At 39.2% G+C, this 576,716-nt stretch overlaps 4 protein-coding genes, 2 long non-coding RNA genes and 4 pseudogenes across 12 annotated transcripts; 6 read left to right on the top strand and 4 right to left on the bottom strand.

Moving 5' to 3' along the window:
• Positions 1-19,431: 19,431 nt before the first annotated feature.
• On the top strand, positions 19,432-21,915 carry MAGEE2 (MAGE family member E2). The gene has a single exon (XM_016944264.3). It carries the CDS (start codon positions 19,827-19,829, stop codon positions 21,393-21,395), a length of 1,569 nt encoding a protein of 522 aa, XP_016799753.1. The 5' UTR covers positions 19,432-19,826; the 3' UTR covers positions 21,396-21,915.
• Positions 21,916-57,990: 36,075 nt separating this feature from the next.
• Positions 57,991-76,745, top strand: LOC100611158 (E3 ubiquitin-protein ligase TTC3-like). Its single transcript, XM_054677113.2, has one exon. It carries the CDS (start codon positions 58,050-58,052, stop codon positions 64,149-64,151), a length of 6,102 nt encoding a protein of 2,033 aa, XP_054533088.1. The 5' UTR covers positions 57,991-58,049; the 3' UTR covers positions 64,152-76,745.
• A 57,060-nt stretch (positions 76,746-133,805) lies between these two features.
• Positions 133,806-275,390, bottom strand: LOC134809368 (uncharacterized). Its single transcript, XR_010154906.1, has 5 exons — positions 275,152-275,390; positions 199,887-199,991; positions 180,044-180,231; positions 135,224-135,288; positions 133,806-134,893 (listed from the first exon to the last, which is right to left on the bottom strand). It is a non-coding gene; the product is annotated as an uncharacterized LOC134809368 (long non-coding RNA).
• On the top strand, positions 153,915-222,289 carry LOC134809369 (uncharacterized). The gene is made up of 3 exons (XR_010154907.1): positions 153,915-154,549; positions 219,814-219,975; positions 220,233-222,289. It is a non-coding gene; the product is annotated as an uncharacterized LOC134809369 (long non-coding RNA).
• Positions 219,776-222,345, bottom strand: LOC473673 (serine/threonine-protein kinase B-raf-like; annotated as a pseudogene).
• On the top strand, positions 260,075-261,233 carry LOC112207027 (PEST proteolytic signal-containing nuclear protein-like; annotated as a pseudogene).
• On the top strand, positions 275,351-424,652 carry ZDHHC15 (zinc finger DHHC-type palmitoyltransferase 15). Of its 4 annotated transcripts, XM_016943600.3 has the most exons (12): positions 275,351-275,896; positions 290,233-290,259; positions 316,471-316,565; positions 344,559-344,679; positions 363,615-363,684; positions 365,151-365,183; positions 365,933-366,053; positions 370,334-370,466; positions 373,128-373,254; positions 377,896-377,999; positions 416,153-416,231; positions 422,423-424,652. In XM_016943600.3, the coding sequence occupies exons 1-11, from the start codon at positions 275,761-275,763 to the stop codon at positions 416,197-416,199; spliced, it is 1,014 nt and encodes a 337-aa protein (XP_016799089.1). In that variant the 5' UTR covers positions 275,351-275,760; the 3' UTR covers positions 416,200-416,231; positions 422,423-424,652. The 4 variants fall into 4 exon arrangements, with proteins under 4 accessions (XP_016799089.1, XP_063660965.1, XP_054532298.1 ...); XM_063804895.1 differs by lacking the exon at positions 290,233-290,259 and having other exon boundaries at positions 275,637-275,896; XM_054676323.2 differs by lacking the exon at positions 416,153-416,231 and having other exon boundaries at positions 275,637-275,896; positions 422,423-422,589.
• On the bottom strand, positions 410,502-411,032 carry LOC112207026 (large ribosomal subunit protein eL21-like; annotated as a pseudogene).
• A 34,954-nt stretch (positions 424,653-459,606) lies between the features above and the next one.
• On the top strand, positions 459,607-468,451 carry LOC100610969 (telomeric repeat-binding factor 1-like; annotated as a pseudogene).
• Positions 468,452-490,550: 22,099 nt separating this feature from the next.
• On the bottom strand, positions 490,551-527,109 carry UPRT (uracil phosphoribosyltransferase homolog). Of its 4 annotated transcripts, none has more exons than XM_521142.8 (7): positions 526,516-527,109; positions 501,619-501,661; positions 498,738-498,807; positions 497,596-497,658; positions 495,253-495,414; positions 494,185-494,283; positions 490,551-491,746 (listed from the first exon to the last, which is right to left on the bottom strand). In XM_521142.8, the coding sequence occupies exons 1-7, from the start codon at positions 526,899-526,901 to the stop codon at positions 491,640-491,642; spliced, it is 930 nt and encodes a 309-aa protein (XP_521142.2). In that variant the 5' UTR covers positions 526,902-527,109; the 3' UTR covers positions 490,551-491,639. The 4 variants fall into 4 exon arrangements, with proteins under 4 accessions (XP_521142.2, XP_009437552.1, XP_054532300.2 ...); XM_009439277.5 differs by having other exon boundaries at positions 494,135-494,283; positions 526,516-527,104; XM_054676325.2 differs by having other exon boundaries at positions 526,398-526,706.
• Positions 527,110-576,716: the final 49,607 nt, after the last annotated feature.

Genomic DNA, 576,716 nt, shown 5'->3' with positions numbered 1-576,716 from the left:
TAAGAAACCTGCACGTTGTGCACATGTATCATAAAACTTAAAGTATAATTAAAATAAATAAATAAATAAATAAATAAAAAAGAATAGCTACTGTTGTTTGCTTTTGGTTCCTATTTGCATAAAATATCTTTTTTCACACCTTTACCTGAAGTTTATGTGAGTCATTTCACGTTAGGTGAGCCTCCTGAAGACAGATCAGTAGATTGGTATCCATTCTGTTTTTCTGCATATTTTATGTGGCATGTTTAAGACATTTACATTAAGTGTTAGTAATGAGATGTTAGGTACTGTTCTATTCATCGTGTTAGTTATTGTCTAAATAACTTGGGTTTTTTTAATTTTTCTTTGTTTTTTTTTATAGATCATGTAAGATTCATGCTTTAAGGAGGTTCTATCTTGGTGTATTTTGAAGTTTTGTTTGAAGATTTAAAACTTCTTTTAGCATTTCTTGTAGTGTTGGTTTGGTAGTGGCAAATTCTGTCAGCATGTGTTTATCTGAAAAAGACTTTATCTGTCCTTCATTTATAAAACTTAGTTTTGCTGGACACAATATTCTTGGCTGACAATTATTTTGTTTAAGGGGACTAAAGTTAGGACCTGTTATGGGAAGTCAGGGTCCCCGAATGGAGGGACTGGCTGAAGCCATGGCAGAAGAACATAAATTCTGAAGATTTCATGGACATTTATTAGTTCCCCAAATTAATACTTTTATAGTTTTTTATGCCTGTCTTCACTGCAATCTCCGAACATAAATTGTGAAGATTTCTTGGACATTTATCACTTCCCCAATCAACAGTCTTATAATTTCCTATGCCTGTCTTTACTTTAATCTCTTAATCCCATCATCTTCATAAGATGAGGATGTTTGTCACCTCAGGACCCTGTGATGATTGTGTTAACTGCAAAAATTGTTTATAAAACAAGTGTGTTTGAACAATAGGAAATCTGGGCATCCTAAAAAAGAACAGGATAACACTGATTTTCAGGGAATAAGGGACATAACCATAAGGTCTGACTGCCTGTGGGGCCGGGTAGAACAGAGTCATATTTCTCTTCTTGCAGAAAGCGAATAGGAGAAATATTGCTGAATTATTTTCCCAGCAAGGAATAACCCTGGGGAAGGAATGCATTCCCATGGGAGGTCTATGGATGACTGCTCTGGGAGTGTCTGCCTTACGCAGTTGAAGATAAGAGATGAAATATGCCCTGGTCTCCTGCCGTGCCCTCAGGCTTGGTAGGATTAGGAAATTCCAGCCTGGCAAATTCTAGTCAGACCAGTTGTCTGCTCGTGAACCCTGTTTCCTGCTAAGATGTTTATCAATGACAATGCATGCCCAGCGGGACATGGAACCTCATCAGGATTTCTAATTTCACCCTGGCCTTGTGATCTTGCTCTGCCTCTCTGCCCTTATGATCTTTTATTGCCCTTTCAAGCAAGTGATCTTTGTGACTTACTCCCTGTTCTTACCCCCCTCCCCTTTTGAAATCCCTAATGAAAACTTGCCGGTTTTGTGGCTCAACGGGCATCACAGAACCTGTTGACATATGATGCACAGAACCTGTTGACATATGATGTCACCCCCGGAGGCCCAGCTGTAAAATTTCTCTCTTTGTACTCTTTCTCTTTATTTCTCAGACCCACCGACACTTATGGAAAATAGAAAGGACCTACATTGAAATATTGGCGGCTGTTTCCCCCAATAGGACTCCACTCTCTTCTAGCTTGTAAGGTTTCTGCTGAGAAATCTGCTGTTAATTTGATAGGTTTTTCTTTATGGGTTTCCTGATGCTTTTGTCTCACAGCTCTTAAGATTCTTTCCTTCATCTTGACTTTAGATAATCTGATCACTATGTGGCTAGGTAATGGTCTTTTTGCAATGAATTTCCCAGTTCTTTTAGTTTTTTCATATTTCAATGTCTAGATCTCTAGAAAGGCTGGGGAAATTTTTCTCAATTATTTCTACAAATATTTTTTCAAAGTTTTAGATTTATCTTCTTCTTCAGGAATGTCAATTATTCTTAGGTTTGACTTTTTGACATAATCCCAATTACTTGGAGACTTTGTTCATTTTTTGCCTTCTTTTTCTTTGATTTGGTGTGATTAGGTTAATTCAAAAGGCTTGTCTTCTAGCTCTGAAGTTGTTTCTTCTTGTTGTTCTAGTCAACTGTTGCAACTTTTCACTGCATTTTGTATTTTTTAAGTGTCATTTATTTCCAGAATTTGTTATTGTTTTTTTCTTTATGTCTATTTATCTGGAAAATTTTTCATCCATGTCCTTAATTTTTTTAACTTCTTTAATTTGGTTTTCTCCTTTCTCTGGTATCTCCTTGAGAAGCTTAATAATCAACCTTTTAAATTTTTTATTTGGCAACTCAGAGACTTCTTCTTGCTTTGTATCCATTTCTGGGGAGCTAGGGTGATCTTTTAAGGTGCTATAGAACCCTGTTTTATCATATTACCAAAATTACTTTTCTAGTTTCTTCTTTTTCAGGTAGACTATTTCTTCAGATTGTTCTTGAATTTATTTTTGATTGGACTGTATTTTTTAATGTATTTTTTCTGAATTCCTTAGTTTTAGGGAGTCTTCGTGCACTATCTTTCCTCAATACTGGTTGTAGTAGTTATGCTGTTGGTGTGTGGGTGAGTTCACTGTCTCCTATGGTTTTGAAATGGCTGGGATTTTTTTGAAGCTTATTTCATTCTCTCATGGTGTACACTTTATTTATTTATTTATTTATTTATTTATTTAATTTTCCCTGGTATTTTACTTACTGAGTTGATAACTTAGGCTTCAGGCCAAAAACGGATGTATCCCTGGGTAGGCATTAGTTGTGGCTAAGGCAGGTGAGTATTTGTAAAGCCCAATTGTTGGCCAAGGTCACAGCCTTGGTGGTGGTGGCTGCGCTCACCCCAGAGTTTTCCAGAAACACTGTCTCTATAGGTGCCTCCCCAGTGCATTCCTGTGAAAAAAAATCCCCAGCTATTTCTGTGGTAGAGTGCCAGGGGGAAACAAGGACCCCTTCTCCAAGGTCCTTCGTGATCACAGAGGCGGCCTGCCTGTTGGGGTAGAGGTGCAGACTTTCCCTACTGTGCCCAGCACTGCAATTGTATCTCTGCTGTGAGAAACTTCTCACCAGCAGAAATATCTGGAACTTAAGGCCTGTTGTTCAGATTATTTTGTCCCATGAAATGATCCTTTGATGTGGTGGTCTTCTCTTCCTCTTAAAAATAAGGCTTCCTGAGAGCCAGACTGCAGTGATTGTTATAGCTCTTCTGAGTCTAGCCAGCCAGCCGAGCTACCAAGCCCTCGGCTGTTGCTGGGGAATATCTGCAAAGAGTCCATTGATGTGACCAGTCTTCAGGTCTTCCAGTCATGGGTACCAGCACCTGCTCTGGTGGAAGTAGCAGAGGAGGGATGTCGACTCTGAGATTCTTTGGTTGTAGATAGGTTTAGTGAGCTGTGTTTCTCAAATGCTGGTTATGCTAGCAGTGAATTTGTCATTTGGACAGATTCAGGACTTCTGGTTAACCAGAGTGTTGTAGAAACTATTGTTAACTGTTGTTTTCTCCTTACTGTGAGCACTGTTATTCTGCCAATAGTTGCTGTAATGGCCCAAGTTGGTTGGCCCTCAGTTAGAAGGTAATGTTATCAAGAGACCATCTGCTGGGGTAGTAGTAGTGGGATATAAGTTTGCCATAAGTTGTTCAGTGAAAGTATTCTAATTTCTCAGGTGATGGGTGGGGCCATAAAGTTCCAAGTGTTTATGTCTTTTGTGTTAGGCTACCAGGGCAGGCAGAGAAATACCATCAGGTTGGCACAGGGTTAGGTGGGTCTGAGCTCAGACTCTCCTTGGGCAGGGCTTGCCATGGCCACTGGGGGAAATGGCAAAGAATCGTTCTCAGGCCAATGGGATTATTATCCAGAAGGGAGTATGGTTGCCTCTGCTGTGCAGTAGAGTTTGCCAGGGCAGTTGGGGATAGCTGGTAGTGAAAGGCCTCACTCATCCCATGCAGTTGGTGAGGCCAGTTTCACTTCAGCAGTGCCCCACTAACAGCACCGAGTTTAAATCCAGGAGGCCTGTGCACAGAACTCAGATCTGCCCCAGGCCATAAACTTCCCCACTGATAAAGCAAGCATGGCTTTCAGGCCTCATCCTTCTCTCTCTGCTCACAATGCTGGGCATCCCATGCCTGCTCTCATATCTGTTGCCGTTCATGTCCAGCCCCCCCAGATTCTGTTTAAGGAAGTTCATGCCCATTCAGAACTATTACAAAATTCAGTTGTAGGCTTCTTTTACCATGTGACTGTTCTGCAATTTTCCTGGCTGCCTTCCCCATAGGACCCTGTGAGATATAGTCAGGAATGGTTTCCCTGGGCTCAAGCTGGAGACTGGAAATGCCTACAAGGCTCTTCCCATCTCTGCCTCTACTTTTATATTTTGCGTTTTTTCCTAAATCCATTCCAGCTCTAGGTAAGGTTAAAGCCTTCTCCTGTTATCTCAATTTTCAGATTCCCCAGTGGGGTTGTGTGTTTGGAGGAAGGTTCTCCCCTTCTCACACTCTTGGAAGTTTTTCACCATATTATGGAATTTTCAGTGGAGTGCTGCTTCTTTCAAAGGATCTGTGAAGTCTTTTGGTTTTCCTGGAATGTTACTTTGGTGGTTTATGGAACAAAAGGTCAAAATGTGAACCTCCACACACTATTCTGATCATCCAAGTGGGAGATGCATGCTAGTGCTGCCTCCTGTCTACCATCTTGGCTGGGAAACCCTTAATCACAAATTCTTTTTGAGCCACAAATTTTCCTTTGGAAAATTATCATATAAAAGCAAAAATACAAAAATATATATGTTATATTAGTCTGGTTGTGTTGCTATAGAGGAATATCTGAGTCTGTGTAGTTTATAAAGAGAGGCTTTTTTGCCTCATGATCCTGCAGGCTATATAAGAAACATGGCACTAAGGTACGGGGCCAAGATGGCTGACAAGAAGCAGTGACGATCAGAGGCTCCCATTGAAAAGAACCAAAACACTGTGTGAATCCTGCACTGGCAACTGAGGTGTCCAGTTGTGTCATCAAGACTGACTAGGTGGTTGGCGTGACCCAAGAAGAAGAAGGAAGAGTAGTGTGGTGTGGTGGCCCGCCTGAGAGCCACATGGGCCAGGGGAGTCAAGGGAGGTGGTGAGTGAGCATGCTACCCAGCCTGGAAAAACATGCTTTTTCACAGAACTGTCCAACCCATGGATAGAAAGAGCCCACTCAAGCCCACACCACCAGAGCTTAGGGTTCAAACCACAGATTCATGCAGATTCTCAACAGCCACTAAACTAGAATCTGCTTAAGCTTGCTGAGTTCCTGGGGGGAGGGGTGGCCATTACCACAGCTGTGACTGCTTGCTGTCTAAGCTGTCTGAGCTCCTTGGGAGAGGAGCAGCATCCAACACTGGGACTTCTACCTTCCTGAAACACTAAGTTCCCAGAATGGAGAAAGGATGGCAGCCATATCTATAGCTACAGGCCATGCTTTTCCCCTGCTGGAGCCAGAGAGGCTGGACGGATTGGTCCCAAGAGGTATTCCCCACAGCCCAACGCACTGACTGTGGTAGTCTGTGGCCAGAGTGCCTCTTCAGGCCTGAAGCTGACCTGTCCCTCCTCACTGGGCAGGGCCTCCTGGCAGGAACTCCAATAACTCCAGCCAGAGGCTCAGGGATAGAAATCTGATTTCCTTGGGTCTGAGCTTCTAGGGGGAGGGGTGGCTGTAGTCTCTGTGGACCAGAAGACTTAGTCTTTCCTCCTGCTACTTCTGACGAATCTGGACAGCCCAGATAAGTGGGTTTCCCCTAGTGCAGTACACACCCTCCACCAAGGGAGTGCCAAGGTGCTTTGTTAAATGGGTCCTGCTGCCTGTGTCATCCAACTAAGTGAAAACCTCCAACAGAGATCGTCAGACATCCTATACAGGAGCATTCCTAGTGACATCAGGTGGGTGCTCCTTGAGGTCAGAGATGTGAGAGGAAAGAGCAGGAACCCATCGTTGCTGTTCTACACCTTCCTTGAGTAACAGCGGCAGGCACAGGAGTGAACCAGATGAATAGTGCCTGAAGTGAACTCCCACAAATCAACAACAGCCCCAAAGAGGAGGGATCTGACCACTGAAAGACAAACAAACAAACAGAAAGCAACAACAACAGCACCAACAGCAACAAAAAGTTCCCAAAAAAACCTCATCCAAGGGTCAGCAGCCTCAAAATTGAAATGAGATGATCTCATGAAGATGAAAAAGAATCAGTAAAAAAATGCTAAAAACCCAAAAGTCCAAAGTACCTCTTCTCTTCCAAATGATTGCACCATCTGTCCAGCAAGGGTGTAGAACTGGATGGAGGATGAGATGGATGAATTGACAGAAGTAGGATTCAGAAGGTGGGTAATAACAAACTCTGCTGACCTAAAGGAGCATGTTGTAACCCAATGAAAAGAAGCTAAGAACCTTAATAAAAGGTTACAGGAGCTGCTAGCTAGAATAACCAGTTTAGAGAGGAACATAAATGACCTGATGGAGCTGAAAAACACAGCATGAAAACTTTGTGAACATACAAAAGTATCAATATTTGAATCAAACAAGCAGAAGGAAGAATATCAGAGTTTGAAGACCATCTTGCTGAAACAAGGCAGGCAGGAAAGATTAGAGAAAAAAATGAAAAGGAGTGAACAAAATCTCTGGGAAATATGGGACTACATAAAAAAGATGAAACCTATGATTGATTGGACTACCTGCAAGAGATGAGGAGAATGTAACCAAGTTGGAAAACAGACTTCAGGATATATTCCAGGAGAACCTCCCCAACCAAGCAAAACAGGTCAATATTCAAATTCAGAAAATACAAAGAACACCACTAAGATACTCCATGAGATCAACCCCAAGACACATAACCATCAGATTCTCTATGGTTGAAATAAGGAAAAAAGAAATGTTAAGGGCAGCCAGAGGAAAAGGCCAGTTCACGTACAAAGGGAAGTCCATCAGACTAACAGCATAATTCTCAGCAGAAACACTACAAGCCAGAAGAGAGTGGGGACCAATATCCAACAGTCTTAAAGAAAAGAATTTTAAATCCAGTATTTCATACCTGGCCAAACTAAGCTTCATAAGTGAAGGAGAAATAAAATGCTTTTCAGACAAGCAAAGGCTAAGAGATTTCATCACCACCTGGTCTGCCTCACAAGACCTCCTGAAAGAAGCACTAAATATGGAAAGAAATAATGAGTACTGGTCACTGCAGAAACACACCAAAATATAAAGACCAATGGCACTATGAAAAAACTGTATCAACCAGTGAGCAAAATAACCAGATAGAATAATTATGACAAGATCAACTTCACATATAACAATAATAACCTTAACAATAAATGGACTAAAATCCCCAATTAAAAAAAGAACACACTGGTAAATTGGACAAAGAGTCAAGACCCATGGGTGTGCTGTATTCAGGAGACCCATCTCACATGCAAAGACGCACACAGGCTCAAAATAGAGAAATGGAGGAAATTTTACCAAGCAAATGGAAGGCAAAAAAAAAAAAAAAGCAGGGGTTGCAATCCTAGTCTCTGACAAAACAGACTTTAAATCAATAAATATCAAAAAAGACAAAGAAAGGCATTACATAATGATAAAATGATCAATTCAACAAGAACAGCTAAGTATCCTAAATATATATATGCACTCAATACAGAAGCACCCAGATTTACAAAACAAGTTCTTACAGAAATACAAAGAGACTTAGACTCCCACACAATAATACTGGGAGACTCACACCTCACTGTCAGTATTAGACAGATCATCAAGACAGAAAAATAACAAGGGTATTCAGTACTTGAACTCAGTTCTGAATCAAGTGGACCTTATAGACATCTACAGAACCCTCCACTCCAAATCAACAGAATATACATTCTTCTCAGTGCCACATGGAACTTATTCTAAAATTGACCACATAATTGGAAGTAAAACACTCCTCAGCAAATGCAAAATAACTGAAATCATAACAAAGAGTCTCCTAGACCACAGTGCAATCAAATTAGAACTCAAGATTAAGAAACTCTCTCAAAACCACATGACTATATGGAAATTGAACCACCTGCTCCTGAATGACTTCTTAACAAATAATGAAATTAAGGCAAAAATCAAGAAGTCCTTTGAAACCAGTGAGAAGCAAGAGACAATGTACCAGAATCTCTGGTAAACCACTGTTAAGAGGGAAATGTATAGCACTAAATGCCCACATCAGGAAGCTAGAAAGATCTCAAATCGACTTCCTAACATCACAATTAAAAGAGCTAGAGAGGCAAAAGCAAACTAATCCAAAAGCTAGCAGAAGACAACAAACAACTAAGGTCAGAGCAGAACTAAAGGAGATAGAGACATGAAAAACCATCCAAAAAATTAATGAATTCAGGAGATGTCTTTATTAAAAAAATTAAAATTAGATAGACTACTAGCTGGAGTAATAAAGAAGAAAGGAGAGAAGAATCAGACAGGCACAATAAAAAATGATAAAGGGGATATCACCACTGACCCCACAGAAATACACACTATTATCAGAGAATACTGTAAACATCTTTATGCAAATAAACTAGAAAATCTAGAAGAAAGGGATGTATTCCTGGACACATACACCCACCCAAGACTAAACCAGGAAGAAGTCAAATCCTTGAATAGACCAATAACAAGTTCTGAAATTGAGGCAGTAATTAATAATCTACCAAACAAAAAAGCCCAGGACAAAAGAAATTCACAATTGAATATTACCAGAGGTACAAAAAGAAGCTGGTACCATTTCTTCTGATACTTTTCCAAATAATAGAAAAAGAGGGACTCCTCATGAACTCATTTCATGAGGTCAGCATCATGCTGATACCAAAACCTGGCACAGACACAAGAAAAAAAGAAAACAACATCAGGCCAATATCCCTGATGAACATTGATGCAGAAATCCTCAATAAAATACTGGCAAACCAAATCCAGCAGAACATTAAAAAGTTTATCACCACAATCAAGCTGGCTTCATTCCTGGAATACAAGCCTGGTTGAAAATATGCAAATCAATAAATGTAATCCATTACATAAACAGAAGTAATGAAAAAACACATGATTATCTAAATAGATGCAGAAAAGGCCTTTGATAAAATTCAACATCTCTTTATGAAAAAACTCTCGATAAACTAGGTATTGATGGAACATATTTCAAAATAATAAGAACCGTTTATGACAAACTCACAGCCAATATCATACTGAATGGGCAAAAGCTGGAAACATTCCATTTGAAAACCGGCACAAGACTAGGATATTCCTTCTCACCACTTTTTTTTTTTTTAGCATAGTATTGGAAGTTCTGGCCAGGGCAATTAGGCAAGGGAAAAAGTAAAAATAAAAAGTATTCAAATAGGAAAAGAGGAGGTCAAATTGTCTCTGTTTGCACGTGACATGATTGTATATTTAGAAAACCCCATTGGCTCAGCTCCAAAACTCCATAAGCTGGTAAACAACTTCAGCAAATTCTCAGCATACAAAACCAATGTGCAAAAATCACAAGCATTTTTATACATCAAAAATAGACAAGCAGAAAGCCAAAACATAAATGAACTACCATTCACAATTGCTACAAAGAGAATGAAATCTCTAGGAATACATCTAACAAGGGATGTGAAGGACTTCTTCAAGGAGAACTACAAACCACTGCTCAAGGAAATAAGAAAGGACACACAAATGGAAAAACATTCCATCCTCATGGATAGAATGAATCAATATCATTAAAATGACCTTACTGCTCAAAGTAACTTATAGATTCCATGCTATTCCCATCAAACTACCATTGACATTCTTCACAGAATTTAAAAAAACTCCTTTAAATTTCTTAGAGAACAAAAAAAAACCCGTATAGCCAAGACAATCCTAAGGAAAAAAAAAAATGAAACAAAGCTGGAGGCATCACGCTACCAAACTTCAAACTATACCATAAGGCTACAGTAACCAAAATGGCATGTTATGGGTACAAAAACAGACATATAGATCAATGGAACAGAACAGAGACCACAGAAATGTCACCACACATCTACAAACATCTGATTTTCAACAAACCTGACAAAAATTAGCAATGGAAAAAGAATTCCTTATTTAACAAATGGCACTGGGAAAACTGGCTGGCCATATGCAGAAAACTGAAACTGGACCTCTGCCCTAGACATTATACAAAAATTAACTCAAGATGGAATAAAGACTTAAATGTAAAATGCAAAACCATAAATACCCTAGAAGAAAACCTAGGTAAAACCATTCAGGACATAGGCATTGGGAAATATATCTTGACAAAACGCCCAAAGAAATTGCAACAAAAGCCAAAATTGACAGATGAAATACAATTAAACTAAAGAGCTTCTTCACAGCAAAATAAACTATCATCAGAGTGAACAAGCAACCTACAGAATGGGAGAAAATTTTCTCAATCTACCTATCTGACAAAGGTCTAATCTCCAGAATCTACAAAGTACATAAACAAATGTATATGAAAAAACAAACAACCCTGTCAAGAAGTAGGCAAAGGCTATCAATAGACATTTCTCAAAAGAAGACATTTATGCAGCCAACAAACATGAAAAAAGCTTAACATCACTGATAGTTAGAAAAATGCAAGTCAAAGCCACAATGAGATATGATATCATGCCAGTCAGAATGGAGATTATTAAAAAGACAAGAAAAAACAGATGCTGAAGAGGCTGTAGAGAAATAGAAACACTTTTACACTGTTGGTTGGAATGTAAATTATTTCAACAATTGTGGAAGATAGTGTGACAATTCCTCAAGGACCTACAACCAGAAATATCATTTAACCCAGCAATCCCACTACTGGGTATATAACCAAAGGATTATAAATCATTCTACTATAAAGACACATGTACACGCATGTTTATTGCAGCATTATTTACAATTGCAAAGACATGGAACCAACCCAAATGCCCATCGATGATAGATTGGATTAAGAAAATGTGGCACATATACACCATGGAATACTATTCAGCCATAAAAAAGGATGAGTTCATGTCCTTTGTAGGGACATGGATGAAGCTGGAAACCATCATTCTCAGCAAACTATCGCAAGGAAAGAAAACCAAACACTGCATGTTCTCACTCATAGGTGGGAATTGAACAATGAGAACACTTGGACACAGGAAGGGGAACATCACACTCCGGGGCCTGTCATTGGGGGAGGGGGGAGGGATAGCATTAGGAGATATACCTAATGTAAATGATGAGTTAATGGGTGCAGCACACCAACATGGCATATGTATACATGTGTAACAAACCTGCACATTGTGCACATGTACCCTAGAACTTAAAGTATAATAATAATAAAAAATAAACCCCTCTGACATGAAAAAAAAGAGGTTCTATTTTGATGTAATTCCAAGATTTGCTTCAAGATTTAGAGCTTGTTTTAGCAGTTCTTGTAGTGCTGGCTTGGTAGTAGCAAATTATCTCAGCATTTGTTTGAAAAAGATTCTATCTTTCCTTCATTTATGAAGCATAGTTTTGCTGGATACAAAATTCTTAGCTGATCAGTGTTTTGTTTGAGGAGGCTGAAGATAGGGCCCTACTCCCTTCTAGTTTGTTGGGTTTCTGCTGAGAAATTTGCTGTTAATCTGATAGGTTTTCCTTTATAGGTTACCTCAGATTTTAAGATTCTTTCTATCATCTTAACTTTAGATAACCTGATGACAATGTGCCTAGGCAATGATCTTTTTGTGATGAATTTCCCAGGTGTTCTTTGAGCTTTTTGCATTTGGATGTCTAGATTTTAGCAAGGCCAGGGAAGTTTTTTCAATTATACTCTTCAATACATTTTACAAACTTCATATTTCTCTTCTTCCTCAGGATGGCCGACTATTCTTAGGTTTTGTCATTTATCATAATCCCAGAATTCTTGAAGGCTTTGTTCATATTTTTTTTTATTTGTCATTGTTGGATTGGGTTAATTTGAAAACCTTGTCCTTGAGTTCTAAAATTCTTTCTTCTGCTTATTCAATTATATTGCTGAGACTTTCCAGGGCATTTTGCATTTCCATAATTGCTCCAATGTTTCCTGAAGTTTTGATTGTTTTTATTTATTTATGCTATCCGTTTCATTGAATATTTCTCCCTTCACCTCTTTATTTTTTTTTAAATTTCCTTACATTCGGCTTTGCCTTTCTCTGGTGCCTTCCTGATTAGCTTAATAGGTAGCCTTCTGAATTCTTTTTCAGGTAAATCAGGGACTTCTTCTTGGTTTGGATTCATAGCTGGTGAGCTAGTGTGATTTTGGGGGTATGTTAAAGAACTTTGTTTTTTCATATTACCAGAGTTGGTTTTCTGGTTCATTCTCATTTGGGTAGAACCTGTCACAGGGAAGGTCTAGGGCTGAAGGCTGCTGTTCAGATTGTTTTGTCGCACCGGGTGTTCTCTTGTAGTACTCTCCTCCTTTTTCTATGGATGTGGCTTCCTGAGAGCCAAGCTGTGGTGATTATTATCTCTCTTTTGGATCTAGCCACCCAGCAAGTCTACTAGGCTCTGGGCTGGTACTGGGGGTTATCTGCAGAGTCCTGTGATGTGTACCATCTGTGGGTCTCTCAGCCATGGATACCAGCACCTGTCCTGGTGTAGGTGGCAGGGGGATGAAATGGACTCTGTGAGGGTTCTTAGCTTTGGTGGTTTAATTCACTATTTTTGTGCTAGTTGGCCTGTCAGGTGCTTTCCTGAGAGCATCAGCTGTGGTACTATGGGGAGAAACAAGCGGTGAGTGGGGCCCTAGAACTCCCAAGAGTATATGCCCTTTGTCTTCAGTTACCAGGGTGCGTAGGGAAAGACCATTGTGTCCCCACAATGGTCCCCTAGCAGGGCTAGGCATGTTTGAGCTCAGACTCTTTCCTTGGGCATGTCTTGCTTTGGCTGCTGTGGGGGATAGGGATGAGGTTCCCAGGTCAATGGAGTTATGATCTTAGGAGGATTATGGCTGCCTCTACTCTGTTACACAGGCTGTCAGGGAAGTGGGGGAAAGCTAGCAGTCACAGGCCTCACCCAGCTTCCACTCAACCCAAAGGGCTCGGCTGGAGGTTTCCTTTTCCTTGTGGCCTTTCCCCAGTGCTTCTGGCAGTCCTCTTCAAGAACCCCTGTGAGGCAAAGCAGAAATGGCTTGCTAGGGAACCCAGTGAGTCAACAGGGCTTTCCCTGCTGCTTTCTGTACCCCTGTATTTCAGTCCGCTCTCTAAATTGACTCAGCTCCAGGTAAGGTCAAAATATTCTCCTCTAATCTAGACCTTCAGGTTTCCCAGTGGGGGAGTGTGTTCAGGGGTGGATGATCTCCCTTTCCCAATTCCAGTTTGGGCACTCACAGTATTTGGGGTGTCTCCTGGGTCCTGCAGGAGCAAACCACTTCCTTCAGAGGGACTGTGGGTTCTCTTGGTTTTCCTAATGTATTCCTGCAGTCGTTCTGAAGCAAAAGTTCATGATGCAAGCCTACACATAGCCTGGTATACTATCAGATAAGCCTTGGTGCTCTCCTGTTGAACTTGAACATTTTCACACATCACCAACTTCAGATAAGACCAATCTATGACGAAAACTGATCAAGACAAAAACATGACTACTGTATAATCAGATCTGAGCACATTAAAATATGTAGATTGTCTCTGCAACAAAAATTACCAAGCATACCTATATCCTTGCTAACATGAGTGAGTGTCACTCCTTTACCAATTATATTCTTAGCCTTTCTAAGCTTCTGTCCTTCTAGATAAGATTTGTTAAGACACCCAAACATAAAATTCCCCTAGTTCCTGTCAGAATCCAATCCTGAGTGAACACCCACATCCTTTACATCCTCCACCAAATCACACAAATGAAGCTCAGATCTCATAATAAGTCCCTTTCACATCCACTTACTGAGACAATTCTCCATAATGTGTGTTGTCCCTTTAATGAGTAATAAACCCAATTTGTTCAACTACAGGTATATCCTTGGTTGTCAATATCTAGAGGGCATTTATACTCAAAAGCATATTGAGAAAAATTAGAGATCAAAATACATGAAGGGGTACACCATATTAAGGGATTGTAAGACTTGATATTTTAAAAATACTGACTCTTTTAAATTGGGAAGTGACAAAATTCCAAGGCTTCTCAAGTATGAATGTTGATAATAAATTCTAAAATTTAAATAAAATGCAATGGGGCATGAATAGTCAATGCAATATTTAATAAGAACTAGAAAACTAACATTACCATATAGTAATACCTGTCAAATTAAAACAATTAAGACAGTGTGGTATTATTGCAAGATAAACAACCTGAGAAATGGAACAACATTGAGAAGATATAAAAAAGCCCATACATATTTGATCACCTGATTTATGACAAGCATGATACTACAATGCCATGATGAAAGCTGGGTTTTCTTTTTTGCAATAATGGTGCTTGATAAATTGAAAATTGGTGTGGTATTTTACCATTTACCATGTGGTGGAAATAAAATGAAAACTCGACCTCTTACCTTACATCATACTCAAAAATAAATTCCAGATAATTTTTACATCTCAAAATAAAAGGTAAAACAATAAATCGTATTTGAAGAAGGCACAGAAATACTTCATTGTCACCTTGGTATACACAAAGATTTTTTAAACATAGCTCATAAAGCACTAATCACACAGGAAATTAATTGATAATGTGGACTACACAATGACTAAGAACTTCTGCTCATTGAAAGATAACATTAAGACTGTGAAAATGTAACCAATATATGAGATAAAACATTTGCAGTACATATATTTGACAAAAGACTTGTATCTATAAAGTACAAAACTTTACAAGTCAACAAGAAAAGAAAGACAGATCAGTTGAAAAAAATGGGCAAAACACTTGAACAAGTATCTCACAAAAGAGAATATCCAAGTGGCTGATAAACACATAAAAATGAGGTCAGTGTTATTTGTTACCAGTGATAGGTAAATTAAAATCATAATACCATACTGCTTCACCACTCATTAAAATAGTTATCATGAAAAAGGAAAAAAAAAAGCAAGTATTGGTTAAGACATGGAGAAACCAGAACACTCATTCTCTGCTTATGAGAGTACAAATTGGTGTGACTCCTTCTGGGAATTCTTCAAAGTAGCTGAAAGTATGCATAATCTGTGATCCAAAAACTGTGTTCCTAAGTACCCAATATGAGTGTATGCAAAAGTTCATGAAATGACATATACTAGAATATTAAAAGCAGCACTATTTATTCCAAAAACTGGAAATTACCCAAATGCCCATTGCCATTATAATGAGTAAAAATATATATGTTCAAAAAATAGAAAGCTATAAGGCAAACAATCGAATGTTTTATAATCATAAACAACAGTATGCATGAATCTCACAAACATAATATTCACTAAAAGATGTTAGACACGAAAATAACTATACTGTATAATTCCAATTATATAGAGTTTAGAAATGGGCAAAAATGAATCTATGGTGTTAAAACTTAAGATGATGTTTACTCTTGGGACAGAGGGTCTTCAAATGAGTGGAAGGAGGTGTAAGGGGGACTTCTGGTTGCTGGTAATATTCTGTTTGTTGACTGGCTGCTTGTCATACAAATATGTCCAACTTATGAAAATTCATTGACCTGCATACTTATAATTTACACACTTTTATATAGAAATGTTGTATTTTAATAAAAGTATGAAAAAAGAGAAAATTAGAAGAACAAATACGAAAATGTTAAAAACAAATATCTCGGATGGGTGGAAACATGGATATTCAAAAAAATTTTGACATGTTCTTGTATACTCCAACTTAATAATAATCAGGTCTTGTTATTTGAAACTGAATAAATATTATTGCTTAAAAATGAATTGAATCTAAATGCTTATTACAATTTTAGATATAAAGAAATAAATATAAAAATTTGGGGTATAGCTACCACAATATTATAGCCATACAATGTCATCCAGGGATGATATTTTATGTATGTGAATTTTCTATGTAATTATAATGTTCACTTGAGCACCAATCTTTTTTTTTTAAAGTTATGATTTTCTGGATTTAAAATTCTGTAATACTTACTTATCTGCCCTCTTAAACAAAAGTTAACTTTTCTTGATAAGTCGAGGTCATTCATGATTATACTATACAGTAAAGAATTTGAGAAAAATTAGAACCTCTAGGCATTTCTGTCCTTGCACTGAATGCCCTCAGATAACATAGTATTTCAGTCACAATGTCAGCTATGAACATTGTTTCCATCTCCTTCCATTTGAATTATCTATCAATTATCACTTCTTGAGGCTACCTTCTAGCTACTCATACTCCCATACTTCTTAATATTCTGCCTTTAATATCCATTAGCCTGATAAGATAAATGACCAGCTTTTTATGAAAAGTGTTTTTTAAAAAGCTAAATATGAGTAAAAAAAATTATAATGATATACCACAATGCACCCACCAGAATGCCTACAATCAAACAGAACAATAATACCAAGTGTGGACAAGAATACAGAGCAATAGAAATTTTTATGCACTACATGGAATACAAACTGATGCAAGAATTTTGAAAAACTCTCTGGTAATATCTATGAAAACTAAAAATATACATACTTGTGACCTAGTAATTTTACTCATAGACTTATTTCCAACATAAATATACACATAAACTAAAAGAAAATTGCAAAAAGGTTCATAGTAACATTACTTGCAATAGCCAAAAATGGGAAACAAAGCAAATGCCCATCAACAGTTGACAGGATAAGTTGTGGTACATATTTCTACAATGGTAAACTATATAGTAATGATAATGAACAAACTACTTTTATATACAACATGGGTAAATAACACAGTGTAGGATTTTGTTGGAAAAAGAGAACTACAAATAAATATATGATGTATAATTCTACTAATATTAGTCAAAGTTTGGGTGGAGGCAAAACTAACTGTGATGCTAGAAGTCTGAACAGGGGTTTTCTCTCAGGACAAATGAGTGGGAAGAGATTGGGAGGGAGTGTCATGGGAGCTTCTGAGATCTGTAATGGTCTGTTTCTTGAGTGGCATCATGGTCAGATGGTATGTTAAATTTATCATAATTTATCAAGCTCTACATTCATGATTTGTTTACTCTGTGTATGCCATATTTCAATATTAACGTGAAAAAACACTTTATTAAAATTGTTCTGGAAATGTATAAAAAGGAGGTCAGGAAGCATCAAAAAAAGTTCAGAATGGAGAGCATGATCTCATCTTTTTTACATTATACTTAAAGAGCGGAAAACATGCCATATGTCACAGTCACAGAGACAGCTTTTTGTTATTCATTTAACAATAACTAGAACTTTTTAGAAACTTGTAGAATAGAAATAGCTGAGACAAGAAGTGTAGCTCAATATGGCCAGGAAGAAGATATCATGGAAGGATGTACTGGGGAATAAAGATGAAGATAGAGAGCCAAGTAGCGACCAACTTGTTAAGGGTTTCAATGCTGTGGAATGGGATCAGGATGTCATTTCAGAGATAAGATGCTGCCATTCAATGTTGGTTTTCTTTATTAGATGGAGGGAGTAGTAGGAGGTTCAACTCGCGACAAACTGTGAGCTGAATTTCAGGGGGAAAATGTACCAAATTGTTTGTTTTTGTTTATAACTAGAGAGCTTAAAGATCTTATCTCAATTTGCCCCCTGGGAAGCACCTATCTAAGACAAGGAACAGGAGCCCTTCTGGGGAAGGGTAAAGACCAGGGTGAAGGGCCCCATCAGGTCTGGCCTTAATCATACCTTTGTAGCAGCTTGGAAGACAGTGCTGGTTTCTACAACACTCTCCCCGAAAAAAAGGATCAGCATACAAACCACACATTTCTACCTTCTAGAACATGCACATTCATTTGTGTAAACATTGATCTCTTTAGCCTAGTTTGACTAAATTCGTGGCCCTGAGTTACCTACTTCAGTACTGAAGAAAGCACCTGGGATGTAGACAATTTCAGAGGTGAGTAACCCCCACATGTGAACACAGTAGCCTCTGAAGGAATTCCAGGGCATAAGATTACTGAATGTAATGTTCTGTGGAATGTAACAGTATTCATTACCATCAAGAATTTAAGGAAGAATTTCAATTGTAACTGCAGATGGCAACCCTATATAAATCTTTTCCCTTTCCAATGCCGCACTGAAAAATGCAACCATCATAGTCTTCAACTTGATGATTGAAGTCTAGGATTACACCTATGTTTTAGCCCAACTATTTTAGTAGAGCTCTCAGAAAATAAAGCAGCTGACTCACCTCTTCCTGGCAAAAGTGTTTGGATTATGCCTCCCCAAACACACGTGTGCTGGCATGCATACACATACATAAACCCTCTGAATAAATAGTTTCTATTCTGATGCTGCCATTCCTGCCCTGTGGGGCCACAACAAGCTTTGACATACTAAGTGAAGAACAGAAAATCCAATCCTTACTGTCTAGCAACCTTCATCCTCATCTACCACCCATTCTAGTGCACTCGGGCTCTAGTCACCGTGGTGAGTGGCTGTTACACAAACTTGTACCTACACTCCTCTAGGCCTTTCCTGTTGCTGTTACTTCAGGTTAGAATACTACTATAAACCCTTCCCATTTATTCATCACTTAGAGCTCAACTCCTTCTTGAGGCTTTATTGGAAACTGCCCGCAATTTAACATACCCCAGACTAAGCTGTAATTCAATACTTACCTCTGTGTTTGTATCACATGTTAATTGACCCTCCATCAGAGCACCTATTTTCATCTATTTTATGAGTCATGTTTAATAAATAAGGTTAAAGATCAGATGGTGTGAGAGAAAGTAATATGCTTGAGACTGACAGACCTGAGTGGTCTCTTCCATTTATTGCTGCTTGACTTTGGACAGGTACATTTACCTCCATGACCCAGTTTCCTCATCTGTAAAATGAGGATCATTAAGAGTAGCTATCTAAGAGCTAGCATTATATGAATAAGTATGAGGAAAATGAAAGCACCAGAAAGAGTGCCTGCACATAGTCGGTGCTCCATAAGCGTTATCTCTCATTATTATTACCATTGTTTGAACCTACCCCAGAATGTAAGCTCCACACAAAAAGGGAAAAATCACTATGTTTGTATTCTGATGTACAGCACTGTGCCTGGCATGTGGCATGTGGTCAGTAAATATCTGTTGAGTGAATGGATGCTTTAACGAATCTGTGAAATAATTCTAATCGTTAGAGCCCTCCTCCTCCTCCTCCTCCCTTCCTCCACCTTCTGCTCCTCCTCCTCCTCTCTGAATCCTCTACCGCCTGATAGCATGGTGCTTTAAGCCCCACAGAAAAACTTCAAGTGGAGGGAGCATCACTGAATGGCTCCTCATCCCTTGACCCTTTTGCTATATCTGTTACTCCATTTCTCGAATTCTCTTCTCTAACAAGTTCGAGTTCAGCAGCAACCACTTCAACCAGCCTAGCCTGCCCTTCAGAGGTGAGGGGGCAGGAATGAGAGACAAAGCATGGAAGACGAGGAGTGGGGCGTGGCCACCACGATGCAAAGACTGACTGCGCCTGCGTAGGCTGCGGCAAAATAACGCTCTGAGGCTTGCAGTCGTTGCTGGCCAGCGTTTGTGTAGAAAGATCGCTCTTCACACCAGATTTCACTTTTGATCCTTCCAGCTCCAGGGTCTCGGGCTTCAGCTTTGTGCCGAGGCACCAACACTGCTGCGGTCCTCTCTCCGACTGATCGCTGATCTCACCGTTCCCGCTCCTGTCTCCTGGAACCATGTCTCTGGTAAGCCAGAATGCACGCCGCTGTAGCGCAGAGATCACTGCAGATTACGGCGACGGCAGAGGTGAAATACAAGCTACTAACGCCTCCGGGTCCCCCACTTCCATGCTAGTCGTTGATGCCCCCCAGTGCCCTCAGACGCCAATCAACTCTCAGTGTGTCAACACTTCCCAGGCCGTTCAGGACCCGAATGACCTGGAGGTCCTGATCGACGAGCAGTCCAGACGTTTGGGGGCGCTCAGGGTCCATGACCCTCTAGAAGACAGGTCGATTGCTTTGGTGAATTTCATGAGAATGAAAAGCCAGAAGGAGGGGTCTATCCAGCAGTCCGAGATGCTGGAGTTTCTCAGAGAGTACTCAGATCAGTTCCCTGAGATCCTCAGACGAGCCTCAGCTCACCTGGACCAGGTCTTTGGGTTGAACCTGAGAGTTATTGATCCTCAGGCTGACACCTACAATTTAGTCAGCAAACGGGGTTTCCAGATCACCGATAGGATAGCGGAGTCCCTGGACATGCCAAAAGCAAGTCTCCTGGCCCTAGTCCTAGGCCACATCCTCTTGAATGGGAACCGAGCAAGAGAGGCCTCCATTTGGGACTTGCTGCTAAAAGTTGATATGTGGGATAAGCCTCAGAGGATCAACAACCTCTTTGGGAACACAAGGAACCTCCTCACTACTGACTTTGTGTGCATGCGATTCTTGGAGTACTGGCCGGTGTATGGCACTAATCCCCTTGAATTTGAGTTCTTGTGGGGCTCTAGAGCCCACAGGGAAATCACAAAGATGGAAGCCCTGAAGTTTGTGTCAGATGCCCATGATGAAGAACCCTGGAGCTGGCCAGAAGAATATAAGGCCCTGGAAGCTGACAAAACCAAAGAAAGAAGCCTGACTGCTGGCTTAGAGTTCTGGTCGGAGGACACTATGAATGATAAGGCAAATGATTTGGTCCAGTTGGCTATTAGTGTCACTGAGGAGATGCTGCCTATACATCAGGATGAGCTATTGGCTCACACTGGCAAAGAATTTGAGGATGTGTTCCCAAATATCCTCAATAGAGCTACTCTAATTCTTGATATGTTCTATGGGTTGTCTGTGATTGAGGTTGATACCAGTGAGCACATCTACCTCCTTGTCCAGCAACCAGAATCAGAGGAAGAGCAAGTGATGCTAGAGAGCCTGGGGAGACCCACTCAAGAATATGTAATGCCAATCCTAGGTTTGATCTTCCTGATGGGCAACCGTGTCAAAGAGGCCAATGTCTGGAACTTGCTTCGAAGATTTAGTGTGGATGTAGGGAGAAAGCATTCCATCACCCGTAAGCTTATGAGACAGCACTATCTGGAATGCAGGCCACTGTCCTACTCTAATCCAGTTGAATATGAGCTTCTATGGGGTCCTCGAGCTCACCATGAAACCACCAAAATGAAAGTCTTGGAGTACATGGCCAGGCTCTACAGAAAGCGACCACAGAACTGGCCAGAACAATATAGGGAGGCTGTGGAAGATGAGGAGGCCAGAGCCAAATCTGAGGCAACTATCATATTTTTCCTTGACCCCACGTGAAGTCTAGGGAATATGTATCACTTCAGCTGAGTGGCATAAGTTAAAGATGCCTTGGTAAAATAGGCATTGGGGCTCTAAATTAGAATCCAGGGAGGGCTTGTGTGGGAAGTACAAATTGTGCTTGCTGTCTGTGTTCCAATTCTAGTAGTATTTCCTTCCTTTTAATATACTCTTGGATTAGGTTAATGACCAATATTTATAAATGGAATTTTTCATTTGCCATCCCGGTCTTGTTTCAGCATAAAAGTTCAGACAGCTCTGTAAAATGTATTGATAATATTTACATCTTTGAAATAATCAGTAAAATGGTCTGGTACAGGAGTTAAATAACAATGACACACACACAACAAAACAAACACAAAACCACTGATCTGTGATTGCTCTCCCTTTGTGTCTACTGCCGTATACATATATACAACTATATATACACAAATATATATATACACAAATATATATATACACAAAACTGTCATTTACCTGTATTTGCAATAAAAGCATAATGAATTAGACACTATGCTTGTGCATTCATTTATTCTATAGGCATTTATTAAGCACCTGCCATGCTCTGAGAACAGTGCTGTGTGCTGGGAATAAAAGAGTGAAGAAGACCCAGCTGGGCTCCAGGGCTTAAGGGGGAGGGCTCATGGAAGTAAACCAGCAATTATATTATGCTATGGAAAGTGGCATAATAGGCATAAGCTCAGAGTTCTATGAGAGTCCACAAGAATAACTCCCGATTTTAAGTGCTGGGAAAGATAATGGGAAGGTGATGGCATCTAAGATAGTCTGGGGAAGGTGCAGGGGTGTCAAGCCTGGATGAGTGGGAAAGTAGTCAGGAATAGTGGTGGGAAGGATGAAGTGGTATGGAGGGCTGGGGACAAGATGTGCTTTAGTGGCATCTATTGTAAGATCTGAGGTTGGGGAGAGGAAGGGAAGGACTGCTAGTGAAGACAGAAGCAGCGTGTAAAGCACCTGTGAAGAATTTGAAATAGCTCAGAAAGACAATGACTTTAAAGGAGGAGTGGGAGAAATAACTCTGTGGCAGAGGTAACAAGGGCCCATATCCTCAGAGTGACTCTTGAGAGCCAACAATGGCCTTGCACCTTCAGTCAAACTGAAAAATCTACCTGGAGGAACTCTGCAGGGGATCCTCTGCCAATGCAGTTTATTTCAGCACCCAAGCTGTTAAGGTGAGTGTTTGCATTTAGGCTGTCTTCATTCTGATCCCCCTTACAGCTTCTAACCTGTCTCGTAGCTCCCCATAAGCCTTCCCTAGAGAGCCAGCAGGTAACAATTTCTGAGAGGGAGCCCTGGTATAAGGATGAGTGTCATATGGAAAATCACTTATTACAGAGGGATGGCTGCTGCCTACCGGTAGTGTAGGATCTATATCTCTTCATTTCCTGGCACACAGAAGCTTTCTGCCTTTTTCATCCATTTAATCACCGGGGGCTACTCCCATCTGCTACCTCCTATTAGATGGGAGAGAGTTGGAAGACATTCCTCACATTTTCATCAGCCTCAGGAAGAGAACGACACAATCGTTTCGCTGGGGGAGCGGCAGGGAGAAGGAAGATACGCCGTTTTGTATCCAAAGTCTGGCCAGCTGAGATGCAGAAGCCTAATTAGAGCTGTCGGCTTGGGGATGCCACTGCGCAGGCGCACTCCGCGGTTGCTAGGGCAATACAGCCCAGTCTCAGTGATCTTCTCATCGGTAGCATTCCAAAGTCTGAATGCTAAGGGCAGGGCTTCTAGCGACGAGAAAATGAGTAATTGGAAAGTCTGGTCTGAAAGGGTTCTTGAAAATGGGGTGGGGTGGGGTTGTCAGGCGGGAGAGTATCCATCTCAAAATCTGGGACCTTGGAACGAAATCTTGCCTGTGTGCTAAACAGCAATTCTCTCATTCTTCAGCTCCCTTGGACTGTTAACCCATACATGCTTGTGAGACGGGAGAGGGTATGGAAGCAAGCACGTTAAGTTGCCAAGTTTTTTTTACTCTGACTTTTTGGATTGGTGCAATTTCTGGGTCCACAAACATGTCAGCTCTTCTGGGGGACTCCAGTAAAGAGAGAAAGAAATCTGCCAAGGGGAACATGTAGCATCTGGACAACGATGATCAATGTAATGCTGCCAATTGTTTTAATACTAAATATGCATCAGGCACTGTGCTGGGTTCTTCATGTTCTTAGATCTAATCTTTCCACCATTTCTCTAAGAAGCATTTTAATAGTCCCACTTAACACTACAGGAAACTGGGGCTTAACTAATATGCCCAAGGTCACACAGCCAGTCAATGAGAACTGGGCTTGGAGTCCAAGGATCCCCACTCTGGGCCTGTCCAATAATCCCCCTCAAATTTTCTGACTTTTGGAATATACAAAGAAAGGCTGCATGGTCAGAGTGGAGAAGCAAGATGATAGCACTCAGGAGAATGAAAGTGAAGCTGAAATTTCTCCAGGCTCTTCCTTGTTCCACCACTGGGGCTCCATGAGAGCTGTCTTGGTATAGAGTATGCATTTCTGTCCAGTCTCCCTACTCTGACCTATGAGTCTTCTCCAGCTGAACCTCTTCAAGCCTCCAGCCTTATCTGCTTATCTCATTTAGAGAGCGTCAAATATCATCGTTTCTGGAGCTCCAGAAGTGTTAAGTAATTTTTTTGGAATCTTGAAAGAACAATGACCTGAAAGAACTTCTGACCTGCCCAGGGTTGCTCAGAGTGCAAGAACAGAAGTGGGAAATAGCCCTGTGTCACAGAGACCACATGCAGTTTTCCAGAAGTGACAAGAGTGAGACTTGCAGGGCACATGCCTATGGTGTGGGAAAAGGTATAGTCTCTCTGTGTCCACAGCCATTCCTTTGAAGACCAAGAGAGATTTGAGTACTCCCATCCTTTAGGCACCACTTTAGAATTAACACCCACTAAGAAACACTTAGGGGTAGAAGTGAGTGTCTGGTAAACAAGACTTACAGAGGATGCTGTACAAATTACTCCAATGTAAGTCACTATTAAGCCTTTAGAACACCAGACAAAATATCTTTCTTATCTTTGTGAACTCATTTGGAAGATGGAAAGGCCTGAGTTCATTTGCAGACTCTGTGGGCCATCAATGTCCACCAAGTATTGAAGTTTTGGCCATGTTGGGGCTTGCAGAATAGGTATTGGTTAGATATGGATTCATCATCCTGTATATATTCCATCCAGAATTCCCTTTAACCTATGATTTGGATCCTTCCTAGGGAGACAACACGGAGAATATAATCACTTTCAGTTCCTGAGTCCTAGGAGTGCCCTCTTTCAGGGATGAGTGGTTAGAAAAGCTTTTCCTGCCCCTTCTCTACATCAGCTTCATACACACACAAGCCATCCAGAAATAAACATACAATCCAAGCAAAAGCTGAGCTAGACTGGCATATGTGGATTTCAAGGAAATTCCCCCTGCCCCAAGGATTGCTGCCCCTAAATCCTCCAATACTGACAATCTAGACCAACTCATAAGTGTCTTTCATGTTCAGACAAGACCCCTGCAGTCTCCTTCTTCTTTCTTAGAGGGGATCTCCAGACAGTAAGATTTCTCGTTGAACAGGGTTTGTCTTCCATCTCAATGAGTGCTCAACAATATCTTTAGGAATTCTCTGCAGGCAGGATTTGAAGATAGTTGCCAAAAAAAGTTGCAAAAAAGTGTACCCTGAAATATTAATACTTTTGCTCTCTAGAAACCATAGGAATAAACAAGCACCTGATAAGGATGGGGCAATATATTTGGAATGGTTAAGAACTCTAGATCTGGACGGTACTTTTTCTGTCACTTACTAGCTGTGTGAACTTGGGAAAGTTACTCACATCTTTCTAGGCCACTTAATGCTGTTTTCAATAAATTGATAGAAAATCCCAGTCACATATCTACCATTTGATGATTTCAGAACTGTGACCCAAACCAGTTGTATCTTAGTCTAGTGATATTTCCATGCCATACAACTGCTTTTAAAACTACTACTTGTCAACACCTGGGTAGCTGAAGTCAAACAACTCCTGGGTTGTTAGAATCACTAGTCTTTGTTTTCTTTAGAAAATACTTCAGGCAAATGTTAATCCCAGGTGGTTATGAATTAGTGAGGTTTAGGTGCATCAAGAATATATTATTTGTAGACTCCAATACACAAGATATTTTTATGGAGGCATATGGGTGGTCTATTTAAGCAGACCTCAGTGTCCTACAGGAAACCACCTGCTGACTTGCCACTCAGGGCTTCAGTCAGTGAGGATGATTTCCTTTCTAAGGGGAAAGAGTTAGGGAGGGAGTTGGGAGCTGAGGCCTAAGGTCCAAGCAGCCTCTTTCAAACTGTTCTTCTCTTGAGAGCATCTTCTTTGGCATGGGCTAGACAGGATAAAGTTTCTGTCCTCTAAGTGTTCACTTCTTTGGTAATATAGAAGGGAAGGAGGATAGAGAAAGGGAAGACACAAGAATAGCCATTGTTTCTAAAGCTGACCTCTCTACTCAAGACTTGACCTGCTCAGGCCACAGCTCAGACGAGCTTATTTTCCTGTAGAGGCTGCAGGAAAATGGTGCCCTGGCGAAGGACCCAGCCTGGATTGCCTCCTTCTGCAAGATAAAGAGGGCTTCTGTCCTGGAAGAAGGTATTTATCATTCCAGGTGGTAAAGGAGATCACCCTGAGATCCAGCTGTGGGGGCCAGGTATGGAGAGCTGGTTGCACACAGGATTGTTCCCCTTTCTCTGTAATGGGGGTGGGGGTTGCAAAAGCCCTAGGAGGGAGGGAGTAAGAAAAATAATCTTTGGCAGGTTGTTAACATCAACCATTTATATAATGTTTCGTCACATAAATATAGCCATGGACATCCTTATAGTTTCTAACAGGGGAGAACTGCAGAACTCCTGGAACTAACACTTCTGTCCAAACCCCTGTAGTAGTAAGAGATCTAACTAAACTCTAGCATGGTTTCTCACAGCCTAAGGCTGGGTCCCTATAATTGACCCCAAACCCCACTAAAATGACTGCCTGAGAAAGTTCAATGCTGACAGGAAAATATACTGTTTGTTCTTGACAAAATCTGATGATAAGACCCTGACCTCCCTTTTTTAGAGCACTTATTTAAAAGGGCTTATTACAGTGAATATGTATCTCTTACAATTTAGAAATGTCTCTCCCAAGGATCTGAGAGCCATTTCTTTGAAATGTAATCAAGAAAGATAGGAACCCTGTCTTCCAGTCTCTGTGGAAGGACAAATCCTAACTTTGATAACTGCCGGCTAACAAACACAGATGGCCTAAACACAGTGCATTTACACTGACCAATCTTTTGTAGTTTTCACTTCTCTGACTCTACTCAGCCCCCAACATCATTCTCCCTTTAAAACGCCCAAACCACCTTTGCACAAATTGGAATGGAGCTCAGCTTTTTTCAGCATTGTTAGTAGTTACTGAATAAGATCTGTTTTCACTACTTTAAGTATCTTTGACACGGGGAGGATGAATAGTAGCCAGACATGTGCTGAATGAAGATAATTCACTCTCCAGCTCTGAGAGGGAACAAACTAGCTAGTCCCTGAGGTGAATGGTAAAGTCAATACCTCTTTTCTAGATAGCCTTTATTGCCTACTCCACCCACGAGGAACCACACCCAGCTCTGCCCAGCCCTCAGGTAGTTCCACTTGAGGCTGTCCTGCCCCCCTGAAACCCCTATACACTGGAGAAGCCCAGAGATGTCTGGCCTATCTGAAGACCACTTACCCAGTTCAATTTAATAAGCAATTTTGAAACACTTGTTATATGTTGGCCTTATTGTATTAGACACTGGGGTACAGGGATGAATTAGATGTGACCCCTGTCTAATCTGTGTTCTAACTCAATACTCAGCCTTGACTCTGTCGAAATATATGAGCAATCTATTAATGGTTTTATTTCAATGCATACCTGTTTCATTTATAAAATTTCCAGTTGTTTCTTTTTTAAAATATACCTTATTGTTAAAGAAGATTCCTGTTCTTGTCTTACAAATTACAGTCCCTTTTTCGTCTCTTTCAATATTTAAACCAGATTTATCTTTAAAGTTATTTTTACATTGATCTACTATTGTGTGTTTCATTAATTGTGAATTCTGCCATTTGTTGAGTCTGATTATTATCTAACACTTCAAACTATAAAACTACTACAAGAAAATATCACAGAAATTCTCCAAGACACCGGACTACGCAAAGATTCGAGTAGTACCTCACAAGCACAGACAACCAAAGCAAAAATGGATAAATGAGATAATATCTAGTTAAAAGCCTTCTAAAAATTATAGGCAAGGTGGCTCACTCAGTGCAGCCAAGAGAAATATCTGCCACCAAGAGACTAGGACATTGGGAAGCCTGGCACACTCCAAGCATATCTTTGGAGGAAAGACAATGAGAATTGATGGAGGGAAGACACAGATGCTGGGCTATAGAGAAAGGAAGGTGGGAACCCTGCAAGGGACTTCCATGCACTGGGACTTGTTCCTGGCCGCCAGCCACTCCCAGGGAAAAGGTAAGTTGAGCAGGTGAGGAGCAACCTGCCCACACCATGGATCTCTGGAATTCTGGCAGCAGGAGACCCCCTAACCTGCATGGACACTTGTAGTGGCAGGCAGAGCTGCTTAGAGAAGTGGTAGAGGCAGAAGACCAGCCAGTGTGGAACCCAAAGGATTTGGTGTGTGAGTGTCTTCAGTGGAGTACAGCCAGGGATGTCCATCCCCCAAGGCTCACCTTTGCTCCCCTAGTGCACATGCTTGCAGTGCAGCCTTGGGTGCCCAGCTGGAATGCCTCCTGGAGACACACATCACAGTTCCTGCACTGACAGACCATGCCTCACATTTGCAGAGCTCCAGCAGAGCAGCTTCTACTGGTGCACACAAGCCCACCCACACACTCCCCCAACTACAGCCTCCTCTGTGCCCCTTTGGCAGCACAAATTTGCCCACAGCTACCCCTGACATTGCTTTGTCAGTGCATGTGCATGCTGGTTGACCTCATGCCAGCATGCACATGCACTGACAGCATGCATTTATGTATGCACCCCACTATGCCACTACTCTGTATGTGAGCACACCCTGCCCACTCCTGCTGCACCACCATTGCTTGCATGTGTGCATAGAGACCAGCAGCCCTGGCCTCCACCCTGTGTTGCCACTGCTGCTTGTGTGAATGCATGCATGGAGGGCACTAGTTTCATATCTGCCGGTGTCATGCTTCCACACCAACATTGCCACCAACATGAATGCATGAATGGAAATCAACAGCCCCACCCCTCCCACATACTGTGCCACCGCCACTGCTACTATAAATGCCCACATGGAAGCTGGCAACCCTGTGCCTTCCAGACTCCTTATCCAGCCAATGAGTGTGCACCATGCTGTGATTCCACCACTGCTGGCAGGTGGGAATTAGCATAGATTCTACTGCCACCACCCAGTGAAGTGTTTGATTGGCACCACCCATTGGAGTGTTGTAACCACCAGCCTTGGAATACATCAACCCCTCTAGCACAGCAGGTTCCTAATATCAAGAAGCCAAAGAACAAAGGTGGGGACCTAATACCAGCCCCCCAGAGTTAGTACATGAGGCCCAGGAGTCCTGAGGTGAGCCTTGGCCTCCTAAAATCTTCCAGAAACAAAGTCTGTTGACTGAATCTACCACAACCAAACCCCTAAGGACATCAAAGAAGACAAAAAAAATCTACCCAATGCTTTCCAAAGAAACAGGAACATCAATTATTGAAGAAACATCAACCCACAAAAATGAGAAAAAAAGCAGATCAAGAAGCCTGGCAACTAAGAAAGCTAGTGTCTTCTTCCCTTCAAAAGACTGCACTTTTTCCCCAGGAATGGTTCTTAACCAGGCTGAAATGGCAGAAGTAGAATTCAGAATAAGGATAGGAATGGAGATCCTTGAAATTCAGGATAAAGTCAAAACCTAATCCAAGGTTTCTAAGGAATACAATGAAACGGTAAAAGAGATGAAAGGCAATATGGCCACTTTTAGAAAGAATCAAAGTGATATGATAAAACTTAAAAACTAACTTCAAGAATTTCACAATGCAATCACAGTATTAACAGCAGAACTGACCAAGATGAGGAAAGAATCTCCGGGCTCAAAGGCTGGCTCTCTGAAATAACTCAGTCAAACAAAAAAAAGAAAAAAACAATAAAGAAGTACAAACAAGCCTCCACGAAATATGGGATTACCTAAAGAGACCAAAACTATGACCTATTGGTATCCCTGAAAGAAAGAAAGAGAAAGTTTGCACTTCCCCTTTGCCCATTGATTCTGCTCAAGAAAATTCACATTTGGTCAAAATTAGTACAAAGTTCAGCTAGAAGCTTCTTTCACCCTGTGGCCCTTCCTTAATTCCAATGGCTTTGTACGCCCAAGGAAACCTATGAGATAAACACAAGGATGATTTCCACAAGCTCAAGCTGGAAACCAGGAGCGCCTACAGGGCTCTTTCCATTGATTCTTCTACTTTTATATTTTGCTAAGCTTCCTAAATCCGTTTCAGCTCTAGGTAAGGTAAAATCTTTCTTCCATGATTTATCACTTCTTTGGTTAAGTTAATTTCTAGGTATTTTATTTTATTTGTGGCTATTTTAAATAAGATTGCTTTTTCAATTTCTTTTTCAGATTGTTCACTGCTGGCATATAGAAATGCTACTGATTTTTGTAAGTTGATTTTGTATCCTGCAATTTTGTTTACTAGTTCTAATGGATTTGGTGGAATCTTTACACTTTTCCAAATATAAGGTTATATCATCTGCAAACAAACATACTTTGACTTCTTCCTTTCCAATATAAATGCCCTTTACTTCTTTTTCTTGCCTGATCTAGCTAGGACTTCCAGTACCATGTTGAACAGCAATGATGAAAGTAAGCATCAATGTCATGTCCTAGATCTCAGAAAAATAAAGCTGGCAGGTTTTCCCTACTCAGTATGATACTAGCTGTGTGTCTGTGACATATGTCTTTTATTGTGTTCAGGTATGTTCCCTCTGTACCAAGTTTTTCAGGGTTTTTTTTTATCATAAAGGGATGTTCCATTTTGTCAAATTTTTTTCAGCATCAATTGAAATTTCATTCTGTTGACATGATGTATCACAGTGATTGATTTGCATGTGGTAAGCCATCCTTACATCCCTAGGATAAATCCAACATGGTTATGATGAATAATCTTTTTAATACGTCATTATATTTGGTTTGCTAGTATTTAATTGAGAATCTTTGTGTCAATGTTCATCAAGAATACTGGCCTGTGGTTTTCTATTTTTGATGTGTCTTTTTCTGGTTTTGGTATCAGGGTAATACCGTCCTTGTACCAAGAGTTTGGAAGTATTCATTCCCCTATTTTTCAGAACAGTTTGAATAGGATTGGTATTAGTTCTTCTTTAAATGTCAAATTTCAGCAGTGAAGCTATCAAGTCCAAGACTTTTCTTTGCTGAGAGACGTTGATTATGGCTTTGATCTCATTACTTGTTATTGCTCTGATCATGTTTTGGATTTCTTCTAGGTTCAATCTTGGTAGGTTGCATTATCTAAAAAATTATCCACTTCTAGGTTTTCCAATTTATTGGCATACAGTTGCTCATAGTAGCCTCTAATGATCCTTTGAATTTCTGTATTATCAGTTGTAATGTCCCCTTTTTCATTTCTCACATTATTCATTTGGGTTTTCTCTCTTTTTTTTAAGGTAAAGGTTTGAGAATTTTTTTATGTTTTCAAAAGACAAACTTTTCATTTTGTTGATCTTTTGTATTGTTTTATTTGTTTCCATTTTATTTATTTATGTTCTGATCTTTATTATTTCCTTTCTTCTACCAATTTTGAATTTGCTTTGCTCTTGCTTTTCTAGCTCTTGAAGATGGATCATTTGGTTGTTTATTCGAAGTTTTTTTAATTTTCTGATATAGGCACTTACAGATACAAACTTCCCTCTTAATACTGCATACGTGGTATCCCATAGGTTTTGTTATGTTGTATTTCCATTATCATTTGTTTCAAAATTTTTTTATTTCCTTTTTAATTTCTTTATTGATCCACTGGTCATTCAGAAACACATTTTTAAAATTTCCATGTATTTGCATAGTTTCCAAATTTCTCTTGTTATTGATTTCTAGTTTTGCGTCATCTCTGAAGTCTGAGATGATACTTGATATAAAATTTAATTTTAATTTTAATTTTCTAAGACGTGTTTTTTAGCCTAAAATATGATTTATCCTTGAAAATAATCTGTGTGCTGAGAAGAATGTGCATCTGCAGCCATTTGATAAAATGTTCTATAAATATCTATTTGGTCCATTTGATCTATAGCACAGATTAAGCCTGATGTTTCCTTGTGGATTTTCTGTCCAAATGATTTGTCCAATGATGAAAGAGGAAGTTAAAGTCTCCTGTTCTTATTATATTGTAGCCTATCTCTGTATTTAGCTCTAATAATGTTTGCTTTATACATCTTGATTCTCCAGTGTTGAGTGCATATATATTTACATATCCTTTTGCTGGATTGACCCCTTTGCCATTACATAATGACATTCTTTGTCTCTTTTTAAAGTTTTTGTCTTGAAATCTATTTTGTCTGATATATGTATAGCTACTCCTGCTCTTTTTTGGTTTCCAATGGCATGGAATATCTTTTTTCATCCTTTATATTCACTCTATGTGTGTTTTATAGGTGAAGTTTGTTTCTTGTAGGCAACAGATTCTTAGGTCTCTTTTTTTTTTAATCCATGCATCTACTCTTTGTCTTTTGACTGAAGTGCTCAGTCCATTTACATTGAATGCTATTATTGATAAGTGAGGTCTCACTCCTGCAATTTTGATTTTTTTCTGGTTGTTTTGTGATCCTCTCTTTTTCTTCCTTCCTTCTTGTCTTCCTTTAGAGGATAATTTTCCCTGGTGGTGTATTTCAATTTCTTGCTTTTTTCTGTGTATGCATTGCTGTTAGAATGAGGCTTGCAAATACTATCTTATAACTCGGTATTTTAAAGTAATTATAACTTAAAACTGAGTGCATAAAGAAACTAACAAGCAAAAAGACAACCAATATCAACTACACTTTTTTTATTATACTTTAAGTTTTAGGGCACATGTGCACAACATGCAGGTTAGTTACATATGTATACATGTGCCATGATAGTGTGCTGCACCCATTAACTCGTCATTTAATATTAGGTATATCTCCTAATGCTATCCCTCCCACGCCCCCCAACAACTCTACACTTTTTAATTTCATTCTTGGACTTCTTAAGTTTTTGTTGCTATTTACATCTTACTGAACTGCTTATGTCTTGAAAGGTTGTGGTTATTATTTTTTACTGCTTTAGTTTCAGTCTTTCTACTCAAGATGTCAGTAATTTACACACCAATAATAGTGTTATAATATTCTTGTTTTTGTGTTTACTTGCTATTATCAGTGAGTTCTGTACCTTCAGATGATTTGTTCTTGCTCATTAACATCCTTTTGTTTCAGACTGAAAAACTCCTTTTAGCTGTAGAACTGTAGGACAGTTCTGCTGTTGGTGAAATCCTTCAGCTATTTTTTTTGTCAGGGAAACTCTTTAAATATTTTTCCTAGATATATTATTCAATGATGCATGATTCAGAGAGTCAACTTCTTTCTGGTTTAGTTTTGGGAGGGTGTATGTGTTGAGGAATTTATCCATTTCTTCTAGATTTTCTAGTTTATTTGCGTAGAGGTGTTTGTAGTATTCTCTGATGGTAGTTTGTATTTCTGTGGGATCAGTGGTGATATCCCCTTTATCATTTTTTATTGTGTCTATTTGATTCTTCTCTCTTTTCTTCTTTATTAGTCTTGCTAGCAGTCGATCGATTTTGTTGATCCTTTCAAAAAACCAGCTCCTGGATTCATTAATTTTTTGAAGGGTTTTTGGGTCTCCATTTCCTTCAGTTCTGCTCTGATTTTAGTTATTTCTTGCCTTCTGCTAGCGTTTGAATGTGTTTGCTCTTGCTTTTCTAGTTCTTTTAATTGTAAATAGACCAAAAACAGGCTCTGAAATTGTGGCAATAATCAATAGCTTACCAATCAAAAAGAGCCCAGGACCAGATGGATTCACAGCCAAATTCTACAAGGGGTACAAGGAGGAACTGGTACCATTCTTTCTGAAACTATTCCAATCAACAGAAAAAGAGGGAATCCTCCCTAACTCATTTTATGAGGCCAGCATCATCCTGATACCAAAGCCGGGCAGAGACACAACAAAAAAAGAGAATTTTAGACCAATATCCTTGATGAACATTGATGCAAAAATCCTCAATAAAATACTGGCAAACCGAATCCAGCACCACATCAAAAAGCTTATCCAGCATGATCAAGCGGGCTTCATCCCTGGGATGCAAGGCTGGTTCAATATATGCAAATCAATAAATGTAATCCAGCATATAAACAGAATAAAAGACAAAAACCACATGATTATCTCAATAGATGCAGAAAAGGCCTTTGACACAATTCAACAACCCTTCATGCTAAAAACTCTCAATAAATTAGGTACTGATGGGCCGTATCTCAAAATAATAAGAGCTAACTATGACAAACTCACAGCCAATATCATACTGAATGGCCAAAAACTGGAAGCATTCCCTTTGAAAACTGGCACAAGACAGGGATGCACTCTCTCACCACTCCTATTCAACATAGTGTTGGAAGTTCTGGCCAGGGCAATTAGGCAGGAGAAGGAAATAAAGGGTATTCAATTAGGAAAAGAGGAAGTCAAATTGTCCCTGTTTGCAGATGACATGATTGTATATCTAGAAAACCCCACTGTCTCAGCCCAAAATCTCCTTAAGCTGATAAGCAACTTCAGCAAAGTCTCAGGATACAAAATCAATGTACAAAAATCACAAGCATTCTTATACACCAATAACAGACAAACAGAGAGCCAAATCATGAGTGAACTCGTATTCACAATTGCTTCAAAGAGAATAAAATACCTAGGAATCCAACTGATAAGGGATGTGAAGGACCTCTTCAAGGAGAACTACAAACCACTGCTCAATGAAATCAAAGAGGATACAAACAAATGGAAGAACATTCCATGCCCATGGGTAGGAAGAATCAATATCATGAAAATGGCCATACCGCCCAAGGTAATTTGTAGATTCAATGCCATCCCCATCAAGCTACCAATGACTTTCTTCACAGAATTGGAAAAAACTACTTTAAAGTTCATATGGAACCAAAAAAGAGCCTGCATTGCCAAGTCAATCCTAAGCCAAAAGAACAAAGCTGGAGGCATCACGCTACCTGACTTCAAACTATACTACAAGGCTACAGTAACCAAAACGGCATAGTACTGGTACCAAAACAGAGAAATAGATCAATGGAACAGAACAGAGCCCTCAGAAATAATGCCACATATCTACAACTATCTGATCTTTGACAAAACTGACTAAAACAAGCAACAGGGAAAGATTCCCTATTTAATAAATGGTGCTGGGAAAACTGGCTAGCCAGATATAGAAAGCTGAAACTGGATCCCTTCCTTACACCTTATACAAAAATTAATTCAAGATGGATTAAAGACTTAAATGTTAGACCTAAAACCATAAAAACCCTAGAAGAAAACCCAGACATTAGCATTCAGGACATAGTTATGGGCAAGGACTTCATGACTAAAACACCAAACGCAATGGCAACCAAAGCCAAAATTGACAAATGGGGTCTAATTAAACTAAAGAGCTTCTGCACAGCAAAAGAAACTACCATCAGAGTGAACAGGCAACCTACAAAATGGGAGGAAATTTTCGCAACCTACTCATCTGACAAAGGGCTAATATCCAGAATCTACAAGGAACTTAAACAAATTTACAAGAAAAAAACAAACAACCCCATCAAAAAGTGGGCAAAGGAGATGAACAGACACTTCTCAATGAAGTCATTTATGCAGCCAAAAAACACATGAAAAAATGCTCACCATCACTGGCCATCAGAGAAATGCAAATCAAAACCACAATGAGATACCATCTCACACCAGTTAGAATGGCAATCATTAAAAAGTCAGGAAAAAACAGGTGCTGGAGAGGATGTGGAGAAATAGGAACACTTTTACACTGTTGGTGGGACTGTAAACTATTTCAACCCTTGTGGAAGTCAGTGTGGCGATTCCTCAGGGATCTAGAACTAGAATGACCATTTGACCCAGCCATCCCATTACTGGGTATATACCCAAAGGACTATAAATCATGCTGCTATAAAGACACATGCACACGTATGTTTATTGCGGCACTATTCATGATAGCAAAGACTTGGAACCAACCCAAATGTCCAACAATGATAGACTGGATTAAGAAAATGTGGCACATATACACCGTGGAATACTATGCAGCCATAAAAAATGATGAGTTCATGTCCTTTGTAGGGACATGGATGAAATTGGAAATCATCATTCTCAGTAAACTATCGCAAGAACAAAAAACCAAACACCGCATGTTCTCACTCATAGGTGGGAATTGAACAATGAGAACACATGGACACAGGAAAGGGAACATCACACTCTGGGGACTGTTGTGGGGTGGGGGGATGGGGGAGGGATAGCTTTAGGAGATATACTTAATGCTAAATGATGAGTTAATGGGTGCAGTACACCAGCATGGCACATGTGTACATATGTAACTAACCTGCACATTGTGCACATGTACCCTAAAACTTAAAGTATAATAAAATAAAATAAAATAAAATAAAATAAAATAAGGAGACTAGGGTGAAAACTTAAAAAAATGATGCATGATTTTTTTCCTTTAGCATTTTAAATATGTTATGTCATGTCATTCTCTCATGGCCTATAAAATTTCTGCTAAAATATCTGCTGCCAGACATATTGAAGCTCCATTATATGTTATTTTTTTTCTCTTGTTCCTATTAAGACCCTTTGACCTTTGGGTGTTTGAGTATTAATTGCCTTGAGGTAGTCTTCTTTGGGTTAAATCTGCTTGTACTTCTATTTAAATATTGATATTTTTCTGTGGTTTTGGGAAATCTTCTGTTATCATCATTTTGAATGAACTTTCTATCCCCATCTATTTCTCTACCTCCTGTTTAAGATCAATACCACGGATTTGCCCTTTTAAGGTTTTTCTCTAGATCCTGTAGATGTGCTTCATTCTTTTCTATTCTCTTTTCTTTTGTCTCCTCTGACTGTGTATTTTCAAATAACCTGTCTCCAGGCTCAGCATTTCTTTCCTCTGATTGATCAGTTTTGCTGGTAAGAGGGAGTGATGCTCCCCTTCCTGTGTCCATGTGTTCTCATTGTTCAATTCCCACCTATGAGTGAGAACACGCGGTGTTTGGTTTTTTGTCCTTGCGATAGTTTGCTGAGAATGATGGTTTCCAGCTTCATCTATGTCCCTACAAAGGACATGAACTCATCCTTTTTATGGCTGCATAGTATTCCATGGTGTTGCAGCACACCAACATGGCACATGTATACATATGTAACAAATCTGCATATTGTGCACGTGTACCCTAAAACTTAAAGTATAATAAAAAAAGAAAAAAAAGAGAGTGATGCATTCTTCCGTATTGCAATGGTATTTTTCAGCTCCAGATTTTCTGCTTGATTCTTTTTACTTATTTCATTCTTTTTGTTAAATTTATCTGATAGTATTCTGAATTTTTCCTCTGTGATATCTTGAATTTCGTTCACTTTCCTCAAAACAATTATTTCTCATTCTCTTTCAAAGATGTCACATGTCTCTCTCTCTAGGATTGCTCCCTGGTGCCTTATTTAGGCTGTTTGGTAAGACCATGTTTCCAGGATAGTCTTGTTGTTTATGTTTGTGGATATTCCTTGATGTCTGGACATTGAAGAGTTGAGTATTTATTGTAGTCTTTATAGTCTGGGATTGTTTGTACCCATTCTTCTTGGAAAGTCTTTCGAGGTATTTGAAGGGACTTGGGTTTTGTAATCTAAGTTTCTGGCCACTGCAGCCATATCTGCATTAGGAGGTACCCCAAGCACAGTAATGCCATGACTCTTGAAGAGTAGTAGATGTACCGCCTTGGTGGTCTTGGGTACAATCCAAAGGAATTCTCTGTATTACAAGGCAAAGGCTCTTGTTCCCTTTTCTTACTTTCTTCCAAATAAATGGAGCCTCTGTCTTGCAGAGCTGCCTGGAGCTTGGGGAAGAGGGACATTAGAACCCTTGTGGCCACCATCACTTGAACTGTGCTTGCTCAAACCTGAAGCCAGCAAGGTGCTGTTTCTCCCCTAAGGCCCATGGTAACAATGATCTACCTAACACCTATGTCTGCTCAAACTTCTAGAGCTGTATAATCAGCAGGTAGCAAAGCCAGCCAGGCTTCTGTCCATCCCTACAAGTTGGCAAGTTCCCATTTTCAGGCAAGTCCAGAATTGTCATCCAGGAGCCAGAGCCTGGAATCAGCAATCTTAGGAATCCACCTGGTACCCTGGTTTACTGTGGCTGAGGTGGCACCCAAGCCACAAGAGAAAGCCATTCCTACCCTTTCTTCCCCTTTTCACAAGAATTGGAGTTTCTCTCTCTGGCCACCACCACCCCAGGACCATGGTGAGTACTGCCTGGACTGGAACCCTCCCTTCCAGGAAGCGAGTTACCCTCTGTACAAGGGAAGTTTCATAAATGCCTTCCACGAACCAGTGCCTGGTATTGAAAAACCCAATTGCCCTCTTGGTGCTCTACCTCCCTGTGGCCAAGCTGGTATCCAAGCTGCAAGACAAAGTCCCCTTTACTCTTTTCTCATATTTCCTCAAGCAGAAAGAGTCTTTCCCGCATAGCCACCAGAGCTGGGAATGTGCTGGGTCAAATCTGAAGCTATTAAGTCTCTGTGTCTAACCCAAGGCCCATGGAAAGTACTGTACTGCCTGGATATTGTTGCTGATTACTCAGGGCCCAGGGGATCTTTACTTGGCAGGTGATTAATCCTGTCTCCACATTGTTTTCTAAGCTACTGCTATCTTCTCATGGAGACATATATTTACATTTTAGAGCTGTTCTATCATTTCTTCTTGCAACAGAAATGATATGTTTTATGTTTTAATAATTTTGCAGGGTATCACTGTGATAAGCATTATGAGAGTAAAAACTTTGTTCTCATAAACGACTATTGCCTTACAATAATTTCCATTAGACAACATCTTCAGGGTCAGAAGATACACAAAGTTTTAAGGTCATAGCAAATATTTTCTAGAGAAAACCCAGAGTGATGCATATACATTTGCACTTGAATCAACAGGATTTGAAAACACCAGTCGGCAAGCCAATAGCCAGTGTAAAGGAACATGAAAATCTATTATTCTTTTTATGTATTTTAACTGCTTTATTGAGATATAATTCACATACTATGTTATTGGCCTATTTAAAGTGTATAATTCAATGGTTATCAGTGTATTTACAGACTTGTACAACCATCATCACAATCTTATTTAGAACATTTTAGTCATTACAAAAATAAAACCCATATCCATTAGCAATCACTCCCCATTCACTTCTTTCTTGAGACCTAGGCAACCATAAGTATACTTTCTGTATCCATAAATTATTCTATTCTAGACATTTCATATAAAAGGAGACATGCATTATATTGTCTTTTGTGACTTCTTTTTTTCTATATATTTATTTTTAATTTTTAAGTTGAGGAATACATGTGCAGGCTTATTACATAGGTAAACTTGGGTCATGGGGGGTTTGGTGTACAGATTATTTCATCATTCAGGTATTAAGCCTAGTATCCATTAGTTAGTTTTCCTGATCATCTCCCTCCTCCCAACCTTCACCTTCTGATAGACCCCAGTGTGTATTGTTCCCCTCTATGTGTCCATGTGTTCTCATCATTTAGCTGTCACTTATAAGTGAGAACATGTGGTGCTTGGTTTTCTGCTCCAGCATTAGTATACTGAGGATAATGACCTCCAGCTCCATCCATGTACTTGCAAAGGACGTAATTTTGGGTTTTTTTTATGGCTGCATAGTATTCCATGGTACATATGTACCACATTTTCTTTATCCAGTCTATCGCTGATGGTCATTTAGATTGATTTCATATCTTTAGTATTGTGAATAGTGGCTGCAATAATATATATGCATGCATGTGTCTTTATAATAGAATGATGTATATCTCTTTGTGTATATACCCAGTAATGGGATTGCTGGGTCAAGTAGTATTTCTGTCTTTAGGTCTTTGAGGAATAACCAAACTGTCATCCACAATGGTTGAATGAATGTACACTCCTACCAAAATTGTATAAGCATTCCTTTTTTGCACAACTTCGCCAGCATCCATTATTTTTGACTTTTTAATAATAGACATTCTGACTGGTGTGACACGGTATCTCATTGTGATTTTGATTTGCATTAATCTAATGATCAGTGATGTTGAGCTTTCCTTCATACAGTTTTTGGCCACATGTACGTCTTCTCTTGATAATTGCCTGTTCATGTCCTTTGCCCACTTTTTAATGAGTTTGTTTTTTTTCTTGTAAATTTATTTAAGTTCCTTATAGATGCTGAATAGCAGACCTTTATCAGATGCATAGTTTGCAAACATTTTCTCCCACTCTTTAGGTTGTCTCTTTATTCTACTGATGGTTTATTTTGCTGTGCAGAAGCTCTTTAGTTTAATTAGTTCCCATTTGTCAATTTTTGCTTTGGTTGCAATTGATTTTGTCATTTTTGTCATGAATTATTTGACCATGCCTATGCCCCGAATGACATTGCCTATGTTGACTTTCAAGGTTTTTCTTGTTTTCAGTTTTATATTTAAGTATTTTTAATACATCTTGAGTTAATTTTGTATATAGTGTAAAGAAGGAGTCCGGTTTCAATCATCTGCATCCACCTAGCCAGTTACACTAGCATTATTTATTGAATAGGGAATCCTTTCCCCATTGCTTGTTTTTGTCAAGTTTGTCAAAGATCAGGTAGTTGTAGGGGTGTGGTCTTTTTTCTGGATTCTCCATTCTGTTCCATTGGCCTATGTGTCTATTTTTGTGCCAGTACTATGCTGTTTTGGTTACTGTAACCCTGTAGAGTAGTTTAAATTCAGGTGGTGTAATGCCTCAGGCTTTGTTCTTTCTGCTTAAAATTTCCTTAACCACTTGTGCTTTTTCTTTCCATGTGATTTTTAAAATAGTTTTTTCTAGCTCTGTTCATGTGGTTTTTAAAATAGTCTTTCTAGCTCTGTGAAGAATCTCAATGGCTTTAAAAATAAGAACAGCAGTGAATCTATAAATTGCTTTGGGCAATATGGCCATTTTAGAGACATTGATTCTTCCTATCCATGAATGAATGAATGAATGAAATATTTTTCATTCATTTGTGTCATCTCTGATTTCTTTGAGCAGTGGTCTGTAGTTCTCCTTGTAGAGACCTTTCACCTTCCTAGTAAGCTGTATTGCTAGGTATTTTATTCTTTCTTGTGACAATAGTGATTGAAAGTTCATTCTTGATTTGGCTCTCAGCTTGACTGTTGTTGGTATAGGAATGTTAGTGATTTTTGCACATTGATTTTGTATCCTAAGACTTTGCTGAAGCTGTTTTTCAGCTTAAGAAGCTTTTGGGCTGAGATGATACAATTTTCTAGATATAGGATCATATCATCTGCAAAAAGGGATAATTTGAGTTCCTCTCTTCCTATTTTGAATGTCCCTTCTTTCTTTCTCTTGCCTGATTGCGCTGGCCAGGACTTCCAATATTATGTTGAATAGGAGTGGTGAGAAAGAGCATCCTTGTCTTCTGCCGGCTTTCAAGAGGAATGCTTCCAGCTTTTGCCCATTCAGTATATTGCCTGTGGGTTTGCAATAAATGGCTCTTATAATTTTGAGGTATATTCTTTCAATATATAATTTATTGAGAGTTTTTAACATGAAGAGACATTAAATTTTTTTGAAAGCTTTTTCTGCATCTATTGAGCTAATCATGTGGTTTTTGTTTTTAGCTCTGTTTATGTGATGAATTGCATTTATTGATTTGCACATTTTGAACAAACCTTGAATCCCAGGGATAAAACCTACTTGATCATGGTGGATAAGCTTTTTGATGTGCTGCTGGATTCAGTTTCCTAGTATTTTGTGGAGAATTTTTGCATTGATATTCATAAAAAATATTGCTCTGAAGTTTTCTTTTTTTGTTGTATCTCTTACAGGTTTTGGCATCAGGATGATGCTGAATATTGGTCTGAAGTTTTCAGACCAATAACATCAGTTAGGAAGGCCCCATAGCATGAGTTACAGAGGAGTCCCTTCTTTTCCATTTTTTGAATAGCTTCAGTGGGAATGGCACTGGCTCTTCTTTGTACATCTGGTAGAATTCAGCTGTGAATCTTTCTGGTCCTGAGCTTTTTTTGGTTCGTAGACTATTTATTACTGCCTCAATTTCAGAATTCATTATGGGTTTGTTTAACGGTTCAATTTCTTCCTGGTTCAGTCTTGGGAGGGTGTATGTGCCCAGGAATTTATCCATTTCTTATAGATTTTCTAGTTTATGTACATAGAGGAATTAATAATATTTTCTGATGGTTGTTTGTATTTCTGTGGTGCCAGTGGTAATATCCCCCTTGTCATTTCCTTTTTTTTTTTTTTTTGAGACGGAGTCTCGCTCTGTCACCCAGGCTAGAGTGCAGTGGCACAATCTCGGCTCACTGCCAGCTCCACCTCTCGGGTTCACGCCATTCTTATGTGAGTCTTTTCTCTTTTCTTCTTTATTGATCTAGCTAGCAGTCTATCTATTTAATTAATTTTTTCAAAAAAAAACAGCTCCTGGATTCTTTGATCTTCTGAATGTTTTTTTAATGCCTATATTCTTTAGTTCAGCTCTAATTTTGGTTATTTCTTATCATCTGCTAGCTTTAAAATATGTTTTCTCTTGGGCTCTCTAATTCTTTTAGTTGTGACATTAGGTTGTTAACTAGAGATCCTTCTAACTTTTTAACATGGGCAGTTAGTGCTATAAATTTTCCTCTTAACACTGCCTTAGCTGTGTCCCAGAGATTCTGGTATGTTGTCTCTTTGTTCCATTAGTGTCAAAAACCATATTGGTTTCTGCCTTAATTTCATTATTTACTCAAAAGTCATCTAGGAGCAGGTTATTCAATTTCCATGTAATTGTACAGTTCTGAGTAAATTTCTTAATCTTCATTTTGAATTTGATTGCATTGTGTTCTGAGAGACTGTTTGTTATGATTTGAGTTATTTTACGTTTGCTAAGGAGTGTTTTACTTCTGATTATATGATTGATTTTAGAGTAAGTGCAATGTGTTGATGAGAATAATGTATATTCTGTTGGTTTGAGGTCAAAAGTTCTGGAGATAACTATCAGGTCCATTTGATCCAGTGCTGAGTTCAAGTCCTGAATATCATTGTTAATATTCTGTCTCAATGATTGAACTAATATTGTCTGTAGGGTGTTAAAGTCTCCCACTGTTATTGAGTGGGAGTCTAAGACTCTTTGAAAGTCTCTATGTACTTGCTTTATGAAACTGGGTGCTCCTGTGTTGAGTGCATATATATTTAGAATGGCTAGATTATCTTTGTCAACTGAACCCTTTACCATTATATGATGCCCTTCTTTGTCTTCTTTGATCTTTGTTGATTTAAATTCTGTTTTGTCAGAAACTAGGATTGTTTTTTTTGTTTTCCATTTGCTTGGTCGGTATTTCTCCATCCCTTTATTTTGAGCCAGTGTGTGTCATTACACGTGAGATAGGTCACTTGAAGGCAACATAGCAATGGGCCTTGGCTCTTTATCCAGCTTGACACTCTGTGACCTTTAATTGGGGCATGTATCCCATTTACATTCAACTTTAGTATTGATATGTCTTTTATCTTGTCATCATAATGCTGGCTGGTTATTTTGCAGACTTGTTTATGTGGTTGCTTTATAGTGTCACTGGACTGTGTAATTCAGTGTGTTTTTGTAGTGGCTGGTAACAGTCTTTCCTTTGCATATTGGGTGCTTCCTTCAGGAGTTCTTGTAAGACAGATCTGGTGGTAACAATTTCCCTCAGCATTTGCTTGTCTGAAAAAGATCTGATTTCTCCTTTGCTTATGAAGTTTAGTTTGGCCAGATATGAAATTCTTGGTTTGAATTTCTTTTCTTTAAGAGTGTTGAATATTAGCCCCAAATCTCTTCTGGCTTGTAGGGTTTTAGCTGAGAAATCCACTTTTAGTCCAATGGGCTTCCTTTTGTAGATGACCTGAGCTTTGTCTCTAGCTGTCTTTAACATTTTTCTCATTCATTTCAACCTTGGAGAATCTGATGATTGTGTCTTGGGGATGATCTTCTTGTGGTATATCTTACTGGGGTTCTCAGTATTTCCTGAATTTGTATGTTGGCCTTCCTAGCTACATTGGGGACATTCTCATGGATAATATCCTAAAATATGTTTTCCAAGTTGGTTCCATTCTCCCCATCTCTTTCAGGTACACCAGCCCATCATAGATTTAATCTCTTTACATAATTCCATATTTCTTGGAGGCTCTGTTCATTTCTTTTTATTCTTTTTTCTCTATTCTTGTCTGCCTGTCTTATTTCAAAAAGACAGTATTCAAGCTCTGAGACTCCTCCATTTGGTCTATTCTGCTATTAATACATGTGATAGAATTATAAAATTCTTGTAGTGTGTTTTTAGCTCTGTCAGGTCAATTGTGTTCTTCTGTATACTGGCTATTTTGTCTGTCAGCTCCTGCAATGTTTTATCATAATTTTTAGCTTTGTTGCAGTGGGTCACAATGTACTCTTATAGCTCAATGAACTTCATTCCTGTTCATGTTCTGAAATCTACTTCTGTCATTTCAGCCATCTCAGCATCAGCCTGGTTGTGAACCCTTGCTGGACAGGTGATATGGTCATTTGTAGGAAAGAAGGCACTCTGGCTTTTTGTTTTTAGTGTTCTTGCACTGATTCTTTCTCATATTTGTGGGTTTATGTACCTACAATCTTTGAGGTTGCTGACCTTTGGCTGGGTTTCTTTTCTTTTCTTTTCTTTTCTTTTATTCATGACCTTGATGGTTCGATTGAGGTACAAGTTTGATTCAGCCAAATGGCTTCATTTCAGAAAGCTTTTAGGGGGCCAGTGCTCAGCTCCCAACCCCTGGCCTGCATATGCTAACTCTGGGGCCCTGACTTTGTTCTCTGGTCCATGAGGTTTGCAGTCCACTGTGCTGTGGGGCCCAATGTGCAGCAGCTGCAGCAAGAGTGTTAGCAAATACAGGGGTACCTGCCTTCCTGCAGGCATTTACCACAGTGGCAGAGGCCAAGCAGCTGGGGGTGGTGGGGAGCAGAAAGCCCCTGCTGAAGATTGTGTGCACTGTTGCAGTGGAGGTGGTATTGGCTTTTGGAAGGTTGTTGGCCAGCACAGGTCTGGGTGCCTTCTTTGTTCCCTGCAAGCAGGAGTGATCACTCGGGGTGTGGGAGGATACCTTGTTCTCTGTGCAGCATTAGCACAGGGGCTAGGTGCTGGTGGGGGTGGGGCTTGCTGGCTCTGTGCCCACTAAGGCTTCATCTTCATTGGTGTTCAGTGGAGGTGGTGGGGGTGTACTGCAATCCCGTGTGTTGGCAGAGCATGTGAAGCAAAACCTACTCATGCAGACAGGTGCCAGAAAAGGGATGTGGAGAGTTGCCATGGACTTGAGGAAAGCTGCAGTATGAGGATGGAATATGCAGGTTGTGCAGGGCCATAGGGGCCACATTTTTGGCACTCTCCACTGATCAGGCACAGTCTACTAGTGCAGAAGGTATGGTGTGTGTCCCCAGGGCATCCAAGACTGCCTTGTAAGCTGGAGTGTCCAGGGTGAAACCCTGGAAGAGGCCAGGAGACCAAGGAGTGCTCAGGTTAGATCAGCCCCATCTGGTGTGCAAGACTGCATGGCAGAGATCAGATCTGACCATTCCCCTAGGTCTGAAGTCTCTTATGGGAGCAAGCTGAGCCAAGAGGGATGGCCGTACCTGGCCACGCTCCACTACAGATGCTCCCACACTAAACCCTCTGGGCTCCATATCAGCTGGCTTGCTGTGCCACCACTTTGCTTGCCTCCTGGGGGCTCCACCCCAAAAAAATGTGGGTCAGCAATTGTGCAGTGAAATCAGCCTAGGATGGAGGGTTTGTGCTGTGGGCCCAAGCCAGGGGTTCCTTGTCTGGTGATGAGCAGCAGGGGGTGTGTAGGACCCATTGGAGACAAACTGGCCTCCTCTTCTTGGGTCAACTGCAGCTTGTTGGAGGTGTGGATAAGGCACCTAGGTAGGGTTTTTACTCCTTTGTTAGCCCAAGGTTAGCAAAGACAGGTCCACTGCAGAGGCAGTGGTAGAAAGACTTTCAGTTGCCCCTGGAAACTCTGTCCAGGGAGCTGTAAAGTTGCTACTGGCTCAGTATCTCTGGCAGATGATGGCTGGAGGCCCAGGTCTGGAAGACTTGCCTGGTGATGAGATATGGAAACAGACACCAATGTAACAGGCTAGACATTTTCTTTGCCGGATTGCTGTGGTATGCTGGATGCCCACTCCAGTTGCTAGTCACCTTGGAGTTTCTGGTACCTGGAGGTATTACCACCAAAGGCTGCAAAACAGTAAAAATGGCAACCTGCCCCTCCCTCTGGGACCTCCATCCCAGGGAGGTATGGACTTTTTGCCAGCCTGAATGCATCTGAAGGAGCTGGCTGGAGACCCCAGTTGGGAAGTCACCTCCAGTGAGGAGGAATAGGATCAGAGACTTGCTTTAAAAATCAGTCTTGCCATGTTTTCATAGAGCAGCTCTGCTGTGCTGGGTGTCTGCTTCAGCCTTTTGTCACCTCAGAATCTCAAAGCAAAAAGGGTGAAACAGCTAAGTCACCCAAAGAGCAAAGATGGAGGCCTGCCCCTCCCCTTGGGAGCTCCAACTGAGGAAGTATTCGGATCTCTGTTGGCCAAAGAACACCCTCGAGGGTGGCTGGAGGTTCTGGTTGGGAGGTCCTGCCTAGTGAGGAGGAACAGGATTGGAAACTTGTTTTAAACAGCAGTCTAGCCATGTTTTTATATAACAGCTGTGCTGTGTTGGGTAATCCCTTTCTCCCCTGGTCAGCTTGGACTCTCCAAAACCTGCAGGCTGGAATGGTTGTCACACAAACAGCAAAGATGTCGGTTCACTTTTCTCTCTGGGAGCTCTATCCTAAGGAGGTTTCAAAACTGTTTAGCCAGATAACAGTGGTGGGGGTGGCTGGAGACCCTAGTTGGGAGGTCCCACCCAGTGAGAAGGAATGGGATCAAGGACCCATTTAAAGAAGCAGACCGGCCACATTTTCATAGAGCAGTTGTGCTGTGCTCAGGAGTCCCCTCCACCCCCGGTTGGCTTGGACTCTCCAAAGCTCGAAGGCTGAAACAGCGAAGTTGTCCAAACAGCAAAGATGGAGGTTGGCCCCTGGCCCCTCTCCACAGGAGCTCTGTCTCAGAGAGGTGTAACACTACTACCGGTGTCTGGCTGGAATTCCAAGCCACTGGGTCTTATCCTGTGAGATGCCATGGAAGTGGGGCCTGTAGACTGTTGCTGCTTGGCCCCCTGGATTCAGTCTCTTTCCTAGGGTATGTACGGGGGTCTCTTCCTGCTTTGCTTGAGTTGCAACTACTTTTTTAGGGGAGCCCAGAAAGCCCAAGTATCTAAGGCTCCTGGTCTCTGCACATGCCTGTGCAGTTGCTCTGCCTAAATTTCACTAGCTCTGTGTGTCAGACTGTAACCTTGTAGTATAGTTTGAAGTCAGGTAGCATGATGCCTCCAGCTTTGATCTTTTGGCTTAGGATTGACTTGGCAATGCGGGCTCTTTTTTGGTTCCATATGAACTTTAAAGAAGTTTTTTCCAATTCTGTGAAGAAAGTCATTGGTAGCTTGATGGGGATGGCACAACCTACTCATCTGACAAAGGGCTAATATCTAGAATCTACAATGAACTCAAACAAATTTACAAGAAAAAAACAAACAACCCCATCAAAAAGTGGGCGAAGGATATGAACAGACACTTCTCAAAAGAAGACATTTATGCAGCCAAAAAACACATGAAAAAATGCTCATGATCACTGGCCATCAGAGAAATGCAAATCAAAACCACAGTGAGTACCATCTCACACCAGTTAGAATGGTGATCATTAAAAAGTCAGGAAACAACAGATGCTGGAGAGGATGTGGAGAAATAGGAACACTTTTACACTGTTGGTGGGACTGTGAACTAGCTCAACCATTGTGGAAGTCGGTGTGGCGATTCCTCAGGGATCTAGAACTAGAAATACCATTTGACCCAGCCATCTCATTACTGGGTATATACCCAAAGGATTATAAATCCTGCTGCTATAAAGACACATGCACACGTATGTTTATTGCAGCACTATTCACAATAGCAAAGACTTGGAACCAACCCAAATGTCCAACAATGATAGACTGGATTAAGAAAATGTGGCACATATACACCATGGAATACTATGCAGCCATAAAAAATGATGAGTTCATGTCCTTTGTGGGGACATGGATGAAGCTGCAAACCATCATTCTCAGCAAACTATCACAAGGACAAAAAACCAAACACCGCATGTTCTCACTCATAGGTGGGAATTGAACAATCAGAATACATGGACACAGGAAGGGGAACATTACACACCGGGGACTGTTGTGGGGTGGGGGGAGTGAGGAGGGATAGCATTAGGAGATATACCTAATGCTAAATGATGAGTTAATAGGTGCAGCACACCAAAAGGGCACATGTATACATATGTAACAAACCTGCACGTTGTGCACATGTACCCTAAAACTTAAAGTATAATGATAATAAAATTAAAAAAAAGAAAAAAAAAAGAAAGTAGATCACTTGTCCCAAGCTGCCCGAGGAGGCATCTGTGCCCCTTATTTGAGGTCACAACACTGAACAGAAGGAAAGAAAGGAAGGAAACATCTAAGGACAATGTACCACAACTCAACTTTCTTATTATTCACAATCTCACTCAATTCTGTTATAACAATAAAATCCAATCTACTTGTTGATAGTATTGTGGGATATACTAACTGTATAAAGGCATTTTCTCTACCAGGTTTACTAGTCAAGCTCTTTTCTTCTTAAATCTCATGTCTTGAGATATTGTGGGGTGCCAAATCAGTTAATTTACAAATATTTACTGGATCCACACCATATAATGTGTATCATGTTGGCAATAAATAATGTTTGTATATAAGTAATGGTAGAACAGATTCTACTAGCAGAAACAAGAAAAAGGCCCTCAAACATAGCATTAAGGAAATGTCATTCCATGCTACTGTGATCATATAATTTTTAAAGTATTTATCTCATCACAAAATAGTATGCTATCAGGGGTTCTAACAGATATTCTGGAAGAACTCAACTATGAAGCAGTAGGTGTATAATAAACTGGCTAAAGCTGAGATGTCTAGAAATCTCTTGTTCCCAATCCAGAGGATAAATTGTTGTGCATTTGACTATATATTAAACTTGTATAATAATATTTAAAAAAAAGAAAATGGACTTTGAGAATTCACTCATAATTTGGCTCCCTGTTTGTCTGTTATTGGTGTATATGAATGCTTGTGATTTTTGCACATTGATTTTGTATCCTGAGACTTTGTTGAAGTTGCTTATCAGCTTAAGGAGATTTTGGGCTGAGACGATGGGGTTTTCTAAATATACAATCATGTCATCTGCAAACAGGGACAATTTGACTTCCTCTTTTCCTAATTGAATACCCTGTATTTCTTTCTCCTGCCTGATTGCCCTGGCCAGAACTTCCAACACTATGTTGAATAGGAGTGGTGAGAGAGTGCATCCCTGTCTTGTGCCAGTTTTCAAAGGGAATGCTTCCAGTTTCTGCCCATTCATTATGGCATTGGCTGTGGGTTTGTCATAAATAGCTCTTATTATTTTGAGATACATCCCATGAATACCTAGTTTATTGAGAGTTTTTAGCATGAAGGGCTGTTGAATTGTGTCAAAGGCCTTTTCTGCATCTATTGAGATAATCATGTGGTTTTTGTCTTTGATTCTGTTTATATGATGGATTATGTTTATTGATTTGCATATGTTGAACCAGCCTTGTATCCCAGGGATGAAGCCAACTTGATCATGGTGGATAAGCTTTTTGATGTGCTGCTGGATTCAGTTTGCCAGGATTTTATTGAGGATTTTTGCGTCGATGTTCATCAGGGATATTGGTCTAAAATTCTCTTTTGTTTTGCTTTGTCTCTGCCATGCTTTGGAATCAGGATGATGCTGGCCTCATAAAATGAGTTAGGGAGGATTCCTTCTTTTTCTATTGATTGGAATAGTTTCAGAAGGAATGGTACCAGCTCCTCTTTGTACCTCTGGTAGAATTCGGCTGTGAATGCATCTGGTCCTGGACTTTTTTGGGTTGGTAGGATATTCATTATTGCCTCAATTTCAGATCCTGTTATTGGTCTATTCAGGGATTCAACTTCTTCCTGGGTTTAGTCTTGGGAGGGTGTATATGTCGAGGAATTTATCCATTTTTCTAGATTTTCTAGTTTATTTGCGTTGAGGTGTTTATAGTATTCTCTGATGGTACTTTGTATTTCTGTGGGATCGGCAGCCAAGAGACACATGAAAAAATACTGATCATCACTGGCCATCAGAGAAACGCAAATCAAAACCACAATGAAATACCATCTCACACCAGTTAGAATGGCAATCATTAACAAGTCAGGAAACAAAAGGTGCTGGAGAGGATGTGGAGAAATAGGAGCACTTTTACACTGTTGGTGGGACTGTAAACTAGTTCAACTATTGTGGAAGACAGTGTGGCAATTCCTCAAGGATCTAGAACTAGAAATTCCATTTGACCAAGCCATCCCATTATTGAGTATATACTCAAAGGATTATAAATCCTGCTGCTATAAAGACACATGCACACATATGTTTATTGTGACACTATTCACAATATCACAGACTTGGAACCAACCCAAATGTCCATCAATGATAGACCTGATTAAGAAAATGTGGCACATATACACCATGGAATAGTATGCAGCCATAAAAAAGGATGAGTTCATGTCCTTTGCAAGGACATGGATGAAGCTGGAAACCATCATTCTCAGCAAACTATGGCAAGGACAAAAAACCAAACACCGCATGTTCTCACTCATAGGTGGGAATTGAACAATGAGAACACTTGGACACAGCATGGGGAACATCACACATGGGGGCCTGTCGTGGGGTGGGGGGAGTGGGGAGGTGTAGCATTAGGAGATATACCTAGAGTAAATGATGAGTTAATGGGTGCAGCACACCAAAAGGGCGCATGTATACATATGTAACAAACCTGCACGTTGTGCATATGTACCCTAGAACTTAAAGTATAATAATCATAAAAAAGAAAATGGACTTTGAATCTTGACACAGTTTATAAAACAGGATTTCTGGGTCTGTACTGTCCTTGGCTTGTGAAATTCTCATAGCACTGTGCTGATCAGCAAAGGGCCCAGAATTCTTTATGGTTTCTGATTCTTAAGAAAGTAAAAAAGTCAGGGATGGAAGCAAGACTTGGCACTGGACTATAAATTTGAAAGCATTCTATATATCAGGGAATGGAGGCAGCCTAATTTCTAGGATTGGAAACGTAGGGTACTTGACTGATTGAAGAGTAAGGGTTGATAGAATTGTGTGTTAGGGATTTTAAAACCTTCATTGTAAAGTGGTTGCAACCGGAATCAGTTCAAGGCTTCAGATGTCAAAAGAAAAACTGGAGGTAGGCTTGGATCATTAGACTGCAAAGCACTTTGCTGGTCCGCGTTTGAGAATCAAAATTGCCCTTTGCTAAGGATATTGTCCTGAATATCAGAGTCCATTTTTCCAAAGCTTGGCCCTGATAATGCTGTGCACATGACTATCTCGTTCTGTTTTATGAAATGCCCATATTTCCATTGTAAGGTACTGAAAGAGAAATGTGAAAAAGCAATAAGAATACTTGAAAGATAGAAACAGATTATGAACCTCCTGATGTGATCTCTTTTGAGGTGAGTGGTGGCTATTCTCAATAGGCCCTGACCCAAATTCTCAGCCCCAAGATGAAGCTCAAAATTACCTAAAGAATTGATGAAAAGCAAACATTTTCTGTAGTCCCACCTTGAGAACTGGGTTTTTTTTTTCCAAAGGGAAGAGAATAACTTTTATTGAGCTTCAGGTGAATGTCAGTTCATTCCATACACATACATTATTGCTTCTTACCCTAGAAGCAACTTATTGCTTTTCACATATTTGGGAAACAGAGACTTAGTAAGCTTCTTAGGAGATGCAGTAATGAAGTAAAACTTCCTTGCCCTTCCAGCTGGATTTTAGTCACTGGAAAGCTATTTTCTTATATATTAATCTTATAACTGGTCACTTACTGAACCTGTTTGTTGCAAACAACTGTTTAGCGGAAGCTATAATGTGATGGGGGTCTGGACGTTTCTTTGTTTGGTATAGATATCAAAACTCAATTACTTGAAATGAAAGGCCACAAATAAATGTCTTTATGCAGACAGGGGTCTTCCAGGATCATTCGGCCTTGAGGATCCACAAATAAAAAGTTGATGGGGAAGGAAGGAATGGAATATTTTTGGCCCCTCCTGAGTGTACTGCTGTTTTTATTTTACTCTCAGAGCTCAGTATGACCATTATTATTATACCTTAACAGGTCACCAAAGGGGCAAGGTGCCAATCAGTTCACCCCTCAGTCTCTTGTGTAGTGCCTGTCATGTAGAGTGTGCCTCATCAATTATGTGTTGAGTGCACAAACAAACAAACAAAAAACATGTCAAGGAACAATGCAGTGTTGGATGGCATAGGAACTGTGCTCGTGATTGATGTGGGAAACAGTTTATGCACCAGAGATTGGGGACAGGATGGGCCATTTGTTAAAGTTCACAAGGCACTTCAAGATCATAGTGAGTCTGGGCTGAATCTGGGAGTCAAGATCTGAGAGCATCTTCTTAAGTTATGAGTGAGAGGTGCCCCATCTGGGATTTTGGTAAGACTCGTATGCTGTATCCTGGAAACTCCAAAGCCCTCAATGAGGCAGTGAGAGTGCACGAGAGGGTTGGGACTATGGGAGAAGCACTGGGATTTATCGACTGTTGGTTGTAACTAGAACAGGCCTTGGCTAGGGGGAGGGAAGAATTCCACGCTCATTTATTGCAATTTGAAGCAATTTTATGGTAAGCCTTAAGGTTCAACAGGACCAGAGGTCAAAGGAATTTTACCTATTGGGAATAATGGTTACTTTGGAACTTGACTTGGGGACACAAACATCATTAGAGCTTAGAGAGTGGAGGTAAATGGATTCTTGCAATTCAGATGCCAATTAATATTTTTAATTTGTAACTCTTTGAAACTGTGCTTCATCCCCTCACCAATAATATTTTTTAATTGAGTCACTAAGTATTTTTTTGTTTGTTTTTAAAATAGCAATAGAAAAGAAATTAAGAGAATAAAAGGAGTCTGAAGTAAATGCTTTTGAAAACCTGAATTAAACAAATGATTATCTAGGAAAATCTTAACACTTGAGAGTTAAAAATTCTCAGTAAATAAATTGCCCAGAATAATTTGTGGGACTTATTAAAGATCTAACTTCTCTTATCTACCAACATACCCCACCCCCTTCAGGGTTATAGCACTTTTCAAACTGGAATCTGTTCATCTGTCATCACCTCTGCTGGAAACTGAACTCCTTCCAGAGAGAAGAAAGGAGTTTATGTAGTGAGAGAGGGGCAAGCTACAAGTTCAACTCGTTACCTTTAACCTGCACATTACTGCAGGTGAGTCATACAATTGTCTCACTGAATGAAGGCAGGTGTTGGGGGTCTTTCCCAACCAGAAAGCTGTTAGCCCAGGACCTGATGCTATCTCTTGCTTGGATAAATTTCTTCAGCCACCTATATGAAGGCCCAAGTGGTTTCCATTCTGACAACCACAGTCCTATGTTACACACCTTCAATTGGCTAAATAAAAACTTATGTTTTGACTAATAGCTTCTAGCAGGGTGAAGAGGTCAAAGCAGTGAGGAGTAACTAGCCATGACTCTGAAAAATGGCAGACACTGAAGCAGAAGCACAACCAAGAGACAGAAATGTCCTGTAAATTAAGTGAGGAAAGTATTACAAGGAGGAGGAAGTGATCAATTGTGTCAAATTCTACTTTTCAGTCAAGTAAGACCAGCCTGAGAAATAATCACTAGGTTTAACAATATGCAGGTTATTTGGGGACCTTGAGCTATTTCCATGGAGTGGGGGATAAAAGCTTGACTAGGGTGGGTTCAAGAAAAAAATGAGAGTACATAAGTGAACAAATCAAGACCACATAATGATTTTTGAGGAAGTTTGGTGTACAGAGATGATGCAGTAGGTGGAGTGGGTTGTACAGTTAAGGTAGGGTGTTTTGTTTCTTTCTTGTTGATTTTGTTGTTGTTGTTGCAAGGGAGACTTTGTGGAATCTTTGTGTACTGATGGGAATCATCCAGTACATAAAGGTAAATTGATGATGTGGCAAAGAGCACAGACAGCATTGCTGGGACCATGCATTGAATAGTCAAGAAGGGGTGTAATCTAGTGGCCAACGGTATGTATGGGTTTTCATAGGAATGTAGAGAGTTTATCCATAGTGATGAAAGGGAAAGCAGAGTATCAAGTTGCAGATGCATGGAAGTGAGAAGTTTTTAAAGGCTATTCCTTTACTTTCATGTTCTCAGTGTCATCAGTTGAGACTGTGGCTGATATGGTTTGGCTGTGTCCTTACCCAAATCTCATCTTGAATTCCCACATGTTGTGGGAGGGACCCGTTAGGAGGTAATTGAATCATGGGGGCAGGTCTTTCCTGTGCTGTTCTTCATGATAATGAATAAGTCTCACAAGATCTGATGGTTTTAAAAAGAGAAGTTTCCCCGCACAAGCTCTCTTCTCTTGTCTGCCACTATGTGAGATGTGCCTTTCATCTTCAGCTGTGATTGTGAGGCCTCCCCAGCCACATGAAACTGTAAGTCCATTAAACCTCTTTCTGTTGTAAATTGTCCAGTCTCGGGTATGTCTTTATTAGCAGCATGAGGACGGACTAATACAGTGGGTATTCCAGTAGTAAATGGAATTCTGCAAATGATAAGGTGTGAACTGCAATGGAGTGAGTAGACAGGGGAAGTGCAGAAAGTTGCACTGCCATATACTTGACACTATTCTAGGCACAGGAGATGCAGTCATGGGAACACACATTTGGAGCATATGTTCACTCATGGGTGTTAGTTTGGTAACAAGGTGGCGTAGGAGGAAGTATGTGGTACTTGGTTCCCTTGACCGGCTTCGGGGCAAAGGATACCTATTCTGATAAAACACAGGCCTTGGCCTCCAGATAAAACAAAGCTCATTCTGACTACTCCTCATCTGGAGGCACGGGGATGGAGGATGGGGAGGGGATGGTGTTGGAACACTGAGGGGCCTAGTGGCCTATTTCTCTGCAGCTGAGAGATAAGGTATTTTCCTCCTAAGAGTCAGCCCCTCTCCAACAGATACTCCACTAACCTTTGCTGTCAAATGTCTGGCTCACCCTCCTACTCTGTCTGGCTTCTGGTTGCTATGGCAATGTGTCCAGGAGCACTGCTCTCCCAGTGTAAATGAGTGGGAGCCTGTTAATGTAGACAGGGGTGCATTGTGGGACCAGGGGAAAATCCTTGAAGGCAAGAATAGCCTAATACACTTAGGTACTTCAGTGACTAACAGCTTTCAAAGCCCCTCCACCAGGCATTTACACCACCACTGCCAGAAGGCAGGGGAGGTAAATTGCAAACAGGGAGCCTTAGAGCACATAGCAGAGGCTTTCATTAGTGTCATTTCCCAGAAAAATCCAGTGTGTTAGGAAGTCTTCACTTGCTCATGTTCCAAGGTAGTCTCAGTGTGCTCTCACTAGTAGTGCTCTGTCTTACAGAACTGCTGAGCACCAAGCACTATGAGAACCTTAAGTATATGCCAGGTAATTTAATAGGAACTAGGGATACTCAGTGAAAATGACATGTTCACAGGTGTGGGTTTGTGGTCATGGCAGGGTTAGCCTAAGGGCACAAGTTCTGATGTCAACCCAGACATTCATCTTTAATAGGGGACAGCCTTCCTCATTCTCACTCTAACTTTTTTCTTCCATGAAGCACACAGGGGCAAAGATAAAGGTAGGGCTGAGGTTTGTCTAAAGTTCTGAGGTGCTCATTTTCCCCTTCTCTGTAGCTGAGACCCTCTTTGTCTTAACTCCATCAGTCTTGCTCAGCCATGCAAGCTTCCAGACCCATAATCAGCTTTGAGTATCAGTGTCCAGAAGCACAATGGCCTAGTCTGCCTGGTGGCTGGTTTCTATGGCAATCCTGCCAAGAGCTTTTTTCCCTAAATGAAATAAAAAGAGAGAATAAAAGAAGGGTGGGTGGCTGCCCATGTGGAGAAGGGAAAATAATTAAAATTTGAATATCCTAATTAGACTAACTGATAGACTTTTAAATTTAACAGGCCACAAATACAGGCCAAGGCAGCAGGGGAACTGACTGGGAAAAGAGAGTTTCAAACAAGTAAAAAAAAAAAAGGCCCTTTTTCATTTAAGAAACTTCTATGGAAAGTTGAAAGATAAGGAAATGTGTCACTAGATTAGGAGTAGGACTCAGGATGAACTCAGTAATTGGTACTGCCCATTGAAAAATCCAGACTCAAATCCATCTACTTGGAGCATGTTGGCAGGAAGGTGTCCAGAATTACTTCCCTGGGAAGAGAATGGGCCTGGTGCCCCTCCCTCTGGTCTGGTGGCTGAGGGTACATGCCAAGGTGTTGACACCCAGGCCCATAGCGCCCATGGCATCCAGGTCGGAGATAGTTTGAAGCACTCAGCTACTCTGTTGTCTACTTGTTTGTAGGTTAAGATCTGCCTCATTTTCCTTCTTTCAGCATCTCTTCTGCAGTTAACATTCTGGACTCTATAATCAGCTTAGATGTCTAATGACTCGTCATGGCTTAATAGGTCCTAGCTGCTGGTTGCTATGGTGATGCAGCCAGGAGCTCTGCTCACTAAGTTAAAATAAGAGAGAACCTGAGGTGGGTAGGGGACAGTGCATGGAGAGGGTCAAGATTGAAGGTGACAATAAGCTAATTACACTAATTGATAGCTTTTTCTAACTAAAATATCCATAAATACATGCCCCAGGACAAAGGTAGAGGGAGCTTACCTGGGAAAATAAAGTATCAAGCACAAAAGAAGAGGCTTTCGCTACAGCCATTTCCAAGAAGCAATCCAGAGGATAAGAAAAGGCTCTATCTGCTCAAGATCAGAGGATACGGGTCTTATGAACACACAGACATGTTAGGGGATCAAGGTCCTCATTTGTGGGAGTCTAAGACTCCTCCCTTGTCAGTCATGGCTGCTTAGATGGGGAACTGAGGCTCAGAAGTGGAAAGGGACTAGAACTAAATCACATGCTAGGTTAGCAGCAGAGCTGTGAGTGGAGTTCAAGGCCCTGCATCACCATGTCAGAGCTCTCTCTATGACTCCCATCGACCTCCAGATAGAGCCCAGGATGGTCAACCCCCGCCCCCCATTTTACAGATGAAATGAATCCCAGAAAAGGGAAGAAAACTGGCCAGGGTAACACAGTTTCTTCTGAAATGAGAACACAGTTCTCCTGGCTTTTAAAGTGGATCAGGTAAATGGCCAGTCAGTCAAAAATTAGGTCAGAGACAATGGAAACAGACAAAGGAGCACCATACTTTACAGGAATTCTACACAATTTATAAGCCAGGGTAAAAAAAGATTCTCAGTGATTCTAAGTGATGGGAAGAAATGGGTGCCATTAAAAGAGAGAGAGGGGAAAAGGAACAAAGGAGAAAAAGGGACACAGAAAAGCTCCCCTGTATACGACTGTGATTTTCTTTGGAAACAGTCCCTTCCTTGAGCAACAGGTAGAAATAAGATTCAGAGGTTTTCCTCCCAGAATATCTTGCTAGAGAACCTAGGGGAGTGTGATGCTAATTTGCAGGTGTCTGAGCAGCCTCTCATCAGCGTATAGATAAAAAAAAAAAAAATTAGTACATCAGAGTGAAGAAATGACATCCCCAATATCAGACTCTGCTTTAAGGTCAAAGCTGTTAGTGGATCCCAGCCCTTATGATGACCTTGACAGGGCTCTGTCTAGCAGGAGTGTAGGCAGCAGGAAGAGCACTCTCTATGTGCCTGGCACTTCCATGAGGAGATTATGATTACACCTGGGAGTCAGGGGACATGATGAGAGAGAGGCATCCCCCATGCACTTTCCTGAAAGGACCTGGTTCCCCTTCCTCTGGTCTGTGGGCAAAGGATACATGGCTTCAACCATTAAGACTTTAAAGTACAGCCGGAGAAAATAATGACTGTGGTCAGTATTGACACAGAAACAGTTAAAAGCACTCGCTCCCTCCTACCGTCCGCTGACGTGGAGGGCCGGAGGTGGCGGCGGCGGCGGAAGCGGCAGCGGCAGCAGCGGCGGCGGCGGCTGCGGCGGCTGCGGCCGCGGCGGCGGCGGCTGCGGCGGCTGCGGCGGCGGCGGCGGCGGCGGCGGATGCCTGCGTCCCAGGCTCGCGGGCGGCAGGCCCGGGTGAGTGCACACCCGGCGCGCGGCCGGGCTCCCGGATGTGTTACCTTGTCCCGCTGCAGCCGAGATGCCAGGGGAGCGGGGCCTTCCACACCCCTCCGTGTGTGCGTGACTTGTGCATCACGGACAATTTTGCTGAGGGAGATTTCACTATGGCGGATTATGCCTTGTTAGAAGATTGCCCTTACGTGGACGATTGTGTCTTTGCTGCTGAATTTATGACCGATGATTATGTTCGTGTGACTCAGCTTTACTGTGATGGGGTGGGTAAGCAATATAAAGATTATGTCCAAAGTGAGAGGAATTTAGAATTTGACATCTGCAGTATATGGTGTAGTAAACCAATTTCTGTCCTGCAAGATTATTGTGATGCCATTAAAATAAACATCTTCTGGCCACTTCTGTTTCAACATCAAAACAGTTCTGTAATATCACGATTGCATCCCTGTGTGGACGCCAACAATTCACGTGCTTCCGAGATAAATTTGAAGAGATTACAACATCTTGAGTTGATGGAAGATATTGTGGATTTGGCAAAGAAAGTTGCTAATGATTCACTCCTTATTGGAGGCTTATTGAGAATTGGTTATAAAATAGAAAATAAAATCTTGGCAATGGAAGAAGCTCTGAATTGGATAAAATATGCAGGCGATGTAACAATTCTAACTAAATTAGGATCAATTGACAATTGTTGGCCTATGTTAAGTATTTTCTTTACTGAATACAAGTACCACATAACTAAAATTGTAATGGAAGACTGCAATTTGCTTGAAGAACTTAAAACCCAAAGTTGTATGGATTGTATAGAGCAAGGAGAACTAATGAAAATGAAAGGAAATGAAGAGTTTTCCAAAGAAAGATTTGATATAGCTATTATCTATTACACCAGAGCCATTGAATATAGACCTGAAAACCACCTTCTTTATGGTAACCGAGCTCTCTGTTTTCTTCGTACTGGACAGTTTAGAAATGCACTCGGTGATGGAAAGAGAGCCACTATTCTGAAGAACACTTGGCCAAAGGGTCATTATCGTTATTGTGATGCTCTTTCTATGCTGGGGGAATATAACTGGGCCCTGCAAGCAAACATAACAGCTCAAAAACTCTGTAAAAATGACCCTGAGGGAATCAAGGATCTAATTCAGCAGCATGTAAAGTTACAAAAACAAATAGAAGACCTACAAGGTCGAACAGCAAATAAGAATCCAATTAAAGCCTTTTATGAAAACAGGGCTTACACACCTAGGAGTTTATCAGCACCTGTATTTAGTACTTCACTTAACTTTGTGGAGAAGGAAAGAGATTTCAGAAAAATTAATCACGAAATGGCTAACGGTGGTAATCAGAATCTAAAGGTGATGGATGAGGCATTGATGGTAGATGATTGTGACTGTCATCCTGAATTTTCACCACCATCAAGTCAGCCTCCGAAACATAAAGGAAAACAAAAATCTCGAAACAATGAATCAGAAAAGTTCAGTTCTAGTTCACAATTGACTTTACCAGCAGATTTGAAGAACATCTTGGAGAAACAGTTTTCTAAATCTTCCAGAGGTGCACACCAGGATTTTGCTAATATAATGACAATGCTGAGAAGCTTAATTCAAGACGGCTATACAGCCTTATTGGAGCAGCGTTGCCGCAGTGCCGCACATGCCTTTACAGAGTTGCTGAATGGTTTAGATCCTCAAAAAATAAAGCAATTGAACCTGGCCATGATTAACTATGTCTTGGTTGTCTATGGACTTGCCATTTCACTCCTTGGAATAGGACAGCCTGAAGAACTATCTGAAGCTGAAAACCAGTTTAAGAGGATTATTGAACACTACCACAATGAGGGACTTGATTGCTTGGCCTACTGTGGAATTGGAAAAGTATATTTGAAAAAAAACAGATTTCTAGAAGCTCTCAATCACTTTGAGAAAGCAAGAACCTTGATTTATCGTCTTCCTGGAGTGTTAACTTGGCCCACAAGTAATGTGATTATTGAAGAGTCTCAGCCAGAAAAAATAAAGATGCTGTTAGAGAAATTTGTTGAAGAATGCAAGTTCCCTCCAGTGCCAGATGCCATTTGTTGCTATCAGAAGTGCTGTGGATATTCTAAGATGCAGATATACATAACTGATCCAGACTTTAAGGGTTTTATACGCATCAGCTGTTGCCAGTACTGTAAAATAGAATTTCACATGAATTGCTGGAAGAAGTTAAAAACTACAACCTTTAATGATAAAATTGACAAGGATTTTCTACAAGGAATATGTCTTACCCCTGACTGTCAAGGTGTCATTTCTAAGATTATCATCTTCAGCAGTGGTGGTCAAGTTAAATGTGAATTTGAACACAAGGTCATAAAAGAAAAGGTTCCTCCAAGACCTATTCTGAAACAGAAATGTTCTAGCCTAGAGAAACTAAGACTGAAAGAAGACAAAAAATTGAAGAGAAAGATCCAAAAAAAAGAAGCAAAAAAATTAGCACAAGAAAGAATGGAGGAGGACTTAAGAGAAAGTAATCCACCCAAAAACGAAGAGCAGAAAGAAACTGTAGACAATGTTCAGCATTGTCAGTTCCTTGATGACAGAATTCTACAGTGTATAAAGCAGTATGCTGACAAGATTAAATCCGGCATATGGAATACAGCCACGCTTCTCAAAGAATTGCTTTCTTGGAAAGTTTTGAGCACAGAGAACTATACAACCTGTTTTTCAAGCAGAAATTTTCTAAATGAAGCAGTGGACTATGTTATTCATCACTTGATTCAAGAAAAGAACAGAGTAAAGACAAGAATATTTCTGCATGTTTTGAGTGAGCTTAAAGAAGTGGAGCCCAAATTAGCCGCCTGGATCCAAAAACTTAATAGCTTTGGCTTAGATGCCACAGGACCTTTCTTTTCTCGCTATGAAGCATCTCTTAAACAGCTTGATTTTAGCATCATGACTTTCCTCTGGAATGAGAAATATGGTCACAAACTAGACTCTATAGAAGGAAAGCAACTTGATTATTTCTTTGAGCCAACATCATCGAAGGAAGCCCGCTGTTTAATATGGCTGCTAGAAGAACACAGAGACAAGTTCCCAGCATTACATAGTGCTTTAGATGAATTCTTTGATATAATGGACAGCCGCTGTACTGTGTTAAGGAAACAAGACAGTGGCGAAGCACCGTTTAGTTCTACCAAGGTGAAAAACAAAGGCAAGAAAAAGAAACCAAAGGATTCAAAGCCTATGTTAGTTGGGTCTGGAACAACTTCAGTAACTCCAAATAATGAGATCATCACTTCAAGTGAAGACCATAGCAATCAAAATTCAGATACTGCAGGCCCATTTGCAGTGCCTGACCATCTTCGGCAAGACGTAGAAGAATTTGAAGCTCTCTATGACCAACACAGTAATGAATATGTTGTCCGCAATAAGAAGCTATGGGACATGAACCCAAAACAAAAATGTTCAACTCTATATGATTACTTCTCTCAGTTGTTGGAGGAACATGGTCCCTTGGACATGAGTCACAAGATGTTCTCTGAAGAATATGAGTTTTTCCCAGAAGAAACTCGACCAATACTAGAAAAAGCAGGAGGTTTAAAATCTTTTCTCTTGGGATGTCCCCGTTTTGTTGTGATTGACAACTGTATTGCATTGAAGAAAGTTGCATCACGGCTCAAGAAAAAAAGAAAGAAGAAAAACATTAAAACAAAAGTAGAAGACATTTCAAAAGCAGGAGAGTATTTACAAGTTAAACTACCACTTAATTCAGCTGCTAGGGAATTTAAACCAGATGTAAAGTCTAAACCAGTATCAGGTTCATCTTCAGCACCAGGTTCTGAAGATGTGAAACCCAAACCTTTGTCTGCAAATTCTCCCAAGCCAGCTTGTGAAGTTGTGAAGGCCAAACCAGTATCCGATAATTCTTCTAGACAAGTTTCTGAGGATGGGAAACCCAAAGGGGTCTCTTCTAATTCTCCCAAACCAGGCTCTGAGGATGCAAATTACAAGCGAGTCTCCTCTAATTCTCCCAAACCGGTTCTTGAGGATGTGAAACCAACTTATTGGGCTCAACCCCATTTGGTCACAGGATACTGTACGTATCTTCCTTTCCAGAGATTTGATAACACCCGGACATCGCCAGCATACATAAATGTGTTACCAGGTTTGCCCCAGTACACCAGCATATATACACCCTTGGTCAGCCTTTCTCCTGAATATCAGCTACCAAGATCAGTACCAGTGGTGCCGTCTTTTGTAGCCAATGACAGAGCAGATAAAAATGCTACTGCCTATTTTGAGGGTCATCATTTGAATGCTGAGAATGCTGCTGGTCACCAGATTGCCTCCGAAACACAGATCCTTGAGGATTCTTCGTTAATATCTGTAAAGTCACAGTGCAGCACAGGTGATGCTCATACAGTCCTGAGTGAGTCTAACAGAAAAGATGGGCACTGTGGAAATTCTAACAACAAATGTGAAGTAATTCCAGAAAGCACCAGTGCAGTAACAAACATTCCACAGGTGCAGATGGTTGCCATACAGGTATCTTGGAACATAACACACCAAGAAGTCAATACTGAGCCATATAATCCTTCTGAGAAACAACAAGGGGAAATTTCACGGATTGAAAAGGAGTACCAAGTATTACAAGACCAACTTAAAGAAGCGTATGAAAATTATGAGCAGATGAAACTTAAGGGCTTAGAAGAGACCAGGGACCTGGAAGAAAAGTTGAAACGGCACTTAGAAGAAAACAAGATATCAAAGACAGAATTAGATTGGTTGCTTCAAGATTTGGAAAGAGAAATTAAAAAATGGCAAGAGGAAAAAAAAGAAATCCAAAAAACACTAAAATCACTGAAGAAGAAAATTAAAAAGGTTTCAAATGCCAATGAAATGTATACCCAGAAAAATGATGGAAAGGATAAGGAACATGAATTACATCTGGATCAGTCCCTTGAAATCAGCAACACACTTACAAACGAGAAAACGAAAATAAAAGAGTGTATAAAGAAAGGGAAAAAGGATTATGAAGAGAGTCATCAGAGAGCTGTGGCTGCAGAAGTATCCGTACTTGAAAACTGGAAGGAGAGTGAAGTGTATAAGCTACAGATCATGCAGTCACAAGCAGAAGCCTATCTGAAGAAGCTGGAGCTGATTAGCCATGATCCTGCAGCATATCCTGATATGGAGTCTGATATATGTTCATGGGAATTGTTTCTTTCTAATGTTACAAAAGAAACTGAGAAAGCAAAGTCTCAGTTTGAAGAACAAATTAAGGCAATTAAAAATGGTTCTCGGCTCAGTGAACTTTCTAAAGTGCAGATTTCCGAGCTTTCATTTCCTGCCTGTAACACGGTTCATCCTGAGTTACTCCCTGAGTCTTCAGGCCATGATGACCAAGGATTTATGACTTCTGCAAGCGATGTGACTGGAAACCAAGCAGCACTTCACAGGGATCCCAGTGTGTTCTCTGCCGGCGATTCCCCAGGGGAGGCTCCTTCTGCACTGTTGCCAGGGCCACCCCCCTCTCAGCCTGAAGCCACTCAGCTGCCAGGGCCAAAAGGGGCTGGCCAGGCAGCTCTGTCAGAGCAAAGCCCTGCGGCTGATCAGAAGCAGCCTGTTCCTCCAGGATGTGCTGCATGTTCAAGCCAGTCTCCAAAAAAGCCATTCAATAGTATTATTGAGCACCTGTCAGTGGTATTCCCATGTTACAACAGCACTGAGCTTGCTGGTTTTATTAAAAAAGTGAGAAGCAAAAACAAGAACTCACTTTCAGGATTGAGTATTGATGAAATTGTCCAAAGAGTGACAGAACACATTCTAGATGAACAGAAAAAGAAAAAGCCAAACCCAGGAAAGGACAAGAGAACTTATGAGCCCAGCTCTGCCGCCCACGTGACCAGGTCCTCCCAGGGCCCACCCTTGGCGGTTGTTGCACCATCACCCAAAACCAAGGGGCAGAAAGCAGAAGATGTCCCTGTGAGGGTTGCACCGGGTGCAAGTTCCTGTGAAATATGTCACGAGGTGTTCAAATCAAAAAACGTGCGTGTGCTCAAATGTGGGCACAAGTATCACAAAGGGTGTTTTAAGCAGTGGCTTAAAGGGCAGAGTGCTTGCCCAGCCTGCCAGACTTGTGATCTCCTGTCAGAAGAGTAGCCTGCACCTTCTGGAAGAGGCTGGCCCAGTGAGAATCGGGAGCCGCCTTCCTGCTCCTCTAGGTAGTCACACTTCACTAAAGCGTCATCCACCAGCGTGTTGAATCGGAAGAATGACAATTTCCTACCATTGGTGTAAAAAGCAAACATCTGAAGACCCTTGTGCATTGTGTGTTACAAAGCTAAATCCATGGAAATCGTTAATATCATTGATATTAAGTAATTTCCCCACTCTGAGTGAATACTTTGATGATGGCCAAGCAGTGGCTAACAAAATGATGGCTACCACACTCATGGGTCGCTGGGGCTATGCAGGGCTCTTTGAGGTGGGTAGTTTCTTTTGGAAAGTACTGTGAGCGCCTCAAAGCAGTATTCTAGTGATAAGAATTCTTAACATATTCGGCCGGGCGCGGTGGCTCACGCCTGTAATCCCAGTACTTTGGGAGGCTGAGGCGGGCAGATCACCTGAGGTCAGGAGTTCGAGACCAGCCTCAACATGGAGAAACCCCGTCTCTATTAAAAACACAAAATTAGCCAGGCGTGGTGGTGCATGCCCGTAATCCCAGCTACTCGGGAGGCTGAGGCAGGAGAATTGCTTGAACCTCGGAGGCGGAGGTTGTGGTGAGCCGAGATTGCGCCATTGCACGCCAGCCTGGGCAACAAGAGCGAAACTCTGTCTCAAAAAAAAAAGAATTTTTAACATATTCAAGCGCCCCATGTTTGTTCCCCTTTTGTGTTTGAAAAACCTGTTCAGTAGCTCCGCAAGAGAGATGATACTGACTTTTAAAATTTTTTACAAGAGTCTGTATTCCTGAAAATATGCCTATATTTTTCCTCAAAGATTCTGCATTTTAAGAATGGGCATAAGCAAACTACATTTTAATAATTTATAGTTAATGTTAAAATATTGGCTGATTGAGACCAAAAGATTCAAATCTCCTCTTTGTGAAATCCCAGCTGCATTTCATTTTTTATTATTTTATGTTCCCCTCAATAGATTGTTTTAAGTGTTTACTTTTCATCTTTTATAGATGTAATCTGATTTTCAAAAATCGTTAACAGTTTTTAATTAGTATTGACTAAGACTTTTTCCCCCTGGAATCGAGGCTGTGTGTCCATCATCCCAGCCCCCGGTTGGAGACTGCTCTTTGAACTCTGCTGCCCTCCTCAGCAGCTTTTGTCCTCTTCTGTGAGTCAGTCAGCAAGTTCTTGGGATCCGCATCCAGCCGTGCTGAGCACACAACAGGCTGTGTATGGAAATGGCCACCATCATTCTCCTTCCCGACCCCACCACAAAAAGAGAAGCTGTGTCTTTAGACAACCCTGAGCTGTCTGTGTTACAATCATTCTGTGTTTGACATTTGTGTAAAGTAATGCATGCAATCTTGTACTGTGGCCTAAGAACAAAACTGTAACTGCATTTGAAACCATGAAAAAATTAGATATTGTTTTGTGACTTTTAGACAGTGATAAATGTAGAACCATGAATTCTGGACACATTCCATTTCTCTCCAACATGAAGGATCAAAAAATGTTTTTCAATGTGTTCTTTGTTCCACTGTAAACTTAGAGTCATGAGATTATGAGCTGATTTGGTCACCTTCCTCTGCCTTTGTTCACCGTGAGTTCTGATGTCTTAGTGACTTAGTTCAAAGAAGCTTATGTCTTAGTTTGAAACAGGTTCTCCACGGTGGCCCCCAAAACATTGTCTGCATATCCATAAGAATTGAGCGCTATGGGTGTCAACATGCAGAAAGATCAGTTTGCAGCAGCAAGTACAAAAGGAGAAGAGGAATATCTGTCGAATGAGTGTGTTTTGTACATAACTTCAGATACTTGTGAACATGCCTTATATTTGTCCAACAACTGTCAGAATAAAGAACATTCTAAAACGAGCAAAAAAAAAAAAAAGAAAGAAAGAAAAAAGAAAGAGTTAAAAGCAAAAGGTGATAAGTTACCAGAGGTGCCCTGTAAAGAACTTGGCTGATGTGTGCAAAGGACCAGAAGGTTTACAATGATTACTTTAATAAAAATATTGGGAACAATTGAGGTTGGGAAAATCATGGAAACTGGTTCAGATTGAGGAGACTTAGAGTCAGCCAGAAAAATGATGACCACAGAAAAGAAGAGACATAATGCAGGAAGGACTCTGCAAGGATTAGCTGAATATAGATATCTGGAGGGGTGGGGATAGCTGGAAGAAGGCCCTATGTGGATAACTGCAAGAGGGTTGGGGCTGTTAACAGAGAATGAAAAGGGTAAAAGAGAGAGGAGGAAGAAAAAGAGAGGAAGAAGGTAAAATAGAGAGAAAAAAAGATTAAGACAAAGACAAAGATAATGATGAAGAAGAAATAAAGGATAAGGAGAAAGGAGAAGGAGATGGAGGTGAATGAAGAAAGAAGAGAAATGAAGGGCAGGAAAGTAGACAGAACCTTGTCCGTCACTGTGATACTTGTTTGAAAAATACCAGACACACAGCACAGTCTACTTTCACAGCAGCTAGGGCTAATCTACAGCTGTATATGTGTGTGCACACACATATGCACACTTCCATAGAAACATGGTTGACACCCTGGATGTTACTTCTGTAGTTGAAAAAAGACCCCTTCCCTCCATCCCTTGATCCCTACTTCTGCTCCAGTTATAGCCTCTTTCTAGAAATCTTTCTAGGTTTCTGGCCTATCCTCCTCCTGGTGGGCAGTACTGTTCCTTTTGCACACAAAGCAGAGCCATCGTGGAAAGGCAGTTCTGGAGAGCCCCATGAACAGGTGTGCAAACCAGGACCAGACAGATCTGGAAAAAGCAGACAGCTAGAGGTTGGTGCAAGGGGTACAGGCAGGTAAGCAGGGATGATCCACCAGACCAAAGGCAGGAGCTGCCTTCCCCTTTTTACTTCAGCATGGCTCAATAGCCTCACTCTTCAAAACCAGAAACAAATTGTCCATTTCAGGCCTTTCTTTTGGGAGGTATGATAAGAAAACAGCCAAGACCATGGTGACAGGAGATCCTCTTTCTCTCTAACTTGCAAATAGGGAAGAGATAGACATGGTCCATATGAGGCAGGACAATATGTTTAAGTGAGAACTTATGAGAAACCGTCCCACATTGCCTTTAAAATTCTGACAAAAAGTTGTCCCATAGGTCTCTGTGTTCACATGTGATAGTCTACCTTTCTCTTGGGAGGCCCTTGGGGGCCTTCAGTTGTCTGTAAATCAGAGTTTTGGAGAACATCGGCTACTCTTAGAAAAGTCAGTGAGGTTTTGGTGCACTGAGTGTTCATTCATGAAGGACGGTTTGCTCTCACAATCTGGACCTTAATCTCCTGATTCTGGTTCCTAGGAAGGCATGGAGGAAACTCTCCTGCAGGCATCCCCAGTGGGGTATCTGCTCTATCTATTTCAAGAGTGAGGCCAATGGAAGGTTTTCTCTCATGCAGGGTGTAGAGTTGGAAGACCACACAGGGGCAGGTGTCAGATCATCTTGTAAGAAAACAAGCTTCTCCCTTGTCACCTGGAGAAACTTGCAAATCAATTTGCCATCTATTAATTTGCCATCACACTTCACATAAAAAAAGCATCTTCTGTGGGTTAATAGGGCATCAGTGGGCATCATTAGAGAGAAGTTGGGTGTGTGAGTAGCACTCATGAACCCAGGACTATCTCTGCATAGAACACAAGAAGTAATTTGTTAGCAAAACCTTTTGCAGCATCTTGTAACAGAGAGCAATGATAGTGCAAGATGGAAAATCCAGGAAAAGCAGTTTCACATGGTTCAGAGACAAGCACAAAGAAAATTAACACAGGAGTAGCATTCAGCACATTTAAAGAAAAAAAATGAACTATGTGGCTCTAAGGTAATCAAACCTATATCATCTGAGAAGCTACTTGCCCATTAGCTACTTAGCAGCCTTCTTGGTTATCAAATCAACAGATCAAAAAAAGATGAACTTCCAGTTCCAAAATGGCAGGATAGAAGCAAGCTGGCTTCACTCACCCTCCCTCCCTGAGAAAACCTAAATCAAACGTACAGTGTTGAGATTGTCACCAGCAATATCTGAGAACTCAAATATGAAGGTTAGGCAGTTCCAGGGGCACAGAGAAGCAAAAAAAAAAAAAAAATCTAAGCAGACAGAGATTTGGATTTCTATGTCTGCAACACATCAACCACAATCTGCCCTGCACCAATGATGCAGAAAAATTTGCCCAGACTTATGTGTTCTACACTGGAATACCTGAGATTGAGGCAGACAACCAGCTTCTCCACCATCTTGAGTTCTTGGCAGGAGAATCGTCCCTGCCTTAACCCACAGGATGCATCATGAGTGCCCATAAAAAGAAATCTCCCTGAGGACAGCCAGGCACAAAGGGTGGAAGTGGGACATTATCACCCACAGCCCTGAGAACTCTGCTGTGTTACTCAGACAAAAAGGACACCATTCAGAGTGGCTATTCAGCAGCACTATGCTGTAAGTGGTTCATTCCACAGGCCCACTCGGCACAACCCCCAGCCAGCCTTCCCACACTATCAAGTTATCCCATTTAGAACCTCCACCACTGGGGATGAGCAGTGCTGGGATCTGTTATGAAAGCTTAGGCAAACCTGGGCTTAAGGCATCATGTAGTGCCAAAAAGGAGGTAGTAACCCAGTGGTGGGGTGGGGGAGGGGCAGGTGTACAGAGAAAGAAATTGAAAAACTAAAACGAATCTCTAGCAAACAAATGCAATAAAAACCAAAACAAGCCAGACAGAGACGACTGGCATAAATAACTAATCTATCAATGCAAAGAAATAAACGTACATTCACAGGAAACAAAAGAAAACAGGGAACTGTGACCTCCACAGTCAAAGCAAGGATCTGGTGACTGACCTTAATGTGAGCTCTCCAACCAAAAATTCAAAATAGCAGTTTGAAGGAAACTCGATAATCTTCAAGATAATACAGAAAAGCAATTCAGAAACTTAGGAGAAAAATTTGACAAAGAAATTGAAATCATTTTTTAAAAATCAAATAAATTGTTGAACTACGGAATGCATTTGCTGACCTGAAAAATTCACTAGAGGTTCTTAACCGCAGAATGGATCATGCAGAGAAAGAAATCAGTGAGCTAAAACCACCTATTTGAAAATACAGTCTGAGGAAAAAAAAGTAATTAAAAAATGAAGGTGTGCTGCTGTCATGGAAAGGAACGGAAAAAGTGAGTAAATACAGCACCTTTAACTGAAATATCCAGGTACATGCATTGGAACTAATCAAGGAAATAACTCAACTCACGAAGAACAGAGAAATGTAAGGCAGGCCAATTCTCCACCTGGGAGTGACACAGAGCCAGGAGAACCTCCCCTGCCTAGGGAAGCAGTGAGTGAGTGAGAAACCCTGGGAACCCACGCTTCTTTGCAACTTCTAGTTCAGGAGATTCCCTAATGAACCCACTCCGCCAGGGCCTTCAGTCATAGCTATGTGGAATCTTGGCAGAGCAGCCACTCAGGCACATGCAGAGCCCCAAGAACCTTAGATACCCATGCTTCCCAGCAAAAGCAACTTAACTCTGGCATAGACCCCCATACATATATACCCTTAGAAAAGGGGTTGAATCCAGGGGGCTGAGCAGAGATTTTCTGCAGGTCCTGTTTTCATGGCACCTCACAGGATAAAACCCATTGGCTTGGAACCCCAGCCAGCCACCACCCTGAGCTCACAAAGGGCACTATCATGGCTGGGCCAAAATGATTGCTGATGATAAGCCAGACGCAATGGTATGCGGGACCTACCATCACTGTTAGGTGGGACCAGGCACTGTATCTCTGCAGGGCCATCACCCGGAATATTTCAGTCCACTATGTGCATTTTTCTGAGCCAGACAGATTTGCGCCAGTTTTACACCTCCCTGAGACACATCTCCCAGGGGGAGGAGTGGGAAACCATCTTTGCTGCTTCACAGCCTTAGCGAGTGCCTTAGGGCTCTAGGGAGTCTGAGTCAAATAGGGACTGGAGCGATCCTCTGGCACAGCCAAGAGGCTAAATAGAGAAGCAGTCAGACTGCTTATTCACGTAGGTCTCAAATCCTGTTTCTCTCCACTGGGAAAAATCCGTGATTAGGGTCTCCAGTCACCCCTGCTGGTGTTATGTGGCCATCAGCGGTTTTAAACCTCCCTGGAATGGAGCTCCCAGAAGGAGGAATAGGCTGCCATCTCTTCTGTTTGGCCACCTTAAGCCATTCTTGCCTTCGGGCTTTGGAGCATCTGAGACAACTGGGGGCTAGAGCAGATCCCCAGCACAGCACAGCTACCCTATGAAAATGTGGCCAGACTGCTTCTTAAAAGCAGGTCTCAAATCCCATTCATCCTCAATGGGTGGGACCTCCCAAGCAGGATTATAGCTACCCTGGAGATATCTTCCAGCCAGCAGCAGTTCAAACTTCCCTGGGATAGAGCTCCCAGAGGGAGGGGAAGGCCACCATCTTTGCTGTTTGGCAGCCTTAGCTGTTCTTGCCTCTGAGCTTTGAAAAGTCCAAGGTCACTGGTCACTGGGAGCTAATGCAGACCCCTAGCACAGCACATCTGCTGTATGAAAATGTGACCAGATTGCTTTTTAAAGTGGGTCCCCGATCCTATTCCTCTTCACTGGGGGGTCCTCCCAACAACAGTCTCCAGCTGCTCTCACCAGTGTTTTCCAGCCAACAGCAGTTCCAAACCTTCCTGGGAAGAAGCTCCCAGAGAAAAGTTTGGGCCACCAACTTTGCTGTTTGGCAGCCTTAGCTGTTCTTGCCTGTGGGCCTTGGAGAGTCCGAGGTGACTAAGGGATTGAGTGGATTCCTACCACGGAACAGCTGCTTTATGAAAAAATGGCCAGACTGCTTTTTTAAGTGGGTCCCTGATCCTGTTCCTCTTCACTGGGTCATATTTCCTGAACAAGGTCTCCAGCTACTTCCTGCAGGTGCATTCAGGCTGGCAACAGGGCCGTACCTCACTGGGATGGAGCTCCCAGAGGAAGGAACAGGCTGCCATCTTTACTGTTTGGCAGCCTTCACTGTTGCCACCTTCAGGTACTGGAAAATCCAAGGTGACTGGGGACTGGAGTGGACCCCCATTATACTGCAGCATTCCTATGGAGAAGTGGACAGACACTTTGTTACATGGGTCCCTGATCCTGTATCTCTTCATTCAACTGGTCCTCCTGGCCTGGGTCTCCAGCCAACTGCCACCAGAGCTATTGAGCCAGCAGCAATTCTGCAACTTCCCAAGACAGAACTCCCAGTGAGAGGGACTGGTTGCCATCTTTGTGATCTCACAACCCTCAACCTTGCTGTCTCCAGGCTCTGAAAATTCTTCAGGGACCAGAGGCTGGTGAAGACCCCCAGTACAGAGAATCCACTTCATGGAAAAAAGGCCAGACTCTTCTTTATGCAGGTCCTGATCCACACTTCTCCTTACTGGGAAGGAATGCTCAATCTGGGACTCCAGCATAACCACCCTACCCTCACCTGATCAGTTCGATCAGAGGCAGCCCAGAAGTAAAAGGAACAACCACATGCAGAGAGGAGAAAGAACTAATGAAAGAACTCTGGCAACTCAAATGGTCAGAGTGTCTTATGTCCTCCAAACAACTACACTAGTTCACCAACAAAGGTTCTTAATCAGCCTAAGTTGGCTGAAATGACAGAAATAAAATTCAAAATATGGATAAAAATGAAGATCATTGAAATTCATGAGAATGGCAAAACCTAGTCCAAGGAAACTAAGAATCAAAATAAGAAGATACAGGAGGTGACAGATTAAATAGCCAGTATAAAAAAGAAACTGATCTGATAGAGCTCAAAAACACACTACAAAAATTGCACAATGTAATCACAATTATTAACAGCAGAATATACCAAGCTGAGGAAAGAATCTCAGAACCTGAAGACTGGCTTTTGGAAATAGGACTGTCAGACAAAAATAAAGAAAAGGAATGAAAAGCAATGAATGAACCTCTGAAAAATATATGATTATATAAAGATGCCAAATATTAAAATTATTGGCATCATAGAAAGGGGTGAGTAGAAAGGAAACAACTTAGAAAACATATTTCAAGATATCATCCATGAGAATTTCCCCAACTTCGCTAGAGAGACCAATAGTAAAATTCAGGAAATACAGAGAACCCCTGCAAGATTTTATGCAAAAAGATAATCTCCAAGACACAGAGTCATCAAATTTTCCAAGGTTGAAATGAAAGAAGTAATGTTAAAGGCAGCTAGAAGTAAAGGCCAAGTCACCTACAAAGGGAACCTCATTGAGCTAACAGTGGACCTCTCAGCAGAAATTCTACAAGCCAGAAGAGATTGGGAGCCTATATTACATTCTTAAAGAAAAATGTTTCAACCAAGAATTTTATAACCAGTCAAACTAAGCTTCCTCAGCAAAGCAGAAATGATATCCTTTTCAGATAAGCAAACACTCAGAGAGTTTGTTATCATCAGCCCTGCCAGACGAGAGATCATGAAAGGAGCACTAAATATGAAAAGGAGACCATTACCATCCAATACTAAAACATACTTAAGTACACCAACCAGTGACACTCTACAGCAACCACACAAATAAGTCAGCACAATAACCAGCTAAAAACACAATGACAGTATCAAATCCACACATATAAATACTAACTTTGAATGTAAATGGGCTAAGTGCCCCATTTAAGAGGCACAGAGTGGAAATCTGTGTAATAAAAGCAAGACTTAATGTTATGCTCTTCAAAACACCCATCGCACATGCAGTGACACTTATAGGCTCAAAATACAGGGATGGAGGAAAATCTACCAAGCAAATGGGTAACAGAAAAAATCAGGGGTTGTAATCCAAATTTCAGACAAAGCAGACTTTAAACCAACAAAGATCAAAAAAGACAAAAAGGGGCATTATATAATGATAAAACGTTCAATTTAACATGAAAACCTAACAATCCTAAATATATATGCAGCAAACACAGGAGTACCCAGATTGATAAGGCAAGTTCTCGGAGACCTATGAAGAGACTTAGATTCCCACATAATAATTGGCAGAGACTTCAAAATTCCACTGACAGTATTAGATCATCAAGGCAGAAAATTAACAAAGGTATTTAGGACCTCAGCTCAACATTGGACCACATGGATTTGATAAACCTCTGTAGAACTCTCCACCCCTAAAACAAGAAAATATACATTATTCTCATTGCCACATGGCATATACTCTAAAATCAACCACACCATTGGACATAAAACACCCCTCAGCAAAAGTAGAAGAACTAAAATCATACCAACCACTCTCTCTGATCACAGTGCAATAAAAATAGAAAAGAAAACAAAAAATCGCTCAGAACTATACAATTATATCAAAATTAACCTGCTCCTGAATGATTTTGGGGTAAATAATGAAATTGAGGCATAAACCAAGAAGCTCTTTAAAACTAATGAGAACATAGAACACACCAGAATCTCTGGGACACAAGTAATGCAGTGTAAGAGAAAAAAAAAGTGCTAAATGCTCATTTCAAAAAGTTAGAAAGATCTCAAATTAATGACCAAACATCAGAACAACAACAACAACAACAAAAACTAAAGGTGCAAACCAATCCTAAAGCTATCTGAGGATAAGAAATAACCAAAATCAGAGCTAAATGAAAGAAAATCAAGACTCTCCAAATTTTAAAAAAATCAGTGAATGCAGGAGTTGATTTCTTGAAAAAAAATAATGCAATAGACAGGCTTCTAGCTAGACTAATAAAACAGAAAAGAGAGAATTTCCAAATAAACACAACCAGAAATGACAAAGGGGATTTGACCATTGATCCTGTAGAAATACAATTAATCATCAGAGACTACTAAGAACACCTCTGTGCACACAAATTAGAAAACCTAGAAGATACGGATAAATTCCTGGCTACAGCCATGCTCCAAGCATAAGCCAATGAGAAATTGAATCCCTGATCAGACCAGTAGTGGGACCTGAAATCGAATCAGTAATAAATAGCCTACAAACCACAAAAAAGCCCAGGACCAGATGGATTCACAGCCAAATTCTACAAGATAACAAAAAAGAGCTGGTACATTTTCTACTGAATATATTCCCTCAAAAAATGAGGAGGAGGGACTACTCCCCAACTCATTCTATAAAGCCATCATCATCCTCATACCAAAACCTGGCAGAGAGACACATACACAAAAACCTCAGGCCAATATTCTTGATGAACATTTATGTAAAAATCTTCAACAAAATTCTTGCAAACAAAATCCAGCAACACATCAAAAAGCTAATCCACTACGACCAACTTGGGATTTAATCCTGGGATGCAACATTGGTTTCACATACAAAAATCAATACATGTGATTCATCATATAAACAGAATGAAAGACAAAAAACACATGATTATCTCAATAGATGCAGGAAAAACTTTGGATAAAATTCAACAGCCCTTCATGTTAAAAACGCTCAATAGCTAAGGTATTGAAGGAACATACCTCAAAATAATAAGAGCTATTTATGACAGACCCACCATGATTGTGAGTTTCCTGTAGCCTCTCCAGAAGCTGAGCAGATAGTCAGCATAATGCTTCCCATACAGCCTGCAGAACCATGAGCCCATTAAATCTATATTCTTTAAAAATTGCCCAGTCTCAGGCATTTCATTATAGCAATATGAGAATGGACTAATACAGAAAATTGGTAATGAGGGGTGGGGCATTCCTATAAAGATACCTGGAAACGTTGAAGCAGCTTTGGAATTGGATAACAGGCAGAGTTAAAAAGAGTGGAATGCTCAGAAGAGGACAGGAAGATGAGGGAAAATTTGGAACTTTCTAGAGACTTGTTGAATGGCTGTGACCAAAATGCTGATAGTGATATGGACAGTAAAAGCCAGGTAAGAGAGGTCTCAGATGGAGACAAAAAACTTATTGGGAACTGGAAGAAAGGTAACTTTTGTTATGCATTACCAAAAAGGTTGGAGACATTGTGCTCATGCCTTAGGAATCTGTGGAAATTTGAACTTGAGAGTGATAATTTAAGGTATCTAGTGAAAAAAATGTCTAAGCAGCAAAGCATTCAAGGTGTGGCCTGGCTGCTTCTAATAACCTATGCCCATATATGTGAACAAAGAAATGAAATGAACAAAAGCCCATTTTCAAGGGAAGAATTGAGGCTGGCTACAAAAACTTGCATAACTAAAAAGATGGCAAATGCTAATAGCCAAGAAAATGGAGAATGGGCCTTGAAGGAATTTCAGAGATGTTCATGGAAACCCCTCCTATTACAGGCCAAAAGGCATAGGAAGGAAGAATTCTTTCATGGCCAGGCTCAGGGCCCCACCATCCTGCACAGCCTTGGGACACGGCTCCCTGTGTCCCAGCCATTCCAGCTCCAGCTATGGCTAAAAGGGCCCAAGATGCAGCTCAAGACACTGCTTCTGAGGGTGCAAGCAATAAGCCTTGGTGGTTTCCACATGGTCTTAAGCCTGCAGGTGCACAGAGTGTAAGAGTTGAGGCTTGGGAGCCTCCACCTAGATTTGAGAGGATGTATGAAAATGCCTGAATGTCCAGGCAGAAGCTTGCTGCAGGGATAGAGCCCTCATGGAAAATCTCTACTAAGGCAGTGTGGGGGAGAAATGTGGGGTTTGTGCCCCCACACAGATTTTAACTGAGGCACTCCCTAGTGGAGCTATGAGAATAGGGACACTATCCTCCAGAGCCCAGAATGGTAGACCCACCGAAAGCTTGTGTCATGCACCTGGAAAAGCTGCAGGAACTCAATACCAGTTCATTAAAGCAGGCATAGAAGCTGTACCCTGCAAAGCCTCATGGGTGGAGCTGCTCAAAGCCTTGGGAGCCCACCTCTTCAACCAGTCTGCCCTGAATGTGGGACATGGAGTCAAAGGAGATTATTGTGAAGCTTTAAGATTTAATGACTGCCCTGCTGGGTTCTGTGGCTGTAAATGTTATACTTTAACCTCCCCCCCTTACTTTTGGCCTATTTCTTCCTTATGGAATGGGAGTATTTACCCAAAGCCTGTACTCCCATTTCATTTTGGGAGTAACTATCTTGTTTTTGATTTTAGAGGCTCATAGGCAGAAGGTACTTGCCTTGTCTCAGATGTGACTTTAGACTGTGAACTTTTGAATTAATGCCGGAATGAGTTAAGACTGTGGGGTGACTATTGAAAAGGCATGACTGTATTTTAAAATTGAGAAAGACATAAGATTTGGGAGGGGCCAGGGGCAGAATAATATGGTTTGAATCTCTGTCCCTGTCCAAATCTTATGTCAAATTGTAAACCACAATGTTAGAGTTGTGGCCTGGTGGAAGGCGATTAGATCATGACGGTGGTTTCTAATGGTTTAGTACCATCCCCCAGGGCTGTTTTCATTATAGAGTTCTCATGAGATGTGTTCGTTAAAAAGTATGTAGCTCCTTCCCCTTCTTCCTCCTGCTCCAGTTATGTAAGATGATCCTGCTTCTACTTTGCCTTCCACCATAATTGTAAGTTTTAGGAGACCTTCCCAGAAGCTGAGGAAATAGCCAGCATCATTCTTCTTGTATAGCCTGCAGAACTGTGAGCCAATTAAAACTCTTTTCTTTATAAATTACCCAGTCTCAGGCATTTCTGTATAGCAATGTGAGAATGAACTAATACAACAGCTATCCAGCTAGGTGAAAGATCTCTATAATGAGAAATATAAAACCCTGCTCAATGAAATCAAAGATAATATAAACAAATGAAAAAATATTCTATGCTCACAGATAGGAAGAATAAATATCATTAAAATGGCCACACTGCCTAAAGAAATTTACAGATGCAATGCTACTCCTATAAAACTACAAATAACATTCTTTTTAGAACTAGAAAAAAACTATTTAAAAATTTAAATGAAAATGAAAATAAAAAGAGCCTGAATAGCCAAGGCAATCCTAAGCAAAGAGAGCAAACCTGGAGGCATCACATTACTCAATTTCAAACTATACTGCAAGGCTACAATAATCAAATCAGCATGGTACTGGTACAAGAACAGACACATAGACCAATGGAACAAAATAGAAAGCCCAGAAGTAAGGCCACACACCTATGATTATCCTATGTTTGACATAGCTGACAAAAACAAGTAATTAGGAAGGGACTCCCTGTTCAATAAATGGTGCTGAAATAACTGGCTAGCCATATGCAGAAGATTCAAATTGGACCCCTTACCTAAACCATAAACAAAATCCACTTAAGGTAGATTAAAGACTTAAATGCAAAACCCAGAACTATGAAAATCCTGAAAGACAACCTAGGCATATGAACTGGCAAAAATTTGAACATATGAACTGGCATAAATTTTATAACCAAGATGCTGAAAACAATTGAACCAAAAGCAAAAATTTACAATTAGGTTCTAATTAAATCAAGAGAGTAAACAGAATAACTATGAAATGGGAGAAAAGTTTTGCAACTATGCATCTGACAAAGGCCTAATATTCAACATCTATAAGAAACTTAGTTACCAAAACAACCAAAAAAACCACGTTAAAAAGGGAGCAAGAGAAATAAAAAGACACTTTTCAAAAAAGGACATGAATTTGGCCAAAGAACATATGAAAAAAGCTCAGTATCACTGATTGGAGAAATTGCAAATTAAAGCCACAATAAGATACCATCTCACACTGGTCAGAATGGCTATTGTTAGTGAGTCAAAAAAAAATTAACAGATGCTGGTTATGTTTCAGAGAAGACAGAACACTTAAACACTGTTGGTCAGAGTGTAAAATAGCTCAATTGTTGTGGAAAACAGTGTGGTGATTCCTCAAACAGCTAAGAACAGAACTAGCATTCGACTCAGCAATCCCGTTACTGTTATATACTCAAAGAAATATAAATAGTTCTACCATAAAGACATATGCATGCGAATGTTCATTGCAGCACTATTCACAATAGCAAAGACATGGAATCAACCTAAATGCCCATAAATGATAGATTAGATAAAGAGAATGTGGTAAATACAGACCATAAAACACTATGCAGCCATAAAAATGAATGAGATTATGTATTTTATAGGAACATGAATGGAGCTGAAGGCCATTACCCTTAGCAAACCAATGCTAAGGAACAGAAAACCAAATACTACATGTTCTCATTTATAAGTGGAAGCTACATGATGAGAACACACGGACACAGAGGGGAACAAAAAACATCTGGGCCTTCCTGAGGGTGGAGGGTGAAGGATAAAGCAAGTGAGAAAAAATAACAGTTGGGTACTAGGCATAGTATCTGTGTGTCAAAATAACTTGTAGAACAAGTTCCCATGATACAAGTTTGCCTATATAACAAACCTGCACATGTACCTCAAACTTAAAATTAAAGTTAAATAAATCTAGAGAAGGCAGAAAAAGAACAATGTAAATGCACCAAAAAAGGTACAAATATAGTAGATATTTATCAAAATATATCAATAAAACTTTAAATGTGAGTGACCAAAATATACCAATTAAAAATGGAGATTGCCAAAGTGTCCCCCTAAAAAAGCAACTACAGTCATGTGCTATATAATAACTTTTTGGTTAATGATGTGCCTAATATATGATGGTGATCTTATAAGATTATAATGGAGCTGAAATATTCATATTGCCCAGTGACATCATAGCCAGTCTAATGTTGTAGTGCAATTACTTTATTTTTATATAAATTTAATATAACCTAAGTTTAAAATGTTTACAAAGTCTATAGTAGTGGACAGTAGTATCCTAGGCATTCACTTTCTCTAACCATTCACTCACTTACTGACTTACTCAGAGCAACTTCCAGTACTACAAGTTCCATTCATGATACATGCCTATATAGATGTATCTTTTTCATCTTTTATACCATAATTTGCTGTAATTTTTCTATGTTTAGATACACAAAAACGTATTGTGTTACAATTGTCTACAGTATTCAGTACATAGACAACACACATGTCTGTAGCTGAGACGCAATAGGCTATGCCATACTTATAGTCTAGGTGTGTAGTGAGCTATATTATCTAGGATTATATAGGTATGCTCTATGATGTTCACACATGGATGAAATCACCTGACAATGCATTTATCAAAAATGTATCCCCATCATTAAATGCCTCATGTTTATATATGTAGTCTCCAAGAAATTTAATTTAAAGATTCAGACAACTTAAAAGCAAAGATATAAAGAGACACACCATATAATACTAATCAAAAGAAAACTGGAATAGCAATATTATTTTTATAGTAAGCAAATTTCAGAAATTATCAGGGATAAAGAAAAACAGAATGACAAAGGGGCCAATTCTCCAATAAGACATAACAATCGTTAAAGTGTATGCAGCTAACAAGAGAGTGTCAAACTACTTGAAGCTGAAACTAATAGAATTATATATTTCTATTACAGTTGGAGATTTCAATGACCCTCTGTTACTCACAGATAGATCACATAGACAGAAAATCAGTAAGAGTACAGTTGACCTGAACAGCACCATCAATGATCTAACTTATCACCAATGTCAATGATCTCATTGACATTTATAGAGTGTTTCATCCCTAACCACAGAAACAATGCAAATTATTCTCAAGCTTACATAAAACATTCACCAACATAAACCACATAGGATATAAAACATACCTTAACAAATATTAAAAAATAAATTAAACACCACACACCTAAATTGCACATGGGTCAATTAAGGAGTCTCAAAGAAAGAGACGACCTAGCCTCCCAACCTACATCTTTCTCTGGTGCTGGGTGCTTCCTGTCTTTGAACATTAGACTCCAAGTTCTTCAGTTTTGGGACTCAGACTGGTTTTCCTTGCCTCACAGCTTGCAGACAGCATACTGTGGGACCCTGTGATCATAAGCATTTAAAAAATCAGATTGTGAGTGGCTGGCAATATGGCTGAATAGGAACAGCTCCAGTCTGCAGCTCCCAGTGATATCAACACAGAAGGTGGGTGATTTCTGCATTTACAACTGAGGTATCTGGTTCATCTCATTGGAAATGGTTAGACAGTGGGTGCAACCCATGGGGGTTGAGTGGAAGCAGGGTGGGGGGGTCACCTTACCTGGAAAGCACAAGGAGTCAGGAAACTCCCTCCCCTAGCCAAAGGAAGCCGTGAGAGACTGTGCCGTGAGGAATGGTGCACTCTGGCCCAGATACTATGCTTTTCTCACAGTCTTTGCAACCACAGACCAAAAAATTCCCTTGGGTGTCAACGCCACCAGGACTCTGAATTTCAAGCACAAAACTGGAAAGCCATTTGGGCAGACACCAAGCTAGCTGCAGGAGATTTCTTTTCATAACCCAGTGGTGCCTGGAACACCAGCAAGACAGAACCATCCACCACAGAGCCAAGCAAGCTAAAACCCACTGGCTTAAAATTCTCGCTGCCAGGACAGCAGTCTGAAGTCCACCTGGGATGCTCGAGCTTGGTAGGGGAAGAAGCATCCGCCATTAATGAGGCTTGAGTAGGCAGTTTTACCCTCACAGTGTAAGCAAAGCCCCTGGGGAACTTCGAACTGGATGGAGCTCACTGCAGCTCAGCAAAGCTGCAGTAGCCACACTGCCTCTCTGGATTCCTCCCCTCGGGGCAAGGGATCACTGAAAAAAAGGTGGCAGCCCCAGTCAGGGGCTTATAGATAAAACCCCCATCTCCCTGGTATAAAGCACTTGGGGGAAAAGGTGGCTGTGGGTGCAGATTCAGCAGACTTAAACATCCCTACCTGCCAGCTCTGAAGAGAGCAACAGACCTCCTAGAACAGTGTTAAGCTCTGCAAAGGGACAGACTGTCTCCTTAAGTGGGTCCCTGAACCCCCTGCCTCCTGACTGAGAGACACCTCCAAGCAGGGGTCGACAAACACCTCATACAGGAGAGCTCCAGCTGGGATCTTGCAGGTGACCCTTTGGGACGAAGCTTCCAGAGGAAGGAACAGGCAGCAATCTTTGCTGTTCTGCAGTCCCTGCTGGTGATACCCAGGCAAACAGGGTCTGGAGTAGACCTCCAGCAAACTCCAGTAAACCTGAAGTAAAAGGCCTGAGTGTTAGAAGAAAAATTAACAAACAGAAAGGAATAGCATAAACATCAACAAAAAGGATGTCCACTCAGAAACCCCATCAGAAGGTCACCAACATCAAAGACCAAAGATAGATAAATCCACAAAGATGAGGAAAAAACAGCACAAAAAGGCTGAAGATTCCAAAAACCAGAACACTTCTTCTCCTCCAAAGGATCACAATTCCTCACCAGCAAGGGAACAAAACTGGAAAAAAAATGAGTGTGACAAATTGACAGAAGTAGGCTTCAGAAGGTGGGTAATAACAAACTCCTCCGAGGTAAAGGAGCTAGTTCTAACCAAATGCAAGGAAGCTAAGAACCTTGGAAAAAGAGTAGAGGAATTGCTAACTAGAATAACCAGTTTAGAGAAGTAAATAAATGACCTGATGGAGTTGAAAAACACAGCATGATAACTTTGTAAAGCATACACAAGTATCAATAGCTAAATTGATCAAGAGAAAGAAAGGATATCAGAGATTGAAGATCAACTTAATGAAATATAGCATGAAGACAAGATTAGAGAAAAAAGAACGAAAAGGAACACACAAAGCCTCCACAAAATATGGGACTATGCAAAAAGACCAAACCAACGTTTGATTGGTATATCTGAAAGTGACAAAGAGAATGGAACCAAGTTGGAAAACACTCTTCAGGATATTATCCAGGAAAACATCCCTAACCTAGCAAGACAGGAAAACATTCAAATTCAAAAAATACAGCGAACAACACAAAGATACTCCTCGAGAAGAGCAACCACAAGACACAAATAACCAGATTCACCAAGGTTGAAATGAAGGAAAAATGTTAAGGGCAGCCAGAGAGAAAGGTCAGGTTACAGACAAAGGGAAGTCCATCAGACTAACAGTGGATCTCTCTTCAGAAACACTACAAGCCAGAAGAGAGTGAGGCCAATATTCAACATTCTTAAAAAAAAGAATTTTCAACCCAGAATTTCATATCAAGACAAACTAAGCTTCATAAGTGAAGGAGAAATAAAATCCTTTACAGACAAGCAAATGCTGAGAGATTTTGTCATCACCAGGCCTGCCTTACAAGAGCTCTTGAAGGAAGCACTGAATATGGAGAGCAACAACTGGTATCAACTACTGCAAAAACATACCAAATTATAAATAACATCGAAACTATGAAGAAACTGCATCAACTAATGGGCAAAATAACTAGCTAGCATCATAATGACAAGATCAAATTCCCACATAACAATATTAACCTTAAATGTAAATAGGCTAAATGACCCAATTAAAAGACACAGACTGGCAAATTGGATAAAGAGTCAAGGCCCATCAGTGTACTGTATTCAGGAGACCCATCTCATGTGCAAAGACACACATAGGCTAAAAATAATGAGATGGAGGATATTTACCAAGCAAATGGAAGGCAAAAAAAGCAGGGGTTGCAATCTTGGTCTTTGATAAAACAGACTTTAAATCAACAAAGATCAAAAGAGAGAAAAAAGGCATTACATACTGGTAAAAGGATAACTGCAACAAGAAGAGCTAACTATCTTAACTATATATGCACAACAATACAGAAGCACCCAGATTCATAAAGCAAGTTCTTAGAGACCTACAAAGAGACCTAGACTCCCACACAATAAGAGCAGAAGACTTTAACAGCCCACTGTCAATATTAGACAGCTCAAGACAGAAAATTAACAAGTATATTCAAGACTTGAACTCAGCTCTGGAATAAGCAAAACTAATAGACATCTACAGAACTCTCCACCCCAAATCAACAGAATATGCATTCTTCTCAACATCACATCGTACTTATTGTAAAATAGACCACATAATTAAAAGTAAAACACTCCTCAGCAAATGCAAAAAATGGAAACCATAACAAACAGACCACAGTGCAATCAAATAAAAATTTGGGATTAAGAAACTCACTCAGAACCACACAACTACATGGAAACTGAACAACCTGCTCCTGAATGACTACTGGGTAGAAAACAAAATAAAGGCAGAAAAAGTAAGTTTTTGAAACCAACAAGAACAGACACAACGAGCCAAAATTCTTGGACATAGCTAAAGCAGTGTTCACCGGAAAGTTTATAGCACTAAATTCCTAGAAAAGAAAGCAGAAAATATCTACAATCGACACCCTAACATCACAATGAAAAGAACTAATGAAGCAAGAGCAAACAAATTCAAAAGCTAGCCAGAGACAAAACATAACTAAGGTCAGAGCAGAACTGAAAAAGACAGAAATAGGGAAACCCCTTTAAAAATCAACAAATCCAGGGACTGTTTTTTTGAAAAGATCAACAAAATAGATAGACTGCTAGCCAGACTAATAAAGAAAAAAAGAGAGAAGAATCAAATAGACACAATAAAAAACGATAAAGGGGATATCATCACTGATCCACAGAAATACAAACTACCATCAGAGAATACTATAAACACCTCCATGCAAATAAACTAGAAAATCTAGAAGAAATGGATAAATTCCTTGACACATATACTCTTTCAAGTCTAAACCAGGAATAAGTTGAATTCCTGAATAGACCAATAACACGTTCTGAAATTGAGGCAGTAATTAATAGCCTACCAACCAAAAAAGTCCACAGCCAGACGGATTCCCAGCTGAATTCTACCAGAGGTGCAAAGAGGAGCTGTGCCATTCTTCTGAAATCGTTCCAAACAATAAAAAAAGAGGGAATCCTCCCTAACTCATTTTATGAGACCAGCATCATCCTGATATAAAAACCTGGTAGAGGCAAAACAAAAAAAGAAAATTTCAGGCCAATATCCATGATGAACATCGATGCCAAAATCCTCAAAAAAATACTGGCAAACCAAATCCAGCATCACATCAAATAGCTTATCCACCACTATCACGTCAATTTCATCCTGGGATGCAAGGCTGGTTGAACATATGCAAATCAATAAAGGTAATCCATCACATAAACAGAACCAACGAGGAAAACCACAGGATTATCTCAATAGATGCAGAAAAGACCTTTGATAAAATTCAACGCCCCTTCATGCTAAAAACTCTCAATAAACTAGGTATTGATGTAACGAATCTCAAAATAAGAAGAGCTATTTATGACAAGCCCACAGCCAATATCATACTGAATGGGCAAAAACTGGAAACATTCCCTTTAAAAACCAGCACAAGACAAAAATGCCCTCTCTCACTCCTCCTATTCAACATAGTATTGGAAGCTCTGGCCAGGGAAATCAGGCAAGAGAAAGAAATAAAGCATATTCAAATAGGAAGAGAGGAAGTTAAATTGTCTCTGTTTGCAGATGACATGACTGTATGTTTAGAAAACCCCAACGTCTCAGCCCAAAACCTCCTTAAGCTGATAAGCAACTTCAGCAAAGTCTCAGGATACAAAATCAATGTGTAACAATCACAAGCATTCCTATACTCCAATAATAGAGAGCCAAATCATGAGTCAACTTCCATTTAAAATTGCTACAAAGAGAATAAAATACCTAAAAATACAACTTACAAGATATGTGAAGGACCTCTTCAAGGAAAACTACAAATCACTGCTCAAGGAAATAAGAGAGGACACAAACAAATGGAGAAACATTCCATGCTAATGGATAAGAAAAATCAATATCGTGAAAATGGCCACACTGCCCAAAGTAATTTATACATTCAATGCTATCTCCATTAAGAGGGCATTGACTTTCTTCACAGAATTAGAAAAAAACTACTTTAAACTTCATATGAAACCAAAATAGAGCCCACATAGCCAAGATAATCCTAAGCAAAAAGAACAAAGATGGAGGCATCATGCTAAATGACTTCAAATTATACTACAAGGTGGGGAGGTTCCAAGATGGCCAAATAGGAACAGCTCCAGTCTACAGCTCCCAGCATGAGCGATGCAGAAGACGGGTGATTTCTGCATTTCCAACTGAGGTACAATGTTCATCTCACTGGGGCCTACCAGACAGTGGGTGCAGCCCACGGAGTGTGAGAGGAAGCAGGGCCTCACCCAGGAAGTGCAGGGGGTCAGGGAATTCCCTTTCCTAGCCAAGGGAAGCTGTGACAGATGGTACCTGGAAAATGGGGTCACTCCCATCCTAATACTGCACTTTTCCAATGGTCTTAGCAAACACCACACCAGGAGATTATATCCCATGCCTGGCTTAGAGGGTCCCACACCCACAGAGCCTTGCTCACTGCTAGCACAGCAGTCTGAGATCAAACAGCAAGGCAGCAGCAAGGCTGGGGGAGGGCCATCTGCAATTGCTGAGGCTTGATTTGGGAAACAAAGTGACCAGGAAGCTCAAACTGGGTGGAGCCCACCACAGCTCAAGGAGGCCTGCCTGCCTCTGCAGACTCCACCGCTGGGGGTAGGGCATAGTTGAAGAAAAGGCAGCAGAAACTTTTGCACACTTAAACATCCCTGTCTGACAGATTTGAAGAGAGTAGTGGTTCTCCAAGCACAGAGTTTAAGATCTGAGAACGGACAGACTGCCTCCTCAAATGGGTCCCTGACACCTGAGTAGCCTAATTGGGAGACACCTCCCAGTAGAGGGCTGACTGATACCTCATACAGCCGGGTGCACCTCTGAGACAAAGCTTCCAGAGGAAGGATCAGGCAGCAACATTTGCCATTCTGCAATATTTGCTGTTCTGTAGCCTCTGCTGGTGATACCCAGGCAAACAGGGTCTGGAGTGGACCTCCAGCAAACTCCAACAGACCTGCAGCTGAGGGTCCTGACTGTTAGAAGAAAAACTAACAAACAAAAAGGACATCCACACCAAAACCCCATCTGTACGTCACCATCATCAAAGAACAAAGGTACATAAAACCACAAAGATGGGGAGAAACCAGAGCAGAAAAGCTGAAAATTTTCAAAACCAGAGCACCTCTTCTCCTCCAAGGGAACACAGCTCCTTGCCAGCAATGGAACAAAGCTAGATGGAGAATGACTTTGATGAGTTGAGAGAAGAAGGTTTCAGACAATCGGTAATAACAAACTTCTCTGAGCTAAAGGAGGATGTTCAAACCCATCACAAGGAAGTTAAAAAACTTGAAAAAAGATTAGACGAATGGCTAACTAGAATAAACAGCATAGAGGAGACCTTATATGACCTGATGGATCTGAAAACCATGGCACAAGAACTACGTGATGCATGCACAAGCTTCAGTAGCAGATTCGATCAAGTGGAAGAAAGGGTATCAGTGATTGAAGATAAAATGAATGAAATCAAGTGAGAAGATAAGATAAGAGAAAAAAAGAGTAAAAAGAAACAAACAAAGCCTCCAAAAAATATGGGACTATGTGAAAAGAGCAAATCTACATCTGATTGGTGTACCTGAAAGTGATGGGGAGAATGGAACCAAGCTGGAAAACACTCTTCAGGATATTATCCAGGAGAACTTCCCCAATCTAGAAAGGCAGGCCAATATTCAAATTCAGAAATTACAGAGAATGCCACAGAGATACTCCTCAAGGAGAGCAACTCCAAGACACATACTTGAAGGAGAAATAAAATCCTTTACAGACAGGCAAATGCTGAGACATTTTGACACCACCAGGCCTGCCTTACAAGAGGTCCTGAAGGAAGCACTAAACATAGAAAGGAACAACTGGGACCAGCCACTGTAAAAACATGCCAAATTGTAAAGACCATTGATGCTAGGAAGAAACTGCATCAACTAACGAGCAAAATAACCAGCTAACATCATAATGAAAGGATCAAATTGACACATAACAATATTAACCTTAAATGTAAATGGGCTAAATGTTCCAATTAAAAGACACAGACTGGAAAATTGGATAAAGAGTCAAGACCCATCAGAGTGCTGTATTCAGGAGACCCATCTCACATGCAGAGACACACATAGGCTCATCCCTGGGATGCAAGGCACGTTCAACATATGCAAATCAATAAATGTTATCCATCATGTAAACAGAACCAAAGACAAAACCACACGATTATCTCCATAGATGCAGAAAAGGCCTTTGAATCAATTCAACAGCCTCAATCCTAAAAACTCTCAATAAACTAGGTATTGATGCAATATATCTCAAAATAATAAGAGCTATTTAGCAAAAACCCACAGCCAATATCATACTGAATGGGCAAAAACTGGAAGCATTCCCTTTGAAAACTGGTGCAAGGCAAGGATACCCTCTCTCACCACTCCTATTCAACATACTGTTGGAAAATCTGGCCAGGACAATCAGGCAGGAGAAAGAAATAAACGGTATTCAATTAGTGAAAGAGGAAGTCAAATTGTCTCTATTTGCAGATGACATGATTGTATATTTAGAAAACCTCATCGTCTCAGCCCAAAATCTCCTTAAGCTGATAAGCAACTTCAGTAAAGTTTAAGGATACAAAATCAATGCGCAAAAATCACAAGCATTCCTATACACCAATAACAGACAAACAGAGAGCCAAGTCATGAGTGAACTTCCATTCGCAATTGCTTCAAAGAGAATAAAATACTTAGGAATTGAAATTCCAAGAGATGTAAAGGACCTCTTCAAGGAGAACTACAAACCACTACTCAATGAAATAACAGAGGACACAAACCAATGGAAGAACATTCGATGCAAATGGATAGAAAGAATCAATATCGTGAAAATGGCCATACTGCCCAAGGTAATTTATAGATTCAATGCCATCCACATCAATCTACTAATGAGTTACCTCACATAATTGGAAAAAACTCCTTTAAAGTTAACATGGAAGAAAAAACAGCCCACATTGCCAAGACAATCCTAAGCAAAAAGAACAAAGCTGGAGGCATCATGCTACCTGACTTCAAACTATACTACAAGGCTACAGTAACCAAAACAGCATGGTACTGGTACCAAAATAGAGATTTAGAAAAATGAAACAGAACAGAGCCCTCAGAAATAATACCACACATCTACAACCATCTGATCTTTGACAAACTTGACAAAAAGAAGAAATGGGGAAAGAATTCCCTATTTAATATATGGTGTTGGGAGAACTGGCTAGCCATATGTAGAAAGCTGAAACTGGATCCCTTCCTTACTCCTTATACAAAAATTAATTTAAGATGGACTAAAGACATAAATGTTAGACCAAAAACCATAAAAAACCTAGAAGAAAACATGGGCAATACCATTCAGGACATAGGCATGGGCAAGGACTTCATGACTAAAACACCAAAAGCAAAGGCAACAAAAGCCAAAATTGACAAATGGGATCTAATTAAACTAAAGAGCTTCTGCACAGCAAAGGAAACTACCATAAGAGTGATCAGGCAACCTACAGAATGGGAGAAAATTGTTACAAGCTACACATCTGACAAAGGGCTAATATCCAGAATCTACGAAGAACTTAAACAAATTTACAAGAAAAAATCAAACAACCCCATCAAAAAGTGGGTGAAGGATATGAACACACTCTTCTCAAAAGAAGACATTTATGAAGCCAAAAGACACATGAAAAAATGCTCATCATTACTGGCCATCAGAGAAATGCAAATCAAAACCACAATGAGATACCATCTCACACCAGTTAGAATGGCAATCATTGAAAAGTCAAGAAAAAAACAGGTGCTGGAGAAAATGTGGAGAAATAGGAACACTTTTACACTGCTGGTGGTACTGTAAACTAGTTCAACCATTGTGGAAGTCAGTGTGGTGATTCCTCAAGGATCTAGAACTAGAAATATCATTTGCCCCAGCCATCCCATTACTGGGTATATACCCAAAGGATTACAAATTATGCTGCTATAAAGACACATGCACATGTATGTTTATTGCAGCCCTATTCACTATAACAAAGACTTGGAACCAACCCAAATATCCATCAATGACAGACTGGATTAAGAAAATGTGGCACATATACACCATGGAATACTATGCAGCCATAAAAAAGGATGAGTTGATGTCCTTTGTAGGGACATGGATGAAGCTGGAAACCACCATTCTGAGCAAACTATCGCAAGGAAAGAAAACCAAACACTGCATGTTCTCACTCATAGGTGGGAATTGAACAATGAGAACACTTGGACACAGGGCGGGGAACATCACACACTGGGGATTGTCTTGGGGTGGGGGGGGGAGGGATAGCATTAGGAGATATACCTAATGTAAATGACGAGTTAATGGGTGCAGCACACTAACATGGCCCATGTATACATATGTAACAAACCTGTATGTTGTGCACATGTACTCTAGTGCTTAAAGTATAATAATAATAATAATAATAATAATAACAATAATTATACTACAAGGTTACAGCAACCAAAACAGCATGGTACTGCTACCAAAACAGTTAAATAGACCAATGGAACAGAACAGAGCCCTCAGAAATAACACCACACATCTATACCAATCTGATCTTTGACAAACCTGACCAAAAAAAGCAATGGGGAAAGGATTCCCTATTAAATAAATGGTGTTGGGAAAACTGGCTAGCCATATGCAAAAAACTGAAACCGGACCCCTTCCTTACACCTTACACAAAAATTAACTCAATACAGATTAAATACTTAAACATAAACCATAAAACCATAAAAACCCTAGAAGGAAACCAAGGCAATTCCATTCAGGAGATAGGCATGAGCAAAGACTTTTCGATTAAAACACCAAAAGCAATGGCAACAAAAGCCAAAACTGACAAATGGCATCTGATTAAACTGAAGAGCTTCTGCACAGCAAAAGAAACTATCATCAGAGTGAACAGGCAAGCTACAAAATGGGAGAAAATTTTTGCAATCTACCCATCTGACAAAGGGCTAATATCCAGAATCTACAAAGAACTTAAACAAATTTACAAGAAAAAATAACCCCATTAAAAAGTGGGCAAAGGATATGAACAGACACTTCTCAAAAGAAGACATTTATGCATCCAACAAACATGAAAAAAAGCTCATCCTCACTGATCATTAGAGAAATGCAAATCAAAACCACAACGAGATACCACCTCATGCCAGTTAAAATGGCGATCACTAAAAAGGCAGAAACAACACAAGCTGGAGTAGATGTGGAAAAATAGGAATGCTTTTACACTGCTGGTTGGAGTGTAAATTAGTTCAACCATCGTGGAAGTCTGTGGCAATTCCTCAAGAATCTAGAACCAGATATACCATTTGATGCAGGAATCCCATTACTGGGCATATACCCAAAGGATTATAAATCATTCTATTGTAAAGACACATTCACATGTATGTTTATTGTGACACTGTTCACAATAGCAAAGACTTGGAACCAACCCAGATGCCCATCAATGATAGATTGGAGTAAGAAAATGTGGCACATATACACCATGGAATACTATGCAGCCATAAAAAAGGATGAGTTCATGCCCTTTGCAGGGACGTGGATGAAGCTGGAAACCATCATTCTGAGCAAACTAACACAAGAACTGAAAACCAAACACCACAGGTTCTCACTCATTGATGGGAGTTAAACAATGAGAACACATGGACATGGGGAGGGGAACATCATACACCAAGGCCTGTTCATGGGTGGAGGGCCAGGGGAGGGATAACATTAAAAAAATATCTAATTTGGATGATGGGTTGATGGGTGCAGCAAACCAACATGGCACGTGTATATCTATGTAACAAACCTGCACGTTCTGCACATGTATTCCAGAACTTAAAGTATAATAAATACATACATACATACATACATACATACATACATACATACATACATAATAGAAGTAACAAAGCAAAAGAAAAATATTTTGGAACTGAATAAAAATACAGCTTATTAAAATAGGTGAGATTCAGCAATGAGTTTTTTTTAAAAATTGTAGCATTAGTGCATATAATAGGAAAGAAAGTGGGATCTAAAATAAGTAATCTAAAAACAGTAGAGAGAAGAAGGCACTCTAACCATGAAGCAAGCGGAAGAAAATTAACCATAAAATGTAGGTGATAGGTGGGAAGATGGCAGACAGGAGGCAAGACCAGCTTGCAGCTCCAGCTCAGACAGACAGAGCAGCTTGTGGAGAATCACATTGTAAATTTTTGCTCCTGAACTATTGGAGGAATATACCAGGAAGGCTGAGAGACTCCACAGGCCCTCTGAAGGAAACAGATTCCTCCTGCAGCACCCAGGAGACAGCCCAGATACTGTGAGTGCCGAGATGTGACAGTGGAAAAGGGGAATTATCTGCCCCTGAACACACACTATCGCTGGGAAACCTGAAGGTCTACATAATGAGGAAAGGATTTGACCTTACCTGAAGATGAGTCGATTTAGAGAGCCCAGCAAAATACAAGGGTAGAGGAACCAGTGGGAAAACCTGAGGGCTCTCTGGGTCCCTAGAAAAGCCATTTCTGACTTCTCTCACGGGGGTCCTTGGGGAGGGCTGCCAGAGGAACTGGGAAAAGATCAAAGGAACAAGGAAAGCTCCAGCTGAACTTTGTAACAATTCCAACTGAATGTGAAGTCTCCTGGCCAGAACATGGGGGAGGGCGTGAATCCATTGTTAATACAGGACAAGCAGGGAGGCGTAAAAGCCCTGCTTGCTTTCTCAGCTGAAAGGCTAGTAGCCTGGGAAAGTTATCAGCCCTGCTCTCCCACTGCTGGGAAACAAACTCGGTAATGTTGGGGTGGATCACGGTAGAAATGAGACGGGTCTTTCGAGTTATATGAGAGCTGGGTTAGGCCTACAACTGCCATCTTTCCCCCACTTCCCAGACAACCTGCATGCCACAGCAGAGGCAGGCATCATCCGCCTGGAAACATAACTCCATTGACCCGGGAAGCACACCCTCATCCCCCAGAGCAGCTGCAACAAGCCCCACCCAGGGAGAATCTGAGCTCAGATATAGGTAAACCTGTCCCCACCTGTGGGTGGTCCTTCCCTACCCATCCTGGTAGCTGTAGGCAAAGGTCACATTCTCTTGGGAGTTCCAGGGCACCACCCACCATCTAATTTTCCTTACACTATCACAGCTGATCTCTTTTGAAAGTGCCATGTCCTAGCAGGAGGACAACAGGCATAAAAATAGTACATTAAGCAACCAAAACTAAGGACCCTCACAGAGTCCATTTCACTCTCCTGCCACCTCCACCAGAGCAGGTGCTGTTATCCACAGCTGAGAGACCTGAAGGTGGTTCACATTAGAAGACTCTGTGCAGTCAACCACCAGTACCAATCTGGAGCCTGGTAGTCCTGCTGGGTGGCTAGATCCAGAAGAGAAACAACAATCACTGCAGTTCAGCTCTCATAAAGTCACATCCCTAGGAAAAAGGGGAGAGTACTTAATCAATAAAACACCCCATGGGACACAGAAACTGGAACAGCAAATTGAGACTCAGATCTTCTCTCTGACATAGCCTACACAAATGAGAAAAGACCAGAAGAAAAATTCTGGTAACATGACAAAACAAGGTTTTTTAACACCCCAGAAAATGAACACTAGCTCACCAGAAATGGATCCAAACCAAGAGGAAATCCCTAATTTACCTGAAAAAGAATTCAGAAGGTCGATTATTAAGCTAATCAAGGAGGCACCTGAAAAAAGTTGGGTCCAATTTAAGATAATTTTTAAAAAGATGCAAGATATGAGGAGAAAACTGTTCAGCAAAATAGCATAAATTTAAAAAATCACAACTTCGGGAAATAAAAAACACACTTAGAGAAATGCAAAATATACTGAAAAGTCTCAGCAATAGAATTGAAGAAGCAGAAAAAAGAATTTCAGAGCTTGAAGACAAGGTTTTCAGTTAAATCCAATCCAACAAAGACAATAAAAAAAAGAATTTTAAAAAATGAACAAAGCCCCCAAGAAGTTTGGTATTAAGTTAAACAACCAAACCTGAGAATAATTAACGTTCCTGAGGAGGAAGAGAAATCTAAAAATTTGGAAAATATATTTGGGGGAATAATCAAGGAAAACTTCCCCAGCCTTGCTGGAGACCTAAAGATCCAAATACAAGAAGCTCAAAGAACATATGGGAAATCTTTAGCCTCCTTAAAATAAAAATTATCCACCAAGAATTTTGTATCGAGTGAAAGTTAGACTCATAAATAAAGGAAACATATAGTCTTTTTCAGACAAGCAAATGGTGAGAGAATTTGTCACTACCAAACCAGCACTACAAGAACTGCTAAAAGGAGCTCTAAATCTTGAAATAAAAACTGGAAACACACCAACACAGAACCTCTTTAAAGCATAAATCTCAAAGAACCTATAAAACAAAAATACGATTAAAAACAGAAAGGGTTACAGGCAATGAATAGAATGATGCATGGAATAGTACCTCACATGTCAATACTAATGTTCAATGTAAATGGCCTAAATGCTCCATTTAAAAGATGCAGAATAACAGAATGGATAATAATTCACAAGCCAATTATCTGCTGCCTTCAAGAGACTCACCTAATACATAAGGACTCTCATGAACTTAAAGGAGTGGAAAAAAACATTCAGTACAAATGAACTTCAAAAGCAAGGAGCAGTAGCTACTCTCATATCAGACAAAACAAACTTTAAAGCAACAGCAGTCAAAAAAGACAAAAAGAGACATTATGTGATGAGGAAAAGCCTTGTCCAACAGGAAAATATTAGAATTTAAAATATATATGGACATAACACAGGAGCTCCCAAATGTATAAAACAATAACTACTAGACTTAACAAATGAGATATATGGCAACATAATGATAGTGGAGAACTTCAATACTCCACTGACAGCATTAGACAGGTCACCAAAACAGAAAGTCAACAAAGAATTTATTTAAACTGCAACCTAGAACAAAAAAACTTAACAGATATTTACAGAACATTCTACCCAACAACCACAGAGTATGCATTCTATTCATCAGCACATGAAACTTTCTCCAAGATAGACCATATGGTAGGCCACAAGAAAAGTCTCAATAAATTTATCAGATGACCAGATAGCAAAAATTTTCTCCCATTCTGTAGGTTGCCTGTTCACTCTGATGCTAGTTTCTTTTGCTGTGCAGAAGCTCTTTAGTTTAATTAGATCCCATTTGTCAATTTTGGCTTTTGTTGCCATTGCTTTTGGTGTTTTAGTCATGAATTCCTTGCACATGCCTATGTCCTGAATGGTATTGCCTAGGTTGTCTTCTAGGGTTTTTATGGTTTTAGGTCTGACAAAGGGCTAATGTCCAGAATCTACAATGAACTCAAACAAATTTACAAGAAAAAAACAAACAACCCCATCAAAAAGTGGGTGAAGGATATGAATAGACACTTCTCAAAAGAAGACATTTATGCAGCCAAAAGACACATGAAAAAATGCTCATCATCACTGGCCATCAGAGAAATGCAAATCAAAACCACAGTGAGTACCATCTCGCACCAGTTAGAATGGTGATCATTAAAAAGTCAGGAAACAACAGGTGCTGGAGAGGATGTGGAGAAATAAGAACACTTTTACACTGTTGGTGGGACTGGAAACTAGTTCACCCATTGTGGAGGTCAGTGTGGCGATTCCTCAGGGATCTAGAACTAGAAATACCATTTGACCCAGTCATCCCATTACTGGGTATATACCCAAAGGATTATAAATCATGCTGCTATAAAGACACATGCACACGTGTGTTTATTGCAGCACTACTCGCAATAGCAAAGACTTGGAACCTACCCAAATGTCCAATAATGATAGACTGGATTAAGAAAATGTGGCACATATACACCATGGAATACTATGCAGCCATAAAAAAGGTGAGTTCATGTCCTTTGTAGGGACATGGATGAAGCTGGAAACCATTATTCTCAGCAAACTATCGCAAGGACAAAGAACCAAACACTGCATGTTCTCACTCATAGGTGGAAATTGAACAATGAGAACACATGGACACAGGAAGGGGAACATCACACACTGGGTCCTGTTGTGGGGTGGGGGGAGGTGGGAGGGATAGCATTAGGAGATATACCTAATGTTAAATGACGAGTTAAGGGGTGCAGCACACCAACATGGCACAGGTATACATATGTAACAAACCTGCACATTGTGCACATGTACCCTAAAACTTAAAGTACAATAAAAAAACAATACAAAAAATAAAAAAATAAATTAAAAAAGGAAAAGTCTCAATAAATTTAAAAAAAGTGAAATTCTATCAAGTACTCTCTCAGACCACAGGAAAATAAAATTGGAAATCAATGCAAAAAGGAACCTTCAAAACCATGCAAACACCTCAAAATTAAATAACCTGTTCCTGAATAATCACTGGGTAAACAATAAAATCAAGATAAAAATTTAAAATTTCTTTGAACTGAACTATAATAATGACACAACCTATCAAAACCTCTGGGATACGGCAAAGGCAGTGCTAAGAAAAAAGTTCATAATCTTAAATGTCTTCATCAAAAAGTCTGAAAAAAAGACAAATAGACAACCAAGAAACTAGAGCAACAAGAACAAACCAAACACAAACCCAGCAGAAGAAAGGAAATAACAAAGAACAGAGCAGAACTAAATGAAATTAAAACAAAAAATTCAAAAGATAAATGAAACAAATTGCTGGTTCATTGAAAAGAGAAATAAAATTGATAGACCATTAGATTACCCAAGAAAAGAAGATCCAAATAAGCTCTATTAAAAATGAAATAGGAGATATTACAGCAGACACCATAGAAAAACAAAAAGATTATTCAATGCCACTGTGAAAAGCTTTATGTGCATAAACTAAAATACCTGGAGGAGATAAATAAACTCAGGGAAAGATACAACCTTCCTAACTTAAATCAGAAAAAAAGAAAGCCTGAACAGACCAATAGCAAGCAACAAGATTGAAATGGTAAGTTAAAAATTACCAACGACATGAAAAAAAAAGTCCAGGAAAAGTCAGATTCAGAGCTGAATTTTATCAGACATTCAAAGAAGAATTGGTACTAATTCTATTGATGCTATTCTGCAAAATAGAGAAAGGGGAAATCCTCCCTAAATCATTCTATGAAGCCAGTATCACCCTAATACCAAACCAGGAAAGGATATAACAAAAAAAGGAAACTACAGACCAATAACTCTGATGAACATAGATGCTAAAACTATCAACAAAATACTAGCTAACCAAGTCCAACAGCATATCAAAAAGATAATCCACCATGATCAAGTGAGTTTCATATCAGTGATGCAGTGATAAATCAACATATGCTTTAACAAGTTTTAACATATGGTTTAACAAGTCAATAAATGTGATAAAACACCTAATCACATTTAAAAACAAAAGTCACATGAACACTAAATAGATATAGAAAAAGCATTTGACAAAATCCAGCATCCCTTTATCATTAAAACCCTCAGCAAAATCAGCATGCAAGGTACATACCTCAAGGTAATAAAAGCCATCTATGACAAACCAACAGCCAACATAATACTGAATGGGGGAAAGTTGGAAGCATTCCCTCTGAGAACTAAAACAAAACAAGGATTCCCACTTTTGCCACTTCTATTATACATAGTACTGGATGTTCTAGCCTGAGCAATCAGACAAGAAAAAGAAATCAAGGGCATCCAAATCAGTAAACAGGAAGTCAAACTGTTGCTGTTTGCTGATGATATGATTGTACAACTAAAAAAGACCCTAATGACTCATCCAAAAAGCTCCTCAAACTGATAAATGAACTCATCAAAGTCTCAGGATACAAAATTAATGTACAGAAATCAGAAGCTCTGCTATACACCAACAGCAACCAAGCTGAGAATCAAATTAAGAACTCAACCCCCTTTACAATAGCTGCAAAAACAAACAAACAAAGAAACAAACTTTGGAATATACTTAACCAAGGATGTCAAAAATCTCTCAAGGAAAGTTACAAAATACTGCTGGAAGAAATCATAAATGACACAAACTAATGGAAACACATCCCATGATCATGGATGGGTAGAATCAATATCGTGAAAAGGACTATCGGGGGAACCCGCCCCCAATATTTCAGCCTAGGTTCTATTTTCCATAAGTGTTGGCTGGCTGAGAAATAAAGAGAAAGAGTACAAAGAGAGGAATTTAACAGCTAGGGCTCTGGGGGTGCATATCGGTAGGACTGTGATGCCCACATGAGCAGCAGAGTCAGCAAGTTTTTATTAAGGATTTTAAAAGGGGAGGGGGTGTACGAACAGGGAGTAGGTCACAAAGATCACATGCTTCAAAGGGCAAAAGGCAGAACAAAGATCACATGCTTCTGACGAAACAGGACAGGGGCCAAATCAGAACTACTGATAAGGGTCTATGTTCAGCTGTGCACGTATTGCCTTGATAAACATCTTCAACAAAGGAAAACAGGGTTCGAGAGCAGAGAACCAGTCTGACCACAAATTTACCAGGGTGGAGTTTTTCCCCACCCTAATAAGCCTGAGGGTACTTCAAGAGACCAGGGCGTATTTCAGTCCTTATCTCAACCGCATGAGTCAGACACTCCCAGAGCGGCCATTTATAGATCTCCCCCCAGGAATGCATTCCTTCCTCAGGGTATTAATTATTAATATTCCTTGCTAGGAAAATAATTTAGTGATATCTTCCCTGCTTGCACATCTGTTTATAGGCTCTCTGCAAGAAGAAAAATATGGCTCTATTTTGCCCGATCCCACAGGCAGTGAGACCTTATGGTTGTCTTCCCTTGTTCCCAGAAAGTCACTGTAATTGTTCTTTTCAAGGTGCATTGATTTCACATTGTTCAAACACACGTTTTACAATCAATTTGTACAGTTAACACAACTATCACAATGGTCCTGAGGTGACATACATCCTCAGCTTACAAAGAAAACAGGATTAAGAGATTAAAGTAAGACAGGCATAATAAATTATAAAAGTATTATTTAGGAACTGATAAATGTCCATGAAATCTTCACAATTTATGTCCCTCTGCCATGGCTCCAGCCAGTCCCTCCATTCAGCGTCCCTGACTTCCTGCAACAAGTGTCTATTTATGTTCTTTGTCCACTATTTAATGGGGTTGTTTTCTTTTCTTGTAAATTTAAGTTTCTTATCGATGATGGATAGTAGACCATTGTCAGATGCATAATTTGCAAAGATTATCTCCTATTCTGTAGGTTGTCTGTTTACTCTGTTTATAGTTTCTTTTTCTCTGCAGAAGCTCTTTAATTACATCCCATTTGTGAATTTTTGCTTTTGTTGCAATAGCTTTTGGTGTCTTCATCATAAAATCCTTACCCACCCCTATGATCTAAATGGTATTGCCTAGGTTTTCTTCCAGGGTTTTTATAGTTTAAAATTTTCCATTTAAGATTTTAGTTTTGTTTGTGTTGATTTTTGTATATGGTAAAAGGTAGGGGTCCAGTTTCCATTTTTTGCATATAGCTAGGTATCCCAGCACCACTAATTAAATAGAGAATCTTCAACTCGTTGCTTGTTTTTGTGAGGTTTGTTGAAGACAAGATCATTGTAGGTATGTGGTCTTTTTTCTGGATTCTGTTCTACTGGTCTATGTGTCTGTTCTTGTAGCAGTACCAAGCGTTTTGGTTACTGTAGTCCTGTAGTATAGTCTGAAGTCAGGTAGCATGATGCCTCCAGCTTTGTTCTTTTTGCCTAGGATTGCCTGGGCTATTGGGGCTCTTTTTTGGTTCCATATACATTTTAAAATATATTTGCTAGGTTTTCTTTCTTTTTTGAGATGGAGTTTCACCCTGATGACCAGGCTGTAGTGCAGTGGTGCAATCTTGGCTCACTGCAACCTCCACCTCCCAGGTTCAAGCGATTCTCTTGCCTCAGCCTCCCACATAGTTGGAATTACAGGTGTGCACCACAACACCTGGCTGATTTTTGTATTTTTAGTGGAGATGGGTTTTTGCCATGTTGGCCAGGCTAGACTCGAACTCCTGACCTCAGGGGATCCATCAGCCTCAGCCTCCCAGAGTGCTGGGATTACAGGCGTGAGCCACAGCATCCATTTTCTTCTAGATCTGTGATGAATGTTAATGTTACTTTAATAGAAATAGCATCAAATTTATAAATTGCTTTGGGCAGTATAACCATTTTAACAATATTGATTTTTTAAATTTATGAGCATGGAATGTTTTTCCAATTGTTTGTGTCACCTCTGATTTTTTTGAGGAGTGGTTTGTAATTTTCCTTGTATAGATCCTTCACATGCCTTGTTAGCCATATTTTTGGTTATTTTATTCTTTTGTGGCAATTATGAATTGAAATTTAATCATGATTTGGCTATCTGCTTGACTGTTGTTGGTGTCTAGAAATGCTAGCAATTTTTGCCCATTGATTTTGTATTGTGAGAGTTTGCTGAAGTTGCTTTTCAGCTTAAAAAGCATCTGTGCTGAGACTATTAGGTTTTCTACATATAAAATAATGCCATCTGCAAACTAGGATAGTTTGACTTTCTCTCTTCCAATTTGAATACCATTTATTTGTTTCTCTTTCCTGAGTGCCCTGTCCAGAACTTCCAATAGTATGTTGAGAAGGAGTGGTGAGAAAGGCAATCCTTGTCTGGTGTTGGTTTTCAAAGGAAATGATTCCAGCCTTTGCTCATTCAGTATGACATTGCCTGTGAGTTTGTCATGTGTGGCTCTTATTGTTTTGAGGTAGGTTCCTTTATATTTATTGGGAGTTTTTAACATGAAGAAATATTGAACTTTATTGAAGGTATTTTCTGCATCTATTGAGATAATCATGTGGTTTTTGTCTTTAGTTTTGTTTATGTAATGAATCACATTTATTGATTTGTTCATGATGAACCAACCTTGCATCTCAGGGATGAAGCCAACTTGATCACAGTGGATACCTTTTTGATGTGTTGCTGAATTTGGCTTGCTAGTATTTTACTGAGGATTTTTGCATAAATATTCATCAAAGATATTGGCCTGATGTTTTCTTTTCTTCTTGTATCTCTGCCAGGTTTTGGTATCAGGATAACACTGGTCTCATAGAATGAGATGGGAAGCAGTCCCACCCATTTCAATTGTTTGGAATAGTTTCAGTAGAAATGGTACCAGCTTTTCTTTGTACCTGTGGTAGAATTCAGCTGTGAATTCATCTAGTCCTAGGATTTTTTTAGTTTGTAGGCTAATTATTACTGCCTCAATTTCAGAACTCACCCTCGGTCTATTCAGGGAATCAATTTCTTCCTGGTTCATCCTTGGGAGTGTGTGTGTGTCCAGAAATGTATCCATTTCCTCTAGGTTTTCTAGTTTATGTCCATAGAGTTATTTATAGTATTCTCTGATGCTTGTCTGTATTTCTGTGGAGTCAGTGGTGTTATTCCCCTAGTAATTTGGGAGTGTCTTTATTTGATTCTTCTCTCTTCTTTATTAGTCTAGCTAGTGGTCTATTTTATTAAGTTTTTCGTTAAATACTTGTTTGTGTGTGTGTGTTTTTGGAGTGACTGGTAACAGTTTTTCCTTTCTGTATTTAGTGCTTCCTTCATAAGCTCTTGTAAGATACGTCTGGTGGTAATGAATTCGCTCAGCATTTGCTTGTCTGAAAAGGATCTTATTTCTCCTCCACTTTTCAAGTTCAGTTTGACTGAATATGAAATTCTGGTTTGGAATTTCTTTCTTTAAGAATGTTGAATATTGGCCACCAATCACTTCTGCCTTTAGGGTTTCTACTGAGAAATCTCCTGTTAGTCTGAAGGGCTTTGATTTGTATGTGACCTGTTCTTTTTCTCTGGATGCCCTTAACATTTTTTATTTCATTTCAGTCTTGAAGAATCTGATAATTATGTGTCTTGGGAATTATCTTCTCATGGTGTGTCTTACTGGGGTTCTCTGCATTTCCTGAATTTAAATCTTGGCCTCTCCAGCTAGGTTGGGGAAGTTCTCATGGATGATATCCTGAAATATGTTTTCCAATTTGGTTCCATTCTCCACATCTCTTTCAGGTACCCCAGTAAGTCGCAGGCTTGGTCTTTTTATATAATCCCATAGTTCTCAGAGGTTTTTCCCATTCCTTTCTGTTCTTTTTTCTCTATTCTTGTCTGCCTGTCTTATTTCAGAAGGATCATCTTCAAGCTCTGAGATTCTTTCCTCCTCTTGGTCTATTCTGCTATTAACACTTGTATTACATTGTGAAGTTCTTGTATTGTGTTTTTCAATTCTATCAGGTCAGTTATGTTCTTCTCTATTCTGGCTATTTGGGCTATCAAATTTTGCATTGTTTCATTATGATTTTTAGCTTATTTGCATTAGGTTACAATGTGCGCCTTTAGCTCAGTAAAGTTCATTTTTATTTACATTCTGAAGTGTACTTCTGTCATTTCAGTCATCTCAGCCTCAGCCAAGTTCCAAACCCTTACTGTAAAGGTGTTTTTGTCATTTGGAAAAAAGAGAACACTGGCTGTTTGAATTTTCAGTGTTTGTGCTGATTCCTTCTCATCTTTGTAGGATTATCTACCTTTGATCTTTGAGGATGCTGAACTTTGGATGGAACTTTTGGGTTGGGGGGTTGTTTTTCTTTTAATAGTCTTGCCCCCGTTTCATAGGGATGCTGTAGTTTGCTGTGGGTCTGCTCAAGTCCATAGTTGCCTCAGATTTTCCAGTACCTGGAGGAATCACCAGTGAAGACTGCAAAACGGCCAAGGTGGCAGCCAGGCCCTTCCTCTGAGAGCTTAGTCCCAAGGCCGTACTGACCTGCTGCCAGCCCAAATACACCTGTAGGAGGTGGCTGAAGAGCCCAGTTGGAGTTCTATCCAGTCAGTAGGAACTAGAAAAGCGACTAAGTGAAAGAAGCAATCTAGCCACACTTTTGTTGAGCAGCTGTGTTATGCTGGGGTATCACTTCCACCCACAGTCAACTTGGGTTCTCTAAAGCCTGAAGGCTGGCATGGATAAGTCACTGAAACATCAAAGATAGAAGCCCACCACTCCCACTAGGAGCTCTGTCCCAGAAAGATTTCATATCTTTGTCAGCAAGAGAACATTGAAGGGAGTGGCTGGAGGCTCTGGTTGTGAAGTCCTCCTCAAAGAGGAGAAACAGAGCAGCAATCCATTTAAGGAAGCTGTGTGTTCACGCTTTTATAGAAAAGCTGTGATGCCTTTAATCCATCTTGAATTAATTTTTGTATAAGGTGTAAGGAAGGGATCCAGTTTCAGCTTTCTACATCTGGGTAGCCAGTTTTCCCAGCACCATTTATTAAATAGGGAATCCTTTCCCCATTGCTTGTTTTTCTCAGATTTGTCAAAGATCAGATAGTTGTAGATATGTGGCATTATTTCTGAGGGCTCTGTTCTGTTCCATTCATTTATATCTCTGTTTTGGTACCAGTACCATGCTGTTTTGGTTACTGTAGCCTTGTAGTGTAGTTTGAAGTCAGGTAGTGTGATGCCTCCAGCTTTGTTCTTTTGGCTCAGGATTGACTTGGCAATGCGGGCTCTTTTTTGGTTCCATATGAACTTTAAAGTAGTTTTTTCCAATACTCTGAAGAAAGTCATTGGTAGCTTGATGGGGATGGCACTGAACTATAAATTACCTTGGGCAGTATGGCCATTTTCATGATACTGATTTTCCCTACCCATGAGCATGGAATGTTCTTCCATTTGTTTGTATCCTCTTTTATTTCATTGAGCAGTACTTTGTAGTTCTCATTGAAGAGGTCCTTCACATCCCTTGTAAGTTGGATTCTTAGCTATTTTATTCTCTTTGAAGCAATTGTGAATCGGAGTTCACTCATGATTTGGCTCTCTGTTTGTCTGTTATTGGTGTATAAGAATGCTTGTGATTTTTGCACATTGATTTTGTATCCTGAGACTTTGCTGAAGTTGCTTATCAGCTTAAGGAGATTTTGGGCTGAGACAATGGTGTTTTCTAGACATAAAATCATGTCATCTGCAAACAGGGACAATTTGACTTCCTCTTTTTCTAATTGAAAACACTTTATTTCCTTCTCCTGCCTCATTGCCCTGGCCAGAACTTCTAACACTGTGTTGAATAGGAGTGGTGAGAGAGGGCATCCCTGTCTTGTGCCAGTTTTTAAAGGGAATGCTTCCAGTTTTTGCCCATTCAGTATGATATTGGCTGTGGGTTTGTCATAGATAGCTCTTATTATTTTGAGATACGTCCCATCAATACCTAATTTATTGAGAGTTTTTAGCATGAAGTGTTGTTGAATTTTGTCAAAGGCCTTTTCTGCATCTATTGAGATAATCATGTGGTTTTTGTTTTGGTTCTGTTTATATGCTGGATTACATTTATTGATTTGCGTATATTGAACCAGCCTTCCATCCCCATAAAAACTCTAGAAGAAAACCTAGGCATTACCATTCAGGACATAGGCATAGGCAAGGACTTCCTGTCTAAAACACCAAAAGCAGTGGCAACAAAAGCCAAAATTGACAAATGGGATCCAATTAAACTAAAGAGCTTCTGCACAGCAAAAGAAACTACCATCAGAGTGAACAGGTAACCTACAAAATGGGAGAAAATTTTCGCAACCTACTCATCTGACAAAGGGCTAATACCCAGAAACTACAATGAACTCAAACAAATTTACAAGAAAAAAACAAACAACCCCATCAAAAAGTGGGCAAAGGACATGAACAGACACTTCTCAAAAGAAGACATTTATGCAGCCAAAAAACACATGAAAAAATGCTCACCATCACTGGCCATCAGAGAAATGCAAATCAAAACCACAATGAGATACCATCTCACACCAGTTAGAATGGCAATCATTAAAAAGTCAGGAAACAACAGGTGCTGGAGAGGATGTGGAGACATAGGAACACTTTTACACTGTTGGTGGGACTGGAAACTAGTTCAACCATTGTGAATATCAGAGTGGCGATTCCTCAGGGATCTGGAACTAGAAATACCATTTGACCCAGCCATCCCATTACTGGGTATATACCCAAAGGACTATAAATCATGCTGCTATAAAGACACATGCACACGTACGTTTATTGCAGCACTATTCACAATATCAAAGACTTGGAACCAACCCAAATATCCAACAATGATAGACTGGATTAAGAAAATGTGGCACATATACACCATGGAATACTATGCAGCCATAAAAAAGGATGAGTTCATGTCCTTTGTAGGGACACGGATGAAATTGGAAATCATCATTCACAGTAAACTATCACAAGAACAAAAAACCAAACACCGCATATTCTCACTCATAGGTGGGAATTGAGCAGTGAGAACACATCGACACAGGAAGGAGAACATCACACTTTGGGGACTGTTGTGGGGTGGGGGGATGGGGGAGGGAAAGCTTTAGGAGATATACCTAATGCTAAATGACGAGTTCATGGGTGCAGCACACCAGCATGACACATGTATACATATGTAACTAACCTTCACATTGTGCACATGTACCCTAAAACTTAAAGTATAATAATAATAATAAAAAAGAAAAACTGTGATGTGCTGGGGTACCCCTTTTACCCCAGTCACCTTGGGCTCCTGAAAGCCCACAGGCTGGAATGGCTGGGTCACCCAAGCAGCAAAGATGGTGGCCTATCCCTCTCCTTGGGAACTCCATACCAGGGACAATTCAAATATCTGTCAGGCCAGAGAATATGGTCGGGGATGGCTGGAGGCAAGAGTTGGGAGGTCCCGCCCAGTGAGAAGAAATGAATCAGGGTTCCATTTAAAGAAGGAGTCTGACTACATTTTGGTAGAGCGGCTGTGCTGTACTGTGCTGGGGTATCCCTTCCTTCTCCAGTTGGCTTGGGTTCCCTGAAGCCCACAGTCTAGAACAGCTGAGTCGTCTAAACAGCAAAGTTGGCAGCCCAATCCTCCCCTAAGCACTCCATCTCAGGGAGAAATCAAAATTCTAATGGCCATAGAATATAAGTGGGGGTGGCTGGAGGCCCTGGTTGGGAGCAAGAATTTTATTTTTATTCCTGTGGGGTTGGTCATTATGTCACCTTTGTCATTTCTGATTTTTTTAAATTTGAATCTTCTATTTTCTTCATTAGTTTAGATAAAGGCCTATCAATCTTATTTATTGTTTCAAACGGGAATTTTTGGTTTCATTTCTTTTTATGGCTTTTTACAATCAATTTTGTTCATTTCAGCTCAAATTTTGGTTATTTCTTTTCTTCTACTAGCTTTGGAGTTGGTTTGCTCTTGTTCTTCTAGTTCCTCTAGGTGTGATGTTAGGTTGTTAGTTTTATATCTTTCTAACTTTTTGATGTAGCTGCTTATTACTATAAACCTTCCTCTTTACAGTGCTTTACCTATGTTCCAAAGATTCAGGTATGTTGCTTTTTTTTTCCCTTAGTTTCAAATAATTTCTTGATGTCTGCCTTTATTTCATTGCTTATCCAAAACTTATTCAGGAGCAAGTTGTTTCGTTTCCATGTAATTGCATGGTTTTGAGAGATTTCTTGATTTCTTTTTTCCACGGTGGTCTGAGAATGTGGTTGGTATCACTGTGTGTTTTTTAAGATTTCTTGAGGAATTCTTTCTGGTTGTGCATGTGGTTGATCTCAGAGTATGTGCCAAATGCAGATAAGAAAGATGTATATTCTGCTGTTGTTCAGTTGAGTGTTCTGTAGATGTCCATTAGGTCCATTTGGTTGAGTGGCAATTTTGGGTCCAATCTAACACTGTTATTGGGATGTTGAAATCTTCCACTATTATTGTGTGATTATCTTAGTCTCTTTGTAGGTCTCTTAGAACTTCTTTTATGAATTGGGAGCTCCAGGATTGGCTGCATATACATTTGGGGTACTTATGTCTTCTTATTGAATTGAACCCTTAATCATTATGCAATACTCTTCTATGTCCTTTTTGATCATTATTGGTAAAATTTATGTTTTGTCTGAAATAAGAATAGCAACCTTGCTCTTTTTTGTTTTCCATTTGCTTGATAGATGTTTTTCCATCCCTTTATTTGAGCCTATGTATGTCATTACATATGTGATTGTTATCTTAAAGACAGCAAATAGTTAGGTCATGCTTCCTTATCCAACTTGCCACTCTTTGCCTTTTAAGTGGGGCCAATTAGCTTGTTTATATTCAAGGTTAATATTGATATGTGATAATTTGTGTTTTTTTGTTTCATTTTGAGACAAAGTCTCACTCTGTTGTCCAGGCTGGAGTGCAATGGTGTCATCTCAGCTCACTGCAACCTCTGACCCCTGGGTTCAAGGGATTCTTCTGCCTCAGCCTCCCGAGTAGCTGGGACTACAGGTGTGTGCCATCATGCCTGGCTAATTTTTGAATTTTTAGTAGAGACGGGGCTTCACCATATTGGCCAGGCTGGTCTTGAACTCCTGACCTTGTGATCTACCAGCCTCGGCCTCCCAAAGTGCTGGGATTACAGGTGTGAGCCACTGCACCCAGCCTTTATTATTATTATTATTATTATACTTTAAGTTCTACGGTACATGTGCACAACGGGCAAGTTTGTTACATATGTATACAGGTGCCATGTTGGTGTGCTGCAGCCATTAACTCGTCATTTACATTAGGTATATCTCCTAATGCTATCCTTCCCCCCTCCTCCCACCTCATGACAGGCCTCGGTGTGTGATGTTCCCCACCCTGTGTCCAAGTGTTCTCATTGTTTGTTTTTTGAGACAGAGTCTCGGTCTGTCACCCAGGCTGGAGTGCAGGGCATTAACTCACTGCAACCTCCACCTCCTGGGTTCAAGTGATTCTCCTGCCTCAGCCTCCCAAGTAGACAGCATTATGGGCACCTGCCATGACGTCCAGCTAATTTTTGTATTTTTAGTAGAGATGGGGTTTCGCCATGATGGCCAGGCTGGTCTTGAACTCCTGACCTCAGCTGATCTGCCCACCTCAGCCTCCCAAAGTGTGAGCCGCTGTGCCCAACTGATATGTGAGAATTTGATCCTGTCATCATGTTGTTAGCTGACGTTATGTAGACCTGCTTGTAGAGTTGCTTTATAGTGTCAGTGGGATATGTATTTAAGTGTGTTTTTGTGGTTGCTGGTAATGGTCTTTCCTTTCTGTTTTTAGCACTTCCTTAAGGACCTCTTGTAAGGCAAGTCTGGAGATAACAAATTCCCTTAGTCCTTGCTTGTCTGAAAAAAATTTATTTGTCCCTCATTTATACATCTTAGTTTGGCTAGATATAAAATTCTTAGTTGAAGTTTCTTTTCTTTAAGGATGCCCAACACAGGCCCCTGATATGATTTGGCTGTGCCTTCACCCAAATCTCATCTTGAATTGTAAATCCCACAATTCCCACGTGTTGTGGGAAAGGCCAAGTGGGAGGTAATTGAATCACAGGGGAAGGTCTTTCCCATGTTTTTCTAGTAATAGTGAATATGTCTCATGAGATCTGATGGTTTTAAAAAAAGAAATTTCCTCACACAAGCTCTCTTGTCTTCTGCCATGTAAGACATGCCTTTCACCTTCTGCCATGACTGTGAGGCCTCCCCAGCCACGTGGAACTGTTAAGTCCAATGAACCTCATTCCTTTGTAAATTGCTCAGTCTCAGGTATGTCTTTATCAACAGCATGAAAATTGACTAATAAAGTAAATTGGTACCAGTAGAGTGGGGTGCTGCTGAAAAGATAACTGAAAATGTGGAAGTGACTTTGGAACTGAGTAACAACAGGCAGATGTTGGAATAGTTTGGTGGGCTCAGAAGAAGACAAGAAAACGTAGGAAAGTTTGGAACTTCCTAGAGACTTGTTGAATGGCTTGGACCAAGATGCTGATAAAAATATGGACAATGAATTCCAGTCTAAGGTGGTCTCAGAAGGAGATGAGGAACTATTTAGGAACAGGAGCAAAGGTGACACTCATTACGTTTTAGCAGAGACTGCTGGCATGTTGCCCAAACACTAGAGATATGTGGAACTTTGAACTTGAGAGAGATGATTTAGGGTGTCTAGCAGAACAAATTTCTTAGCAGAAAAGCATACAAGAGGTGACTTAGGCGGTGTTAAAGGTTAAAGGTTAAAAACAGAGCATATAAATTGAGAAAATTTGCAGCCTGACAATTCAATAGAAAAGAAAATCCCATTTTCTGAGGAAAAATTCAAGCCTGCTGCAGAATTTTGCATAAATAACAAGAAGCCGAATGTTAATCACCAAGACAATGGGGAAAATGTCTCCAGGGCATGTCAGAGTCTTTTGTGGCAGCCCCTCCCATAACAGGCCCAGAAACCAAGAGGAAAAAAATGGTTTCATGGGCTGGGCCCAGGGTCCCTCTGCTGTGTGCAGTACAGGGACTTGGTGCTCTGCATCCCAGCTGCTCCAACCTTGACTAAAAGGGGCCATGGTACAGCTCAGGCCATGGCTTCAGAGTGTGCAAGCCCCAAGCCTTCCACGTGGTGTTGAGTCTGCAGGTGCACAGAAGAATTGAAGTTGGGAACCTCTGCCTAGGTTTCAGAGGATGTATGGAAATGCCTGAATGCCCAGGCAGAAGTTTGCTGCAGGGGAGGGGCCCTCATGGAGAACCTCTGCTAGAGCAGTGTGGAAGGGAAATGGGTTGGATGCCGCACACAGAGTCTCTACTGGGGCACTGCCTAGTAAAGCTGTGGGAAGTGGGCCACTGTCCTCCAGACCCCAGAATGGTAGATCCAGTGAAAGCTTGCACCATGCACCTGGAAAAGCCACAGACACTCATGCCAGCTCATGAAAGCAGCCAGGAGAGAGATTGTACCCTGCAAAGCAATAGGGGTGGAGCTGCCCAAGACCCATGAGGACCCACCTCTTGCATCAGTGTGATCTGGATGTGAGATATGAGTCAAACAAGATCATTTTGGAGCTTTAAGATTTGTCTTGTAAGCCGGATTTCAGACTTGAGTGGGGCCTGTATCCACGTTGTTTTGGCCAATTTCTCCCATTTGGAAGGGAGGTATTTACCCAGTGCCTGTAACTCCACTGTGTCTAGGAAGTAACTAACTTGCTTTTGATTCTACAGGCTCATAGGCTAAAGGGACTTGCCTTGTTTGAGATGAGACTTTGGACTGTGGACTTCTGAGTTAATGCTGAAATGAGTTAAGACTTTGGGGGACTGTTGGGAAGGCATAATTGGTTTTCAAGTGTGAGGGCATGAGATATGGGAGAAGCCGGGGGTGGAATAATACGGTTTTGCTGTGCCCCCATGAAAATCTCATCTTGAATTGTAACCCTTAATTCCCAAGTTTTGAGGGTGAAAGCCAGTGGGAGGTAACTGAATCATGGCAGCAGGTTTTTCCCATGCTAGTCTTTTGATTGTGAATATGTCTCAAGAGATCTCATGGTTTTATAAAGGGGAGTTTCCTCACACAAGCTATCGTCTGCCGCCATGTGAGATGTGCCTTTCACCTTCTGCAATGATTGTGAAACCTCCCCAGCCACGTAGAACTGTAAGTCCAATAAACACTTTTATTTTGTAAATTGCCCAGTCTCAGGTATGTCTTCATCAGCAGTGTGAAACGGACTAATACAGCCCTCAATGTCTTCTCATTTCTCAGCTTACTACTTAAAGGACAACTGTTAGCCTGGTGGGGTTCCCTTTGTACACGACCTACCTTTTCTCTCTAACTGCCTTTAATGATTTTTTCTTTTGCGTTGACCTTGCAGATCTGTACTATGTCTTGGGGATGGTTGTCTTGTGTATTATCTCACAGGAGTTTTCCAAATTTCCTAAATTTGCATGTCAATTTCTCTAAGAAGCATAGGAAAATTTTCATGGACAATGTCTTCAAATATGTTTTCCAAATTGCTTGCTCTCTCTCCCTCTTTTTCTGGGATGCCAATAATTTTAAACTCCTTATATAATCCCATATTTCTCAGAGGTTTTGTTCATTTTTTAAAATTTTTTCTTTTTCATTTTTGTCTGAGTGGATTTGAAGAACTGGTATTCCAACTCTAAGTTTCTTTTTTCAGCTTGGCCCTTTCTGCTGTAAATACTTTCAATCATATCATAAAATACTTGTAGAGAGTTGTTCAGCTCTAGAAGATTAGTTTGGTTCTTTCTTAAAATGGTTATTTCATTTTTCACCTCTTGTATTATTTCACTGGATTCCTTAGATTTCCTGGATTGAGTTTCAACTTTTTCCTGAATCTTGGTGATCTCGGTTGCCATTCAGATACTGTATTCTATGTCAGTCATTTCAATAATTTCAGTGTGGCTAACAACCATTGCTCAGGACCTGGTCTTGTTGTTTGGAGGTAAGAAGGCACTCTGAATTTTAGAGTTTCCAAAGTCCTTGCACTGGTTCTTTCTCATCTGTGGGGGCTGAAGTCCCTTTAATGTTTGTAGTTTTCCTTTAAATGGGGCTTCCTGCTTTTATATTCTTTGATGACCTTGAGTGTTTGACTGTGGTATAAGTCACATTTTGTCAATTGGCTTCATTTCTGCATGATGTCAGGTTGCCAAACCTCAACTAAACACTCCTGGGGTGCATGCTCTAACCCTGTGGTGTTGGGACCAGGCCTGTGGCTTTTATTCTCTGACCCCCCAAGGTTAAGTACCTGCTGTGCTGGGGGAACTGAGGTGTTTCCAGCCCACTGACAAACACACTCTGGTGGAGCATATTGGCAAAAGTGGGGTGGCAGCGAGGCAGCAGTGATTCCCACATGCACACGCCAGCAACTAGTGGGCAGTGAAGTCATCACGCACATCAAAGTTGGTGAAGCAGCAGAAGGAGGCTATGCGGGAGTGCAAGCCAGGGAGTGCATGCCAGTGAGGAATGTCTGTGGGAAAGTGTGCACCAGTAATGGCCCACCTGTAAAAATACTCCAGCTAATAGGCATTATCTGCTGGCAAAAGAGTTATGGGCAGGGCTGCTGGCAACTGCCTCAGCTAAGCAGCCAAGGCCACGACAGAAAGTAGATGTGGACATGCACGTACTCTGGGATAGGCCAGCAGAAAGGGGAACATTACCCATCTCACAGGCACGATAGCCCTGTTATGTCCAGGTGCAGCAGCCAACAAAAGCTAAAGCCATTAGAAGAGTATGGCAAGCCTTCTGATGTGAGCACCCATGACCATGAACAACTGCATCCGTTCCCATGCCAAACCTTCTGGGGCACATCAGTGTGCTGTATTCAGTAAACACATCTCACGTGCAGAGACACACATAGGCTCAAAATAAAGGGATGGAGGAAGATCTACCAAGCAATGGAAAATAAAAAGAGGCAGGAATTGCAATCCTAGTCTCTGATAAAACAGACTTTAAACCAACAAAGATCAAAAGAGACAAAGAAGGCCATTACATAATGGTAAAGGGATCAATTCAACAAGAAAAGCTAACTATTCTAAATATATATGCACCCAATACAGGAGGATCCAGATTCATAAAGCAAGCCCTTAGAGACCTACGAAGAGACTTAGACTCCCACACAATAATAATGGGAGATTTTAACATCACACTGTCAACATTAGACAGATCAACGAGATAGAAAGTCAACAAGGATATCCAGGAATTGAACTCAGCTCTGCAGCAAGCGGACCTAATACACATCTACAGAACTCTCCACCACAAATCTACAGAATATATATTCTACTCAGCACCACACCACACCTATTCCAAAATTGACCACACAGTTGGAAGTAAAGCACTCCTCAGCAAAAGTAAAAGAACAGAAATTATAACAAACTATCTCCCAGACCACAGTGCATCAAACTAGAACTCAGGATTAAGAAACTCACTCAAAACCACTCAACTACATGGAAACTGAACAACCTGCTCCTAAATGACTACTGGGTACATAACAAAATGAAGGCAGAAATAAAGATGTTCTTTGAAACCAACGAGAACAAAGACACAACATACCAGAATCTCTGGGACACATTCAAAGCAGTGTGTAGAGGGAAACTTATAGCATTAAATGCCCACAAGAGAAAGCAGGAAAGATCTAAAATTGACATCCTAACATCACAATTAAAAGAACCAGAGAAGCAAGAGCAAACACATACAAAAGCTAGCAGAAGGCAAGAAATAACTAAGATCAGAGCAGAACTGAAGGAAACAGAGACACAAAAAATCCTTCAGAAAATCAATGAATCCAGGAGCTGGTTTTCTGAAAAGATCAACAAAATTGATAGACCGTTATCAAGACTAATAAAGAGGAAAAGAGAGAAGAATCAAATAGACACAATAAAAAATGATAAAGGGGATATCACCACCGATCCCACAGAAATACAAACTACCATCAGAGAATACTATAAACACCTCTAAGCAAATAAACTAGAAAATCTAGAAGAAATGGATAAATTCCTCAACACATACACTCTCCCAAGACTAAACCAGGAAGAAGTTGAATCTCTGAATAGACCAATTAACAGGCTCTGAAATTCAGGCAATAATTAATAGCTTACCAACAAAAAAAAAGTCCAGGACCAGATGGATTCGCAGCCGAATTCTACCAGAGGTAAAAGAAGGAGCTGGTACCATTCCTTCTGAAACTATTCCAATCAATAGAAAAAGAGGGAATCCTCCCTAACTCATTTTATGAGGCCAGTATCATCCTGATACCAAAGCTTGGCAGAGACACAACAAAAAAAGAGAATTTTAGACCAATATCCCTGAGGAACATGGATGCAAAAATCCTCGGTAAAATACTGGCAAACCGAATCCAGCAGCACATCAAAAACTTATCCATCATCATCAAGTGGGGATCATCCCTGGGATGCAAGGCTGGTTCAACATACGCAAATCAATAAACGTAATCCAGCATATAAACAGAACCAACGATAAAAACAATGGGATTATCTCAATAGATGCAGAAAAGTCCTTTGACTAAATTCAACACCCCTTCATGCTAAAAACTCTCAATAAATTCAGGATTGATGGGACGTATCTCAAGACAATAAGAGCTATCTATGACAAACCCACAGCCAATACCATATTGAATGGACAAAAACTAGAAGCATTCCCTTTGAAAACTGGCACAAGACAGGGATGCCCTCTCTCACCACTCCTATTCAACATAGTGTTGGAAGTTCTGGCCAGGGCAATGAGGCAGGAGAAGGAAATAAAGGGTATTCAATTAGGAAAAGAGGAAGTCAAATTGTCCCTGTTTGCAGATGACATGATTGTATATCTAGAAAACCCCTTCATCTCAGCCCAAAATCTCCTAAAGCTGATATGAAACTTCAGCAAAGTTTCAGGATACAAAGTCAATGTGCAAAAATCACAAGCATTCTTATACACCAATAACAGACAAACAGAGAGCCAAATCATGAGTGAACTCCCATTCACAATTGCTTCAAAGAGAATAAAATACCTAGGCATCAAATTTACAAGGGACATGAAGGATCTCTTCAAGGAGAACTACAAACCACTGCTCAATGAAATCAAAGAGGATACAAACAAATGGAAGAACATTCCATGCTCATGGGTAGGAAGAATCAATATCATGAAAATGGCCATACTGCCCAAGGTAATTTAGATTCAATGCCATCCCCATCAAGCTACCAGTGACTTTCTTCACAGAATTGGAAAAAAGTACTTTAAAGTTCATATGGAACCAAAAAGGAGCCCGCATCACCAAGTCACTCCTAAGCCAGAAGAGCAAAGCTGGAGGCATCATGCTACCTGACTTCAAACTATACTACAAGGCTACAGTAACCAAAACAGCATGGTACTGGTACCAAAACAGAGATATAAATGAATGGAACAGAACAGAGCCCTCAGAAATAATGCCACATATCTACAACTATCTGATTTTTGACAAACCTGACAAAAACAAGAAATGGGGAAAGGATTCTCTACATAATAAATGGTGCTGGGAAAACTGGCTAGCCATATGCACAAAGCTGAAACTGGATCCCTTCCTTACACCTTATAGAAAAATTAATTCAAGGTGGATTAAAGACTTAAATGTTAGACCTAAAACCATAAAATCCCTAGAAGAAAACCTAGGCAATACCATTCAGGACATAGGCATAGGCAAGGACTACTTGTCTAAAACACCAAAAGCAATGGCAACAAAAGCCAAAATTGACAAATAGGATCTAATTAAACTAAAGAGCTTCTGCACAGCAAAAGAAACTACCATCAGAGGGAACAGACAACCTACAGAATGGGAGAAAATTTTTGCAATCTACTCATCTGACAAAGAGCTAATATCCAGAATCTACAATGAACTCCAACAAATTTACAAGAAAAAAACAACCCCATCAAAAAGTGGGTAAAGTATATGAGCAGACACTTCTCAAAAGAAGACATTTATTCAGCCAAAATACACATGAAAAAATGCTCATCATCACTGGCCATCAGACAACTGCAGATCAAAACCACAATGAGATACCATCTCACACCAGTTAGAATGGCAATCATTAAAAAGGAAACAAGAGGTGCTGGAGAGGACGTGGATAAATAGGAACACTTTTACACTGTTGGTGGTACTGTAAACTAGTTCACCCATTGCGGAAGTCAGTGTGGCGATTCCTCGGGGATCTAGAACTAGAAATACCATTTGACCCAGCTATCCCATTACTGGGTATATACCCAAAGGATTATAAAACATGCTGCTATATAGACACATGCACACGTATGTTTATTGCAGCACTATTCACAACAACAAAGACTTGGAACCAACCCAAATGTCCAGCAATGATAGACTGGATTAAGAAAATGTGGCACATATACACCATGGAATACTATGCAGCCATAAAAAATGATGAGTTCATGTCCTTTGTAGGGACATGGATGAAGCTGCAAACCATCATTCTCAGCAAACTATTGCAAGGACAAAGAAGCAAACACCGCATGTTCTCACTCATAGGTGGGAATTGAACAATGAGAACACATGGACACAGGAAGGGGAACATCACACACCGGGCCCTGTTGTGGGGTGGGCGGAGGGTGCAGGGATAGCATTAGGCGATATACCTAATGTTAAATGATGAGTTAATGGGTGCAGCACACCAACATGGCACATGTATTCATATGTAACAAACCTGCATGTTCTGCGCATGTACCCTAAAACTTAAAGTATAAAAAAAAAATCCTTCTGGAGTCCATGTAGACAGGAGTTCTGTCTCGGCCAACTCTCTGGGCAGTTCTTTTTGCCATCTCAAATATCCATGGTGACTGTGTGGTTTCCTGCAGCTAGGATTCTGGGAGTCCGTGGTGAGAGTAGGCCATTCCACATCCATCTCACCCACCCTTTTCTAGGAGTCATTAAGAGCTGGACATGTGTCCCTGTGCTCAGCAACCCCATGCAGGGTTCCAGGCTTCTTCCCTTTGCATCCCAGGGTCTGCATCCTCCCACCATCCACTCTCAATGCCTTCTTCCAAAGATCTATTTGGAATGTGGTGGTCTTCTTGATGATCTAGACTGTCAGTGGGGAACCTCTTCCTTGTTGCATCTAGTTGGCCACTTTGGTTCTCTCTCTAGATTCTTACAATTCAAATTTATTTCACTGATCTTAAATATTTCTCGTTTTTTAATATAGGCATGAAAGCTATACATTTCTTTAAAAAACTCTTACTGTTTCATCTATCAAATTTTGATATGCTGTGTTTTCATTATATTTCTGCTCTATGAAAGATACTTGAGGAAAAAATAAGCCACATACTAGGAGAAAACCATTGCAAAACACTTATATAGTATCTAAAATATACAAATAGTTTTTAGAAGTGAAGAATAATAAAACAACCCAATTTTAAAATGGGGTGGAGACCTAAATATATATCTCAATAAAGAAGATATACAGATGACAAATAAGCATATAAAACAGATGATCAATCTTACATGTAATTTTGGAACTGAAAATCAAAACAATTAGATTCCATTACACACTTATTAGACTGGTTAAAATCCATAACAATAAAATATCAAATAGTAGCTAGAATGTGGATAACTGGAAGTCTCATTTATTGCTGGTGGAAATGTAAAATGTTATGGTCACTTCAGAAGACATTTTTGTAGTTTCTTACAAAACTATACATATCCTTAACATAGAATCTAGCAATCACACTCCTTAGTATGTACCTAAATGAGTTAAAACTTTATGTCCACATAAAACCCTGCACATGAATGTTTATAGGAGCTTTATTCATTATTGCTAAAACATGGACGCAACCTAAATATCCTTCAGTAGGTGAAGGGATAAACTGTAGTACATCAATACAATGGAATATTATTAAGCAATAAAAAATTTACCACTAAGCCACAAAATGACATGGATGAACCTTAAATAAATATTGTTACAAGAAAGAGGCCAGCCTGAAAAGGCTATACATTGTATGATTCTAAAAATATTTCATTTTGAAAAAGGAAAAACCATAGAGACAATAACAATATTGTCTTTCAACAGCTCCAGCATAGGTGAAAGAAATAATTAGGTGTCACACAAGGAATTTTAGGCCAGCGAAACTATTCTGTAAGATACTTTAATGACAGATACATGTAATTACACATTTGTGAAAACCTGTAAAATGTTCAATACACAGATTGAGCCCTAATGTAAACTATGTACTTTAGTTAATAATAATGTATCAATATTGGCTCACAAAATTTAAGAAATGTGCCACACTAATGCAAAAATGTTAATAATAGAGGAACACACAAATAACATAATGCTCAATGGTGAAAGACTCATTCCTATAAGATCAGGAACAAGACAAGGATGCACACTTTTGCCATTTCTATTCAACACAGTATTGGGGGTTACAGCCCTAGCAATTAGGCAAGAAAAAGGACATTTAAAAGACCCATATTGGAAAAAATAAGCAAAATTATCTCTTTAGTATATAACATAATCTTATATGTAGAACACCCCAAAGATTCCACAAAAACATGTTTGAACTAATAAATTCAGAAAATTTGGAGTAATCATTTGCATTTCTATATATTTTCATTCTCTGAAAAGAAAATAAAACAACTCTATTTACAGTAGCATTCAAAAAATAAAATACTTAGGGATAACAATAAAAAGGTGGACTTGTACACTAAAAAAAATAAAAATTTGTGAAAAAAATTAAAGCAGATATAATCAAATAGAGAGATATTCCATGTCCACAAATGAGAAGAATTAATATTGTTAAGATGTCAATATTACCTGAAGTCATCTATAGATTAAATGAAATCTTCATCAAATTTCCAAAGCAATTTTTGCAGCAGTACAAACAACCATCCTAAAATTCATATAAAATCTCAAGGGATTCCAAAATAGCTGGAACAATCTTTAACAAGAAGAATAAAGTTGGAATACTCTTGTAACCTGATTTCAAAACTTACCACAAAGGTACAGTAATCAAAACAATGTGGTATGGCCATAAATGACATAAATAGAGCAATAAAATAGAGTAGAAATAAGCCATTGCACATATAGACAAATGATTTTTAAAAACGGTCCCAAGACAATGCAGTAGTAAGTAAGCACCATTTAACAAATGATGCTGGAAAACTGGATACATAAATGTAAAAGAAAAAATTTGAATCTTACATTACACCACATACAAAAATGAACTCAAAATTGATCAAAGACATAAGAGCTAAAGCTATATAACTCTTAGAAGGAAACACAGGAAAAAAGGCGTCATGACATTTGACTTGGAGATGATTTCTTGAACATGACAGCAAAAGCACGGATAGCAAAAAAAAAAGTTGAACTGTAAAAAAATTAAAAAGTTTTATGTATCAAGAGACACTATCAATATAGTAAAATGCAAACAGTTTGAAGATTTCTCAAAATCTAAAAATAAAATTACCATTCAACACAGCAATCCCATTACTGGGTATATACAAAAAAGAAAATAAATCTTTCTTCAAAAAGATACCTGCATTCATATGTTTATTGCAGGACTATTCACAATGGCAAAGCCATGGAATCAACCTAGAGCCCATCGACGATGGACTGAATAAAGAAAACATGGTACATATGCGCCATCGAATACTACACATACATAAAAAAAATCATGTGCTTTGCACAACATGGATGCAGCTATAGGCCATTATCCTAAGCAAAGTAATGCAAAAACAGAAAACAAAGTAACACATGTTCTCACTTATAAGTAGAAGCTAAATATTGGGCATACATGGACACAAACATGGAAACAATAAACACTGGGGATTCCAAAAGAGGGAAAGTATAAGAGGGGGCAAGGGTTGAAAAACTACCTATCAGGTACTGTGTTCATTACTTGGGCCACTGGCTCATTAGAAGCCCAAACCTCAGTATCACACAATATACCCATGTAACAAACCTGCACATGTACTCCATGAATAAGCAATTTAAAATATACTAAAATAACATCCCACAGAATGGGTGAAAATATTTGGAAATAATATATATGTATATACATAATGTCTTAGTCTGTTCCAGCCTCTATGACAAAATACCATAAACTGGGTAGTTTATAAAAAACATAAATTTATTTCTCACAGTTCTGGAGCCTGGGAAGTTCAGAATCAAGGTGCCAGCAGATTTGGTGTGTGGTGAGGGCTTGCTTCCCAACAGACAGCACCTTCTTGCTGTGTCCTCACATGGCGAAAAGGGCAAATAAGCTCCATCAAGCCTCTTTTATAGAAGCACTAATCCTTTTCAAGAGGGTTCTGCCTTAATGATCTAATCACCTCCCAAAGGCTTTACCTGTTAATGCTACCACCTTGGGGGTTAGAATTTCAACATCTGGATATAGGAGCCAAGATGGCCAAATAGGAACAGCTCCAGTCTACAGATCCCAGCGTGAGCTATAGAGAAGATGGGTGATTTCTGCATTTCCAACTGAGGTACCAGGTTCATCTCACTGGGGAGTGTCGGACAGGGGGTGCAGGACAGTGGGTGCAGCACACGGAGCGTGAGTTGAAGCACAGCAAGGCATCAACTCACACAGGAAGCACAAGAGGTCAGGGAATTCCCTTTCCTAGACAAAGAAAGGGGTGACAAACGGCACCTGGAAAATCAGGTCACTCCCACCCTAATACCGCACTTTTCCAATGGTCTTAGCAAACGGCACACCAGGAGATTATATGCTGTGCATGGCTCAGAGGGTCCTACGCCCATGGAGCCTCACTCATTGCTAGCACAGCAGTCTGAGATCAAACTGCAAGGTGGCAGTGAGGCTGGGGGAGGGGCGCCTGCCATTGCCGAGGCTTGAGTAGGTAAACAAAGTGGCCTGGAAGCTTGAACTGGGTGGATCCCACTGCAGCTCGAGGAGGCCTGCCTGCCTCTGTAGATTCCACCTCTGGGGGCAGGGCATAGCCAAAAAAAAGGCAACAGAAAACTCTGCAGACTTAAATGTCCCTGTCTGACAGCTTTGAAGAGAGCAGTGGTTCTCCCAGCACACAGCTGGAGATGTGAGAATGGACAGACTGCCTCCTCAAGTGGATCCCTGAACCCCGAGTAGCCTAACTAGGAGGCACCGACCAGTAGGGGCAGACTGACACCTCACACGGCCAGGTACTCTTTGGAGACAAAACATCCAGAGGAACGATCAGACAGCAACATTTGCTGTTCACTAATATCTGCTGTTCTGCAGGCTCTGCTGCTGATACTCAGGCAAACAGGGTCTGGAGTGGACCTCCAGAAAACTTCAACAGACCCGCAGCTGAGGGTCCTGACTGTTAGAAGGAAAACTAACAAAAAGAAAGGACATCCACACCAAAACCCCATCTGTACATCACCATCATCAAAGATCAAAGTAGATAAAACCAAAAAGATGGGCAAAAAACAGAGCAGAAAAATTGGAAACTCTAAAAATCAGAGTGCCCCTCCTCCTCCAAAGCAACAAAGCTCCTCAACAGCAACGGAAGAAAGCTGGATGGAGAATGACTTTGATGAGTTGAGAGAAGAAGGCTCCAGAAGATCAAACTACTCCTAGCTAAAGGAGGAAGTTCAAACCCATGGCAAAGAATTTGAAAACCTTGAAAAACAATTAGACGAAAGTCTAACTAGAATAACCAATGCAGAGAAGTCCTTAAAGGACCTGATGGACCTGAAAACCACGGCATGAGAACCACGTGATGAATGCACAAGCCTCAGTAGCTGATTCGATCAAATGGAAGAAAGGGTATTAGTGATGGAAGATGAAATGAATGAAATGAAGTGAGAAGAGAAGATTAGAGAAAAAAGAATAAAAAGAAATGAACAAAGCCTCCAAGAAATATGGGACTATGTGAAAAGACCAAATCTATGTCTGATTGGTGAACCTGAAAGTGATGGGGAGAATGGAATCAAGTTGGAAAACACTCTGCAGGATATTATCCAGGAGAACTTCCCCAATCTAGCAAGGCAGGCCAACATTCAAATTCAGGAAATACAGAGAACGCCACAAAGATACTCCTTGAGAAGAGCAACTCCAAGACACATAACTGTCAGATTCATCAAAGTTGAAATGAAGGAAAAAATGTTAAGGGCAGCCAGAGAGAAAGGTCGGGTCACCCACAAAGGGAAGTCCATCAGAGTAACAGCGGATCTCTCAGCAGAAACTCTACAAGCCAGAAGAGAGTGGGGGCCAATATTCAACATTCTTAAAGAAAAGAATTTTCAGCCCAGAATTTCATATCCAGCCAAACTAAGCTTCATAAGTGAAGGAGAAATAAAATACTTTACAGACAAGCAAATGCTGAGAGATTTTGTCACCAACAGGCCTGCCCTAAAAGAGCTCCTGAAGGAAGGACTAAACATGGAAAGGAACAACTGGTACCAGCCACTGCAAAAACATGCCAAATTGTAAAGACCATCGAGGCTAGGAAGAAACTGCATGAACTAAGGAGCAAAATAACCAGCTAACATCGTAATGACAGGATCAAATTCACACATAACAATATTAACCTTAAATGTAAGTGGGCTAAATGCTCCAATTAGAAGACACAGACTGGCAAATTGGATAAAAAGTGAAGACCCAACAGTGTGCTGTATTCGGGAAACCCATCTCACGTGTGGAGACACACATGGCCTCAAAATAAAGGGATGGACGAAGATCTACCAAGCAAATGGAAAACAAAAAGAGGCAGGGGTTTCAATCTTAGTCTCTCATAAAACAGACTTTAAACCCACAAAGATCAAAAGAGACCAAGGAGGCCATTACATAATGGTAAAGGGATCAATTCAACAAGAAGAGCTAACTATCCTAACTATATATGCACCCAATACAGGAGCACCCAGATTCATAAAGCAAATCCTTAGAGACCTACGAAGAGACTTAGACTCCCACACAATAATAATGGGAGACTTTAACACCCCACTGTCAATATTAGACAGATCAACGAAACAGAAAGTTAACAAGGATATCCAGGAACTGAACTCAGCTCTGCACCAAGCGGACCTAATAGACATCTGCAGAACTCCCCACCCCAAATCAACAGAATATACATTCTTTTCAGCACCACACCACACCTATTCCAAAATTGACCACATAGTTGGAAGTAAAGCATTCCTCAGCAAATGGAAAAGAACACGAAATGAAGGCAGAAATAAAGATGTTCTTTGAAACCAACAAGAACAAAGACACAACACACCAGAATCTCTGGGACACATTCAAAGCAGTGTGTAGAGGGAAATTTATAGCACTAAATGCCCACAAGAGAAAGCAGGAAACATCTAAAATTGACACCCTAACATCACAATTAAAAGAACCAGAGAAGCAAGAACAAACACATTCAAAAGCTAGCAGAAGGCAAGAAATAACTAAGATCATAGCAGAAATGAAGGAAATAGACACAAAAAATCCTTCAAAAAACCAATGAAACCAGGAGCTGTTTTTTTGAAAAGATCAACAGAATTGATAGACTGCTAGCAACACTAATAAAGAAGAAAAGAGAGAAGAATCAAATAGACGCAAAAAAAATGATAAACAGGATATCGCCACTGATCCCACAGAAATACAAACTACCATCAGAGAATACTATAAACACCTCTAAGCAAATAAACTAGAATATCTAGAAGAAATGGATAAATTCCTCAACACATACACCCTCCCGAGGCTAAACCAGGAAGAAGTTGAATCTCTGAATAGACCAATTAACAGGCTCTGAAATTCAGGCAATAATTAATAGGTTATCAACCAAAAAAAGTCCAGGACCAGATGGATTCATAGCCGAATTCTACCAGAGGTAAAAGGAGGAGCTGGTACCATTCCTTCTGAAACTATTCCAATCAACAGAAAAAGAGGGAATCCTCCCTAACTCATTTTATGAGGCCAGCATCATCCTGATACCAAAGCCTGGCAGAGACACAACAAAAAGAGAATTTTAGACCAATATCCCTGATGAACATTGATGCAAAAATCCTCAATAAAATACTGGCAAACCAAATCCAGCAGCACATCAAAATGTTTATCCACCATGATCAAGTGGGCTTCATCCCTGGGATGCAAGGCTGGTTCAACATACGCAAATCAATAAACGTAATCCAGCATATAAACAGAACCAACGATAAAAACCACGTGATTATCTCAATAGATGCAGAAAAGGCCTTTGACAAAATTCAACACCCTTTCATACTAAAAACTCTCAAAAAATTCGATATTGATGGGACGTATCTCAAAATAATAAGAGCTATCTATGACAAACCCACAGCCAATATCATACTGAATGGGCAAAAACTGGAAGCATTCCCTTTGAAAACTGGGACAAGACACGGATACCCTCTCTCACTACTCCTATTCAACACAGTGTTGGAAGTTCTGGCCAGGGCAATGAGGCAGGAGAAGGAAATAAAGGGTATTCAATTAGGAAAAGAGGAAGTCAAATTGTCCCTGTTTGCAGATGACATGATTTTGTATCTAGAAAACCCCTTCATCTCAGCCCAAAATCTCCTTAAGCTGATAAGCAACTTCAGCAAAGTCTCAGGATACAAAATCAATGTGCAAAAATCACAAGCATTCTTATACACCAATAACAGACAAACAGAGAGCCAAATCATGAGTGAACTCCCATTCACAATTGCTTCAAAGAGAATAAAATACCTAGGCATCAAACTTACAAGGGATGTGAAGGACCTCTTCAAGGAGAACTACACACCACAGCTCAATGAAATAAAAGAGGATACAAACAAATGGAAGAACATTCCATACTCATGGGTAGGAAGAATCAATATCGTGAAAATGGCCATACTGCCTAAGGTAATTTACAGATTCAATGCCATCCCCTTCAAGCTACCAATGACTTTCTTCACAGAATTGGAAAAAACTACTTTGAAGTTCAAATGGAACCAAAAAGGAGCCTGCATTGCCAAGTCAATCCTAAGCCAGAAGAAGAAAGCTGGAGGCATCACGCTACCTGACTTCAAACTATACTACAAGGCTACAGTAACCAAAACAGCACGGTTCTGGTACCAAAACAGAGATATAGACCAATGGAACAGCACAGAGCCCTCAGAAATAATGCCACATATCTACAACTATCTGATCTTTGACAAACTTGACAAAAACAAGAAATGGGAAAAGGATTCCCTATTTTATAAATGGTGCTGGGAAAACTGGCTAGCCATATGTAGAAAGCTGAAACTGGATCCCTTCCTTACACCTTATAGAAAAATTAATTCAAGATGGATTAAAGACTTAAATGTTAGACCTAAAACCATAAAAACCCTAGAAGAAAACCTAGGCAATACCATTCAGGACATAGGCATAGGCAAGGACTACTTGTCTAAAACACCAAAAGCAATGGCAACAAAAGCCAAAATTGACAAATGGGATCTAATTAAACTAAAGAGCTTCTGCACAGCAAAAGAAACTACCATCAGAGGGAACAGACAACCTACAGAATGGGAAAAAATTTTTGCAATCTACTCATCCAACAAAGAGCTAACATTCAGAATCTACAATGAACTCCAAAAAATTTACAAGAAAAATCAACAACCTCATTAAAAAGTGGGCAAAGTATATGAGCAGACACTTCTCAAAAGAAGACATTTATGCAGCCAAAAAACACATGAAAAAATGCTCACTATCACTGGCCATCAGAGAAATGCAAATCAAAAGCACGATGAGATATCATCTCACACCAGTTAGAATGGCAATCATTAAAAAGTCAGGAAACAATAGGTGCTGGAGAGGATGTGGAGAAATAGGAACACTTTTACACTGTTGGTGGGACTGGAAACTAGTTCAACCATTGTGGAAGTCAGTGTGGCGATTCCTCGGGGATCTAGAACTAGCAATACCATTTGACCCAGCCATCCCATTACTGGGTATATACCCAAAGGATTATAAAACATGCTGCTATAAAGGCACATGCACACGTATGTTAATTGCAGCACTATTCACAACAGGAAAGACTTGGAACCAACCCAAATGTCCAAAAATGATAGACTGGATTTAGAAAATGTGGCACATAGACACCATGGAATACTATGCGGCCAGAAAAAATGATGAGTCCATGTCCTTTGTAGGGACATGGATGAAGCTGGAAACCATCAGTCTCAGCAAACTATCACAAGGACAAAAAACCAAACACTGGCTGTTCTCACTCATAGGTGGGAATTGAACAATGAGAACACATGGACACAGGAAGGGGAACAACACACACTGGGGCCTGTTGTGTGGTGGGGGGACGGGGGAGGGATAGCATTAGGAGATATACCTAATGTTAAATTAAGAGTTAATGGGTGCAGCACACCAACATCACACATGTATACATATGTATCAAACCTGCACGCTGTGCACATGTACCCTAAAACTTAAATAAAAAAAAAAGAATTTCAATGTCTGAATTTGGTGGGTGGGAGGAACATACATTCGGAGAAGAGGAAATGATAGATTATCATCTGGAATATGTGTTTTAAAATCCCACAACTGAAAAACAACAACAAAAAACAAACAACCTTATTTAAAAATGGGCAAAGGACTTGAATAAACATTTCTCCAAAGAAGATAACACAAATAACAAACAAGTACGTGAAAACATGCTCAACATAATTAGCCATCAGAGAAATGCAAATCACAACCACAATGAGTACCAGTTTACATCCTTTAAGATGGCAATTACAAAGAAAATAAAGAAAAAATAACAAATGTTGGTAAGGATGTGAAGAAACTGAAACTCTCGTGCATTCTTGGTTGGAATGTAAGGTAATGCAGCCATTGAGGAAAACATTGTGGTGATTGTTTAAAAAATAAATAAATAAACACAGAAGCACCTTATCATCCAACATTTCTACTTATGGGGGTATGCCCTAAAGAATTGAAAGCAGGGACTCAAATAGTTATTTGTGTTCCCTTGTTCATAGCAGCATTATTCACAATAGTCAAAAGGTAGAAGCAACCAAAATATCCATCGATGAATGAATCGATAAACAAAATGTGCTGGACACACACACAGACACACACACACACACACACACACACACAAATGATTATTCCACTATAAAAGAAGAAAATTCTACTATCTGATATTTATGAACCTTGGTGAAATTGTGTTAACCAAAATAAATCCATCACAAAAGGACAAATATTGATAATTCCATGTTTATGAGATACCCAGCAAAATGAGCTGAATTTTATTCCCCCAAAATTCTTATGTTGAAGCCCTAACCCCTAATGTGACAATATTTGAAGATAGGGCTTTTAGGAGGTAACTAAGGCTAAATGAGGTTATAGGGGTATGAATCCTAATCTAATGGGATTTGTCCACCTGTAAGAAGAAATACAATAGAACTTGCTCTCTTTCTTTCCATATGCATGCATCGAGGAAACACCATGTGAGCACACAGAGAGAAGGCAGCCATATATAAGCAAAGAAGAGAGCCCTCACCAGAACCTAATCATGCTGCAACCCTGATTTTAGGCTTCCATCCTCTGGGACTGTTAAAAAAAAAAAAAAAAAAAAACAAACCCACCAAATTTATGTTGTTTAAGCCACCCAGTTTATGGCATTTATGTTAAGACATGCAGACATGCCTAATATGCTTAGAGTAGTCAAATTCATAAAGACAGAACGTAGAATAGTCATTACCAGGGGCTAGTATCACTACTATGCTGTTTTGATTACTGCAGCCTTCAAATATAGTTTGAAGTCAGGTAATGTGATGCCTCTGGCTTTTTTTATGTTGTTTGTTTGCTTAAAATTGCTTTGGATATTCAAACTGTCTTTTGGCACTATATTTATTGATTTGTGCATGTTGAACCAGCCTTGTATCCCAGGAATAAAGCACTGCTGGATTTAATTTGCTAACATTTTGTTGAGGATTTTTGCATCAATGTTAATCAGGGATATTGACCTGATCTTTTCTTTTATTTTCCTTTCCTCTTTCCTTTCCTTTCCATTTTTCTTTTTTCTTTTCTTTCTTCCTCTCTCTCTCTCTCTCTCTCTCCCTCCCTCTTCCTTTTTCTTTTTTAAAGAAACTTGACCAAAAGACAGTACATAAACACTGGCAGTTGAATGTTGAATGTCACCGTATGCATGAAAGTATGTATTTTGTGGTAATGTGAGCTTTTAATAATAAGTCATATTAAATTCTTAAGTTAAATTAAGCAGGCCTGGCGTTGGCAGTGTAGCCATACCTTTCTGATGTTAGTAAAAACAAAATTGGCGACTTGAAATTAAATCTTGCCAAGGTTTTGATACACTTGTCTTAAGATATTAATTAAACACTTCAGAACACTGATACAAAGTGTCCAGATTCTCAGATGTTTGTTGGGTGAATTTTGTTTAGTTATGTGTGTGGTTTTTTTTTTTTTTTTCAGTGAATGTCTGGCACATTGCAATACTCAAACATGTGGTTATCTTTGTTGTATTGGTGTAATCAGTGACTTGCAGATTCAGCAATAGCATTTGAGCAGTCAGTTTTATCAGCAAGCAATATTTTCAGTTAATAAGGATTCAAAAATCATGTAAAGATTTAAACTTGCCGAATGTAAAGATTGAACCTCAAGTCACCGTAGCTTTAGTAATTGCTTATTGTATTAGTTCAGGTTCTAGCACTGCATGTGCTGTGCATATTCTGATTTTATTAAATAAAAAGATGAACTGCAAAACAAAAAATTTTCTGAAAATAGGCTCTCAATATATTTTGTCTTGTAAAGTTTCTGCTGAGAAGTCTGCTGCTAGCCTGATGGAGTTCCTTCTGTAAGTGACCTGTCCCTTCTCTCTAGCTGTCTTTAAGATTTTTTCTTTTGCATTGGCCTTGAGGAGGATGGTTGTCCTTTATAGTATCTGGCTTAAGTTCTCTTCATTTCTTGGATTTGCATGTCAACCTCTCTAGTGAGATTAGAAAAATTTTCATGGACTATATCCTCAAATATAGTTTCCAAGTTGCTTATTATCTCCCCTTCTGTGTCAGGAATGCCAATGAGTCGTAGATTTGGTCTCTTTACATGATCCCATTGTTCTTGGAGATTTCGTTCATTTTTCTTCATTTTCCTCTTTATTTTTGTCTGATTGAATTGACTCAAAGAACTTGTCTTTGAGCTCTCAGATTTTGTCCTCAGCTTAGTTTATTCTGCTGTTAATACTTCAGATTAGGAAATTCTTTTTTTCATTAATATCAGCTTTAGGTATAATATACATGCAATAAAATTATTTTTTAACATAAGCATTTAAACTGTATATTTCCCTATAACCACTGCTTTAACTACACCACATAAGCTTTGATATATTGTATTTTTGTTTTCATTTTCATTCATTTCTAATTTCTCTTGTGATTTATTCTTTGACCTATTGCTTATTTACGGTTGTGTCTGTGTGTGTGTGTTTAAATTTGCACACAATTGAGAATTTCCAAATTTTCCTTTTGTTACTGATTATTGATTTCACCCCATGGCTGGGTGTGTTGGCTCACACCTATAATACCAGCATTTTGGGAGGCCGAGGTGGGCAGATCACTTGAGGCGGGGAGTTCAAGACCAGCCTGGCCAACATGGCAAAACCCTGTCTCTACTGAATATACAAAAATTAGTAGGGTGTGGTGGTGAATGCCTGTAATCCCAGCTACTCAGGTGGCTAAGGCACAAGAATCGCTTGAACCTGGGAGGCAGAGGTTGCAGTGAGCCAAGATTGTGCTACTGCACTCCAGCCTGGGTGACAGAGTGAGACTCTGTCTCAAAAAAAAAAAAATTCCATTGTGATTGCAGAAGTTTGTATGATTTCAATCTTTTAAATTTATTGAGGCTCAATTTGTAGTCTAATTTATACTTGAGAAGAACATGTATCTGCTGTTGTTTAGAGTGTTCTATAGATGCCTTTGAGGTCTAGTTGGCATAGAGTGTTGTTTGAGTCTTCTATTTCTTTGTTGAACTTCTGTCCAGTTGTTCTATCCATTATTGAAAGTGGGGTACTGAAGCCTCCAGCTATTATCACTGAATTTCTATTTCTCCCTTCAATTCTATTAGTTTTTGCTTCATGTATTTTGGGGCTTAGGTGTTAGGTGCACATACATTTATAGTTATGTCTTCCTGATGGAGCAATCCTTTTATAATTATAAAATGTCTCTTTTTTTGCTTCCAGTAATGATTTTTGTCTTACAGTCTATTCTGCCTGATAGTAGCATAGCCATTCCAGCTTTCTTTACTGTTTGCATGACATATATTTTCCCATCTTTTTACTTTCAACCTATTTGTGTCTGACTCAGTGTGTCTTCTGTAGACAGCATATAATTGGATCACGTTGTTTTTTAAAAAAATTATTCTGCCAATCTCTGCCTTTTGGTTGGAACATTAATCAACTCACATTTAATGTAATTATTGATAAAGTAGGATATATGCCTGCCATTTCGCTGTTTTCTGTGTGTATTTCCTTTTTGTTCCTCTGTTTTGCCATTACTATCTTCTGTCATTACTGCATTCTTTGTGTTAGGTATTTTTCTAGTACACAATTTTAACTCTCTTGTTGTTTCTTCCACTATGCATTTTTTGAGTTATTTTCTTAGAGGCTGCCCTGAGGATCGTCATTAATATTTTGACTTAAAACTAGTTCAGAATTCTTGTAGTGAATTTTGCAGCTCAAAAGTTCAGTTTGGGTCTTTCTTAAAATGGCTTTTTCAACTTTAAGCTCTTGAATCATTTTACTTGATATCTTGGCTTCCTTGGATTGAGTTACAATTTTTCCCAGGGATTTCGGTGACCTTTCTTGCCAGCCACATTCTGAATTCCATGTGTATCATTTGAGACATTTTGGGCTGTTTAAGAACCATTGCTGGGGAGCAAGTGGGCCCATTTGGAGGTAAGGGGACACTTTGGCTTTTTTAATTGCCAAAGATCTTGTGCTGATTCTTTCTCTTCTGGGAGGGTTGGTGTTCTTTTTTTGTGGTTTAAATTGAGTATAGTCACTTGGCTTCGTTTTGAGTTTTCAGAAGGCTAATTAAAGCTTTGTACAGAGTCTTTGTTTTTTGTTAACTTCTTATCCTTGATTTTCCAAAGGGTAAAATTAGCAGTGTTTTTTGGTGTTGTGGTTTGGACTGCAATCCAGTAGATGATGCTTGAGAGCAGTGGGTGGTAGATAGGCTCATATTCAGTCATGTGACTCCTTTGTTCATCTTTGCATTTGAAGCTGTGCTCTATGGGACAGGGAGGTGATCTACTCACCAGGTCCACTTCTGAGCTTTGAGGGAGCCACCTCAGATCACTAGCACTGTGCCCTCAATTTTTTTGTTGCTGTTAAGAGTTTCAAGCCACAGGGCTCCTTTGAGCAGAAGTCTGGTAAAGAAATAGGCCAGACACTTATCAGGTGATCTTATGGAGAGAGGCATGCCTAGTTCCCAAACCAGCCTGCAAACCTAAATGACTCACCTCTCTCAGGTTCTGGAGAGTGCTTGTTCCTCTCCCACTTGAGTGCTGGGCACAGATCCTGGCTCAGCACTCCAGATCCACAGGCTTCAGCCATGGGCACCAGGAACTACTCGTGGCTTCCTCCTCCAGACTCTGGAGTTTAAATTCTGGATATTTTGTAAAACTCAGAGGGCTCCCAGCCTGCTGGAATGCACTCAGATGGAGCAAAGCACCGAGGTTGGGCAAGAGGGCTGTACTCTGAACTTGTTCTTGTGGGTGGCCAGCCAGGAGCCCTGGGAGTGGCTGGCAGCAGGCATGCAGGACAGACATGCACCAGTCTCATAGGGAAGCTAGCCTTGCTTTTTCCCTGGCAGTTATCTAGGGGCAGATCCTCTCAGAGGGAGATGAAGTGCTCTGAAAAATGAATGCTTATGGTCAGGCTCTGCTGGAGCTATCCTGTATACAAAGTCCCTGGCTTTGTGCCTGCTGCAGTTCCATCTCTATCTAATCTCCACGGAGATCCTCCTGCCAGCTCAAACATTTGTGGAAGGATGTGGAATCCCCTACAGCTAGGATCTCAGAGGTCCGTGGTGATGGTGAACACTCTCTCAGTTGCTTCACTTGCTCCTTCCCCAGTAGCTGTTTGGGGCTAGGAACCAGCCCTAACATTTAGGCACCACATGTAATGCTCTCAGCTTCCTCCCTCATCAGTGTCAGCATCTGCATCTATTCTCCATCCACATTTAACATTTTTTTTTCTCCAAAGATCTGTTCAAATTATGCTAGTTTAGCTGAAATCCTAGTCTCTGTATGTGGGAGTGACCCTTTGCAGCTGAATAAAGATGGCCATCTTGAAATTCCTTCCAATGACCATGTTTCTATCAAAAATTACTCATCATAGTTCATGTCTTTTGCAGGGACATGGATGAAGCTGGAAAACATCATTCTAAGCAAACTAACACAATAACAGAAAACCAAACACCACATGTTCTCGCTCATAAGTGGGAGTTGAACCATGAGAATAAATGGACACGGGGAGGGGAACATCACACATCAGGGCCTGTCCGGAGGTGGTGGCTAGAAGAGGGATAGCATTAGGAAAAATACCTAATGTAGATGACAGGCTGATGGGTGCAGCAAACCACCATGGCACGTGTATACCTATGTAACAAGCCTGCACGTTCTGTACATGTATGCCAGAACTTAAAGTACAATAAAAAAAGAAGAAAAAAAACAAATACTGAGAGGATGAAAAAGATAATACACATAATGAGGAAATCAAATTCATCTCTAGGGTTGGGACACATTAATCCATGTTACTGTAATTATGATGGGAACACCTCTGATTATTCAAATGAAATTTAAAAAATTACCCATCATACCAAAAAAGAGAAGTATCTCAAACTGAATGAAAAAAGACAATCTGTGTCTTCACCTCTGTGTGCTTTCTCTTTTACGACAGACCTCCAAGAGACAAGATCCATGTACTCAATCACACTAGGTCCATTTGACCTTTCTCATTCTTCTGTAGTCTCTTCCCTGTGGCTTTTGACAAAAATACTCAGTTCACAATATTAGCTGTCTGCTTCTGATGGGTAGGAGGTATATAATCAAAATACTCCCACCAAAGCACTCTATGGTCTAGACTTGATACATAAAATTTAGCATTCCTCCACAAGGATACCTTGAGGTAACAGGAGATATTTTGGTAAGTGAAAATAATTCCTGCTTGGAACACAGCTTACTGAACTCAGGGTTCCATTTCTTTTGAGTATTAGGCAGTTCTCAATAAATTGATGTATACTGAGGAATGATTCTAAAGAGGTCAGTGATGTCCTGTTTGAGAATAGATTTAGAAAACTGAAGGTACTCTCCAGCTCTACAATTCTGTATTAGGAACAATAGGGAAATGAAAAAGTGTCTCTATATTGCAGTCTAGTCAGTCAGCATCCTTACCCAGAGATGGCAACATCTATTAAGACCAATGCAATACCTTTTCATCTTCAACAAATGTTGTTTCATCTGTTTTTTATCCTTGGCATTGTCAAGAACTTAACTGCAGGTCCAGTGTACATTTTTTCTTATTTTTCCCTTTTAGCTATCTGCTAAAATGAGTAAATGCCACAACTGTACTTTTCCAAAGAAACATAACTATTGACAACTTATAGTCTGTCATGCAGGTCATCTTTCAAATCAAGGCTGAAATTTTCAACAGCTGTGGGAAAAACTAAAACACAGAAACATTGTACAATATTAGTGTTTTTTTAAAGAAATTGTTAGTGCATTATTGAGTATACTAAATATCTGTGATAGATTAAATTAGTTCTAATCTTACTTTTGATTTTGGGAGCCCAAAATAAAGGGAATGTTGTTTTCATGGTTATGCCTTGTTTATGGAGTCAAGTGTTGATATACTTGAGGCATGTTATGTGTCTTCTAATTAATATTTTTATCACCTTGAATTTGTGTCTCTTCCGAGCATTAAACTTTAAGATACTATGGATCTTAAATTCCTTATTAAAAAAATGAAAGTGTGAAAAAAAGAAAGAAAAAAGACAATCAATAGATGCCAACATCAAAATGACAGTGATGTGAAAATTATCAGATAAAGATTTGTAAAAAAAAACATGAAAAAGCTTCAATTACCAATTACAAACATAGTTGAAGCAAATAAAAAAATCACAGCTACAGATTCAATAAGTTGAGCAAACACAAAAAAGGAAAAAAACAAATAAATCCATGCCATACCACATGTTCTCACTCATATGTGGAAGCTGAAAATGTTCTCATAGAAGTAGAGAGTAGAATAGTGGTTAGAAGAGGTGGGAAAAAGTAACAGAGAGTGGTGTAGCCAAAAGTTAACAAACAGATATAAAAGTACAGCTAAAAGAATGGAATATATTATAGTGTTCTATAGTATTATAGAATGATTATAATTTACAATGTATATTGGAATACTATGCAGCCATAAAAAATGATGAGTTCATGTCCTTTGTAGGGACATGGATGAAGATGGAAACCATCATTCTCAGCAAACTATCGCAAAGACAAAAAACCAAACACCACATGTTCTCACTCATAGGTGGGAATTGAACAATGAGAACACATGGACACAGGAAGGGGAACATCACACACCGGGGCCTGTCGTGGGGTGGGGGGAGGGGGGAGGGATAGCATTAGGAGATATACCTAATGTTAAATGATGAGTTAATGGGTGCAGCACACCAACATGGCACATGTATACATATGTAACAAAGCTGCATGTTGTGCACATGTACCCTAAAACTTAAAGTATAATAAAAAAAAATTACAATGCATTGTGTATTTTCAAATTGCAGAAGAATGGATTTTGAATGTTCCTAACACAAAGAAATGATAAATGTTTGAGGTGATGGATATGTTAATCACTCTGATTGAATCATTATGCATTGTATACACCTATCGAAATACCACACTGTATCCTATAAATATGTACAATTATTATAGGTTAATTTTTAATTAAAAATAATAATAAAAGCAAAAAATAAAGCAATCCATGCCAAGACACATTAAAGTCTAGATTCTGAAAACTAAAGACAAAGAAAAGATCTTTGGTCGAGTAACTATAGTTTACAATAATCTATGATATATCATTATTTTTTATAAGCTCTTGCTCTGTCACCTAGGCTGGAGTGCAGTGGCTTGATCATAGCTCAATGCAGCCTTGAACTCTTGGGCTCAAGTAATCCTCCCACCTCAGCTTCCTGAGTAGCTAAGGCTAAAGGTGTGCACCACCACAAATCACTGAATACTTAATTTTTTTGTGAAGATGGCAGTCTTGTTTTGTTGCTCAGGCTGGTCTCAAACTCCTGCCCTCAAGCAATCCTTGCATCTTGGCTTCCCAAATTATTGGGATTACAGGCATAAGCCACCACACCCACATTACTAAATATTTCAGAAAAGCTAGAGGAGAATAATTTGAATGTGTCTATCATAAAAAGATAAATTTTAAGGTGAAGGATATCCCAATTATGCTATCTTGATATTTACAAATTATATAAATGTATTAAATTATCCATTGTACCCCCAAAATATGTATGTTTAATATAAATTAATAAAAATAATTTTTTAGAAAGAAAGATATTAAAAGCTGTGTGAGAAATGAAACTTGTACCTTTAGGAGAAAAGCAATTTGAATGACATGAACACCACCAGCAGACTGTGATAAATTATGTGTATATAATGTAACACCTAGAAAAACCATTATACAAGCTATACAAAGAGATAGACTGAAAAACATTATAAACTGGTAGTGAAATAAGCCTGTCACAGAAGAACAAATACTGCATGATTCCACTTATGGGAGGTGTCTAAAGTAGTCAAACTCATAGAAGCAGAAAGTAGAATGGTGATTGCTAAAGTTGGGTGAGGGGAAAATGGGAGTTGCTGCTAATGGGTATAAAGTTTCACTTGTGCAAGATGAATAAATCCTAGAAATCTACTGTACAGCATAGTGCCTACAGTTAACAATATTTTATTGTATACTTATAAATTTGTGAAGATAATCTTAAGTTACATTCTTATAAAAATTAATAATAATAAAGATGATGGGAGGAAGTTTTTGGAGATGTTGGGTATGTTTATGCCATAGATTGTGTTGACGGTTTCATAGGTAAATACTTATCTTCACACTCATAAAGTTGTATACATTAAAAATGAACAGCTTTTTGTATATCAATTATACATCAAAAATTGTTTAAAAAATAAAAGAATACACATAGATAAAATGTCTACACACACACAGACACACATACACACATATATTGTACCAATTTCTGTTTTCTGGTTTTGATACTGTAGTTAAGCTAGGTAAGAGGTAACCATTTTGAGAAACTATGTGAAAGGCATATGATACCTCTCTGTACTTCATTTGCAACTTCCCATGAACCTATAATTTTTTCAAAATAAATAAAGTTCTAAAATATACCATTTAGGGTAGTATCAAAATTATAAATTAGAAATAATTTAAAAAGTGAGCAAGACCTATATATTAAAACCTAAAAAACATTGCTGAGACATTAAGAATAACTAAATAAGTGGTGTGATATACCATGTCCATGGATCAGAATATTTTACAAACCTCTCCTGAGTGGTTCACCTTGCCACCACTCTCTACTTCACTGTACATCCTCTTAAATTTGCATTAACTCCCCAGCTCCAGACAGTTTTTCAAAGCACAGATGTGGCAAATTTTCATTATTAGGCCCAAAAACTCAGCTGTTTGCTTAATATTGATTTACTTCAAGCACCTGGAATGAAAAAACATAGGACTCCTTAAGGTTAAAATCCCAAGGAAATGAAGGGAAAGATAATAGCAATAATGATTAGACAAGAGGAGCACAAAACAAAACCCACTAAGAGAATAAATGAACTATGACTTCAGGGAACTCTATATTCTCTAACTCCCAAACCTGCCTACTACTTAAACATTTACACTGGTTTATGCAATAATTATAATGAGTTTTCCTATCAGATAGTAGATTTGCGGTAAAAAAAAAATGTTTGCAAGTTTTTATAGCTTGTATTCAGTAGATGAGGGTTTGGATGAGGGATACCCAGACTTATATTAGTACACTCACCATTGAAATCTCTTGTTTAAAGATTGATATATGGTTGTTTCTACCTGTCTTCAGACTATGAGCACCTGGAGAAAATAAAAACTGGCATTTCATCTGTACATCAACTCACAGATCTCAGAACATCATCCTGTACAAAATGCCTCATGTAGCTAGTTTTGCTACTAGGAATTTCACTAATGACTCCAGACTTCTAGTTCAGAAGTCTTTCTATTTTATGAAAGAAATAAAAGATTAGAATATGGTGAACTCAGAGGCACCAACTTTTAGCAGTAGACGGTTTAAGGAGTTTCTCATTGCTACTCCTTACTTCCAAGGCTCCTGGGTTTCTTATCCAAACCTGTGGAAAAAAATAAAAGTTGTGGGCCTGATGAGGAAAATCCATGGATCCTAGGAATGAGATTGTAAGTAGAAATTAAAGAGCAATGATGAATGACCATACTTTATCTAGTATTCTGCCATAATGCACTCTTGTAAGCATCCAGAAGTGGGTCTAGGAACTCACAGAACTGGGAGTAAAAGAGGACTTAAAGTAGAAAAGCTTAGAACCCCTTACATACCATAGGATCCAAACAAGAGAGCAGTATACCTTTGCTCTTATCTTCCGGAGAAATAGCAGAGCCATCACTTGGGTCTGGAACCTAGGTCATTGTCTGTAATTCAGCTGTTCAGAGCACCATCCTGGGGGTTAGCAAACACTGAATCATACAATAATGGAGTGTATAAATAAAATTATTTTACTTACCCCTCTGTGTATAGCTTATCTGAAAATCTCATGGGGAAAAAGGAGAGAGAGTTAGGATAGGAATGTGAAAGCTCTGAATCCCCAGCCAAAATATTAACTAAAAACTTAAACACCTGACTCTTCCCATCTGACACAGGAAGACACCTAAATGTTTTTGAGTAGTCAATACAGGTAGAGAAGAGGAGACAATAAACATAAGGAAAACTAAAACTTTTAAAGGAATAAAAGACTGAATAAACCAGATGATTTTAGAGAAGATTTCAAGGCATCCTGAGAGTACTAGACTTGCCCTCAAGGATATATAATGCCTGAATATAAAACAACTTCCTTCCTTCAGAAGCTAAAGCTTGCCCTAGAGAAGCCGATACCTTATAATCCCTGTTTTAAGAACCACGTAAGTTTTATTTTTCTTTCCAAGATACGAGATTAGAGAATTTTAGCATGCCTAGCCACTTGGAAATAGCAAGATAGTGCATAAAGATCACCTCTGTGAATTTTAATTGAAGGAGTAAAACAAAATTCCACTGGAAAAATGAAGGACACGCCAGATCCTGGGGAAGAGAATGCTGGCAAACAGTCTGCAGGTAAACACTGATAAAACTGAGTGAAGCTGCAGTACGTGAGAGAGGCTGAGAGCCTCACTCTGTTACCATCTTTTCCACTGCGGATCTGAGCAACTCAAGCTGAGGGAGAGTAGTTTGTTCCTCCCAAATCCTGGAGCTAACTTGGATGGGAGATGCTGTGAGGAAAAAACACCACGAAAATGTGCAGATGTTTTCCCAGATGCAGGACTGAGAGCGGAATGCCATTTTTAATTAAAGCACATAAAGAGTCAGCCATCCTTTGCTGACCTGGATGCATGGCCATGCAGGAATTTTACTCTTGGGCCAGGAACTTGAAGAACTGCTCTGGAGTGGGGTAAGGGCCTCCACAGCAAGAACCATGAATAATGCTCCAGCAGTAGGTGATGAAATAGTGTTCTCTCCTGCCACAGGCCTGGGGAAGGAGGAGAGTTGCTACAGCTAAAGTTTCTCATGGGCAAAGAGACTTGAAGCCAGAGTCAGTGTGTTGACATGGAACCAATCTGTGTGTGCCATTGCTGGGTGCCCCAGTCTGTTCCTCTGAGATTGTGGTGCAGTGGGGCCCTCTCTGCTCCACCCCCAGAGAGAAATCCAGGCATTCAGAGAACCCACTTGCTGGCACCAGCAGCCTGAAATGCCCCACCCTCCATGGACACAGATTGTGGTGCAGCAGGGCCCTCTCCACTCCATGCCCAGAGAAATCTCCAGGTATTCAGAGAACCCCTGCACCCAGATGAACAGCCTGACCCAGTCCACCTTTCTTGTACATAGATTGAGGTGCAGTGGGGACACTCTGTATTCAACATGTAGGCAGATCTCCCGGCATTTCTAACACTTGTGTAGACTAGCACTCTAAGTTGCCCTACCATTCTTGGACATAAATTGTGGTGCAGGGGTGTCCTCTGTACTCCACATCCCAGCAGATCTCCAGAAATCTAGAGGACCCACTGTCCTGGATTAAGAGTATAGTCAACCACAATCCCCATGCAGAGAACTTAGGGATGAAGAAGTTTCACTGCTCCGTGCCTAGGCACATCTCTGGGCACTTGGCAGTCACCCACTGGATTCTCCATTGGTGCTGGTGCCTGTGCCTGCCATTGGGGGACCAGTAGGCAGCCTCACCCACCTTGTCCCCCCGTTTCCCCCAAGGCCCAGCACAAGAATTCAGAAACTAAAAGAAATCTGAATGTAGTGACACCACCAAAAAATCGCAATAGCTCTCCAGCAATGTTACCTAATCAAAATGGAAACTAAGAAATGTCAGATAAAGAACTCCAAGCATGGATTGCAAGGAAACATAACAATATCAAACACAACGTTGAAAATCAACATGAAAAATTTCTAGAGCAATCAAGGAAATAAAGAAAGAGATAAACATCTTAAGAAAAAAATCAGTCGGAGCTTCTGGAATTGAAAAACTCACTTAGGGAATCTCAAAATACAGAACAAAGATTTATCAATAGACTGAATCAAGCAGAAGAAAGAATTTCAAAGGTTGAAGACCAGTTTTTTTAACTAACCCAGACAGAAAATAAAGAAAAAAATATTTAAATGAAACAAAGTCTTTGAGATATATGAAAATATACAAAGCAATGAAGCCTATTAATTATTGGCATTCCTGAAAGAGAAGGGAGAAAAAGTAAACAACATTGACACTCTGAAAACATATTTGAGAGAGCAATTCAAAAAACCTTCCCTAATCTTGCTAGAGAGGTAGACAACTATATAGAAGAAATCCAGATGACACTTATGAGATGGTTTCGCTCTGTGTCCCCACCCAAATCTTGTCTCAAATCCCATAATTCCCACGTGTTGTGGGAGGAACCCAGTGGGAGATAATTTCAATCATGGGGGTGGTTAACCCCACACTGTTCTCATGGTAGTGAATATGTCTCATGAGATCTGATGGTTTTATCAGGGGTTTCCACTTTTGCATCTTCCTCATTTTTTCTTGCTGCTGCCAAGTAAGAATGCCTTCTGCCTCCCATCATGATTCTGAGGCCTCCCCAGCCTTGTGGAACTATAAGTCCAATTAAACTATTTCTTCCCAGTCTCGGGTATGTCTTAATTAGCAGTGTGAAAATGGACTAATACAACTTGCAAGATACTATACAAGGCAAACATCACCAAGGAATATAGTCACCAAACTGTCCAAGATAACTCCTAAAAATAAAATCTTAAAGGCAGCCAGAGAAAAAGGTCAGATCATGTACAATGGGAAATCCATTATACTAAAAGGAGACTTTTCAGCAGAAAACTTGCAAGCCAGGAGAGACTGAAGATCTGCTTTCAACATCCTTAAAAGAAAGAAATTCCAACCAAGAATTTCATATCCCACCAAACCAACCTTTATAAGTGAAGGAGAAATACAATCTTTTCCAGATCAGCAAGTGCTAAGTGAATTTATCAACACTAGACCAGCCTTCCAGTAGATCATTAAGGAAGTTTTAAACATGGAAACCAAAGAACATCCAAGAAAAAAAAAAACACTTAAATTAAGTACCTATTAAGTACCTAGCCCACAAACCCTATAAAGAAACCACATAATAGAAACTACAAACAAATCAACAACATAACAACTTCATGATAGGATCAAAATCTAATATATCAATATTAACACTGAATGCAAATGATATAAATGCCCCCACTTAATAGGCACAGAGGGGCAAATTGTATAAAAAAATTAACACCCATCCATCTGCTGTCTTCTAGGAACAAATCTCACATGTAATGACACACGTAGTCTCAAAGTAAAGGGTGGGAGAAAGATCTACCATGCAAATGAAAATAAAATAAGCAGGGATCACTATTCTGATAAATTCTTATAAAACAGATTTCAAACCAACAACAGTAAAAAAGATAAATGTTTCAATTCAACAAGAAGACATAAATATCCTCAATATATATGCACCCAACATTGAAGTACCTAAATTCATAAAAGAAATACTTCAAGACCTACAAAAAGACTGAGGCAACCACACAATAAAATTGGGTGACCTCAACACACCACTGACAGCATTAGACAGACTTTTAGGGCAGAACACTAACAAAGAAGTTCTGGACTTTCAATAAAATCTGCCATCTTTTCATGATAAAAATTCTCAACAGACTAGACATCAAAGAAACATACCATAAAATAATAAAAGCCATCTAAATAATAAAACCCAGAGTGAACATCATACAGAGTGGGCAAAAACTGGAAGGATTCCCCTTGAGAACTGGAGTAAAACATAAATGCTCACTCTCACCATTTCTATTCAATACAGTATTGGAGGTGCTAGCCAGAAAAATCAGATCAGAGAAAGAAATAAAAGCCATTCACATAGTAAAAGAAGAGATAAAATTATATCTCTTTACAAAGGATATGATTCTATACCTAGAAAACCCTAAAGGCTCAGCCAAAAGACTCCTGGAACTGACAACTTCAGCAAAGTTTCAAGACATGAAAGCAATGTCCAAATATCAGTAGCATTTCTACATACTAATAATGTTCAAGCTGATAGTCAAATCAAAAATGCAATCTCATTTACAATAACCACAAAAAAATCCCTAGGAATACATTTAACTAAAAGGAGTTTTACAAAATAATGTTGAAATAAATCATAAATGACACAAACAAATGGAAGAACATTTAATGCTCATAAACTAGAAAAATCAATATAATTAAAATAACCATACTGGCCAAAGCAATTTACAGAATCAACATTATTCTTATCAAACTACCAATGTCATTTTTCACATAATTTAAAAAAAATTCTAAAATTTGTGTGAAACCTAAAAAGAGCCCAAATACCTAAAAGGAGCCCAAATAGCTAAAACAATCTTAATATAAAGGAAAAAAAGCTGGTGGTATCACATTACCCAATGTCAAACTATACTGTAAGGCTACAGTAACCAAAACAGCATGGTACTGGTATAAAAACAGACACATAGACCAGTGGAACAAAATAACCTAGAAATAAAGCTGCACACCTTCAGCCATCTGGTCTTTGACAAAGTTCACAAAAATAAACAATGAGGAATGAATTCATTACTCAATAAATGGTTCTGGAATAACTGGCTATCAACATGTAGAAGAATTAAACTGTATCCCTACCTTTCACTGTATACAAAAATGAACTCAAGACCTAAACTATAAGAATTCTATAAACAATGCTATAAACACCATTCTGTATATTGGTCTTAGAAATAAATTTATGACTTATTCCTCAAAAGCAGTTGCAACAAAAATAAAAATGGACAAATGTGACCTAATTAAAAAGAGCATCTGCACAGTAAAAGAAACAATCTACAGATTAAACAAACTGAAGAATGAGAGAAAATATTCACAAACTAACAAAGGCCTAATATCTAGAAACTATAATGAACTTAAACAAGTGAACAAGCAAAAAACAAAGAACCCCATTAACAAGTGGGCAAAAGACATAAACACTTTTCAAAAGAAGACATACAAACAGCCAACAAACATATGAAAACATGCTCCACATCACTAATCATCAAAAAATGCAAATCAAAACCATAATGAGATACCATCTTACAACAGTCAGAATGGCTACTATTAAAAAGTCAAAAACTAACAAATGCTGGTGAGGCTACAGAGAAAAGGGAATGCTCATAAACTGTTGGTGGGAATGTAAATTAGTTCTGCCATTGTGGAAAGCAGTTTAGAAATTTGTCAAATATCTTAGAACTATCATTCAACCCAGCATTCCCATTACTGGCTGGATATCCAAAAGAAAATAATTCATTCCACAAGAAAGACACAGGCAACCATTGCCACAACATGGACGCAGCTGGAGGCCATTATCCTAAGCAAATTAATGCAGAAACATAAAACCAAATACCGCATGGTCTCACTTTTAAGTAGGGTGTAATCATTGGGTACTCATAGATATAAAGATAGCAACAAAAGAAATTTGCGACTACTGAGAGGAGAGAGAAATAAAGGGCTAAGTATTAGAAAACTAATTATTGGGTACTATGCTAAGTATGTGGGTAATGGGATTACTCATAACCCAAACTTCAGCATCATCCTATATACTCATGTAACAAACCTGCAATGTACCTTCTGAATTAAAGTTAAAATTCGGTTTTCTAAAAATAAACCGTGTAAACTCCTCAAGAATGGGAAATGTAAACTCTTCAATAACCACTGTTGAAAAAACTGAATATCTGTATGCAGAAGAATAAAACTAGATCCCTATCTCCTGTCATAAGCAAAAATCAAATTAAATGGATTAAAGACCTAAACCTAAGACCTGAAACCATGAAATTACTAACAGAAAATACTGGAGAAATGCTCCAGGACATTGGTCAGCATAAACACTTCTTGAGTAAGACAACAAAAGTATAGGTAATCAAAGCAAAAAACAACAAATGGAATCATAGCAAACTAAATGACTTCTGCATGGCAAAGAAAAGGATCAACAAATAAACAGATGACCTACAGAACAGGAGATAATATTAGCAATCAACTTATCTAACAAGGAATTAATAATTGGAATATATAAGTAATTCAAACATCTCAATAAAAAATTAATTTGATTAAAAATGGGTAAAGAACTTGAATTCACATTGCTCAAAAGATGACATAAAAATAGTCTACAGGTATATGAAAAAATGCTCAACATCACTAATCATCAGAGAAATTCAAATTAAAATCACAATGAGCTATCATCTCACCCCAGTTAAAGTGGCTATTATAAAAAAATGGGCAATAACAGATGCTGGCATGGATAAAAGGGAACACTTGTACACTGCCAGTGGGAATGTATATTACTAAAACCACTTATGGTATGAAAGTTCCTCAAAAAGCTAAAAATAGAACTGCCATATTGCAATCGAAAAACAGGTTAGTGGCTTACCACATGTAGTGTCCAATGAACAAGCGTGAGTACTGGTACAAAAAAAGAAATTCAATTTTAAAATTAGCTTGGAAGAAGTATCACATTTAAAGTGTCCTGCTGTAAATGTGCTGTTTTGCCTTTGCAGCAAAAAGTAGACATTTTTATAAGGTAGGGGAGGAAATGAGCAAGGGCAGGGGTTCCCTGCTAGCTTGTGCCTTATCTACCAGAAAGTTGAGTTGGCACCTTCCTGGGCAGAAGTAAGTTGTAAAACTGGCCAAGTGGGCATGCTTTCGGCATGCTCTCCTGAGGTGACCCCCTAGATGTGGGAGTTCCAACCTGGAGCACATAGATGAACTTGCCCTGGAGGGAATGTTCAACAAAGCTGACAAAAACAAGCAATAGGGAGAGGACTCCCTATTCAGTAAATGGTGCTGCGGTTACTGGCTAGGTATATGCAGAAGAATGAAAGTAGATCCTTACCTTTCACCATATACAAAAATTAACTGAAGATGGATTAAATATTTAAATGTAAGATCTCAAACAAAAAATTCCAGAAGCAAACCTAGGGAATATCCTTCTTAACGTTGGCTTTGGCAAAGAATTTATGGCCAAGTGCCCAAAAGCAATTGCAATAGAAACAAATTGACAAGTAGGGCCTAAATAAATAAAAGAGCTTCCGAACAGTTAAAAAGAAAGAAAGAAAGAAAGAAAATCAATAAAAACCAGACAACCTACAGAATGGGAGAAAATATTGACAAACTATGCATCTGACAAGGGTCTAATATCCAGAATCCTTAAGAAACTTAAGCAAATCAACAAGTAAAAAACAAATAACCCTGTTAAAAAGTAGACTAAGGACATGAAGAGACACTTCTCAAAAGAAGATATACAGGCGGCCAACAAACATGAAAAAATGCTCATTACTAATCCTCAGAGAAATGCAAGTCAAAACTACAATGAGATATTATCTCACACCTTTCAGAATGGCTACTATTAAAAAGTCAAAAGACAATGCTGGTGAGGCTGTGGAGACAAGAGAATGCCTATGCACTGTTGGTGGAAATGTAAATTAGTCTAGTCTCTGTGGAAAGCAGTTTGGAGATTTATCAAAGAACTTAAAAACAGAGCTACCATTCCACCCAGCAATTCCATTGCTGAATATACACCCAAAGGAATATAGATCATTATACCAAAAACACACATGCACTCATATGTTTGTCACCATGTTATTATTCACAATAGCAAAGACATAGAATAAACCTAGGTGCCCATCAATGGTGGATTGGATAATGAAAATGTGGTACAAATATATCATGAAATACTACATAGCCATAAAACAGAATAAAATCATGTCCTTTGCAGCAACATGGATGGAGCCGGTGGCTATAATCCTGACTGAATTAACACAGGAATAGAAAACCAAATATGTATATTCTAACTTATATGTTGGAGCTAAACATTGAGCACATGTGGACATAAACGTGATAACAATAAGCACTGTGGACTACTAGTGCAAGGAGGGAGGGGGATGTGGGTTGAAAACTACCTATTGGGTACTATGCTCACTATCTGGATCCAATATGCTTATGTAACAATCCTACCTATGTACCTTCTATAACTAAAGTAAAAGCTGGAGGTAATGGATATCCCAATTACCTCTATTTTATCATTACACAATGTATGCTTGTATCAAAATTTCACATGGACCCTATATATATGTACAGCTATTACATATCCAGAATAATTGTTTAAAAATTTAAAGAGTGAGATATGTACAATAGATAAGGGAAATGCTTTTAATATTTCAGGTTTACCATAACACATTTTCATAAGTAAAAGGGATACTGAGGCTCTTTTTTCAACTTCTATTTTAGAATCAGAGGGTACATGTGCAGGTTTGTTTCAAAGGTAAGTTGTGTGATGCTGAGGCTTGGGGTATGACCGAACCTATCACCCAAGTAGTGAGCATAGTGCCCAATAGGTAGTTTTTCAGCCCTTGACCTCTTCCTTCTCTCCCTCCTCTAGTAGTCTCCAGTGTCTGTTGCTCCCATGTTAATGTCCATGGGTACCCAATTGTTTAGCTCCCATTTGTAAGTAAGAACATGCAGTATTTGGTTTTCAAGGAAAAAACAAATATTTATAAATTATTACTTATACAATAAGTATAATTACTTATACTTTGGAATTAGTTTGCTTAGGATAATGGCCCCTGGCTGCATTCATGTTGCTGTAAACAACATGATTTCATGCTTTTTCATGGCTGCATAGTATTCCATGTTGTATTTGTACCACTTTTTTTTAATTCAATCCACCATTGATGGGCACCTTGGTTTATTCCATGTTTAAGCTATTATGATGGGCACTGCAATGAATGTACAGGTGCATGTGTCCTTGTGGAAGAATGATCTATTTTCCTTTGGGTATATACCCAGCAATGGAATTGCTGGGTTAAACAGTAGTTCAACTCAGTTCTTTGAGAAATCTCCAAACTGCTCTCCACAGTGGCTGAACTAATTTATATACACACCACCATTGCATATGTCCCCTTGTCTTCACAGCCTCCCCAACATCTGTTATTTTTTGAAATTTTAATAAAAGCCATTTTGACTGGTGTGGTATCTCATTGTGGTTGTGATGTGCATTTCTCTGACGATTAGTGATGTGAGGCATTTTTTCATGTTTCTTGGCCGCTTGTATGTCTTTCAGACTCTTTCTGAGCAAAGTTTGCCAATGTCTATTTCTGAAGAGTCTGCACGGTCACCTATACTAGATTGGGTTAAAAAGAAAAACAATTTGAGAAATTAATATGATCATTATATGAAATGTTTTGCTAAACTTCAGGTTTCATAAACTCCATCTGAGGACACCCTGGCTATCTGTCAACTGTAAGGAGCAGCTCCCACATGGCATTGATCACAGACCCCCATGCACTTGGTCTCAGCTCTGAGAAATCACCTTAGCATGCAGAAAACTTTTCCCTGGCAGTCTCCATTTGGAAGGATGCAATTCCCATTGAGCACCTTCCATCACACACTTAAGAGCCTTGATCATGTAATCTTCAGCACACACCAGCAGAGGGTAGGCTCGATGATGCAGGCAGTAGGTGCAGGGTTGCCCAAATAAAGACCCTGGTTCCAAAAAATCCCAGAAACATTTTGTGGAAATCCCCTCTCAGTAGTAATTCATTTCAAACAGCAATTATAGCACACAAAAGAGTGTTTTTTCCCTTCTTCTCCTCCCCTTCCCTTCTCTTTGTTAATGGCCTTACTACCCCCTTATTTGGTCAGAAAGTACCCTTATATACATATGCTCAAATACATCCAAACTCCTGCCAAATCCTGTAGGTTCATACTGCTACTGTGCTTCTATCTTAAAATCTGATCCTTCTCATCTTTTCCTGCTAGCATGGCCTAGTTCATGTCAATTTTCCTTCCATCTATATTTGGATGTTTCTGCCTATATAGGTTAGGTGCTGGGATATTAACCTCCTCTGGTTTTACTGTGTCCCTTCAGATTAAGCCACATTAAACAAGCCACTAAAATTATCTCTTTAAAACCTCAGTGTGTTTACCATCTGAATGTAGCTCTGTGATGGAAAAATCATGTCTCTTTGATTATTGTGGTGTTCTAGACACTTAGAAGAGCTCTTGGGGGCACAATAGACATTATGTATGGATGTAGAGGAAAGGGAGATAAGGAAGACTCCCTTTTGGTTCTTATTTTGCACAAGAGGTGAATGCAAATAACATTCAATGGAAGTGGATAAAATTAAGGACATCTCAGAGATGTCTGTCCTCACCACATCCAAAGCCTAGGTCTTTGCTTTTGTAAACATGCATATTCTCTTTCTCTTCCTTCTTTTCTATTACTATCCAATTACAAAGATTTAGATTATTTGATCAACTAGCTGCATCAAAGCCAGGTTAACATTTAATGGTATAGAATTGTCTATTTTTAAAAACACATATATATGCATTTACGATGTATCAGGCACTGTTCAAGTATTTTTAAGAAATGTTAACCCATTTAATCATCATAACAACCCCATAAGACATGTAAAATTATTATCCTTATTTTATACATGATAAAATTGAAGTACAGGAATATTAATGAATTTTCTCAAGGTTATATAGCTATTAAGCAGTAGAGCTGGGGGTTTGGGTTCAGAGGTTGAGTGGCTAACCATTGGGCATGCTGCCTCAAATTGAATACATTTGTCCAGAAAGGACATAAGTTCACAACAGGATGTCCCCATTACACAGCTCTGGCATTCAGTTCTAGCAAGAGTAGGGTTCTGGAAGGCCTCTTCCAAAAGAGGCTCAGGCCAGTATTCAGGATCAGGAGTTTCTTGTGATCTTCCAATATCCCCAACAGTGACAGTCAACAGTGCAGCACAGCATTCAGACATGTGAGACAGTGTTGCCTAAACAATGAGAATAAAAGCCTTAAATCCTGAGTAGAATTTCTGCAATTGATAGTAATAGTAATCATTGGCATTTATGGAGTATTATAGGTAATTTACAGAAATAAATTGATTTAACCTGCACAGAATCCCATAAGGTGGGTACAATCATCCAAGTTTTAAGATGAAGAAACTGAAGCACAGAAAAGTTAAAAAATTTCCCAAAGCCTTGCATGCTAGGAATTAGGGAAGCTAGGATATAACTCTTAATAGCCTGGCTCCAGAATTATTGTCATTAATTAACATATGATACTGCTATCCTCTGGAAATAGATTCCGGCCACAGCAGAGGGGGGAAAAAAAGGTCTTTCACTCAGAGATTAAAGAGAAACTACCAGAGGGTTCCCCTACTTCTTCTTCACTCAACTTCCTCTATTCATGTCAAGAGAATTTTCCTAGGCCTTCAAGGACAGCAACCATACTGCCCAGTATGCCAGTCCTATACCTTGTCCTCTGCCCAATATACATAGGGATTTCAAAGAGACATAATATCATCATCCTATTTGCTGCTCTCCTACACTTTTCCCTATCCAGTCTGCAACCCCATAAAGAGTAGACTAATGCTCTCCCACAGGGAGCAAGTGCTGCTACTCACACTGGCCATGACTGGATCAGTAACTCCTCATTAAGACATCTTGTATATCCTCTCCTTTGGCACTTTCTGCTTTTCCTGCTTTCTGCCTCCTTGTGGTGAGCAGACCTGTGTAGGGTTCACCTTATCACCATATTGCCACATCTGTCTGCTCTTCCACCTCTGCTACCCTTGTGGATAGATGAGTGAATGACATGAAGACAGGGTCTGCCAAGCAATCCAATCTCTCTTTCTTATTTGCACTCCCACATCCTCACTCCCTGATCAGACCATTCTAATAATCTTCTCTCTAGTCCTCGGTTCCATCTTCAATAATACTTCTAAAGACTCCACTTAAAATACAAATCTGGTCATTTACATTTCTCTATCACATAAACCATAGTTCACTCATGATGGCCAATCTCTTATGCTGGTGAGGTACACAATCTTCCTTCAGCAAACCTTGTCCTTTCATTTGGATCATTCATTTAGAAAGTATCAATACCACGACTAATGCATTGGCTTGTCAAGGAGTCAGTTCTGGTTTTTCTCCCAGAATACATTTTCCATCCAAGCTATGTTGCCAGTAATAATTATACAGAAGTTCTTAAAGTGGTAGTTTCCAAAATTTTATGGATATTTTAACATGAAAACTTTAAAATTTTCTGACACTTGTGTCACACTCCATATACATTAAATCAGAATGTCTGCGGGGTAAGACCCAGACATTAGTATTTTCTGAAGATCAACAGGTAATTCCAACAAGCAGCAAAATTTAAGAACCACTGCCTTAAAAAATTAATCACTACTGTGTCTCACAGCAAAAACAGAAGTATAGAAAAGCAGGGTATAGGTATTTAGACACTCTTAAGGAAGAACTGGCTCTGAAAATCAGAGGTACTGCCCTGGTAAAGCCAGAATGGATATCTCTGTGCTCACCAAATCTGAAGCCAATCAGGGATAGATGACAGATTTCTAGCTTTCACTGATTGGATTTACAGCTAGCCCATATGCCCTGTTCATAATCCCAGCAAGCCTGAAATTGCAGACAGTAAGGGGGAGGGAATTGGGGTTACTGATGAATGCATATACAAATAGTATAACTTCTATAGTTTCTCTCTCTGAAGTATCTGCCAAGGCCAGCCCTTCTTTAATATTCATGCCATCACTGCCATAGTTAAGGTCTTAAGCCCACTCTCTGGGTTGATTGCAACAGCTTCAGAGTTGATTCACCTATTTCCAAACTCCGTCACACTCATCATTTCCCTACACTGATCTTGTCCTGATCTTATTCAGGAGAAGAGTCGAGGACTATAGAAATAATTGTTTTTCTAGCAGAGAGGACACAATAGACCTGGAGGTGATAAAACGGTAATGAGGGCACCTATAAATAAATTACCCACATTCTTTTAGATTTACACTAATGGACATTATCTTCAGGACAGTTCTGGGTATGAATAGTACAGGAAAGTCCTACCTATAAACTGAAGGATAGAGCAGAGAAAATGAGGAAAGACAAACCAAGTAGGATCCTTAAAGCCACAAGAGCCTCCTGCCCAGTCTCCCCTTACATTCCTGGGGAAATGTGAAAGCAGGGCCAGAAACTTCAGGTGTACAAGTTAGTAGCTCTTAATGTATGCGAGTGACCCACCTCAGGCAGAACAAAGCAGATTGACATTCTTCTGATTACTCAGTCTTTACTCAAAATGCTTGTGGTATATAGCAGGGCCAAAAGTCAAAGGCCTCTTGAGTAATAGTTTCTTTCCTTTGCTAAGAAATCCATTAAGTCCTCCAATTATTTTCAGCCTTTGAAATTTTTATTTTAAAAATTAAGTCTTTTTTCATATATAGTTCTATGAATTTTAACATATGTATAGATTCACATAACCACTGCCTCATTAGGATACAGTACTTTTCCACCACCTCCAAAATTCCTTTGTGCTATCCTTTTGTAGTCATACCTTCCCCCACCCTTAATTTTTGGCTACCAGTAATCTGCCGTCAGTCACTATAACTTTATCTTTTCAAGACTGTCATACAAAACCAAACATAGAGTATGTGACATTTTGAGACTGGTATTCTTTTACTGAGCATAATGCCTTTTAGAATCATCCAACTTGTGTGTATCAATAGCTTATTCCAATTTGTTCCTGAATAGTATTTCATAGTATGGATGTAACAAAGTTTATCTAGTCACCTATGGAAGGACATTTGAGTTGTTCATACTCTTTATTTATTAATAAAAGTGCTGCTATAAACAATGTACAGTTTATTGTATAATCTTAAGTTTTCATTTCTCTAAATAAAACACCTAGGAGTGGGACTGCTGGGTCATATGAAAAGGACATGTTCAATTTTTTTAAATCCAAATTATTTACCTGAGTTGAAGTACCACTTTGCATTCCCATCAGTAATTTATGAGAGTTCCAGTTTCTCTGCATCCTTGCATTGGTATGATCAATATTTTTATTTTAGCCATTCTAATATCTGTGCAATCTTATCTCATCACTGTCAGCACTTCCCTAAATGGCTAATGATATTGAACATTTTTCATGTGCATACTTTCCACCCATAGATCCTCTTTGGTAAAATGTCTGTTCATGTCCTTTGTCCATGTTCTAATTTGTTTCTTTTTCAATGTTGTGTTTTGAAAGTTCATTACGTGTTTTAGATAGAAGTTCTTTGTTGGATATGTGATTGACGAATATTTTCTTCAGGTCTGTCACTTGACTTTTTATTCTCTTTAACAAAGATTTTGCAAAGTAAGAGTTTTCATTTTAATAAAGTCAATTTTATTCTTATTTCTTTTATGGATCAGGCTTTTGGTGTCATATCTAAGACATTTTTGCCAGACTCTAGGTCCTGAAGATTTCCTCCTTTCTATTATTCTACATGTTTTATAGTTTTATGTGTTACATTTAGATCTGTGATCCACTTTGACTTATTTCTATAAGGTATGAGGTGCATTTTTATTTATTTATTTATTTTTGCTTATGGATGTCTAGTTTTTCCAATACCATTTACTGAAGACACTATCTTTTCTCCATTCAATTGCCTTTCCACCTTTGTTAAAAATCAACTGATCAGGGGAGGGGCCAAGATGGCCAAATAGAAACAACTCCAGTCTGCAGCTCCCAGCAAGACCAATGCAGAAAAGTGAGTGATTTCTGCATTTCCAACTGAGGTACCCAGTTCATCCCACTGGGACTGGTTAGGCAGTGGAAGCGACCCACAGAGAGTGAGTAGAAGCAGGGTGGGGCGTCACTTCACCTGGGAAGTGCACAGAGCCAGGGGACCTTCCTCCCCAGCCAAGGGAAGTGGTGAGGGACTATGCTACCTGCCTGGGATACTATGCTTTTCCCACGGATTTCTGCAGTCTGTGGATCAGGAGATTCCCTCATGTGCCTACAGCATCAGAGCCCTGAGTTTCAAGCACAAAACCGGGGCAGGTACTGAGCTGCAGGAGTTTTATCCTACTCCAGTGGCATCTGGAACTCCAGTGAGAAAGGAGAACCATCCACTCCCCTGGAAAGGAGGCTGAAGCCAGGGAGCCAAGCAGTCTCGTTCAATGGGTCCCACTCCCACGGAGCCCAGCAAGCCAAGAAACACTGGCTTGAAATTCTCACTACCAGCACAGCACTCTGGAGTTGGCCTAGGATGATCAAGTTTCATAAGGGGAGGGGTGACGATCATTCCCATAACTTTAGTAGGCAGTTTTCCCCTTACAGCGCTAAGGAGACTGGGAGGTTTGGACTGGGCAATATTCACCACAGAGCAGCAAAGCAGCTGCAGCCAGACTGCTCCTCTAGATTCCTCCTCACTGGGAAGGGCATCTCTGCAGGAAATCTGGCAGCTCCCATCAGGGTCTAACAGACAAAACTCTGATCTCCCTGGGACAGAGAACCTGGGGGGAGGGGAAGCTGCGGTAGCAGGTTCAGTGGACTTAATCTTTCCTGCCTGCCAGCTCTAAAGAGAGTGGCTGATCCTGACAAGCAGGATACTCCCAGCACAGGACACCAGCTCTGCTAAGGGACAGACTGCCTCCTCAAGCAGGTCCCAGACCCCTGTGCCTCCTGACTGAGAGAGACCTCCCAACAGGGGTTAACAGACACCTCATACAGGAGAGCTCCGAGTGGCATCAGGCTGGTGTCCCGAAGCTTCCAGAGGAAAGAGCAGGCAGTAATCTGCTGTTCCGCAGCCTCCACTGATGATACCCAGGCAAACAGGGTCTGAAGGGGACCTCTAGCAAACTGCAGCAGACCTGCAGAAGAGAAACCTATTAGGGGGAAAAAAACAAAATAACAACAACAAACCCAGAAAGCAACAACAACATCAACAGAAAAGAACCACCCAACACACACATAAACCCCATCCAAAGATCATCAGCCTCAAAGATCAAAGATAGATAAATCCACAAAGATGAGGAAAAGCCAGCACAAAAACACTGAAAACCCAGAATGCCTCTTCTCCTCCTAATGGGTGCAACACCTCTCCAGCAAGGGTGCAAAACTGGACAGAGAATGAAATAGACAAACTGAAAGAAGTAGGCTTCAGAAGGTGGGTAACAACAAACTGCTGAGCTAAAGGAGCATGTCCTAAGCCAATGCAAAGAAGCTAAGAACCTTGATAAAAGGTTACAAGAGCTGCTAACTAGAATAACCAGTTTAGAGAGGAACATAAATGACCTGATAAAGCTGAAAAACACAGCATGAGAACTTCGTGAAGCATACACAAGTATCAATAGCCTAATTGATCAAGAGGGAGGAAGGATATCAGAGTTCGAAGACAATCTTGCTAAAATAAGGCATGCAGACAAGATTAGAGAAAAAAGAATGAAAAGAAATGAACAAGAAAACGTCCAAGAAATATTTGACTATGTATAAAGACTGAACCTACGATTGATTGGAGTACCTGAAAGAGATAGGTAGAATGGAACCAAGTTGGAAAACACATTTAAGGATATTATCCAGAACTTCCCCAGCATAGTGAGACAGGCCAACATTCAAATTCAGGAAATACAGAGAACACCACTAAGATACTCCACAAGAAAATCAACCCCAAGACACATAATGATCAGATTCTCCAAGGTTGAAAAAAAAAAATGGAAAAAATGTTACGGGCAGCAAGATAGAAAGGTCAGGTTACCTACAAAGGGAAACCCATCAGACTAACAGTGGATGTGTCAGCAGAAACCCTACAAGCCAGAGGAGAGTAGGGACCAATATTCAACATTCTTAAAGAATTTTTAACCCAGAATTTTATATCCAGCCAAACTAAGCTTCATAAGCGAAAAATAAATAAAATCCTTTCCAGACAAGCAAACGCTAAAGAATTTTGTCACCACCAGGTCTGCCTTGCATGGGCTCCTGAAATAAACACTAAATATAGAAAGGAAAAACCAGTACCAGCCACTGCAAAAACACACCAAAATATATAAAGGCCAATGACACTATGAGAAAACAGCATCAACTAGTGTGCTAAATCACTAGCTAGCATCATGATGACAGGATCAAATTCACACATAACAATATTAACCTTAAACATAAAGAGGTTAAATGCCCCAATTAAAAGACACAAATTGGCAAATTGGGTAAAGAGTAAACACCTATATGTGTGCTGTATTCAGGAGACACATTTCACATGCAAAGACACAGATAAGCTCAAAATAAAGGGATAGAGAAACATTTACCAAGCAAACGGAAAGTTAAAAAAAAAAGCAGGGGTTGCAAACCCAGTCTCTGATAAAGCAGACTTTAGACTAACAATTATCAAAAACGACAAAGAAGGGCATTACATAATGGTAAAGGGATCAATGCAACAAGAAAAGCTAACTATCCCAAGTATACATGCACCCAATACAGGAGAATCCAGATGCATATAACAAGTTTTTAGAGACCTACAAACAGGGGTAGACTCCCACACAATAATAGTGGGAGATTTCAACACCACACTGTTAAAGATCAATGAGACAGAAAACTAACAAGAATATTCAGGACTTGACCTCAGCTCTGGGTCAAGTGAACCTAATAGATAGGTAAGGAACTCTCCCCCCAAAATCAACAAAATATACATTCTTCTCAGTGCCACATGACACTTATTCTAAAATTGACCACATAATTGGAAGTAAAACACTCTAAAAATGCAAAATAACTGAAATTATAACAAACAGTCTGACAACAGTGCAATCAAATTAGGACTTAGGATTAAGAAACTCATACAAAACCACACAACTATATGGAAATTGAACAACCTGCTCCTGAATAACTCCTGGTAAATATCGAAATTAAGGCAGAAATCAAGAAGTTCTTTGAAACCAATGGGAACAAAGAGACAATGTACTAATAAAGTGAGTGAGAGTCTCAAAGGGGGGAAATGAGAGAAGAGAAAAACGCTCTCAGATAGTTTTATATTGTTTTATACTCAATATCTGTCTTAAAAAAAAAAGGAAGCAAAACAAAAAGCAGGCAGCCTGGCACCGAGAACTGGACCCAAACCAGGCCTGGGCCTGCCTGGCCCAAGCCTAGTAGTTAAAATTCAACCCCTGACCTAGCCACTGATGTTATCTATAGATTCCAGACATTGTATGGAAGGACATTGTGAAACTTCCTGCTCTGTTCTGCTTCACTTTGACTACTGGTGCATGCAGCTCCTGTCAGTACCCCCTAGCTTGCTCAATCAGTCAGGACCCTCTCGTGTGAAACCTTTAGCATTGTGAGCTCTTAAAAGGGACAGAAATTGTGCACTCAGGGAGCTCGGATTTTAAGACGCTAGTCTGCCAACGCTTCCAGCTGAATAAAGCCCCTTCCTTCTACAACTTGGTGTCTGAGGGGTTTTGTCTGTGGCTTGTCCTGCTACATTTCTTGGTTCCCTGACTGGGAAATGAGGTGATTAACTGACAGACGGTCGAGGCAGCCCCTTAGGTGGCTTACCCTTCCCTGTGGAGCATCCCTGCGGGGGACTCTGGCCAGCTTGAGCGATGCGGATCCTGAAAGGGCTCCTGGGTAGGCCTTTTCCCCGGTGGAACACATCATCAGAGCGGTGCATGGCAGGTCCCCACAGAGGATCAACGTAGTGGCTGAACACCAGGAAGGAGCTGGCACTTGGAGTTCGGACATCTGAAACTCGGTAAGACTGGGCTTTGGAACTTGCCCACTCCATTTGAGTGGAAGCGTGGCCTGATCACCCACGACATGCCTGTACCAGCACTTTGGTTTTTATTTTTGACTTGACTTGAACTGCTTGATACTTTGGTTTTGGTTTTGATCTGGCTTGGTTTTCTTGATACTCTGGTTTTGGTTTTGATTCTGGTTTGGTATAAACTGTAAAAGTGTGTGTGTGTCCTTTTTACCCGTTCTTTGTTTTGTGGTGTGTATGTGGTGTGAGTGTAGTGTTTTTTTCTTGAGGAAGCATGGGGCTATTCTGTTAAAAAAAAAAAAAAAGGATGATTTAACTTTAACCACTGAAAATTCCCTTAACCCACCAGGTTTCCTAACAGGAGATCTAAATCTTAATTGACATACAAAGGTCCAACCAGACCTAGGAGGAACTCACTTCAGGACAGGACGATAGATGGTTCCTCCCGGGTAATTGAAGGAAAAAAAAAAGCCATCTATAACAATTCTAAGTTAGTTTGGACTAAACAAGGTCTTATTAATAGCAAAGGATAATTGAAATCCCAAACTTACAAGGTTTTCAACAAAAGTAAAGTTTGCTAAAAGTTAACAGTGTAACATGTATTATAGTAATTTCTAATCTTGTGGCCTTAGACAGTCTAGTCCACAGACATAAAGGAAGTTCGCTGTGGAAAAGAATGGTTATCTTCGATAAAAGGGAAAAAAGGAGGGGGCAAAATTTATGTAAAAAAAGTTATATGGTAAATTCTTCTCCTGAAATAAATTAACTGGTTGTTTAAAGAAAAAAAAATGTTTGTAATAAGTCAGAAAGTTAAGCCATGTTGAAGAATTGCCTGTAAAAGTCACGAAAAAAATTATTTTAAAAGTGTGTTAGAAAAAGAATTTATGCAAGAAATGTTGTATAATTTAAAAGTAATTAGGCCTCCTGAATGTAAAGCTATTGAAGAAACAGCAAGGTGTATAAGAAAAGTAAAGTATACCTTTGGTAAAGGGATTATAAGGAGGCATAAGAATGTGGACTTTTACCTATATTAAAAGGTTAAAAAATTGTTGTAAAGGTTTAAGCAAGTTTTAAAATGTTAATTGTGTGTAAATTATGTGTGTAAACATATTAGCTAAAGTTAAAGGGGTATCATCCAGTTTTTCTGTGAACTGGACATTAAAGTAAAAACACAATGGGTTTTTCTTAAAGCACTAACCTGCTCTTCAACAAAAATTATAAAAGTTTGAAAAAAGGTCTATAAAAATCTTACCTTATGGTCCGACATTAAAAGTTGAATACATATGTCTACAAAGTTTTATTAAAACTAAGTTTAACATTAATGACCACTAATATAAAGGTGAAATTTAGCTTATCTGGTATAAACATCATACAAAAAGCATTATTAAATATAAAATGGTGTTTGGCTTTCTTTGGTCTAAAAACTAATAAAAATAGGTGCTAAAAGAAATTTCTCAGTAAGAAGGCACCAAAGACTATAAAGTCCACTGTTGATGTCCCCACATTTAAAACAAAAGGTCAATCTCTTAGAAATTATATACTTGGTTTATCTTCCACTTTTTTTTCCCTCAAAACTAAAAGTCTTGTAGCACAGGTAGCACCCCTAGAATTTCCAGTAAACCAGTGCCAGCCTGAAGATCACCTTCTAATCAAAGGGAGGAAAGAAGAAAAACTCGAGCCAGCCTAGGAAGGACCCTACCTTGTGCTACTAACCACCGAGACTGCTGTTCATACAGCAAAAAAGGGATGGACTCATCACACCCCAGTCAAAGCCCCACCCCCTCGAGTTGTGGGCCACAGTCCCAGGGGAATAGCCTACCAAACTAAAGCTAAGAAAAATTTAACTCTTTCATCTATTCTATTACTCTTTCTTCTTTCATCGCTCTATTGCTGACCATCTAGTTATTAACATAACCAAGTCAATTTCACCTCAAACTATTGCATTTAATGCTTGCCTTGTTATACCCTGTGGGGACTTGCCAAGTCAAAGACAGCTCTCTACCTCAGAAAAGTACCCCTGTCCCTCCTGACTCTCCTCAGGTTAGGCATTAGTAAATTAGGACAATTTAATCCGGGAAAATTTCGATAAAGACTCCAGTGTCAACCAGGAGTCTTGCCACTCAATGTAGAGCTTTTATGCCGTAGTTGGTCCAACATTCTGTGGACCACTAAAGAGCAAGGATGGACTGTCCCAACCGGTTTTTGTAATTTCCTAAAATCATACATTTTTTTACTAGAGGATCATACAAGTTAAAGAATTAAACTTTGGCAATTAAGACAAGATACCAAGATGCAAATGCCTGGTTGGAATGGATCAAATATTCCATCCACACATTAAACAAAAGCAATTGTTATGCTTGTGCACATGGCAGAACAGAGGCCCAGATTGTCCCCTTTCCACTAAGGTGGTCTCCAGTCGACCAGGTGTGGGCTGCATGGTAGCTTTTTTCCAGGATTCTACAGCCTGGAGTAATAAGTTGTGCCAAGCTCTCTCTGCTTTATCCTGAAGTCCAGCACCCCGCAGGTCAGCCCCCAAGGGCCATCCAGCTTCTGTCTCCCAACACTAAGTTCACCTCGTGTCTCTCACGACAGGGAGGAAACTTAGCATTCCTTGGAGACCTGAAGGGATGCAGTGAGCTTAAGAATTTTCAAGAGCTTATCAATCAGTCAGCCCTTGTTCATCCCCAAGCAGATGTGTGGTGGTATTGTGGTGGACCTTCACTGGGCACTCTGCCAAATAACTGGAGTGGCACTTGTACTTTAGTCCAATTGGCTATCCCTTTCACCCTGGCATTTCATCAACCAGAGGGAAGAAGAATAAGGCATCGTAAAGCGAGAGAAGCCCCTTATGGGTCTTTCAACTCTCATGTCTATTTAGATGCAACTAGAGTCCCACGGGGAATACCAGATCAATTTAAAGCTTGAAATCAAATAGCTGCAGGATTTGAGTCAATATTTTGGTGGGTGACAGTTAATAGAAATGTAGATTGGATAAACTACATCTATTACAACCAAGAGCAATGAGCTTTTCATGAGTTAAAAGAAAAACTGATGTTGGCCCCAGCCCTGGGGCTACCTGACCTGACAAAACCCTTTACACTCTATGTGTCAGAAAAAGAAAAAACGGCAGTTGGAGTTTTAACCCAGACTGTGGGGCCCTGGCCAAGGCCAGTGGCCTATCTCTCAAAACAACTAAATGGGGTTTCCAAAGGCTTGACCCATGTCTAAGGGCCCTGGCAGCAATGGCCCTGTTAGCACAAGAAGTAGATAAACTAACCCTTGGGCAAAACCTGAATATAAAGGACCCCCATGTTGTGGTAACTTTGATAAATACCAATGGACATCAATGGTTAACAAATGCTAGATTAACCAAGTACCAAAGTTTGCTATGTGAAAATCCCCGCATAACCACTGAAGTTTGCAACACCCTAAACCCCAACGCCTTGCTCCCAGTATCAGAGAGCCCAGTTGAACATAACTGTGTAGAGGTATTAGACTCAGTTTATTCTAGTGAGCCCAACTTCCAAGACCATCCTTGAACATCAGTAGACTGTGAGCTGTACATGGACAGGAGCAGCTTCACCAACTCCTGCAAAGTGACTGAAGAAGAGGACAAGCCCTGCTCCAGTCACACGCAAAAGCTGACTGGCCCACACATGGCCGAAGCATGAGAAAACTCATCGCAGGACTCATTTTCCTTAAAATTTGGACTTGTACAGTAAGGACTTCAACTGACCTTCCTCAGACTGAGGACTGTTCCCAGTGTATACATCAAGTCACTGAGGTAGGACAAAAGGTTGCTACAGTCCTATTATTTTATGGTTATTATAAGTATACTGGAACTCTAAAAAGAACTTGTTTGTATAATGTTATTCTATACAAGGTATATAGCCGAGGAAATGACCAACCTGATGTGTTATGACCCATCTGAGCCTCCCATGACCACAGTTTTAAAAATAATATTAAGGACTGAGGACTGGTGGGGGCTCATAAACTATATGAGTAAAGTGTTAGCCAAAACAGAAGAAAAAGGGGTGCCCAAAGAAGTCACCTTAAAATTTGATGCCTGTGCTGTCATTAATAGTAATAAGTTAGGAATAAGATGTGGTTCTCTTAATTAGAAAAGAGGCTATATGGCAGAAAATAAGTACATTTGTCATGAATTAGGACTGTGTGAAAATGAACGTGGATACTGGTCTTGTGTCATTTAGGCTACTTGGATAAAAAATGAAAAAAATCCTATCCACCTTCAGAAAAGGAAAAGTGGCCCTTCCTGTACCAGTGGTCAGTGTAACCCCTTAGAACTAGTAATAACCAACCCCCTTAAACCTCGCTAAGAAAAAAGAGAGCATGTAACCCTAGGAATGGATGGAGCTGGACTGGATCCTCAAGTAAATATCATGGTTTGAGGAGAAGTTTATAAACGCTCTCCTGAGCAAGTATTTCAAAGCTTCTATGATGAACTGAATGTGCCAGTACCAGAAATTCCAGGAAAAACAAGAAATGTGTTTTTGCAATTAGTCGAGCATGTATCCCAGTCTCTCAATGTCACTTCATGCTACGTATGTGGAGAAACTGTAATAGAAAATCAATGGCCATGGGAAGCCCGAGAATTAGTACCTACAGACCCAGTTCCTGATGAATTCCCAGCCCAAAAGAATCACCCTGCTAATTTCTAGGTTCTAAAAGTGTCAATTACTGGACAATATTGCATAGATAGAGAAGGCAAAGAATTCACTCATCCTGCAGGACGACTTAGTTGTCTGGGACAGAAGCTATATAATAGTACCACAAACAACAACAACAACAAAAACAGCCACCTAGTGGAGTTCATACCAGACTAAGAAAACTCCATTTAGTAAATTTCCAAAGTTGCAAACTGTGTGGACCCACCTGAAGTCCCACCAGGAGTGGAGAGCCCCCACTGGATTATACTGGATATGTGGGCATAGAGTTTATGTCAAATTACCCAACCAGTGGGCAGATAATTGTGTTATTGGCACTATTAAACCATCTTTCATCCTACTGCCCATAAAGAAAGGCAAACTGCTGGGCTTCCCTGTCTATGCTTCCCGCAAAACAAAACAAAACAAACAAACAAAAAAAAACACCATAGCTATAAAAAAAATTAGAAAAATAATGAATGCCCCCCCCCCGAGAGAATCATACAATATTATGGGCCTGCTACTTAGGCACAAGATGGCTCGTGGGGATACCAGACTCCCATTTGCATGCTCAACCAAATCATACAGTTACAAGCTGTCTTAGAAATAATCACTAATAAGACTGGCAGAGGCTTGACTATTCTGGCCCAGGAAGAAACTCAGATGAAAAATGCTATCTATCACAATAAATTGGCTCTCGACTACTTGCTAGAAGCTAAAGGAGGAGTTTGTAGGAAATTTAACCTTACTAATTGCTGGCTACACATAAAAAATCAAAGACAGGCAGTTGAAGATACAGTAAAAGACATAACAAAACTGGCATATGTGTCTGTATAAGTGTGGCACAGATTTGCCCCTGGGGCCATGTTTGAAAGGTACTTCCCAGCACTACGAAGATTTAAAACCGTAATAATAAGAATTATAATAATAATAGGAACCTGCTTACTGCTCCCTTGTCTACTACCTATACTAATTCATGTAATAAAAAGCTGCTACCCTAGTTCATCAAAATGCTTCAGCACAAGTGTACTATATGAATCACTATCAGTCTATCATACAGGAAGACATAAGTAGTGAAAATGAAAGTGAGAACTCACACTAATAAAGTGAGTGAGAGTCTCAAAGGGGGGAAATGAGAGAAGAGAAAAACTCTCTCAGATTGTTTTATACTCAATATGTCTTGAAAAAAAAAAAAGGAAGTGAAACAAAAGGCAGGGAGCCCAGCGCTGAGAACCGGACCCAAACCAGGCCTGGGCCTGCCTGGTCTAAGCCTAGTAGTTAAAATTCAACCCCTGACCTAGCCACTGATGTTATCTATAGGTTCCAGACATTGTATGGAAGGACATTGTGAACCTTCCTGCTCTGTTCTGTTTCACTCTGACTACCGGTGCATGCAGCCCCTGTCATGTACTCCCTAGCTTGCTCAATCAGTCACGACCCTCTCATGTGAAAACTTTAGCGTTGTGAGCCCTTAAAAGGGACAGAAATTGTGCACTCAGGGAGCTCGGATTTTAAGATGCTAGTCTGCCAATGTTTCCAGCTGAATAAAGCCCCTTCCTTCTACAACTTGGTGTCTGAGGGGTTTTGTCTGCAGCTTGTCCTGCTACAACCTGACAAAAACAAGTAATGGGGAAAGAATTCTCTCTTAAATAAATGGTGTTGAAAAACTGGAAGTCATATGCAGAAAACAGAAACTGGACCCCTTCCTTACACCTTATACAAAAATTAACTCGAGATGGATTAAAGACTTAAATGTAAAACCCCAAACCATAAAAACCTTAGAAGAAAACCTAAGTAATACCATTCAGGACATAGGCATGGGCAAAGACTTCATGATGAAAACACCAAAAGCAATTGCAACAAAATCCAAAATTAACAAATGGAATCTAACTGAACTAAAGTGCTTCTGCACAGCAAAAGAAACTATCATCAGAGTGAACAGGTAACCTATAGAATGGGAGAAAATTTTTGCAATCTATCCATCTGACAAAGGTCTAATATCCAGAATCTACAAGGAACTTAAATTTACAAGAAAAAAACAAACACCACCATCCAAAAGTGGGCAAAGGATATAAACAGACACTTCTCAAAAGAAGACATTTATGTGGTCAATAAACATATGAAAAAGAGCTCAACATCACTGATCATTACAGAAATGCAAATCAAAACCACAATGAGATACCATCTCATGCCAGTCAGAATAGCAATTATTAAAACGTCAAGAAACAATAGATGCTGGCGAGGCTGTGAAGAAATAGAAATGCTTTTACACTGTTGGTGGGCATGTAAATTAGTTCAACCATTGTGGAAGACAGTGTGGCGATTCCTCAGGGATTTGGGACCAGAAATCCTATTTGACCCAGCAATCTCATTGCTGGGTATATACCCAAAGGATTATAAATCATTCTACTATAAAGACACATGCACATGTATGTTTATTGCAGCACTATTTACAATAGCAAAGACATGGGAACCAACCCAAATGCCCATCAATGATAGACTGAATAAAGAAAATATGGAACATATACACCAGGGAATCCTATGCAGCCATAAAAAAAGAATGAGATCATGTGCTTTGCAGGGACATGGATGAAGCTGGAAGCCATCATTCTCAGCAAACTAACACAGGAACAGAAAACCAAACACCACATGTTCTCACTCGTAAGTGGGAGTTGAACAATGAGAACACACTGAAATGGGGAGGGGAATATCACATTGCACGGCCTGTTGAGTGGTGGAGGGCAAGGGGAGGGAGAGTATTAGGACAAATACCTAATGTATGTAGGGCTTAAAACATAGATGATGGGTTGTTTGGTGTAGCAAACCACCATGGCACATGTATACCTGTGTAACAAACCTGCACGTTCTGCACATGTATCCTGGGACTTAAAGTAAAAAAAAAAAAATCAATTGGTCATATTTGTTAGGTCTATTTCCGGACTCTCTACTTCGTTCCATTAATCTATGTGTCTATCCATTCACCAACACCATGAAGTCTTGAATAAGTAGGTCTTTAATTTAAGTGTTGTGATTCATCCAACTGTATTCTATTTTCCCCCAATTTTCTTGACTATTCTAGTTCCTTTGCCTCCCCATAAAAAAATTACAAACAGCTTTCTATATTTAAAAAGAATCCCCATGGCATTTTAATGGCAATGATGTTAAATCTGTATATAAATCTACATAGAATTGACATTTTTACTATGTTGTATCTTCCATTCCAAGAACATTGTTATGTTTCTCCATTTATTTAGGTCTTCTTTGATTTTTTATGAACATTTAATACTTCTAAGCATAAAAATTCTTTAAATGTTTTGTTAGGTTTATACATATTTTGGTCTCTTTGAGCATATTTGAATAGTATTGTAATTTTAGTTTCAGTTTCCAATTGTTTACTGATAATATATAGAAATACAGTTGCTTGAGACCTTGTATCTGAAGTTATTAGACCTACCCTTTATGCAACCTTATCTCAACTGTTTTCATGACTTCCAACAACCCCTGGCTATCACTTGTGGTCCTCTACAAGGAATCTTCAGGATCAAAATAAATAGTTTGGGGGACTATCACCACCAGGCTGTCCTCTCAGCAGGCACACCTCCCACCATGTCTAAATAAACAGACATCCTATTTGGAAGTTAGCTTCCCATAAAACTCACTAACCTGCCCAAAGGAAAAAAAAAAAAGTCCTGATAAGGCCATTTCTTACCTGACACAGCAGCTACCACGAGAGCCTAAGATTTGATCATTTATAGTTATTTCACTCCAGAGGCCTAAAGATTGAGCCATAGGCCTATGACCTAGCTCCCGAATCATCAACAAATACTTTAGAGTACAGTTTGGCCACACAGACAGACACATAGGCAGCTGGAACTGCCTAATAAATAGAGAAAATTAATAAGATCTAATATTTGATAGTGCAACAGGGTAACTATAAATAGTAATTTAATTTTACACTTAAAAATAACTAAAAGTATAATTGGATTGTTTATAACACAAAGAATAAATACTTGAGGTAATGGGAAGAAAATAAAATAGAGAACTTCTCAAGGAAACGGTGAGAGACATCGTCAGGAAAATATAGAATAATCAGGCTATTTTAAAGTCCTTTAATTCCCCCATAAGCTAAGGAAAACTATCTAGGAAATATCTTTAGCTCCCATACCCTATGGTGGTGAAGGCAGGAGTATATTGAATGTATCATGTCTCAGAAGTTCTGATTTTCCTCTCCTCACACTGCTTCTACGTAAGGAAATATGTCCTTAGAGACTTTGAGTCTGTGTATATATCAGTGAGGGAAAGGTTATGTAAAGGAAGGGCCTATTCTTAAAACCACAAAGAGAACCACTAAGGCAAACTGATATAAGGCAGGAACCTCTGGGGTCTAATAATCACTCATTGAGTCTCCCCTAAAATTGGTGTGGCAATTTTTAGGAAGATAAGGTACATAGGTGACAACTGCTGTTTTGTGGGCTACTACTTTTATTGTCCTAGAAGACTGAAATTGTATAGGGTCCCCCCAACAATCTCAGCACCTAGGCAGCTAGAGGACAACAGACTTTGGGCCCAAATATAAAGTAGCTATCTTTACCCTCAAGGGTCAGTGTGTGCCTGCCCATGACTGGGCCCTCCACACATCACTCAGTATTCATAAAATGTCCAGTCTCCATCTTTTGCACCCTGACTCACACATTATCATGGAGAGCACCAACTATGGACAGTGCCGTAATATAGTTTGGATATTTGTCCCTGCCCAAATCTCAGGTTGAATTGCAATACCCCATCCTGGAGGTTAGGGCCTGGTGGGAAGTGTTTGGTTCATAGGGATGGATCTCTCATGACTTGGTGTTGTCTTGGTGATAGTGAGTTCTCACAAGCTCTGGTCATTTAAAAGTGTGTGGCACCTTCCCCTCACTCACTATCTGTTGCTCCTGCTTTCACTACATAATATGCAAGCTCCTGCTTAACCTAATGTCATGAGTAAAAGCTCTGTGAGGCCTCCCCAGAAACCATGTGATGTCAATTCTATACTTGCTGTACAGCCTGCAGAACTGTGAGCCAATTAAACCTCTTTTCTTTATAAATTACCCAGTCTTAGGTATTTCTTTATAGGAACGCAAAAACAGAGAATTTTGTCAGGATCATGGGACTAGATTGCAACTCTGGACAGAGCAGCATGTGGAGGCTTGCACTGTGCATTTTAGCTCCAGATCAACTGCAAGAACAAACGGGCAATACTGAGAGGACCCACAGACCCTCTGAAGGAAGTGGACTGCTCCTGCAGGATCCCAGAGACACCCCAAATACGGTGAGTGCCCCAACTGTGGAAGTAGGAAAGGGAGACCCTCCTCTCCCGAACACACAGCTGAAGGTCTGTTTGCAAGAGAAGTTTCTGACTTTACCTGGAGCTGAGTCAAGTCAGAGTGCCAAACCAAGTGAAATACAGGGGTAGAGGAAGCAGCAGAAAGGCCCCAGGAGATCGCGAGATCCCCAAGCAGCCCATTCCTGCCTGGTACCACAAGGATCCATTACAAGGGTGGCCAGAGGCGCAGGGAGTAAAACTCTACAGGAAGAAGGAATTCTCTAGCTGAACTCTGTAACAATTTGAAAGGGCGAGAAGCCTCTTGGCCAGAACTCTGGGGTGGGGGAAGAGGCACAAATCCCGCTTGCAGACTTCACAGGTGGTGGAAGAACTAAAGCTCTTTTCTTTTGCAGCTGGGAGGTGGAAAGTATCCAGCAAGTTTTCAAGCCTGTCTCACCCTCTGCCTGGAAACAGACTCGGGGCTGTTGTGGGCTGCACAGTGGGACTGAGAATGGCCCTCTGGTTTATGTGGCAGCTGGGTGAGGCCTGTGACTGCTGATTTTCCCCCACTTCCCTGACAACCTGCATGACCCAGCAGAGACAGCCACAGTCCTCCTAGGTACACAATTCCTGTGACTTGGGAATCTCAACTCCATCCCCCACAGCAGCTGCAGCAAGACCAGCCCAAGGAGACTCTGAGCTCAGACATGCCTAGCCCCACCCCCACCTGATGGTCTTTCCCTACCCATCCTGGTAGCAGAAGACAAAGGGCATATAATCTTGGGAGTTCTAGGGCCCCACCCACTGCTGGTTGTTCTCCACACTACTACAGCTGATGCTATCTGGAAAGCACTACCTCCTGGCAGGAGACCAACCAGCACAATAATAGAGCATTAAACCACCAAAGCTAAGGACCTTCACAAAGTCCAGTGCACCTTCTGCCACCTCCACCAGAACAGGCACTGATATCTACAGGTGAGAGACCCATAGAGAGTTCACATCACAGGACTCTGTGCAGACCCCAGTACCAGTCCAGAGCTGGGTAGACTCACTGGGTGGCTAGATCCAGAATAGAAACAACAATCACTGCAGTTCGGCTCACAGGAAGCCACATCCACAGAAAAACGGGGAGAGTACAACATCAAGGGAACAATCCGTGGGACAAAAAATCCTGAACAACAGCCTTCAGCCCTAGACTGTCAGGCCTCTGAGCCGAAGCTCAGCCATTGTAACCCCTGTGACCTGCACATATATGTCCAGATGGCCTGCAAGAGCCAAGAAGTCTGGGGCAACCCAAAACTACAGAAGAAGTAAAACAGCCAGCTCTTGTCTTAACTGATTGACCAACCTTACAACATTCCATTATGACTTGTTCCTGCCCTGCCCCAACTGATTGGTCAACCTCGTGACATTCTTCTTCTGGGCAATGAGTCTTATGATCTCCCCACCATGCACCTTGTGACTCCCTCCTCTGCTGACTGTAACTTTCCACTGCTTACCCCAGTCCTATAAAACTGCCCCACCCCTATCTCCCTTTGCTGACTCCTTTTTCGGACTCAGCCCACCTGCATCCAGGTGAAATAAACAGCTTTATTGCTCACACAAAGCCTGTTTGGTGGACTCTCTTCACACGGACACATATGACATTTGGTGCCAAAGACCTGGGACAGGAGGACTCCTTCGGGAGACCGTTCCCATTCTCGCCCTCACTTCGTGAGGAGATACATCTATGACTTCAGGTCCTCAGACCAACCAGCCCAAGGAAAATCTCATCAATTTCAAATCAGGTAAACAGTCTTTTCACTCTCTTCTCCAGCCTCTCTCACTACCCTTCAATCTCCCTGTCCTTCCAATTCCAGTTCTTTTTCCTCTCTAGTAGAGATAAAGGAGACACATTTTATCTGTGGACCCAAAACTCCAGTGCCAGTCACGGACTCGGGAAGACAGTCTTCCCTTGGTGCCTAATCACTGCGGGGACCCCTGCCTGATTATTCACCCACATTTCAGAGGTGTCTGATCACCATGGGGACGCCTGCCTTGATTCTTCACCTTAGTGAATAATCCAGTACTAGAGTCCATAAAAACTCCCCTGGGTGGCAAGTACCACAACCCACCTCCATGTCTCTACCCTCTCTTTTCTCTGGGCTTGCCTCCTTCACTATGGGCAACCTTCTACCCTCATTTCCCTCTTCTTCTCCCTTAGCCTGTGTTCTTAAAAACCTAAAACCCCTTCAACTAACACCTGACCTAAAACCTAAACGTCTTATTTTCTTCTGCAATACTGCTAGGCCCAAATACAAACTCAACAGTGGTTCCAAATGTTCAGAAAATGGCACTTTTGATTTCTCCATCTTACAAGACCTGGATGATTTTTGTCGAAAAATGGGCAAATAGTCTGAGATGCCTGACATCCAGGCATTCTTTTACACATTTGTCCCTCCATAGTCTCTGCTCCCAATGCGACTTATCCCAAATCTTTCTTCTTTCTCTCCTGTCTGTCCTTCACCCCAAGCTCTGAGTCCTTTGAATCCTCCTTTGCTATGGACTCATCTGACCTCTCCCCTCCTCCCCAGGCTGCTCCTTGCCAGGACAAGCCAGGTCCCAATTCTTCCTCAGCATCCGCTTCCCCACCATATAATCCCTCTATCACTTCCCCTCCTCACAACCAGTCCAGCTTACAGTTTCATTCTGCGACTAGCCCTCCCCCAACCTGCCCAACGATTTCCTCTTACAGAGGTGGCTGGAGCTGAAGGCATAGTCAAGGTTAGTGTTCCTTTTTCTTTATCTGACTTCTCCCAAATCAGTTAGTGTTTAGGCTCTTTTTCATGAAATATGAAAACCCAGCCCAGTTCATGGCCTGTTTGGCAACAACCCTTAAATGCTTTACCACCCTAGACCCAGAGGGGCCAGAAGGCCGCATTATTCTCAATATGCATTTTATTACCCAATCCGTTCCCGAAATAAAGCTCCAAAAATTAGATTACCATTGCTTTTGGTGTTTTGGACATGAAGTCCTTGCCCACGCCTATGTCCTGAATGGTAATGCCTAGGTTTTCTTCTAGGGTTTTTATGGTTTTAGGTTTAACGTTTAAATCTTTAATCCATCTTGAATTGATTTTTGTATAAGGTGTAAGGAAGGGATCCAGTTTCAGCTTTCTACATATGGCTAGCCAGTTTTCCCAGCACCATTTATTAAATAGGGAATCCTTTCCCCATTGCTTATTTTTCTCAGGTTTGTCAAAGATCAGATAGTTGTAGGTAAGCGGCGTTATTTCTGAGGGCTCTGTTCTGTTCCATTGATCTATATCTCTCTTTTGGTACCAGTACCATGCTGTTTTGGTTACTGTAGCCTTGTAGTATAGTTCATGTCCAAAACACCAAAAGCAATGGCAACAAAAGCCATAATTGACAAATGGGATCTAATTAAACTAAAGAGCTTCTGCACAGCAAAAGAAACTACCATCAGAGTGAACAGGCAACCTACAACATGGGAGAAAATTTTCACAACCTACTCATCTGACAAAGGGCTAATATCCAGAATCTACAATGAACTCAAATAAATTTACAAGAAAAAAAACAAACAACCCCATCAAAAAGTGGGCGAAGGACATGAACAGACACTTCTCAAAAGAAGACATTTATGCAGCCAAAAAACACATGAAAAAATGCCCATCATCACTGGCCATCAGAGAAATGCAAATCAAAACCACTATGAGATATCATCTCACACCAGTTAGAATGGCAATCATTAAAAAGTCAGGAAACAACAGGTGCTGGAGAGGATGTGGAGAAATAGGAACACTTTTACACTGTTGGTGGGACTGGAAACTAGTTCAACCATTGTGGAAGTCAGTGTGGCGATTCCTCAGGGATCTAGAATTAGAAATACCATTTGACCCAGCCATCCCATTACTGGGTATATACCCAAAGGACTATAAATCATGCTGCTATAAAGACACATGCACACGTATGTTTATTGCGGCATTATTCACAATAGCAAAGACTTGGAACCAACCCAAATGTCCAACAATGATAGACTGGATTAAGAAAATGTGGTACATATACACCATGGAATACGATGCAGCCATAAAAAATGATGAGTTCATGTCCTTTGTAGGGACATGGATGAAATTGGAAACCATCATTCTCAGTAAACTATCGCAAGAACAAAAAACCAAACACCGCATATTCTCACTCATAGGTGGGAATTGAACAATGAGATCATATGGACACAGGAAGGGGAATATCACACTCTGGGGACTGTGGTGGGGAGGGGGGAGGGGGGAGGGATAGCATTGGGAGATATACCTAATGCTAGATGACGAGTTAGTGGGTGCAGCACACCAGCATGGCACATGTATACATATGTAACTAACCTGCACAATGTGCACATGTACCCTAAAACTTAAAGTATAATTAAAATAAATAAATAAATAAATAAATAAAATAAAATAAAATAAAATAGATTACAGCCCTAAAACCCCACAACAGGACTTAATTAACCTCGCCTTCAAGGTGTACAATAACAGACAAGAGGCAGCCAAATGGCAACGTACTTCTGAGTTGCAATTACTTGCCTCCCCTGTATGAGAAACGCCAGCCACATCTCCAGCACACAAGGACTTCAAAACGCCTAAACTGTAGCAGCCAGGCATTCCTCCAGGACCTCCTCCCACAGGATCTTTCTTCTAGTGCCGGAAATCTGGCCACTGGGCCAAGGAATGCCCGCAGAGCAGGATTCCTCCTAAGCCATGTCCCATTTGTGTGGGACCCCACTGGAAATTGGACTGTCCAACTCACCCAGCAGCCACTCCCAGAGCCCCTGGAACTCTGGCTCAAGGCTCTCTGACTGACTCCTTCCCAGATCTTCTCAGCTTAGTAGCTGAAGACTGACACTGCCTGATCGCCTTGGAAGCCTCCTGGACCATCACAGACACTTTGGCTAACTCTTACAGTGGAGGGTAAGTCCATCCTCTTCTTAATCAATAAGGAGGCTTTACCTTCTTTTCAAGGGCCTGTTTCCCTTGCCTCCATAAATGTTGTTGGTACTGACAGCCAGGATTCTAAACCTCTTAAAACTTCCCAACTTTGGTGCCAACTTGGACAATATTCTTTTATGCACTCCTTTTTAGTTATTCCCACCTGCTCAGCTCCCTTGTTAGGTCGAGACATCTTAAAATATCTGCTTCCCTGACTATTCCTAGGCTACAGCCACACCTCATTGCCTCTCTTTCCCCCAGTTTAAAGCCTCCTTTGCATCTTCCTCTTGTATCCCCCCCCCCTGAACCCACAAATATGGGATATCTCTACTCCCTCTCTGGCAATCTACCACACGCCTATTAAAACCTTTACCCTTACCCTGCTCAATGCTAATACCCCATCCCAAAGCAGGCTTTAAAAAGGTTAAAGCCTGTTATTACCCGCCTGTTACAACATGGCCTCTTAAAGCCTACGAAATCTCCTTACAACTCTCCTATCCTAACTGTCCAAAAACCGGCCATTCTTACAGGCTGGTCCAGGATCTTCGCCTTATCAACCAAATTGTCTTGCCTATCCACCCTTTGGTGCCAAGCCCATATACTCTCCTATCCTCAATACCTCCCTGTACAACCCATTATTCTGTTCTGGATCTCAAACATGCTTCCTTTACTATTCCTTTAGACCCTTCATCCCAGCCTCTCTTTGCTTTTACCTGGACTGATCCTGACACCCATCAGTCCCAGCAGCTTACCTGGGCTGTATTGCCTCAAGGCTTCTGGGACAGCCCCCATTACTTCAGCCAAGCTCTTTCTCATGATTTACTTTCTTTCCACCCCTATGCTTCTCACCTTATTCAATATATTGATGACCTTCTACTCTGTAGTCCCTCCTTTGAGTCTTTTCAACAAGATACCCTTCAGCATTTATTTTCCAAAGGTAACGGGTATCCCCCTCCAAAGCTCAAATTTCTTCCACATCTGTTACCTGCCTCGGCATAATTCTTCTTGAAAACATGCGTGCCCTCCCTGCCGATCATGTCCAGCTGATCTATCAAACCCCAACACCTTCTACAAAGCAACAACTCCTTTCCTTCCTGGGCATGGTTGGACACTTTAACCTTTGGATACCTGGTTTTGCCATCCTAACAAAACCATTTATAAACTCACAAAGGAAAACCTAGCTGACCCCATAGATCCTAAATCCTTTCCCCACTCCTCTTTCCATTACTTAAAAACAGCCCTAGAAGTTGCTCCCACACTAGATCTCCCTAACTCATCCCAACTCTTTTTCATTACACACAGCCGAAGTGCAGGGCTGTGCGGTAGGAATTCTTACACAAGAGCCGGGACCGCGCCCTGTAGCCTTTCTGTCAAAACAACTTGACCTTACTGTTTTAGGCTGGCCTCCACATTATTCCTGATACCTCACCTGACCCCCATGACTATATCTTTCTGATCCAGCTGGCATTCACTCCATTTCCCCATGTTTCCTTTTTTCCTTCTCCTTACCCTGATCACACGTGGTTTATTGATGGCAGTTCCACCAGGCCTAATCGCCACTCACCAGCAAAGGCAGGCTATGACATAGTATCTTATACATCTATCATTGAGGCTACCGCTCTGGTCCACTCCACTACCTCTCAGCAAGCCTAACTCATTGCCTTAACTTGAGCCCTCACTCTTGCAAAAGGATTGCGTGTCAATATTTATACTGGCTTTAAATATGCCTCTGACGTCCTGCACCACCATACGGGCTGAAAGAAGTTTCCTAGTGAGCAAGGGTCCTCCATCATTAATGCCTCTTTAATAAAAACCCTTCGCAAGGATGCCTTACTTCCAAAGGAAGGTGGAGCCATTCACTGCAAAGGCCATCAAAGGACCTCAGACCCCATTGCTCAAGGCAACAATTACGCTGATAAGACAGCTAAAGAAGGAGCCAGTATTCCTACTTCTGTCCCTCATGGCCAGTTTCTCTCTTTCTCATTAGTCACTCCTACTTACTCTCCCACTGAAGTTTCCACCTATAAATCCCTCCCCACTCAAGGCAAATGGTTCTTAGACCAAGGAAAATACCTCTTTCCAGCCTCACAGGCTCATTCCATTCTATCATCCTTTCATAACCTCTTCCATGTGGGTTACAAGCCACTAGCCCACCTCTTAGAATCTGTCATTTCCTTTAAGACATTTGCCCTGCATTTCACTCCATCCTTGGCTACCTTCCCCTTGTTCTTTGGAATCTCCTCCTAGCCCCTCCACTTGCTTGCTTATAACCAGCCCCATGAATAGAAGTGAAAGGTTACTCATAGACATTATGAGCTTACTCATACACCATAAAAATAGAACCTCCCCCTCTACCCAGTTGCCCCATCAATCCCCATTACAACCTCTAACATGTGCTGCTCTCGCTAAATCCCTAAGAGTCTAGGTGCAAGACACCTCTTTTGGTGCTTCCTCTCATCTTTTCACTTTACATTTCCGGTTTTGCCTTACAAAGGTCTTTTCTTCCTCTGCAGCTCCTCCACCTACATGTCTACCTGCTAATTGGATAGGTACATGTACGCTAGTTTTTCTTGTTCCCAAAATTCAATTTTCAAATACGACCATGCAACTTCCTGTCCCCCGCATGACACCAACCAGACAAAAAAGAATTATTCCTCTAATCCCTCTACTTGTAGGCTTAGGACTTTCTGCTTCCACTACTACCCTTGGAGCTGGAATAGCAGGGGTTTCAACTTCTATCATGGCCTTCTGTAGCCTTTCTAATAACTTTTCTACTAGCATTACAGATAAATCACAAACTTTATCAGTCCTTCAGGCCCAGGTTAACTCCTGAGCTGCAGTTCTCCTTCAAAGTCGCCAAGGACTTGACCTACTCACTGCTGAAAAAGGAGGACTCTGTGTATTTTTAAATGAACAATTTTGTTTTTATCTAAAACAATCCAGCCTGCTATATGACAACATACAAAAGCTTAAAGATGCCCAAAAACTCGGCAGCCAGGCAAATAATTACAGTGGATCCACCTGGACACTTTCTAACTGGGTGTCTTGTCTCCTCCCTATTCTTAGTCGCCTGGTACCTGTGTTTCTCCTTCTCTTATTCAGGCCTTGTGTCTTCTGTTTGGTTTCTCAATTCATACAAAACCACATTCAGATCATTACCAATCATCCTATACGACAAATGCTACTTTTAACGACCCCACGGTACCATCCTCTGCCCCAAGATCTCCCAACAGCCTAAATTCCTATTCCTTGTAACTCATTATAAATTTTTTTAAGGTGTCCATGCAGTCCCTGGTCACGCTTGAAGCAGTCCCAAGAAACATCGCCCCTACACCAATAATCCCCAGTAAAACTTACATTTTCTTTATCTTTTATTATAACTTTATATTTTATAAATAAAAAGACAGGAATGTCAGACCTCTGAGCCGAAGCTCAGCCATTGTAACCCCTGTGACCTGCACATATATGTCCAGATGGCCTGCGGGAGCCAAGAAGTCTGGGGCAACCCAAAACTACAAGAGAAGTAAAACAGCCAGCTCCTGTCTTACTTGACTGACCAACCTTACAACATTCCATTATGACTTGTTCCTGCCCTGCCCCAACTGATCGATCAACTTCATGACATTCTTCTGGGCAATCAGTCTTATGATCTCCCTACCATGCACCCTGTGACTCCCTCCTCTGCTGACAATTGATAACCACCTTTAACTGTAACTTTCCACTGCTTACTCCAGTCCTATAAAACTGCCCCACCCCTATCTCTCTTTGCTGACTCCTTTTTTGGACTCAGCCCTCCTGCACCCATGTGAAATAAACAGCTTTATTGCTCACACAAAGCCTGCTTGGTGGACTCTCTTCACATGGATGTGCGTGACATAGATCTTCCCTCTGACAGAGCCTACCCAAATGAAAAGGAACAAGAAAACCAACCCTGGTGATATGACAAAACAAGGCTTGTTAACACCCCCCAAAAATCACACTAGTTCACCAACAGTGGACCCAAACTAAGAAGAAATCCTCCATTTACCTAAAAAAGAATTCAGGAGGTTAGTTATTAGGCTAATCACAGAGGGACCAGAGAAAGGCAAAGCCCCATGCAAGGAAATCCAAAAAACTAATACAAGAAGTGAAGGGAGAAATATTCAAGGAAATAGATAGCTTAAAGAAAAAGCAATAAAAAATTCAGGAAACGCAGAATACACTTTTAGATATGCGAAATTCTGTGGAAAGTCTCAGCAATAGAATTGAACAAGTAGAATAAAGAAATTTAGCGATCAACGACACGGTCTTTGAATTAGCCCAATCCAACAAAGACAAGGAAAAAAGAATAAGAAAATATGAACAAAGCCTCCAAGAAGTCTGGAATTATGTTAAATGACTAAACCTAAGAATAACTGGTGTACCTGAGAAAGAAGACAATTCTAAAACCTTGCAAAACGTATTTGGGGGACTAATCAAGGAAAACTTCTGTGGTCTTGTTAGAGACCTAGACATGCAATTACAAGAAGCACAAAGAACACCTGGGAAATTCATTGCAAAAAGATCTTCACCTAGGCACATTGTCATCAGGTTATCCAAAGTTAAGACAAAGGAAAGAATCTTAAGGTCTGTGAGACAGAAGCACCAGGTAAACTATACAGGAAAGCCTATCAGATTAACAGCAGATTTCTGCCAGAAACCCCACAAGCCAGAAGGGATTGGGGCCCTATCTTCAGCCTCCTCAAACAAAACAATTATCAGTCAAGAGTTTTGTATCCGTGAAACTAAGCATCATATATGAAGGAAAGATACAGTCATTTTCAGATGAACAAATGCTGAGATAATTTGCTATTACCAAACAACTACTACAGGAACTGCTAAAAGGAGCTCTAAATCTTGAAACAAATCCTGGAAACACATCAAAACAGAACAACTTTAAAGCATAAATCACACAGGAACTATAAAATAAAAATACAAGTTAAAAAGCAAAAACAAACAAACAAAACAAAGCACACAGGCAACAAAGAGCATGATGAATGCAACAGTACCTCACATTTCAATACTAACATTGAATGTAAATGGCCTAAATGCTCCATTTAGAAGATACAGTACCGGAGAATGAATAAGAGCTCACCAATCATCTGCTGCCTTCAGGAGACTCACATAACACATAAGGACTCACAAAAATTTAAAGTAAAGGGGTGGAAAAAGGCATTTTGTGCAAATGGACACCAAAAGCGAGCAGGGGAGCTATTCTTATATCAGACAAAACAAACTTTAAAGCCACAGCAGTTGAAAGAGACAAAGAGGGACATTATATAATGGTAAAAGGCCTTGTCCAACAGGAAAGTATCACAAACCTAAATATATATGCACCTAACACTGGACCTCCCAAGTTTATAAAACAATTACTAATAGACCTAAGAAATGAGATAGACAGCAATACAATTATAGTGAGGGACTTCAATACTTCACTGACAGCAGTAGACAGGTCAATCAAGACAGAAAGTCAAAAAAGAAACAATGGATTTAAACTATATGTTGTAACAAATGGACTTAACAGATATATACAGAACATTTTATCCAACAACTACAGAATACACATTCAATTCAACAATGCATGGAACTTTCTCCAAGATAGACCATATAATAGGACACAAAAGGAGGCTTGATAAATTTAAGAAAATTGAAATTATATCAAGCACTGTCTCTCACTATAGTGGAAAAAAACTGGAAATAAATTCCAAAAGGAACCTTCAAAACCACGCAAATACATCGATATTAAATAACTTGCTCCTGAGTGAGCACTGGGTCAAACAAAATCAAGATGGAAATTTAAAAATTTCTTTGAACTGAATGACAATAACAACACAACCCAGGCCAGGCGCAGTGGCTCACGCCTATAATCCCAGCACTTTGGGAGGCCGAGGCAGGTGGATCACAAGGTCAGGAGATCGAGGTCATCCTGGCTAACATGGTGAAACCCCGTCTCTACTAAAAATACGAAAAAAAAAAATTAGCCGGGCATGGTGGTGGGTGCCTGTAGTCCCAGCTACTCGCAAGACTGAGGCAAGAAAATGGCATGAACCTGGGAGGCGGAGCTTGCAGTGAGCTGAGATCACGCCACTGCAGTCCAGCCTGGGCAACAGAGCGAGACTCCCTCTCAAAAAATAAAAATAAATAAAAACAAAAAACACAACCTATCAAAACCTCTGGGATACAGCTAAGGCTGTGCTAAGAGGAAAGTTCAGAGCCCTAAACGCCTATATCAAAAAGTCCAAAAGAGCACAAAGAGACAATCTAAGGTCATACCTCAAGGAACTGGAGAAACAAGAATAAACGAAACCCAAACCCAGCAGAAGAAAGGACATAACCAAGATCAGAGCAGAACTAAATGATACTGAAACAAACAAACAAAACTCCACAAAAGATAAATGAAACAAAAAGCTGGTCTTTGAAAAGATAAATAAAATGGATAGACCATTAGCAAGACTAACTAAGAAGAGAGAAAAATGCAAATAACCTCAATAAGAAATGAAATATGAGATATTACAACTGACACCACTGAAATAGAAAACATCATTTAAGGCTACTATGAACACCTTTATGTACATAAACTATAAAACCTAGAAGAGATGGATAAATTCCGGAAAAATACAACCCTCTTAGTGTAAATCAGGAAGAAATTGATACCCTGAACAGACCAATAACAAGCAGTGAGATTGAAATGGTAGTTTAAAAATTACCAACCAAAAAAAGTCCAGGACCAGATAGATTCACAGCAGAATTCTACAAGACATGCAAAGAAGAATTGATGCCAATCCTTTTGACACTATTCCACAAGAGAGAAAAAGAAGGAACCCTCACTAATTCATTCTATGAAGCCAGCATCACCCTAATACCAAAATCAGGAAAGGACACAACCAATAAAGAAAAGTACAGACAGATATCTTTAAGGAATGTAGATGCTAAAATTATTAACAAAACACTAGCTAACCAAATCCAAAAACATATCAAAAAGATAATCCACCATGATAAAGTGGGTTTCATAACAGGGATGATTTAACATATGCAAGTCAATAAATGTGATACACCACATAAACAGAATTAAAAACAAAAATCACATGATAATCTCAATAGATGCAGAGAAAGCATTCAACAAAATCCAGCATCCCTATATGATTAAACCCTCAGAAAAATCGGCATGCAGGGGACATACCTTAATATAATAAAAGCCATCTATGACAAACCCACAGCCAACATAATACTGAATGGGGAAAAGTTGAAAGCATTCCCTCTGAGAATGGGAACAACACAAGCATGCTCACTCTCACCACTCCTCTTCAACATAGTACTGGAAGTCCTAGCCAGAGTAATCAGACAAGAACAATAAATAAAGGGCATCCAAATTGGTAAAGAGGAAGACAAACTGTCCCTCTCTGCTGAAGATATGCTTGTTTACCTGAAAACCCTAAAGACTCCTCCGAAAATCTCCTAGAACTGATAAAAGAATTCAGCAAAGTTTCCAGATACAAGATTAATGTACACAAATCAGTAGTTCTTCTATATACCAACAGTAACCAAGCTGAGAATCAAATCAAGAACTCAACCCCTTTTACAATAGCTGCAAAAAAAAAAAATACTCAGGAATATACCTAACCAAGGAGTTGAAAGACCTCTATAAGGAAAACAACGAAACACTGCTGAAAGAAATCATAGACAACACAAACAAATGGAAACACATCCCATGCCCATGGATGGGTAGAATCAATGTTGTGAAAATGACCATACTGCCAAAAGCAATCTACAAATTCAATGCAATCCCCATCAAAATAAAACGATCATTCTTCACAGAGCTAGAAAAAACAATTCTGAAATTCATATGGAACCAAAAAATAGCCCACACAGCCAAAGCAAGATTAAGCAAAAAGAGTAAATCTAGAGGCATCACACTACCTGGTTTCAAACTATAATATAAGGCCGTAGTACCAAAACAGTATGGCACTGGTATAAAAATAGGCACATAGACCAATGGAACAGAATAGAGAACAAAGAAATAAACCCAAATACTTATAGCCAACTGATGTTTGACAAAGGAAACAAAAATATAAAGTGGGAAAAGGACGCCCTTTTCAACTAATGGTGCTGGGATACTTGGCTAGCCACATGTAGGAGAATGAAACTGCATCCTTATCTATCACCTTATAGAAAAATCAACTCAAGATGGATTAAGAACTTAAACCTAAGACCTGAAGCTATAAATATTTTAGAAGATAACACTGGAAAAACCTTTCTAGGTATTGGCTTAAGCAAGGATTTCATGACCAGGAATCCAAAGCAAATGCAATAAAAACAAAGATAAATAGTTGGGACCTAATTAAACTAAAGAGCTTTTGCACAGCAAAAGGAACAGTCAGCAGAGTAAACAAACAGCCCACAAAGTGGGAGGAAATCTTCACAATCTATACATCTGACAAAGGCCCAATATCCAGAATCTACAATGAAGTCAAACAAATCAGCAAGAAAAAAACAAACGATCTCATCAAAAAGTGGGCTAAGGACATGAATAGATAATAATCAAAAGAAGATAAACTAATGGCCACCAAACATATAAAAAATGCTCAACATCACTGAAGATCAGGGAAATGCAAATCAAAACCACAATGTGATACCACTTTACTCCTGCAAGAATGGCCATAATCAAAAAATAAAAAAAAGAGTAGATGTTGGCATTGATGTAGTGATCAAGGAACACTTCTACACTGCTGGTGGGAATGTCAACTAGTACAGTCACTATGGAAAACAGTGTGGAGATTCCTTATAGAACAAAAAGTAGAACTACCATTTGATCCAGCAATCCCACTACTGGGTATCTACCCAGAGGAAAATAAGTCATTATTCGAAAAAGATACTTGCACACCCATGTTTATAGCAGCACAATTCTCAATTGTAAAATCGTGGAAACAACCCCAATGCCCATCAATCAATGAGTGGATAAAGAAAATTGTGGCATATATATATAATACTCTGCCATAAATAGGAATGAATTATGAATTAACAGCATTTGCAGTGACCTGGATGAGATTAGAGACTATAGTTCTAAGTGAAGTAACTCAGGATTAAAAAACCAAACATCATACATTCTCACGGATATGTGGGAGCTAAGCTATGGGGACGCAAAGGTATAAGAATGATGCCATGGACTTTGGGGACTTAGGGGAAGGGTGGGAATGGTGTGAGGGATAAAAGACTACAAATATGGTGCAGTGTATACTGCTCCAGTGATGGGTGCACCAAAATCTCACAAATCACCACTAAAGAACTTACTCATGTAACCAAACAAGACCTGTACCCCAATAACATATAAAAAAAATTAAAAAATTAAAATTAAAAAAACAAAACAAACAATAAAACAAAAACAAAAAAGCAAAAAGAGAAACAAAACAAAACAAAAAGCCTAACACAGTCATGTAACAAACAGAACACTTGTTTGGAAAAAATGTAGAAATTTTATGAAATAAGCTTCAAGTTCTACCAAGGAAAACAGGAATATAGTAATACAAAGTGTTGTTTCTCCCATACCTATTCCCCCGTCATTCCCCTTCTTGTTAATGGTACCAATACCTTTCAGCATTGACTGTGAAATCACTCTCACCATCTCACAATCCAGTAAGAAAATCATATAGACCATAAGTCTGTAATGTCTCACTGGCTAATACTTCCACATTATCATGTCTTACCTAGAATTTTAAAAAGTATTTCACCTACTTAGCACTTCTTACTCCCTCCAATGCATCTTTTAAAATATATCATTCTCAAACTGATATTTTTAAACCACAGATCTAAGTTATAATGTATCTTTCACTCTCTTGCCCACAACCCTTTGACCAAGAGATAAAGCAGAAAATATCTCTGCTGAGCACACATTGGCCACCAGGTTCTGATTCCCATCTATTCTTTCAAGCACAAAACACAGCTCCACACCATTCGTGCTCCTTCCAGAATGACTATGACTTATTTCCCTGAAAACGGCCCCTGAGTCACACAATGAAGCCTCTGATTGGAAATTCTCTTACTCCACTCAATTATCATGTGATTAACATGGCCTATCTTCTTTCCTACTATGACATCAGAATTCATTTTGTTGAGCTTTAGTGCTTTTTGTGGCCTTTGTATAGATTCTTCCCTGGTGCCCCAGGTTCTGGCACATAGAAGCTGGACATTTATCCCTGCAGTCTCTGAGAGATAAGAATGTAGGAGGCAGCAAGTCCTGGGTGAGAGAGGAAGCTGGATTAAGTACCACTAGGAATAAATGCAGAGGGAAAAGCAGATCACTGGCTGGGAGAAGCTTTTGGTCTTCCTAGAGATATGTGAACAATCACTCTTTTACAGACATAAGAATGAATATTATCTCTTTTCCAGGTACCTTACCCTCACTAAACTTGGTTGGGGGAAGTCTTCCCATTGCAACATACACAGTTTTGGTCTTTTTAGAGATATGTGAACAATCATTCTTTTACAAACATAAGAATGAATATGATCACTTTTCCTGGCACCTTACCCTCACTAAACTCGGTGGAGAGAAGTCCTCCCATTGCAACACACACAGAAGATGTAGTCTCCATCCGACTCTCTTAGTCTGACATTGAGGGTCTGGCTTCAGACAGAATGACAGTTTTGCCCCAGAGACCTTGCATATGGAAGAGCTGTATGTGGTAATTAAGCTTCTTCCTCCACTCCCTCCAGCATCTGTGACAACAAACAAGAGGATAGGTATATTAGACCACAGAGCTTCACAAAGAAAAATGTTTGTACATGTCTGCACATCTGACATCCGACACCCCTCGTAATGAACCTGTCTTATGGGTTCTGCCACACAACCAGGCCTGATTATAAACTACAGCCTGACCAGCACCAACAATGGCAGAGGCATGAACCCCAATTATGCTGCCAGGGCTATACCACTCTATACCCCAGCTCCACCACTGGGGTCTGTATGGTATGGAAGCATGGAAGCCCCAACACCCAACATAAAGATTCATCAATTTCCTTCAACACCCAGATTGAACATAAGCACTGTAGCCCCACCCAATCTTTATTTGAAATGGTTTCTGAACCTTGTCTTTTATACACAACCTTGATCAGATCCAGCTGTTTCCTGAATACCACAATAGCAAGGATAAAGTCCTGAAACCTGACTCTGCATCTGTCTCAATTCAAAACAGGAAGATGTAACTAGTCCTGTAAGTAATTGGCTCCTGTCCCTGTAATATATCACGTTCAGTTGTAATCCCCAATGATGGAGGTGGGAAGGTGACTAGATCATGGGGGTAGATTTCTCACAGTGGTTTAGCACCATCATCTTGGTGCTGTTCTCATGATAGTGAGTCAGTTCTCATGAAATCTAGTTGTTTAAAAGTGTGTAGCACCTCCCTCGCCCTCTCTTACTCCTGCTCCTGCCATGTAAGACGTGCCTGCTTCCCCTTCCCCTTCCACATGATCATAAGTTTCCTGAGGCTTCCTCAGAAGCCAAGCAAATGCCAGCACCAAGCTTCCTGCACAGCCTGCAGAACCATGAGCCAATTAAACCTCTATTCTTTACAAATTACCCAGTCTTAGGTATTTCTTTATAGTAATGTGAGAATGGCCTAAGACACCCTGTCAATCTGCACCTGGGCAGTGTCTTCATAATTCAAGGTGCAGTACAGCAATTCTGACACTGGAGGCTGCGTTGCCTAACAAATAATCACAAGAGCCAGAATTATTCAGGAAATATCTGAGACTGGCCTTTATCTCTAAGAGACAATGGAAAGAAGATTTCCAATAAATATTACAGTTAGTGGCATAGAGGTTTTCCCTCTTTCTCCTCTACATCCTGGTTTATTCCCTGTGTTGATGCCTCCAGATCTACTCCCAGTCACTGGACACAGTCATACACAAACGCATAATGCACAGCAATCCACCTCTGTACAGTCTGACTGACGATATTTTCAACATATGCTGTATTTTTCTGAACATAACCCCATCATACATAGAAAAGCAACTGAAAGTTGAGAAACTGTAAGTTGAGTCATCATAAGTCAGGGACATCTGTCTATTCTACTTTTATGATGCCTGTCATGGCAAATCAAGTAGCCTCCTAATTTCTCTTCCCTGTTCCACTTTCTGATTCTCTCAAAAATCCATCCTCAACACCGTAAAGAGATCGCTCATCAATCCATCAACAACTGACAAGAAACTTGTAATGAATTCGCAAAGAGTTGCATGGAGGAATCAAATGGGTAGAGGCCTTGTTATACATATTTTAAATTAATCTTTACTGTTTAGTTAAATGACAGTTGTTACATGCAGTTGTAAGAAATAATTCAAAGATTACACAGAGATCCTATGTACGCTTTATTCAGTTTCCCCCAATGGTAAAATTTTGCAAAACTACAGTACAATATCACAACCAGGATATTCACATTAATAGTGAGATACAGAATATTCCATCGCCACAGGGATCCTGCCTGTTGCTCTTCTACAGCTATACTCACTTCCTTCCTGCTCCCACCCCTTTCTTAACCTCTGGAAAGAACTAATCATTTCTCCAATTCCATAATTTTGTCATTTCAGAAATGTAATATAAACGGAATCACACATCGTGTAATCTTTGGGACCGCCTCATTTCACTCAGCATAATTCTCTGAAGATTCCTCCAGGTTGCTGGTTGTTCTGTGTTTGTTCCTTTACATTCCATTGTATGGAACGGTTCAACAGTTTGTTGAACCATTTGCATTTTGAATGACAACTAGGTTGTTTCCCATTTGGAGTTATGACAAGTAAAGTTGCTACAAACATTCATGCACAGGACTTTGTGTAAACATGTTTTCATTTCTCTGTGATAAATCCCTAAAAATATAATTACTAGATCATATAGCAGTTTTTTTATTACACTTTTAAGTTATAGGGTACAGGTGCACAATGTGCAGGTTTGTTACATATGTATACATGTGGCATGTTGGTGTGCTGCACCCATTAACTCTTCATTTAACATTAGGTATATCACCTAATGCTATCCCTACCCCCTCCCCCAACCCCACAACAGGCCTCGGTGTGTGATGTTCCCCTTCCTGTGTGCATGTGATCTCACTGTTCAATTCCCACCTATGAGTGAGAACATGTAGTGTTTGCTTTTTTGCCCTTGTGATAATAGGCTGAGAATGATGGTTTCCAGCGTCATCCATGTCCCTACAAAGGACATGAACTCATCCTTTTTTATGGCTGCATAATATTCCATGGTGTATATGTGCCACATTTTCTTAATCCAGTCTATCACTGTTGGACATTTGGCTTGGTTCCAAGTCTTTGCTATTGTGAATAGTGCTGCAATAAACATACGTGTGCATGTGTCTTTATAGCAGCATGTTTTATAATCCCTTAGGTATATACCCAGTAATGGAATGGCTGGGTCAAATGGTATTTCTAGTTCTAGATCCCTAAGGAATCGCCACACTGACTTCCACAATGGTTGAACTGGTTAACAGTCCCACCAATAGTGTAAAAGTGTTCCTATTTCTTCACATCCCCTCCAGCACCTGTTGTTTCCTGACTTTTTAATGATCACCACTCTAACTGGTGTGCGATGGTATCTCATTCGGGTTTTGATTTGCATTTCTCTGATGGCCAGTGATGATGAGCATTTTTTCATGTGTCTTTTGGCTGCATAAATGTCTTCTTTTGAGAAGTGTCTGTTCATATCCTTTGCCCACTTTTTGATGGGGTTGTTTGTTTTTTTCTTGTAAATTTGTTTCAGTTCACTGTAGATTCTGGATATTAGCCCTTTGTCAGATGACTAGATTGCAAAAATTTTCTCCCATTCTGTAGGTTGCTTGTTCACTCTGATGGTAGTTTCTTTTGCTGTGCAGAAGCTCTTTAATTTAATTAGATACCATTTGTCAATTTTGGCTTTTGTTGCCATTGCTTTTGGTGTTTTAGTCATGAAGTCCTTACCCATGCCTATGTCCTGAATGGTATTGCCTAGGTTTTCTTCTAGGGTTTTTATGGTTTTAGGTCTAACGTTTAAGTCTTTAATCCATCTTGAATTAATTTTTGTATAGGGTGCAAAGAAGGGATCCAATTTCAGCTTTCTACATGTGGCTAGCCAGTTTTCCCAGCACCATTTATTAAACAGGGAATCCTTTCCCCATTGCTTGTTTTTGTCAGATATGTCAAAGATCAGATAGTTGTAGATATGTGGCATTATTTCTGAGGGCTCTGTTCTCTTCTATTGGTCTATATCTCTGTTTTGGTACCAGTACCATGCTGTTTTGGTTACTGTAGCCTTGTAGTATACTTTGAAGTCAGGGAGTGTGATGCCTCCAGATTTGTTCTTTTGGCTTAGGATTAACTTGGCAATGCAGGCTCGTTTTTGGTTCCATATGAACTTTAAAGTAGTTTTTTCCAATTCTGTGAAGAAAGTCATTGGTAGCTTGATGGGGATGACATTGAATCTGTAAATTACCTTGGGGAGTATGGCCATTTTCACGATATTGACTCTTCCTACCCATGAGCACGGAATGTTCTTCCATTTCTTTGTGTCCTCTTTGATTTCATTGAGCAGTGATGTGTAGTTCTCCTTGAAGGGGTCCTTCACATCACTTGTAAGTTGGATTCCTAGGTATTTTATTCTCTTTGAAGCAATTGTGAATGGGAGTTCACTCATGATTTGGCTCTCTGTTTGACTGTTATTGATGTGTAAGAATGCTTGTGATTTTTGCACATTGATTTTGTATCCTGAGACTTTGCTAAGTTGCCTATCAGCTTAAGGAGATTTTGGGCTGAGACGATAGGGTTTTATAGATATGCAATCATGTCATCTGCAAACAGTGACAATTTGACTTCCTCTTTTCCTAATTGAATACACTTTATTTCCTTCTCCTGCCTGATTGCCCTGGCCAGAACTTCCAACACAATGTTGAATAGGAGTGGTGAGAGAGGGTATCCGTGTCTTGTCCCAGTTTTCAAAGGGAATGCTTCCAGTTTTTGCCCATTCAGTATGATAATGGCTGTGGGTTTGTTATAGATAGCTCTTATTATTTTGAGATATTTCCCATAAATACCTAATTTATTGAGAGTTTTTAGCATGAAGGGATGTTGAATTTTGTCAAAGGCCTTTTCTGCATGTATTGAGATAATCATGTGGTTTTTGTCTTTGGTTCTGTTTATATGCTAGATTACATTTATTGATTTGTGTATGTTGAACCACCCTTGCATCCCAGGGATGAAGCCCACTTGATCATGGTGGATAAGCTTTTTGATGTGCTGCTGGATTTGGTTAGCAAGTATTTTTTTGAGGATTTTTGCAACGATGTTCATCAGGGATATTGGTCTAAAATTCTCTTTTGTTGTGTCTCTGCCCAGCTTTGGTATCAGGATGATGCTGGCCTCATAAAATGAGTTAGGGAGGATTCCCTTTCTTTCTATTGATTGGAATAGTTTCAGAAGGAATGGTACAAGTTCCTCTTTGTACCTCTGGTAGAATTCGGCTGTGAATCCATCTGGTCCTGGAATTTTCGGTTGGTAAGCTATTAAGTATTGCCTCAAATTCAGGGCCTCTTATTGGTCTATTCAGAGATTGAACTTCTTCCTGGCTTAGTCTTGGGAGGGTGTATGTGTCAAGGAATTTATCCATTTCTTCTAGATTTTCTAGTTTATTTGCATAGAGGTGTTTATAGTATTCTCTGATGGTAGTTTGTACTTCTGTGGGATCGGTGGTAATATCCCCTTTATCATTTTTTTTTGTGGCTACTTGATTCTTCTCTCTTTTCTTCTTTATTAGTCTTGCTAGTGGTTTGTCAATTTTGTTGATCTTTTCAAAAAACCAGCTCCTGGATTCATTGATTTTTTGAAGGGATTTTTGTGTCTCTATTTCCTTCAGTTCTGCTCTGATCTTAGTTATTTCTTGCCTTCTGCTAGCTTTTGAAGGTGTTTGCTCTTGCTTCTCTAGTTCTTTTAATTGTGATGTTAGGGTGTCAATTTTGGATCTTTCCTGGTTTCTCTTGTGGGCATTTAGTGCTACAAATTTACCTCTACACACTGCTTTGAATGCATCCCAGAGATTCTGGTATGTTGCACCTTTGTTCTCTTTGGTTTCAAAAAACATCTTTATTTCTGCCTTCATTTCGTTATATATCCAGTTGTCATTCAGGAGCAGGTTGTTCAGTTTCCATGTAGTTGAGCAGCTTTGAGTGAGTTTCTTAATCCTGAGTTCTAGTTTGATTGCACTGTGGTCTGAGAGATAGTTTGTTATAATTTCTGTTCTTTTACATTTGCTGAGGAGTGCTTTACTTCCAACTATGTGGTCAATTTTGGAATAGGTGTGGTGTGGTGCTGAAAAGAATGTATATTCTGTTGATTTGGGGTGGGGAGTTCTGCAGATGTCTATTAGGTCCGCTTGGTGCAGAGCTGAGTTCAGTTCCTGGATATCCTTGTTAACTTTCTGTCTCGTTGATCTGTCTAACATTGAGAGTGGGGTGTTAAAGTCTCCCATTATTATTGTGTGGGAGTCTAAGTCTCTTCGTAGGTCTCTAAGGATTTGCTTTATGAATCTGGGTGCTCCTGTATTGGGTGCATATATAGTTAGGATAGTTAGCTCTTCTTGTTGAATTGATCCCTTTACCATTATGTAATGGCCTTCTTTGTCTCTTTTGATCTTTGTTGGTTTAAAGTCTGTTTTATCAGAGACTAGGATTGCAACCCCTGCCTTTTTTTGTTTTCCATTTGCTTGGTAGATCTTCCTCCATCCCTTTATTTTGAGCCTATGTGTGTCTCTGCATGTGAGATGGGTTTCCTGAATACAGCACACTGATGGGTCTTGACTCTTTATCCAATTTGCCAGTCTGTGTCTTTTAATTGGAGCATTTAGTCCATTTGCATTTAATGTTAATATTGTTATGTGTGAATTTGATCCAGTCATTACGATGTTAGCTGGTTATTTTGCTCGTTAGTTCATGCAGTTTCTTCCTAGTCTCGATGGTCTGTACATTTTGACATGATTTTGCAGTGGCTGGTATCGGTTGTTCCTTTCCATGTTTAGCGCTTCCTTCAGGAGCTCTTTTAGGGCAGGCCTGGTGGTGACAAAATCTCTCAGCATTTGCTTGTCTGTAAAGGATTTTATTTCTCCTTCACTTATGAAGCTTAGTTTGGCTGGATATGAAATTCTGGGTTGAAAATTCTTTTCTTTAAGAATGCTGAATATTGGCCCCCACTGTCTTCTAGCTGGTAGGGTTTCTGCCGAGAGATTCACTGTTAGTCTGATGGGCTTCCCTTTGTGGGTAACCTGACCTTTCTCTCTGGCTGCCCTTAACATTTTTTCGTTCATTTCAATTTTGGTGAATCTGACAATTATGTGTCTTGGGATTGCTCTTCTCGAGGAGTATCTTTGTGGCATTCTCTGTATTTCCTGAATCTGAATGTTGGCCTGCCTTGCTAGATTGAGGAAGTTCTCCTGGATAATATCCTGCAGAGTGTTTTCCAACTTGGTTCCATTCTCCTTGTCACTTTCAGGTACATCAATCAGACGTAGATTTGGTCTTTTCACATAGTCCCATATTTCTTGGAGGCTTTGTTCATTTCTTTTTATTCTTTTTTCTCTAAACCTCTCTCTCGCTTCATTTCATTCATTTGATCTTCCATCACTGATACCCTTTCTTCTAGTTGATCACATCAGTTACTGAGGCTTGTGCATTCGTCACGTAGTTCTCGTGCTGTGGTTTTTCAGCTCCATCAATCCTTTAAGGATTTCTCTGCATTGCTTATTCTAGTTAGCCATTCCTCTAGTTTTTTTCAAGGTTTTTAACTTCTTTGCCTTGGGTTCAAACTTCCTCCTTTAGCTCATAGTAGTTTGATAGTCTGAAGTCTTCTCCTCTGAACTCATCAATGTCATTCTCTGTCCAGCTTTGTTACATTGCTGGTGAGGAGCTGCATTCCTCTGGAGGAGGAGAGGTGTTCTGATTTTCAGAGTCTCCAGTTTTTCTGCTGTTTTTTCCCCATCTTTGTGGTTTTATCTACCTTTGGTCTTTGATGATGGTGATGTACAGATGGGGTTTTGGTGCGGATGTCCTTTCTGTTTGCTAGTTTTCCTAACAGTCAGGATCCTCAGCTGCAGGTCTGTTGGAGTTTGCTGGAAGTCCACTCCAGACTCTGTTTCCCTTGGTATCAGCAGCAGAGGCTGCAGAACAGCCGATGTTGGTGAACAACAAATGTTGCTGCCTGATCCTTCCTCTGGAAGTTTTGTCTCAGAGGAGTACCCAGCTGTGTGAGGTGTCAGTCTGCCCCTACTGGTCGGTGCCTTTCAGTTAGGCTACTCAGGGTTCAGGGACCCACTTGAGGAGGCAGCCTGTCAGTTCTCAGATCTCCAGTTGTATGCTGGGAGAACCACTACTCTCTTCAAATCTGTCAGACAGGAACATTTAAGTCTGCAGAGTTTTCTGCTGCCTTTTGTTTGGCTATGCCCTGCCCCCAGAGGTGGAGTCTACAGAGGTCGGCAGGCCTCCTTGAAACTGCGGTGGGCTCCACCCACTTCGAGCTTTCTAGCCACTTTGTTTACCTACTCAAGCCTCAGCAATGGCGGGCGCCCCTCCCCCAGCATCGCTGCTGCCTTGCAGTTTGATCTCAGACTGCTGTGCTAGCAATGAGTGAGGCTCCGTGGGCGTAGGACCCTCCGACCCACGTGTGGGATATAATCTACTGGTGTGCCGTTTGCTAAGACCATTGGAAAAACACAGTATTAGGGTAGGAGTGACCCGATTTTCCAGGTGCCATCTGTCACCCCTTTCTTTGACTAGGAAAGGGAATTCCCTGACCCCTTGCACTTCCCGGGTGAGGCAATGCCTCACCCTGCTTCAGCTGACGCTTGGTGCGCTGCACCCACGGTCCTGCACCCACTGTACAATACTCCCCAGTGAGATGGACCCAGTACCTCAGTTGGAAATGCAGAAATCACCCATCTTCTGTGTCGCTCACATTGGGAGCTGTAGACTGGAGATGTTCCTATTTGGCCATCTTGGCTCCACCCCCTCATATAGCAGTTTTCTGTTTAGTTTTGTAAGAAATTACCAAACTGTTTGCCAAACTGGCTGCCACCATTTTACAACCCGAAAAGCATTGTATGTGTAATCCAGTTTCTCCTCATCCACACTAGCATTTGGTGTTGTCTCAATTATTTTTAATTTTAGCTATTCTCATATATGTGTAGTGATATCCCATCTTGGCTTTAATTTGCATTTCCAAAATGGCGAATAATTTTGAACATCTTTTCATATGCTCATTTGCCATTTGTATATCCTCTTTGGTAAAGTATTGTTCATGTCTTTCCATATTTTATTCTCAGATAGTTTGCTTTTACTATTAAGTAATGAGAGTTCTTTAAATATTCTGGAAATTATTCCTTTGTGAGATATTTGTTTTATAAATATTTTCTCCCAGTCCGTAGCTTGTTTTACTGTTCACTTCACAGGGTCTTTCGTAGAGTAAGAACTCAACTTTGCCTATCAGCTTAAAGAGATTTTGAGCTGAGATGATGGGGTTTTCTAAATATACAATCATGTCATCTGCAAACAGGGACAATTTGACTTCCTCCTTTCCTAACTGAATACCCTTTATTTCTTTATTTTGCCTGATTGCCCTGGCCAGAACTTCCAGTACTATGTTGAATAAGAGTGGTGAGAGAAGGCATCCTTGGCTTGTGCCAGTTTTCAAGGGAATGCTTCCAGCTTTTGCGCATTCAGTATGATATTGGCTGTGGGTTTGTCATAAATAGCTCTTTTTTATTTTGAGATACATTCCATCAATACCTAGTTTATTGAGAGTTTTTAGCATGAAGGGGTATTGAATTTTATGGAAGGCTTTTTCTGCATCTATTGATATAATCATGTGGTTTTTGTCATTGGTTCTGTTTATGTGCTAGATTACATTTATTGATTTGTATATGTTGAACCAGCCTTGCATCCCAGACATGAAGCCGACTTGATCATGGTGGATAAGCCTTTTCATATGCTGCTGGATTCGGTTTGCCAGCCATTTATTGAGGACTTTCACATTAATGTTCATCAGGGATATTGGCCTGAGATCTTCTGTTGTTGTTGTTGTGTCTCTGCCAGGTTTTGCTATCAGAATGATCCTGGCTTTAAAAAATGAGTTAGGGAGGAGTCCCTCTTTTTCTAATGTTTGGAACAGTTTCAGAAGAAATGGTACCAGCTCCTCTTTGTACCTCTGGTAGAATTCGGCTGTGAATCCATCTAGTACTGTGCTTTTTTTGGTGGGTAGGCTGTTAATTACTGCCTCAATTTCAGAATTTGTCATGGGTCTATTCAGGGATTCAACATCTTCCTGGTTTAGTCTTGGCACGGTGTATGTGTCCAGGAATTTATCCGTTTCTTCTAGATTTTCTAGTTTATTCACATAGAGGTGTTTATAATATTCTCTGATGGTAGTCTGTACCATTTCTAGGGGATCAGTGGTGATATCCCCTTTATCATTTTTTTATTGTGGCTATTTGATTCTTCTCTCTTTGCTTCTTTATTATTCTGGCTAGTGGTCTACTTTGTCAATCTTTTAGAAAAAATCAGGTCCTGGATTCACTGATTTTTTGAAGCATTTTTCGTGTCTCTATATTCCTCAATTCTGCTCTGATTTCAGTTATTCCTTGTCTTCTGCTAACTTTTGAATTTGTTTGCTCTTGCTTCTCTAATTTTTTTAACTGTGATGTTAGGGTGCCAATTTTAGATCTTTCCCAGTTTCGCCTGTGGGGGATTTAGTGCTGTAAATGTTCCTCTAAACACTGCTTTAGCTGTGTCCCAGAGATTCTGGTACGTTTTGTCTTTGTTATTGAATTCAAAGAACTTATTTATTTCTGCCTTGATTTCGCTATTTACCCAGTAGTCATTCAGGACCAGGTTGTTCAGTTTCCATGTAGTTGTGCAGTTTTGAATGAGTTTCTTAATCCTGAGTTCTAATTTGATTGCACTGTGGTCTGGGAGACTGTTTGTTATGATTCTCTTCTTTTGATTTTGCTGATGAGTGTTTTACTTCCAATTATGTGGTCAATTTTAGAAAAAGTGTGATGTGGTGCTGAGAAGAATGTATGCTCTGTTGATTGGGGTGGAGAGTGCTTTAGAGTTCTATTAGGTCGGCTTGGTCCAGAGCTGACATCTCAGTATACAGAATCAATGTGCAAAAATCACAAGCATTCTTGTACACCAATAAAAGACAGAGAGCCAAATCATGAGTGAACTCCCATTCACAAATGCTACAAAGAGAATAAAATACCTAGGAATACAACTTAAAAGGGATGTAAAGGAACTCTTCAAGGAGAACTACAAACCACTGCTCAAGGAAGTAAGAGAGGACATAAACAAATGAAAAAACACTCGATGCTAATGGGTAGGAATAAACAATATCATGAAAATGGCCATACTGCCCAGAGTAATGTATACATTCAATGCTATCCCCATAAAGCTACCAATGACTTTCTTCACAGAATTGGAAAAAACTACTTTAAAGTTCATATGGAACCAAAAAAGAGCCCGCATCGCCAAGGCAATTCTAAGCCAAAAGAACAAAGCTGGAGGCATCACACTACCTGACTTCAAACTATACTAGAAGGCTACAGTAACCAAAACAGCATGGTACTGCTACCAAAACAGAGATATAGACCAATGGAACAGAACAGAGGCCTCAGAAATAACACCACACATCTACAACAATCTGACCTTTGACAAACCTGACAAAAACAAGTAATGGGCATAGGATTTCCTATTTAATAAATGGCGTTGGGAAAACTTGCTAGCCATATGCAGCAAACTGAAACTGGACCCCTTCCTTATACCTTACACAAAAATTAACTCAAGTTGGATTAAAGACTTAAATGCTAAGACCTAAAACCATAAGAACCATAGAAGAAAACCTAGGCAAGACCATTTAGGACATAGGCATGGGCAAAGACTTCATGACTAAAACACCAAAAGCAATGGCAACAAAAGCCAAAATTGACAAATGGGATATAATTAAACTAAAGAGCTTCTGCACAGCAAAATAAACTATCATCAGAGTGAACAGGCAACCTACAGAATGGGAGAAAACTTTGGAATCTATCTATCTGACAAAGGACAAGTATCCAGAATCTACAAAGAACTTAAACAAATTTACAAGAAAAAAAACAACCCCATCAAAAAGTGGGCGAAGGATATAAACAGACACTTCTCAAAACAAGACATTTATGTGGCCAACAAACATATGAAAAAAAGCTCATCATCACTGATCATTAGAGAAATGAAAATCAAAACCAGAATGAGATACCATTTAACACCAGTTAGAGTGGTGGTCATTAAAAAGTCAGGAAACAACAGATGCTGGAGAGGATGTGGAGAAATAGGAACACTTTTACACTGTTGGTGGGAGTGTAAATTAGTTCAACCATTGTGGAATACAGTGTGGCAATCCCCCAAGGATCTAGAACCGGAAATACCATTTGACTCAGCAATCTCATTACTGGGTATATACCCGAAGGATTATAAATCATTCTACTGTAAAGACACATGGACACGTATGTTTATTTCAGCAGTATTCAGAATAGCAAAGATTTGGAACCAACCCAAATGCCCATCAAGATAGACTGGATACAGAAAATATGGCACATATACATCATGGAATACTATGCAGCCATAAAAAAGGATGAGTTCACGTCCTTTGCAGGGACATGGATGAAGCTGGAAACCATCATTCTCAGCAAACTAACACAGGAACAGAAAGTCAAACACCGCATGTTCTCATGCATAAGTAGGAGTTGAACAATGAGAACATATCGACACAGGGAGGGAAACATCACACACCGGTGCCTGTCATGGTTAGGGGGCTAGGGGAGGGTAGCATTAGGAGATACCTAATGTAGATGACGGGCAGCAAACCACCATGGCACGTGTATACCTGTGTAACAAACCTGCATGTTCCGCCCATGTGTCCTAGAACTTCACACTGAACTTTACAGCCCTGGAAGTTGGGTATTTTCCTTCATTCTCCCACTCTTCCTTCTCCTCCGGATGTGGGCCTCCCTCTGTTAATGGCCCAAGATCATAATCAAAAACTAAATCTTACCTCTTCCTGAAGCACCTCATAAACAACGAACAGTCAGGTCCCAGAGATGCCACCATAGTTAATACCCTCCAACAACACCAACACAGTCTCACCTAGGTTCCCTAACTCATTCTATTCCACCCTCCAATCTATCTAGGCAGCACGTTTAGCCAATGAGCTCATCATCCTTGAACTGTCCTGACCAGGGTAAGAGTCAGTTAGACATCAATGTCAGTTAGTTAAATCAGTTAGTCAAGATGTCAGTTAGATATAAGTAAGTTATGTTTAACAAATGAAAGCTAATCTGCCTAAAGGAACATTCTATGTGTACTTGAGTGAACTATAGCACAACTTCCAGCATACCTGGTGCTTCAGTCTCCTGGCTGAAGCTATGCCTGGCTACTTCATTAATATAGGCCCTATACTTGTAAGGACCACACCTTTCTTCATGCTGTCAATTTCGTCTGTAAGCAGCTTCCTCAACATAGCCCATAGAGCTCTGCAAAGACATAACACACTGCCTTAGAATATTCACTTTATGGTAATTTGTGTTAAGTGCCATTATACCCTCTAGCGGAATAATTGAGTATAAAAATAAGATTATTTCAGACATTGGTAAAGTCATGAGAAGAAAATAACACAGGGAAGAATGATATAGAGTTACAGAGGGTGTGGGAGGGACCAGTTGAGGGAATTTAATTCAAGAAAAAAGGTCAGAGAGGGCCTCTCTGACAAATAAAAATCAGGAGATAGAAGCAATAGCTAAGAGAAGATCTCTGGGAGGAACTTTCAGGGAAGAGTGAAGAGCAAATGAAAGACTTGGGGACAGAGGCTTTCTTATGCATAAGTGGTTATGCTCACAGGGGAGCATAGCAAGAGGCCCTAGTGCTGTGACCTGAAGCAGCACTATGGTTGAGAAGGTTCATTCACATAGACATTACTGTACCAGGCAAGGCTACTGCATTCTTTGTCCCTAATCCAGCCAGGGGACAGTCTATATTAACTCTATCTTTAAAATAAGAGTCTGTTTCCCTGATGACTGATTCACAGTCTTCATTCAACCCCCTACACTGCTGTCCCAGTGATATTTTTCAATCACAAATCAACATCATTCAGCATTGTACCACAAACATACTTACAAAATTTTAATCCCATTAACCACAGAATATACTCAAATCTCTGATGAACATTTGACTTTTTCCAGAAAATAGAACAGCATTATCCTACTTGCTAGCTCCCGACATATCCCTCACACATTCTATTATTTGGCTATTGGATCTTCTCAGAAAGATCCTGTACCTGGAAAAAACTTCTTCCCATATTTCACGAGTTCTTCAGTCCATGCTGAAATCCTTTCCCCTGGATGAGGCATTCAGAGATACCATGAAGTTGAACTTTACATTATTACAGACTTATTTTTCTTTTTTTATGAGCAGGTAAAACTTTTAGTCTTTATAAGTAACAGTAAATGAATAATATTACTCAGGAATACTCCCTTGGAAGGAGTTCAAAAACATAACATCTTACAATTTTAATTTAGAGCTTATATTATAAACATTATCAGGTCTTGGCTAGGCCTATAAAAACATTTGAATGAATGGTTTTACAAGGTGAATTTTTTTAAAAAAATTGTAAGAGTGACCATAATAAAAGTAAGAAATTTCACTTACCTTTTTTCATCTTAAATACTTGTCATTTATTCTTCCTGTCTAACTGTAACTTTGTATCCTTTGACCCATATCTCCCATTTACCCTATCCCCACCCTCTGAGAACCACCATTCAACTCTCTGCTTCTATGAGTTCAATTATTTTAGCTTGCACATATAAGTGAGAACATGCAGTATTTGTCTTTCTTTGCCCAGCTTATTTCACTTAGCATAATGTCCTCCAGGTTCATCTATGTTGTTGCAAATGGCAGAATTTCATTCTTTTTTAAGGCTAAATATCAAAAATCATTTTTTCTGAAGCACTGATCTGACTCTTACTTCATTCCTAGGCCCAAACCTATTTGCTTCCTCTAAAGTACCTACAAGATCAGCCTGGAATCCCCTGAGCTTAGCGTATTAGGACCAACAGGTTCTAGCTCCCATCCACTTTTCAAAAGCAATACCTTTCCTAAAACACTTCATGATCCATCCATTGTGGACTATTTGTTGTGTCCCTAAAATAAGCCCTATACATTCTGAGATTAGCTCCTTCAACCTGATTTGTCCCCCATTATTATATCATTCAAAGCTGTGCTCACATCTTATCACTGACATGAGAAATTTGTGACTTCCCTAAGCTGAAATTTTTATCATTCCCTTTTCTGTCACTGAAGGCAATATCTCTCATAAGGTTCTCATCATTAGCATTATTATATGACAGTCGGCTATATGTATATGGATTTTAAGACACCACACAGCAGGGACTGCATTATTTTCTCAACTGGGCACCCTACAGACACATACAAATACTACAAGGTACAAACTGGAAATTCAAAGCACATCTACTTTTACTTTACAGAGAGAAAACTGGAAATCAGAGATGTTAAAGAATTTGTTCAAGGACACACAATCGTTTAGTGGTAGAAAGTAGACCAGGATCCAGGCCACCAGGCTTCCAGGCCAGCAATCTTTCCTTTTTGTGTGTGCACTGTTCATTATACTAGAGACATGGGACTCAAACAATATGAGTGCAAAGACAGTGAGAAAGGAAAAAACGACCTTTCGACTCATCTGTTTCCTTGGGACCTTGGTCTCACATGCAAATAAGGGGAGACAAGGAGAAGGCACACCCCTCCCACTGCCTCTGGCAGCCAATTCAGCGCCTTTCTTTTAATCCATTATTGTAGCCTTTGTGAATCAATTTCCAGGCCACCAGTCCCCCCTCCCCCCAACTCATCCAGTCTTTCCCTGGTTTTCTCAATGATTTTTCCATAAAGGAAACAAACAGAAGGACAAATTTTAAAGGAAATTCCCATGTACTAAAGGATATACTAAATTTATCTTTGATAAATGTTCAAAACTTTTCAGGAAATAGAACATCACCACTGGTACTCCACTAACACATCCAAAATTCTAACATTTCTGACATGTGGCTAATGGCTCTTCTTTAACCAGAGTCTGTGCTAGAAAGACCTCACCCCAGTCTTTCAGTATAAGCTCAAATCTTATACATTTCACGCAATTAATATCTCTTGTATCAATTAAACTTCCAACTAACTTGGTTCCCCACTATCTATTTGCCTTAAATCTGTAGAAAATAATTCCCAGGCTTTACATACCATTTCCTTCACTCTTGAAGCATTACAAAATCCATATATTTTCTTTAACTTGCAGAATTTTTGTGTTCCTATGACCTTTGCATCAGCCAAATCACACTGCCAAGAACACAATCTCTCACCTCTGCTTGCCCGTGCAATGACTATTCATACTTTAGGTTTCAGATTGGATGTTACTTCCTTCCAGAAGCTGATATGGAAACACAAGTCCAGATGAGGTGGCCCTCTTATGAGTTTCCAGTAAACCCAGTGCAAACATTCCATTTTTATTGTACATCAGACCATATTGTGTTGTACTTTCCAAATTCCTGTGGTGTCAAGATTTTTAGTATCTAGCATAGTGGTTGGATGGAGTAGGTTGGCTCTTATACAGTAAATGAATAAATGCAAAAACCAATAAATGCGAGGGATATAGGTATGTCTGTAGACCACAATATACCTCCACACGCTCTTCACTTCTATCTCTTCCAATTATTGGCAGATTCACCCAGATCAAACCCTTCCCATATCCATGACCTCACATTTCATCTGCATAAGGTCCATAATACATGAGACTATCTTCTCCACCTTGTTTTTACAGTGCATTGTCTGAGACTTCTCTGTCAGCAGCATGGCATCTCTTTATTGTCCATATTCCACATAACTTACAACATACAATATTCAAGGACCTGGGGGCATGACATAAGGATGGGTGTGGGGGAGAGGGTGCTGATCTAGGAAACAGTGGTGGACCACTGAGGCTTGAACACTAATAAGGCAGCAAGCCTCAGCAGAACTTCTAGATCATGTATTATCCTTGGGACCTTGTTTTATGAACTCTAGCTTACCTCAATAGTGTGTTGTGGTTTCAGTATAGAAGTTTGAAGAAGGTGGAGAAATTTGAAAACAGTTCTTATGGGAAATGGATAAGAGAACTCATCAGAAAAATGGAGAAGGATGAATACGCTAGGCTGGAGGCCTTACCTTTCCCACAGTGGGGAAAATGACAAAAGCTAAAAAGAGATGTCCAGTGAGTTTTCCCAGGTCACACACACCTTAGTGGTCTGATCAGGAGTAGAATCAGGAGTAGAACCATGATGCTGTAACTGGAGTATTGGTTCATTTCATGTTGCTTCTTCACAGGAAAAAGTACCCAGTTGACTGTGGGCCAAGGTGTGGGTTATGAAGGTGAAAGGACTACATAATTAAAGTCTTATTAGAGAATATGGATAACTTGTTGAAAAAGACCAGTAAGACAAGAATGTTTTGAGTTTAAAAGATCCCCAACTTGTCTTTACTTACTTTCTTATGTACATTTGGAAAACCAAAAGCCACCAACCGCAGCTTAATATATGTGGACTAGGATATTTAGAGTGAAAAAATAATAATAACACATCTTGACTATTTCCACCTCACTCTACTAGCTAGGCCTTAATGTATACACCAATCATACTTGTGGTGCAAAACAGGAGAAGAAAAATATCTCCTGGGATCATGAATTGCAGCACAGCAATTGACCAAGTCTCTGCATGTTTACAAGTAAAGGAAAATGCACAAAGGTCTCTTTTGTTTGATGGTGTTTCTGATTATCATAAAGAAGGATCAATGAAACCATCAGAAAAACATCAGCTTTTGGACGCGTTACAGAGTTCTCATGCTTCATAGTCCCTGGATTCTAGCTCGAATTCTAATCAATGGTGGTATGAGGAGGCCAAATTCGAACCATAAGATACCAGTACAAGATGCCTGAAATGCCAGGCAAAGTACTGTGTTGGAGAAATGTACAAGGAAAAGCAGGTACCTGTCTTGGAAGAGCAATCATCTTAGGCTGAGAAACCAATCATTTATGGATAAATACAGAAAACAATAATACGGGGGAAAACCCAGATTGACTTTGGTTCAGTGGACTCAACTGTGGGAAAGTCCTCCTTTCTTTAGTCTTATTTTACAAGAATTTGTAGATATTTTAAATATTTGCATATAAAGGAAATTTGAATGTGAAAAATAAGGAAATTTGAAAAATACCCAATTCCAGAATGAAACACATGATGAAGTGACCTTTGTTTGAAATATTCAGTGGTGTCTTGATGCCAGCATACTCCTCTAATGAATCTGAAGTCCACTTCTGATTGAGTATGGTAAGCACCTTCTTTGCTCACATGGTCTTTGGCTTTCTCAATTTGAAGACCCACCCCACCTTATTGTGAACCGCAGAGACAGTATGGCCTAACTATAGAAATCCTGGCCAGAAGTCCTAAAGGAGGTTTTTGGAATATGCCTCAAGGTGTAGCAGGAGAGAGAGTGGCCCTTGAAAACAAATCTTGGGGCAAAAGCAAGGTGGGTTTCTTCCCACTTTCACCTCTTCTGCTCACCTTCATCCCCTCCACTCCAGTTTCTACTACTCTAGGAAACATATTACACTGGTCAGTCACTGAGGCTGAATACTAGCCATCATACCCACCCCACTTTTATCCAGTTCTACACTTTTGACCTCTGGAAGGCCACACCACTCAATCAACTCTTTACTCACATGTCCCATATCCTGGTGTGAGCCCTGATTGTATCTCACCTGAACTGCTAGGAGAGCCTCCCAAATGACATGCACATCAGCAGTCTCTCTCCCCTTAATTCATCAGCAAGGTTTTATCATTCCCAGAGTAATCTGTCTAGTGTGCAATGTAAACTCTATTTCATTCCATTGTCCCAACTATCATTCATTCACTTGTAACACATATATCATGTATATACATATATATATGTATAGTATATATACATATATATACATGTATAGTATATATATATGTGTACATATATATGTATATATATGTGTGTGTATATATATATATAGTGTCTACTATGAGCCAGGCACTCTTCTGAGCATTTGAGAAAACAAATACTTGTTTAACTTCTCCTCCAACATGAACCTTCAGGTTCAACCCTAGGGAAAATTTCTGCAGAGAAAACCCCTCGATTAAACAGACAGGGACATCAAGAGAGGGAGAGGGAGTGGGTCTGAATCCTGCTTGCTTTCTAGCCCAGAAGACATCTCGATAGCATATGTTTAACCTACAACTGACTCTTGAAGCTCTAGCATCCATCTTCAATAGTATCTACAAAAAGTGTATCAAAAGTTTACCTAGTCACCTACCATTTCTCTGTACAGAAACATTACTAACTACCATACACTGTTCTAAGACATTTATATATGTTAACTCATTTAATCATAACAAATTACCATTTTATCCCCATGGTATGGATGATTCTAAATCATATAAATATCATAGCTGCTAAGTAGTGATGCTTGGATTCAAACCCAGGAAGTCTAGCTCCAAAGCTTGTTTCCCCAGTGATCCAAGAATCAAACTCAAGCCTCTAACATGAAGTTATCTTCCCTTATATTCAAATTATGCTCACTTCTCACCTCATCCTAAAGTCTCCACAGATGTCATGGGTTAGAATTAACTCCTCTCTCACTGAATGAGCTCTTTTCTTCATCTTCTCCCTTTTCCTTACTCTCCTTTATTGTGAACTCATGATATCTCTGTATCCTCCCACAGAAACACTGGGAACTAGAAAAGATGTGTTCATGGGTTTCAAAGTATTTCAAATGGATTTCAGGTATCTCAGAGCTCATCTGGCTCTACCCCCTTAATAAAGGTGAGAAACCAGACATCAGACATATTAAGCAATATTCCCCATGCCAGTAAGATACTTAATGATAAACTTCAACTCCTTTCTAGAAGGAGCTTTTCACAACTCCTGTTCTAGAATTCTTTCTAGTCTACATGCTGGTTCTGGATTACCCCCCAATGAATACAACAATGTACCTACAGTCAACAATACTGTATCGTACACTTAAAAATGTATGACAAGTATAGGTCACATGTAAAAATAACATAAAATTAATAAAGTAAAAAAATGTCCATTAGTGATGGGGTTACCAGATTGAGAGGACTTAGATTCAGGAAAGATGGAGAAGAAAGAAGGAAATAGTGAAAACAGGAAAAAATAAAAAAGGAAGTGGGGAGGGCAATCCCACTTGCTACTCACCTGTGTCCTAGAACTGCTACCTCTTAGGAAATTTTCAGGCAGGGACAGAAGCCATCAGTCGTTTGAGTAACAAGATGATAAAATCTGTGCATGAACGCATTCAATCTGCAAGAAATATATTGACACAATTGTAACTAGTCATTATTTACTTTAACTGTTCCATGCCAAAATAATTAGAGATTGAAAGCAGAACAAAAGTCAGAGTAGACCTACCCCATTATACTCTTTTCATTTACACTTTCAATTTAATTCCCATGATGTGTAGCTCATGACTGCCTGCCATTCCTGGCTCCTTGAGGCTAGTGCCAAAAGATAGGCCAGTCTCCCTTGAAAGGGTATAATGGAGGATCGCGCACTGAATTGACACACTCAGTGTGTGTTTAAGGTTGGGACTAAAGACTTTTGGTTGAGAATTATGGCTATCCCCTGGAAAAGTAAGGGCAGCCCTGAGGACTAAGACATCCAGGCTTCTACATGATAGGGGTGGTGCTTTGCACAACTGGGACTGGATCTTGACTTGGCATCTTCTTGTGCTTTCACATAATAACAAGGCTTCAACTGGAAGGCAGCTATCCTGGTCTTGAAGGATAGGCAAAGGATGACAAAGAGGGGCAGTTCATAAATTCAGTAGTTCCTGCCATAGACCACCTGTGAAAAGTAACCCTCAAAACTCATTAAGGTGTTATTCTTAGTCCATGGCATTGTAGATATGGCAAAGCTGAAGGCAGTTTCTTGAAAGAAGATACTATTTTTATACCTGACATTTATATGAATTAGCCTCACAAGGCAAAAAAAAGACACCAGGTCCACCCTCCACAGCCTCTCCTAATAAGCAGACTTTACCAGTGTATTTCTGGTGAGAGTGTACCTGGTCATCTATATCAATTTTGACAAAGAAGGAAAAACTGTCTCAGCAATGTGATCTTTGCAATTGGTCTTTTTTAAGCCCTCGTCAAGAAATCTTGTCTAGCAGATTGTGATGCTGTCATATAGACACTAGGGGCACTGTTGCCTAAGAAATACAGGTCCTGGCAGACCAGCCCTAGGGAAAATTTCTGCAAAGAAAACTCTTTCTGCAGAAAGAAATGTAGTGGTCATTTCAAACAGAAATTACAGAAATGGGAGGGTATTTCTTCTATCTTTTTGTACTATGTTCCTCTCTCTGTCCTCTCATTTTCTCAGAATTAGAAATCCTCCTTTCTCAACATACACATGCATACACATACACACACACACAAACACACACACACACACTTCAGTCAAATCCTGGAAAACCTATCTTCACTGGCACATCTAAATGCTAATCCCTTTTATCTACTTGCTCTCAGTGCTCGCTAGTTCTTTTTTACCCTGTTTTGATCTCTCTGGCCCCTGAATCTAGATTTCTTCTTCTCAGTGCTTCCAAATGTCTCTATCTAAAACTCAAATTTAATCTCTTAGCATTTCCCTGAATAGAAACCTCGAATAATACAGGATGCTCCATCTCATACATCAAGGGCTGGCAAAATATTTCTGCAAAGGGCCAAATAGTAGTTATCTTAGCCTCTGTGGGCCATATGGTCTCTGCTGCAACAACTCAATTCTGCAGTCATCACACAAAAGCAGCCACAGACAATACATAAGTGAATGGATGGCTGTATTCCAATAAATTTTTATTTACAAAAACTGGTAATAGGCTAGCTTTGACCAGCTGCCTGTAGTTTCCTTGACTTAGTATTATCAAGCATAGCCTCCCTTCAGCGAAACTTGCTCCCTATTCCTGGTTTTTGATATTTGTCTAGCATGAAGACAAGACATCCTCATTCCACATACCCATGAACTAATTCATATAGAAAGCCTGCTCTGTTTATTCCAGCAGTCCATCAGCCCCACTCACTTTCTGACTCTGAAATATGCAAGCATAGAGTTCCATATTAGGATAAACTAGTAGGAATACTCACCAACCACCACATAAAATACTTACAATAGAGGCAGAGATATGAGGACTACTAAGAGATTTCCTACCAAGTCACTGTGAGGGTAGTGTTAATGAGACAGGAGTATTTAATCATAGGCAAAATAACAATAATAGTAGGTAACACAGAAAGAAGAAATGATTGAAGGGAAGTAGTAAAGGCAGAGAAAGCTACTAGGAGTTTTTCTCTTTCTACTCACCTTCTTTCAAGGATCTTTGGCCTCTTATGAGGTAGCAAAGCATAATATTGAAGAGCCTTGGCCACGGAGTCAGGCCACCTAAGTTCTCAATATTGGCTCAATCACTTACTTTCTATATGAATTGTAGGCAAGTCTGTGTCTTAATTACTACATCTCCAAAAAGGGAATGATAATGGTATAACCTCTGAGAGTTTTTAACATGATTAAACAAATGGTGCACAGAAAGCAGTTAAAGCAGGGCCTGAGCCAAGATGGCCAAATAGGAACAGCTACCAACATGAGAAACACACAAAACAAATGATTTCTGCATTTCCAACTGAGGTACCAGGATCATCTCACTGGGGATTGTCAGAAAGTGGGTGCAGGACAATCGGTGTAGCACAGTGAGCGTGAGCCGAAGCAGGGAGAGGCATCGCTTCACCTGGGAAGTGCAAGGGGTCAGGGAATTCTCTTTCCTAGCCAAGGAAAGGGGTGACAGACGGCACCTGGAAAATCGGGTCACTCCCACCCAAATACTGCGCTTTTCTCACAGTCTTACCAAATGGCACATCAGGAGATTATATCCCGTGCCTGGCTCGGAGGGTCCCACGCCCACGGAGCCTCACTTATCGCTGGCACAGCAGTCTGAGATCAAACTGCAAGGCGGCAGCGAGGCTGGGGGAGGGGCGCCCACCATTGCCAAGGCTTGAGTAGGTAAACAAAGTGGCCAGGAAGCTCGAACTGGGTGGAGCCCACCCCAGGTCAAGGAGGCCTGCCTGCCTCTGTAGACTCCACCTCTGGGGGCAGGGCATAGCCAAACAAAAGGCAGCACAAGCCTCTGCAGACTTAAATGTCCCTGTCTGACAGCTTTGAAGACAGTAATCGTTCTCCCAGCACGCAGCTGGAGATCTGAGAATGGACAGACTGCCTCCTCAAGTGGGTCCCTGACCCCCGAGTAGCCTAACTGGGAGCCACCAACCAGTAGGGGCAGACTGACACCTAACAAGGCCAGGTAGTCCTCTGAGACAAAACATCCAGACGAAGGATCAGGCAGCAACCTTTGCTGTTCACCAATATCAGCTGTTCTGCAGGCTCTGCTGAGGATACCCAGGCAAACAGGGTCTGAAATGGACTTCCGGCAAACTCCAACAAACCTGCAGCTGAAGGTCCTCACTGTTAGAAGAAAAACTAACAAACATGACATCCCCACCAAAACCCCATCTGTACGTCACCATCATCAAAGACCAAAGGTAGATAAAACCACAATGATGGGGAAAAAACAGCAGAAAAACTGAAAATTCTAAAAATCAGAGTGCCTCTCCTCCTCCAAAGGAACGCAGCTCCGAACCAGCAATGGAACAAAGCTGGATGGAGAATGACTTTGACGAGTTGAGAGAAGAAGGCTTCAGATGATCAAACCACTCTGAGCTAAAGGAGGAAGTTGAATCCATGACAAAGAAGTTAAAAACCTTGAAAAAAGATTAGACGAATGTCCAACTAGAATAACCAATGCAGAGAAGCCCTTAAAGAACCTGATGGAGCTGAAAACCACGGCACAAGAACTACATGATGAATGCACAAGCCTCAGTAACCGATGTGATCAACTGGAAGAAAGGGTATCAGTGAAGGAAGATCAAATGAATGAAATGAAGTGAGAAGAGAAGTTTAGAGAAAAAAGAATAAAAAGAAATGAACAAAGCCTCCAAGAAATATGGGACTATGTGAAAAGACCAAATCTACGTCTGATTGGTGTACCTGAAAGTGACGGGGAGAATGGAAACAAGTTGGAAAACACTCCGCAGGATATTATCCAGGAGAACTTCCCCAATCTAGCAAGGCAGGCCAACATTCAAATTCAGGAAATACAGAGAATGTCACAAAGATACTCCTCTAGAAGAGCAACTCCAAGACACATAATGGTCAGATTCACCAAAGTTGAAATGAGGAAAAAATGTTAAGGGCAGCCAGAGAGAAAGGTCGGGTTACCCACAAAGAGAAGCCTACCAGACTAACAGCGGATCTCCTGGCAGAAACTCTACAAGCCAGAAGAGAGTGGGGGCCAATATTTAACATTCTTAAAGAAAAGAATTTTCAACCCAGAATTTCATATCCAGCCAAACAAAGCTTCATAAGTGAAGGAGAAATAAAATCCTTTACAGACAAGCAAATGCTGAGAGATTTTGTCACCACCAGGCCTCCCCTGCAAGAGGTCCTGAGGGAAGCACTAAACATGGAAAGGAACAACTGGTACCAGCCACTGCAAAAGCATGCCAAATTGTAAAAACCATCGAGGCTAGGAAGAAACTGCATCAACTAACGACAAAACAACCAGCTATCATCATAATAACAGGATCAAATTCACACATAGCAATATTAACCTTAAATGTAAATGGGCTAAATGCTCCAATTAAAAGACACAGACTGGCAAATTGGATAAAGAGTCAAGACCCATCAGTGTGCTGTATTCAGGAAACCCATCTCATGTGCAGAGACACACATAGGCTCAAAATAAAGGGATGGAGGAAGATCTACCAAGCAAATGAAAACAAAAAAATGCAGGGGTTGCAATCCTAGTCTCTGATAAAACAGACTTTAAACCAACAAAGATCAAAAGAGACAAAGAAGGCCATTACATAATGGTAAAGGGATCAGTTCAACAAGAAGAGCTAACTATCCTAACTATATATGCACCCAATAAAGGAGCACCCAGATTCATAAGGCAAGTCCTTAGAGACCTACAAAGAGACTTAGACTCCCACACAATAATAATGGGAGACTTTAACACCACACTGTCAACATTAGACAGATCAATGAGACACAAAGTCAACAAGGATATCCACGAATTGAACTCAGCTCTGCACCAAGAAGACCTAATAGACACCTACAGAACTCTCCACCCCAAATCAACAGAATATACATTGTTCTCAGCACCACACCACAACTATTCCAAAACTGACCACATAGTTGGAAGTAAAGCACTCCTCAGCAAATGTAAAAGAACAGAAATGATAACAAACGGTCTCACAGACCATAGTGCAATCAAACTAGAACTCAAGATTAAGAAACTCACTCAAAACTGCTCAACTATATGGAAATTGAACAACCTGCTCCTGAATGACTACTGGGTACATAACGAAATGAAGGCAGAAATAAATAAGTTCTTTGAAACCAACGAGAACAAAGACATAACATACCAGAATCTCTGGGACCCATTTAAACCAGTTTGTAGAGGGAAATTTATAGCACTAAATGCCCACAAGAGAAAGCAGGAAAGATCTAAAATTGACACCCTAACATCACAATTAAAAGAACGAGAGAAGCAAGAGCAAACAGATTCAAAAGCTAGCAGAAGGCAAGAAATAACTAAGATCAGAGCACAACTGAAGGAAATAGAGACACAAAAAACCCTTCAAAGATCAATGAATCCAGGAGCTGCTTTTTTCAAATGATCAACAAAATTGATAGACTGCTAGCAAGACTAATAAAGAAGAAAAGAAAGAAGAATCAAATGGACGCAATACAAAATGATAAAGGGGATATCACCACTGATCCCACAGAAATACAAACTACCATCAGAGAATACTACAAACACCTCTACGCAAATAAACTAGAAAATCTAGAAGAAATGGATAAATTCCTCGACACATACACTCTCCCAAGACTAAACCAGGAAGAAGTTGAATCTCTGAATAGACCAATAAGAGGCTCTGAAATTGAGGGATTACTTAATAGCTTACCAACCAAAAAAGCTCCAGGACCCGATGGATTCACAGTCAAATTCTACCAGAGGTACAAGGAGGAACTGGTACATTCCTTCAGAAACTATCTCAATCAACAGAAAAGGAGGGAATCCTCCCTAACTCATTTTATGAGGCCAGCATCATTCTGATACCAAAGCCGGGCAGAGACACAACAAAAAAAGAGAATTTTAGACCAATATCCTTGATGAACATTGATGCAAAAATCCTCAATAAAATACTGGCAAACTGAATCCAGCAGCACATCAAAAAGCTTATCCACCATGATCAAGTGGGCTTCATCCCTGGGATGCAAGGCTGGTTCAATATACGCAAATCAATAAAGGCAATCCAGCATATAAACAGAACGAATGACAAAAATCACGATTATCACAATAAATGGAGAAAAGGCCTTTGACAAAATTCAACAACCCTTCATGCTAAAAACTCTCAATAAATTAGATATTGATGGGATATATCTCAAAATAATAAGAGCTATCTATGACAAACCCACAGCCAATATCATACTGAATGGGCAAAAACTGGAAGCATTCCCTTTGAAAACTGGCACAAGACAGGGATGCCCTCTCTCACCACTCCTATTCAACATAGTGTTGGAAGTTCTGGCCAGGGCAATGAGGCAGGAGAAGGAAATAAAGGGTATTCAATTAGGAAAAGAGGAAGTCAAATTGTCCCTGTTTGCAGATGACATGATTGTACATCTAGAAAACCCCTTCGTCTCAGCCCAAAATCTCCTTAAGCTGATAGGCAACTTCAGCAACGTCTCAGGATACAAAAACAATGTGCAAAAATCACAAGCATTTTTATACACCAATAACAGACAAAGAGAGAGCCAAATCATGAGTGAACTGCTATTCACAATTGCTTCAAAGAGAATAAAATACCTAGGAATCCAACTTACAAGGGATGTGAAGGACCTCTTCAAGGAGAACTACACACCACAGCTCAATGAAATAAAAGAGGATACAAACAAATGGAAGAACATTCCATGCTCATGGGTAGGAAGAATCAATATCGTGAAAATGGCCATACTGCCCAAGGTAATTTACAGATTCAATGCCATCCCCATCAAGCTACCAATGACTTTTATCACAGAATTGGAAAAAACTACTTTAAAGTTCATATGGAACCAAAAAAGAGCCCGCATCACCAAGTCAATCCTAAGCCAAAAGAACAAAGCTGGAGGCATCACGCTACCTGACTTCAAACTATACTACAAGGCTACAGTAACCAAAACAGCATGGTACTGGTACCAAAACAGAGATATAGACCAACGGAACAGAAAAGAGCCCTTAAAAAATAATGCCACATATCTACAACTATCTGATCTTTGACGAACCTGATGAAAACAAGAAATGGGGAAAGGATTCCCTATTTAATAAATGATGCTGGGAAAACTGGCTAGCCATATGGAGAAAGCTGAAACTGGATCCCTTCCTTACAACTTACACAAAAATTAATTCAAGATGGATTAAAGACTTAAATGTTAGACCTAAAACCTTAAAAACCCTACAAGAAAACCTAGGCAATACCATTCAGTACATAGGCATGGGCAAGGACTTCATGTCTAAAACACCAAAAGCAATGGCAACAAAAGCCAAAATTGATAAATGGGATCTAATTAAACTAAAGAGCTTCTGCACAGCAAAAGAAACCACCATCAGAGTGAACAGGCCACCTGCAGAATCGGAGAAAATTTTTGAATTCTACACATCTGACAAAGGGCTAATGTCCAGAATCTACAATGAACTCAAACAAATTTACAAGCAAAAAACAAACAACCCCATCAAAAAGTGGGCAAAGGATATGAAGAGACACTTCTCAAAAGAAGACATTTATGCAGCCAAAAGACACATGAAGAAATGCTCATCATCACTGGCCATCAGAGAAATGCAAATCAAAACCACAATGAGATACCATCTCACACCAGTTAGAATGGTGATCATTAAAAAGTCAGGAAACAATAGGTGCTAGAGAGGATATGAAGAAGTAGTAACACTTTTACACTGTTGGTGGGACTGTAAACTTGGTTCAACCATTGTGGAAGTCAGTGTGGCGATTCATCAGGGATCTAGAACTAGAAATACCATTTGACCCAGCCATCCCATTACTGGGTATATACACAAAGGATTATAAAACATGCTGCTATAAAGACACATGCACACGTGTGTTTATTGTGGCACTATTCACAATAGTAAAGATTTGGAATCAACCCAAATGTCCAACAATGATAGGCTGGATTAAGAAAATGTGGCACATATACACCATGGAATACTATGCAGCCATAAAACAGGATGAGTTCACGTCCTTTGTAGGGAGATGGATGAAGCTGGAAACCATCATTCTCAGCAAACTACCACAAGGACGAAAAACAAAACACTGCATGTTCTCACTCATAGGTGGGAATTGAACAATGAGAACACATGGACACAGGAAGGGGAACATCACACGCTGGGCCCTGTTGTCGGGGGGTAGGGGGGAGGGATAGCATTAGGAGATATACTTAATGTTAAATGAAGAGTTAATGGGTGCAGCACACCAACATGGCACATGTATACATATGTAACAAACCTGTATGTTGTGCACATGTACCTTAAAACTTAAAGTATAATAATAAAAAAAAAAACAGTGCCTAGCACATGGTAAGCAGTCAGTAAGTTTCAGCTATTATTACTGTGAGAATCTGGGGACAGAGCCAGCACTCACAGAACAGTCAGGTGGTGAGGAGTCTGCAGTCTTTGGCATGGCTAGTTGTGTCCCAGGATCTGCATTCCAGAACTTCCATTCTGACACAAGATAGAGTGTTGCCTAGCAAATGTATACTCAAAGTCCCGCTGTTCTAGAATTTTATAAAGTTGGGCTCTTAGTCAAAGCGAAGGAAGGAAGGGTCCTTTCAAATAAAGAATTTACTAACAAAGCATTTTTTTCCTGCCAGTGAAATCAGTGAGGAATTCCTGTAGATTTTATCATAACATGTAACAAATCTAGACCTCACCAAACCTTTTCTCTTCTTGCTCTCCTTTTCCTTTTAGATGTTTATTATCTCTCATACAGAATATTTCCCGTTTTCTGTTTCACTTCTTTCCATCTGTCGTCCATTCTTTTCAAAGTGGTATTTGTATAAATCAACTCCCAATAGACTTTTCACTGCTCAACTTAAATGTTCATTTCCTCACCACTACTTGATGAACAAATCCCCAATTCCTCTGCTGAATACTTAAGGTTCACTATATTAGCTCCATTCCACTATTTTGAGTGATTTGCATCCATACTTAATTAACTACATGGTTAGTATTTTTATATTAAATTTATTTTAAATTCAGTTTTTATAATAAAGCAAAATGGTATTTTTGGTCTACAGTTCCATGAATTTTTACACAGGCATAGGCTCATATAACACTATCATAATCATGACAAAAGACAGCTACAGTATCCAAAATACTCCCTCATGCTATTACTTTGTAGTCATATCCTATCACCACCCTTAACTCCTGAGACCCACTAATCTGTTTTTCGACACTTTAATTTTGTCTTTTTGAGAAGGATCTATAAATGGAATATTATTCTATGCAACATTTTGAGACTAGCTTTTTTCATTCAGTATAATGCCTTTGAGAATTGTCCAACTTGCATCTATGTATAGCTTATTCCTATTTGTTCCTGAGTAATATTCCATGGTATAAATGTACTGTAATTTGCTTATTCATTTACTTGTTAAAGGCATCTGGATTTTTCCTACCTTTTAGCTATTATGAATAAAGCCAGTATAACATTTGTGTACAAAGTTTTGTGTGGATATATGTTTTCTTTTTTTTTGGTTAGAAAAAATATTGTTTTTATTTGGAAAATATATTTAAAACTCAGCATAAAACAAAACCAAAGAACAAATACAATTAAACCTAAAAGTGAAACATTTAATTCTACTGCTTCCTATTTCTCCAGATCCATGTTAGCTAAACATGTCACCTGTTACATTTTTAATGTACTTTCACTAATATTTCTGGTGGGCTTAATTTGGAAGGGAGAGTAGAATTACTCTGTGATACTTTGGAGGCATGTCTTACTGGCTACAGGATGGGACAATGAGTTTTTGGGCAGCTCTACAGAGCTTAGCCATGTCCCACTGCAAAGGAGACTAGCAAAGAAAGAAAGGAAAGGCATCAGATGCAGATGATGGGAGCCTAGGCAGGATGGCACTGAGAAGAAAAAGAGAGTGAAAAATGGAAGGAAGATAACAGTGAGGCAGGTATGCTGGGAAATTATAGAAAGAGCTCTATCAATAAACCTTGTGCCTCAAAATGGCCAAACTTTCAGAGTATTCCACAGACAAAGTAAAGTTTTTAAAAACTCTGTTAGTTACATGCTTGCTAGTCTTCTATTTTGAATGAGTAAAACCCTATCTAACAATTACCAATAATCATATCTTCAGTGCCACCGAAGGCTTTAAAAATGATACGCTTTGATATTTTCCAATAGTTACATTTCTTTATTCCTTTCTTAGTCTCATTTTTTAAAATATGAGAAATGCTCCTTTTTATTTTTTTAACTAAACTGAAAGTCATGAAACAATTCTGAAATAATAATGGCATTACTTATCTTAAGCTACCCAAATGAGGGGTTAACGGTTTGCCATAATTATTATTGAGTGATTTTCCTGGATGACATCTAACTATTCAAGTAAAGATAATGTTTCAAAAATTTATTTGTGGGTACTTAAAAACTAAATTATCATTAATTGAAAGTCTTCTCAATTTTCTTCTTTATTGACTTCAAGGAAGCATTTATACAGATGTCTGTTCACTGGAAAAATCTTGAACCACTGGCTACATTTAAAAATCATGACAAAACCAAATTGAGTAAGTGAAGATAGAGTTAAGAGGCTGACAATGAAGTAGAGAGATGGCCAAATCTTTGATAGGCCCACCTGCTGTTGCTTTCTACTTTTGATTTCCTGAATCAGAGTAAGAATACACTGACCATCACATTACAGTCATTTTTTTTTTTTTTTTTTTAGGGAGCATGGTATAAAAACTTTAATTGGTTTTATTTTTGCTGCCATTTTTCAGTGTGTATCTGTCTCCCTTCCTCATTTTTAACCCTCTTGAGACTGGATAGAGATTTCCCAAGCAAGTATAAAAGTAATTATATTCAAAGACAGATTTTTTTTTTCTTCCTAAAGGTATCAAGTTAATTGTCTTTTCTGGGGCTAATTGTCTTTTCTTTGGTCCAGGTGTGAAATGACAGCTTGGTGCCGATGATAGTTTGCATTTGTAAGTCCTTTTCATATACATGATCTCATTTTGTCCTCCAGATGTCTCTGTGGCTTGTTCTTTTCGTTCCATTGCTCAGATGAGTAAACTGAGGTCCCACTTGGCAAAGCTCGCAGAACCAGTGTCAGCTCTGCTGTGAATGCTGCTGTTTTCCCATCTTGTTCTACCACTACACAACACAGCAGTGGGGAAGCTACAGGGTTCCTTGTTCTCTAGCTGGCCAGAGCCCCTGAGCTTCCCTGTGGCTGGCAAAGGCAAGTTGGCTTGAGACAATGTTTTCACTGGTTGGTAGGAGAATGAAGACCTCCCCAGCAATGCAGCGAGTTCGAAAAGGAGCATAGCTTTATGCAATAGTTTCCTGGGACAGCTCTAACAAAGTACCAGCAACTGGGTGGCTTAAGACAACAAAAATTTATTAGCTCATAGTTCTGGAGGCCAGAAGTCTGAAACCAGGGTGTTGGCAGGGCCACGGTCCCTCTGAAGTCTCTAGGGAAGATTCCTTCCTCGCCTCTTCCCGGCTTCTGGTGTTACCGGCAATCCTTGGCGTTCCTTGGCTTGTAGTGGCCTCACTCCAGTGGCCACTTCCATCATCACATGGTTGTCTTCCCTGTGTCTCTGTGTCCACATCTCTCTATCTCTCTAAGGACACTAGGGATTAGATTTGCAGTCCGGCCTACTACAGTATGACCTCATCTTGACTTGATGACATCTGTAAAGACCCTGTATTCAAATAAAGTCACATTCACAGGTACCAGGTGTTAAGATTTCAACATGTCTTTCTCAGCCCACAACACCTCATCTTAGTCTAGCCTTCCTGCTGGTTTGATTTAAAAATTACCCTTTTAATACACAAAATTATAGTGCTCATAGATGGTAGTTTTTATTTTATAAATGTATGAGACTCAGAAAAACAGCAAACCCTTATATTTTTATCACTCAAATGAACAACTGACATATGTTTTCTTACAATATTAAGAACAAAAATATTACAAATGTAGATTTAAAAACTAATGTTAACCATCTTCACACATTATCTTCTCTTTTTGCAGAGAGCAGTGGTTCTCAACCAGGACAGTTTTGGGGGTGCTATTGTCATCTAGTGGGTAGAGGGCAGGGATGTTGCCAATCATCCGCAATGCAAGGAGAGCCTGCAACAAGGAATTATCTAGTCCTAAATGTTAATAGCATTCAGGTTGAGAAACTCTATTTTAAAGATAAGAATAATCATGATATTGACCTGCATCCTTCTAGAAATATTATTCATTCTTTTTCATACATTTATAAGTCCGAAAGGTATTGTATTGTGGTATTGTATTGTGCATGAGTATTCTCTTTTCTCTTCTTAATTTATTATTATTATACTTTGAGTTTTAGGGTACATGTGCACAATCTGCAGGATAGTTACATATGTATACATGTGCCATGCTGGTGCGCTGCACCCACTAACTCGTCATCTAGCATTAGGTATATCTCCCAATGCTATCCTTCCCCCGTCCCCCCACCCCACGACAGTCCCCAGAGTGTGATGTTCCCCTTCCTGTGTCCATGTGATGTCATTGTTCAATTCCCACCTATGAGTGAGAATATGCGGTGTTTGACTTTTTGTTCTTGTGATAGTTTACTGAGAATGATAATTTCCACTTTCATCCATGTCCCTACAAAGGACATGAACTCATCATTTTTTATGGCTGCATAGTATTCCATGGTGTATATGTGCCACATTTTCTTAATCCAGTCTATCATTGTTGGACATTTGGGTTGGTTCCAAGTCTTTGCTATTGTGAATAATGCCGCAATAAACATACGTGTGCATGTGTCTTTATAGCAGCATGATTTATAGTCCTTTGGGTATATACCCAGTAATGGGATGGCTGGGTCAAATGGTATTTCTAGTTCTAGATCCCTGAGGAATCGCCACACTGACTTCCACAAGGGTTGAACTAGTTTACAGTCCCACCAACAGTGTAAAAGTGTTCCTATTTCTCAACATCCTCTCCAGCACCTGTTGTTTCCTGACTTTTTAATGATTGCCATTCTAACTGGTGTGAGATGGTGATCTCATTGTGGTTTTGATTTGCATTTCTCTGATGGCCAGTGATGGTGAGCATTTTTTCATGTGTTTTTTGGCTGCATAAATGTCTTCTTTTGAGAAGTGTCTGTTCATGTCCTTTGCCCACTTTTTGATGGGGTTGTTTTTTTCTTGTACATTTGTTGGAGTTCATTGTAGATTCTGGATATTAGCCCTTTGTCAGATGAGTAGGTTGCGAAAATTTTCTCCCATTTTGTAGGTTGCCTGTTCACTCTGATGGTAGTTTCTTTTGCTGTGCAGAAGATCTTTAGTTTAATTGGATCCCATTTGTCAATTTTGGCTTTGGTTGCCATTGCTTTTGGTGTTTTAGACATGAAGTACTTGCCCATGCCTATGTCCTGAGTGGTAATGCCTAGGTTTTCTTCTAGGGTTTTTATGTTTTTAGGTCTAATGTTTAAGTCTTTTATCCATCTCGAATTGATTTTTGTATAAGGTGTAAGGAAGGGATCCAGTTTCAGCTTTCTCCATATGACTAGCCAGTTTTCCCAGCACCATTTATTAAATAGGGAATCCTTTCCCCATTGCTTGTTTTTCTCAGGTTTGTCAAAGACCACATAGTTGTAGATATGCGGCGTTATTTCTGAGGGCTCTGTTCTGTTCCATTGATCTATATCTCTGTTTTGGTACCAGTACCTTGCTGTTTTGGTTACTGCAGCCTTGTAGTATAGTTTGAAGTCAGGTAGTGTGATGCCTCCAGCTTTGTTCTTTTGCCTCAGGATTGACTTGGCAATGTGGGCTCTTTTTTGGTTCCATATGAACTTTAAAGTAGCTTTTTCCAATTCTATGAAGAAAGTCATTGGTAGCTTGATGGGGATGGCATTGAATCTGTAAATTACCTTGGGCAGTATGGCCATTTCCACGATATTGATTCTTCCTATCCACGAGCATGGAATGTTCTTCCATTTGTTTGTATCCTCTTTTATTTCCTTGAGCAGTTGTTTGTAGTTCTTCTTGAAGAGGTCCTTCACATCCCTTGTAAGTTGGATTCCTAGGTATTTTATTCTCTTTGAAGCAATTGTGAATGGGAGTTCAATCATGATTTGGCTCTCTGTTGGTCTGTTATTGGTGTATAAGAATGCTTGCGATTTTTGCACATTGATTTTATATCCTGAGACGTTGCTGAAGTTGCTTATCAGCTTGAGATTTTGGGCTGAGATGATGGGGTTTTCTAGATATACACTCATGTCATCTGCAAACAGGGACAATTTGACTTCCTCTTTTCCTAATTGAATACCCTTTATTTCCTTCTCCTGCCTCATTGCCCTGGCCAGAACTTCCAACACTATGTTGAATAGGAGTGGTGAGAGAGGGCATCCCTGTCTTGTGCCAGTTTTCAAAGGGAATGCTTCCAGTTTTTGCCCATTCAGTATGATATTGGCTGTGGGTTTGTCATAGATAGCTCTTATTATTTTGAGATATGTCCCATCAATACCTAATTTATTGAGAGTTTTTAGCATGAAGGGTTGTTGAATTTTGTCAAAGGCCTTTTCTGCATCTATTGAGATAATCATGTGGTTTTTGTCTTTGGTTCTGTTTATATGCTGGATTACATTTACTGATTTGCGTATATTGAACCAGCCTTGCATCCCAGGGATGAAGCCCACTTGATCATGGTGGATAAGCTTTTTGATGTGCTGCTGGATTTGGTTAGCAAGTATTTTATTGAGGATTTTTGCATCAATGTTCATCAAGGATATTGGTCTAAAATTCTCTTTTTTTGTTGTGTCTCTGCCCGGCTTTGGTATCAGGATGATGCTGGCCTCATAAAACGAGTTAGGGAGGATTCCCTCTTTTTCTATTGATTGGAATAGTTTCAGAAGGAATGGCACCAGTTCCTCCTTGGACCTCTGGTAGAATTTGGCTGTGAATCCATCTGGTCCTGGACTCTTTTTGGTTGGTAAGCTATTCATTATTGCCACAATTTCAGATCCTGTTATTGGTCTATTCAGAGATGCAACTTCTTCCTAGTTTAGTCTTTGGAGAGTGTATGTGTCGAGGAATTTATCCATTTCTTCTAGATTTTCTAGTTTATTTGTGTAGAGGTGTTTGTAGTATTCTCTGATGGTAGTTTGTACTTCTGTGGGATCGGTGGTCATATCCCCTTTATCATTTTTTATTGTGTCTATTTGATTCTTCTCTCTTTTTTTATTCGTCTTGCTAGCGGTCTATCAATTTTGTTGATCCTTTCAAAAAACCAGCTCCTGGATTCGTTAATTTTTTGAAGGGTTTTTTGTGTCTCTATTTCCTTCAGTTCTGCTCTGATTTTAGTTATATCTTGCCTTCTGTTAGCTTTTGAATGTGTTTGCTCTTGCTTTTCTAATTCTTTTAATTGTGATGTTAGGGTGTCAATTTTGGATCTTTCTTGCTTTCTCTTGTGGGCATTTAGTGCTACAAATTTCCTGCTACACACTGCTTTGAATGCGTCCCAGAGATTTTGGTATGTTGTGTCTTTGTTCCTGTTGGTTTCAAAGAACATCTTTATTTCTGCCTTCATTTCGTTATGTACCCAGTAGTCATTCAGGAGCAGGTTGTTCAGTTTCCATGTAGTTGAGCAGTTTTGAGTGAGATTCTTAATCCTGAGTCCTAGTTTGATTGCACTGTGGTCTGAGAGATAATTTGTTATAATTTCTTTTCTTTTACATTTGCTGAGGAGAGCTTTACTTCCAAGTATGTGGTCAATTTTGGAATAGGTGTGGTGTGGTGCTGAAAAAAATGTATATTCTGTTGATTTGGGGTGGAGAGTTCTGTAGATGTCTATTAGGTACAGTTGGTGCAGAGCTGAGTTCATTTCCTGGGTATCCTTGTTGACTTTCTGTCTCGTTGATCTGTCTAATGTTGACAGTGGGGTATTAAAGTCTCCCATTATTAATGTGTGGGAGTCTAAGTCTCTTTGTAGGTCACTCAGGACTTGCTTTATGAATCTGGGTGCTCCTGTATTGGGTGCATATATATTTAGGATAGTTAGCTCTTCTTGTTAAATTGATGCTTTTACCATTATGTAATGGCCTTCTTTGTCTCTTTTGATCTTTGTTGGTTTAAAGTCTGTTTTATCAGAGACTAGGATTGCAACCCCTGCCTTTTTTTGTTTTCCATTTGCTTGATAGATCTTCCTCCATCCTTTAATTTTGAGCCTATGTGTGTCTCTGCACATGAGATGGGTTTCCTGAATACAGCACACTGATGGGTCTTGACTCTTTATCCAATTTGCCAGTCTGAGTCTTTTAATTGGAGCATTTAGTCCATTTACATTTAAAGTTAGCATTGTTATGTGTGAATTTGATCCTGTCATTATGATGCTAGCTGGTGATTTTGCTCGTTAGTTCATGCAGTTTCTTCCTAGTCTCGATGGTCTTTACATTTTGAGATGATTTTGAAGCGGCTGGTATCGGTTGTTCCTTTCCATGTTTAGCGCTTCCTTCTGGAGCTCTTTTAGGGTAGGCCTGGTGGTGACAAAATCTCTCAGCATTTGCTTGTCTGTAACGGATTTTATTTCTCCTTCACTTATGAAGCTTAGTTTGGCTGGATATGAAATTCTGGGTTGAAAATTCTTTTCTTTAAGAATGTTGAATATTGGCCCCCACTCTCTTCTGGCTTGTAGATTTTCTGCCGAGAGATCTGCTGTTAGTCTGATGGGCTTCCCTTTGCGGGTAACCCGACCTTTCTCTCTGGCTGCCCTTAACATTTTTTCCTGATTTTGGCTTTGGTGAATCTGACAATTATGTGTCTTGGAGTTGGTCTTCTCGAGGAGTATCTTTGAGATATTCTCTGTATTTCCTGAATCTGAATGTTGGCCTGCCTTGCTAGATTGGGGAAGTTCTCCTGGATGATATCCTGCAGAGTGTTTTCCAACTTGGTTCCATTCTCCCCGTCACTTTCAGGTACACCAATCAGACGTAGATTTGGTCTTTTCATATAGTCCCATATTTCTTGGAGGCTTTGCTCGTTTCCTTTTATTCTTTTTTCGCTAAACTTCACTTCTCACTTCATTTCATTCACTTCATCTTCCATCGCTGATACCCTTTCTTCCAGGTGATTGCATTGGCTCCTGAGGCTTCTGCATTCTTTAGGTAGTTCTCGAGCCTTGGTTTTCAGCTCCATCAGCTCCTTTAAGCACTTCTCTGTATTGGTTATTCTAGCTATACATTCTTCTAAACTTTTTTCAAGGTTTTCAACTTCTTTGCCTTTGGTTTGAATATCCTCCCGTAGCTCGGAGTAATTTGATCGTCTGAAGCCTTCTTCTGTCAGCTCGTCAAAGTCATTCTCCATCCAGCTTTGTTCCGTTGCTGGTGACGAACTGCGTTCCTTTGGAGAAGGAGAGGCGCTCTGCTTTTTAGAGTTTCCAGTTTTTCTGCTCTGTTTTTTCCCCATCTTTTTAGTTTTATCTACTTTTGGTCTTTGATGATGGTGACGTACAGATGGGTTTTTGGTGTGGATGTCCTTTCTGTTAGTTTTCCTTCTAACAGACAGGACCCTCAGCTGCAGGTCTGTTGGAGTGCCCGGCCATGTGAGGTTTCAGTCTGCCCCTGCTGGGGGGTGCCTCCCGTTAGGCTGCTCAGGGGTCAGGGTTCAGGGACCCACTTGAGGATGCAGTCCGCCTGTTCTCAGATCTCCAGCTGTGTGCTGGGAGAACCACTGCTCTGTTCAAAGCTGTCAGGGACATTTAAGTCTGCAGAGGCTACTGCTGTCTTATTGTTTGTCTGTGCCCTGCCCCCAGATGTGGAGCCTACAGAGGCAGGCAGGCCTCCTTGAGTTGTGGTGGGCTCCACCCAGTTTGAGCTTCCAGGCTGCTTTACCTAAGCAAGCCTGGGCAATGGCAGGCGCCCCTCCCCCAGCCTCGCTGCCGCCTTGCCGTTTGATCTCAGACTGCTGTGCTAGCAATCAGCAAGACTCCGTGGGCATAGGACCCTCTGAGCCAGGTGCGGAATATAATCTCCTGGTGCGGCGTTTTTTAAGCCCGTCGGAAAAGCGCAGTATTCAGGTGGGAGTAACCCAATTTTCCAGGTGCTGTCTGTCACCCCTTTCTTTGACTAGGAAAGGGAACTCCCTGACCCCTTGCGCTTCCCGAGTGAGGCAATGCCTCGCCCTGCTTCGGCTCATGCAAGGTGCACCCACTGTCTGGCACTCACTAGTGAGTTGAACCCGGTACCTCAGATGGAAATGCAGAAATCACCCGTCTTCTGCATCGCTCACGCTGGGAGCTGTAGACCGGAGCTGTTCCTATTCAGCCATCTTGGCTCGATACTCCCATTTTCTACACAACAAAGTATAAGTATTAGAGAACGCTAACAAATACTTCATACTATGGAATGCAAAAAGGAGAATAGCATTCATTCATCATAAGTAGAATCTTGCTGGGCAAAGAATATAAGGAGGACAGAAATTTCATGAGAAAATGATAAGGTGATTGCTAAAATATGCATAATAACAGGTAAGAATAATCTAATAAAGAACTTTAAAATATCTATTACCTGGTGTTTGGAAACCAGAGTTATCTCAAAGAAAAACACATCTAAAAGTTCTCACAGGATTCTGTGAAGATTTTTTGGAGTGGAGGAAGTGGGTGCGAAGGGGGCAATGCATTTGCAATGAAATTTGACTTCTCCATGAGCAAGACATCCTTAATGTATTTTTTAAAAAGTTATTTAAAAGGAATTCCTATTTATAACATTTTCCCAATAAAAATCCAAAGTTAAGACATTTTACTCATGTCAAGTATGCTACTCCTCAGCAATATTTTTGGTCACCTGCACTCACAATTTATAAAAAGAAATTTAGTTTACTGCTTCAAGGAAATAAAGGTTATCCACATTTTCCAAATTGTTGTAAAAAGAAATCACTATAGAAAAAGTATTAAGGGCTGGGCGCGGTGGCTCATGCCTGTAATCCCAGCACTTTGGGAGGCCTAAGCAGGCAGATCACAAGGTCAGGAGATGGAGACCACCCTGGCTACCACGGTGAAACCCCATCTCTACTAAAAATACAAAAACAAAATTAGCTGGGCGTGGTGGTGGGTGCCTGTTGTCCCAGTCACTCTGGAGGCTGAGGCGGGAAAATGGCATGAACCCAGGAGGCGGAGCTTGCAGTGAGCCGAGATCGCACCACTGCACCCTAGCCTGGGCGACAGAGCAAGACTCTGTCTCAAAAAAGAAAAGAAAAAGAAAAAAAAGAAAAGAAAGAAAAAGTATTAAGAATAAAAATAGAATTATTAAATTCTAGTGACTTCCTAAATTAGATCTATTCAGTTTGCCTTATCTAACCCAGGTTAACCTACTGCCAACTTCCCACCTGCAAACATAGGCACAGGTATGGTCTTCTTCTGGAGTCCCTAGTGGACATGTGATAGCTAGTAACAAAAGTTGCATGAGAAAACTGAAGTTTAATACTTAAAATAACCAAGTGAATGAAACAAACCCAGAATAGAAAGTAAAGCCTCTAGAAGAGGCACTGCCAATTTTTAGCAATGTCTATGTATTTTAATCCTTGGATGTTAAAAATGCAATGTTAAGTATAAATACTAGTTTGGGGGAAAATTATATCTAGTCTTTAACCACACAGGTTTTCTTTGGTTCACCTTAAAAAAAAGAATATTTTATTCAATTTAACATATAAGCAAACATATGTTCATTTATTTTCCTTTTGTTTCTACTCTCCTGCACTCTCTCACTTATTTGTTTCAGTAGACAAGAAATGCACCATATCCCCCTGCCTGGATGGGTGTTTTTGGAGAAGAACAAGCATATAGACTAAAATCCTCTGTTTGGAAACCAGCCCAATTCAAGGAGGGTTCTGATGCACTGCGGTGAATTTTTGGCAATGAGCGGGTCAGCAGCTTAATAGAGGTGAGAATTTGGGGAAAGAGTGGTCTCTCATCTCTTTTCTTTTTGAGGCACTCTGCCATTAATCTCTTCATGGCTTTTGGACAGTTACTCCGTACCTTACTGAGATCTGGAGATAGGTATCCTTGTCCCACCATAAAAATTATCTGGTCCCTGTTGTTGATGTTTGAATAAGGTAAGTGTCCAGTCATCAATTCATACAGAACAATCCCAAATGCATATACATCTGACTGAAAGCTGTATGAATTTTTATCTTGCAGTCTGATGACTTCTGGTGCCATACACAAAAAAGATCCAGACAACTGTTCAAACTGATGGGACCCACTCCATCAAGATTTCACTGTGGCTAGACCAAAATCACCTATTTCCACTGTGAGGTCTTCATGAAGAACTATATTATTACTCTTGAGGTCTCTGTGGATGATTGACTTGGCGTGTCAGTAATCCATGCCCTGTGCAGTCTGTTGTGCAATATCTATAAGTTTGATCATCTCAGATTTGGTCTCAATTATATGGAGATGGTAATACAAGCTGGAGCCCTAACACCACTGGGTGACAATAGCCAGTTGTGGCTTTGTGGAATAGCCCATGAAGAGTAGGATATTCATGTGTTATGTTTTCCTGAGTACTCCTCCTTCATTTTGAAGGCTTCTAACTGCTGAGGTGTAGGTGCTGCCACATTCAACATTTTCACTGCCACAACACCATGCCACTTTCCCTTGTAGACTGTTCCAAATGATCCAGATCCAATTCTTTGTCCCACTGTAATCTGCCCATCAGGAATCTCCCAATCATCATTCAAGTCCTGTCTACCAAGTGTTTTCATTTGATTCCTGTCTTCTGAGGATGAAGATGACTTCCTTTCTCGCTGAAGTCCTGGAGATTTCTGTAAGACTTTCACGTTAGTGAGTGACCCAGGCAGGGGGTGTGGCAGACAAACCTGTGGTTGAGCCTCCAACACCACGAAATCCTTGGTCTCTGATCAAGTCATCAATATCGTCAGGTTCTATTGTGCTTATACACACATTGGGAGCTGATGAGGACCGGTCTCGCCCAAATTGATTTCAGTGATCTTCATCTGCTGGTCGGAAGGGCTGTGGAATTGGAGTGGATTTTGAAGGAGACAGATTGGTGAGAATTTGGGGACCAGTAGAGTCTGAGGGGGGTGCCGAAGGAGATGATCCAGATGTAAGGGCAGTCTCTGCTAAGGAGGCCTCTTCCTGGGGTATTGAGTGGCGTTCAAAGAACTTGGAGAAAAACAACAAATCAAGATGGTCATAATTAACAAACATCAGTGGAACAACTGTACTACAACACTGGTGAAATTTATAACCACATGTTTGACAGCGGAAACCCTGGAAAAGCAGCTTTTGACAAAAGTCACAAAATGCTAAGGTGAAAAATGTTTTTCGTACAAAGTTGTGTGTTGTAAGTGGAACATTCTCCAACACTTCCACATGCAATTCTTCTCCAGTAAGCCAGGAAACACCAGTGTCCTGGTCAATTGTTTTCTTCTCTCCATCCTGAATTCTGTAAACAGCACCGCACTCTGGGATTAGACCTCTCATCATCAGTGCTTTCATTAGACTGTCTCCGACTGTAACTCCACACCTTGCAGGTACCACTGTCCTCTGCTTGTTGGGCAGGAAGACTCTAACAATAGGTTTTTGTGGTGACTTGGGGTTGCTCCATGTCACATCTATGGGATTTTGAAAAACTGAAAGAGATAAAGGTTTTTTGAAAAACTGAAAGAGAAAAACTGAAAGGCTAAAAGAGGAAGAAGACTTAACGGTGTCCATTGATGCAGAGCTAGAAACAGAAAAATCAGTTCCGTTCCCCAGACATTCCAATAACTGTTGTTGTCTTTGTTGGAGTGTATCTAGCTTGCTGGTGTATTCCTCATAGGCCTCCAGATATATTGATGGTGGAATATACTCCCCAAAAAATTTGTATAATAGGGCCTCTATATGTTCCTGTGTCAACTTAATTGATTATTTGTTTGATATTCCATACTTTGTGGTATTTTTCCTACTGGTTCTTTCTTTTCTTAACTTCTTTGGGATTAATTTTTATTAATCATTTGTTCTCTTCTGTTGGTTTAAAAGTTAAAAGTCTGGTTTCTACATTTTTAGAAGATAACCTCCACGGGAATGGCAGGATCCACAGCCGAAGAGGCCGCAGCGCCAGCGCCGGCCTCAGGCTCCACGTCCCCATTGAATAGAGCCTCACCGGGCTCCGCACTGCCACCACCGCCACTGCTCAGTGCCGCCATCTTATCATATGTTTTCATTTATCTGGGATAAATGCCCCCAAATTCAGTTACTGTGTCATGTGGTAATTGCATGTTTACTTTTTAAAGAAACTTCCAAGCTGTCAAGGACAAGGCAGGTGAAGGCAGTCAAGGGCAAAACAATAATAGCAATAACAATAATAATAATGATAAGGCAGACTCACTCCAAAAGGGAGAATACTAAGGATGCTGGACAAGGTCTTAAGATGGCACAGCTAAAAGACAAAATAAAAGCTTTATAGCTTTGTTCTTATGCTGATCAACAGTGCAGCTCCAGAAGAGTGAAGTTAAACAGAATGGTCAAATTCCTTTATTGCTCCTCCCCATACACTGACTACCAAAGCAAGATGACTTGCTACCTCAGTAACTATGATTCCACCTTTACTTAATAGCATTAAGGATGGCCGAATAGACTGCAACAGAGAGATATTAGGTTCTTCATTTTGTAGGGCTGGGGCTACAGAGAAAAATAAATAGCAAAGAGTCTTAGAAGCAAATACTTCCCCAAATCTCCCAGAATAGGCTATCCAGCTGTACTACCTACCTCCCTCCATTTTCCCAGAACTGGTAGAGCTTCAGGAGAACATGGCTTGAAACATGCCCCTAAATAGTAGGTTTTAAGGGCCTATACTACATTTAAATCATTCTATGTTAAGTATTTGAGACATTTACAAGTATAGAAGTTAGAAAAATTGGGTTTAAGTGGATAAAGTGCCAGAGCAGGAAGTCAATGGAGTGTAATGGTTAAGGATGTGGATACTGACAGACTATGGCTGATATTCCTAACATACAAAGAACTCTTAAAAATTGAATGAATAAAACCAAAAACCCAATAGAAAAATAGGGAAAATACATAAACAGACAATTCACACAAAAGATATAAAAACTATCCTCAAACATATGAAAAGATGTTCAAACTCAGAATTAGAGAAATGCAAAGTAAAAATACACTGAGACACAATTTCTCACCTATCAGACTGGCAAAAAAAATGACAACATATTCTGTTGGTGAAGCTGCGAGGAAACAGGCACTCTCATACGTTCATGGTGAGAAAGCAAACTGCTACAACACTTCTGGTGGCAAATCTGCAATACCTAATAAATCTACACATGTCCTTACTTTTTTTAAAAAAGTAACACCTTTATTGAAATAAAATTTACCTACTATACAATTCACCCATTTAAAGTGAATACACCCATATAATTTAATGATTTTTCATAAATTCACAGTTGTGTAACCATCACCACAATCAGTTTTACTTCATTTTCATCACCTCTAAAATAAATTGCATTCACAGTAGCAGTCGCTCCTCATTTCCCCTCATAGCTCTCCCCACCCCTATCACTGGGGTGGGGAGAGCAACCACTAATACCTACTTTCTGTCTCTAAATAGCAGAGAGGCATATGGGAAGATATAAGACTGAACATTCACAGCAATCATGGGGAGAATACTAGACTTGCACAGGTTATAAAATTGAGGATTCAAGCTATATTTACCTAAATTCCCAGGGAAAGGGAAGTTCTAAGTCACATCTCTTTAAAAGTGAATGACACTCTTGATTTTAGACCAGGTATACCACTCTCCCTTCTAAGTCAACCTCGAGAAATTTGCTTTTAAGAATAAAAGAGAAGCTCTTGAATTATGCCTTGTTGAGCCGTGGCATCCACATGATTCTAGAAAGAATATCAGAAGTTCTATACCAAGAAGCCCTCCAGACAATCAAGGAAGTTTAGCAGCTCTGGAGTTGCTAGATATTACTGATAGCTCTTTATCATCCTTTCATAATGACTACTCCATTAAATTACTTTTCCAGAAAAGGAAAGAGTTATACAGAAAATAGTTTTGCACTCCAGGAGCTAAAAACTATTTCTCTCATAATATTGGCCTATGAATATCCAACCATTTACCCAGGCAAATTATTTCTCTGTTACTAATTTTCAAAAAAAGTTGGTCATGGCTAAAGGCAGCTACCCAATGTGAGAAAAGAAAGTTGATGATCAAGGCCATTACTGAGACATGAATATATCACATTGAAAAATCCCAAAATTTCATGGAGGTCTAATGTAGCTATCACAACTTACAGCATCAGAGGCCAGAAAAACTCAGTCTATACCAAGTGAGGTAGACTTTCTTTTATAGATAACTTTCCCTTTTCCTATTATCCTGAAGTTAAAACAGGCCCCCAATCTTAGGAGGTAGCAGAGGAATATGATTCTGAAAGATTATCTGGCCTGAGAACATTCTGATTATCAATTTCAGCTATAGCACAGTAGATAAATGGTGAGCGATAAAGATTTAATTTAGCAGGCCTGAGACTGCTATTCTTAGAAGGGCCTAGTTACAAGGTTGGCCCTTAGCTGACATCTTCAACCTTGGTTCTGGAGTATTCTCAGTCAACAGATAACTTATTAGGGAGGCACACTGTAGATTATATGTGCAAGCTATATGATTTTTGCTGAACACCTACCTTCCTGCTGAATCCGGCAATTTGGCATGTGCCAGGCAGGGAGTGCTTGTGTGATTAGTCCCCAGTAAAAATCTTGGGTCCTGAGTCTCTAGTGTGCTTCCATGGTAGAAATCATTTCACACAAGTTGCTGCATTTTCATTGCTGGGCTAAACGTGCACTCTGTGTCACCCCTCTTAGAGAAGGAGAGCATACAAGGCTTGCACAGGGATTTCTCTAGACTTCACCTGTGTCTTTTTCCTTTATAATCTAGTTGTGTATCCTTATTGCATCACTAGAATAACTCTTAACCGTCCATAAAACTATGTGCAGGCAAGATGATGGAATAGAAAGCTCCACCAATCATCCCCATCACAAGGACACCAAGTTAACAACTATCTACACAGAAGAAAAAAAATACCTTCATAAGAACCAAAAATCAGGTGAGCACTCATAGTACCTGGATTTAACTTCATATTGTTGAAAGAGGCACTGAAGAGACAAAAGTCCTGAATTGCTGATGCTACCCCTCCTCCACTCTGGCAGCCACAGAGTGGTGCAGAGAGCTTCTCTAGGCACTGGGGGAAAAAGAACACAGCAGTTATTACCCAATGAACTCAGTGATGTCCAGTTAGAGCAGAAAGAAAAACCAGACCAAACTCAGCTGATGCCCACTTACGAAGGGAGCATTTAAATCAGACCTTGCCAGAGGAAAATTATCAATTCTAGAAGTCCAAACTTGAGTGCCTGCAAACCTCACCACTAAAGACAATAGCATCCTGTGTCCCCAAGTAAACTTGAAAAGCAGTCTAGGACATAAGAACTGCAACTCTTAGGTGAGTTCTAGTGCTAAATTAGGCCTGGAGACAGTGAACTGAGTGAGCACATGACATACTAAGACATCAGCTGGGGCAGCCAAGGTAATATTGCCATCACCCCTCCGTAACTTCAGGCTGCACAGCTCATGGCTTCAAAAGAGAATCCTTCCTTCCACTTGAGGAGAAGAGAGAGAAGAGAGGGGAGAACTTTATCTTACATCTAAGATACCAGCTAAGCCACAGCAGGATAGGGCACTGGTCAGAGTCCTAAGGGCCCCATTCTAGGCCCTAGATCCCAGACATTTCTAAACACACCCTGGGCCAGAAGATAACCTGCTGCCTTGAAGGAAAGGACCCAGTCCTGACAGCATTTATCACATGCCAACTGAAGAGCCTTTCGACCCTAAATAATGAGCAGTGACACCCGCCTTGGGTGAATGGCTAAGACTTGTTGGCTTCAGGTGAGACTCACAGCACATGACCAGCTGTGGTGGCTACAGGGCAAAACTCCATCTGCTTGAGAAAAGCAGAGAAAAAAAGAAAGGGGACTTTGTCTTTCACATTAGGTACCAGCATGGCCACAGTGGGGTAGAGCAATTCCAGGACTTGAATCTTGGACAGCATTTCTGGACCTGCCCTGGGCCAAAGGTGAGAATATTGTCCTGAAGGGTGAGTCCCAGGCCAGGGAGCATTCATAACAAGCTGACTTAAGAGACTTTGGGTGTTAAGGGAGTATAAGCAATAGTCTGGCAGTACTCTTTGTGGGCTGGGGTGGCAGTAGCTAGGAAATGAGGTTCCTTTGCCTTTGAAAAGGGGAGGGAAGAGTTTTAAAAAATGTGTTTTGTGGTTTGACTGCCAGCACAGTCACAAAGCAATAGAACACTTGGTAGACTTCAAAGGAATTTGACTGTAGTCCGTGAATTCCAAACAGCACTTCTGGACCCACCAGGGAATTGGGGGACCTTGCCTCCCTGAAAGGAAGGACACAGTCCAGGCTGGCTTTGCCACTTGATGATTGTAGAGCCCCAGGACTTTGAGCGAACACAGGAAGTAGAAAGGGAGTGGTCACAGCAGGCCTTAGGCTAGATCCAGCACTGGGCTGGCTTCAGGTCTGACCCAGTATAGCCATAGTGGTGGTGGCCACAGGGTTGCTTGTGCCATTCCCAGCTTTAGGTGGCTTAGAAAGAGAGATTCTTTTTTGGAAGAAAGTAAGGGAAGAGAACAAGTCTCTGCCTGGTAATTCAGAGAATTCTTCCCCAACTTGTCCAAGACCATGAAGAGGATACCTCTATAAGTCTGTGAAAACCACAACATTACTATATTTGGGGTGTCCCCTAGAGCAGAAGCAGCTTAGGTCATGACACCCAAGTCCTTTCAAATACTAGAAAACCTTCCCAAGAAGGGCAGCTACAAATAAGCCCAGAGTGAAGACTATAATAAACACCTAACCTTTCAATGCCCAGACAAAAAAGAACACCAACTAGCATCAATATCAACCAGGAAAATATGACTTTATCAAATGAACTAAATAAGAGCCCAGGATGAATCCTGGAGAAACAGAGATATGTGACTTTTCAGACAAAGAATTCAAAATAGCTGTGTTGAGAAAAATCAAATAAAAAAGCATTCCTACAGGACTTAGATAATAACCTCAAAAGGACAAACTAAGAGTTATTGCCCTAAAACAGGAAGTAGAGAAAAAGACAGGAATAGAAAGTTTATTCAAAGGCATAACAGAGAATTTTCCAAACCCAGAGAAAGATATCAATATCTAAGTAAAAGAAGTTTGAAGAACACCAAGCAGATTTAACCCAAAGAAAACTACCTCAAGACATTTAATAATCAAACTCCCAAAGGTCAAGGATAAAGAAAGGATCCTAAAAGCAGAAAGAGAAAAGAAACAAATAACATACAAGGGAGCTCCAAAACATCTTGCAGCAGACTTTTCAGTGGAAACCTTACAGGCCAGGACAGAGTAGCATGACATATTCAAAGTGCTGAAGGAAAAAAACTTTTACACTAGAAAGGTATATCCAGAAAAAATATCCTTCAAACATAAAAGAGAAATAAAGACTTTCCCAGACAAACAAAAGCTGAGGAATTTCATCAATACCAGACCTGTCCTATAAGAAATGTTAAGAGCAGTATTTCTTGTGATAGTTTACTGAGAATGATGATTTCCAATTTCATCCATGTCCCTACAAAGGACATGAACTCATCATTTTGTATGGCTGCATAGTATTCCATGGTGTATATGCGCCACATTTTCTTAATCCAGTCTATCATTGTTGGACATTTGGGTTGGTTCCAAGTCTTTGCTATTGTGAATAATGCCGCAATAAACATACGTGTGCATGTGTCTTTATAGCAGCATGATCGCAAGAACAAAAAACCAAACACCACATATTCTCACTCATAGGTGGGAATTGAACAATGAGATCACATAGACACAGGAAGGGGAACATCACACTCTGGGGACTGTTGTGGGGTGGGGGGAGGGGGGAGGGATGGCATGAGGAGATATACCTAATGCTAGATGACGAGTTAGTGGGTGCAGTGCACCAGCATGGCACATGTATACATATGTAACTAACCTGCATAACGTGCACATGTACCCTAAAACTTAAAGTATAATAAAAAATAATAATAATAATAAAAAGAGCAGTATTTCAACCAGAAATAAAAGGACAATAATGAGCAATAATCATCTGAAAGCACAAAACTCACTGGTAGTAGTAAGTACACAGAAGAACACAGAATATTATAACACTGTAACTGTGGTGTGTAAACTACTCTTATCCTAAGTAAAAAGACTAAATAATGAACCCATCAAAAATAATGACTACAACAAATTTTCAAGACATAGCCAATACAATAAGATATAAATAGAAACAACAAAATATTAAAAAGCGAGGGACGAAGTTCAACCATAAGGTTTCTACTTGTTTTCTTTTGCTCATTTGTTTGTTTATGCTAACAGTGTTAAGTTATCAGGTTAAAACAATGGGTTGTAAAATAGTATTTGCAAGCTTCATGGCAACCTCAAACCTAAAAACATACAATGGAGACATAAAACATAAAAAGTAAGAAACAAAATCATATCACCAGAGAAAATCCCCTTCACTAAAGGAAGACACAAAGGAAAGAAGGAAGGAAGAAAAGACCACAAAACTACTGGAAAACAAATAACAATATGGTGAAAGTAAGTTTTTACTTACCAATAATAACATTGAATGAAAATGGACTAAATTATCCAATCAAAAAGACACAGACTAGCTAAATAAATAAGTAAAAAGACCCACCGATGTGTTGTCTACAAGAAACACACTTCACGTATAAAGACACACATAGCCTGAATATAAAGGGAGAGGAAAAAGTTATTCCATGTCAATGAAAAAAAAAAAAAGTAGGAGTAGCTATACTTATGTCAGCCAAAACAGATTTCAAGACAAAAGCTATAAGAAGACACAAAGAACATCACTACATAATGATAAAGGGGTCAATTCAGCAAGAGGACATAACGATTATAAGTATATATGCACCCAACACTGGAACACTCAGATATACAAAGCAAATGTTACTAGAGCTATAGAGAAAGATAAGACCTGGTACAATAATAGCTGAAGACTTCACCACCCCACTTTCAGCACTGGACAAAGCTTCCAGACAGAAAAATCAACAAAGAAATATCAAACTTCATCTGCACTATAGACCAAATGGTTCTAATAGATAATTACAGAACATTTCATCCAATAACTACAGACTACACATTCTTTTCCTCAGCACAGGGATCATTCTCAAGGACAGACCATATGTTAAGTCACAAATCATAATACATTCAAAAACACTGAAATAATATCAAGTAGCTTCTCTGAAGACAGTGGAATAAAACTAGAAATAAATAACAAGAGGAATTTTGGAAATGATACAAATACATGGAAATTAAACAATATGCTCCTAAATGACAAGTGGGTCAATGAAGAAATTAAGAAAAAAAAATGAAAAATTTCTTGAAACAAATAATAATGGAAACACAATACACCAAAACCTATGGGACACAGCAAAAGCAGTACTCAGAGGGAAATTTATAGCTATAAGTGCCTACATCAAAACAGAGAAAAAACTTCAAACAAAAAAATTGATGATGCATCTTAAAGAACTAGAAAAGAAAGAGCAAACCAAACTCAAAACTAATACAAAAAAAGAAATAACAAAGATTAGAGCAGAAATAAATGAAATTGAAATAAAGAAAACAATACAAAAGGTCAATGAAACAAAAAGTGGCTGTTTTTGAAAAGTTACACAAAATTGACAAAGTTTTACCTAGACTAAGAAAAAAAGAGAGGAATTAAAGTAAATTAAATCACAAATGAAAAAGGAGACATTACAACTGACACTGCAGAAATTCAAAAGATTGTTAGAGATTCAAAAGATTGTTAGTGGTTACTAGGAGTAACTATATGCCCATAAATTGGAAAATCTAGAAGAAATAGACAAATTCCTAGATACATACAAGCTATCAAATGTTTTTTACCAAATGTTTAAAGAAGAACTAATATTAATTCTACTCAAACTATTCCCAAATACAGAGGAGGAGGAAATACATCCAAACTCATTCTATAAGGCCAGTAGTACGATGATACCCAAACCAGAAAAAGACATTAAAAAAAAAAAAACTACCGGACAATATCTCTGATAAATACTGATGCAAAAATCCTCAAACAATACTATCAAACTGAATTCAACAATACATTAGAAAGATCATTCCTCATGACCAAGTGAGATTTATCCCTAGGACGCAAGGATGGTTCAATACACACAAATGAATCAATATGGTATATCATATCAACATAACAAAGGATAAAAATTATATGAGCACTTCAATTTATGCTGAAAAAGTTGATAAAATTCAACATCACCTCAGGATAAAAATGCTTAAAAAATTGTGTATAGAAGGAGCAGCACACCTAAACACAATAAAAGCCACATATGACAGACACACAGCTAGTATAATACTGATCCTAGCTAGAACAATCAGACAAAAGAAAGATATAAACAGCATCCACATTAGAAAGAAAGAAGTCAAATTATCCTTGTTTGCTGATGGTATAATCTTATATTTGGAAAATCCTAAGACTCCACAGGAAAACTGTTATAACTGATAAATTCAGTAAAGTTTCAGGATACAAAATCAACATACTAAAATCAGTAGCATTTCTATATGCCAACAGTGAACGATCTGAAAAAGAAATTTAAAAAGTAATTCCATTTACAATAGCTACACATGAAATTAAATACTCAGAAATTAACTCAACCAAAGAAGTGTAAGATTATTATAATGAAAACTATAAAACACTGATGAAGGAAATTAAAGAGGACACAAAAATATTGAAAGATATTCAATGTTCATGTATTGGAAAAATAGTATTTTTTAAACGTTCATACTACCCAAAGCAATCTACAGATTCAATGCAGTCCTTATCAAACTACCAATGACATTCTTCACAGCAATAGAAAAAAATTCTAAAACTTATATGGAATAACAAAAGACCCAGAATAACCAAAGCTATCCAAAGAAAAATGAACAAAATCGGAGGAATCACATTATCTGACTCAAATTATACTACATAACTATATGACTCAAATTATACTACATAACTATAGTAACCCAAATAGCATGGTACTGGCATAAAAACAGACATGCAGACAAATGGAACAGAATACAGAACCCAGGCACACATCCACCCACCCATCGTTGAAGTCATTTTTGACAAAGTTACCAATAGCATACACTGAGGGAAAGACAATCTTTTTGAGAAATGGTGCTGGGAAAACTGGATACCCATATGACAAAAAATAAAACTAGACCCCTATCTCCTGCCATATACAAAAATCAAATCAAAATGGATTAAATACTTAAATCTCAGATCTCAAACTATGAAGCTACTAAAGAACACATTGAAGAAGATCTCTAGGACATTGGTCTGGGCAAAGTCTTCTTGAGCAATACCCCACAAGCACAGGCAACCAAGGCAAACATGGACAAAAGCTTCTTCACAGTAAAGGATACGATCAACAGAGTGAATAGACAACCCACAGAATGGGAGAAAATATTTGCAAACTACCCATCTGACAAAGGATTTATAACCAGAATATATAAGCTCAAACAAATCTACAGGAAAAAATCTAATAATCCCATCAAAAAATGGGCAAAATATTTGGATAGACCTTTCTCAAAAGAAGACATACAAATGGCAAGTAGGCATAAGAAAAGATCATTAGAGCAATGCAAATCAAAACTATAATGTGATATCATCACATCCCAGTTAAAATGAATTATATCTAAAGACAGGCAATAACAAATGCTGGTGAGGATGTGGGGAAAAAGAAAGCCTCATATAGTGTTGGTGAGAATGTAAATCAGCACAACCACTATGGAGAACAGTTTGGAGGTTCCTCAGAAAACTAAAAATTGAGCTACCATAAAATCCAGCAATCCCACTGCTGGGTTATTGCAGGATCGGGCCAGCAGCCCGCAATGCAACGGGGCTCTTTCTTTGTTCCCAGACAGATCGGCAGGTCAAGAAATAATAGACACACACAAGATAGTGAAAGCTGGGTCCGGGGGTGTCACCGCCTTCTGGTCCTATGATGCCACCAATGCACTGGATATACCAACATTTATTATTAAGTTTAGTGAGGGTGGGGGTAGGTTAGTGAGGGATTTAGGGTCATTTGATTATGAGGTGAGATGGTCACATGGGGATGAAGTAATTCTTTAACATAACATCTGTATGCAGAAGTACAGTATACAGAGATAAGAATTTACAATATAGTGTGTCTATCAGTAATTTCTAACAGAGCCTTAAAACTGAAACACAGTCTTTCCATAACCTATGATTAGCAAGATATTTATCAGCAGTAACAGTTGCAGCAAAAGCTGGTTACAAACAATCCATAGAAACAGGACGTGAAGCTAGACAACTGGTTAGACCAGAAATTCTCAGAAGGGAGTATGTCTTAACCCTAAAGAGGCCTAGAAGAGCCGTGGCAAGATGAAGGCGTTTATAGCCCTACCTTATCCATATGAAAAGGCACCCCTCATGTGTCCATTTATAGGCCCTCCACAAGGGTCGCAATCCATTCCCAGAGCTATGAACATCTGCTTTTCTGGGATAGGAATCTTGGTGGTATGAAACCTCCCTGACTGCACGTCCATTCATAGGCTCTCTGCAGGAGGAAGCACATCACATGCTGTTGGCTCATTCTGGCAGTCCAACCTGGCATTGTCTTTAAACAATCCTGCATGCAATTTTATATTTACAATAATCAGGAGCATTTCATCTTTTATTCCATAGCAATAGTTTCAGGGGGTCTCCCTACACTGGGTATATACCCAAAGAAAGGAAATCAGTATATAAAAGAGATATCTGCACTTTTTGTTGCAGCACTTTTTACATTAGCTAAGACTTAGAAGCAACCCATGTGTCCACCATCAGATGAATGGATAGAGAACATTTGGTACATAAACACAATGGAGTACTATTCAGCCATAAAAAAGAATGAGATCCAATCATTTACAACATAGACAGAACTGGAGATTACTATGTAAAGTGAAATAAGCTAGGCACAGAAAGGCAAACATCACATGTTCTTGCTTATTTGTGAGATCTAAAACTCAAATCAATTGAACTCATGGATATAAAGAATAGAAGGATGGTTACTAGAGGCTGGGAAGGGTATGGGGGCTGAGGAGGAGGTGGGGATGGTTAAAGGGTACAAAAATATACAATAAATAAGACCTGCTATATTTAGCACAATATAAGTCTTGTATATTTTTAAATAACTTAAAGAATGTAATTGGATTGTTTGTAATTCAAACGACAAATGCTTGAGTAAATGGATAGCCCATTCTCCATGATGTGCTTATTTCACATTGCATGCCTGTATCAAAACATCTCATGTACCATATACATGCATACATATATGTGTGTGTGTGTGTGCATATATATATATATATATATAAATACACACTATGTCCCCACTTTTTTTAAATAATAAAAAGATTTATAAAAGACTATATGCAGAGCCCTGTGTGTCTTTCTAGCAAATCACAAAACACGGGGATAATCTTGGAAACTTCTCACATAACATGCTTATTCAACTAACTACTAGCAACTAGTCCCAATGTTCAAAGAGTGTTCTATGTCATAAAAAGAGTAGCCTAAACTTCAGGTACGTGGTTCTTCTTCACTACCTTAAAAAGCCACTGCAGCCCATTCAAAACTCTTAACATGGCTAGTAAGTGAAAAGAAAATCATTCATTCGTGCAAAAGATATTTATCAAGCACCTACTATATGCCAGGCATGGTTCTTTTAGACTGAGGACACAGAGTGTTTATATGGACAGGCACTGCAATCCCAAATGTATTATTCTATCCTATCTTGACCACCAAATTCTCCATTAAATACCATTTCATTGTACTTCAACATGGATCTTTCTCCTTCTTAAAGATATGATACCATATTGGAAGTGGTAGAATCCTCATTAAGATGATAGGTTTTATACCCTTTCCCGAACTCCCATTCACAACTAGTATTGCCACTTTGTTTATCAAAGAAGTGTCTCATTTCCAGGAACTTCATAAAACCTGAAAGTTGACCAAAGATCTCACTTAATATCCGGGTTCTAAAAAGCACTATTGAGAGACTTCTATAACACTGACCCACAATTTCCCCCATACTTAATATTAAGCAATACTACAACCCTGTCAGGCCCCATAGTACCCAGAAGGGATAAAAACCACCCAAGAAGATATACTATAAGACAGCTGAATAGCTCCATGGGAGATATAAATGTGTGGCATGCTGCCTTCTCCTTTTCAGACCTGTCATCATTATCTAACATTGACAATAATATTTGTGGCTACTGAAAAACCATGCCAGCCTTTCAAGTTCCAATTGCTTCCCACCCAAACTATGTTAATATCTATTCCACCACTCCCTGCTAGGTCCTACCTATCAATGTCATCCCATGCCTCTCCAACTGCCTAGGAAACTTCATATGGGAAATCAGAATACATAGTGAAATAAGTATTTGACTGCCATTGATACTAATCAGTTCCAATACTTAGCGCAATTGGACAGATATCAGCTAGAAGAGCAGTTATAGGAGCTTTCCTGCTACCACAAAACATTTTAAAATATGTCGGAATTTTCCTTCAGGAAAATCTAGGAACAGTGTGCACCAACTCAGTAAAGGGTTATGTCTACCATTTTTCTGTTAATCTGACTGACCCACATAAGTATCATACATTGGCTGACTCATAAACCTAAGCTACATATACTAACAGGCATTTTAGTAATCACCTCAGACCTCTCACACCACCTCTAAAAGCATATTCTCATTCTCTCATTCTTTCCGACTACACCAACAACCCACTCCGGTTGTTGCTGCCATTGATTCCAAGTTGTCTGCATTTATTCTTGCTCTCATCTTTTAATCTCCCTGGTTCTGGATGTCTGGCTTTGTCTCAGCTTCAAATTCCTGCCTCTAGCCTTCCTTGAGTTGGAATAAACTTCAGTCAATCCCCCCTACTCCTTAACCATCATTTTTCCTAGATTGTTTCTTTTTTTTTTTTTTTTTTTTTCAGATGGAGTCTTGCTCTGTCGCCCAGGCTGGAGTGCAGTGGCGTGAACTTGGCTAACTGCAAGCTCCGCCTCCCAGGTTCACACCATTCTCCTGCCTCAGCCTCCTGAGTAGCTGGGACTACAGGCGCTCGCCACCACACCCGGCTAATTTTTTTTTTTTTTTTGTATTTTTAGTAGAGAAGGGGTTTCATCGTGTTAGCCAGGATGGTCTCGATTTCCTGACCTCATGATCCGCCTGCCTTGGCCTCCCCCGTGCTGGCTTTCCTACATTGTTTCAACTCATTCTGTTCTCTGGTTTGGTCACCCCAAGGTACCTTGGATGAAAACTCTCTGCTTCTACCTTGGGCCCACTGAGACTTCCACCTCCAGCCTCACCAATATCCATCCATTTTCTTACAAAGAATGGAAGAGGCTTTGACCATCTAGTCCTGATGTTTATAGTTGTGCTCTTTGGAATTTGAATCTTGTCTTTTTTCTAGACCAGGGTTGGCAAACTAACCATAAAAAATCTGATAGTAAAAAAAAAATGGCTTTGGAAATCCAGCCTAACATGTAAAAATGTTAGAATCATCACTCTGTCCTAAGAACAAGTAAAAAGCAAAACAAACTGAAGTTAAAAAGAGTATAACTAATATTCTAAGAAAGCAGATAAAGTGGAATCATGTAAAATGCTCAATCAAAACCACAAAATGTAGAAGAAAGTGAAAGGCAAAAATAGAAACATAAAACAGGGTCAACAAACACAAAACAGTAACAAATATGGTAAATATTAATCTGAATATATCAATAATAACTTTGAATGCCAATAGTCTAAATATTCCAAATAAAAGATTAAAAAATTGTCAGATTAGATCAAAAAGCAAGACCCAACCTGTTTATTCTCTAAATAAATGCACTTTAAATACAAACACACAAATAGATTAAAAGTAAATGAATAGAGAATAATACACTACTCTCATACTAATCAAAGTAAAATGAAAGTAGCTATATTATTTCCCGACACAGCAGACTTCAAAGTATGGCAAACTGTCAGGGATAATAAAAAGCATCACATAATAATAAAACTGTCAATTCTCCAATAAGATATAACAATCCTTAATGTGCATGTACCTAACAAAAATGTGCCCAAATATGTGAAGCAAAAACTGATAGAATTACAAAGAGAAATAGATGAATCTACTATAACAGTTGGAGATTTCAACATTGCTCTATCAATAATAGAACCAGGAGTGATGTCAGTAAGAAGGCAGACTAGGACGTGCCAGCCCTCATCCTCTAACAAAAACAATAATGTAAATATTCATAGACAAAAATATCTCTGGGAGTGCTCCTGAGTACAATAACAAATCTGTAGCAAACCAGTGGAACACAAAAACCAAGGATGGCCACATAGAAAAGGGTAGGAAGAATTTTATCCTTGTCCTCCTGTACCCCAGGCTAGCATAGCTCAGTACAAAGAGTAATCACCTCAACCATAAGGTCTCCCAGAGGGGAAATGAAAGCAAGAGAACCTCAGCAGCCCTTGCCACTACCAAGGACCTCTGCAGCATTCACTGCCGAGGACTTCTACAGTCTTTGCCAATGCAGACCCCACCATCCAGAGTTGCTTGGACTCTACACCACTGCATACTCCTAGAGCTGGAGCTGGTGTGCACTCTTCTAGAGCCAGCAACACAACACCTGTCCCCAAGCCTTGGCTCCACCACATGCACCCACACCCACACCTCAGACCTGTTGCCTCTGTATGCTCCTGCACCTGGTGCCCCTGCACACCCCCATAATTGATGTCCCCTTGCAAACCCAGACCTGGTTCTAATCTGGCATTGATATGCACCCTACCCAACCAGTACCCTCATACCCACTTGCAGGAGAAAATCTTTCCCTATAGAATCTAGTCTGTAAAGTCTTCAAGAAGTGACTTCTTCAAATGTACAGAACACAATGCAAGGCTACAAGGAATATGAAAAATCAGAAAACATGATCCCCCGCCACCAAAGGAACATAATAAATTTCCAGTAAACAACTCAAAAGAAATGGAGATCTATGAAATGCCCAAAAATAATTCCAAAAATACTCATTACAAATTCACAAAAGCCACAGACTGGCTGAATGAATTTTAAAAAGTAAGATCCAGTGAAATGCTATATATGAGATTCACTTTAGTCTTAAGGACACATATAATGAAAGCAAAGAGATAGGAATATATATTCCATGTAAATAGTAACTAAAAGAAAGTAGGGGTAGCTACACTTAATCAGACAAAATGGGCTTCAATTCAAAACACTTTTTGTCAAGAAACAAAAAGGTCACTACAAAATGATGAGGATCAACTTGACAGGAAGATATAGCAATTATAACTACACCTGGCCTTGTCTCTCTATTAATCAAAAATATTCTTAAAAAATAAAAGAATAGGGGGGAGGAACCAAGATGGCCAAATAGGAAGAGCTCCGGTCTACAGCTCCCAGCGTGAGCAATGCAGAAGACGGGTGATTTCTGCATTTCCATCTGAGGTACCGGGTTCATCTCACTAGGGAGTGCCAGACAGTGGGCACAGGTCAGTGGATGCCTGCACCATGCATGAGCCGAAGCAGGGCGAGCCATTGCCTCACTCGGGAAGTGCAAGGGTTCAGGGAGTTCCATTTCCTAGTCAAAGAAAGGGGTGACAGATGGCACCTGGAAAATTGGGTTACTCCCACCCGAATACTGCGCTTTTCCGACGGGCTTAAAAAACGCCGCACCAGGAGATTATATTCCACACCTGGCTCCCAGGGTCCTACGCCCACGGAGTCTTGCTCATTGATACCACAGCAGTCTGAGATCAAACTGCAAGGCAGCAGTGAGGGTGGTGGAGGGGCGCCCACCACTGTCCAGGCTTGCTTAGGTAAACAAAGCAGCCCAGAAGGATGAACTGGGTGGAGCCCACCACAACTCAAGGAGGCCTGCCTGCCTCTGTAGGCTCCACCTATGGGGGCAGGGCACAGACAAACAAAAAGACAGCAGTAACCTCTACAGACTTAAATGTCCCTGTCTGACAGCTTTGAACAGAGCAGTGGTTTTCCCAGCACACAGCTGGAGATCTGAGAACGGGCAGACAGCCTCCTCAAGTGGGTCCCTGAACCCTGACCCCCGAGCAGCCTAACTGGGAGGCACCACCCAGCAGAGGAAGACTGACAACCCACATGGCCAGGTACTCCAACAGACCTGCAGCTGAGGGTTCTGTCTGTTAGAAGGAAAACTAACAGAAAGGACATCCACACCAAAAACCCATATGTACGTCACCATCATCAAAGACCAAAAGTAGATAAAACTAAAAAGATGGGGAAAAAACAGAGCAGAAAAACTGGAAACTCTAAAAAGCAGAGCACCTCTCCTCCTCCAAAGGAACGCAGTTCCTCACCAGCAACGGAACAAAGCTGGATGGAGAATGACTTTGACGAGCTGACAGAAGAAGGCTTCAGACGATCAAATTACTCCGAGCTACGGGAGGAAATTGAAACCAAAGGCAAAGAAGTTGAAAACTTTGAAAAAAGTTTAGAAGAATGTATAACTAGAATAACCAATACAGAGAAGTGCTTAAAGGAGCTGATGGAGCTGAAAACCAAGGCTCGAGAACTACGTAAAGAATGCAGAAGCCTCAGGAGCCATGGCGATCAACTGGAAGAAAGGGTATCATCGATGGAAGATGAAGTGAATGAAATGAAGTGAGAAGTGAAGTTTAGAGAAAAAAGAATAAAAAGAAATGACCAAAGCCTCCAAGAAATATGGGACTATGTGAAAAGACCAAATCTACGTCTGACTGGTGTACCTGAAAGTCACGGGCAAAATGGAACCAAGTTGGAAAACACTCTGCAGGATATCATCCAGGAGAATTTCCCCAATCTAGCAAGGCAGGCCAACATTCAGATTCAGGAAATAAAGAGAACGCCACAAAGATATTCCTTGAGAAGAGCAACTCCAAGACACATAATGGTCAGATTCACCAAAGTTGAAATGAAGGAAAAAATGGTAAGAGCAGCCAGAGAGAAAGGTTGGGTTACCCTCAAAGAGAAGCCCATCAGACTAACAGCAGATCTCTCAGCAGAAACTCTACAAGCCAGAAGAGAGTGGGGGCCAATATTCAACATTCTTAAAGAAAAGAATTTTCAACCCAGAATTTCATATCCAGCCAAACTAAGCTTCATAAGTGAAGGAGAAATAAAATCCTATACAAACAAGCAAATGCTGAGAGATTTTGTCACCACCAGGCCTACCCTAAAAGAGCTCCTGAAGGAAGCGCTAAACATGGAAAGGAACAACCGATACCAGCTGCTGCAAAATCATGTCAAAATCTAAAGACCATCGAGACTAGGAAGAAACTGCATGAACTAACGAGCAAAATAACCAGCTAACACCATAATGACTGGATCAAATTCACACATAACAATATTAACATTAAATGCAAATGGACTAAATGCTCCAATTAAAAGACTCAGACTGGCAAATTGGATAAAGAGTCAAGACCCATCAGTGTGCTGTATTCAGAAAACCCATCTCACGTGCAGAGACACACATAGGCTCAAAATTAAAGGATGGAGGAAGATCTACCAAGCAAATGAAAAACAAAAAGAAGCAGGGGTTGCAATCCTAGTCTCTGATAAAACAGACTTTAAACCAACAAAGATCAAAAGAGACAAAGAAGGCCATTACATAATGGTAAAGGGATCAATTCAACAAGAAGAGCTAACTATCCTAAAAATATATGAACCTAATACAGGAGCACCCAGATTCATAAAGCAAGTCCTGAGGACCTACAAAGAGACTTAGACTCCCACACATTAATAATGGGAGGCTTTAATACCCCACTGTCAACATTAGACAGATCAATGAGACAGAAAGTCAACAAGGATACCCAGGAATTGAACTCAGCTCTGCACCAAGTGTACCTAATAGACATCTACAGAACTCTCCACCCCAAATCAACAGAATATACATTTTTTTCAGCACCACACCACACCTATTCCAAAATTGACCACATACTTGGAAGTAAAGCTCTCCTCAGCAAATGTAAAAGAACAAAGATTATAACAAACTATCTCTCAGACCACAGTGCAATCAAACTAGAACTCAGGATTAAGAATCTCACTCAAAACTGCTCAACTACGTGGAAACTGAACAACCTGCTCCTGAATGACTACTGGGTACATAACGAAATGAAGGCAGAAATAAAGATGTTCTTTGAAACCAACAAGAACAAAAACACAACATACCAGAATCTCTGGGACGCATTCAAAGCAGTGTGTAGAGGGAAATTTATAACACTAAATGCCCACAAGAGAAAGCAGGAAAGATCCAAAATTGACACCCTAACATCACAATGAAAAGAACTAGAAAAGCAAGAGGAAACACATTCGAAAGCTAACAGAAGGCAAGAAATAACTAAAATCAGAGCAGAACTGAAGGAAATAGAGACAGAAAAAAACCCTTCAAAAAAATTAATGAATCCAGGAGCTGGTTTTTTGAAAGGATCAACAAAATTGATAGACCACTAGCAAGACTAATAAAGAAAAAAAGAGAGAAGAATCAAACAGACACAGTAAAAAATGATAAAGGAGATATCACCACCGATCCCACAGAAATACAAACTACCATCAGAGAATACTAAAAACACCTCTATGCAAATAAACTAGGCAATCTAGAAGAAATGGATAAATTCCTCGATCCATACACTCTCCCAAGACTAAACAAGGAAGAAGTTGAATCTCTGAATAGACCAATAACGGGAGCCGAAATTGTGGCAATAATCAATAGTTTACCAACAAAAAAGAGTCCAGGATGAGATGGATTCACAGTCGAATGCTACCAGAGGTACAAGGAGGAACTGGTACCATTCGTTCTGAAACTTTTCCAATCAATAGAAAAAGAGGGAATCCTCCCTAACTCATTTTATGAGGCCAGCATCATTCTGATACCAGAGCCGGGTAGAGACACAACAAAAAAAGAGAATTTTAGACCAATATCCTTGATGAACATTGATGCAAAAATCCTCAATAAAATATTGGCAAACCGAATCCAGCAGCACATCAAAAAGCTTATCCACCATGATCAAGTGGGCTTCATCCCTGGGATGCAAGGCTGGTTCAATATACGCAAATCAATAAATGTAATCCAGCATATAAACAGAGCCAAAGACAAAAACCACATGATTATCTCAATAGATGCAGAAAAAGCCTTTGACAAAATTCAACAACCCTTCATGCTAAAAAATCTCAATAAATTAGGTATTGATGGGACGTATTTCAAAATAATAAGAGCTATCTATCACAAACCCACAGCCAATATCATACTGAATGGGCAAAAACTGAAAGCATTCCCTTTGAAAACTGGCACAAGACAGGGATGCACTCTCTCACCACTCCTATTCAACACAGTGTTGGAAGTTCTGTCCAGGGCAATGAGGCAGGAGAAGGAAATAAAGGGTACTCAGTTAGGAAAAGAGGAAGTCAAATTGTCCCTGTTTGCAGACGACATGATTGTATATCTAGAAAACCCCATTGTCTCAGCCCAAAATCTCCTTAAGCTGATAAGCAACTTCAGCAAAGTCTCAGGATACAAAATCAATGTACAAAAATCACAAGCACTCTTATACACCAATAACAGACAAACAGAGAGCCAAATCATGAGTGGACTCCCATTCACAATTGCTTCAAAGAGAATAAAATACCTAGGAATCCAACTTACAAGGGATGTGAAGGACCTCTTCAAGGAGAACTACAAACCACTGCTCAAGGAAATAAAAGAGGATACAAACAAATGGAAGAACATTCCATGCTCATGGGTAGGAAGAATCAATATCGTGAAAATGGCCATACTGCCCAAGGTAATTTACAGATTCAATGCCATCCCCATCAAGCTACCAATGACTTTCTTCACAGAATTGGAAAAAACTACTTTAAAGTTCATATGGAACCAAAAAAGAGCCCGCATCGCCAAGTCAATCCTAAGCCAAAAGAACAAAGCTGGAGGCATCACACTACCTGACTTCAAACTATACTACAAGGCTACAGTAACCAAAACAGCATGGTACTGGTACCAAAACAGAGATATAGATCAATGGAACAGAACAGAGCCCTCAGAAATAACGCCGCATATCTACAACTATCTGATCTTTGACAAACCTGAGAAAAACAAGCAATGGGAAAAGGATTTCCTATTTAATAAATGGTGCTGGGAAAACTGGCTACCCAGATGTAGAAAGCTGAAACTGGATCCCTTCCTTACACCTTATACAAAAATCAATTCAAGATGGATTAAAGACTTAAACGTTCGACCTAAAACCATAAAAGCCCTAGAAGAAAACCTAGGCATTACCATTCAGGACATAGGCATGGGCAAGGACTTCATGTCCAAAACACCAAAAGCAATGGCAACAGAAGCCAAAATTGACAAATGGTATCTAATTAAACTAAAGAGCTTCTGCACAGCAAAAGAAACCACCATCAGTGTGAACAGGCAACCTACAAAAGGGAGAAAATTTTTGCAACCTACTCATCTGACAAAGGGCTAATATCCAGAATCTACAATGAACTCAAACAAATTTACAAGAAAAAAACAAACAACCCCATCAAAAAGTGGGCAAAGGACATGAACAGACACTTCTCAAAAGAAGACATTTATGCAGCCAAAAAACACATGAAAAAATGCTCATCATCACTGGCCATCAGAGAAATGCAAATCAAAACCACAATGAGATACCATCTCACGCCAGTTAGAATGGTGATCATTAAAAAGTCAGGAAACAACAGGTGCTGGAGAGGATGTGGAGAAATAGGAACACTTTTACACTGTTGTTGGGACTGGAAACTAGTTCAACCATTGTGGAAGTCAGTGTGGCGATTCCTCAGGGATCTGGAACTAGAAATACCATTTGACCCAGCCATCCCATTACTGCGTATATACCCAAAGGACTATAAATCATGCTGCTATAAAGACACATGCACACGTAGGTTTATTGCAGCATTATTCACAATAGCAAAGACTTTGAACCAACCCAAATCTCCATCAATGATAGACTGGATTAAGAAAATGTGGCACATATACACCATGGAATACTATGCAGCCATAAAAAATGATGAGTTCATGTCCTTTGTAGGGACATGGATGAAATTGGAAATCATCATTCTCAGTAAACTATTGCAAGAACCAAAAACCAAACACCGCATATTCTCACTCATAGGTGGGAATTGAACAATGAGAACACATGGACACAGGAAGGGGAATATCACACTCTGGGGACTGTGGTGGGGTGGGGGGAGGGGGGAGGGATAGCATTGGGAGATATACCTAATGCTAGATGACGAGTTAGTGGGTGCAGCACACCAGCATGGCACATGTATACATATGTAACTAACCTGCACAATGTGCACATGTACCCTAAAACTTAAAGTATAATAAAAAAAAAGAAGAAAAAAAGTAAAAATAAAAATAAAAATAAAAAAAGAAAACTACAAAACAATGAAGAAATTAAAGCAGGCACAAATAAATCACAAGATATTCCATATCCATGAAATGTAAGAATTAATGCTGTTAAACTGTCCATACCACCTTAAGATGTTTACAAATTCATGTTCCCCATCAAAATTCCAATGGCATTTTTCACAGAAAGAGAAAAAACAATCTTAGACGTCATATGAAACTACAAAAGACCCTGAATAGCCAAAATGATCTTGAAAAAGTATATCAAATCTGGCCTCACACTTCTTGATTTCAAATTTCAAAGTATATTACAAATCTATAGTAATAAAAACAGTATGATACTGCCATAAAAACAGACACAAAGAACAATGGAAAAACATAGGGAGCCCAGAAATAAACCCATAAATACACAGCCAACTGGTCTTCCACAAGATTGCCAAGAATACAAAATGTTCAAAGAACAGTCTCAATACACTGTATTAGAAAAACTTAATATATTGCTTTTCAGCCTTTTGGCTAAGATGAGGTATAGGAAATCTAGATTATCTCCATGCAAAATAATTAGATTGAACACTTACCTTACACCATTCACCAAAAACAATTCAAAATGGATTAAAGACTTAAACATAAAAAATGTAACCATAAAATTCTGGTGAAAGCTCCGTGACATTGGTCTTCACAGTAATTTCTTGGATAGGACATAAAAACAGTGAGAATAAAAGTAAAATAAACAAGTGGGATTATATCCACCTAAAAAGCTTCTGCACTGCAAAGGAAATAACACAATGAAACGGCAGTTTACAGAATGGGAGAAATTGTTTGGAAACTATACATCTGGTAAAGTGTTAATATCCAAAATATATAAGGAACTCACACAACTCAAAAGCAAATAAGGAAAACCAGATTAAAAATGGGCAAAAAACTTGAATAGACATTTTTCCAAAGAAGACATACAAATACACAACAGGTATATGAAAATGCAAATGAAATATTCATGAGATATCACCTCATACCTGTTAAAATAAATATTACCAAAAAGTCAAAATATAATAAGCATTGGCGAGGATGTGGAAAAAATGAAACATTCATATGTTGTTGATAAAAATGTAAATTGGTAAGCCATTACAGAAAACAGCATAGAGGCTCGTCAAATAAATAAAAATAGAACTATCATTTGACCCAGCAATCCCTCTTCTGGGTACATACTCAAAGGAAGTGAAATCAGCACCTCAAAGAGATATCTGCATTCCTATGCTCACTGCAGCATTATTCACAATAGTCAAGATATGAAAACAATATACATGTCCATAACAGACGAATGGACTAAAAAAATGTAGGGGGTGTGTGTGTGTGTGTGTGTGTGTGTATACATATATATGTATTTGTGTGTGGGTGTATGTGTGTATAGTAGAAATATTCTCAGCCTTATAAAGAAGAAAATCCTGCCATTCCCAACAACATGGATGAACCTGTACAACACGGTAAGTGAAATAAGCCAGGCTCAAAACAACATATATAAGTGAATATTGCACAATCACTTATATGTGGAATCTAAAGATAGTCAAACTCATAGAAGCAAAAAGTATAATGGTGATTTCCAGGGGGCTTGGTGGGGCCGGGGTTGGGGGGTGGGCAGCAGGCATGGAGTGGGAAATGGGGAAATGGTCAAAGTGTACAAAGTTTTATTTATCTGAGATAAATAAGTTTTGGAGATCTAATGTACAGCATTGTTAACAATACTATACTGTAAACTATTTTTTCATTTAAATTGAACTTTATTAAAATAGGTGCCAGTTTTCCTCTCTCCTAGTTCCACTGATGAGCTAGCCCAGAACTATATAACTTTGAGCCAAGTTTCCAAAGATGGTAAAGCTAGGAACAGCAAACTAATAAGGACAAATAGGTCACTTTTGGTAATGACACACAAATTAAACTTTCAAAACATGTGCATAGCTTTATTCATCTACTTAGATCTAACCTTTTCATGGAGCTTCAGCAAAATTAGAGTGTGCAAAATGCATTTCTAAAACTTAATGCAAGCAAAGCTTTCACATTTACACTGGCAGGAAATACACAGAGAAACTAACAAGTCACATTAGAGAGAATTCAATCTTTTCTTTAATGACAAGAATTGCACAGCTTATTATTTTGAGAAAATTGTTGCAGACATAGATATTTAAAATTTTCTAAGCAAGGTGCTTTTAACAACAAAATTTTTAAAGTTAGAAAGAGCTGATAACTTGGAACATAGCTCATACAGAATTCCAAATTAAAGTGGACTCCATTATCTCCCTACATTCTGCAAACAATGCTTTGTATAACACTTCTTTAAAACACTAAAGGAGGCAGCAAGCTGAAACTTTTTTCAAAGCACACAAGAAATGGTGTCATCACATTACTTGAAGAAGGTGCTGAGGGGAAAAGAAAAGGGAGTGAAGAATCCTTTTACTATTTCCCACTACAGAACAGCCACTAACAGACTAACAACAAAAAAGATACAACAAAAACAATAAATCGACATCCCCAGCTTATAAAATAGTTCCAGTTTGACAAGATCTATAAATAGAGAACACCATTTGGACAACAGAATGAGCATTTCATACTGCATAAAAATTAGTGAGGTGGTAAGAACCATCAACTATCTCAGGCATTACTACATGGCCTTTCAAAAATTTTTTTAACGTACGTGCAAGGCACATTGATACAAAAATAGCTCTCTGGCCAACAAATATATTAAATAAGAAAATTAAAATTTTGACTTTGTGATATTGGCAACATCAAAATATAACCAGATAGCTTTGGCCCACACATCTTTCTCATACTCCTCCAACTCATTCGGTGTTGCCCACCTATTATTTTTGGTTCAATCACCTTCAAGTTTCGGTATGTGCTTGAGAAATTACTTTTCTTCTTATCAAGTAGCATTCTTACTAAAGTTTTCCTTTGCTAAGTAAAAATATATAAGATAAACAGAATAGTTGGAGTTATTTCTTCAATAATTTAATTTTTAAATATTTTTATTATACTGTAAGTTCTGGGATACATGTGCAGAATGTGCAGGTTTGTTACATAGGTATACATGTGCCATGGTGGTTTGTTGCACCCATCAACCCATCATCTACATTAGATATTTCTCCTAATGCTATCCCTCCCCTAGCCCCCTACTCCCTTGACAGGTACCAGTGTGTGATGTTCCCCTCCCTGTGTCCATGTGTTAAAATTGTTCAACTCCCACTTATGAGTGAGAACATGCAGTGTTTAGTTTTCTGTTCTTGTGTTAGTTTGCTGAGAATGATGTTTCCACCTTCATCCATGTCCCTGCAAAAGAGATGAACTCATCCTTTTTATGGCTGCATAGTATTGCATGGTGTATATGTGCCACATTTTCTTTATCCAGTCTGTCATTGATGGGCATTTGGGTTGGTTCCCAGTCTTTACTATTGTGAACAGTGCTGCAATAAACATACGTGTGCATGTGTCCTTATAGTAGAATGATTTATAATCCTTTGGGTATATAACCAGTAATGGAATTGCTGGGTCAAATGGTATTTCTGGTTCTAGATCCCTGAGGAATCACCACACTGTCTTCCATAATGGTTGAACTACTTTACACTCCCACCAACAGTGTAAAAGTGTTCCTATTTCTCCACATCCTCTCCAGCATCTGATGTTTCCTGGCTTTTTAATAATCACCATTCTAACTGGCGTGAGATGGTATCTCATTGTGGTTTTGATTTGCATTTCTCTAATGACCAGTGATGATGAGCTTTTTTTCATATGTTTGTTGGCTGCATAAATGTCTTCTTTTGAGAAGTGTCTGTTCATATCCTTCACCCATTTTTGATGGGGTTGTTTGTTGTTTTCTTGTAAATTTGTTTAAGTTCTTTGTAGATCCTGTATATTAGCCTTTTGTCACATGGACAGATTGCAAAACTTTCTCCCATTCTGTAGGTTGCCTGTGCACTCTGATGATAGTTTCTTTTGCTGTGCAGAAGCTCTTTAGTCTAATCAGATCCCATTTGTCAATTTTGGCTTTGGTCATTGCTTTTGTTGTTTTAGTCATGAAGTCTTTGCCCATGCCTATGTCCTGAATGGTATTGCCTAGGTTTTCTTCTAGGGTTCTTATGGTTGTAAGTCTTACATTTTAGTCTTTAATCCTTCTTGAGTTAATTTTTGTATAAGGTGTAAGGAAGAGGTCCAGTTTCAGTTTTCTGCATATGGCTAGCCAGTTTTCCCAAGACCATAAGTAATCCTTTCCCCATTGCTTGATTTTGTCAGGTTTGTCAAAGATCAGATGGTTGTAGATGTGTGGCATTATTTCTGAGACCTCTCTTCTGTTCCATTGGTCTATATATCTGTTTTGGTAGCAGTACCATGCTGTTTTGGTTATTGTATCCTTGTAGCATAGTTTGAAGTCAGGTAGTGTGATGCTTCCAGCTTTTTTCTTTTTGCTTACAATTGTCTTAGCTATATGGGCTCTTTTATGGTTCTATATGAAATTTAAAGTAGTTTTTTTTTTTGCAATTCTGTGAAGAAAGTCAATAGTAGCTTGATGGGGATAGCACTGAATCTATAAATTACTTTGGACAGTATGGCCATTTTCACAATATTGATTCTTCCTATCCATGAGCATGGAATGTTTTTCCATTTGTTTGTGTCCTTTTTTATTTATTTCCTTGAGCAGTGGTTTGTAGTTCTTGAGGAGGTCTTTCACATCCCTTGTAAGTTGTATTCCTAGGTATTTTATTCACTTTGTGGCAATTGTGAATGGGAGTTCACTCATGATTTTGTTCCCTGATTGTCTATTATTGGTGTATAGGAATTCTTGTGATTTTTGCACATTAATTTTGTATCCTGAGACTTTGCTGAAGTTGCTATCAGTTTAAGGAGATTTGGGGTGAGATGATGGGGTTTTATAAATATACAATCATGTCATCTTCAAACAGAGACTATTTGACTTCCTCTCTTCCTATTTCAATACCCTTCATTTCTTTGTCTTGCCTGATTGCCCTGGCCAGAACTTCCAATACTCTGTTGAATAGGAGTGGTGAGAGAGGCCATCCTTGTCTTGTGCTGGTTTTCAAAGGGAATGCTTCCAGCATTTGCCCATTCATTATGATATTGGCTGTGGGTTTGTCATAAATAGCTCTTTTTTATTTTGAGGTACATTCCATCAATACCTAGTTTATTGAGAGTTTTTAGCATGAAGGGGTATTGAATTTTATGGAAGACCTTTTCTGCATCTATTGATATAATCATGTGGTTTTTGTCATTGGTTCTGTTTATGTGATGGATTACATTTATTGATTTGCATATGTTGAACCAGCCTTGCATCCCAGACATGAAGCCGACTTGATTGTGGTGGATGAGCTTTTTGATGTGCTGCTGGATTCGGTTTGCCATCATTTTATTGAGGATTTTCGTATTGATGTTCATCAAGGATATTGGCCTGAAATTTTCTTTTTTTGTTGTGCCTCTGCCAGGTTTTGATTGATGTGATTTATACTAAATGTGAGTGGTTCAAGGCAGCATTATTTCTCCTCTATATATAAACAAAATATAAGTCCCCAGCATACATAGATTAATGTTTTCTAAAAGTTCAGCAACAAATCAATGACACTACATCCTTTAAGCCATTCTTCCCAATTCCCCTTGCTGAGGCAGAGAGAGGGAGTAATAGAAACAAAGCTAAGATTTAAACTATTTTCAGTAGTAGGAGACATTTAAGGCCAAAAAGTGTACTATTAACAGAATTCTTAAGTTCCTAAGTTACTGTCCTTCATAGGCTAATACCAGCTAAGAATTAGTTACTTGCACTGATTCCTTCCCAAAGAGAATTTTATAATTCACTCACTCTTGTTAGTGGCTGTGCTACAGGAAAGGTATCAAAGCAAGCTATGGTATATATATGGTATATAGTAATGTAAAAAGTGCATCACATTCTTGATTTTCAGTTTCTCATAGCAGCAGCACAATTAATCTAAGACAGAAAACAGCTGTACTTTCATTCTTAAAATGCAACAATATCTAGTGAAATGTATTCAAGATCATGAAAGGATCCACCTCTATGAAGTATAAATGAAAACAGACTAATAATAATAGACAAACAGGGGTAAACTAAAGGCATTCATTCATATTTACATATTAAAACCCCTTTTGTTAACACCAAATCTTTACATCTAGTAAAAGAATGAGCACTTTAAGAATAAAGCAGACAATATTAAAGCAGTATCCATTTTCAGAGACTTTGATTAGCACATGAGGAAAAAAGGGTATATGGGAAGCTATGTAATTTGCCTCATGTTGGTTTGTTGGTCTGAAGAGTACAACTTTGATATGCACGGAAAGTAAAACTAAATAGGAAAATAAGTGTTTGTAGCTGTTTTAATATGGCTGTAGAAAAGGGATACTGGCCAGGTGCAGTGGCTCACATCTGTAATCCCAGCACTTTGGGAGGCTGAGGCGTGTGGATTGCCTGAGGTCAGGAGTTCAATACCAGTCTGGCCAACATGGTGAAACCCCATTTCTACTAAAAATACAAAAACATTAGCCCGGCGTGATGGTGTGCGCCTGTAATCCCAGCTACTCGGGAGGCTGAGCCAGGGGAATTGCTTGAACCAGGGAGGTGGAGGTTGCAGTGAGCTGAGATTGTGCCACTGTACTCCAGCCTAGGCAACAGAGCAAGACTCCATCTCAAAAGAAAAAAAAGAAAAGAAAAATATGTTCACACAAAAGACATACACACAATGTACATAGCCAAAAAAGTAGAAACAACCCACATGTCTACCAACTACAACAAAATGTAGTATATCCATACAGTCAAATGTTATTCAGCCATGAAAAGAATGAACTACATGGATAACCCTCACAAAACACTGTCAGCTCCCACTTGGCTTTGCCCTTCCACCTGCCCTGGTAGCTTAACACAAAACACAGAACTTTTGGGAGCTCTATGGCCCTGCTCATTGCCTGAGACACCAGATTACCTTCCCTGGGTAATATAAGGCAGGCACAATTCCCACCACTACCACTGCAGTTGGTGCTCTCTTACAAGCACCACATCCTGGCTGGAGGCCAACCAACATGGTTATGTAGCAACAAGCTGTGAACTTTTTTCCAAGAAGCAACACAGGAACTTAACAGGAAAACAGAAAGAAACCACAGGTCCTTTGAAAGAAGCAGCGGGCTGCAGCCTACACCGTGAGCCAGGCAGAAAGCTATTAAGTCCTCAGAGTGCAATAAGGGGAGAGACTGCCTCCAAGATATAGTCTCCACTGGGGAACCTGGCAAACAGCCCACAGTGGAAGGCCTTAACCCTATCCAGTTCTGGAGCTGTGAGCGGTGAGAGTACATGAGGAGGAGCAGCATCAGCATGTACTTTGCATGCACTCCCAGACTCCAGCAAGAATGGAGGGAAGCCATTCCTGATCCTACCTCATAGGGGACCTTGCAGAAGTCAGCTGGATAACTCAGATGGCAGTCCCAGGTTGATAGAAGCTCTCAACTGAGATTCATAATATAATCTCGAGTGGGACAAACCCCCTTAACCAGAACCGAGGGGCAAGGAGGAAGAGTGCTATAGCCACAGGTGCAAGTGTGGAGTGGGTGGGCCCTGGCCTGAAAGCCATGGTTTCTGTCTTGAGGGAGAAGACTTATGGCCTGGGGCAGTTTTGAGTTCTGAGTGTAGACTGCCTAGAATCTATCTAGCTGCTCCTAGTGGAACACTGTGGTGTGTGAAACATGCCTTGCCAATTGTGTGGGAGCTGGGTGGGGCTTACTGCTCCCTGCTACTCCCTCCCCTAAATGCAGATTCTTCCGTGCAGCGGAAGCAGCTGTACTCCTCCATGGAACATTATATCAGTGACCAAATAATTGCCATCTGATCCCCACTGGGGCTGCTGCTTACAACTGCACATGGGGAGTCAGAGTGCAGACTTGACTGACTCAACCCCCACTTGGCTTTGCCCTTCCACCTGCCCTGGTAGCTTAGCACAAAACACAGAAACTTTTGGGAGCTCTATGGCCCTGCTCATTGTCTGAGACACCAGATTACCTTCCCTGGGTAATATAAGGCAGGCACAATTCCCACTGCCACCACTGCAGCTGGTGCTCTCTTATAAGCACCACCTCCTGGCTGGAGGCCAATCAACATGGTCCAATACAGTATATGTAAGCAAAGTAACACAGTGCCCAGGAACAAGAAAACTTGTATAAGACCTCAACTATCACCATTGCCTGCAGCACCCTGGTTAACCAGGAAGTCTTGAGTCTGTCCACATGACTAGCTCATTACTACTACAACTGGCACTTGAGAAAGCCAACACACTAAGACTGTTTATAACCAAGGAAATCTAACTGATGGCAGTGGCAGGAGAGTGAGAGTTGGTGCTGATACCTGCTGCTGGGAGACTTGAGGAAATGTCACATCACTGGATCCCTTGCAGACATGCCCCAGCACCATCCCGAAGTGTGGCAGTTCCACTAGGTGGGTAGGCCCAGAAGAGCAGCATGATTCACAGTAGCTCATCCCTCAGGGACTCTTACTCCGAGGGGAGGGGAGAGTGTACCACATCAAAAAAGTACCCTGTGGGACAAAAGAATCCAGACAGCAGGCTTTGAGTTCCAGAACTTTCTGCTTGTGAAAAGTTTCTTTAAGCACAGGCACAGGAGCAGTACTAGACTCAGTGGAGAAAGTCTGTGGCTCTACCCAAACAAGCAGCCCTGGTACTTGTGAAGGGTGCTAGAGAAGGTGACTTCTTCCCCTTGCCCACCAATGCTGACATAGCTGAGGCTTCTCCCATAAGAGCTCAGTGGTGGGTAAACCTGTAGACAGCCTTTCTAGAGAACTTCAGGGTGACTGCATCCCCAGAGGAGGAGCACCCTCCAGGTTCAGGCTTGCATGAAGGGTAGAGTAACGATCCTTTTCTATGTGAAACATCAGCATTTCTGCTAGTGAAAAGGGTGCCTGTCTAATCTGTATAGCTGGAACACTGGATCAGGACTGTGACTTGGAGGTAGATCGCTTTCCTGCTGGCCTGGCAGGGGAGCTGAGGTGGCTCCCTCCCTTCCCCCTGAAAAGACAGTATGTTTCACTGAGAGCTCCCACAGCCACTTCTATCAAGGCTGGGACCTCTGTGCAACTTTAGGTATTGTATTCACCCATTTGCCTTAGCCATGCACAGTTTTTACCCATAGACACTGCTTACTGGCCTGAAGCCTGAACTGTTCAAATGAGAGAAAAAAATACTGGAAAGAAAAACAAATAAATAACAGTGCACACCACTGGGAGCAAGATAAACTTCATGAGACTTCTGCCTTTCAAACCCCAGAAGAGACAGTGAACCTGCTCACACACCAAGTATATCGCTACTATAACCAGCTTCTGAGAAAGCCATCATACAAAGACTCTCTGTAACCAAGGAACTCATACAGAGTCTTCACCACTAAAAGCATCCAGAGTCAAATTAGGTTACAATGAACCATAAACATTTAAGTCATATCCCTAAGGAGAAAAAAGAAATTTCTAAAAATGTAGTCAAATAAAAAAATAAATTCAAAAAAGAAGAAACAGTTTATCAAAATGAGAAGAAGCCAAAAACTAATTCTGGCAAAATGAAAAAACAGGGTTCTATAAGATCCCAAAAATACCACACTAGCTCTCCAGCAATGGATCCAAACCAAGATAAAATCCTTGAAATGTCAGATAAAGAATGCAAAAAGTTAATGATTAAGTTACTCATGAAGATACAAAAGAAAGGTGAACACCAACATAAAAAAAATTAAGAATAATTTGGGATATAAATGAAAAATGTCTAAAGAGATAGATATTTTAAAGAAAAAACAGGAGATGGTTAAAAAATGGCAGATAGAAGACAGAACCAGAGTGCAGCTCTCGCTTGGATGAACAGAACAGTGTCTGAAGATTCACACTGTAAACTTTTGCTCCAAGAACCACCACAGGAACACACCAGGAAGATCAAAATAATTCACAGCCCCTTTGAAAGAAGCAGCTTGCTGCTGAAAACTCTGTAAGACAGCCAAAAAATTATGAGTTCCCAAAGTGAGAGAAAGGAAGTCTGCCTCCGAACACACATAACCACTGAGAAACCTGAAAATCCAGATCTGGGAGAAGGATTTAACCTTACCTAGAGCTGAAGTGGATTTAGAGAGCTGAGCAAAATACGAAAGTAGAAGGAGGAGCGGGAAGAAACCTGTAGGCACTCTTGGTTCCCAGCTCAAGCTTAGGGAAGCCATTCCTTATCTAACAGAGGTCCTTGGGGAAGGAAAGGCAGCCAGAAAGAATTGAGCAGGGCTCACAGGGTGAAGGAAGCTCATAGCTGAAGCTTGTAATAATTTCTATTGAGCACAAATTTTCCTGAGAAGAATCTGGGTGGCGGGGGCGGGGGGGTGGGGCAGGGGCAAACAAGAAGTGCACATACAAGCACAGAAGCCTCAGCTGAAGGTGCAGGCAGGAAGGGAGGGATGAGGCCTGAGAACCCTGCTTGCTTTCTCAAGGGGGATGCTTGAAGCCTGGGGTAATGTCCCTGCCCTGCTCACCAGTTGCCTGGATGTAAACTCAGTGCTGTTGGTGGGGCACAGCAATGAGATTGGCTTTGCTGATTACATGAAAGCTGGGTGAAGGCCTGTCACTGCCGGCTTTTCCCCACTTCTCTGGTGACCTGCATGATGCAGTAGAGGTAGCCATAATTCCCCTGGGAACATAACTTCATTGGCCTGATAACCACCCTACATCTCCAACAGTGGCCACAGCAAGCCCCACTTAAGGAGAGTCTGAGCTCAGACCCGTCTAACCCTGCACCCACCTGATGGTTTTTCTCTATGCACTCTGGTAGCCAAAGGAAAAAGACATAAGCTCTTGGGAGTTCCATGACTGTACCCATCACCCGAGAAACTGGAGTATTTGTCCTGGCCAATGTAGGGCAAGATTGTATCCTCCTTCTACGACCACAGCTAGTGGTCCTTGAAAGCACCACCTCCTGGCTGGAGGCCAACCAACTCAAGCCATTACAGCAACTCCTAACAGAATACCCCTGCTCCAAAGGAGAAAACAACAGCTAATTCCCCTGCCTGCAACACCCTGGCTAATCAGATGTCCTGAATCCATCCATGTCATAACTTCACTGTCAGCATGACAAGCATTTGAGAAAACTGGTGCACTAAACAAAACTACAACCAAGGACTCTCAGAGTCCACTACACTCCTGAGCTACTACTGTAGCATTGGACCAGGTGCTGGTATCCACAGCTGGGAGATTGAAGATGAGTCACATCACAGGACTTTTTGCAGACATTCCTCAGCACCAGCCAAAAGTCAGGTAGCCCTGCTGGGTGTTTAGACCCAGGAGGGCAATCACAATCACTGCAGTCTGGCTCTCAGGAAGTCCTATCCCTAGGTGAAGGGGGATAGCACCACATCAAAGATCACCCCATGGGACAAAAAAATCTGAACAGCATCCCTTGAGTTCCAGATTTTTCAACCAAAACAGTCTACCCAAATGAGAAGAAACCAGAAAAGTAATTCTGGTAATATGACAAAACTAGGTTCTATAACAACACCAAAAGATCACACTAGCTCTCCAGCAATGGATCCCAACCAAGGAAAAAAAATCTGAATTGCCAAAGAATTCAGAAGGATGACTATTAAGCTACTCAAGGAGGCACCAGAGAAAAGTGAAAACCAACTTAGAGAATGTTTTTAAAAATATAGGATATAGATAAAAAAGCCTCCAGAGAAACGGCTATCATAAAGACAAGATAATCACAACTTCTGGAAGTGAAAGACACACTTAGAGAAATGCAAAATACACGGAAAATGTTAAAAAATATATAATTAAATGAATAGAAGAATTTCACAGCTCAAAGAAAAGGCATCTGAATTAACCCAATCTATCAAAGACAAAGAAAAAAATTAAAAATGAATAAAGCCTCCCAGAAATTTGGGATTATGTTAAATAATCAAACATGAAAACAATTGCTCTTCCTGAGAAAGAAAAGAAATCTAAAAGTCTGGAAAACTTATTTCAGGGAATAATCAAGGAAAACTTCCCTCATCATGCTAGAGATCTAGACATCCAAATATAAGAAGCCCAAAGAACACCTGGAAAATTTATTGCAAAAAGATTATCACCTAGGAACATAGTCATCAGGTTATCTAAAGTCAAGATGAAGGAAAGAATATTAAGAGCAGTGAGACAAAAGCATCAGGTAACCTATAAAAGAAAATCTGTCAGATTAACTACAGATTTGTAAGCAGAAACCCTAGAAGCCAGAAAGGATTGGGGTCCTATCTTTAGGTTTCTTAAACAAAGTAATTATTAGCCAAGAATTTTGTATTCAGCAAAATTAAGTTTCATAAGTGAAGGTGGTATGGTTTGGCTCTGTGTCTCCATTCAAATCTCATGTTGAATTATAATCCCCATATGTCAGGGGAGGGACCAGGTGGGAGGTTATTAAATCATGAAGGCAGATTTCCCTCATGCTGTTCTTGTGATAGTGGGTGAGTTCTCACAAGATCTGATGGTTTAAAAGTATGGCACATCCCCACCTTGTGCTCTCTCTCATTCTGTCATGTAACATATACGTTGCTTACCCTTTACCTTCTGCCATGATTGTTAGATTTCTGAGGCCTCCCCAGGCATGCAGAACTGTGAATCAATTAAACCTATTTTCTTTATAAATTACCCAGTCTCAGGTAGTTCTTTATAGCAGTGTGAAAATTGACTGATATAGGAATTCTGTACCAGACGAGTGGAGCACTGCTATAAAGGTACATGAAAATGTGGAGGCGACTTGGTAACTGGGTAACAGGCAGAGGTTGAAACAATTTGAAAAGCTCAGATGAATATAGGAAGATTTGGGAAAGTTTGGAACTTCCTAGAGACGTGTTGAATGGTTGTGACCAAAATTCTGATAGTGATATAAACAATGAAGTCCAGGCTGAGGTAGTCTCAGACAAAGATAGAAACTCACTGGAAATTGAAGCAAAGGTCACTCTTGTTATGAAAAAACACTAGTGGCATTGTGCCCCTTCCCCAAATATCCATGGAACTTTGAACGTGAAAGAGGTTATTTAGGGTATCTGGAGTAAAAAATTTCTAAGCAACAAAGCATTCAAAATATTGCCCGGCTGCTCCTAACAGTGTACAGTCATATGCATTCACAAACAGCTGGTCTGAAATTGGAACTTACATTTAAAAGGAAAGTGGAGCATAAAAGTTTAAAAAATTTGCAGCTGACTTTGTGGTAGAAAAGAAAAACCCATTTTCTAGAAAGAAATTCAAGCCAGCTGCAGAAATTTGCATAAGTAAAGAGAAGCTGAATGTTAATAGCCAAGACAATGGGGAAAATGTCTCCAAGGTCAGTCAGAGACATTCATGGCAGCCCCTCCCATCATGGGCAAAATGAACTTGTTTTGTCTCAGATGAGACATTGAACTTGAAATTTTGAGTTAATGCTGGAAGGAGTTAAGACTTTGATGAACTGTTGGGAATTCATAATTGATTTTGTAATGTGAGAAAGACATGAGATTTTTTTTTTCCACTTTTTAAAATTATTATTATACTTTAAGTTTTAGGGTACATGTGCACAATGTGCAGGTTAGTTACATATGTATACATCTGCCATGCTGGTGTGCTGCACCCACTAAGTCATCATCTAGCATTAGGTATATCTCCCAATGCTATCCCTCCCCCTTCCCCCCACCCCACAACAGTCCCCAGAGTGTGATGTTCCCCTTCCTGTGTCCATGTGTTCTCATTGTTCAATTCCCACCTATGAATGAGAACATGCAGTGTTTGGTTTTTTGTTCTTGCGATAGTTTACTGAGAATGATGATTTCCAATTTCATCCATGTCCCTACAAAGGACATGAACTCATCATTTTTTATGGCTGCATAGTATTCCGTGGTGTATATGTGCCACATTTTCTTAATCCAGTCTATCATTGTTGGACATTTGGGTTGGTTCCAAGTCTTTGCTATTGTGAATAATGCCGCAATAAACATATGTGTGCATGTGTCTTTAAAGCAGCATGATTTATAGTCATTTGGGTATATACCCAGTAATGGGATGGCTGGGTCAAATGGTATTTCTAGTTCTAGATCCCTGAGGAATCACCATACTGACTTCCACAATGATTGAACTAGTTTACAGTGCCACCAACAGTGTAAAAGTGTTCCTATTTCTCCACATCCTCTCCAGCACCTGTTGTTTCCTGACTTTTTAATGATTGCCATTCTAACTGGTGTGAAATGGTATCTCATTGTGGTTTTGATTTGCATTTCTCTGATGGCCAGTGATGGTGAGCATTTTTTCATGTGTTTTTTGGCTGCATAAATGTCTTCTTTTGAGAAGTGTCTGATCTTTGACAAACCTGAGAAAAACAAGCAATGGGGAAAGGATTCCCTATTTAATAAATGGTGCTGGGAAAACTGGCTAGCCAGATGTAGAAAGCTGAAACTGGATCCCTTCCTTACACCGTATACAAAAATCAATTCAAGATGGATTAAAGACTTAAACGTTAGACCTAAAACCATAAAAACCCTAGAAGAAAACCTAGGCATTAACCATTCAGGACATAGGCCTGGGCAAGGACTTCATATCTAAAACACCAAAAGCAATGGCAACAAAAGCCAAAATTGACAAATGGGATCTAATTAAACCAAAGAACTTCTGCACAGCAAAAGAAACTACCATCAGAGTGAACAGGCAACCTACAAAATGGGAGAAAATTTTCACAACCTACTCATCTGACAAAGGGCTAATATCCAGAATCTACAATGAACTCAAACAAATTTACAAGAAAAAAACAAACAACCCCATCAAAAAGTGGGCAAAGGACATGAAAAGACATGAGATTTGAAAGAGGCCAGGGGTGGTATGATATGGTTGGGCTCTATGTCCCCACCCAAATCTCATGTTGAATTGTAATTCCTGTGTCAGGGGAGGGACCTGGTGGGAGGTAATTAGATTATGGGAATGAATTTCCCCCATGCTGTTCTTATGATAGTGAGTTCTCACACTGTCTGATGGTTTTAAAGTGTGGCACTTTCCCCATTTCTTTCTATCTCCTGCCACCATATAAGACATGCCTTGCTTCTGCTTCACCTGCTGCCATAGTTGTAAGTTTCATAAGGACTCCACAGCCATGTGAAACTGTGAGTCAATTAAACCACTTTTCTTTATAAATTACCCAGTCTCAGGTAGTCCTTTATAGCAGTGTGTAAACATACTAATACCGAAAAGATAAAGTCTTTCTCAGACAAACAAATGCTTAGAGAATTTGCCACTATCAAGCCAGCACTACAAGAAATGCTAAACGGAGTTCTAAATCTTGAAACAAAACCTTGAAATACAGCAAAATAGAACCTCCTTAAAGCATAAATCTCACAGGGCCTATAAACCATTACACAAGGGAAAAAAGATATTCAGGCAGTAAGTAGCACAATGAATAGAATGGTACCTCACATCTCAATACTAATGTTAAATGTAAGTTGCCTAAACGCTTCGCTTAGAAGATACAGAATGACATAATGGATAAAAATCTACCAACAAAGTATCTGCTGTCTTCAAGAAACTCACCTAACACATATGGCCTCACATAAACATAAGGTAAAGGGGTGGAAAGAGATATTCAATGCAAATGAAAACCAAAAGCAAGCAGGAGTAGCTATTCTTATACCAGACAAAATAGATTTTAAAGCCTCAACAGTTTAAAAAGACAGAGAGAGACATTATATAATGATGAAAGAATTAGCCAACAGGAAAATATCACAATATATATGCACCTAACACTGGAGCTCCCAAATTAATAAAACAATTTTAAAAAACAATAAAACAGTTACTACTAGGCCTAAGAAATGAGACAGATGGCAACACAGTAATAGTGGGAAACTAATACTCCACTGACAGCACTGGACAGGTCATCAAGACAGAAAGTCAAATAAGAAACAATTGACTTAAGCTATACCCTTAGAACAAATCAACTTAACAGATGTTTACAGAACATTCTACCCAACAACTGCAGAATATATAATCTTTTTATCAGAACATGGAACATTTTCCAAGATAGACCATAAGATAGGCAACAAAAAAGTCTCAATAAATTTAAGATTATCAAAATTATATCAGTACTCTTGCTGATGACAGTGGAAAAAAATTGGAAGCCAATACAAAAAGGAATGTTCAAAACTTTACAAATATGTGGAAATTAAATAATCTGCTCCTGAATAATCTTTGGATCAACAATAAAATTAAGATAGAAATTTAAAAATCCTTTGAACGGAATGATAATAGTGACACAACCTATCAAAACATCTGAGATACAGCAAAAGTGGTGCTAAGAGGAAACTTCATAGCATTAAATGCCTACGGCAAAAAGTCTGAAAGAGCTTCGCTTGGTTGCAGGGTAGTCCACGGCAGACAAAATGGCAGATGGGAAGGTGGGAGAGGAGAAGGCTGAAAAGATGCAGTGAGCTGGAGCCACTGGAGGACCTGAAGAAGAAGTGAAAAAACTGGTGAAAACTAAGGCTGTTTATTCCAGTAATGGAGGGAAAACTTCTGGTCGCAGCACTGAGAAGCCATCAGCCGAAAAAGAAGCTGCAGTCCTCCCAACAAAGCCTACAAAGATCAAGTTTAGATCTGCCACAGGTAGTCACATGACAAAGAAAGCATCAGTCATATCCATCAAACTTAGATTAAGTAAGCCTAAAGAACCTGTTCTGTGTAACTAGTTCAACCATTGTGGAAGTCAGTGTGGCGATTCCTCAGGGATCTAGAACTAGAAATACCATTTGACCCAGCCATCCCATTACTGGGTATATACCCAAAGGACTATAAATCATGCTGCTATAAAGACACATGCACACGTATGTTTACTGCGGCATTATTCACAATAGCAAAGACTTGGAACCAACCCAAATGTCCAACAATGATAGACTGGATTAAGAAAATGTGGCACATATACACCATGGAATACTATGCAGCCATAAAAAATGATGAGTTCATGTCCTTTGTAGGGACATGGATGAAATTGGAAATCATCATTCTCAGTAAACTATCGCAAGAACAAAAAACCAAACACCGCATGTTCTCACTCATAGGTGGGAATTGAACAATGAGAACACATGGACACAGGAAGGGGAACATCACACTCTGGGGACTGTTGTGGGGTGGGAGGAAGGGGGAGGGATAGCACTGGGAGATATACCTAATACTAGATGACGAGTTAGTGGGTGCAGCGCACCAGCATGGCACACGTATACATATGCAACTAACCTGCACAATGTGCACATGTACCCTAAAACTTAAAGTATAATAATAAAAGAAAAAAAAAAGAACTTGTTCCAACTCTTGCTTCAAAAATTCTTTTGGTAGCAGCAGGTTTTAATGAAGATGAAGGTAGTCAACCTGAGGCAATGCCTCCAGAAGCAAAGATGAGGATTAAAAATATTGGAAGAAATACATTAACATCAGCTGGACCAAACTCCTTCAATAAAAGAAGCATGTGTTTTTTGTTAACCAAAAGCTATGGGAGCAAAATATGAAACCTCATCTTGGTGTAATGCCCACGACTACGACAATTAAATACTCTGTTTTGAAACTGCAGTGTGGGGTGGGTGTAAAGTTAAATGAAACAGTTTCCTTTTTAAAGACTGGTATAAGACTATCTTTGGAGCTGCTTTTCTTTTTCTTTTCCATTTTTTTTAAAGATTGAGTGATACACTAATAAATCAGAGTTTGAAATTAGTGATAATTTATGTTTTCTATACGGATTTCAAGAAATTTGCTAATATTGTAGTTTCATGTGGTTAGTTTCCACAGGTTACAGATGACAACAAAATCAGAAATGATACCTTTTTAAGAATTGCATTTTTTAGACACAACTATTAGCAAATTAAGAGAAAAGCAAAAAGTTATTGTCGATTTATAACTACAAGCAGTTACCCTCTTGGCTACCTTATTACCTAAACCGTCTGGCTCCCAAGAACAGCCTTATGTATAGTACTGGGAGGAAAACGCTACTTAACTATTGACTGAAAGTAAATTTAGATAAAATACAGCTTTTTCCTTATGGGTATTTGTTTTGTTTCAAGTCATCATAAACTAGGTATTGCATTTCTGTCAGTGGATACAGATGCTTAGCTCTTAAAAACTTTTTTTTAAGTCAGGAAACAACAGGTGCTGGAGAGGATGTGGAGAAATAGCAACACTTTTACACTGTTGGTGGGACTGTAAACTAGTTCAACCATTGTGGAAGTCAGTGTGGCGATTCCTCAGGGATCTAGAACTAGAAATACCATTTGACCCAGCCATCCCATTACTGGGTATATACCCAAAGGATTATAAATCATGCTGCTATAAAGACACATGCACACGTATGTTTATTGTGGCACTATTCACAACAGGAAAGACTTGGAACCAACCCAAATGTCCAACAATGGTAGACTAGATTAAGAAAATGTGGCACATACACACCATGGAATACTATGCAGCCATAAAAAATGATGAGTTCATGTCCTTTGTAGGGACATGGATGAAGCTGGAAATCATCATTCTCAGCAAACTATCTCAAGGACAAAAAAACCAAACACCGCATGTTCTCACTCATAGGTAGGAATTGAACAATGAGAACACATGGACACAGGAAGGGGAATATCACACACCAGGGTCTGTTGTGGGGTTGGGAGAGGGGAGAGGGATAGCATTAGGAGATATACCTAATGTACATCGCGAGTTAATGGGTACAGCACACCAACATGGCACATGTATACATATGTAACAAACCTGCACATTGTGCACATGTACCCTAAAACTTAAAGTATAATAATAAAATTTTTTAAAAAATAGCAGTTTCTAGGCAAAGATAAAAAAAACTTTTTTTAATATTTATGTAAACTGGGGTTGGGTGTGGTGACTCACACCTGTAATCCCAACACTTTGGGAAGCCAAGGTGGGCAGATCACTTGAGGTCAGGAGTTTGAGACCAGCGTGGCCAACATGGTGAAACCCAGTCTACTAAAAATATAAAAATTATCTGCGCATGGTGGTGCGCACCTGTGGTCCAGCTACTCAGGAGGCTGAGCTGGAGAATCACTTGAACTCAGGAGGCAAAGGTTGCAGTGAGCTGAGATTGGGCCACTGCACTCCAGCCTGGAAGACAGAGCAAGACTCTGCCTAAAACACACATACACACACACACACACACACACACACACACACACATATATGTAAACTGTTGAATATTTGAAATAGCCCACTTCACCTTAATCGGTCTTGTCTATCTTCATTAGTATTCAAAGAACAACCATTTGCTAAAAGTAAATCAATACTTTGAATGTGCTTTTCTTAGTTTTAATTAGCTAGTTCCTGTAAGCATTTCTACCAGAAATTGAGGCAAATTCTAAGAAAGCTGTTTCTTTTAAAATACAAACCACCATCAAAAATTTAAATGTACATATTGCTTAAGTATTAGGCTGTGTTTATTTTTTAAATGGTATAAACACCAAAGAGAAAAATTTAACATTGTATGCAGATGGAAAACAAGAAGATGCACTTTCTGTAACTTTGTCTAAGGATTTAGATTACTAACTTGTGAAATTCAATTTGAATTAAACTTAACTACAGGCTTTCTTACTAGTAAAATTGTACGGTTTATTTTAAATGTATATATTTTGATCACTTCTAGAAGATAACTTTGGAAAAATTCTTCTAGACATTGGCCTACGCAAAGAGTTCATAAGCAAGAACCCAAAAGCAAATGCAACAAAAACAAAAATAAATAGATTGGACTTAAACTAAAAAGCTTCTTCACAGCAAAAGAAATAATCAGCAGAGTAAACAGAAAATCCACAAAGTGGGAAAAAATACTCAGAAACTATGTATCTGACAAGGGACTAATATCCAGAATCTACAAGGAACTCAAAACAAATAAGCAAGAAAAAAGCAAATAACCCCATCAAAAAGTGGGCTAAGGACATGAATAGATAATTCTCAAAAGAAGATACACAAATGGCCAACAAACATTAAAAAAAAGTTCAAAATCACTAATTATCAGAGAAATGCAAATCAAAAACACAATGAGATACCACCTTACTCCTGCAAGAATGGCCATAATTTAAAAATAAAAAAAAAATAGATGCTGGCATGAATATGGTGAAAAGGGAACACTTCTACACTGCTGGTGGGAATGTAAACTAGTACAACCACTATGGAAAACAATATGGAGATTTCTTAAAGAACAAAAAGTACATCTACCATTTGATCCAGCAATCCCACTACTGGAGTATCTACCCAGAGAACAAGGAGTCATTATATGAAAAAAACACTTGCATACACATGTTTATAGCAGCACAATTCACAGTTGCAAAATTATGAAACCAGCCTAAATGCCCATCAACCCACGAGTGGATAAAGAAAATGTGATATATTTATATATACATATATATATACCACGGAATACTTCTCAGCCCTAAGAAAATGAAATAATTGCACTCACAGCAACCTGGATGGAGTTAGAGACCATTATTGTACATGAAGTAACTCAGAAATGGAAACCCAAACATTTTATATTCTCACTTATAAGTGGGAGCTAAGCTATGAGGGTGCAAAAGGATAAGAATAATATATTGGACTCTGGGGACTCAAGGGGAAGGTTGGGAGGTGGGTGAAGAATAAAAGACTACACAATGGGTGCAGTGTACATTGCTCGGTGATGGGTACACCAAAATCTCAGAAATCACCACTAAAGAACATAGGCATGTAACCAAACACCACCTGTTCCCCAAAAACTACTGAAATAAAAAATACTCTAAATAATCTTTAAAAAGTACAATACATAATTAAATGTTTCATTATATGCATTATCAAAACTAGGCTAGTCTATTTATAGAGAAATTGAGTATCTCACTATTTTGATTTGAAGATAGATGTTGGCAAACAAAGAATAATTATTGTTATTATCATTATTGTATAAATAATATAATGGCTCTATCATATGCTGAATGATCACTAAAATGGAAATAAAGAGTCAAAAAAAAGAAAAAACGAAAAAGAAAAAAAAAAAAGAAATACTGGCCAGGTGTGGTGGCTCACGCCTGTAATCCCAGCACTTTGGGAGGCCAAGGCAGGTGGGTCACCAGAGGTCAGAAGTTCAAGACCAGCCTGGCCAATATGACAAAACCTGGTCTCTATTAAAAATACAAAAATTAGCTGGTCATGGTAGTGGGCGCCTGTAATCCCAGCTACTCAAGAGGCTGAGGCAGGAGAACTGCTTGAACCCAGGAGGTGGAGGTTGCAGTGAGCCGAGATCACACCACTGCACTCCAGCCTGGGCGACAGAGTGAGACTTGGTCCCCCTGCTCCAAAAAAAAAAAAAAAAACAGAGACAGAGGCTCAACTTCAGTAGAAAACACAGAAACATAAAACAAAGCAATGAATACCAAATTGTACCCATCCAATTGAAAAACATTAGAAAGTCATATAATACTAAGTGTTGGACATGATATGAAGATCTGAGAACCCTCAGACCCTGCAGATGCAAACCTACATTGTTGCCTACTCAAGGAAATCAAGAATGAGCACCCCAAGGAACCAGAAACCCCACTCCTAGGTGTACACCTCATATGTTCTCATACTAGTTCTTAGGAAGACACGTCCAAAGATGTAGCCAGGAGCTGAGTGTACACACAGAGAGATAAATGATGAATATATATGGCTAAATTGTAAAGAAATTCAAACAATGCAGAAACATATCGTGAATACTAAAAAAAGATGAAGAATAAAAAAATTAGAAATTTTGGAAGTAAATGACACATTTAGGAAATTACAAAATGCAATGGAAAATTTTAACAATACACTATACCAAAGAGAAAGAATTTCAGAGCTCAAAAAAGTTTTTTTAATTAGTCCAATTAGAAAATAAATAAATAAATAAAAGAACAAAGTCTCCAAGAAATGTGGGACTATGTACAATTGCCAAACCTAAGAATCACTGGTGTTCTGAAGAAGAAGCAAAAACTTTGAAAAACTTGCTTGAGGAAATAATTGAGGAAAACCTCCCTGGCCTTGATAGAGATTTATACATCCAAATACAAGAGGGTCTAAGGGAGAAAAGAATTCTAAGAGCAGCAAGACAAAAGCATAAGGCAACCTATAAAGGAAAACCTATCAAACAGCAGACTTCTCAGCAGGAACCTGACAAGCCAGGAGGGATTGGGGTCCTAGCTTTGGCCTCCTTAAACAAAATAACTGTTGACCAATAAATTTTTATCCAGCAATACTATGTTTTATAAATGGAGGAGAAATAAAGATTTTTCAAGCAAATGCTGTGGGCATTTGACACTACAAGACCAGCCCTACAAGAAATGCTAGAAGTTCTAAGGATTAAGACAAAAGGTCGATATGCACCAGAAGAGAACCTCTTGAATGCATAAAACTCACAGGGCTTATGAAAGAATAACACAATGAAGAAAACAATGTAACTAAGTAGCAATCAATATAATGACTCGAGTAGTACCTCACATCTCAATATTAATGTTGAATATATGTGATATAAATGCTCTTCTTAAAAGATACAGATTGGTGGAATGGATTTTAAAAATCACAAACTGATCTCTACTAAAAATACAAAAATTAGCTGGGTGTGGTGGTGCGTGCCTGTAGTCCCAGCTACTCGGGAGGCTGAGGTAGGAGAATCGCTTGAACCCGGGAGGTGGAGGTTGCAGTGATCCAAGATCGCACTACTGCACTCCAGCCTGGCAACAGAGCAAGACTCCATCTTAAAAAAGAAATTATAAACTGAGTATCTGCTGTCTTCAAGACACACACCTAACATGTAAGGATTTTTATAGACTCAAGGTAAAAGGGTGGAAAACGATATTCCATGCAAAAGACAACCAAAAGTGAGCAGTAAGTCCTATTATTATATCAGATGAAGCACATTTTAAAGCAGCAACGGTAATGATAATAATAAGAGAATCAATCCAACAAGAAAATATTACAATCTTAAATATGTATGCACCTACCTCGGGAGTTCCCAGATTCATAAAACTATTACTACTTGACTTGAGGAGATCAGTAGAAAGCAACACAATAACAGTGAGTGACTTTAAGAGTCCACTGACAGCACATGGCCGGGCGCGGTGGCTCATGCCTGTAATCCCAGCACTTTGGGAGGCCAAGGCAGGCAGATCACGAGGTCAGGAGATCGAGACCATCCTGACTAACACGGTGAAACCCCATCTCTACTAAAAATACAAAAAAATTAGCCAGGCGTGGTGGCAAGCACCTGTAGTCCCAGCTACTCGGGAGGCTGAAGTGGGAGAATGGTGTGAACCCAGGAGGCGGAGCTTGCAGTGAGCCGAGATCGCACCACTGCACTCCATCCAGCCTGGGCAACAGAGTGACACTCTGTCTCAAAAAAAAAAAAAAAAGACTCCACTGACAGCACTAGACAGATCATCATGGCAGAAATTCAACAAAGAAACACTGAATTTAAACTGTACTCTAGAACAAATGGACTACACAGATATCTACAGAACATTCTATCAATAACTGCAGAATATACCTTCTTCTCGTCAGCACATGGAACATTCTCCAAGATTGAGCATACAACAGGACACAAAATAAGTCTCAATAAATTTTTAAAAATCAAAATCATTTAGAGTATCTTCTCAAACCACAGTGGAATAAAACCAGAAATCAATTACATAAGGAACCCTGAAAACTATACAAATACATGAAAATTGAACAATCTGCTCCTGAATAATTTTGGGGTTAATAAAATCAAGATGTAAATTTTAAAATTCTTTGAAATTAATGATAACAGTGATGCAACTTATCACAACTCCTGAAATAAAGCAGAAGCCATGCTAAGAAAAAAGTTTACAGCACTAAATGCCTACAGCAAAATATCTGAAACCTCACAAATTGACAAACTTACAACACATCTCAAGGAACTACAGAAAGAAGAACAAACCCAAAGCTAGCAGAAGAAAAAAAAAATGACAAGGATCAGAGCAGAACTAACTGAAATTAAAAATAAAAGATAAAAAACACAATACCAAAGATCAATGAAACAGAAAACTGTTTTTTGAAAAGACAACATCAATAGACTATTAGGTAGATTAACCCAGAAACAAAAAGAAAAGATTCAAATAAGCTTAATGGAAAATGAAAGTGAAGACTTACAACCAACAGCACAGAAGTATAAAAATCCATCTGAGATTATTATGAACACCTCTATGCACTCAAACTAGAATATCTGGAGAAAATGAATAGATTCCTGAAAACACATATCCCTCCTAGCTTGAATCAGAAATAGAAATCCTGAACAGACCAATAGGAAGCAGTGATATTGAATCAGTAATACAGAATTTGCCAGGAAAAAAAAGCCCAAGGCCAGATGGATTCACATGCAAATTCTACCCAACATTCGAAGAATTGGGTACTACTGAAATTATTTCAAAAGACTGAGAAAGAGCAAATATGCCCTAATTCATTCTATGAAACCAGTATCTCCCCAATACCAAAGCCAAGAAGGGACATGATAAGAAGAAGAAAACAACACACCCATATCCCTGACGAACATAGATGCAAAAATACTCAAAAAAATACTAGCGAACCAAATTCAACATTAAAAAGTAAATTAGCCATTATCAAGTGAGTTTTATCCCAGGGATGCAGGGATGGTTCAACACATGCAAGTCAACAGATTCAGAAAAAGCATTTGATAAATTCCATCATCCCTTTATGATAAAAACCCTCAACAAACTAGGTATAGAAGGGACGTACCTCAAGATAATAAAAGCCATACATAAAAAACCCCGCAGCCAGCACTATACTGAATGAGGAAAAATTGAAATCATTCCCTGAGAACAGGAATGCAACAAGGATGCCCACATTCAACACTAATTCAACATAGTACTGGAAATACTAGCCAGAACAATCAGATAAGAGAAAGAAATAAAGGGCACCCAAACTGGAAAAGAGGAAGTCAAACTACCTCTGTTTGCTGATATGATTGTATACTGAGAAAACCCCAAAGACTCCTCCAAAAAATCTCCTAGGTTTGATAAATGAATTTAGTAAAGTCTCAGGTTATAAAATCAATATGCATAAATCAGTGGCACTGCTATATACCAACAACAACTAAGCTGAGAATCAAATCAATAACTCACTTCCTTTTGCAACAGCTGGAAAAAATAAAATGAAATACATAGGAGTATTAACCAAGGAGGCGAAAGAAATCATAGATGACACAAACAAATGGAAATATATCCTATGCTCATGTGGTGAAGAAGAAACACTTACACACTGCTGGTGAGAACATAAATTAGTAAAACTTTTTATGGAAAGGAGTATGTAGATTTCTCAAATAACTAAAAGTAGATCTACCACTTGATCCAGCAATTCCATTACTAGATATCTACCCAAAGGAAAAGAAGCCATTATAATGGAATACTATGCAGCCATAAAAAATGATGAGTTCATGTCCTTTGTAGGAACATGGATGAAACTGGAAATCATCATTCTCAGCAAACTATCGCAAGGACAAAAAACCAAACACAACATGTTCTCACTCATAGGTGGGTTGAACAACAAGAACACATGGACACAGGAAGAGGAACATCACACTCCGGGGACTGTTGTGAGGTAGTGGGAGAGTAGAGGGATAGCATTAGGAGATATACCTAATGCTAAATGATGAGTTAATGGGTGCAGTACACCAACATGGCACATGTATACATACGTAACAAACCTGCACATTGTGCACATGTACCCTAAAACTTAAAGTATAATAATAATAAAATAAAATAAAAAGAAAAGAAATCTGCACATGTATGTTAATTGCAGCACAATTCACAATTGTGAAGACATGGAACCAACCTAAGTGCCCATCAACTGATGAATGAATAAATAAAATGCTATATGTATATATATATATATATATATATATATATATACGCACACACACACCCCAAGGAATACTACTCAACCATAAAAAAGAATGAAATAATGTAATTTTCAGCAACTTGGATGAAACTGGAGGCCATTATTCTAAGTGAAGTAACTCAGGAATGAAAAACCAAACACCATATGTTCTCACTTATAAGTGGGAACTAAGCTATGTGTATGCAAGGACATACAGAGTGGCTTAATGGACACTGGAAACCCAGAAGAGGGGAGAGTTGGAGGAGGATTAGGGACAAAAAACTACATATTGGGTACAATGCACAGTACTTGGGTGACAGGTGCACTAAAATCTCAGACTTCCCCACTATATAATTCATCCATGTAACCCAAAATCACTTGTACCCCTATCACTATTGAAATTTTTAAAAAGAACCAAAAAATAAAATTAAAAATTAAGAAAAAGAAATAAACAATCTGAATAGGGCTATATCTATTGATGATATTGAATCAATGACTAATAACCTTCCAAAACAGAAATCACCAGGCCCTGATGGGTTCACTGGTGAATTCCACAAAACGTTTAAGGAAGAAATTATACCAATCCTGTACAATCTCTTTCAAATTATAGAAGCAGAGGAAATACTTCCTAACACATTCTATCAGGCCAGCATCACCCTAATACCAAAAACCAGGCAAAGACACTACAAGAGAAGAAAACTATAGATCAATATCTCTAATGAACATAGATGCAAAAATTCTCAAAAAAATACTAGCAAATCAAACCCAATGTATAAAAATAAGTATACACCTCAATCAAGTGAGATTTATTCCAGGTATACAAGGCTGGTACAACATTAGAATATCAATTAATGTAATCCATACCATCAACAGGCTACAGAAGAAAAATCACATGATCATATCATTAGATGCAAATAAAACATCTGACAAAATCCAACATCTATTCATAATTTTTTTAAAATTTTAGAAATCTTAGGAAATGAGGGGAACTTCCTTAATGTAATAAGAATTTCTATTTTCAAAACCCTGTAACTAACATCATGTTTAATGGTAAGAAAATAGAATCTTTCCCATTAAAATCAGGAACAGGGCAAGGATGTCCATGAGCAAGGATGACCCTCTTGTCATCCTTTTCAATAACATACTGGACGTCCTAGCTAATGCAATGAGACAAGAAAATGAAACAAAAGGAATACTAATTTGGAAGGATGAAATAACATTGTTTTTGTTCATCAGTTACATGATTGTTTATGCAGAAAATCTGAAAGAATCAACGGAAAAGCTGGAGCTAATAAGCAATTATAGGAAAGTCGAAGGAAACAAGGTGAATATACAAAAGTCAATCAGTTTTCTATAAAGCAGCAATGAACAAGTGGAATTTGAAATTACTAACACAATCCCATTTACATTAGCACGAAATACTTAAGTGGAAATCCCATTTACATTAGCATGAAATACTTACGTGGAAATCTAACAAAATATGTAGAAGATTTATATGAGGAAAACTACAAAATTCTGATGAAATCAAAGAAGAACTACATAAATGGAAAGGTGTTCCATGTTCATGGATAGGTAGACCCAATATTATCACGATGTCAGTTCTTCCCAATCTATAGATTCAATGCAATCCCAATCAAAATCCCAGCAAATTACTTTGTGGATATCAACAAACTCGTTCTAAAGTTTTTATGGAGAAGCAAAATAACCAGAACACCACAATATTGAAAAAGAACAATGTTAGAGGACTGACACTAGCCAATTTCAAGACTTACTATAAAGCAACAATAATCAAGACACTGTGATATTGATGAAATAATAGACAAACAGATAAGTGGAAAAAATAGAGAACCTGGAAATAGAAATAGACCTACATAAATAAAATCTCCTGATCTTTGACAAAGGGGTAAATGCAATACAATGGAGAAAAGACTTTGTTTGTTTTGTTTTGTTTTGTTTTGTTTTGTTTTTAAAGACGGAGTCTTGCTCTGTCTCCCAGGCTGGAATGCAGTGATGCAATCTCGGCTTACTGCAACCTCCACCTCCCGGGTTCAAGCAATTTTTCTGCCTCAGCCTCTTGAGTAGCTGGCATTACAGGCGCATGTCATCACACCTGGCTAATTTTTGTATTTTTAGTAGAGACAGGGTTTCACCATGTTGGCCAAGCTCGTCTCGAACTCCTGACCTCAGGTGATCCACTGGCTTTGGCCTCCTAAAGTGCTAGGAAGGATCATCATTTTTACAAATGGTTCTGGAACAAATGGATATCCACATGCAAAAAATATAAATCTAGACACAGACCTTACACCCTTCATAAAAATTAACTCAAAATGGATTACACACCTAAATATAAAACACAAAACTGTATAACTCCCAGAATGTAACATATGTGAAAATCCAGATAACCTTGGGTTTGGTGATGGCTTTTTAGATGGAACACCAAAGACACAATCCATGAAAGAAAGAATTAATAAGCTGGACTTCATTAAAATAAAAAAGTTGCTCTGCTAAAGACACTATCAAGAGAATAAAAAGGCCACACGCTGAAAGAAAATATTTGCAAAAGACACATGATAAAGAGCTGTAATCTAAAATACACAAAAATTATTTAAAATTAAACAATAAGAAAGCAAGCATCTCAAAAAAAGGGCTAAAGACCTGAACAGACACCTCACCAAAGATATATAGATGGCAAATAAACATACGAAAAGATGCTCCACACTATATGTCATCAGAGATGTGCAAATTAAAACAATGAAATACCACTACAGACTTTTCCAATGGCCAAAATCCAGAACACTGGCCTCACCAAATTCTAGCAAGGATGTAGAGCAACAGGAACTCTCAGTCATTTCTGCTGGAAACACAAAATAGTACAGCTACTTTTGAAAACACTTTGGCAGTTTCTTACAAAACTAAATATACTCTTACCACATGATCCAACAATCTCAGTCCTTGGTATTTACCCAAATAAGGTGAAAACCTACATCCACACAAAAACTTGCACATGGATGTTTATAGCAGCTTTATTCATAACAACCAAAATTTGGAAGCAACCAAGATGTCTTTCAGTGAGTGAGTGTATAAATAAACTGTGGTACATCCAGAAAATGGAATATTATTCAACACTAATAAGAAATGAGTTATCAAGCCATGAAACGACATGGAGGAATCTTAAATGCATATTACTAAGTGAAAGAAGCCAATCTGCAAAGGTTACATACTGCATCATTCCAACTATATGACATTCTGGAAGAGGCAAACTACAGAAACAGTAAAAAAAAAAACAAAAAAAATCAATAGTTTCCAAGAGTTGTGGAGAGGGAGAGATGAACAGGTAGAACACAGAGGAGTTTTAGGGCAGCAAAAATATTCTATATGAGACTGTAATGGTGGATACAAGTCATTATATATTCATCCAAACCTACAGACTGTACAACACCAATAGTGAATGCTAATAGAAACTATGGACTTTGGATGACAAATATATGTTGATGCTGATTCATAGATTCTAACAAATGTACCACTCTGGTAGGGGATGTTGATAATGGAGGTGGCTATGCATGTGGTGGTAGGGGTTATATGGGAAATCTTTGAACCTTCCTTTCAATTTTGCTGTTAATCTAACATTGCTCTAATAAATAAAGTCTTTAAAAATAAATTTAAATAAATGTAGGCTTTGCATGCTATATGACCTATGTCACAACTACTCCAACTCAGCATTGTACAAAACAGCCATAGACTACAAATTGACATGAATGTGTTCCAATAAAACTTCATTCATAAAAAGTCAGTGGGCCATATTTGGCCCATAGGCATAGTTTGCCAATCCTTGATGTATACACTTGAACATGGTTTGTCTCTCTGGTTCTTGGCCCTCCATGCTCCTTTGGGTGTGAGCTATCCCTGTCATAAGCCCCCTGGCCCCAGACTATTTGATTAGTGATCGGGCTACCTTAGAAGAGGAAGACTTAGGCAAAATTAACCATGTCAAAACGTGAAAGTTATCAACTTCCCCCACGAACTCTGCTCTTCTCACAATAGCCCCTATCATGGTGATTGGCAACATTGTTCATTCAGGCATTGAAGTTAGAAATCTGGCTGTTAGCTTTAACTTATCTCACTCCTCACCTGCCAACTGGTTGACAAATTCTGTTGATTTCCCCAAACACTATTACATCTTTCCCCTCCTCTCCTTCCCTTCATAGCCTGGCTTAGGCCTAGGCTCTTACCATCTCTTGGTTAGACTACTGTTAATATCTTCCAGCAAAAGCGGGCTACTTGCAGTCCCCCAAGTATGTTGTGCTGTTTCGCATACATTTGCCACTACATATTTCCTTTTGCCTGGAATCCCCTCCTCCCTTAAATCCTGCTCCCATCTCTTATCTTCCTGGTGAAATCCTAGTCATTATTCAAAACCCAACTGGGACTTTCCCTTTCACACTTAATCATTGCCTCCTCAAGGCTACTTGGTTTAAATAGTATACCCTTGACAATCCCAATATACATGTTCCACAAGCCCCGAATTATGAATATTGGAAAATTTAAGTATACATGTCAGAACCTTAGGGCTCAAATAATTAACTAGGCTACTAAATATTGTAACTAAAATGAACTCTGCATTTCATTGCATCATGAATTTAGTAACATCAACCATAAAATTAGCTTAATCTGAAAAGAAACAATAAATCTTTTATCACTTCAGGTAATTTACTGCATATATAACCATAAATAAAAAACAGAGATCAACCTCGTAGAGACACTTGCTCCCACACAGTAGTCACACAGAATGTGAATCACACATGCATCTCAGCAAAATCACAAATTTCTCCATGTAAAAGACCTTTGGGAAAAACAGTGAGTGTCAAATCCATAAATGCCAAGAGCCTGCTGTACTTCTATTATTGTACTTGTGTCAATGAACAACTACAGCCCCAATGAGAACATGAGCTTCTTGGGGTCAGGCCCACTATTTTGTCATTCTTTTTGTACCAAAGTTGATCTAACAGGAAGCAACCACTCCAAAAACATTTGTTGAATTAAATTACCTCCTAATTGATCTTCCTACTTCAAGGCCATCTTCCTTTCCAAAATCCTGCCAGTTATTTCACAAAAAACATATCCCTGATGTCACTCCATTTCCCCCAAACCTTTGATGGCTCTTCATAATCTGCTTTACATGATTATGTCCCCATGTCATGCTAGGACATATAAGAGCCTTCACACCATGGCCTCATATTCCCAGTCTCATTCTTAGCCTCTCTTCTTCACACACACTCTTCAAGCCACACTAGCTGCTCCTGGAACATTTTTGGACTTTCATTACTCTATGACTTTGTAAATGCTGTTTCCTCTGTCTAAAAGGTCCTCCTCCTCTCATCTGCCTGGAAAACCTGAATTTATTAATGTAGCTCAGCTTAAATATCGCTACCTTTGTAGCTTTCCCTGACCCCTCTCAGAATCACTGTCTCCCTCATTTGTTTTTTTATACCAATGTGTTTGTTCTAAAAACATACTAAGCTGATTCTGCGGGGAGGGAAAAGGGAAGGAGGGAGTGCCCTGTCAAAGGACTTACCCAAGCAGCGACTGCGGCACTACGTGTTAAGCATATTGTTCAAGCAGCAGTGGGAGGATGGAGCTGGATGGCCTTCATGTTATGAGATGCTATGGCTCGCATCTTTCACACTGCGTGTGTGTGTGTGTGTGTGTGTAACTGTGTGGGGGGGGTAGCAGGGGGAGAGAAAGAGAACGAAGGGAGAGAGAGAGACAGAGACAGAAACAAAGACGGCGGACGCAGTGCAGTAAGAGCAGATGGGCGGACCCAAATTTCTTCTGCTTCACGATTTTGCGGAGGTCTAGCCCTGCATCCAGCCTTGAAACAGGGTGGGGAGGAGGCAGAAAGGGGAGGGACTGCACTCCCTCTGAGCGTGCTAGCTCCGACTGCCTGACGGATCACCCTTCCGCTCCAACATGGCTAGTTCCTCAACGCCGTGACTCAAGCCTGTTGTGACAGGCAGGGCGCACTCAGCAGCGCAGCCCCACAGGTGGCGAAGGCTCCGCGAGAGGGTTCCCGCCAGGCTACACAGTGGAGTGCCGCACAGCGCGCCTTCCAGCCTCGCAGCCGCCACCCTAGCGGTTCCGACCCGGCGCCAGCAGGCCTGCTTGGTCGATCTTCGAGCCAAAGATGCGGCGAGGCTGGAAGATGGCTCTGTCTGGGGGGCTGCGGTGCTGCCGCCGGGTACTGTCCTGGGTGCCAGTGCTCGTTATTGTCCTCGTCGTGCTCTGGTCCTACTATGCCTACGTCTTTGAACTCTGCCTGGGTAAGTGGGGCTGGGCACCTAAGGTGGGGAAATTATACTCCAATATAATCGTTTGCCCTACCTTCACACTGGTGTCCCTTGTGTTCTCAAGCCTTCTCTCTGCGGTTTTCCTTTCTCTCCCTGGAGAGTTCCTTGTCCCCAGCCTCTGGCTTCCCACAATATTTCCTGCGCCCTCCCACCAGGATCCCGCCGTGTCTCCATCGTCTCCCACCTAGGGTTTCTTATTTCTTTGCCCTACCCACAATAATGTCCTGGCTCTTCCCACGAGGGCTCCCTTTTCTCATACAGGGCAACCACCTGCACCTTGTGCTCTCCTTCTGGGAGCCCCTACTGTACGAAGTTGAGGAAACAACATACCCTGTGTCTTTAAACTGTTTGCTCACACTAGGAATCTCACCAATGCATCCAACTAGGAGCCCCACCATTTTCCCTCCTACTAGAATCCTACTAGGATTTCCTACTAGGGATTTCCTACTGAGAGTTCCAAAATATTTCCTCTACTCTCTTACTAGCTCTCCTTTTTCACACACTGGAATCTATCGTTTTCCCGTGATCCTCTCACACTGGCTGAAGTGCTTCATATCTTTGTCCACTTGTGATCCCACAGTGCACCCTATTCTACTCCATTAAGATCTTCCCTTTTCACACAGTGGTAAGCCCTCCATTCTCTTTCCCTGTGGGCTCCCCCCATTTAATCATTTTCTTTAATGGGATTGGTATTCTATAATACATCCTCTCTCACATGAGAGGCCCTGATTATATTATACTGGAGTTCCCTCCAGTCTCCTGCCTTCTTGCTTTGAGGAGCATTCGACTCCTTCCCATTAGGAGCCCCACATTATTTTCTGACACCTTATACTGGTGACCCTGCTATTGTCACATGATGATAGTGCCTTCTCCCACTAGAGTCACCTCTTTTACCCTCCCACAAGGGTTTCCGTAATTTATCTCCTATTCCATCAAAGGGCCGCTACTTTTCTAATCATTATTCCTCGTTATCTTTTTTAGGAAACCCACTCCCCACCTCCCACAGTGTTCTTTCACTTTTAGCCCCACATTCTGCCATCCACTTCCTTTGGGATTTCTTATTATTATTTCTTCTTACTTCTCATTGGATTGCACTTGTCCCATCTTCTCAAACTGGGGAAACCCCATTCTTTTTTACTGGGGTTTCTAATATTTTCTACTCCTCCCAATGGGCATATCATTTCTCATTCCCTCTCATTAGACTACCCCTTTTATAATTCTATGATCTTTTTTTACCCTGTCCTGTCACACTAAGGAGCACTCTATATCCTCCTTATTTGCAAAATGGTTCTCACAGTATAGCTTGTGCATTCAAACTCAGAATTCTACAATATTTCCCGACACAAACCCCAAGTCTCTCCCTTATATTATTCCCACTTTCCACTTTAATTCCCCCCATTCCCCATTCTTATTATTATTGGCCTTGCAATGCTCTCATCAACTCACAATGGCGTTTTCATATTATATCCTGTCTTGTTACAATAGGGTCCCTGCTTTTCTCACAGTAAAATCTCCCCTTGTCCCTGTCTTCTCACATTGAAGAATCCCTGTCTCCTCTCAAAAGAGATTCCACTAATACTTGTCAGTCTTGTCACTTCGACACTGTAATTCCATCGCCAGCACCCTTAAACTTGTGGCCTACAATGTTCCCTATTCATCTAGTTTGGGGCTCCAATATGTTTATACTCCTCTCACAGTAGGACTCCTGACCCATTGGACATCCCCTCACTCCCAAGTCCTTCTGAGACTTCTTTATTTTTTCATACCAAACTCTTCTCACCTTAAAAATGATGGTAAGGATGCTGCTTTTTTGAACTCCGGGACCTGACTCCATTTGTAATTTTCTTCTATTACATATTTGCAAAGCAATAGTCTACCCCAGGTAGACTGGGATAAACTAGGGAGGCAGGAGATGATCCTCTTTTCCAATATAGAACTTTCTATATTCTAATTCTATAATTTCCTATATTCTAATTCTAATTACCTCTCTGAATCACAATTGGAATTTTTCTTACCTCTTCCTTAGAGATATTATGGAAAATGCAGAAAGAGCTCTTAAAATAAATGTCATTAGTTGCCTTCATAGATACAAGTTAGCCTAGTTTTCTTTTGTATCTCAATCCAGTATTGGGATGCATTAAGTAGACTATGCAATGACTGGGAAGCTGTTCTATTCTCAGACCTTACTACTTTGGCTTTTTGAATGATTGATTGAAGGGTCAAAAGTTCAGCACCATTATTATGGTATGGACATTGCTCCTAGGAGCAATGCCATATTGTAAACAACTTATTTTGGAGTTTTTCAGTATTGACTCATATGAGCTTCACCAAGATATATTTTAAAAATTAATGATGATAATGACTAACACTTATGTATTGCTTACTCTGTGCCAGAAAATGTTCTAAGTTCTGTAGATAGATTAACTATATATTAATTCATTTAATCATCACAATAACTATATGAGGCAGGTACCATTACTGTTTCCATTGTACAGATGTGTAAACTGAGGCACAGATGAGCAAACAAGGTAAAGACCAAGTTACTGCAAATAATTGGCCTTCTATAAGTTCTTCTTTAGTCATGTAATATTAACAGATGAAAGGAAGCGTAGGACTTATTTGTTTGTTTCAGTTAACATACTTGCACCACACTGCTACATGCCAAGTACTATTTCTAGGTGACTACACACACAGACACTTAATCTTTATAACAAATTTCCAATGTATATACTATCATTACTTGTTTGTAAACTGAGGAACAGACAGAATAAGTAGCTTACCTAAGGTCACAGAGCTAGTAAATGGCCAAACTTAAAACCCAGGCAGTATGTTGCCACAGTCTCCTCTAGACTAATGCAGAGGTAAAAACTTTGTGACATACAAGCCAGATGTAGCCTTCAGATATATTTTGCCTGGCCTGCACAGTGTTTTCTTAACATTTTGCATCAGTTCCCATTATTTAAAAGTCAGGAGAATAAGGCAGCTTTGACTTTCAACTCTGGCTGAACCAGTCCCTCCTGCCATCATCAGTTTAACAATCTTGTAACAAATTAGCAACCTGGGTTTTGGAAAGGTTAAATCAAATTTTCCTAAGGCCACACATTTAGTAATAGTGAAGAGTTGGAAATCCAGGCTGCCTGATACCAAGGCCATACCTTTTCCAATACAAATAAATTAACAAATTTGCATTTCAATATGTCTCAAAAAGTAACATTAAGGACCTAACTTCTTTCCAGGGATAAAACCTGATGTCTTTCTCCCTAACGTTACATTAGAGCTGAAACCAAAAGAGATGCTTTGTCCTTTAATTCTTAGAGTTTGAATTCTGCCATTTACTAGCCTGGAGACCTGGGGCAAGCAACTTCACTCTCTCAACCTCAGTTGTCTCACATGTACCTTGCTTCTACAGTTGTTCATCCATATGACAAATGGTTGCTTAGCACTCAATATATGCCAGGTATTACTGCTGTGAGGCTCAAATAACATGATGCCTGAAAAGCATGCATCACAGTTCACAACACATTATAAGAGCTCATTAGATAGTAACTTGTGATTAGTAAAGAAATAAAGGATTCTTCCTGACCCAGGAAAATAAGAAGCTTAGCTTTTTAGAGAGGAAGGAAAGTAACAGTATCCATTTTATTGGGGTGAAATTTATATAGCATAAAATTAACCATTTTTAAGTGTTCACCTCAGTGCCATTTAGCACTCACAATGTTGTGCAGCCATCACCTCTATGTAGTTCCAAAATGTTTTTGTTATCCCATAAAGAAACCTCATAAGCATTAAGCAGTCACTCCCTGTTCCCTCTTCCCCCAAGTCCTAGCCAATTATTAATCTGCATTCTGTCTCTATGGATTTACCTATTATGGATGTTCCATATAAATAGAATCATAAAATATGTGTTCTTTTGTGTCTGACTTCTTCCAGTTAACAAAATGTTTTTGAAATTGGTCCACATTGTATTATGTAACAGTAATTTATCCCTTTTAATGGCTGAATAATAGTCTATTGTGTGTGTGTGTGTGTGTGTGTGTATATATATATATATATATATATATATATATATACACACCAGTTTGTTATCCATTCATCCATTAATGGCCATTTGGGCTATTTCTACCTTTTGTCTCTTCTGAATAGTGCTGTTACAAACATTCATGTACAAGTATTTGTTTGAATATCTGTCTTCAATTCTTTTGAGTATATACACCAGGGAGATGGATAGGGATAATTGGACTGTATGGTAATTCTATGTTTAACTTTCTGAGGAACCTCCAAACTATCTTCCACAGTGACTGCACCATTTTACATTCCCATCAAGCAGCACAGAAGGGTTCCAATTTGTCCACATTCTCACCAAGACTTGTTATTTTCAGTTTTATTTTTATTATAGCCATCTTACTGGGTGTGAAGGGGTATCTCATTATGGATTTGATTTGTATTTCCATAATGACTAAAAATATTGAGTATCTTTTTATGTACTTGTTTGCCATCCATATATCTTCTTTGGGAAAATGTCTATTCAAGCCATTGTCCATTTTTTAATTGGGATTTTTAAATTGGGTTGTCTTTTTGTTGTTGAATTTTAATATTTTTTGCATGTTCTGAATACTTGATCTTTATCAGATACGTTATTTGCAAACATTTTCCCCCATACTTGATAGTATCATTTTATACACAAAGATTTTTAATTTTAATAAAATTCAATTTATCTATTTTTTCTTTTGTTGCCTATGCTTTTGGTGTCATATTTAAGAATCCATTACCAAATGCAAGAGCATAAAGATTTACCCCTGTGGGATTTTTTTGTTTGGTTGGTTGGTTGGTTTTGGTTTTTTGTTTGTTTGTTTGTTTTTTGTTTTTTTTTTTTGTTTTTGTTTTTGATACGGGACCTCACTATGTTGCCCAGGCTGATCTCAAACTCCTGGGCTCAAGTGATCCTCCCACCTTAGCCTCTCAAATAGCTGGGGCTACAGGCGTGTGCCCTGTGTTTTCTTATAATAATTTTATACTTTTAGCTCTCACTTTTAGGTATTTTAGCCATTCTGAGTTAATTTTTTATATCTGGCATAAGATACGAGTCCAGCTTTTTAAAAAAATTTTATTATTATTATACTTTAAGTTTTAGGGTACGTGTGCACAACATGCAGGTCTGTTACATATGTATACATGTGCCATGTTGGTGTGCTGCACCCATTAACTCCTCATTTAACCTTAGGTATTTCTCCTAATGCTATCCCTCCCCCCTCCCCCCACCCCACGACAGGCCCCCGTGTGTGATGTTCCCCACCATGTGTCCAAGTGTTCTCATTGTTCAATTCGCACCTATGACTGAGAACATGCAGTGTTTGGTTTTCTGTCCTTGCGATAGTTTGCTGAGAATGATGGTTTCCAGCTTCATCCATGTCCCTACAAAGGACATGAACTCATCCTTTTTTATGGCTGCATAGTATTCCATGGTGTATATGTGCCACATTTTCTTAATCCATTCTATCATTGATGGGCATTTGGGTTGGTTCCAAGTCTTTGCTATTGTGAATAGTGCCGCAATAAACATACGTGTGCATGTGTCTTTATAGTAACATGATTTATAATCCTTTGGGTATATTCCCAGTAATGGGATCTCTGGGTCAATTAGTATTTCTAGTTCTAGATCCTTGAGGAATCACCACACTGTCTTCCACAATGGTTGAACTAGTTTACACTGCCACCAACAGTATAAAAGTGTTCCTATTTCTCCACATCTTCTCCAGCACCTGTTGTTTCCTGACTTTTTAATGATCGCCATTCTAACTGGTGTGAGATGGTATCTCATTGTGGTTTTGATTTGCATTTCTCTGATGGCCAGTGATGATGAGCATTTTTTCATGTATCTTTTGGCTACATAAATGTCTTCTTTTGAGAAATGTCTGTTCATATCCTTTGCCCACTTTTTGATGGAGTTGTTTGATTTTTTCTTGTAAATTTGTTTGAGTTCTTTGTAGATTCTGGATATTAGCCCTTTGTCAGATGTGTAGATTGTAAAAATTTTCTCCCATTCTGTAGGTTGCCTGTTCACTCTGATGGTAGTTTCTTTTGCTGTGCAGAAGCTCTTTAGTTTAATTAGATCCCATTTGTCTATTTTGGCTTTTCTTGCCATTACTTTTGGTGTTTTAGTCATGAGGTCCTTGCCCATGCCTATGTCCTGAATGGTATTGCCTGGGTTTTCTTGTAGGGTTTTTAAGGTTTTAGGTCTAACATTTAAGTCTTTAATCCATCTTGAATTAATTTTTGTACAAGGTGTAAGGAAGGGATCCAGTTTCAGCTTTCTACATCTGGCTAGCCATTTTTCCCAACACCATTTATTAAATAGGGAATCCTTTCCCCATTTCTTGTTTTTGTCAGGTTTGACAAAGAGCAGATGGTTATAGATATGTGGTATTATTTCTGAGGGCTCTGTTCTGTTCCATTGGTCTACATATCTTTTTTGGTACCAGTACTATGCTGTTTTGGTTACTGTAGCCTTGTAGTATAGTTTGAAGTCAGGTAGCATGATGCCTCCAGCTTTGTTCTTTTGGCTTAGGATTGTCTTGGCAATGCAGGCTCTTTTTTTTGGTTCTACATGAACTTTAAAGTAGCCTTTTCCAATTCTGTGAAGAAAGTCATTGGTAGCTCGATGGGGATGGCATTGAATCTATAAATTACCTTGGGCAGTATGGCCATTTTCATGATATTGATTCTTCCTATCCATGAGCATGGAATATTCTTCCATTTGTTTGTGTCCTCTTTTATTTAATTGAGCAGTGGTTTGTAGTTCTCCTTGAAGAGGTCCTTCATTTCCCTTGTAAGTTGGATTCCTAGGTATTTTATTCTCTTTGAAGCAATTGTGAATGGGAGTTCACTCATGATTTGGTTCTCTGTTTGTCTGTTATTGGTGTATACGAATGCTTGTGATTTTTGCACATTGATTTTGTATCCTGAGACTTTGCTGAAGTTGCTTATCAGCTTAAGGAGATTTTGGCCTGAGATGATGGGGTTTTCTAAATATACAATCATATCATCTGCAAACAGGGACAATTTGACTTCCTTTTTTCCTAATTGAATACCCTTTATTTCTTTCTCCTGCCTGATTGCCCTGGCCAGAACTTCCAATATGTTGTTGAATAGGAGTGGTGAGAGAGGGCATCCCTGTCTTGTGCCAGTTTTCAAAGGGAATGCTTCCAGTTTTTGCCCATTCAGTAGGATATTGGCTGTGGGTTTGTCATAAATAGCTCTTACTATTTTGAGATACGTTCCATCAATACCTAGTTTATTGAGAGTTTTTAGCATGAAGGGCTGTTGAATTTTTTCAAAGGCCTTTTCTGTGTCTATTAAGATAATCATGTGGTTTTTGTCTTTGGTTCTGTTTATATGATGGACTACGTTTATTGATTTGCATATGTTGAACCAGCCTTGCATCCCAGGGATGAAGCCAACTGGATCTTGGTGGATAAGCTTTTTGATGTGCTTCTGGATTCGGTTTGCCAGTATTTTATTGAGGATTTTGCATCAATGTTCATCAGGGATATTGGTCTAAAATTCTCTCTCTTTTTTTTCTTTGTTGTGTCTCTGCCAGGCTTTGGTATCAGGATGATGTTGGCCTCATAAAATGAGTTAGGGAGGATTCCCTCTTTTACTATTTATTGGAGTAGTTTCAGAAGAAATGGTACCAGCTCCCCTTTGTACCTCTGGTAGAATTCGGGTATGAATCCATCTGGTCCTGGACTTTTTTTGGTTGGTAGACTATTAATTATTGCCTCAATTTCAGAGCCTGTTATTGGTCTATTCAGGAATTCAACTTCTTCCTGATTTAGTCTTGGGAGGGTGTATGTGTCCAGGAATTCATCCATTTCTTCTAGATTTTCTAGTTTATTTGCATAGAGGTGTTTATAGTAGTATTCTCTGATGGTAGTTTGTATTTCTGTGGGATCGGTGGTGATATCCCCTTTATCATTTTTTTATTGCGTCTATTTGATTCTTCTCTCTTTTCTTCTTTATTAGTCTTGCTGCTTCCTCGCAATTCTATCTCGGACTGCTGTACTAGCAGTGAGCAAGGCTCCATGGGCGTGAGACCCACCGAGCCTTGCATGGGATATAATCTCCTGGTGTTCCATTTGCTAAGACCATTGGAAAAGCACAGTATTAGGGCGGGAGTGTCCCGATTTTCCAGGTGCAATCTGTCATAGTTTCCCATGGCCAGGAAAGGGAATTACCAGACCCCTTGTGCCTCCTGGGTGAGGTGATGCCCCGCCCTGCTTCGGCTCACACTCCATGGGCTGCACCCACTGTCCAACCAGTCCCAGTGAGATGAACCTGGTACCTCAGCTGGAAATGCAGAAGTCACCTGTCTTCTGTGTTGCTCACGCTGGGAGCTGTAGACTGCAGCTGTTCCTATTCAGCCATCTTGGAATGATCCTGTTGAATACCAGCTTAATTTAATAGTATACAAAACCCAGTCGTTTACAGCTCTGTTGCCCCCTTTATGCTATTATCACAAATTACATCTTTATACATTGTATACTCCTTAACGTAGATTTATCATTGTTGTTTTATGCATTTTTTCCTTTAAATTAGATAGTAAAAAGAGTTAAAAAAAAGCGTAAAACTCAATATTACTTGCTTTTGTAGCTACCTGTATAGTTTACCAGTGTTCTTGTTTTTTTGTATAGCTTGGGTTACAGTGAGTGCCTTTTCAGTTTTTCTAAAGAATGCCCTTTGGCATTTCTTGAAGGGCAATTCTACTAGTGATCAGCTCCCTCAGTTTTTGTTTATCTGGGAATGTCTTGTTTTCGCTTTCATTCTTTGAAGTATAGTGTTGCTGGACATAGAGTTCTGGATATGTGTTGACAGATGTTTTTCTTTTTCTTTCAGCAATTTAAATATCACATTTCACTGCCTTCTAGCCTCTGTGGGTTCTTAAGAGAAATCAGCTGTTAGTCTTATTGGGTTTTTTTGTATGTAAAAAGTCAATTTTCCTGCTTTCAAGATTTTCTCTTTGTTTTTTGGCAATTTGACTATAATGTGTCTGATTGTGGATATCTTTTAGTTTATTCTATTTGGAGTTCATTGCACTTCTTGGATGTTTAGATTCATATTTTTTACCAAATGTATGAAGTTTTTTAGCCATCATTTTTTCAAATACTCTTTCTGTTTTTCCTCTCTTTCCTCTCACTTTGGAAGCCCCGTTATGTGTATATTAGTATGTTAGGATATAGGCTGTATATTAGAGTGTAGGCTCTATTATTGTATATAGTAGAGTGTAGGTGGCTGTCCTCACAGCCTCTACTGATCTGGGATGTGGAGGATGGTAGGCAGCCACTTTAAAATGTCACAGTATCCTCTTACTACAAAGCATCAGTTCTTTTCTTCACCAAGTCTTCCTCTCTGGTTATTGTAACAATTTTACTAGATTCCAGAGTTCTGCAAAAGTTTATTCTGACAGTTTTTGCCAGCTCATTAGTTGCTTTTGAGGAGGGATGTAAGTCTGGAGTACTCTTAGTTTTGGTGCCCAATAGTATCCATTCTGAGATTAAAAAATAAAAATAGCTATGATATAATTCTACTTGAAAGGTAGAAATTTTCCGAAGAGAGAAGAAATATAAACTGATCAGACAGAAAAAAAAAAAAAACAGAAGAAACATTTTCTAGAAACCAAGTTTCTATAGAGGTAAAATTATCCATTCAAGCCTATAGGAATCATGGTATTACCACATCTAAAACAGTTTTATGTCATTCATATGACAAACAGTTAAATGTATCATCACACCTGACTAGTAACTTGTTGTAACAAACGCCTAATATAACTCCAATGGTTTTAAAACCTAACTCAGAATGACCTGCTGAGGTTTTCAAATACAAATTTCTGCACCTCCATCCAAAGTTGTGCTATGTGAAGAGAGCCCTGGAATCTATATTTTTATTGTGCTTCCTAAGTAAGTATTACGATCATCCAGGTTTGAGAGGGACTGCCTTAAAAGTAAATGAATGGCTGGTGTGAGTAACTTTTTCAAAGAAGTAAATAAAGACTGACCTGATTAGCTTACTTTCAACAGAAAACACTCAGAAATGTGTCTCAGTTCCCTATATCAAACTCTACCATCTCCTAACCTGGAATCTAAGAAACATCTAAGAGAAAAAGTGGGGGGAATCAAAGTTATTCATTTTGACACTGAATAAATTATTTTAATACCATCATATGTAACTCTGGGAACCATAACATTTTTTAAAATCAGACTTGTTTTGTCCTAAACTTATTGTAGAATGTAACCTGACTAAACAATTTATTTTTGTAGAAAAATGATTATAAATTGCTAACAATAATTAAGTACTTATGTGAAAAGCACCCAAGTGCTTTACACATATGTTATTACTTAATCCTTGTAACAATCTGATAACATAACCAATTTTATCTTCGTTTTACAGATGAGGAAACTGAGGCACACAGTGATTAATTAACCAAGGTCACAGAATAAGTGTCAAGAGCCAAAATACGAATACATGCCAAAGTATATGCTGTACATCATTATAATAAACTCTCTTCCCAAACATGTCATTCGTTAAAAAAGAACTTCATGTTGTAAGTGAGTGCTCATCTCACTGGATATTTTCAAACTTCCTACTCTCCTTTCACAAGTCCCTTTTGAACTCCACTAATTCTGTAGCCACTAGCCACATGTGGCTATTAAACACTTGAAATGTGTCATCTGGATTCAGATGTTCTGGAAGCATAAAATATACACCAGCATTCCAAAACTTAGTGAAAAAAAGAATATAAATTATCACAATAATTTTTATGTGGATAACATGTTGAAGATTCTGGATATTAGCCCTTTGTCATATGAGTAGATGGCAAAAATTTTCTCCCATTCTGTAGGTTGCCTGTTCACTCTGATGGTAGTTTCTTTTGCTGTGCAGAAGATCTTTAGTTTAATTAGATCCCATTTGTCAATTTTGGCTTTTGTTGCCATTGCTTTTGGTGTTTTAGACATTAAGTCCTTGCCCATGCCTATGTCCTGAATGGTATTGCCTAGGTTTTATTCTAGGGTTTTTATGGTTTTAGGTCCAATATCCAGAATCTACAAAGAACTCAAACAAATTTACAAGAAAAAAACAAACAACCCCATCAAAAAGTGGGCGAAGGATATGAACAGACACTTCTCAAAAGAAGACATTTATGCAGCCAAAAGACACATGAAAAAATTCTCATCATCACTGACCATCAGAGAAATGCAAATCAAAACCACAATGAGATACCATCTCACACCAGTTAGAATGGCGTTAATTAAAAACCAGGAAATAACAGGTGCTGGAGAGGATGTGGAGAAATAGGAACACTTTTACACTGTTGGTGGGACTGGAAACTAGTTCAACCATTGTGGAAGACAGTGTGGCCATTCCTCAAGGATCTAGAACTAGAAATACCATTTGACCCAGCCATCCCATTACTGGGTATATACCCAGAGGATTATAAATCATGTTACTATAAAGACACATGCACACGTGTGTTTATTGCAGCACTATTCACAATAGCAAAGACTTGGAACCAACCTAAATGTCCATCAGTGATAGACTGGATTAAGAAAATGTGGCACATATACACCATGGAATACTATGCAGCCATAAAAAAGGATGAGTTCATGTCCTTTGTAGGGACATGGATGAAGCTGGAAACCATCATTCTCAGCAAACTATCGCAAGGACAAAAAAAACCAAACACCGCATGTTCTCACTCATAGGTGGGAATTGAACAATGAGAACACTTGGACACAGGAAGGGAAACATCACACACTGGGGCCTATTGTGGGGTGGGGGGAGGGGGGAGGGATAGCATTAGGAGATATACCTAATGTAAATGACGAGTTAATGGGTGCACCATACCAACATGGCACATGTATACATATGCAATGAACCTGCATGTTGTGCACATGTACCCTAGAACTTAAAGTATAATTTAAAAAAACATGTTCAAATGAAAATATTTTGATATATTGGTAAAATATATTTTTTAAATTAAGTTCACTTGGCATTCTTTAACTTTCTAAAAAATGTTCCTACTAGAAAATTTAAACTACCTGGCTCACATTATTTCTATTGGATCGCACTGCTGTAGAATTTCTTCAGTGTCCTTTCTACGATTTTTTACCATTTCCATCTAGCCCCAAATTAGGCTTTTTCTACTTGTATACTTCTGTGAACCCTACAATATGCATCTATTTAAAGGAAATTATAAACTATGTTTGGTTGTAACACTGGTTGTCTGTGATGAAAAACTATTCCATATATACCATCCTTCCTTAATTTTTCTCCATACCTACTTGCAAAGAGTCAATAAATAATGAAAGAAAAAAGGAGAGACAGTGCAAAAAGCCATTTGATGATAACTCCAATAATTTACCCCCTAGTAGTGAATGAAACTTAAAGAAACAGAGAAGGTGTATAATTACATGTATCACCACATCACTCTAAAATCTTCATGCCAAGTTACCCATAGCATGGCTAAATGTACGCTTACCCATGAGATTAGTGATAGCAGATTCATTTTGTAAAAGTTTGTTGTGACTCTTGTAACATTTTCACTTTAAATATGACTGAAATATTCTAGCCTCTTTCTTTAATAGTGCAAAAGGCATTATTAGAAAAATACAGGAAAGGCAGAAGTACCAAGATAAGTGCCACATCTTTTAGAATAGATGTCCTTTTGTCCTCAAAAGTATGTAATTTCCAAAAGGGAAGTTTGCAAAAAAAAAAAAAAATTCCCTTGGACTTACTTCCTACACAATTTCAGAGGTAATAAAGACTTTACAAGTCAATTCCACTGCCAAACTAATGTCTGAATGTCCTCTACAACATTTCCAAGTGTATGTAATGGGAAACACTTTTTCCCAAGGCTGCTAGTCATTGTCATCGTCATTATCGTTGTCATTATTTTTTCTAATACTGAGCTAAAATGTGTTAACCTGCAGCTTTAACCTATTGGTTCTATTTCTGCCCTCTGCTCTTGGGTCATATAAACCAATCCCATTTGCACTTAAAAGTTCTGCAGTTATTTACAGATAGCTGTTCCCCACCTGGAGAATTCACCGGCTCCCACTCCTGTATACACATGTCTCGTCTCACTATCTACAAGTACTAAGTGACTTTCCCTCACCCACAGTACTTTAGCAAGTAGCCAAGCAAATGGGAGTTAGGACCTCCACTTCTTGTTTAGCTGCAAGTATTCAGCCAGGGATAGGAAACATACCAAACAGCAATTTATCAGCTCCTCCTTATTAATATTGGTCTCCAAGAAACTATGCTTTCTCTCTCACTTCATTTTAAAGATTTTTAAAAAAGAAATGTTACTAGTCCAATTCAGGGCCTAGTGGAACCAATGCAGTCATGCAGCACGTACATACAAAATCATGAAGTCCCAGGTTGACTGATCAATGCTTCATTTCCACTTCCATTTGTATTGGGAAAGTAGCGTATGTGCCTCTTTCAAGCATTCTTAACCAGTATTGATTGTTTAACTGGAAGACAACAACAAGGAGTTGGTATCAATCTTCAAGCAGACTCATTAGAAAAAAGAAAAACATTGTCTGGTCAGATTTTTAACACAGGTGAAATGTAACCATAGTAACAAATCCATTCAAATAATCATGAAAAGGAGAATTTTTAAGACCCAATAAAATAGACCTATATGTGAAGAAAAAAAGAAAGTATGACTGATGAAAGGCCTGAAGAAATAGCCCTTAGAACATAGTCTCATTCTCTGTTTGGACTTTTTCCCTATTTTTCCGACCCTTAACTGTTGATCATTTTGTATGAAAACCATCTTTTGTTTGTTTTGTTTGTTTACCAACATGGCACATGTATACATATGTAACGAACCTGCACGTTGTGCACATTTACCCTAAAACTTAAAGTATAATAATAATAAAAAAAAGAAAGCATGTTTACATAGGCCTTTTATTGCTGGATCTCTACCCAGCTAATTAGAGCCCAATGGAGAAAGAAACATTGAAAATCTTCTTGATTAAGCAGCTTCTCATGATTGAAAGCCTTGCTGAAGGTTTAAGACAAAGGAAGATAGCAAAGGATGGAATGTAATCACCCTTGCCTTCCCTCATCTTTGCCTAGTGGTTTCCTAAAGTACTATTATATAAATTACTCAAATGATGCTGTGGAAAATGAGTTAGACAAGACTTTTTAAATATAACTAATTTCTCTCTCTCTCTCTCTCTCATCCATCTCTATCTGTCTGTCTGTCTGTCTGTCTCTCTCTCTCTCTTTCTCCTGTCTCTTCACAGTGACTGTTTTGAGCCCAGCAGAAAAAGGTAAGATGATGTTGGAAATTGTATTGATCAGGACCGTGTCCTTTTTTTCATCTGAAAGTAAATAACGTAAAAGCCTATAGACCGAGCAATTTTCCCAGAAATACACTTGGGTGAGGAGAAAGTTTAGAATGATGGTTTTCAGGAAGCTTACACAGAGATAGAGAAAAACATTTTCAGTGTCCCCTTTGGCTGTAGGGCAAGAATTGGAAATTATCAGGATTTATGACGGAGAAGGACACAGCTAAGCACTCTGTCTGACATAGTGACCCTAGGCTGTCTCTTTGTTCAACACTGTTGTCCTAGGTATGTTGCCTTTCTGCCCAGTCCATCTCCTCTTTAAGGCATGGAGTAAAGGCCCCAGAAGAGACTTTAAAGGCTAACTCCTTCACCATCACAGTTCCGGTATATTTATTGTGCTCCTCTCTGCTCCTCACCACCATCTTGGCTTGACCTGCAAAATATACTACCTTTCTAAAGAGATTGTGGCATTTTCCATTTAAAAAGTGTAAGCTAATCATTAGTCTTAATAAACCTTTAGCTTTACATTATTTTATCAGTAATAACTGTGAGTGTTTATGTAGCCACTTTATACAGCCAGTTGAGAACTTCAGGGGAATTAATTGTTATAATTCGTTAACCTACCTAGCATTCATATTATGCTGTTTTAAAGCTCCAATTTGCTGTTATTCATTCAACAGAGGCATTGGCTATAGAGGCAAGAGAGCAGAGTGGTTGGAAGACAGTAGACCATAGTATACAAAAGTGTGAGTTCTGTAGCTAGACTGTCTGAATTCAAATCCTGGCTCTGCTATTTCCTAGTAAATTATTTTACCTCATTGTGTTCATTTTATTCATGTATAGAATAAAAATGATAATACTACCTGTTACATAGAAGTGTCAAGATATAATGAGTAAATGTATGTAGAGCACTTAGAACAGTGGTAAACAGAAGGTACTGGTGAATCAGTACATGTTTCCTACCTTTATTACAAAATTAGAGCAAGTCTTGAGTTGCCTCTTATTCATATGCATGACCCTTAAGGTCAGAGATAATCTTCTGAATAAAATATTAAATAATTATATATAAATATTTTCCACAATAAATTTTCAAGACAAATTGAGTAGAGGCTTAGATGATACTGTACCATAATAGGAATAATGGCATAAGCCAGTGAGACTTGACTAGAAACAGACTCATAGTCTTATGACTATCTGGGGTCCCTTCTAATCCTGTGGATTTGTGACAGATCTGGGATGATCTGGAGCTTAGGAATTTAGTAGAGTCCAGGGATGGGGTGATGATTAAGAGATGAATTTAGGAATGAGATGAACATTAGGCATGATCCATCAGATGATTCACATATAATCAAGAATAATGCATTGCCCACAGTTGCTCATCTTCAAATTATATTTTCACAATTCTATGTAATAGGTTTCAAATTATACTGCACTATTAAAGTAAAACACAATACAGTATATGACTGCCAGTAAGAACATTATTTGGCATTGGCAAAAAAACACAAAAAGCAGTGAAATTAAAGCCTCAAATCACATAACCTTTCAGTCTCCAAAGCTTAAGAAAACCATAGTCAAACATACTGCAAAAGTTTTCCCATTTCTTATCTACTTATAATGATTCCTGTACTGAGTTGTAGAGTGTCTCCCTAAAATTCACATCCACCTGGAACTTGTAAATGTGACCTTATTTGGAAAGATGGTCTTTTCAGATATAATCAAGTTAAGATGAGGCCATACTGGATTCAGGTGAGCCCTAATACAGTCATTGGTATCCTTATATGAAGAGGGAAATTTGGATACACAGACACATACAGAGAGAGGACAGCCATATGAAAATGGACACAGAGTCTGGAGTTATGCTGCCACAAGCCAAGTAACACTATGGATTGCCTGCAACCTTCAGAAACTAGGAAGAGGCAAAGAAGGATACTCCCCTGGGCATTTCAGCAAGAGTATGGCCCTGCCTACACCTTGATTTCAGACTTCTAGCTTCCAGAACTCTGAGAGAATAAATTTCTATTATTTTAAGCCACCCAGCTTGGGGTCATTTATTACCACAGCCCTAGGAAACGAATACAATTCCTGATAAATTTCACTCTCTAATGCACTGTTAAAAAGCATTATATCAGTAGCAAATAACCAGACTTTGGTGTTAGATCTACCTCGGATCAAGTATTGACTTTGCCACTTACTATATATGTGATCTTGGGGAACTTAACTTCTCTAAGTTTCACTTTCTTCCTCTGTGATCTTTCATGGTTATTTTGAGCACTAATGAGATTATGTATGTAAGTCTCTTGGTATAGTGCCTGACACATGATAAATACAAAATAATAGTTAATAGTATTATGATTATGATTTTTATTGTTATTAACATTGGAGAGGATCTGAAAGATCTCTCTTCTAAGAAGCATAACATATTTCAGGATTATAATTCCTTATGACTACTTTTGTGAATAGATTGTCAAAATCCATACATTTGTATTTTATAGGGAGAACAATTGAGAACCAAAGAAGTAAAATATATTGACCTAGTTATGCTGATTCTACTGCACAGAAAGGACTAAAGCTCAGGTCATCTGAATCACAATCCTGAATATTATAGATATATAATATTTGCCTTGGTTTTGCAGGATTCAGATACTCTTTTTTATTTTTTAATTTTTTTGGATAGATAGTAGGTGTATATATTTAGGAGGTACATGAGATATTTTGATATGGGCATACAATGTGTAATAATCACATCAGGGTAAATGGGATATCCATCACTTCAAACATTTATTATTTCTCTGTATTATAAATATTCCAGTTATACCATTTAGTTATTTTTAAATATACAGTAAAATATTGACTGTTGTCACCCTGTTGTGCCATCAAATACTAGATCTTTTTTAAATATGTGAGTTCATATGTTTTCCCATAGATCATACTTTTAAAAACATGATAATGTATTTATTTTGATTTCATAAATATATTGCATAGATGATTTCATTCAGCATCATACTATCCATATTTTGAAGATCATGACTGGGAAATCTTCCCTGCTCCACCCTTGAAGTAAAAATCTGGGATGATCTGGAGCTTAGGGATTTAGTAGAGTCCAGGGATGAGGTGATGATTAAGAGATAAATTTAGGAATGATATGAACTTTAGTCATGATCCATCAGATGATGCACATATAATTAAAATAATGCATTGCCCACAGTTGCTCTTCTGCAAAAAGGTCCATTAATCATTTTAAACAAAAGTTCAACTAATCTAATAATTAATTTGCATTTTAAATGGTTTGCATACTAAATTTTCTGATTTCATTCATAAAATGGTTGTAATTATTTACCTTTTCAGAAACAGATGTAATTTCTAAATAACAGAACTGTTATGGGTCAACTTGTGTCCTCTCAAAATTCATCTGTTTAAGCCCTTACTTTCAGTACTTCAGAATGTGACTATTTGTATAAGGTCTTTAAAGAGGTAGTTAAGTTAAAATGAGGTCAACTAGGGTGGGCTGTAATCCAGTCTGATGTCCTTATAGGGAAAGGAAATCTGGACACAGATAGGTACAGAAGGAAGACCATGTGAAGACACAGGGAGAAGATGACTATCTACATGCCAAGGAGAGAGGCCTTCAAAATGGCCAATCCTGCTGACACTTTTATCTTGGACTTCTAACCTCCAGAATTGTGAGACAATAAATTTCTGCCGTTTAGAGACCCAGTCTGTGTTACTTTATTATGGCAGCCCTAGCAAACTGATACAAGAATATTAGGTTTCCATTTGAAAATCCAAAGTGTAGAAATATCTGCTTCTAACAAAAGCAAAAATTGGCAAATGGGATCTAATTAAACTGAAGAGCTTCTGCACAGCAAAAGAAACTATCAACAGAGTAAACAATCTACGGAATGGGAGACAACCTACAGAATGGAAGAAAATTTTTGCAAACTATGCACTTGAAAAAAGTCTAATATCCAGCAGCTGTAAAGAACTTAAATTTATAAGAGAACATCAAATAATCCCATTGAAAAGTGGGCAAAGGGCATGAACAGACAATTTTCAAAAGAAAACATACATGTGGCCAACAAATGTGAATAAAAGCTCAATATCACTCATCATTACAGAACTGCAAATCAAAACCACAATGAGATACCATCTCAGAATGGCTACTACTAAAAAGTAAAAAAATAATAGATGCTGGTGAGATTGTGGAGAAAAGGGAACACTTACACACTGTTGGTGGGAGTGCAAATTAGTTCAACAATTGTGGAAGACAGCGTGGTGATTCCTCAAAGACCTAAAAACAGAAATACCATTCAACCCAGCAATCCCATTACTGGGTGTATATTCCCCGAGTAATATAAATCATTTTACCATAAAGACACATGCAAGCAAGTGATCATTGCAGCACTATTCACAATAGCAAAGATGTGGAATCAACCTAAATGCCCATCAATGACAGATTGGATAAAGAAAATCTGGTGCATACACACCATGAAGTACTGTGCAGCTATAGAAAAGAATGAGATCATGTCTTTTGTGGGAACATGGATGGGGCTGGAGGCTATTATCTTTACCGAACAGAAAATACCACATGTTCTCACTTATAAGTGGGAGCTAAATGATGAGAACTCATGAACCATGAAGAAGAGAACAACAGACACTAGGTTCTACTTGAGGATGGAAAGTGGGAGGAGGCAGAGGAACAGAAAAAAATAACAATTGGGTACTAAGATTAATAATACCTAGGTGACGAAGTAATCTATACAACAAACCCCTTTGACACAAGTTTACCTATATAAGAAACCTTTACATGTGCCCCGAACCGAAAATAAAAGTTTAAAAATAAAAGAAAGATCTGCTTTGTGTCAGATTCTCAATTATACTAACCTTAATTTATTGGTAATACATTAAACATCAGGAAGGTGAGAAGGCACTGAGAGTAAAACGTCTGGGCTACAGTATGATCTTTTAGACTCACCTCCAGACTGTATAGGAAATCCTCAGGTTGGTTTTAATTAGTTATCTCAGTGCTCTCAATAATATATTATTTTATATTTATTATTGTAAAATTACTTTATAATTAAGGTTTAGAGATCAGATAAAAGCCTCCCTTAGATGCTAACCCACTCCTAAAAGACATTTAAATATAGATATTTTTGTTACAAAAATATTTATTGAAAAGTCAAACAATATAGAAATCTAGAAAATGAAAATTTCCAGTTATCTTCACACTGCCTCCTCTATCACTATTCATAGACAACTGCTATATTTAGTTTTATTTGTATTTGAGATCTTTTTCTTTGCATTCACATAGAAACATATAAGTATAGGTATGTATATTTATATAGGCTTGGTTGTTTATTTTAATTGAGTGATACTGTGCATATTTTTCTGAAACTATATTTTTTAATAATATATCATAAATGTATTTCCATGTTACTATATACAAATATATTTCATTTTAAAATGATCTCCGAGTATTTCATAGTATGGGTATACTAGATTTATTTAACCATTTATTATTATTATTATTATTATTATTTCAATAGTTTTGGGGGAGCAGGTGGTGTTTGGTTACATGGATAAGTACTTTAGCTGTGATTTCTGAGATTTTGGTGTACCCATCACCCAAACTGTACACTGAACCCAGTGCGTAGCCTTTTATCCCTCACCCCACTCCCATCCTTCCCCTAAATCCCCAAAGTCCTTTCTTATGCATTTGCATCCTCATAACTTAGCTCCCACTTATAACTGAAAACATATGATGTTTGGTTTTCTATTTCTGAGACACTTCACTTAGAATAATGGTCTCCAACTCCATCCAGATAAAATGCCATTATTTTATTCCTTTTAATGGCTAAGTATTATTCCATGATATGTATACACCACATTTTCTTTATCCACTCATTGGTTGATGAGCATTTGGGCTGGTTTCATATTTTTGCAATTGTGAATTGTGCTGCTATAAACATACATGTGCAAGTGTATTTTTCTTATAATGACTTATTTTATTCTTTTATTTTAAACCAAAGATACATAGTAGTGGGATTGCTGAGTCAAATGGTAGATCTACTTTCAGTTCTTTAGGGAATCTCCGTAATGTTTTCCATAGTGGTTGTAATAGTTTACCTTCCCATTAGCAGTGTAAAAGTGTTCCCTTTTTACCACATTCATGCCAATGTTTATTGTTTTTTGATTTTTAAATTATGGCCATTCTTGCAGGAATAAGGTGGTATCTCATTGTGGTTTTGATTTGCATTTCCCTGATCATTAGTGATGTCCAGCATTTTTTCATGTTTGTTGGCCATTTGTATATCTTCTTTTTAGAATTGCCTATTCATGTCTTTAGCTCACTTTTTAATGGGATTATTTGTTTTTTCTTGATGATTTGTTTGAGTTCCTTGTAGATTCTGGATATTAGTCCTTTATCAGATGCATAGTTTAAGAATATTTTTTCCCATTCTGTAGATTTTCTGTTTACTTTGCTGAATATTTATTTTGCTGTGCAGAAGCTTTTTAGTTTAAGTCCGATCTATTTATCTTTGTTTTTGTTGCATTTGCTTTTGGGTCTGGGTCATGAGCTCTTTGCCTAAACCAAAGTCTAGAAGAGTTTCCCCATGTTATTTTCTGGAATTTTTATGATTTCAGGTCTTAGGTTAAGTCTTTGATCCATCTTGAGTTGATTTTTGTATATGGTGAGAGATGAGGCTTCAGTTTCATTCTTCTGCATATGGCTTGCCAACTATCCCAGCACCATTTGTTGAATCGGGTGTCCTTTCCCCATTTTGTGTTTTGTTTTCTTCCTCAAAGATCAGTTGGCTCTAAGTATTTGGCTTTATTTCTGGGTTCTCTATTCTGTTCCATCGGTCTGTGTGCCTGTTTTTATACAAGTACCATGCTGTTTTGTTGACTATAGCCTGGTAGTATATTTAGAAATTGGGTAATGTGATATCTCCAGATTTGTTCTTTTTGCATAGTCTTTCTTTGGCTATGTGGGCTCTTTTTTGGTTTCATACAAATTTCAGGATTTTTTTTCTAGTTCTGTGAAGAATGATGATGATATTTTAATGGGAATTGCATTGAATCTGTAGATTGCTTTTGTCGTATGGTCATTTTCACAATATTGATTCTACCCATCCATGAGCATGGGATATGTTTCTACTTGTTTGTGTCATCTATGACTTCTTTCAGCAGTGTTTTGTAGTTTTCCTTGTAGAAGTCTTTCACCTCCTTGGTTAGGTGTATTCCTAAGTTGTTGCTTTATTCAGTTATTGTAAAAGGGGTTGAGTTCTTGATTTGATTCTCAGCTTGGGCGTTGTTGGTTTATAGCAGTGCTACTGATTTATGTACACTGATTTTATATCCAGACACTACTGCATTCATTGACCAGATCTGGAGCTTTTAGGATGAGTCTTTAGGGTTTTCTAGGTGTACGATCATATCATCGGTAAACAGCAACAGTTTGAATTTCTCTACAGATTTGGATTTTTTTTTTCTCTTTACCAGTTTCTTTCTCTTGTCTGATCGCTCTGGCTAGGACTTCTGATCCTATGTTGATTATAAGTGGTAAAAGTGGGTGGCCAGGCACGGTGGCTCACGCCTGTAATCCCAGCACTTTGGGAGGCTGAGGCAGCCGGATCACCTGAGGTCAGGAGTTTGAGACCAGCCTGACCAACATGGAAAAACCCTGTCTCTACAAAAAATACAAAATTATTCTGGCGTAGTGGTGCATGCCTGTAATCCCAGCTACCCAGGAGGCTGAGGCAGGAGAATCGCTTGAACCCAGGAGGTGGAGGTTGCGGTGAGCTGAGATCACGCCATTGCACTCCAGCCTGGGCAACAAGAGCAAAACACTGTCTCAAAAAAAAAAAAAAAAAAAAAAAGTGGGCATCCTTGTCTTTTTCCAGTTCTCAGGAGGAATGCTTTCAGCTTTTCCCCATTCAGTGTAATGTTGGCTGTGTGTTTGTCATAGATGGCTTTCATTGCCATAAGGTGTATCCCTTCTATGCTGATTTTGCTGAGGGTTTTAATCATAAAGGGATGCTGGATTTCATCAAATGCTTTTTCTGTGTCTATTGAGATAATCATATTATTATTGTTTTTAATTCCATTTATATGGTGTATCATATTTATTGCTTGCGTATGTTAAACTAGCCCTGCATCCCTGGTAGGAAACCACTTGATCATGGTGAATTATCTTTTTGATATGCTATTGGATTTGGTTAGCTAGTATTTTGTACAGGATTTTTGCATCTCTATTCATCAGGGATATTGGTCTGTAGTTTTCTTTTTTTGTTATGTCCTTTCCTGGTTTTGGTATTAGGGCGATACTGGCTTTATAGAATGATTTAGGGAGGATTCCCTTTGTCTCTGTCTTTTGGAATAGTTTCAGTAGGAGTACCAATTCTTCAAATGTCTGATAGAATTCAGCTGTGAATTTATCTGGTCCTGGATTTCTTTTTGTTAGCATTTTTTTGTTACTCTTTCTATCTTGCTACTTGTTATTGGGATGTTCAGAGATTCTGTTTCTTCCTGGTTTAATCTAGGAAGCTTGAATATTTCTAGGAATTTATCCATCTCCTCTAGGTTTTCTAGTTTGTGGTCTTGAAGGTATTCATAGTAGCCTTCAATGATCTTTTGTATTTCTGTGCTATCAGTTGTAATATTTCCTATTTCGTTTCTAATTGAGCTTATTTGTACTTCTCTCTTTTTATGTTGGTTAATCTCGCTAATGGTCTATTGATTTTGTTTATCTTTCAAATATCCAGCTTTTTGTTTTATCTTTTGTATTTTTTGTTTCAATTTCATTTAGTTCTGCTCTGACTTTGTTACTTTTTTTTTTCCGCTTGCTTTGGTTTGGTTTGTTCTTGTTTCTCATGTTTCTTGAGGTGTGAGCTTAGATTGTTTGTTTGCACTCTTAAGACTTTTTGATGTAGATGCTTAATATTACAAACTTTCTTCTTAGCACCGCTTTTGCTGTATCCCAGAGACACAATAGGTTGTGTCACTATTATTATTCAGTCCGAACAATTTTTTCCTTTCCATCTTGATTTTACTGTTGATCCAGGAGCAGATTATTTAATTTCCATGTATGTGTATAGTTTTGAAGGTTCCTTTTGGAGTTAACTTCCAGTTTTATTCCACTGTTGTCTGTGAGAGTACTTGATATAATTTCAATTTTCTTAAGTTTATTGAAACTTTTTTGTGTCCTGTCATATGATCTATCTTGCAAAATGTTCCATGTGCTGATGAAAAGAATGTATATTCTGCAGTAGTTTGGTAGAATATTCTGTAAATATCTGTTAATTCCATTTGTTGTAGGGTATATAGCTTAAATCCATTGTTTCTTTGTTGGCTTTCTGTCTTGATGACCAGTCTAGTGCTGTCAGTTGAGTATCAAAGTCCCCCACTACTGATGTTCCCCTTCCTGTGTCCATGGGTTCTCATTGTTCAATTCCCACCTATGAGTGAGAACATGTGGTGTTTGGTTTTTTGTCCTTGTGATAGTTTGCAGAGAATGATGTTTTACACTTTCATCCATGTCCCTACAAAGGACATGAACTCATCATTTTTTATGGCTGCATGGTATTCCATGGTGTGTATGTGCCACATTATCTTAATCCAGTCTATCATTGTTGGATATTTGGGTTGGTTCCAAGTCTTTGCTGTTGTGAATAGTGCCACAATAAACATACGTGTGCATGTGTCTTTATAGCAGCATGATTTATAATCCTTTGGGTATATACCCAGTAATGGGATGGCTGGGTCAAATGCTATTTCTGGTTCTAGATCCCTGAGGAATCGCCACACTGACCTCCACAATGGGTGAACTAGTTTACAGTCCCACCAATAGTGTAAAAGTGTTCCTATGTCTCCACATCCTCTCCAGCACCTGTTGTTTCCTGACTTTTTAATGATCGCCATTCTAACAGGTGTGAGATGGTATCTCATCGTGGTTTTGATTTGCATTTCTCTGATGGCCAGTGATGATAAGCATTTTTTCATGTGTATTTTGGCTGCATAAATGTCTCCTTTTGAGAAGTGGCTATTCATATCCTTTGCCCACTTTTTGATGGGGTTGTTTTTTTTCTTGAAAATTTGTTTAAGTTCATTGTAGATTCTGGATATTAGCCCTTTGACAGATGAGTATATTGCAAAACTTTTCTCCCATTCTGTAGGTTGCCTGTTCACTCTGATGGTAGTTTCTTTTGCTGTGCAGAAGATCTTTAGTTGAATTAGATCCCATTTGTCAATTTTGGCTTTTGTTGCAATTGCTTTCGGTGTTTTAGACATGAAGTCCTTGCCCATGCCTATGTCCTGAATGGTATTGCCTAGGTTTTCTTCTAGGATTTTTATGGTTTTAGGTCTGACATTTAAGTCTTTAATCCATCTTGAATTAATTTTTGTATAAGGTATAAGGAAGGGATCCACTTTCAGCTTTCTACATCTGGCTAGCCAGTTTTCCCAGCACCATTTATTAAATAGGGAATCTTTTTCCCATTTCCTGTTTTTGTCAGGTTTGTCAAAGATCAGATGGTTGTAGATAAGCAGCATTATTTCTGAGGGCTCTGTTCTGTTCCATTGGTCTATATATCTGTTTTGGTACCAGTACCATGCTGTTTTAGTTACTGTAGCCTTGTAGTATAGTTTGAAGTCAGGTAGCATGATGCCTCCAGCTTTGTTCTTTTGGCTTAGGATTGACTTGGCAATGCGGGCCCTTTTTTCTTTCATATGAACTTTGGTAGTTTTTTCCAATTCTGTGAAGAAAGTCATTGGTAGCTTGATGGGGATGGCATTGAATCTGTAAATTACCTTGGGCAGTATGGCCATTTTCACGATATTGATTCTTCCTACCCATGAGCATGGAATGTTCTTCCATTTGTTTGTATCCTCTTTTATTTCCTTGAGCAGTGGTTTGTAGTTCTCCTTGAAGAGGTCCTTCACGTCCCTTGTAAGTTGGATTCCTAGGTATTTTATTCTCTTTGAAGCAATTATGAATGGGAGTTCACTCATGATTTGGCTCTCTGTTTGTCTGTTATTGGTGTATAAGAATGCTTGTGATTTTTGCACATTGATTTTGTATCCTGAGACTTTGCTGAAGTTGCCTATCAGTTTAAGGAGATTTTGGCCTGAGATGATGGGGTTTTCTAGATATACAATCCTGTCATCTGCAAACAGGGACAATTTGACTTCTTATTTTCCTAATTGAATACCCTTTATTTCCTTCCCCTGCCTGATTGCCCTGGCCAGAATTTCCAACACTATGTTGAATAGGAGTGGTGAGAGAGGGCATCCCTGTCTTGTGCCAGATTTCAAAGGGAATGCTTCCAGTTTTTGCCCATTCAGTATGATATTGGCTGTGGTTTTGTCATAGATAGCTCTTATTATTTTGAGATACGTCCCATCAATACCTAATTTACTGAGAGTTTTTAGCATGAAGGGCTGTTGAATTTTGTCAAAGGCCTTTTCTGCAACTATTGAGATAATCATATGGTTTTTGTCGTTGGTTCTGTTTATATGCTGAATTAAGTTTATTGATTTGCATATGTTGAACCAGGCTTGCATCCCAGGGATGAAGCCCACTTGTTCATGGTGGATAAGCTTTTTGATGTGCTGCTGGATTCCATTTGCCAGTATTTTAGTGAGGATTTTTGCATGATGTTCATCAGGGATATTGGTCTAAAATTCTCCTTTTTTGTTGTGTCTCTGCCAGGCTTTGATATCAGGATGATGCTGGCCTCATAAAATGAGTTAGGGAGGATTTCCCCTTTTTCTATTGATTGGAATAGTTTCAGAAGGAATGTACCAGCTCCTCCTTGTACCTCTGGTACAATTCGGCTGTGAATCCATCTTGTCCTGGACTTTTTTTGGTTAGTAAGCTATTAATTATTGACTGAATTTCAGAGCCTCTTATTGGTCTATTCAGAGATTCAACTTCTTCCTGGTTTAGTCTTGGGAGGATGTATGTGTCGAGGAATTTATCTATTTCTTCTAGATTTTCTATTTTATTTTCATAGAGGTGTTTGTAGTATTCTCTCATGGTAGTTTGTATTTCTGTGGGATCAGTGGTGATACCCCGTTTATCATTTTGTATTGTATCTATTTGATTCTTCTCTCTTTTCTTCTTTATTAGTCTTGCTAGCGGTCTATCAATTTTGTTGATCTTTTGAAAAAACCAGTTCCTGGATTCACTGATTTTTTGAAGGATTTTTTTGTCTCTATTTCCTTCAGTTCTGCTCTGATCTTAGTTATTTCTTGCCTTCTGCTAGCTTTTGAATGTGCTTGCTCTTGCTTCTCTAGTTCTTTTAATTGTGATGTTAGGGTGTCAATTTTAGATCTTTCCTGCTTTCTCTTGTGGGCATTTAGTGCTATCAGTTTCCCCCTACACACTGCTTTAAATGTGTCCCAGAGTTTCTGGTATATTGTGTCTTTGTTCTCATTGGTTTCAAAGAACATCTTTATTTCTGCCTTCATTTCGTTATGTACCCAGTAGTCATTCAGGAGCAGGTTGTTCAGTTTCCATGTAGTTGACCAGTTTTGAGTGAGTTTCTTAATCCTGATTTCTAGTTTGATTGCACTGTGGTCTGAGAGACAGTTTGTTATAATTTCTGTTCTTTTACATTTGCTGAGGAGTGCTTTACTTCCAACTATGTGGTCAATTTTAGAATAAGTGTGGTGTGGTGCTGAGAAGAACGTATATTCTGTTGACTTGGGGTACAGAGTTCTGTAGATGTCTATTAGGTCCGCTTGGTGCAGAGCTCAGTTCAATTCCTGGATATCCTTGTTAATTTTCTGTCTCGTTGATCTGTCTAATATTGACAGTGGGATGTTAAAGTCTCCCATTATTATTGTGTGGGAATCTAAGTCTCTTTGTACGTCTCTAAGGACTTGCTTCATGAATCTGGGTGCTCCTGTATTGGGTTCATATATATTTAGGATAGTTAGCTCTTCTTATTGAATTGATCCCTTTACCATTATCTAATGTCCTTCTTTGTCTCTTTTGATCTTTGTTGGTTTTATTAGAGCCTAGGATTGCAACCCCTGCCTTTTTTTGTTTTCCATTTGCTTGGTAGATCTTCCTCCATCCCTTTATTTTGAGCCTATGTGTGTCTCTGCACATGAGATGGGTTTCCTGAATACAGCACACTGATGGGTCTTGACTCTTTATCCAATTTGCCAGTCTGTGTCTTTTAATTGGAGCATTTAGCCCATTTACATTTAAGGTTAATATTGTTATGTGTGAATTTGATCCTGTCATTATGATGTTAGCTGGTTATTTTGCTCGTTAATTGATGCAGTTTCTTCCTAGCCTCGATGGTCTTTACAATTTGGCATGTTTTTGCAGTGGCTGGTACTGATTATTCCTTTCCATGTTTAGTGCTTCCTTCAGGAGCTCTTTTAGGGCAGGCCGGGTGGTGACAAAATCTCTCAGCATTTGCTTGTCTGTAAAGGATTTTATTTCTCCTTCACTTAGGAAGTTTAGTTTGGCTGGATATGAAATTCTGGGTTGAAAATTCTTTTCTTTTTTTTTCTTTTATTTTATTATTATTATACTTTAAGTTTTAAGGTACATGTGCACAATGTGCAGGTTAGTTACATATGTATAGATGTGCCATGCTGGTGTGCTGCACCCATTAACTCGTCATTTAGCATCAGGTATATCTCCTAAAGCTATCCCTCCCCCTCCCCCCACCCCACAACAGTCCCCAGAGTGTGATGTTCCCCTTCCTTTGTCCATGTGTTCTCATTGTTCAATACCCACCTATGAGTGAGAATATGCGGTGTTTGGTTTTTTGTTCTTGTGATAGTTTACTGAGAATGATGATTTCCAGTTTCATCCATGTCCCTACAAAGGACATGAACTCATCATTTTTTATGGCTGCATAGAATTCCATGGTGTATATGTGCCACATTTTCTTAATCCAGTCTATCATTGTTGGACATTTGGGTTGTTTCCAAGTCTTTGCTATTGTGAATAGTGCTGCAATAAACATCCATTTTCATGTGTCTTTATAGCAACATGATTTATAATCCTTTGGGTATATACCCAGTAATGGGATGGCTGGGTCAAATGGTATTTCTAGTTCTAGATCCCTGAGGAATCACCACACTGTCTTCCACAATGGTTGAACTAGTTTACAGTCCCACCAACATTGTAAAAATGTTCCTATTTCTCCACATCCTCTCCAGTACCTGTTGTTTCCTGACTTTTTAATGATTGCCATTCTAACTGGTGTGAGATGGTATCTCATTGTGGTTTTGTTGTGCATTTTTCTGATGGCCAGTGATGGTGAGCATTTTTTCATAAGCTTCAGCAAAGTCTCAGGATACAAAATCAATGTACAAAAATCACAAGCTTTCTTATACACCAATAACAGACAAACAGAGAGCCAAATCATGAGTGAGCTCCCATTCACAATTGCTTCAAAGAGAATAAAATACCTAGGAATCCAACTTACAACGGACGTGAAAGACCTCTTCAAGGAGAACTACAAACCACTGCTCAATGAAATAAAAGAGGATACAAACAAATGGAAGAACATTCCATGCACATGGGGAGGAAGAATCAGTATCATGAAAATGGCCATACTGCCCAAGGTAATTCGTAGATTCAATGCCATCGCCATCAAGCTACCAATGACTTTCTTCACAGTATTGGAAAAAACTACTTTAAAGTTCATATGGAACCAAAAAAGAGCCCGCATCGCCAAGAAAATTCTTTTCTTTAAGAATGTTGAATATTGGCCTCCACTCTCTTCTGGCTTGTAGAATTTCTGCTGAGAGATCATCTGTTAGTCTGATGGGCTTCCCTTTGTGGGTAATCCGACCTTTCTCTCTGGCTGCCCTTAACATATTTTCCTTCATTTCAACTTTGGTGAATCTGACAATTATGTGTCTTGGAGTTGCTCTTCTCGAGGAGTATCTTTGTGGCGTTCTCTGTATTTCCTGAATTTGAATGTTGGCCTGCCTTGCTAGATTGGGGAAGTTCTCCTGGATAATATCCTTCAGGGTGTTTTCCAACTTGGTTCCATTCTGCCTGTCACTTTCAGGTACACCAGTCAGACGTAGATTTGGTCTTTTCACATAGTCCCATATTTCTTGGAGGCTTTGTTCGTTTCTTTTATTCTTTTTTTCTGTAAACCTCTCTTCTCGCTTCATTTCATTCATTTGATCTTCCATCACTGATACCCTTTCTTCCAGTTGATCGAATTGGCTACTGAGGCTTGTGCATTTGTCACATAGTTCTTGTGCCTTGTTTTTCAGCTCCATCAGGTCCTTTAAGGACTTCTCTGCATTGGTTATTCTAGTTAGCCTTTCCTCTAATTTGTTTCAAGGTTTTTAACTTCTTTGCCATGGGTTCGAACTTCCTCCTTTAGCTCGGAGTAGTTCGATTGTCTGAAGGCTTCTTCTCTCAACTCGTCAAAGTCATTCTCCGTCCAGCTTTGTTCCATTGCTGGTGAGGAGCTGCATTCCTTTGGAGGAGGAGAGGTCCTCTGATTTTTAGAGTTTTCAGTTTTTCTGCTCTGTTTTTTCCCCATCTTTGTGGTTTTATCTACCTTTGGTCTTTGATGATGGTGATGTACAGATGGGTTTTTGGTGTGGATGTCCTTTCTGTTTGTTAGTTTTCCTTCTAACAGTGAGGACCCTCAGCTGCAGGTCTGTTGGAGTTTTCAGGAGGTCCACTCTAGACCCTGTTTGCCTGGGTATCAGCAGCGGAGGCTGCAGAACAGCGGATATTGGTAAGCAGCAAATGTTGCTGCCTGATCATTCCTCTGGATGTTTTGTCTCATAGGAGTGCCCTGCCATGTGAGTTGTCAGTCTGCCCCTACTCGGGGGTGCCTCCCAGTTAGGCTGCTCAGGGGTCAGGGACCCACTTGAGGAGGCAGTCTGTCCGTTCTCAGATCTCCACCTGCGTGCTGGGAGAACCACTACTCTCTTCAAAGCTGTCAGACAGGGACATTTAATTCTGCAGAGGATTCTGCTGCCTTTTGTTTGTCTGTGCCCTGCCCCCAGAGGTGGAGTCTACAGAGGCAGGCAGGCCTCCTTGAGCTGTGGTGGGCTCCACCCAGTTCAATCTTCCAGGCAGCTTTGTTTACCTACTCAAGCCTAGGCAATGGTGGGCACCCCTCCCCCCTGCCGCCTTGCAGTTTGATCTCAGACTGCTGTGCTAGCAATGAAGGAGGCTCTGTGGGTGTAGGACCCTCTGAACCAGGCATGGGATATAATCTCCTGGTGTGCCGTTTGCTAAGACCATTGGAAAAGTGCAGTATTAGGGTGGGAGTGACCCGATTTTCCAGGTGCCATCATCAGTCACCCCTTTCTTTGGCTAGGAAACGGAAGTCCCTGACCCCTTGTGCTTCCCAGGTGAGGCAATGCCTCGCCCTGCTTCGGCTAGCACTTGGTGCACTGCACCCACTGTCCTGAACCCAGTTTCCAACACTCCCCAGTGATATGAACCTGGTACCTCTGTTGGAAATGCAGCAATCACCCGTCTTCTGTGTCACTCATGCTGGGAGCTGTAGACTGGAGCTGTTCCTATTCGGCCATCTTGGGTATTTTTCATTATGTTATTTTTTAATATGTCCTGTGGGATTTATGCTTTAAGGAAATTTTATTTTGGTGTAATTTGAGGTTTTATTTCAAGATAGAGAGCTCCTTTTAACATTTCTTGTAGAGCTGGCTTGGTAATGGCAAATTCTCTCAGCATTTGTTTTTGTGAAAAAGCCTTTATTTCTCCTTCATTTATGAAGCTTAGTTTTGCCAGATACAAAATTCTTGACTAACAATTATTTTGTTTAAGGTGGCTAAGGATAGGACCCCAATCCCTTCTGGCTTGCAGGGTTTCTGCTGAGGAATCTGCTGTTAATCTGCTAGGTTTTTCTTTATAGTTTACCTGGTGCTTCTGCCTCACAGGTCTTAAGATTCTTTCCTTCATCTTGACTTTAGGTAACCTGATGACTGTATGCCTAGGGATGATCTTTTTGCGATGAATTTCCCATGTGTTCTTGGCTTCTTGTATTCGGATGTCTATATCAGTAGCAAGACCAGGGAAGTTTTTCTCGATTATTCCCTCAAATAAGTTGTCCGAACTTTTAGATTTTTTTTCCTCAGGAACAACAGTTATTCTTATGTTTGGACATTTGACATAATCTCAAAATCTTTGAAGGCTTTGTTCATTTTTTAATTATTTTTCTATGTCTTTGTCAGATTGGTTTAATTTGAAAGCCTTCTCTTCGAGCTCTGAAGTTTTTTCTTCTCTTTGTTCAATTCTTTTGTTGAAACTTTCCAGTGTATTTTGCAATTCTTTAAGTATGTCTTTCATTTCCAGAATTTGTGTTTGTCTTTTATGATCTCTATTTCTCTCTAGACTTTTTCATCTATATTTTGTGTTGTTTTTTAATTTCTTTAAGCTGGTTTTCACCTTTGTCTGGTGCCTCCTTGAGTAGCTTAATAATCAACCTTCTGAATTCTTTATCTGCAATTCAGAGAGTTCTTCTTAGTTTGGATCAATTGCTGGAGAGCTAGTGTGATCTTTTGGTGATATTATAGAACCCTGTTTTGTCATATTACCAGAATTGTTTTTCTGGTTCCTTCTTATTTGAGTAGACTGTTTCAGTGGAAAGATTTGGAACTCAAGGGCTGATCTTCAGATCCTTTGGTCCCACGGGGTGATCCCTTGATGTGGTGCTCTCCTTCTTTCTCTAGGGACACAGCTTCCTGCAAATCAGACTTCAGTGATTCTTATTGTTCTTCTGAGTCTAGCCTCCCAGTGGGGCTACCAGGCTCCAGGCTGTTTCTGGGGAATGTCTGCAAACAGTCCTGTGATATGATCCATCTTCAGGTCTCCCAGTCATAGATTCCAGCACCTGCTCCACTGGAGGTGGCAGGGGAGTGAAGTGGACTCTGTGGAAGTCCTTGCTTATATTTTTGTTTAGTGTGCTGGTTTTTTTCAAATACTGGTTATGCTAGCAGTGAAGTTGTCACAGGGACAGACTCAGGACCTCTAGTTAGCCAGGGTGTTGTAGGACATGGAATTAGCTGTTGTTTTCTCCTCTTTGGATCAGGGTTGTTCTGTTATGAGTTGCTGTAATGGCTTGAGTTGGCTGGCCTCCAGCAGGTGGTGCTTTGAAGAGAGTGCCTTCTGCTGTAGTAGAAGGGTATGTAATCTTGCCCTACATTGGCTAGGATGGGTACTCAACGTTTTTCAGGTGATGGGTGGTGCCATAGATTTCCCAGGAGTTTATGTCTTTTGTCTTTGGCAACCAGGGCAGTTAAAGAAAAACCATCATGTGGGGGCAAGGTTAGGTGAGTCTGAGCTCAGACTCTCCTTGGGTGGGGCTTGCTGCAGCCACTGTGGGAGATGGTGGAGGGGCGGTGATTCTCAGGCAATGAAGTTATATTCCCAGGGGGATTATGGCTGTGTCTGCTGCATCAAACAAGTTGCCATGGAAGTGGGGGAAAGCCAGCAGTGACAGACCTCACCTAGCGTCCATGCAGCCAGCAAGGCCAATCTCATTCTTGCTTTGCCCCACCTCCCAACTGCACGTTTATATCCAGGCAGCTGGTGAGCAGGGCTGAGATCTTGCCCCAGGCTACAAGCCTCCCCAGTGAGAAAGCATGCAGGGCTCAGGCCTTACCCCTCCTTGCCTGCCTGCCCACCTGGTCAGCTATGGCTTTTAGGCTTATATCTGAGCTTTCTGATCACTTCCCCCTACCAGGTTTCTGCTCATGAAAATTTATACTCAGTTGAAATTGTTACAGAGTTCAGCTAGAAGCTTTTTTCATTCTGTGGCCTCTCCACAATTCTTGCTGGCTGCCTTCCCTTCCCCAGGGACCTCTGTGAGATAAAGCCAGGAATGGCTTCCCTGGGCTGGAGCTGGGGACCATGAGTGCCTATAGGGCCCTTCCCACTGCTTCTTCGACTTTTATATTTTGCTTGGCTCCCTAAATCCATTTCAGCTCTACGTAAGGTTAAATCTTTCTCTGGTGATCTGGATTTTCAGGTTTTCCAGTGGGGATGTATGTTTGGAGGTTGACTTTTCTCTGTGGCATACTTTGGGAACTCAGTTTTTCAGCTGTCTCATGGCATTTGCAGCAGCAAGCTGCTTCTTTCAAAGGGTCTGTGATTTTTTTTGGTTTTCCTGGTATGTTCTTGCAGTGGGTCTTGGGGCAAAAGTTCACCATGTGAGTCACCAGATGCTGTTCTGTCTGTCCAAGTAGGAGCTGCACATTAGTTTTGTCTCCTGTCTGCCAATTTTCTATTTAACCATTAATGATCAACTTAAAACTGAAGCTTATTTTTTTCTTGATTATGAAAGTACTTGAACGTCTTAAAATGCAAGTAATACAGAAATGGATAACTTAGCGTAAGTTGTTAGTAGTCACTACAGAGTTACAGATGGAGTGAGGTTTGGTAGTTTCTATTGTATACATCATGTTTTAATTTTTTAAGTGATTTTTCCCCTTTACATTTTGACAAGTCGCTTTTGATATAGCTACATCTAAATGTACCATTTCAAAGCTCTGCCTTTCCTATGCTTCAATACGTCTCTCTCCAGTGGGCTGGGCTGGACCTCCCATCCTCCTGTGCCTTTCCCAACATGCCTTGCAGTCTCCACTTGTATCAGGTTACTGATGGTGGGGCGTATATTGAGCCAAAATGATTATATATATATACATGGAAACATCAACCACAGTGCAGCCAATGGTAGGTTTTAGAGTCATGATTTTGCTTCCCACCATAGCTGTGTACCTATCAACACAGCTTTCAATCCTATAGCCTGTAAGTCCTAACACATTTGAGTATGACTATTGAGGAAAATAAAAATATTAGACTGGGAAGTCAAGTTAGATAAATATGTGTCATCTTTTTTTGCCAAATGTCAAAAAATCTTAGATGAAAAGACACCAAAGGTAAATACCTATTTTTAGATCTTTGTTTTTGTCAGATTTATTGAGATATAACTTATATGCAGTGTCACCATTTTTGAGTATACAGGTTGATAAGTTTTGACAGTAGTAAACAGGAATGTAAAAACCACCACTATACAGTTACAGAATATTTATATTACCCCAAATGATTCCCTTTACCCCATTCAAAAGAAACCCTCTCACTCTCCATCCCTGACAACTGCTGATCTGTTTTCTGTCCCTTTAGTTTTACCTTTTCCATAGTTATATAAACTGAATCATACAGTATGGAGCCTTTTGTATTAGGCTTTCTTCACTTAGCATCATATATTTTTAAGATTCATCTGTGAGTATGTGTATGAAGTAACTTGTTTTTATTGCGGAGAAGTATTTCATATTACAGATGATCACAGTTTGCTTATTTATTCACCAGTTTAGGAACATTTGGTTTGTTTCCAGTTTGAAACTATTTTGAATAAAGCTGATAAGAATATATATGTATAAGCCTTTGTGGAGATATATGTTTTTGTTTCTCTTGAGTAAATACCTAGCTGTGGGATTCTTGGGTCATATGGTAAGTGGATGATTAACCTTATAAGAAACTTCCAAAGTGTTTTCCAAAGCAATTCTACCATTTTGCTTTCCTATAATTGATATATGAGAGTTCTCATTATTCCACATCTTCATTATCATTTAGTGTTATAAGTTTGTTTTTGTTGGTGGTGGTGATAGTTTCTTATATTCTATTCCATAAGGTATGAAATGGAGTCTCCTTGTGATTTTTAATTTGCACTTCTGTAATGACTAATCTTTTCATGTGCTTGTTTGCCATCTGTATATCTTCTAATGCGAAGTGTCTGTTTAGTCTTTTGCCTTTTTTATTGAGTTGTTTGTCTTATTATTGAGCTATAACAGATCTTTAAATGCCTGGGTATAAGTCTCTTTGTTTTTAAGCAAATCTGATTCCTCCCCATGGAGCAAAATTACAATCAATGGGAGGGAGTTGTGAGGAGGTATATATATACTTGATATGAGGAAAATGTGTCTAACAATTGGAGTTGTCCAACAATAGAATAGGCTGTTCCAGGAGCTAAGTTCCTCCATTACTTCAGGTGTTCCCAAAAGCTGAGTAAGCAATTATTAGGGATAATGTACAGCAGATTGATGCATCTTCTTAATACATTAGATCAAATGGTATCTAAGTTTTCTTCCAACTCTGAAAATGTGTGAAATTAACATAAATTAAGTCAACATCATATTAATGAGATAGAGCAATTATTGGTTGCATCAACAAAAGGTAATACATTCTGAGGGAACCACGTTGTGATTGGTAGAATCCCTTCCACTTCCTTAGCAAGCAGAGAACTAGCTTACAAATCCCTACCCACCATATAGGCAATAGGGATTCTGCTTTGTGTGTGTGTGGGTGGGTGTGTGTGTGTAGTCTTCTGTGAATATCCCTGACAATTTGAATGCATTGGGCAGTACTTAATCCAAATTATACATGCAGAATAATGATATTTCAACTATCCATTTTAAACCAGGAAAGAAGCCAAAGATTATTCCCCAAGGCATATTGGCCTGTGTACTTTCTCATCCCCAAGATCAATGAATCAATGAAACTTGTGGGTAGGCGTTATCAACAAGAGGACTAGAAATAAACTATTTTCTTTTTTTAATTTAGTTTTTATTTTTTTAGAGACAAGTTCTCACTATATCACCCAGGCTGAAATGCAGTGGTGACATCATAGCTCACTGCAGCCCCAAATTTCTGGGCTCAAGTGATCTTCCCACTTCTGCCTCCCAAGTAACTGAAACTACAAGCATCTGCCACCATGCCCAGATAATTTTTTTTGTAGTGATAGGGTCTTACTTTTCTGCCTAGGCCAATCCTCCCATGTCAGCCTCCCAAAGGGCTGGGATTACATGTGTGAACCACCACGCCTGGCCCATTTTTTCTCTTTTTTAACAAACCCGTGGTTCATCTGCCCCCGAAATCTGTGTAATTTTTATCACCATGTCTCAGAAAACAAATCACTAAGATTTAAGAGGGAGTGAGAGGAAGAAAACAGGTTTATTAAGTCCTAAGAGTATGTCAGATACTTTCACACATTTAAGCCAATTAATTACCACAACAACTTTGACAAGCAGGTATTTTAATCATATATATATATATATATACACACACACACACACACATATATATACACATATGTGTATATATGTATATATGTATGTGTGTATACATATATACATATATACACACATACACACACACATATACATACATGTGATCATATATATACACTTATGATTATCGGCAAGGTTAACCAGCTTCTCAAGGACATATAGTTATTAAGGGCAAATCCAGAGTTCAAAACCTAGTCATCTGATTCCAAATCCATTGGATTTTGCACGACATTTCAATGCCCAAAACAGACCAAAAAGGAGAGACCTCGTCAGCATGGAACAAACAAAATCTGAAAGGGACTATCAATAAAGTTTATAAACATAAGAAGTTTATATATTTTGGTAGCTTGATGTCATTCACCAAATTCCAATACATGAGTACTAGAAAGCTCTTTGAAACTTAACAATGCTGTTTAAGACAACTAATATGAAGCCCTGCTTTGCATAGTGGCTGGCAAACTTATGAGACTCACTACTCCCAAAGAATTGGTATAGACTGATAATCTAACCAGCTTCATAGAAGGTTTATGTAAATTGATGAGTAGTAGATGCCTAATGGATAATTAGAAGAAATTAGGATACCTGGAAGACAACCCTAACTTTTGAAGTGGATATCAATGAGGAAAACTAAGCCATTTCAAAATGTAATATCATGTATTAGCACCAGAATTTGATCCCAGTATTAGAGATACTCCCAGTGGGTAGCCAGCTAAACATTGGATGCAACTCTTGAGAAAATCTTGAATTCTAGAGGGTGGCTAAATCATGGAAACAACTCTTTTTAAAAAATAATTTCAACTTTTTTTGTAGATTCAGGGGGTACATGTGCAGGTTTGTTAGCTGGGTATATTGCATGATGGTGAGATTTGGGGTACAATTGAGCCCATCACCCAAATAGTAAGCATAGTACCCAATAGGTAGTTTTTCAACCCTTGTTCCCCACCCCCCAACACAGTAGTCTCCATCGTCTATTGGGAAACAACTCTTGAGCAATTCTTGTACTGTCATGAAGAATGAGATCTTGGGCATACCTTATGGGCGTCTTACACCATTATCTTCATTCCTTCAAATAGCTGAAAAACAAGGTCTAGCTTTTTGTTAGAGTTTGCAAAGCAGAGAAAGTAAAGTGAAGCAATGAACTCAAATATTAGAATTAACATTTTATTGCTAAGTGTTAGGCTCAAAGAGAGATGTGACCGTCTGGCTGACAAACCTCCCCCTGATCTGCAGCATCTTAATAACCTTTATGGGTGGCTTTGATGCAGACTGAAATTTGAGAATCACTGCTCTGAGGAAAAGCACTCTGGACTGGGACTGAAGAAACTTGGATTCTGGTTCCATTGCTTCCATAACTTTGCTGGGTAATTCTGATCAAATCACTTGCCCCTCTGGGCCTCAGTTACTTCTCTGTAAAATGAGAGTGTTGAACCAAATGATCTCTATGGTCTCACCTTACTCTAAAATATTGGTATAGTTCCTATTTTACCGGTTTATAGAATAACCTCGACTTAGTCATTTAACCTCAAAATCCTTCATTTTCTACCGATTAATTTAACAGTACCCATAATTTCTATGAAACCTTGTAATGTAGGAATGGGAGCCAGCTGTTTCCAATTCCATGATTGAACCAGTTGATGCGTAGTAGTACCTGGAACAAGTTAAAGTCCCACACTTCCCATCTCAATCATTGGAATTAAAAATACAGTTAATGTGCTTAAGATACTGCCAAGTGTAGGAGTTTAGTGCTCAGTCACTCAGGTGATCCAAATTGGTTAACCACATTACCCTTGAAGTGTATAATGAGAGGGTAAACATGAAATTGTTTTCTCCTGATCTCTTTAAAAATCAAAGATTTCACACTCCCATACTGAAGGAACATGGGTTAACATAACTTAGTCATGTAATTTTCCCCGTACAAACCTCATAAAATCAAAGAAACAAAACAATTGCAAAAGATAACACATTAAAAAAAATTTAAAGGCATTGCCTAAGAGAAAAAAGTATGATAACACTTCACAAAGGCTAGCCTAGAGACACTCCCAGGGGGTAGCCAGCTAAACACTGGACACAACTCTTGAAAAAATCTTGAATTCTAGAGGGCAATGGAAGAGGCGCTCTCACTTATTGATGATGAGAATATAAATTAAATACAAATATTCTTAATGGCAGTTTGGCAGTATCTACAAAAAGACATGCCTTTTGACCTTGCAGTTCCACTTCAGAGAATTGATCCTATAGATATTTTTTGTGCATGTGCTGATGACATATATAAAGATTATTCATTGAAGCATTATTTGTATTAGCAAGAGAAGGGGGAAGAACAAATTTTCCTCAGAGACAGCCTGGTTAAATAAATTATGGTAACTTATAGTAAGTGAAAAAGAAGTAAGGTACAAAACAGTGTGTATAGAATACTGCCATTTGTGGAAAAACACACTATTTGGGTGATTTTATATGTATAAAATCATAAAGGATACACAACAAAGTCATGGCTTTGTGATGTTGGTTGCTTCCAGCTAGGAGAACTGGGTGGCTGGGGGACAGGTATAGAAGGAAGACTTTTCACTGTATACTATTCCATACTTTCAGATTTTAAAACTTATAAATATATTACTTTTAAAAAGAGATACAATTAAAAATGTTAAAATATTACAAATCTTTCATGTTTGTGGTGTACATATATTTGTATAAACATATACAAATAAGAGGATCTGGAATGATACATACCAAACACCAAAGAGGTGTTGTGCCTTAGAATGGGGAGGTGAGAAGTTAGATGTATGTGTGGGGTGGACATTTACCTTTTACTTTATATTGCTTGAATTTTAAAATGAGATTTCATAGTTACAAAAATCAAGCACATATAAATGGTCTTGTCCTGTAGGGCTGGGAGAACTGGGCCAGGAGAGTAGAGTCTCTTTTTTTTTCAATTCAATTATAAATGTATGAGAGGCTCAGTCCTATTAAGTTGGTCTTGAGTCATTATTCCCTTGAGTCTTTCTGACGGATTGAAGTAATAAGACCATACCATTTAAGGACTCACAGTCTTGCAGTCTTATAACCACCTCTGTGGAGAATACCAAAATATCTCATATGAGAAGAGCTATCTAAAAGGCAAAGGGTATGAAAAGAAAGGTAGTAGAGAGCCACTTTTATAACTGTCTCAGAAGTACAACCCACACTTCAAAAGTATATAATCTTCAATGGAATACTATTCAGCCATAAGAAAGAATGAAATCATGTCTTTTGCAGCAAGATGGATGGAACTGGAGGCCATTATCTTAAGTGAAACAACTCAGACACAGAAAGACAAATACCTCATGTTCTCACTCATAAGTGGAAGCTAAATAATGTGTACATATGGAAACAGACTGTGGAATGATAGATAATAGAGACTGGTATGGGTGAGGGGGTAGGAGAGGGGTGGATGATAAGAAACTACTCAATAGGTACAATGTACATTATTCAAGTGATAGATACTCTTGAAAGCCCTGACTACACCACTGTGCAACCTATGCATGTAACGAAATTTTCCTTGTACTCCATGAATTTATACAAACTTTTTTAAAAGAAAAAAACTGTTTAGTCTTTAACACCTGGCTACATTATAGACTACCTGTGTAACTTTGGTTAATCAACTACCTCTGGTAGTTAATCGACTATCCCTATCTTATTACCTATCTTACAAATTTATTGAGAAAATAAAATGAAATAATATATGTGAAAGCATGTTGTAAACTCTAAAGTGCTGTGTAAATTGTGTCATTATCACCTTTCAGTACTCAAAGTAGCAAAGATAATGACAATTGGCTGAAGTAGTTTTCCCTACATTGTCATAAAGGACATTTCCCCCTTTACTTCAAGAATCACATGGCAACTTTTAAGGTGTGCAACTTGCAGAATGTCTTTGTTTCAGGTTTGTCATTATGGCTTGTTTCTGTCACTGTATGGGAAAATAAAATTAACACTGCATAATAATACCAGAGAATACATGTTAATAAGAAAACAGAATAAAAATTCGTCATGGAGCTTTGTATTTTTGAACTCTTAGAAATGGATAAAAAGATAGTATAAACACTGATTTTTTTTTAATTTCAGTTATTTACCTCATACTCTACCATGCCATCTTTGTGTTCTTTACCTGGACCTACTGGAAGTCTATCTTTACACTCCCACAGCAGCCAAACCAGAAGGTAAGAATATTGGTTACTTCTTAAAGGATAAGAACAGAAAAAAGTAGAAGTGACAATAAAGCAAGAAGAGGACAAAAAGAGGAGTAAATAATACGAAAGAGTCAGGGTAATCTTAAAGAACTCCTAGTGATAAAGGTGAATTGAGGGTAGGATAGGCTATTGAAGGAGTTTGTGAAATCACCAGCTCTGGATATCTTTAATACTAAGAAGCCAACTGGGTGCTGTGGCTCACACCTGTATTCCCAACATTTTTGGAGGCTGAGGTGGGAGAATCACTTGAAGCTAGGAGTTTGAGACCTAGGCAACAAAGTGAGACCCTGTCAATACACAGAATTTTTTAATTAGCTGGGCATGGTGGAGCACACCTGTGTTCCCAGCTACTCAGGAGGCAGAGGCAGGAGGATTACTTAAACCCAGGAGTTTGAGGCTGCGGTGACCTGTGATGGTGCCACTACACTCCAGCCTGAGTGACAGAGTAAGACCCTGTCTCAAATTTTAAAAAGAGTAGGAAACCACTACCTGCATTGGTGATATAATTAGAAAACAAGAACCCACTTGGACTCTGAGGCCTCATCTAATTCAATTCTATGAAACTACTATTTTAGTACCAGTGATTATTTTATTTATTTAGTGCTGTTATTTCATTCCAGTGAGACTCTGAAATACAACTCTGAGAAAAAAGCACAATAGTTAAATCAATCATTTTCAGACTGTGTTACCTTAAATGCAAGTGTTTCATGCAATATTTTTAAGGGTTCATGAAATAATTTGTGATTATATCAGGCATTTGTAATGTGTAACTACTCTAAATTAGGGTAGGTTCCAAAGTAGTAAAAGAACAATAGGGAAACTTTCCAGCCTCCGAACATTAGGAAAAATACTGTCTCCTTAATGAAGCCAAAACGGTGCACAAGAAAAATAAAGTTAACTACAGAGAAAGGCAACAATGTAGAAATTGAGGAATGTAAGAGATATGAGATATGAAGAAAATAAAGAGTAAAATGACAGAAGTTATTCATAATAAGTAATTACTTGAAACATAAATAGATTAAACTATTCAATTAAAAGGTTGAAATTGGCAGAATGGATAAAAAATTGTGATTTACCTTTATACTGTTTACAAAAGTCTAACTTTAGAACCAGAAACATAAATAGGTTGAAAATGTAAAGCTAGAAAAAGATATTACTAGTAAATAGTAATCAAAACAGAGCAAGGGTGGTTATATTAATATCATACAACAAAGACTCTTTAAGTAAAAAAATGTTACAAGAGACAAAGAAGGACATATATTTACAAAAGAGTCAATTTATCAAGAATATGTGACAGTTATAAAATATATGATGTAATAAGAGAGCCCCAAATTATAAGAAGCAAAAACTGAGAGAAGTAAAGAAAAAAATACACAATAACAGTTACACAGTAATAGTTGGAGACTTCAATACCCCACTTGCAATAATGGATACAATAACTAAACAGAAGGTCAATAAGGAAATGGAGGATTTGAACAACACCAAACCAGCTACATGTAACACACCTATATAGATCACCCAAAAAGAGTAAAATGTACTTTCTTCCTAAGTGTACGCAGAACATTTTCCAGTATAGACCATATATTAGGCCATAATACAAGACTCAATAAATTTAAAAGACACAAAATATCTTCTCTGATTGTGATGGAATGAAACCAGAAATCAATAACACAAAGAAATCTACAGTTTCATAAATATGTGGAAATTAAACACATGCTTAACAAATGAATCAAATAAGACAGCATAAGGGAAATTAGAAAATATTTTGAGATGAATGAAAACAAGAAAAAACTTACCAGAAATTAGGGGATGCAATAAAGCAGTGCTCAGAAAAAAATTTATGGCTGTAAGTACCTTCATTTAAAAAGGATAAAAATTTTGAAATAGTCTGACTTTTCATCTTAAAAAACCATAAAATAAATAGCAATCTAAAACCAAAGTAATCAGAAGGAAATAATAAAGATTAGAACAGAAGTAAACAAAATAAGGAATAGAAAATAATACAGAGACCCAACAAAACCAAAACTGAGGGTTAACAAAATTGTCAAACCTTTATTTAGCTAGACTGAAAAGGAGAGAAGGAGGGAAGAGAAGGGAAAAGAGGAGAGAAGGGAAGGGAGGGGAGGAAGAGGAGGAGAGGAGAAGGGAGGGAAGGGAGGAGAAAGGAAGATAAAAAGAGTACAGGCACAAATTACTTATATTAGGAAGGGAGGGAGGGAAGAAAGGAAAGAAGGAAGGAACAAAGGAAGGGAAGGAGGGAGGAAAAAAGGAAGACGTAAGTTACTAATATCAGAAGTGAAAGTGGAGATGTAACTACCAACTTTAAATAAATTGAATTATAAGAAAATAATATGAAGAATTGTGTGCCCCTAAATTTGATAACCTAGATGAAATGGAAAAACTTTTAGAAAGACACAAACTGCCAAAACTGACTCAAGAAGAAATAAAAAATCTGAATAGACTTTTAACAAGTAAAGATATAGAATTAGTAATCAAAAACCTGCCAACAAAGAAAACCCAAGGACCAGATGGCTTCACAGATGAATTCTATCAAATATTTAAGGAATAATTAACATCAATCCTTCCCAAATTTCTTAAAAAAAAAAATAAGAAACATTTCCTCTGGCTAGTGCAAGTAGGCAAGAAAATCAAATAAAAGACATTGAAATTGAACAGGAAGAAGTAAAATTATCTCTGTTTGTAGGTATGATCTTACATATAGAAAACCGTGAATATTCCACATGTAAAACCCTATTATAAATAATAAATGAATTCAGCAAAGTTGCAGGATACAAAATCACCACATCACGCAAAAACCAATTATGTTTTGATACGCTAACAATGAACAATCTGAAAGGAAACTAAAAAAGCAATTTCATTTATAATAGCACCAAAAACAATAAAATACTTAGGAATAAACATAACCAAAAAAAGTGAAAGACTTCTAAAGTGAAAACTAAAAAATGCCACTGAAAGAAAGTAGACATGAATAAAGGGAAAAGCATCCTGTATTCATGAATTGGAAGAGTTAATATTGTTAAAACGTAAATACTATCCAAATCAATCTATAGATTTAATGCAATTTATATCAAAATCCCAATGATCTTTTTTTTGCAGAAATAAAAAGTCATTTTCTAAAATTTATATGGAATATCAAGAGATCCCACATACCAAAAACAATCTTGAAAAAGAACAAAGTTGTAGCTTCACACTTCCTGATTTCAGAATTTACTACAAAGCTACAGTAATCAAAACAATGTGGTACTAGCATAAGGACAGATATGTAGACCAATGGAATAGGATAAAGAGCCCAACAACAAACACTTGCATATTTGGTCAGAAATCTTCAACAACCATGCTAAAAGCATTCTAATGGAGAATGCACAGTCTTCAACAAGTGGTGTTGGGATAACTGGATGTCCATATCCAAAATAATGATGTAGAACCCTTACCTCACACCATATATAAAAATTAACTTAAAATAGATCCAAGATCTAAACTTAAGAGCTAGGATTATAAAACTTAGAAAAAAAAATCCACAGAGGAATATTTTTATAACATTGGTTTGGGAATTTCTTGGATATGACACCAACACTGTAAAAAAGTAAACATACATAAATTGGACTACATCATAATTTAAAATTTTCATATGTCAAAGGCTACATTTAACAGAGTGAAAAGGCAGGCTACAGAAAAGCAGAAAATATAAGTAATATGTTAGATAAAGAGTTATTATACAGAATATTTAAAAACTACAGCTAAACAAAAAACGTTTTTTAATTTATTTTTATTTATTTATTTATTTTTTTTTTGAGACGGAGTCTCGCTCTGTCGCCCAGGCAGGAGTGCAGCGGCGCAATCTCGGCTCACTGCAAGCTCCACCTCCGGGTTCACACCATTCTCCTGCCTCAGCCTCCCAAGTAGCTGGGACCACAGGCACCCGCCACCATGCCTGGCTAATTTTTTGTATTTTTTTTAGTAGAGATGGGGTTTCACCGTGTTAGCCAGGATGGTCTCGATCTCCTGACCTCATGATCCACCCGTCTCGGCCTCCCAAAGTGCTGGGATTACAGGCATGAGCCACCGCGCCCGGCCAACTCATTTTATTTTTTAAAAATAATTTCAATTTTTATTTTAGTTTCAAGGGTTATATGTGCAGATCAGTTTTAAAAATGGGTAAATAACTTGACAGTTCTCCAAAGAAGATACCTCAATGATCAGGAATATTTTAGTCAGGGTTCTCTAGACGGACAGAACTAATTGTGTGTGTGTGTGTGTGTGTGTGTGTGTGTGTGTGTGTGTATAAAGGGGATTATATATATATATATAAAGAGGATTATATATATATAAAGGGGATTATATATATATATAAAGGGGATTATATATATATACACACACACATATGGGAGTATATAAAAGTGTAAGTATAATAAAAGTACATATATATGTGTGTGTTTGTGTGTATATATATATATATATATATAAAGGGGAGTTTATTAAGTATTAATTCACACAATCACAAGGTCTCACAATAGGCCATCAGCAAGCTGAGGAGCAAGGAAAGCCAGTCTGAATCCCAAAAATGAAGAAGTTGGAGTCCGATGTTTGAGGGCATGAAAGGTCCAGCACAGGAGAAAGATCGAGGCTTAGAGGCTAGGCCAGTCTAGTCTTTTCACGTTTTTCTGCCTGCTTTATATTCACTGGTAGCTGATTAGATGGTGCCCATCCAGATTAAGGGTGGGTCTGCCTTCCCAAGCCTACTGACTCAAATGTTAATCTCCTATGGCAGCACCCTCACAGACACACCCAGGATCAGTCCTTTGCATCCTTCAATCCAATCAAGTTGACACTCAGTATTAACCATCACAAGTCCACCCTTTGTCAAGTTGAAACCATACACATCTCCTGAGACCATACATAATCTTCAAATAAAGACAATAATAAGGTCATAATTATGCCTGACATGATACAACTATCCTTTGTACAACCAGAAACGCACCAATACCCAAACCAAATGCTATTACATAAAGTTAACAATACTTAAATGCTGATATGAAGTCAATAAATCTTATGTCACATGATAAAGGAAAAAGGGAATGGAAGATATTTTCTTAGTACGAGTGTATACATGCACAAATATGTTTTTAAGAAAAGAAGGAGGAAATACTCATGATAATTTTAGTTCTTGTTTCTGCAACTGGTCACGTGGTTGTAGCTGGTATTGATGACCACCTTCTACTCCTATATTACATGCATATTCTTTCTTACCTCCGTTGTGGAGTAATAAATTGATTTCATCCTGATAGTCTGGGTCAGTCACCCCAGGGAACACTATAACTCCATTCTTAGCTTGTTGACTTAAAGGTAGGAGGAGCCCAAACTGTCCAGGTGGCAATCTTAACTTCCAGTTTAATGGAATCGTTGTGTCTCCTGGTGGCAATGTTCCTCCATCTGGAACAAAGACCTCTGGGCAAGCAGAACATAATGTTGTGGGAACAGGAAGCAAAAATTTTGCTAGTGGATCACTAGGGGTGATAGTGAGTAGTGCCACTTCCACTTCCACCACTTGATTTCTAGACACATGAATCCTGCCTATGCAAGAAAGAGTACCATATATTGGATGCTGATTGAAAGCATACACGGCCTTCTGGAGAACTATGCCCCAGCTCTGCGAAGTATTGTCACCTAGTTGACATTGTAATTGTGATTTCAAAAGGCTATTCCACTGTTCTATCAATCCAGCTGCTTCGGGATGATAGGGAACATGGGAATTCCATGAGCATGAGCCCACTGCCTCACGTCTTTAGCCGTGAGTGCATTGGTTAGAGGCAGTGCTGTGTGGATTACCGTGATGGTGGATAAGGGATTCCATGAGTCCATGGATTGTATTGACAGAAGCATTGTGTGCAGGATAGGTAAACCTGTATTCGGAGTCAGTATCTATTCCAGTGAGGAAAAACCTCTGCCCATTCCTAATAAATGAAGTCCAGTATAATCAACCTGCCACCAGGTAGCTGGCTGATCACCCCAAGAAATGGTGCCAGTTTGAATGCTGAGTGTTCGTCTCTGCTGCTGGCAAAATTGGGCACTCAGCAGTGGCCATAGCCAGGTCGACCGTGGTGAGTGGAGGTCCATGTCACTGAGCCCATGCATAACCTCCATCCTTGCCACCACAGCCACTTTGTTCATGGGCCCATTGGACGATGACAGGGGTGGCTGGGGAAAGAGGCTGAGTGATGTCCACAGAACAGGTCGTCCTATCCACTTGATTATTAAAATCCTCCTCTGCTGAAGTCACCCATTGGTCACCACTCACATGGGATACAAATATCTTCACAGTTTATGACCACTCAGAGAGGTCCATCCACACACCTCTTCCCCAAATTTCTTTGTCACCAATTTTCCAATCATGCTTCTTCCAAATCCCTAACCATCCAGCCAAACCATTGGCTACAGCCCATGAATCAGTATATAATTGCACATCTGGCCATTTCTTCCTCCATGCAAAGTGCACAACCAGGTGTGGTGCTCAAAGTTCTGCCCCATGGGAAGATTTCTTTACACCGCTGTCCTTCCGGGATATCCTAGAAAGGGGCTGTAGTGCTGCAGCTGTCCACTTTTGGGTGGTGCCTGCATTTCGTGTAGAACCATCTGTGAACCAGGCCCTAGTAATCTCTTCCTCTGTCAACTGATCATAGTGAACCCCCCATGAGGCCATCAGTGCAGGCTGGGGGAGAGAAGGCAAGGTGGCAGGAGTGGAGACCATGGGCATTTGAGCTACTTCGTCATGTAACTTGTGCCTTCAGGACCTGCTCGAGCATGATCACGTATATACCACTTCATTTGATGATCGAATACTGATGTGCACAACCAACTTTATGGCTAGATGGGTCACAGAGTGCCCAGTTCATGATAGACAGTTCAGGTCACATGGTGACTTTATGACCCATAGTCAATCGTTCAGTTTCCACCAAAGCCCAGTAATAGGCCAAGAGCTGTCTCTCAAAAGGAGAGTAGTTATCTGCAGAAGATGGCAGGGCCTTGCTCCAAAATCCTAGAGACCTCTGCTGTGATTCACCTGTGGGAGCCTGCCAAAGGCTCCAAACAGCATCCCTATCTGCCACTGACAACTCAAGCACCGTTGGATCTGCTGGGTCATATAGCCCAAGTGGCAGAGCAGCTTGCACAGCAGCCTGGACCTGTTGCAGAGCCTTCTCCTGTTCTGGACCCAACTCAAAACTGGCAGCCTTTTGGGCCACTCGATAAATGGGCCAGAGTAACATGCTCAAATGAGGAATGTGTTGCATCTAAAATCCAAATAGGCCCACTAGGCATTGTGCTAATTTCTTGGTTGTAGGAGGGGCCAAATGCAGCAACTTATCCTTCACCTCAGAAGGAATATTTTGACGGCCTCACACCACTGGAACCCTGGAAATTTTACTGAGGTAGAAGGTCTCTGAAGTTTAGTCAGATTTATTTCCCATCCTCTGGCATGCAATTGTCTCACCAATAAGTCCAGTGTATTTGCTACTTCTTACACACTGGATCCAATCAGCATAATGTCATCAATGTAATGGACCAGTGTGATATCTTGCAGAAGCAAAAAACGATCAAGGTCTCTCCCAATAAGATAATGTCACAAAGACAGAGAGTTGATATACTCCTAAGGTAGGACAATAAAGGTATATTACTGGCCTTGCCAGCTGAAGGCAAATTGCTTCTGGTGGGCCTTATGGACAGGAATGGAGAAAAAGGCATTTACTAAGTCAATGTCTGCATACCAGGTACCAGGAGATGTGTTAATTTGCTCAAGCCATGAAAACACATCTGTTATAGCAGCTGCAATTGGAGTCATCGTGAAGCTTACGATAATCCACTGTAATTCTCCAAAATCCATCTGTTTTCTGTGCAGGCCAAATTGGAGAGTTGAAGGAGGATGTAGTGGGAATCACCACCGCTTCATCTGTCAAGTCCCTGATGGTGGCACTAATCACAATCCCTCCAGGGATGTGATACTGTTTTTGATTTATTGTGTTTCTAGGTAGAGGCAGCTCTAATGGCTTCCATTTGGTCTTTCCCACCATAATAACCCTCACCCTACCAGTCAGGGAGCCATTGTGGGGATTCTGCCAGCTGCTAAGTATGTCTATGCCAATTATGCATTCTGGCACTGGGGAAATGACCACAAGATGAGTCCGGGGACCCACTGGACACCGGACACTGTAAATCAGACCTGAGCTAAAACTCCATTAATTACCTGACCTCCATAAGCCCCTACTTTAACTGGAGGACCATAATGACATTTTTGCTTGCCTGGAATCATCAGCTCAGAGCCAGTGTCCAGTAGTTCCCAAAATGTCTGATCATTTCCCTTTCCCCAATGCAGTTACCCTGGTAAAAGGCCACATGTTTCTTTGGGGAAGGATGGGAGAAAGATTATGTTCCTTGGTTCTCCACATATGGTCAAAGGTATTATGTATAGAGTCACTAAACTCCTCGCCTCTCACAAGCCGTGAAACTCCAGGAGTTTGTTAAGTATTAACTCCCACAATCACAAGGGCCCACAATAGACCATCTGCAAGCTGAGGAGCAAGGAAAGCCAGTCTGAGTCCCAAAACTGAAGAACTTGGAGTCCGATGTTCGAGGGCAGGAAGGCTCCAGCTTGGCAGAAAGATGTAGCCTTGGAGGCTAGGCAGTCTAGTCTTTTCGCGTTTTCCTGCCTGCTTTATATTCGCTGGTAGCTGATTAGATGGTGCTTACTCAGATTAAGGGTGGGTCTGCCTTCCCCATCCCACCGAGTCAAATGTTAATCTCCTTTGGCAGCAGCCTTGCAGACACACCCAGGATCCTTTGCATCCTTCAGTCCAATCAAGTTGACACTCAATATTAACCATCACAAAGAAGCACATGAAAAGATGCTGAATATCGTTAATCATTAGATTAATGCAAATCAAAACAATGAGATACCACCTCACACCCTTTATTAAAATCTTTATTAAAAGGCTTACTATAAAAAAAAAACTGTAAAACAGCAAGTGTTGGTGAAGATGTAAAGAAATTGGAACATTTGAAGGCTGTTGGTGGGAATGGTAAAATGGTGTAACTGCTATGGAAAACAGTATAATGGTTCCTCAAATAGTTGAAAATAGCACCACCACAGGGTCTAGCAATTCCACTTTTGGGTTTATACCCAAAAGAGTTAACAGCAAGGTCTCAAAGAGATGGCTGTATACCTATGTTTAAGTGTTATTCACAATAGCCAAAAGGTGGAAGCAACCAAATGAACTGGTAAGTAAAATCAAGTATATACATACAATGGAATATTATTCAGCTTTTGGAAAGAGAGGGAAATTCTGACACATGCTACCACATGGACGAAACTTCAGGACATCGTACTAAGTGAAATGAACCAGTAACAAAAGGCTGATATGTATGATTCTACTTATATGAGGTACCTAAAGTAGACGAATTCACAGAGAAAAAGTAGAATGGTCTTTGCTAAGACTGGGAGGAGAGGGAAATGTGGAGTTATTTAATTAGTATAGAATATCAGTTTGGGAAGATGAATAAAGTTCTGGAGATGGATGGTAGTGATGGTTGAACAGTAATGTGAATGTACTTAATACCACTGAACTATATAATTTAAAATGGTTAAATTTCATTACACATATTTATCACATTATTTTAAAAAGGACCAAATACTTAAATGTAAGGCCTAAACTTACAAAACTCTTTGAGTAAAACTTAGGGGAAAATCTTTATTATCTTGGATTTGGCAATGAATTCTTTGATATGACACCAAAAGCACAAGTAATAAAAGAAAAAGTGGATAAATTTGACTTCATCAAAGTTAAAAAAAAAGCCTTTTGTACATCAAACAACACTATCAAGAAAGTGAGATGATCATCCAAAGAATGGGAGAAAATATTTGCAAGTCATATATCTGATGTGTCAAGTGTTCAGAATATATCAAGAATTTCTACAAATAAACAACAAGAAAACAAACAACCAAATTTAAAACTGGTGAAAGGATTTGAATAGACATGTCTCCAAAGAATATATACAAATAGCCAAAAAGCACAGAAAAGATGCTTGACATCATTAGTTACTAGAGAATTGCAAACAAGACCATGATAGATACCTACTAGGATAGCCAAATTAAATAAATGAATGAATGAAAAATAATAACTCTTGGAGAGGATGTGAAGAAATCAGAATCTTCATACATTGCTACTAGGAATGTAAAATGGTATGACTGATGTGAAAACAGCTGTGCAAATTTTCATGAAGTTAAATATATAATTACCATGTGACCCAGAAATCCCACTCCTAGATATATACCCAAAATAATTGAAAACAGGTGTTCAAACAAGTACTTATACATAACTATTCATAGCAGCACTATTCACTATAGCCAAAAGGTAGAAACAGTCCAAATTTTCATCAGTGAATAAATGGATAATGAAGGTGTTGTATGTCCATATGCTGGCCGGAATTTTATTCAGCCATGAAAAGGAATGTAGTACTGATACATGGTACAACACGGATGAACCTTGAAAACATTATGCCAGGGCTGGGCACGTGGCTCATGCCTGTAATCCCAGCACTTTGAGAGGCCGAGGCAGGCGGATCACCTGAGGTCGGGAGTTCGAGACTAGCCTGACCAACTTGGAGAAACCTCGTTTGTACTAAAAATACAAAATTAGCCGGGCATGGTGGTGCATGCCAGTAATCCCAGTTACTCGGGAGGCGGAGGCAGGAAAGTCGCTTGAACCCAGGAGGCAGAGGTTGTGGTGACCCGAGATTGTGCTATTGCACTCCAGCCTAGGCAACAGAGAGCAAAACTCTGTCTAAAAAAAAAAAAAATTATGCCAGTTGAAAGACACCAGACACTGAAGGCCACATAGTTTTGATTACATTTATGTGAAATATCCAGAAAGGCAAATCCATAGAGACAGAATTCAAATTAATAGTTCCCAGGCTCTGGGGATAGAGAGAAATGGAGAATAACTGTTATTAGGTATGGCGTTTCCTTTTGGGGAGATGAAACTGTTCTGGAACTAGATAGTGGTAATGGTTGCACAACGCTCTGTACTAAATGCTACTGAATTGTACACTATAAAATGGACACTTTAAATGGAATTTATGTTATGTGAATTTTGCCTAAATAAAAATGACTGTCGTCATCACCTTATGAAGCTTGTAGGCCAGTAGAAAGTCTGATTGTTTGGGAATTTCATAGCCCTAACCTGGGTGAGATGATGACAGAATTTAGACATCCACTACAAATATCTAACACTTAAGACCACATCTTTATTATTTTTAACTTGTAAAAAGAAAAGGAGAGTACATTGGGCCAATTTAATAGCCACAATATTACATTCTTTAATACCAAGTACATCCCAATCTATCATCAATTGCCTCATCCAAAATGCATTTACTGGCTCACTGTATTATAAGTTTTCAATAAGGCTTGTTAGTGCCAGAATTAGGGCATCCAGGCCTGACATCTTATTCCAAACCAAAGCCAGTTTGTTGAGTAGACATGAGATATTTATCACATACAAATAGAAAGTCCTCTTCCTGTGCCTTTCAAGTAGGTGCAGTGTACTATAAGGAAGTTATATTCCCAAGGACATCCCAGAAATTAAAGTGCCACCACAAGGTGCTACTTTTAATTATAATGTTAAAAAGAATTTTTAAAACCTTATAATTTTGTCTTAACTGGTATAACTGTTCTTCTAAGTAAACAAAATAACCAGTTGTTTTTCATATTACTTTGCAGTATTTAGTTCATTTAGCTACTGTTTTATAATATCAGTTTATTGACTTTTGTTTTTTTCTTTGTCTTAAACTTTTATTTTAAGTTCAGGGGTACATGTGCAGGATATGCAGATTTGTTATACAGGTAAATGTTTGCCATGGTGCTTTGCTGCACAGATAATCCCATCACCTAGGTGTGAATCCCAGCATCCATTAGCTCCTCTTCCTGATGCTGTCCCTCCCCCCACCCCAACAGGCCCCAGTGTGTGTTGTTCGTCTTCCTGTGTCCATATGTTCACATTGTTCAGCTCCCACTTATAAGTTAGAACGTATGGTGTTTGGTTATCTGTTCCTGTGTTAGTTTGCTGAAGATAATGGCTTCCAACTCCACCCACGTCCCTGTAAAGGACATGATCTCCTTCCATTTTATGGCTACATAATATTCCATGGTGTATATGTACCACATTTTCTCTATCCAGTCTATCATTGATGGACATTTAGGTTGATTTCATGTCTTTGCTATTGAGAATAGTGCTGCAATGAACATATGCATGCATGTATCTTTATTTATTTATTTATTTTTAAAGAAAAGAGGTTTAATTGACTTACAGTTACACATGGCTGGGCAGGCCTCAGGAAACTTACAATTAATGCATGTATCTTTAAACTCAAATAATTTATATTTCTTTGGGTATATACCAAGTAATGAGATTGCTGGGTCAAATGGTATTTCTGGCTCTAGGTCTTCAAGGAATTGCCACACTATCTTCCACAATGATTGAACTAATTTACACTCCCACCAACAGTGTAAAGGCATTCTTTTATTTGCAACCTTGTAAGCATCTGTTGCTTTTGACTTTTTAGTAATAGCCATTCTGACTGGCGTGAGATAGTATCTCTTTGTGGCTTTGATTTGTGTTTAATAATCAGTGATGTTGAGCTTTTTTTACATGTTTGTTTTGGCCACATGTATGTCTTCTTTTCAGAAGTGTTTGTTCATGTCGTTTGCCCACTTTTTAATGGGGTTGTTTGTTTTTTTCTTAGAAATTTAAGTTCCTTGTGTAATAGACTCTGGATATTAGACCTTTGTTAGATGGAGAGATTGTAAAACTTTCCTCCCATTCTTTAGGATGTGTGTTCACTCTGATGATGGTTTCTTTTGCTGTGCAGGAACTCTTTAATTACATCCCATTTGTCAATTTTTTCTTTTGATGCAATTGCTTTTGGTGTTTTCATCATGAAATATTTGCCTGTGCCTATGTCCTGAATAGTATTGCCTGGATTTTCTTCTAGGGTTTTTACAGTTTCAGGTTTTATACTTAAGTCTTTTAATCCATCTTGAGTTGACTTTTATATAAGGTGTAAGGAAGGGGGCCAGTTACAATTTTCTGCATATGGCTAGGCAGCACTCCCAGCATCAATTACTAAATAGGGAATCCTTTCCCCATTGCTAGTTTTTGTCAGATTTGTCAAAGATCACATGTTTTTGGCGTGTGGTCTTATTTCTGGGTTCTGTTTTCTGTTCCATTGGTCTATGTGTCTGTTCTTCTGCCCATACCATACTGTTTTGGTTACTGTAGCCTTGTAGTATAGCTTGAAGTCTGTAGCATGGTGCCTTTAGCTTTTTTCTTAGGATTGTCTTGGCTATTCAGGCTCTTTTTTGGTTCCATACGAATTTTTAAATAGCTTTTTCTAATTCTCTGAAGAATGCCAATGGTAGTTTAATGGGAATAGCATTCAATCCGTAAATTACTTTGGGCAGTTTGGCCATTTTCCCGATATTGATTCTTCCTATCTCATGAGCATGGAATGTTTTTACATTTGTTTGTGTCCTCTCTGATTTTGTTGAGCAGTGGTTTGTAGTTCTCCTTGAAGAAGTATTTCACTTCTCTTGTTAGCTGTATTCCTAGGTATTTTATTCTTTTTGTGACAATTGTGAATGGGATTTCATTTATAATTTGGTTCTCTGCTTACCAGTTGTTGATGTATAGGAAGGCTAGCGATTTTTGCACATTAATTTTGTATCCTGAGACCTTGCTGAAGTTGCTTATTAGCTTCAGAAGCTTTTGAGCTGAGACAATAGGGTTTTCTACATATAGGATCATGTCATGTGCAAACAAGGATAGTTTGACTTCCTTTATTCCTATTTGAATGCCCTTTATTTCTTTCTCTTGGCTGATTGCCCTGGCCAGAACTTCCAATAATATGTTGAATAGGAGTGGTGAGAGAGGGCATCCTTATCTTGTGCCAGTTTTCAAGGGAAATGCTTCCAGGTTTGCCCACTTAGTATGATATTACCTGTGGGTTTGTGATAAATGGCTCTTATTATTTTGAGGTATGTTCCTTCAATACCTGGTTTATTGAGAGTTTTAAACATGAAGAGATGTTCAATTTTATCACAGGCCTGCATCTATTGAGATAATGATGTGGTTTTTGTCTTTAGTTCTGTTTATATGATAAATCACATTTATTGGTTTGCATATGTTGAATGAACCTTGTATCTGGGGATGAAGCCACCTTGATTGTTGTGAATAGCTTTTTGATATGCTGCTGGATTCATTATGCCAGTATTTTATTGAGGATTTTTACATCAATGTTTATCAAGGATATTGACCTGATGTTTTCTTTTTTTTTTTTTAACAAGCAGGAGGTAGCAGTTTTTATTTTTATTTTTTGTGAGTTTATTTTTTATTTTATTTTATTATACTTTAAGTTCTAGGGTACATGTGCACAATGTGCAGGTTTGTTACATATGTATATATGTGCCATGTTGGTGTGCTGCACCCATTAACTCGTCATTTACATTAGGTATATCTCCTAATGCTTTCCCTCCTCCCTTCCCCTACCGCACAACAGGCCCCAGTGTGTGACGTAAACCTTCCTGTGTCCAAGTATACTCATTGTTCAATTCCCACCTAGGAGTGAGAATATGCGGTGTTTGGTGTTTTGTCCTTGTGATAGTTTGCTGAGAATGATGGTTTCCAGCTTCATCCGTGTCCCTGCAAAGGACATGAACTCATCCTTTTATATGGCTGCATAGTATTCCATGGTGTATATGTGCCACATTTTCTTAATCCAGTCTATCATTGTTGGACATTTGGGTTGGTTTCAAGTCTTTGCTTTTGTGAATAGTGCCGCAATAAACATTCGCGTGTGTGTGTCTTTATAGCAGCATGATTTATAATCCTTTGGGTATATACCCAGTAATGGGATGGCTGGGTCAAATGGTATTTCTAGTTCTAGATCCTTGAGGAATGGCCACACTGTCTTCCATAATGGTTGAACTAGTTTACAGTCCCACCATCAGTGTAAAATTGTTCCTATTTCTCCACATCCCTCCTGTTGTTTCCTGACTTTTTAACGATCGCCATTCTAACTGGTGTGAGATGGTATTTCATTGTGGTTTTGATTTGCATTTCTCTGATGGCCAGTGATGATGAGCATTTTTTCATGTGTCTGTTGGCTGCATAAATGTCTTCTTTTGAGAAGTGTCTGTTCATATCCTTCGCCCACTTTTTGATGGGTTTTTTGTTGTTGTTGTTGTTGTTGTTGTTGTTGTTGTTGTTGTTGTAAATTTGAGTTCTTTGTAGATTCTGGATATTAGCCCTTTGTCAGATAAGTAGATTGCAAAAATTTTCTCCCATTCTGTAGGTTGCCTGTTCACTCTGATGGTAGTTTCTTTTGCTGTGCAGAATTTGTTGTATCTCTCCCAGGTTTTGGTATCAAGATGAAGTTAGCCTCACAGAATGAGTTGGGGAAGAGTCTCTCCTTTTCAATTTTTTGGAATAGTTTCAATAGAAATGATACCAGCTTTTCTTTGTAACTCTGGTAGAATTCAGCTGTGAATTCATCTGGTCCTGGGCTTTTTTTGATTGGTAGGCTGTTTATTACTGCCTCAAATTCAGAACTCATTATTGGTCTATTCAAGGATTTAATTTCTTCCTTGTTCAGTCTTGGGAGGGTGTATGTACCCCGGAATTTATTCTAAATTTTCTCGTTTATGTACATAGAGGTTTTATAGTATTCTCTGATGGTTGTTTGTATTTCTGTGGGATCAGTGGTGATATCCCCTGATCATTTCTGATTGTGTTTATTTGATTCTTCTCTCTTTCCTTCTTTATTATTCTGGCTAGTGGTCTATCTATTTGATTAATTTTAAAAACCCTGGATTTGTTGATTTTTTTTTGAAGAGTTTTTTCATGTCTATATCTCCTTCAGTTCAGCTCTGATCTTGGCTATTTCTCGTCTTCTGCTAGCTTTGGTGTTTCTTTGCTCTTGGTTCTCTAGTTCTTTTAGTTGTGATATTAGGGTGTCAATTTGAGATCTTTCTAGCTTTTTGGTGTGGGGATTTAGTGCTATAAATTTCCCTCTTAACACTATTTTAGCTGTGTCCCAGAGATTCTGGTACATTGTCTTTTGGTTCTCGTTCATTTCAAAGAACTTGTTGATTTCTGTCTTAATGTCATTATTTGCCCAAGAGTCATTCAAGAGCAGGTTATCCAATTTCCATGTAGTGGTGTGGTTTTGAGTTAATTTCTTAATCTTGAGCTCTAATTTATTATGCTTTGGTCTGAGAGACTGTTATGATTTCAGTTCTTATGCATTTGCTGAGGAGTGTTTTACTTCCGTTTATATGCTCAATTTTAGAGTAAGTGCCATGTGGCAATGAGATGAGTGTTTATTCTGTTGTTTCTGGCTGAAGAGTTCTGTAGATATCTATCAGGTCCTCTTGATCCAGAGATGAGTTCGGGTTCTGCATATCCTTGTTAATTTTCTGTGTTGATGATCTGACTAATACTGTCAGTGGAGTGTTAAAGTCTTTCACTATTACTGTGTTGGAATCTAAGTCTTTTTGTAGATCTCTAAGAACTTGCATTATGAATATGGGTGCTCCAGTATTTGGTGCATATATATTTAGAAAGCTCTTCTTGTTGAATTGAACCTTTTTCCATTATGTAATGTCCTTCTTTGTCTTTTTTTATTTTTGTTGGTTTAAAGTCAGTTTTGTTAGAAACTAGGATTGTAACCTCTACTTTTTTCTGTTTTTCAGTTGTTTGATAAATTTTCCTCCATCCCTTTATTTTGAGCCTATGTGTGTCTTTGCACTTGAGATGGGTCTCTTGAAGACAGCATACCAGTGGGTCTTGGCTCTTTGTCCAGATTTATAGTCTGTGTCTTTTAATTGAGACATTTAGCCCATTTACACTTAAGGTTAATATTGTTATGTGTGAGTTTGATCCTGTCATCATGATGCTAGCTTGCTATTTTGCAGACTTCTTTATGTGGTCATTCCATAGTGTCACTGGTCTGTGTACTTCAGTGTGTTTTTGTAGTGACTTGTAACAGTCTTCCCTTTCCATATTTAGTGCTTCCTTCAGGAGGTCTTGCAAGGCAGGCCTGGTGGCAATTAATTCCCTCAGTATTTTCTTGTCTGAAAAGGATCTTATTTCTCCTTCAGTTAGGAAGCTTAGTTTGGTAGGTGTCAAATACTGGGCTGAAAATTATTTTCTTTAAAAATTTTGAATATTGGCCCCAATCTCTTCTGGCTTTTAGGGTTTCCACTGGGAGATCTGCTGTTAGTCTGATCTACTTTCCTTTGTAGGTAATGTGGCCTTTTGCTCTGGCTGCCCTGAATATTTTCTTTATTTCAACCTTGGAGAATCTGATGATTATGTGTCTTGGAATTGATTTTCTCATGGAGTATCTTACTGGGGTTCTCTGCATTTCCTGAATTTGAATGTTGGCCTGTCTTGCTAGGCTGGAGAAGTTCTCCTGGATGATATCCTGAAATATATTTTCCAGCTTGGTTCAATTCACGCCATCTCTTTCAGGTACCCCAATCAGTTGTAGGTTTGCTCTCTTTATATAATTCCATATTTCTCAGATTTTATTCATTCCATTTTATTCCTTATTCTCTATTCTTGTCTGTCTTATTTCAGAAAGATAGTCTTCAAGCTCTGAGATTCCTTCCTCTGCTTTATTTATTCTGCTATTGATACTTGTGATTGCATAGTAAAGTTGTCATATTGTGTTTTCTAGCTCCGTCATGTCGGTTATATTCCTCCCTAAACTGGCTATTCTGGCTATCAGCTCCTGTATTGTTTTATCATGATTCTTAGCCCCTTTGCATTGGGTTACAACATGCTCCTTTAGCTCAGTGAAGTTTGTTATTACCCACCTTCTGAAGCCTACTTCTGTCAATTCAGGCATCTTAACCTCAGCCCAGTTCTGTGCCCTTGCTCTAGAGGTGTTGCATTCATTTGAAGGAGTAGAGACACTCTGGCGTTTTGTTTTCAGCCTTTTTGTGTTGATTATTTCTCATATTTGTGGGCTTATCTATCTTCAATGTTTGAGGTTGCTGACCTTTGAATGAGTTTTTTGTGGGGTCTTTTCTGTTGATGTTGTTGTTTTCTGTTTGTTTTTCTTTTAACAGTCAGGTCACTCTCCTATAGGGCTGCTGTGGTTTGCTGCAGGTCTACTCCAGACCCTACTTGCCTCATTTTTTTTTCATACCTGGATGTATCACCAGTGAAGGCTGTGAAACAACAAAGATGGCAGCCTTCTCTTTCCTCTGGAAGCTCCATCCCAGGGGGGTAATGACCTGTTTCTGGCCCAAATGCACCTATAGGAGGTATCTCGAGACCCCTGTTGGGAAGTTTCACCCAGTCAGGAGGAGTGGAAACAGGGACCCACTTAAAGAAGCAGTCTGGCTGCTTTTTGGTAGAGCAGGTTTGCTCTACTGGAGGGAACCCATCCTTGTCCAGAAAATTTGGAGTCTGCAAAGCCAGCAGACTGGAATGGCTGAATCAACTGTACCACAGAGATAACAGCCACCCCTTCCCCTGGAAGCTCCATCCCAGGGAAAGTTCAGAGCTCTGTCCCTATAAGCCTAGGTGAAGTGGCTGAAGACCCCACAGGGAGGTCCTGCCCAGTGAGGAGAAATGGGTTGGGGTCCCACTTAAAGAAGCAGTCTGGCCAGTCGTGGTGGCTCACGCCTGTAATCCCATCACTTCAGGAGGCCAAGGCAGGCAGATCACCTGAGGTCGGGAGTTCGAGACCAGCCTGACCAACATGGAGAAACCCCATCTCTACTAAAAATACAAAATTAGCCAGGTATCGTGGCCCATGCCTGTAATCCCAGCTATTTGAGAGGCTGAGGCAGGAAAATCGCTTGAACCTGGGAGGCAGAGGTTGCAGTGAACTGAGATTGTGCCATTGCACTCCAGCCTGGGCAATAAGAGTGAAACTCCATCTCAAAAAAACAAACAAACAAAAAAGCAGCAGTCTGGCCATGATCTGCCAAAGCAGCTGTCCTGCATTGTGTTGTATATATTTAGCGTAAATAGATAAGTCCAAAATTTTCCAAACTGACCCTTCCTCATCGGGACAATTTTCATTCTCTAAAACTGGAGGCTGAAATGGCTGAGTTCACTGAACTGCAGATATGGTGGCTGCCCCATCCCCCAGGAGCTCTGTCCCAGGGAGAAATCAGAGCTCTCTCTGTATTACCCTGGCTGGAGTGGCTGAAGTCCCCACAGACAGGCTCCACCCAGTGAGGAGGAATGGATTGGGGTCCTGCTTATAGAAGCAGCCTAGCCACAACCTGGCAAAGTAGGTACGCTTCACTGTGGGGGGGTCCTTCCTCCTCTGGACCATTTGCACTCTCCAAAGCTGGCAGGCTGGAATGGCTGAGCTGACTGAATCACAGAGATGGCAGCCACCCCTCCCCACAGGAACTTTATCTCATCTCAGGCAGACTTCAGCCTGTTGCAGTTGGCTGGCTAGAATTACAAGCCAGTGGGTCTTAGCTTGTACAGTGCTATGGAAGTGGAGCCTGCAGAATGACACTGCTTGACTCCCTAGATTTAGCCCTCTTCTTAGGTGTATGTACAAATGGATCTCCCACCTTGCTGGGGCTACTGGGGCTGGAGTATGTAAAACTCCTGGGTCTCTGCGTGTGGCTGAGCAGCTGCTCTGCCATGACTCCACACAGCTTTGTGTATCGGACCCAAGGCCCTGGTGGCATGGGATCACCAGAGGATCTCCTTATCGGTGGGTTGCAGTGATCTGTGGGAGAAGAGTGATTTCCTGAGCAGGGTGGCACAATCATTCACCAATTCCCTTGGCTGGGGGTTGGGTTTTTTTTTTTTTTTTGTCTCTGTGCCACTCCTGGGAGGGCTATTTCCCCACCCTGCTTTTCTTCATTCTCTATGGGTCTAGTTGTTTGCCTAGTCAGTCCGAATGCGAGAACCTGTATATTTTAGTTGAAGGTGCTGAACTCACTCACTACTTTCATTCCTCTCCATGAGTGCCACGGACTGCTGCTTCTAATCAGCCATCTAGGCCCCTCCCATACCACCTATTGACCTTTGGTTGGGAAAAACAGTATGAATTTGTTCAGTTAATTGGAGAATCTTTAGCACCCTAGGCTAAGGATTAATTGCCTATGGTACACCACATTCATTGTAATAGCCAAAAATGCCCCTACATATTTCCACATACCCCAAGCAGGGTACTTAATTCTCACTCTACCTGAGAATGACAGTACCATAAAAACGCACCACTAGGTGTGGTTCTTAAAACACAGTGTTTGATTTTATATGTTTTCAATTTTTTAAGTTAGATATATTTAAATTATCTCAAATATTTTATTATTTGTTCTGCTATTTTATTGAAGTATAACATACAGACTCTACTCCCAGAATTAAGTTTTAAAGAGAATAATTTAATGAATGTTTCCCCATATATTATACCTATGTAATCAGTATCCAGGTTAAAATTTTAAACATTCTAGTATCTCATAAATCTTCATGCCTCTTTTCAATCAACCTCCTCTTAGAGGTAACTACTACGCTAACTTCTATCACCATAGATTGGTTTTGCCTGTTTTTGAAGTCCATAAAAAAGGAATCCTAGTTGGTACTATTCTATGTGTACCTTTCACTCAACACAGTGTTTTTCAAATTTATCCATGTTGATGCATTTTTCAGTAGTTAATTTCCTTTGATTGCTGTTAGTTATTCCCTTTTATCACACTTGGTTTAACCATTCAGCCATTGAAGTATACTTGTTTCCATTGTTTTGTGTGTTATGAATAAAGCTCCAATGAACATTCTTGTACATGTCTTTTGGCATATAAATATAGTTGTTCCTCAGTACCCACTGATTGGTTTCAGGACCTCCCATAGATACCAAAATCGCAGATGCTCAGGTTCCTTACATGAAATGGCATGGTGTTTGCATATAACCCATTCACACCCTCCTACATATTTTAAATCATCTCTAGATTATTTACAATACTAATACACTATAAATGCTATGTAAATAGTTTTTGTATTGTTTGTTATTTGTATTATTTTTCTTGTATTGTTAATTTTAAAACTATTTTTTAATCCAGTTGGTTGAATGCATGAATGTGGAACCATACATAGGGAAGGCTGACTCTGTGTATCAGAGACTATGTGTGTGTGTGAGTGTAAATAAAACTTTAATACATGCTCACACATATACACCCAGATACTCATTTTTCTTGTGTATATAAGTAGGAATAAAATTGCTGGGGTCATAAGACAGGCATATATTTAGCATAAATAGATAATGACAAAATTTTCCAAACTGATTGTATAAATCTGCACTCCCACCATGATCTTCTGTACATCAAAATCCACCATAAAGGAAGTAAAAGGGAAAGCCACAGACTGGTAGAAAATATTCAACCAAAGACTAGTATCCAAAATATATAAAGAATTTCTACAAATTAATACCAAAGAAAGACAAACAACCCAATTCTTTTTTTAATGGACCAAAGACTTGAAAAGCTATTTCACAAGAGAATATCCAAATGGCCAATAAACTCATGAAAAGGTGCTCAATATCATTAGTAATCAAAGGAGTACAAAATAAAATCACAATAAGATGCCACTACAAATGATATGGTTTGCAAGAATAGACTAATGCAACACACCAACTAGAAGAGTTAAAATTAAAAACATTGGCAATATCAAATATTTTTTAGATTTTTTCTAAATATCAGTTTTTTAATGTTATAAATGTTTATTATTTTAGCTAACATTTCTTGAGTACTTACACTGTGCCAAACACCACAGCTAAATGCTTTACATTTAACAGTAATTATGGGGATGATATTATTATCTCTATTTCTTGGATGAGGCAATTAAAGCTTGGAGAAATTAAGCAAGAAGCTCCAAGTCACAGAATTTAAATGACACTTAAGTGGTTGGGACTTGAACCTGGATCTGTCTAAATTTACAGTATGTGGCCTTGACAGGGGAGACAACCGTTGCTGTTATGTTTGGTAAGTGCTGGACCCAACTGCTCTCAGAGAGCAAACGTTGTCATAGAGCAGCGTTGCTCAGAGGATTCTGCCAGTAGTTGTCTCTAAAAACAGTCTCTTTATACCCAGTAACGGGATTGCTGGGCCAAATGATATTTCTGATTCTAGATCCTTGAGGAATGCCCGCACTGTCTTCCACAGTGGTTGGACTAATTTACACTCCCACCAACAGTATAAAAACATTCCTCTTTCTCCACATCCTTGCCAGCATCTGTTGTTTCCAGACTTTTTAATTATTGCCATTCTTTTTTTTTTATTATACTTTAAGTTCTAGGGTACATTTTCACAACGTGCAGGTTTGTTACATATGTATACATGTGCCATGTTGGTGTGCTGTGCCCATCAACTTGACACTTACATTAGGTATTTCTCCTAATGCTATCCCTCCCCCAGCCCCCCACCCCATGACAGGCCCTGGTATATGATGTACCCCACCCTATGTCCAAGTGTTCTCATTGTTCAATTCCCACCTGTGAGTGAGAACATGTGGTGTTTGGTTTACTGTCCTTGTGATAGTTTGCTCAGAATGATGGTTTCCAGCTTCATCGATGTTGCTACAAAGGACATGAACTCATCCTTTTTTATGGCTGCATAGTATTCCATGGTGTATATGTGCCACATTTTCTTAATCCAGTCTATCATTGATGGACATTTGGGTTGGTTCCAAGTCTTTGCTATTGTGAATAGTGCCACAATAAACATACAGGTGTGTGTGTCTTTATAGCAGCATGATTTATAATCCTTTGGGTATATACCCAGTAATGGGATGGCTGGGTCAAATGGTATTTCTAGTTCTAGATCCTTGAGGAATCGCCACACTGTCTTCCAAAATGGTTGAACTAGTTTACACTCCCACCAATGGTGTAAAAGCATTCATATTTCTCCACATCCTCTCCAGCAACTGTTGTTTCTATGATCGCCATTCTAACTGGCATGAGATGGTATCTTATTGTGGTTTTGATTTCCATTCCTCTGATGACCAGTGATGATGAGCATTTTTTCATGTGTCTTTGGCTGCATAAATGTCTTCTTTTGAAAAGTGTCTGTTCATATCCTTTGCCCACTTTTTTATGAAATTGTTTGATTTTTTCTTGTAAATTTGTTTGAGTTCTTTGTAGATTCTGGATATTAGCCCTTTGTCAGATAAGTAGATTGCAAAAATTTTCTCCCATTCTGTAGGTTGCCTGTTCACTCTGATGGTAGTTTCTTTTGCTCTGCAGAAGCTCTTTAGTTTAATTAGATCCCATTTGTCTATTTTGGCTTCTGTTTCCATTGCTTTTGGTGTTTTAGTCATGAAGTCCTTGCTCATGCCTACGTCCTGGATGGTATTGCCTAGGTTTTCTTCTAGGGTTTTTATGGTTTTAGGTCTAATATTTAAGTCTTTAATCCATCTTGAATTAATTTTTGTACAAGGTGTAAGGAAGGGATCCAGTTTCAGCTTTCTACATCTGACTAATCAGTTTTCCCAGCACCATATATTAAATAGGGAATCCTTTCCCCATTTCTTGTTTTTGTCAGGTTTGTCAAAGATCAGATGGTTATACATGTGTGGTGTTATTTCTGAGGCCTCTGTTCTGTTCCATTGGGCTATATCTCTGTTTTGGTACCAGTACCATGCAGTTTTGGTTGCTGTAGCCTTGTAGTATAGTTTGAAGTCAGGTAGCATGATGACTCCAGCTTTGTTCTTTTGGCTTAGGATTGTCTTGGCAATTCGGGCTCTTTTTTGATTCCATATGAACTTTAAAGTAGTTTTTTCCAATTTTGTGAAGAAAGTCATTGGTAGCTTGATGGGGATGGCATTGAATCTATAAATTACCTTGGGCAGTATGACCATTTTCAGGATATTGATTCTTCCTATCCATGAGCATGGAATGTTCTTCCATTTGTTTGTGTCCTCTTTTATTTAATTGAGCAGTGGTTTGTAGTTCTCCTTCAAGAGATCCTTCACATCCCTTATAAGTTGGATTCCTAGGTATTTTTTCATTTTTATTTTTTACTATTATACTTTCAGTTCTAGGGTACATGTGCACAATGTGCAGGTTTGTTTCATATGTATACATGTGCCATGTTGGTGTGCTCCAACCGTTAACTTGTCCCAAATCAAAACCACAATGAGATACCATCTCACACCAGTTAGAATGGCAATCATTAAAAAGTCAGGAAACAACAAGTGCTGGAGAGGTTGTGGAGAAATAGGAATGCTTTTACACTGTTGGTGGGACTGTAAACTACTTCAACCATTGTGGAAGACAGTGTGGCGTTTCCTCAAGGATCTAGAAATAGAAATACCATTTGACCTAGCCATCCCATTACTTAGCATATACCCAAAGGATTATAAATCATGCTGCTATAAAGACACATGCAAATGTATGTTTATTGCAGCACCATTCACAGTAGCAAAGACTTGGAACCAACCCTAATGTCCATCATTGATAGACTGGATTAAGATTCCTAGGTATTTTATTCTCTTTGTAGCAATTGTGAATGGGAGTTCACTCATGATTTGGCTCTCTGTTTGTCTGTTATTGGTGTATAAGAATGCTTGTGATTTTTGCACATTGATTTTGTATCCTGAGACTTTGCTGAAGTTGCTTATCAGCTTAAGGAGATTTTGGGCTGAGACGATGGGGTTTTCTAAATATACAATCATGTCATCTGCAAACAGGGACAATTTGACTTCCTCTTTTCCTATTTGAATACTCTTTATTTCGTTCTCTTGCCTGATTGCCCTGGCCAGAACTTCCAATATGATGTTGAATAGGAGTGGTGAGAGAGGGCATCCCTGTCTTGTGCCAGTTTTCAAAGGGAATGCTTCCAGTTTTTGCCCATTCAGTATGATACTGGCTGTGGGTTTGTCATAAAAATAGCTCTTATTATTTTGAGACACGTTCCATCAATACCTAGTTTATTGAGAGTTTTTAGCATGAAGGGCTGTGGAATTTTGTCAAAGGCCTTTGCTGCATCTATTGAGATAATCATGTGGTTTTTGTCTTTGGTTCTGTTTATTTGATGGATTACATTTATTGATTTTCATATGTTGAACTAGGCCTTGCATCCCAGGAATGAAGCCAATTTGATCTTGGTGGATAGCTTTTTGATGTGCTGCTGGATTCGGTTTGTCAGTATTTTATTGCGGATTTTCACATCGATGTTCATCTGGGATATTGGTCTAAAAGTCTCTTTTTTTGTTGTGTCACTGCCAGCCTTTGGTGTTAGGATGATGCTGGCCTCATAAAATGAGTTAGGGAGGATTCCCTCTTTTTCTGTCAATTGAAATAGTTTCAGGATTGGTACCAGCTCGTCTTTGTACCTCTGGTAGAATTTGGCTGTGAATCCATCTGGTCCTGGACTTTTTTTGTTTGGTAGGCTATTAATTATTGTCTCAATTTCAGCTCCTGTTATTGGTCTATTCAGAGATTCAGCTTCTTCCTGGTTTAGTCTTGGGAGGGTATATGTGTCCAGGAATTTATTCATTTCTTCTAGATTTTCTAGTTTATTTGTGTAGAGGTGTTTATAGTATTCTCTGATGGTAATTTGTATTTCTGTGGGATCGGTGGTGATATCCCCTTTATCATTTTTTATTGTGTCTATTTGATTCTTGTCTCTTTTCTTTATTAGTCTTGCTAGCAGTCTAGCAGTCTATCACTTTGGTTGATCTTTTCAAAAAAACCAGCTCCTGGATTCATTGATTTTTTGAAGGGTTTTTTGTGTCTCTATCTCCTTCAGTTCTGCTCTGATCTTAGTTATTTCTTGACTTCCATTAGCTTTTGAATTTGTTTGCTCTTGTTTCTCTAGTTCTTTTAATTGCAATATGAGGATGTTGATTTTAGATCTTTCCTGCTTTCTCTTGTGGGCATTTAAGTGCTATAAATTTCCATCTACACACTGCTTTAAATGTGTCCCAGAGATTCTAGTATGTTATGTCTTTGTTCTCATTGGTTTCAAAGAACATCTTTATTTCTGTCTCCATTTCATTATCCAGTAGTCATTCAGGAGCAGGTTGTTCAGTTTCCATGTAGTTGTGCGGTTTTGACTGAGTTTCTTAATCCTGAGTTCTAATTTGATTGAACTGTGGTCGGAGAGACAGTTTGTTATGATTTCTGTTCTTTCACATTTGAGGAGTGCTTTACTTCCAGCTATGTGGTCAATTTTGGAATAAGTACGATGTGGTGCTGAGAAGAATGTATATTCTGTTGATATTGGGTGGAGAGTTCTGTGGATGTCTATTAGGTCTGCTTGGTGCAGAGCTGAGTTCAAGTCCTGTATATCCTTGTTAACCTTCTGTCTCATTGATCTGTCTAATATTGACAGTGGGGTGTTAAAATCTCCCATTATTATTGTGTGGAGTCTAAGTCTCTTTTTAGGTCTGTTAGGACTTGTTTTATGAATCTGGGTGCTCCTGTATTGGTTGCATATATATTTAGATTAGTTAGCTCTTCTTGTTGAATTGATCCCTTTACCATTATGTAATGGCCTTCTTTGTCTCTTTTGATCTTTGTTGGTTTAAAGTCTATTTTATCAGAGACTAGGATTGCAACCCCTGCTTTTTTTTTTTTTTTTCGCTTTCTATTTGCTTGGTAGATCTTCCTCCATCCCTTTATTTTGAGCCTATGTGTGTCTCTGCACGTGAGATGGGTCTCCTGAATACAGCACTCTGATGGGTCTTGACTCTTTGTCCAATTTGCCAGTCTGTGTTTTTAATTAGGGCATTTAGCCCGTTTACTTTTAAGGTTAATATTGTTATGTGTGAATTTGATCCTGTCATTATGATGTTAGCTGGTTATTTTGCCCATTAATTGATGCAGTTTCTTCCTAGCATCGATGGTCTTTACAATTTGGCATGTTTTTGCAGTGGCTGGTACCAGTTGTTTCTTTCCATGTTTAGTGGTTCCTTCAGGAGCTCTTGTAAGGCAGGCCTGGTGGTGACAAAATCTCTTAGCAGCAACATCAAATATTTTTAAACAATTCAAAAATTAGACTTCTAAAGGAGATTTTTATTTACCTGTTATTATCCGGCACTTCTGCACCAATATTATGAAGTAGGTATTATTTCTTCTATTTTACATGTGAAGAAACAGGTTGAGAATGTCTGATTTTGCAAAGTGATTTTCTGTTAAGTAATAGAGATGAGACTTAAACCTAGAAATTCTGACCACAGATCCTTTTTTTCAACTCAGTCTACCCTTCGGCACAGATAGAATAAATGCTTTCAGGTTCATATTACTTTTTAAGATCAATGGCATATCTTTTGCAAGATTAGCAAAATGTGGCACTATTGTGGCAACAAGCTCCATACGAGACTAAAAAAGTATTCAATAGTGAGAATATCTAAATTTCCACCTATTTACAAGATTAGAATATGCAGACAATGTTACAAGCAGTCTCATCCAGCTTCTCCAAGGGTGTTATCAGTGTTACCTATGAAAACTCTTGCAACTTGGTAAGCATGGTTAATTATCAACAGGGCCCTGGCAAAAATGTGTTACACATCTGTATGCAACATCATATTATGAATCAATGGAAAGGGACAAGTCTTGAAATCAGATGAATTGAGTTTGAGGTCCAGCATTGCCACTCGTTAGTTGATTGAGTCCAACTTTAGGCAAGTTACTGAATCTCTCTGTTTTATTTTCTTTATTAAAAAATACACATATCTCATGCTTTTGATAATTGAGATAAAAGCCAGATTATTGAAGTAATTATCCAGGGAACATTATAAGACCAAGTGGTACCTGAGCTTCAAGGGTAGGTAACAAATAATTTCATTAAAGTAGTTATTGTTGTTGGTTTTAATCTTTTCTATTAACTTTAGATAATAAAGTCTTACCTTTCACTCCTGCTTCCAGTTCCACTTGTCCTACACAGACAAGGAGCGCTATGAAAATGAAGAAAGACCTGAGGTCCAGAAGCAGATGCTTGTTGATATGGCCAAAAAGCTACCGGTTTACACAAGAACTGGAAGTGGAGGTCAGTTCATCCAAAGGCAGCTAGAGAGGCAGCTCAGCAAGTATCTCAGAAAGGCTAAGTCATATATGTTCTCAAACTAGCCCTTTTTTTTCCTCCCATCTTCTGAAAACCACTATGGAGATTTTTCTCTACATTTTATTTCTAAAAAATTTTAAACACATATCAAAGCTGGAAGAATTGTATAGTAAACAAACTGTATACCCCAAACTGGATTCTTCTGCTAACATTTTTCTATGTTGCTATATCACATATCTATCCACATATGCATACCTCTATTTATCTTTTGTCAAGCCATCTTATGTTTCTGATGCATTTCAAAGTAAATAGCTGACATCAGTAAGACATCTACCTAAATATTTTATTCTGTTTTGTTAAAATTTACATACAAAAACATGCATAATCTTAAGGGTACCATTCCATGTATTTTGAAAAGTGTACACATCTGTGTAACTAAAACCCCAATAAAATTGCCATCACCTCAGAAAGTTCTGTCATGCCTCATTTCCAGTCAATCCGACCCCACCCCACTTCCCACAGACAACCGCTATTCTGATAGCTTTTCACTATAAATTAGTTTTGTCTGCTCTCAAATTTTATATAATTGGAATCACAGAGTACATACTCTTGCGTCTGGCTTCTTTTATTCAACATAATGTTTGTAAGATTCATCCATCTTTTTTGTGTATTTTTTTATTGCTGAGTAGCATTATATTGTATGAATATATCAAAGTTTATCCATTCACTAGTTGATACATACTTGGGTTGTTTCTAGTGTTTAGTTATTATGAGTCGATTTGCTATGAATATTACTGTATAAGTATCTGTGCAAAGACATATCTTCTTTTTCCTTGAGTAAATATCCAATACAGAATTTTACTCTTAGGTTTCATCTGCATGACTAAAACAGTAGTTGCTGAACTAATTCTCCACCTTTTAAATTTTGAAAACATACAGAGGTATGGGGAATATGTTAAAAAGTTTGAAAACCATGGTTCTTCTGATATGTCATCCTAATGTTTCTAATAAGGATGATTATGTTTCATATTTCAAGGCTTTAGAAAGTTTACTGTCAGACACATATTCATTTGTTTATCATTTATTCAGCAAATATTTTTTAAGATATATGGCAATGGGGGAAATTTTACTATGTTCTTGGTATTATATGATATTAAGGACTTGCTGTTAATTTTGTTAGAGCAATAATATAGTGGTTATGATTTTTAAAAGTCTTCATGCATATGGAAATATTTAAGGTTTGAAGTGACACAGTGTTTGGGATTCGTTTAAAATGATCAAGTAAAAAGCCAGTGGAAGAGATAGGTGAAACAAAAATGACACAATGTTGATAATTGTTGAATCTGGGTAATGGTACTTACCATGGTACCTTTGCTACTGACTATTCTCTGGGACCTTGAGGTATTTGCAATTCCCAGGATAGGCAGTAATAGGAAAGGCTTCTCTGAGGAAATACTATTTGAAGACTTAAATGATAAGGATTTAGCCATGTGTATTAGTCAGCGTTCTCCAGATAAATAGAGCCAATAGAATTGTGTGTGTGTGTGTGTGTGTGTGTGTGTGTGTGTGTGTGTGTGTGTGTGTGGAGAGAGAGAGAGAGATTATGAGGAATCAGCAAATGATTATGGAACCTGAGAAGTCCCACGGTCTGCCAACTGCAAGCTGGAGAATCAGGAAAGCTGGTAATGTAATTATAGTCTGAGTTAAACGGTTTGAGAACCAATAGTGCTGATGGTGTAAGCCCCAGTCTAATGGCAGAAAACTGATGTCTCAGCTCATGCAGTCAGGCAACAACAGCAAATTTTCTCATCCTCCACATTTTTGTTCTGTTCAGGTCCTCAAAGGATTGGATGAGGCCCACCTGCATTGGGGAGGACAGTCTGCTTTACACAGTCTAGATTCGAATGCTAATCTCACCCAGAAGCACCTTCACAGAGACACCTAGAAATAATACTTAACCAAATATCTAGGTACCCTATGACCCAGTAAAGTTGACACACAAAATTAACTATCGCAAGTCCAGCCCTTGTCAACTTGGCACCCATACACATCTCCTTAAGCCATACTCTCCACTTAAAGACAATAACAAGGTTACAATTTTACCTAACATGATACAAATATCATGCATTCAACTGAAAACGCACTAACCCCTTCCACAGAAGAACAGGTATTCTTGAGTGAGTTTACTTTTCTCCTTGCTATTTTGTTAATTAAAAACTAAATACTATGATATAAAATTAACAATACTTAAATGCTACGATGTAAAGTCAATACACCTTATGTTACATGATAAGAGAATAAGAGAAGGAAGAAAACAAAGATATTTGAAATACACACACACAACTGTATTCATAACAGCATAAGAAGGAAACACCCATAACAATAACAGATCTTGTTTCTGTAACTGGTCACATGGTCATAGCTGGTATTTATAGCTACTTTCTCCCACCATCCATTCTGTACTCCCTTTGCCTTTAGCAAGCACCTCAGCTGGTACTGGTTTTTTACCTGACGTGGTGACCCAAATCTCCAGTTCTGAAGAGTCTGGGTCATTAGTAGTCCTGCCTGAATTGGATTGTTGTGGTTTTCCATTGACCTAATCACGGGGCATGGTAATACTAAGAGATGCCCTAAGGCACCTCCTGTATTCTTGACATAGTCTTTCTTTCCTCCATTGCAGAGTAGTAATAGTCTAATTTACACTTAATAGTCTAAAAGTCTATTATACCAGTTTACACTCCCATTTCCACCCCTTGATTTCCACCCAGGACTCAAGGAGTGGAAATGGAAATGGCACCACTCACCATTACCTTTAGTTACCCACTAACAAAATTGGACTATTAAGTCTAATTTACACTTCATAATCTGGATCAGTTATCCCAGCCAACATTGCACCTGCCTCTTGTCCTATTGATTCAGAGATACGAGGATTCCAATGTGGCTGGGTGGCAGTCTTAACTTCCAGTTCAATGGAATCATTGTTGTGTCCCCTGGTGGAAGTCCTCCCTCTGGGACTAACACCTCTAGACTAGCAAAGCACAAGGTTGCAGGAACAGGAAGAAAACATTTTGTTAGTGGGTCACTTAGGGTAATGGTGAGTGGTACCACTCCCATTTCCACCCCTTGATTTCTGGACCTGTGAATCCTAACTATCAGAGAATCAGCATCATCTATTGGACACTGATTCAGAGCATATACAGCTTTTGGGAAAATCTTGCCCCAGCCCTGCAAGGTATTGGCACTGTAACTGACACTTCAAAAGACCATGTCATCACTCTGTCAAGCTAGCTGCTTCAGGATGATGGGGAACGTGATAACACCAGTAAATTCCACAAGCATGGGCCTACTGCAGCACTTCTCTTGCTATGAAGGAAGTTCCTTGATCAGATGTAATGCTGTGTGGAATATCATGATGGTGGATAAGGCATTTTGTAAGTCCATCGATGGCACTTTTGGCAGAAGCGCAGCATGCAGGGAAGACAAATCTGTATCCAAAGTGTCTATTCCAGTAAGGACAAAACGCTGCCGCTGCTATGATAGAAGCACTCCAGTGTAATCAACCTGATACCAGGTTGATGGCTCATCACCCCAGAGAATGGTGCTATATCAGGTGCTCAGTGTTGGTCTCTGCTGCTGGCAGATTGGGTAGTCAGCAGTGACAGTAGCCAGGTCAGCCTTGGTGAGTGAAAGTCAATATTGCTGAGCCATGTAACCTCCATCCCTGCCACCATGGCCACTTTGTTCATGAGCCCATTGGGCAGTAACTGGGGTGGGTGGGGAAAGAGGCTGACTGGTAATCATTGAACAGGTCATTCTGTCTGTTTGATTATTAAAATCCTTCTCTGCTGTAGTGCTATTTTTCAAATGTTTGTGTGCCCCTAAAATTTATATATTGAAATCCTGTCCCCAAGGGGATATTAGGACGTGAGGTCTTTGGGGACATGGTTAAGTCATAAGTGTAGAACCCTCATGAATGTGATTAGTGCCCTTATAATAAGGCTCCAGAGAGCTGCTTTGCCCCTTTCACCATGAGAGGGCACAGCAAGAAAGCACTATCTATAAAAGAGGCCCTCACCAGCACTAAAGCTGTTGGTACCTTGATCTTGGAACTCCAAGCCTCGAGAACCATGCGAATAAATTTGTTGTTTAGAAGCTACCCAGTCTATGGTACTTTGTTAGAGCAGCCCCAAATGGAGTAAGACATGTGATCAACCATGAGTGAGTGTTCACACAAGATACAAATATCTTCACACTTTTTTTCCATTCAGAGAAGTCTTTCCACACACTTCTTTTCCAAATTTCCTTGTACCAGGGCTCTCTTTACAAATGTATTTCTCACAGTGTTAGTGAAAGGTACATTTTCTATACCTTCCTAGTGTGAGTGAGAAGAACTATTCTAAGTTCTACCTTCCATTCTCCTTAAGCCTTTGAATCCTCCCCTCAACATTAAACCAAGGCAGGTCCAGCATTTCCATCTCACTCACTGTGAGCCACCTTTTCATCGTGTTTTAGCAAACCAACCAACCAAATTGTTAGAATGCTTTCTAACTCCCTGAGCTGCAACATTAAAATCAGAATCTCTGCATAGTAGGCCCCTATCAATAAATTTGGCCAGATTCAACTTTATGTTTTTTCCAACATTAGTATTTGTTTCCACCTATGTTCCCTAGATTTCTATCTGTATAAATTAGAAAATTTGAGTAGTTCTTTTGGAGTGTAGTACGTGTCTTCGTGGGTCACACTTTGTACCTTACCTTTAGGGATCTGTTAGGGCTTGATTCTTATTATAGGCCTTAGAAGCAAAGAGGGATGGGTCCAGAGGAGAATCAACATTGTCTTGTATAGTGGCCTGAGTTTCCTCAAGCAATGCAGCGTTGATCCCTTCAGACAGGATTGGAGAGGCCAATACCATGGGCAGTTGGAAGCTGCTTCTACTGGTTGCAGGGAGGCCTCGTCTCCTGGCAAATAAGATGCATTGGAATTTAGGCACTCAGTATCCCTGGCTTCATAAGGGTCTTCCCACATATCCCTATCCTAACTTACAGGATCCAATTCTTTACAAATCAGTGCCCTCATTTTAACAGTAGATACCCTACAAGACTGGGAGTTCAACTATCATTGTAATTCGGCTATTTACAGATGGAATTCTGTGGTTTTCAGCAATCTCAGCCCTGTGGCTACATGCAATAAGCATCTCCTTTAGGAGATACATAGAAGCTTTCAGGTCATTTATCTACCACTTTGGCTGGGAATTCCTGAACTCATCTGTTTCTTTTAGCACTTTGTTCAGTCATGTTAGAAGCTACAAGCCAACCTCATTTTATTCATTGTTTTTCAAAAATGTTAAATATTATCATATATAGTCACCCAGCTACTTGCTTCTCATAAATGGTTGACTAAGAGCATCTATTGAAGATACTTTGCATATTTCCATTGTCAGATCATGCCACAGATTACCAGTGCTCTTTTTATTACTTGATACAGTGTCAATAGCATCATCAAAACTACTAAGATTGAAGAGCCAATTCCAGAAACTTCAGAACCAATTCAAAAAACTCATTCCTAAAATTCTGTTTCTTTGGAATAACTATCAGTAGGGTTCTCTATAGAGAAAGAACAATGAGGTATATGTATATAAATTATTATTTACATTATTTACATTGAGGAATTAGCTCACATAATTATGGAGGCTGAGAAGTCCCACTGTCTGCCATCAGCGAGCTGGAGACCCAGGAAAGGTGGTGGTGTAGTCCTACTTTGAGCCCAAAGTATAAGCACTAGGAGAAACTGGTATAAGTTCTACTCCAAGTCCAAAGGCCTCCTGAGAACCGGAGAGCCAATAGTGTAAGTTCCAGTTTGAGTCTAAAGTTCTGAGAACCAGGAACCCTGATCACGTAAGTCCCAGTCTAAGGACAGACTGATGTTTTATCTCATGCAGTCAGGCAGAGAGAACAAATTCTCCCTTCCTCTGAATTTTTTTTTATAACGGATATACAGTAATTTATTTAAACATTACCATTTCCAGTCTGCAGTAGTACACATGGTATTTTAATAAATACCATTCTACATAAATTTGTGTGTGTGTGTGTGTATATATATATATATATATATACAGTGTTGCTTTTTTCTTTTTTTATTATACTTTAAGTTGTACAGTGCATGTGCATAACGTGCAGGTTTGCTACATATGTATACATGTGCCATGTTGGTGTGCTGCACCCATTAACTCGCCATTTACATTAGGTATATCTCCTAATGCTATCCCTCCCCCCTCCCCCCACCCCACGACAGGCCCTGGTGTGTGATGTTCCCCTTCCTGTGTCCAAGTGTTCTCACTATTCAATTCCCACCTATGAGTGAGAACATGCAGTGTTTGGTTTCTTGTCCTTGTGATAGTTTGCTGAGAATGATGGCTTCAAGCTTCATCCATGTCCCTACAAAGGACATGAACTCATCCTTTCTTATGGCTGCATAGTATTCCATGGTGTATATGTGCCACATTTTCTTAATCCAGTCTATCATTGTTGGACATTTGGGTTAGTTCCAAGTCTTTGCTATTGTGAATAGTGCCACAATAAACATATGTGTGCATGTGTCTTTATAGCAGCATGTTTTATAATCCCTTGGGTATATACCCAGTAATGGGATGGCTGGGTCAAATGGCATTTCTAGTTCTAGATCCCTGAGGAATCGCCACACTGACTTTCACAATGGTTGAACTAGTTTACAGTCCCACCAACAGTGTAAAAGTGTTCCTATTTCTCCACATCCTCTCCAGCACCTGTTGTTTCCTGACTTTTTAATGATTGCCATTCTAACTGGTGTGAGATGGTATCTCATTGTGGTTTTGATTTGCATTTCTCTGATGGTCAGTGATGATGAGCATTTTTTCATGTGTCTCTTGGCTGCATAAATGTCTTCTTTTGAGAAGTGTCTATTCATATCCTTCACCCACTTTTTAATGGGGTTGTTTGTTTTTTCCTTGTAAATTGGTTTGAGTTCTTTGTAGATTCTGGATATTAGCCCTTTGTCAGATGGGTAGATTGCAAAGATTTTCTCCCATTCTGTAGGTTGCCTGTTCACTCTGACGGTAGTTTCTTTTGCTGTGCAGAAGCTCTTTAGTTTAATTAGATCCCATTTGTCAATTTTGGCTTTTGTTGCCATTGCCTTTGGTGTTTTAGACATGAGGTCCTTGCCCATGCCTATGTCCTGAATGTTATTGCCTAGGTTTTCTTCTAGGGTTTTTATGGTTTTAGGTCTAACGTTTAAGTCTTTAATCCATCTTGAATTAATTTTTGTACAAGGTGTAAGGAAGGGATCCAGTTTCAGCTTTCTACATATGGCTAGCCAGTTTTCCCAACACCATTTGTTAAATAGGGAATCCTTTCCTCATTTCTTGTTTTTTTCAGGTTTGTCAAAGATCAGATCATTGTAGATGTGTGGCATTATTTCTGAGGGCTCTGTTCTGTTCCATTGGTCTATAACTCTGTTTTGGTACCAGTACCATGCAGTTTTGGTTGCTGTAGCCTTGTAGTATAGTTTGAAGTCAGGTAGCATGATGCCTCCAGCTTTGTTCTTTTGGCTTAGGATTGCCTTGGCAATGCAGGGTCTTTTTTGGTTCCATATGAACTTTAAAGTATTTTTTCCAATTCTGTGAAGAAAGTCATTGGTAGCTTGATGGGGATGGCATTGAATCTGTAAATTACCTTGGGCAGTATGGCCATTTTCTCAATATTGATTCTTTCTATCCATGAGCATGGAATGTTCTTCATTTGTTTGTATCCTCTTTTATTTCATTGAGCAGTAGTTTGTAGTTCTCCTTGAAAAGGTCCTTCACATCCCTTGTAAGTTGGATTCCTACGTATTTTATTCTCTTTGAAGCAACTGTGAATGGGAGTTCACTCATGATTTGGCTCTCTGTCTGTTATTGGTGTATTAGAATGCTTGTGATTTTTGCACATTGATTTTGTATCCTGAGACTTTGCTGAAGTTGCATATCAGCTTAAGGAGATTTTGGGCTGAGACAATGGGGTTTTCTAGATATACAATCATGTCATCTGCAAACACGGACAATTTGACTTCCTCTTTTCCTAATTGAATACCCTTTATTTCCTTCTCCTGCCTGATTGCCCTGGCCAGAACTTCCAACACTATGTTGAATAGGAGTGGTGAGAGAGGGCATCCCTGTCTTGTGCCAGTTTTGGTCCTCAAAGGCTTGGTTGAAGCCCACCCACACTGGGGAAGACAATCTGCTTTACTCAGTCTACTGATTCAAATGCTAATCTCACCCAGAAAAACTCTCACAAAGACACTTAGAAAGAATGTTTAATCAAATATCTGGGCACCATATGACTCAGTCAAGTTCACACATAAAATTAACCATCAGAATTAAAACCTGACAAAAATATGGCATATAGGAGGCAGGACTAACTTGCAGCTCCCACTTGGATGGACAAAGCAACATGTGGAGACTCACACCATGAACTTTTGATCTAAGAACTACCACAGGGTGGCCGGGTGTGGTGGCTCATGCCTGTAATTCCAGCACTTTGGGAGGCTGAGGCGGGTGGATCACGAGATCAGGAGATCGAGACCATCCTGGCTAACATGGTGAAACCCCATCTCTACTAAAAATACAAAAAATTAGCCGGGCGCAGTGGCGGGTGCCTGTAATCCCAGCTACTCGGGGGGCTAAGGCAGGAGAATGGCGTGAATCCAGGAGGCGGAGCTTGCAGTGAGAGGAGATCACGCCACTGCACTCCAGCCTGGGCGACAGAGCGAGACTCCGTCTCAGGAAAAAAAAAAAAAAAAAAAAAAAGAACTACCACAGGAACATACCAGGAAAGCGGAAAGAATTCACAGATCCTTTGAAAGAAGCATCTTGCCACTGCAAACTCCATGAGACAGCCAAAAACCTGTGAGTGCCCAAAGTGTTGAGAGGGGGAAAGTCCACTTCTGAACATGCGTCCCCACTGGGGAATCTAAAAATTCTGATTGTGGGAAAAGGATTTCACCTTCCTTAGAGCGGAAACAAATTTGGAGAGCCGAGAGAAATATAAAAGTAGAGGAAGCAGTGGGAAGAACCCTGTAGACACTCACGGTCTTCAGGGAAGCCCAGAGTAGCCATTTCCTTGTCACTAGGGCTCTCTATTTCAAGGGTTCCTTGGGGAACAGCCACAGAGAGAAGGAAACTCACAGCTGAGCTTTGTAATAATTTCAACTGAGCATGAATTTTCTTGGGCAGAATCCAGGGAGATGAACGGGAAGTATAGATACGAGCACAGAAGCTGTGGCAGGCAGGGAGGGGCAGGGCCTGAAAGCCCTGCTTGCTTTCTCCATGGGGATGCTTGTAGCAAGGCAAGATGTCAGCCCTGCAAACCGGCTTCCTGGATATAAACTAGGTGCTGTTGGTGGGTACGGTGAGAGTGAGACTGGCCTTGCTGGCTGCATGGGAGTTGGGTGAGGCCTGTCACTGCTGGCTTTTCTCCACTTCCCTGGTGACCTATATGATGTAGCAGAGGCAGCCATAATCCTCCTGGGAACATAACTCCATTAACCTGAGAACAACACCCCTATTTCCCACAGCAACCATAGCAAGCCCCACACAAGGAGAGTCTGAGCTCAGACATGCCTAACCTGCCCTTATGGCCTTTCTCTACATGCCCTGGTAGCTGAAGATGAAATCTCTTTGGAGTTCTATGTCCCTGCCCATTGCCTGAGAAACCAGAATACTTATCCAGGTGACCCTAGGGAAAGATTGAATCCCCGCTATACTACCACAGCTGATGCTCTCTTGAAAGCCCCACCTCCTGGCTGGAGGCCAACCAACTCAAGCCATTACAACAACACATAAAAGAACGTGGTCGGGCACGGTGGCTCACGCCTGTAATCCCAGCACTTTGGGAGGCTGGGGCAGGCAGATCACGAGGTCAGGAGATCGAGACCATCCTGGCTAACACGATGAAACCCCGTCTCTACTAAAAATACAAAAAATTAGCCAGGCATGGTGGTGGGCTCCTGTAGTCCCAGCTACTCAGGAGGCTGAGGCGAGAGAATGGCATGAACCCGGAAGGCGGAGCTTGCATTGAGCCGAGATCGTGCCACTGCACTCCAGCCTGGGCAACAGAGCAAGACTCCATCTCCATTTCAAAAAAAAAAAAGGAAAAGAGAAAAGAAAAAAAGAACAACCCTGCTCCAAGAAAGGAGAAAACAACAGCTAATTCCACTGCCTGGGACATCCTGGCTAACCAGAGGTCCTGAGTTTGTCCACGTGATAGCTTCACTGTTAGCACAAACAGCATTTGAGAAAACCAGGGCCGTAAAAAAAACTACAGTCAAGGATCCTCACAGAATCCACTTCAACTCCCCTGCTACCTCCACTGGAGCAGGTGCTGGTATCCATGACTGAGAGAACTGAAGATGGATCAAATCACAGGACTCTTTGCAGACACTCCCCAGTACCAGCACAGAGTCTGGTAGCTCTGCTGGGTGGCTAGACCCAGAGGAGCAAATAACAATCCCTGCAGTCTGGCTCCCAGGAAACCCCATCCTTAGAAAAATGGGGAGAACACCACATCAAGGGATCACCCAGTGGAAGAAAAGAATCTGAACAGCAGCCCTTGAGCCACAGAACGTTCCTCTGACATAGTCTACCCAAATGAGAAGGAACAAGAAAAACAATTCTGATAATATTATAAAGCAAGGTTCTTTGACATCCCCCAAAGACCACATTAGGTCACAAGCAATGGATCTAAACCAAGAAGAATCCTGTGAATTGCCCAGAAAAGAATTTAGAAAGTCAATTATTAAGCTGTTCAAGGAGGGATCAGAGAAAGATGAAAAATAATTTAAAGAAATTTTAAAAATATTATAGGATATGGATTAAAATATCTCCAGAGAAATATGCAGCATAAATAAAAAACATCCACAGCTTCTGGAAATGAAACACACTTAGACAAATGCAAAAGAAACTGGAAAGTTACAACAATATAATTGAAGAAGTAGAAGAAAGAACATCAGAGCTTAAAGAAAAGGCTTTTCAATTAACCCAATCTGACAAAGACAAAGAAAAAAGATTCAAAAAAATGAACAAAGCCTCCAAGAAGTTGTGTGATTATGTTAAATGATTATGTTATTCTGAAACCTAAGAGTAATTGGTGTTCCTGAGGAAGAAGAGAGATCTAAGTGTTTGGAAAACTTATTTGGGGGAAAAACTGAGGAAAATGTCCCTGGCCTTGCTAGAGATACAGACATCCAAATACAAGAAGCTCAAAGAACACCCAGGAAATTCATAGCAAAAAATCATCAGGGAGGCACACAGTCATCAGATTATCTAAAGTCAAGACAAAGGAGAAAATCTTAAGAGCTGTGAGGCAAAAGCATCAGGTAACCTATGAAGGGAAAGCTATCAGACTAACAGCAGATTTGTCAGCAGAAACCCTACAAACTAGAAGGGATTTGGGTCCTATATTTTGCCTCTTTAAGAAAATAATTACCAGCCAAGAATTTTGTATCCAGCGAAAGAAAACTTCATAAATGAAGGAAAGATAAAATCTTTTTTAGACAAACAAATGCTGAGATAATTTACCACTACCAAGGCAGAGCTACAAGAAATGTTAAAAGGAGTTCAATATCTTGAAACAAAACCTCAAAATACAGCAAAATAGAACTTTCTTAAAGCATAAATCTCACAGGGCTTATAAAACAAAAACACAATGTAAAAAAGGCATTGATGCAACAACTAGCATGATGAATAGAATGATACCTCACATCTCAATATTAATGTTGAATGTAAGTGGCCTAAATCCTCCACTTAAAAGATACAGAATGGCAGAATGAATAAAAGTTTACCAACCAAGTATCTGCTGTCTTCAACGCACCTAACATAAAAGGACTGACATAAACTTAAGGTACAGGAGTGAAAAAAGGTATTCAATGCAAATGGACACTAAAAATATGCAGGGTTAGCTATTCTTAGAAAAAAAACAGACTTTAAAGCAACAACAGTTTAAAAAGACAAAGAGGGACATTATATAATGATAAAAGGACAGTTAAACAGGAAAATATCACAATCCTAAATATATATGCACCTAATACTGGAGCCCACAAATTTATAAAACAATTACTATTAGACTTGAGAAATGAAATAGATGGCAACACAATAATAGCAGGGGACTTCACTACTCCACTGACAGCACGAGACAGGCCATCAAGACAGAAAGTCACACTGACTTCCACAATGGTTGAACTAGTTTACAGTCCCACCAACAGTGTAAAAGTGTTCCTATTTCTCCACATCCTCTCCAGCACTTGTTGTTTCCTGACTTTTTAATGATTGCCATTCTAACAGGTGTGAGATGGTATCTCATTGTGGTTGTGATTTGCATTTCTCTGATGGCCAGTGATGGTGAGCATTTTTTCATGTGTTTTTTTGGCTGCATAAATGTCTTCTTTTGAGAAGTGTCTGTTCATGTCCTTTGCCCACTTTTTGATGGGGTTGTTTGTTTTTTTCTTGTAAATTTGTTTGAGTTCATTGTAGATTCTGGATACTAGCCCTTTGTCAGATGAGTATGGAAGTCAGTGTGGCGATTCCTCAGAGATCTAGAACTAGAAATACCATTTGACCCAGCCATCCCATTACTGGGTATATACCCAAAGGACTATAAATCATGCTGCTTTAAAGACACATGCACACGTATGTTTATTGCGGCATTATTCACAATAGCAAAGACTTGGAACCAACCCAAATGTCCAACAATGATAGACTGGATTAAGAAAATGTGGCACATATACACCACGGAATACTATGCAGCCATAAAAAAATGATGAGTTCATATCCTTTGTAGGGACGTGGATGAAATTGGAAATCATCATTCTCAGTAAACTATCGCAAGAACAAAAAACCAAACACCGCATATTCTCACTCATAGGTGGGAATTGAACAATGAGAACACATGGACACAGGAAGGGGAACATCACACTCTGGGGACTGTTGTGGGGTGGGGGGAGGGGGGAGGGATAGCATTGGGAGATATACCTAATGCTAGATGACGAGTTAGTGGGTGCAGCACACCAGCATGGCACATGTATACATATGTAACTAACCTGCACATTGTGCACATGTACCCTAAAACTTAAAGTATAATAATAATAAATAAATTTTTTAAAAAAGACAAAAAAAAAACAAAACAAAAAAAAGAAAGTCAACAAAGAAACAACAAAGAAACAGTAGACTTAAACTACACACTAGAACAAATAGACTTAAAAAATATTTACAGGGGCTTGGCGCGGTGGCTCAGGCCTGTAATCCCAGCACTTTGGGTGGCCTGGGTGGGTGGATCACGAGGTAAGGCGATCAAGACCATCCTGGCTAACACGGTGAAACCCCATCTCTACTAAAAACACAAAAAATTAGCCGGGCATGGTGGTGGGTGCCTGTAGTCCCAGCTACTCGGGAGGCTGAGGCAGGAGAATGGCGTGAACCCAGGAGGCAGAGCTTGCAGTGAGCCGAGATCACGCCACTGCACTCCAGCCTGGGCGACAGAGCGAGACTCCGTCTCAAAAAGACAAAACAAAACAAAACAAAATAAACAAAAAATAAAACAAACAAAACAAAACAGATATTTACAGAACATTCTACCCAACTACTGCAGAATATACATTCTATTCATTAGCACATGGAACATTATTCAAGATAGACCATATGATAGGCCACAAAACAAGTTTCAGTAAATCTAAGAAAATCAAAATTATTTCAAGTACTTTCTCAGACCACAGTGGAATACAATTGGAAATCACCTTTAGTAGGAACCTTCAAAACCATGTGAATACATAGAATTTAAATAATCTACTCATGAATGATTGTTGAGTCAACAATGAAATCAAGATGGAAGTTTTAAAAATTCTTTGAACTGAATGATAATAGTAACACAACCTATCAAAACCTCTGGGATACAGCAAAACAGTGCTAAGAGGAAAGTTCATAGCATTAAGTGCCTACATCAAAAAGTCTGAAAGAGCACAAATGGACAATCTAAGCTTACACCTCAAGGAACTAAAGAAACAAGAACAAACCAAACCCAAACCCAGCAGAAGAAAAGAAATAACAAAAATCAGAGCAGAACTAAATGAAATTGAAACAAAAAATAAGAATACAAAAGATAAATGAAACGAAAAGCTTGTTCTTCGAAAAGATAAAATTGATAGACAATTAGTGAGATAAACCAAGAAAAGAAGAGTGAAGATCCAAATAAGCTCAATTTGAAACAAAAAGGGAGATATTACAGCCGATAACAGAAATACAAAAGATCATTCAAGGCAACTAAGGTCACATTCATGGGCACAAACTAGAAAACTTAGAGGAGATGGATAAATTCCTGGAAATATACAACTCTGCTAGATTAAACCAGAAAGAAATGGGAACTCTGAAGGGGCCAGTAACAAGCAGCAAGATTAAAATGGTAATAAAAAAATTGCCAACAAAAAAAAGTCCAGGGCCAGATGGATTCACGGCTGAATTCTATCAGACACTCAAAGAAGAATTGGTACCACTCCTACTGAAACTATTCCAAAAGACAGAGAAAGAGGGAATCCTTCCTAAATTATTCTATGAAGCCAATATTACCCTAGTACCAAAAACCAGGAAAGAACATAGCTAAAAAAGAAAACTACAGACCAATATTCCTAATGAATATAGATGCAAAAATCCTCAACAAAATACTAGCTAACCGAATTCAACAGCATATCAAAAACATAATCCATCATCATCATGTGGGTTTCATACCATGGATTCAGGGTTGGTTTAACATAGGCAAGTCAATAAATGTGGTACACCACATAAACATAAGTAAAAACAAAAATCACATGATCATCTCAATAGACGCAGAAAAAGCATTTGACAAAATCCAGCATCCCTTTATGATTAAAATCCTCAGCAAAATCAGCATAGAAGGGAAATATGTTAAGGTAATAAAAGCCATCTATGACAAACCCACAGCTAAATTATACTGAATGGGGAAAAGTTGAAAGCATTGTTCCTGAGAACTGGAACAAGACAAAGATGCCCACTTTCACCATTTCTATTCAACATAGTACTGGAAGTCCTAGCCAGAGTGATCAGACAAGAGAAAGAAATAAAGGACATCCAAATGAATAAAGAGGAAGTCAAACAGTCACTGTTTGCTGATAATGTGATCATATACCTAGAAAACCCTAAAGACTCTTCCAAAAAGCTCCTGGATCTGATCAATGAATTCAATAAAATTTCAGGTTACAAAATTAATGTATACAAATCAGTAGCAGTGCTATACACCAACAGCAACCAAGCTGAGAATCAAATCAAGAGCTCCACTACTTTTACTATAGCAGAAAACAAACAAACAAACAAACAAAACTTAGAAATATACCTAACCAAGGACATGAAAGACCTCTACAAGGAAAACTACAAAACACTGCTGAAAGAAATCATAGACAACATAAACAAATGGAAACACATCCCATGCCCATGAATGGGTATAATCAATATTGTGAAAATGACCATGCTGCCAAAAGCAATATACAAATTCAATGCAATTCCCATCAAACTACCATCATCATTCTTCACAGCACTGGAAAAAACAATTCCAAAATTCATGTGAAACTATAAAAGCCCGCATTAGGCAAAGCAAGAGTAAGCAAAAAGAACAAATCTGGAGGCATCACGTTACCTGACTTCAAACTATACTACAAGGCTATAGTCACCAAAGCAGCATGGTACAGGTATAAAAATAGGTGCATAGACCAATGGAACAGAATAGGAACCCAGAAATAAGCCCAAATACTTACAGCTAACTGATTTTTGACAAAGCAAACAAAAACATAAAGTGGGGAAAGACACCCTATTCAACAAATGATGCTGGGATAATTGGCAAGCCACATGTAGAAGAATGAAACTGGACCCTCATTTATCACCATATACAAAAATCTACTGAACTCAAGTTGGATCGAAGACTTAAATCTAAGACCTGAAACCGTAAACATTATAGAAGATAACATTGGAAAAACTTTGCTAGATATTGGCCTATGCAAATAGTTCATGACCAAGAACCCAAAGGCAAATGCAACACAAACAAAGATAAATTGATGGGACTTAATTAAACTAGAAAGCTTCTGCATAGGAAAAGAAATAGCAGAGTAAACAGACAACCCAAAGGCTAGGAAAAATTATCCACAAACTATGCATGTGACAAGGGATGAATATCCAGAATCTACAAGGAACCCAAACAAATCAGCAAGAAAAAAACAATCCCATCAAAAAGTGGGCTAAGGACCTGAATAAACAATTCTCAAAAGAAGATATACAAATGGCCAACAAACGTGAAAATATTCTCAACATCACTAATTTTCAGGGAAATGCAAGTCAAAACCACAATGCAATACCACCTTATTCCTACAAGAATGGCCGTAATTTAAAAATCAAAGCATAATAAACGTTGGCTTTGATGTGGTGAAAAGGGAACGCTTTTACACTCCTGGTGGGAATATAAACTACTACAACCACTATGGAAAACAGTATGGAGATTCCTTAAAGAACTAAAGTAGATCTATCATTTGATCCAGCAATCCCACTCCTGGGTATTTACCCAGAGCAAAAGAAGTCATTATATGAAAAACACACTTGCACAGGCATGTTCATCGCAACACAGTTTGCAATTACAAATTACAAAAATATGGAACCAGCCCAAACCAATGAGTGAATAAAGAAAATGTTACATATATATATATATACACACACACACACACACACTACTCAGCCATAAAAAATATACACTACTTGGCCATAAAAAGGGAACAAAATCATGGCATTCTCAGCAACCTGGATGGAGTTGGAGACCATTATTCTATGTAAAGTAACTCAGGAGTGGAAAACCTAATATCATATGTTTTCAATTATGAGTGAGAGCTAAGCTATGAGGATGCAAAAGCCTAAGAATGATATAGTGTACTCTGGGGACTCAGGGGGAAGGGTAGGGGGTGGCAAGGGTTAACAGACTACATGCTGGGTACAGTGTTTACGGCTTAGATGATGGGTGCACCAAAATCTCAGAAATCACCACTAAACAACTTATCCATGTAACCAAACACCACCTGTTCCCCAAAAACCTATTGAAATAAAAAAAGTAAAATTAACCATCTTACCAAAAGGAGCAGAGGGATGATCATCCCAGGCAAAAGGAACTGCAAGCACAAAAAGCCTTGAAACAGGAGCAAGCTTGATTACAAGAGCAGATAGGCAGCCAGTTTCACTGGAACATAGTATGAGGAGAGTTTTACAAGATTCATTTGAAGAGATAGGCAGAGGCTAGATGATACAGGCCATGGTAAGGAGTTTGGATTTTATTCTGAAGGTGTTGGAAATCCATTGAGAGTTTTAAGTGGAGAGTGATATGATCTGATTTACATTTTTTTTTATTTTTAGAAACAGGATCTTGCTCTATCGCCCAGGCTGGAGTACAGTGGTTCATTCATGGATCACAGCAGCCTCGAACTCCTGGGCTCTAGCAATCCTCCCGCCTCGGCCTCCCAAGTAGCTGAGGCACAAGTGCACACCACCGTGCCTGGCTAATTTATTTTATTTTATTTTTTTATAGAGATAGGGTCTCACTATGTTGCCCAGGCTGGTCTGGAACTCTTGGTCTCAAGCGATAGTTGTGCCTCAGTCTCTCAAAGTGCTGGGATTATAGACATGAGCCACTACACCAGATCTGATGTAGATTTTGACAGATCACCCAGCTACTCTGTATAGTAGGTCTTTTGAGGGGCAAGTATGAAAGCAGAGTGATAAATTACACAGATATTGCAGTCAACTAGCTAAGAGACAATGTGGCTTAAATGAGGATAGGAGCATTGACAGTATATTTTAAAATATGCAAAAGGACCCAGATATGCATGTTCTTCTCCCTTCCTCTTTGACTCAATTATACCCACGACTTTAGTCACTCACATACTTCCACTAGTGGAAGTAAACACAAATCTCTGCTGAATTAACTGTCTATTGTGTTGAATCAGTAATATGTGCTTAATGTACACTTTAGATGAAATGAATATAATAGTTCAAATTATTCATCATTTTAGTTTTTATACTTAATAATCACATTAAACACAGTCGTACTCTATCAATGAACATCTAGAAAATGAGAGGGAAAGTAAAATACCTTTCATCTAAAGGAAAGGAAGGAAGGAAGAAAGGAAGGAATGAAGGAGGGAGAGAAGGAGGAATGATTTTTTTATATTAGAATCCTAAAATAAGAATTACAGAGTTAAAAGAATCCTAAAATAAGAAATCATCAAAACTGTACAGGTCACAGCCCTGCCAGCAACTTGCTGTGTGACCCTGGGCAAATCACTTGATATGACCCAGATCTTTATTTCCTTTATCTGTGAAATGGTCAATTAAACTAATTGTTCTAGAATGTCTCTTCTGTTCCCCAAATTATTATTCTAGAAACCACTCTCTTTACCATGTTTTAGGAGTGTTATCCACCACATACAATCCAACCTCTGGAGACAGGAGATAAACTGTGAATCCTTATTTTCAGATCAGAAAGTTGGGGGTAAATAGAGGCTAAATGGTTTTTCAAGATCCCTCAAGCATTTGATAGTATAGTTTGTTTTATAATGAAAGATCTTATGACAGATATCCAGATAAGAAACTTTTCTCGTTCCTTTCAGCCCCCAAAAGTGCTTTCAAAATTGGATACAACAAGGAAAAAAAATATATACCCCAATTCTCTTATGTAGTCTGCCTTTTGCTTGGTAACTTGAGATGAGTTTGACTATCTATAATCAGTGCATAACAAGTCATCCAGATAAGCTAGTAAGATATAAGGTCTTATATTGAGCCCTAACAAGTGCTAACCACCTTATTTTTTTTTTTTTAATAGCTGTACGATTCTGTGACCGGTGTCATCTGATCAAGCCAGACCGCTGCCACCACTGCTCTGTCTGTGCTATGTAAGTGACGGCCATATTTCCCCTGGGCTGGGCTTGGCCACTGAAGGTTTCCTAGACAACAAAATGACTGATCCTAACATGTAATCATACCTAGATAAGAGCATTTCCTTTCAATTATAATGAGCATATGCCAAAACCCCTCACACGGATGATGATGATCCAAGCTACTCTAAAGATAAGAGAAGTAAGACCACATTTTAAAAACTAACATTGTATTTGTGGACAGTTTTAGACTTACAGATTTATTGTGAAGATAGTTCTTGTATGTCTCACACCCAGTTTCCCTTGTTGTTAACATCTTATATTTGTATGATACATTTGTTACAATTAATGAACTAATACTGATACATTATTTTTAACTGAAGTCTATATTTAGATTTCCTCAGTTTTTCCATAATGTCCTTTATCTGTTCCAGGATCCCATCCAGGATACCACATTACATTTAATAGTGATGTCTCATCTCCTTAGCTTCTCTTAGCTGTGGCAGTATCCCAGACTTGTTTTTGATAACCTTGACAGTATTTAGGATTAATGGTCAAGTAGGTCATAGAGTGTCCCTTGATTGAGATTTGTTTGATGCTTTCCTCATCATTGTTAGACTGGGGTAATATGATTTGGGGGAGGAAGACGACAGAGTAAGGTGCCATTCTCATTACATCATATTAAGGGTACCTATAAACATGACTTATCACTGAAAGGTTAATTTTGATCATCTGGCTGAGGTAGTATGTCAGGTTTCACCACTGTAAAATTGTTCTTCCTTTCTATGCTTTACTCTTTGAAAGGAAGTCACTATGCACAGCCAACACTAAAGGAATGGAAAGTTATGCCCTCCATCCTTGAAGGTGGAGTATCTACACAAATTATTTCAAGTTATTTTGCTTGGGACATTTATCTCTTCTCTTCATTTATTTATTTATTCAATCGTTTATTTATATCAGTATGAAAGCATAAATATTCATTTTACATTTTGCATTATAACCCAATACTACTTTTTTGTTGCCCAAATTGTTCCAGCTTTGCAAACCCCATTTTTATATTGATACATGTAATGCCTTTTCTCTTGAGTACTTATTCCACCCATATTTTTCTTACCCTTGATTCAGATAGAGGCTATAGCCATATATTTTCTTCTGTATTTTTATTAAACTAAGTATTGAATAAAATGATAGGAGACATCTTGAACCTTTTCTCTGTATTAATAATCTGGAGTTTCCAATCCCTTTGAAAGGTTGGACTTATAAGCATGTAACTTGCTGCTGGCATGATCCTATAAAGTGTTGTTGTGATTACCTCATCCTAGAAATAACTGAGGGCCACAGTTTTGGAGTCACTATAGTGGAAATCTGAGAATGGGTGTTATTAGAGCCATGTAAAAATACTGGTGAAACCTTGAGTTTAATTATGAGATGTTGCTTCATTTCCATAGCCTCACTTATCACACTGTATTTTGTCCCCTTCGTAGGTGTGTGTTAAAAATGGATCATCACTGCCCTTGGTATGTCTGTTTGATTCATTTCTCTCCTCTAAAAGGGTCAAAGTTGCTCAATTATATGCACTTTTCTAAGCATAGTTGTCACATGCCTGTTTCTGCCACCATAATTCACTGGGTTTTATATTTCTGTAGGGGACAGGGGAGGGGTAACATTTTAAATAAAGAAAAAATATAACACCAAAGGTATGGTAGTGAATTCCTGGAGTTACAAAGCTAATGGTCTCATATTCATTAACTTTAGCAATTGAGCATAGTAATGAAATACAGCACAAACATTTCTCCTTTTAACATTACACAATTCAGTTCTGTTTCTAGTTGGCTTGATGTTTGAAATATTCTAGAATGTTAAATTCAGCAATTTTCCAAATTTTGTATATCAGACCCTGCGGGCCAGTCTGAAATCACCTAACTACAAAAACAACATGCCACAACTGTACCAAATGTAGCTGCTAAAACTGTAATACATTTTTAGCAACCAGGATCCAGGTTTGCTTGGATGTGTCACGAACCAGTCCAGAGCTATTAGGCAGGCCAGGTGTTTCTGTGCCTGTAAATGAAAGAATAAACAAGTGAGACATGAACTTGTTTTATCCAGTTTGTTCTTGTTAAGGGACTTCTATCTCTATTGGGCTTTTACACGACACATAATGAAGCAGCAGAACTAGCATGATTCCATTGCTTAGTTCACTTATGTATCAGTGTGCTCTCAATCAAGAGGTCCTGATGTCAAATTAGTTTTTCTTTTTTTTTAGGGTTAATAACTGCATTGGATTTTCCAACTACAAATTCTTCCTTCAATTCTTAGCTTACTCTGTTCTCTACTGCCTGTACATTGCTACGACAGTCTTCAGCTATTTCATCAAATACTGGAGAGTAAGTTAAAAATATCCTGAAGGGTCCCCCTAGAACAAATGCACACCCACTCCAACTTGTGACATTGTTCACCCTCTATCTTTTTACATTTTTAAATAGCTAATACTGTTGAAGTAACTGGAAGAGAAGGCACTAAAAACAGGTTTTCCATATTGAATACTCTGAGATTTAGGAAGCTGTTATTTAAAGATTCTAGTTAAACAAGTTTCTGTCATACACGAGAATCTTGCTAAGGCCTTTGGGTACCTAATCTCTTGACTCCTATTGATTCTTTACAATGTATTTCTCCAGTTGAGTTTTAAAGTTCCACTTCCTACCAGTTATAGGTTTGAAAAATGTTGAAACTAATTTTAAATCCCTAGTTTCCTAAGAAAAAGGCTAACAAATCACTCCCCTGTTGTTAGAAAATACTTCCTAATTCCCTATTCAAAGGAGAGTTGCAGAATTCCTATGGGACAGAAAGATATACTGACCTATCTCACATAATGGGGAGGGGTTTTTTTGTTTTGTTTTTTAACTTTGTTTGACAAACACTGGGTTAGCAATTAGGAGAACTGGGATCTAATACTGGATCTCTTACCTGCTTCACTGGCTCATTGCCAAGATCAAATGAAACAGATGTTGAAAGTGCTTTACCTTTAAAAATGTGAGTCTAATAATTATAATGAAATCTCAAAAAAAGTTATTTCATCTACTTGAAGATATAAATCATATCCAACTACTTCCAAAAAAGAAAAACAAACTTAAGGCAGATTTTTTTATTTACATATGTGTACAAGGTCTGGCAAAAGTATAGTGAAATATGTTCTTTTTAAATGTCATACTAGTGGACTCCAGGAGATATCCCTTCCCCACAACTCCAGTACAATTACTAAGACATCCATGATGAAGGCTGTCCAAACTGAACCTGAATATCAAAAGACAGATGTGGACAGAGCTACTAGTTATTTAGGGATTGCACAAAAGCCTACATAACATGAATATCTCACTTCAAATGGAGACATAAAGCCGTAGAGAAAGAACATGAATTCAGTGACCAGAATATAGACTATAATAAACTGAAGAAAAAAGGAGAAGGGTAAGGCAATAGGAACCTAAATAGCCAAGAATATTTAAATTATTAATCAGTGCATTGATCCCTAGTAATATAGAAAAGATAGTGTAGAAAATTATAGTGATGTGTGTTTTCCATTTCCCTTTCAACTTGCTTAATCAGTTCAGATATTTAATAACTTTAAGAATAAGGAATTATATAATAGATGCCATAATCATTAACTCAGGGATACAAGCAAAACTTTATGCAGAAGTAAAACATTTTCATAAATTTTTCTACAAATATAAAATGCTTCATCATCCCTTCCTTTGTCCCTTTCCACAGCACAGGATTATTATAAAGTTACAATAATTTTAAAATATATTATAAAATCCACATACTGAGCTACTACCCTGAATGTGAAGAAAATCTACTATGTCCAATCAGCAGGGAAAGTGTCGGCCTTGGTCTTCACTATAGACCTTTCTTGGTTCTTAACACAGTAGGCTACTGTTTAGGAACCACTTTTTACCCTTGTAACAAAATAAACAATATTGCATTTCACACATTTTGCCTTTAGCCCACCTAGTCAGCCAATAATCAAATGTCACAGGTGCTATATGCTTTTTTTCATTCTTGAAAGATAATATTTGGATATGAATTAATCATCAGTAATGTGCCAATATTCACAAGTAATACCAAGAGTGAACATAACCTTGTTCTCTTTCTATTCCCTCATTTTTTTTCTCCACAGTAGGCTAGCTCATGCCTCACAGATGAGAGGCAAGGAAATGTGTCCTGGCTTGTCCTAAAATGAAAAGGGCATTGACAGTTCAGAGAAATGCTTCCTGGCAGTCTCTTTAGCCAGATAACACTTTAGTGTAGTTTAGGGATGGCTTTCTCTGTTTAAATTGAATATCCCCTTAAAATAAAAAGTAAACACTGCCATATATTTTGAAAGCTGTGTATCAAGGAGACAAGCTGTGCTCCTATCAATAGCAACCTTCATTTGTATGGTACTTTACAGTTTTTGAAGCACTTTCATACCCCTTATCTCATCTGATCCTTACCACAACCCTGTGAAGTAGGCAAAGCATGAATTATTAGTCTTGTTCAAAGATGATAAAAACTGAGGCTCATAGTAGTTAAGTGACTTGTCTATGATCACCCAGCTTGTAAATTTCCAAAGTTAGGACTTTCACCTAAGTCGGACCCTAAGCCCCGTGAACTTACACACTATACCATGTCCTACTGCCCATTATGGCTCTGCTGTGGAGAGCTCTAGCTCCATGAGATTAAAGAATTCAGAAGACCAACAGATTATTTCTCTCTTCTCTATATTAAACAATAGCTACTTTGATAAGAGATTGAGCTTTTCCTTATGCAAAAAATAGTAATACATCCCTCACATATTGGGCCATGGATCTCCTCACAGAGCTATGAATTATTTTAGAATCAGGATAATAGCATTATTCTGCCAGTATTCATCTGCTCTCTCTCTGATGGCTATTACTTTGAGTGATTTAGCTTGGTTATCTCCTGAGAAGGTATTTTTGAACATAGGGCTATCACCCTCTTCTAAAAAAAAAAAGTTTAAGAAGAACTCTATCAAGGGACAACACAGTAGATATGCTTTGGCAGACAGAAAAATGTTCTTTAAGAGTAATTGGGTGGGGTGAGGGAATAGACTTCAGCTCAGCCAGACAGACTGTGGACTGACTTTATATCAGTCCCTCTTGCCCAGCCATTTTCTACTATCCATTTATATGTGAAACAATAAGAAGTAAAATAAATGTGAGCTTTAAAATATTTTTAAAACATTCTTTAAAAACTAAAGATTGTGAAAGCAAAAACACAGTCAAGGCAAAACCCACTGCAAAGCAATGTATGGAATCTTTTCTATAAGTTCAAAATAAAACAAAAACCAATCTAATTCAATTTGCCTGCTTAGGCCGAGAATTTGTAGAGGGATCATTTCAAAAAGGAGAGTTTCAAATAAATATTCTTGAAGGTTGAAGTTCTTGAGGTAGCTCTTTGCTGGGCTGCTCTGCCCCTATGCAATTTTCACCTGGACCCCCACTCAGCTGACAGCATCTGACTGGCTGAAGATAAGGGGAAGCATCCTTATCTTCATCCTTCAGTATACAACCTGGAAGATTCCCAATATTTCCATACATAAAAATGAATAAAAATATTATCTCAGAGAAGAAAAAAATCTGTACTATCTGAACTTGCCAAGTGTTGCCAAGCCTTAATTTTCTCCTTCCAAATTGGAGTCGAACTAGATCATTCAGAAGTTAAGGGCCACTTAAGAATCACATTTAACTTTATTACTAGAGAGCAATTGGAAATATTTCAAAGTGATTCATCACACTGAAACAATAATCATCACAGGGGAAAATAAATAATAGTCATTCCCCCAACTATTCACTCCAAAATTGAAAATGTTTTCTAAGATTCTCTTCAGAAGATAAATGTTACATGCTGCGCATGTTACAGAACTTTATAACATTCATTCTGGTCTAGGCCGCATGTCGGAAAAAAAGGCTGGTGCCACATGGAAAATAAGATGTCCTAAATAACTATAAAAATCTTTAGCCACCTACTTTTACAGTTGCCTGTAAAAATTCTGCTTGATTTTTACTGTCTAAACAGCTGTTTCACAGGATGTAATATATCAGCACATTCTACCTCAGCTATAAAAAACAACCACACAAAATCTACAACAACTTTAAAATCAGGTTATGACTTATGGGTAGGACATTTTAAAATTCTACCTATATGTTTTAACTTCTTACATACATCACCGTGACATTTTCAATACACGCATGCCCAAGGAAACATGATATATAAAGAATTCCAGAATAACTTACCCTGAGACAAGAGGATAAGGCATATGACTTCAAGATCTCAAACTAAATTGACTACAAGCTGTAAGCGGTTGCATACCAATTATGGCCCGAGAATACCCTTTTCACATTACCCTTTTATAATTGGTACTTAAGATACTCTATTTTACACTGAACTGCACTTAAGCAAGGATCCATTTTAGGCTTTGTAGGCTGAGAGCACACTCACAGGTATCATCATTGACCGAAAGAACCATATTATAAAAATTTTACAGAATCTATTTTTTAAATTACAGCTAGACACTTTATACATGTGAAAACTACTAACCTATATATTTAGAAAAACTAGCCATCCGTTTCCACTTTAATCTTTTGCTTGTTTATTATTTCTTTTCTAGGGGGAATTACCCAGTGTTCGCTCTAAGTTCCATGTCCTTTTTCTTCTCTTTGTGGCCTGCATGTTTTTTGTCAGCCTTGTGATTCTCTTTGGTTACCATTGTTGGCTTGTCAGCAGAAACAAAACCACCTTAGGTAAGACTGAATATTAAGATTAGGAAAAAACATATTAATGTGTATCAGAGGGACCTGTGAATTGTTCCCAATTAAAACTTCCAGTGAAGCATTTTAGCTGCAGTGACATCCCTCTACCCCCAGACTGAGAGAGATGAAAATACATTTTACCAAAATAGAAAGGCATAGTGAGTGAAGCTTATAGGCTAATTATGAGAATATTTTTTAATGAAACCCCACACAGAAACAAAAATGGCCATTGTTCTTTATAGTGCATACTGGGTAATAGCTCCCAAGGTTAATAGCTCAGAAGATTTCTAAAAGGTGTTCACATGAGGAAATTAAAGAAAGAATCAGTACAGAAGGGGATGTCAGAAGGGAGAAGTAAAGTTTGATAAAGATAGTAGAATCTAATTTATTATGCACATCTAAAAACAGAGCCCTGAGAAAAAATCCAAACCAACCACAACAAGAATCCAAAAGTCTTGAGAAACAAAAAAAAAATCAGTAAATATCTGCAATCATCAAGGGGCTGTTTAGGTACTATGGGAATGAGATAAATACATTGAACAAATGATTCTCTAGAAAATGAGTAAAATAAATGAACATATTTTCTGTCAGTTAGTCTATAGGCTATTATGTGGAAAACTATATTACTGATGGATTCCAGTACATTTTATTTCATCTATGGTGAAATAAGTATTTACATTGTGTACAAATCAGTACATGAGGAGTGAGGACAAAGTGTCCAAGTTTTGAATGTTGAATGTTTAGCTAGGATAGATTTGAGAAAAGTTTAGTGCAAAAGCTACTACACATTGGGAATTTGTTTGCTAATAATGCTAACAGCTAAGAAAGTATTCGCATCTATTGGCCGTACATGATGGCTCACTCCTGTATTCTTAGCACTCCTAGTACTTTGGAAGGCCAAGGCAGGAGAATCACTTGAGCTGAGGAGTTTGAGACCAGCCTGAGCAACATAAAAAAACCCCATCTCTACAAATAAAAATAAAAATAATTAGCTGGGTGACTATTCACAATAGCAAAGCCGTGGAATCAACCTAAAGGTCCATCAATGGCAAACTAGATAAAGAAAATGTGGTACATATACACCATGGAATGCTACGCAGCCATAACAAAGAACGAGATCCTGTCCTTTGCAGCAACACAAATGAAGCTTGAAGCCATTATCCTAAGTGAACTAACTCAGGAACAGAAAATCAAATACTTCATGTTCTCACTTATAAGTGGGAGCTAAAGACTGAGTACACGTAAACACAAAGAATGGAACAACAGACACTGGGGCCTACTTGAGGAAGGAGTATGGGAGGAGGGAGGGGTTCAGAAAAAAAAATTCACTCGGGTACTATGCTTAGTACCTGGGTGACAAACACCATACCCTCAAGTCACAAATTTACCTATATAACAAACTTGCACATTTACCCTGAACCTAAAATAATAGTTAAAATATTTTTTAAATAATAATCATTAGCTGGGTGTGGTGGCATGTGCCTGTGGCTGCAGCTCCTCAGTAAGCTGAGACAGGAAGATTGATTGACCCTGGCCAGGAGTTTAAGGCTGTGGTAAGCTAAGCTTGTGCCACTGTACTCCAGCCTGGGTGACAGAATAAGACCCTGTATCTATTTTTTAAAATGAGAACACATGGACACAGGAAGGGGAACATCACACTCTGGGGACTGTTGTGGGGTGGGGGGAGGGGGGAGGGATAGCATTGGGAGATATACCTAATGCTAGATGACAAGTTAGTGGGTGTAGCGCACCAGCATGGCACATGTATACATATGTAACTAACCTGCACATTGTGCACATGTACCCTAAAACTTAAAGTATAATAATAATAAATTTTTTTAAAAAAGTATTTGCACCCATTTTCTTAACCAAATATGTATGTAGCCCCTAGTTGCTAGGGTGGTAGATTAGCACATTTGGCTTAGAGACCAGCTACGAAGTGGAAAACCACTAAAAGCTTCATGATAACAGAGTCTGAAAACAAAGAACAAATGAGAAACAGTCAGATGCAGCTAGAGTCCAACAGTGAAATCATTTACTTAATGGGATAAATGTGTGTCTAAAAATAATGTGCACTAACATGGTCCCATTCCTTACAGTCTTTGAAGTGATTATGGCTCACCAATTGACATTTTAGCTGAAGTAAAACTCAGTTTCTTACACTGCAGGCTTCAGCATGAACACTTTCATTTTTGAAATGTTTCAAAACCAAATCAACGTCATTACCATCTCTTTATGTGTCATTACTTTCTTCCCAGCTCTAAAGATGGTGGTCATTCGGCTGTTGTTGCCACTTAGATTCAAATAAAGTGCTGTTAAATCTGTTCCTATATTCTAAATTCAGCAGTACAAAATACATACTACCCCCGTGGCTGCTTAATTATTTCTACCACCATGTGTTTCCCCTGTCTTTTAAAAAGAGAGTTCTAATTCTTTATATGCAGTAACAAGTTTAGTTTGTGTGAAGTGATTAAACTGGTTTTTACTAAGCAATTTAGCAATACCTAAAAATGAGAGGTCTGTGCTACCACAGCAAAAAGATATAATAGAACCAAGTCACATACATGGAGAAATGTAAAATCATGACTATGCTGAAATTTGTTTCTTTATTGCTTTCTTCCTCTTTTCTTCAACTCTCCTGCCCTGCCTTAGAGGCCTTCTGCACTCCAGTGTTTACAAGTGGCCCAGAGAAAAATGGGTTCAACCTTGGCTTCATCAAGAATATCCAGCAGGTGTTTGGAGATAAGAAGAAGTTCTGGTTAATACCTATTGGTTCCAGGTGAGTAAATATTACCACTGGAAGAAGTTAGTACTGGACCCTGCCTTAAACCAGCAAATTCAATTTTGATTGTAGTATGCAGCAGGTATCAGTCCAGTGTGAAACTCTATTCCCCAAGTTCTTCATTTCTAGGTTAATAAAGGCAAATAAAGAGGTGAGGGTCTGATAAAATAGATATTCTCATGCTTTCTTTGTGGCAGTGTGCAGTGGCACTACCAATCTTTTATAACTGAATTTGGTAATATCTATGAAAAAATTTAAGAATCTACTTGCCCAACATCCCAGTAATTCCATTTCTGGGAATTGAATCTACCCTAAAGACAGAGACAAACTATGCACAAAAATGTTCATCACAGCATTATTTATAGCCAATAATTAGGAAACAACCTAAACAGCCAACAATATGGGAATGGATATATATATATATATATATATATATATACTGGATGGAATATTATACAATCAAAAGTAATGGTTATAAAGACTATGTCACAAAAAGGGAAAGTGCTTACTATATTTTAAGTGAAAAAAGAAAAATCCAATACACTGTGATTAAAAACATAAGTATATATAGAAGAAAAACAGCAGAAGAGAAATATACCAAAAAATGTTAAAAATGGTACTATATTTTAAGTGAAAAACGAAAAATTCAATACACTGTGATTAAAAACATAAATATATATAGAAGAGAAACAGCAGAAGAGAAATACACCAAAAAATGTTAAAAATGGTAAGGGCAATAGTCTTAGAAATTATTTATATTTTCTCCATTTTATATATTTTGTGATTAATACTAATATTATTTTATGAATAAAAATATGAAAAGCAAGAACAAAGATTAATTTGAGGTTGTAGGTAATTCTTTTTTTATTATACTTTAGGTTCTGGGGTACATGTGCAGAACATGCAGGTTTGTTACATAGGTATGCACGTGCCATGGTGGTTTGCTGCATATCAACCCATCATCTACATTAGGTATTTCTCCTAATGCTATCCCTCCCCTAGCTCCCCACCCCAGGACAGTCCCTGGTGTGTGATGTTCCCCTCCCTATGTCCATGTGTTCTCATTGATCAACTCCCACTTATGAGTGAGAACATGCGGTGTTTGGTTTTCTGTTCTTGTATTAGTTTGCTGAGAATGATGGTTTCTAGCTTCATCCATGTCCCTGTAAAGGACATGAACTCATTTTTTTGATGGTTGCATAGTATTCCATGGTGTATATGTGCCACATTTTCTTTATCCAGTCTATCATTGATGGGCATTTGGGTTGGTTCCAAGTCTTTGCTATTGTGAACAGTGCTGTAATAAACATACGTGTGCATGTGTCTTTATAGTAGAATGATTTATAATCCGATGGGTATATACCCAGTAATGGGATGGCTGGGTCAAATGGTATTTCTAGTTCTAGATCCTCGAGGAATTGCCACACAGTCTTCTACAGTGGTTGAACTAATTTACACTCCCACCAACAGTATAAAAGCGTTCCCATTTCTCCACATCCTCACCAGCATCTGTTGTTTCCTGACTTTTTAATGATTGCCATTCTAACTGGCATGAGATGGTGTCTCATTGTGGTTTTGATTTGTATTTCTCTAATGACCGGTGATAATGGGCTTTTTTTAATATGTTTGTTGGCCACATAAATGTCTTATTTTGGGAAGTGTCTGTTCATATCCTTTGCCCACTTTTTGATGGGGTTGTTTGGTTTTTTTCTTTTTTTTTATTATACTTTAAGCTTTAAGGTACATGGGCACAACGTGCAGGTTTGTTACATATGTATACATGTGCCATGTTGGTGTGCTGCACCCATTAACTCATCATTTAGCATTAGGTATATCTCCTAATGCTATCCCTCCCCCCTCCCCCCACCCCACAACAGACCCCAGTGTGTGATGTTCCCCTTCCTGTGTCCATGTGTTCTCATTGTTCAATTCCCACCTGTAAGTGAGAACATGCGGTATTTGGTTTTTTGTCCTTGTGATAGTTTGCCAAGAATGATGGTTTCCAGCTTCATCCATGTCCCTACAAAGGACATGAACTCATCATTTTTTATGGCTGCATAGTATTCCATGGTGTATATGTGTCACATGTTCTTAATCCAGTCTATCATTGTTGTACATTTGGCTTGGTTCCAAGTCTTTGCTATTGTGAATAGTGCTGCAGTAAACATACGTGTGCATGTGTCTTTATAGCAGCATGTTTTATAATCCCTTGGGTATATACCCAGTAATGGGATGGCTGGGTCAAATGGTATTTCTAGTTCTAGATCCCTGAGGAATTGCCACACTGACTTCCACAATGGTTGAACTAGTTTACAGTCCCACCAACAGTATAAAAGTGTTCCTATTTCTCCACATCCTCTCCAGCACCTGTTGTTTCCTGACTTTTTCATGATCGCCATTCTAACTGGTGTGAGATGGTACTCATTGTGGTTTTGATTTGCATTTCTCTGATGGCCAGTGATGATGACCATTTTTTCATGTGTCTTTTGGCTGTATAAATGTCTTCTTTTGAGAAGTGTCTGTTCATATCCTTCGCCCACTTTTTGATGGGGTTGTTTGTTTTTTTCTTGTAAATTCGTTTGAGTTCATTGTAGATTCTGGATATTAGCCCTTTGTCAGATGAGTAGATTGCAAAAATTCTCTCCCATTCTGTAGGTTGTCTGTTCACTCTGATGGTAGTTTCTTTTGATGGGGTTGTTTGTTTTTCTCTTGTAAATATGTTTAAGTTATTTGTAGATTCTGGATATTAGCCCTTTGTCAGATGGATAGATTGCAAAAATTTTCTCCCATTCTATAGGTTGCCTCTTCACTCTAATGAGAGTTTCTTTTGCTGTGTAGAAACTCTTTAGTATAATCAAATCCCATTTGCCAATTTTGGCTTTTGTTGCCATTGCTTTTGATGTTTTGTTCATGAAGTCTTTGCCATGTCTATGTCCTGAATGGTATTGCCTAGGTTTTCTTCTAAGGTTTTTATGGTTTTATGTCTTACATTTAAATCTTTAATCCATCTTGAGTTAATTTTTGTATAACGTGTAAGAAAGGTATCCAGTTTCAGCTTTCTGCATATGGCTAGCCAGTTTTCCCAACACCATTTGTTAAATAGGGAATCCTTTCCCCATTGCTTGTTTTTGTCAGGTTTGTCAAAGGTCAGATGGTTGTAGATTTGTGACGTTATTTCTGAGGCCTCTGTTCTGTTCCATTGGCCTATATATCTGTCTTCATGTCAGTACCATGCTATTTTTGTTACTGTAGCCTTGTAGTATAGTTTAATTTGCGGTTGTAGGTCATTCTTAGAACTGCAACAATTATGCAGGGAAAGTAGTGGATGAGAAATAAACAGTCAAGCTTGTGTTCTCTGAATGACTTTGTGAACCAGATTGAACCACCATCAACTAAACTAGTTCTAGAGCAGAGCTTGCTTGTAGCCTTCTTGCAGCCACTTTTCAGTCCCCTCCTTAGACAGGAATACACTCATGTTCACTTAGTTGAGGTAACTTTGTTGGGGGTAGGGTGGTAATTATGGAAAAATTTCTCCTTGATTGATTGCCTTGATACTTCCTGTGTAGCAGTTAGTATTTTAAAGACTCATGTATTTCAGAGATGTGGTGTATCCAACTAACCTGTCTATAAATCACAAGGCAAAACTATGTCAGTGGGTAATATTGATTAATAACTGTTACCAGATATTACCTATACCCTATTCACATACTCACATACACAAATATCCACACATCATCACCACATCAAAGGGAGGTGTAAAATCAGTCTTCTCTGGAATAAAGAACAAAACCAAAAATCAAAGCCCATTCATTTATAATCAGTACACTTACATTCTCTTTAGAGTGCTATCAATAAAATCTGTCAACTTTCAATTTACCACATACATGAACAGGAGAAAAGGCATAAGTAACATCAAAAGTCATTCAGACTCAAATGTGGAATGCATTCAGATACCTAAACTGAAATGTTCAAACTGTAACCTCTTCTAGCCAGGGCCAGCTCAGTTCCCTCCAATGCATCCCATCTGTTAGTGGCCAGAAATTACCCAGGGAGTTGACCCTAGCTTACCACAGGTAGCCACAAAGCGAGACCCCACATGTGGATAATTGCCCTGAAAATCTGCAGTCTAGAGATGGCTCACTCTGGCTCTTTCCCCTAGTTCCTAATAACCTTTCTGCCATGCACACCAAATAAATAACAGTGCATTCGCGCATTGTCTTTCACCAATTCACACCAGCTTATCTCCACTGTATTCAGTGTTTCAGAGACTGGTCATCTTTCTTGAAAACTTAGAATCAAAGCAGTGAGATAATTGGATATAAATTGGTATCATCATCATTAAGTGATATGTATGAAGCTTGCTGTGTGTGCATATTGCCATACTGGGCATTTTGGGAAGCAAACTATAGAGTTGCTTACAAACAAGAAGTTAACACTGATGCAGACACACAAATAAGATATGGAAATCGAGAGCAATATAGCAACTAAATAATGCTATTGTAAGAGCCCATTCCACCATGGCTTTAGACAATGAGACTAAATATGGCTAAGAACCCCCCTCTTGTTTTTAAGAGGATTATAACCTTCACAAAAGTCTATGTCAGCTGCAATAGGTCACTGCCTTTCTTTTCCCATCAGCCCTGGTGATGGACACTCCTTCCCTATGAGGTCTATGAATGAGTCACAGAATCCACTGCTAGCAAATGAAGAACCCTGGGAAGACAATGAGGATGACAACCAAGGTAAGTAGGGTCAAAGACTATGAAGTCCACATTAATACAACCAATGTAATGTGGTGAGTAAATAGTGTCCAGAAAGATTTTATAAGCATGTCAACCTCATAAGTGTCCTCTGGATGGTGGAGAGCAAGTATGGCCATATTTGTTTAGTAACCATGGGTAGTTTAGATAAGATTAGATTGCAGCTTGGGAGGCTCCTTACCAGCTTTGTGATTCTGTGATTTATATTACCAGTCAGATATACATCTGGATATATATGGATTTCTAAACAATCCTGCTGGGTAGTCACTTGTAGTACTTTGCTTGAATGTGGAGTTCAATTTAATCAATGGGCAACATTGCACCTTTCTCCATCCTCTTTCATTCACATTGGTTAAATTTTCTTTAAAATCCTATACTCACTCTCTTTTTAGAATGGTTTAAATACACTAAAAACTAAAAGATAGTAATGGGGCAAGCCTACACATGCATGTAGTCTACTTTTCTAAAAGGAAGAGGGGCAAAGGAAAATAAGCTTCAACTTTCTCCTACCAGGTCACTGGGTCATCCTAAGGCATTTTGTAAAGAGCTAAAAGTTGAGTTCTCATATAATGTATCCCCATTGCCAGCCCTATTCCTTGTCTCCACCTGTTGCTGTGCCTACTTTTGTGTCTCCAACATTTACTTATGTTGCTAATACCAACCATTAGAAAGTAGTTTTGGCTACTGTTCCCAATAATGCAGTAGCTGGCAGCAATTTTGAGTAGGAACTTGTAGTAGCTATCACAAACTGTACCTGGGGTGAAGGAGGCTAAATGAAGACATGGAAAAGCATTGAAGTGGGAGCAGCGGTAGAGAGCAAGCCTTTCTAATTTTTTACCCAGTTGGATTATCCAGGCCCTGATTACCAGGAAATCTAGTTTTAGAGAAAAGCATGTTACTAGGCCCAAGGAATACAAAACAGCCACAAATCCATAGATAAAAAAGAAAACAGTTATTGCCCATCCCAAAGAACTTACAAGGGCAACTCCCTTACTTCCTCCTGCTGACTGTTGGAAAATTGACTATATTTTGACCTGTCTTCCTTCAGTCTTCAGTCTTTCTGAACTGACTTTTACTTACAGCAGTCACAAGTTATAACAACTCTTATTTTGGTATTAAACCCAAACTCTAATAGAAGCCAAATACTTATCAGGTCTTTACCTGGTTTGAAATAATTCACAATGGAAAAAGCTATTCATAGCTGAGCTTTGTGTTGGCAAGTGGAATACTTTAAATGTAGATATAGCATCACATCGTAAAGAGGTTATATTTTGAAGCAGTCTCCAATTCCAGACCTTTTCAAAAATATTCAATCATTAAAAATTAGTATGTTATTTTATAGTTTACAAAGTGCTTTCCTATACTTTTTCTTCATATCCTTTGACCCTCACAACTTTCAGGTTAGATAGGCAGTGTTATTAATAGCATCCCTATTTTATAATTAAGAAACTAAAATTGAGAGATGTTAATCTCACATGTCAAGGTATCTTGATTCCAAATCCTAGCTTTTTTCCACTACACTGCTAGGTCTCTCCTTTGGACAAGTACATATGAGACACAGTGCTGTGATTGCATGCCATTTAGTGATCTGAAGCATTCAACTGCTTCTTACATAATCATAAAATCATAAACTGTAAGGTGCCTTTAGCTTTAGCAAGACCACTATGCCATCTTAGATAGCTGAGGGGTTTTTTTTAAGTTCATTGAAGGAGACTCCACAATCCTCCTTTGTAACCCATTCTAGTATCTAATGCAAGTTCTCATGCTGTGTTATTTGTTAGGTTGATTCTATGTTAACTTCAGTTGCTCCCATTTTCTGTGCATAACTGTCATAGACAAACAGTTCTTACATTTTTAACAACTTAGATTCCTAGGAAAGGTGCTGTAAGTTGAAATTACATGTGTGTATTTAAGTTAATTTCTTTTAGGAATCAAGTGGAATTTTTATTCCTAGCCCAAAATATAACATTTCATTTAGTATAAATGTGCTTGTATGGCCGGGCGCTGTAGCTCACGCTTGTAATCCCAGCACTTTGGGAGGCTGAGGCGGGCAGATCACCTGAGGTGAGAAGTTTGAGACCAGCCTGGCCAACATGGCAAAACCCCATCTCTACTAAAAAAGTACAAAAAAAAAAAATAGCCAGGTATGATGACACACACCTGTAATCCCAGCTACTCGGGAGGCTGACACAGGAGAATCACTTGAACCCGGGAGATGGAGGTTGCAGTGAGCTGAGATCGTGCCACTGCACTCTACCCTGGGCGACAGAGTGAGACTCCGTCTCAAAAAAAAACGTACTTGTACATTGCATAATATAAAACAAACTTTTGGCCGGGCGTGGTGGCTCACACCTGTAATCTCAGCACTTTGGGAGGCCGAGGCAGGCAGATCACGAGGTCAGGAGATCAAGACCATCCTGGCTAACACAGTGAAACCCCATCTCTACTAAAAATACAAAAAAAAAAAAAAAATAGCCAGACGTGGTTGCGGGCACCTGTAGTCCCAGCTACCCGGGAGGCTGAGGCAGGAGAATGGCGTGAATCGAGGAGGCAGAGCTTGCAGTGAGCCGAGATCGCACCGCTGCACTCCAGCCTGTGCGACAGAGCAAGACTGTGTCTCAAAAAAAGAAAAAAATGATAAAATATGCTAACAATAACCTGTTAGGTACAAATATAATATCACAGTCAGGAACTACAGAAAGCCTTTGTGTTCTTTGAAATCATGGCCTTGTATTAGCACAGCAAATTATAAGGTAAAGAAACACCTTTATGAAATCAAGGGATTTAAATAGGCTTCTCTGATGTCATTTTTGAAAATAAAAGGTTTAATTAATGCACAAATATATAGAAAACGCATAAATACACAGTGTATAGATCCATGTAGTCTTCTGAGGAGATTTAACAGGCATCTTTTTAAAGACTTTTGAGTCTTGGGGCTATATTTTAGCTTTTTGAGGAAATGATCCAGAGATGTCTGTTATATTACCACTTTTGCTCATTATAAATTTTCCTGTAGCTTACATAATGAAAATTAAAGATTACAGTATAATTCTTTCTGCTCTATTCAAATTGGGATCCATTTCCTTCAAATTGGATGGGTGGCATCTATGGCTCTACCTGTCATGAGTATCATGAATAATAAGTTGGGTATGATTGTCAGGGTGATTCTTAAATGAAAACTGCTGTGGGTCAGAGCTTGCCTGTATGTGAAGCCCATAAAGAACTTCTTCAGCTTTCTCGGGGTCGGGGGCTGGGAGTAATCCTAGTTCCTTAATATTTCTTGTACAGCTGATTTCTCAGTTTTTTACATCTTTATGGCTCTGGTGCCTTTTTGAATGTTCTGTGTTTTTTTCGTTTTGTTTTGTTTTTGTTGTTGTTGTTTGTTTTTTCTTGAGACGGAGTCTCGCTCTGTCATCCAGGCTGGAGTGCAGTGGCGCAATCTCGGCTCACTGCAACCTCTGCCTCCCGGGCTCAAGTGACTCTCCTGCCTCAGCCTCCCAAGTAGCTGAGACTACAGGCATGCGCCACCATGCCTGGCTAATTTTTGTATTTTTAGTAGAGTTGGGGTTTCACCATGCTGGCCAGCTGGTCTTGAACTCATATGTTTCTTTATTGTTTCAGTAGTAACAAAGGCTCTGCCATTTTCCAAGTGTCACTCCTTTCAAATTAGTTGCCGAACTCTTTGATTGTGGTCATTTATTTGAGATGCAGTATCCCTGGAAATCTGCAGGAGACAGCCACAGTTAATATTCTCTATGAAATAAAGTTAACAGCGACATTGACAAAGACTCCAGCAACAGAGCAATGTTTTTTTCTATTTGCAAAGGAATAACTCTAGTTTTTAAATATGTATGCTTATTTGTTTGTTTTCTTTCATTGTAAAAATTTAAGATGTACAACATGATATTTTGAAATACAAATACATAGTAAAATGATTACAAGTAAGCAATTTAACAAATACATCATCTTACATAGTTACCTTTTTTTGTGGGATAAGAGTACTTATAATCTATGCTCTTAGAAAATTTCCAGTATACAATACAATATTATTAACTATAGTCCCCATGCTGTACTTTAAATCTCTAGATTTGTTCATCCTAAATAACTACTTACTTTGTACACCTTGGCCTACATTTCCCCCAACCTTGCCTGCCTCTGGTAACCACTGTTGTATTCTCTGGCTCTCTTTGTCTTAGAATCCACACATAAGAGAGATCATACAGTATTTTTCTTTCTGTGTCTGGCTTATACCACTTAACATTATCCTCCAGTCTCATCCATGTTGTTGTAAATGGAAGAATGGCCTTCTTTTTAAAAACTGAATAATAGCCAGGCGTGGTGGCTCACACCTGTAATCCCAGCACTTTGGGAGCCCAAGGTAGGTGGATCACGAGGTCAGGAGATCGAGACCATCCTGGCTAACACAGTGAAACCCCATCTCTACTAAAAATACAAAAAATTAGCCGGGCGTGGTGGCACGTGCCTGTAATCCCAGCTACTCGGGAGGTTGAGGCAGGAGAATCGCTTGAACCCAGGAAGTGGAGGTTGCAGTAAGCCAAGATCTCGCCACTGCACTTCAGCCTGGGCAACGGAGTGATACTTCCGTGTCAAAAAAAAAAAAAGAATAATAATCAGTTGTATATCTGTCCCGCAATTTCTTTATACATTCATCCATCCACAGACACGTCAGTTGTTTCCATAGCTTAGTTACGGTGAATAATGCTGTGGTAAACATGGGATTGCAGATATCTCTATGAGGTACTGATTTTATTTTATTGGATACATACACAGAAGGGGGATTGCCAGATCATATAGTAGTTCTATTTTTCAATTTTTGAAGAACCTCCATACTGTTTTCTGTAATGGCGATATCAATTCAAATCCCCTCAACAATGGATAAGGATTCCCTTTTCTCCACATCCTCACCAACGTTAGTTATCTTTTGACTTTTTGAGAATGACCATCCTAACTGGTGGAAGGTGATATCTCATGGTGGTTTTGATTTGCATTTCCATAAAGATTGGTGATGTTGAGCATCCTTTCACACACCTGTTGGCCATTTGAATGTCTTCTTTTGAGAAATGTCTATTCAGGTCCTTCACCCGTTGTTTAATCTGTTTATTTGTTTTTTTGCTATTGAGTTGGATGAGTTCTTCATATATTTTGGATATGAACCCCTTATCAGGTATACAGTTTGCAAATATTTTGTCTCATTCTGTAAGTTGCATTTTCATTTTTTTAAGATTTCAAAATTCCAGTTTCTTGTTTCTTTTTTTTAAATTTTGGATGTATCACTATGAGGAAACCATACTTATTTTACTTGAAATTATTAACACAAAGAATCTAGGAACTCAAAATTGCACTGTGGTTTTAAAAATATTTTTATAATAGATGTACATATTTAAGGGGTACGTGTGATATTTTTATACATTCATAATGTGTAAAGATTAAATCAGGTTAATTGGGATATCTATCACTTTAAATATTTATCTTTTATTTAGGCTAGGAACATTCAAATTATTCTCTTCTAGCTATATCGAAATGTACAGGCTGGGCGCGGTGGCTCGCGCCTGTAATCCCAGCACTTTGAGAGGCCGAGGCAGGCGGATCACGAGGTCAGGAGATCGAGACCATCCTGGTTAACAGGGTGAAACCCCGTCTCTACTAAAAATACAAAAAATTAGCCGGGCGTGGCGGTGGGCGCCTGTAGTCTCAGCTACTCGGGAGGCTGAGGCAGGCAGGAGAATGGTGTGAACCCCAGAAGCAGAGCTTGCAGTGAGCTGAGATCACGCCACTGCACTCCAGCCTAGGCGACAGAGCCAGACTCCATCTCAAAAAAAAAAAAAATGTACAATACATTATTGTTAACTATGGGCAACCTACTGATCTATCAAACACAAGGTCTTATTTCTCCTATCGAATTGTATACTTACACCCATTAATCAACTTCTCTTTATTCTCCTCTCCTCCCTAATCTTCCTGGCCTCTGGTAACAACCAATCTACTCTCTATCTTTGTGAGATCCACTTTTGTAGCTCCTACATATGAGTAAGAATATGCAATATTTGTCTTTGTGTGCTTGGCTTATTTCCTTAACGTAATAACCTCCAGTTCCATCCATGTTGCTGCAAATGACAGGATTTTAACGTTTTTATGGATGAATAATATTCCATCGTGTACATATACCACATTTTCTTTATTCATTAGTCCAGTGAGGAACATTTAAGTTGGTTCTAATATTTTGGCTCTTATAAATAGTGCTTCAGTAAACATCATAGGAGTACAAATATCTCTTTGATACACTGATTTCCTTTCTTTTGGATGTATACCCAGTAGTGGAATTGATGGATCCTATGGTAGTTCTATTTTTAGTTTCTATTGGAACTTCTGCACTATTTTCCATAGTGACTGTACTAATTTACATTTCCACCAACAGTGTGCAAGCATTCCCCTTTCATGTGCTTGGTAGCATCCATTATTCACGGTCTTATTTTAACAAGGATTACATGGTATCTCACAATGGTTTGATTTTCATTTCCCTGAAGAATGGTGATGTTGAGCATTTTTCATATACCTGTTGGCCATTTGTGTGTCTTCTTGTGAGAAACATCTATTCAGATATTTTGCCCATTCTAGAATCAGATTACTTGGCTTTTTCTTTTTTCTTTTCTTTTTTCTTTTCTTTTTTTTTTCTTTTTTGCTATTAAGTTGTTTGAGCTCCTTATATATTCTGGTTATAAATCCTTTGTCAGATGGATAGTTTGCAAATATTTTCTCCCATTCTATGGGTTGTCTCTTCACTTTGTTGGTTGTTTTCTTTGCTGTGCAGAAGCTTTTTACCTTTATGTAATCCCAATTGTCTATTTTTGCTTTGGTTGCCTGTGCTTTCAACGTCTTGTCCTGGAGCATTTCCCCCAAATTTTCTTCTAGTCGATTCATAATTTCAGGCTTTAGATTTAAGTCTTCAATCCATTTTGATTTGACTTTTGTATACGGAGAGAGATATGGGTCTAGTTTCATTCTTCTGTATATGGTTGTCCAGTTTTCACAGCACCGTTAGCTGAAGAGACTGTTCTTTCTACATTGTATGTTCTTGGCACCTTTGTCAAAAATGAGTTGACTGTAAATGTGTAGACTTAGACCTGGTTTCTTTATTGTCTTCATTGGTCTATGTGTGTTTTTATCCCAACACCATGCACCATGCTGATTTACTTAACATTGCTTTGTAGTGTTGTTGTTTTTTTTTTTTTTTTTTTTTTTTTTTTTAGAGATGGGATCTCATTCTGTTGCCCAGGCTGCAGTACAGTTGCTCAATCTCAGCTCACTGCAAGCTCCACCTCCCAGGTTCATGCCATTCTCCTGCCTCAGCCTCCCAAGTAACTGGGACTACAGGTGCCTGCCACCACGCCCAGCTAATTTTTGTATTTTTAGTAGAGACGGGGTTTCACCGTGTTAGCCAGGATGGTCTCAATCTCCTGATCTCATGATCTGCCCGCCTCAGCCTCCCAAAGTGCTGGGATTACAGGCATGAGCCACCACTTTGTAGTGTGTTTTTTTTTTTTTTTTTTTTTGGCAGGGACTTCCTTGGTTGCCTGGGCTGGAGTGCAGTGGCACAATCTCAGCTCACTGAAATCTCCACCTCACAGGTTCAAGCAGTTCTTTTGCCTCAGGCTCCTGAGTAGCTAGGATTACAGGCGTACACAATGCCTGTCTAATTTTTGTTTTTTAGTAGAGACAGGGTCTTGCCATGTTGGCCATGCTGGTCTCAAACTCCCGGCCTCAAGTGATCTGCCCACCTGAGTCTCCCAAAATGCTGGGATTACAGGCATGAGCCACAGTGCCTGACCACTTTGTAGTATATTTTGAAATTAGGTAGTGTGGTGCCTCCAGTTTTGTTCTTTTTGTTCCGGATTGCTTTGGCTATTTGGGGTCTTTTTTTTGTTCCATATACGTTTAAGAATTATTTTTTCCATTTCTGTGAAGAATGCCATTGGTATTTTGATAGGGATTGCATTGAATCTGTAGATTGCTTTGGGTAGAATGGACATTTTAACAATATTGATTCTTCTTCCAATCCATGCACATGAAATATTTTTCCATTTTTCCTTTATATCCTCTTTAACCTTTTTCATCAATGTTTTATAGTTATCCTTCTATAGATCTTTCACTTCTTAAATTAATTCCTAGGTATTTTATATACTTTGTAACTATTTGAAATGGAATTACTTCCTTGATTTATTTCCTAAGATTGTTTGTTGTTGGTGTGCATAAATTCTACTGATTTTCGTAGGTTGATTTTGTATCTTGCAGCTTTACTAAATTCATTTATTAGTTCTAACAGTTTTTTGGTGGAGTTCTTAGGGTTTCCTAAATATCAGGTCATCCGCAACCAAGGATAACTTGGCTTCTTCCTTTCCAATTTGGATCCCCTTTATTTATTTCTCTTATCTGATTGCTTTGGCCAGGATTTCTAGTATTATGTTGCATAAAATTGGTGAAAGTGGGCCTCCTCATCTTGTTCCAGATCTTAGAGGATCAGCTTTCAATTTTTCCCATTCAGTATTATGTTAGCTGTGGGTTTGTCATATATGGCCTGTATTAATTTGAGGTATGATCCTTTTATACCCAGTTTGTTAAGGGTTTTAATCATATAGGGAATTTGTATTCTATCAAATGCTTCTTCAGCAGCTATTGAAATAATCCTGTGCTTTTTTTCTTGGTTCTGTCAATGTGATGCATCAAATTTATTGATTTGTGTATGTTGAACCATCCTTGCATCCCTGGGATGAATCTCATTTGACTGTGGTGACTAATGTTTTATTTATTTATTATTATTTTTTTTTTTAGTATTTATTGATCATTCTTGGGTGTTTCTCGGAGAGGGGGATTTGGCAGGGTCATAGGACAATAGTGGAGGGAAGGTCAGCAGATACACATGTGAACAAGGGACTCTGGTTTTCCTAGGCAGAGGACCCTGCGGCCTTCCGCAGTGTTTGTGTCCCTGGGTACTTGAGATTAGGGAGTGGTGATGACTCTTAACGAGCATGCTGCCTTCAAGCATCTGTTTAACAAAGCACATCTTGCACCGCCCTTAATCCATTTAACCCTGAGTGGACACAGCACATGTTTCAGAGAGCACGGGGTTGGGGGTAAGGTTATAGATTAACAGCATCCCAAGGCAGAAGAATTTTTCTTAGTACAGAACAAAATGGAGTCTCCTATGTCTACTTCTTTCTACACAGACACCGCAACAATCTGATTTCTCTTTCTTTTCCCCATATTTCCCCCCTTTCTATTTGACAAAACCGCCATCGTCATCATGGCCCGTTCTCAATGAGCTGTTGGGCACACCTCCCAGGTGGGGTGGCAGCCAGGCAGAGGGGCTCCTCACTTCCCAGACGGGGTGGCCGGGCAGAGGCGCCCCCCACCTCCCGGACGGGGTGGCTGCTGGGTGGGGGCTGTCCCCCACCTCCCAAACGGGGCAGCTGGCCGGGCAGGGGCTGCCCCCCACCTCCCTCCCGGACGGGGCGGCTGGCCGGGTGGGGGCTGCCCCCCTCCCTCCCGGACGGGGCGGCTGGCCGGGTGGGGGCTGCCCACCTCCCTCCCGGATGGGGCAGCTGGCTGGGCGGGGGCTGCCCCCCACCACCCTCCCTGACGGGATGTCTGGCCGGGCAGGGGCTGCACCCCACCTCCCTCCCAGGCAGGGCGGCTGGCCAGGCGGGGGCTGCCCCCCACCTCCCTCCCAGGCGGGGCAGCTGGCCGGGCGGGGGCTGCCCCACACCTCCCTCCCGGGCGGGGCGGCTGGCCGGGCGGGGGCTGCCCCCCACCTCCTGGACGGGGTGGCTGCCAGGTGGAGACACTCCTCACTTCCCGGACGGGGTGGCTGCTGGGTGGAGGGGCTCCTCACTTCCCAGATGGGGCGGCTGCTGGGCAGAGGGGCTCCTCACTTCTCAGACGGGGCGGCTGGGCAGAGACGCTTCTCATCTCCCAGATGGGGTGGCGGTCGGGCAGAGACACTCCTCAGTTCCCAGATGGGGTCGCGGCCGGGCAGAGGCACTCCCCACATCTCAGATGATGGGCGGCCGGGCAGAGACGCTCCTCACTTCCCAGACGGGATGGCGGCCGGGAAGAGGCGCTCCTCACTTGCCAGACTGGGTGGCTGGGCAGAGGGGCTCCTCACATCCCGGACAATGGGCGGCCAGGCAGAGATGCTCCTCACTTCCCATACGGGGTAGCGGCTGGGCAGAGGCTGCAATCTTGGCACTTTGGGAGGTCAAGGCAGGCAGCTGGGAGGTGGAGGTTGTAGCGAGCCAAGATCACGCCACTGCACTCCAGCCTGGGCAACATTGAGCACTGACTAATGTTTTAAATTTGTGATTGAGTTCAGTTTGCTACTATTTTGTTGAGGATCTTAGCATTTTGTGTTCATCCATGATATTGGCCTGAGTTTTCTTTTTTCACTGTGTCCTTGTTTGGTTTGGGTATCAGGGTAATGCTGGCCTTGTAGAGTTTAGTAGTATTCCCACCTCTTCAATTTTTGTGAAAGGTTAAGTAAAATTGTTATTAGTTCTTCCTTAAACATTTGGTAGAATTCAGCAGTGACGCCATCAGGTCCCAGATTTTTTTTTTTTTTTTTTTGATGGAAGACTTTTTTTTACACCATCAATCTCATTACTCATTGGTTTATTCAGCATTCTGTTTCTTCATGGTTCAACCTTGGTAGGTTGTATGTGTCAAGGAATTTATCCATTTCTTCAAGGTTTTCCTATTTGTTGGTGTATAGTTTTTCATTATAATCTCTAATGATTCTTTGTATTTCTGTGGCATCAGTTGTAATATCCCATTTTCACTTCTGATTCTATTTATTTGGGTCTTCTCTCTTTTTTCCTTGGTTAATCTTGCTAATATTTTGTCAATTTTATCTTCAAAAATCCAACTTTTTGTTTCATTGGTCTTCTGTATTGCTTTGGAAAATATTAATTTTATTTGTTTCCTATCTGATATTTATTATTTCTTTCCTTCTACTAATTTGGTGTTTGGTTCATTCTTGCTTTTCTAGTTCCTTAAGGTGCATGGTTACGTTCTTTTTTCAAGTCTTTCTACTTTTTTGATGTAGGCATTTATATAAACTTCCCTTTTAGTACTGCTTTGCTGTGTCCTATAGATTTTAGTATGTTGTACTACCATTTCCATTTGTTTCAAGACATTTTTAAATTTCTTTCTTAATTTTCTTCATTGACTCATTGGCCCAGGAGCATGTTTTTTAATTTCTATGTGTTTGTGCAGGTTCCAGGGTTCATCTTATTTATTTCTAGTTTTATCCATTGTGGTCAGAAAAAATACTTTTTAAAAATCAGGACAGAAAATGAAGCTCAAGAAAATGTAATTGATATGATTTCTACTTTTTAGAATTTGGTGATGCTAGTTTTGTGGCCTAAGATCTGGCCTATTCTAGAGAATGCTCTATGTGCTGAAGAAAAGAATGTATATTCTGTAGCAATTGTGTGAAATGTTCCATAAATGTCACTTGGGCCTATTAGGTATAGTGTGTAGTTTAATTCTGATATCTTTGTTGATTTTCTGTCTGGAGGATACTCCCTTTACTGAAAATGGGATGTTAAACTGCCCTACTGTTATTTTATTGCAGTCTATCTCTTCCTTTTAGATTTAGTGATGTTTGTTTTATATACTTCAGTACTCCTGTGTTGAGTGCATTGATATTTATAATTGTTATATCATCTTGTTGAATTGACCCTTTATCATTATATAGTGACCTTCTGTGTCTCTTTCTATATCTTTTATTGTAATTCATTTTATCAGATATAAGTAAGTTACTCCTGATCTTTTTTGGTTTCCAGTTGCATGGAGTATCATTTTCCATTTATGTACTTATGTGTGTCTTTATAGGTGAAATAGATTTCTTGTAGGCAACATAGTTAGGTCTTGTTTCTTATTTTTTATTTTTTATTTTAGGTTTGGTGGTACACGTGAAGGTTTCTTATATAGGTAAACTCATGTCATGGGGGTTTGTTGTATGTATTATTACATCACCCAGGTATTAGGCTTAGTACCTAATAGTCATCTTTTCTGCTCCTCTTCCTCCTCTCACCCCCTGCCCTCAAGTAGACACCAGTGTCTGTTTTTTCCTTCTTTTTGTTCATAAGTTCTCATCATTTAGCTCCCACTTATAAGTGAGAACATGCAGTATTTGGTTTTCTGTTCCTCAGTTAGTTTGCTAAGGATGATAGCCTCCAGCTCAATCCATATTCCCACAAAAGACATGATCTCATTCTTTTCTATGACTTAATAATATTCCATGGTGTATGGGTGCCACATTTTCTTTATCCAGTCTGTCATTGATGGGCATTTAGGTTGATTCCACATCTTTGCTATTGTGAACAGTGTTGCAGTGAACATTTGTGTGCATGTGTCTTTATGGCAGAATGCTTTATATTCCTCTGGGTATATACCCAGTAACAGGATTGCTGGGTGAAATGGTAGTTCTGCTTTTAGATCTTTGAGGAATTGCTATAGTGCTTTCCACAATGGTTGAACTAATTTACACTCCCACCAGCAGTGTATAAGGGTTCCCTTTTCTCTGTAACCTCACCAGCATCTGTTATTTTTTGACTTTATTATAATACCCATTCTGACTGCTGTAAGATGGTATCTCATTGTGGTTTTGATTTGCATTTCTCTAATGATCAGTGATATTGAGCTTTTTTTATATGTTTGTTTGCTGCATGTATGTCTTCTTTTGAGAAGCATCTGCTCATGTCCTTTGCCTACTTTTTAATGGGGTTGTTTGTTTCTCTCTTGTAAATTTACCTAAGTTCCTTATACATGATAGATATTAGAACTTTGTCAGATGCACAGCTTGCAAATATTTTTCTCCATTTTGTAGGTTGTCTGTTTACTCTGTTGATATTCTCCTTTGCTGGGCAGAAACTCTTAGGTTTAATTAGATACTATTTGTCAATTTTTGCTATTGTTGTGATTGCTTTCAGTGTCTTTGTCATGAACTCTTTATCCATTCCTGTGTCCAGGATAATACTGCTTAGGTTGTCTTCCTGGGTTTTTATAGTTTTGGGTTTTATACTTAATTCTTTAATCCATCTTGAATTGATTTTTGTATATGGTGTAAGGAAGGGGTCCAGCTTTAACTGTCTGAATATGGTGAACCAGTTATCCCAGCACCATTTATTGAATAGGGAGTCTTTTCCCCATTGTTTATTTTTGTCAGCTTTATCAAAGATCACATGTTCATAGATGTGCAGCCTTATTTCTGGGCTCTCTATTGTGTTCCATTGGTCTATGTGCCTGTTTTTGTACCAGTACTATGCTGTTTTTGTCACTGTATCCTTGTAGTATAGTTTCAAGTTGGCTAACATGATTCCTCCAGCTTTGTTCTTTTTGCTTTGGATTGCCTTGGCTATTCAGGCTCGTTTTTGCTTCCATATGAATTTTAAAACATTTTTCTAGTTAAGTGAAAAATGACACTGGTAATTTGATAGGAATAGCATGGAATCTGTACATTGCTTCGAGCAGTATAGCCATTTTAATGATATTGATTCTACCTGTCCATCAGCATGGGATATTTTTCCATTTGTTTGTGTCTTCTCTAATTTCTTTGAGCAGTAGTTTGTAATTCTCATTGTAGAGATCTTTCACCTCCCTGGTTAGCTGTATTTCTAAATATTTTACTTTTTTGTGGCAATTGTGAATGGGAATTCGTTCCTGATTTGGCTCTTGGTTTGACTGTTGTTGGTGTATAGGAATGCTAGTGATTTTTGTACATTGATTTTGTGTCCTGCAACTTTGCTAAAGTTGTTTATCACCTGAAGGAGCTTTTGGCCAAGACTATGGGGTTTTCTAGATAGAGAATCATATCATCTGCAAACAGATATAGTTTGACTTCTTCTCTTCCTATTTGGATGCCACTTATTTATCTCTCTTTCCTGATTGCTTTGGCTAGGACTTCCCATACTATGTTGAATAGAAGGGATGAGAGAGGACAACCTTGTCTTGTGCCGGTTTTCAAGGAGAATGCTTCCTGCTTTTGCCCATTCAGTATAATGTTGGCTGGGACTTTGTCATAGATGGCTCTTATTATTTTGAGGTATGTTACTTCAATACCTAGTTATTTTAACATGAAGGGATGTTGAATTTTATCAAAAGCCTTTCTTGAATCTATTGAGATAATCATGTGGTTTTTGTCTTTAGTTCTATTTATGTGATTAATCACATTTATTCATTTTCATATGTTGAAACAACTTTGCATTCCGGGGATGAAATCTACCTGATCATGGTGGATTGGCTTGGTGATATGCTGCTGGATTCAGTTTGCAAATATTTTATTGAGGATTTTTGCAACAATTTTCATCAAGGATATAGGCCTGAAGGTGAATTGTTGTTGTGGCTATTGTTGTGTCTCTGCCATGTTTTGGTATCAAGATAATGCTGGCCTCAGAATGAGTTGCAGAGGAGTCCTTCCTCCTCATTTTTCTGGAATAGTCTCGGTAGGAATGGTACCAGCTCTTTGTAATCTCGTAGAATTTGGCTGTGAATCCATCAGGTCCTAGGCATTTTCATTTAGTAGGCTGTTTATTACTGATTCAATTTTGGAGCTCATTCTTGGTCTTTTCAAGGAGTCCATTTCTTCTTTGTTCAGCCTTAGGAGGGTATATGTGTCTAGGAATTTATCTCTTTTAGGTTTTCTAGTTTGTGTGCATACAGGTGTTCATAGTAGTTTCTGATGGTTTTTACTTCTGTGGGGACAGTAGTAACATTCTCTTTGTCATTTCTAATTGTGTTTATTGGATCTTCTCCCTTTTCTTCTTAATCAGTCTAGCTAGTGGCCTATCCATTTTTTTAATGTTTCAAAAAAACCAGTTCCTGGATTTGTTGATCTTTTGAATGGTTTTTCATGTCTTGATTTCCTTCAGTTCAGCTGTGATTTTTGTTATTTCTCATTTTCTGCTAGCATTTGGGGTTTATTTGTTCTCGCTTCTCTAATTCTTTCAGTTGTTATGTTAGGTTGTTAATTTGAGATCTTTCTAGCTTTTTGATGTGGGCATTTAGTGCTATGAATTTCCCTCTTAATACCACCCTAGCTGTGTCCCAGAGATTCTGGTATGTTGTATCTTTGATCTAATTATTTTCAAAGAACTACTTAATTTCTGCCTTAATTTCATTATTTACCTAAAAGTCATTGAGGAGCATGTTGTTTAATTTCTATGTAATTGTATAGTTTTGAGCAATTTTTATTGTGTTTACTTCTATTTTTATGGCACTGTGGTTCCAGAGTGTGTTTTGTAAGATTTTCATTCTTTTACTTTTGTTGAGGATTGTTTTATGTCCAACTATGTGTCTGATTTTAGAGTATGTGCCATGTGGCAATGAGAAGAATTTATATTCTGTTGTTTTTGGGTGGAGACTTCTGTAAAGGTCTCTCAGATCCATTTGGCCCAATGCTGAGTTTAGGTCCTGAATGTTTTTGTTAATTTTCTGTCTCATTTATCTGTCTAAAACTGTCAGTGGTGTGTGGAAGTCTCCCATTATTATTGTGTGGGACTCTGTCTCTTTGTACATCTCTAAGAACTTGCTTTATGAATCTGGATACTCCTGTGTTGGGTACATATATATTTAGGATACTTAGGATCTTCTTGTTGAATTGAACCCTTTACCATTATGTAATGCCCTTCCTTGTCTTTTTTTATATTTGTTGGTTTGCAGTCTGTTGTCAGAAATTAGGATTGCAACCCCCGCTTTTTTCTGTTTTCCATTAGCTTGGTAGATTTTTCTCCATCCCTTTATTTTGAGCCTATAAGTGTAATTACATGTGTGATGGGTCTCTTGAAGACAGCATGCCATTGGATCTTGCTTTTTAACTCAGCTTGCCACTCTGTGCCTTTTAAGTGGGGCATTTAGCCCATTTACATTCAAGGTTAGTATTGATATGTGTGAATTTGATCCTGTCATTGTACTATTAGCTGGTTGTTATGTTGGTTTACTTGTGTGCTTGCTTTGCAGTGACACTGGTCAGTGTGTTTAAGTGTGTTTTTCTTTTTTCTTTTCTTTTTTTTTTTTTTGGAAACAGCACAGGAAAAGTGACTGCTTTAATGTATTAGGCAAAACTTTACATAAAATCAGAAATCTATGATCTGTCCCTGCTCCAATTTGTAAAAAACACAAGATTCATCAGAAGCCATGTGCAGTCAGACCCCAGCTGGCTGGCAGTGCAGATCTGGAGTCCAGCCTCAGTGATGCGCTACTTTCCATCCTCTGCATTGAACATTTGTTCTATCAGCATCCATTCCAGCTTCACTATTCACTGGTAGCAGTCTTTCCTTTCTATATTTAGTGCTTCTTTCAAGATCTCTTCTGAGACAGGTCTGGTGGTCGTGAAGTCCTTCAACATTGCTTATCTGAAAAGGATCTTATTTCTCCTTCACTTAGGAAGCTTAGTTTGGCTGGATATGAAATTTTTGGTTGAAGTTTTTTTCTTTATAAGTGTTGAATATAGGCCCCCAGTCTTTTCTGGCTCATAGGGTTTCAGCTGAGAGTTCCATTGTTAGCCTGATGGGGATCCCTTTGAAGGTGACCTACCCTTTCTGGCTAGCTGCCTTTAACATTCTTTCTTTCATTTCTACCTTGGAAAATCTGATGATTATGTGTCTTAGAAATGATCTTCTTGTGTAGAATCTTGCAGGGGTTCTCTGTATTTCTTGCTTTTGACTGTTGACCTCTCTAGCAAGGTTGGGGAAGTTTTCATGGACAATATCCTGAAATGTATTTTCCAAGTTATTTGCTTTCTCCCCCTTCCTTTCAGGGATGCCAATGATTTGTAGCTTTGGCCTCTTTACATAATCTCATACTTCTTGGAGGTTTTGTTCATTTCCCTGTATTCTTTTTTCTTTATTTTTCTCTGATTGTCTTATTTCAGAGAACCAGTCTTCAAGTTCTGAGATTCTTTCTTCAGCTTGGTTTATTCTGCTGTTAGTATTTGTGATTGCATTGTGAAATTCTTATATTCTGTTATTCCACTCTGTCAGACCCATTAGGTTCTTTTTTATACTGGCTATTTTATCCTTCAGCTCCTGTATCACTTTATTATGATTCTTATTTTCCTTGGATTGGGTTTTGCCATCCTCCTGAATCTTGATGATTTTTGTTCCTATGCATATTCCGAATTCTACATCTGTCATTCCAGCCAGTTCAGCCTGGTTAAACACTCTTTTGGGAGAAGTTGTACAGTCATTTGGAGAACATATGACACCCGGGCCATTTGAGTTACCAGAGTTCTTGCATTGGTTTTTTTCTCATCTCTGCGTGTGGGTGTTTCTTTAACTGCAGTGTAGCTTGAGTACAGTCAATATACTTCTTTTCTGGATGTTTTCACTGGGCTGAGGCTTTGTGTAGTGTCTTTATTTGAAGCTGATTTCTTGTCTCTGGTATCAGAGGGGGTTATTTTAGTGATGAATTTTTGGTGTTGAAGTTTTGGGGTATGAACCAGCAGGTGACACTCAGGCTTACTGGTCATTTGGTAGACTCTTGCTCAGTTGTGTAGCTCCCCTATTTTTTCTCACAGTTGCAGCTATATTTCCTCTCAGTGCTCTGAAAGTGAAGGTTCCTCTTCCCCTTGAGTCTGGCTGTAGTTCATGACTTGGCACAGTTGGGCTGCCCACTGGAGCTCTGGGGTGATCTTAGTGCTTATGTTCTTTCCCCAGCCTAGAGGCAGCAGAGGAGGAGATCTTAGTAGTGGTTGTGGCCAAGGGTCGTTTACTTGACTCCTGGAGGCTTTATTCCAGAGAGATACAGGTCAGCAATTGCTCAGTGCAGTCAGCCCAAGGTGAAGGGTTTATGCCCAAGCCAGGGGTTCCCTGTCTGGTGATGAGCCATGGGTGGTGTTTAGGACCTGTGGGAGATGGACTGGCCTCCTCTCCTTGGGTCAACTACAGCTTGTTGGAGGTATGGATAAGACACTTACGGTCTTTGCTCCTTTGTTACTCCAAGGGTGGCAAGAGTAGTTCCACTACAGAGGCAGTGGCTAAGAGGCTTTGCTTTCAGTTGCCCCTGGAGGCTCTGTCCAGGGAGTTACTGAGTTGGTACTAGCTTAGTAGCTCTGGTGGGGGGTGGCTGGAGGGCCAGGCCTGGAGGACCTGCCCATTGAGGAGATATGAAAATGGGCAACCACATAACAGTCTGGCCACTTTTTCATAGGGCTGCTGTGGTATGCTTGGGGCCTACTCCAGATCCTAATCACCTCAGATTTTCCACAACCTGGAGGTGTCACCAGTGAAGGCTGTGAAACATCAAACATGGCAACTTGTCCCTATTTCAGGGAGTTTTGTCCCAGGGAGTTACAGACCTGTTGCTGGCCCAAAGGCACCTGTAGGAAGTGGCTGGAGACCACAGTTGGGAGGTCCCAGCCAGTGAAGATGAACAGGATTGGGAACTGCTTAAAAAGCAGTCTGATCCTGTTTTGGTAGAGCAGCTGCGTTGTGCTGGGGGTCCACTTCAGCCCTTGGTCACCTCACACTCTGAAGCCCAAAGGCTGGAATGGGTAAGATGCCCAAAGAGCAATGATGGCAGCCCACCCCTCCCTGTGGGAGTGATGTCCCAGGGCAAGTTCAGATCTCTGTTGGCTGGAGAGCTTGGGTGGGGATAGCTGGAGGCCCCAGTTGGGAGGTCCCGCCCAGTGAGGAGGAACAAGATCAGGACCCACTTATAAAGGCAGTTTGGCCATGTTTTGTTAAAGCATCTGTGCTTTGCTGGGGGGTCCACTTCAGACCCTGGTCACCTCAGACACCCCAAAGCCCAAAGGTTGGAATGGCTAAGTCATCCAAAGAGCAAAAATGATGGTCCATCCCCCTTTGGGAATGCCTTTTGAGGGGGAATTCAGATCTCTGTCAGTTGGAGAGATTGGGTGGGGGTGGCCGGAGGCCCTGGTTGGGAGGACCTGACCAGTGAGGAAGAACAGGATCAGGCGCCGGCTTAAAGCAGCAGTCTGGCTTTGTTTTGGTAGAGGAGCTAGGCTGTGCTGGGGAATCCCTTTTGCCCCAGGTCAGCTAGACTCTCAAAGCCTGAAGGCTGGAACGGCTAAGGCACCTGAAAAGCAAAGATGGTGGCTCGCCCCTCCCACCAGGAGCTCCTTTTTAGGAAAGTGCAATGCTGCTACTGCTAGCTGACTGGAATTCCAAGCCAGTGGGTCTTATCTTGTGAGGTGCCATGGAAGTGAGGCCTGTGGGCTGTTACTGCTCAGCCCCCTGGATTCAGCTTCTTTCCTAGGGCTATGTACAGGAGTCTAACCTCCCACTTTGTGGGAGCTGCAGCTACTTTTGCTGAAACGCCCAAGTTTCTAAGGCTCCAGTGTCTCCACACATGCCTGAGCGGCTGCTCTGCCAAGACTCCATGTAACTCTATTTGTCAGACTGAAGACTGAAGGCCCTGGTGGGGTGGGTTCACAAGGAAATCTCCTTACCCAAGGGTTGCAAAGATCTGTGGGAGAAGCATGGCTTCCCTGGGTGGAGGATTCACCTGCCTCCGTGTTGCTCCCAGATGGGCCGTTGTCCTCTTGCTTTTCTTTGTTCTCTGTGGGTCAAGTTGTTTCCTAGATTAATCCCAATGTGAGTACCTGAATATTTCGGTTGAAGGTCTTGTATTTATTCACCCCTTCTGTTCCTCTTCGTGAGAGCCACAAAACCTAGCTGCTTCTAGTTGACCATCTTGGCCACTACTCCCCAGGTTGTTTCTTTATTCATTCAGCCACTCTATGCCTTTTAAAACAAGTTTTTTTTTTTTAATTTTTCTGGGTACATACTAGGTGTCTATATTTATGGGGTATATGAGATATCTTAATACAGGTATACAATGTGTAATAATCAAATGAGGATAAATTGAATATCTACAACTTCAAGCATTTATCCTTTATTTCTGTTACAAACTTTTAGTTATTTTAAAATACTAAATCTTGTTTATTCTAACAATTTATTTTTTTGAGATGGAGTCTCACTCTGTTGCCCAGGCTGTAGTGCAGTGGTGTGATCTCAGCTCACTGCAACCTCCGCCTCCTGGGTTCGAGTGATTCTCATGCCTCAGCCTTCTGAGTAGCTGGGATTACAGGCATGCATCACCATGCCTGACTAATTTTTGTATTTTTAGTAATGGCGGGGTTTCACCATGTTGGCCAGGCTGGTCTCGAGCTCCTGACCTCAGGTGATCCACCCGCCTTGGCCTCCCAAAATGCTGGGATTGCAGATGTGAGCCACCGCACCCAGCCAATATTTTTATAAGTGTTAACCACCCCAACTTCCCCGACCCCCAAACACCATTCCCAGCCTCTGGTTACCATCATTATACCCTCTATCTCCATCAATTAAATTGTTTTAATTTTTAGCTCCCCAAAATAATTGGGAACATGTGACGTTTGTCTTTCTGTGCCTGGCTTATTTCACTTAACATAATGACCTCCAGTTCCATCCATGTTGTTGCAAATAACAGGATTTCATTCTTTTTTATGGCTCAATAGTACTCCATTGTATGTATGTACTACTTTTTATCTATTCATCTGCTGATGGACACTTAGGTTGCTTTTAAATCTTGGCTATTATGAGTTGTGCTCCAATAAACATAGGAATGCAGATATCTCTCCAATATACTGATTTTCTTTCTCTTGAGTATATAACTAGGAGTAGAATTGCTGGATCATATGTTAGCTCTATTTTTAGTTTTCTGAGGAAATGCCAAACTATACTCCATAGTAGTTTTAATAAAACATACATTTGTACCAATACTGTTCAAGGGTTCCCTTTTCTCCACATCCTCACCAGCATTTGTTATTGCCTGACTTTTGGATAAACTTTAACTGGGGTGAGATTTGGTCTCATTATAGTTTTGATTTTCATTTCTCTGATCAATGATGTTGAGTACCTTTCCATGTACCCGTTTGCCATTTGCATGTCTTCATTTCAGAAATGTCTATTCACATCTTTTGCCCATTTTTAATCAGATTATTAGATTTTTTCCTATAGAATTGTTTGAACTCTTTATGTATTCTGGTTATTAATCCCTTCTCAGATGGGTAGTTTGCAAATATTTTCTCCCATTCTGTGGTTTGTCTTTTCACTTTGTTTATTGTCTTCTTTGCTGTATGGAAGGTTTTTAACTTGATGTGATCCCATTTGTCTATTTTTGCTTTGGTTGCCTGTGCGTTAGGGGGTATCACTCAACACATCGTTGCCAATTCCAATGTCCTGAAGAATTTCCCCAAAAGTTTTATTTCATAGTTTCATATTTTGAGGTCTCAGAGTTAGGTCTTTAATCTATTCTGATTTGACTTTTATATATGGAGAGAGGTAAGGGTGTAGTTTCATTCTTCTGCATATGGATATCCAGTTTTCCCAGCACCATTTATTGAAGAGAGTGTTCTTTTCCCAGTGAGTATTCTTGGCATTTTTGTTGACAATAAGTTTACTCTTTGTTCTCTATTCTGTTCCATTGGTCTATGTGTCTCTTTTTATGCTAGTTCCATTCTGCTTTGCAGTCAGGTAATGTGGTTCCTACAGTTTTGTTTATTTTGCTCAGGATAGCTTTGGCTATTCTGGGTCTTTTGTGGTTCCATATAAATTTTAGGATTATTTTTCCTATTTCTATGAAGGATGTCATGGGTATATTAAGAGGGATTGCATTTAATCTGTAGATTGCTTTGGGTAGTATGGACATTTTAACAATATTCTTCCAAATCATGAACATGGAATATCTTTCTATTTTTTTGCTTCCTATTCAATTTCTTTCAATGTTTCACAGCTTTTCTTGTAGATATTTTTCACTTCTTTGGTTAAGCTAATTTATGGGTATTTTATTTTACCTATTGTGAAGGGGGTTACTTTCTTGATTTCATTTTATGTTGTTCACTGTTAGCATACAGAAATGCTACTAATTTTTGCATGTTGATTTTGTATTCTGCAACTTGACTGAATTTATTTATCAGATCTAATGGTTTTTTTGTGGAATCTTTATGTTTTTTCAAATATAAGATTATATCATCTAAAAACAAGGATAACTTGACTTTTTCCATTCCAATTGGGATGTGTTTATTTCCTTCTCTTATCTGATTGCTCCAGCTAGGACTTCTAGTACTGTGTTGAATCACAGTAGTGAAAGTGGGCTGAAATTTTTCACTTCCCTTCTTAATTTCTTTATTGATCTACTGGTAATTCAGGAGCATATTATTTAATTTCCATGTGCCTATATACTTTCCAAACTTCCTCTTGTTATTGATTTCTAATTTTATTCCACTGTGGTCATATAAGGGATTTGATATTATTTCACTTGTTAAATTTTTTTAACACTTGTCATCTAACATATGGTCTGTTCTTCAGAATGATCCATGTGCCAAAGAGAAGAATATGTATTCTGCAGCTGTTGGATGAAATGTTCTGTAAATATTTTTAGGTTCACTTCATCTGTGGTGCATATTATCTGATGTTACTTTGTTGATTTTCTGTCTGGGTGATCTGTTCAATGTTGAAGGTGGGGTATTGAAGTCTCCAGCTGTTATTGTTTTGGAGTCTTTCTCTGTTAAGCTCTAATAATATTTGCTTTATACCTCTGGGTGTTCCAGTGTTGAGTGTAAGTATACTTAGAATTGTTATATTCTCCTGCTGAATCGACCCCTTTATCATTATATAATCACCTTCCTTGTGTCTTCTTATAGTTTTTGTCTTAAAATGTATTTTCTCTGATATTTTTGTAGCTACACATGCTCTGTTTTTGTTTTCACTTGCATGGAATATCTTTTTCCATTCCTTTATTTTCAGTCTATTTGTGTCTTTATAGATGAAAGGTGTTTCTTGTAGGTAATAGATCATCGGGTCTTGTTTTTTTTTTTTCATCCATTCAGCCACTTTTTCTCTTTTGATTAGAGTTTACTCCATTTACATTCAATGTTATTATTGAAAAGAGCTTGCTCCTACCATTCTATTACTTGTTTTCTGGTTGTTTCATGGGTTTTTGTTTTGTTTTGTTTTTGTTTTTGTTTTTTTGTCCTTCCTGTCTTCTTTTAAGTAAAGGTGATTTTCTCTTGTGGTATGTTTTAATTTCTTGCTTTTTATTTTTTGTGTATCTGTAATATGTTTTTTGATTTGCAGTAACCATATGATGGTTAGTACTGAGTGTCAACTTGATTGCTTGAGTGGATTGAAGGATACAAAGTATTGATCTTTGGTGTGTCTGTGATGGTGTTGCCAAAGGAGGTTAACATTTGAGAATCAGTGGGTTGGGAACAGCAGACTCATTCTTAATTTGGGTGGGCACAATCTAATCAGCTGCCAGCACAGCTAGAATATAAGCAGGCAAAAAAATGTGAAAAGATAGACTGTCCTAGCCTCCCAGCCTACATCTTTCTCCCATGCTGGATGCTTCATGCCCTCAAACATCAGACTCCAAGTTCTTCAGTTTTGGAACTTGGACTGGCTCTCCTTGCTCCTCAGCCTGCAGACAGCCTATTGTGGACCTTGTGGTGGTATAATACTTAATAAACTCATATATATGATTCCATTAGTTCTGTTTCTCTAGAGGATGCTGACTAATACAGATTTTGGTACCAGCAGTGGTTCTAGAAGAATAGAATATTAAGGATGGAGTTCTTTTGTTGGTTTGGGGGTTTCTGGAATTGGCTGCTTAATATGATTAGACACAAAAATGTTAAGGACTCTACTTCTAATAGTATGGAGAACACTGATGGTCCTTGGCATGAACTGTTTAGAGAGTTCACAAAATAAATACACTCGACACTCCTGATTCATTGCTCATGAGAGGCAAGGAGTTTAGTGACTCTATACATAATACTTTTGACCTTATGTGGAGAACCAAGGAAGATAATGAAGCTGGTTGGCTGCTCCTAAGTTCAGTGGAAAAACTGGTGAAGGAAAATGATGAACTCAAGGATTCTGTCTCCTGGCTTCAGAAGCAGATACTGAGTCTCAAATCTGCTAAGATTGCCCTGAGTGAGAGTCTTATTTCAGAGGGAGGAACACTGCCACCAGGAGACACAACAAGGATTCCATTAAACAGGAAGTTATGATTGCCACCTGAACATTTTGGGCTCCTCCTACCTTTAAGTCAACAGGCTAAGAATGGAGTTACAGTGTTGTCTGGGGTGATTGACCCAGACTATCAAGATGAAATCAGTCTACTACTGCACAATGGATGTAAGGAAGAGTATGCATGGAATACAGGAGATCCATTAGGGCGTCTGTTAGTATTACCATGCCCTGTGATTATGGTCAATGGGAAACTACAACAGCACAATCCAGGCAGGACTACAAATGACCCAAACCCTTCAGGAATGAAGGTTTGGGTCACTTTATCAGGAAAAAAAAAAAAAACCATGACCTGCTGAAGTGCTTCCTGAAGGCAAAGGGAATACAGAATGAGTAGTAGAAGAAGGTAGTCGTCAGTACCAGCTACAACCACATGACCAGCTGGAGAAGTGAAGACTGTAATTGTCATGAGTATTTCCTCCTTGTTTTGTTAATAAAAAATGTTTATGCGTATATACACTTGTACTAAGAAAATATCTTCATTTTATTTCCTTTCTCCTTTATCATGTGACATAAGATTTATTGACTTCACATCAATATTTAAGTATTGTTAACTTTATGTAATAGTATTTGGGTTGGGGATTGATGCAGTTGCAGTTGTACAAAGGATAGTTGTATTATGTTTGGTGTAACTATGACCTTATTATCATCTATATTTGAATATTATGTATGATCTCAGGAGATGTGTATGGGTTCAAGTTGACAAAAGGTAGACTTGTGATGGTTAATACTGGTCAACTTGATTGGACTGAAGAATACAAAGTATTGATCCTGGGTATTTCTGTGACAGTGTTGCCAAAGGAGATTAACATTTGAGTTGGTGGGCTGGGAAAGACAGGCCCACCCTTAATTTGAGTAGGCACAATCTAATCAGCTGTCAGTGTGGCTAGAATATAAGCAGACAGAAAAATGTGAAAAGAGAGACTGGCCTAGCCTCCTAGCCTACATCTTTCTCTAGTGCTGGATGCTTTCTGTCCTTGAATGTCGGACTCCAAGTTCTTCAGTTTTGGAACTCGGACTGGCTCTCCTTGCTCCTCAGCCTGCAGACAGCCTATTTTGAGACCTTGTGATCATGTGAGTTAATGCTTAATAAATTCCCCTATAGATATATTCCATTAGTTCTGTCCCTCTAGGGAACCCTGACTAATACAAACTGTAAGGCTTGCAATAATATAACCCATTATTTTAAACTGATGACAACACTAATTGCATAAACAAACAAAGATAAAACTAATAAAAACTGCAAATGAACTTCATCCTCATGCTTTTAATTTTTTATGTCTATTTGTATCTTATTGTACTGCCTATGCCTTCAAAAGTTGTTATAGTTATTTTTGATCAGTTCATCTTTTAGTCTTTCTACTCAAGATATGAGTAGTTTACATATCACACCTACAGTGTTACAATATTCTGTGTTTTCTGTGCGCTATTACCAGTGAGTTTTGTACCTTCAAATTTGTATTTTTTGCTCATTAACATTCTTTTCTTTCACATCAAAGAACTCCTTTTAGCATTTCTTATAGAACACTTCTGCTGTTGATGCTTCAGTTTTTGTTTTTCTGGGAAAGTTTTTATTTCTCCTACATGTTTGAAGAATATTTTTTGCTATATATACTATTCTAGGGTAAAAAGGGATTTTATTCCTTCAACACTTTAAATATGTCATGCCAGTCTCTCCTGGCCTGTGAGGTTTCCTCTGAAAAGTCTGCTGTGAGATATGTTGAAGTGCCATTGTATGTTGTTTCTTGCTGCTTTTAGGATCCTTTCTTTATTTGTCACCTTTGGAAGTTTTATTATCAAATGTCTCGATGTAGTCTTATTTGGCTTAAATCTGTTTGGTCTTCTATCACCTTCTTGTAATTGAATATTAATGTCATTCTCTAGGTTTGGGAAATTCTGTCATTATTCCTTTGAATAAACTTTCTACCCCTATCTTTCTCTCTACCTCCTCTTTAAGGCCAATAACTCTTAGATTTGCCAGTTTTAGGCTATTTTCTAGATCTTGTGAGTGTGCTTTTTTCTTTATTCCTTTTTTTGTCTCTTCTCTGTGTGTATTTTCAAGTAGCCTGTCCTCAAGCTCACTAATTCTTTCTTCTGTTTAGTCAATTCTGCTGTTAAGAAACCGTTTTGCATTCGTCAGTATTCAATTGAATTTTTCAGCTCAAGAATTTCTGCTTGGTTCCTTTTAATTATTTCCATCCCATTTTAAAATTTATCTGGTAAGATTCTGAATTCCTTCTCTCTATTATCTTGATTTTCACTGAGCTTCCTTAAAACAGTTATTTTGAGTTCTCCTGTCTGAAAGGTCTACTATCTCAGTCTCTCTGAGATTGGTCATTATGCTTAATTTACTTTGTTTGGTGAAGGCATCTTTTCCTGGATGGTCTTGATACTGTGTCTGTTCATCAGTGTCTAGGCATTGAAGAGTTAGATATTTATTGTTGTCTTCACAGTCTGTGCCTGTTTGTGCTTGTCCTCCCTGGGAAGGCTTTCCGAATATTCACAGGGATTTGGGTGTTGTGATCTAAGTCTTTGATCATTGCATTATAGGTACATTTGGTGGCTCCTCAAGCCCAGTAATGCTGTGGCTCTTGCATACTCATATAAATACCATCTTGGTGGTGTTGGATAAGATCCTGAAGAATTCCATGGATTACCAGACAGAGGCTCTCGTTCTCTTCCCTTACTTTCCCCCAAACAAACAAAGTCTCTTTCTGTGCTGAGCTGCCTGGAGCTAGGAGAGGGGTAACACAAGTGCCCCTGTGGCCACCACCACTAGGGCTGTGCTGGGTCAGCCCTGAAGCCTGTACAGCACTGATTCTCACCCAAGACCCATCATAACTACTGCCTATATTCTCTCAAGGCCCTAGGGCTCTACAATCAGCAGGTTGCAAAGCCAGCCAGGTTTCTGTTCTTCCCTTCTGGGTGGCGAATTCCCCCAGGTTCCAGGCAGTTCCAGAGATGCCATCTGGGAGTTAGCACTTAGATTTAGAAATCTTAAGTATCAACCTGGTGCTGTGTTCCAATGTGGCTGAGCAGGCACCAAAGCCAGAAGACAAAGTCCTTTTCACTCTTCCCTCCCCTTTCCACAAATACACAGTTATCTCGCTGTGGCCACTACTGCCCCAGGCCCACAGCACCTACTGCCTGGCTACTGGCAATGTTCACTCAAGGCCCAAGGGCTCTTCAATAAGGGTATGGTGAATCCTGTCTGATCTGGGACTCACCCTTCAGGGCAGTGAGCTCCACTCTGGCCCTGGGTAGGTATAGAAATGCCATTCAAGAGTCAAGGCCTAGAATTGGGGAACCCAAGAGCCTGCTTGGTGCTCTTCCTCACTGTGGCCAAGCTGGTACCTAACCTGCAAGTCAAAGTCTCCTTTATCTTCCCTTTGCTTTTATCAAGCAGAATGAGTCTCTGCTCATCGTCACCATAGCTGTGCATATGTTGAGTGACACCTAAAGGTAGCATATCTCTGAATCTCACCCAAGGCCCATGGTAAGTACTGCCTGGCTACCTCTAGTGACTATTCGGGGCCCAAGGGCTCTTTAGTTAGCAGGTGATAAATCCTGCAGGACTGGGTCTTTCACTTTAATACAGCATGTTCCCTTCTGGCACAGGGTGTGTCTAGTAATGTCACCCATGAGCTAGGACCTAAAATTGAGGCCTCAGGACTCTTCCTGGTACCCTATCCTACTGTGGCTAAGTTGGTATTCAAGTTACAAGACAAAGTCCTCTATTCTCCCTTCTCCCTCCTCAAGCAGAAGGAAGGAGTCTCTCCTAGAGCTGCAAGCTGCACTGCCTGACATTGTGGGAGGGGTTAAACAAGCAATCCCTTGACCACCCTGGCTGGTATCTCACTAGGTCATGTGTACCCCACATTCACTGGCTTCGAGCCCAGGAAAGCACCAGGATTTGCTCAGGAATTGCAGTCCTTGTGCCCTAGACTGCCTTTCAAGTTTATTTAGGACCCCAGAGCCTCAGCTTGCAGTAGCAGTACTTTCTAGAACTCAAGTTCTGACCACTGGGATTGGCATTTCTTATCTGATTAGGGCTTGTCTAAATGTTCCCTCTGTGGGCACCAGCTGAGTTCTGCCCAGTATTTCTTTCTGCTGTGACAGGGCAGCACTGAGTTCCAACACAAACTGCCACAGTCACTGCACTCTCCCTCTCCCAAGTTCACAGAGTCTGTCTCCATACCATGCAACCACTGCTAGGAGATGGGAGAGGGGTGGTGTAGGCAATTCAAGACTGTCTTCCCTACCCTCTTCAGTGCCTCTTTCCTTAAAATGATGTTGAAACCAGGTACTGTGATCTCTCACATGATTTTTGGTTCTTATGAAGGTGCTTTTTGTGTAAGTAGTTGCTCAATTTGGTGTTGGTGTGGGGAGGATGATTGGTGGAGGCATCTATTCAGCCATCTTGCTCCACCCAGTCTCTTCTATGCTTTTAATTGGAGAATTGAACCTATTTACATTCAATGTTGTTATTGGCAAGTAAGGACTTTCTACTGCCCTTTTTTGCTTGTTTTTTGGTTGTTTTGCAGCTCCTCTCTTCCCTTCTTTCTTTCTTCCTTTGTAGCTGTGTTATTTTCTCTGGCATTAAGTTTTAATTGCTTTTTATTTTTACTGAATCTATTACAGGTTTTTGCATTCTGGCTATCATGAGGCTTACCAAAAAATATGTCATAGATGTAACAAGTTATTTTAAAGAGAGGACAGCTTTTCTTAAATCACAAAGAAAATAATAGAAACAAAGAAAAAAATTCTACAATTTAACTTCATCCCCTCTACGTTTTGATTTTAATCATCTCTACTTATGTATTTGTATACTACCTATCTTTTAACAGGTTTCTTCAGTGATTATTGTTTTTGATAGATTTGTCTTCTGGGCTTCATACTAGAGTTTTGAGTTGATTACACAATTAAAGTAGTAGAGTACTCTGGGTTTGTCCATGTACTTAATTTTGCCAGTGGATTGTATACCTTCAAATGTTTTCTTTTTGCATTCTTTCAAATTGAAGAGCTCCTTTACCATTTCTTGTGAGATTTGTCTGGTGATGGTTAATTCTCTCAGCTTTTGTTTATCTGGGAAAGACTTTATCTCTGCTTTATTTTTGAAGGATAACTTTGCTGGATACAGTATTCTTGGATGACAGCTTCCTGCTCCCTGCCCCTCAGTAGTTTGAAAATGTCATCCTACTCCCTCCTGGCCTGTGTGGTTTCCATTGAGAAGTCTGTTGCCAAATAAATTGAAGCTCCTTTATATGTTATGCACATCTTTTCTCTTGCTGTATTTAGGATCTTCTCTTTGACCTTGACCTTTGAGAGTTTGACTATTATATGCCTTGGGGTAGTTTGACTATTATGTGCCTTTGAGGTAGACGATTTTGGTTGAATCTTTTGGTGTGCTCTGACCTTCTTATACCTGGATATTTATCTTTCTCAAGTTTCGGAAAGTTTTTGTTATTATTTATTGAATTATGCTTTCGATCCCCTTGCTCTTGCTCAACTCCCTCTTGTACACAAATAATTCTTACGTTTGATGTTTTGAGGCAGTTTTCTGTATCTTGTAGGTGATCTCTTTTCCTTTTCATTCTTTTTCTCTCCTTTATTTTCAAAAAGCTTTTCTTTGAGCTCACTGATTCTTTCTTCAGCTCCATTTTGTTATTGAGAGCCTCTAATGATTTTTTTCAGATTAGCAAATGTATTTCTAAGTTTCATGATTTCTGTCTGATTTTTTCTATTTAAATTTTTTATTAACTATTTCTGATAAATTTCTGAATTGCTTCTCTGTGTTATCTTGGAAATCACTGAGTTTCCATAATATTGCCATTTTGAATTGCTGATCAGAGGGCACAAATATTGCTGTCTCATTAGGGTCAGTCACTGGTTCCTTGCTTTGTCCATTTGGGAAGGTTATGGTTCCCTGTGCAGTATTACTTCTTGTGGATGCATGTCTGTTTTTGCATTGAAGAATTAGTTATTTATTCCAGTCTTCTCTGTCTGTCTTGTTTTGGTTTTTATTCATTATGTTTGCTTAGAGATTCTTTGTAATTTGCCTGTTGGATTTCAGTTTTTTTCCTCACTAGGTCACTGTCTTCTTTTCAGTAGTAGATGGTGCCTTAAGCTCTGTTTTTCCTAGGATCTAGTAAACAATGGGAGCACTGCCCATCCCAAATGTGGAAACTTCCAAAGAGGAACTGTCAGTTTTAATTATATGACCTCTATCCATTAGGTGTAGTTCCTTTATTTCCTAGTAAGGAAGGTAAAATCAGTTTCTCTCCTCACTGAGCTCTTCTTTCAGCCTGGTTTGAAAATCCAGTAGAGAGCTCCAGGTCACAATCAAGCCCCGGGGTACATGATAATTATGCATAGCTTATTCCAGTTACTCTCTATCAGTATAGTAACCATGACAAGAAAAATAATTTAAAAAGAATCCAGCTGGCCAGGTGCAGTGGCTCATGCCTGTAATCCCAGCACTGTGGGAGACTGAGGCTGGCAGACTGCTTGAGCCCAGGAGTTTGAGATCAGCCTGAGCAACATAGTGAAACCTCTTCTCTATGAAAAACTACAAAAATTAACTGGGTGTCGTGGTGTGCATCTGTAGTCCCAGCTACTCAGGAGGCTGAGAGGTGGGAGGATCGCTTGAGCCAAGGAGGTCAAGGCTGGAGTAAACTGACCACACAACTGCACTCCAGCCTGGGCAACAGCGTGAGACCCTGTCTCAAAAAAAAATCTAGCAATAAGAGAACTGAACTTTTCTGAACTAAACAGCAGCTTTTCCCTTGCGCTAATGTGATAAATTGCCTCTTTATTTTGATACTTTTTATAGAATATATCCTAGAAGGCATATTTTTTATCAAGTAAAGGTATAATACAAAAACAAAAATTTTCTTGAGTGTGCTAATACAACCTTCCAGTGTTAATGATAATCAGGACTGGGGGGAATTAATCTCCTTCCTGTGAAATGCTGAACACTTGTCCTGAAAAAATACTGACATCAGACTCTAGTATATTCAATGTTTTATATATTGTAGCCTATTTCCTCTTTCGTTATTTGGATAAAACTTTCTTTATATGACACCCATTAATACTGCCCACAGTAGAAGAAATTTCTGATTTATTTTCAATCTGGTACTTTATGCTGCCATGACAAATAACCTGTTAGAAAGAATAACAGAAAAAATAAACTAATATTTATTGAGAGAATATTAAAGTTATGAGATTGGACCTAGAAGGGGTGTTCAGGCAATACAATATATTGTCTCAGCTCAAGGATATTTTATTTATTTGGGGAGATAAGATACATAAAGTTCCCTAACAGAACACAATACAGGATACATTATTTGCCAAATGATTAAAACCATAAAATTTGTGCTATAAGAATTCAAAGGAAAGGTGATTTGCTGTGGGCCAGGGTGGTCAGAAAAGGCTTTAGATAAGTAGAATTTGGACCTTGAAGATTAGATAGGATCTAGATTGGTGGCAAGGAATGCAGAGGCCAAAGGTAAAAGGAAAGTCACAGGTTGTAATGCACAACACCCCAAGCTAAGTGAGGGGGACATGAAGAAAGTAGCCTGACTCCAGTAGAAATTTTGGGCAGTAAGGGAATAGATGGGAACTCATTAAAATAAGAGAACTCATCATCTTTATTTCAGTATTCTCTGCACCTCTTTCAAAACAGGGTTACATGTAGAAAATGATTATTAGATTAATTCAGCAGGTAAATTGGTATCAGTTTGGGTGGGACCTTAGACGTAAGACTAATAAGTTTATTCTGTGAGTGATGGGGAACTACTGAAGGTTTTTGAACTGGGGCATGATGTGAAGGAAATGTTTCAGGAAGATGAGGAAGGGATTCTCCTATCAAAGCACACTTTCATCCTATGCCAGAGATTGCTGTAATCCCTGGACCTTCTGAGAGGATTGGTGAGAGCCCTTCTCCTCATCAGAATTCAGACTCTCCAAGTACATCCTATATACAAGAGCTCTGGTTCAGAGATGAGAGGCCTTTCACATCAAAAATTTTGTTGTTTAGAAGCATCTGTGGGTGACGTTCTGTGCAATCACCTCCCAGTCAGAGATAATGATTAACTCTTGCTTGAAGAAAAAATTACTTTATCACTTAGTTCTTCAGACCTAACCAGACCTGTACGATTATTCCTAGGAATTTCAAAACTGCCACAGGACTTAGACAGAGTCATAAGTTAAATTCATGCCTTCTACCTCAAAGAAAGTACTTCTTCAAGGGTACCAAATTGCCCTTATGTATTTCCATGCATATTGGCGATAGTAGATAGTGCCAATGATGGAAGAGTCTTTAATCTTAGTCAATTATTTACCATCTTTTTTTTTTACAGCCCAGATGTCTTTTATTTATTTTTTTTAACACCTATTATGCCATAAATTCATAGAGAATAGGTTCCAGCAGCTCAGGCTCCTTCCCATTGGTTCTCACAAAGTGTGCTTCTCTGGGTGGAGCAGGCTGGCACTTTAGTTGAACCCAGATACCTTTCTCTTTGGCTTATTTCTTTCTCTGATCATTTTCCTTCATGCGTTTCAGGAAGCTATCTCGGCTCTTAGAGTGCTTAATGTGCTCAATACGCACATTAATTCTCTTGGCAAGAATCTTGCCCTTAACTTGTTTGTTTACAACAATGCCAACAGCATGCTGGGTAACATTGTAGACTCTTCCAGTTTTGCCATGGTAACACTTGTGGGGCATTCCTTTTTGAACAGTACCCATTCCCTTGATGTCTACAATATCACCTTTCTTATAGATTCGCATATACGTGGCCAAAGGAACAACTCCATGTTTTCTAAAAGGCCTAGAGAACATATATTGGGTGCCTCTCCTCTTTCCCTTTGTGTTCGTCATTTTGGCGAATTACTGGAAGATGGCGGTTCCAGCCAAAAGGGCATTTACCAGCTTTCTATATAGGAATTCAAGATACCTTGGCCTATACTAACATTTACCAGTGTATTCTTCACATGAGTTGTATACTTTTGATTACATATTTGGGATGATTAGATAAGTGGATGTTTTCCAAAAGCTTTTTTCTCTTTTATTCCCTCATATGAGGAATGAAGAGGCATTACCATTCTGGGGTAGGATGGCTGTCTGGTTGACCAAGTATATAATAGGAAAAAGGAGAGAGAATAGGGAAAAACTAACATTTCTGGCTGGTGCAGTGGCTCACGCCTGTAATCCCAACACTTTGGGAGGCCAAGTCGGGCAGATCACGAGGCCCGGAGATCAAGACCATCCTGGTTAACACAGTGAAACCCCATCTCTACTAAAAATACAAAAAAAAAATTAGCTGGGTGTGGTGGGGGATGCCTGTAGTCCCAGCTACTCGGGAGGCTGAGGCAGGAGAATGGCATGAACTCGGGAGGCGGAGCTTGCAGTGAGCCGAGATTGCACCACTGCACTCCAGCCTGGGTGACAGAGTGAGACTCCATCTCAAAACAAAAACAAAAACAAAAAAAAAAAAACTAACATTTCTGAAATTTGGGGTAGTGGGGGTGATAAAATACATACGTGAAAAGCTGCCTAACAAAACACAATACAGGATATGTTATTGGTCAAATGAATAGAACTATAAAGTTTGTGCTATCAGAATTCAAAGGATACAATGATTTCCCGTGAGTTGATTTGGTCAGAAAAGGCTTCACAGAGGAGGGAGAATTTGGGCTTTGAAGACTAGATAGGATCTGGATTGTCAGAGAGCAGTGCAGAAGCAGAAGGTATAAGGAAAGTCACAGGTTGTAGTGCACAAGACCCCAAGCTAAGTGAAGAGGACATGAAGAAAGTAGCCTGGCTCAAGTAAAGAATTTGGGGACTAGATGGGAACTCACTGGAGTCAGAAACATCATCTTTATTTCAGTATTCTCTGCAACTCTTGGAAAATAAGGTTGCATATAGAAAATGATTGTTAGATTATTTCAAAGTGTGCAACTAACATTTGTTGAATGCCAATTATGTGCCAAGTATAACCACTTTGTGAGTTGTAAACATTAAATAACCCCATTTTGTAGATGAGGAAACTTAAGCTCAAAGAAACCCAAAGTCACACAGCTAGCAAGTGACAGATCCTGGCTCAAAAGTCCAAACTCTTTTAACAACTATACCACCCAGTATCTCTCCTTTGTTCCTGTCTACCTTTCAGTTTCTAGATCTTTTAAGGACCACTTGAAAGAAAATTATTTTAGTTCCTGTACCTCTTTCACCAGAAAGAGAAGGTGGAAAAATATGGATAGAGCTCTAGCATGGGAAGCATCTCCCACCTCTGCCACTAAGTTCAATGCATGACTTTTGGAAAGCCTCTTCTCTCTGGACCTGTTTAAATTCCATGATCTTTAAGCTATCTTCAGCTATAATATCACATTTTGATACCACCTTACACTGATGGGACAGATGTCAAGCTGACTAACCTCAACCTGATATCTTTCACCAAATGGCTCCAAGCTCAACCTGATATCTTTCACCAAATGGCTCCTTTACTTTTTCAGAAGGAATGCTATTATAATCTAGAGGCCACTGTAAACATGCAAATTGATTCATCTTCCACATTATAGAACCAAATTTCTTTCTTCATGTATTCTCTCGATATACACTTACTTGTTCCCTCTTAACACATCTGCCCTAACATTTTGGCCACATGCCTATAAACAACCTGTTCATACACTTGTCATTTGCCTTTTTATGAGAGTAGGAATCCTAGGCCTCATTTCTGAAAACATCAAACACAATACACTGGGTTATAGAAGGGTACTCCTTTGGGTAGCGAGACATTTTCCAAGTAACTTTTCCTCCATGTTTCTAGATAAGAATGTATCCATACTCTCAGCTCTTGGAAAACTTACTTCATGCAGTAATATCATGGATGTTCATTTTATTCCTTTACCTTTGTTGTCAAACCCTAAGCTCTAAATTGGTGTGTGTTCCTGAAATAAGGCAAGTCTCTAATCAATTAGTTCAATTCATAAAGCATTTCCTGAAGGTACATATCAAAAGGTCCTGTGGAGGGACATAGAGGTAAATAAATGGTGGCCTCTGTCCTCAAGGAGTTTGCAGTTGCAGGGAAAGACAATCTAACACAAGACTTGGTGTGCTCATTGCCATAAAAATGGTGCTACTAATTACATACCTAATATAGGCTTAGCTCTGCATTAAGCAATGTGTGATACATGTGGGAATTGTGTGATTGTTAGTGATGTTTAAACCTGAGTATATCAGTAAAGGGGGGAAGTGGGCTATTCTGGTGAGAGTTTTGAGGATGAGGCAAGACTTAAGCTAGATGTTATTGGAATGAGAAACATAAGGATAGATGCGAGGAAGAAGGAATTAGCATTCCAGGAAAGTGGGCTATTCTGGTGAAAGTTTTGAAGATGAGGCAGGACTTAAGCTAGGTGTTATTAGGATGGGAAACATCAGGATAGATGCTAGAAGAAGGAATTAGCATTCCAGGTCAGAGTTACAACATGAATGTGATAAGAACACTGAAGCATAGGGTGGACATTGTGGTTGTGGGCTACAGTCTTAGAGAGGTAAGATACGGCCAGATGATAGAGGGTTTTATAGACTTGATACAATAGAAAATAGCTATTAAGTTTATGATCTTGAGTGATATATTGATATAAGGAAAGATTAATTTTAGAAAGATTACTTGGGTGCTAGTATGCAGGATGGATTGGAATTTGGAGAGACAAGAACTGGAAAGAACAGCAAAAAACTGTGCATGTGTTGCAGTGGATTCATGAGTGGTAGTAACACCATAAATTGAGAGGAATGATCAAAGCCAAGAGACATTTTAAGTATCTGGAAATAGTCCCACTAACTAGAGAGATCTGGGAGTCATTTGTATAGAGATGGCAGTTAAATCCTTGGAGGTAAAGAAGAATCAATAAGGAGAGAATAAAACTAGGGAAGAAAGATAAAATGTAAAACTAGTAATCACCTAAGCAGTGTTGACATGCATCCACATGGACAAGGAAATAAATGGGGAAGAGAAAGCCAGAGGGTCAAGAATAGAACATTACACAATGCTCATAGTTTGGGGTAGAGTATCCCAAAAATACTATGAATGAAAGAGTATTGCCCCTATTTTACAGATGAAAAAGCTGAGGCTGGGGAGGTAATGCGACTTATATAAAGTCATAAAGCAGTGGTGACTCAACCTAAGTTTTCCCAGACTCCACTGTGTCATTTGCTCTGTTCTTCCCAATCTCTGAGAACCAATGGCTAGAAAGAAGTGTACCTATACTGCCAAAGTCACTTCACATAGCATCAAGGGTTTATGTGAGAACCTAGAGTTTTAAAGTAAAGGAGATCTAGGAGAAGACAGGAAGAGAGCCAGAGCTTAACCAGCACACACTAAGACTAAAATAACATCATTCTTGGTTCAAGTAGACATATATTGAGTAAGTGAAATCACTACTACATAGGCAGCAAGGGCAGGTGTAGTTGGGGGAAGGAGTATAGGTGCAGATGGTAGGAGGTGAAGGTGAATTGACTCCCTAAATTCTGTGTTTGTCTTCTATTACCCAGAGCCTGATTTTTTTTAGGTATCTTCCTTTTTTAATTTAGTCCTCACCCGGTGAGCTACCTTTGCAACCTTAGCTTAATCTTATCCTGGGAGTGAAACCAAAGTTGATAATTGGGTTTTCAGCTCAAGCCTCAGTGTCTACAAGAGCAGGATTTTAATTCAAATAATTGCTTGGAGGAAAAATTTTCTGTGCCAAATAAGAGTGTATGTTGCAGTACGAAAAGGTAAAAGCATCCTAAAAGCAGAATCCAAACAGCCAACTTTTGGAAAGGTTCATCACCAAACCACACCTAAAAATTCTGAAATAGCCAACCATCAGCAAGGAGTGAACATTGAAAGAATTAGCATCACTTCTTTGGAACAGCAAGGCAAGGAAATTTATTGCACTTTCAGAATTGTCTTTCACTATTTTTCAGTTGCCTTCTTAGTAGAAATGTTGGGTAGGCAAGATGAGATATATGCTTAAGCACTTGCAACCTCTTTTTCTCTTTATTTGATAAACATAAAGTTATTTTCTGTGTATCTTTCACTGAAGACCTAGGCCAATACATTTGCTTTCTGCCCAAACTTAAAGGGAAGAATACCCTAAGGCTAGGATTCCAGACAAGACAGAATGTTGGGCCTACCATAGGGTCATGATTCCAAAGAGACATTCTCAGAGCCACTTTTATTTTTCCAGTTTTCCTGGAAGAAAGCAACCTGCTGTCTGGAATCTGCCTGTTTAACTCAGTGGCATGAGAGCTTGCAGCCTTCTGTGGCAAGGATAACTCACACTGACTGGCTGGCCTCTGTCTTTGGGAATCTAGATTTCACACTTAAGAAAGCACTCTGAATGGCACATAAAAGACACTGTGCTGTGCAGAAACTGTAGGGGATGGCTACTGTCAACTTTTTAATCTCAAAATGCCAAGTATATTATTATGCTGTGAGTATGAGAAAAGTGATTACCTGTACATTCAGCAAGCTGATTCAGAGTGTGCTCTCCCAAAAGGCTGGAGGTCAGAAACAAAAACATTTGTACCATAAATGGTGTTGCTTGTTAATCCCAAAGCCTCTTATTTTCTAGATACCTCATTCCTTTTTTAGAAACACACCATCACCTAAAGTACTGTAATAGCTAACTCAATTATGTCCGGTGGAATAACAGCAAAACAGGGTAATTTTGTGGGTAGCAAGATGCAAAACATTCCATTAAAGTCAGATTATGTTGAGCTGTCATCATAGCTATTTAAGTCAAATACCAGCCAGTATTATAGATCAGATAATGCTGATAAATAATCTTAGTTCATAGTATAGCAGGCTGACTATTCTTAGAATGTGAATGTCTGGTTACAAATGCTTCTGTGTTACACATCAGTCTTTAGAGGTTTGCAGGTATCTGTTGCCTGCAGAGAGTGAACAAGAAGGAAAACTGCCAGTGAATGAATACCCACCCATATAAGGCACGGGGACATTTGATCATCTTCACGTTTCAACCTTGCAGATTATCCAGAAGGCTCATCATCTCTTGCTGTGGAAACGGAAACATAGCAGTTTTCACATTTCCTGCATCTCTCAGACAGGTCAGTATTCTGAAGGAGACACATACAGTGGCACCTGGACTGCTAAGAAGAAGGCTTGGGAGAAGAACTAGAAAAGAAATAAGTTCTTATCCTGGGTGAAAAAGATTTTAAATTCTTCACTCTTGTAATGCATGCATAAGCAGAAGTTCTATACATAATTTCCCTTGGCAGTGTGCTGAAAAAAAAAGATGCCCTTATTCCCTGCAAACTCACACTTATGTCACTTGTGCTGAAAAAAACTCCGGGGATCCAGACACCCAAACATTCCATTAAGGTTATTTACTCTCATACTGTGAATTATAAGCCTCCTCCTGTTTCATTCCAGGTCTCTGAAATGGTACAGATTACAAATAGCTTTCTTTTGCCTGACTCCATTATGTCAGTTAATAACCTACTCTTCCCCACTAAGGGCAAAAAAGCATCCTTCCTACACTGTAACCTTCCTAAAATGCTATGAGTTTGTTAAGTAGTGGCAGACAACTTTACACATGGGATTCTCTTTGGCCTGGTGAAAAGCTCGACGACCTTCTTTTTGCAACACTCACAGGTATAAACCCAGTGTAATTAAATATTAAAAGAATGTTAGTAATAGAAATACCATAGAGCTTATAGCTCTGATCAGATGAAACTTCTAATCCTATTCTCATGAAAAAAGCTAGCAATTATTCAGAAGCTTACAATCTGTTCGTGGGTTCCCAGGTCTTCAGTTCTTTCCCTTACAGAAATTCTGCTGTGTACAAGTGTACATATTGTATAAAACTTTGTATATGCCAGCCACTTTGGTGTGTACTTGATATATATGATCTTATTTAATCCTCACATCAACTGTAAGATGAATGTTACTATTCCCATTTTACTTATGAGAAAACTGATATGCAGAGAGGTTAAATCACTTATCCAAGGCTGCATATGTAGTAAGTGGCCAACCTAGGGTTGTAACTCAGGTCTATCTGACCTCAAAGCATGCTATTTCCACCATGGCACTACATTTCAAAATCTGAGTTATTTGTGATGTGTCTTTATTTATTATCAAAGATTAAAAAAGGAGAGAACCAAGTCTGTTTCCTTATCCAAAGCCCTGATGAAATGTTTGATGTTTAGGTAAGACAACTTATATGATAGTAATATCTAGATTTGGGTTATCTGTGGTGCTAATCTGTCTATTTTATTTTAGTATTTTCCTAGGGGAAACACTACTACTTTGGCATGGTAACAGATGTTAAAGGGAAGAAAAATTATCTGGTAAATAAATTTATAAAACCCTATATAAGCAAAATTAGAAAGTTGGCTTTAGTGTAGGAATTCTCAGGGGTTTTACTACACTATTGAGTTTTGTGGCTCACCAAAAGGAGGTTGTAGTGGTCCCTTAAATTTTATTTAACTGTTGGATCCTTTCTTTTTTGTGCCTATCATGGAACCTAGTATTTCGTGCAGTACTTATCAGGACCATTAATATGCTAAGGAACTTTGAAATGCATTTTTTATATGCTTCCCTAGATAAGCAAAATTGCCTTCAAGCAATGCCTTATGCCTTTTACAGGGCACTCTGTCCAAATATATTAATAAAGTGATTCATTTTGTGGAAATCACAAACTCATATATATATATATATATATATATATATATATATATATATATATATTTTTTTTTTTTTGAGATGGAGTCTCACTCTGTCGCCCAGGTTGGAGTGCAGTGGAGTGATCTCGGCTCACTGCACCCTCCACCTCCCAGGTTCAAGTGATTCTTCTGCCTCAGAACCCAAGTAGCTGGGATTACAGGTGTGTGCCACCACGCCCGGCTGCTTTTTGTATTTTTGGTAGAGATGGGGTTTCTCCCTGTTGGCCAGGCTGGTGTCTAACTCCTGACCTCAAGTGATCTGCCCACCTCGGCCTCCCAAAGTGTTGGGATTAGCCACCGTGCCGGGCCTCATATTCTGATAATAATAGAAAAGTACTTGGGAACACAGGAGGGAAGAGTAGGAGAAACCTTTTAAAACTTATTAAGATATGAAGAATTTTTTAAACTGTATGTAGATAATTACTACAGTGATATTTGTAAAAAGCTCCAAACTGAAAACAACCTGAATGTCTATCAGTAGAAGAATGCATTAATACATTATATATGTCCAAGTAATTAGATATTTAATATATATTTCCCTTCATTTTCTTTTGAAGTTTTTTAAATAAAAAAGGATGAAAGAAAACATGAATCCCTTGTGTTTAAAATGTAGAATCAATGCTAATTTTTTCATTTTGCCTCTAAATTTTGTATATAAAAATTATTGCCATAATTTTTACCCCAAAAATGTACTTATTCTAGATTATATTTTCTTCAAAATGAAAAGACAAACTTGAAAAATATTTGCAAACTATACAACACACAAAATTTAATATGCTTAATTTACAAAGCTCTTAAAAATCAGTAAACAAAAGAAAAACACAACAGTTAGAAAATGGGCAAAGCAACAAAAGAAAGCAATGAGGAAAGAACTCTCTATTCAATTAATGGTGCTGGGATAACTGGCTAGCCATATGCAGAAGACTGAAACTGGACCCTTACTTTTCTCCATATGCAAACATTAACTCAAGATGGATTAAAGACTTAAATGTAAGACGTCAAACTATAAAAATCCTAGAAGCAACCCTAGGAAATACCCTTCTCAACATTGGCCTTGGCAAAGAATTTTTGGCCAAGTCCCCAAAAGCAATTGCAACAGAAACAAAAATTGACAAGTGGGATCTAATTAAACTAAAGAGCTTCTGCATAGCAAAAGAAATTATCAGTAGCAAAAACAATCTACAGAATGGAAGAAAATATTTGCAAACAATGCATCTGACAAAAGTTTAATATCCAGAATCTATAGGGAACTTAACAAGCAAAAAAAAAAAAAACGACCCCATTAAAAATGGGCAAAGGACATGATGAACAGACGTTTCTCAAATGAAGACATACAAGCAGCCAACAAACATATGAAAAAAAATGCTCATCACCACTAATCATCAGAGAAATGCAAATCCAAACCACAATGAGGTACTATCTCACACCAGTCAGAATGGCTATTATTAAAAAGTCAAAAAATAACAGATGCTAGTGAAGCTCCAGAGAAAAGGGTATGCTTATACACTGTTGATGGGAATGTAAATTAGTCCATCCACCGTGGAAAGCAGTTTCAAGATTTCTCAAAAACACTTAGAACTGCCATGCCACCCAGCAATCCCATTACTGGGTATATATACCCAAGGAAAATAAATCCTTCTAACAAAAAGACTTATGTACATATATGTTCATCACAGCACTATTCACAGCAGCAAAGACATGCAATCAACCTAGGTGTCCATCAACAGAGGACTAGACAAAGAAAATGTGGTACATGTATATGATGGATACTACACAGCCATAAAAAATAATGAGATCTTATCCTTTTCTGCAACATGGATGCAGCTGGAGGCCATAATCCTAAGAAAATTAACACAGAAACAGGAAACCAAATAATGCATGTTCTCACTCATAAATGGGAGCTAAACATTGAGTACACATGGAAACAAAGATGGCAACAATAGACACTGTGGACTACTAGTTGGGGAAGGACAGAAGGGGATGGGTTGAAAAACTGCCTATTGGGTACTATGCTCACTACCTAGGTGATGGGATCTATACCCCAAACCTCAGCATCACACAATATACCATCTAACGAACCTGCACATGTACCCCGAATCTAAAATAAAAGATGAAATTATTTTCAAATTTTGTAAAAAGTAAATGGGCAAAGGATGCAAACAATCAACAAAATAGAAATTAAAATGAAAAATAAACATTAAACTTGTTCAACTTCACTGTAAAGACATGCAAATTAAAATAACCTAAAATACTAATTTTTATCTATTAAGTCAGCCAATTTTTACAAATTACAGTACCTATTGTAGGCAAGGACATGCTGAAACAGATGTTCTTATACAATGCTGATGTAAGTTTAAATTCATAGATCATTTTTTGAGTGCAACTTGGAAACACGTATAAAAACATTAAAATCTCATACTTTTTTAATTCAAAGAAACTAGCACTTTAATTTTATTCTGCATTTTTGTGCCTTTATACTACAAAAAAACTATATACTTTTATAATATACAATCTGGTGAGTTTTGAAATACGTTTACATCTGTGAAACCATCGCTGCAATCAAAATAATGAATATATCCATCTCTCCCAAAAGTTTTCTTCTGCACTTTTATAAATAACCCCTGTGCCATCACCAGGCAACCACTGATTTATTTCGTTACTATCAGTTTTCATTTTCTAGAATTTTAAACAAGTAGATCTGTACAAATGTATTTTTTTGTTTTGTCTGGCTTCTTCCACTCAACATAATTGAGATTCACCTTTGTTGCTGTGTGTAAGGATAATTGATTTCTTTTTATTGGTGAGTAGTATTCCACTGGATAGATATATATATATATATATATACACACACACACACACACACTAAAATTTACTTTTCCATCTATTAATGGATATCAGAAGTGTTTCTAGTTTTTTGCTCATACACATAAAGCTGCTATAAACATTTGTGACCAAGACTTTTTGTGAACCTGTGCTTGGGTAAGTACCAAGGAGTAGGATGGCTAAGTCATATGGTAGGCATAGAATTTTTTTTTAATGAACCATTTTTCTATCCTGTCCCTGTGTGTGGTAGATGCTCACTCTCTCATTCTTTCTAGATAGCTTTATCAGATTAAGGAGGTTCCCTTTTTTTAAAATTATACTTTAACTTCTGGGACACATGTGCAGAACGTGCAGGTTTGATACATAAGTATACATGTGCCATGGTGGTTTGCTGCACCCATCAACCCGTGGTATATCTACATTAGGTATTTCTCCTAATGCTATCCCAAACCTAGCCCCCCAGCCCCCGACAGGCTCCGGTGTGTGATGTTCCCCTCCCTGTGTCCATGTGTTCTCATTGTTCAACTCCCACTTATGAGTGAGAACATGTGGTGTTTGGTTTTCTGTTCCTGTGTTAGTTTGCTGAGAATGATGGTTTCCAGCTTCATCTATGTCCACTTATCTGTGGAAGCTAAAAATTAAAACAATTGAACTCATGGAGTTAGAGAGTAGAATGATGATTACCAGAGGCTGGGAAGGGTAGTGGAGGGGTGAGTGCTGGAGGGGAATTGGGGATTGTTAATGGCTACAAAAAAAAAAAAAAAAAAAAACAGAAAGAATGAATAAGACCCAGTATTTGCTAGGGCAATAGGGTAACTATAGTCAAAAATAATTTAATTGTACATTTTAAAATAACTATAAAAGTATAACTGGATTGTTGGTAACACAAAGGATAAATGCTTGAGGTGATGGATACCTCATTTACCAAAATGTGATGATTATGCATTGCATGCATGTATCAAAATATCTCATGTAACACATAAATATATATATACCTACTATGTACCCATAAAAATTAAAAATAAAAATAAATTTAATAAGATATGTTATCCAATTTTCCATCATCATAATGTTGTGAATAATATCACTAAACATAAATCTTTCTCCTCATTTATAATCATTTCCATAGGATAGAATCCTGGAAGCAAAATTACTGGTATGAATTTTTTAAAGGGTCAATGGATAAGGCCAAATCATTTTCCGGAAAGCTTAAACAAATAGCTACTTGAGGGCCTACTATATGCCAGATATTGTTTCAGGAAGATTATATTATACCAGTTTTACAGATGAGTAAACTAGGATCCATTGACATTATTTTTCTAGAGTTATGGAGATAAGAGGCAAAGCTAGAATTCAGATTCATAATTGCCCAATTTCAAAGCTCTTGTTATTTCCATGTGGATTTCAAAAATAGTATTTTTGAAGTATCAAATTATATATTTACTAAAGAAAATGTGGAAAATGCAAGTAGAAGGTAGAGAAATGAAAACAAATTACCCATGAATCCACCACTTTCAATAGTTCAGTGTATTTCCTCAGTCTCTTATTCCAAATATAATTTTGGGGGTCAAAAATATAGCATTGTATATATAATTTTATATCCTGCCTTTTTCACTTAACATTTTTCAGTGCTGATCTATGCTCTTCATAAATGTAATTTTAATGGTTGCATATTATTGTCAAGTGGGTGTTACTACATGAATATTTACAGTTGTTCAGCTCATCTGTGAATTTCTTCTCTTCATTCCCAGGACTCACCATCTCTGCCTCCCATGAGGCTTACAGAGTTCAATGTTGGAAATCATTGTAATCTTCAAAATAAGTCACCGTGTTGGATTGAAAGCTTCAAAATTTGAAAGAATTCCATCAAATACTTGCTGTGTAAATGTTTCTGGACTTTATGTTATTTAATTTACTGACTGAAATCCAATTTGGAATTTGGTAGCAGTTAATTCAAGCCAATTTTTTTTGTTTCTTCATTTCCCCTCCCCCAATCCATGAAAGCCTAAATGTAAAATATATCTTTTCATTCATCTTATCAGGTAAAAGGAAATTCAGAAAATTTCCTTAGAGTCTTTAATTCCCCCACAAAGATTATTAATCACATATATAGGGCCTTTTTGGTGTTGAAGGGAATCAAACTACATTTGCTGCTTGTGTGCGTATGCATTTGTGAACATGTACAGCATATCTATACAAAATTCTGCTATAGTGTGAAAATCAAGGCTAAAAACCTGAAGCCTTTGTTTAATTATGCTTTTCCTCTAAATAGCAACTTAAATATTTGCTAGACTTTGAACCATCGCTATATCAAGTATCTAAAATTTGGGAGGGTGAATCAGTACACTGTGACCAAGGTCCTCAAATTGGAATTTGAACAACAATGTAAAACCTGTTCTGTCACAAATGTTCCTGAAAGCACCACAGCTACTCAAGAAGATCAAATTCAGGACATAAACTTTATTGAACATAATAACCAGTGTTTTTTAAAGACTTTTTTGTCAGGGTGCAGTAAAATTCTCCAATTACTTTTATTCATTTATCTGCTTCCTAGTTTTATTTTAGCCTTTATGAGTTATTTTATGATGAAAGAAAATCTATAAGCCTAAGTTATGGCCCATAGGTTTTGTTAAGGGTTTTCAGAGTGATTTTCAGGTTTAATTTCACTGCCTTTCATAAGGGTAAAGTTTCACAGCTGACATTAGCCTGAGGATTAGCACTAAAGAGCTGTGTTTTCATAGCAGGGGCTATTGTACAGACAGTGATAACCAAATAGTAATATGCCAGTTCTTTCTTCTTTTTTTAGCTTCAGTAGTAGCTAAGCCGTTAATACAGTTTGCATCAATTTCCCCATTTATTTATAATCAGCCTTTCTTTTAGTCCTAGTGCCTGAATCAATGAGTGAGAATACTAGTAGATTCTTTACAATAATAATATCTTAAGAGTATTGATATCTTTCATTTTTTCATCCAGCAGTCTAGTGCCCAGCTGCTGACAATAAAAGCTCCAACTCTTTTAGAGATCAGTGGAATTTAGAAGCATCTTACAGGTGTCAAGGAATTGAGCTCCTAGAGGGATGGTTTGGCTTACTAATTTATCTTCCCTGAAATATGTTTGAGTAAAAAAGAGTTGCCTGCCACAATTTAGTGTTGGGGTTCCAGTGGAGCTGAGAAAGTGAACAATCCAGCTACTTAAAGCAACAACAAAACCTGTTCATCTGGACCCCTAGGTAATTTTGACCAAGGTGAGACTTTTGGCATAAATTAAATGGATTGTGGTCAGCATTACATTTGAGAGAATACTAGACATGACTACACTTATTAGGGCTAGTGACTTTCTCAAACTCAGAAGCTAAAAAGCAGCCTAGATGACTATGCACACACTGGGTTTCATGATGAAATCTTCTTATATATTCAGATGGAAAAAAAATTCCCCTTACACTCTTTCTCAAAATACTCTCGTTTGGGTTTTTCCTGAAACCTTATTTGGCCATTCCCATGGTTTTATGACAGACAAGCCTTGTCTTCTATTCGTATAGATATGCACCTTTTTCTACATGTATGGCCTTTACTTACTACACAGCAGGTAGGCCTCAAAGTAATCTTCCTCTTTCCCATCAATCATCTTCTGCCAAGCATTCAGGCAGAGCAGCTGTTAACTGTGATTCAAAGTCAGAAAAACATCAAGAACTTCTTTGATGCATAGGGTGTATCAGCACTCAGCTCCCACAGAAGTCAAGTCACAAAATATAGTGTCAGTTAACTATAAGGAAGTTCCGGAGAGGTAAAGCTCAGGAAAGATGTAATGCAAAGCTGATTGTTTAATGTCTTACAGATTTACACTGTCTTTAAAAGGCCAAATAAGGCTGGGCGCAGTGGCTCACACCTGTAATCCCAACATTTTGGGAGCCCAAGGCGGCCGGACCACCTGAGGTCGGGAGTTCAAGACCAGCCTGACCAACATGGAGAAACCCCGTCTCTACTAAAAATACAAAAATTAGCCAGGAATGGTGGTGCATGACTGTAATCCCAGCTACTCAGGAGGCTGAGGCAGGAGAATCGCTTGAACCTGGGAGGTAGAGGTTGTGGTGAGCTGAGATCGTGCCATTGCACTCCAGCCTGGGCAATAAGAGTGAAACTCTGTCTCAAAAAAAAAAAAAAAAAAAGCCAAATAAATCAGGGTTTTACCAGGGGCTCAGAGATAAAAAGAAAACCTATTCCTATCTTAGCATTTTGGTCTCATTGGTTTATAGGCTCTGATAATATCCCTATCCATGGATCATTTGAGTATTGACTAATGTACATAGGTACCCAACTGGTTGATTATTAATCAAGAATACAGAATTTTATTTAATAATTAGCACACCCTGATCTGGCTTCTTTGCTTGGTTTTCTTTGGATCCCTGTCCAATAACCTCTGTGGAATCTCATTCCCTAATCGTTGATACTCATTTTCTCCATTTGCAAAATGAAGATACTCATTGTTAGGATCCTACTGCTGAAGGGTGCTATGTCACTTTCTAGTGCTCTTATATGTCTTTAATTATAGGACTGGAATGAAAAGCTTAACCATACAGTATTTCTAAGCAAAATAATGTACTCCATTCTTTTGTCCATGCTCTCATTGCTGATTTGTTCTTGCAGGACTTAGAGCACTTTGTTAATGTTCTTCCATTCACTCCAACAATGTCCTCAGAAAGAGACAGAATAAAAAAATTGTTCCCCATGGTACAGCTGGAAAAATTAAGGGGAAAAGAGATTAAGTGGTCCCCAATGGAACACAGCTGTCTTATGCAGGGCTCACAGTTACCATGTTCAGTACATTGTTAAAGTAACTTGGCTTCCCAGGACTGGAATTATCATGGAGCAGTTAGAATTTTGAGAGTAATTACAACAGGATCACATTCTGAAAGAGTCACATTTTGTCAAAAATCTGAAAAGTATGCGATTTGTACAACTCTTACTTTCTATGTGATAAGAATGCAATATGTGCCTCTTTCCCCTACTAGCCCCATGTGACACATATTTTTCACACTATGTGGCATCAACCAGTGCCATTACCTCCTGTGGCACCATAGAGCCCAATCTCAGGGCAGACATTGCCAAGGTAAAGAATGCACTCCATGTTTATGCCAAATTGCACAAAGTATAGACATTGAGGTTAATGGAGATTTAAGCACAATCCTAGCAAGTAAGTTTTAAGAATACTGAATATTATACATTATTGTAACATGAACCTAAAATTAATTTAACAGGGCCCAAATTCATAGGAATGTAACAGTCATTGAAAGCCTATTCTTTTCACCTCTCATCACACATATCTACATACATGTATGCACATGTACACACACACACACACACACACATTTTCTCCAAAGCAGGCTGCCTCTTCAGCAGGAGCAAATACTTTAATTTAAAAGAATGATTATCTGTTTTCTCCTTTTAGAAAAAGAGTCTAAGAAACACAGCATGTGAAGAACATTAAATTTATACATTCCAGAATCTCTGCTCTCAGAGTAGCTAAGAGAATCGGTACAGAAGATGTTCTATGGAGAAGCACAGGGGGCATCTAATGAGATTGTCAGGCCCTTGGACAAGATCCATATTCTTAGAAAATTAATGAGTTCCGTCTCGTTAGGAATTGGTTGATGAGGTATGGTACATCTGCATTTCTTTAACCATAGCTGTAATGTACCATATTAAATTGTAGCCTTTTGCATGCGGGTATTATATAATAATGAATGGGTGGCTCCTAGTAGCATGCAACCCATGACTGTTTACTTCCCTAAAAGGGTTAGGTCTGTGTCCTGCACAGTGTTCAAAACCATTAAATGTGTTCTTTGTAGCAGGATGGTACACAGCCATCAGCAGAATGAGTTAAAACCAACAATGAATTCAATATACCAGGAAATAGATTGTTAGTAGGGAATGGCATTAAAGGAAAAAAAATTAGATAAGATGCATTCAAGGAATAATTACTTTCACTCTGCTGGCTTAATCAGTGAAGGAACATAAAAGAAAAGCTGGCAGTGGGTCTTGGTAATATATGAACTATATTAGAGTGCCAGAAAAGGAGACCTCAGAAGTTAAGCACAGGTTGCCAATCTGCTACAATTATTTTTCCCACCAATCTGCTCAAAATGATTGTATATAGTATTCTTAAAACCATGTGTCTTGGTGCAGAAATATTGACAAATGCTGACCAGCTTTATCTTCCTATATCCTTCATTAAAAGTATATGCATATAATTGTTGTTTTTTTTCCTAAATTGTGGCTTTGTTAAACAATGTTGACAAACCCTAAAGTTTCAGACTACTCTAAGGAAGTTTCTATACATCTAATTTCATAGGGGTATAGTGATGTTTATTCACTCAGGTTGATTGGTATGTGTGGTATGTAGACTTCTCTGTAACATCTCACCTTCTGAACAGCCCCTTCCATGCGTTCGGTATTTCTGTCTTATGTTCCTACATGAATATGAATTGGGAAATTAGCTGCAATGGCTTTTAGATAGAAAGCTGACCAGTCTAGTGACACTTAATCACGTTCAGTCTCTACTCAGCCTCACACATCTTTTGCCTTTCACTCTGCCATTGTGATGAAAGGAAAAAGAAAGAACTTTTCTTATGTGCCTAAGGGTGAAGTGAACTCTGGTTTGCTTTTTCTTACACTGAAGGCTATGTGTACTATTCTCCAGATACATGTCACCTGAAAAAAGGTACATAGAGGGGAACAACAGACACTGAGACCTATCAGAGGGTGAAGGGTGGGAGGAGGGAGAGGACCAGAAAAAATAACTAATGGGTACTAGGCTTAATACCTGGGTGATGAAATAATCTGTACAACGAACTCCCATGACACAAGTTTACCTATATAACAAACCTGCACATGTACCTCTGAATTTAAAAGTTAAAATAAGTATAAACAAAACACACTAAAAAAGAAACACAGTAGCCCACTTACTCCTAACTCATACATTACCCTCAGAGAAATATTTGAGGAGACCCTCATTAAGGTAAGCCCCAAATAAGGTTTCCCTCAATTGATGCACCATTTGCAGGAAAAGTCCTTTTTCAGACAGAATGGAGAAAGCCCCCAATTAGCCAACCAGGAAGGCAGAAGTCATTCAAAATGCAGAGCATTGAAAACTGAAGTTTGGAACAGTCATTGCTGACTTTCTGACCAATTAATAATGGAGAACTTGAATCACTTAAAAGAAGCCCAACCCATAGAGGTCAGGCTTAACACAAAACCAGAAAAAAATCTTTTATTCCAGCCAAGCTTATTTTTTTTAAAAAAAAGTACTTACTTTGTCCTAGGTAAAGACCTCAAATATCTCTGTAGAAAATCCCATGTCATTTATTCTAGTGAATCAGTTACAAAGAGCTCATATTACAAACAAAGTGTTACTGGAAAGGGGTCTGGACCCAGACCCCAAAAGAGGGTTTTGGATCTCATGCAAGAAAGAATTTGAGGTGAATCCATAAAATGAAAGCAAGTTTATTAGAGAAGTAAAGAAACAAAAGAATGACTCCTCCATATGCAGAGGAGCCCAGAGGGCTGCTGGCTGGCCACTTTTACGGTCATTTCCTGATTATATGCTAAACGAGGGGTGGATTATCCATGCGTTTTCCAAAAAGGGGTGGGCAATTCCAGGAACTGAGGATTCCTCCCATTTTTAGGCCATATAGTGTAACTTCCTGACATTGCCATGGCATTTGTAAACTGTAATGGTGCTGGTGAGAGTGTCTTTTAGAGTGCTAAGGCATTATAATTAGCATGTAGTGAGCAGTGAGGAAAATCAGGTCATTTCCATTACCATCTTGGTTTCGGTGGGATTTGCCTGGCTTCCTTACCACATGCTATTTTATCAGCAAGGTCTTTGTGACCTATATCTTGTGCTGACCTCCTACTCATCCTGTGACTTAGAATTCCTAACCACCTGGGAATGCAGCACAGTAGGTCTCAGACTCATTTTACCCAGCCCATATTCAAGATGGAGTCACTCTGATTCAAATGCCTCTGACATATCTTTCCCCTCCTTTTTATAAGAGAACATTTAATCCTACGGTTTGTAGAGGGTTGAAGATCCATCTTCTGTAACTTTTTCAGGCTGAATAAGGGTGATGACATTCCTGCCTAATTATTAGGGTCTCCTGTAGTTGGAGTAGAGAGGAGCTCAGTCAGAAAGTGTCAGTATGGTGAGGGCCATTTATAACTCTGACACAAGGTGATATCTGGAAAACTAAAAAGTGTTCCATTTAAAGAAAACAGTAAGCTTATCCTGTATTCCTACAAAAGGGTACAACAGCAATATATTCCACAACAATAAAGCAAAATAAGTAATACTATCCCAACTAAATAAGAAGGTTTTCCATGGACTGGGCAACTGTTGGAACCAAGCTGATATGGGGTTGCCAACTGATTCCAATGTGCCCAGAATTAGAATATAGATCCAGATTTTTGACTACCCATCCCTCTTGTTTCTTCTGTGCAGCAGTCAGAGATTACAGATTGGTTCACAGGAATAAGTAGGGTTAGTCTAAATTGCAGGAAAAAAACTCAAAAACAACCAATGAGACTAGAATCTAATAACAGGTATACCATAGTTCTTGAAACATAATTGTTCTCTCTCCAGTTTCCCATTTTTACTAAAGACAAGTTATAATAGGACCAATTCATTTGCAAAAATAAGCCTTAGTCTTATAATTGGCTTGAATATTTGTAAAGTGCAGCAAGAATAATTTTTTTCACGTAGTAGGCATTTTAAATTGGCTTTGATGAAACTGTTTCATGAGGAATCTCAGATATGAATTTTTTTAAGCTGAGCCCAGCCGTGGGTTGGTACCCTCAAATACCAATGAGTTGAGTAAATTTCTCTCCTCTTGAAGTCCCAAGATAACTTGAACCTGCTGAGCCTATCAGAAAGTGACATTCTTTACTTACCACAGGTTAGAAACCCTCACCAAGGACTTTGCAGAAAAGGCATGAGGCCAGTTTTCCCAAGGGGCTTTTATTGGATCTACAAGTTAAGTTTGATTCCTTAAAAAGAAGCATGCCATTCTAGTCAAAGCCTTGGTAAACCAAGATTCTCCAATTGTGTCCTGCTGCAAAAGAAAACATTCCTATTGCACTTATGCAAATAACTATATTTCCATAAATTAAGAATACTCACAGTTACCAAATTCTAGAGAAATTAGGTAGAGAGAAACAAATATGCTCCAAATTTTGTTCACAGTATATTTTATTCAATTGTTAAAAGCTGTAAAGGGCTCAAAAAACTTTCCTTGACTCTGAAAAACAAAACAAATGATCAGCAACATTTTAAGCAAAAAGTTTAAAAAGATTACTTCAGACTTTTAGTTTAGTCCATGCAGTTGACTCCTGTTCTGCTTGATATTTATGAACATTTCAGCTCTCCATGAGAGTCTTGAAAGTTTTTTCAAGGTTACCATAACTTATGATAACCTGGGATTCCATTTTGTTATTTAGCAAAATTGATAACTTAAAAATTTTAAAAAGGCAAAAACCTTTACTCATGAAGAGGGAAGACTTAGCTTTCCAAACAACCTGTCTCATTTCTTTCCCTTCTTTTTCCTGCAGTTTATTCAAAGGGCAAACAAAAATTTTTATTATCCTTTAATATTATATAAAAATCTTGTTCAAGAGAGAAATTCAAATTTCACCTTTTGCATTAGTGTACTATTAATGTAAACCCCAATTTTTAATAAAACCTGATAGACAAATCTACCCAATTTTAATGTTTGACCATAAGGTTAAGATTTCCATTAACCTTTTACAACCCTTTACAAATTTTTGTTAAAAAAAAGATCAGTGCTCTAAGAAAAACATGTTGTGCTTTTATTCCAATCTTCACTTTATGGAAGACCTAAACAATTCCCCTTTAATTTTAGCCAATATGTTCACACACAATTTCTTTCACAAAATTAATTTTTCACAAACCTTCCACAACTTGCTCAAACCTTCAGCTTTATCCTATCTAACTTAAAATAATCCTTTAACCCTTTAAGCAGAACAATCCACATTCCCATGCCTTTTTATAATCTTTTACCAAAAACATATTTCACTATCCTTACACACCTTGCATGTAAAATATTTTATTTCCCAACAATTACCAAAGTCATGTAAACTAAAGGCATAACGGTTTTTATTTTTCTGATAAAATATTTAAGCTCTTTCTTAAAAAACCAATTAGTCAATGCTCTTTCACATTACACACACATCACATATAAATACACAGATACACAGAAGATTCAATAGTTGTAAGGGTTTTCATTTTCCCATTTCTTAATTAGATTACTACCTTCTGGGTGGAGCCCTTGGAGGAACAGGGCCAGGAAAGCATTACAGTTTCTACAGCCTAATAAGCAGGCACAGCTGGAAGGCAAAAACAAATCCCAAAAATTAAGGGTCCCATTTTTATACTGGATCCCCAAAAGAGAAATGCTGCAGAAAAAGACAATGCAATGATTTTATCATGTATTTTTTTGCAAAGCAATCCAAAGCCAATTAGCCTATTCTTTGATTAGCCCATCCCCCATGGGAGGTTTAACTCTCAGTGGGCAGGGGAACATCTCTATACCTTCTGGGTGGCCAAGAGCATACTACTTTGATCCAAACGTGCAAGGAGCTGAGTATCCCCCCATAACTTTCATTAGCTATCTCCAAAACTATATTTCCTACCTAGTTATTACACACCAAAGCTCTCTCATAATGTAAAGTAACTTCTGATACCCCCAAAAGTAAAAAATGTCAGATAATGCAACACAAAATACAACAGAGTCTTAGATTTTGAGAGGGATCTATTTGCTTTTAATTCCTGGGGTTGCATGATGAAAACAGAGGATTTTCCCAAAATGGGGACTGTGGCACCTCCTCTGTTTTCCCAAGGAGTCCCAGGCTATTAGAACTTGAATAAGCAGACTTTTATATATAGCACTTTAAAAAAAATTTTTTTAATTTTCTTATTACCCAACTTTTGCCAGGCCAAACGGCCAATATTTCTGGCTTTTAAACTTACCAAAGGCAACCTCCCAGGTGCTCAGAGAAAGGAAAATACAAAATGGTCCATGGAGGGGAAGATAATCAACAAATGATAAAGGTTACACAGATATCAAATGAGAAAGGACTCATTCCCTAAGCCAGTATTGAACCCTGAACCCAGGCCACCATTGTGAAAAGACAAAGCCTTAGTTACTAAGCTACAGCATTGGGCAGTTTCCATTGCCCTTCCCAGAAGGAGCCTAGAGCAGCCAATTTTGAGCTTGCAATGGTTGTTAACTGCTCAAGATAATTTTTATAGCTAGTTATGACAGGCACCCAAAAATTTCTGTCTGCTGGATGGCAGAGACCAAGAGAAAGTACCACCATGTGGCTACAAGGTCAAGCTCCCAAGGACATAAAACAAGAGTAAAAGGAAACTTCATCCAATTTTTCCCCAACAGGGACCCGCAGCAAAGTGGATAACTGATCAGTTTGCTGGACTGTCTTGAACAGCAGGCTTATGGAGGCCTAAGCCTGTGTTCTATCCTAAGGTATTCCTCTTTATGACAGAGTAATACAGAAAGACAAATTTATAGCACAAAGTACACAAGATTCGCTACAGCAGCCACTCTGCTTAGCACCCAATGTCGAACTGGCAAAGCTCAAACTTGCCCCCAGATTGGCCCTGTCATCTTTAATTCAACAAACAACCAGAAGTTAACATATAGTCTTTGGGCAAGATGGTCACCCTGAGTAACAGAAAATATAGGAAAGGGAAAGAAGAGAAAGAGACAGAGAAAAAAGTATTGCCTGTGGCAGAGCGGGGAAGGTGAAAAGAGCTCAGGGAGGCCAGAGAAACACCTACCCATTGCAGCGACATGGAATCAAAAGTTCAGGCGGCCACTTGTCAGTGGCAAAGGGATCTTTTCCAGCAGTCCCATCAGCTCTCAAGTTTCCCCTTTTGGGGAGATAAAAGCTTCCCATGTCCCAAGATCATGTACATACCCAACCCTGTCACCCATAGCCATTAGCAAAGAGTGCAAGACAGAATAATCCAAAGCGAATAGTGGTTAACATTCCATAATGCCAAATCCATTTTTATTTGAGGAGGACTTTCCTGAGCAGGATCTCTAACCCCCTAAATCTTAGGAAGGACTAATCTTCGTAAGTTTGGTCTCGAACACAAGTTGGTTTAAGCATGCTTGCCTTTTTCCTAAGAGGGTCCTTTAACCCACTCCATCTTAGGAGAGAGTCTAACTCCCCTAAATTGGGCCTCTAACCCAATCCCACCCTTTACCCAGGTAAAATGCACCCCACTTACCCAAAGTCACCAATTGGTGTTGCAGTTTATTTCCTTTAGGTCGGGGGTCTCCTCAGTATCATCCTTTCATGGTTACCAGGAAGATGTTACTGAAAAGGGGCCCCAATCCAGACCGCAAGAGAGGGGTCTTGGATCTCACACAAATAAAAATTGAAAGTGAATCCATAAAGTGAAAGCAAGTTTATTAGAGAAGTAAAGAAACAAAAGAATGGCTACTCCATAGGCAAAGCAGACCCAAGAGCTGCTGACTGGCCACTTTTATGGTCATTTCCTGACGACATGCTAAACAAGGGGTGAATTATTCATAAGCTTTCCAGGAAAGGAGTGGGCAATTCCCAGGACTGAGGATTCTTCCCCTTGTTAAGCCATATAAGGTAACTTCCTGGTGTTGCCATGGCATTTATAACCTGTCAAGGCACTGGTGGGAGTGTCTTTTAGCATGCTAATCATTATAATTAGCATATAACAAGAATGACCAGGTCACTTTCATTGCCATCTTAGTTTTGGTGGAATTTGGCCAGCTTCTTTACCACATGCTCTTTTGTAAGATCTCTGTGACCTGTATCTTGTGCTGATGTCCTACTCATCCTGTGACTTAGAATGCCAACCACCTGGGAATGCAGTCCAGTAGGTCTCAGTCTCCTTCCACCCAGCCCCTATTCAAGATGGAGTCGCTCTGGTTCAAATGCCTCTGACAAAAGGACAACTGATATCTTTCTAGATTTAAGAAAGGCATAAAAGAGGAAACTTCTGTACAAGAATCTTATTTAAGTAAAGGTTACTGAGGAAATTTAAGGCATAAATGTCTAAAAGGAAACTTTAATTTATAGATATAAATAAAAATATATGTATAATGTCTTATATAGGAATGTGCAAATATATTGACGTGCATTTTCTTTACGTTATAAGCAATATTTTTCAAATCTAATATTCTCACTATGTGCAGTGATACTGAACAATTAGTTTCTCTTTTAATATTACAATATTCATTTTTGCACAGTAGCAAAATATGTCAGTGTTTAGACTTCCAAATCTAGAGGGGTAAAATAATTGTGACAACAAAAAGTACATTTTAAGCAAACATTTTTGAAAGAAAGAATCTGAATGTTTATGGTTTTGAAAAAAAATCTTCTCATAAACTTTAACTGAAGTACTCATATCAATTTTGCACATTAGCACAGTCTCAGACCCAGATCCTGAGAATGTTGGCAAACTCTAAAATAAATCTGGATATAGAATATAAGAAGGTCAATGAAAATAAAACACAATTCACTACACAGGCAAAGCAAAAGTTTTGTTATTGGAACATTAAAGAATGTAGTAATAATTAGTCAAAAATTATGATTAGGTTATACTTACCAATCCACTGTCATGCTATACATAAATTACCCTGGGCAATTAGAAAACACTTATTAGAATAATGTGGTTCAGACGAACCCAATACAAATGCAAATCTGAAGCTACCTCTGAATCACAAAAAGTCTGTGTGTGTGTGGCAAGGCTGCCACATTCTGAATATTGAAGGTCCTGTAAAATATAAAAGATCAAAGGGGAATACTGGGGAAATGAAGCAAGATGAGATAGAAAACAGTAACATTTTTAACCCACTTTCCACTTGATTGTCATTTCCCCTAAACTTTGAGGCCTTCTATTTTCTACTTAGGTATTTTCAATCTATAAAAATTATGGTTTTGTTGAGGGTAAAATTAATTTACCTCTTCTATGTCTACCTTATTAGCTGAATAATAACCAAGAAACAACTTCAGACATGCATTTCTACCATTGCCTCACTCTGACTATCTTAACAGAACCACCTGGGGCACCTATTACTGAACATTATTTTTAAATACTTTCATTTGTCATGAACTTATAAGGTTTCTACTCTTTATTCACCTGTAAGTTTTGGACAACCTCAGTTCAGCCAAAGTAATCAGAAACCAGTTTGTGTCTATGTGGCTATTTACAAGGGGTGTAGACACTACAGTCCCAGTTTCTAAATTGAAAACTGTATATAATATGGAGTCTCTCTCGTGTTGCACAATCTACATTTTAAGTCTACTTCTTCATAATAATTGTCACTGCCATAGGCTATCATCTTTGTTAACACTGTTAACAAGAAAGATAGGGAAGATAGTAGAAAAGGAGAGGAAGGGAGAGTGCCTGAACTCATTTGAGGCTGCCTAAAACATTATTTTGGTAATGCACTGCTTTTGGAATCTGAAAAAAGCTATGGACACTCTCCACATAAAAATACAAGCATGTGCAGGCACACATACACAAACGCACATGTGCACACATAATTTTACAATTTCAGAGTGTTTTAAACGACTCTGAAATTACATAACTTACTTAACTTAGTTGATAATTTCTACCTTACATTGTGTCCCATCTTTATAGAATCATCAAATCAAATAAGTGCACTCGAATGTGACCCTGTGCTACATGATGAAACTGGGCTACAAGTTACCAATTAATGCAAATTCTATTACTGAGTTTATTATATTTTCATAATTTGTTATTTCCACAATCCTCCACTCCATTACCTGAGGCTTTGGAGCAGTTAGATTAGCAGCAGTATGGCCGTTGCTAAGGATATCAGAGAGATGGGCTATGTACACAACAGGTACTATATAAAGTCCTCTCTTCAGACAACAAGGGACCAAATGTTTTTCATCACATTAAAGGAGCCTTAAGATGATAGATGTTGACGTATTTAGCTCATGACAGTGTTATTTTTAGTAACATTGCCATTGGTTTTTAAATGTCAGAAATGGGTTTTCAAAGAAAATTTTATATTATAAGCATTATGTTCATTTTTACTCTGGAACCCTCTGTTATTTATTGGATCTTGGAAGGTGCATGCTGGAAGTTTTAATAGCTCTTTTAATTGTGTGTTAATTAATACTACATGGCAGTGGCTCTCAAAAGTAGGGACCCTAAAGAACCACCCAAAAGCAGTATGGGAAACAACCTCTGTACCTCATACAGTGCCAGAAACAGTTCATTTTAACCTCCACCAGAGGGTAAAAACCTGGTAATACATGGACAAGGGGCTAGAAAATTCACAAGAGTTTTATGTAGTGAGTAGTAGGGAAATTTTATGCCTAAGCTAAAGAGCGTTCTAAACCTGCCCAGAAAAGCTTAGAAACAAATCTTATAAGGATCAAATTGTTCACAAGTAACTTCACTACATCTCAGAACAAAACTCAATGTTAATTATAACAAACATATCTAGCACCCAACGTGATAAATTTCACACTATCTGGCATACAATAAAAAATTACCAGGCATTCAAAGGAGCAGTAAAATACAACCAATGAAGAAGAGAAAAGTAAATCAGTAAAATCAGACCCAGAAGTAATAGGGACAATGGAATTTGTAGAAAAGTAAAGAAAAAGTATTAAAACAGTTATTATATCAATATTCCATATTTCCATATGTTCAAAAAGGTAGAAGAAGATATAAGTGTGTTAAAGAGGAAGATGAAGGATTAAAAAAAGACAGAGATGAAAAAACATGCCAGATGGTATTAACAGATGATTAGACACTGCAGAAAAATAATTTAGTGCTTCATCACATAGCAAGTTTAAATAGTTTAGAAGCTACCTAAAATTAAACAGAAAAAAAGACAAACAGAACTGATAATCAGTGAGCTGTGGCACATCCTCAAGCTGTTTGATATAAGTGTAATTGTAGTCCTCAAGAAAAGGGGGCAGAAAAATATTTGGAAGAAATAATGGCCGAAGGAGATTAGTTCTAGAATGGTGGTGTAAGGAACTCCACAGGTACTCCCCCCAGCAAAAGCATCATAACTGGTAAAACAATATTTTTAAAGTAAACGTTTTAAGTCTCTGAAAATTGTCTTAAGAGCACATAGCAAATGAAACAATGATTCAAGAAAATCTATTAAATCTCACTATGAACAGTGAGACTCTAGCACTTGAAACACAGCCTGCTCCCTCCATTTTCCCTCCGCTCCACCAGCTCAGCCTGATCCAAGCTCTACTCCAAGTGGGTGCAGCCAAAAACACAGACTCCCTTCTCCCTACTTCTTACCAGTGAAGACTTCAGTATCTGCTCTGGAGTGGCAGGCCACCAACATTTTTTACCCCTCTCTAGTTCCACATGACAGAAGCTCTATCCTGGGCAGGAGCGACTTAGAACTTTGAGATTCTTCATTCACCAGCCCACAACCACAGGGGAGGGTTCTACCCAAGGCAAGACAGGCTAAGAATACCAGTGCCCCAACAACTTTCATGATAACACTCAAAACATTAGGAATGGAAGGAAACTTCCTAAACATAAAGTACATTTATGAAAAACTCACAACTAACCTCATACTTAATGAAAGACTGACAGTTTTTCCCGTAAGATTAGGCACAGGATTCCCGATTTCACCACTGCTATTCAACACTATACTGGAAATTCTAGCCATAGAAATTAGACAAAAAAGAAATAAAAGTCATCCAAATTACAAAGGAAGAAGCAATACTATCACAGATAGTGAAGTGAAACTATTCACAGATGATATGTTCCTATATAAAGAAAATCCGAAGGATTCCACAGGAAAGCAACTAGAGCCAGAAGTGTTGGCTCATGCCTGTAATCCCAGCACGTTGGGAGGCCAAGGCAGAAAGATCACTTGAGGCCAATTCAAGACCAGCTTGGGAAACATAGCAAGACCCCATCTCTACAAAAAAAGAATTTTTTTTTTAAATTAGCTGTGCATGGCGGTGTGTGGCTAAAGTCCCAGCTACTTGGGAGGCTTAGGCAGGAGCATCACATAAACACCCAGGAGTTCAAGGCTATGATCATACCACTGCACTCCAGCCTGGGTGACAGAGTGATTCTGTCTCAAAAAATAAAAATGAAAAAGAAGGAAATAATAGCTAATAAATAAATTTCACAAAGCTATAGAGTATAAGATAAATACACAGGAAGTTAAGAAAGCAATTTTATTTACAATAAAGAATACCTAGAAATAAATTTAACTAATGAAGTAAAAGATTTACACACTGAAAACTACAAAATATTGTTGAAAGAAATTAAAGAAAACCTAAATAAACAGAGATATCCGGTGCTCATGGATGGAAATATTTAATATTGTTTGGATGTCAATATTACCCAAAGTGATTTACAGATTCAACACGATTTCAATATTCCAATAGCATTTTTGCATTTATGAAAAAAGCTGATCTTCAAATTCATATGAAACTGCAAGGGGCCCTAAATAGCCAAAATAATCTTGAAGAAGCAGAACAAATTAAGATTCACATTTCTCAGTATCAAACCCTTCAACTAAACTACAGTGATTAAAACACTGTGCTACTAGCATAAGGACAGACACATAGACAATGCAACAGAAATAAGAAGCCTGAAATAAACACATATATCTATGGCCAAATAATTTTTTACTAGGGTGCCATGTTCAACCAATGGGAAAAAAGTCTCTTCAATAGCTGGTGCTGGTACAACTGGATCTCCACATACCAAAGAATGAACTTGAACCCATACTTTACACCATATAATAGGGAATTTCAAATAATTCATGGAAAATGCATATTATAATAAAACTATCCACAGCATTCAAAAATGTTTTACACCAAAATAAACCCATACTGTTATAACATGTCTGAACAGGATTTAGCTTGAGGCACTCAGAAAGATAAGTCCCTATCACAGCAACATGAAGTCTGCTAAATTTGAAACAAGAACAAATATCAATATTATAGTGAAGCTTGAGTGGAAGAATAGTGAAATCACTGATGCTTTATGAAAAGATTATGAGAACAATGGCACCAAAAAATAGATATTTGCAAATGAATAACTCATTTTAAGAAGAGACGATACAACATTGAAGATGAAGCCCATGGCAGCAGACCATTCACATCAATTTGTGAAGCAAAAATTCTTGTTCATGCTGTAGTTGGAGAGGAGCAGAAACAATAGCCAACATGACAGACATCTCAATTGTTTCAGCATACACATTTCTGACTAAAAATTAAAGTTTAGCAAACTTTACATTTGATGAGTGCCATAACCATTGCACCAAGATCAGCTGCAGACAAGAGCAGAGTTTTCAATGGAAATTTTAAAAAAGTGAGATCAACATCCTAAAGCATTGCTTCAAAGACTTGTAACAGGAGACAAAATGAGGCTTTACCAGAACTATCCTGAAGACAAACACAATCAAAACAATGGCAACAAAGAGGTCGAAGTGGACTAGTCAAGAGCAAAGGTCATGGACACAGTTTTTTGGGTCACTCAAGGCATTTTGCTTCTTGACTTTATGGAGGGCCAAAGCACAATAATATCTGTTTATTATTAAAGTATTTAGGGTTAGCCAAATATTTAGCAGAAAAATGCCCAGGAAATCATCACCAGAAAATCCTTCTTCACCACAACAATTCTCCCACTCATTCTTACCAAACAAGGGGAATTTTTTGAGAGTTTCAGTGGGAAATCATTAGGCATCCACCTTACAGTCCTGACTTGGTTCTTTCTGACTTCTTTTATTTCAGAATCTTAAAAAATCTGTAAGGCGCCAATTTTTCTTCAGTTAATAATGAAATAAAAGACTGCATTGACATGCTTAAACCCCCAGGACCCTCAGTTGTTTAGGAATGGACTAAATTATATCACAATTCCTGAGTCCTTTCAACTATCTGGAGAGCCTTCTGAAGAGGGACAGGTGCAAACAAAGCCAGACTGCAAAGACTAAAATAAATATCTAACTCTTCACTACCAAGACACAGGCAGACACCTACAAGTATCAAGACAATCGAGGAAAACATGACTACACTGAATTAACTAAATAACCAGGGAGCAATCCAGAAAAAATAGAGATATATGACCTTTCGGACAGAGAATTCAAAATACCTGTTTTGAGGGAACTCAAAGATATTCAGGAGAACACAAAGAAATCAGACTTCTATCAAATAAATTTAACAAAGAGATTGAAATAGTTAAAATGAATCAAGTAGAAATTATGGATGTGAAAAATGCAATTGGAATACTGAAGAATGCATCAAAGTCTTTCAATAGCAAAACTGATAAAGCAGTAGAAAGAATTAATGAGTTTGAAGACAGGCTATTTGAAAATACAGTCAGGGCCAGGCATAGTGGCTCACATCTGTAATCCCAGCACTTTGGGAGGCCGAAGTGAGAGGATCACTTGAAGTCAGAAGTTTAAGACCAGCCTGGCCAACACGGTGAAGCCCTGTCTCTACTAAAAATACAAAAAAAAAAAAAAATTAGCCAGGCATGGTGGCAGACACTTGTAATCCCAGCTACTCAGGAGGCTGAGGCAGGAGAATCACTTGAACCCAGGAGGTGGAGGTTGCAGGGAGCCAAGATCACACCACTGCACTCCAGCCTGGGTGACAGAGTGAGACTCTATAAAAAAAAGAAAAGAAAGAGAGGGAAAAAAGAAAACACGGTCAGAAATGACCAAAAAAAAAGGGTAAAAAATAATTAAGCACACCTACAGGACGTAGAAAATACTCTAGAAAGGCCAAATCTAAGTGTTATTAGCCTTAAAGAGGAAGTGGGTGGGGGGGTTGAAAGTTTATTCAAAGAAATAATAAAAGAGAACTTTCCTAACCTAGAGAAATATATCAATATTAAAGTATAAGAAGGTTATAGAAGACCAAACATATTTACCTCAAAGGAGACTACCTCAAGGCATTTAATAAACTCCCAAAGATCGGGGACAAAGAAAGGATACTAAAAGCAGCATGAGAAAAGAAACAAATAACATACAAAGGAGGAGCAGACCTTTCAGTGGAAACCTTACAGGCCAGAAGAGAGTGGCATAACATATTTAAAGTGCTGAAGCATAAAAAAGCTTTTACCCAAGGACAATATATCTGGTGAAAATATCCTTCAAACGTGACTGAGAAAAAAGTTTCCCAGACAAACAAAAGCTTAGGGATTTCTTTTTATATTTATTTTTATTTATTTTAATTATTCTATTTTATTTTTTCATAATTCTTAGTACATTCTGAAGCAAAGGGATTTCATTATCACCAGATGTGTCCTACAAAAAATGCTGAAGGGAGTACTTCAATAAGAAAATAGAACATTTATGTGCAATAAGTAATTACCTGAAGGTGCAAAACTCACTGGTAATAGTAAGTACACAGAAAAACACAAAATATTACAACACTGTAACTGTCTTGTGTAAACTATTATCCTAAGTAGTAAGACTAAATTATGAACCAATCAAAAATAATACCTACAACAACTTTTCAAGACATATGCAGTAAAATAAAATAGAAATAGAAACAACAAAAGCTTAAAAATTAGGAGGACAAAGTTAAGGCATAGAGATTTTATTAGACTTCTTTTTGCTTCTTTGTTTATTTATGCAAACAGTGTTAAATTGCTATCCACTTAAAATAATCCCGTGTAAGATGGTATTTGCAAGCCTCCTAATGACTTCAAAAAAACAAAAAAACACAACAGATACAATAAAAAGTTAAAAGCAAGAAAATGAATCATATCACCAGAGAAGACAACCTTCACTAAATAAAAGACAAGACAAGACAAGAAAACAACAAAACAACCAGAAAACAAATAACAAAATGGCAGGAGAAAATCCTTACTTATCAATAATAACATTGACTGTAAATGGACTGAACTCTCCAATCAAAAGGCAGAGATAGGGCTGGGCATGGTGGCTCACACCTGTAATCATAACACTGGGAGGCTGACGCAGGTGGATCACCTGAGCTCAGGAGTTTGAGACCAGCCTAGCCAAAATGGTGAAACTCCATCACCCCTAAAAATACAAAAATTAGCCAAATGTGGTGATGCATCTCTATAGTCCCAACTACTCAGGAGGCTGATGCAGGAGAATCACTAGAACCAGGGAGGCAGAGGTTGCAGTGAGCCAAGACTTCACCACTGCACTCCAGACTGAGGGACAGAGCAAGACTCAATCTCAAAAAACAAAAAAGACAGAGAGAGGCTGAATGGATTAAAAAGACAGACACATTGATCTGTGATCTGATGCCTGCAAGAAACATGCTTCACCTATAAAGACACACATAGACTGAAAATAAAGGGAGGGAAAAGGATATTTTATGCCTATGATAACAAAAAAAAAAGAGCAGGAGTCACTATGTTTTTATCAAACCAACTAGATTTCAAGGCAAAAACTACAAGAAACAAAGAAGGTCAATATATAATGATAAAGGGGTCAATTCAGCAAAAGAATATAACAATTGTAAATATATATGCCCAACACTGGAGCACTCAGATATATAAAGCAAACATTATTACAACTAAGGAGAGAGATAGACTCCAATAAAAAGAAAATAGCTGGACATTTCAACACATCACTTTCAGCATTGAACAAGTCTTCCAGAAAGAAAATCAACAAAGAAAGATCAGACTTCATCTACACTATAGACCAAATGGTTCTAATAGACATTTACAAAACATTTCATCCAATGGCTACAAAATACACATCTTTTCCTTAGCACATTAATCATTCTCAAGAATAGACGATATATTAAATCACAAAACAAGTCTTAAAATATTCAAAAGCACTGAAATAATATCAAGCATCTTCTCTGAAGACACTGGAAGAAAATTAGAAATCAATAACGAGGAATTTTGGAAACTATGCAAATAGATGGAAATTTAAAAATATGCTCTTGAATGACAAGTGGATCAATAAAAGCTACAGAAACGTGGTCAGACTGTTAAAAGAAAAACCAATCCAAAGGTTAGCAATGTCAAAGACTGAAGGTAGATAATCCCACAAAGATGAGAAGAAAAAAAAAACAGTGTAAGAACACTGAAAACAGAAACCCAGAGTACCCTCCTTCCTCCAAATTACCACATCACCTCTCCAGCAAGGGTTTGGAACGGGGCTGAGGCTGAGATGGCTTTAATTACAGAAGTAGATTTCAGACGATGGATAGGAATGAAGTCCACTGGCAAAAGGAGCATGTTGTAACCCAATGAAAGGAAACTACAAATCATGATAAACATTGCAGGAGTTGACAGACAAAACAGCTAGTAGAGAGAACAAAAAAAAAACCGTCCTGTTATAGCTGAAAAACACTACAAGAATTTCATAATGTACTCACAAGTATTAATAGCACAACAGACCAATAGAAGGAAAGAAACTCAGAGCTTGAAGACTGCCTTTCTGAAATAAACACTCCCCAGCAAATGCAAAAGAACAGAACTCATAACAGTCTGTCAGACCACAGTGCAATCAAATTAGAACTCAGGATTAAGAAATACACTCAAAGCTGCACAACTACATGGAAACTGAACAAACTGCTACAGAATGACTACTGGGTACATAACAAAATTAAGGCAGAAATAAATAAGAACAAATGAGAACCAATGAGAACAAAGACACGACGTACCAGAATCTCTGGGACACAGCTAAAGCAGGGTTTAGAGGGAAACATATACCACTAAATGCCCACAGGAGAAAGCAAAAAAGATCTAAAATTGACACACGAACATCACAATGAAAAGAACTAGAGAGGGAAGAGAAAACAAATTCAAAAGATAGCAGAAGACAAGAAATAACTTAGATCAGAGCAGAACTGAAGGAGATAGAGACATGAAAAACCCTTCAAAAAATCAATTAGTCCAGGAGCCGATTTTTTGAAAAGGTTAACAAAATAGAACGCTAGACAGACTAATATAGAAGAAAAGATAGATGAATAAAATAGACAAAAAAAGGATAAACAGGATATCACCACTGATCCCACAGAAATACAAACTACCATCAGAGAACACTATAAACATCTCTACACAAATAAACTAGAAAATCTAGGAAAAAATGGAAAAATTCCTGGACACATACACCCTCCCAAGACTAAACTAGGAAGAAGTTGAATCCCTGAATATACCAATAACAAGTTCTGAAATTGAGGCAGTAATTAAGAACCTACCAACCAAAAAAAGCCCAGGACCAGATGGATTCACAGACGAATTCTACCAAAGGTACAAAAAGGAGCTGGAACTATTCCTTCTGAAACTATTCCAAACAATAGAAAAAGACAGACTCCTCCCTAACTCATTCTATGAGGCCAGCATCATTCTGATACCAAAACCAGGCACAGACACAACAAGAAAAGAAAATTTCAGGCCAATATCCCTGATGAACATCGATGCAAAAATCCTCAATAAAATACTGGCAAACAGAATCCAGCAGCACATCAAAAAGCTTATCCACCATGATCAAGTTGGCATAATCCCTGGGATGCAAGGCTGGTTCAACATAAGCAAATCAATAAATGTATTCCATCACATAAACAGAACCAGTGACAAAAACCACATGATTATCTCAATAGATGCAGAAAAGGCCTTTGATAAAATTCAACACCCCTTCATGCTAAAAACTCTCAATAAAGTAGCTATTGATGAAACTTATCTCAAAATAATAAGAGCTACTTATGGTAAACCTACAGCCAATATCATAGTGAATGGGCAAAAGCTGGAAGCATTCACTTTGAAAAGCAGTACTAGCCAAGGATGCCCTCTCTCACCACTCCTATTCAACATAGTATTGGAAGTCCTGGCCAGGGCAATCAGGCAAGAGAAAGAAATAAAGGGTATTCAAATAGGAAAAGAGAAAGTCAAATTTTCTCTCTTTGCAGATGACATGATTGTATATTTTAAAAGCCCCATCATCTCAACCCAAAATCTCCTTAAGTTGATAAGCAACTTCAGGAAAGTCTCAGAATACAAAATGAGTGTGCAAAAATCACAAGCATTTCTATACACCAATAACAGAGAGCCAAATCAGAGTGAACTCCCATTGACAATTGATACAAAGAGAATAAAATACCTAGAAATACAACTTACAAGGGATGTGAAGATCTCTTCAAAGAGAACTACAAACCATTACACAAGGAAATAAGAGATGACACAAACAAATGGAAAAACATTCCATGCTCATGGATAGGAAGAATCAATATCGTGAAAATGGTCATATTGACCAAAGTAATTTAAAGATTCAGTGTTATCCCCATCATGCTACGATTGCCTTTCTTTACATAATTAGAAATAACTACTTTAAATTTCATATGCAACCAAAAAAAGAGCCCATATAGCCAAGACAATCCTAAGAAAAAGAACAAAGCTGTAGGCATCACACTACCTGACTTCAAACTATACTACAAGGCTATGGTAACCAAAACAGCATGGTACTGGTACCAAAACAGATATATAGACCAATGGAACAGAACAGGGACTTCAGAAATAACACCACACATCTACAACCATCAGATCTTTGACGAACCTAACAAAAACAAGCAATGGGGAAAGGATTCCCTATTTAACAAATGGTGTTGGGGATACTGGCTAGCCATATACAGAAAACTGAAACTGAACCCCTTCCTTACACCTTATACAAAAGTTAACTCAAGATGGATTAAAGACTTAACCATAAGACCTAAAACCATATAAACCCTAGAAGAAAACCTAGGCAATACCATTCAGGACATAGGCATAAGCAAAGATTTCATGACTAAAACACCAAAAGCAATTGCAACAAAAGCCAAAACTGACAAATGGGATCTAATTAAACTAAAGCACTTCTGCACAGCAAAAGAAACTATCATCAGAGTGAACAGGCAACCTACAGAATGGGAGAAAATTTTTGCAATCTATCCATCTGACAAAGGGCCAATATCCAGAATCTACAAAGAACTAAAACAAATTTACAAGAAAAAACAACCCCATCAAAAAGTGGGTGAAGGATATGAACAGACACTTCTCAAAAGAAGACATTTATGGAGCCACCAAACATATGGAAAGGAGTTCATCATCACTGGTCACTAGAGAAATGCAAATCAAAACCACAATGAGATAACATCTCATGCCAGTTAGAATGGCAATCATTAAAAAGTCAGGAAACAACAGATGCTGGAGACGATGTGGAGAAATAGGAATGCTTTTACACTGTGGTGGGAGTGTAAATTAGTTCAACCATTGTGGAAGACAGTGTGATGATTCCTCTAGGATCTAGAACCAGAAATACCATTTGACCTAGCAATCTCATTACTGGGTATATACCCAAAGGATTATAAATCATTCTACTATAAAGACACATACACACATATGTTTATTGCAGCACTGTTCACAATAGCAAAGACTTGGAACCAACCCAAATACCCATCAATCATACACTGGATAAAGAAAATGTGGCATATATACACCATGGAATACTACGCAGCCATCAAAAAGGATGAGTTCATGTCCTTTGCAGGGACATAGATGAAGCTGGAAACCATAATTCTCAGCAAACTAACACAGGAACAAAAAACCAAACACCACATGTACTCACTCATAATTGGGGGTTGAACAATGAGAACACATTGACACAGGGAGGGGAACATCACACACCAGGGTCTGTCAGGGGGTGGGAGGCTAGGAGAGGGATAGCATTAGGAGAAATACTTAATGTAGATGATGGGTTAATGGGTGCAGCAAACCACCATGGCATGTGTATACCTATGTAACAAACCTGCACGTTCTGCACATGTATCCCAGAACTTAAAGTATAATTTTAAAAAAGAGAGAGAGAGAGAATTATGGGAGCTACAAGATGAGATTTGGGTGGGGACACAGAGCCAAACCATATCATTCTGCCCCTGGCCCCTCCCAAATCTCATGTCTTCACATTCCAAAACCAATCTTGCCTTCCTGACAGTCTCCCAAAGTCCTAAGTCATTTCAGCATTAACACATATGTCCACAAAGTCTCATCTGAGAAAAGGTACGTCCCTTCTGCCCATGAGCCTGTAAAGTCAAAAGCAAGTTAGTTACTCCCTAGATACAATAGGGGTTCAGCCATTGGGTAAATACAGCCACTCCAAATTGGAGAAATTGGCCAAAACAAAGGGGCTACAAGCCTCATGCAAGTCCAAAATCCAGTGGGGCAGTCAAATCTTAAAGCTCCAAAATGGTATCCTTTGACTCAGTGTCTCGCATCTGGGTTACACTGATGCAAAAGGTGGGTTCCCATTGTCTTAGGCAGCTCTGCCCCTGTGGCTTTCAGGGTATAGCTGCCCTCCTGGCTGCTTTCACAGGCCAGGATTGAGTGTCTGTGGCTTTTCCAGGTTCAAGGTACAAACTATTGGTGGATCTGCCATTCTGGGATCTGGAGGATGGTGCCCTCTTCTCACAGCTCCACTATGTTGGTGCCCCAGTAGGGACTCTGCATGGGGGCTCCAACCCCACATTTCCCTTCTGCACTGCCCTAGCAGAGATTCTCCATGAGGGCCCCACCCCTGCAGCAAACTTCTGTCTGGGCATCCAGGCATTTTCATACATCCTCTGAAATATAGGCGAAGGTTCCCAAACCTCAATTTTTGACTTCTGTGTACCTGCAGGCTCAACACCACATGGAAGCTACCAAGGCTTTGGGCTCCCACCCTCTGAAGCAACAGCCCAAACTGTCCCTTGGCCCCTTTTAGTCACAGCTGGAGTGGCTGGGATTCAGGGCATCAAGTCCCTATATTGCACACAGCAGAGGGACCCTAGGCCCGGCCCATGAAACCAATTTTTCCTCCTAAACCTCCAGGCCTGTGATGGGAGGGGCTACTGCAAAGATCTCTGACATGCCCTGGAGACATTTTCCCCATTGTCTTGGAGATTAACATTTGGCTCCTCGTTACTTATGCAAATTTCTGAAGCCAGCCTGAATTTCTCCTCAGAAACTGGGATTTTCTTTTCTATCACATTGTCAGGCTGCAAATTTTCTGAACTGTTATGCTGTTTCCTGTTGAAAAGTGAATGCCTATAACAGCACCAAGGTCACCTCTTGAATGCTTTGCTGCTTAGAAATTTCTTCCACCAGCTACACTAAATCATCTCTTTCAAGTTCAAAGCTCCACAAATCTCTAGGGCAGGGGCAAAATGCTGCCAGTCTCTTTGCTAAAACATAACAAGAGTCACCTTTGCTCCAGTTCCCAACAAATTCTTCATCTCCATCTGAGACCACCTCAGCCTGGATTTCATTGTCCATATCATTATCAGCATTTTGTCAAAGCCATTCAACTAGTCTCTAGTGGGTTCAAAACTTTCCCACATTTTCCTGTCTTCTTCTGAGCCCTCCAAACTGTTCCAACCTCTGCATCTTACCCACTTCCAAAGTCACTTCCACATTTTCGGATATCTTCAGCAATGCCCCACTCTACTAGTACCAATTTACTGTATCAGTCTGTTTTCATGCTGCTGATAAAGACATACCTGAGACTAGGAAGAAAAAGAGGTTTAATGGACTTACAGTTCCACATGGCTGGAGAGGCCTAACAATCATGGTGGAAGGCAAGGAGGAGCAAATCATGTCTTACATGAATGATGGCAGGCGAAAAAAGAACTTGTGCAGGGAAACTTCTGTTTATAAAACCATCAGATCTCATGAGACTTATTCACTATCATGAGAACAGCATGAGAAAGACCCACATGGTTCAATTATCTCCCACTGGGTCCCTCCCACAACATGTGGGAATTATGGGAACTACAAGATAAGATTTCTGTGGGGACACAGTGCCAAACCATACCAAACTCCCACACAGTAATAGTGGGAGACTTTAACAACCCACTGAAAATATTAGACAGATCATTGAGAGAGAAAATTAACAAAGACATTCAGGACCTGAACTCAGCACTGCATCAAAAGGACCTGATGTATACACACACACACACACACACACACACACATATATATATTTGGCTGGAGCATTCTGTATGTGTATATGTATATATATATACACACACACACACACACACGTACACAGAATGCTCCAGCCAAAAACAACAGAATATACATTTGTGTCAATGACACATGTCACTTACTCTAAAACTGATCACATTATCAGAAGCAAAACACTCCCCAGCAAATGCAAAAGATGTGAAATATGTGTGGTATCTCAAAGCACAAAGCAATCAAATTTTACATTGAGACTAATAAATTCACTCAAAACCATGCAATTACATGGAAATTAAATAGCCCGCTCCTGAGTGACTTTTAGGTAAATAGTGAAATTAAGGCAAAAATTAAGAAGTTCTCTGAAACCAATAAGAACAAAGATACTACATACCTGAAACTTTGGGACACAGATAAGGGAGTGTTAAGAGGGAAATTTATAGCACTAAATGTCTACATCAAAAATCTAGAAAGATGTTAAATTAACAACCTAATTCACAACTGAACTAGAAAAGCAAAAACAAATCAACCCTGAAGCTAGCAGAAGATAAAAAATAACCAAAATCAGAGCTGAAATGAAGGAGATAGTGACATGAAAAACCACTCAAAAGATCAACAATGCCAGGAGTTGGTTTCCTGAAAAAAACAATAAAATAGATAGACATCGAGCCAGACTAATAAAAAAGAAAAGAGAATATTCAAATAAACACAATCAGAAATGAAAAAGGGAATATTACCACTGAACCCACAGAAATACAAACAACCATCAGAAAATATTATTAATACCTCTATGCACACAAACTAACAAACCTAGAAGAGACAAATAAATTTCTGGACACGCACACCCTCTCAAGATTGAACCAACAAAAAATTAAATCCCTGATCAGACCAATATCAAATTCTAAAATTGAGGCAGTAGTAGCATACCAACTGAAAAAAAAGCCCAGAACCAGATACATTCACAGCTGAATTCTACCAGATGTACAAAGGAGCTGGTACCATTCCTACTGAAACTATACCAAAGAATTAAGGAGGACGGACTCATCCCTAACTCATTCTATAAGGTCAGCATCATCCTGAAAACAAAACCTGGCAGACAAAAACAAAAAAACTTCAGGCCAACATACTAGAACATTGACACAAAAATCCTCAATAAAATATTGGCAAACCCAATCCAGCAGCACATCAAAAAGCTTATCCACCACAATCAAATAGGCTTCATCCCTGGGATGCAAGTTTGGCTCAATATACACAAATCAATAAACGCAATTCATCTCATAAAGAGCACTAATGACAAAAACCAAATTATTATCTTAATAGATGCAGAAAAGGCTTTCAGTAAAATTCAACACCCCTTCATGTTAAAAACTCAATAAACTAGGTACTGATGAAACATACCTCAAAATAATAAGAGCCACATATGACAAACCCAGAGCCAATATCATACTAAATGGGTAAAAGCTGGAAGCCTTCCCCTTGAAAACGGGCAAAAGACAAAAATGCCCTTTCTCTGCTTTTATACCATTGGTGGGAATGTAAATTAATTCAACCATTGTGGAAGACAGTGTGGTGATTCCTCAAAGATCTAGAACCAGAAATACCATTTGACCCAGCAATCCCATTACTGAGTATATACCCAATGGATTATAAATCATTCTACTACAAAGACACATGCACTTGTATGTTTACTGCAGCACTATTTACAATAGCAAAGACTTGGAACCAAAACAAATGCCCATCAATGATAGACTGGATAAAGAAAATGTGGAACATATACACCATGGAATACTATGAGCTCATGTCCTTTGCAGGGACATGGATGAAGCTGGAAGCCATCATTCTCAGCTAACTAACACAGGAACAAAAAACCAAACACCACATGTTCTCACTCATAAGTGGGAGTTGAACAATGAGAACATATGGACACAGGGAGGGAAACATCACACACTGGGGCCTGTCAGGGGTTGGGGGACAAGTGGAGGGAGGGCATTACCACAAATACCTAATGCATGCGGGGCTTAAAACCTAGATGACAGGTTGATAGGTACAGCAAACCACCATGTCACATGTATAACTATGTATCAAACCTGCACATTCTGCACATGTATCCTGGAACTTAAAGTAGAATTTTTACAAAATACCCTTTCTCATCATTCCTATTTAACATACTATTAGAACATAGAAGCAGAACATAGAAAGTTCTGGCCAGGAAAATCAAGCAAGAGAAAGAAATAAAAGGCATGCAAATACAAATAGAGGAAGCCAAACTATCTCTGTTTGGAGATGACATGATCCTATATCTAGAAAACCCCATGGTCTCAGCCCAAAAGCTTCTCAAGCTGATAAACAACTTCAGCAAAGTCTCAGGATACAAAATCAATGTACAAAAGTCACTAGCATTCTTATACACCAACAACAGTAAAGCCAAGAGCCAAATCAGGAGCAAACTGTCATTCACAATTGCCACAAAAGGAATAAAATACCTAGGAATACAGCTTATGAGGGAGGTAAAATATCTCTACAAGGAGAACTACAGACCACTGCTCAAAGAGATCAGAGATAACACAAACAAATGGAAAATCATTTCATGTTCATGGACAGGAAGAATCAATACCATTAAAATGGCCATGCTGCCCAAAGCAATTTACAGACTCAATGTTTTTCTTATTAAACTAGCTATTAAACTACCATTGACATTCTAAACAGAACTAGAGAAAACTATTTTAAAATTCATATCAAACCAACAAGGAGCCAGAACAGCAAAGGCAATCCAAAGCAAAAAGAACAAAGCTGGAGGCATCATGCTACTCAAACCTAAACTCTACTACAGGGCTGCAGTAACCAAAATAGCATGGTATTGGTACAAAAACAGACACATAGACCAAAGGAACAGAATACAGAAGCTAGAAATAAGACTGCACACCTGCAACTATCTGATCTTTGAGAAACCTGAGAAAAACAAGCAATGGGGAAAGCATTCCTTATTCAATAAATGGTGCTGGGATAACAGGCTACACATATGCAGAAGATTGAAACTGGACCCCTTCCTTACACCACATACAAAAATTAGCTCAAGATGGATTAAAGACTTAAATGTAAAACCCAAAACTATAAAATCCCGGAAAACAACCTAGGCAATACCATTCAGGACATATGCCCAGGCAAAGATTTCATGATGAAAATGCCAAAAGCAATTGCAACAAAATCAAAGATAGAAAAATGAAATCTAATTAAACTAAAGAGCTTCTGTGCAGCAAAAGAAACTATCAACAGAGTAAACAGACAACCGAATGGGAGAAAATTTTTTGAAACTATGCATTTGACAAAAGCCTAATATCCAGCGTCTATAAGAACTTAAACAAATTTACAAGGAAAAAAACAAACAACCCCATTAAAAAGTGGGCAAAGGACATGAACAGACACTTTTCAAAAGAAGACATACGTCCAACCAAAAATCATATGAAAAAAAGCGGCCGGGTGCGGTGGCTCAAGCCTGTAATCCCAGCACTTTGGGAGGCCAAGGTGGGTGGATCGCGAGGTCAGGAGATCAAGACCATCGTGGCTAACACGGTGAAACCCCGTCTCCACTAAAAATACAAAAAATTAGCTGGGTGAGGTGGCGGGCGCCTGTAGTCCCAGCTACTCAGGAGGCTGAGGCAGGAGAATGGCGTGAACCCGGGGCGCAGAGCCTGCAGTGAGCAGAGATCACGCCACTGCACTCCAGCCTGGGCGACAGCAAGACTCTGTCTCAAAAAAAAAAAAAAAGAAAAAGAAAAAAAGCTCAACATCATTGATCATTAGAGAAATGCAAAGCAAGACCACAATGAGATACCATCTTACACCAGTCAGAATGGTTGTTATTAAAATATCAGAATATAACAGATGCTGGCAAGGTTGTGGCATAAAAGGAATGCTTACACACCGTTGGTGGGAATGTAAATTATTTCAGCAATTGTGGAAGACAGTGTGGTGATTCCTCAAAGACCTAAAGACAAAAATACCATTCAACATAGCAATCCCATTACTGGGTATATACCCAAAGGAATATAAATCATTCTATTATAAAGACACATGCACGTGTATGTTCATTGCAGCATTATTCACAATAGCAAAGACATGGAATCAACCTAACTGCCCATCAATAATAGAATTAAGAAAATGTGGTACATATGCACCATGGAATACTATGTAGCCATAAGAAATAATGAGATAATATCCTTTGCAGAGATGTAGATGGAACTAAAGGCCATTATCATTAGCAAACTAACACAGGAATAGAAAACCAAATAACACATGTTCTCACTTTTAAGTGGGAGCTAAATGATGAGAACACATGGACATGTAGAGGGGAACAACAAACACTGGGGCCTTTCAGAAGGTGGAGGGTGGGAAGAAGGAGAGGATTAGGATAAATAACTAATGGGTACTAGGCTTAATACCTGGGTGATGAAATAATCTGTACAACAAATTCCTATGACATAAGTTTACCTATGTAACAAACCTACCCTTGTACCCCTGAACTTAAAATAAAAGTTAAGAAAAGTACATATACAAAATGAACTGCTATTAAGCCATGAAAATGAATGAGATCTAGTCATTTGCAACAACATGGATGGAACTGGGGGTCATTATGTTAAGTTAAATGAGCCAGGCACAGAAAGACAAACTTTGTATGTTCTCACTTATTTGTGGGATCTAAAATCAATAGAGTTGTACCGTGGAGATAGGGAGTAAAAGGTTAGTTAGCAGAGGCTGGGAAAGGCAGTGGGGCTGGTGAGGGGATTTGATGATGTTTAATGGGTTTAAAATTATAGTCAGAAAGAATGAATAAGGCCTACTGTTTGATAGCACGACAGGGTGACTATAGTCAATAATTAGTGTACATTTTTAAATATCTAAAAGAGTATAATTGGATTGTTTGTAACACAAAAGATAAATGGTTAAGGGGGTGGATACCCCATTCTCCATGATGTGATTATTATGCATCACACCTATATCAAAACATCTCATGTACCCCATAAATGTATATACCTACTATGTACCCACAAAAATTACAAATTAAAATTTTGTATAAAAAATATGATATAGCTGGTTGGTCATAAACACAGGTAAAACCACTTGGGTATGCCACTGGCATGTGAAGTAAGAGGCAGTCTTGTGAGACTGAGCACATAACCTGTGAGATCTGACATTATCTCCAGATTGATAGTGTTAGAATTGAATTGAATTGATGTGTGTGCTGGTGTATGCTGGACAACAGATTGCTTGGTGTGTGGACAGAAATTCCTACACATCTGGTATCATAAATGTGTGTTAAGTGTGTGAGAGTAGAAAAAACACTGGCTTTTCCTATCTCTAATAGACTATTTAGCAGATTCTGGTAAGTTGAGATGTATAGGGAGAGTCTAAAGTAACGAATAAGAAACTAACAAAAAATGTAGTAAAAAATAGAATAAATTCTAACATTATAAAATATTCACTTAATGAAAAAGAAAGTAGACAAAAGGGAACAGAGGAACAAGAAAGGCACAACATATGCAGAAAAGAAAAAGTAAAATTGCAGACACAAATCCAACTATATTAATAATAATATTAAATGTGAATGGATTAAGCAATCCAATAAAATGTCAGAGATTGCAAGAATGGATGAAATAATATCCAACTGTATCTTATCTAAGGAGAGATACTTTAGGTTCAAAGATAAAAGTGGATAGAAAGTAAAACGATGGAAAAATGTATATCATATAAAGATAAACCATAAGAAAACTGGAGAGACTATACTATTATCAGCCAAAGTAGGCTTTAAAGAAAACATGTTAATAGAGATGAAGAGGTACATTTTATAATGATACTCAATGGTGAGAGTCTGAATTGTTTTCTCTAAGACCTGTAACAGTACAAGGCTGTTTGCTTTCACCAATTTTATTAAACATTGTAATGGAAGTTCTAGCTACAGCAATTAGAAAAGAAATAGAAAGCATCCAAATTGGAAAGGAAGAAGTAAAACTATCTCTATATGCTAATGACATGAACTTATATGTGGAAAATCCTAAAGAATACACACACCTAAAAAAAATAGGTAAAGCTAATAAATGAATTCAGCAAAGTTCCAGGATACAAAATCAACACACAAAACCACGCTACATCTACACTAGCAATAATAAAACTAAATGAAGAAAACAATTCCATTTACAATAGCATCAAAAAGAAGAAAATATTTAGGAATAAATTTAACAAAGGAGGTGCAAGGCTTGTACACTGAAAACTACAAAACATTATTGAAATAAATTAAAGACCTAAATAAAAAGGCATTCCATGTTTATAGACTGAAAGACTTACTATTAAGATGTCAATACTACCCAAAATGACTTACAGATTCAATGCAATCCCTATCAAAATTCAAATGACCCATTTTGTAGAAATTGAAACTTTAATCCTAAAATTAATAATGAATTTCAAGGCCCAAATAGCCAAAACAATCCTGATAAAGAAAAACTAAGCAGGAGGACTCACAGCCCCTGATTTAAAAACTTACTACAAAACTACAGCAATCAAAACTGGCATAACAATAGATACATAGAGCAATAAAATAGAATTGAGAATCCAGCAATAAACCCTTACATTTGTGGACAACTGATTCTTGACAAGGGTGCCAAGACAATTTAATGGAGAATGAAAGGTCTTTTCAACAACTGGTTCTGGGACAACTAAATAACCACAGGCAAAAGAGTAAAGTCACCTTGTTTCCTTATATCATACATGAAAATTAACTGAAATAGATCAAATATTACCTGATTCCATTTATACCAAATGTTCAGAATAGCCAAATTCATAAAGATAGCAAATTAGTAGGTTAAGAGTAATTTACATTGGTATACTCTGCCTGCCCTCACTCCAAGAATGGTTCAAAATAAGTTGTATCCTGTAATGCAGTTCACAGAAATAGGAACCATTGTGAATTACACTCAGACTTACCATGAGAAAGAGATGGTACATAACAGTATACAATGGAACATTTCAGTAAAATCATGACAATATGACTAGTTTTGTTTTCATATATTAATGGGCTGAATTGTGTCCCTGCCTAAAATTCCTATGTTGAAGCCCTAACTCCTAGTACCTCAGAATGTGACTATATTTGGAAATAGGGCCTTTAAAGAGGCAATTTAGTTAAAATGAAGCCTTTTAGGATGGGCCCTGATCCAATCTGACTGGTGTCCTTATATGAAGAGAAAATTTGGATATACAAAGAAAAACCAGAGTCACATACACAGAGGAAAGATCCTGTAAGGACAACCAAGAAGGTGGGTACCTGCAAGCCAAAGAGAGATCTCAGAAGACACTAAGCCTGTCAACACCTTAATATTGGACTTCTAGCCTCCAGAACTATGAGAAAATAAATTTCTGCTGTTAAAGCCACCCAGTCTGTGTTAAAGCCATCAGTTACCATCTTACTTGGAACCTGGAAATAAAGGAATCCTGGTCCCTTGTGATGACATCTGTCCCTAAGAACATCTGCTAAGTGGTCAAGAGCCAATTATGTTGGGTAAGGTATAATAACTCTTACTGACTTGTGGAATGAAACAGAACTGTACTACTACCATTGCACGATATGGTATAACATTAGCATTGCTGGTAAGGTTCTATTACCTTATGTTAATAAGTCATATAATACAAATAACGGTAATTATATGTATTGTGAAATTTAATTAAAGCCTCCTTTTTTTTTTTTTTTTTTTTTTTTTTGAGACGGAGTCTCGCTCAGGATCTGATATCAGTGAAAAATTATTGGCTTGAGGAACTAGATCTAGTTAACCACCAGCTAACTAATATGCTAAATAACTATAGGTAAGTGTATCATAAAGCACAAATATCATTAGACCAAGGGAAGAAGCAATCAAATTACTACAAAAATATGAAGAAAATATGAAGATGTATACAATGGCTTTATCGGTGAATTAATTGTTTCTTCAAGTCTATATCTTGCACCAGCTCCTCCAAATGTTGGACATTCTCATGCTAATATTATTAATATATCTATTATAAAATACAGTAGTTTTCCTTTAAGAGAGCCTGAGCCTAGGGCCAGGAAGGTAGACTGTACAGGAAACAGTTGACTCAGTAGGTCTGAGTTGCTCAAACTTGTACATTTTCAGAAGGGTCTATTGTCATGAATGGTCCTTGTCCAGCTACTGGGAATTGAGGTCTTGGAATGTTCTAACTAATAAGATTGTTTTGCATACTTGGAACTTTTACCCACAGTGTACCAATTTGTCTACATAGCCTGTGAGGGCCACTTCTTGCCCAGCATGTGGAAGACAGAGCACAGACCAGTCTGATGTAGCCCACACCTGCTTTTGCTCCTCCACCAGCTTAACACAAAACGCAGAAACTTTTGGGAGCTCTATGGTCCCACCATTGCCTGAGACACCAAAGTACCTCCCCTGGGTAATGTAAAGCAAGCACAAATCTCACCACTACCACCACAGCTGGTGCTCTCTTGCAATCGCTATCTCTTGGCTGGAGGCCAACCAATACAGTCCACTACAGCATCTCCAGGTAGAATAACAGTGTCTAGAAAGGAAAAAACTTGTGTGTGACCTCAGCTATCACCACTGCCTGCAGCATCCTGGCTAACCAGGAGGTCCTGAGTCTGTCCACATGACCAGATAATTACTACTGCAACTGGCATTACAGAAAGCTGTCATACTAAGGCTATTTATAACTGAGGAAACTCAAAGAGTCGACATCACTCCCCTGTCACCCCCATCAGTGCTGGTGTTGGTACCCACTGCTGGGAGACTTGAAGACAGGCCATATCACTGGATCCCCTGCAGACACTCCCCAGCAACAGCCTGGAATGTGCCAGCTCCACTGGGCAGCTAGACCCAGAGAAGCGGCAGCATTCAGAGTAGTCTGGCTCTCAGGGACTCCTACTCCTAGGGGAAGTGGCAGCATACCACATCAAAGTAGCACCCTTGTAGGACAAAAAAAAAAAAAATCCAGATGGAAGGCCTTGCATTCCAGAAATTTCTACTTGTGGGAAGTTTCCTTCAGCAGAGGTACAGGTAAGGTGCTGGGCTCAGCAGGGAAAGTCTGCGGTTCTACCTTAACAGTCAGGCAGCCCTGGTGCTTGTGAAGGGTCTTGGAGAAGGGGACTTCTTTTCCCAGTCGTCCACCATTGAAGACAAAGCTTGGGCTTCCACCATGGGAGCTCAGCATGGGTGCATCTGTAGACAGCTTTTCTGGAACACTTCAAGGTGACTGTATCCCCACAGAAGTAGTGCCCTCCAGGTTCAGGCTTACATGAGGAGTAGAGTCACAATACTTCTCTACTTGGACTATCAATATTCTTTCAGATAAAAAGAGGTATCTGTCTGATCTGAATAGCTGAAACACTGAGTCAGGAGTGTGACTGGAAATGGGATTGCTTTCCGGCTAGCCTGGCAGGGGAGCTGACATGGCTCCCACCCTTTCCCCTGATAAGACCTTAGTGCATTACACTGAGAGCTCCTCCAGCCACTGTTTTCAAGGCTGGGACCTCTTCCCACCATGGGGTATTCTATTTATCCACCTGTTTTAGACACAGCCAGTTTCTATCTGGGGACACCCCCTCTACTGACCTGAAGCGTAAACTATTCAACCCAATAAATAAAATACAGAAGAAAAATAAATACATAAAAAAGTGCAGACTACAGGGGAAAGAGACAAGTTTCAAAAGATACCTCTGCCACTCCAACCCCACAGGAAACAGTGAACTTAATCATATACCAAGCACACTGCTACTAAAACAAGCATCTGGGGAAGTTAACATACAAAGACTCTCTATAAACAAGGAACTCATACAGAGTCTTCAGCCTTGAAAGCACTGAGAACTGAATAGGCTACAATAAACTGTAAACATTAAACTCAAATCCTTAAAGGGGGAAAGAAATTTTTAAAACACAGTTTAATAAAAAATCAATTCAAGAATAATTAGAAAAAATAGTCCTCCCTCTCCCTCTCCCTCTCATCTCCCTCTTTCTACGGTCTCCCTCTCCCTCTCATCTCCCTCTTTCTACGGTCTCCCTCTCTTGCAGAGCCTGGACTGTGCCGCCATGATCTCGGCTCACTGCAACCTCCCTGCCTCGGGCTCCAGTGATTCTCCTGCCTTGGCCTGCCGAGTGCCTGGGATTCCAGGCACGCGCCGCCACTCCTGACTGTTTTTTGTATTTTTGGTGGAGACGGGGTTTCGCCGTGTTGACCGGGCTGGTCTCCAGCTCCTGGCCTCAGGTGATCTGCCTGCCTCGGCCTCCCGAGGTGCTGGGATTGCAGACGGAGTCTTGCTCACTCAATGCTCAATGTTGCCCAGGCTGGAGTGCAGTGGCGTGATCTCGGCTCGCTACAACCTCCACCTCCCAGCCGCCTGCCTTGGCCTCCCAAGGTGCTAGGATTACAGCCTCTGCCTGTCGGCCACCCTGTCTAGGAAGTGAAGAGCGTCTCTGCCTGGCCACCCATCGTCTGGGACATGAGAAGCCCCTCTGCCCGGCCATCCCGTCTGGGAGGTGAGGAGCGCCTCTGCCAGGCTGCCACCCTGTCTAGGAAGTGAGGAGCGTCTCTGCCTGGCTGCCCATCGTCTGGGATGTGAGGAGTGCCTCTGCCCAGCTGCCCCGTCTGGGAAGTGAGGAGTGCCTCTGCCCGGCTGCCCCATCTGGGAGGAAGTGAGGAGCACCTCTGCCCGGCTGCTCCGAATGGGAAGTGAGGAGTGCCTCTGCCCGGCCGCCCCATCTGGGAGGAAGTGAGGAGCGCCTCTGCCCGGCTGCCCTGAAAGGGAAGTGAGGAGCGCCTCTGCCTGGCCGCCCCCTCTGGGAAGTGAGGAGCGCCTCTGCCTGGCTGCCCCCTCTGGGAGGAAGTGAGGATCGCCTCTGCCTGGCTGCCCCGAATGGGAAGTGAGGAGCGCCTCTGCCTGGCCGCCCCCTCTGGGAAGAGAGGAACGCCTCTGCCCAGCCGCCACCCCATCTGGGAGGTGAGGGGCGTCTCTACCCGGCCGCCCTGCCTGGGAAGTGAGGGGCGCATCTGCCCGGCCGCCCTTCGTCTGGCAGGTGGGGAGCGCCTCTGCCCGGCCGCCCCATCTGGGAAGTGGGTGCCTCTGCCTGGCCTCCCCATCTGGGAAGTGGGTGCCTCTGCCTGGCTGCCCCATCTGGGAGGTGAGGGGCATCTCTGCCCGGCTGCCCCATCTGGGAGGTGAGGAGTGCCTCTGCCCGGCCACCCCGTTTGGGAGGTGAGGGGCGTCTCTGCCTGGCCGCCACCCCGTCTGGGAGGTGAGGAGTGCCTCTGCCCGGCTGCCACCCCGTTTGGGAGGTGAGTGGCATCTCTGCCCAGCTGCCCCACCTGGGAAGTGAGGGGCGCCTCTGCCCAGCCGCTCTTTGTCTGGGAGGTAGGGAGTGCCTCTGCCCGGCCGCCCCGTCTGGGAGGTGAGGAGCGCCTCTGCCCGGCCGCCCCGTCTGGGATGTGAGGAGCGCCTCTGCCCGGCCGCCCCGTCTGGGATGTGAGGAGCGCCTCTGCCCGGCCGCCCCGTCTGGGATGTGAGGAGCGCCTCTGCCCGGTCGCCCTGTCTGGGATGTGAGGAGCGCCTCTGCCCGGCCGCCCCATCTGGGAAGTGGGGGGCACCTCTGCCCGGCTGCTCTTCATCTGGGAAGTGGGGAGCGCCTCTGCCCGGCCGTCCCGTCTGGGAGGTGGGGAGCGCCTCTGCCCGGCCGCCCATCATCTGGGATGTGGGGAGCGCCTTTGCCCAGCTGCCACCCCATCTGGGAGGTGAGGAGCACCTCTGCCTGGCCGCCACCCCATCTGGGAAGTGAGGTGCGCCTCTGCCCGGCCGCCCCATCTGGGAAGTGAGGAGCGCCTCTGCCCGGCCGCCTCATCTGGGAAGTGAGGAGCTCCTCTGCCCGGCCACCCCGTCTGGGAAGTGAGGAGCGCCTCTGCCAGGCCGCCCCATCTGGGAAGTGTGCCCATCAGCTCCGAAGAGATAGTGACCATCGAGAACGGGCCATGATGATGATGGCGGTTTTGTCGAAAAGGGGAAAATGTGGGGAAAAGAAAGAGAGATCAGATTGTTACTGTGTCTGTGTAGAAAGAAGTGGACGTAGGAGACTCCATTTTGTTCTGTACTAAGAAAAATTCTTCTGCCTTGGGATGCTGTTAAACTATAACCTTACCCCCAACCCCCTGCTCTCTGAAACATGTGCTGTGTCAACTCAGGGTTAAATGGGTTAAGGGCGGTGAAAGATGTGCTTTGTTAAACAGATGCTTGAAGACAGCATGCTCATTAAGAGTCATCACCACTCCCTAATCTCAAGTACCCAGGGACACAAACAGGGCCAAAGCCCGCAGGGACCTCTGCCTAGGAAAACCAGAGACCTTTGTTCTCGTGTTTATCTGCTGACCTTCTCTCCACTATTATCCTATGACCCTGCCACATCCCCCTCTCTGAGAAACACCCAAGAATGATCAATAAATACTTAAAAAAAAAAAAAAAAGAAAAAGAAAAAGAAAAAATAGTCTAGCCAAATGAGAAGGAACCAAAAAAAGTAATTTTGGCAATGTGGCAAAATAGGGTTCTATAACACCCTCAAAAATTCACACCAACTCTCCAAGAATGGATCCAAACCAAGAGAAATCATTGAAAAACCAGATAAAAAATTCAAAAGGTTGATTGTTAAGCTACTAAAGGAGATACGAAAGAAATGTAAAAACCAATCTGAAGAAATATTAAAAAAAATCAGAATATGAATGAAAAATTTTCTAAAAGATGGATATTTTAAAGAAAAAACAATCAGAACTTTTGCAAATGAATTACACATTTAGGGAATTACAAAATGTAGTGGAAAGTTTTAAGAATACACTAGACCTGGTAGAAGAATGAATTTCACAGTTCAAAGACAAGGCTTTTGAATTAACTCAGACAATTTTTTTAAATATCAAAATAAATGAACAAAGTCTCCAAAAAACATGGGATTGTGTAAAAGGGCTAAACCTAAAAAGGAATGGTGTTCCTGAGGGAGAAGAGAAAGCAAAAAGTTTGGAAAACTTATTTTAGGGAATAATCGAGGATAATCTCCCGGACCTTGATAGAGATTTAGATATCCAAATACAAGAAGCCTGAGAGAAATCCTAAGAGATTCATTGCAAAAAGGGTATCACCAAGGCAAACAGTCATTAGGCTTTCTAAACTCAAAGAGAAGTGAGATAAAAGCATCAGGTAACCTAAGAAGGAAAACCTATCAGACTAACAGCAGGCTTCTAAGCAGAAACTTTACAAGCCAGAAGGGAATGGGGTCCTATCTTTAGCCTCCTTAAACAGAATGACTGTCAGTCAAGAATTTGGTATCCAGCAAAACTAAGTTTCATACATGGAAGATAAATAGTCTTTTTCTGACAAATGCTGAGAGAATTTATCACTACCAGACCAGCTCTACAAGAAATGCTAAAATTAGTTCTAAATCTTGAAACAAAAGATCAATATCCAACAGAATAGAACCTCTTGAAAGCATAAAACTCAGAGGGCCTATGAAACAATAACACAATGAAGAAAACAAAGTATAGGTATCAACTAATATGATGAATAGAACAGCACCTCACACTCCAACATTAACCTTGAATATAAATGGCCTAAATGCTCCACTTAAAAGATAACAGATTGGCAGAATAGAGTTTAAAAATCACAAACCAAATGTATGCTATCTTCAAGAGACTTGCCTAATATGTAAGGACTCATATAGACTCAAGGTACAAGGGATAGAATATATACTAAATGCAAATGGAAACCAAAAGAGAGCAGGAGTATCTATTCTTGTATCAGATAAAACAAACTTTAAAGCAACAACAATAAAAAAATACAAAGAAAGTCATGATGAAATGATAAAAGGATCAATCCCCAGAAAAAAATTACAATCCTAAATATACATGCACCTAACTCTGGAGATCCTAGATTCATAAAACAATTACTACTAGTCCTAAGAAAAAACATAGACAGCAACACAATAATAGTAGGGAACTTCAGCACTCCACTGACAGCACTGGACAGATCCTCAAGGCAGAAAGTCAACAAAGAAACACTGAATTTAAGCTGCACTCCAGAACAAATGGACCTTACAGATATTTACAGAACTTCTACCCAAGAACAACAGAATATACTTTCTTTTCATCAGCACATAAAACATTGTCTAAAATAGAGCATATAATAGGCCACAAGTCTCAAAACATTTTAATAAATTGAAATCATACCCAGTAACTTTTCAGAACACAGTGGAATAAAACTAGCAATCCACTCTGAAAGGAACCCTCAAAACTATACAAATACATGAAAATTAAACAATCTGCTCCTGACTGACTTTTGGGTTAACAATGGAATCAAGATGGAAATTTAAACATTATTCAAAATGATTAATAATAATGACACAGGTTATCAAAATCCCTGAGTTACAGCAAAAGCAGTGCTAAAAGGAAAGTCTATAGTACTAAATGCCTACATCAAAAAATCTGAAACATCACAAATTGACAACCTAAGGTCACACCTCAAGGAACTAGAAAAACAATAACAAACCAAACTAAAAGCCAGCAGAAGAAAAGAAATAACAAAGATCAGAACACAACTAATGACACTGAAACAAAAAAAAATGAAATCAAAAAGATCAACAAAACGAAAACTTGATTATTTGGAACGATTTAAAAAGTTGATAGAGCATTAGGTAGATTAACCAAGAAAAGAAGAGAGAAGATTCAAATAAGCTCAATTAGAAATGAAAATGGAGACATTAAAACTGACACCAAAGAAATACAAAAGATCATTTGAAACTACTGTGAACACCTCTATGCACACAAACTAGAAAATCTAGAGGAAATGAATAAATTCCTTGAAACATATGGCCTTCCTAGATTAAATCAGGAAGAAATATATACCCTGAACGACCATTAACAAGCAGCGAGACTGAATCAGTAAGTTAAAAATTGCCAAAAATAAAGCCCAGTTCCAGATGATTCACAGCTGAATTATACCAGACATTCAAAGAAGAATTGGTACCAATCCTACTGAAACTATTACAAAAGATTAACAGGGAAACTTCCCTAACTCATTTGATGAAACCAGTATCACCCTGATACAAAAACCAGTAAAGAACATAAAAACAACAAAAAAAATGACAGACCAATATCCCTGATGGACACAGATGCAAACAACCTCACAAAAATACTAGCAAACTGAATCCAACAGCACCTCAAAAAAGATAATACACTATGATAAAGTGGGTTTCATCCTAGGGATGCAGGAATGGTTTAACACAAGTCAGTCAATAAATGTGATACATCACATAAACAGAATTAAAACAAAAACCATATGATCATCTTAATAGATTCAGAGAAAGCATTCAATAAATTCCAGCATAACTTTAAGATAAAAATCCTTAACAAACTAAGTATAGAAGGGACATACCTCAAAATTATAAAAGCCATATATGACAAACCCACAGACTTTATCATAGTAAATCAGGAAAAGTTGAAAGCATTCCCGCTGAGAACTGGAACAAATCAAGGATGGCCACTTTCACTACTTCTATTTAACATAGTACTGGAAGTCACAGCCAGAGCAATCAGGCAAGAGAAAGAAATAAAGGTTATTCAAATTGGAAAAGAAGGAGTGAAAATATTCCTGTTTGCCAATGATAGGATTTTATATGTAGAAATCCCTAAAGACTCCTCCAAAAGACAACTATATTTGATAAATGAATTCAGTAGTCTCAAGTTACAAAATCAGTATACACAAATCAGTAGCCCTGCTATAACCAATGACCAAGCTGAGGAAATCAGGGACTCAATCCCTGTTACAATAGCTACAAAAAACAAAACAAAACAAAACAAAAAAAACACAAAAACACCTAGGATTATACTTAACCAATGGGGTAAAAGAGCTCTACAATGACAACTACAAAAGTACTAAAAGAAATCGTAGAGGACACAAATGAAAACACATCCCATGCTCATGGATTGAAAGAATCAATATAGCGGAAATGAGAATACAGCTCAAAGCAATCTACAGATTCAATGTAATTCTTATCAAAATACCAACATTATTTTTTAAAGATTTAAAAAGTTAATCCTAAAATTCACAGGGAACCACAAGAGTCCAAACAGCCAAAGCAGTCCTAAGCAAAAATAGCCAATCTGGAGCCATAACATTACCTGACTTCAAATTATACTACAAGACTACAGTTACCAAGACATCAGAGTACTGGCATAAAAGTAGATACACAAATGGAATAGAATAGAGAACCCAGAAATAAAGCCTAACACCTACAACCTACTGATCTCCAACAAAGCACACAAAAACATAAATTGAGAAAAAGACACTCTATTTAATAAATCGTGCTAGGTAAACTGGATATCCACATGTAGAAGAATGACACTGGATCCCTATATCTCACCTTTTATAAAAATCAACTCAAGATGGATCAAATACTTAAATCTAAGACATGAAAACATTAAAATTCTAGTAGAAAACCTATGAAAAATTCTTCTGGACATTGGCCCAGGCAAATAATTTATGAATATGTGCCGAGACCAGCTCGGTCGGGGAGACCCTAACCCAGCGGCGCTACAGGAATTAAAGACACACACACAGAAATATAGATTGTGGAGTGGGAAATCAGGGGTCTCACAGCCTTCAGAGCTGAGAGCCTTGAACAGAGATTTACCCACATATTTATTGACAGCAAGCCAGTGATAAGCATTGTTTCTATAGATTAACTAAAAGTATTCCTTATGGGAAATAAAGGGATGGGCCGAGGTAAAGGGATGGGCTCTGGCTAGTTATCTGCAGCATGAACATGTCCTTAAGGCACAGATAGCTCATGCTATTGTTTGTGGTTTAAGAATGCCTTAAGTGGTTTTCCGCCCTGGGTGGGCCAGCTGTTCCTTGCCCTCATTCCGGTAAACCGACAGCCTTCCAGCGTGGGCGTCAGGCTATCACAAGCATGTGACAGTGCTGCAGAGATTTTGTTTATGACCAGTTTTGGGGCCAGTTTATGGCCAGATTTTGGGGCCTGTTCCCAACTTGTCCCCCTTCTTTGTTTTGCAAAGCGATAAAAGCAAAGGCAGCTTTGTCATGGTGAGCTACTTCTCACAGGAGTCAAGATCAGCATCTGCAGACTATATAAAGACAAACAATACAGATTAAAAGCACAATCATCATTGAAATCACAGAGCTTCTAAGTGTTTTTATCCATTTTAATGGGTTACTAGCTGCTAATCTGTCTGCAGCTCCTTCGAGCACTCCAGTTCTGGCATTAAGGTCAGGTGTGCCTGGGATGCTTTAAATATATATATATATATATATATATATATATATTGCAATATCCAAAGACAAGTTTGCAGAGTGTCCTTCTAGATGCTTTTTTATTCTTTCCCAAATTTTGATCTTATTAAGAGCTATTAACAGTTGCCACAAATCCTTATGTTTAGCTCCTACAATGGGCCATATCATTTGAGGTTGAGGTGCCACTATACTGCCATGGTTCCAGATAATAGGAACTCTTGCCATACGTCTTACCATTTGTACCATCTGACCATTCTGTTCGGACCAGTTGAACACAGTGTGGCTGTGACATGCAGACTAAGAGGTGCAATTCAAGCTAAACATCCCCTTAGGGGACCAATCAATAATGATTCCATAGGAATCGTTGTGCAGCACCTCTGCCTGTTCTGCAATGCAATCTTCCTAAAAAAGTACGTTCATTTTTTCTGGCCAGGTTCAATTTTGTTTACAAATAGATTTTTGAGGGCGGTATGCCTCAATTATAGGAGCAGACTTATTATGGTAAATATTGAGACCAGAAAGCATGTGTAACTGTGTCATAAAGTGATTATATCCAGGCATTATTGCCAGCCAAGATTGACAAATATGCCCAATAAGTATAACTGATCTCTGTGTCAGCCCTTGTTGAAGGAATACTCACGGCAATGGTGATCACTGCTATCATAGCTACCATTAAATTACTCATTGTGACTGGTTGTCCCGCTTTCCTCAGGTTTTCTTCCACCATCTGTGACAGCTTCTTGATCTGTTCCCAGGTGGATGGCTGTATTCGATGGGTGTTGCTCATGACAGTTGGGGTCCTCCTCAGCATCAGTCTTGACATGACTGCAACTGGGGGGTACTCGGGATCCTCCCAGAATCTCTTCCTCAGCATCTGGTTCATGATAAGGTTTCAGGTGTCCTGAGGGTATCCAAATCAGTGTTGATTTTGGCCTGGAGAAACACAAGCATAACCTCTACCCCAAGTTATTATTTTACCTATTTCTCAACTTTTTGGTATTGGATATCTCCACCAAACCAGTTGTTCTGCTTCTGTCTTTGCAGCTGGTTTCTGTAGATGCTGTTCAGCTGCTGATAACATCTGGCTTTTAGGAAGGCTCAAAAAATTTAAAGCTGGGCCCCGAGCCCTTGGGGCTGTGCAGATGGTAGGGATGCCAACCCTACTGAGGAGCAGATGGCAGAAACAGAGAGAAACGACGAGGAGCAGTTCGAGTGCCAGGAACTGCTCGAGTGCCGGGTGCAGGTGGGAGCCCCCGAGGAGGAGGAGGAGGACCCGGGCCTGGTGGCTGAGGCCGAGGCTGTGGCTGCTGGCTGGATGCTCTATTTCCTCTGCCTCTCTCTTTGCTGAGCTTTCCGCGACGGCCGCCCTGAGGACTTCTGCCGGACCCGCAACAGCGCAGAGGCTATTATTCATGGACTATCCAGTCTAACAGCTTACCAGTTGAGAACAATATGCATATGTCAGTTTTTGACAAGCATTGCAGCAGGAAAAACCCTTGATGCACAGTTTGAAAATGATGAACGAATTACACCCTTGGAATCAGCCCTGATGATTTGGGGTTCAATTGAAAAGGAACATGACAAACTTCATGAAGAAATATAGAATTTAATTAAAATTCAGGCTATAGCTGTTTGTATGGAAAATGACAACTTTACAGAAGCAGAAGAAGTCTTTGAAAGAATATTTGGTGATCCAAATTCTTATATGCCTCTCAAAAGCAAATTGCTTATGATAATCTCTCAGAAAGATACATTTCATTCCTTTTTTCAACACTTCAGCTACAATCACATGATGGAGAAAATTAAGAGTTATGTGAATTATGTGCTAAGTGAAAAATCATCAACCTTTCTAATGAAGGCAGCAGCAAAAGTAGTAGAAAGTAAAAGAACAAGAACAATAATTTCTCAAGATAAACCTAATGGTAATGATGTTGAAATGGAAACTGAAGCTAATTTGGATACAAGAAAAAGGTCTCACAAGAATCTTTTCTTATCTAAGTTGCAACATGGAACCCAGCAACAAGACCTTAATAAGAAAGAAAGGAGAGTAGGAACTCTTCAAAGTACAAAAAAGAAAAAAAGAAAGCAGAAGAGCCACTGAAAGCAGAATACCTATTTCAAAGAGTCAACCGGTAACTCCTGAAAAACATCAAGCTAGAAAAAGACAGGCATGGCTTTGGGAAGAAGACAAGAATTTGAGATCTGGCATGAGGAAACATGGAGAGGGAAACTGGTCTAAAATACTATTGCATTATAAATTCAACAACCGGACAAGTGTCATATTAAAAGACAGATGGAGGACCATGAAGAAACTAAAACTGATTTGCTCAGACAGTGAAGACTGATTGTGTTTGTAAAAGCTTGATGAAAGGACAGTTAAGTATTTTGATCACTGCATTTTGTTTGAAACTTGTGTCATTGATGTATTTTAAAACTTTTGTTTAAACCATTACAGTATTTTTCTGTGACCATCAATTAATATGTGGGTTTGTGCTATAAGAGTTAAAGCATATGCTATCATTGTATTCTTTAAGAACTTTATTTTGATAAAATGTAAATTTGTTGAACCCTGCCACATTTAGTATCCCCACCCCCAAATCCTGTTCCAATGAAAAAATTAAAACCTGATACAAAAAAAAAAAATTTCAGTTAACCTATTTTGTGTCTGTAGGCTGACCTCAACCCTGTAACATAACCCATTAAAATGAATTATTTTTTTAAGGCAGAGTTTCTCTCTGTCGCCCAGGCTGGAGTGCAATGGCGCAATTTCAGCTCACTGCAACCTCTGCCTCCCGGGTTCAAGTGATTCTCCTGCCTCAGCCTCCTGAGTAGCTGGGATTACAGGCACACACCACCACGCCCAGCTAATTTTTGTATTTTTAGTAGAGGCGGGGTTTCACCATGCTGGTCAGGATGGTCTCGAACTCCTGACTTCATGATCCACCCACCTCAGCCTCCCAAAGTGCTGAGATTACAGACGTGAGCCACTGAGTCCTGCCTAAAATGAATTTTCTAGATGATTGAATAACAGTAGTCCTTTGATAGGAGATAATGACTTGGTTTATGGCCTTAATATACTACATAATTATTTAAGATGTTTATTAATAGAATGATAAATGTACAGAGTGACCTATAAGCATGACATACTTTTGCTTTCAGTAGTTTCATGTAAAGAAAAAAACTTGAAAATAGTAATACCTGAGGACCCATGGGAATAATAGACACTGGGGAGGTAGGTTGGGGAGCGGGAGCAAGAGCTGAAAAACTACCTACTGGGGACTCTGCTCACTACCTGGGTGACAGGATCATCCATACCCCAAACCTCAACATCACACAGGATACCCAGCTAACAGACCTGCCCCTGTGTTCCCTGAATCTAAAATAAAAATCAAAATAATTTTTTTAAAAAAGAAAAAGACAATAGTATTACCCATGGGACAAAATTTGTACTATTAGCAAGAATCATTTTGTGTCTCATTTAGAAACAATTTGACTTTTGCTCCAGTGTTTAAACTTTGACAAAAATGGTTTTGAATAGATCTTTATAACCTGATGCCATAAATACAAGATTCTCTGATACCTTCATTTAACATATCAATATTGGGCCTAAAACAGTATTCTGTAAAGCTTAAATTGGTATTAACTATGATCATCTTCATGTCTATGATAGATAATAAACAAGGTCATACATACCTTACTAAACAATTTTGGTTTTTCACCAACATTTTATTCTTTAAAAGATTTAGACTAACAGAATTATTTAGGATTTCGAGTCATGTGCTTTATTTAGCAAGTGAGTAAAAATATTGGAAGATTGAAGTATTTGCATAAAAAAATCAAATGGTAGTGTTTTGTAATCTCTATTGTATTTCTTATTAAGGTTTCATATATTACTTTCCCATTGTTCCTGAATTTGTTATCCTGTATATAAACAGAAACATGGATGAGTAAAAAAAAAAAAAAAAAAAAAAAAAGTTTAAAGATAATAATGTTAGATTCAATTACATATGGGCTGTCCTGTAATCCCTGTTTCTCCCTCTTTTTTGTTTTTGTCATCAGTTGTTCAACTGTATGAAATCATAACTGAGCATTGCAATAAATCTCTTCCCTATAAATTTATAGGTATAGAAGTTATGATTGGTTGAATAGTCCCAGGTTGTTCATCGGGCCCTTCACAAGGCAAAATATAACTACTTGGATATACTTCAGGGGCTTTACCAACTCCAACTGTGTTAAATTGAGTGGGTTGAACTGGCCAAGTGGATGGCCAGTGCTGTAGAGAAATAATTGAAATGTCCGCTCCTGTATCTACCAAACCTTTAAATTTCTTTCCCTGAATAGTTATTTCACAGGTAGGATGTTTATTAGTAATTTGATTCACCCAGTAAGCTGCTTTGCCTTGTTTACTTGTGCTTCCAAATCCTCCTGTTAGTTTAATTTCACTTTTCCCCATTTCCATATACGGCACAATCAGGAGCTGTGCTATACGCTCTCCTGGCTCTGCTTTCCAGGGAACATAAGTAGATATAACAATTTGAATTTCCCCACTGTAATCTGAATCAATGACTCCTGTTTGTATTTCTACCCCTTTTAAATTTAAACTAGACCTTCCTAGAAGTAATCCTATCGTCCCCGCTAGCAAGGGTCCACAGACCCCTGTTGGAACTTTTTGTGGGAGTTCCCCAGGCAGAAGGCTCACAGTTTTTGTGCAGCAAAAATCTACTGCAGCACTACTGGCTGTGGTGGGGGACAGACATTGTACAGACGTGAGGGAATGGCCTGAGCCAGAAATGCCTCGGTTTGGAACGGGGCCAGGGACGGGCCCCTCATGGGTTTCCCGAATTTAAAAGGAAGAGGCTCAAATGTAGCTATAATATTTCTCTGTTGATCTGGGGGGTGTATTCTAACAGGGAACTGCCAAGCCTCTAAATCACCTTCTCATCTAGCTCGCTGAATTCCTGCCTGAATAGAACTGAGAGTGGTCGCTTGAGGCTCTGCTCGAACAGTCACTGGGGCAACTACTTTTCACCCAGTATCCTCTGGAAAAGAAAGATCTGGAGGGCCAGGCCACTCTTTTTCTTCAAAATAAGGAGGGGGTACAGAAGGGTAGGGATGAACCTCTCCCTCCTTTGCCGCTATAGCTTTAGCTGGCAAACAAACCTGCTCTGTCACCTCTTCTGTTACTCATTACACTTTCCTTCTTCCTCATCATTAGTGTGAAAAGGTTCCAAGGTGGAACGAACCAGAGCTCACACTTGTCCCATTGTTACCTTGATGCTTCCAAGCTCCCTTTCTTACTCACCGCAGGGATTGCTTTAAGAGTACTCGTGTGTCCTCCAGCTTAGTTCCACATTCTCCAACTGTCGCTCTGGCAACTCTTTGACCTGGGTTCAAGCCCCATGTATGGGCACCACTTGCCAAGACCAGCTCGGTCAGGGAGACCCTAACCCAGAGGCACTAAAGGAATTAAAGACACACATACAGAAATATAGATTGTGGAGTGGGAAATCAGGGGTCTCACAGCCTTCAGAGCTCAGAGCCTTGAACAGAGATTTACCCACATATTTACTGACAGCAAGCCAGTGATAAGCATTGTTTTTATAGATTATAAGTTAACTAAAAGTATTCCTTATGGGAAATAAAGGGATGGGCCGAGGTAAAGGGATGGGCTCTGGCTAGTTATCTGCAGCATGAACATGTCCTTAAGGCACAGATAGCTCATGCTATTGTTTGTGGTTTAAGAATGCCTTAAGTGGTTTTCTGCCCTGGGTGGGCCAGGTGTTCCTTGCCCTCATTCCGGTAAACCAACAACCTTCTAGCGTGGGTGTCAAGGTCACCATGAGCATGTCACAGTGCTGCAGAGATTTTGTTTATGACCAGTTTTGGCGCCAGTTCATAGCCAGATTTTGGGGCCTGTTCCCAACAAATATGACCTCAAAAGCAAATGCAACAAAACAAAAATAAATAAATGGGACCTAATTAAACTAAAAAGTTTCTGCACAGCAAAAGTAATAATCACAGTAAACAGATAATGAATAAAATGAAAGAAAATATTTGCAAACTATGCATCCAACAAAGGTCCAATATCTAGAATATACAAGGAACTCAAACAAATCAGCCAAAAAAAAAAAAAGTCCCATCAATAAGTGGGCAAATGACATGAACAGACATTTCTCAAAAGAAGATATACAAAATACAAATGGCCAAAAAACATGAAAAAATACTCAACATCACTAATCATCAGGAAAATGCAAATTAAAACCACAATCTGATACCACCTTACCCCTACAAGAAAGGCCATTATTAAAAAGTCAAAAAAATAAGAGATGTTGATGTGGATGTGGTGAAGAGGGAATGCTTAAACACTGTTGGTGACAATGTAAATTAGTACAACCTGTATGGAAAATAGTATGGAGAATTCTTAAAGAACTAAAAGTAGTAGATCTACCATTCAATGAAGCGATCCCACTACTGCATATCTACCCAAAGAAAAAGAAGTAATTATATCAAAAATACACTTGTATGTATATGTTTATTGTAGCAAAATTCACAATTGCAAAACTATGGAACCAACCTAAATGTCCATCCACTAATGAGTAGATCAAGAAAATGTAGTAGGCTAGGTGCAGTGGCTCATGTCTGTAATCCCAGCACTTTTGAAGGCCAAGGTGGGAGAATCACTTGAGTCCAGGAGTTCAAGACTAGCCTAGGCAACATAGCAAGACCTCATCTCTACTAAAATTCCAAAAAAAAAAAAAAAATTAGCCAGGTGTGAGGTGCATGCTACTCCAGGGGCTGAGATGATCACTTTATGGGGGATAGCGGCTGCAGTGAGGCCTGATCATGCCACTGCATTCCAGTCTGCACAACAGAGTGAGACCCTGTCTCAAAAAAAAATGTGGTACATATACAACACCATGGAATACTACTTAGCCATAAAAAAGAATGAAATAATGTCTGTTGCAGCAACTTGAATGGAGCCAGAGGCCATTATTCTAAGTGAAATAACTCAGAAATAGAAAACCAAAACTGTATGTTCTCAGTTATAAGTGGGAGCTAAGCTATGGGTATGCAAAGGCATACACACTGGAATAATGGACTTTGGAGACTGAGAAGGGGTAGGGTGGAAGGGGAGTAAAGGATTAAAAAAACTACATATTCAGTACAATGTAAACTACTCGAATGATGGGTTTACTAAAATCTCAGACTTCAACACTATACAATTTATCTATGTAACCAACAATGACTTGTACACCAAAATATATTTAAATAAAAAAATTTAAAAAAAAACATAGTCTGTGAAATAATGTGACTTATGGGGAACACCTGCTTTCTTTCTTGTGGTCTGTTTTGGTAACTGCAATCAACCATGCAGGCACTGTGTGCCTATGTGACCAAACCCCACTAAAAAAACTTGAATCTTAGGCTCAAATGAGCTCTCAGGTAGACCACACTTCACATGTGTTCCTATAAATTGTAGATAGAGGAATTAAGTGAATCCTGTACAATTCCACTGGAAAAGGACTCTTGGAAGCTTGCACCTGCCTGGTTTCCTCCAGACTGTGCCACATGTGCCTATTCCCTGTGCTGATACTGCCTTGCATCTTTTTGCTGTAATAAGCTATAACCATGAATATAATGACTTCTGGGTACTATGAGTCCTAGAGTTGGTCTTGGGGATCACCAAAACAGGTACAACAGAAAATAATCTAAGTAACATAAAAGAAGGCAGTAATAGAAATACAAGACATATAGAAAACAGCAAAATGGTAGATGTAAATCCTACCTAGGCAGTAATTATATTAAATATAAATGGAAGAATAACAGCAGATTTATCATCAAAGAAATCCAACAAAGACAGTGAAGAAACATTTTTAAACTACTAAAAGAAAAATGCTGCCAACCTAGGATTCTATAACAGTGAAATGTCTTTCAAAAGTATAGGTGAACTTTTGCAACTTTTCAGACACACAAAAGCTGAAATAATTCATTACTGGGAGATGTGCACTACAAGAAATAGGAAGTCCTTCAGGTATAAGAAAAATAATACCTAATGGAAATCTAAATCTACACAAACAGAAAACACCAAAAGTGGTAAATATGTAGGTAAATAAGAAAGACATTCTGAGATCTAGCAAGATGGCTGAATAGGAACAGCTCTGGTCTGCAGCTCCCAGCCAGTCCAACACAGGTGGGTGATTTCTGCATTTCCAACTGAGGTATCCACTTCTTCTCATTGGGACTGTTCAGACAGTGGGTGCAGCCCATGGGGGGCAAGCAGAAACAGTGTGGAGTGTTGCCTCACCCATGAAGTGCAAGGGGTCAGGAACCTTCCCTCAAGGGAAGCTGGGAGGTATTGTGCTATCTGGCCCAGATACTACACTTTTCCCACGGTTTCTGCAACCCACAAACAAGGAGATTCCCTCGTATGCCCACACCACCAGGGCCCTGGGTTTCAAGCACAAAACTGGACAGCTGTTTGGGCAGACACCGAGCTAGCTGCAGGAGTTTTCTTTTATAACCCAGTGGCACCTGGAACCCCAGCGAGACAGAACCATTCACTCCCCTGGAAAGGGGGCTGAAGCCAGGGAGGCAAGTGGTCTTGCTTAGTGGGTCCCACCCCCATGGAGCCCAGCAAGCTAAAACCCACAGACTTGAAATTGTCACTGCCAGCACAGCAATCTGAACTCAACCTGGAACGCTTGAGCTTGGTGAGGGGAGGGGCGTTTATCATTACTGAGGCTTGAATAGGCTGTTTTCCCTCACAGTGTAAATGAAGCTGCCAGGAAGTTCGGAATTGGCGGAAGCCACCACAGCACGGCAAAACCACTGCAGCCAGACTGCCTCTCTAGATTCCTCCTAACTGGGCAGAGCATGCCTAAAAGAAAGGCAGCAGCCCCAGTCAGGGGCTTATAGATAAAATTCCCATCTCCCTGGGACAGAACACCTGAGGGAAGGAGCAGCTGTTGGCACAGCTTCGGCAGACAAAATGTTCCTGCTTGCCGGCTCTGAAGAGAACAGCAGATCTCCCAGCAAAGTGCTTGAGCTCTGCTAAGGGATAGACTGCCCCTCAAGTGGGCCCCTGACCCCCATGCCTCCTGACTGGGAGATAACTCCCAGAAGGGGTCTACAGACACCTCACACAGGAGCACTCTGACTGGCATCTGGCAGATGCCCCAGTGGGACAAAGCTTCCAGAAAAAAAAATGAGGCAACAATCTTTGCTGTTCTGCAGCCTCTGCTGGCGACACACAGGAAAACAGGGTCTGGAGTGGATGTCCAGCAAACTGCAGCAGACCTACAGAAGAGGGACCTGACTGTTAGAAGGAAACCTAACAAACAGAAAGGGATAGCATCAACATAAACAAAAAGGACAACCATGCAAAAACCTCATCCAAAGGTCATCAGTATCAAAGATCAAAGGTACATAAATGTAACAAGATGAGAAAAAAAACAGCACAGGGGGGTGGAGCCAAGATGGCCAAATAGGAACAGCTCCAGTCTAGAGCTCCCAGAGTGAGCGACATAGAAGATGCGTGATTTCTGCATTTCCAACTGAGGTACTGGGCTCATCTCACAGGGGAGTGTTGGAAAGTGGGTGCAGGACAGTGGGTGCAGTGCACCATGTGTGAGCCGAAGCAGGGCGAGGCATCGCTTCAACCGGGAAACGCAAGGGGTCAGGGAATTCCCTTTCCTAGTCAAAGAAAGGGGTGACAGATGGCACCTGGAAAATCGGGTCACTCCCACCCAATACTGCACTTTTCCAATGGTCTTAGCAAACAGCACACCAGGAGATTATATCCCTCGCATGGCTCAGACGGTCTTATGCGCACAAAGCCTTGCTCACTGCTAGCACAGCAGTCTGAGATCAAACTGCAAGGTGGCAGCGAAGGAGGGGTGCCCACCATTGCGGAGGCTTGAGTGGGTAAACAAAGCAGCTGGGAAGCTCGAACTGGGTGGAGCCCACCACAGCTCAAGGAGGCCTGCCTGCCTCTGTAGACTCCACCTCTAGGAGAAGGGGATAGCGAAACAAAAGGCAGCAGAATCCTCTGCAGACTTAAATGTCCCTGTCTGACAGCTTTGAAGAGAGTAGTGGTTCTCCCAGCATGCAGCTGGAGATCTGAGAACGGACAGACTGCCTCCTCAAGAGGGTCCCTGACCCCCAAGTAGCCTAACTAAGAGGCACCCTCCAGTAGGGGCAGACTGACATCTCACAGGGCTGGGTATTCCTCTGAGACAAAACTTCCAGAGGAACGATCAGGCAGCAACATTTCCTGCCCACCAGTATCTGCTGTTCTGCAGCCTCCGCTGCTGATACCCAGGCAAACAGGGTCTGGAGGGGACCTCCAGCAAACTCCAACAGACCTGCAGCTGAGGGTCCTGACTGTTAGAAGGAAAACTAACAAACAGAGAGGACATCCACATCAAAATCTCATATGTACATCACCATCATCAAAGACCAACGGTAGATAAAACCAGAAATATGGGGGAAAAACAGAGCACAAAAACTGGAAACTCTAAAAATCAGAGTGCCTCTCCTCCTCCAAAGCAACACAGCTCCTCACCAGCAACGGAACAAAGCTGGATGGAGAATGACTTTGATGAGTTGAGAGAAGAAGGCTTCACACGATCAAACTACTCTGAGCTAAAGGAGGAAGTTCGAACCCATGGCAAAGAAGTTAAAAAAAATTGAAAAAAAATTAGACGAATGGCTAACTAGAATAACCAATGCAGAGAAGTCCTTAAAGAACCTGATGGAGATGAAAACCAAGGCAAGAGAACTACGTGAAGAATGCACGAGCCGCAGGAGGCAACTCGATCAACTGGAAGAAAGGGTACCAGTGATGGAAGATCAAATTAATGAAATGAAGCGAGAAGAGAAGTTTAGAGAAAAAAGAATAAAAAGAAATGAACAAAGCATCCAAGAAATATAGGACTATGTGAAAAGACCAAATCTATGTCTCATTGGTGCACCTGAAAGTGACAGGGAGACTACAACCCAGTTGGAAAACACTCTGCAGGATATTCTCCAGGAGAACTTCCCCAATCTAGCAAGGCAGGCCAACATTCAAATTCACGAAATAAAGAGAACGCCACAAAGATACTCCACGAGAAGAGCAACTCCAAGACACATAATTGTCAGATTCACCAAAGTTGAAATGAAGGACAAAATGTTACGGGCAGCCAGAGAGAAAGGTCGGGTTACCCACAAAGGGAAGCCCATCAGCCTACCAGCTGATCTCTAGGCAGAAAATCTACAAGTCAGAAGAGAGTGGGGGCCAATATTCAACATTCTTAAAGAAAAGAATTTTCAACCCAGAATTTCATATCAGCCAAACTAAGCCTCATAAGTGAAGGAGAAATAAAATACTTTACAGACAAGCAAATGCTGAGAGATTTTATCACCACCAGGCCTGCCCTAAAAGAACTCCTGATGGAAGCACTAAACATGGAAAGGAACGACCGGTATCAGCAACTGAAAAAACATGCCAAATTGTAAAGACCATCAAAGCTAGGAAGAAACTGCATCAACTAACGAGCAAAATAAGGAGCTAACATCATAATGACAGGATCAAATTCACACATAACAATATTAACCTTAAATGTAAATGGGCTAAATGCTCCAATTAAAAGACACAGACTGGCAAGTTGCATAAAGAGTCAAGACCCATCAGTGTGCTGTATTCAGAAAACCCATCTCACGTGCAGAGACACACAGAGGCTCAAAATAAAGGGATGGAGGAAGATCTACCAAGCAAATGGAAAACAAAAAGCGGCAGGGGTTGCAATCCTACTCTCTGACAAAACAGACTTTAAACCAACAAAGATCAAAAGAGACAAAGAAGGCCATTACATAATGGTAAAGGGATCAATTCAACGAGAAGAGCTGACAATCCTAAATATATATGCACCCAATACAGGAGCACCCAGATTCATAAAGCAAGTCCTTAGAGACCTAGAAAGAGACTTGGACTCCCACACAATAATAATGGGAGATTTTAACACCACACTGTCAACATTAGACAGATCAATAAGACAGAAAGTTAACAAGGATATCCAGGAATTGAACTCAGCTCAGCACCAAGCAGATCTAACAGACATCTACAGAACTCTCCACCCCAAATCAACAGAATATACATTCTTTTCAGCACCACACCGCACCTATTCCAAAATTGACCACATACTTGGAAGTAAAGCACTCCTCAGCAAATGTAAAAGAACAGAATTTATAACAAACTGTCTCTCAGACCACAGTGCAATCAAACTAGAAGTCAGGATTAAGAAACTCACTCAAAACCGCTCAACTACATGGAAACTGAACAACCTGCTCCTGAATGACTACTGGGCACATAATGAAATGAAGGCAGAAATAAAGACGTCCTTTGAAATCAAGGAGAACAAAGACACAACATACCAGAATCTCTGGGACGCATTCAAAGCAGTGTGTAGAGGGAAATTTATAGCACTAAATGCCCACAAGAGAAAGCAGGAAAGATCTAAAATTGACACCCTAACATCACAATTAAAAGAACTAGAAAAGGCAGAGCAAACACTTTCAAAAGCTAGCAGAAGGCAAGAAATAACTAAAATCAGAGCAGAACTGAAGGAAATAGAGACAAAAAAAACCCTTCAAAAAATTAATGAATCCAGGAGCTGGTTTTTTGAAAAGATCAACAAAATTGATAGACCGCTAGCAAGACTAATAAAGAAGAAAAGAGAGAAGAATCAATTAGATGCAATAAAAAGTAATAAAGGGGATATCACCACCGATCCCACAGAAATACAAACTACCATGAGAGAATACTATAAACACCTCTATGCAAATAAACTAGAAAATCTAGAAGAAATGGATTAATTCCTTGACACATACACCCTCCCAAGACTAAACCAGGAAGAAGTTGAATCTCTGAATAGACCAATAACAGGCTCTGAAATTGAGGCAATAATTAATAGCTTACCAACCAAAAAAAGTCCAGGACCAGATGGAATCACAGCGGAATTCTACCAGAGGTACAAGGAGGAGTTGGTACCATTCCTTCTGAAACTATTCCAATCAATAGAAAAAGAGGGAATCCTCTCTAACTCATTTTATGAGGCCAGCATCATCCTGATACCAAAGCCTGGCAGAGACACAACAAAAAAAGAGAAATTTAGACCAATATCCCTGATGAACATCGATGCAAAAATCCTCAGCAAAATACTGGCAAACCGAATCCAGCAGCACATCAAAAAGCTTATCCACCATGATCAAGTGGGCTTCATCCCTGGGATGCAAGGCTTGTTCAACATACACAAATCAATAAATGTAATCCAGCATATAAACAGAACCAAAGACAAAAAACACATGATTATCTCAATAGATGCAGAAAAGGCCTTTGACAAAATTCAACAACACTTCATGCTAAAAATTCTCAATAAATTAGGTATTGATGGGACGTATCTCAAAATAATAAGAGCTATCTATGACAAACCCACAGCCAATATCATACTGAATGGGCAAAAACTGGAAGTATTCCCTTTGAAAACTGGAACAAGACAGGGATGCCCTCTCTCACCACTCCTATTCAACATAGTGTTGGAAGTTCTGGCCAGGGCAATGAGGCAGGAGGAGGAAATAAAGGGTATTCAATTAGGAAAAGAGGAAGTCAAATTGTCCCTATTTGCAGATGACATGATTGTATATCTAGAAAACCCCTTCGTCTCAGCCCAAAATCTCCTTAAGCTGATGGGCAACTTCAGCAAAATCTCAGGATACAAACTCAGTGCTCAAAAATCACAAGCATTCTTATACACCAATAACAAACAAACAGAGCCAAATCACGAGTGAACTCCCATTCATAATTGCTTCAAAGAGAATAAAATACCTAGGAATCCAACTTACAAGGGATGTGAAGGACCTCTTCAATGAGAACTACAAACCACTGCTCGATGAAATAAAAGAGGATACAAACAAATGGAAGAACATTCCATGCTCATGGGTAGGAAGAATCAATATCATGAAAATGGCCATACTGTCCAAGGTAATTTATAGATTCAATGCCATCCCCATCAAGCTACCAATGACTTTCTTCACAGAATTGGAAAAAACTACTTTAAAGTTCATATGGAACCAAAAAAGAGCCCGCATTGCCAAGGCAATCCTAAGCCAAAAGAACAAAGCGGGAGGCATCATGCTACCTGACTTCAAACTATACTACAAGGCTACCGCAAGCAAAACAGCATGGTACTGGTACCAAAACAGAGATATAGACCAATGGAACAGAACAGAGCCCTCAGAAATAATGCTGCATATCTACAACCATCTGATCTTTGACAAATCTGACAAAAACTATCCATGGGGAAAGGATTCACTATTTAATAAATGGTGCTGGGAAAACTGGCTAGCCATATGTAGAAAGCTGAAACTGGATCCCTTCCTTACACCTTATACAAAAATTAATTCAATATGGATTAAAGACTTACATGGTAGACCCGAAACCATGAAAACCCTAGAAGAAAACCTAGGCAATACCATTCAGGACATAGGCATGGGCACGGATTTCACGTCTAAAACACCAAAAGCAATGGCAATGAAAGCTAAAATTGACCATTGGGATCTAATTAAACCAAAGAGCTTCTTCACAGCAAAAGAAACTACCATCAGAGTGAACAGGCAACCTACAGTATGGGAGAAAATTTTTCCAATCTACTTATCTGACGAAGGGCTAATATCCTGAATCTACAATGAACTCAAACAAATTTACAAGAAAAAACAATCCCATCAAAAAGTAGGCAAAGGATATGAACAGACACTTCTCAAAAGAAGACATTTATGCTGCCAAAAGACACATGAAAAAATGCTCATCATCACTGGCCATCAGAGAAATGCAAATCAAAACCACAATGAGATACCATCTCACAGCAATTAGAATGGCGATCATTAAAAAGTTCGGAAGCAACAGGTGCTGGAGAGGATGTGGAGAAACAGGAACACTTTTACACTGTTGGTGGGACTGTAAACTAGTTCAACCATTGTGGAAGTCAGTGTGGCGATTCCTCAGGGATCTAGAACTAGAAATACCATTTGACCCAGCCATCTCATTACTGGGTATATACCCAAAGGATTATAAATCATGTTGCTATAAAGACACATGCACATGTATGTTTATTGCGGCACTATTCACAATAGTAAAGACTTGGAACCAACCCAAATGTCCAACAATGATAGACTGGATTAAGAAAATGTGGTATATATACACCATGAAATACTATGCAGCCATAAAAAAGGATGGGTTCATGTCCTTTGTAGGGACATGGATGAAGCTGGAAACCATCATTCTCAGCAAACTATCGCAAGGACTAAAAATCAAACACCGCATATTCTCACTCATAGGTGGGAATTGAACAATGAGAACACATGGACACAGGAAGGGGAACATCACACACTGGGGCCTGTTGTGGGGTAGGGGGAGGGGGGAGAGAAAGCATTAGGATATATACCTAATGTTAAATGATGAGTTAATGGGTACAGCACACCAACATGGCACATGTATACATATGTATCTAACCTGCACGTTGTGCACATGTACCCTAAAACTTTAAATATATATAAAAAAAGAAAAAGAATAAAAAAAGATAAAACACTATTTCTCATAAAAAGACAGAATTAAGTAAAGTAAAAAAATTATCTTTATATTTTATAAGTGGTCTTGGAATTCAGAAACATGGTATATGTAAAATAAAAGAAAAACAGAACCACATGTTGGAGAAATTCTCTAATATAAACTGTGAAATAAGGAAGATTGTTTTTTAAAATCCTGGATTAAATTACATTTTGATAAAATAAAAAAATTTTTTAAAAAAGTGCAAAAATGCTGAAAATTCCAAAAGCCAGAATGCCTCTTCTCCTCCAAAGTATCACAACCTCATGCCAGCAAGGGCACAAAACTGGATGGAGAATGAGTTTGATGAATTGACAGAAGTAGGCTTGAGAAGGTTGGTAATAACAAATGATTCCAGCTAAAGTAGGATATTCTAACCCAATGCAAGGAAGCTAGGAACCTTGATAAAAAGTTATAGGAACTGCTAACTAGAATAACCAGTTTAGAGAAGAACATAAATGATCTGATGTAGCTGAAAAATACAGTACGAGAACTTCGTGAAGCATACACAAGTATCAATAGCCGAATCGAGCAAGTGAAAGAAAGGATATCAAAGATTGAAGATCAACTTAATGAGATAAAGCGTGAAGACAAGATTAGAGAAAAAAGTAATGAAAAGGAACAAACAAAGCCTCAAAGAAATATGTGACTATGTGAAAAGACCAAACCTATGATTGATTGGTGTACCTGAAAGTGAGGGGGAGAATGGAAACAAGTTGGAAAACACACTTCATGATGACATCCAGGAGAACGTTCCAAACCTAGCAAGACAGGCCAACATTCAAATTCAGGAAATACAGAGAACATCACAGGTCAACATTCAAATTCAGGAAATACAGAGAACACCACTAAGATACTCCTTGAGAAGTGCAACCCCAAAACATGATCGTCAGATTCACCAAGGTTGAAATGAAGGAAAAAATGTTAAGGGCAGCCAGTTAGAAAGGTCAGGTTACCTACAAAGGGAAGCCCATCAGTCTTACAATGGATGCCTCTGCAGAAACCCTACAAGGCAGAAGAGGGTAGGGGCCAATATTCAACATTCTTAAAGAAAAGAATTTCAACCCAGAGTTTCATATACAGCCAAACTAAGCTTCACAAGCAAAAGAGAAATAATATCCTTTCCAGACAAGCAAATGCTGAGGGATTTTGTCACCACCAGGCCTGCCTGACAAGAGATACCAAAGGAAGCACTAAATATAGAAAGGAAAAACTGGTACCAGCCACTGCAAAAACATACCAAAATATAAAGACAAATGACACTATGAAGAAACTGCATCAAGTAATGTGCAAAGTAACCAGCTAGCATCATGATGACAGGATCAAGTTCACACATAACAATATTGACCTTAAATGTAAATGTGCTAAAAGCCCCAAATGAAAGACACAGATGGGCAAGTTGGATAAAGAGTCAATACCCATTGGTGTGCTGTATTCAGGAGACCCATCTCACATGCAGAGACACACATAGGTTCAAAATAAAGGGATGGAGGAGTACTTATGAAGCAAATGGAAAGCAAAAAAAAAGCAGGGGTTGCAATCCTAGTCTCTGATAAAACAGACTTTAATCCAACAAAGATCAAAATAGACCAAGAGGGACATTACATAATGGTAAAGGGATCAATGCAACCAGAAGAGTTAACTATCCTAAATGTATATGCTCCCAATACAGAAGCACCCAGATTCATAAAGCAAGTTCTTAGAGACCTAAAAAGAGACCTAGACTCCCACACAATAATAGTGGGAGACTTTAACACACCACTGTCAGTATTAGACAGATCATGAGACAGAAAATTAACAAGGATATTCAGGACTTGAACTCAGCTCTGCAACAAGCAGAACTAATAGACATGTACAGAACTCTCCACCCCAAATCAACAATATACATTCTTCTCAGCACCACATCGCACTTATTCTAAAATTGACCACATAATTGGAAATAAAACACTCCTCAGCAAATGCAAAACAATGGAAATCATAAAAACCAGCCTCTTCAGACCACAATGCAATCAAATTAGAACTCAGGATTAAGAAGATCACTCAACAGCACTTTGGGAGGCCAAGGCAGGCAGATCACAAGGTCAGGCGATCATGTCCATCCTGGCTAACACAGTGAAACCCCATCTCTACTAAAAATACAAAAAAAATAGCCAGGTGTGGTGGCGGGCGCCTGTAGTCCCAGCTACTCTACTCGGGAGGCTGAGGCAGGAGAATGGCATGAACCCAGGAGGCGGAGCTTGCAGTGAGCCAATATCGCACCACTGCACTCCAGCCTGGGTGACAGAGCAAGACTCCATCGCAAAAAAAAAAAAAAAAAAAAAAAAAAATCACTCAAAACCACATAACTACATGGAAATGGAACGACCTGCTCCTGAATGGGTACTGGGCAAATAATGAAAATAAGGCAGAAATAAATAAGTTATTTGAAACCAATGAGAACAAAGACACAACATACCAGAATCTCTGGGATACAGCTAAAGCAGTGTTTAGAGGGAAATTTATACAACTAAATGCCCACAGGAGAAAACAGAAAAGATCTAAAATCAACACCCTAACATCACAATAAAAAGACCTAGAGAAGCAAGGGCAAACAAATTCAAAAGCTAGCAGAAGACAAGAAATAACTAAGATCAGGGCAGAACTGAAGGAGATAGAGACGGGAAAAACGGTTCAAAAAAAATGTATCCAGGAGCTGGTTTTTTGAAAAGATTAAAAAAATAGGCTGCTAGCCAGACTAACAAAGAAGAAAAGAGAGAAGAATCAAATAGACACAATAAAAAAATGATAAAGGGGATATCACCACTGACACCACAGAAAAACACACTACCATCAGAGAACACTATAAACATCTCTACACAAATAAACTAGAAAATTTAGAAAAAAATGGAAAAATTCCTGGACACATACACCCTCCCAAGACTAAACCAGGAAGAAGTCGAATCCCTGAATATACCAATAACAAGTTCTGAAATTGAGGCAGTAATTAATAGCCTACCAACCAAAAAAAAAGCCCAGGACCAGATGGATTCACAGCCGAATTCTACCAGCGGTACAAAGAAGAGCTGCTACCATTCCTTCTGAAACTATTCCAAACAATAGAAAAAGAGGGACTCCTCCCTAACTCATTTTATGAGGCCAGCATCATCCTGATACCAAAGCCTGGCAGAGACACAACAAAAAAAAGAAAATTTCAGGCGAATATCCCTGAAGAACGTTGAAACAAAAATCCTCAATAAAATACTGACAAACCAAATCCAGCATCACATCAAAAAGCTTATCCACCATGATCAAGTAGGCATCATCCCTGGGATGCAAGGCTGGTTCAACATACACTAATCAATAAACATAATCTGTCCCATAAACAAAACCAACAACAAAAACCACATGATTTTCTCAATAGATGCAGAAAAGGACTTCGATAAAATTCAACACATCTTCATGTTAAAAACACTCAATAAACTAGGTATTGATAGAACATATCTCAAAATAATAGGAGCTATTTATGACAGACCCACAGCCAATATCATACTGAATGGGCAAAAGCTGGAAGCATTCTCTTCAAAAACTGGCACAAGTCAAGGATGCCCTATCTCACCACTCCTATTCAACATAGTATTGGAAGTTCTGGCCAGGGCAATCAGGCAAGAGAAAGAAATAAAGGGTATTCAAATAGGAACAGAGGAAGTCAAATTCTTTCTGTTTGCAGATGACATGACTGTATATTCAGAAAACCCCATTGTCTCAGCCCAAAATCTCCTTAAGCTGATAAGCAACTTCAGCAAAGTCTCAGGACACAAAATCAATGTGCAAAAATCACAAGCATTCCTATACACCAATAATAGACAAACAGAGAGCCAAATCATGAGTGAACTCCCATTCACAGTTGCTACAAAGAGAATAAAATACCTAGGAATACAACTTAAAGGGACGTAGAGGACTTCCTCAAGGAGAACTACAAACCACTGCTCATGGAAATAAGAGAGGACACAAACAAATGGAAGAACATTCCATGCTCATGGATAGGAGGAATCAATATTGTGAAAATGGCCATACTACCCAAAGTAATTTATAGATTCAATGCTATCCCCTTCAAGCTACCATTGACTTTCTTCACAGAATTAGAAAAAACTAAATTTCATATGGAACCAAAAAAGAGCCTGTATAGCCAAGACAATTCTAACCAAAAAGAACAAAGCTGGAAGCATCACCCTACCTGACTTCAAACTATACTACAAGGCTACAGTAACCAAAACAGCATGGTACCGGTACCAAAACAGATATATAGACCAATGGAACAGAACAGGGACTTCAGAAATAATACCACACAACTACAACCATCAGATCTTTGACAAACCTGAGAAAAACAAGCAATGGGGAATGGATTCCCTATTTAATAAATGGTGTCAGGAAAACTGGCTAGCCATATGCAGAAAACTGAAACTGGACCCGTTCCTTACACCTCATATAAAAATTAACTCAAGATGGATCAAAGACTAAAATGTAAGACCTAAAACCATAGAAACCCTAGAAGAAAACCTAGGTAATACCATTCAGGACGTACGCATGGGCAAAGACTCATGACTAAAATGCCAAAAGCAATGGCAACAAAAGCCAAAATTGACAAATGGGATCTAATTAAACTAAAGAGCTTCTGCACAGGAAAAAAAAAAAAAACTATCATTAGAGTGAACAGGCTACCTTTTGAATGGGCAAAAATTTTTGCAATCTATCTATCTGACAAATGTCTAATATCCAGAATCTACAAGGAACTTAAACAAATTTACAAGAAAAAAACAGCCCCATCAAAAAGTGGGTGAAGGATATGAACAGACACTTCTCAAAAGAAGACATCTATGCAACCAGCAAACATTGGAAAAAAAGCTCATCATCACTGGTCATTACAGAAATGCAAATCAAAACCACAATGAGATACCATCTCACACCAATTAGAATGGCAATCATTAAAAAGTCAGGAAACAACAGATGCTGGAGAGGATGTGCAGAAATAGGAATGCTTTTACACTGTTGGTGGGAGAGTAAATTAGTTCAACCATTGTGGAAGACAGTGTGGCGATTCCTCAAGAATCTAGAACCAGAAATACCATTTGACCCACAATCCCATTACTGGGTATATCCCAAAGATTATAAATCATGCTACTATAAAGACACATGCACACGTATGTTTATTGCAGCACTATTTACAATAGCAAAGACTTGGAACCAACCCAAATGCCCATCAATGATAGACTGGATAAAGAAAATGTGGCACATATACACCGTGGAATACTATGCAGCCATAAAAAAGAATGAATTCATGTCCTTTGCAGGGACATGGATGAAGCCATCATTCTCAGCAAACTAACACAGGAACAGAAAACCAGACACCACATGTTCTCACTCACAAGTGGGAGTTAAACAATGAGAATACATGGACAAAGGGAGGGTAACATCACACACTGGGCCAGTTGGGGCATGGGGAGCAAGGGGAAGGATAGTATTAGGACAAATATCTAATGCATGCGGGGCTCAAAACCTAGATGACAGGTTGATGGGTGCAGCAATCCACCATGGCACATGTATACCTATGTAACAAACCTGCACGTTCTGCACATGTATCCCAGAACTTAAAGTATATTTAAAAAAATGAAAATACCTTTTTTCTTATTTCTTTTTATATCACTTTAAAAGTATCAAAAACAAACAAAAACCCACAATGTATTATAAGGTTTAACATGTGTAGAAGTAAAACATGACAATAATAGGGAACAGACTCGAGTGGGGGAATAGAAGTACATGAAGTTCTTATCTTACGCTTGAAGTGGGCTGTGATAAATTAAAGTTATATACTATAAACCCTAAAGGAACCACTAAAAGAAGAAAGTATTGCATCTAATATAATCCAAATGGATAAAATGGAATAATAAATAATAATGCAAAAGAAGGTAGAAAAAGAGGAAAAAGTGAATAATGAACAAATAGAAGGCAAATAGCAAGATGGTAGATTTTCAATCAATCATATCAATAATCACATTAAATAAAAATGGTCTAAACATCCTGATTAGAAGGCAGAGACTGTCAAATTGGAAAAATAAAGCAAGGCCCAACTCTAGGTTACCTATAAGAAACCCAGATTAAATATAAAAACAATTCAGGTGTGGTGGCACATGCTTGTCATCCCAGCTACTCAGGAAATAGGAGTTGAATTCCAGCATGGGCAATATTGCAAGACTCTGTCTCTAGAAATAAAATTTTGAAATGTTTAATTTAAAAAATCTATAAAAACACAAATAGGGCTGGGTGTGATGGCTCAAACATGTGATCTCATGGCTTTGGGAGGCTAAAGTGGGAGGATCCCTTGATGCCAAGAGTTCAAGATCAGCCTGGGCAACATAGCAAGACCCCATCTCTACAAAAAAATTAAAAATTAGCCAGGTGTAGTGATGCATGCCTGTAGTCCTGGCTACTTGGGAGGCTGGGGCAGGAGGATCACTTTAACCTAGGAGTTCAAGGTTACAGTGAGCTATGATCATGCCATTGCATTCCAGCCGGGGTGATGGACTGAGACCCTGCCTCAAAAAAACCCCACACATAAGTTAAAAGTAAAAGGATGAGGCCAGGCATGGTGGCTCACACCTGTAATGCCAGCACTTTGAAAAGTTGAGGCGGGCAGATCACTTGATGTCAGGAGTTCGAGTCCAGCCTGGCCAATGTGGTGAAACCCCGTCTCCACTAAGAATACACAAATTATCCAGGCATAGCAGTATACGTCTGTAGTCCCAGCTACTTGGGAGCCTGAGACAGGAGCATCACTTGAACCCAGGAGGCAGAGGTTGCAGTGAGCCAAGATCACGCCATTGCACTCCAGCGTGGGTGACAGAGTGAATGAGACTCCATCTCAAAAAAAAAAAAGTAAAAGGGTGAACAAAGATATGCCATGTTAGTATTATTCAAAAGAAAGCCAGAATATTTACATTAACATCAGGCAAAGTAGATTTCAGAAGAATAACAGGGATAAAAGGGAATATTTCATGATAACGAGTCAGCTTATCAAGAGAACATAACAATCCTAAAAGTTTACACTCCTAACAACAAAGCTTCAAAATACATAAAGCAAAAACTGATAAAACTGAAAGGAGAAACAAACAAATATAAATTTTAGTCAGAGATTTCATCGATCTCTCCCAACAACCGATAGAATAAGTAGACAGAAAGTCAATAAAGTTGCCTCAGAAGGAGCAGATGAAAAAAGAGAAAATCAGTAAAGTAGAAGACTTGAACAACACTATCAACCAACTTAACCTAATTGACATAGAACACTCTATCCAAAAACGGCAGGATAAAACATAGTTTTCAAGCACCCATGGAAGATTTACCAGAAGAGACTATATTCTGGGCCATAAAACAAGTCTCCATAAATTTAAAAGGATTCAAATAATAAGAAGTATATTCTCTCACCACAGTGGGATTAAATTAGAAAGCAATAACAGAAAGAAATCTGGAAAATCCCATATTTGGAAATTAAATGACATGTTTCTAAATAATCCTGGGTCAAAGAAGAAATGAAAAATGAGCAATTATTTTAACATAAATGAAAATGAAACATACTATATCAAAATTTGTGAGGTACAGCTAAATCAATATTTATAGGAAAACTTATAACATTAAATGCTTCTATTATAAAAGAAATGTCTTAAATCAAAATATGGTCTCCAAAACAACGTTAGCATCTCGTGGGAACTTGTTAGGCCACAGCAATCTGTGGCCCTCTAGGTGATTCTGATGCACATTCAAGTTTTGAGAACCACTGCATATACGATTGGACCATTCTTTTTATTGTGCTAGGGTGTGTTCTTCAGCAAGGAATATACAAAGTTTATACTACTCTGAAGTTCATATTACTTAAAAACAATCTTGTTTTCAATAGTCTGTTAATCTTGTGTTAAATTTAGAATACTTAAAAAATGTCCCACGCTCAGAGTCCTGCAAGTGATTAACCCTACAAATAATGCCTCATTTGCTAAAAAGACCCAAACTTCAAAACCCATAGGTATAATTTTCTTGAAATCTAGAGAGGGATAGAAGACAAATATCAGGGGCGACTATGACCTCATTGAATACTTCCTACTGTTCATTCTAGGCCCTTCATGTGGGAACCAAATGTAGTCAACTAAATATCAATCGAGGAACAAAGACATGTTAAATCTAAATGGCTGGTAATACAAAAATAATTTGCTTAAAATATGGTTTTATATCTACACTTGAATATAAATTTGTCTGCTGTTTTGGAAAGTCACCTCAAATGAAATACTGAAGCCCTAACATAAGCAATAATTTAGAAGCATTAACTCCTATAGTGGTAGGCATCATCTTTTCAACTAGTTTGATGCACCAATCTCAAGCATATCTGTTCTCCATCTAAATTTGCTGGTTCACATCTGTGCTGGGAGAGGGAGATAGAAATTCTAGCTTTAACGGGCTTTAGTTATAACTTCTGCTAGTCAGGAGTAAACAAAATCCACACTGTATCAAGACAGTTAACTGACAAGTATAGATGAGAATTTCAGTAACAACTTGAAAGCAACATTTGCCATGGAAGAACTGTAATATGAGTAATTTATTAATCTCAATTTATTATATGACAGTATTCAAAAATAAAGGGAAAAATATACTGAAGTTCTTCTAGTATTCTAGTCCCCAAAGGAAAAATATAATCCAATCTACACCAGGCTTCCTTCCTTTCCCCCAATCTTTGCTGATTTCATCAGCTTTGATTCTTTCTAAGACATTTCCTTCTGCTCTTTTCTGTGCTTTTGAACAGAGGCCCACAACAGCTGCCTATGGGGCCATGGGAGTATAATTAATCAAGTAATCAGCTAGCCAACACTGTTAAAATGTTTTAATATCAATGTAAAATGAGATGAGAGTTTTACAAGCAGATTTCAGAACACCAACATTGATTTCCAATATGATTTCTCTCCCTTTCAGAAGCCTAAAGATGAACATATACAAATCTTAGGGGTTTTTACAAAAAGCATGGTTTTTTTCTATTTTCATACATATACAGTTGACAAACATGCAAAATAACTAATTTCCAAATCAAAGGTCTCTAGCAGAAACATTCAAATTAAAAATGAAGCATTTAAATTTACTTACTGGCCATGAAATCCAGCAAGAAACCACCCTTTCCCCCACACTTCAGAAAAACCACCAATTCCTTCCTAGAGGATTGATGGCATTAACAGTACTTGGCTCTCCCTTGTCAGCATCCAGACATCCCCGGTTCAATCTTGTAAATTAATGTTACAGTTCCAATTACTAAAAATGCCCCACCATCTTCTTCACTGCATTACAGCTTAGCAAGGCACCTACCAACAATGCAGTTTGGGAAATGAGCCATGAAAAACATAATGGCCTGAGAGTTAACCATACATCCTAGGTCTGCCAATTGAATGAGGACATTAATGGGAATGTAAAATTCCAGGAGACATTCTTTTATTCTCCTCTCCAAGTTACTAGCATGTCCAGTATCAGAAAGAAAACAGTAGAGGAATGTGGCAATAGCCACATATGTGAAACCTTACTAGAGCTAAAACCAAACTAAACAAAATGCAAACTACAGTGGGACAAAGAACTGACTCTCATTTGAGTTTTATTTGTGGCTTCAAGCAACCTCCAAACTAAGAGGCTCATAAATTAGGAAATAATTTTAATGCACTGAGGGTTCAGTAATTTGCATTAGAATATTATTAAAATTTATGTTTTGTAAGAGTTGCATATACTTCATTGTTGAATTCGGTGCCAACAGTAAACAAATAACTAAATGAGATATAACCTCAAATATACCCACTTCCAAAACTAAAAAGCATTTTAACACATTTTTCTCTGCCACCCTCAAGTGAATCAGTAAAACAAATAGAAAATCAAAACATGATTGTAATATTACACAAGATAATTATTTTACTTAAATAACTTAGTCTGTTCCAAAGTATTTCTGTCCAAAATGTGTAGGTGCAACAGGATGAACTTCAGTAGTTAAAATTGTGATCTCTGGAAACTCCTGAATGATTGATTTGGCACCTTCAAAAAAACAAAAGTTATTATGGTAGGATGTTTTGGTAACACCAGTTGTAATTCAGGAATTTTGTAGTTATTGCCACTAGGTCTAAAATTGACAGAAGACAGAGAGCAATGATCTTTGGATACCTAATCAGACTTGGTTAATCTCTTCCTTTGTATAAAGTCTGAAAAGCTTTGACAGTAGTCAGACTATGCCCCCTCCATCTCACTAATACATTCTTAGAATTATTATTTTATACTCAAGTTGAAAAATATAATTGTTCAGTTATAGAAACTTTCCCCCTAAAGAGTATTTTTTATTTTGTTTAATTTTAAAGGTGACTGTAATAGAGTGAATACAGTCCTTTTTAAAATGAGGATCACAGGCCAAGCACAGTGGCTCAAGCCTGTAATCTCAGAGCTTTAGAAGGCTGAGGCAGGAGGATCACTCAAGGCCAGGAATTTGAGACCAGCCTGGGCCACATGGCAACACCCCATCTCTATTAAAAAAAAATTAAAGAGGAACACACGTAAGATGATGGTTTCCCAACTGAAACACTGTGAAACAAGCGTAGCGTTTCACAGTGTACTTGCTTTTCACAGAAAAAGCTGGTGTGTCAGAGCACGCCAGCTTTTTAGAAGTTAGGACTCTAGCTTATGGGGAGGGGAATAGGTAGGGAAAAGTAACAAGGACTAGGATATTCATTGTAGAGTGATTTGGCATAAGAAAAAATGTGAAAGTATGTAAATAACTCACAATAAGGAAATGGTTAAATAAATAACATATATTCAAAGGATGTAATATATAACTGTTAAATCATATTTTTGGAAAATATTGAATGGCATCAAAAATGTACATGGTAAATGTAAAAATGTAAAAAATGTATAAATAACAGCATTAGAATCACATAAAATGTTATCACCAAGCTTAAGAGATGACCAATACAAATTATGACTATTTTAATTACCCTGTCAAACTAAAAATCCATAGCAAAGTTGCCACAGAATAAAATTTTTCAGCTATAAATTTCAAAGAATAGTACACCATTCTCATGTATACTATTAGAACTAAAAAGAGTGCTTTTCTATTCCCAAAGGTAAAAATTTTAATAATTATTGGATTCTCTCAATATTTTCAATGCCACCTGTGTTTTATATATATAAATGATAACTAAGCAAATCGCCTTTTGTTACCACCAACATTTGAACTACAAGTAATATTTAGTTATGAAACAGCAAAGTAATCAAACAGGCCATAACTCCTGTCAATAACCTACTGAAACCAGCTTTCCCAACTAGATATACTGTAGCGTCTTCAGAACTGGCTAAGACTTAGAAATTTTGGAAATGAGAAAACACCTGACTAGAGAAGCCATATATTTCCCTTTTTAAAAATTATGAAGCAAATACAAATTCATTGTAGAACATTTGAAAAATACCAATTTAAAGCTTAAAAACAAAATGAAAAGCACTTAGAATCCCACCAGCCTAAAATAACCACTATTAATATTGTGTATGCATTTTGAAACCAAAATTGAAACAACACTGTGTGTCTGTCTAGCCTCTCATGCTAAGGAAAGATTTATTAGGTTCCATATTAAATCCAACTCTGATTTTTGTAATTAAAATAGTCATAATTTGTACTGGTCATCTCCAAGCTTGGTGATAACACTTTACCCTATTCTAATGCTGTTATTTTTATACTGCTTTTTTACATTTACCATGTACATTTTTGGATGCCATTCAATATTTTCCAAAAACATGATTTAACAGTTACATAATAGTATATCCTTTGAATATATATTATTTATTTAACCATTTCCTTATTGTGAGTCATTTGTATACTTTCACATTTTTTCTTATACCAAATAACTCTACAATAAACATCCTAGAAGCTAAATTTCTACATGCACCTATACTTATTTTCTTAAAATATATTCCCAATTGTTCTGCAATGTATGGCAAAAAACACTAAGATCTTAAGTTAGGTACACCTCCTTCAGGAATGGAGAACACACAGTTCTCTCTGCCCTTTGAGCAGAAGTCTAACTTTAAAAACTTCTGCTCTTCACTTCACACTGCAAAGATTACTTCGGTAAGACTACAGGGCTAGCTAGAACCTTATGTTTCTTGCTGTTTGTGAGCAGTTCTCAGGCTCAGGTGGCGAGCCAAGGGAAATAGGAACCTTTGAGTCATTTGCAGGCCAAACCAGGAAAACAATTGCAATTCTTTTAAATGGGGTTAGTTCATACTTCTCCATTTGCATTTGAACATTAGAATGGTATAAAATGTTATCACTAAGCTTACAGATGACAAACACAAGTTATAATTACCCAAATTAGATTCAGATTTAATGTGAAAGCAGATAAACTTTTCCTCAGGATTAGAAGCTAGAAAATGCATACTTACCCACCTCAGGACTATATGGAGCCCTAGTTACTGCCTCATGCTGAACTCACCATGAGGAGTGGAGAACAGACTGAGTAGGATGATAACACTGGGTTGAACTCCATGTTCTATAAGAACCTTTACAGCTTCAATTACAGTATTTCCAGTGCCTGAAATCAAAAGATAACCAAATGAATTAGCAACCTTAACATTCATTTTTAAATGTCTTTTTTCTTTTTTGGGGGGGAGGGGGGACAGGGAATCACTCTGTCACTCAGGCTGGAGTGCAGTGGCATGATCTCGGCCCACTGCAGCCTTGACCTCCCAGGCTCAAGCCATCCTCCCACCTCAGCCTCCCAAGTAGCTGGGACTATAGGCACGTGCCACCACACCCAGCTACTTTTTCTATTTATTGCAGAAATGGGTTCTCCATATGTTGCCCAGGCTGGTCATAAACTCCTGGGCTCAAGCGATCCTTCCACCTCGACCTCCCAAATTGCTGGGATTACAGGTGTGAGCCACAGCACGCGGCCACAAAATGTCTTTGAAGTAAGAGCAATATAGCAATCTAACATAAGAAACCACTTCATATGAAGGTACTTCTTCTTTATCCATGCTATCTTCAATAATGAACATGACACATACACTTTTCAGTTATCAAATACCAAGCCCTAAATTCATTTAGTATGAGGTATCAAATTTAACATATTCCCTCTCACCTCCCTTAAAGACCATGCCAAGTGTGGTCTGAGTAAGCTTAAGAAACAGAACAGAATAGCAGGAAAAAATATTACCTCCAGAGAGAATAAATTATTGAGGAAAATCACTGCTGTACTCATTAGGCTAAAGAGGAGATATGTTTCAATATATTTTCTGTATTCCATATATTTTGCCTCATTAAATCCTTTGTTTCAGTGTGTTCAAGACGGAAGTTTGTTGGGGCTAATAAGGTCTGACTACTGTATATTCTCTTACTATGCAATAAAAACTCTCCAGTGAACTGCCTGGGGCAGTTTTCCCAACTGAGAAAAAAACATTTAGAAACTCTTTTTGCCTTTTATATAAGGGTACCTAGGAGGCAGGCACTAAGTTGAATTTAAACCCTAACCAAAGGTTACAAATAAATGGAAGCCACTCACTGAGAATTGGATACATCAGAAGGACTTTTCTCCGGTAAATGTCTGGGGGGAATTTGGCATAATATACTTTGGCTCTTTGTGTCTCCTCATCACTCTGAATCAGGATCTTTCCAATTCGTATGGATCGACAGCAGTCTCGTAAACCTTGTTCCATTGCCTCACCTTGAAGAAGAAAAAAGAAAGAAAAAAGATTAGGGGAAAGAGAGAGAAAGTCCAAGAACAGGCCAAAGTATAGTTTGTCACTGTTATTAATACAAAAAGGAAGGAAGATGAAAATAATTATTTTGAAGCTGACAGCTTTTATTTCTGATATGCTCATATTTCATACTTAGTGGAGGTTAATGAAACCAGGTTAAGGGCTGGTTAATGAAACTAGAATAAGCTAGTTTTATTGCTAGCTTACAAGTTTTAGAGCTGTCATGCTTCCGTGATTACAGGAAATAAAGCATTTTGTTGAGCAGCTCCCTGAGCTTTTTTAATATCAGGAATATTTTTATCTCTATTATTTTAAAGAAGCCTTTAAACCACCTAAATTTGTGACTTTTGTATGAGAAAATGCAAAAGATTTATGGAAGAATAAAGGCTGTAGATCAGAAAGTCTCCTTTTAGGTCAAGGTAGCATCAGGGGACATCACTTAGCTCAACAATGACTTCTCAACAGCAAAGATTTTGCTGCAAGCAGTGAAAAAGTTGTATATTGTTCCCCCTCTCCCAGGTAATAATAACTAGCACTACCACCGTTGATTTCTGAACACAGAGCTATTTTTGAGTCTGAATTCCTTTAAAGAAGTGTTTGCCAAAAGGCAGTCATTCTCATGCCATCTTCAAGATTTTAGGCCATATCAGAATTCTACCAATACTGGCATTTACTTAACATTTTTCTTAAATTTATTGTTTTCACTTAAATTTATTTTAAGAGGAAACTATATCACTAGTGTAAACATAAAACAAGTTTCTTTCTAATATATATGAAAATCAACAAATGGCTATTAAGGTTATAAGCAATGCTGTACATCACCACAAGTCATCTAGTACATACTAAGGGTACAAGGACCATGCTTGTGCCTTTAGAGAAGAAGCTGAACTGAAACAGAAGAAACTGCACCTTAAAAGTCCATTGTCTTTACCAGTTTTTAAAAGTTGAACATCATTGTCCTGAAATGTCCTGAAATGCTATCAGTGCTTAAGAGCTTCCTCCTAGAAAAAAAGGAGCTTAAAGTTCCTAGTTTACTTGAGGCATTTAATTGTTCACAAACATAACTTCATAACCAGAAGAGAAAAGTGAATGTTTATATGTTAAAAATTAAACTATATGTATTCAGTGCAAACAAGTGGAGCTTCTACCACTTATGCAAAAAAAACATAAATCTTACGTGAAACAGTTAAGTTGGCTGAATGGAAAAAACCCCATGTAACAGGTAAAGGTTCTAATCACAGGCAAGTGATTTTGCTATACAAAGGTTGGTTTAGAAGGGTAATCAGTTGAACTCAAACACAAATACAACATTCATAAGACCAGCAGATGGAAATACCTAGAATTAATGACAGTCAAGCACTTTTGCCTATGTGGTCACGTAGTCATCATATATAAAGTTTTAAAGTATTAGGTTGGGTATGGTGGCTCATGCCCATAATCCCAGCACTTTCGGAGACTGAGGCAGGAGCATCACTGGAGGCCAGGAGTTTTAGACCAGCCTGGGCAACATAGCAAGACCTCATCTCTACCAAAAAAAAAAAAATGTGTTTTTTAATTTGCTAGGTATAGTGGCATGTGCCTGTAGTACTAGCTGCTCAGGAGGCTGAGGTGGGAGGATTACTTGAACTCAGGAGTTTGAGGTTACAGCGAGCTATGATCATGCCACCATACTCCAGCCTGGACAATAGAGTGAGACCCTGTCTCTAAAAAAAAAAAAGTAAAAATATCAAACAAGTCATTTAGCTCAACAACAGAAATAAAAACAGAATAAATATTTTCTCCAGTCAGGTATTCAAAGTTCTTCAAGCCCGAATTTATACCATATTCCCTCAGTCTTCAAACTGACCTGTTCTCCCCAAGATAGCATCACCACATCCTCCTATCCTCCCATCCTCCTCTGAATCTCTTTGAAAGCTGGCTTGCCCATGGGAGCACTCTATTAGGGAATACGCTCTGTAGTTAAAATTAGCCAAACCCAGCCTCACACAGGCCATGACTCCACAGCACCATGAGGCTAGATAACACAGGTAGTGAGATTTAACTAAAGGCAGGCTGCAATTATGACAGACAAGCCTGCCTCTCTTCTGGAAAACAGCAACCACTTCTATGCATACAAAGAGACAAAAATCACACACACGTGAACCTACCGCTTCTCATTATGCTGACCCCACAATTTCCCTTCTCAAATTTCACTCCTTCATACTTGTACCCTGTTAGGAAATAAAACCAAAGAATTTATCTTTCATCACTGGAGTAACCTACGTATTTTATAAAGTGTCTACGGTTTAAAGTAGATGGGCACAAAGCAACCCTTGTTCAGACACACTGTATAATGCCTGAGATTCCCTGTGGAAATAATGAGATGAGTCATGATTTTTCAGTTATTTCTTAATTCTTCATAAGAAACCTGTGGGGATAATTGGGAGAGGCAGACTTCATTGAATGGGAATAGGACTTATTATAACATGATATTCACATACACATTCCTCAAACTGAATTCAAAGAGAATCACTGCACTCTGAGAATGCTATATACCCCATCAATTCAAACTGGGACCCCACTGTGAGCCACAGCAGAAAGCTTCCTCATTCCATTCTTCTTTATGAGCCTCCGTTCTTCTTTATGAGCCTCCATTCTGCCTTAAAAGCAGAAGAAAGTGGCTGAAATAGTTATTAAGACATGTTCAACTCTTGGTCTCATCCTGAATTTGTGTCAATTATGATGCTACAAACTCAGTCCCCAAGTTTCATAAAGTAAACCCTTTGAATAGAACAGTTTTACGTTATTTACTAAACCAAATCATAATTTCAAATCCCTGAAACAGGGATCTTTGGCTACTTTCTATTAAAGGATAGAACAAAGCACCTTCTCCAATTCTTATCATTTTTAGTTTTCTTTTTTACTTTCTATCCTTTTTTAACATGTAATTTCAGTGCCAAAACAGACTTGCCCATTTGTGCTCACCAGCAGCTTTCCCATAGAGATGAAGATAAGCTGCCAGCAATTCTTAACTATGGTCTCAATGGGCCATCATTAGAGGCAACACGTGCATGCTGAAGAGTATTTGTTAACCTTTAACTTGAATTGACAAGCAAGCCCTTAACAAAAAATCATCTACACAGATTTCTTTCCTAAATGCCTGAGTTTTATTTTTAAGATTTTAAAAGAATAGCTCCATCTAGCCCTTCATTTTGCATATTTATTGTACTTAGACTGCTTTACTTACATCTCTCCCCATTCTAGCTCAGAATTTTTATGAGGAAAATTTGAGAATAACAGCCCTAGTTACCTGTTGGAGTGGTCACCATGCATTCTTTATATGGCAGCTGATTCAATCCCTCTTCCACAACAAGTCTGATCTAGAGAGTCAAAGGAAGAAGAAGTTGAGAACCTGCTGGGAATCTCCTGTTAGCTGTTAGCTTCAGGAGCTGAACAGTAGGCAGAGTCATGAACACACTAGGCAAAGGTTTCACTTGTGGAGGCAGTAAGGGGCCCCCTAACATGTGTTAGATACAGGGATAGATCCAAATGCCATACTACTTGCTGCTAGGTATCCAACCTCAGATAGGCCATGATTGCCACCAAAAGGCTCCAATATTCCTTCTGATTCTCATTCTGTCAGTCCAGACTATGAGGGACACAAAACTCCAGCAAGTGACAACAGTCATGGCAAGCACTCTTGGAAGTAATATACTTCTTATTATTCTGGAAATAGTGCTCACTGGGAATTTCTCTGCTTTATTCAGTACCTTGGAAATCATTAAGTCAGATTATTTTTAACAAAGGCCCACCATAATGTAAATAAAGCCTGAAACTTCTTTAGAGGAAATAAATGAGTGCATTGGCTGAACCAATTTACTGAGCTTGAAGGAGGATCCAGTAAAATGCACTGGGGCTTCTCAGCTAAAGAAAAGGCTCATATCAATCATAATGTGTGGTACAAAGGAAAGCATCACTCAGAACTACTAGAAGAGCCTCCAAAAACAAGATATGGTAATTCCATGAACAACCAAAGCCAACTACAGTAAAAGTAATGCTGAGTCTGCAATGCACATTTTATCCAATCAACATTACATTACTGATTGAGAATCTGCAACAGCAGGGAGAAGCACCAGGCCCTATGCTCTGTTATCACAACATATAATAACACCCTGCTGCCATTAAAACAATCAATTCTAAATAAGCCAGGATTTTGTCAGCCTGCAGCATCAGACAGAGGGCCCAGGCACCTCATGAATACTGCACATGTGTGCATACTCACCTCCAGCCACCATCTTCTGTGGAGATTTTTTTATGAGCAAATTACAAGGGTAAAAGAGGATTCTTTTCTTTGAAGAGCCTAGATCTTTTCCTCCTAGTAACAGTCCTCTAATGAGTCTTACCTCCTATCCCCATCCCCTCCAACACTGGGACAGAAATTAGTGTGCCCAACTCTCACAGGAGTGCATAAAATCAGAAGAGTGACTAAAATATAAAGAACCCAAGGATCTGAGGGCCAAGGAAGCCAACCCTGACAAATTCAGGATGAAATTAATATATATATAATAATATATATTAATGGCATGTGCTGCAGGAGATAGTGTACTAGAAATCCTCAAGAAGATAAACCTAAATAGCTCCAGTCTCTACCACAACCACAACAGACCCTTTTTCACCCCATATCAGGACCTTGAAAGCCACCTGCAGAGAACAGAGAGAGATCCAAATCATTATCCCCTCAGGCGAATTATGCCATAGGTCCTTACTATCTCACTGGGCTAAGATTATGCTTGCCCTTTCAGGGAAGCATCTTACAATAACCGTGAACTTAACTCCTACTTTCTATAGAAAAAGAGCATAAGAACAGCAAAAGAAAGAGGAACCATTTTCTACCAGTAAACACCAAAACAGCAGCCATTAAGATACAAGTTCTTCAAGCCTGTTCTTTTGGTTTGATAAAAGCATAAAAGACAGAATGACGTAACTATTGCTCCAGGAATGTCAACCACATTTATCTTGTTACTATCTAAGGGTTATTACTGCCAATGAAAACTCAAATAATTTTAAATAAAATTGGTCTCTGAACCAAGAATACTTACGATGAAAAGCAGAACAGGAGTTGTCTATGCTCTTTGGAATAAATCCTCAGGCAAAACCTAAATGAAAAGTTTCATGCCTTTTTTTCACATTCCTTTTAATCATCTACCTTAATCTGATTATAACTTTGGGGCTAAGAAGCCCTGTTCATTCCTTTCTTTCCCAAACTAAATTTGCACTTAGTTTGTAAATCTAGTATTTAGATCATAAACACCAAGAGATTAGGGACCATGCCTACATTCTTCACTATTGTATCTCATCTCTCTGGACACAGCCTAGCACAATACCTGATTCACGCAAGTTTAGTGAAATACATTCATGTAATATACACTAAACTTCATGAATATACACTAAATATAAATATACATTAAACTATATATAAATATAAATATACACTAAACTTTCCTGAATGTAATGTATTTTCTGCTGTGGATTAAAACTAATAGCCACAGCAGAAAACATGTCAACCTCACTTCAAGCACTGAGCATGCTTAGATATTAACACAAGAAGAAAACACAGTGCTTACCCTGAAGACAAACCAATTTGGACTGAGATCCTCTCAGATCACACTAGCTAAACAGAACTGGGCTTGGTCAATTCTTAATAGGAAGTGCCTGAGGAAACCATAGACAGTCAAATGTACTATTTCACATGTGAAGGCTAGTATAGGAAAGAAGAGGCAAAATAAGCCTCCCCCTGCCGCCGCCGTAAACTACAAGAAATATATATTTTTGTACATTCGTTGGATACCACAAGTGTAACTACATTTTTGGTTTTCTTTTAATGTACTTCACTGCCCTAAGAGGAGGCACTTAAGAATTGCTGAAACTCAAGTTACCAAGACCCATTTGAGAGGTAGTGGTATCTCAGAAATACAGGGAATTAGTTCATGGGCAATGCTTTGTGGTGAAAAGTATTGAAGTAGATCTTTAATGCAACAGTGAAACAACACTTCATTAGCCTAGCAACATGATGGTTACTTAGTACAATCTCTTTCAGCCCCAGAATGCTCTAGAACAAAAATATCCCTTGGTCTACCATGGTTATATCACTAGGCAAAACAATGAAATGAAAATGAAAAGCCCCCACCTACCAAACGATCCGCAGAAAACATGAAGTCACCTCTACTGGCTGTCCTAAAAAAAGATAATACAAGTTTTAGTCTAAATTAGAGCTTTAAGGCAAAATGTTATTTAATATGTACAGTAACACTGATATTAAGACCTATAACATACTAAAAGCTTAAATGCTTACATGTACAGACTATTACTGAGGCAAGATACTTTTTACTAGGATACAGGCACCTAAATGAGATAACTTGATCAATAATGAAAATGCTTGATACCAACATTAGAGACTGGAACTGAAAAGATCATGCAGTCCCCCACTGAGCTGCCCAAGTACATATTAGTCAACCGGGAGATGAACAAGTTACCCCTGGAGGGTGAGAGCAAGTCCAGAGCTAAAGTTGAGAGGAAACTTTGCAGTAAGAGAAGCAGTTTCTCCCCATTCTCCCCCTCAACTCACCTTGATCTAAAACCCATATTACCAAGATAAGTAACCCATCTACTTTGTAATCCTTTTTGGAACTGGAATGGTACCAATAAATAAATCCTCTGCTTTTGCTACTGCTTTCAAAAACATATAAACTAATTTCCGAGAACTCATTCTCAAATAATTGATAATTTGTTCCTTTTGACTGTTTTTTCAAATGAGTACTTCATTCCCTAGATCTTTCTGCCATTTTCCTGTCCATTTCCTCTGGTCAATATCCTGAGGTAACCAAGTAATAATAATCCAGGGCTACGTCTACCCACAAGCTGTTAACGAGCCAAAAAGGGAATGTTAAATAACTGATGTTATTTCTGCACATAAAAATGTAGTATTGTTCCTCATCTTTCTTCCATATAAGTTAAATGATCTGACTGAATGGATTGATTTACAGCTTATGTACTTAAAAACCCCCATCTGCCTATCTATGGACCACCTAAAGTATTCTCCAAAACAGCCTCAAAATGATATATGCAAACACATATTATCTCAGTATATCATTTATTTCCACTCTTTTGCCTCAAGTTGCATTTGATTTCTCTGAGATGGAAAAAGCAATGAAATAGCCCTGACACAAATGGCATTAGGTTTCTTAGAGTAACCACAGTTCTATCATACTACAGATATTAGCTCTCTAAAATATAAACCACAATTTAGCAACAGCAAGAATATAGGTCTGTGTTGTTTATTTACAAAAATTCCTTAAACTCAGAAAACTCTATCCACACATACCTACACACACACAGAGCCCCTTTAAAACAGGCTCAATTTCACGTACTGTGGTTTTCAAATAAGACTATACAATTACACCAGCACCTTTCATTTATATAATTAATCTTCACTCAGTGAACTGCAAAAAATACTGAAACCTACTGCTCTGTTTGCTAGGTCTATACAAACTTACCTAGGCAGCTAGAACATAGTTTTTCAACAAGAAAGAAGTCTGGATTTGACTTAAAGACATATGCGGTGTTATATATTATAGGAGACACCTGAAATGTCAGTTTTAATTTCTGAACAGTTAGATATCACTTTATTACAGAGAAACAGTATATTAGGTTAAGTGATCAGAGTCGCCCAAATCTGTTATTTTACTTTGGAATCAAACATTTTACCACCTTTCACACCCTCCCCCACAAAAAAATCAGCCTCAGCTGATAACTTTTGCACAATAAGCACCTGCTTTCTCTATATTCCAAAAAAGGTACACACTATGAGAACCTAATATGAGCTGTTATCTCTTGACAGCTATTTGACCTCCAATAAAATCATTTACCACTCCAAGTAACTCTACTGCAAGCTGTAATTACTTACCTATTTCCTGCTGTATAGACAGACTTCAGATCCATACTATTCATTTTAAATCCATTTAGAAATTAAAGTATATCTAGAATACAATAAGTTGACCTCGTTTTTTTTTTTTAAAATTCCACAATGGCCTTCAATATCATATTTAAATCTTTAACATTGTTAAGACTAGAGCTTCATAAAGCAGGTATTTACTTGTTGTATCAATGAAGCTGCATGTATTCTCTGAGGCTCTATTTTAGACACAACGCTAGGCTGAATTATTTGTTAATAGGGATGTTTTAATATGAACCAGACTCCAGATCTTCTTCATTCCACACACTTCATTTTAAATCATAACCGTAATCTCTCCTACTGGAAAAAAAGCTTTGAAAGACACATTAATTATCTTCTATCTGATAATAGTTCCAAATAAAGTCTAATGTAAAATTATCACAATGTAAAAAACACACATGCACACATCCCTGGAATATTTTTAAATACATCTAAAAAACCAAATATCAAATATTTAAACAGATAATGATGTCCAGGCACTTGTAATCCAAAGTATAGATATCTAATTGTTAAGCTGAGCATATTTTAAATTGTACAAACCCAAGCAGGTTTAGCGATGCAGATTTAACCATATCTGAGAACCCACTTTTCTTGACACCTCCTCACATAAACAAATGTGTCACACACCTGTAGCATAAGACAAACGCCAAAGGCAGTCATTTTAAAAAGTTATCTTCACACTGAAACAACAAAAGAATGGGATTCATACTGGAAGCCAAATCCTCATTTTTTAATTTACTTTTTTTCAACTTTTATTTTACATTCAGGGGGTACATGTGCAGGTTTTTTACCTGGGTGTATTGCATGATGCTGAGGTTTGGGGTACAAATGATCCTATCACCCAGGTACTTAGTATAGTACACAACAGTTAGTTTCCCAACTCTTGTCCCCCTCCATCCTTCCCCCATTTAGTAGTCCCCAGTGTCTACTGTTGCCATCTTAATGTCCATGACTACCCAGTGTTTAGCTCCCATTTATAAGTGAGAACATGCAGTATTTGATTTTCTGTTCCTGCATTAATTCACTTAGGATAATGGCCTCCAGCTGCATCCATGTTACTGCAAAGGACATGATTTCATTCTTTTCTATGGCTACATAGGATTCCATCATATATATTTACCACACTTTCTTTATCCAATCCACTGTTGATGGGCACCTACATGGATTCCATGTCGTTGCTGTTGTAAATACTGTTGTGATGAACATACAAGTGCGTGTGGTTTTTTGGTAGAATAATTTGTTTTCATTTGAATATATACCCCGTAATGGGATTCTTGGGTCAAATGGTTTCTAATAATTTGAGAAATCTTGAAACAGCTTTCCACACTGACTGAACTAATTTACATTCTCACCAACAGTGTATAAGCATCTCCTTTTCTACACAGCCTTGCCAAGATCTGTTGTTTTTTGACTTTTTAATAATCACCATTCTAACGGGTGTGAGATGGTATTTCATTGTGGTTTTGATTTGCATTTATCTGATGATTAGTGATGATAAGCATTTTTTCATATGTTTGTTGGCTGTTTGTATGTCTTCTTTTGAAAAGTGTCTGTTTATGTCTTTTGCACCTTTTTAAGGGGGTTCTTTGTTTTTTGCTTGTTCAATGTGTTTAAGTTCCTTACAGATTTCTGGATATTACACCTTTGTCAGATTCAGAGTTTGTGAATAGTTTCTCCCATTCTGTAGGTTGTCTGCTTACTCTGTTGATAGTTTCTTTTGCTGTGCAGAAGCTCTTTAGTTTAATTAGGTCTCACTTGTCAATTTTTGTTTTTGCTGCAATTGCTTTTGAGGACTTTGTCATAAATTCCCAAGGCCAATGGTAAGAAGGGTAATTACCAGGTTTTCTTCTATGATTCTTGTAGTTTGAGGTCTTACATGTAAATATTTAATCCATCTTAAGTTTTCTACATGGTGAAAAGTGGGGGTCCAGTTTCATTCTTCTGCATATGGATAGCCAGCTATCCCCAAGCTATTTATTGAATAGGTAATCCTTTCCCTATTCCTTATTTTTGTTGGCATTGTTGAAGATTAAATAGCTGTAAGTCTGTGGCTTTATTTCTGGGTTCTCTATTCTGTTCTATCAGTCTGTGTGTCTGTTTTTTCACCAGAACCATGCTGTTTTGGTTACAGTGGCCATGTAGTATAGTTTGAAGTCAGGTAATGTGATGCCTCCAGCTTTGTTCTTTTTGCTTAGGATTGCTTTGGCTATTCTGGCTATTTTGGGGCACCATACGAATTTCAGAATAGTTTTTTTTTTCCAATTCTGAGCAAAATAATGTTGGTAGTTTGAGAGGAATAGCATTGGATCTATAGATTGCTTTGGGCAGTGTATCCATTTTACCAAAATTGATTCGTCCAATCCATGCACATGAAATGTTTTTCTACTGTGTCATTTATTATTTCTTTTAGCTGTGTTTTGCAGATCTCTTTGTAGAGATCTTTTGCCCCCTTGATTAGATGTATTCCTAGGTATTTTTTTGCAGCTATTGTAAATGGAACTTTTTTTCATTTATTTACTTTATAGATATGGGATCTCACTATATTGCCCAGGCTGGTCTTGAACTCCTCAGCTCAAGTGATCCTCCTGCTTTGGCCTCCCAGTGTGCTTGGATTACTGGCATGAGCCACCATGCCCAGCCCTGTAAATATGATTGTGTTCTTGATTTGGCTCTCAGCTTGAATATCACTGGTGTATATAAATACTACTGATTTTGGTACACTGATTTTGTATTCTGAAACACTACTGAAGTCATTTATCAGTTCCAGGAGCCTTTTGGTGGAATCTACAGGGTTTTCTATGTATAGAATCATATTTTCCATGAAGAGAGATAGTTTGACGACTTCTTTTCCTATCTGGTTGCCTTTTATTTATTTCTCTTGCCTGATAGCTCTTGCTAGCACTTCCAGTACTATGTTGAATAGGAGTGGTGAGAGTGAGTATCCTTGTCTTGTTCCAGTTTTCAAGGGAAATGCTTCCAGTTTTTGCCCATTCAGTACAGTGTTGGCTGTGGGTTTGTTATAGATATATGGCAGTTATTATTTTCAGGTATTTTCCTTTGATAACTAAGAAATGATTTTTTTGAGTGGTTTTATGATAAATGGATGGTATACTTTATCAAAAGCTTTTTCTGCAGCTGTTGAGATGATCATATATTTTAAAATTCTTTTTATGTGTTGAATCACATTTAGTGATTTGCATATGTTGAATTATCCTTGCATCCCAGTAATGGCACCTACTTGATCATGGCAAATTAACTTTTTGATGTGCTGTTGAATTTGTTTCGCTAGTATTTTGTTGAGGACTTTTGCATCTATGTTCATCATAAGTGGCTTGAAGTTTTCTTTTTTCATTGTGTCTTTGCCAGGTTTTGTTATCAGGGTGATGCTGGATTCATCGGATTCATAGAATGAGTTAGGGAGCAGTCCTTCCTCCTTGATTTTTTTGGAATAGTTTCAGTAGAATTGGTATAAGCTCTTCTTGTATGTCTGGTAGAATTCAATTGTGACTCTATCTGGTCCAGGTCTTCTTTAGGTTGGTAGGTTTTTCACTACTTATTCAATTTTGGAACTTAATGTTGGTCTGTTCAGGGTTTCAATTGCTTCCTAATTCAATTTTAGGAGAATGTTTGTTTCCAGGAATGTATCCATTTCCTCTAGATCTTCTAGTTTCTGCATCTAGAGTTGTTCATAATAGTCTCTGAGGATCTTTTGTATTTACATGGGATTATTTGTAATGTCACCTTTGCCTTTTCAGATTGCACTTATTTGGATCTTCTCCCTTTTTTTCCTTTGTTAATCTAGCTAATGGTCTATCGATTTTGTTTATCCTTTCAAAGAAGTAACTTTTGACTTTGTTGATCCTCTGTATGAATTTTTGTGTATCAATTTCATTCACTTCCACTCCGACTTTAATTATGTATTTTCTTCTGCTAGCTTTGGGGTTAGTTTTTTCTTGTTTTTCTAGTTCCTCTAGGTGTGACATTAGATTGTTAATGAGATCTTTTTAACTTTTTGAGGTGTTTAGCACTATAAACTCCTCTTAATGCTGCTTTTGCTGCATCTCAGAGATTTTGGTATGTTGTGTCTCTGTTTTGTTTCAAAGAATTTTTTGCAAATCCTCAATTTAATGTGGACTTGTTAAACCTGACTCTTTCCTAAATATTAAGTGAGACTGTCTATAAAGCACTTTAACATTTCCTGGGGCTGTAGCAATTGTATATATTTAAAAATATCTACATCTCATAGTAGACCCAAAACAACATGAAACCTTTTAAGAGTCTCACTGATCTTTCTTTCAATAAACTAATATTTACTTATCCACAAGATATAGAAATATGAAAAAGAGGAAAATTTTTATAATATTAAAATGTTAACATGGGGAGCTTCTCCCATCTTCTTACTAAGGCTCACTACTACTAGTACTATTACTATTACTACAACTTCTAAATGGAGGGATTCTCCCCTGAGATAATTACAACTTCAATTCTCACAGCAGATATTGACATTTTATCACTCATTCTGTTTCTTCTCTCTATTCAGAATACACTTAACAACCCTCATCTTTTTTTTACAAAAATCAATTTAACAACTACATATACATACGTATGTGTGTGTGTGACATATATATATCCTAAATTACAAAGACTGAAGTATATAACTCTTCTTAAAAAAAGGTCCATAAATTACAGGAGGTACCTAATGTTATACACATATTACTACCTTCTTTTCCAGAGGCCACCATCTATTAAAAGCTTCCTTGGTGCCCAGTAGTAACCACTTTTGGTATATTATCTCATCTAATCCTCATACAATTTAAGAAGTAGATTTTATTATCACTACCACTTTAGCAATGAGAACAGTGAGGCTTCCAAAAGTAAAGTCAGGTTCCTCACAGCCTGGAGCTCTCCAATTCCAAGGCTCTGAGAAAAGCAATGACTTATATTTTGCCCTAATAAGGGAATGCTTACTACTAAAAGGTAGCCAATTTTTTAGATGTCCTGTTATGATACTTCTCTCCCTGTGACTCCGATTGATATGTATATACAATGGAAACACAAAACAATGAAAGAGTTTGGGAGGCAAATAAAACATCATTAAAATATTCCTTCTGAAGAGGGAAAAGTTTTTATAACGTGGCTTGTAAAATACGTACTAAGGTTACCACATACAAGAATACACTCTTTCCAACAATGACTAAAGCAAAATCTTGTGACTTATCACCTAAAAACAACTTAATTTAAATAAAATGCTAGTAGCACTGAATTAATTGTCATTTCAAAAATTTAAATATATCACTCTCTCTGGGAGGATTATATACAAAGTTTGTTTGTAGCATATGGGGCGAGGGGCAGGTTGGGTGTTGTAGTTGGGCATAGGTTTGCCAGATTAAGTAAATCAAAATCAGGACCCACCCCGCCCCCAAGTAAATTTGTATTTCAGAAATCCCATGAAATATTTAGGACATACTTAACATAAAAAATTATTCATTGTTTATTTGAATTCAGATTTAACTGAGCATCCTGTACTTTGCCAGGCAATCTAAGTTGAGGAGGAAGAATTAAATGGACTCAAACTCAGCTCTAATGTGCTTTTTTTGGTTTTGAGCAACAAGTTAAAGGAAAGTACAACAAAAAAAGCTTTTCCGGCAGGTTTTAACCAAAGGAATGTTTCATTTAAAGTTAATGTTTAATGAAAACATGAGCTTTACATCCATAACTACTTTATTATTATGTGATCACTAAAATATAGTCCCAAAGTTTGTCGTAGTATACAGATGATTTATGAATGGTTTTCCTTCTCCTTCCTTTACCTTCACAAAAACAAACCCCCAATGAAGAATTTGGAGCAAATTTAACCAAAAGCAAAAAGTTTAAAAAAAATAATATTATGTTACTATTTTTTTTTTGCCAGGTGCAAGGCATCAAGGCCACAGCACTTCAGCGCCTTCTTAATAAACTCACAGAGTGTCAATAACTATTTACCTGCACCTCAAAGCTGCATTCAATGTGAACATTCAAAATAGGACAGAGGAGAGGACCCACAGACCCTCTTAAGGAAGCAGATTGCTCCTGCAGGACCTGGGAGATACCCCAAATACTGTGAGTGCCCCAACTGTGGAAGTGAGAAAGGGAGACCCTCCCCTCCCAAACACACACCCCCACTGAAGAATCTGAAGGTTTGTTTGTGGGAGAAATGTATGACCTTACCTGGAGCTGAGTCAATTTAGAGAGCCGAGTGAAATACAGGGGTAGAGAAAGCAGCAGAAAGGCCCTGGAAGCTTGCTGGGTCCCCAAGCAGCCCATTCCTGCCTGACAAAACAGGGATCCATCAGGAGGGAGGCCAGAGGAGCAGGGGGTAAATCTCCACAGGGAGAAGGAAATCTCTAGCTGACCTTTTTAACAATTTCAATGGGGCAAGAAGCCTCCTGGCCAGAACTAGGGGGAGGGCACAAATCCAGTGTGCAGACTCCACAGGCAGGGAAAGAAGTTTTTCTTTCTCAACTTGGAGGCGGGTAGTCTGGGCAATTTTTCAAGCCAGTCGTGCCCACTGCCTGGAAACAGACTTGGGGCTGTTGGAGGGGGCATGGTGGGAGTGAGACCAGCACTTCGGTTTACATGGGAGCTGGGTGAGGCCTGTGACCCCTGGCTTTCCCCCACTTCCCTGACAACCTGCAGAACTCAGCAGAGGCAGCCATAATCCTCCTAGGTACACAACTCCAGTGACCTGGGCATCTTGACCCCATCCCCTACGGCAGCCACAGCAAGACCAGCCCAAGGAGAGTCTGAGCTCAGACACACCTAGCCCTGCCCCCACCTGACGTTCCTTCCCTACTCACCCTGGTAGCAGAAGACAAAGGGCATATAATCTTAGGATTTCTAGGGCCCCACCCACCACCAGTCCCTCTCCATACTACTACAGGTGATGCTCTCTGGAAAGTGCCACCTCCTGGCAGGAGGCCAACCAGCAAAAAAATAGAACATTAAACCACCAAAGCTAAAAACCATAATGGAGTCCACTGCACCCCCCTGCCACCTCCACTGGAACAGGCACTGGTATCCATGGCTGACAGACCCATAGGCAGTTCACATCACAGAACTCCATGCAGACAACACCCAGTACCAGCCCAGAGCTGAACAGACTCTCTGGGTAGCTGGATCCAGAAGAGAGACAACAATCACAGCAGTTCAGCTCACAGGAAGCCACATCCATAGGAAACGGAGGAGAGTACTACATCAAGGAAACACCCCATGGGACAAAAGAATCTGAACAACAGCCTTTGGCCCTAGATCTTCCCTCTGACAGAGCATACCCAAATGAGAATGAATCAGAAAACAAACCCTGGTAATATTACATAACAAGGCTCTTTAACAGCCCCCAAAAATCACACTAGTTCACCAGCAATGGATCCAAACCAAGAAGAAATCCCTGATTTACCTGAAGAAGAATTCAGGAGGTTAGTTATTAAGCTAATCAGGGAGGCACCAGAGAAAGGCAAAGCCCAGTGCAAGGAAATCCAAAAATGATACAAGAAGTGAATGGAGAAATATTCAAGGAAACAGATAGCTCGAAGAAAAAACAATCAAAAATTCAGGAAACTTTGGACATACTTTTAGATATGGGAAATGTTCTGGACAGTCTCAGCAACCGAATTGAACAAGTAGAAGACAGAAATTGACAGCTTGAAGACAAGGTCTTTGAATTAACCCAATCCAACAAAGACAAAGAAAAAAGAATAAGAAAATATGAACAAAGCCTCCAAGAATTCTAGGATTATGTTAAACAACTAAACCTAGGAATAATCCGTGTTCCTGAGGAAGAAGAGAATTCTAAAAGCTTGGAAAACACATTTGGGGGAATAATTGAGGAAAATTTCCCCAGCCTTGCTAGAGACATAGACATCCAAATATGAGAAGCACAAAGAATGCCTGGAAAATTCATCACAAAAAGGTCATAGCCTAGGCACATTTTCGTCGGGCTATCCAAAGTTAAGATGAAGGAAAGAATCTTAAGAGCTGTGAGACAAAAACACCAGGTAACCTATGAAAACCTATCAGATTAACAGCAGATTTGTCAGCAGAAACCCTACAAGCTATGAGCTATCTATCTTCAGCCTCCTCAAACAAACAAACAAACAAAAAATCAGCCAAGAATTTTGTGTGCAGCAAAACTAAGCATCATACATGAAGGAAAAATATAGCCTTTTTCAGACAAAGGCTAAGAGAATTCACCATTATCAAGCCACCACTACAAAAACCACTAAAAGGAGCTCTAATTCTTGAAACAAATCCTGGAAACACATCAAAACAGAAACTCTTTAAAGCATAAATCATGCAGGACCTATATAACAAAAATACAAGTAAAAGGCCAAAACTAAAAACAAAAAAAAACAGTACATAGACAACAAAGAGCACAATCAATGCAACAGAACCTCACATTTCAATACTAACATTGAATGTAAATGGCCTAAATGCTCCACTTAAAAGATACAAAACCGCAGAATGGATAAGAACTCACCAACCAATTATCTGCTGCCTTCAGGAGACTCACCTAACACATGAAGACTCACACAAACATAAGGTAAAGAAGTGGAAAGAGACACTTCATGCAAATGGACACCAAAACCGAGCTGGAGTAGCTGTTGTTATATCAGAAGAAACAAACTTGAAAGCAACAGCAGTTAACAAAGACAAAGAGGGACATTATATAATGGTGAAAAGCCTTGTCCAATGGAAAACTATCACAATCCTAAACATATATGCACCTAACATGGGACCTCCCAAATTTATAAAACAATTACTAACAGACCTAAGAAATGAGTTAGACAACAACACAATAACAGTGGGGGACTTCAGTACTCCACTGACAACACTAGACAGGTCATCAAGACAGAAGGTCAACAAAGAAACAATGGATTTAAACTATACCTCGGAACAAATTGACTTAACAGATACATACAGAACATTTCGTCCAACAACTGCAGAATACATATTCTATTCAACAGTGCATGGAACTTTCTCCAAGACAGACCATATGATAGGCCATAAAACAAGCCTGAATAAATTTAAGAAAACTGAAATTATATCAAGCACTCTCTCAGACCACAGTGGAATAAAACTGGAAATCAACTCCAAAAGTAACCTTCAAAATCATGCAAATACATGAAATTAAATAACCTGTTCCTGAATGATCACTGGGTCAAAAACAAAATCAAGATGAAAATTTAAAAATTCTTCAAACTGAATGACACATACCTCCCAAATAATGACACAACCTCCCAAAACCTCTGGCATACAGCAAAGGCAGTGCTAAGAGGGAAGTTCACAGCCCTAAACACCTACATCAAAAAGACCGAAAGAACACAAACTGACATTCTAAGGTCACACCTCAAGGAACTAGAGAAACAAGAACAAACCAAACCCAAATCCAGCAGAAGAAAGGAAATAACCAAGATCAGAGCAGAACTAAGTGAAATTGAAGCAAAAAAAAAATTTATAAGATAAATGAAACAAAAAGCTGGTTCTTTGAAAAGATAAATTAAATTAATAGACTATTAGCAAGATTAACCAAGAAGAGAGAAAATCCAAATGACCTCACTAAGAAATGAAACAGGAGATATTACAACTGACACCAGAGAAATACAAAAGATCATTCAAGGCTACTATGAACACCCTTACACACATAAACTAGAAAACCCAGAAGAGATGGATAAATTCCTGAAAAAAATACAACCCTCCTAGCTTAAATCAGGAAAAATTTGAGACCCTGAACAGACCAATAACAACCAGCAAGACTGAAATGGTAATTTAAAAATTACCAACAAAAAAAAAAGTCCAGGATCAGATAGATTCACAGCAGACTTCTACGAGACATTCAAAGAAGAATTGATAACATTCCTTTTGACACTATTCCACAAGACAGAGAAAGAGGGAATGCTCCCTAATTCATTCTATGAAGCCAGCATCACCCTGATAGCAAAACCAGGGAAGGATATGACCAAAAAAGAAAACTACAGACTGATATCCTTGATGAACATAGATGCTAAAATCCTTAACAAAATACTAGCTAACCAATTCCAACAGCACATCAAAAAGATAATCCATCATGATCAAGTGGGTTTCATACCAGGGATGCAGGGATGGTTTAACGTATGCAAGTCAATAAATGTGACACACCACATAAACAGAATTAAAAACAAACATCACAGGATCATCTCAATAGATGCAGAAAAAGCATTCAACAAAATGCAGCATACCTCCATGATTAAAACTCTCAGCAAAATCAGCATAGAAAGGGCACAACTTAATGTAATAAAAGCCATCTATGACAAACCCACAGACAACATAATACTAAATGGGGAAAAGTTCAAAGCATTCACTCTAAGAACTGGAACAAGACAAGGATGCCACCCTCACCATTCCTCTTCAACATAGTACTGGAGGTCCTAGCCAGAGCAATCAGACAAGAGAAAGAAATAAGGGGCATCCAAATTGATAAAGTGGAAGTCAGACTGTCACTGTTTGCTGAGGATATGATCTTTTACCTTGAAAACCCTAAAGGCTCCTCCAGAAAGCTCCTAGAACTGATAAAAGAATTCAGCAGTTTCTGGATACAAGATTAATGTACACAAATCAGTAGCTCTTCTATACACAAACAGTACCCAAGCTGAGAATCAAATCAAGAACTCAACCCTCTACAATAGCTGCCAAAAAAAATAAAATCCTTAGGAATTTACCTAAGGAGTTGAAAGACCTCTACAAGTAAAACTTCAAAACACTGCTGAAAGAAATAATAGATGACGAAGATGGCCGTATAGGAACAGCTCCGGTCTACAGCTCCCAGCGTGAGCGACGCAGAAGACGGGTGATTTCTGCATTTCCATCTGAGGTACCGGGTTCATCTCACTAGGGAGTGCCAGACAGTGGGCGCAGGCCAGTGGGTGCGCGCACCGTGCGCGAGCTGAAGCAGGGCGAGGAATTGCCTCACCTGGGAAGCCCAAGGGGTCAGGGAGTTCCCTTTCCGAGTCAAAGAAAGGGGTGACGGACGCACCTGGAAAATTGGGTCACTCCCACCCGAATATTGCGCTTTTCAGACCAGCTTAAAAAACGGCGCACCACGAGACTATATCCCACACCTGGCTCGGAGGGTCCTACGCCCACGGAATCTCGCTGATTGCTAGCACAGCAGTCTGAGATCAAACTGCAAAGCGGCAGCGAGGCTGGGGGAGGGGCGCCCGCCATTGCCGAGGCTTGCTAAGGTAAACAAAGCAGCCTGGAAGCTCGAACTGGGTGGAGCCCACCACACCTCAAGGAGGCCTGCCTGCCTCTGTAGGCTCCACCTCTGGGGGCAGGGCACAGACAAACAAAAAGACAGCAGTAACCTCTGCAGACTTAAATGTCCCTGTCTGACAGCTTTGAAGAGAGCAGTGGTTCTCCCAGCACGCAGCTGGAGATCTGAGAACGGGCAGACTGCCTCCTCAAGTGGGTCCCTGACCCCTGACCCCCGAGCAGCCTAACTGGGAGGCACCCCCCAGCAGGGGCAGACTGACACCTCACACGGCAGGGTATTCCAACAGACCTGCAGCTGAGGGTCCTGTCTGTTAGAAGGAAAACTAACAAACAGAAAGGACATCCACACCGAAAACCCATCTGTACATCACCAACATCAAAGACCAAAAGTAGATAAAACCACAAAGATGGGGAAAAAACAGAACAGAAAAACTGGAAACTCTAAAACGCAGAGCGCCTCTCCTCCTCCAAAGGAACGCAGCTCCTCACCAGCAACGGAACAAAGCTGGATGGAGAATGATTTTGACGAGCTGAGAGAAGAAGGCTTCGGACGATCAAATTACTCTGAGCTACGGGAGGATATTCAAACCAAAGGCAAAGAAGTTGAAAACTTTGAAAAAAATTTAGACGAATGTATAACTAGAATAACCAATACAGAGAAGTGCTTAAAGGAGCTGATGGAGCTGAAAACCAAGGCTCGAGAACTACGTGAAGAATGCAGAAGCCTCAGGAACTGATGCAATCAACTGGAAGAAAGGGTATCAGCAATGGAAGATGAAATGAATAAAATGAAGCGAGAAGGGAAGTTTAGAGAAAAAAGAATAAAAAGAAATGAGCAAAGCCTCCAAGAAATATGGGACTATGTGAAAAGACCAAATCTACGTCTGATTGGTGTACCTGAAAGTGATGTGGAGAATGGAACCAAGTTGGAAAACACTCTGCAGGATATTATCCAGGAGAACTTCCCCAATCTAGCAAGGCAGGCCAACATTCAGATTCAGGAAATACAGAGAACGCCACAAAGATACTCCTCGAGAAGAGCAACTCCAAGACACATAATTGTCAGATTCACCAAAGTTGAAATGAAGGAAAAAATGTTACAGGCAGCCAGAGAGAAAGGTCGGGTTACCCTCAAAGGGAAGCCCATCAGACTAACAGTGGATCTCTCAGCAGAAACCCTACAAGCCAGAAGAGAGTGGGGGCCAATATTCAACATTCTTAAAGAAAAGAATTTTCAACCCAGAATTTCATATCCAGCCAAACTAAGCTTCATAAGTGAAGGAGAAATAAAATACTTTACAGACAAGCAAATGCTGACCGATTTTGTCACCACCAGGCCTGCCCTAAAAGAGCTCCTGAAGGAAGTGCTAAACATGGAAAGGAACAACCGGTACCAGCCACTGCAAAATCATGCCAAAATGTAAAGACCATCGAGACTAGGAAGAAACTGCATCAACTAACGAGCAAAATCACCAGCTAACATCATAATGACACGATCAAATTCACACATAACAATATTAACTTTAAATGTAAATGGACTAAATTCTCCAATTAAAAGACACAGACTGGCAAGTTGGATAAAGAGTCAAGACCCATCAGTGTGCTGTATTCAGGAAACCCATCTCACGTGCAGAGACACATATAGGCTCAAAATAAAAGGATGGAGGAAGATCTACCAAGCAAATGGAAAACAAAAAAAGGCAGGGGTTGCAATCCTAGTCTCTGATAAAACAGACTTTAAACCAATAAAGATCAAAAGAGACAAAGAAGGCCATTACATAATGGTAAAGGGATCAATTCAACAAGAGGAGCTAACTATCCTAAATATATATGCACCCAATACAGGAGCACCCAGATTCATAAAGCAAGTCCTGAGTGACCTACAAAGAGACTTAGACTCCCACACATTAATAATGGGAGACTTTAACACCCCACTGTCAACATTAGACAGATCAACGAGACAGAAAGTCAACAAGGATACCCAGGAATTGAACTCAGCTCTGCACCAAGCAGACCTAATAGACATCTACAGAACTCTCCACCCCAAATCAACAGAATATACATTTTTTTCAGCACCACACCACACCTATTCCAAAATTGACCACATACTTGGAAGTAAAGCTCTCCTCAGCAAATGTAAAAGAACAGAAATTATAACAAACTATGTCTCAGACCACAGTGCAATCAAACTAGAACTCAGGATTAAGAATCTCACTCAAAGCCGCTCAACTACATGGAAACTGAACAACCTGCTCCTGAATGACTACTGGGTACATAATGAAATGAAGGCAGAAATAAAGATGTTCTTTGAAACCAACGAGAACAAAGACACAACATACCAGAATCTCTGGGACGCATTCAAAGCAGTGTGTAGAGGGAAATTTATAGCACTAAATGCCCACAAGAGAAAGCAGGAAAGATCCAAAATTGACACCCTAACATCACAATTAAAAGAACTAGAAAAGCAAGAGCAAACACATTCAAAAGCTAGCAGAAGGCAAGAAATAACTAAAATCAGAGCAGAACTGAAGGAAATAGAGACACAAAAAACCCTTCAAAAAAATCAATGAATCCAGGAGCTGGTTTTTTGAAAGGATCAACAAAATTGATAGACCACTAGCAAGACTAATAAAGAAAAAAAGAGAGAAAAATCAAATAGACACAAAAAAAAATGATAAAGGGGATATCACCACCGATGCCACAGAAATACAAACTACCATCAGAGAATACTACAAACACCTCTATGCAAATAAACTAGAAAATCTAGAAGAAATGGATACATTCCTCGACACATACACTCTCCCAAGACTAAACCAGGAAGAAGTTGAATCTCTGAATAGACCAATAACAGGAGCTGAAATTGTGGCAATAATCAGTAGTTTACCAACCAAAAAGAGTCCAGGACCAGATGGATTCACAGCCGAATTCTACCAGAGGTACAAGGAGGAACTGGTACCATTCCTTCTGAAACTATTCCAATCAATAGAAAAAGAGGGAATCCTCCCTAACTCATTTTATGAGGCCAGCATCATTCTGATACCAAAGCCGGGCAGAGACACAACCAAAAAAGAGAATTTTAGACCAATATCCTTCATGAACATTGATGCAAAAATCCTCAATAAAATACTGGCAAACCGAATCCAGCAGCACATCAAAAAGCTTATCCACCATGAGCAAGTGGGCTTCATCCCTGGGATGCAAGGCTGGTTCAATATACGCAAATCAATAAATGTAATCCAGCATATAAACAGAGCCAAAGACAAAAACCACATGATTATCTCAATAGATGCAGAAAGAGCCTTTGACAAAATTCAACAACCCTTCATGCTAAAAACTCTCAATAAATTAGGTATTGATGGGACGTATTTCAAAATAATAAGAGCTATCTATGACAAACCCACATCCAATATCATATTGAATGGGCAAAAACTGGAAGCATTCCCTTTGAAAACTGGCACAAGACAGGGATGCCCTCTCTCACCACTCCTATTCAACATAGTGTTGGAAGTTCTGGCCAGGGCAATCAGGCAGGAGAAGGAAATAAAGGGTATTCAATTAGGAAAAGACGAAGTCAAATTGTCCCTGTTTGCAGACGACATGATTGTTTATCTAGAAAACCCCATCGTCTCAGCCCAAAATCTCCTTAAGCTGATAAGCAACTTCAGCAAAGTCTCAGGATACAAAATCAATGTACAAAAATCACAAGCATTCCTATACACCAACAACAGACAAACAGAGAGCCAAATCATGAGTGAACTCCCATTCACAATTGCTTCAAAGAGAATAAAATACCTAGGAATCCAACTTACAAGGGATGTGAAGGACCTCTTCAAGGAGAACTACAAAGCACTGCTCAAGGAAATAAAAGAGGATACAAACAAATGGAAGAACATTCCATGCTCATGGGTAGGAAGAATCAATATCGTGAAAATGGCCATACTGCCCAAGGTAATTTACAGATTCAATGCCATCCCCATCAAGCTACCAATGACTTTCTTCACAGAATTGGAAAAAACTACTTTAAAGTTCATATGGAACCAAAAAAGAGCCCGCATCGCCAAGTCAATCCTAAGCCAAAAGAACAAAGCTGGAGGCATCACACTATCTGACTTCAAACTATACTACAAGGCTACAGTAACCAAAACAGCATGGCACTGGTACCAAAACAGAGATATTGATCAATGGAACAGAACAGAGCCCTCAGAAATAACGCCGCTTACCTACAACTATCTGATCTTTGACAAACCTGAGAAAAACAAGCAATGGGGAAAGGATTCCCTATTTAATAAATGGTGCTGGGAAAACTGGCTAGCCATATGTAGAAAGCTGAAACTGGATCCCTTCCTTACACCTTATACAAAAATCAATTCAAGATGGATTAAAGATTTAAATGTTAGACCTAAAACCATAAAAACCCTAGAAGAAAGCCTAGGCATTACCATTCAGGACATAGGCGTGGGCAAGGACTTCACGTCCAAAACACCAAAAGCAATGGCAACAAAAGCCAAAATTGACAAATGGGATCTAATTCAACTAAAGAGCTTCTGCACAGCAAAAGAAACAACCATCACAGTGAACAGGCAACCTACAACCTGGGAGAAAATTTTCACAACCTACTCATCTGACAAAGGGCTAATATCCAGAATCTACAATGAACTCAAACAAATTTACAAGAAAAAAACAAACAACCCCATCAAAAAGTGGGCGAAGGACATGAACAGACACTTCTCAAAAGAAGACATTTATGCAGCCAAAAAACACATGAAAAAATGCTCATTGTCACTGGCCATCAGAGAAATGCAAATCAAAACCACTATGAGATATCATCTCACACCAGTTAGAATGGCAATCATTAAAAAGTCAGGAAACAACAGGTGCTGGAGAGGATGTGGAGAAATAGGAACACTTTTACACTGTTGGTGGGACTGTAAACTAGTTCAACCATTGTGGAAGTCAGTGTGGCGATTCCTCAGGGGTCTAGAGCTAGAAATACCATTTGACCCAGCCATCCCATTACTGGGTATTTACCCAAATGACTATAAATCATGCTGCTATAAAGACACATGCACACGTATGTTTATTGCGGCATTATTCACAATAGCAAAGACTTGGAACCAACCCAAATGTCCAACAATGATAGACTGGATTAAGAAAATGTGGCACATATACACCATGGAATACTATGCAGCCATAAAAAATGATGAGTTCATGTCCTTTGTAGGGACATGGATGAAACTGGAAACCATCATTCTCAGTAAACTATCGCAAGAACAAAAAACCAAACACCGCATATTCTCCCTCATAGGTGGGAATTGAACAATGAGATCACATGGACACAGGAAGGGGAATATCACACTCTGGGAACTGTGGTGGGGAGGGGGGAGGGATAGCATTGGGAGATATACCTAATGCTAGATGACGAGTTAGTGGGTGCAGCACACCAGCATGGCACATGTATACATATGTAACTAACCTGCACAATGTGCACATGTACCCTAAAACTTAAAGTATAATTAAAAAAAAAAATAGATGACACAAATGAATGGAAACACATCCCATGCTCATGGATGGGTAGAGTCAATATTGTGAAAATGATCATACTGCCAAAAGCAATCTACAAATTCAATGCAATTCCCATCAAAATACCACCATCATTCTTCACAGAATTAGAAAAAACAATTCTAAAATTCATATGGAACCACAAAAGACCCCACACAGCCAAAGCAAGACTAAGCAGAAAGAACAAACCTGGAAGTGTCACACTACCTGATTTCAAACTATACTATAAGGCCACATTCATCAAAACAGCATGGCACTGGTACAAAAATAGGCACAAAGACCAATGGAACAGAACAGAGAACTCAGAAATAAACCCAAATACTTATAGCCAACTGATCTTTGACAAAGCAAACAAAAATATGAAGTGGGGAAAGGACACCCTTTTCAACTAATGGTGCTGATAATTGGCTAACCACATGTAGGAGAATGAAACTGGATCCTCATCTCTCACCTTATACAAAAATCAACTCAAGATGGATTAAGGGCTGAAATCTAAGACCTGAAACTATAAAAATTCTAGAAGATAACATTGGAAAAACCCTTACAGACATTGGCTTAGCCAAAGATTTCATGACCAGGAACACAAAAGCAAATGCAATAAAAACAAAGATAAATAGCTGGGACTTAATTAAACTAAAGAGCTTTTGCACAGCAAAAGAAACAGTCAGCAGAGTAAACAGACAACCCATACAGTGGGAGAAAATCTTCACAATCTATACATCTGACAAAGGACTAATATCCAGAATCTACGAGGAACTCAAACAAATCAGCAAGAAAAAAAAAACCAAACAATCCCATCAAAAAGTGGGCTAAGGACATGAATAGACAATTCTCAAAAGAAGATATACAAATGGCCAACAAATATATATATATGATGGAATACATATCAAATATATATATATGATGGAATACTAGTCAGCCATTAAAGAAACGAATTAACAGCATTTGCAGTGACCTGGATGAAACTCATGAATGGAAAACTAAACATCATATGTTCTCACTAGTATGTGGCAGCTAAGCTATGAGGATGCAAAGACATAAGAATAATATAATGGACTTTAGCAACTTGGGAGGAAAGGGTGGGAGGGGGTCAAGGGATAAAAGACTACAAATATGATGCAGTGTATACTGCTTGGGTGATGGGTGCACCAAAATCTCATAAATCACCACTAAAGAACTTACTCATGTAATCAAATACCACCTGTACCCCAATAACTTATGGAAAAAAATAAATAAGTGAAATCTGAAAGCTTTAAAAAAATAAAATAAATGTTGAAATTATTGCAAAAAAATGGGACAGAAAAACAAGGGAAACTATCATTTTATCTGATTACAATTGCTACATTAATTATCCTTTGTGTCAGGGACTGTGCCAGGTCAGACCCCCTTTATGCCTCCTTGGAGTCCAGTCTAGTTAGATATACCAGGATATGCCCAGTAAATGTTATAACAGAGGTCCGTATAGCTTAGTGGTGACTTCCTCCTTCCTGCTCTAAAAGTCAGAGGAGTCATACAGGAAACACACAAAAACCGAAAATATGTCCATGTTTTAAACAATTTGCACGTCACAGTTTTTTTCTGCGGTGGGCATTTTGGTTTTGTGCAAGTTGGAAGGAAATGTTGGGAGATTCCTCCAGTGTTGATGTAATGCTAGGTCAGGCTCTCTAGCCTAGTTCTGTTTAGTGTGTGGAATCCCTGGATCACCATATCTATAGCCCGAATCAGCAGGCTAGCAAATCAGCACACAAGGGAGACTGGCCATTCTCCCAGGGGCAATGGCCCAGTCTAAACACAGCACAATTACCTGTGGTCAGGTTTTACTCAAGACTATACAAACAACTGCTAAGGATGGGAGTCAGGAACTTGTATTTTAAAAAAAGAGAGAGAGACTCCACAGGCAACTCTGATGCACACAGCTTTGGTTAAGGACAATACATTACTTAGTCACATAACTCAAATCACATTAGATTGCACTCACATTAGGGTTACACAGGATGTTCATTCACCCTAAGGATAATTTTCTCCCCTCCAGGTGACTAAAGAGAGTCACAAGGCTGAATGTGCTCCTTTTTTGGTCCTATGTCACATACTGACATACTCTAACATTGCTAAACTTTTAAACAAGCAGCTTGCTGAGGCCATGCCAAAGCCCCACCTAGGACAAATACACAGGAAGCATTCAACAGCTCACACAACAGCTTTAATGTTTCAGGAAACAAAAAATGAAAAACAAAAAACTGGACAGGGAGGATGATCTTTTAAATACACTGCATTGCCTTTAAATATGAGGTCATGAACTATATTCACAGGAAAAGCACATTACTCAGATTTTGCTGAGTTTAGTATATAAAGGAGGCAGAAGAGAAGGATGTGTGGTTTAATCCATTGCAACAACAACAAAACGACATAAATGAAGGAATTTTTTCTTATCCCAAGTTCACCAGCAACCCACATACGTATGGCTGAGCAAATAATCTACTCAGTGTTTACTGCACTTTCAAAGAGAGAAATTTATTTCCTTGAAATTCAATAATACAACCAACATATTATGTTTCAAATATTGCACATTTCAAAAACTAAAAAGACATTTTAAATCAATACAGACAATGTTCTCAATCTTGCCTGTTTCACATATATACAACAACATGCAGTCCTGCTGGCTCAATCCCGATTTCCCCATACCAAAGTCAATTCACAAAGCAATCCCTTCACTATATAGATGCTAAGGACCAGAAACAATAAAAGAAAAAATATGTACTCCAGTGGCTTCTATTATCGGACAGTTCCACAGTGCACATTTATGCTGTCACATCAAAATAGAGAAGAGAATAAGCCCCAAAGAGAACAGGGTATGATAACTGATGGCACCTTCCATAACTAGACCTATGTAAATATAGCTCCTCTTACCATAGGCACCTTAAACCAGCCTCCTAGAGGGGCTAAAACAGGTCTTGTGAGAGAGGATGACAATTTTTTAAAGATAAAGGGAATATAAAGCCTGTAATTTGGTTAACAAAAACAAAACTAAAAACAATGTCCCCAGCCTAAATAAGCAGCAATACATTACTAAAAATTGTGGTGGGTCTTTCCATACTATATCAAAACAAGATAAAAATTATCTACAATATCCCAGTATTCATTTTCAAAATAAAAAAGTGAATTCCACATAGAGTTAAATTCATTTTACTGTCTTCTGACAAATCAAGAAGACAGCACTTATGAATGCAATTAGAAGCATGCACAAATCCAAACATGAGGCTTGAAATTCCTTAAATGTGAACAGCTCTTCGCAGTTCATAATGAATATTCATGAACAGTATCTTGCTTTAGCCTCCCAGGGGCTCCATGTGATATTTACCAACATCTTCATTTTACAAATGATAAAGGTGAAGCACAGAGATGCTAAACATATTGCCTAAATCACTCCTCTGGATCCTGCTGTCTCCTTCCAAACTTAGAGGAAAAAAAAAAAAAAGGATTCCACTTACACCCAAGTTTACTACATAACCCAGGTTTTTCTGACTAATGACATATAATCAGGTCTTATTTTGTCATATGTGAATGCTAAATGCCATTCCCTCTCCAAGCGCTATAGCAAGGGCACTTCACCTTTACATTATCATGACACTTTGTGAAATCTAAAAAACTAAGGAATCCTCACCCTCTAAAAAAAAAGGCACATATGTGAATGTTCATAGCAGCATTATTCATAATAGCCAAAGAGTGGTAAACCACCCAAATGTTCACCAACTGATGGATAAACAAATTGTGGTATATTCATATAATGGAGTATCATTTAATCATAAAAAGGAAAGATCCCACATGGATGAACCTTGAAAACATGCTAAATGAAATGAGTCACAAAATGACCACATATTGTATGATAATGAAATGTCCAGAATAGACATTTTTTATATGTAATGTGCAGAATGGGCAAACCATTAGAAATAGAAAGTAGATTAATGATTGTCTAGGGCTTTGGGTGGGTTGGGTGAAAATGGGGAGTGACTGTTTAATGGGCATGAGGTTTCTTGCTGGGGTGATGACAAATGTTCTAAAACTGTGGTGATGAATGCACAGCTGTGAACATACTTAAAACCACTGAATTATACACTTTAAATTCTTGAACTGTATGGTCTGTGAATTATATCTCAATAAAGATGTTATTTAAAAACAACTATTAAAAATCTTCATATGAGTAAAATTTCCCAGATAATTTATGAGGGTTTGTTAAAGCCCTGAACCCATCTACTGGTACGAGGGAGTCGAAGACCCAAGCTTAGTAACTTCTGCTCTATAGAAACAAGAATCATCATCTATTTTTCTTTGTTGTATATGTAAGATTTATTTTGGCTGCCCCTACCCTACCACAACTACAGCAAACCTATGCCTCCTATTTTTTAGGATCACTATTTTGTCTATTAGATAACATAACCACAGTAGTTTTCAATATTGATTCATTAAAAAGAGTAAAATAGTATAGTTTCATAAATATAATTTTAAGAGCTACAAAAAAACTCTAGCAATTGAGCATCTATTATTTGCAAGGCATGGCTGGCATTCAAAAATGTAAAAGATTTCTGCCTTCAAGATGTCATAGGCAGGATAAGATCTATACAAAAATAACAATATACGAAAAAGAAGGTGAATCTTGCATTAAAAAGACCAGGGAAGATAAGCCAGGAATAATGATTAAAGGGAAGCTTCTTGGCAGAGGTGGACAATTATTTAAAGCTGTGTTTCACCCTGAAGAATAAGTATCCTGAACGTGCATAAAGGAGACACAGGGAATTCCAGATGAGAGCAGAAACAGATATGTTTCAGAATTGTTCCTAGGAACTATGAAGAAGGGCCTTCATCCCAAGCTAAGGGGGCCAGGCATGGTGGCTCACACCTGTAATCCCAACATTTTAGGAGGCCGAGGCAGGAGGATTGCTTGAGGCCAGGAGTTCAAGACCATCGTGGACAATATAGCAAGACCTCCATCTCTACAAAAAAATAAAAAATTAGCCGGGGGCAGTGCCATGTGCCTGTAGTCCCAGCTACTCAGGAGGCTAAGGCAGGAGGATTACTTGAGCCCAGAAGTATGAGGGTACAGTAAGCTGTGATCTCACCACTGCACTCCAGCCTGGGTGACAGAGAGAGATCCTGTCTCAAAAATATCAATCAAGCTAAGGATCCTGGACTTTATTTGGTAGGCTCTGAGAAGCCAAAGAAGGTTGCTGAGTAGGGCAATTACTGAATCAAAGATGTATGTTATGAAGATTGATTGTACAGTAATGTATGGGTGCATGTGGAAGAGAGGAAAAACTGCAAGCAGAGAAACAGTATTATTACAATAGTGTAAGACAAGGTTTCTAGAGTCTGGTTTAGGGAGTGGCATCTCTCATTCAGTAGCCATTTTTAAAAGATCAAGGCATGTCCCCCCAACCCCTGCCACTAAAAAAGGGGTGTTTTGACATGCTGCTCATTTAAAGTGCTGCCAATAAAGAAAATAGCTGTAGTTCATCATGGTACATATTTCCCTGGAGAAAACCCATTTACAACGTAGGTTTAGAAATTTCAAAATTACATTTTAACATGAAGTTCTGGCTACATTGGTTTGTGGGATTAGGAAGGGCCAAAGGCTCCTTTAGGCTCCCTTTGATCCATTAACTATGTTCTGTGAGTTTACAGTGAAAAATGATAAGAGTTGGACGATAAGCTTTCATGTGATCAAGTAAACCTGAACTCCAAGACTAAAAGACCTTGTTTGCAGTAGCAAATACTAAAGGGTCAGGGCCTGAATAGAATTGCCTTGAAATTGCTTTATTTCTATTTATGAACCTGAGGTGATTGGTGGTAGTGCATAACCTTGGATAGTAACCATTTCTGGGTTATAGGTTTACCATGTGGACAAGCACTGGCCACATAGTATAGGGGAGTTTACCTGCCTGGAATGGCCAAGGAGTTGTCTTTCCTGGGAGAGACAAAGAGCCCAGAGGCTACCTAAAGTCTTCCTCCCCACCCAAAGTGATGTTAGACACCGGAACTTGGAAAGAGAAGGTTGGCGTTCGAGTCACACGACACACACACACACACACACACACACACACACCAAATAAAAGGTCTTACCCCAATCTCCAAAGTTTGCCAAGGCCAAGAACACTGTCTCTTAGCCCTTTTACTTCCAATCCCCGCCCACAGCCTGCAAGACCCTCCACTTCCCTTTCCCCTTCCGCTCTCGGCTTACTTGTCCCGGATGATGGTCTGTAGCTCCCGGATCTGATCATTCATAGGCAGAAGCTTAAGCTGCGCCCCTATCTGCCGGGAGAGTTCGCAGTCCTCTAGGAAGGAGTTGCCAGCTGGTGCGTCATAGCTGCTACTGTCACCACTACCACTGTTGCCCTCTGAGTTGAGGCTGGAGCCGCCGCAGGCCCCAGAGTCCAGCTCGGCCGGCAGGCTAGAATGGGCGTACCCCGTGAGGAGAATCACCTTGGCCCTGGAGGCTCTGTTTCCCCCTGCGTGGTCCAGGATCGGATCGCCAGGTCGCAGCTGCTCGGGACTTGGGGTTGAGGCAGAGTTTACTTGCTGGTTGTGACAGGGCATGGAGTCCGGACACTGTAACTCTGTGGCCATACACCGGGCCCCGGGCTATCCCCGCTGCTACTGAACACTAAAGATAAAGAGGAACGGGTAGAAAGGACAGATGCTCACGTGCTCTCTCGGTTGCTCCCGCCTCCTCAGAACATCTAACCCTGGCTGTCCTTTCACCCCTAGGCCGCTGTTGGTTTCCTTTAGCACACTTTGGCTCACCCCCGCCCACACCAGACGTACTGCCTGCCTAGACACCCTATTGGCTGCACTCCTCGCCACTCTGCGGCGCCACTGCTTGTTAACCCTTTGAGTCACCCTTGCTACGTGGGTTCCCACAGGTAGCTAAGCCCCCGCAGCGAGGCCAAGGATGCCAGCTTGAAGGATCTTCCGGGGGCCCCTGGGGCTTCTGCATTCAGAACTTTGGGTGATTAGTAGAGCCAGGAAAAACTGGGGGTGGCAGGTGATGATACACAGTTACACACGTAAGGCCCATGTTTTCAGACTTTGTGACCTAGCAGAGAAATTATATCTCAGTAACCGCATCTTCAGTTAGCTTGTCTGCATAACAGAAGGAAGAAGTAAAAAAAATGCCTAGCAGGCTGCTGAAGAGGCTGTCCTCTACTAGACTGTTCTAGAAACTGCAGCTTCCCAAGTATGCTTGACCGCCAAAGCTTTTCTTATCTTTATTGGTTGGGCCCTACAGTGTACACGTTGTCATGGGGACTCAGGCGGCATTTCAGATCCACTATCATTTTGAACTTTTTAAGTACTTGGAAAGACGCTTATTTTTAAGTGTATGGACGCACTATAATGGCCTGAGGTAAGAGTGTCTAGGGCAGTACTTTTCAAACATCAGTATGTACCACAATAATTGTAGAGCTTGTTAAAATGCAGGTTCTTACGGCTCATTTTTGAGATTGTGATTCTGTAGATCCGAGATGGGATACAAGAATCTTTTTTTTTTTAACTTTTAAGTTCAGGGATATATGTGCAGGTTACATAGGTTAACTTCTGTCATGGGGGCTTGTTGTAAAGATTATTTCATCGCCCAGGTATTAAGCCTAGTACCCACTAGTTGTCTTTCCTGATCCTCTCCCTTCTCACACCATGCACTCTGCAGTAGGCTCCAATGTGTGTTGTTCCCCACTATGTGTCCATGTGTTCTCATCATTTAGCTCCCACTTATAAGTGAGAACATGCAGCATTTGGTTTTCTGTTCTTGTGTTACTTTGCTAAGGATAATAGGCTCCAGCTCCATCCACGTCCCTGCAAAGGACATGATCTCATTATTTTTTATGGTTGCATAGTATTCCATGGTGTATATGTACCACATTTTCTTTATCCATTCTATCATTGATGGGTAGTTAGGTTGATTCCATGTCTTTGTTATTGTAAATAGTGCTGGAGTTAACATATGTGTGCATGTGTCTTTAATAAAACAATAATTTATGTTCCTTTGGGTATATACCCAGTAATGGGATTGCTGAGTTGAATGGTATTTCTGTCCTTCCTTTTTTTAACATGCCTATACAGATTTTTTAATAATTTTTTTTATTTCCATAGGTTATTGGGGAACAGGTGCTGTTTGGTTAGATGAGTAAGTTATTTAGTGGTGATTTGAGAGATTTTGGTGCATCCATCACTCGAGCAGTATACACTGTACCCTATTTGTAGTCTTTTATCTCTCAAGCCCTTCCCCACCCTTTTCCTCCAAGACCCCAAAGTTCATTGTAGCATTCATATGCCTTTGTATCCATCATAGCTAAGCTCCCACTTATGAGTGAGAACATACAATGTTTGGTTTCCCATTCCTGAGTTACTTCACTTAGAATAATAGTCTCCAATCTCATCCAGGTCGCTGCAAAAGCCATTAATTCATTCCTTTTTATGGCTGAGTAGTATTCCATATATATATACACATATATATACACATATATATGTGTATATATACGTATATATACACATATATATGTGTATATATACGTATATATACATATATACACATATATATGTGTATATATGTATATATACGTATATATACACATATATATGTGTATATATACACATGTATATGTATATATATATACACATATATATATACATATACATATGTATATATATATAATCTCACAGCTTCTTTATCCACTCATTGATTGATGGACATTTGGGTTGGTTCCACGTTTTTGCAATTGCGAATTATGCTGCTATAAACATGCGTGTGCAACTATCTTTTCTGTATAATGACTTCTTTTCCTCTGGGTAGATACCCAGTAGTGGGATTGCTGGATGAAATGGTAGTTCTACTTTTAGTTCTTTAAGGAATCTCCACACTGTTTCCATTAGTTGACATTCCTACCAGCAGTGTAGCAGTGTTCCCTGTTTGCCACATCCATGCCAACATCTACTATTTTTTTATTTCTTTGATTATAGCCATTCTTGCAAGAGTAAGGTGGTATTAAATTGTGGTTTTAATTTGCATCTCTCTGATAATTAGTGATGTTGAGCATTTTTTAATACATTTCTTGGCCATTTGTATATCTTCTTTTGAGAATTGTCTATTCATGTCCTTAGCCCACTTTTTGATGGGATTGTTTGTTTTTGTCTTTCTGATTTGAGTTCCTCATACATCCTGGATATTAGTCCTTTGTCAGATGTATAGATTGTGAAGATTTTCTCCCACTGTATGAGTTGTCTGTTTACTCTGCTGACTGTTCCTTTTGCTGTGCAAAAGCTCTTTAGTTTAATTAAGTCCCAGCTATTTATCTTTGTTTTTATTGCATTTGCTTTTGTGTTCCTGGTCATGAAATCTTTGGCTAAGCCAATGTCTATAAGGGTTTTTCCAAAGTTATCTTCTAGAATTTTTATAGTTTCAGGTCTTAGATTTCAGTCCTTAATCCATCTTGAGTTGATTTTTGTATAAGGTGAGAGATGAGGATCCAGTTTCATTCTCCTACATGTGGTTAGCCAGTTATTCCAGCACCATTAGTTGAAAAGGGTGTCCTCTCCCCACTTTATATTTTTGTTTGCTTTGTTGAAGATCAGTTGGCTGTATTTGGATTTATTTCTGATTTTGTGTTTTGTTCCATTGGTCTGTGAGTATATTTTAATACCAGTACCATGCTGTATTCGTAACTATTGCCTTATAGCGTAGTTTGAAACCAGGTAATATGATGCCTCCAGATTTATTCTTTTTGGCTATATGGGCTATTTTGCTTCAATATGAATTTTAGAATTGTTTTTTCTAATTCTGTGAAGAATGATATTAGTATTTTGATGGGAATTGCATTGAATGTGTAGATTGCTTTTGGCATTATGATCATGTTCACAATATTGATTCTACTCATCCATGACATGGGTTATGTTTCCATTTGTTTGTGTCGTCTATGATTACTTTCAGAAGTGTTTTGAATTTTCCTTGTAGAGGTCTTTCACCTTCTTGTTTAGGTATATTCCTAAGGATTTTTTTTTTCACATAAAGTGTTTATTTTTTCCTTATTATACTTTAAGTTCTGGGGTATTTGTGCAAAATGTCCAGATTTGTTACATAGGTATACATGTGCCATGGAGGTTTTCTGCACCCATCAACCCATCGCCTACATTACGTAGTTTTCCTAATGCTATCCCTCCCCTAGCCTCCCAACCCCGAAAGGCCACAGCGTGTGATGTTCCCCTCCGTGTATCTATGTGTTCTCATTGTTCAACTCACACTTATGAGTGAGAATATGAGGTGTTTGGTTTTCTGTTCTTGTGTTAGTTTGCTGAGAATGATGGTTCCCAGCTTCATCCATGTCCCTGCAAAAGACATGAACTCATCCTGTTTTTATAGCTGCATGGTAATCCATGGTATCTATGTGCCACATTTTCTTTATCCAGTCTAAAATTGATGGGCACTTGGGTTGGTTCCAAGTCTTTGCTATTGTGAATAGTGATACAATAAACACATGTGTGCCTGTGTCTTTATAGTAGAATGATTTATAATCCTTTGGGTATATACCCAGTAATGGGATTGCTGGGTCAAATGGTATTTCTGGTTCTAGATCCTTAAGGAATCCCCACACTATCTTCCACAATGGTTGAACTAATTTACACTCCGACCAACAGTGTAAAAGCGTTGCTATTTCTCCACATCCTCTCCAGCATCCGTTGTTTCCTGACTTTTTAATGATCACCATTCTAATTGGCGTGGGATGGTATGTTATTGTGGTTTAAATTTGAATTTCTCTAATGACCAGTGATGATGAGCTGTTTTTCATATGTTCGTTGGCTGCATAAATGTTTTCTTTGGAGAAGTGTCTGTTCATATCCTTCACCCACTTTTTGATGGGGCTGTTTGTTTTTTTCTTGTAAATTTATTTACGTTTTTATAGATTCTGGATATTAGCCCTTTGTCAGATGGGTAGATTGCAAAAATTTTCTCCCATTCTGTAGGTTGCCTTTTCACCCTTATGATAGTTTCTTTTGCTGTGCAGAAGCTCTGTTGTATAATTAGATCTCATTTGTCCATTTTGGCTTTTGCTGCCATTGCTTTTGCTGTTTTAGTCATGAATTCTTTGCCCATGCCTATGTCCTGAATGGTATTGCCTAGGTTTTCTTTTAGGGTTTTTATGATTTTAGGTCTTGCGTTTAAGTCTTTAATCCATCTTGAGTTACTTTTTGTATAAAGTGTTAGAAAGGGGTCCAGTTTCAGTTTTCTGCATATGGCTAGCCTGTTTTCCCAACACCATTTATTAAATAGGAAATCATTTTCCCATTGCTTGTTTTTGTCAGATTTGTCAAAAATCAGATGGTTGTAGATGTATGGTGTTATTTCTGAGGCCTCTGTTCTGTTCCATTGGACTATATATCTGCTTTGGTACCAGTACCATGCTGTTTTGGCTACTGTAGCCTGGTAGTAGAGTTTGAAGTCAGGTAGCATGATGTCTCCAGTATTGTTCTTTTTGCTTAGGATTGTCTTGGCAATGTGGGCTCTTTTTTGGTTCCATATGAAATGTAAAGTAGATTTTCCAGTTCTGTGAAGAAAGTCAGTGGTAGCTTGATGGGAATAGCATTGAATCTATAAATTCATTTGGGCAGTATGGCCATTTTCACGATATTGATTCTTCCTATCCATAAGCATGGAATGTTTTTCCATTTGTTCGTGTTCTCTCTTATTTCCTTGAGCAGTGGTTTGTAGTTCGCCTTGAAGAGGTCCTTCACACCCCTTGTAAGTTTTATTCCTAGGTATTTTATTCTCTTTGTAGCAATTGTGAATAGGAGTTCACTCATTATTTGGTTCTCTGTCTGTTATTGGTGTATAGGAATGCTAGTGATTGTTGCACAGTGATTTTGTATCCTGAGACTTTGCTGAAGTTGCTTATCAGCTTAAGGAGATTTTGGGCTGAGATAATGGGGTTTTCTAAATGTACAAACATGTCATCTGCAAACAGAGACAATTTGACGTCCTCTGTTCCTATTTGAATACCCTTTATTTCTTTCTCTTGCCTGATTGCCCTGGCCAGAACTTCCAATACTATGTTGAATAGGAGTGGTGAGAGAGGCCATCCTTGTCTTGTGCTGGTTTTCAAAGGGAATGCTTCCAGCATTTGCCCATTCAGTATGATATTGGTTGTGGGTTTGTCATAAATAGCTCTTATTATATTGACATACATTCCATCAATACCTAGTTTATTGAGAGTTTTTAGCATGAAGGGCTGTTGAATTTTATCAAAGGCCTTCCCTGCATCTGTTGAGATAATCATGTGGTTTTTGTCATTGGTTCTGTTTATCTGATGAATTACATTTATTGATTTGCATATGTTGAACCAGCCTTGCATCCCAAGGATGAAGCCAACTTGATCGTGACAGACAAGCTTTTTGATGTGCTGCTGGATTTGGTTTGCTAGTATTTTATTGAGGATTTTCACCTTGATGTTCATCAGGGGTATTGGCCTGAAATTTTCTGTTTTTGTTGTGTCTCTGCCAGGTTGTGGTATCAGGATGATGCTGGCATCATATAATGAATTAGGGAGGAATTCCTCTTTTTCTATTGTTTGGAATAGTTTCAAAAGGAATGGTACAAGCTCCTCCTTGTACCTCTGGTAGATTTTGGCTGTGAATCTGTCTGGTCCTGGACTTTTTTTTGTTGGTAGGCTATTAATTACTGCCTCAATTTCATAATTTGCTATTGCTATATTCAGGGATTAGACTTCTTCCTGGGTTAGACTTGGGAAGGTGTATCTGTCCAGGAATTTATTCATTTCTTCTAGATTTTCTAGATTATTTAGGTAGAGGTGTTTATAGTTTTCACTGATGGTCATTTGTATTTCTGTGGGACCAGTTGTGATATACCCTTTATCATTTTTTATTGTGTCTATTTTATTATTCTCTCTTTTCTTCTTTATTAGTCTGGCTAGCGGTCTAATTTGTTGATCTTTTCAAAAAACCAGCTCCTGGATTCATTGATTTTTTGAGGGTTTTTTGTGTCTCTATCTCCTTCAGTATTGCTCTGATCTTAGTTATTTCTTGTCTTCTGCTAGCTTTTAAATTTGTTTGCACTTTCTTCTCCAGTTCTTTTAATTGTGATGTTAGCGTGTTGATTTTGGATCTTTCCTGCTTTCTCTTGTGGGCATTTAGTGCTATAAATTTCCCTCCAAACAATGCTCTAAATGTGTCCCAAAGATTCTGCTATGTTGTGTCTTTGTTCTAATTGGTTTCAAAGAAAATCTTTATTCCTACCTTAATTTCGTTATTTACCCAGTAGTCATTCAGGAGGAGGTTGTTCAGTTTCCATGTAGTTGTGCAGTTTTGAGTGAGCTTCTAAGTCTGGAGTTATTTTTCTTTTTTTTATACTTTAAGTTCTAGGGTACATGTGCACAACGTGGAGGTTTGTTACATATGTATACATGTACCATATTGGTGTGCTGCACCCATTAACTCATCATTTACATTAGGTATATCTCCTAATGCTATCCCTCCCACCTTCACACACCCCACGAGAGGCCTTGAACTGTGATATTCCCCTTCCCATGTCCAAGTGTTCTCATTGTTCAATTCCCACCTATGAGTGACAACATATGATGTTTGGTTTTGTGTCCTTGTGATAGTTTGCTGAGAATGATGGTTTCCAGCTTCATCCATGTCCCTACAAAGGTCATGAGCTCATCCTTTTTTATGGCTGCATAGAATATGTGCCACATTTTCTTAATCCAATCTATCACTGATGGACATTTCGGTTGGTTCCAAGGCTTTGCTATTGTGAATAGTGCCTCAATAAACATACATGCGCATGTGTCTTTATAGCAGCATGATTTATAATCCTTTGGGTATTTACCCAGTAATGGGATGGCTGGGTCAAATGGTATATCTAGTTCTAGATCCTTGACGAATCGCCATACTGTCTTCCACAATGATTGAACCAGTTTACAGTCCCACCAACAGTGTAAAAGTGTTCCTATTTCTCCACATCCTCTCCAGAACCTGTTATTTCCTGACTTTTTAATGATCGCCATTCTAACTGGTGTGAGATGGTATCTCACTGTGGTTTTGATTTGCATTTCTGTGATGGCCAGTGATGATGAGCATTTTTTCATGTGTCTGTTGGCTGCATAAATGTCTTCTTTTGAGAAGTGTCTGTTCATATTCTTCACCCACTTTTTGATGGGGCTGTTTTTTTAATTCTAAATGTGTTTCAGTTATTTGTAGATTCTGGATATTAGCCCTTTGTCAGATGATTAGATTGCAAACATTTTCTCTCATTCTGTAGGTTGCCTGTTCACTCTGATGGTAGTTTCTTTTGCTGTGCAGAAGCTCTTTAGTTTAATTAGTTCCCAACTGTCAATTTTGTCTTTTATTATCATTGCTTTTGGTGTTTTAGACATGAAGTCCTTGCCAATGCCTATGTCCTGAATGGTATTGCCTAGGTTTTCTTCCAGGGTTTTTATGGTTTTAGGTCTAACATTTAAATCTTTAATCCATCTTGAATTAATTTTAGTATAAGGTGTAAGGAAGGGATCCAGTTTCAGCTTTCTACATATGGCTAGCCAGTTTTCCCAGCACCATTTATTAAATAGGGAATCCTTTCCCCATGGGTAGTTTTTGTCAGATTTGTCAAAGATCAGATGGCTGTAGATATGCGGCATTATTTCTGAGGGCTCTGTTCTGTTCCATTGGTCTATATCTCTGTTTTGGTACCAGAACCATGCTGTTTTGGTTACTATAGCCTTGTAGTATACTTTGAGGTCTGGTAGCGTGATGCCTCCAGCTTTGTTCTTTTGGATTAGGATTGACTTGGCAATGTGGGCTCTTTTTTGGTTCCATATGAACTTTAAAGTAGTTTTTTCCAATTCTGTGAAGAAAGTCATTGGTAGCTTGATGGGGATGGCATTGAATCTCTAAATTACCTTGGGCAGTATGGCCATTTTCACAATATTGATTCTTCCTACCCATGAGCATGGAATGTTCTTCCATTTGTTTGTATCTTCTTTTATTTCATTGAGCAGTGGTTTGAAGTTCTCCTTGAAGAGGTCCTTCACATCCCTAACAAAAAGAAAGGACATCCACACCAAAACCCCATCTGTATGTCACCATCATCAAAGACCAAAGGTAGATAAAACCACAAAGATGGGGGAAAAACAGCAGAAAAACTGAAAAATCTAAAAATCAGAGTGCCTCTCCTCCTCCAAAGGAACACAGCTCCTCACCAGCAATGGAACAAAGCTGGACAGAGAATGACTTTGAAGAGTTTAGAGAAGAAGGCTTCAGATGAACAAACTACTCCGGGCTAAAGGAGGAAGTTTGAACCCATGGCAAAGAAGTTAAAAACATTGAAAAAAGATTAGACAAATGGATAACTAGAATAACAAATGCAGAGAAGTCCTTAAAGGACCTGACAGAGCTGAAAACCACAGCACAAGAACTACGTGACAAAGGCACAAGCCTCAGTAGCCGATTCGATCAACTTGAAGAAAGGGTATAAGTGATGGAAGATCAAATGAATGAAATGAAGTGAGAAGAGAAGTTTAGAGAAAAAAGAATAAAAAGAAATGAACAAAGCCTCCAAGAAATATGGGACTATGTGAAAAGACCAAATCTATGTCTGATTGATGTACCTCAAAGTGACGGGGAGAATGGAACCAAGTTGGAAAACACTCTGCAGGATATTCTCCAGGAGAACTTCCCCAATCTACCAAGGCAGGCCAACATTCAAATTCAGAAAATACAGAGAATGCCACGAAGATACTCCTCAAGAAGAGCAACTCCAAGACACATAATTGTCAGATTCACCAAAGTTGAAATGAAGGAAAAAAATGTTGAGGGCAGCCAGAGAGAAAGGTCAGGTTACCCACAAAGGGAAACCCATCAGACTACCAGCTGATCTCTTGGCAGAAACTCTACAAGCCAGAAGAGAGTGGGGGCCGATATTCAACATTCTTAAAGAAAAGAATTTTCAACCCAGAATTTCATATCAGCCAAACTAAGCTTCATAAGTGAAGGAGAAATAAAATCCTTTACAGACAGGCAAATGCTGAGAGATTTTGTCACCACCAGGCCTGCCCTAAAAGAGCTCCTGAAGGAAGGACTCAACATGGAAAGGAACAACTGGTACTAGTCACTGCAAAAACATGCCAAACTGTAGAGACCATCGAGGCTGGGAAGAAACTGCATCAACTAACGAGCAGAATAACCAGCTAACGTCATAATGACAGGATCAAATTCACACATAACAATATTAACATTAAATGTAAATGGGCTAAATGTTCCAATTAAAAGACACAGACTGGCAAATTGGATAAAGAGTCAAGACCCATCAGTGACACACAAAGGCTCAAAATAAAGGGATGGAGGAAGTTCTACCAAGCAAATGGAAAACAAAAAAAGGAAGGGGTTGCAATCCTAGTCTCTGATAAAACAGACTTTAAACCAACAAAGATCAAAAGAGACAAGGCCATTACAAAATGGTAAAGGGATCAATTCAACAAGAAGAGCTAACTATCCTAACTATATATGCACCCAATACAGGAGCACCCAGATTCATAGAGAAAGTCCTTAGAGACCTACAAAGAGACTTAGACACCCACACAATAATAATGGGAGACTTTAACACTCCACTGTCAACATTAGACAGATCAATGAGACAGAAAGTTAACAAGGATCTCCAGGAATTGAACTCAGCTCTGCACCAAGTGGACCTAATAGACATCTACAGAACTCTCCACCCCAAATCAACAGAATATACATTCTTTTCAGCACCACACCACACCACACCTATTCCAAAACTGACCACATAGTTGGAAGTAAAGCACTCCTCAGCAAATGTAAGAGAACAGAATTTATAACAAACTGTCTCTCAGACCACAGTGCAATCAAACTAGAACTCAGGATTAAGAAACTCACTCAAAACTGATCAACTACATGGAAACTGAACAACCTGCTCCTGAATGACTACTGGGTACATAACGAAATGAAGGCAGAAATAAAGATGTTCTTTGAAACCAATGAGAACAAAGACACAACATACCAGAATCTCTGGGACACATTCAAAGCAGTGTTTGAGGGAAATTTATAGCACTAAATGCCCACAAGCGAAAGCAGGAAAGATCCAAAACTGACATCCTAACATCACAATTAAAAGAACTAGAGAAGCAAGAGCAAACACATTCAAAAGCTAGCAGAAGGCAAGAAATAACTAAGATCAGAGCAGAACTGAAGGAAATAGACACAAAAAACCCTTCAAAAAATCAATGAATCCAGGAGCTGGTTTTTTGAAAAGATCAACAGAATTGATAGACTGCTAGCAAGACTAATACAGAAGAAAAGAGAGAAGAATCAAATAGATGCAATAAAAATGATAAAGGATATATCACCACCGATCCCACAGAAATACAGACTACCATCAGAGAATACTATAAACACATCTATGCAAATAAACTAGAAAATCTAGAAGAAATGGATAAATTCCTGGACACATACACCCTCCCAAGACTAAACCAGGAAGAAGTTGAATCCCTGAATAGACCAATAACAGGCTCTGAAATTGAGGCAATAATTAATAGCCTACCAACCAAAAAAAGTACAGGGCCAGATGGATTCACAGCTGAATTCTACCAGAGGTACAGGGAGGAGCTGGTACCATTCCTTCTGAAACTATTCCAATCAATAGAACAAGAGGGAATCCTCCCTAACTCATTTTATGAGGCCAGCATCATCGTGATACCAAAGCCTGGCAGAGATACAAAAAAGAAAAAGAGAATTTTAGACCAATATCCCTGACTAACATCAATAGTCCTGAGTTCTAATTTGATTGCACTGTGATCTGAGAGGCTGTTTGTTATGATTTCTGTTCTTCTGCATTTGCCGAGGAGTGTTTTACTTCCAAGTATATGGTCAATTTCAGAATAAGTGCGATGAGGTGCAGAGAAGCATGCATATTCTGTTGATTTGGGGTGGAGAGTTCTGTAGATGTGTATTAGGTCTGCTTGGTCCAGAGCTGAGTTCAAGTCCTGAATCTCCTTGTTTATTTTCTGTCTCATTGATCTGTCAAATATTGACAGTGGCATGTTAAAGTCTCCCACTATTTTTGTGTGGGAATCTAAGTCTCTTTGTAGGTCTTTTAGAACTTACTTTATGAATCTGGGTGCTCCTGTATTAGATTCATATATATTTAGGATAGTTAGCTCTTCTTGTTGCCTTGATTCCTTTACCATTATGTAATGCCCTGCTCTGTCTCTTTTGATCTTTGTTAGTTTAAAGTCTGTTTTATCATAGACCAAGATTGCAACCCCTGCAGTTTTTTGTTGGTTTGTTTGTTTGTTTTGCTTTCCATTTGCTTGGTAAATTTTCCTCCATTTCTTTATTTTGAGTCTTTGTGTGTCTTTGCACGTGAGATGGGTCTTCTGAATACAGCACACTGATAGGTCTTGAATCTTCATCCAATTTGCCAGTCTGTGTCTTTTATTTGGATCATTTAGCCCATTTACATTTAAGTTTAATATCGTCATGTGTAAATTTGTTCCTGTCATTATGATGCTAGCTGGTTATTTTGCCCATTAGTTGATGTACTTTTTTCATGGTGTTGATGGTCTTTACAATTTGGTATGTTGCTGCAGTGGCTGGCACTGGTTGTTCTTTCCATGTTTAGTGCTTCCTTCAGGAGCTCTTGTAAGGCAAGTCTGGTGGTGACAAAATCCATCAGCATTTGCTTGTCTGTAAAGGATTTTATTTCTCCTTCTCTTATGAAGCTTAGTTTGGCTGGATATGAAATTCTGGGTTGAAAATTCTTTTCTTTAAGAATGTTGAATATTGGCTCCCACTCTCTTCTGGCTTGTATCATTTCTGCTGAGGCATCTGTTGTTAGTCTGATGGGCTTCTTTTTGTGGGTAAGCTGACCTTTCTCTCTGGCTGCCCTTAACATTTTTTCCTTCATTTCAACCTTGGTGAATCTGAATATTATGTGTCTTGGGGTTTCTCTTCTCGAGGAGTATCTTTCTGGTGTTCTCCATATTTCCTGAATTTGAATGGTTCTGTTTATGTGATGGATTATGTTTATTGATTTGCATATATTGAACCAGCCTTGCATCCCAGGGATGAAGCCCACCTGATCGTGGTGGGTAAGCTTTTTGATCTGCTGCTGGATTCAATTTGCCAGTATTTTACTGAGGATTTTCACATCAATGTTCATCAGGGATGTTGGTCTAAAATTCTATTTTGTTTATTGTATCTCTGCCAGGCTTTGGTATCAGGATGATGTTGGCCTCATAAAATGAGTTAGGGAGGATTCCCTCTTTTTCTATTGATTGGAATAGTTTCAGAAGGATGGGTACCAGCTCCTCTTTGTACCTCTAGTCAAATTCAGCTGTGAATCATTCCGGTCCCAGACTTTGGTTGGTTGGTAGGCAGGCTATTCATTATTGCTTCAATTTCAGAGCGTGTTATTGGTGTATTCAGAGATTCAACTTCTTCCTGGTTTAGTCTTGGGAGGGTGTATGTGTCCAGGAATTTATCCATTTCTTCTAGACTTTCTAGTTTATTTGGGTAGAGGTGTTTATGGTATTCTCTGATGGTAGTTTGTATTTCTTTGGGATCTTTGGTGATATCCCCTTTATCATTTTTTATTGTGTCTATTTGATTCTTCTCTCTTTTCTTCTTTATTAGTGTTGCTAGCAGTCTATCAATTTCGTTGATCTTTTCCAGAAACCAGATCCTGGATTCATTGATTTTTTTGTAGGGTTTTTTGCATCTCTATCTCTTTCAGTTCTGCTCTGATCTTAGTTATTTCTTGCCTTCTGCTAGCTTTTGAATTTGTTTGCTCTTGCTTCTCTAGTTCTTTTAATTGTGATGTTAGGGTGTCACTTTTGGATCTTTCCTGCTTTCTCTTGTGGGCATTTAGTGCTATAAATTTCCCTCTACACACTGCTTTAAATGTGTCCCAGAGATTCTGGTATGTTGTATCTTTGTTCTCATTGGTTTCAAAGAACATCTTTATTTCTGCTTTCATTTCATTATTTAACCAGTAGTCATTCAGGAGCAAGTTGTTTAGTTTCCATGTAGTTGTGCGGTTTTGTGTGAGTTTCCTAATCCTCAGTTCTCATTTGATTGCACTGTGGTCTGAGAGACAGTTTGTTGTGATTTCTGTTCTTTTACATTTGCTGAGGAGTGCTTTACTTACAATTATGTGGTCAATTTTAGAATACATGTGATGTGGTGCTGAGAAGAATGTATATTCTGTTGATTTGGGGTGGAGAGTTCTGTACATGTCTATTAGGTCTTCTTGGTGAAGAGCTGAGTTCAAGTCCTGGATACCTTTGTTGACCTTCTATCTCATTGATCTGTCTAATGTTGACAGTGGAGTGTTAAAGTCTCCCGTTATTATTGTGTGGGAGTCTAAGTCTCCTTGTAGGTCTCTAAGGACTTGCTTTATGAATCTGGGTGCTCCTGTATTCAGTGCATATATATTTAAAATAGTTAGCTCTTCTTATTGAATTGATCCACTTACCATTTTGTAATGGCCTTCTTTGTCTCTTTTGATCTTTGTTGGTTTAAAGTCTTTTTTATCAGAGACTAGGATTGCAACCTCTGCTTTTTTTTTGCTTTCCATTTGTTTGGTAGATCTTCCTCCATCCCTTTATTTTGAACCTATGTGCGTCTGCACGTGAGATGGTCTCCTGAATACAGCACACTGATGGGTCTTGACTCTTTATCCAATTTGCCAGTCTGTGTCTTTTAATTGGAGCATTTAGCCCATTTACATTTAAGGTTAATATTGTTATGTGTGAATCTGATCCTGTCATTATGATGTTAGCTGGTTATTTTGCCCATTAATTGATAGTTTCTTCCTAGCATCAATGGTCTTTACAATTTGGCATGTTTTTGCAGTGGCTGGTACCCGTTGTTTCTTTTCATGTTGAGTGCTTCCTTCAGGAGCTCTTGTAAGGCAGGCCTGGTGGTGATAAAATCTCTCAGCATTTGCTTGTCTGTAAAGGATTTTATTTCTCCTTCACTTATGAAGCTTAGTTTGGCTGGATGTGAAATTCTGGGTTGAAAATTCTTTTCTTTAAGAATGTTGAATATTGGCCCCCACTCTCTTCTGGCTTGTATGGTTCCTGCAGAGAGATCTGCTGTTAGTCTGATGGGCTTCCCCTTTGTGGGTAACTCGACCTTTCTCTCTGGCTGCCCTTAACAGTTTTTTCCTTCATTTCAACCTTGGTGAATCTATTATGTGTCTTGGGGTTGCTCTTCTCAAGGAGTATCTTTGTGGTGTTCTCCGTACTTCCTGAATTTGAATGTTGGCCTGTCTTGCTATGTTGGGGAAGTTCTCCTGGATAATATCCTGCAGTGTTTTCCAACTTGTTTCCATTCTCCCTGTCACTTTCAGGTACACCAATTAAATGTAGATTTGGTCTTTTCACATAGTGCCATATTTCTCAGAGGCTTTGTTTGTTCCTTTTCATTCTTTTTTCTCTGATCTTCTTTTCTCACTTTATTTCATTAAGTTGGTCTTCAATCTCTGATATCCTTTCTTCTGCTTGATCGATTCAGCTGTTGATACTTGTGTATGCTTCAAAAGGTCTCGTTCTGTGTTTCTGAGCTCCATCCGGTCATTTCTGTTCATCTCTAAACTGGTTATTCTAGTTAGCAATTCTTCTAACCATTAGCTTCCTTGAATTGGGTTAGAACATGCTCCTTTAGCTCGGAGGAGTTTGTTATTACCCACCTTCTGATGCCTACTTCTGTCAATTCATCAAACTCATTCTCCATCCAGTTTTGTTCCCTTGCTGGCGAGGAGTTGTGATACTTTGGAGGAGTAGAGGCATTTTGGTTTTTGGAATTGTCAGGCTTTTTGCACTGGTTTCTCCCCATCTTCATGGATTTATCTCTTTTTGGTCTTTGATGTCGGTGACCTTCGGATGGGGTCTCTTAGTGGATATCCTCTTTGTTGATGTTGATGCTATCTCTTTCTGTTTGTTAGTTTTCCTTCTAACAGTCAGGTCCCTCTGATGCAGGTCTGCTGGAGTTTGCTGGAGGTCCACTCCAGACCCTGTTTGCCTGGGTATCACCAGCAGAGGCTGCAGAACAGCAAATATTGCTGCCTGTTCCTTCTTCTGGAAGCTTCATCCCAGAGGGGTGCCTGCCAGATGCCAGCCAGAGCTCTCCTGTATGAGGTGTCTGTTGGCCCCTACCGGGATGCGTCTCCCAGTCAGGATACATGGGGGTCAGGGACCCTCTTGAGGAGGGATTCTGTCCCTTAGCAGAGCTCACTGTGCTGTGAGATCCGCTGCTCTCTTCAGAGCCATCATGCAGGGACATTTATTTCTGCTGAAGCTATGCCCACAGCCGCCCCTTCCCCGAGGTGCTCTGTCCCAGGAAGATGGGGGTTTTATCTATAAGCCCCTGACTGGGGTTGCTGCCTTTCTTTCAGAGATGCCCTTCCCAGAGAGGAGGAATCTAGAGAGGCAGTCTGGCCACAGTGGCCTTGCTGAGCTGCCATTGGCTCCACCCAGTTTGAACTTCCTCGAGGCTTTGTTTACACTGTGAGAGTAAAACCTCCTACTCATGCCTCAGCAGTGGGAGATGCCCCTCCCCAAACCAAGCTCAAGCATCCCAGGTCAACCTCAGACTACCGTACTGGCAGCGAGAATTTCAAGCCAGTGGATCTTAGCTTGCTGGGCTCCATGGGGGTGGGACCTGCCAAGCCAGACCAGTTGGCTCCCTGGCTTCAGCCCTCTTTCCAGGGGAGTGAATGGTCCTATCTCACTGGTGTTCCATGCGCCACTGGCGTATGGAAAAAAAAAAGAAAGAAAAAAGGAAAAAAAAAAAAAAAACACCTGCAGCTAGCTTGGTGTCTGCCGAAATGGCTACCTAGTTTTGTGTTTGAAACCCAGGGCCCTGGTGGCATAGGCTCCACAGGGAATCTCCAGGTCTGCAGGTTGTGAAGACTGTGGGAAAAGCACAGTATCTGGGCCAGAGTGCACCATTCCTCAAGGCACAGTCCCCCATGGCTTCGCTTGGGTAGGGGAGAGAATTCCCTGACCAATTTTGCTTCCTGGGTGAGGTGACGCCTCACCCTGCTTCAGCTTGCCCTCCATGGGCTGCACCCACTGTCCAACCAGTCCCAATGAGAGGGACCGTGTACCTCAGTTGGAAATGCAGAAATCACCCTTCTTCTGCATCAATCTCATTGGGAGCTGCAGACTGGAGCTGCTCCTATTTGGCCATCTTGCAAGCAAATCCCTCAGATTTTTTTTAAGGGATCATAAAAGGGTTGAGTTCTTGATTTGATTCTCAGCTTAGTTGCTGTTGGTGTATATAAGAGCTACTGATTTGTATCCAGAAACTTTACTGAATTCTTTTATCAGTTCTAGGAGCTTTCTGGAGGAAACTTTAGGGTTTTCTAGGTAAACAATCATATCATCAACAAACAGTGACAGTTTAACTTTCTCTTTATCAATTTGGATGCCCTTTATTTCTTTCTCTTGCCTGATTGCTCTGGCTAGGACTTTTAGTACTATGTTGAAGAGGAGCAGTGAGAGTGGGCATTGTTGTCTTGTTCCAGTTCTCAGAGAGAATGTTTTCAACTTTTCCCCATTCAATATTATGTTGGCTGTGGGTTTGTCATAGATGGCTTTTATTACTTTGAGGTACGTCCCCTTTATGCCAATTTTGGTGAAAGTTTCAATCATAAAGGGAGGCTGGATTTTGTTGAATGCTTTTTCTGCATCTATTGAGATGATCATGTGATTTTTGTTTTTGATTCTGTTTATATGGTATATCACATTTATCTACTTGCATATGTTAAACCATCCCTATGTCCCTGGTGTGAAACCCACTTGATCATGATGGATGATCTTTTTGATATGTTTTTGGATTCGGTTAGTTAGTATTTTGTTAAGGATTTTAGCATCTATGTACATCAGGGATACTGTCTGTACTTTTCTTTTTTGGTTATGTTTTTTCCTGGCTTGGGCATTAGAGTGATACTGGCTTCATAGAATTATATAGGGAGGGTTCCCTCTTTCTCTATCTTGTGGAATAGTGTCAGTAGGATTGGTCGCAATTCTTTTCTGAATGTCTGGTAGAATTCTGCCATGAATCCTTCTTGTCCTGGACTTTTTTTTGTTGGTAACTGTTAAATTACCATTTCAATCTCACTGCTTGTTATTGTTCTGTTCAGGGTATCTAATTCTTCCTGATTCAAGCTGGGATGGTTATTTGTTTCCAGGAATTTATCCATCTCTTCTAGGTTTTCTAGTTTTTGCAAATACAAGTGTTCATAGTAGCCTTGAATGATCTTTTATATTTCTGTGGTGTCCGTTGTAATATCTCCCATTTCATTTGTTAGTGAGTTTATTTGGATTTTCTATTTTTTTTTCTTGGCTAATCTTGCTAATGACCTATCGATTTTATTTATCTTGTCAAAGAACCAGCTTTTTGTTTCATTTATCTTTTGTATTTTTTGTTGTTGTTGTTTCAATTTCATTTAGATCTGCTCTGATCTTGGTTATTTCCTTTCTTCTGCTGGGTTTGGGTTTGGTTGGTTCTTGTTTCTCTAGTTCCTTGAGGTGTGACCTTAGATTGTCTGTTTGTGCTCTTTTAGTCTTTCTGATGTAGGTGTTTATGGCTATGAACTTTCCTCTTAGCACCAGCTTTGCTGTACCTAGAGGATTTGATATGTTTTGTCACTATTGTCATTCAGTTTGAAGAATTTTTTAATTTCCATCTTGATTTCATTTTTGACCCAATGATCATTCAGGAGCAGATTATTTAATTTTCATGTATTTGCATAGTTTTGAAGGTTACTTTTGGAGTTGATATCCAGTTTTATTCCACTGTGGTCTGAGAGAGTGCTTGATATAAATTCCATTTTCTTAAATGTATTGAGGCACCTTTTGTGGCTTATCATATGGTCTATCTTGGAGAAAGTTCCACGCACTGTTGAATATAATGTATTTTCTGTGGTTGTTGGATGGAATGTTATGAATATATCTGTTAAGTCCATTTGCTCCAGAGTACAGTTTAAATCCATTGTTTATTTGTTGACTTTCTGTCTTGATGACCTTTCTAGTGCTGTCAGTGGAGTATTGAAGTCCCCCACTATTATTGTGTTTGCTGTCTAACTCATTTCTTAGGTCTATTAGTAATTTTTTTAATAAATTTAAGAGCTCCAGTGTTAAGTGCATATATGCTTAGGATTGTGATACTTTCCTATTGGACAAGGCCTTTTACCATTATATAGTGCCCCTCTTTGTCTTTATTAACTGCTGTTGCTTTCAAGTTTGTTTTGTCTGATATAAGAATAGCTACTTCAGCTCGCTTTTGGTGTCCATTTGCATGAAATGTCTCTTTCCATCCCTTTACCTTCATTTTATGTGAGTCCTTGTGTGTTAGGTGAGTCTCTTGAAAACAGCAGGTAGTTGGTGAGTTCTTATCCATTCTGCGGTTCTGTATCTTCTAAGTGGAGCATTTAGGTCACTCCCATTCAATGTTAGTATTGAGATGTGGGGTAGCATTCCTTTAATTGTGCTATCTGTTGCCTATATATTTTTGATTTTGTTTAATTGTATTTTTCTTTTATAGGATATGTGAGATTTATGCTTTAAAGAGGTTCTGTGTTGATGCGTTTCCAGGATTTGTTTCAAGATTTGGAGCTCCTTTTAGCAGTTCTTGTAGCGGTGGCTTGGTAGTGGTGAATTCTCTCAGCATTTATTTGTCTGAAAAAGACTGTATCTTTTTTTCATATATAAAGCTTAGTTTCACTGCATACAAAGTTCTTCGCTGATGATAATTTTTTTGTTTGAGGAGGCTTAAGATAGGGTTCCAATCCCTTCCAGCTTGTAGGGTTTCTTTTGAGAAATCTGCTGTTAGTCTGATAGGTTTTCCTTTATACGTTACTTGGCGCTTTTGTCTCACAGCTCTTAAGATTCTTTCCTTCGTCTTAACTTTATATAACCTGATGAAAATGTGCCTAGGCAATGATCTTTTTGAGGCGAATTTCCCAGATGTTCTTTGTGCTTCTTGTATTTGGATGTCTAAGTCTCTAGCAAGGCTGGGGAAGTTTTCCTCAATTATTCCCCCAAATATGTTTTCCAAACTTTTAGATTTCTCTTCTTCTTCAAGAATGCCAATTACTCTTAGGTTTGGTTGTTTGACATAATGCCGGACTTCTTGGAGGCTTTATGTTTTCTTAAATTTTTTTGTCTTTGTTGCATTGGATTAATTCAAAGACATTATCTTCGAGCTCTGACTTTCTTTCTTCTACTTCTTTGATTCTATTGCTGAGACTTTCCAAATCATTTTTGCATTTCTATAAGTGTGTTCATTGTTTCCTGAAGTTTTGATTGTTTTTTATTTATGCTATTTCATTGACTATTTCTCCCTTCACTTCTTATATCATTTTTTAAATTTCCTTCCATGAGCTTCATCTTTCTCTGGTGTCTTCCTGATTAGGTTAATAACTAACCTCCTGAAATCTTTTTCAGGCAAATCAGGGATTTCTTCTTGGTTTGGATCCATTGCTATTGAGCCTCCCAGGTGACAAAGCAAGTATGGCTTTCCTTTTTCCCCTACTTGTGGAGTCCACACACCAGATTCACAGCCTCCCCCGAGTTCTGGCTAGGAGACTTCTCAATGAGTTCAAGTTGTTACAAAGTTCAGCTGGAGATTTCTTGCTCCCAAAGGCCTTTTCCCTGTGCCTCTGGCACCCTTCTGAAGGACCCCTGTGAGGCCAGGCAGAGATGGGTTGCTAGTTTACCCAGGGAGCCCAGAGGGCATTCTCTGCTGCTTCCTCTACCCCTGTATTTTGCTCAGCTCTCTAAATTGACTCAGCTCCAGGTAAGGTCAGAATCTTCCACAACCTAGACCTTCAGTTTCCCCAGTGGGGGTTTGTGTTTGGGGATGAATAATCTCCCTTTTCTACTTTCACACTTTTGGCACTCAAAGTATTTGCATTGTCTCTCAGGTCCTGCAGGGGCAATCTGCTTCCTTCAGAGGGTCTGTGGGTCCTCTTAGGTTACCTGATTTATTCCTGCAGTGGTCCTCTAGAAAAATTTACGATCTGAGGCTCCACGCACTGCTCTGTCCATCGGAGTCAGCACTGCAATCTACTCCTCCCTCCCATCTGCCATGATCCTCTAAAGAGACTTCGGTTTTTCTGTTTTTAGTTCTTTTAGGAATCACCACACTGTCTTCCACAATGGCTGAACTACTTTACACTTCCACTTACCGTGTTTAAGCATTCAATTTCTTCCACAACCTTGCCAGCATCTGTTATTTTTTGACTTTTTACTAATAGCCATTCTTACTTGTTGGAGATGCTATCTCATTGTGGTTTTCATTTGCATTTCTCAAATGACCAGTGATGTTGAATATTTTTTCATATAATTTTAGGTTGCACATATGTACTCTTTTGAAAAGTGTCTGTTCATGTCCTCTGCCCACTTCTTAATTGGGTTGTTTGTTTTTATTCTTTTTTAAAATTTTATTATTAATATACTTTAAGTATTAGGGTACATGTGCACAACGTGCAGGTTTGTTAATATGTATACATGTGCCATGTTGCTGTGCTGCACCCATTAACTCATCATTTAGCATTAGGTATATCTCCTAATGCTATGCCTCCCCCTCCCTCAACCCCACAACAGTCCCCACAGTGTAATGTTCCCCTTCCTGTGTCCATGTGTTCTCATTGTTCAATTCTCACCTATGAGTGACAAGATGCGGTGTTTCGTTTCTCGTCCTTGTGATAGTTTGCTGAGAATGATGGCTTCCAGCTTCATCCATCTCCCTAAAAAGGACATGAACTCATCATTTTTTATGGCTGCATAGTATTCCATGGTGTATATGTGCCACATTTTCTTAATCTAGTCTATCATTGTTCGACATTTGGGTTGGTTCCAAGTCTTTGCTATTGTGAATAGTGCCACAATAAACATATGTGTGCACGTGTCTTTATAGCAGCATGATTTATAATCCTTTGGGTATATACCCAGTAATGGGATGGCTGGGTCAGATGGTATTTCTAGTTCTAGATCCCTGTGGAATCGCCACACTGACCTCCACAATGGGTGAACTAGTTTACAGTCCCACCAACAGTGTAAAAGTGTTCTTATTTCTCCACATCCTCTCCAGCACCTGTTGTTTCCTGACTTTTTAATGATCACCATTCTAACTGGTGTGAGATGGTATCTCATTGTGGTTTTGATTTGCATTTCTCCAATGGCCACTGTTGATGAGCATTTTTTCATGTGTTTTTTGGCTGCATAAATGTCTTCTTTTGAGAAGTGTCTGTTCATATCCTTCACTCACTTTTTGATGGGGTTGTTTGTTTTTTTCTTGTAAATTTGTTTGAGTTAATTTTTGTCAGATGAGTAGGTTGCAAAAATTTTCTCCCATTCTATAGGTTACCTGTTCACTCTGATGGTAGTTTCTTTTGCTGTGCAGAAGCTCTTTAGTTGAATTAGATCCCATTTGTCAATTTTGGCTTTTGTTGCCATTGCTTTTGGTGTTTTAGACATGAAGTCCTTACACATGCCTATGTCCTGAATGGTACTGCCTAGGTTTTCTTCTAGCATTTTTATGGTTTTAGGTCTAACATGTAAGTCTTTAATACATCTTGAATTAATTTTTGTATAAGGTGTAAGGAAGGGATGCAGTTTCAGCTTTCTACATCTGGCTAGCCAGTTTTCCCAGCACCATTTATTAAGTAGGGAATCCTTTCCCCATTGCTTGTTTTTCTCAGGTTTGTCAAAGATCAGATAGTTGTAGATATGCAGCATTATTTCTGAGGGCTCTGTTCTGTTCCATTGGTCTATATCTCTGCTTTGGTACCAGTACCATGCTGTTTTGGTTACTGTAGCCTTGTAGTATAGTTTGAAGTCAGGTAGTGTGATGCCTCCAGCTTGGTTCTTTTCGCTTAGGATTGACTTGGTGATGCAGGCTCTTTTTTGGTTCTATATGAAATTTAAAGTAGATTTTCCAATTCTGTGAAGAAAGTCATTGGTAGCTTAATGGGGATGGCATTGAATCTATAAATTACCTTGGGCAGTATGGCCATTTTCACGACATTCATTCTTCCTACCCATGAGCATGGAATGTTCTTCCATTTGTTTGTATCCTCTTTAATTTCATTGAGCAGTGGTTTGTAGTTCTCCTTGAAGAGGTCCTTCACGTCCCTTGTAAGTTGGATTCCTAGGTATTTTATTCTCTTTGAAGTAATTGTGAATGGGAGTTCACTCATGATTTGGCTCTCTGTTTGTCTGTTATTGGTGTATAAGAATGCTTGTGATTTTTGCACATTGATTTTGTATCCTGAGACTTTGCTGAAGTTGCTTATCAGCTTAAGGAGATTTGGGGCTGAGACGATGGGGTTTTCTAGATATACAATCATGTCATCTGCAAACAGGGACAATTTGACTTCCTCTTTTCCAAATTGAATGCCCTTTATTTCCTTCTCCTGCCTGATTGCCCTGGCCAGAACTTCCAACACTATGTTGAATGGGAGTAGTGAGAGAGGGCATCCCTGACTTGTGCCAGTTTTCAAAAGGAATGCTTCCAGTTTTTGTCCATTTAGTATGATATTGGCTGTGGGTTTGTCATAGATAGCTCTTATTATTTTGAGATACGTCCCATCAATACATAATTTATTGAGAGTTTTTAGCATGAATGGCTGTTGAATTTTGTCAAAGGCCTTTTCTGCATCTATTGAGATAATCATGTGGTTTTTGTCTTTGGTTCCGTTTATATGCTGGATTACATTTATTGATTTGCATATGTTGAACTAGTCTTGCATCCCAGGGATGAAGCCCACTTGATCATGGTGGATAAGCTTTTTGATGTGCTGCTGGATTTGGTTTGCCAGGATTTTATTGAGGATTTTTGCATCAATGTTCATTAAGGATATTAGTCTAAAATTCTCTTTTTTTGTTGTGTCTCTGCCAGGCTTTGGTATCAGGATGATGCTGGCCTGATAAAATGAGTTAGGATTCCCTCTTTTTCTATTGATTGGAATAGTTTCAGAAGGAATGGTACCAGCTCCTCCTTGTACCTCTGGTAGAATTCGGCTGTGAATCCATCTGGTCCTGGACTTGTTTTTGTTGGTAAGCTATTAATTATTCCCTCAATTTCAGAGCCTGTTATTGGTCTATTCAGGGACTGAACTTCTTCCTGGTTTAGTCTTGGGAGGGTGTATGTGTCGAGGAATTTATCCATTTCTTCTAGATTTTCTAGTTTATTTGCATAGAGGTGTTTATAGTATTCTCTGATGGTAGTTCGTATTTCTGTGGGATCAGTGGTGCTATCCCCTTTGTCATTTTTTATTGTGTCTATTTGATTCTTCTCTCTTTTCTTCTTCATTAGTCTTGCTAGTGGTCTATCAATTTTGTTGATCTTTTCAAAAAACCAGCTCCTGGATTCATTGATTTTTTGAAGGGTTTTTTGTGTCTCTATTTCCTTCAGTTCTGTTCTGATCTTAGCTATTTCTTGCCTTCTGCTAGCTTTTGAATGTGTTTCCTCTTGCTTCTCTAGTTCTTTTAATTGTGATGTTAGGGTGTCAATTTTAGATCTTTCCTGCTTTCTGTTGTGAGCATTTAGTGCTATAAATTTCCCTCTATACACTGCTTTGAATGTGTCCCAGAGATTCTGATATGTTGTGTCTTTGTTCTCTTTGCTTTCAAAGAACATCTTTATTTCTGCCTTTGTTTTGTTATGTACCCAGTAGTCATTAGGAGGTTGTTCAGTTTCCACGTAGTTGATCAGTTTTCAGTGAGTTGGTTAATCCTGAGTTCCAGTTTGATTGCACTGTGGTCTGAGAGACAGTTTGTTATAATTTCTATTCTTTTACATTTGCTGAGGAGTGCTTTACTTCCAACTATGTGGTCAATTTTGGAATAGGTGTGGTGTGGTGCTGAGAAGAATGTATATTCTGTTGATTTAGGGTGGAGAGTTCTGTAGGTGTCTATTAGGTCTGCTTGGTGCAGAGCTGAGTTCAATTCCTGGAGACCCTTGTTAACTTTCTGTCTCGTTGATCTGTCTAATGTTGACATTGGGGTGTTAGAGTCTCCCATTATTAATGTGTGGGAGTCTAAGTCTCTTTGTAGGTCACTAAGGACTTGCTTTATGAATCTGGGTGCTCCTGTATTGGGTGCATATATATTTAGGATTGTCAGCTCTTCTTGTTGAATTGATCATTTTACCATTATGTAATGGCCTTCTTTGTCTCTTTTGATCTTTGTTGGTTTAAAATCTGTTTTATCAGAGACTAGGATTGCAACCACTGACTTTTTTTTGTTTTCCGTTTGCTTGGTAGATCTTCCTCCATCCCTTTATTTTGAGCCTATGTGTTTCTCTGCACGTGAGATGGGTTTCCTGAATACAGCACACTGATGGGTCTTGACTCTTTATCCAATTTGCCAGTCTGTACATTTTAATTGGAGCATTTAGCCCATTTACATTTAAGGTTAATATTGTTATGTGTGAATTTGATCCTGTCATTACGATGTTAGCTGGTTATTTTGCTCGTTAGTTGATGCAGTTCTTCCTAGCCTTGATGGTCTTTACAATTTGGCATGTTTTTGCAGTGGCTGGTACTGGTTGTTCCTCTCTGTGTTTAGCACTTCCTTTAGGAGCTCTTTTAGGGCAGGCCTGGTGGTGACAAAATCTCTCGGCATTTGCTTGTCTGTAAAGTATTTTATTTCTCCTTCACTTATGAAGCTTAGTTTGGCAGGATATGAAATTCTGGGTTGAAAATTCTTTTCTTTAAGAATGTTGAATAGTAGCCCCCACTCTCTTCTGGCTTGTAGAATTTCTGCCGAGAGATCAGCTGGTAGTCTGATGGGCTTCCCTTTGAGGGTAACCCGACCTTTCTCTCTGGCTGCCCTTAACATTTTTTCCTTCATTTCAACTTTGGTGAGTCTCACAATTGTGTGTCTTAGAGTTGCTCTTCTCAAGGAATTTCTTTGTGGTGTTCCCTGTATTTCCTGAATTTGAATGTTGGCCTGCTTTGCTAGATTGGGGAAGTTCTCCTGGAGAATACCTTGCAGAGTGTTTTCAAACTTGGTTCCATTCTCCCCGTCACTTTCAGGTACACCAATCAGACGTAGATTTGGTCTTTTCACATGGTCCCATATTTCTTGGAGGCTTTGTTCATTTCTTTTTAGTCTTTTTTCTCTAAACTTCTCTTCACACTTCATTTCATTCATTTCGTCTTCCATTGCTGATACCCTTTCTTCCGGTTGATCACATCAGGTACTGAGAGTTGTGCATTCGTCACGTATTTCTCATGCCATGGTTTTCAGCTGCATCAGGTCATTTAAGGACTTCTCTACCCTGGTTATTCTAGTTAGCCATTCGTCTAATTTTTTTTCAAGGTTTGTATCTTCTTTGCCATTGGTTTGAACTTCCTCCTTTAGCTCGGAGTAGTTTGATCATCTGAAGCCTTCTTCTCTCGTCAAAGTCATTCTCTCTCCAGCTTTGTTCTGTTGCTGGTGAGGAGCTGCGTTTCTTTGGAGGGGAGAGGTGCTCTGATTTTTAGAGTTTCCGGTATTTATGCGCTGTTTTTCCCACATCTTTATGGTTTTATCTACCTTTGGTCTTTGAAGATGGTGACATACAGTTGGGTTTTTGGTGTGGATGTCCTTTCTGTTTGTTAGTTTTGCTTCTAACCGTCAGGACCCTCAGCTGCAGAGTTTACTGGAGGTCCACTCCAAACCCTGTTTGCCTGGGCATCAGCAACGATGGCTGCAGAACAGCGGATATTGGTGGACCACAAATGCTGCTGCTTGATCGTTCCTCTGGAAGTTGTGTCTCAGAGGAGTACCCGGCCCTGTGAGGTGTCAGTCTGCCCATACTGAGGGGTGCCTCCTAGTTAGGCTACTCGGGGGTCAGAGACCCACTTGAGGAGGTAGTCTGCCCATTCTCAGATCTCAAGCTGCGTACTGTGAGAACCACTACTCTCTTCAAAGCTGTCAGACAGGGACATTTAAGTCTGCAGAGTTTACTGCTGCCTTTTGTTTGTGCTCTGCCCCCAGAGGTGGAGCCTATAGAGGCAGGCAGGCCTCCTTGAGCTATGGTGGGCTCCACCCAGTTCGAGCTTGGCGGCTTTGTTTACCTAGTCAAGTCTCGGCAATATCTGGTGCCCCTCTCCCAGCCTCACTGCCGCCTTGCAGTTTGATCTCAGACTGCTGTGCTAGCAATGAGCAAGGCTATGTGGGCGTAGGACCCTCTGAACCAGGTGCGGGATATAGTGTCTTGGTGTGCCGTTTGTTAAACCCATTGGAAAAGCACATTATTAGGGTGGGAGTGACCTGATATTCCAGGTGCCATCTGTCACCCCTTTTTTTTTACTAGGAAAGGGAATTCCCTTACCCCTTGCGCTTCCCGGATGAGGCAATGCTTCACCGTGCTTCAGCCCACACACAGTGTGCTGCTTCCACTGTCCTGCACCCACTCTCTGGCACTCCCCAGTGAGATGAACCGGTACCTCAGTTGGAAATGCAGAAATCACCCATCTTCTGTGTCACTCATGCTGGGAGCTCTGTTTTTTTTCTTAAGCCACCCAGCCATTCTGATTTTTAAAAATCATACACTTTGACGAAGAGTGACTTACAGTCTCCCTTTTAAAAGAGGGATAACTTGAAAATTAGAGACCAACTAATTATGCTAAAGAATTGAGTGACATTTGACAAGTTTCTTCCTCTCTCTGTATTTCACTTTCCCTGTCTATAAAGTGACATGCTTATTCTCAATCAGGTGATTATTTTAAAAATAAATAAGACATTTATGCAGCCAACAGACACATGAAAAAATGCTCATCATCACTGATCATCAGAGAAATGCAAATCAAAACCACAAAGAGATACCATCTCACACCAGTTAGAATGCCGATCATTAAAAAGTCAGGAAACAACAGGTGCTGGAGAGGATGTGGAGAAATAGGAACACTTTTACTCTTGGTGGGACTGTAAACTGGTTCAACCATTGTGGAAGACAGTGTGGCGATTCCTCAAGGATCTAGAACTAGAAATACCATTTGACCCAGCCATCCCATTACTGGGTATATACCCAAAGGATTATAAATCATGCTGCTATAAAGACACATGCACACATATGTTTATTGCAGCACTATTCACAATAGCAAAGACTTGGAACTAACCCAAATGTCCATCAATGATAGACTGGATTAAGAAAATGTGGCACATATACACCATGGAATACTATGCAGCCACAAAAAAGGATGAGTTCATGTCCTTTGTAGGGACATGGATGAAGCTGGAAATCATCATTCTCAGCAAACTATCACAAGGACAAAAAACCAAACACTGCATGTTCTCTCTCATAGGTGGGAATTGAGCAATGAGAACACATGGACACAGGAAGGGGAACATCACACACCGGGGCCTGTCATGGGGTGGGGGGAGGGGGGAGGGATAGCTTTAGGAGATATACCTAATGTAAATGACGAGTTAATGGGTGCAGCACACCAACATGGCACATGTATACATATGTAACAAACCTGCACATTGTGGACATGTACCCTAGAACTTAAAGTATAATAACATAAAATAAAATAAAAGATCAAAAACAATTAATTTAAAATATAAAATGAGATTCATTTAGTATTTGAAACTTAAATTTTCTTCCAATGTTGACATTCTCTATTTTGTCTTCTGAAAAGTCATTTCCTTTTTATATATTAAGTTTAAATTATATTTATTTGTTTTTAACTATTATTTTGGTTCAAGGGTACATGTGCAGGTTTGTTATTCAGGTAATTTCCGTGTCACATGGGTTGATATACAGATTATTTCATCGTCCAGGTGATAAGCATAGTACCTGATAGGTAGTTTTTTTATCCTCACCCTCCTCCCTTTCTCCACCCACAAGTAGGCCCCCATGTCTGTTGTTTTCCTCTTCGTGTCTATATGTACTCAGTGTTTAGCTCCCACTTATAAGTGAGAACATGTGGTATTTGGGTTTTTGTTCCTGTATTAGTTTGCTAAGGATAATGGCCTCCAGCTCCATCCCTGTTGCTGCAAAGCACATGATGTCATTCTTTTTTATGGCTGCACAGTATTCCATAGTGTATATGTACCACATTTTCTTTATCCAGTCTACTGTTGATGGATATTTAGGTTGATTCCATGTCTTTTCTATTGTGAATAGGGCTGCAGTGAACATAAATTTGCATGTTTCTTTATGGTAGAATGTTTTATATTTCTTTGGGTATATACCCAGTAATGGGATTTCTGGGTCAAATGGTAATTGTTCTTTGACTTATTCGAGAACTCACCAAACTGCTTTCCACAATGGCTGAACTAATTTACATTTCCACCAGCAGTGTGTTCTCTTTTCTCCTCAACCTCTCCAGCATCTATCTGTTTTTCTTTTCTTTTTCTTTTTTTTTTTTTTTACTTTTTATTAATAGCCATTCTGACTAGTGTGACATGGTATCCCATTATGGTTTTGATTTGCATTTCTCTAATGATTAGTGATGTTGAGAATTTTTTATATGCTTGTTGGCCACATGTATGTCTTCCTTTGAAAAGTGTCTGTTGATGTCCTTTGCCCACATTTTAATGGGGTTGTTTGCTTTTTGCTTGTTGATTTGTTCAGTTTTTTTAAATAGATTCTGGATATTAGACTTTTGTTGGATGTATAGTTTGCAAATGCTTTCTCCCATTCTGTGGTTGTCTGTTTACTCTCTTGATAGTTTCTTTTGCTGTGCAGAAGATCTTCAGTTTAATTAGATCCCATTTGTCAATTTTTGTGTTTATTGAAATTGCTTTTGGTGTCTTCATCATGAAATATTTGCCAGGTCCTGTGTCCAGAATGGTATTTCCTCATTATCTTTCAGGGTTTTTTTTATGGTTGTAGGTTTTACGTTTAAATCTTTAATCCTTTTTTAGTTGATTTTTGTATATGGCATAAGGAAGGGGCCCAGTTTTAATCTTCTGCATATGACTAGCCAGGTATCTTTGAACCATTTATTGAAGAGGGAGTCTTTTCTCTGTTGCTTGTTGTGGTCAACTTTGTCAAAAATCAGATGATTATAGGTGTGTGGCATTATTTCTGGGCTCTCTATTCTGTTCCATTGGTATATTCTGTTCCACTGGTGATACTTTTTGTATCAGTATCATGCTATTTTGGTTACTGTAGCCTTTTAGTATAGTTTGAAGTCAGGTAATGTGATGCCTTTTTTCTTTTTGCTTAAGATTGCCTTGGGTACTCTGGCTCTTTTTCAGTTCCATATGAAACTTAAAATAGTTTCTTCTATTTCTGTAAAGAATGTCATTGGTAGTTCGATAGGAATAGCATTGAATCTGTACATTGCTTTGGGCAGTATGCCAAAAAGCCAATTCTTAAAATTATTTTTCCATACAGGAATCTTACCAACACATTCAGAGATTCAAAGAAGTATGAGTAACAGGTAAAAGGAATATCCGAGTTTTTGGTGGGATTTGAGCCTTGGTCTGGCTCTCTGTTTTCCATTGTTTTGTTTGTTTGTTGTTTTGGTATTGGTATCAGTGGTATTTTTCTCCCTTTATTTTTCTGCTTTTTGTCTGATTTTCCAGGTCAGTACACTGTTAGCTATAATTACAAAGTAGAGAGTTTAAATTGGATTGGATGATAAGAATTGCAACCTAGAATTGTAATATCACTCACTTTTGAAAACCTGTGCATCTTTTCACCTGGCACATAATGCAAATTAAAGGGTCTCTCATTTGAAAAGTGGCATCAACTAACTTGAAATGGGCAGGAACAATTGAATGGCTACTTTGCCAATGAGTACTCTAAGGAAAAACATTGAAACAAAGTATAGTATTATTAGCAGTAATCGAAATGCAGTAATGAATTTTAAATGTTATTGTAGGGCATTCCAGGATGAAAACTGCACTATAGTTTTGTTCAGTATCTCATTAGGCAAGTAGCCTTATTCTCAATGCCACAGAATATGAATTAGAATAGTACAATTGCCTTTGTGCCTTGTGTTTTCACTTTCATAGAAAACATTTATGCATACATTTACCTATATTAGCTAATAAGCATTTGGTCTATTCATCCAGCCAGTTTAATTATTTAAGACTCTATTAAAGCAAAATTCACTAATGACTAATCATAACACCTTAAATTTGGTGTTTTATAATTTACAAAAAAAGTTTCATCTACGTTCTCTTAATTCTCCAAAAAACTTGAGGATTGCCAATCCTCATTTACAGACAATATTTGTGTAATTCTCTTTCCTTAAGTGACTTGTTCATGGTTAAACATCCAAATGGAACAGACCCAAGACAGGAACCCTAGTCTTTTGACTCTAAATCCAGTTTTCTTTATACACTCCCATAGATTCATGAAATAATTTAGTTTAAAAATACTGGTCAAGCCCTTACTATTTGCCAAGCATGTTGCTAGATGCTAGAACAGACACAGGAAAAAATGAGAGAAGATCTTGAACTTCTCCATGGTTACAGAGGTCATGGATTGCATGTTTTTTAAAAAATGAAAGGATAATGTTAGGCAGCATGGAAACCTTCACCAAAGATACTAACAGCAGAATTGACAAATTTGAGGTTAACTCTCTTGTTTCCCACATTTTGATGAAGGCACAAAACCAAATAAAGAAAAAAAAAATGAGAAATTTCTCCTGAAATAATTAAGATGACTATAAACTTCATTTTAGGTTTTAAGCTGTAAATTTGAGATGATCCCTAAAAATCATTGAAAACAACAAACCATTTGCATGTACTAATAGGAATCACTCTCATTTATCTATACAATGCCTTTACAAAACACTTTTATATAGGTTATCTCATTTGACATTGTGGAGTAATTAGGCCCACAATTATTATTCCTGTTTTACAGGTAAGAAAATTTGACTTGGTGCCTAATTTGAAGTCACATCATAAGGAGTAGAGTTGAGAGAAGACAAAAGAGAATTAATATTAAACCCTATTTTCTATGCAATATGCTTTATCTCACTTAAACCTTCCAACAACCCTAGGAGGTAGGACCTATTGTTATCTCGATTTTACAGATAAGAAAACAGATCTATTGAGATTAAGTAACTTGATAATGGCATACAAGCAGTAAGTGCAGGAGCAGACACTGGAAACTAAGTTTGATCACGTCGATATGACTTTCTAGAACCTGGGTCCTCAAATTAGTCCAGGTTACATTATTCTACTGTATATCACACTTTATGTTTGTACTAGATAGTATTTCACATGAAATACTAGATTTAGCCTATGAACCAAAAATTGCACTGTATAGCTGGGAAAGGGAAGTCTGATATGATTTTCTATTAATACTTAGTCCTCTGATGAACAATTTGGCAGTATCTTTTTGCACTAAGCTCCCAGAATCCCTTAATTGAAGTTGACTTTGGTGATGCTCAAGCCACTGCACTGTAATTTTAAATTTCTTATGAACAAAAATCTGTTAACTAAAAGGATAGCCAATGTTCTGAACAAATACTGTTGATTCACATTTATTCCAAATGATTATTTGTATCACCTTGCATATGTCTATCTTACCTTATTTCTTAGATATCAAAATGTCTACTGGGTATATTTTCTTTTATGTTGTTGTTGTGCTTTTTATTATTATTATTTCATTCCTTTTTGGGAAACAGGTAGTGTTTGGTTACATGGATAAATTCTTTAGGTATGATTTCTGAGATTTTGGTGCATCCATCACCCAAGCAGTGCACACTGTACCCAGTGTGTAGTCTTAAATCCCTCAGCCCCTTCCCACCCTTCCTCTCAAGTCCCCAGAGTCCATTGTATCATTCTTATGCCTTTGTATACTCATAGCGTAGTTCCCAATTATAAGTGAGAATATATGATGTTTGGATTTCCATTCCTGAGTTACTTCACTTAGAATAATGGTCTCCAACTCCATCTAGGTTGCTGTGAATGCCATTGATTCATTCCTTTACATGGCTAAGAACAATTCCATGATACATACGCACGTTTTCTTTATCCACTCGTTGGTTGATGGGCATTTATTCTGGTTTCACATTTTTGCAGTTGTAAATTGTGCTGCTATAAACATGCCTGTGTAAGTGTCTTTTTTATATAATGACTTCTTTTTCTCTGGGTAGATACCCAATAGTGAGATTACTGGATCAAATGGGAGATCTACTTTTAGTTCTTTAGGGAATCTCCATACTGTTTTCCGTAGTGGTTATACTAGTTTACATTCCCAAGAGCAGTGTAAAAGTGTTCCCTTTTCACCACATCCAAGCCAACATGTATTATTTATTTATTTTAATTATGGCCATTCTTCCAGGAGTAAGGTGGTATTGCATTGTGGTTTAGATTTGCATTTCCCTGATCATTAGTGATGTTGAGCATTTTTTTTTTCCTGTTTGCTGGACATTTGTATATCTTCTTTTGGGAATTGTCTAGTCATGTTCTTAGCCCACTTTTTGATGGGGTTGTTCATTTTATTCTTGCTGATTTGTTTGAGTTCCTTGGAGATTCTGGATATTAGTCCTTTGTTGGATGCATAGCTTGTGAAGATTTTCTCCCACTCTGTGGGTTGTCTGTTAACTCTGCTGATTTTTTTTTTCTGTGCAGAACCTTTTTACTTTAATTAAGTTCCATCTATCTTTATTTTTGTTCCATTTGCTTTTGGGTTCTTGGTCATAAATTTTTTGCCTAGGCCAATGTTTAGAAGAGTTTTTCTGATGTTATCTTCTAGAATTTTTTGGTGTCAGGTCTTAGATTTAAGTTTTTGATCTATCTTGAGTTGATTTTTGTATTAGGTGAGAGATGAAAATTCAGTTTCATTCTTCTAGTTTTGGATTGCCAATTATGCCAGCACCATTTGTTGAATAGGGTGTCCTTTCCCCACTTTAGTTTTTGTTTGCTTTGTTAAATATGAGTTGATGTTAAGTATTTGGCTTTATTTCTGGGTTCCCTATTATGCTGCATTAGTCTATGTGCCTATTTTTAAACCAATACCATGTTGTTTTGGCAACTACAGCCTTGTAGTATACTTTGAAGTCAAGTAATGTGATACCTCCAGATTTGTTCTTTTTGCTTAGTCTTGCTTTGGCTATGCGGGCTCTTTCTTTGTTCCATATAAATTTTAGAATTGTTGTTTCTAGCTCTGTGAAGAATGATGGTGGCATTTTGATGGGAATTGCATTGAATTTATAGTTTGCTTTCAGCAGTGTGCTCCCCATCCATGAGCATGGGATGTGTTTCCATTTGTTTGTATCATCAATAATTTCTTTCAGCAGTGTTTTGTAGTTTTTCTTATACAGATATTTTACCTCTTTGGTTAGGTATATTCCTAAGGGCTTTGTTTTTGTTTTTTGCAGCTGTTGTAAAAGGGGTTGAGTTCCTGATTTGATTCTCTGCTTGGGCACTGCTGGTGTATAGCAGTGCTACTGATTTGGGTGCATTAATTTTGTATCCTGAAGCATTACTGAATTAAGTTATCGGGTCTCTGAGCTTTTTGGGTGAGTCTTCAGGGTTTTCAGATATATGATCATGTCATCACCAAACAGCAATAGTTTGATTTTCTCATTACCAATGTGGATGCCCTTTATTTCTTTCACTTGTCTGATTGCTCTGTCTAGGACTTCTGGTACTATGTTGAATAGAAGTGGTGAAAGTAGGCATCTTTGTCTTGTTTCAGTTCTCAAGGGAAATGCTTTCAACTTTTCCCCCATTTAATATAATGTTGTCTGTGGATTTATCATAGATAACTTCTATTACCTTAAGGTATGTCCCTTTTATGCCAGTTTTGCTGAGAGTTTTAATTATAAAGGGATGCTAAATTTTGTCAAATGATTTTCTGCATCTATCGAGATGGTATGATTTTTGCTTTTACTTATGTTTATGTAGTGTATCTCATTTATTGACTTGCATATGTTAAACCAACTCTGCATCCCTGGTATGAAACCCACTTAATCATGATGTATTATCTTTGTGGTATCGTGTTGAATTCATTTAGCTGGTATTTTGTCAAGGATATTTACATCTATGTTCATCAGGATATTGGTCTGTAGTATTCTTTTTTTGTTATATCCTTTCCTGGTTTTGGTATTAGGGTGATCATGGCTTCATAAAATGATTTAGGGAGGATTCCCACTTTCTCTATCCTTTGGAATAGTTATAATAGGATTGGTACCAATTCTTCTTTGAAGGCTTGCTAGAATTCAGCTGTGAATGCATCTGCTCCTGGACTTTTTGTGGTTGGCAATTTTTTTATTACTGTTTCAATCTTGCTACTTATTATTGGTATATTCAAAAGTTATATTTCCTCATAGTTTAATCTAGGGGGGTTGTATATTTCAAGGAATGTATCCTTCTTCTCTAGTTTTCTAATTTTCGCACATAAAGTTGTTCACAGCAACCTTGAAAGATCCTTTGTATTTCTGTGCTATGGGATGTAATATCTCCCATTTTATTTCTAATTCAGCTTATTAGGGTCTTCTTCCTTTTATTCTGGTTAATCTTGCTAATGGTCTATCACTTTTGTTTATCTTTCAAAAGAACCATCTTTTTGTTTCATTTATCTTTTGTATTTTTTTCTTTCAATATCATTTAATTCTGCTCTGATCTTTGTTACTGCTTTTCTTCTGCTGGGTTTGGGTTTGATTTGTTCTTGTTTCTCTAGTTCACTGAAGTGTGAGCTTAGCTGTCTGTTTGTGCTCTTTCAGACTTTTTGATGTAGGCATTTAATACTATGAACTTTTCTTGTAGCACTGCTTTTGCTGTATCCCAGAGGATTTGACTGTCTGTGTCACTATTATTGTTCAGTTCAAATGATTTTTTAATTTCCATCTTGATTTCATTGTTGACCAAAGGATCATTCAGAAGATTATTTAATTTTCATGTATTTGTATACTTTTGAGGGTTCCTATTGAAGTTGATTTCTAATTTTATTCCACTGTGGTCTGCAAGAGTACTCGATATAATTTTGATTTTCTTAAATTTCTTGAGTCACTTCTTGTGGCCTATCATATGGTCTATCTTGGAGAATGTTCCATGTGCTGATGAAAAGAATGTATATTCTGCAGTTGTTGGGTAGAATGCTCTGTATATATCTGTTAAGTCCATTTCTTCTTTTAAGTCCATTGTTTCTCTGTTGACTTTCTGTCTTGATGACCTGTCTAGTGCTGTCAATAGAGTACTGAAGTTTCCCACTATTGCCATTTATTTCATTTCTTAGGTCTGGTAGTAAATATTTTATAAATTTGGAAGCTCCAGTGTTAGGTGCGTATGAATTTATGATTGTGATATTTTCCTGTTGGTCTAATTCTTTTGTCATTATATAATGCCCCTCTTTATCTGTTTTAACTGTTGTTGCTTTAATGTCTGTTTTGTCTGATATAAGAATAGCTACTCCTGCTTGCTGTGGGTGTCTATTTGTATGGAATATCTTTTTCTACCTCTTTACCTTAAGTTTATGTGAGTCCTTATGTGATAGGTGAGTCTGTTGAAGACAGCAGATACTTGATTGGTGGATTTTTATCCACTCTGTCATTCTGCATCTTTTAAGCAGAGCATTTAGGCCATTTGCATTCAATGTTAGTATTGAAATGTGAGGTACTGTTCTATTCATCATGCTAGTTGTTACCCAAATACCTTGTTTTTCTTATTGTATTATTGTTTTATAGGTTCTGTGAGATTTATTCTTTAAGGAGTTTCTATTTTGGTGTATTTCAAGGTTTCATTTCAAGATCTAGGATTCTTTTTAATATTCCTTTTTATTATTATTATTATACTTTAACTTTTAGGGTACATGTGCACAATGTGCAGGTTAGTTACATATGTATACATGTGCCATGCTGGTGCGCTGCACCCACTAACTCGTCATCTAGCATTAGGTATATATCCAAATGCTCTCCCTCCCCCCTCCCCCCACCCCACAACAGTCCCTAGAGTGTGATGTTCCCCTGCCTGTGTCCATGTGTTCTCATTGTTCAATTCTCACCTATGAGTGAGAACATGCAGTGTTAGGTTTTTTGTTCTTACGATAGTTTACTGAGAAGGATGATTTCCAATTTCATCCATGTCCCTACAAAGGACATGAACTCATCATTTTTTATGGCTGCATAGTATTCCATGGTGTATATGTGCCACATTTTCTTAATCCAGTCTATCATTGTTGGACACTTGGGTTGGTTCCAAGTCTTTGCTATTGTGAATAATGCCGCAATAAACATACGTGTGCATGTGTTTTATAGCAGCATGATTTATAGTCCTTTGGGTATATACCCAGTAATGGGATGGCTGGGTCAAATGGTATTTCTAGTTCTAGATCCATGAGGAATCCCCACACTGACTTCCACAATGGTTGAACTAGTTTACAGTCCCACCAACAGTGTAAAAGTGTTCCTGTTTCTCCACATCCTCTCCAGCACCTGTTGTTTCCTGACTTTTTAATGATCGCCATTCTAACTGGTGTGAGATGGTATCTCATTGTGGTTTTGATTTGCATTTCTCTGATGGCCAGTGATGTTGAGCATTTTTTCATGTGTCTTTTGGCTGCATAAATGTCTTCTTTTGAGAAGTGTCTGTTCATGTCCTTTACCCACTGTTTGATGGGTTTGTTTTTTTCCTTGTAAATTTGTTTGAGTTCATTGTAGATTCTGAATATTAGCCCTTTGTCAGATAAGTAGGTTGCGAAAATTTTCTCCCATTTTGTAGGTTGCCTGTTCACTCTGATGGTAGTTTATTTTGCTGTGCAGAAGCTCTTTAGTTGAATTAGATCCCATTTGTCAATTTTGGCTTTTGTTGCCATTGCTTTTGGTGTTTTAGACATGAAGTCCTTGCCATGCCTATGTCCTGAATGGTAATGCCTAGGTTTTCTTCTAGGGTTTCTATGGTTTTAGGTCAAATGTTTAAGTCTTTAATCCATCTTGAATTGATTTTTGTATAAGGTGTAAGGAAGGGATCCAGTTTCAGCTTTCTACATCTGGCTAGCCAGTTTTCCCAGCACCATGTATTAAATAGGGAATCCTTACCCCATTGCTTGTTTTTGTCAGGTTTGTCAAAGATCAGATAGTTGTAGATAAGTGGCATTATTTCTGAGGGCTCTGTTCTCTTCCATTGATCTATATCTCTGTTTTGGTAACAGTACCATACTCTTTTGGTTACTGTAGCCTTGTAGTATAGTTTGAAGTCAGGTAGTGCGATACCTCCAGCTTTGTTCTTTTGGCTGAGGATTGACTTGGCAATGCGGGCTCCTTTTTGGTTCCATATGAACTTTAAAGTAGTTTTTTCCAATTCTGTGAAGAAAGTCATTGGTAGCTTGATGGAGATGGCATTGAATCTGTAAATTACCTTGGGCAGTATGGCCATTTTCACGATATTGATTCTTCCTACCCATGAGCATGGAATGTTCTTCCATTTGTTTGTATCCTCTTTTATTTCCTTGAGCAGTGGTTTGTAGTTCTCCTTGAAGAGGTCCTTCACATGCCTTGTAAGTCGGATTCCTTGGTATTTTATTCTCTTTGAAGCAATTGTGAATGGGAGTTCACTCATGATTTGGCTCTCTGTTTGTCTGTTGTTGGTGTATAAGAATGCTTGTGATTTTTGTACATTGATTTTGTATCCCGAGACTTTGCTGAAGTTGCTTATCAGCTTAAGGAGATTTTGGGCTCAGACAATGGGGTTTACTAGATATACAATCATGTCTTCTGCAATCAGGGACAATTTGACTTCGTCTTTTCCTAATTGAATACCCTTTATTTCCTTCTCCTGCCTCATTGCCCTGGCCAGAACTCCCAACACAATGTTGAATAGGAGTGGTGAGAGAGGGCATCCCTGTCTTGTGGCAGTTTTCAAAGGGAATGCTTCCAGTTTTTGCCCATTCAGTATGATATTGGCTGTGAGTTTGTCATAGATAGCTCTTATTATTTTGAGATACATCCCAGCAATACCTAATTTATTGAGAGTTTTTAGCATGAATGGCTGTTGAATTTTGTCAAAGGCCTTTTCTGCATCTATTGAGATAATCATGTGGTTTTTGTCTTTGGTTCTGTTTATATGCTGGATTACATTTATTGATTTGTGTATATTGAACCAGGCTTGCATCCCAGAGATGAAGCCCATTTGATCATGGTGGATAAGTTTTTTGATGTGCTGCTGGATTCGGTTTGCCAGTATTTTAATGAGGATTTTTGCATCAATGTTCATCAAGGATATTGGTCTAAAATTCTCTTTTTTGGTTGTGTCCCTGCCCGGCTTTGGTATCAGGATGATGCTGGCCTCATAAAATGAGTTAGGGAGGATTCCCTCTTTTTCTATTCATTGGAATAGTTTCAGAAGGAATGGTACCAGTTCCTCCTTCTACCTCTGGTAGAATTCGGCTGTGAATCCATCTGGTCCTGGACGCTTTTTGGTTGGTAAGCTATTGATTATTGCCACAATTTCAGATCCTGTTATTGGTCTGTTCAGAGATTCAACTTCTTCCTGGTTTAGTCTTGGGAGAGTGTATGTGTCGAGGAATTTATCCATTTCTTCTAGATTTTCTAGTTTATTTGCATAGAGGTGTTTGTAGTATTCTCTGATGGTAGTTTGTATTTCTGTGGGATCGGTGTTGATATCTCCTGTATCATTTTTTACTGTGTCTATTTGATTTTTCTCTCTTTATTTCTTTATTAGTCTTGCTAGTGGTCTATCAATTTTGTTGATCCTTTCAAAAACCAGCTCCTGGATTCGTTAATTTTTTGAAGGTTGTTTTGTGTCTCTATTTCCTTCAGTTCTGCTCTGATCTTAGTTATTTCTTGCCTTCTGCTAGCTTTTAATGTGTTTGCTCTTGCTTTCCTAATTCTTTTAATTGTGATGTTAAGGTGTCAGTTTTGGATATTTCCTGCTTTCTCTTGTGGGCATTTAGTGCTATAAATTTCCCTCTACACACTGCTTTGAATGCGTCCCAGAGATTCTGGTATGTTGTGTCTTTGTTCTCGTTGGTTTCAAAGAACATCTTTATTTCTGCCTTCATTTCGTTATGTACCCAGTAGTCATTCAGGAGCGGGTTGTTCAGTTTCCATGTAGTTGAGTGGTTTTGAGTGAGTTTCTTAATCCTGAGTTCCAGTTTGATTGCAGTGTGGTCTGAGAGATAGTTTGTTATAATTTCTGTTCTTTTACATTTGCTGAGGACAGCTTTACTTCCAAGTATGTGGTCAATTTTGTAATAGGTGTGGTGTGGTGCTGAAAAAAATGTATATTCTGTTGATTTGGGGTAAAGAGTTCTGTAGATGTCTCTCAGGTCTGCTTGGTACAGAGCTGAGTTCAATTCCTGGGTATCCTTGTTGACTTTCTGTCTTGTTGATCTGTCTACTGTTGACAGTGGGGTGTTAAAGTCTCCCATTATTAATGTGTGGGAGCCTAAATCTCTTTGTAGGTCACTCAGGACTTCCTTTATGAATCTGGGTGCTCCTGTATTGAGTGCATATATATTTAGGATAGTTAGCTCTTCTTGTTGAATTGATCCCTTTACCATTGAGTAATGGCCTTCTTTGTCTCTTTTGATCTTTGTTGGTTTAAAGTCTGTTTTATCAGAGACTAGGATTGCAACCCCTGCCTTTTTTTGTTTTCCATTTGCTTGGTAGATCTTCGTCCACCCTTTTATTTTGAGCCTATGTGTGTCTCTGCACGTGAGATGGGTTTCCTGAATACAGCACACTGATGGGTCTTGCCTCTTTATCCAATTTGCCAGTCTGTGTCTTTTAATTGGAGCATTTAGTCCATTTACATTTAAAGTTAATATTGTTATGTGTGAATTTGATCCTGTCATTATGATGTTAGCTGGTTATTTTGCTCATTAGTTGATGCAGTTTCTTCCTAGTCTCGATGGTCTTTACATTTTGGCATGATTTTGCAGCAGCTGGTACCGTTTGTTCCTTTCCACGTTTAGTGCTTCCTTCAGGAGCTCTTTTAGGGCAGGCCTGGTGGTGACAAAATCTCTCAGAATTTACTTGTCTGTAAAGGATTTTATTTCTCCTTCACTTATGAAGCTTAGTTTGGCTGGATATGAAATTCTGGGTTGAAAATTCTTTTCTTTAAGAATGTTGAATATTGGCCCCCACTCTCTTCTGGCTTGTAGAATTTCTGCTGAGAGATCTGCTGTTAGTCTGATGGGCTTCCCTTTGAGGGTAACCCGACCTTTCTCTCTGGCTGCCTGTAACATTTTTTCCTTCATTTCAACTTTGGTGAATCTGACAATTATGTGTCTTGGTGTTACTCTTCTCGAGGAGTATCTCTGTGGCGTTCTCTGTATTTCCTGAATCTGAATGTTGGCCTGCCTTGCGAGATTGGGGAAGTTCTCCTGGATAATATCCTGCAGAGTGTTTTCCAACTTGGTTCCATTCTCCCCATCACTTTCAGGTACACCAATCAGACGTAGATTTGGTCTTTTCACATAGTCCCATATTTCTTGGAGGCTTTGCTCGTTTCTTTTTATTCTTTTTTCTCTAAACTTCCCTTCTCGCTTCATTTCATTCATTTCATCTTCCATTGCTGATACCCTTTCTTCCAGTTGATCGCATCGGCTCCTGAGGCTTCTGCATTCTTCACGTAGTTGTCCAGCCTTGGTTTTCAGCTCCATCAGCTCCTTTAAGCACTTCTCTGTATTGGTTATTCTAGTTATACATTCTTCTTAATTTTTTTCAAAGTTTTCAACTTCTTTGCCTTTGGTTTGAATGTCCTCCCGTAGCTCAGAGTAATTTGATCTTCTGAAGCGTTCTTCTCTCAGCTCGTCAAAATCATTCTCCGTCCAGCTTTGTTCTGTTGCTGGTGAGGAACTGCGTTCCTTTGTAGGAGGAGAGGTGCTCTGCTTTTTAGAGTTTCCAGTTTTTCTGCTCTGTTTTTTCCCCATCTTTGTGGTTTTATCTACTTTTGGTCTTTGATGATGGTGATGTACAGATGGGTTTTTGGTGTGGATTTCCTTTCTGTTTGTTAGTTTTCTTTCTAACAGACAGGACTCTCAGCTGCAGGTCTGTTGGAGTACCCGGCCGTGTGAGGTGTCAGTCTGCCCCTGCTGGGGGGTGACTCCCAGTTAGGCTGCTCGGGGATCAGGGGTCAGGGACCCACTTGAGGAGGCTGTCTGCCCATTCTCAGATCTCCAGCTGCGTGCTGGGAGAACCACTGCTCTCTTCAAAGCTGACAGGGACATTTAAGTCTGCAGCGGTTACTGCTGTCTTTTTGTTTGTCTGTGCCCTGCCCCCAGAGGTGGAGCCTACAGAGGCAGGGAGGCCTCCTTGAGCTGTGGTGGGCTCCACCCAGTTCGAGCTTCCAGGCTGCTTTGTTTACCTAAGCAAGCCTGGGCAATGGCAGGCGCCCCTCCCCCAGCCTTGCTGCTGCCTTGCAGTTTGATCTCAGACTGCTGTGCTAGCAATCAGCGAGACTCCGTGGGCATAGGACCCTCCGAGCCAGGTGCAGGATATAATCTCCCGGTGCGCCGTTTTTTAAGCCCATCGGAAAAGCGCAGTATTCGGGTGGGAGTGACCCGATTTTCCAGGTGCCGTCTGTCACCCCTTTCTTTGACTAGGAAAGGGCACTCCCTGACCCCTTGCCCTTCCCAAGTGAGGCAATGCCTCGCCCTGCTTCGGCTCATGCATGGTGAGCGCACCCACTGACCTGCGCCGACTGTCTGGCACTCCCTAGTGAGATGAACCCGGTACCTCAGATGGAAATGCAGAAATCACCCGTCTGCTGCGTTGCTCACGCTGGTAGCTGTAGACCAGAGCTCTTCCTATTCAGCCATCTTTCTAGCATTTCTTTTAGTGCTGGCTTGGTTGTGGCAAATTCTCTTAGCATTTGTGTGTCTGAGAAAGACTTTATCTCTCCTTCATTTATGAAACTTAATTTCACTGGATACAAAATTACTGATAATTTGTTTAAGGAGTTTATCAATAAGACCTGGATCCCTTCTGGCTTGCAGGTTTTCTGCTGAGAAATCTGCAGTTAATCTTACAGGTTTTTCTTCATATGTTACCTGATCCTTTTGCTTCATAGCTCTTAAGATTCTTTTCTTTGTCTTGACTTTAGATAACCTGATGACTGTGTTCCTAGGTGATGATCTTTTTGCAATGAATTTCCTGGGTGCTCTTTGAGTTTCTTATATTTGGATGCCTATATCTCTAGCAAGACCAGGGAAGATTTTTCTTGATTATTCTCTCAAATAAGTTTTCCAAACTTTTAGATTTCTCTTTTCCTCAGGAACAACAATTATTCTTATGTTTGGTCATCTAACATAATCCCAAATTTCTTGGAAGCTTTGTTCATTTTTCAATTCTTTTTCCTTTGCCTTTGTTGGATTGGGTTAATTCAAAAGCCTTTTGAGTGTGGAAGTTCTTTCTTCTAATTGTTTTATTTTATTGTTGAAAGTTTCCAATGTATTTTGCATTTCTCTAAGTGTGCTTTCACTTCCAGAAGCTGTGATTGTCTTTTCTTTATGATATCTATTACTCTGGAGACTTTTTCATCCATATTTTGTTATTTTCTAAAAATTTCTTTAAGTTGTTTTTCACCTTTGTCTGGTGCCCCTTGAGCAGCTTAATAATCAACCTTCTGAATTCTGTATCTGCAATTCAGAGAGTTCTTCTTGGTTTGGATCCACTGCTGGAGAGCTAGTGTGATCTTTTGAGGGTTTTATAGATCCTTGTTTTGTCATATTACCAGAATTACTTGTCTGGTTTCTTCTTATTTGGGTAGACTGTTTCAGTGGAATGTTCTGGAACTCAAGGGCTGCCATTCAGATTATTTTGTCCCATAGGGTGATTCATTGATGTGGTTCTCTCCCTCTTCCTCTAAGGATAGGGCTTCCTAAGAGTCAGACTGCACTGATTGTTATTGCCTTCTTTGGTCTAGCCACCCAGTGTGGCTACTGGGATTTAGGCTGGTGATGGGGTATGTCTGCAAAGAGTCCTGGGATGTGATTCATCTTCAGGTCTCCCAGCCACAGATACTAGGACCTGCTCCAGTGGAAGTGGCAGGGGGTGAAGTGAGCTCTGTGGGAGTCCCTGGTTGTAGTTTTGTTTAGTGCACTGTTTTCCACAAATGCTAGTTATGCTAGCAGTCAAGTTGTCATGTGGACAGACTCAGGATCTCTGACTAGCCAGGGTGTTGCAAGTGGTAAAAATAGCTGTTGTTTTCTCCTTCTTTGGAGCAGGATTTTTCTGTTATTAGTTGATGTAATGGCTTGGTTGGCATCCAGCCAGCAGGTGATGCTTTCAAGAGAGCACCAGCTGCAGTAGTAGAAGGGGGATATAATCTTGCCCTATGTTGGCCAGGATGAGTACTACGGTTTTTTGTTGATAGGTGGGGCCATACAGCTCCCAATAGCTTATGTCTTTTGTCTTAGGCTACCAGGGCAGGTAGAGAAAAATCATCAGGTGGCTGTAGGGTAGGCAGGTCTGAGATCAGACTCTCCCTGAGTGGAGCTTGCTCTGGCCACTTTGAGTGTTGGGGGTGAGAGGGTTCTCAGGCCAATGGAGTTATGTTCCCAGGGGCACTATGGTTGCCTCTGCTGTGTCATACAGGTCACCAGGAAAGTGGAGGAAAGCCAGCAGTGACAGACCTCACCTAGCTCTCATGCAGCCAGCAAGGCCAGTCTCACTCCCACTGTGCCCCACCAATAGCAGAGTTTATATCCAGGCAGCTGGAGAGGAGGGCTGTGATCTTGCCCCAGGCCACAAGCCTCCTTGCTGAGAAAGCAAGCAGGGCTTTCAGGCTTCACCTCACCACCTGCCTGCAACTTCTGCTGTGGCTTCTGCACTCATATCTGCACTTCCTGTTCACCTCTCCCTAACCCTGGATTCTTCTCAGGAAAGTTTGTGCTCAGTCAAAATTATTACAGAAGTTCAGCTAGGACCTTCTTTCACCCTGTGGCCCCTCCCCAATTCTGCTGGCTGCCATCCCTTCCCCCAGGACTTCTGTGAGATAAGACCAGGAATGGCTTCCCTGGGGCTCAAGCTGAGGACTGGGAGTGCCTACAAGGCTCTTCAAACTGCTTCTTCTACTTTTTTATTTCACTCAGCTCCCTAAATCTGTTTCAGCTCTAGGTAAGGTTAAATCCTTCTCCCATGATCTGGATTTTCAGGTTCCCCAGTAGGGATGGGTGTTCAGAGGCTGACTTTTTCCCCTCTCACACTTTGGGAACTCAGTTTTTCAGCTGTCTCACCAGCGTTTGCAATGGCAAGCTGCTTCTTTGAAAGGGTCTGCGAATTCTTTCAGTTTTCCTGGTATGTTCCTGTGGTAGTTCTTGGAGCAAGAATTGGGTATATTTTTAAATGTATATCTCATCTTCTTTACTATTTACTTTCCTGGCTTTCAAAATTTTTTCTTTAATGCCTGATCCTGTTATTGTTTGTTTATTTGCTTTTTTCCAGGTTTCCTGAGGCATAATGACAAATAAAGTTATATATATTCAAGGTATACACGATGATTTGACATACATATCCAATATGATATGATTACCACAATAAAGCTAATTAATACATCCATCACTGCATATAGTTACCATTTTGTTTGGGTGTGGTGAGAACACTTAAGGTCTACTCAATTCACAAATTTCAAGTCTACAGTGCAGTATTATTAACTATAGTCAACCATATGGTACATTAGACCCTCAGAACGTATTCATTTCAGAACTGAAAGTTTGCACCCTTTTACCAACATATCTCCAATCCACCTTCCTATGCAGCCTCTGGCAACCAACATTCTACTCTCAGCTTCTATGAGTTTGACTTTTTTGGATTCCACAAATAAGTGATATGACACAGTATCTTTTTTCTGTGTCTGGCTTATTTCATTTAGCATAATGTTCTCCAGATTAATCTATTTTTCACAAATGGCAGGATTTCAAAATTTTAAAATCATTTTCAAATACATATTGCCAACTTTTTGAAGTTAGTTTACTTGTAAGTACAATGTATAAAAGGTATATAAAAAAGAGAACCTGTTAAATTAATATATTAAAAACTAAGCTGTTATGGTTCCCAGGTTATGGCTACTTCTTCTTGCCTATAGAACTCAATTATCAACAAAAGCTATATTTTACCCTCCAAGCAAGTCTTCTGGAGGATATATAAAAAAAGAAGAAAAAGCAATATTTCAAAACCAAAGAGAAAGAGAATGCAATTCTGCTGAACACTGCTATAGGCATAATAATGCAAAGAGTAAGGCAAGGAAGGAGTGAAATAAACCATTTGATGATGCTGGTGTGGGGAAGTCAGGGAAGGCCAAATCTAAATGAAGGGAAGTGTGATGGATACTGTACAACCCTCATCCTCCATGAAGAACTCAGGCAGTCATGTCTAGCTTGACTAGACATGAGTTACAAGGTGTAACTAATTCCTTTCCTAGGAATTGTCCTAGGCTGAGGGATCTGCCCTATTCAACATTATGCATCCTTTTCTTCAGGTGCAGACTGCATCCATTGACAGATCCATGTGAAAATACAAAGACCTAGAGTCCTTGCCTCAATTTGAAACATCTTTGAAGGGCTGTCTCAATCTCAGAACTCCTCATGAAGTTGGATGAGTCCTTTGTTGCAATTTCTCTCTCTTCTTAGTCCTGCTTCTTTTAGTCCCTCTCAGATATTGTTCTCAAGAGCACTCCCCAATAAACTTCCTGCACAAACATCTCTACCACAGAGTCTGTTTCCAGAGGTACCCAGCTTATAACAGATAAAAAACTTAATTCCAAATAACCTTACTATCAATGTGCCTGTGTGAATTTGATGCTTTAAACTATTTAAAAAAAAAATAAAAAGAAAGGAGGCAATGCTGAAGCTGACTAAACTACTTTGCAAATTGCAGTATCAGACCTACTTATCAGGGAGTCTGACTGACAAGATTAATTGACTGAGTTCTGGCTTTGATTTGTTAAAATGAAGTTAGAAGCCTGAACTAACATGTACCTGCTTGCAAAAGTCTCAACATATGTCCCTTAATTATTGCTGAGATGAAATTCTCTTTGTAAGTATATGCACTATGTATTATATTGCATTTGGCTTCTTTTACAGTATTTCTGCTGATTTTAGGGGTTCTCTTCAGTTGGGGTACCCCATGAAAAAGAATTCAATATTTCCTATTTGAGACAGCATCAGACTAGGAGGCAAGAAGCAAGGATTTTGATTCCTTCCATTAGCTATATTTAGGAACTTCGGCAAGTTTTTTCCCCTCTCTGGGCCTCAGGTTCTTCATTCATCGAATGTGGAAATAGGGCTCCAGGGTTCCATGTAGATCTCTTTATTATCTTATTACGATATTTGTTCAATGGCACATCTGTGGAAGATTCCTGAGTGGAATACTGAAGTTCTGACCAAAGTAATAACTGGGGCTGAACTTTGACTTTGACTCCAGGCCCACAACACATATATTCCAAACACTACCCCTGCCACCCTCATCCACTTCCCTTTAATCTCATGTATATTGTCATACAAAGTCACGTAACTAAACAGTTGATAAAATGTGGAGGAGATTAGAAAACCACCAGTTTGTTTATATTTGTTTAGTGGGAGCCTATGCCCATGGCCATTGGGAAGCATTGCCATGGCCCAAGTCAAGTGATTTACATATCAAATACCTAAAGACTTGACTGGACGATGGAGTGGAAAAGGCAGTACTGGGCACTGAGGTACACCTAAGCTCACATACATGCCCAAAGCTTGTTTGTGCCCAATTTGCAATGAGAATAAAGAGGTCTTAAGCCTTCTGTTTCTATTCCCTATTCTCCCATACCAGAAGTGCCTTTATGCTCCTTCCCTCTATTGAAACCAGTTCATTCATTCATTCAACAAGTATTTATTGAGAACCAACTTTGTGCCAGACAGTGTTCTCAGATGTTGAGTGGTGAACAAAAGAGAAAATTATCCCAGCCCTCATGGACGTTACAGTCAATTGGCAGGGAAACAGACAATATACAAAATAAATAAGTGAAAGATGCATTACATTAAATGATGGCAAGCAGGGAAAGGGAATCGAGAGTGATGGCAGAGAGAGTACATTAATTTTAAATGTGGAGGTCAGAATAGGCCCCACTGAAAAGATGCCATAAGAACAAAGACCTGAAGTAGATAAGAATGCAATCTCGGGAAAGTATTTCTGGCAGAGGGAATAACACGTGCAAAGGTTCTGAGATAAATGTGAGGTTAGTGTGTTAATTAGCAGAGTGACTAGGATGGAGCTGAGTGGTTGAGGGAAAACAGTAATAGCAGATAAGATCATAGAGTAAACTGGGTATGGAGTGGAAAGATTGTGGAGTCTTTTAGGACATTGTGAGAACATAACTTTCCATGTGATTAGAAGACATCAAATGGTTTTAATCGGAGGAGTAACATGATATGGTTTAGGTTTTAACAGACTCACTCTGGCATGTTAGGAGATAGAAGGGGAGACACATCTTAAGGGTAGGCACAAGTTTACAATAGTTAAGAAGCTACTGCAATAATCCACAGGAGAGATAATAGTGGCTTGAGCTGGCTGCAGGGGGTGAGAAGTGGTCAAATCTTGATATATTTTAAAGATAGATCTTTTAAATTTTGCTGGTAGATTGCATGTGGGATAAGGAGGGGAAAAGAGTCAAGAATAATACCAAGGTTTCTGTCCAAAGCAACAGGAAGATAAAAATTTGTATACACTATAAAAAAGAACATTCTATTTACTGAGAGAACACTATGGATAAAGCAGGTTTTAGGGTGAGGTATAGATCAAGAGTTCAATTTTAGACATGTTAAGTTTGAGATGCCTATTAGATATCTGAGTGGAGATGTTAACTAGGAAGCCGCATACAGTATTTAACTCAAGTTTAGGGGGATAGGTCCTTGGAGATGTACATTTGAGAGAAATCAGCGTATAGTTTATATTTAAAGCCATGAGACTGGATGGAATAAAAAGAGTGAATATACAGAAAAATAGAAGAGGTTCAAAGACCTCTGAGGGATTGACTTCTGGAATGATACCATGAGTAGCTCTGCTAACCCACTTTCCAGAATAACTGGTGAAAATTTTTTAAAAAACAAAACACTTAAAGCCTCTGGAAATGGTCCTAAGGTCAAACAGCAAGTGAAGAAATATCTGCTCAAGTCTGTGGCATATGAATCAAGCCTGCTCTCTCTTCCCTCCTCCCAGATCAGCAAGGTAGAAACTTCACTCCAGGCTACAGCAGCCAAGAATATAGGACTGCCTCTCCCCCAACTGGAAGCATTCTTCTCAGGAGGAGTAAAACTGCATTTCTCATTCTGCCCCCAGCTACTGGTTGCTGAGGCTGTTCCAGGTAACTGTGGTCAAGAGGTAGGAGCTCCCTTCTTATGCCCATTCCCCACCTAGTGTGTGTGTGTGTGTGTGTGTGTGTGTGTGTGTGTGTGTGTGTGTGGTTTTTGGTTTTGGTTTTTTTTTTGTAGAGATGGACTCTATGTTGACCAAGCTGGTCTCAAACTCCTGGCCTCGAGCAATCCTTCTACATCAGCCTTCCAAATTGCCGGGATTATAGGCATGAGTCTCTACACGTGGCCTCAACCCCCACTTGTGAAATGAAGGCTCTAACTTGAGCATGACATGCTGAGAATACTGGTGACCCAATAGCCCTTTCCTTGATTTTTGAGGCAGTGGTTCCACATCAGAAGAGGTAAGCTGAGATCTCAAACTACTGCGACCGCTCCACTGAGTGTTCTGCTCCTAGAGTGAAAGTGTTACTCAGAAGCTTGCCATTGTTCTCACCTCCAGCTACAGAACCTTGCTTAGAGATTTTGCCTGAGTGTGGGGAGAGTGAGAGAAAGAAGCAGGCTATCAAACAGGTAGTTCAAGGAGCTTGATTTATTTGCAACAGAGTGTAGAGGCATTTAAACCTAAGAGCCCTCTCAAAAACAGTGAAAGTTGTGGTGAAAGGGAACTAAGAGGATATTCATTCCTCTAATGAAAATATAGCCTAGAATATAGGCCAGTAAGTACGCAGGAGAGAACCAGGGAATAAAACATGTAGGAGGAGCCTGCCTGGGTTCAGAATAAGTACTACCTCAGGAACTATTCCTTAGAAGGTGATACAAGTTGATTAGATTAGTTAATAGTTGAATTTGTGCTCCAAGACATTGTAAAGATAGGAACTCAATGGCTGGGTGTGATCAGGAAAAACATGGAAGAGAACTATACCAATAACACCATGATTCCAAGGTGACTGTGGAATACTCAAAACTTTGCCCTCCTGAGGATTAACGTCAGAGACCTAACAATGTGAGTGATAAGGAGGAGGGAAGAGAGATAGAGGTCACTGAAATAATTTATTCTAAAAAAAAAAGAAGGAAATAATAATAAGCTGTGGGAGCAGTACCAATATTTGCTACAATATGTTCTCAAATGTCCAGTTTCCAATAAAAAATTTTGAGGCATGCAAAGAAACAGGAGAGTATGACACATATATTTGGGGAAAA

This window comes from Pan troglodytes, chromosome X (genome assembly GCF_028858775.2).
Source record: "Pan troglodytes isolate AG18354 chromosome X, NHGRI_mPanTro3-v2.0_pri, whole genome shotgun sequence".
Lineage (NCBI taxonomy): Eukaryota > Metazoa > Chordata > Mammalia > Primates > Hominidae > Pan > Pan troglodytes.
This window is presented reverse-complemented; position numbering and strand designations above follow the sequence as displayed.

What these genes read in the sequence shown, in the direction of transcription:
- MAGEE2 (XM_016944264.3), top strand. Translation starts at nt 19,827, where the DNA reads ATGTCTCTGGTAAGCCAGAATGCACGCCGCTGTAGCGCAGAGATCACT.
- LOC100611158 (XM_054677113.2), top strand. Translation starts at nt 58,050, where the DNA reads ATGTGTTACCTTGTCCCGCTGCAGCCGAGATGCCAGGGGAGCGGGGCC.
- ZDHHC15 (XM_054676323.2), top strand. Translation starts at nt 275,761, where the DNA reads ATGCGGCGAGGCTGGAAGATGGCTCTGTCTGGGGGGCTGCGGTGCTGC. An exon ending in CACAGCAGCCAAACCAGAAG is followed by an intron (nt 316,566 to 344,558) that starts GTAAGAATATTG and finishes TCCTGCTTCCAG; the next exon opens with TTCCACTTGTCCTACACAGA. An exon ending in TTAATACCTATTGGTTCCAG is followed by an intron (nt 373,255 to 377,895) that starts GTGAGTAAATAT and finishes TTTTCCCATCAG; the next exon opens with CCCTGGTGATGGACACTCCT.
- UPRT (XM_521142.8), bottom strand. Translation starts at nt 526,901, where the DNA reads ATGGCCACAGAGTTACAGTGTCCGGACTCCATGCCCTGTCACAACCAG. An exon ending in CAGACCATCATCCGGGACAA is followed by an intron (nt 501,662 to 526,515) that starts GTAAGCCGAGAG and finishes ATCTTTTTTTAG; the next exon opens with GACAGCCAGTAGAGGTGACT. An exon ending in GGTCAGCATAATGAGAAGCG is followed by an intron (nt 495,415 to 497,595) that starts GTAGGTTCACGT and finishes TTCTTCTTCAAG; the next exon opens with GTGAGGCAATGGAACAAGGT.